This window comes from Struthio camelus, chromosome 7, assembly GCF_040807025.1.
Source record: "Struthio camelus isolate bStrCam1 chromosome 7, bStrCam1.hap1, whole genome shotgun sequence".
Taxonomy (NCBI): Eukaryota; Metazoa; Chordata; class Aves; order Struthioniformes; family Struthionidae; genus Struthio; species Struthio camelus.
The window spans coordinates 31,941,364-32,518,079 of NC_090948.1; the positions used below are offsets into that span (position 1 = coordinate 31,941,364).

At 37.8% G+C, this 576,716-nt stretch overlaps 1 protein-coding gene and 1 long non-coding RNA gene across 3 annotated transcripts; both read left to right on the plus strand.

Moving 5' to 3' along the window:
* The first annotated feature begins 18,489 nt into the window (after nt 1-18,489).
* On the plus strand, nt 18,490-446,011 carry NRG3 (neuregulin 3). 2 transcript variants are annotated; one of them, XM_009688061.2, is made up of 9 exons: nt 18,490-19,189; nt 197,802-197,931; nt 327,448-327,521; nt 366,749-366,775; nt 411,457-411,559; nt 417,304-417,430; nt 426,698-426,819; nt 436,874-437,044; nt 442,753-446,011. In XM_009688061.2, the coding sequence occupies exons 1-9, from the start codon at nt 18,490-18,492 to the stop codon at nt 443,258-443,260; spliced, it is 1,962 nt and encodes a 653-aa protein (XP_009686356.2). In that variant the 3' UTR covers nt 443,261-446,011. The 2 variants fall into 2 exon arrangements, with proteins under 2 accessions (XP_009686356.2, XP_068806723.1); XM_068950622.1 differs by having other exon boundaries at nt 366,752-366,775.
* Nucleotides 446,012-506,986: 60,975 nt separating this feature from the next.
* LOC138067828 (uncharacterized) lies at nt 506,987-522,650 on the plus strand. The gene is made up of 3 exons (XR_011142229.1): nt 506,987-507,138; nt 509,004-509,135; nt 517,306-522,650. It is a non-coding gene; the product is annotated as an uncharacterized lncRNA (long non-coding RNA).
* The last annotated feature ends 54,066 nt before the right edge of the window (nt 522,651-576,716 follow it).

Consider the following 576,716-nt stretch of genomic DNA (forward strand, 5'->3'; position numbering starts at 1 on the left):
CACTATGCCTGACCTAATTCCATTAGCCTGTCATCACTGAAGTATAACAACAGAATATCGTTTTTATTAGAAGCCATAAGTTTAAACTTCAGAGGAAACATTTTAAATTCATTACTTAACATCTCTGCAGCCAGCTAGAGATTTGTGTTCTGTTCCTCAGGAAAAATGATAAATTGTAATTTAGCTTTTGAAAATCAGCAATTGGATCCAAATAAGGCTCAGGCTGCAAGGAGTGCCTGGGGGCTCTCCACGAGGCTGGGGCTGACAGCTTTTTTACAGAAGGTGTGCTCTCCAAGTAAAGGAGTTATGGGAGGAAGAAAGCAGGCTGCTCAGCATCCAAGAAGATGAGCAAGAGATAGATAGGATATTTTCAGAGACCCTACAGCTTCAGGAGTCTCAAGCCCCCACAGCAGTGGAGATGCAGGCAGGCTCTGTGCCATGTGGAACAGTAAGTCATAACTCTGTAGTAGATAAAGGAGATGAAGGCTGGGAACTGGTCACTTCTCATATGAGGAGAAAGGCTCTTGCTCCTCCTGAAGACTTGCAGTTGATGAACAGGTTTAGTACCCTCTAAGCTGAGCAGGAGCTGGGCATGGCTTCAAATGAAGCAGCTGGGCTGACAGACTCTGTGCCACACAGGAACACCTGGAAGAAGTAGCGAATGATAGTTGTGGGTGGCTCGCTCCTGCAGGGGACAGAGGCACCCATATGCTGACCTGACCACTTGTCTAGAGGGGTTTGTTGCCTGCTGGGGGTTGGAGTCCAAGATGTCATGGAAAGACTGCCGAAGCTTGTCCGCATGTCCGACTGTTATCCCTTGCTGCTCTTCCACGTGGACTCCAATGATACCAAGGGCAACTTGGAAACTAGCAAACAAGATTTCAGAGCTCTGGGGATGGTGGTCAAGAGTCTGGGATCCTAGGTTGCTTTCTCCTCGATCCTGCCAGTGCAGGGAGGAGGAGTAGATGGCTTCTCCAAGTAAACAGCTGGCTATGCTGCTGGTGTTGGCAACAGGGTTTGGTTTCTATGACCATGGGACCCTGTTTGAAGATCAACAACTGATTGCAAGAAATGGGATCCACCTCACTAAGTGGGGCACGCACATCTTTTCCAACAGGCTGGCCAACCTAGTAGGGAGGGCTTTAAACTAGGAAAGATGAGAGGAGAGTTACAGAGACCATGCAGTCAGCAAAACAGGGCTCAAGTGGGGATACCTCCAGCAACTCCATGCAGCCAAGGAAGCACCTACAAGACAAGACTATAGGGAATCCTCTTGCTCACCTCCTGGGAAATCAGCATGCTCAAATACCACTGTGAGGTGCCTGTATGCATGAGGCATGAGAAATAAACAGGAAGAATCAGAGGTCCATGTGTGGTTGCAGGGCTAGGATCTCATTGCAGTTGCAGAGACATGGTGAGATAGCTCACATCCATGTCATGGATGGCCACGTGCTTTTTAGGAAAGTCAGGCCAGGAAGGCAAAGTGGTGGAGTTGCCCTTTATGTGAGAGAGTATCTGGAATGCATGGAGCTCTGCCTAGGGGTGGATGATGAATGGATCGAGAGCTTATGGGTAAGGATTAAAGGGCAGATTAACATGGGTGACACTGTTGTGGGTGTTTGTTACAGGCCATCTGATGAGAAAGAGGAAGTAGATGAGTAGATGATTTTACAGACAGCTGGAAGTAGCCTCATGATCATAGCCCTGGGTTCTCATGGTGGACTTTAGCCACTCTGCTATCCTGCTGGAGGAACAACACAGCAAGGCACAAACAATCCAGGAGGTTCCTGGAGAACACCGATGATAACTTTCTCACACAGGTGATGGAGGAGCCATGAGGAGAGTTGTGCTGCTGGACCCTGTACTAACAAACAAGGAAGGACTCATTGGAGGTGTGAAGGTCAGGGGCAGCCTTGTCTGCAGTGACCATGAGATGGTGGAGTTCAAGATCCTGTGAGGAGGAAGCAGAGCAATAAGTAGGACCGCAGTCCCGGACTTCAGGAGAGCTAACTTTGTCTTCTTCAGGGACCTTCTTGGAAGAATCCCATGGGATCAGGCCCTAGAAGGAAGAGGGGTCCAGGAGAGCAGGTTAATATTCACGGATCACTTCCTCCAAGCTCAAGAACGGTTCATCCCTATGAGCAAGCAGTTGAGCAAAGTGGGTAGCAGACCTGCATGGATGAACGAGAAGCTCCTAGCAAAACTCAAACATAAGCAGGAAGTATACAGGAGGTGGAAGCAGGGACAGGCCACTTTGGAGGAATAGAGGAAAGTTATTAGAGGATGCAGGGATGTGATAAGGAAGGGCAAGGCCCATTTGAAGTTGAATCTGGCAAGGGATGTCAAGGACAACAAGAAGGGCTTCTTCAAATACATCAGTAACAATAGGAAAACTAGGGAAGATGTGGGCCCACTACTGAATGGGGTAGAGAGGATACCCACTACAAAGGATAGAGGGAAGACAGAGTTACTGAACACCTTCTTTGCTTCAGTCTTCACTGCTAAGGCCAGCACTCGAGAATCCAGGACCCTGGAGACCAGAGAGAATGTTTGGAGAAAGGAAGACTTTCCCTTGGTTGAAGAGGATCAGGTTAGAGATCATTTAGGCAAGCTTGACATCCACAAATCCATGGGCCCTGATGGGATGCACCCACGAGTGCTGAGGGAGCTGGCGGATATTATTGCTAGGCTGCTCTCCATCATCTTTGAAAGGACATGGAGAACAGGAGAGGTACCTAAGGACTGGAAGAAAGCCAACGTCACCCCAGTCTTCAAAAAGGGTAAGAAAGAGGACCCAGGAAACAAAAGGCCTGTCAGCCTCACCTCCATCCCTGGAAAGGTGATGGAGCAGCTCCTCCTGGAGGCCATCTCTAAGCATGTGGAAGACAAGAAGGTGATCCGGAGTAGTCAGCACGGATTCACCAAAGGGAAATCATGCTTAACCAATCTGATAGCCTTCTATGATGGGATGACTGGCTGGGTAGATGAGGGGAGAGCAGTGGATGTTGTCTACCTGGACTTCAGCAAGGCTTTGGACACTGTCTCCCATCACATCCTCCTAGGTAAGCTCAGGAAGTGCGGGCTGGATGAGTGGAGGGTGAAGTGGACTGAGAAGTGGCTGGATGGCCGAGCTCAGAGGGTTGTGGTGAATGGCGCAGAGTCAAGTTGGAGGCCTGTGGCTAGTGGTGTCCCCCAGGGGTCAGTCCTGGGTCCAGTCTTGTTCAATATATTCATCAATGACCTTGAGGAAGGGACAGAGTGCACCCTCAGCAAGTTTGCTGATGATACTAAACTGGGGGGAGAGGCTGACACACCAGAAGACTGTGCTGCCATTCCGAGGGACCTGGACAGGCTGGAGAGGTGGGCGGAGAGGAACCTCATGAAGTTCCACAAAGGCAAGTGCAAGGTCCTGCACCTGGGGAGGAATAACGCCATGCACCAGTACAAGCTGGGGGCTGCTTTCTGACAGGCTAGAAAGCAGCTCTGCGGAGAAGGACCTGGGGGACAACAAGTTAAGCATGAGCCAGCAATGTGCCCTTGTGGCCAAGAAGACCAATGGGATCCTGGGGTGCATGAGGCAGAGTGTTGCCAGCAGGTCGAGGGAGGTGATCCTGCCCCTCTCCTCAGCCCTGGGGAGGCCTCACCTGGAGTACTGTGTCCAGTTCTGGGCTCCCCAGTACAAGAGAGACATGGCGCTCCTGGAGCGAGTCCATCGAAGGACTACTATGATGATGAAGGGACTGGAGCATCTCTCATAGGAGGAGAGGCTGAGGAAGCTGGGACTGTTCAGCCTGGAGAAGAGAAGACTGAGAGGCAAGCTCATCAACGTGTATAAGTATCTGAAGGGGGAGTGTCAAGAGGATGAGGCCAGCCTCTTCTCCGTGGTGCTCAGCAATAGGACGAGAGGCAACAGGCAGAAACTGAACCCCAGGCAGTTCCGTCTGAACCTGAGGAAAAACTTCTTCACTGTGAGGGTGACAGAGCATTGGAACAGGTTGCCCAGAGAGGTAGTGGAGTCTCCTTCGCTGGAGATATTCAGAAGCCGTCTGGACAGGGTCCTGGGAAATATGCTCTAGAGGACCCTGCTTGAGTAGGGAGGTTGGACTAGATGATCTCCAGAGGTCCCTTCCAACCTCAACCATTCTGTGATTCTGTGAAAGGATGGATTGGAATTTAGCTAATTTCTGCTATAATGCCACATTATCTGGAAAATACTATTTTTTTTAATAGCTGAAATCTAATTAAGGGTTTAAAAATTAGATTTTCTAGTACATGGAATGGCCCTTTTTTTTCCAATGGACAATTTTATTTTTAATATGGCCACAAATAGTATGCTCACTCACTTCATTTTGAATGTACAAATGTACATTTTGAATGTACCTTAGAGAATTGTTCTGTCCTCCAGATATTTGTACTGAAATCTCTAACATCAGAAATGTGGAAACATCTCCTTTGTATGCAATTCATTTATTTCAGTGCTTTCATGTGCACCTTCTCAGTCATTTAGCATTCCTTTGATGGACTCTGTAAAATAAACTAAATAAAAAATAAGTTTTATTATTAGACTGGAGAAATGATTTTGGTCTCTACATATTCATTCTTTGGGAATTAATTAAAATTGATGTTGCTTCTAGTGCTTTTTAATACTATCCTATATTGTGACTACTTTCTTCTATGATTATGTCATAGTTCTGAATCAGGAATCATGTAACTGGTGCCTAGTAGGTTCGACACTCATAATATTTTTGGTCATAAATATTTAGGTTTTCTGAGAGAGCTTAACTTGACTTATCTATGTTGAAAAAATGGTACGGTGTAGACATTCACTCAGTTTGATCTAATGAGTTGTATGGTGTAGCATCCTAACAGTCCCGTAAGCTGTAATCACTATTTGTATGCAAAGAATTGTAATTAGAGTAATTTTCTTTGCTGTTAATTCTGAACTTGAAAGAAAAACAAATTTGAATAAAAATGCAAACTCTTTATACCCCAATATGTTATACATTATTTGAACACCAAAATTGACCCTGAAAGATTCAGAGGGTCTCAGTTTGAATCTGCTCACCTTATTTTAACACATTTTATTGTCTAACTATCCTTCTTGTTGTTTTTGATTTCCAACTATCTTGACCGTAGATATAACTTCTTAATTTTTCTCAAGATTCTCAGAAAGGAAAGGACTTTACAAGACATTTAAAACTGAGCAATAAAGGTCACTTATTATTTTGCAAAAATATAGTGAGTGAGGCCTCTTGTGAGCTGACATGTAATTCAGAAAGTTTATGGATGTCAAAAATTGTCTCATAGAGTAAGTGATATACTTGACTAAATTGCAAACTTCCAAGAACCAATAAGAAAGATCTCTTTAATTCAGTAGTCTCAGTAAGAACAATTTAACTCTAAATCACTGCATTGCCATAGATGACATTTGTGACCACTGATTTGAAAAACACATTATTCAGAATTTTTCTGTTTAGAAAAAGTTGCCATGTTTATTTTTCTGTATATGTGGGTTTTTAAAAATAAAGGAGACCCACTGGCAAAGGCAAGCACCTGTTGCATGACTCACTTTCACAGGTCACTTCAAAACTAAAAATCTTATTGTAATAATAAATATGACAGTACAAGAGAAATATATTTAATTAAATGGTGATTCTCCTTATTTTAATGACTTTTATGAAGAAACTAACTTCTAATTAGAAATCACTTTGAATCAGTGAGTAAAGGCATGGGCTTTTGTGGGGAAAGAAAAATGCATGCCACCACTCAAAGAAGTACTCTGGTTAGGCAGGAAATACTTCTGCTGTCCTTGTGAGTGATATCTTTTGGCACGTACCCTGAACAAGGTGGCAGGAAGTAGAATTCCTTACTGCTTATACAGTTTACTCTTCCTAATTTTGACATGGATAGATGCTGATAGCCACTGAACAGTAAGCAGCACTAGTCTCAGAGAAAAACATTGCCTACTGGAGGACATTGCTCTGCCACCGTGGGCTCAGGCACAGTGACATTTTTGTCGCTTCCTTTCCTCAAGATATCAAGTACTGTCAAAATATAGATAAAAATGACATCATAAGATGTATTGTATAAGTCTGCCTTACTGTCACTCTTCTGTTTTAATGTATTTTGCTTCAAAAGAATTTCCTGAGCTAGGAGTACAGAGTGAAAATTTGCCCTCTGCTCATACAGACACATAATCTCAACAGTGTCACTTTTAAACTCGACTCAGTTCTCAGCTCCTCTGTGAAGACTGTGACTAAAATCCTGTTCCTGTTGAAATAGAGAGGAGTTCTGCTGTTGACCACAGCTGGGACTGGATTTTACTCTATGATGCTGTCAAGTTTTTGACATTTATAGGTCATCCTCACTTCCTGAATCTTACGATTGTAACTAAAATGTAATAACGTTTAGAAAGAAGGAGTATGTTTTTGCATTTGCATAACTTTAATGATTGAACTGATTGAGCTTAACGTTTCCTTCAAAGTTGCTGCTTCAGCTGGCATTGCTAGCATTGAAATTGCAAATTCATATCTCTAAAGGAACATATTTTAAGAAAGTTTTATGCGATATGAAATGGGATCTTAAGATGAAAAGTCCTTTTCATCTTAGCAGTAGTTTTTATCTTACTTGTGTGTGTGAGTAGTGTGCTGTGGAGTAAGTCAGATTGTGTGTATGTTATTAGCGGTATGTACGCATTTGCCTACTTGATTTTTTTCTAATTCAATCAAAAGAAGCTGTTAGGAAGAACAAGTAGGAGATGAAGCAAGGACCAGAGGAAAGACACGCTTTTGCACATTACCTCATAAGAATTAATGTATCACTTCTTTATCAAAAGGCTGCTTAATCATTAAAAGCTTCCTCATGCTGGAATAGAAGGGGATCTCAGTAGTTAAGGACAGTTTGAGCAAAACCAATGAACAAAGATAGTGACTCTGAAGAATAGATTTAAAACAGCTGGCATCTCCCAACATTTGGGAGAAGCAATAGGTTTTGTGAGACCAAAGGTCTATAACCTTTGTTATAAGAAGGTTATAACACTTAGAAGTTATAAAAGTTAGAAGTTTTGTTCTTTCAAGCTCTGTCTCATGCCTATTTTATATTTCGAATATTTTTGAATGTATATGCAACATGTTTATTTTTTAGGAGCAGTTTTCATTTAAAAAGCTGTTTGTCACAAGCTGCTAGAGGAAAGTTTCTTGTAGGTGCCAGTACAGTTTGGCCTGTTGCATAGCAGGGGCTGAGAAAAGGTGCCTGAACTTGAATACTTGGTTTAGAGTGGTTGAATATAGGGCATATTCCCAGGAGTGTGGAAGTTAATGAAATATATAAGCTGATCCTTCCCCACCTTCAGAGGGATAGCAGCAAGACCTGCAGTAGAGTTTTCTCTTCAATCATGACACAGACAGAGATGCATAAGGTAAATTTATAGCATACATTGTTCTTGCCCCCACTTCAAATTGAAAACGAAATTCAGGTGACCACATGACAGGCTTGATCAGCTAAAGCATGCCTCCACCTTCTGATAACACAAATTTTTTTGTATCAAAGTACATGCAAGAATGCAATGTACATGGTAGACAAGCTCTGGGATAACAGCACATCTTGACTTCTAAAGTTTTAGATGTTCAGTCAACCTCTACTTTCATGCACCTAAATTTGTAAGGGTTAGGTTTATGTGGAATTCATGTAATTGACTGTTGATTTCAGTGGAAGCAGGAGATCTGCAGCACTTCTGCACGCATATACTTTATATAAGATATCCAAATAAACTTTGAAAATGAAGACTTAGGGCACTTGGATTTAAAATCGTTTTGCTGCATTGAGCACCTTATTATTTTGTACTACATGCTTAATGTGAGTATAGCAAAAAAAAAGGAACTGAAGAAATAGCAGTAGAAGCTTATGTGGAGATCTTGTGGACACTCATGGTTCCCATAGTCAGAGGTTTCGATCAGGGAACTAAAGCAGCAAATTTTGAGGTCTTCATTTCTAGTCTTGTGCTTCTAAATATAGATTTAACATTCTACTGAGCCTGATTCTTTGATTACAGACAGACTGACAGGAGAGGTTTCCCATTTAAAAAGATGAAGGGAAGTGTGGATTGCTGTAGGACAGACAAGTAGCTGAGCAGTATATCAAGTCTAGCTTCCTAGCCTCAATTAACTGCTATTTAAAATAGAAATCCTTATTTTGCACAGACAAGAGATGCAGGAATTCTGATCCTATTTTGTGATGGGGAGCTTATGTCATTTTGTTCTTGAAAAAAGCATTTTGAAGCTGTCTTGTGTAGGGATTCCTCCATGTGTCCTCAGGGAGTCCCAAACGCATCCTAGTGAGAGACTAGCTTCAAGTTTCTGGCTGCCAGAATAGCCTGCTGGGTCATGGACACCTAATTGGATGACGCTAAAAATATGATTCAATAAAGTGGTTCTGTATTGGATTGCTTTTAAAACAAGAAGACATGAATGTGTGTATATGTATTTGAGACTGAGTTCAGTGTGAATTTGGTTATCAGCTGATTGGTGGATGCTTTTATATGTAAAGTGACAAAGTCATAGAATTTTTCACCACAGCCATAATACATAGTCTTCTGTTTATTCCACAGCCTTAACGTCTTCCTCCTCAAATATATATGCACATATATATGTATATATATATGCACATCCTCCCTCCCCATATATATATTTTATATTTATTTTTATACCTACATACACACACACACACACACAATTATATAAGTATATATATGAAAGCTTTGCCACTCACCCTTTAGACCTGTTAGTGATGTTAAAGATTTTGGTTTGTAGGAAAAAGTAAGAGTTTAAAATAAAGGAGGGCTTGTGTGACTAATAGCTTGTTCTCTGTGTCAAACTGCCTTGGCTGGTCTGGTTAAAAAAAAAAAAAAAACACTTTACAGCAAACGTTACATCTCTTAGTTCCTCATGTATACTACTATTATTGTAATATCAGAATACGCAAGGCGTACTATTACTGTGTTAATATTGTCTATTAAACACTAAATCTCTGATTACTGAGCTGTAGAGATTAACTACCATGATGAGGGCTACGCATCAATATGTGCATTGAACACACAGTCAAAGCATTATACTAGTACGATTCAGAATTACTGATTGGGAATTTAGAATAACTAATTCTTCTCTGGTTTTCCACTGGACAAAATAAATGCTAATACTGACAATTTTAGTAAGTGGAAACATAGATATCAGCATTGATACATAATTAGTTTAAGGTTTCATAGTTTTCAAAAATTTCTACTGTTCTTAAAACTCTGGAATGGAAATTTGGGTTAAATTTTGGTAATTCTGTTGCTTTCAAAGTCCTAATGTTTTCAGAGAACATTCTTTGTTTTTATCACAGTTTCATACAATTCCTTGTGTATATAGAAGTACCAGTGAGGTACTTATCAATACCAGCTATTTATCAATTAACATTCCATCTCTTGCGGTCTCTGAAATATTCATTCAGCAGCTGTCTCGCTCTAGGCATTGTTTTGTTTCTTATTTATTCTCCCTTGTGTCTCTCCATTTACAGTCAAACTGAAATACACGACAGTGATAAAAACAGGACTCTCATCCACTTTGTTTTCCACAGCTCTTTATGCTGTTTTAGTCCAGGAATAGAGAAGTTCTTCATATTTACCTATGGATGCTGAGGAATAGTTCATTCTGACTCCTGCGTTGAAAAAAAAACTGATGATTTTTACACATGCTTGAAACCCGGAGAGGTGAAGGGCTTGGAAAATTTGAGTGATTTCATGGGTGTCTCAAAGCTTTAAAGATGAAACATCCAGCTTTTTTTCCTGATTAAGCTGTGAGAATGATTAGATCCTGTGGGCTTTTTCTACTTCAAAGGGTCAGTCAAATGTAACTGTAAGGATGGGTGCCACAAAACTATTTTTAGGAAGTTTGAGAGGGTGAGTTCCTTTTGAGTTACACAGAAGGATACGTCGACTGTTTGCCTTGGCTTTTTCTACCTGTTGCTCTTCTACTGGACTTTCAGGACAGGTTTTAAAGAGTTACCTGTTAGACTGCTAAAATTCCTAAGTAGTGGGAGGCTGACACCCTAATTCATGTTAACAATACTCGTTGCTTTTGATGTAATACTGCTGAAACATACCTGGGCTTACAGAGGCCTTACCTTTGATACCAGTCAGATCAATTCAAGAGTAAATGCTGCTTAATCCATGTTTGAGTTTGGGGATCTGGTCACCACAAGAGAGGTTCTGGCCTGAACATTTGGGATCGGCTCCAGTTGGCTATGTGAGAACTGACCTGTTACAGCACAGAAGGTGTATGTCAGTGTTGCATTGCTACCGTTGAGCAATTCAAGGTTACAAATGAATTTCCAAACTCAGTAGAGAGGGATTTGGATTTCAATGGCTGATTTTAGCATTTCAAATATAAGAAGTACTGTTTTAGGTTTAATTCCCACATAGGCTGAATATGACCAACTGCCCCTACCACCACACTAAACAAAACAGTGATAATAGAGCTATGAAGAGCACCATGAGAGAGTTTTACAAAAATGAAGTGAGTGAATCCTTACAGCATGCTATGAAAGTAGCAAGCAAATGCTGCTTTGAGTATAAGGAAATGGTGATAAAAGAACTTACCAAAGACTTTATAAAAGCAAATCACTACCTGCACGGGCTTACTCAGTCTTGGCACCTAGTCTGTAGTACAATAACACATTCTGGTAAAATAAATCATTGGATGAAAGGTGCTATTGCAAAGAAAATAATAATTTTATTTTTCTAGGATCTACGCAAAATGAGCTAATTGCTGACAGCATCATTTCTCTTGTTACTATTTCTCTTTGTGTTACAATCACAGCAACATTTGGGATGACCTGTCATTTATTTGCTCGTTCTTGGCAGAGGAGCCAGTCCCTTTGAATGCAATTTAATTGCTGGGACTGATGAGGAAGTTTTAACTTTTCGATAACATTAAATATAGTTTAGGTTGTACTTTTCCCATCACTGTTTTATTCTTCCCTCTAATTTAGATTTCTGTTACTATAGGCCTGCTTCATTTTCTGATCACTCTAATAGCTTTGAAAATATTTGAAACCATTTATTTAAATATGAAATCTCTTTTAATATAACAGCTATGATTAATGTCCTGTTCATCCAAAGACTGTAGCAAAATGTAATTTTATTTACCATCAAAACTGATCAAGACTTGAAAAAAAATCAGTATGGCTAAATAATTCTACTTTTAGGGAAGGCAACAATTTAAGGCTAAGTACCAAGTTGTCTGGAGGTGCACTATTTGCCCCGTATTGTTTGCCTTGCAGATTTACCATTTGTAAAGAGCATTTGTGTCTCTCTGGGGGCAAGTTCAGAACTGAACTGAAATAGCTGAAACTACTTAACAGAGGAAATTCACTACTTGGATGCCTCACCGTCCTTCTTCTTAAATTTGACACACTGCTACTTTTGGTTAATTTCCAGGAGAAGTTAAGCATGAAAAAGTTGAAAGCTTCAGACTTGTTACTAAAGGAGTTTGCAGGCTTGTACCTCTGCGGCAGAGCTGCCGGCACACAGGTCGCTTGGAGGATGGCTGGCATGCGCCCCTGCCCATCCCTGCAGCAGTCCGGGAGAGGAGGCCCCAGACTACCCCTCTACCACCCCTCTTACCCTGAGGTACATTTTAAGAGTTTATTCCTAACCATCTTTATCCCTTTGGTAGCATGTGGAAATCACTGCAGAAACAGCCCTTTCTTTGTCACCTCTTTGCAAAGACTAGAGCTGCTTTGTGCAAACTAAAGGGCAGGTACATCCTAGTATGTTGGTCTCCCTAATGTCCAAATTGGACACTTAGTCAAAATGTATCCCAGCTCCCTTTCAGCCCATGTACCCAATGTTCTTCCTATGCTAGCCAGCATATGAAGGCAGGGGAGGCTTAACTTTTTCAGGTTCACATGAAATTGCTAAGCAACTTGTGCGTTGCCCCTGACTCCTCCTCTTGCACTGCACTGGTGACTGTCCTGCAGAGTACCAAAGGCCTGTGCAATTAGGTTTTCCTCAAGTTAGTAGAAACATGAGACACATGGCTTTTTCCAAAGCAGAACTGAGGAGAAGAAGTATTGCTTGTAGGTAGGAAACTATGCAGTCTTAAGAATATGAAATTAATCTATAACTTGATAACTAATAGATAATTGCTAAGCATTCTGGTATAATCAGCTATGAGTCTTGCCCATAGGTAGTACAGTACCTCAGATCATTTTTACATTTTTTTGCTATTTAGACATTGAATCAAACATAATATAAAAAAATGTTAAATATAATACACATTATTTTACATTTTCTTCCGCTATTTTCTTGAAACAGCAAAAACTGTTTCATAGAAGCACACAAATTGATATCAAAGATATGTACAAAGGGCTACAGATGTGCCAATGTGTCCATGGAGACTTAAAATAAGTATTTATGCAAGATTTCAAAGGGCACTGCAATGGAGAGCTGAACTAAAGATATTTAAATCTATATTCATACTTCCTTGCCTCACACTGGTAAAAGTACAGGCATTTCCAAGGTGCGTCTTGTGTTTTGTCACATGACGATATCCATAGCCAGATCATTTATCAGCTAACCCCTAGCAGCAGTGTTCTCCGTAGTGGACAGAAGTTTCCATTACATGGGAGAGCAAATAGCTTAGAAAGCATAAACTAAATACGTCAAGGTCTGAAATGTGGCATGTATTCCCTTTCTGCCTGCTTAATTGGGATGGAGAGTATTAATTGAGATGGAAAAGTGCTGGCTTCCTGGAAAAAAATTTAAGTGATTCATAGTAGTAAATAATTTTAACTCTCTTGTCTGTTGAGGGCTGATTATAGTTTTCTTCGTTTGCTATTGTTATCAGTTTATCCCAAATCTTGGTAAGATTTGAATTTTGATTTCGGGCCTATTCCAAGATAGACTGCAATATATTGAAAGATTTTTGCTGACTTCACCATGCTTTGGATCAAGCCCCTTTAATGGAATTTTCAACATTTGCTTTCAAATCTTTCTTCCTTTGGCATCCTAAATTTATGTTCCTGGTAAAAATCTCAGGAGGTACAAACATTGATGAGCGCTATATACATCTCTGTTGTGTTGCAGTGGCTTCAGTATATCACAGTGATATTTTTGAGAACAGTCATTATATATCTCTGTACAAAATCATTATTAAGTGTGTACTTACGGGACTGATACAGTACCACTAAAATCAGAATTTAAAAACTACTTTGATTTTATTATTGCCAAGCAGAATTTCTCCCATTGAAATTTATGGACAGCCAAGAGTGGAAGATATTGAGAATTTAGCTTGGTAAGAAGTGAGTCAGGCTTTTGGGATTTCAGTTACTTAATAATAAATTCTTCCAAGAAATGTATTCAGATTATTAACATTTCCTCATTGAAACATTTTTTTCCAAGTTTGATGGGGGGGGAAGTTTTGCTAACATTATGAAGTATTTCAATTAATCATTACAGACCATGCCAAGATAGACATTTGAATTGTATATATTCTTTGGCATAGAGTCAATTGTGTTTCTGAATATTTAGTGGCAACTCTGGCATTTGCAGGTAGGCTACACATGATTTGAAAAAGATGAGGATGTGCTGATTATTGAGAAGCAATCAACATACTTGCACCATGTAAAGAGATTGGTGTATTTTACCACATTAGTTTAGCCATGGGATTGTTATTCAGAATTTATATTAGAGTGAGAGAGAGCAGACTCTTCTCCTTATTCCCGAAATTAACTGTCACTCATCTCACACCTGTACAAGACTGACCTAATGCTAACTGGCAGCTTACTAACATCCCAAATTGCTGCTGCGCTTTTGAACTCCACAGTAGATTTCTCCCTCACCGAAACTCGCGGTGTTCCTCCTCGGCTGCCAGGACCCTTTGTAACACGCTGTGAAAAAATACAAGATGGAATACTTTGGGCTCTACATGATGCACAGGTATATAGCCCAAGCCTCTTTATAACAAATTAATTGAAAAAAGTTAGTCTGTTTGTCTCGCCTAAGGGCTATTTTAGCAATCAGAGTGGAAAAGGGTGCTTTGGTTCTGCGCACTCATTTATGGGATCAGTGGAAAAATATTTATATGTTTCATATGGAATAAGGAATAGAATTACATGCAGACCTCAGACAAAAAGCAAAGTTGTCCCTGACTGTGAACTAACCATTAGGGAGACGTATGTTGTAGCTGTGTTGGGGTTGAAAGCTAAGAGGAAGAATGGAGTGAGACTATTCAAATGCCCTAGTTTGGGAAAATACCACTGGAATGTAACATGTATTGAAAGAACCAGCCACAGTTCCAATACTTGTGAAATTCTATTTTGTTTGCTTCATCCAATTGCCAAGCTGTCAGAACACAGCAAATAAGGTGTGTGCTGTAGGAACTCAGGCTTTCAAGAGAATGTTTATGCTCTCAGCTGCTGGTAGTACCATAAAGCAAGGTAACTCGAGAAGTTTTGATGTTCACAGTGTCAGATAATATTTAGGTAAATTAATAATGAATGTCTTCAGACATTTTGTGGAGTTGGGGAGGAAAGAATATAAATATGCCTTCTAAATATAAGTGTACATTGGATTTGAACAAAGGCATCTGAAAGGCATATTGTTTTCGTACTGGAATGGACATGGTTCCATAAGGGTCTTATTTTCCAATTACAAATTTTCATTGCTGCTGTGGACTATTGTGAGGATGGTTATTCTGCGATTATTGGAACTGATTCCATGATAAAAGTTAAAGCAAATCTAATTCCTTTAACTAATTTATTATATTTAACGATTTAAAGGCTATGTCACTGTAAATCATTCTGCTGTGTAGAAGCATATATGAAGCCAAAACAGCCAAAATTTAAGCGATGTGTGATAAACAATGCAATATATGAATCAAGAACGTATCCCGTATGCATGTGTCATGCCAGTCCTTAAGAAAATACCACTTCTGACTTCATCATAGATAAATTATTTAATTCAGTCCCATTCACAGATGTCCTCAAGGAGATTCTTAGCCAGAATCCTGGGGCATTTATATACAGAATAAATGAAGAAAATAAGTCAAGAAAAATAAATTATACATTGTTTTCTGATAATGATAAACATATTTCCAGAAAAAGCAAAGAAGCTAGGGTATGATACAGAATGAGTAGGAAGAAATGCAAGTGAAATTTGCAAAATACCTATGTAAATTAGAATTAATGTACTTAAAAGATTCAGTTTAACAAGAATCAGCAAGTGGGCTGCTTTGAGAAACAGATTATGATTTGAATATTAATTCTTAAGGACATAAATAATCTGGAAGAATTTAGATTTTATATTTTTATGCACATCTTAACACTGTAACTCACAAACAAATTACTACAGGAACAAGTTTCCATGCTGTGCTTGTGTTCAGGTGTCTGTCTAGGTGCATGGCGTAATTCTGTACCACTTCAGAGTAAATGTAAGATAGCTTATCCTTTCTTTTACTGAAGGATAACCTACTTAAAATAAATTTGCATTTACTGTGGGGTTAAGGGGAAGCTAGTTGGAGCTTACTGTGTTTGTAGTCATTTCATATTTTTAGACCAAAGAACTTTCTTGAAAGAGGGTGGTACTGAACGATAAGACCTTCATTAACTTATCCAGATAATGATCTGTTTTTAAGTAATTCAGTGAAGTAGGACATATTGAAAGGATTCCACAATCAATTTCAAAAACAGTCACTGTTTGACAAACTCCAATGATAAGAATAGGAAACTATAGGAAAAGGAGCCTGAACAATTGTTACTTGTAACACATGAAGTCTTTCAATATTAAAGAAATGTCTATGCTTTGAGTCGTCTTAATGGTATGACATCCTGATGCCTTTCCATTACAACCATTACAAATTTCAGGAGCTGACAGCTTGAAAATCTTAGAGGGAGAAGCACACTTAAGACAGATGAAACAGTATAAGTCTTCTGGACTTAGTCCTGAGAAAAGTAAAAGCTATCTGGCTTGTGAGTGTTGTAAAACATTTTTCAAGTGTTATGTTCTTCCAGGATACATGTGTAAATTGTTTGAGACGGAATGCAAAGAACAATTCATATAGAGCTTAGCGAACAGCCATAGGGTTGTAGAAGAGGCAAGAGCTAAAGGACATGTTGTACAGATGGCACAGTGTCAGGAGCAGAACAAAGGTACACGTGGTTTGCAGGGATGGTGCGCAGGGCAGGTGCTCGCTTTTGTAAGCATCTGGTTCCAGCATTCCATGGCAAGTCTTGGATTCCATTAAGTCAGTGACAGAGCCTCTGGTGATTCCCAAGACTTCACTGTCTTGCTCATTTGTTTGCTTTAATGGGCATCCATTTGAGTCCTGGACAATGCTCAAGTGCTTATTTCTAAATGCTTTCTCCTAATCCTTTTGCTTCTTCACCAAATTAATAGAAACCTCTATATTCATATTTTCCAAGGCCAAAGTGCTTTTTTTATGAGAAAGTATTTAAACAGAACACCTACTTGATAAGCCACTTCCACAGATTTCCTAATAGCTGTTAGCATAGACTTGTCTTAGGGAAGTAGCCAAGGTTCAGCTGGTTTGCTTGAAGTGACAATAATCTAGCTGTCTACTTGATGTAATTTTCATAATGTATTATAAATGCTATTAACATTCCTTTTGAACAAAAATTCAAACATGGTATTTTTCAGCTGTGATATTTATTTTCTATATTTCTGTATATCCAGAACAAACATTTCACATTTCATTTCCATTTTTTCTGCTCAATTATTCTGTATAAATATTAATACAGTGTTTAATGAACGACTCAGGAACTTGTACTGATGTGCCAATACCAAAAAATGACATGAAGGGAGAAACAGTGCAGAAGAAGGGGTTAAAAACATCTGTATATATGTTTTTCATAGAACATTTTCTAAAATTTTGAAAATAGTAGTCTAAGGCAATGAAACCACCTTTTGGTACACAGCTGTTAACCTTTCAGTGACCATCCTAGCTGTTTATATGTCGTGTCCAGTGAGTGAATGAAAGGGACACATTTTTCATCACATTAAACTTAATTCCCCTCTGCAGGCATAGATGAAAAAGCCAGAGCAGTTTCCATGTCGAAACTTGTCCGGCAACATCCTGGTCGCTGGAACCTCGCTATGTGCCTGTGTCATCAGCTGCCCCCCGGCTGCTGAAAAGGGCTCTCTTTTTGTTGCAGGTGTCTGGTATTTTTCCTTTTCCTTTAAGGAATCGCTTTTAGAAACAACAACACAATGCTGCTTATTGCTAGTTATCAGACAGCATCAGTGTCAGAAAAGATCTTCCCATCCTAAGCCATGTCTTTTGCTAGGAATCCTCTCTGAAGGTGTCTCCACCTCCCTCATACACACGCACACCCCTCTGCTCCCCCCCCCCCCCCACCACCATGTCTGTTTTGACATACAACTGCAGCCTGTGCCCCACTAGGTTACTACCCACAGGATGGTTTCAGGAGCTTTTTTCTTTCTTTTTTCTTTTCCTTTCCTTCTTTCTTTTTCTTCCTCTTCTGGCCTCCGCTTGCCATAGCATACACCCTCCCGAGGGGTTTGCCTGGATCATTTATTTATCTTGTGCGCATTAAGAAACCACCATTAGGCTTTGGTGGGAGGCGCCTGGCTCCGTGCGCGCTGCCTGCCTGCACCGCGGCAGCAATACACGAGCGGAGCGACGCTGCGAGCCGGGCTCTTCGCCGGATCCGTCCTTTCGCTGCTGGGTCGCTGGGGTCCCCCGCCGGGGCTTTATTTTGATTTTTGTGTGTGTGGATTTTCCCCCACCCCGTGCCGGGGATCCTCGCCGGAGTTTTGATGCGGGGCCGGACTTGAGCGCGGGCGCGGAGCCGCTGCGCGAAGCCGCGCCGCCTGCCCCGGGCCCCGCCCGCGGATCGGCCTCCCCGGCCCGGCGCCGGGCGCGGGTTGGCCGCGGGGCCGCGGAGTGGCGGGCGCGCCGCGCCGCCGCCCCCCGCGGAGCGGCCGGGGATGCTGCCGCGCCGCGGCCGGGCATAGGCGGGAGCCGAGCGGGGCGGGGGAGGGAGCGGAGGAGAGGAAGGAAGGAAGGAAGGAAGGAGAGAAGGAAAGACAAAAATCTCCCAGCCCGGAGGGGAGAGACGAGAAGGAGCGGGCGTGTAAAGGAATGTGTCTGCTCGCCGCCGGATCCGCGCGCTTCGGATAAAAAAAACGAAAAAAAAAAACCCCAAACCGAGGAGGCTGATTATTGCGACTTATTACAAGGGAGGAAGAAAAAGACGGGAGAAGAGGACGAGCGAAGAGGCAGGAGCGGGCCGCGCAAGAGGAGGGCGCCCGGCGGATGGCGCGGCCGCGGCCGTCCCGCTGACTCGGCGGCCGCGGGAGGCGGCGCGGCGCGGGGCATGCCGGCGGCGTGACTGAGCGGGCGCTGCCGCCGCCGCATGCCCCCGGCGCGCTGATACCCCGCGGCCGCGGCGGGGCTGCGGACGGCCCCTAGGATGAGCGAGGGGGCTGCCGGCGCCGCGGCGCCCGGGGCAGCGGAGGCGGCAGCGGCGGGGGGCCCGGGCGGGGATGGGGCCGGGGGGCCGCCGCGGGAGCTGCGCTGCAGCGACTGCATCGTCTGGAACCGGCAGCAGACGTGGCTGTGCGTGGTACCCCTCTTCATCGGCTTCGTCGGGCTGGGGCTCAGCCTCATGCTGCTCAAGTGGATCGTGGTGGGCTCGGTCAAGGAGTACGTGCCCACCGAGCTGATGGACTCCAAGGGGATGGGGCAGGACCCCTTCTTCCTCTCCAAGCCCACCGCCCCGCCGCGGGGCGCGGAGACCACCGCGGCGGCCGCCGCCACACCGCGGCCGCCCAACCGCATCAGCCCCCGCCTCACCACCATGAGCAGAGCCCCCCCGCGGCCCCCCGGCACCCGCGGCCCGGCGCGGGGCGGCCAGCGGCCCACGGCGGCGCGGCCCCCGGCCGCCCCCCACACGGCGCTGCCCGCCACCGGCCCCCCCGGCACCGCCGTCCTCGGCGCCCGGCCGCCGCCCGCCGCCGCCAGCACCCCGCCGCCGCCCGCCGGGCCCACTGCGGCACACGCTACCTCCGCCTACAAGATCTACGTCCACGACTCCGCTCCGTCCTGGACGCTGTCTCCCTTCCAGGAGTCCACCACCGCCACGCCCGAGGCTAGCACTACCCCCAAAATCCGTAAGTAGAGCGAGCTTCCCACGCCCCGGGGCGCCCCCTCTTCTCCGCGTGTTTGTTCCCCCCCGCATTAAAACCCGCTGTTTGCTCGGTGCCGGGAGGGTCGCGCCGCTGCCATCCCCGTGCTATAGGGAGACGCGGTCGCGGTGCAGTCGCTGCCTGGGGAGCTCCTAAGTTAACGCCGCTTCTCTCCCTGCCCGGGTCCCCGGGCAAGTTCCTCGTTTGCGTGATGGATGTTCAGACACAAGCAGCCATTTGAGGTGACTAGGTTGCACTGTGTTAGTGGAAAGCAGCACATCCTCTTCCCCTTCTGAGCTGGTCTGAGGAAGGTATTTAGGAGATACCAGGAGATGCCTGAGCAAGAGGGACAGGTGATGGCCCCCACCGTGGTGGTGCCTCTCAGGAGGGCGCAGGCACGGATTCTGGGGTGCTGTGATTAAGGTGACAAGGAGAACAGTGCTTCGAAGTCCCTCGAGTAGGTTGTGCTGCGTCTCGCCAATGACGAGAGTTTTCTCTAGCTTCTCACACAGTCACTTCTGTTGAAAAAGAAAACCTTTGAAACAGAGTGGGCTCCCAAAGGATGTCCCCTCTGTCCCAGTGCTCGGCTGCTGGAAAGGGCTGCCACCAGCTCCAGCCAGGCACGCCGTGGACATGCAGACACAGTCAAATCTGAGCGAGGCTCCTATTTGTAGCGTGCCTTCCACAACCTCAGCATGATCTTGCTGTTAACTGACTGTATTTTAAGCAGAGGAGGGAGTTAGTTCCCCTGATTGATGGTTGCTGACTGACTCTCATCACCCTCCCAGGCACAACCCTAAGGATGCAGATTAAATTTGAAAATTAGTTTGGATTGGGTGCATCAACTTTCTACTTCCCGTAAAGGTTATCTAGGACAAATGCAATCTGTGCCAAAAGAACTTCTGTGCAGTGCTATTCAGTAAAATGGTTAATTATCCTGTATTATAGTCTTGTGTGTTTTCTCAGCTGCAGTATAGGAAACGAGGAGCTGTGTGTCCTCCATTAACTCTTAGTGGTTTCTGCTAGGAACGTCAATTCAATTGAGTGCTACCACCTGAAATGCTCTTACAGCCAATGGCTCTCCTTTTGCATACTAATCCATGGTTATTCCACTAGAGGATTTTGTTAGCTAGTCATTTACACTTTATTTTGTTCGTTAAATCTATTTGCTGATGAGCCCTGGGACAGAGAGTAAATGCATAGCAAACTGATCTTGTGAATTCACAAAATAGGAGGAATAGCAAATTGGATGTGGGTGGGTGGGTGAGTGAGTGTGCAGGTGGCGGATGGCTGGGAAGGGTTACAAATAAAACTGCCACTAAATCAGAACAGCAAACAAGGCAGTGACTTGCTTCCCCAGTGTCTGTCGCAGTAGTTGAGAAAGAGCTGTCCTTTACAGGTGTGTAGAGCCTGCTTGCTCTGTAGATACAAGCTAAGGAAGCTGGATGTTACCAGAAGGAAAATTTCTTGCGGAGCTGAACCCTACCTCTGCCATTTGCTTTTTTGCTTTGACGGATGGAGCTGTATATGGCACTTTTTCAAAAAACGTACAAAGAGAGTGTCATTTTCAAACCGTGGCTCTGTTCTTAAGGCTTACATGAACCAGAAATGGTACTTGGTGTTTCCAACTGCAGTGACCTGTGTGTGTCTGAAATGCTGCCTGGGCTTGCCGGATGGAATCTGTCTGTGTCTAAATGCTACCTTGCAATCTCTTCCTTTGTCCTGGTTCTATCTTTTTGGGCATGTAACGAAAAATCCACTGCAGTTTCCACTGCTCTGTGCTGGTGCCTTATAAGGTAGAGATGGGAATCCTGATAAGGTAGAGATGGGAATAATACCTTGATTAATAAATAATGGTCAGCTGGCAAGACTCTTGCATGGAGGACCATGCAAGACATACAAAGGAAGAAAAAAAAAAACAGTCTTGAAATGTTACCATGTTACCAGCAGTTGCATAGTCTTATAAGTAATATTTGTTTTAGAGAGACTGCTAATATGTTTTACAGCAGGGTGTTTCCCCTCATTAAATACAGCTTGTTTATAGGATGAAATGCACGAAGTGCAAATCTGGTAGAAATTGACCCTGTTTAGGCACATTGATACCAGGGATTATCATTAATGGGAGATTAAATAGAATACATTAAAAAAGGATTTGAATTTATAGGGCACGTGGAATTTTTTTTTGAAAGCCTACAGCTGTACTTCCCTGATACGTGCATCCTCAGAGATGATTATATGTAAAATTATCTGAGGCTGCAGTATCAACTGGGAGGGAGAGGGAGAATAAAGGTGATCTCTTTTTCATGAACTGCTGACATGGTGTGATCCTATAACCAAATATCTGCATCTGCCACTTTGCTTTGATTTTGGTGACTAACAGCTCTTAGGAAGAAAGAAATTTTTTTTAGAACAAATTCATCCTCATTTTCCAGGTTGAGCTGCATGTTTCTCCTGTGCCCATTGCTCCAGCTGCTATTGAAATGAGAGTCATGGATCCCGTTGTATCGTATGAATTCAAATATGGCATGACAAAGCTGGTGCCCCAGCTTTCCAAACAGTGCACACCTTTGTGTGATCTTGTGGCTTGGTGAGGCATGCATGGAGGCAGGGGTCATAGATTATTTAGCATTTCACAGCTTTTAAGCAAAGAAGAAGCTGTCTTTATTGCTTCATGTTGCAGTTTATTTAATCATTTTTTCATGTTAAAATGTTGGGCTTAATATATGACTTTGGAAAATAGAAGGCAAGTAAGGAGTTATTTCTTCAGAACGCTGGATGATTGCCCACCTGAAGTACATGTTGGTAAAGCCTTTTCTCTGTATGTGTTCATCTGAGGAGATGTTGTGAAATCTCTCACTTTTTTGTGGGTGTGCATAATGATAATAATTCTTGGTTGTGTTTCACTCAAAGTCAAGCTATCTGTTAGCTGTTTTGAAAGTTCTTGATGAAGATCCTTCAGGTTCTGACTAAGCAAAAGCTACTTACTCATCTCTCTGTCATGTGTCTCTCTGTGTTTCCCATGAACACACTCAGACTATGTCATTTCAGCATGAGCCTCTTTACCCAGCATTCAACATTTAAAAATAAAATAAAACAAACCACTCATTGATATAGGAGGAGAGTCTAGCCGGTAGGTTGGAAGAATCTGCCGACTAACTGAAACGCGCCAGTGAGGTTTTACTTTTATCAAGCCATTGGCTTCAGTTCTGAAGTGTCATGCCCTGTTTTTTCCAATATGCATTTTTCATGGTGTTCTGGGTTCTTCAGCACTGCTATTATCTTTAAAATGAGATATTGTACTTAGCTGAATTCACATAGGAATTCTTGTATGGAATAGCACTGTGATTTTGTTTATGTTCGTATGACCACAAGCGAATGCAGAGATCTGAGGCCAGGCAGGCAGAGCTCAACTAATGCATAGTAACCAAGAAAAGAGATGTTACAGAAGTCTTAATCAATATGTTTTGTGAAATCCAATTGTGAGCTTTTTTTCATGAGTCCAGACTGCAGTCTGAGTATATTTTGATTTCCTATGAAAGGATGGTGAGATTTTCTCGTCCAGTCGTTTATCCTAGCCATGTCTTTCATCTGTTTGTTATGCACAGCGTGGGTTCAAGTAATAAGCATCTGGCAGATGAACTGTTACCAACACTGACATTTTGGTGAAAGCTGTTTGTTGTATTCTACACTGACTCAAATATCTTTTTCACATTAAGGATGACACTTAGATGGAACTGCGGGGTTTTCACCAACTGGAAGGTGTTGTGGGAGGTGCCAAGCTGTAGTAAAACCAGACCTACACTTTCCAGAGCTCTGAAGTACTCTGCCAACAAATGACATGTGTCTGAGAACACTTCACATTATTGTCATGAGCTGTCATTGAAATCAAGGGGAGCGCACATGACTGGAAAGCTCATGCCTTCCATGTTGACTAAGATTAGTATGTCAGTTATTTATCAATTTGTAATGCATCAAAAGCTGTTGAATTGAAAAAAATACTGAAATGAACTGGGAGTTCTAGAAGCACTTACTTCTCTTCCTCATTCCCACTTGCTTTCTATTCACGTACCATGAGTCAACATACCCCAGACATGATTAGATTTGTGTTTTCCATCTTAAACACTTGTCAACGGGAAGGCTATTGTCAAGATAAAAATAATAAATACAGACTTGAAGTCACATCACTAAAATGGAAGTAATTATCATCTTATTTTATTTTTCGTATTTTAAGGTTATATCTTGCTTCATCTGTTTCAATCCAGTTGGATTATATTGGACTTCATTTCATTTTCTGTTTATAAACCCCTTTATTTTTATGCTTAGGAGCTAGCACGATTATCATTGTTTAAGGAAGTGGACTGTTTTAATAAAAGTCACGCTCACAGATATGTACACATCTGCCTGTTGAGATACATTTTCTTTATGGAGAAGTATTTACTGAGAGTTGTTGGGATGCCCTGACCTAGGAGAGCTTTCACAACACAGGTGTCGTGAGAGGAAGGGGCGTCACTGAAGCTATTCCACGCTGCCTTTTAAACGTGAAGAAAATTCTTTTGGGGGCTGTAAGGATACTCATTACATTGATCTAACCTCTGATCACTGGTAAAAGCAAAGGCTTGCATTTTGTTTGGCATAATTATTTTTTTAGCATCTAAATAGGGACATTATGTGATATTTTATATGTTGACAACAGAATACCATTATTAAATTTAACTATTGATTCATCACAAAGTATGCTGAAGTAATGTCAGTGGTTTGTCTAAACCCACAGAAAATGGAAATTAAAAATTAAAGCAGAAGACCTGTCTCTATCTACACTATTGTGTCTAGCGTTTGCAGTACGTTCATCATCTGAGTCATTGCTTTGAAACCTCCCACAATGCCCAGTAAGGCATACAAGGATTGGTATGGATTTGGCTCTGCTTTTATTTTTAAATTCTATAGCACATGTGCCTTTCAGGAAGTATCTAAAGCATAGTGTTACTTAATTTTGCTAACTTTTCAATGACTTGTTTGGAAATAGCACAAGAAATTGTGCATAGTAAAATTATGCAAGACTACTGGATCACAAAAATAAATACATTTAAACTAGAAGCTCCTGTATGCCACTGAGCCCAGTGATGGTTTTGTTGTTTTTTCAGATTCTTCTGTACTGTAGTTTTGACAAATTTATGATACTCCATCTTAACCACAAAAAAAATACAAGCAGATGTGCGTGCTTATGCACGTTACCTGAGTTCAAGGAGGATCAGGACCTCAAAGACGACAGTAACTTCAGGACTAGTCTCTGCTAAGCAAGGAGACTACTTTGGTTGTGGTACTTGTCCTTGCAATACCGTTCAGAAATAGACACTGCACTTAAATATAAATGTAGTTGCTTATCTTAGGAGGCTTCATGGTAGCTAACTGGAAATGAAAGCCAAAATATCATGCATCTCTTCACTTTGAAAGTTTCCTTCCTGTTCTGTCCGGGTGGAAGGGATTCATTGTTACTATTAAACATGAACACCTTTTTTGCATTACAAGAGCAGTTAGGAAATCCAACAAGATACTTTGTATTATGGAGACTATTTGTTACATTGACGGATTTAGTCATCGGAACAATATGGTGAGGGTTAGAAGTGCAATCTAATAGGAAAGCTGTTCTTCAGATCAGAACTGTGGCTGTGCTTTTTCATTGCTCAAAACTATATTTCCCAGGCTGCCATCTCTTAATCCTCACTTTCATACGTTTACCTTCCCCTCCGTACCTCATCTCAAGCCACTCCACTGAGTAAAGTACGTCTGCAGTGGAGGAAAGTAGCTTCCTGTGAGGGATGATCAGGCAGGCTTGCCAAGCGAGGGTCCTTTTCAGCAGAAAAAGAAAAGAGAATGAGCATCCAAATGGAGTTCTAGGTAACAGAGAGAGAGAGAGAGAGAGAGAGAGAGAGAGATGGATAGACAGAGAGAGAATACATGCAAAGAGGTGGGCAAGCATTTTTGGAGCAGTTTTTTTATAAAACAGGTTTGTGGGTTCCCTTAGGTAAAATACACTCCAGAGGAGAAAAATGAGTAAGGCACCCATAAGGAAAAATGAAATAGAAACTGCATTTATATATTTTTCTGTTGAAAGGAAAGTAAATTTATTTAATTGGATAACCTTTCCCAGGGAAAAATACATTTGCTAAATGCTTATTGCTATATGTTTAGAGGCTTGCTTGTTTCTTAAACTTTGTCAATATGCTTTCGGCACCCAAGGTACACGTGCTCAAGTTACAAATATACATTAAATAAGTAAAATTTAAAGATTCTTGTCTTCCACTGTTCCATCTTTTAAGAAGTCTTTCTGTCTGCAAAGGGCAGTATTCTGCACTTTCTGTGCTGTTTCTCATGCAGCTCATAAACATATGGAGTTCATGACTTTTAGATCCTTTTTACAATATATTACTCTTGATTTTTTGTGTGTGTGTGACATAGTTCTGATGTCTGATTGCTAACTGCAGGAGACAAAGCATTCAGCTTCAAAGATATTTCACCTGGTTTTATGTTTTTAGCAACGTACCAGAATTCTTTTTTAAAAAATCTGAAATCATTTATGAGTTTTCCTCTGAAAAATATGTGTTTTATATTTTTGCAAGAATTCAACCTTTAGAGGAAAAAGTGGAATGGAAGTGGGTCACTGTTCAAACCTTGCTATAAAATCTCTAAAAGAAAACATACCTGGATAAAAAGATAAAGTGAAACTTTGGACTGAAATACATCAATAAATTCCTGTCCTAGCCCCTGCAAAATAAAACCAATAACTTGTAATGTCTGTTCTTGCCCTACCATTTCCTTTTTGATTGTTCCTCTTTTTGTTTTATGACTTTTCCTTTTAAAATTTAAAATAGTCTCTTAGTTAATCCAAGTGATCTGTTGTCCCTCCCAGCTTGTATTTTACATGCTAAGATTCATGTGGAAGAGGAACATTAGTAATGCTTATATATTGGCAGTCCGGTAGGTGGTTTTTGTCTGTAGAAAAATGAATTGATGTTTTTATCTGTTTGAAGACATTTCACTGAGGCATTTTGTAACTTTGTTAGCAAAGAATTGAGAAAGAATATCCTGGAACGTTCTTTGAGTTTAAGTAGTTTGCAGTCTTTGATTTTTGTAATGAGGTTATTATATGACACAATTTTGCAAACATATAGGCCCAGTTTAAGATGTGTGAGTGATGCCTTTTCTCTTTTGTAGAATTATGCATCTGCAGAGTCAGGGTCAATTTATGTGGACATCTGTGTGATTAAATCTGTTACTGTGCCTCAAATTGCAGTGTGAGTACTTACAAAATGTGCTTGCATAAGTAAATGTACCTCAGCTTTGAAGTGTTACCTTTTAAAAAGTGTCAGCATTATTTAAATGTGCTTGTTAGAATTGAATTTCCATTAGTGTATTTTCTTTTCTTTGTTTACTATTACCATGAAAAATTTACCACTCTCCTGTTTACTTTTTTGCTGCAAATATATTCTGTAGTAAAATCTTTGTATTCTGAGGATTGTAGTTGCTTCGCTGTGGGCTGCCAAGAGGCGTGATGGTCATGGACTTTTTGCATGTCGCTTTTAAATGATTTTCTTAGATCTGAATTTTATATTTTTTATTATTCTGTAAAATTAATACTTCTAGTTTCGTACATTATTGTTCTGTATGCTACTTCTTCAGCTAGATACTGACTTTTTTCCTAACGCATATAAATATAAAATGTTTTCTAAAATGTTAGAGAAGATAAGTTGTATTTTAAAATTTAATTATCTTTAAGAATAATATGATTAAGTTACCTTCACATTTTTTCATTTCACATCATCACTGGAAAGCTCAAGATTCTAGAGAACTGAGCCTTGATTGCTGCTTGTTACCAGATAGAGGGGCTATAGCACTGTGTAATAGCAAACCATTAAATTAGTATTAATAGCAAAGTGCTTTTCTTACAGATCTGATTATTCTCATTGATGTCAGCATTTGTAAAGCAAGCATTTGAGATAAGATAGGGTTATTCTCTTGGAATGTCTTTGGTGGTCTGTTCTTACTGGAATGGCAAGGGTTATTTCTAACTCAGTCGGCAAGTGATGTAGAAAACATGCAATCTAGTCTGCAATTGCTGCCTCTAAATATAATCAGGATCTTAACAAAAACAAACAATTTATATCCAAAAATGTTACTAACCTGCAAAATGTTATTGCATTGTGCAGTGCACATGTTTTGCTTAGATCTCCCGTGTTAACGTGTGATAAGATAGCATTTCCAGTAGCATACTCAAAGTGAATGATGCTTGTAAAACCTTGTAACCTTCTCAGTGGCTGAATAATACTCAAAATGTTAAATGTTGAAAAATGTGAAGGGAGGAACTTTGTTTTCTCTCCCCTTCTAAATCACAGTGCAAGTGGGTAGAGAGATAGGATTAAAATGGCAGTAAGTTATTTCCTAAGTTTTGATTTGGGAATTGATTATGTAATACTTACCAAAAACAAGGTATTAATCATCTTCTGAAGTGATGTGTTCCGTTACTCTGTTTCAAGAGTAGTGGTATGTGGAGAGGTAATTAATTTTCTTTTTAAATCTGTTGATGAATTTGCAAAAGAGATTTGCAAAAAGATTTTTGTTTGAAGCCTTGGTTGAGACAAGCTGCACTGAAACGCTGGTAATTTTTCTGCCGCTTGACAGTATCAAAGATGAAGACTTTGTGCTGTCAGGGTTCAGTGGACAGTGCGTTCAGAAACTTAACTGAGGGGATTATTCTGATGAATGTCAGTGCTCCTGACTTAGGAGGTTAAAGGTACTTTTATAATTATTTCATCAGTAGCTAAACCACATTAGGCTTTAGCCTGCAATCTGACCCAGCTGCATAAGAGTTATAGTGTTAAAGCAAAATCTCCCTTCCCCCTTTTTTTTCCAATTAAAAAGACAAAATACCATATATATATGCGTACAACAGGACTTATTAAATTAAGCAGTCTGGTTTCTCTTGCTTTTATATTTTAATCTTTTTATTTTATAACTTTATGTTAATAGAAAGTTTCATAGATTTCAGCAGGCCATCTTTTTATCTCTAAGACTGAATCTCCATGAAATAAAGCTAATTGTAATTAATTTCCATCAATCAAAAATGATAGAAAAATACATGCTGCAACCTAAAACAATGCATAAATCCTCACATGTTTTAACAAGTCAAGTTACTCAATTTAAATGCTGTTTCTGAGTTTATAACTTTTTAAAATATACCGCTTATCTCAAAGCAGCGTAGAAATGATGCAATCTTTTATTAAGCTGGATTGATGTACTTATGTGGCAGGTTTTCATAGTGCGCATAGGATCTCTTGCCACCGTGGTTGCTTTGTTAGGAGGTTACTCCTTTGCCTTGACTAATTGTTTTCTGAGCTGTGAAGATGAAGACTTTGACAATTGTGGTGATGGTAGAAACAACAAAGAAAATGCATCATTCACAGGATACTTTGAGTCATAAGACAGGCTGAGCAGGGAGGTCTCTGCATTGGGGCAGATGGATGTTTGCCGCTTGGTGCCTGCTGCCCCCTTGCCCGAGGGAAGAGTGGTGGCGGGGGCGCAGGAGTTGGCAGCGTGAGCTGTACAGCTCCCGGGGTGCGGCACGAGAAAGTCTTCAGCACAGTTCAGCCTGATTTGGGAAGACACAGCCTTCAACGTTAACTGTTGGGTTTTCCCTACAGAAGCTGACAGAAAAAGACGTGTTCCTAATACCTTTTCATATCTGGAGCACATTCATTTACAGAGGTTTACTTAGTCCTAAATGAAAAGCAACAATGGTAACTTAATATTTTAAATTGGTTTTGGAAATCTCTGCTGCAATTGGGAACTCTTAAAAGTTTCAGTTCTTGGATGGTATTTAATCTGTATATATAAAGCTGAAATTTAAGAGTCTCTTATGTTTAAGGGAGGGAGAGGAAGAAAGAAGAGTCTGGCTGATATTGTAATTGTTATTTTATGAGAGATAAAAGAGGTATAAGAAATTGCTCGTGCCTACTGCATTTCCGTTACTAAGTACACCACAAAGGTTGATAAACCTGATGTTTACATACATTTGATAAGCTGTCACCTTGACGGATGTAAGGGGTTTGTAGCCTGTCACAGCTTCACTGTTAAAAGGTGCCTCTATAAATGTGAGCAAATAGAATTTGAGGAGCTACTGAGTAAAGGCTCCTCGTTCCCAGTTTGTTTGCAGTGCATAATTTGGAATCATGAGCAGGCATCTATTCAATTTTGGTGACAATTACAATGCATATATCTCAGACTTTAGCAACATCCCTGGCTGGTGAACAAGGTATGTATAGAAAATGAAGTGTGTTGGACAGGCCCAAACTACAAGTGCTTTACCATACAGTGATTATTATGAGAAGAGTCCTGCAGTGAGGATGAAGCATACTAGGTCATAAAAAAGAATAATCATTCCCATGGAATTGCATGCTGTGAGAATTTCGTCAGTTTAAAACGGTGTGGATTTATTAGGGAGCTTATTTTTTTTAATGACAATCCCATAAAGACAATACTGTAAGATTATGTCTAATTAATTAAATACAGTACATCTGAATTATTTAGAGATTATTTTTTCAACAATTTTTTAGCATTCTAATGCTCTCAATATTTTTTGTGGTTTGTCATCCTATTTATTATTGCAGTCTGTATGACAGCAAAAAAATCTTGGCCTTCTTTCCTTAATAAATACTATTTTAAAAATAAATGTAGTTTATTTTGTGTAATGATATATAGTAAACAAGGCGCAAAATTCAGTAGTTCAGCAAAAAATGAGTAGAGACAGTAAAGATATCTGGAAGACATAGATTTTAAAGAGAGAAAAGCTATGTTGAAGAGGCTGCTCTAAATATGATCTGATTCAGTAAAAATATATTCCACAGCTTTGTGCATCGGTGGTTGTGGCTATGAAGAAGAATAAAATGCAGAATGTGAATTAGAATCTGAGGAGCCAGTCTCATAAGTAATGGAGTGTTCAGTGGGAGCTGTCATTCTTGCTGCACTTCCTTAAAAAGCAGAACAGAGCACAAATAGACATTAGAGGAATGCTTTATGTGAGAACCAAGAATTAAAACTTGTTCAAAGCATTTAGAGTCCAGAGTATAATTAAGCTCTTCTAACAGCAGGTCTTGGTCCAGCTTTGCACTTGTTAAGGGGTAATCAAAAACTTGTAAGTTCAGATCAGGTCTGCATAAACTGAGGTTAGGATAATTGGAAGGGATAAATACATTAAATGAGAGGATGTTAGATTAAATAAATATGATAAGCAATCTCAGAATTAATTGTTGAAATGGGTTCATGTAAAAACAGTATCTACAGAGTATCATAAACTCAACATTCCTTCATATCTTTGTTTGCTCTTTTGCATGAAGATTTCCTAAATTGCAGAAAAAGTAATCTTTCCTGCTGCTTGTGGAAAAGCATATGTCATAGTGGATAGATGGAGATAGTTTGTGTAAAGACAGTGCTTAAGCTTGAATCAGCTTTTGTATTGGACTGTGGTCTTTGCAGCTCTGCGCTTTCTTGTTGCAACTGAATGAAACTGTCTTGACTTTGATGGAAATTTTCCCATTTCCATCAGGAAAGAGATGACTTTGAGGGTGAGAGTACTGTGCTGTTCTAATAGACAACTGCTACTGAATACTTCATTTTCACAGTCTGCAACTCGTCCCCCAAAGTTGTTCAAACATCCGTATCATTAGTGGACTGTAGGTTCCTAGTTGCTGGAAATTGGGAGGTCTGGAACAACTGCTTCTTTTCCACAAGCTCATGTTTTCTTATTTCTGAAATAAACATGTGATGAAGCACTTCAGAATATACAGATGAGAGGTGTGTTAAAATGAATGTTCAAAATTAACAAGGAAATACAGTTTATAAATCTGATTCTAAGTCTCCAAAAGTACCTGATAACATTGATTGTGCCTCATTTTCAATAACTTTATAATAGTGAAACGTATTAGATCTTAATGTTAAAGTGATGGAAGTTTTATTTTTTAGATGATTTAAAAATGTATCTTCAAATGTAGTCAAGACATATCTTGAATAGCGGAGGTGTGTCTGTGCACAAGACACCCTGTAAGCTCCTTTCTCTAGTTAATAAGTCTTTCACTTTTGTCCTGCAGTGAGTTGAATCAAGTTTGAATTTGGGGGACTCATTATGCCAGCAATTGCCTGTAGGGCAATCCTATTTAAATCTGTTTAATCTTAAGTCTATAGTCAGTTGCCTCTGGGAATTTTAACAACTATTACGTTTTATCTTGCTTCTTGCTGTCTTGTTATATTTTAGAACTGAGTGTTATTGTTCCATATCTCACATCAAAAGGAAGAAGCACATTCAGTATGGTGTAGTCTTCTATACATAGTGTCAAAATGTTCCTCGAGTAGGTGGGATCCTTAGCCTAATCCAAAACCAATGAGATAAGTGAGAATAAGCGTGCCCTAGCAAACATTTAAAATAAGCAGTTATGAAGAAGCGACTCGCTTACCCTGATCTGTTGTGTTGCGTTTGCTCGTATATAACTTTTAATAAATGTAGCAATGCTGTTCTCTAAGAAAAAAAGATCTGCTCTAATAAGAATAAATATATTCTTCATTAGAGGGGGAAACGGGATGGGTGATGAAGCAAGGTTTGTAGGGAGAGGAATTCTCGTAGACCAATTAAAACATTTGAAGAAAATTGACAGGTTTTTTTTTGTTGTCTCTTTGCTGTTATGTGATGTACTGATTTCACTTCCCCCCTTTTCTGCCTCTTTCTAGTAGCAGGATTCTAACATGCATTTTTAGATATCTTTTTAATTACAAAAGCAATATTTTTCACAACTTCAACTAGTATGATTAGCTTTAAAGTGTAAATAGATAGGCGTAAAGCTTGCTAAGCGTTGTCCCTATTTCCTTATTTGTCCTGTTCTTAGCTTTAAGATTGGAGTATATGGTGCACATCACTAATGGTGGGATATCTTTTCCCCTGGAGATCCTGTTTGAGGTCATTCCATGGGCGCAGGAAGTGGTTTGTCTGGGGTTTGGTCCTGTCCTTGCCAAAGGAATGCTAGAGCTGTGTTAGTTTTAATAGTAGGGCAATAGTAGTGACTAGTGAAGCGAGTGGAAGCTTCGCATTTGGCCTGATACAGGGCGCATTCAAACTCCATCAATCTGGCACAGTCGTGCAGGGCTAGCGTACTCACTTCACTAAACAGTGGCCTAATGTCTGTCTAGAAGTTTTCTGACAAGATTATTATGTTCTGTATTACTTTAAAGGATTTTTGTCAATCTTGATTTGTAATGTGTACATCACGATCTCTTTACCTCAACATGAAAATGCTAAAAAACAGTTTGCAGTTTCAGAGCTAGGGTATTTTACTTTAAAAATGACATAAAAGTTGAATCTTTCCAAGTGGTGTATTCCCTTCCTTTCCAGGTATTCCAGTTGTGATCTTGTGTCAAGGTGCTCAGTTGGCAGTCAGATAAGCATTAGAAGCACCTGAACAATTTTTTTTTGAGGATCTTGATTAGAAGTGGTTTCCTTGGTTTGAAGATTTCAAGGGAATCATAAGTGCAACTTTGTTAATGACAGTGTCATCCGTAAGGAAAGCTGCACTGTAAACTTCGGGTCCTAGAAGGAAAGAGTATCCATAAAACTTTCTTTAAAAAAAAAAAATGTTTGTGCGATGAGCTGTTGAAGTAAGATAATATTTTGTAAGTTGAGGCGGCATTTAGGGTCTAAACTGCTGCTGTAGTGATCCTCACTGGAGGTTCAAGGACCTCCTCAGTTGCTGTTTTGACCCAGTAGTTTATTTAATATGAAAAAAAAATTGCTAATGTAGATAGACACTCATATTCTGTACAATACCAGTCTCATCTCATATCTTTTTTGTGAACTTCGTGCAAGAGGTTTGTTTGGTTAGAATTTCTCTTCGGTAGTCTCTATTCTAGAAAAGTATTTGTTTTTCAGGAAAAAAGATCATGCTGTTTCGCAGCTTCATAGTAAAACAGTTATATGGGAACTGAACTACCAGAGGTTTCAAGGTCATTGCTCAATAAGGGTTCACATTAAAAAAGACAGAGATCTTGGATTCTTTATTGACAGTTTAGAGAAAAGTAATTCACTGGAGTCCTAAGCACTTTCTCTGTAAACCATGTGAGATGCTACCAAATGACCAATTTATGATGGAGGCAAGCAGTTTGCCGTATAACTAGTATGCGTAATCACTGTGAAATACATCATAGAAATGGTGATTTTATTTTTTTAGAATATTTTGTAAACACACCTAAAATGAAGAAAAATCATGCAGCATAACTGGAGTTGTAACAGAAAATCAAGATATGATCAAAAGAAAATTTAATACTGCAAATTGTTTTGGGCCTAATCTTAAAATAGGCATGAAATCTAATAGTTTCTGCTGCATCTGTTTTGGTGGCTTCTGTAGAATCTTCTAGATAGGGACATTAACGTTTATTCCCATGTGACGTATTGTTTGGAGTGTATGTACACAATACCACCTAACCGAAGCAGCCTTTCCTTGTTTTGTTTTGGTTTGGTTTGGATTTTTTGTATACACTATGCCGCTTATGTTCTGTTGATGCAGAGCAATATGCTGTGAATGCTGTTTCCAGTGTTCTGCACTGATCTTCCCACTGATGCTCTTCAATAAAGTATTTCTAGAGATACCCAAAGAGGAGAGCAGGACAATAGAGGTAGGAGGAGAGGTCTTGTGCTCAGAGAGAACTAGAAAAATGAATTTAGAAGCTTGGGGGATTAGAAAAAACAATGAGCTTGTATACATTATGAAGAGTTAGCATGCTTTCTCATGAGCCTCATTTATTATGATAAAACTCTTGCCTGCTGGTGAATTATTGAAGAGCTAAGCAGGAAATTGCCCTAGGATGACTGCAGTGTGCCCACAATAGGGTGGCACGGTCTGGGATCAATTCCTGTTGCGCTCTCCAGCAGCATCCTGTAGCGAGGCTGGGATGGGTGCCACTGCTAAAGAGAGGTAATATGTATAAGCTTGAGAAAGAATTTCATGTATCATGGGCCTTTTGAGGGGATCTTTTCAGTTTCCCCAACAGAAGAACTGTTTTATTGTCCGTTTGACCACTGCCTTCTGACTTGAATGAACATTTCATTTTAATCCTCACCTCCTGAGAGCACTGTGCACCAGCCTCTGAGCCATGTGGAAAAGCTACCACTAGTCTCAGGGAACAGAGGATCATGCCCCAAAAGATCGTACAAGCCTGTTCGTGTTAGTGGTGCTCACAGTGTTCCTGATTTCCTTTTACTATTATTTCATTAAAATACTTTTTTTCAAAAAATATATCTTGTAAGACACCTGTGTCTCTTAAGCTTCCACCTAATAAGAAGAGAATTCTAAATTGAGAGCATCTCGTGTAATTGTTATGAAAAGCTAATGGTGGCAGTCTGCCTTGCTTGTTTCCAGCTCTGTACCATCTGTCTCACCTCAGTTTCCTTTTCTCTGCTTCTTACTGCAATAGAGTTAAGGGTACTGGTTAAGGTTATTGCAAAATATATTTTGCTATTTGGTTACAGCTGAGCAGAGAGAGCAGAGAGAATGCATCTCCTGCATTCAAAGCTCACTTAATTTTGAAAATTATTTTTTATGGAACTTCCCTAGTCTACAGAAATCTTTTGAAAATCTTTGGGGAGATAAATATTTGGAATAGTGAATGGCTTGAGGATTAGGACATGCAAACTAGGAGGTGAGAAAGGATGAAGAAAGGGTTTTCATCTCGGCATTTCCGTGTTCAAGATGATTAACCAAGCAGGTTTGTTAATCTGTCACTGTTGCTTGAACTATGACTTGACTGTAAAATGAGAATTTTTCTGACAAAAGCTGTGGTCTAGTGAAAAGTTTCACTTTCAGTGAGATGTCATTGTCTGACCTAAAAATATTTTCTGTTAGAGTATCTTGGCCCACCTTTCTTTGTGAGAATTTCATACTTACTCTGTTCTTGTAATGATGATGAGATGGTTCTGGTTCTGTTTTTTTTTTTTTTTTTTTGATTATATTTTAATTTTTGACAAATGCCCTGGAATTCACAACGAGCTTTTCCTGATGTCCCTTTTATATAAGTGCTGTATCTTCTCTATAAGTGGTTCCTACTGGAAATATTAAGCCTATATAGGAGATATTTCTCCATCATGTTCTGTGGTAAAGATCAATGCAGAGAAGTCATTTACTTTATCTGCAGTATCCATAATTTATGCCTGATCTTTTAGTGGAATATCTGATTCTTTCATAGGCTTCCTGTGACTGATACACTTAAATACCTTATTTATTTATTGTCTTTAGCTAATAGCTTTCAAAATTCTCCTGATTTCCTTCCTGATTAATTTGCTTGGGCTAGATTTCATTTTTGAAGGGATGTGTTATCATTTAGCTTGTTGTTTTCCCCTGTTGTGTTATGTTCTCTCTCTGTCTACCTTTCAGGGAGAGGGGAGAATTCTATATCTTCCTAGACTAGATTAAAATATTATTTGAAAATGTTTTATTTTACATTCTCAGACTTTTTTCCTTCCAATTTTTCCCTTCCTCCTCCTTTTTTTAGTCTCCTGAGTCTTTTGACAAGCTTCACCTATTATTTGTAATGATTGTTGACTGCCTTGTCTTCCCCCTTTTCTGTCATAACTCAGCTACATCATATTCCCTTCATGTTTTGAATGAGCCTCTGTGTTTCAGTGAGAACCGAGTCAAAACTAATCTCCTGATCTCCTTTTCTTGCTGTTCCAAGAAGCAGCTGTTTCAGGTGCTGAGGATTTGCTGCTAGAAATTACAAAGTAGATGAGAATAAAAATAAGAATATATTCACATTTTTCATTGATTTAGTATATTCTTTAAGTGGCTATAGTCAGGTAGATTTTTTTTGTATTTTCTTGCATCTATCAGATGGAAAATTATGAAATTTTACACTCTCTCCTCTGAGTCTTTTCTCACATCAGTGCATGAAGAAAACTGTGAAGAATATTTTCAGCTGTAGCAATGCTCAGATTCCGGTGTGCCAAAGTTTTCACATGCCCACTTCACTTAAATGAAAAATTTTAATATTATCTTTTATACACCAAGAGCCTATCTTTTGTTACATATGGGGTAAAATGTTTCAGAATGACCTACTGAAATTAAGTGCTTTCTTAAAGCAGTCTCTTCTTATCTCCCAAGTTCTATCTTGTGATTCTTTTAAATTACATTCTTGACACCAGTATGCTGCATATACCTTGAATCTTCCTAATCATTCTCTAGAGCTTAAGAAGAGATTTGTGAGATCTGCCTTTCTGTAAGATAAGCAAGTCCATATCCTTTGTGTCCTCTGCCAGTTTGTACTTGGCTGTGGCTACTTTTGGAGCTTCCTTGCAGCTCACCACCTGACTGTTGGAGAGCCGTAATTCATGGATGGTGTGTCAAAGGAGCAGCAGTCAGAACGGTCTTACTCTTGGCTAAAGGATTCAATTTATGCTAGTTCCTTCCTTTGGGAAATCACGTCCTCATGTGGAGAGAATTCCAAGGACTCCTCGGTTGAATGTGAATGAATACGTTTTCCCACGTTTTGTCATTTCTGCACTTTCTTTCTCTTATAACATATAGGGCTTGCAGCTACTTGATTTGGATTCTGAGGACCAGATATATCACCGAGATAGCAAGCCAAATCATATTATCCTCATCTCCAGACATGGTGTAGTTTCTATTTTGATTCATCTATAACTGCCTTTGATAACTTCTCTTGATTGTACCAATACACTTTTAGGTGGGAGATTTGTATTTGTGGGCTTATATCTCCGACGTCCCCAATGGAGAAAAAACTTGTAGTTTTTAATGGTTATCCAGTTAATTTATTTAAAGAGCTTTCTTTACTTAGACCTTCATTTAGTAATATAAAATCGTAATGTAATATACATTTTGGGTGGAGGGATGTATAATCGGAATGACAGATGCGTTCAGAAAATTTGTTCTATGGTTTTAAAAGGAGTCCATTTTCCATTTAAAAATAAGTTGTCTAGGCTTTTTGATTCTTTTTCTGCTTCCCAAGGAACACTTAAAGCTTCTCAGAGTTAATTCTTTTTACCACATAATGTCTTTCTGAAGCTTTCCTTTTCGTCCGCGCTCAGTGTTCTTGCCATTTTCCAGAAATTAGGATATTTCAGTATGCTAAGAAAAGAACTTCAAGAAAACCTCTGGGTTGCCTTTATCCCTTAGTCACTATACTAAGCTTTTTAAAATAAGAACACTGATTTTAGGTAGTACCACGTTCTGTTTAATATGATACTCAAATCCTTTTTTTATTGACAGACCTATGGTGCGTTCCAGTATATATGAACGCGTTTGCTTTTTCAGAGGTCACGTGCAAAAGCAGTTCTACAGTGCAGCCGTGAGAGCAACAGAATGCAGATAAATTCTGTTTCATCCTGTACTTGACCACTTTTCTTGGTCAGCCAAATAAAATGTTGCCACTAAGAGGTATCCAATCTTCGTAGTGGTTATGTGGAATTCAGCATAAGCAGCTGTCAAAGAAAATAGTTTCTTAGATGTAAGAGCATGAGCTAAAACAATGTTAAAATGAAACCTAGAAAGTACATAACTAGGTGCTTAAGTAAGTGGTGTAATCTGTTAAAAGGTTCTGAACAAACATGGGTTATCTCTTACTTCTAGCCCGAGCTATTCAACACCAGTCATAACTGTTAGAAATGTAGTCTAGACCTGGGCTCCACTCTTTTTCTTTACTGGAAACATTGGCCCATCTTTACTTCTTGAAGTGTTTCACAAAATAGTGGATGCAACTTAAAGAAACTGTATTTTCACATTTGTAAAGGGTTCCATGACGTTGTGAGGTTTAGTATACTCATTTCAAAGCTACTTCAACAGCTTGCCCAAAATGATCTCTAAAAATGCAGAATAACTAGTAGTACTTTTATCTGTTTTTGTATATATGGGTCTATTACTGTCTCTCTGTTGAAAAAAAGATTTTTGTCACCTGATTGTTATGCGTGCTTGTATCATTGTACTGCGTAACGTTTATATTCGGTTGCTTTATATAAACTGAAACGTTATTTTCAGATTTACTCTGCAATTAGCTTGTTATTTCCATGGTATCCACTTCACTGAGCAGAATGTGGCCTGCAACTTTTTTCTTATTTTCTCTTACCACATTGGTTCACTTGAATTACACCAGTGCAATTATTTTAGCCAAAATACTGTAATTTTTCTGGTGCTATTTTTCCCTTTCAGCTATTTGTCCCCTTTCTCCTCTGTAGAAAAGGATTTGAGAGCATACGTGTATTTGTACTGTTCCCTTCCTTTGTTTTTTCCTAGCTCCCCCTTCAATGTGGGCTCAGTTATCATTTGTTTCTAGCAAATGTTTCTCTCTTGCCCAGTCTCGGAGCTTTCACAAACTATTTAGGCAGTTTATTCCAGTGTTTCGTTATTCTTACCTTCAGCAAGTTTATGTCTGATACAACATTTTCTTTATACAGTGTAAGCTTGCTCTCCTGTCTGACCAGGATGGCTGATATTGATGGTGTCCTTCTTTGTGGTAACTTTTTTAATGATTTGAAGACGTTCTCCAAAACTTCTTTACATTAGGCTAACTCTCCTTCAATCAATCTTTCCTTCCAAGCCAGGTTTCCTGGACTGCACTAGATTCCCATTTATAGAACTCAATATGCTATTTACTTTGGCTGCAACAGCATCATGTTCCTGACTCCTGTTCACTTTGTACTCCTTTCTTCTTCTTCTTTTTTTTTTTTTTTTTTGGGGGGGGGGGAGATTGGGGTACAGGGAAGTATTTGTTTTCTGTGCTGTGCAGTTGATTATTTCTGCTTACGCATAATACTTTGCGCAATGGAACATAACAGAACTCTCTTAATTTTCTTGAAACTTAAGTTTTATTTGTTATAATAGTCCATTTTCCTACTTTCTGATAGCATGCAAAACATGGGGAAAGTGTAGACCTGCAGTTGACGATACGCATCTGATTTCAGCATCCTAACAAGTTTTAAAAGTTGTAGTACTTTGTGTGATCTCTAACGGATTACAGGTTAAATAACTCCAGGAAGCATTAAAGACTTGGTCTGATGACTAGTTTAATGCTCCTTCCAAGAACAATTTGTAGAGATTAGGATTTAGAGTGAGATATCATTGGAGGATTAGCAATTGCTTTTTAAGGCATTCTGACTTGACAGTTAATGGATAGCTTTCCCTGATAGCTCTTTTATAGTCCAGTGCAGCTGGATAAAAATCAATGAGAAAGTGAACTTAATTTTGTTTATCCATTAATTTTAGTTTTACCAGATATTTTTGGCCACCGTAGTAACTTGCTCAATTTGTTGTGCCCATCTATCACAATATAAATAACTTCAATTAACACTCTGATTAATCCTTGAATTCTTCTTCAGTAGTTTCAAGTGCACAACATGAAGGAAACAGCTCACAGCATATCTGAGAGGACAGAACACGTTTTCATGAATATCCAGGTACACAGAATTTGAAGAAAAGTAAGCCCCTTTTCCTCACATTTTTGCTCTCCCCACATGCAAAATGAAACCATAATTAGATTAATTTTTACATTTTTTTTAATTTTATCTACACTTTGCTCTTACCAAAATTAATAGTTTCTTTGAACTAGCGAGTAGTACCTGTGAATCCCAAAGCACTTTTCAAATATCCTCATAGAAATTCCAAACATGGTATAAAATGATTTTATTTTTACAGATTGGTAAACAGGAGCTAAAAAATATATATAGCCATCAAATTAATGCAGTACTGTTTGTGAGTGAGCCGCAGTCCTCATTTGGATGCTACTGATGTTCCTGTAGTTGTGATCTAATTTAACCATCCTGCTTCTTAACTTTTACTATCTTATCTATCAAGTACTGAGTGACAGTTCTCACTTTTAAAAAACAGTGACGCAAAGTAAATGCATTCTGATATGTCTGTTGCAATATTTGCACTATTTGTATAGAAGCAAGGGTGGGTGGGTGTTTTTAACACCTTCATTTACTTTTTCAAGGTTTACAAAATCTAATAAATCAGGGAAGAATCCAATGACAATTTCGTTGTCCTCTTTTTTTTCTTAGCAGGATCTAACTAGGTAGCTGTTTAACTGTTTAGCTGAGTAGTAGGCCGGATTAAGGAAAAAACAATTTTGGTAAGAAATTTGTGAAGCTTCTAAACGTATATGTTGAGTGAATCACGTTTAAGGGAAAGCTTCAGGGAAAATGATCTGGATGCCAATTTTATGTATTCAAGAAATTAATGCGTGGGACAGATATTATTGGAGACTACACAGTAAGCCATTTTAGACTACAAAATAATCCATTTTATGCTTTTAAATTTTACTTTAAGTAATGATGATGAAAAGCTTTATTTTTATAGCCTAACAAAAGCCTCAAGGCTGCTATTGTTTCAAAATGTATTTCTCATCCTGTCATGCATTTGATAGGATGCAGCTGTGATACAGTGTTAGGAAAGCCTCACCTGACATTGTTGTAGAAATAGAGTTGGCATTTGTAATTATTCTTGTAGGTTTCATGATGTTTCATTTGTATTTTCATTTGTTTCATGGTACTGATTGTGGATGCTCTTTCAAACGCAGCATGAACCAGTTAGTAAACATATATTCATAGGATCCAAATAATGTATTGAGTGAAATACCAAATCCATATCCTTATAGCACCTATGCTATTGTTGCTGTTATGCTAGAATATGTATCTTCTCGTTCAGAAATAGTTTTCACTGCTGGTTCTGGTTTAGTTTATAGGTTTATATGCTAATATGTGCTGAAATTTTAAAGTAAATTACGATACATGATCATCATATGCAGACTGATTATAACCAAGTGATAGCTGTATCTTTAACTTTTGTTTTTCACAAAAGGAAATCTAAATCCTTCCTTCTTATATTACAAGATTGTAAAACTATCACTCATTTTCTGATGTGAAAGCTTAGTGGGCTGGTTTCTATGATCCCCGTCTTTTGACCCATCAAGCCTGGGGGATGCTTCAGGGTTTTAAAACTTCCTGCCGACATAGCCGGAGCTTGCTAGAGTACAAGCGTTCTGCAAGCAACGAGAGCAAACTATAATCTTTAATGTGATCTGAAGATCTCTCTTCTGTTACCATCTCACCTACGGTTCCCCTGATGGTATACACCTCGTAAGAGTTTGTTAATGCTAAAAATACTTTACTCTTTTTAAATCAATTCAGTGACTAATCTACTGTTGTTAGTGTTACAAGATCACCTGGTCTTAAGCACAAATGAGGCATCATTTAGATTAAAGCAAAATAAGAGTTTGCTAGGTGTTGCATTTTCCTTAACAACAGAGGAACGTGCATCTTGAGGCTTTTAACAGGACCTTTCTTTACATGTAGCAGCACTGTGACTGTCTCAGAGGCCTGCTCCTCAAGAGAGTATTATGTTAATGGGAAATGGAAGTCCACTAAAAGGCAGTGCTTTGGTGATGCTGCAACTCAGATGCTTCCCTTGCAGAATTTCTATAACTGATCATTTAAGCATAATTATTTCTTAGTCTGAATCTTCTACATTGGGAATAATTTTTAATAAGATGACCGTGTTGCCATATAACCATATTTATTCAAAGATCTTAGCGCTGACTTAGCATGTTGAAGCAGAAATTTGCGTTAAACCTTTTACGTGAAGAGCATGGTGCGAAGTTTAAAAACTTGAACAGTGCAAAGAGGGTGAAATAACATTTTTCCTTAGCTAGCAAATTTGAATCTAGCCAGAGCAAGTTCATTTTATAACACTGTTTGATTTCTTTTTTGCAGAAGAAGTACATGTTACCCAGGAAGGCTATAAGAGCTGCACTGTCAGCCTGCTTCACCCCACACTGTAACTCTTTTGGTTGCATTTCTGTTGCTTTTTCTGTCTGTTTGTTTGTTTATTTGTTTTTTTTTCCTATCTGTTTGTTATTGTTCCCCTGTAATGAATAAAATTTTCAATAGCAGAGGGTCCTTTAACAGATCAGGCAAAATGAATGTTATCCAACAGCAGAAGCTGAAATTTTGAACCTTCAAATTGGAAAGAGATTTCCCAGTCATACAGAGATCTATGATAGTGAAGGCTCATGTTATAGAACCCAGCCTAGCATCCAGTGTTGTTCATAACTCATCCTTTGATATCTTTAACGTTAATATTTAGAGATAAGATATAATTCAACTACAGGTAATTAGAATTAATGTGTGAATTATTGGTCAAAGCTATGTGGGATGCATTTTGTAAAATGGTTAGCTGAAATCGTTATAGTAGTTACTTGAGAAAAAGAGTGTATTTCTTCTGTTTTCAGTAACATTTATCAACTTTAAGCCAATCTATAAATTTCCACAATGCTATTGGTAGCTTAATAACTTGTAGAGATACATGTAAACAACAAAGTTTTTGCTTCAATCCCAAGTCCCTTTTAACTTGTGTTATGAGGTTGACTGCCTGTGACATTCCAGTAATCAAACTCTGCTCAAGAATGACAGTTGTCACAAGTGTTTTTATTAGTGTTTGAATCCTCTGCTACAAACAAATCTTAAATCAGAACTGAAATGTCCATTGAAGTATGGGCACTGAACATCCCTGTCTTGGAAGAAAAATGTTTCTTAGCCCTTATTCGTAGATTTGAACTTTGCAAATTGTTTTTATTTGAGGATGCGTGAGTTGTAAACCATGCTTTGCAAGTCTGCCCTAATTCAAGCAGTACCATTTGGTTTAAGCTGCTAGTATTGACAATCCGTATCTAATTGATAATTTTACTTTTTTTCCTAAAAATTGTGAAGCTTGGGTTCATAATTTATTTCTAACATAATAGAAGTAGAGGCTATTCTTTTCTAAATAAATTAATCCTCCAAATCTCTGAATTTATTTTATGGGTAGGGTTTCAACTTCATTCCATGTAGTCAGATTTTTTTATTCCACTTCTAGTAGGTAAAGAAGGGAAGATGTTTGTCACCGCTGTAAATGCTTAAAAAAATCAGAGGCACTTGAAAACCTTATACACTTTTTTGAATTTTTCATACCGTTCCAATGTCTCTGTCACTGAATGGTCACCCTGGCATAAAACTACAGCCTTCTGTCCCAGCTGCCTTATCTCCCACTACTCCTCAGTTTTGGAAAACCTGGGAAAGGAGCTGACCTTTTGTCACCAGTGTGTAATCTGTTAATAGAAAATACAGAGTTGGTGCTTATCTGTTCTGAGTGTACCTTTTAAAAATTGATGTCCCCAAAGGTCCTTGTATGGCTACTGTTGATGAGCAATTGTATTCTGTAATGCCTGGTTCTGTTTTGTCAGCTGCAGCCCGGCGTTGGCACTGATAACACAGCCCCAAGGCTGAGGACAGACTGTTCTTGCTTCCTGCAGTCCCTTGATGTTGGTCCTTACCCAAAGATTAGTTTCAGGTCATTACCCCAGAGATAGCCAAACGTGCCGTCACTTCAGCTTTCCTGTCGCTTCAGTAATTTGGAAGGTTCATCTTGTCTCCTAAGGAATAGTATTTCTTGAGTTTTGTAATGTTTCCTATTTACTCAGTAGATTTTTAGTAATTTTTTCATGATTTTACTTACTTGCTTTATCATAATTTTGTCAGCTCTAGCTGATCACTTTTATCAAATTGTCTATGCAAAACATATCACTTATTACAGGACTTGATTTCATTATAAGCATGTGTAAGTCCATCAGGACGATTACCGTTATAAGGCTTTAGTTTGAATTTTTAATAAAGGCTTTGATCCTGAAAATAATTACAAGCATGCAGTTATAATTGTGTATTATCTATGTATATTATTATGCAGAGAAGTTATTCACATTCAACTTAGGGATGTGTGAGTATTTCCATAATTGAATCTTCATTTTACCAACTTTTTGAAACACACAACCATTACTGTACATGAAGTAACGTTTTCAAAGGTACCCAGTTTTATTTTTAGTAATGACTTAGAAAATCTTCTAAGCTCTAGAAGATTTTAAGTGATGTTTATCCTCCCAAGTGCCTAAATTATTTAGGTGTTATGGCATAAGCCATCTCTTTCATCTTAAAATGCCTATAGAATTTACTAATTGATTGCTGACATACGTGCATGCGCACACCCTTGCTTCCTTTGTCACTGAAGTGCAGCCACTGCTGAGAGAAAATACATTTATATTAGCCACATGCACAACAGGATGTAACGGTTGAGGAACGTAGACCCTAAATCAAAACTTCAGGAAAACTTTAATTCAGTAGTACTAAATTTTTGCTCATTGCAAATCTATATAACTCCTTTGAAATATGTTGCCATACCTTTGCCTTCATGGAAATTTAAAATATTATGTAGTAAAACTTACTGTTTAGCTGTATTTCTCTTTTCAAGTTTTTTTTTTACTATTGAAAGAAGAATAAGACTGAGCTAATTCTGTGATAAGGATCCACATTTCTTTTGAGCTAGAGTATGGATTTGCTTTGGGGGGATCCAAGAAGAATATTTATGTGATTATAGCTCAGCTCTCAAAAAGTGAAAAGAAGTTTGGCAGTTCCCATGGAGCCTTGTTTCCTCAGCCTGCCTCTCAGACCAGGTGTCGTGCCTCACAGACCACGGGATTTTCCTCTCCCTGCCATGTTGCTTTGGAGGAAGACTAGGATAAATCAGTATTTATTTCAGCTTTCCTTTATGTATTGATTCCTCTTTTTGTATCTCTTTGGGGAATGAGGCAAGGACTCTCACGTTGTCACAGATAATGCATCCCAGTTCTTAGCTTTACGCAAAGTACTGCAGTTACCTCATAGAGATTACATAGGAGGCCTTTGATTAAAGTCACTCATCACTGAACTGAAAGTGATTGTGATGCTGTGTTTTTACAAACAGAACAAGTTACAGAACAAACATGACATTACTTGCCAGTTTAATGTATAAATATATATGTGAAATGGAAAGCAGTTACAAGCAAAATGGAGTGGGAGGTAATACTGAAACATAAGAATATCAATGATAATTGGGAACTGTGCAAGTGATTCATTAGATGGCAAAGAATTCAGTGCATTAATCATGAACAAGAATTTCTTTGGATTTAAAAAATCTGATTAAAAAGGGAAGTTAGTCAACAAGAATAATAAGGATGTACAATAAACAGATAAATGGAAATGGGCAACTGATACATGCTATCTAAGCGTAACTAAAAACGAATGATATGAGTTATTGTAGTTTCATTTACAAACATTCAAGCAGCAATGAAATTGTAAAAATGGTACAGGTGTAATAATAGGTACGTTCCATAAAGCATAATGAAAGCAAGGCTAAAATAGAATTTTTTAGAAATAATTCAGAAGAGAGAAAATGTATTTGTATATCATACAGAGATAATGAAACAGTCTTAGTATTTACCAGTAGCTAGGTAATGCGTTGAATAGCTTGGCGTAAAGTTGAAAAATTTTGAGCTGCAAGGCTGGGTAGTTTACACCAAGAAATAATATTAAGCATCTGGATAAAGCACTTTCTGAATGACTAGTGCTGATTTTTAATAAATGAAGCTGTCGTGCATATGCTCCACAAGGCTTGTGAATGACTACTAGGATTTAAAAAGCCTGAATACGGTAAACTGTGGTAAGTATAGGTCAGGTACAGTGACAGCCATTCTGGACAAAATCATGGCAAAATTGATACGGGAAGCAACTGGTAGTTAAGTAGCGGAAATGTGATTGTAGCGGTAGGGAGGAAATCTTGTCCAACTTGTAATATTTTGAGACACTGTGAAATCAAGGTGACTTACACATTTGCTTTTTCATGATTCACTTGATTTTGTCGTATGACATTTCAGGAAAAGGGAGATAGTGCTTTGACGTAAACAAGTGGTATACAAAACCAGTACAAGCCTCGTTAACCAGATGAAACAATAGCAACCAGAACAATTGATTTCTGGAAGACCTCAAGGGAACAGTCTCAGCGTGGTGCTTTTTCTGGTGTATGAAAGACGGTGCAGGTCCTTGTATCCAATGAAGCGATTGGACTGTTGAGATGAGTGTTATATTTGTGTATTTGAATTCTTCTCACATGCAAATATCCTCGAGGTTTGAGTCTTGACCTCTTTGTACGTTTTGGGTTCTGATCCAGCTCAGACCTACTTAGCTAATGAGTTAGAAGATTGTTGCCTGAGGCAGAAACACTATGGCACATCACAATTCATAGTAATGTTGTGTTACACTTGAATAGAAGTAATAGTGAAGGAGTTGCCAAATGTGCTGAGCTTTGCAATTAATATTGTAAATATATAGTGAAGTTGTATGCATTTTGCTCTGTACTTCGTTGCCCTATCACTGGATGATGATAAAAATGTCTTTCTTTGGGATAATTCAGTTACAAATTTGTTATGCAACATTTCACTGTTTTACAGTTGACTCTGTAACTATAATGAAAGTGTGGCTTACAATTTTTAGTTGTGATTAGTATTAGTATTAAGTTGAACTTTTAAATAGAAATCTATTATGAGTTTTAATGCTATTTTTCCATTATCTTGTGGCAGTGTATGTGACAAATGATATCTAAAGAATCTGCATGAAAGTTTTAAAGGAAAAAGTTGCACTGATATCTAATATAATTATTCTAGACTGTATTTATTCTAAAAATTATTCTAAACTGAATGTAAAATAGAATAATGCCCACTCAGGAAGGAATTTGGTCTTTACTAATAATCCATTATGTGTGTTTCTGCTTGTTCTTTTCATTGTAGCCTACTTCTTGCCATTGATGGTGCAGATGATATTTTATTTTGATTTTTGGCATGCTCAGCTGGCAAACAGTGCAGGCCAAATAAAATCAGTACCCTTGACAGTGAAAGGAAAGACATGCGACACGTATGGCATCCTTCACTTACCTCTTTATTATCTCTCAAAGCCGTGTTGTGCTGGTACTGAATAAACATGTTATCTGTGTTGTACTGAACTAAGAACCTTCTGTTTCTTCATCTAGATTGTTTTAAAAGTGGTACCTTGATAATGCAAGCAGGGAGTATGGTGCTTCAACTGGAAATGCGGTCTGTGTGTCATTGATATGCCAGTTCCCTTCAGTTGTTACCACAGGTGTACAAGATAAGGGCATATTGCTACTTTACTGAGCAGTGCTTCAGGCAAATCACTTCTGCAAGCAAGTGGTTAGTCCTCCTTGCAGCAACACGGGACATTCTTCTGGGGTCATGTTTCCCTGTTGTATACGCACACTGCTAAATCAAAAAATGTTATCTGAGCGTGTGTAATTTTAGACAAGACCATTGCAAGTTCACCACCTGCAGAGAAGTCCATTGTAATTCAAAACTGCATGTATATACCAAACATGGGATTGTATAAGTCAGAAATATTTTAAATACAGTTGCAGTCAGTCCACTTAGAAGAATTTTCAGAGGAAACATGGATAGTGAAACTTCTTCATTGTATGACTTAATTTTATTAGCCAGGTTTTGTTGAGCGTGCAACAGTCTGACATACAATATGATTGCTATTTGACACCTCATTGAAATTGTACAGGGCTTTCTTGTGCTTCGTTAGTAATGCTGAGCTTTCCAAGCCGGAATGAACAACTAGGATGTTTCAGTTTATAAGAATAATTCACGTATTAGATAGCACCTTAAAACTAACAGTCTCAGGGGTAATGCTAAGGAATAATTGCTAATTTTCATGCAATTAATGCTACAGAAAATGTCACTTTCTTGATGCAAAGGAAAGTCAAGCAGAGTGTTGCTGTGGAACATTGCAACTATGAGCGACTGGGGTTGGTAACAGATAACTGTTCCAAAACTGATTTTGAATTACAACTTTGTGTGTCTCTTTCTTCAAGTGCCCTTTTGGGTAAGGTTCACTTAATGGAACTTGTCTTTTAAATAACACTGCTGATGCTCAGGGAGCAAACCTCGCCTATGGTGTCAAGAACAAATGTTTTATAAAATGTAGGCCTAATTTATTTCAGTTTTACCTCAGTCTGGTTGAAATAATTGTTCCTGAACAAGAGCAGTGAATAGCAGGAAACTGGTTTAACACATTGATGACTTCGTCCTTGTGCTTCCCTTTTGCTTTTCCCGAGTATAGTTTATCCTCTGAGTTGGATTTCCCACAAATTTGGGTGTTCTCACACAGAAATACTTTTCTATAGTATCTTTTGTGTGTGACTTTTTTTTTTCCTAAGATCATTGTTTTCATTAACGCCCCAACCGAAGAAGAGTTTTAACATTAATTCAAAGCTAAGTCATTGCCACATGCTGTGTTTGTTAACTGACTCTGGAAACCTGTAAAATGAGGAAGTACTGGGAATTCTGGAAAAAAAACAAGTTCAGCCCTAGGGGGAAGTCACTTCAACAGCATAAGGAAGATGGCGGGAACCTCTAAATGGAGTCTCTGTTCTGCTGTCTGGAGAACCGTGGGTAAAATTTCAGGTACTGAATTTGTGATTTCAGGCTGAGTATGGAAACAGAGGAATTACCATCATACTGAGAGGTATAGATGATGGGGAGATGTTGCATAATTGGTTCAATCAAAAAATGTGGCATTGGACTTGGCTTTTTCCAAATACTACCTTTCCTGGTGTGTACTTCAGCTGGAGGCTCGCAGACAAGTGAGATACGGTACTCCTATGAAATCTTATATTTTTGCAGTGTCCTCAGCTCTTTTTGTGTCCACCTTCCCCTCAGTTTTTGAGCCCCAGCTTTGTGATGTTTGTCAGTTGCCAGATCATCTATTAGATCAGTTTCTGTCTGAGATCTGTGATGTAATACATCCATTTTATGGATGAAGAAACAAAATTATAGTTGTGTAACTTCCTGAGGGTAGTTGCAGAGCTAGATACAGAGCCCCTTTTGTTTACTAAACTACAAATACAAGTTGTTTTTCTGTGATAGATTTGGAAGCAGTGTAAACTTTACCTAGTGTCACTACTTAAAACATTCTCGTGGTTCGCTCTAAGCCTCAAGCTGCTCTGGTTGGCCTTACCCATGTGCGGATGCTGCTGGACTGTGGGTATCGGCCAAGCACAGAGAAGGGGATGATTGTCCTGGGGGACCCAGCAGCTACATCCCATGCCAGAGTCCCAACTTTGAAAACACAGAGTGGACTCCGATTCCTCAGAAATACTTGACTTTCATAAAACTGGGCAGAACTCACATCAAAGCATTTCTGGGTTAATATATGACAGTATTGCAAACTTTGATACCTGCCTTATATCTGTATGTTCCAACTTCTGAAATCGGGTATTAGTTTTTATAGAAAACAAAGATAATATATTTTGGTGAGAATTTCTAAATTAGTAGTGACCTTACAGCCCAGAAAAAATGTTAAAAATTAAAAAATTACAAAATTCTGATGTTTGAAATTTTGATGTTGTCAGGAGAGTTGTTTGTAATTTGTATTGTTTGTTCTCACATTCTCTTGCCATCAGTAGCCAGCGTAAATATTGAAAGGAAGTAATTAAAGGATACTACTAGCACTGCAAGTTTAGGAAATAATCATTTTCTGTTATCAGCATCTTCAGATCATGACATCATTTAGCAAAGTTTGTTGGCTTTAATGCCGAATGAATATGTTAAACCCAAGGAGCATTTCTTACAGTTGGCATGTAACATAATTTATATAAGTATAAATTAATCTGCAGGCCTCTTACCCAAAAGGTAGTTTGGGCTTTGCTTTTGGTCTGACCTGCAATAGTAATTGGTTGCTACTAATTATTAAAATATTGAACATAGATATGTTAAATGGGATAGGAAATGCTAGTATAGAGCTTTGAGGAAAGGATGGCTGTGATGGTTTTTGGTGCAATTCCCAGGGTGATAAGTGCCTCGTTTTTTACTCAGTGTCAAGATATACAAAAATAATTGTTCTGAGACACCACAGATTTTGTCAAAGAGCTAACATGAAACTCATCTTTCATAGAATCCTATTCAATATATAAAGAAGGACTTCTCTGTGCAGACTTTATATACATGTTAATATTTTTTCTCACAAAAGCAAATTCTCTGAGCATTACAGCAGAATTTTCACTGAATTTAACCCACACACGCACAAATCAACATATACTTTGGTAACAAAGCAAAATTCATTTCAATTCACTCTACAGAAAGATTATTTCTACTTGCAGAAAACTACTTGTAGTTAAGGTAAAGAACAGAGAATTACATCACTGGATAGTATTAAAAAGTTGGAATCAACCATTGCCAAGTTCTTTACTGTATATACTTTCTGAGTAAAATGATTATCTTAACATACACGATGAAAGAGGAATCTCATTCTTTTTTACCTCTCATATAAGGTTTTACTTTATTTCGTTTTGGGAAAATTGAGAATGAAATGTATTTTTAAATTAAATCATTTTAAGACTAAAACTAGGAACAAACCATTTTATTCTTTGGCTCCCTAAAGAGACAGATGGGTATGGAAATATAATGGAATATTACAGCTAAGATGGTGCTAATCAAGCCCCCGTTTGAAAGAGCACAGGACTCCCATATTCTGAAAATCTCTTCCCCTGAGTACTCATTCAGATGTTCATGGAGTTGCAGGTGTAAAAGCTGCACAATACCAAATCTTACCAAAATACAAGTAACAGCAAATGTTCTATGCATTTTTTACAAAGACCTTGCAGAATATATTCAAATAGGATACCCTTCTATGGTTGGTATGAGAAATCAGATGGATATATTTAATCCTGCTTTGTCACGATAGGATGCGTCTGGTCAGAATTTAAAAGGAATATTCTCCATAGCTCTTGTGTGCTTTGCTAGGGACATGGTATTTAAGTCTTTAAAACAATAAAGATTTTAGGAAATTAAAAATTGAGAGAAGCAATTGATCCATAGTGGTACTCCCATAGATTTAGTGAAATCCAGCTTTATGTTTGCCTGTAAGTGTCTGCATATCCTGATTTAGATTCAATAGAGGGTCCGTGAAAATTACAGAATCACAGAATGGTTGAGGTTGGAAGGGACCTCTGGAGATCATCTAGTCCAACCTCCCTACTCAAGCAGGGTCCTCTAGAGCATATTTCCCAGGACCCTGTCCAGATGGCTTCTGAATATCTCCAGCGAAGGACTCCACTACCTCTCTGGGCAACCTCTGCCAGTGCTCTGTCACCCTCACAGTGAAGAAGTTTTTCCTCAGGTTCAGATGGAACTGCCTGTGGTTCAGTTTCTGCCCATTGCCTCTTGTCCTGTTGCTGAGCACCACGGAGAAGAGGCTGGCCTCATCCTCTTGACACTCCCCCTTCAGATACTTATACACGTTGATGAGCTTGCCTCTCAGTCTTCTCTTCTCCAGGCTGAACAGTCCCAGCTTCCTCAGCCTCTCCTCCTATGAGAGATGCTCCAGTCCCTTCATCATCATAGTAGTCCTTCGATGGACTCGCTCCAGGAGCGCCATGTCTCTCTTGTACTGGGGAGCCCAGAACTGGACACAGTACTCCAGGTGGGCCCTCCCCAGGGCTGAGGAGAGGGGCAGGATCACCTCCCTCGACCTGCTGGCAACACTCTGCCTCATGCACCCCAGGATCCCATTGGTCTTCTTGGCCACAAGGGCACATTGCTGGCTCATGCTTAACTTGTTGTCCCCCAGGTCCTTCTCCGCAGAGCTGCTTTCTAGCCTGTCAGAAAGCAGCCCCCAGCTTGTACTGGTGCATGGCGTTATTCCTCCCCAGGTGCAGGACCTTGCACTTGCCTTTGTGGAACTTCATGAGGTTCCTCTCCGCCCACCTCTCCAGCCTGTCCAGGTCCCTCGGAATGGCAGCACAGTCTTCTGGTGTGTCAGCCTCTCCCCCTAGTTTAGTATCATCAGCAAACTTGCTGAGGGTGCACTCTGTCCCTTCCTCCAGGTCACTGATGAATACGTTGAACAAGACAGGCACCGTGCTCTGTGTTGCAAATGTTCATTATTTTATTCTGATTTTGCTGCTACTTGGTGCTTCTGTCAGTGCTTCTGGACTCTTCTTTTTATTTAAAAAACAACTCTTCCCTCCCTCCGTGGAGTAAGCTGTTATTGTGGTAATGCAGCCATGATAGTAAGTGGTAAGATGGTCTAGTAAGTGATTGAGGTAGTTTCTTAATTTTTTTTCTCTTTGAAATAGAGAAAGATCCACAAAGTAGCTAAGCAATTTGAGATTTATAAACTTTGAATGAGGTTAGCACAAAAATGCTAACACTTCATCTTGAAGTACTATTAAAAAGAACCCAAGAGTAGCTAGAGAATCTGCTGAGTTATTAGGGAGGGCAGTTCAGGTGAACAAATTAGATTTACAAAAAAGCATCTATAGATTTGTAGATTTAAAATCACTGGATGTCTTTATGATATTCTAGTCTGATCTCTGATCTAGAGAGACATAGAGATTGATCCTTTAATTCATTATCACTGGATCAAAATATATACTTTTTACAAGGACATACTATAAAAGATTACCAAAGGCAACTAAGTTGCTTAGCACATAAATCCCAGTAACTTTTGGGGAAGTTTATATTTTCAAGTGCAAGAACGTTTTCGGTGTCAATCATGCTGACTGCAAAGGTGGTGAAATTGCTTTTAGCCATATTATCCATAATCTTGATTTAAAGATTTCACGTGATGGGTTTTTGTAAATGTATAAAAAAATTGCACGCTGAGGTTTATAAGTGCCTGCTTTTGTGTCATCTTAAATAGACCTGAAGATGTTATGCTACTCTTACTTAAAGGAAGAAACTCTTTTGAAGTTCAGAGAAAATCCATTCCTGAGAAACCTTTGTTTTATGCAATTTTGAAAAAAGCATGGCTATCTTTAATAAATCAGAGGGAAATTTCATTTGATATTGTCCTTTCTTACTTGCGATAATTAAGTTATTCTGTTAATATGTATCATTATTTAAAGAATATTGCTAGTCACTTCATTCGTGCAGTTAAATTTATCTTGAAAGGAGATTAGAATGCTGATGATTGTATTTTTTTTAAAGAAAGTATTTTCTAGTGTTCTTGTTTAGGTGATCAGTTTCTCCCTCTGCATTTTTAGTTACCCTTGCTTCTCGTTAGGCCCAGAACGTTGGAGGGGTCGTTTACTTTTTCTTTCTTTCATTTTTTTTTTCCCCTCCTCCAGGATATCCCATCTAACTTAAATTATTTCATGGGTCTCTGTTATAGGAAACAGTGTTTACATGATGCAGCAAAACCTTTTATGAGTTAGTTGCCTTACGTGGGGGTTACGGATTGGTCACTTAACATTTTGTGAATAGCTGCTGTAGATTATCATAACAAGGCTAGTAGAGACAGAAATTTCTCAGCAGGCATAGAAACAAATCAAGCTATTCAAGATGTGTGGGGAAAAACATTCTTTTCTATTTTGTTTTTTCAAACAGCTATTGGCATGGATATTTATTTTGAGTGCTTTAGTAGTAATCTTATCTCTGTGAGTGATTACAAGAGTAAAAATACACAGCTTGCTGAAGTATTTATTTAAAATTACAAATCACTTCATTGCATTAAAGTGTAATACTTATTTTTGATGATTTATTTAACACATCTCATATTTTTGTTAAGTTGTAATGGATTTAGGATATGAATTCTAAAATTCTAGGGAGAAAACACTTATTTTCCTATCACTAACGTATGCAGTTCAGTCACAGCAGCTCATTTTGACCTGGAACTAATACTTTTTAAAAAAAAGAAGGCAAGAAAAAAAATTTTTCAAGTGGTATTTTAACTATGAAAAGGAGCAAGTTAGTCTTCCTCTCTATTGACGCTTTCTTGCCTGTACTTAACCCATTGGACAGCAAAAATAATGCCGTCAGTAAGGCACTTTTCTTAGTGACTCCCTGTACCATTTTTGTTATACAGAGTTGTTTTAAATTTTGAAATATTTTCTGAACTTGAACATTTAAAACTAAGACTGAAGGGTTTTTCCTCTAATGCAACTCCCTCTGAAGCCAGTCAGAACAATGTACATAGCAGAATTTAGCCAAATACATCCATGTGTATCCTATGCAAGTTATTGTTATTATCTTTTTTATCTTGTCATTTTCATACATCCTATGTGAGACTTTTTTTTATTTTTTTGAGACTCTCCTACAGTGTGGATTTGGGTGCTGTCCCCTCAGAGGAAGGCTTGATTCAGCTGGCTTTCAAAACAGTGAAACAGTGAATGGTGCATCCACTCTCTAACAGTGACCAAACATGATTTTTCTGATTATTTCAGCTGAGTTATTGTTCAAAATATAACTAGTGAAAATCTTTCAAAAACACTGATAACATATATATATGTTGTATATATATGTATATATATGTATATATACACACACACACACACCATACCATTGTTCTCCCTACAAAGTGCTCCTTATATTATGAAATATAGATTATAAGTATTCTCAATGATTTGACTGTTATGTCTGTTCTCTCTTTCTACTGAGGTATTTACTTTCTCAAGACCATTTCTGCAGAACAGTGTCCTTGGTCATGTCACTGGCACCTCTGGGTTGTATGATGTATTAGCATTTCAATGTGTGAGATATTGCACAAATACAGTGCCATTAGTCTGGCAGTAATGGCTCTAAAGAGTTTGTCATTTAGGAATGTGTATGGTGTGTATATGCTTTCAAATGTAGTTTATTTGAATTTCAAGTCATTTTAATTCTTATACTTAAGCTATGCAAATTTAATCAGATCTATCTGATGGAGAATGGTGCTTTAAGAAAATTGACATTTTAATCACAATATCAAAACTAAGGGTTTTACATAATAAACCACAGTAACAGCTTGGCTGTTCTCCTTTGAAAGAATAAAAATATGCTGTTGATGAATCTCCTATAGATGAGCTTTCAGTTATTGCACCAAGGAAGAGTTTCTACTCAGATGAGGATGAAGCCCAGAAACGTGTCCCAGGAAGTAACTTATTTAACACTTTATTGCCATGTATTGATACGTTTAAAAAGAGATACATGACCAGACAAATTTGAAAAATTGCTGCTGGAGGATGTTTAAACGTGTACCTGCATTCTCACTGTATATTAGCAAACCCACTTAAAATAATTTTCCGACAGAGGAGAAGGAAACTATATTGAAACTTTTTCAGGGAAAAAAACCCCAGAACAGTAAAAATGCAGAATTTGGTTGAAATGGTATCCTTGGACCCAGGATGCTTCCCAGCTGCAAGCTGTTTTCTGTATAAGTTACAAAAATTTGTTTAGCTAACTTCGGGGGAGAAGGAGAAATTATATTTTGTTTTCAAAGAATAACAGAAAAGAGAGGATGAGTGAAGAGGTAATGATGAACTTTATGGTATCATAGATTTCTGAAAAGAATGGGAAGCTTTCAAAGAAAGTTAGCATCGTCATTGTATTATTGATTTGCTATATCACACTCAAAATATAAGCAGCAAAACCTTTCTTTGTCCTCTTTTCTTAAAGCTCAAAAACAGGTTTGGAGAGTGAGTGTATTACAAGTGACGATATTGAGCATTAGGAGTTCAAAATAATAATGATTTCCATTTCTTGTGTTTTTTTCTTTTTTGTGTTATATTGACATAATGTAAGCCTGTAACTAGGATTTATTTTTAAAAGGCCACGACATGTTTAATATTGGAAAGTGTGTCTTTTTTCTATGATTTCCATGTTTTAATTATTCTTTTTAACCAACTCTGCTGATGCAGGTCAAATTTTTGAGAAGTATATCGGTAATCAAAGTGTTTCTTCTTTCCAGAGGAAACCTGCTGGTCATAATGAAGAACTACTCTGTAATGAGACTCATTGGTTTTAGTTGGCAAATTCTGTTCCTTGGAGAAAATTTGAAGGTTGTATTCCATCAGGGATGAGATTTTTCCTCTGTAGCATTTTCCTCAGCCTTAGCATGAATCATCTTCATTCTCTTTAAAGACCTATTTCTTCTCTTTTCTTGGGGGTTGGGGAGACTTTCCCTAAAAAAGGGCTGTAGTGTGTACTGCACCATAGCTGGTAGCCTTGCACGCCCTTGCGCTGGTGTGCCGCCCCTCCTTCATCCCTGCACTTTCACCAGCGGCTCCCGCAGGCCCTCCTGGCTGGTAGGTGTCCCCACAGTAGTCATCTCTTTCAGGAAAGGATTTGGATGAAGAGCTAGATGAGGAGAGGCGGCTTTGGTCATACGAGCCTAGAAAAGAGAAAGCTGAGCTCAAGATGTAGTTAGGACTTCAAGATATTTTGTCAGCATTTCTGGCAGAGATTGATTACTTGTTCCTCTCAGGTATTTATATATCATTGAGTTAATATGTGGAAAGTCAAGCAGACCTGTTGTTTTTGAATCCTTCTAAACATTTTGATCCCACTCTAAATGCAAATTTACCTGTGAAATAACCAGGAAGATGTTTGTCATACTTTCAAATCCTTGCTTTTCAGTGCACAGCTGTGCTTTCACTTGCTGTTTCAAGCTTTTCAGCATGCTATTTCAATGCAGGTTCCTTGGTGAGATTTCCCAAAGTTTATGACTCCAGATTTCCATTTCCATGTATTGTTTCCCTGGCCGTAGTCTCTAAAACCCCAAATAATGATTCAGTAAATTGATGTAATCTTCCTTGGAATTGGCTGACTTTTCAAGGGCTCAAAAGGTAAGCATGGATAGCAGGTAGTAAACCAGCATGAATGCCTTACGTAAACACTTTTAGTAGGCTTCAGATAGTATGGTGCTTAACTGTAATGTTGACCAAATAAGCTACCTTACTCAAAAGCTCTTTTTTTGTATGCCAGGAGGTCTATGTAGGGAGTCAGTCTGGAATAACGAGTTCTCTGAAAATGCACACCCTGCCACTGGAAAGCAGAAAGTATTAATGAGTGGTAAAAGATTATAATAAAATGACCTGTTGTGGGGGTAGAGGGGCAACTATTGTTGGGTAAGTAAGAAAGAACGCCTCTCTAAAATAGAGATTTTGGCACTGAAGAGAAGTGTTGTGACTGGAGGTCCTGTCCAATAAATAGGACAAAAGTTGCTGTGGAAGCTGCGTATTTAAGCAGTCTTCCTATCTTTTTTACCAAGCTGATGAGTAGTGCAAAAGCAAAAAAAAAGGACAGTGAGTTTTCATCATGGCACACAACATCTGGAAATTCACTGTGAAGTATGCATAAAAGTACTGCATATTTATTATCTTTTCTATTTAGTTACGTATTATAAAGTAGTATTACAGGAGGTTTTGGTTGGTTTGGGGGGGACCAACCCCTCTTCTGAATTCTTTAACCGATTTCTAGATGTAGTTGACCCCTTGGGCCACCATATGTCATACACTCTGAGCAAGTAAATTAGAAAGCTTGAAATTAGGACAATTCTGAAAATTTTTTCAGTTTATAAAAGTGTTCTGAGGAGTGGTAGACTTGATCAATAAAGAAGGTCTCTTTTAATTCTAAAGTGAGATCGATGAATGGATATTAGAAGAATGCTTTCATTCTTTGCTTACCTTGCACAAAATACAATGAAGAGCCCTTATTTGTCCTTTTTTCTTCTGTGTGAACACTGGAAAAATTAAGTTTATCCTGCTTAAATCACGGAATCGTCTTATTATACAATAAAATATCTGTGCTTTATTTGTTCAACAGAGGTGTGGCTAACATGCATTGGCTAGCATTTTTGGTTTATCTGAAAGCTATTTTCTTTTATTTCCTAATACGTTCATATTTCATAAACTGACAATGTTGTTACTTAATTTTGTTCATAGACTTCTACCATCGGCCAGAAGTACGACATGGAAGTCTGTGCACAAACAGAAATGTATTCACTGATCATCCTTTATCCTGCATTAATTTTTCATGTATGTGAAATGTGTCAGCAGGATTTAATCATTAATGATGGTTCTCATATCTTATTCCTTATCTGAGGTATTTTTTGTTGTTTCAAGCAAAATTTGTAAAAAAAAAAAAAAAAAAAAGTTCAATGATAACAATTTTAGTATTGCGGTGGTGTTTACAGTGTAGAGTCATGGAGATATTAGAAATAGTTTGAAACAGCTATTAAAATGTATAAAGTGGGGTCATTATCAGAAAAGAAGATTACTTCATTTTTTGATTATTTCTGGTATATCAGGCCATATAAAGCTTTTCAAATCAAAGTTAATTATATGGATTTAAAATGTAAACAAACAAACAAACAAACAAACAAAACTGTTTTAGAGGTCCAAATAAAGAAGCAGGAAAACAAGCGTTTCCATTAAGATTTATGTCAATCCCCCAGTGGATGCCTCTTTGAAATGCAGATAAACAGTTATCGCTTGTCGACTATAGACTGTAGATAGAGCAGAAACTAATAAAAAGGAGTCCTTCCAAATTATACATGAATCAGCATTCACAACAGAGAACATTGGTAGAAAGAGACTAAACCATCCTTAGCAATCTGTGGGTTTTTTTTTTTTTTCCAGTTTAGAATTAATGTAGAATGAAAGCATGTAGAGAGGATATGTCAAGGAAACCTCCTATTGCCAGCTAAAGAGCTCTATCCTCTATTGCTGTCACTCCAGCCTGTTTCATGAGCAGTATTACTAGGATAATAATTGTGTGGGTGCCAGGAATGAATTGTCACACAAGGTGATTATAAAATTCCTAAGCTTAGAGGTGTGATATGTATCTAGTTTTATCTGCTAAAAGCTTAAACATTAAACAGGTGGAGTAATGCTTTCTATATTTGTTTAAAAAGTCATAAGCTTTTTTGTTTAATCTTCCAAAAAAGTTATAACCCCTAAAATGTTAATTTCACAATATCTTACCAACAAATCTAATTCAGGGAAACTTTAAAAAAGCTCTCTCTCATTTACTGGCAGAACGAAGTATGATGTTGGGCACAGGTAAGATACCTGATGGAATAGGCACGTTCAAGCTATCATAACCAAGCAGGTGTCACGCATAATTGCGGAGAAGTATCATTTACCGTGAAAGGAGTAGCCTTTAATTCTTAGCTGAGGGAGAGCAGGGACCCAAGTTTGGAAGAAAGGAGAAGAGGATGGTCCCTCCGCCATGTGACTTACTGTTGCTCTCTGTCGCAGAGAAGTTAGGGTGCAGCCTAGTCAAGCCACAGCCTGGGAATATCATCTTTCTTTCTCCTTGTGTGATTGAGACAGCAGATATAAACTGCAAATCTAAAATTCATCTCAAGTCTGTGCCAAGAAAGGGACATTAGCATTTGTGTATCTGTTTTATCAAGCGGAAGAATTTAAACTTTTAGGAGATTTACTAAACATATGGCTAAGCTCTCCCCCGAAGCTATTTAAACTCATAATATGGCTGCTCTTGGAAAAATTGCTATAGCTTGGGTATGTGCATATTGTTTTTTCAAGATGTATAATGAGATAGCGCTCCCCGCTTTACTGGAGAGTTAAAATGAATCCATAAAGTTGAGTCTTATAAATATTCTCTGTTTTGACTGGCTAGATATTTCACCTCTTTCTTGCAGGTTGTAAACAGGAGAGAATAGGAATTACCAGCAAATGAAATTACAGAACATTGAAAATGTCAGAGTTGGAGTGTTCATTATGCTCGTTCACAGAATATATGAATCATTAAAATTCTGATATTGCTTCAGAATGACAGAGTTTGTAATGAGAATTAAAAAAAAAGTCATTGCTTGCGTTCCTCCTTGTGACAATGATTGCTGTGAAAATTAAGGATAATACCAAAATGATTACCTGCTTCTCATGCAATCTTAGGTTTTCAATCCTAAATGTCCTGCCTAAATGAGGTATGATAAAGCACTTTTTAAAGTAGTACAGTGCAAAAAATCTAGTTTTTGTTTGGAATTTCAAGTAAAAGGCTTTGACATTTTGCTATGAATTTTCTCATCATTTAAAGCTCTTCAAGTTGCTTTATTCTTAGATTGAAGTGGCTCTTCTTTTAGAGAGAAAAGTATTTTTAAAAGGTTTTTAATGTTTTCCATGCAGAATAGACTTTAATTAGATACTCCTCTGAGTGCTAGATGTTGTTTTGTTAAAAAGATACGTGTGTACACACGCACACCACTTTTTCAAAGAATCACAAGATCAAGATGAAATTCATCTGTTCCTGTTTTCTTTACAGATCAGTACGAACCAACACCACAGCTGATAAACAGCAGAATTTTGTCTAAACCACCAATGTGGCAAAGTAATACTCATGTCTCTCCTATCATTTATGAACACTTGGCTTGTCTCATGGTTGTCTTTACACTTTACACTTTCCCAAATCCTTTTCTTTGACTCTTTCAAACACTGCTTAAAACATTGTAACTGCTACTTTATGCATCTCTTGAGGTTACAGTGCCAGTAAAAAAAATGGATGAAATTGCTGTTTCTGACCCCATCTGTCTATGTCACAAGTCTATTCCTACTTTACATATGTTATGCAACTTTGCCATATCATCTAGTCTCTGCAAGAGGTGAGTAGGAATCAGTAAATTTATGTAACTCCTGAATCCACGATCCTATCTGGCCAAATGCACGAGGAGCACTGTTAGCAGTCTGCTCGTGGACACTTTCTTGGTCTCTCGCAGGTTTCTGAAGTGTCAGTGCAAGTCTCCACCTGCCAGAGCCTTTAATTTTAAACCAGCAATAAAATAGTTAACATCCATTGTATAACCTTGTCTGAGGCTTACCCAGTCTGAAAAACTGGAGTCACAGCTCTGCAAGTATTTCATAGGTCTGACCTGGGGAGAAACGCCAACAGGTGCTATTCTTATGGCTTCCTTGAGTGTTTCTGGAGTGGTTGATCTGGTAGTTATCAAGGACTTGCACCATCTTGCACAAACTATTGAACAGTTACTTTTCCCTTGTGCAGAAAAATGTGTATTTGGAACTGTCATTTTTTTTATCTTGCTGTCTGTGCCCCCTGTTGTCTCAGCCTGTCCTACGAGCAGTACATGTAATTTATTGTTTGAAAACCTGCATTGTAGTCCTCTCAGGATGATACTATATTCAAAATACATCTGCAGTGTTAAAAATATACTTACACTAATACAGTAAAATCATATAGCAAGTAATTTGAAGGGAAGCAGAGCCACTTACTTCCAATCACTAAAGGAATGGCACCCGCTCGTCATGAATCCTGCCTCTGTAGTGAACAATTACTGATTAGGGAAAGTCAGATGACCGCTGTTCTTCCCTACAGCTCTCTGTGAGTAATTACCTCTCCAGATATAATCAGTGTTACAGGTAGTGAAGTGCAAACTAATTGCAGCCATAAGGTTCGTGATTCTTTTCAACTAAGCATGTAGAAAAGAAATAAATTATGTTTAAAGAAGATTCACCATAAGAGATTTATTTATATGTAATGAGTTTTCAGTGACCAGAGTTTGATGTGTCAGATATCCAGCTCCAATAATGATTTTGTGTTTTATTTCAGAATTGTGGGAAACGTTTATATCCAACTTTTTCTTTTTTTACATCAACTAAAAATTTCAAATTGCCTTTTACTCAAATCACAGGACAAACATAGGAGAATTTACCTCTGCACATTTTTGAAGTGAGACAAAATTTTCTACTTTACACAAGATTGTATTGGTAGATGGGATGAACATAGCTCCTAAAGTGGAATATATTCACTAGAGGCAATGGCATGCTTCTGCTTACTGATCTGAAATTACTCACCTATCAAAAAAGTTACATTTCAGTGATCTTTAGCAACCTTATAAAAGGGGTGATTTTTTTAAAACCTCAAGGTATTCAGGGAATAAAATGTTTAGTATTCTATGTTACAAGAAGTACAGATTTGTTTTAACCATAAAACCTGAGAAATGTCTTACTTGTGTAGTCAAGGAGAAAGAAAATGCAATTTTGTGCAATGCTTCCCTAAATATTACAGAATACAGTCTTATGCAGATATTTTTCACATGTATAGCATCAATTTAAATCTGGAATAACTGTAGGTCAGTTAAATTCAATTAATGCAAAGGTGGTATGAGGAGACAGTGGGCAGCAAAATTTCTACAGTTTTTTCAGAATAAGTATGTTGAGTACTATGAACTTAAAGATCTAAGAGTTCAGACTCTGCTAGGAAGTGAGACCCCAGGTGCTAAACAAACAGTTTTCCTCCTGGAAATACACAAAGAAAACTCCACTCAGAAGAAACACCACCATTTAAGACTTTAGAGATAGCACTGTAGGCACATCATAATAACCAGTTATGTGGCTTTCTGGTCACTGGGCATAGTGACTGCTGGACACTAATATGCATAAGCAACCTCTGCTTCAGGAGACTCGGGCGTAACTTTTTCAGTTACACTTGCTCAAGTTTTCAAACTTTCGCAGGGAGGATTTAGAAGCAGCCTTACATAATTTTTTTTAATGTTGTAATAGAATGTGATATTACGATTTATTACCCTGTTTCCAAGACAAGGGAATTTGGATGGGAGTCAGCAGAGCCCTGCATTTCAAGAAAACTCTCATTTTCCTTTGGACCTTAATGCTTTACTTAGTAGAAGATTATCTTCTGTATCTGTGTTTCTAGTGTGTGCTGTGTCAATGTGTATATAAAAATATGTCTTTATAGAAGTGCAGTGATATACTACATTAAATTGTGGAGAAGGGGGAGGAAGAAGAAAAAGGGAACAGGAGAAGTAATTGAAGTATGTTGAACATACAAAGACTAGCGTTTTAATGTGCCTAAGTCCTCTCATTTATCTCATCTCTGTCTAAAATAGTTCAGATGAACCCTTCCATACCTGCTTCTAGTTCTGTCCATTGTCATCAGAGGAAGCCTAGTAAACTGATGTGTAAATGTTACATCTTTAGATGTGGATGTTTACAGAGCAGATGTTGATAAGATGAATCTCACGCCTTTTCCCCAATTTCCTTCCAGCACACAATTTTTTTTTGTATGTTTATTTTAATGTAAGACACAGAGTTAAGTAGTGGCAGGTAACTGAGGGCAAAGGAGGAGGGCAGAGGGATGTTTTGCATTGCTTGGGATGGTTCAGTACTAATCTATATTTTGTCATCTGAATATATAAACCCCCTTAATCAATGGTACCAAGCAGCTTTCAGTTCATTACCAGATGATGATTAACAGGTAAGATCTGAAGAACTGTAAATTCATGTATTCATGTTCTGTCCTGCCTATTTACATGATTTTGATTTTGTACTTGAGGTTTTTTTTTTTTTTAATAACAATGAAAAATCTTTACAAACATATTGGCAAATATACTCATTATTTCAGAAAGGTAATGGAAAATCCATCAGTTAGCTTACTTATGAATTTCAGCATATAGTGATGGAAGTGTTCCAGATAGTTTTTGAGAATAAGATTGAGCTCACTCTGGATATAAATATCAGTCAAGTTAGTAGATGAATTTGGCTCTCACTGTCTGAGAGAGTCACCTATTGTGTCATAAATAATAGCCCAGAATAGATGAGAAGGGGAAATGAAAAAGTAAATAGTTGAAGCTAAAACTTTTTTTTCTAAAAAAAAAAAAAAAAAAAAAAAAAAGAATCTATCCTCTATCTGTAGCATTTCAGTCTCCTTGCTTTCTCTTAATAGAGTTTTACTCCTGCCAAATTCTGCTGAATTATATGTGATACTTCTCTGATAAGGTTCTTCAACCTAATAAGGGCAAGTCCTTCAATTCTTTTTTTGATTTCCAACTGAGGTTAGATTTGATTTGTGTTAGTGACGGTGAAATGTCAGTAATTTATCCACTGTCCTTAGGCCTTCTATGAAACATTTCTTAACAAGCCTTTGCTATTTATTGTTGTATTAACTCTTTAAATTATGTTCTGGACAGCTAGTTATTAAAGAAAGCTTTTCTTTCCTCATTACAACAGATAATACCATAACTAGAAGTGCTGACATTCAAGCCATTCTAATTTTCCAAAGTATCTTCAGACCTTCTGGCGTAATATATGTCATATCCTTGACTAGAGGATCAATGTAAAAATATTGTATTTCACACTTAGTTTCAAAGTTAAGAAAAAGAATAATCCTTTTAATTATTATCCCTTTGTCATCACAGAGTACCTAGGTTACTATGTCTGCCATCTGCTCTGACTGTATCTGTTACAGTTTATGGCTTTGGTTCTAGATTCTGAAATGAATTTTGTGACTTTTTTTTTTTTTTGCCTTGTTGCCTTCAAACACAGAAGAAAATACTTTAGATAACTAAAAGCTATATTTCTTCTTTTTTTCTTTTTTGTCTGTATAATTTCAAAGGAGACTCGTGGCTTATAAATTTACAAAAGTCCTTTGTGGTTTGAAGTGCTATCATCCCTTGCACAGATAAAGTTAGTGGTTTCTATTCCTTTTCAAAAGGTAAGGTGACAGTTGAAATCAGAGAAAAGAAATAGATGCAACTCTGATTTTTTTTACTCTCACACTGTGCAATTTCTTTACATCTTTATAAACTCAGATATATATAAAAGGCAACTAGAATACTTAATAAATTTGCAGGAAACTGATATTCTTAGCTTTTGTGTTGAATTTTATTCTTTCACTCAAAAATTTAATTATGATTATACAAAGTATGTATATTCCAGATAGACTGGCAGTTGAACATCATGAAGTTACTACTTTTCTGAAAAGATAAGTTTGGGTGTAGTATCTGATATACAATGAACACATAGCTGATATCCTTTGTAGTGCTGCTAATTTCAGTGTTAACTTGAATGATCAGCCACAAAGGAGTAAATTGTTCCAGTATAGGCTGCTCATGGCAATTGACTTGGTTTTTTTGATGTAAGGTTTGAGATAGTATGCCTTTTTATGGGTTCAGTTGTCCTTATTTTCTCTTTTTTTTAATTTTATTTCAGTTTTGAAAATGATTTTTGAGTTTATAATTTCTCTAAAATATGTTCCGTTAGGAAGTTGTCTGGTTACATTCTTTCAGCTAAGGTAAAGATATGAATAAGTCTTATAGACTCTGAGAAATCTTTGTATAAAAAAAGTCTGTTTTTCTGTTTGAGTCATATTCATGCATGTGGACTTGTATAGATAGCTGAATTTTCCCTCATCCTTAGCAAAACAGCAGAATTCATGCTATTCTTTAAGTGAGGCTTAGCTAAATGAAAATGACTACAGTGAAGATGAATTTGATTTTTCACTGGGAATCTTTTGTTTGTTTCTGTTTGCGTGAGTGATTATGGAAAAAAGAAAATCCTTTTAGCGTTAAAATTGAAAAATACTTTCTTTAACATGTCAAACACTTTTTTCCTGTTAAGAATCAGATATTTTGTGAAGTTCTGAAAAAGCTCTTTTGGACTGTAGGTATTTTTCAGAGATGATATCAAAGCACACGAAAGGTTTAAAGGTTTTTTCCCTTGACCCGTACCATCAAAGAGTGTTTTGACCTGAAAGGTGAATTTATGCGTTCCTTCCAAAAGATTTTGTTTCTTTGCTTGTTTTGTATATATTACTTCTATCTATTATTGTTATTCAAAAAATTTTTATTTTTCTCTTTGACACCTTCCCTTTCTTTCAGTCAAAATGATTGCATTTCACATCCAGCTGGTACTTCCTTTTCTAAGGGTGATTGAGTGCAAAATGCATGAGATTTAGTGACTAGATTTTTGTTCACATCTTTACATGATCTCTACTGAGTCTGCCTTTCCTTCCTTCTACCTACCATCCCATTTCACGGAGGCAGAATCTGACCCTTGAAAACTAATTGACGTCTCTATGCTATTCATGTCTTGAGAAGGTCTTTATGCTTTTACAACACAAGCGAGTATGTGAATGCCTTGTTTTGGGTTCTTGTTACATAACCAAAAAAAATGTCTTTACTATATTTTACAACAGAGCCCTTTAGGGGCTCTGATGAGTTACTTTTATGTAGCATTATGATGGCACTGAGTATTACTGTTGATGCCTCACTATGACAGTTTTAATGTAGCTGTAATTACGCTGAAACTACTTGATAAGTAAAATCACTGTATTAATCTATATGTTTTCCTTCCATATTCTCATAGAAACATTTAGCTCAGTTCTTTCTCATGTTCATCTTGTTCTTGCGCTACGCTTTTGCAGAGCAAGGAGAGCGAAAGTGCAAGATGGCCTGAGTCAGAACTCCTGATTAATATTCAGGAGCTGTTTCCTGCCCTCATTCTTTTATTTTTCCTTACAAGAATATCAATACTTCAGTTGCAATAACAGTTGCATCTCTGTTAAGCTCATAACTGTTCCTGTCTGCCAACGATAGGAAATCAGTTGCAACAGCGCCGGTATTTTCAATAGTAAACTCTCCTGTTTATGTGTTGGAACAGTAACGTTCCCTTCCTCGTGCTCTTTGCCTAATCTGTTCATAAGGCTGTTAAACTAAGTTAGCTTACAGCAGAAGCACAGGCCTTTGAATCTTTAGTACAAATATCTTAATACTTAGATAATATTAAATAATCTGGATGCCAATCTGGAAACTGGAGTCTGGAGCCAGTTCCAATCTGGGACCATGTGCAGGTAAATTTCTTTCATAAATTTCATAAAATTGAGACTAGTTGATTGACTGTATATGATTCCAGAAAGCATGAACTACCCTAGTAGTGCCTTTAGTTTTCACACATGTACCCTGATTATGTAATATGCTCATGAATCATTGTAATAGCTGTTTTACAGTCTTCTGAATTCACTCTAATCCTGATTGCTAGGAGAATTATTTCAGGTTAAATATACCCAGAAAATGTATATTTACTATTATTCAAAAAATAAAAGTAGGTGAAAAATGTCTGATTTACACTGCAGACTTTAAAGATGACTTAGGGTAACTAACTCTAATTCTTTGCAATATTTTCCTTACAAAAATTTATTTAAGAAATTTTATTGAAGTCCAATCAAGTAGCATTTTTATAGATATGGACCAAGTGGGATCAGCCTGCATGGATACAGTGCCAAATGGGGCTTCAAGAAAGCAGCATGCAGGCTTCCCCTCTCTTTTCAGCTGCAGTCCAGCGCACTTGTGCTTTGCAGCACATGGATTTTGCTGATGCGTGTTCAGTTTGTAATCCATCACAACTCTCAGACACGTGGAATATAGTTTAGTATCTAAAACCAACCAGGATAATGAAAGTAACAAAGTAGACCGTGGATTTTTTTGGACCATGCATACTGCATACTGTGCTTACTTAAGGCTCTATTAACGCTCCTTGACATTAATGCAAGTATTCACCTTTGTATTGTAGTACCATCATGCCTGTTGCAAACAACAGAACATGGTGGGTTTTGTGTGGTTTTTTTCTTACAAAATGTCTCTACTTTTCTGCTAAAAATAATAACAACATTTAAATTTCACTGATACCTTTTGAGGAACAAAAGCCCTCACAAATTGTAAGAACTGAAATAAAATATTTTCTCAGTCACTCTAGGCTGTGTTGGTTAACAATTGTCTGAAATGATAAAATGTCATTTCTTTTTTCTGTAGGTGAAAGGCTTTAACATGTTAAGACTGGTATAAATTCCTGTAATTCTTCCTATGTGTTTATTGGAATATCCCACTGTCAAAAGTATGAATTAAATGAACAAAAATAAGACAGGCTTTTGTACAGAGAGGTCTTGGAGTAGACTGTCTCTTGTCCCTGATACCTATGGAAGTTTACAAAAAGGACTTTTGCTGCTGTTGGTCATGTTTTCACCATGGCTGAAAATGCCAAAGTATAATTTTCTGAGGTCTTCTCACATCAATTATATCAATAAATTTTATTATTAATTGCTAAATTTTATATATGTATATATGCCTCTCATTATAGCTTATAACATACTTTAGCCAAAGTTATTCATTGAAGACCTCCCCTATAGTTTGAGATTATTTGAATCCATTCTTACAGAGGTACTTTCCATTTTTAACTTAAGTAGTTAAGTGTTATGACACTCGTTTATGTATCAATGATTATGCTATTTCTTACTTTTCTTGCTGCAGTTTTTGGGTGAGAGATTTGCTTGCTCTATCTCAAAATTTAAAATGTCGGTGCAAAGTGAACTCTCAGATTAGGAAGAATTCTGTCACTGCAATTCATGCTGTACTCAGTGATATTTTTCACTAGTTTTAGAAGTGATAATTCCAAATCTTTGGTTCTTTTACTAAATACAGATTTGATCTAAATTTTAAATAATTATGAGTTACATATGTGTTATTAAACAGTTTAATAAATCAGGTTACAAAATATCTTTTGAAAATAATTTAAACAGAAACACAAATTATAATAAAGGTTGAGCTACTATAAATTCCATGCCTGAGCAGTATTCATGGCTGATCATGAAAGCACCTATGTTTTTTTTGAATAAAACATAGTTTGATTTTCATAAAAATAAACTTGGAAATAATAAAGAGTAGACTTCAGTCAAAAGTATTGGTTTAAAAAAAGTCAGTCGAATTTATATTCTATTTTTCTAAAGCTCTAATCTTGCAGTCAATTAATATATAGTTTTTTTCCAGAGCAAATACATTGAGTGAAGTCCTGGTTGCCCTGAAATCAATGTTAATTCCATTCATTTCATTAGTGCCTATTGAATTGAGTAGATTTATTCATCTTTTCAAGGTAAACATACATTTATTTACCCTGCTGAAAAAACACTAATTTTGAAGGTTTTCCTTGTATGAGCCTTAGCTCATACAGAACCTCTTCGTTTATCTGCATGGAAAAGTTTGAATATGAGGATGTTAGTGCATATTAGGTTATAAAGATGTCTTCAGTCCTGTATTTCAGCCCATAGGAGCTGGAGTGTTTAATGCTTCTCAGAAGTGTTCAATATGAAATTTAATTCTAAAAGGATTGAATACATTAGCTATTTTTCCTCCTTACAATATGGCTTTTAAACACTGAATGAGCTATGTGATGTGCAAATATGCAGTGAACATGGTTTAGTCTTAAAATAGAAATTATACCAAACTGCTACCATACATTTTTCTAAATTGGAAGCATACTTTGTGACTTACTGAAGAAGTCTTGAGCATGGCTTGAGGGAGTCCACTGTAGATACTGTAAAGCAGCTATAGTTTCAAGGTTAGAAATACGGTGCCATGAAACCAGAAATTGTTTCTTGTTTGTACTTTTCCCTCTCCTTTAACATTAAAGACTAATAATGTACATTTATACTCTCACTGCATACGTTCAGTTTGTCCCTATCACGTTCAGTATCACTAACAGAGCGTAGCTATATGTCCACAGCAAATTTTTCATGGAAATTACAGTACTATCCAATCCAGACCTCCTTTTGCTTACTCACTTAAGGACAAGTCATTCACACTACCCTTAAGTCTGGGCAGAAAAGCGAACAAACATCATTTCTCTTGTATGTGGTCTCAGGGCAAACCAATATTTTTAGATTTGTGTCAATTACTTTAGTCAAAATCAGTCTCTGCTTCCCTCCAGCCAGCCGCCAAAGGAGCTATAATTTGATAATCAGCATTAACTCTGTCAAATAAAATGCAGAATTTATGACTCCGTGTTTACTTGAGGTAAATAACTATGCCTAAAACTTTTGTTTCTCCCCTCTTCATGTAAGCTAGCCCTTCCTAATGCAGTTGAGGCTGAACTGTGCCGGTTTCCTCCCAAAAGTACTAGCCTACACCCCTTCCTACTGAGCACCCAGCTGCTGAGTGCAATTGCACCCAACTGCTTGGTCTGATATGACGCTTAGACTCGCCAAACCATTTCGATAGAAGTGCCAGGCTTATTTCTTTGTTTTAAAGTAAATTCTTGTTTGTTTTACGTTTGCTGACTTAGAGTGAAATTCAGACTTCACCTTCATAAGCCTAGGTTTCACCTAGGCTTTTATGTTCATCCCAATGGAATTGTTCAAGGAATTATTGTTTATATAAATTGCATATCAAAAAGTCTAGCTATTAGTTTTTTATGTCGGGATTTCAATAGGGCACAAACAAATCAATGGCATTTTTTTCAACTGGACTCAGATTTTTAACACAGATGTTTAAATTGAGAGTATATTCAGAAAGTTCACAATCTTTATGGTGGCATAGAAGTAATTTTGATAGATTTGGAGCTGATATTCAGTTCATTGCATGTGTTCTTTCCACATAGCTAAAGGGAATGTGTTTATTTTATACATCCCTGTTTGTGTGGGATACTCCTTTGGGAATCAGTGCAGAGTTAACTTTCTGGGCTCCTACTATAATTCTGGTCTCCGAATATTTTAATTTCCTCATTGGACTAAATAAAAGGAAATAAAAACTCTTCCTTTATCTTCTTCTGAGCTGCAAATTTTAGCATGCCAATCAATTCGTTTAGGTTTTCAGAACACAAATGGCTGGAGTGATTTTGCTTAATTCAGTTAAGGCGTGCATAGTGCAATTAGAGATATTATCATACCCAAATGATGAGAAATCATGTTTCATGTGGTTTCATATTAGATACCTTTCATTTATAAGCCTTTGGTTTTAAAACCTTTAGGAATGTATATTTTGACTCATTTTGCAATTAGAGGAACTCAGAATCTGTTTTCTGAAAAAGAAACAAACTCTGAAATCTGAGCTCCTTGCGTTTTGAGCATCTGCTGCTGATAAAATAGCAAGATTTAATGATGCTACAAGCATGTAAAGCTATCTTGCCTCTGAGTGTCCAAATATATGAGGAAAACAAGCCAATACTGCTTTTAAGAGAAAGTGAAGCTGTACTGTATGTGCAGATAAGATACAAAATACAACAATATGCAACTTGAAAATACGTGTAAGTTTTTGTATTACACTAATAATATCTATTTTACCATTTTTAATTTTCATAAAATTTATCCAGCAATACCTATACGTATTAAAGCAGGAAATGCAGAGTTAATTTATATGTTCTTAGGAACCGGCGCTTACAAGCAGTAAGAGGAAATGGAAATTGCAATGTAAAAAGCATTATTTTGATCTTGATTCGTGAGTTCCAAGTAGGTTCTGCAGTTATTTTACTCCAGCTTGTCTCTATGCCATATTTTCATGAATTCAGAAATGCCTAATGAGGAGTCCACAAATAAATTACTACCAGGTAGGGCAATTGTTGCACTGTTCTTAGTGTACTTAAATTGGTTTTACTTAAATTCATCTCTAATGTGTTTACTATTAAATTAGTTATTACATTAGTTTGCTGTTATATTAGTACTTGAGATGTAATTGACGTTAGGCTAGTAGTGGACATAAGTAATAAATAAAACTGCTTATCAGAATTAACTTTTCATGACGTGCATATATGCGTATATATTTTCATACATGTAATAACAAAAAAAATATCTAAACTTTTTTGACAAAATTTTATGGCTTTTTTACAATTTAATCTTTTACTAGGAGGACTTTCTTGTTTGATACATTTTAGATGATCATCAAGCTTCTCCAACCTCTGACTTTCCTATATTTTGAAAATACAAAAGTATGAGCCTAAGTTCATACATATCTAAGGCTGGGAAATTTTTTGGGGGGGAGGGGGGAGAAATTATTTTTTTCTCAAAATTTATTCTCTGTCCTGAGGTAGAAACAAATATACCAGACCATTCCCAATATGTGTATGATTAACTTGTTCATGAAATCCTCCACTGAACAGATTCAAAGCCTTCCTACCTAGTTCTCTATTAAGCTGATTTCTTTATGTCTTCCCAGTTTTTATGCTGACCATTAACTGGAAGTCTTTTACCAGTTCTCTCTCTTCCTTTCTAGCCTGATGCACCCATTTTCTATTCTATTTCCTCATACGTATTTTTTTCACCTACACATGTTAAAAACTGAATGTTTTTGGCAAGTTTCTGTATTGCATATCGCTTTGAGTCATCTAAGACTTTAAAATCCCAAACGAGAGATCTTTACAGATTAGGGATACTAATGCAGAGAGACAATGAATAAGTTTTTTAAGATATGTGGGAAACGTGTGGGAGAGAGAGTTTAAGGCAAGGGCAGCTACTCCTGTGCAGAAATGGTGTTAATTTTCCTAACTATAGTTTGTAGTAAGCCTTTTAGAGACTTCTCATTGTTAGGTGGCAAAATTCTACTTTTGTATGGATCCCACAGGTCAATTACATTATTTTTGAGCAACTATTCTCACATTCCTACAATTTTAATAATATTATTCAGCATTTAAACATTAACAGCTGCTGTCTTGTCTTCACATGGCATAATTTCACAAGCCAGAACACCTACAGATTATGGTATGAATATGTATGTGTATATATATATATATGTGTGTGTGTGTGTGTGTGTACGTGAATTTGTATGTGATATATTTATTTAGAGAGAGAGATTTTTATATATACTATATTTATGTGTATCTATCTGTAGATATGTTTGAATATATATCTGTATACATATATGCAAGCATAATACACATGGATTTTACTAAAAAGCAGCAGTGTTCTTTTGCCCCTAAGAATAATCTTTAACCCTCTTCTCCTAGTCAGAACTTTAAATCCTGTGCCCAAGATCAAGCTTTTCTATTCCTTTATATCCGCATTATCTTTAACCAGTAGTAGTGTATCAAAGTAAAATAAGAAAATAAGTAGAGACTCTAAGCCATGCTGTTTAGCATATCTGCTGTTCTTCTTAAAAGTTCACCTTCTCCCTGCATCCTGCAGGCACTGTCAGCTGCAGCTTTCCTTACATAGGCAGTCCATGCTTCAGTACTTCATATGTTCACCAGTAAGTACACCGATGCTTCTTCCACACCTACATTCATTCTCTTTCAGACATATTATGTAAATATTTTTCGAAATAGAGTAGGCAAAGTATAAGCTTCCTATTTTACTTATTTTTCACCTGTAATTACTCAAGCCTGCCAGCACTGTTGTTTTCTCTAGAGATTCGGTACCATCAGCTGGTCCTCACCAACTGATTGTAAAGATGGTGGAAGTCAACTAAGCCAAGCCTACAGCTTCCAGAAGTCACCAAACTGAATTTTGTTTTGTTGAAAAGATTTTTTTAAAAAATGTTTTAAATTAAGTATATTGAATATAATTCAAAAGTTTCTCAGAAATGCTTCAAAAATATTTATATCTGCTTAATTCATGAAATATGTTGTTTCCTAATGGAAGTATTTGAAATTTAAGGCTCTCCCTTACAGTATTATAGACATCTTGTTTCAGGATAATATATTTCAGTTTTCTTTGAATAGGTCAGTGAGGTATAATAATGCTTAGCCTTTACACAGGTTTTTTTTTCAAGAACTCAATTCAGTAGATGGCTCTCTGAATTTATGAAACTGTTTGTTTTGTAAGTTTTTTTTAGCCATTTTGGAAGCTAAGCTATACTAATAAGCATATAACTCAACAGCTCTGGTTTTGAAAATGTACTTAGCCAAAAATACACAGGAATTTTCACACTTTTTTCTAACATTTGACATATGAGTAACTTTGGCTTATGAAGTTTACATATATCTCTTTACAGGACATATTTTATATGAACATTTTCCTTTTTATGATTTGTGATGTTTCCTGAAACCAACAAGAAGAATTCGTCATGCAGTAGTCTTTCAGACTTTCTGTAGCAGCCTTTCTTTCCTAGTGTATAAAGATGTGAATTTCCACTTCACTGGACTAATAATGTCTAAAGGGATGATATGTGCATATAGTTACAGAGAAACAAGGTACGCTCAACTCTTGTTAATATTTCTAGTAAACGCGAGGTTAGCTTTGACTGATTGCCCACCGTATGTTTGAACAACCCTGGAAGGGAGATCAGCACAAGGCGATCAGGGAGGATTTAGATGGATGATTTCCACAGCTATGTTTGAGGAGACAAGGATCAGCGAGAGATCTGACCGTGTCTTTTTCAGACAGCAGAGTTGTCTCCGAGTACTCTCAATTCATTGGACACTGCAACGTAGGAGTATGTTTGTTGTAATCTATCTGCAATTATAACATGTAGAAGATGAAAAGAGTAGGGCCGTAAAATCACTATAGTGATTTGAGATTGTACACACTGTACTGTATCCAAGATTAATTCTATGCCATCAAATAAGAGATCTCATCTAAGCTGCTTTAGTTAGCTTCGTGTTCAGTAAGGATTGACTACAAATCCTCACACATGTCCAGCCTCTAGGTCAGAGTCAGGGTAATTGAGATTTGCAAGCTTGCGGAGCAAATAAATCCTTTATATTTATATGGACAGATAGAGATCTCTCCCTCTCTCTGTCTCTCTCGATATATAGCTAGCAATTATTTTGCTTCCTGACTAATTTAAATAAGTGCCTTTGCATTGTTTGAATAACTGTGAAGTGTCTGTGAATTCTGTAAAGATTTCAGTGCAACTTTTCTCAGTGCCAGGATGTCAATGTAGAGTGAAGGACACATTCAGTTCAGCTGAGCTGTAAACACTTAACAGTTTTTTTGTAGAAGTATTGAAAGTAAAAAGCCTACTTCTGAAATCAGTCATGTATAATATTTTCTTTTGAAACTAATGGCCGAAATCATTGGAGGATTGTAGTACTATATTATTATTGATCCCTTTTTCGCTGCAAAGAGTATAAGAAGAATTTTAGAGGAATGATATTCTAAACGCTACTTATATTAGTAGCAATACAGGCTTAAAAATTTTCTTCAAAATAGGGTTAAGTCATTAAGAGAATGGAGCTAGCACCTTCATCTGCTCTGGAGGAGGAGGCAACTCCTCTCATTCCTGAAGAAGTCTTCTGATTTAGAGCGACATATATTGTGTTACTGCTTTAAGTCCGTTTCTGCCTTCCTAAGAAAGTAGGGATATTACTGTGATGTTAAATGTTAGCAGTACGAGTATGATATGAGTAATATGAAAGATGGAGAAAATTTTTAAAACTACATAAACTAGAAGAATTCAACCTGCCAGTAATTACATGGGCAAGGTATTTGTTCCATAGCCAGTGTAATCATTTGAAAAATTTCCTGTGATTTAAGTCTTTTATTATGTTCTGTAGTTCACTTACAACTGTAGCTGCTGGCTCTGGGGAGGAAATTTTATGCGCTGTAAGAAATGTGCAGAGCATAAAGCCAATCTAAGTGACTATTCTTTCTGAGATCATATATATTAGAAAATTTCTGCTTTGCACTTGCTCTGGGTGGTGATAAACCCACTGATGTCAATGAAATTGTGTGCATCACCTTGACGCATTTTTTTTTTCTGAAATATTCTCAGTCTATGTATGGTCTGGTTGCATTCAATAAATATCTTTTGTTTTGACATTGACCAAAATACTGCTGGTTGGAAAGAGTGTGAATTTAGAAGATATTTAATGGGAACTTGGTTTTCATATACTTTGTTCTAAAAAGTTACTGTTTTTCAGTCAGCTTTAAGTGAACACAGATTTCAACAAGTACTCCTAGGGCATATATTCTTTAGTGTGTGTATTAATGATACTGTCTGCTAATTAATTTACCCATTATCAGTAATTTTCTCCTGTGTTAAATTAAGCACGACTACAAAGTCTAATTCATCAAAAACACCATGAGAAGTCTATGGAGGATTTGAGTCAAATTTTGTTGTGTTAATAAGGGCTGACAGTTTTATTTTTGCTTATAAGGAAAGGCAGAAGTGAGAAAGGCCCATTGACCATAGGAGGCTTGAATTTAATGCAGATCTAGTAGTTAGGGATCAGCCATACTTTTGACAGTTAAGCACTCTAAGATAAGTGTTAATCATAAGAAAACATTATTAATATTAAAATTCTAAGTTCTTGTTGTTGTGTGATTTAGACATTACTGTCACATAGTGAGACTGAAAGAGAAATAACTTAAAGTTTATCTTGCCTGTTTAATGAAACTTTTCTGTGAATACACACAGGCTCAAAGGAAACCGTCATATTGAAATCAGCTGTACTTTACTAAGTGTCTGAGATTCCAGTCGAACTTTTTATCACACAAAGTTAACTGCAAAAAAAAATTTATTGCCTTCTGACTAAAAATTGTCATTTTTCCCTATTCTTCATAGGGTAAAAGGTTCAGGATAAAATGGAGAAAAACATTAAAGCATGTAAAATAGAAAAATTAAATTTCAGTCCAAATTTCACTGACAGTTGTAACTGTGTGTGGTATGAAGAGGGCAGGGAGGGATGACCTTTTGGAAAACTTCCTACTTAATGCCTTTAAAAGAAAGACTAATTGTTAAGAATAAACTAGAAACCAGGAATTAAAATTAGTTTTGAAATTGTATGGGTTCCATTCAACATATTTATCTTAATGTACCATAATATACCTACATGCATGAAAACACTGTGAGATATGAAAATTATTTGCAGATAGTTATTGTTCATGCTATGCTATCTGAATGGAGGAAATGTAATTTTCATGCTTAATTCTTACATTTTTATTCTTCTGAAAAATGGTAAAATGTACATTTCAAATTAATTAGTCTGTTTGTAAGGTAGCTGTCCTTCTGTTTCATTATGCTGATATCTAGCTTTTATTCCAAAAAAATCCCTAACTTCATTTTAGATATGGTTAATTGATATCTTTTGTTTTGAAACCTTCCAATATCACGGCCCCTAGTTCCAGTGAGTTAATTACAAATATGATGGTGGATCAGCATTGTTGCAGGAATGTATGTAAACTTTGTTTCCTATGTATAACAAAACTGTTCCACTGTTTCAGGAGAGCAGTATGTTCAGTTAAAAGTATATATCCAGGTTCTCTTCTAAGAGAAAAGAGTATAATTTTTATTTGATATGTTTTAGTTCTTTGAGTGAGGATTTCAACATAATCAAGGAAAGGCACCATGAATGGGTATCATTAAAGCTGAGGTGTATACCAAGGTGTAGTCAAGGCACATACCTTAAGAACTGAACTAATGGTTTCAACCATCAAAACTGTTGCTCTAATTTTGCAGTACCGTGACAACTGCAGAACGTGAATAATTTAATTGAGGTAAAAAATAAAAATCAATGATGCTACTCATGTGCTGCAGTTAGATATACATGACATTTTCAAGACTGAGATGTGGATCTGCAGTCATCAGTTTGATAATAAAAATGTACTGATTTTGCCTAGTTACAACCCATTAGTTGGGTGGGCTCTTGCATGCCGGTTATGTGTTCGGAAAGTTTTTTTTTTTTATGTCAAGCTCTTGCTTTGGCAGGCAAATTTCTCTTATAACAAGGTCAGTGAGGCTATCCTATTTACTTATGAATGCTCGGCCAGTGCTTCTGCAGTGTAGAGGTAGAAACACTGGACGCAGATGCTATTCTAAAATCTTATTTATAATAGTACTCTTGAATATTTTTATGTGGCAGTAAATATTGAGTTACTTTTTTTTTAGGAAGTTTGTTAAAAATTATTTTGTATTACACAATTGTCAAATAAAGGAAGTATTGCCAATATTGTCTCCAAATGTCCATTTCATCTAGGAGACAGTAGTGGTTGAATCCCAGAATTTTTAAGGGACCGTATAAATAGCATCATGCTGGAGAAGGAACTGTTTCATGTCCTTTATCTTCAAAAGACAGAACTGTCTTATTTCATTTATGAGAGAAATTGAGGAGAATATTAACCAAAAGACTGGATTAGGTCATTCTGAGGGCTCATTTTATTATTTAAATAATTCAAAAAAAAAAAAAAAACCTAAATCAAGATGAAAATGTTAGGAGACCTTTACTTTTGTCTTCCTTCCCTGTGCTCTGGGGTTTATGCTGGGAAATAGCTTGCACTGAAAGACGAACTTTTTGCTGGCATTTGCAGCTGACTAATTAATCTCCTCTGAGAGGCTTCTGGTTAGCTCTCTTTAGCGAGCTGGCTACCTGGGACTTCCCAAACACATGGACAGGATAGCCTCAGAATAGCTTAATTCCTTTCTGGGCAAGGTGTAGAATGAGAGAGGAGATACTCTCTCTCCTGTCCCAAGTTGCCTCTCTTTGCATGGCAGATAATGAAGTAAATATCTAAATGTATGTGAGTTCTTTGCGTTTCTAAATTGCTTTTTAAAGGGTTGCTATTGTGATAGCCAAGAATGAGAATAACCATTGACCTCTGGGTCAAATTTTTGTTCTAAATACGTTTTATGGAATTCTGCTGACTTCTTTGTTCTGCAGAAGGCTTGATAACAGTGATACTGTCGTGCTCCTGTTAGTGTGTTTCATGCTTATTTTATTAAATTTTACATATGGTAACATGTCCAACATTTATATAAGGTAGATTTTATTAAACCAAAGCTGATTCAATATGTATGATACAGAAATAATTCACTATATAGAGATCTGATCTGTTAATCACCTTTGATTCATCAGAGCAACTAACTTCGAAAAATGTTTTCATAGGAAAATCAGGGAGATTTCATTGTTTTGATTTCTTGCTAATAGCAAGATAACTAAAGTGATACCTGCATAAGACAATCATTTTGCATTAAACTGTTTTGGAGAAAAGTACTGATAGACTCTGCAAGCTAACTGCGAATGTTAACTATAGAGGGGTGTCATTTCAAATTAATGGAGTTGTAAACTATAACAAGTACTGCCTTTCAGAGGCACTGGAGAAGAGAAATATTTAAATGTTCACCATCTAAAGGTTAATATTAGCATGTAAATGGCAATGGTGATTGTAATTGTATTTCAATGTTAATATCTATAAATATGATAAAGAATGGTGTTCCCACTTTAAGAGAATATTCAGTGTTTCAGAAAATTTTATTCTTCTGTAGAGACAACCCTGAAAATTTTGTTTCACTGAAAATTATAAAGAAATGTAATGATCGAAAAAACATGGTTAGTGTGTGTGTTTGTGTGAACATATATTTTCATAATTCTTACTTAAATTTCAACCTTGCTTTTTTATCTTAAAGTTTGAGAATAACTCTAAATTAACTTCAGAATTCACATGAACCAGCATCTAGCTTTACTTTCAAAATGCAGATACAGGCTATTTGCCAAATCAACCTTATACCGTAAATGGAGTGTATAAAATCAAATTGACTTTTCCAAGTGAAAAATATTTGTCAGAAAACATAGAAAGGATTCCTCAAAACTAGCCTTCACCGGCTGAGAAAGAAAGATGACGTCTGAAACAGTTGGAAGTATTTGAGTTTTGCAATCAGAGTAGTTCAAATATCAGTCAAGTAAATGTCACTGTATTCTTGTGATATTTGGAATTACCCTATCCGTATTTACATAGATATGAAAATGCGGAGAGGAAAAGATAATCTTCATGCCAAGTAAGACATGCATGATAAGCAGGAGAATTATCTTTCCCCATAATAACATTCTTTCCACTTTGGAGTTATCAAGTACTCCATGGAGCTAGAGATGTCACATTTTCAGGTTTGGAAACTTTTTGTAAGTTTTCCCCCATTAAGTTTGGAAGCAAGCTCATTTTTGTTTTAAACTGCAAATTTTGTTGTGACTGAAACAAAAGAAACATTTGCTATGAAGTCTGCAAAAAATGATTTTCTATTTTTAAGTGTACCAAAAAAATGAGGAATCTCTAAAGTCTGAATGACGACCAGCAGGAAGAACTGACAGGTGTTTCACATGTAGCTCTGTGGACTTGGTGGCACTCTGCAGTGACATGAGTCTTGTCACTGTCATGAGTGAATCATTTAAAAGCCTGTCAGCTACATCCAGGCAATTTTTCACTGCTGGATTCCAGATCTCCTGGGACAACTTCTTTTGTCCAGTTTTTCTTCCTACTTCAATTAATTGCAGATTGTTATGTGTTTGGGCTTAATTGAGGAGATGGCTAGTTCCGCACTAGGGATTATTGACCCCTGTCACAGACTCCCTGCACAACTAACAAGATCGACATTCAAGGAGGATGTGTCAGGGTTGTAGAGATAAGTCTTTTGCAGTAAACCATATGGTCCTCAGGTCTCCTCTGCACCAAATGTTTTTAACAAAATATCTATACTGGGCTTCTTCAGCCTGCAAGAAGCAATCTTCTAACAAACCAGAAGGAAATCCCTTCTTTACTTGTCATTCTTGAAAAAGCAATAGTGGCAAAAATTATAATTTTATGTGTTGCTATTCTTGAGTAGTACCAGATTTCTTGCAACTTCTGTGTTATTGGTAGGGAAGATGAGACGTGTTTTGCAGCCCAAAATATTACTTATTCCAAACGTTTAGTTTCTGAGTGTTTCTGAAATGGGCAAATTTTGAGGAAAAGAAAAGGAGCAAAAATAGACGAGGTAACTCTATAATGGCTTTCACACCTTTCTGCAGATACTGTGAGTGCAAGCAATTTGGCAGAATTACCAGGTTATGTGAAGAAACAATAAACGGCTTCTCTTCCACTAGGTGAGACTCTTCCGGCTGGTAGGAACATGTGCAGAGACAGTTAACAAACTATAGCTGTACAGGCAGAATTAAGGAGACCCAGATACACATACTGAGAAAATGAGAACATACTATTTCTTCTCTTTTGTATCTAGAGGTCCGCTTATCCAGTAGACTTTAATGGAGGAGGATATGGCGGACAGGGTGAGTCTGCTCTAGTACTTGCAGAATCTGGTTTGTGTGTTCATGTGCCTGATTTGAAAACTCATTGAAATTTTTTTTTTTGAAAACGCAAGAATTTTCCAAGAAATGAGAAAGAATGTCCCACCGCAAGAACAGGACAAAATGATGTGCTGTATCATTTTGTGGGATGTGCTGTAAATTCGTTTCTTTGCTGACCATGTGGAAAGAAGACTTGAGCCCCTGAGCAGCTCAGATATGTAAGGAATGGATAAGAATATGCTGATAAGAGTTGTTACTTAACTCTTCTTTAAATCAGATACTTAAACGCTGAATCTGTCACTCAAGAACATGATATGGACTTGTAACACCTTGTGGAGGACTCTAGGTCCAAAAATCAGTGATGAAATTCCTGGGGATTGTGTATGTCATGATATAGTCAGAACGTCATTTTACATTCCATTAAACTTGCTAACAAGTGTACCAGTCCCAGTGCAGGCTTTTACTGCATCTCAGTGCAATAGTGCTGGTGATTTGTAGGTCAACGCTAGACATTGTTAATGTTGCAGCGGAGTTCTAAAAGGAAAACTAGATTTAGCTAAAACACATAATTTGATATATTTTTGTATGAAAAGTGTTTAATTTTCACATGTTGTCGCAACTTCCTAGCAACAGTAATGAGAGAAGCAGGATTTTGTATTTTTTTATTAACATTTTTTGTTTAACAATTTTAAAAGCACCTCATCCTAAAATCATTGCTTCGCTAATTTCTTTAGGTCACTACCACTAAAATTACAACATACTAATGAAAATATTGAAGGGTCATTCTTTATGGAAAGGTAGGAAAAAGTGAGTAAGAGAAAAATCTTTTCCTGGAGGAGAATTCGTCATGATGCTTTATTTGCTAATGATTAGGATTTTTGCTTGTGTTTCTGGATGAATAAATTGCAATCATGATGACAGTTATTTTCAGTTCATTAATGCATATCCAGCAAGTAGGCAGACACAAGGGGTGCAGAAAAGTCATCTCATCTGTTACATCTGACTCAGATTTTTCAAATCGTGGGATGTCTTTGTTATTTAAAGGTCGCTTCTGGAAAGCTTTTATGAAATTTTAGTCACATCTGTTGTCAGTAATTGGAGCTATGTAGTTTTACATTCTGCAACTCACTGAAGAGGTGGAAGTTAAATCTGATAAACACGTGCTTGTTTCAGTAGGCAGTTCCAGGACAGTAATTTGAATTCCTTCAGGAAGGTCACAGAAAGTGCAGAGCAATGGGCAGGTGCTATGTAGGCTTTTACAGTCATCATTGAAAGACACAAACTGACATCTCCTACGCAACTGTATAACTCTCATAGTGAAGAATATAATCATATTAATGAAAACAGCCTTTGTATTTGCCCAGTCTAATCTGGACTTTTAGTTATATAATTTTCTCATCAATTTTGATATGTAATAGGAGGAACGAAACCTCTGCTTATATTTTACTGTATGATAAGCAAAATTTCCATTGGCTGAAACTAAAGCTAGTTGCTTTTTATCAGTATCATTATTTACAAACAGATTGTTCCCAGTAAATAATCTGATATAGGGGAATAACCCTAAGGCGTAAAGAAAGAAGGTGAACTGCATTTTCCATAGTTAATATATTCATTTCTTCTCAGAAAACACAACTGAAGATAGTTCTGTGTTCCGTCTTACAAGGTAATGCTAAAAACTAATCTAAGAAAGTTTAACCTTTGCAAGCCCTATATCTGTAAACATTTTCTGATTGCTTGCTGACAAGAAAGAAGGAACTGAAAACAAGAGAGAAAAAAGCAAACAAGTCAACCCCCCCACCCTCCCAAAAATCACACTTCTGAATCCTACAGATGATTGATGAGAGAGAGAGTTCAAATCCCCAAAATGTCTTTTTTCCTTTACAGGCTACTTAGGTGGGTTGGATTCTGCAGAGTTTGTTCAGCAGTTCAGGGGTGAAAAGCAGTATAGAAATTTATAGTAAAATTGGCTGAGGAGAAAACTACTTTCCACATCTGTTAAAAGATCTCTATCTCAATACTAAGTATGGTATAAGAATCTGAATAGAACAAAATTCATGCAGGTCAAGTGGTTATATCATTTTATTCTGTGAACTTATTCTTTAATAAGCATCTTGGGGCTAACAGGATCTCATGGGAGATGTAGTTGTATTTTCTGTCTTAAAAATAAGTAAGAGGTACGAGTTTGTGGAAAAGGACCTGAGGTTATGAGATCGCTGTCCTTGACGATGGACAAGTCCCTGAGCAGCCTTCCTTTTCTAACCTGGCGTTAGCCTTGCGGCGGGGGAGTGACCAGCTGACCTCCTCTTCCAGCCTAAATTTTTCTATAATCATATACTAATCCACTCTACCTGCATCCTCCCCTACTAAAAAATTGTATTGAAAGGTTCAGCAAGAACACCTATTAATGTGTCATCTCTTGACAGGTACAGTGTTGTATAACTTGCTTGAAAAAATAGGTACGATGCTGTTCGATATTTTTGAAAAAATTCCTGTGTCAAATAAACAAAGCTAACTAGGTCTGTCAAAGTGGAATTAAATGTTAGGTACTGTTCATAGGCAGAAAGCAATACTATGTGAAAGGCCAGATTTGTTTATTGGAGAGTCGTGCCAGTTATTGTAATTTAAATCTTCTTAATTTTTTACCAGTTACAGCTTTTAACATGTTGACGGTTTCTGAGATGGGAGCAAGATGTATTTATGTGGAAGATGCAAATGTGACCTTAGTGAGGCCTGTTTTTTATCCTATGATTTAAAAAAAAAAAAAAAAAAAAAAGCTAATGTCTTTTCTGCGCTCAGGTTTGCCAGTGTTTCCTAGATTCTGCTTGTTTATTTTCCCTCAGCCTTGAATCTAAACACATTATTCATAGTAGCAATTTCAATTTCTATTGTTTATTGGGAGATGCATACTGATGTAATTACAGAGGAGGAAAAGGACGCTTCTAATCTATAGCGCTATCCTCCTTAAGTCACACCACTGGCTATCCCAGCACGAAGATAGGGCAGACAATAAGAAGTAAAAATGTGATCCCATTATGTCTGTGGAGAGCTCTGAGGCATGGCATTAAAAAACAATGCCATTCTTGCAAAGCCTAAACATCATGTTACACGGTAATAAATTGGATCTGGTTTCAATTACTCGCTAAGCCAACTGAAATGTCCTAGCTGGGAGCTCTTCAGAGAACCACCAAATTATGCTAACTTCAAATTTGACCTATTATAAATAATTAAGTAATGTTATTATTGAGCCTGTTTCCCTGGATGTATTTACAACAGGTTTGCATTCCAATTTACAAGCAGCTCTAAATCAGAGTCTGTTGAGGATATTTTGATTGGTAGACCCTCAGATAAGATTTGCAGCGGCACAAGAATAACTAAGAAAGTAGGACAGCAGTTTTCAATAAATTAAACCAATGTCAGTGATTACATACTGAAAATTCTGTAGCTTGCATTAAAGTAGTGACTGTATTACACTGAGATAATCTACTTTGTTTTTAATATAGTCACTTGAGATGTTTTGTATTTCGTATTCTAAGAAAGCACAAATATGTGTGACACGTGGCAAGGCAGTCCTTACCTGCTACCAGTAGGAAAGACAACTGCTAGTAGCAACTTAATGCATTCATTTGTGAAATTAATTTTTCTTCTCATATTCATTTGTGGGTTTTTTTCCCCTAGTTTTCCCTTTTGAGTTATCAGTCCAGTTGACTTTGTGTTCAGTAAGTGTTCAGAGAGGAAGAGTCAGGCACCCTAGTTTCTGCATCCTTGTCAGATAAGCTACTTTGCTTTTGTTGATAAGATGCAGGGTGTCAGTGTTGCCCCTGTATTGTATTGTCTACTGAGCTGGCTAATCTTGCATGTAAAGCAAAGCAAAGAAAATCCTATCAATGCTACCAGGGTGCTTGGTCGAGGGGATTAAAGGCCTATAAAATGGCATATATGTAACTGAGTCGTCGTTAAGTACCCACTCAGGACACAACGCATTCGTGATACCGTTCAGCCTGAACAAGTTAGGCATGTTTAAAATTTTGGATGTGTAAGATCAAAGTTTGAAAACTGAAGCAATTAAGCATTTAGGTACTAACCATAAAATAGGTATTGACGGCCTGAAAAACGATTCTTTGGTCCAGTCTGTTGACTCCGTTGTTCAAGGTGGGATGTATCTGGTTAGTCCATTGACTCTGTGCCAGTGGAGTTAATTTTTGATTAGTCTTTCAGGACACGTTGAGAATCAGTAAAAGGATGAAGATAGATGCTATTGCTTTGTTTCTTTTGTGTGCTGTAATTCTAGGGTCAGGAACATACCTTTTCTTTCTTTCCATTCTGATTAAACTTGTGGCTATTCACATCATTGATGTTTTAAGTTCTTTCCTGCCTCCCTGCTCTACAGGCTCCATTTACCTGTCCCTCACTCTCTCCTTCCACTCCTTTTCTGTAGATGTGTGGTACATCTTATTGTCACTGGGCTGCTTTCGGCTTTTTCTGTGCTGTCCCAATCTGGTGAAACATCTGTCATTCTTTCTTTGCCCCCAGCAAATTTCCAGCTTTACGTAATTTCATTTCAGTCTTGAACATTTACTGAAGTCATAAAATGGCTAAGAATCTAGCATTTCAGAAATACTTTAAGGAGGTTAAACTGAAACTGTTCAGAGACACATTAGTTTTAGTTGCTATTTTAAATGTAACACTTTCAGGAAGTATTATATGGTTTTCCTTTATGCTTTGGAGTTTTTTTATTTTTGTCAAACTTGGGATTCGGAGGAGGTAGAAGGAAGATTGTACTTAAGTGTCAACAAGCAACACTATAATTTCCTGCTGACTGGTGAGCTAAAACCACAGACAGGTTGGGCAGATCTCATGCACTGCTGAGTCCAAGCGTCCCACAAGGCGGCCCCTGCAAAGCGCGGTGCCGGAGGGCAGCTGCCACCCGGTGCCGTAGCACTCTCCTTGCGTACGGCCGGTCGTCTTGGTTTGTGGTTTCCCAAGCAGAGCCCTAACATGTCGGAGTGGGGAAGCCCCGGGGCTGTTCTCCTTGCCAGGGCCCTCTGTGGGTGCTCTCCCTGCCCGGGCAGGCTGACGTCGCAGCCTTTCCCCTTGGCAAGTTGCAGCTGGGCCACCTCTGCCGTGTGCTGGCAGGGAGGGTTGACCCGTCTGGGGCGCAGCAGGAGGGCTGTGCTAGTGGGAGAGGCGGGCTATGAGGCCCCTTGTGTGAACCTGGCCGATGCCAGGAGGCACAGGGGGATGTCTCGGGCAAAATTGCACTGCAGTTTTGTAAGGCATGCAGAGACGTGCTAGATTCGGAGTTCCTGCGCTTGAGGTTTAACGCTGTGAGTTGCTCCCACTGTGGAGAGGGAAAGACGCTGGCCGCTCGGGGTAATGTCAGTCCTACCTCTGCAGCTTCTGGCCAAAGATCTTGGGGTGATATGAGGGAGCATGTACAGTGCAATCTTGGAAAAATGTGTGTGCAAGGGAGGGCGGAGAGCTGGCCCGAGTGATCACATCCCAACACAGTAATCCTTCCTCAGGCTCCCCCAGGTAGCTGCCACTCCTAGCGCCTGCGTCAGTCACTCATTCACAGAGCAAATGTTCTTGTTGTGTGACGGTGCTAACTGAAAGAGCGGTCCAACTTTCCTAGCTATTTGTTTGGTTATATCGCAGAGAGTAACTTCTAACTTAATAAAGCAAACAGACAGACATTCAGGAATTACTACAGCAGTGTACAACTTTATTTCTTTTTAACATGGCAGTGTGAATCCTAAACAGAATCCCCATCTGCCACAAATCTATAAATGTTTTAAAAGGACGTAATCACTTTTGTCCCCAATCTTTTAGAGAGTTAATATGAATGAAAGGTATCTTACTTCTGATTGGAGAAGTGTAATTCTTATGGATTCGTCTATGAGTTATTGTACTCATTAGCCTCCTAATATAGTTCTGATTTTTCTAATTTTTTGAATATCAGGTTCACAAAAAAGTGATCGAATTCATATTAACTTTCAATTTACTTGCATTCTTAAGCTATCTTTTAGTGCAATAATTTATTCCAATTAAAAGTCACGATAAGTATGTACAAGTTTTTTTTCCTAAGCTGTGCCAAATACTACATACTACAGACTTTATCCATAAATGTACACAGAAAAAACACCAGCAAGAAGGTTGACCTGGAAGATTAGATTCATGAGGATTATGTGGCAAGTGGAGGAGAGCTTTGTGCCTTTTTCTTTCTATTCACCGTTCTTCGAATCCCAGTACTCTTTCAGTGCTACACCTCTCTGCCATACAGACTTCAGGCATTGATCACCTGCTATTTTACAGTATGAAATTCTCAATTCCAGATACAGATTTAATCTACTTTAAAGTAAGAATTGTGGCCAAGGGTGTTTATGTCAGATTCAGCTGGGTTTTTTTTTTTCTTTTTCTCGGATTGAAAGGGAGAAGGTGAGGAACTTGGATCTAAAAGTGAATGATTGCCATTTCACAGCATTGTCAGCCACTGTGAGCATGTTTTGACCTTAAACCAGGTTAGAGATGAATCTTATTAACAGTACTGATTTGCAAACAGGTAAATCCTCTGACAACTGTAATGAAAGCCAGAAAACTGATTTTCTGCAGTGTTACTGGAGCAGAAATTTCTACTTTATTGTTTTATAGCACTATATTTGAAATACAGCTTTTTCATGCCAGTGCACACGTTTATTAGTATTAAATTGTACCAGAAGAGAAAGCATCTTTGTTCTCCACGTCATGTTAGGCTATCTAATAGTCTGAAATGGTAGTGCGCTAGCTTCTATCTGGGAAGCACTGTCAAGGGTAGTACTCAATTAAAAAGTGAAAGAAACTGGGCCAAGTTGTAATTTCCCTATTATGAAGTATTCAGAATTTCTCCATTGCTGCTGTTTGGCGATAAACTGTGCTAAAAATAATCTTTTTTTCTTTTTTTAAGGCCAAGCATACTAATCTGATGTCCTTGGGATTTTTTGTAGTTAAACCAAAGACTTTTACTCCATCCTCAGTTTCTTAGTGTTTAGCATTGCCACCTGATAAGCCACGTAGGCATAGATGTTCCAGAGGTAAAGTGTTTAATAATGAATTTACCATTCTGAGTAGTTTTCTATACAATTTGTGCAGATATCAATGTTTTCTATTAGGCGTGCATTTGTTTGAAACTTACTGGAAGAACCTGGCAATGATGCCAGACAGTGTGATATGCTAGAAGCAGGCTGTTTGGGAGAGGTGGGTTTTTAAAGAGCTGTCCATTATGGTTTCTTAAAATTCCTACCTTTTGTTTTCCACGTATTGTTCTTGCTGAATACGTCAGAACCGTAGCAGACTGATTATGTGGGTGCCTGGAAAAGAGTCCTATGTTATGATTGATACACGCTGCGATTCAGGAAATTGTTTGTTCGCCTGCTGAACTGTCACTATGAGAACAATTTTGTTGAATTTGAGCTCAGCACGTTTAAGTGCTCTTAAAGTCCTGTATCAGGGTCGTGCGAAAGCATCTGCAAACACAAGCTTTACGTAGTTCCTCCTCAGATGTGTCCGTGGCCTCCTGCATACATGCAGCGCTGCAGATGGCCGGCCGGCCGGCCTGCCTGTGCTTCTGCCTTGGCCACCCCTTCTTGGCTGCTGCTGCTGGCCCGCATGCCCCACATGCCCCACGCCAGCAGCCTGCGCCCTGCAGCGCACACCAGCCTCCGGCGAGGAGCAGGAGGGACAGGCAGCGGCTCCAGGCAGGCTGCAACCTCTGTCACTCCCTACCATACATGTTTTAAAGTTGGCCCTGGCAAAGCACCTACCTAGATGTCTGAATACTCAGTTCCCATAAATTTACTTACCCAAGTTTCTGAGGCAAATTCAGAAGTCTCGGATGACATGCTCGGCAGCTTGATGCGGTTTGGGTACTGTTCCAGGGTATATAGGTAGGCTATTAACTGTGCTTGCACAAACTGATGAAAAAATTACTCTTGCCCTTTTTCAAGTTACTCTGTGCAACTAAAAAAAGAAAAAATAGCAAGAAAATTAAGCCTTTTGCATTTGAATAACAGAACTGAATCATGCAGCTTAACACTCCTGGAAAACTTCTGATTATTTTTACATGCACAACAAAATTCAAGTGCAAGTGTGGTTGATTTGAGAGAAATAATTAGTGTGCCAAGGATGTGATGACAATTGAGAGGTGCTGTGAAATGTTCCAACAACCATTAGAAAATAATGACCTTCTTGGCTGAGTAAAATTATTTTAATTAAATATCAGCAAATCCTAGCAATCAGTCAACCTATTCGCCATGAAATTTGATTCCCTTATCGTGAGCTGTTCACTTATCCATTTCAGGCAAAAATGAACGTGCATATCACTTCAAGTCTAATGTTGCGTACAGTTTTAAAATACTACAGTAGCGTTTGTGTTGCTCAGGAAAGTGGAGCTTTAAACATTTTTTTCAGAAAAAAGTTGCCCAGTGATGGACAAGGATCAGTAGCTAACGCAGCTGTTTTTCCTGTGAGCAACCTGGCGCTTCAGTGGAAACTCGACTGGCTCCAATTTGTCAGCTGATCAGCAATAGAAATATAATTGCTTCTTCCTTGATTGTCTTCATGTCTTATTGATGGCTTTTACCAACAGGGAAACTAAATAAAAAAATAAGCTTCATGGCGTAAAAATATTCTCAGACATGGAAATTATTTCCATGACTAATACTCTGGTCTTGTTAACAGTGTTTTTGAAAGCCACTAATAATGGATTTTCTATGCTATTACCAACATGAAATAACAGGACTTTTCAGAGAGACAGACCATCTGGTAAAAAATAAATAATGGGTTCTATGGTTGGATTTAGCCTTAAAATCTTTGTTTGCTAGAAACTCTTACACTTTTAATGTAGCGAGATGCCCCTTGCGGCTGCCTGCAGAATCATTACAAGATTTAACTGCTATGTGATCTCTTTTGTGGCAAAGTTAAATCATGAAAGCTGCAAATTTTTACTTGTTAGTCTCTAGTTGTTCCCATGAGGGGTTCATGCGCTGTGAAAATGTTCCAGGCCCCAGGAGAACACTTGTGCACTGATCACTCGTCACAGTCTTGCAAATGGTTAGTGGAAAAGTGCAGCAGGGGGAACACATGCAACTGAGCAACTTTGCATCTATTTCTGTTCCCATTCAAAGAGGAAAAAAAAAAAGAAAAAAAAACAATTCTAATTTTCATCTGTGAAGAAGAATCACAGTTGGGACCTGGAACATAATGACATGGGGGAGGTGTCAGAGGGAGCTCAGAGGGAGCTGAGTGCGTGTGGTACTTCTGTGACTTTGCCTTTTGTGCCAGGAGAGTAACTGAACTGAGGACATGCTCTCGTCTGTAGTTTGAGGTTCTCTTAACTGGCAACGAAAAAAATCCTAGAATTTGGTGTCTGAGTGCAAGGTAGGAATTTCTTAATTAGAACAATGTTTGCAAAGAGAACATAGCCTGCTTTCTTCTTGGCGAATGACTTGGTTTTTCATCGGTTGTATATGGGAGCAGCTGTAACTCCTCAACTCACGCAAAAGAGCCTTTTCCCTTGCCAGGGTGAATTTGAATTTATCTTGCACGCTGCCAGGAGCCCTTACTTACCTCCTTGAGATATGACACAATGTACTTTAAAAATGATGGTCTCTCCATTGACTGCTGAATTTCTGTCACCTTCAGTTATTTAAAAAGGTATCCAAATTCAGAAGCTGTAGTAGTATCATTAAAGTTGGTTGTGCTAAGAGATGTCAGACTAACATACCGTGCTGGATCAGGTACATAGCAAATAATACATTAAAAATTTGCTCATAGTATTCAGTCTGTAAAGAGCAGAGGTCTTGGTATTGATTAAATAACAGCCATTTTCTCCAAAAATTGGTTACGGTATAGTGTATGTTATACTCTCTTCCATTTTAAGATCTTCAGACTTTTCATAAAAAGAGACTGTAGTGATTGCCTTCTCCTTTTAAACAAACACGGGAGGGAATTAGTTTTTCCTATTTTAAGTGAATTCTTTTTTTCTTTTCTTTTCTTTTCTTTTTTTTTAACTCTATTCCTAATCAGACATTAGATTTATTTGTTTTTTGCATCCAGTTTGTGAAAATTACATCTGGAAAGCTGAAATTTCAGAAAGTTATGAGCAGCCGCTCATAAGAGTGGGCTGAAGGGAAATCATTATCGAGCAGTTGTAACGTTTCCGCATACCCTACTGACTCTCCTGTTAAACGTAAGTAAGATGGAATCCATTGAAAATTTCTGGTGACATGATCAGATCATGATGATAAATCTTCTTTAATACAGCCTCCCTGAGACTGCTAGTGCAATTGTAGCTGGCATAAATGCATTTGGGGAATGTAGTAGCCCTTCTATTAAATGTGATTTCATTTTATCTTTTTGTTAAGCCATGTATTTTTGTACTTAATGCTTTCTTTTCCAGTGATGATACATTAATGAAACAAGATATAGCAAAATAGGACATTGCTTTAAGCCCAAGGAAGCAAAAATAGAGCTTCATCTCACCAAAGTCCTTGGACTAACCTACAAAATTTTGCTGGCGATCAATATTGTACTCGTTTTGTGTATCAATACTGATCTTTAATGGCTAAGCATGATGTTAAAAAAGCAGCACTGAATTTTTTTAGAAAACTCCAGGAAATACAGCTAACTAGAATTCAGATGAATTTCTTGTCCATTATTCTTGAGTAATTGATACCATTTTGAGCTCGACCATTCTTGAATTCTATGGTTACACCATTGTTGCCTTCAGATCTGTACTTACCATTATTGTAAGTGCATTAATAACTCATCATTGAAATGCTATGATATTTATGTCAGCCTGTGGTTATGCTTCTACCAAAAATTCACTAGATAATAAAGCCAACTGTTAGGAAGAATACCGAAAATAGTGTTGTAATTTTATATTCCTCTCAGAAAATTCACAGAAAATGGCAAGAAAATCTGCCATTGTTTTGCACTACTCTTTGAAATATTTGAAATGTATGTATGAAGAAAGGATGAAGTTAGCTTAGAGTTTAATATCACTTTGCCATTCTTTGCTTTAGTTTCTGAAAAGTTAGAATTTCTGGTAAAAACACTTCATAACCAATTTGTCAGCTTTGGATTTTCTATGCAACCAAAATAAGTTGAGGTTTTTTCCTGACGTTTGGTTTATTATTGCATATTGACCCGATTGTGAAAAACAAGTTCATTTTGTACGGAGTTTAAGGGAGACAAAGAGCAAGAGAGGAAATCGTTGAAAATATTATGAAAGTAGAAAAATGTAAATACATTTCATCTTTAATACAGAAATAAGCTGTTCTATATTCCTTAGGCCATTTGATCTTAAGGCGTAGTGATTTTGCTTCCTGCATAAAATCATCAAACTTTAATATTGGTATTCCTTTTCAATTTTGGAAGATTCCCTATCTAAATACTATATTAGTATTTGGTAAATACAACATTTAACATTCAGTATGCCATGGAAGATAAGGGGTGGAAACAGCTCTGAGGATATTATGATGATTGCCTTATATCACCACAACTAAATCGTTGGAATACAACTGATAATGAGAGATATGTGAACATCACGTGTAATCAGAAAAGAACAGTGAGATTGGAAATACTGACATAAATATAATTTATAATAATATAAATAATAAATTGAGACACAACTTTGAGAAGTACAAGTTAATGTATCAGTGCAAAACTTATATGAAACTATACGCCATGGCAGTGGACTCAGTAGCGTAAGTAGACACCCTGTTAGCATGATGAGTTTACAGTGGGGGAAAAAAGATGACTCTAATTTTGTCTGCATCTGATCTGAACAAGAAGAAAATAATCTGCATGCTTTCAATTCTTTAAGCTGCATCTAGAAAACTGAAGAGCTTTCTAACCACTATATTACCCATCATGGCAAATTGAAAGACTTTTAGAGGGAGATGATAAGTCTAGGAGATTGGAGGCATGACAAACGGCTTAGAATGAATGACAAAACCTGTGCCTGATGCAATCTATAGTATAAACAAGATTGAACATGTTCATATTGTAAGTGATCATATTTTAAGTATGATTTTGTAAAGCGCATACAAAAAAAAATTGAACCGTACCAGAAATCTCTTAAATTTCACCTTGGTATAACTAATAGTAATAGTGATGCCTGGAAGTCAGGAAGCCATAACATTGTACAAATAGTAAAATAATATAAGCATCAAAAGAGTAGGTTTTTCATCAATAAAAAATCGCTAATAGTAATGGAATGATCTTGAGAGAGAGAGAGAGAGAGGAAAAGTATAGGCTGAATATCGTGAAAATCTTCCTCCAGGAGAGGGTCCTGGAGTGTCTTCCAAGGAAATTAAAATACTTGTTCCTTACACCACTTAAATTTTAGATCTTAAAAATTCTTCTTACTGGAAATATTCTTTGTAGGTAATGCAATAGACTATATTATTTAATGATAGCACTAAATATTAACACACACTAAAAAATGTTTTTCATGTTCACCTTGAATTGTCCATTATATCCTCTTTATCTGATTCATTAAGAAAAACAATCAGTACAAGTGTATATTGGCATACAAAGAACTTAAGGAGAGAACAGATGGAGAAACATGAAGATCAAATAAGTATTTCCTGCCTGTTTAGATCCTGGAGATTTATGCTGCTTATACAGTTGCATGACAGAGATAGAATGATAACACAAACCAGAATAGTAAAACTTCTATGTTCTCCTTTTTGATACACATTTTTAAAGGTATAACCAAGAGCAATCAAAGAGTCTGTCTTGAATATTATCATTTGTCTATAAATCCAGACGTTGAGGAGAATGATTTCCTTGGCTCAATACACCTGTAAATTGTCTTTCTATGTTCTAACGTCAGGCATCCTACTGAAAAGCAAGCATATTAGTTAGAGGGACTGGCCTCAACTTTTTGCATCCTAAGGGGTTTTGTAGAGTTTTGTTTCTGTTGTATGACTGAAAACGTTGTTAAAGATAGTGGTGTTTGGTCAATAAAGTATTTACTGAATATACTTTAAATTGAAAATATACTGTTGCTAGAAAAGAAACAGATTTAGAGCGAAATTAATAATTAATATTAGCTAAAATGAATAAATATTTTAATGAACATAATGCAGAGGACTGTATAGGAAAGCAGAAATTTCTTTTTTTAAACTCTGCCTAGGGTCAGTCATTATGATTACTTGACTTTTGTTTGTGAATTTGATTTGCCATATGGCATGGGAGTAAGCGAGCTAGGGTTACCACAGGATGACAGTTCTGATACGCAGGCTAAAAAGGAAAATTAGATTTCCCTCCTAGATCAGTGTAAAGAATTTGTTGAATATTGACTTTAGACTTTATCGCAGTAGACAAGTATAAAGTCTGTTTGATGTCTGTTTCACTCTTTCAAAATATGACTTGAAACCCACAGGCTGTTGAAAAGGGCATTAGGGCTTTTTGTTTCTTTTGTTTTATTGCTGTTGGCTTCCTTGTTTGTTTCTTCGGTTTCTGAGCTATGTCTTGCTGACACAGAGAGTCCAAATGATGTTACATATCTCTGTCAGCATAGTTAGCCTTAACTGATCTAGTATGGCAATCATCTTTTCAGGGGTTCAAGCTTTTATCTCAGTAACTATTGTTACAAAAAAAAAAAAGGTCCATCTCAAGAGCATGTCCTTTTATTGTGGCTTTACATCAGAGATTAATGGAACACATGACAAAACTAAAAGGACAAATTTTTTTCTGGTGGGGGGAAAAATATGGATGCCTATCCATTGTATGGAGTTACGTTTTGTAACAGAGATTAGAACTTAGCTCCTGTTAGTTAATAACAGTGCACAAAGAATCCTACATACATTCTTTTAATAAACGTTATGCAACTTTTCACTGATAATACGCTATCGAAGTAGCTTTGATGGTGAGCCACTCGATTCCTGTCTTTTGAGTGTATGATGATTCTAAGATGACATTCAAAATGTGAGATGCTGTTGTAAATGAATGACTGTGCTGTGCTTAGGAGGTTCAGGGCTTTTAGTGACAAGCCTCCATTGCCTCAGCTCCAGCAGCCCTCAGACCTCTGCCTACATCCTATTGTGTCCTGTCTTGCAATTTAATATCCTCACTGAAATACCAGTGAATTCAGATGGTACCTCTTTATATCAGGTTTTCCATTGTTTATCCCTATTTATTCCAGTTTCAATTACTTTGTTACTTTTGCAAATCAAAAACATCTTTCCTACAAAATCTTAAACATGAGCCAATCTCCGACATGAGCCAGATTTAGTGTATTTCAAAAGGAGGAGGACTGAGTGGCAGAGTAATAAGCATGTTTTCTGCTTCACAGGTGAAGTCCCATCACAAACTCAAAGTTTAGGACTTCAGCCTGTTTTGCTGTTTCCTGATGATCTGATCGATGCACAGTCGTTTTTGTTTGGACATAGCAGATCTTTTGCCTTGGCAGTCTGCTGAGTTCTGTGATCAGCCTTACGTCTGTCAGCTTTCCAGTGCCTCAACGTGAGCTCTGCTGGACAAGCCTAATCTAATGCATCCAGCTTTGGTTGGATCAGACTCTGTCTATCGGAACAGGTTCATCTGGACTATTACCCTAAAAATTAATTCCTACACCGAACCTCCTACACTGGAGGTTTGTAACATGGAAATGGACTGAAAAGTAGAAGTGCAATAGATGGCAGGCCTTCTAGGTGGCAGATTCTTGTTTTGACATATAGCCTCTGTTGCACTGTTTTTCACTTTAAAAATTTTGTGGCTCTCTTACTCTGTTGTGAATTCCTGTATAGGAAATTTATGCTTGCAGACAGTGTTTTTCTTGGCTGTATTCCCAAAGATGCTAGATTGGAAACTATTTGTTCTAATGTACTGTAACATGTAAGTCCTGAAGTGTAGAAAGAGATATTCTAAACCAAAACATAGTAGATCCATTCTCTCTGAAATTGGGAATTTACTCCTTTATTTATTATACACTGTTTGACTTACAAAAAGAGCTGAAACAGCTTTCAGATTTATAAATATGTCAATATTATAAAAAATATGCTAGTAGCTGGGAAGTTTTTATACTAGCAAGCAAATACATTTGATTAAGTGGCCATCTGGTAAAAGGTTTGCTATCAGTTAAAATACTGAATTTTGGATTTTGCATGTGCACGTGCTTGTGCCAAGTAAGATGTGGGTAAAAGTTATAGCTGCATAAACTGAGTGGGCAGTAATTGGACTATATATCTTTCAAGCCTACTTCTTTAAATCTAAATAAGCATTGTTTTTCTAACAGCCATTTTGCTCAGATGATCCACTTCATCTACAGTCAATTGTATTATCACAATGTAGAATTTCTGTGAAGAATGAGTTGACTTTGTGTATTTGCATCTCGTAGAAAGGCTAGGTCACCTGTTTTCTGGTAGGCTTAACACAAGAATAATTAGACTATATATGTTCCATGTTTAAACCAGCATTCAATTTGGCTGCATCATCATAAGCGGTGGACCTCAGTGTCAAGGCAATTGACAGCTTCTCGCCAGTGTGGTTAAATGGTGTGGTAAAAAAAGGATGTGCAACTTGTGTTACCGTATTCACCTTGCTAGAGCTCCTCTGGTGCTATTGCTTTTGTTCCCTGGCATGCAACAAATTGCAGAAAATGTCCCCCTTCCCTCCCCCCCCCCCCCCCAAAATCATGGCTTCCTTAGAGGAGTTGCTGTGACTTCTGTGACTTTTTAGTTCAGTGAGACTCACGGGAACTAACAGGTTTGCTGTTTGGACCATTAATACATCAACAGCTGTGCAGAATGCGGTTGTCTTTTTCCATCGCAGTCCCTGGTGCCCGTGTAGCCTTTCCAAAAAACCCTCAGTATGAATTTGTAAGATATCAGCATGTCAAAAATGTAAAATATTTAACATAAGACATGTTACAATTCATTATCTTAATATTTCTAAATATTTAATCTGGAGCCCATACTTCTACTTCCTCTTTTTTTTTTTTTTTGGCTATTTTGAATAATATGGTAAGGTTTTTCAGCCCTAGTATTTTATTCCTATACACATGAAAAACAACATTAGCAAGCATGTGAGTTTTTGTTTCCTGAAGGAGATTGGGTGTTCAAAGATGGATGGCATCCAAGGTACATGCTGTCTTCTTGGTTTAGGAGGCTCTTTTTTCTTTTGGTGACTATTCTAGAACGGTCATTAATGTATATACCTTGTTACCGTGAAGTTTCAAGAAATTTGTAACTCTCAGTAGTGCATCTTTATCATTTAGAGCGCAAGGTTCAGTACAAGGGCAGTTTGACACTGGTTCATTAAAGGCAGAAAGGAAACATGACGCCACCTAGCCCAAGCTCCTGCGTTAGCCGAACAGCACTGCATTCACCCCAGGCTTCTTAGGGCTTTGTCTAGGCACGTCTTGAAAACCTCTCCAGCCTCTCCAGCAACCTGTTCTAGTGCTTAATTATCCTCCTAGTGAATCATAATTTAAACTTCTATCCTGTCAAACGCGCCCTACTTCAGCGTATGACCATTGTCTCTCCTTTTGGCAAGCACCTCAGTCCCCTGGTGAGGAATTCTTAGAGTGCAGGAGTGGTACAACCATGTCCTGTTGCTCCTAGGAATAGTACTTGTATTGGAGGAAACTCAACCTGGGAATTTGCATGCTTTCCATGAGCCTCATATTGTATATTTTGATGAAATGTATGAGTGTTCTTAATTCTAGAAGTGGAACTCAGATGTCATATGACCTCTGCTATCTTAACTTCTGTTCTGTCCGCTGCTCATGATCTGTCCACGTATACTTTTTGCAATATTAGCAGAAAATTCTATGCTTTCTGCTCATTTAAAAAGACAAGCATGTTAAATGAGAATATTGGTTTTAATTCAGTGCAACATACATATAATCATTATATTCATGAAAAAATTGTATCTAAAAATAAGAAAGAGTCCTAGCATTGCCTATGCCTATTTATATAAGAATACCATATCCTGGTATATAAGAATGCATATCCTGGCTGCACAAGTATTTAATCAACTCCACAGCTTCATGAGTCAATGCTACTTTAACTGTACAACTATCAGTGCCTGAGTTGCAGTCAGAGCAGCAACTGCAGCGTAGACATATTTCTGTATACCGTTCTCATAACCTTCATGTCATAATGGTAAAGTTAGGACTGAAAAAATCACTTTAAAAATGTATCTAATTAGGAGCAAAACTTTTCTTGGCTTGTTCTCTTAATTAACGTAGGTGTGCTTTAGTACAAGGTTGTTGCAGCTGGTGTCTGTTTACTTTCACTTTTGAGATGAAAAATGGCACAACTTACCTTTTTGAGAGTATTGTAAAGGTTTAATATATTTCCCAAGTTGTGTCGTGAGTTGACATCTGTGGAAGACTCAGATCCAAGACTAGATATAGCTGTTATAGTCAGTTTTATCTTTGACCTCAACCAGTTTTTATCGGAGATTGACAGAGGTGAAGACTAAAGTATTTTTATCAAAAGAGCTATTTAATTCCAGGAATGCGGTCAGTTGTTCTGTTCATAATTTACCATGTAAATCGGTTTCATCCATGTACTCATGGAACAAGTGATGAAGTGATGGCTACTTTATAACTCCATCTCCTGCCATTAAATATTGAAGCTACAGGCCCTTTCTGAGAACTATGACACGAGGAGAAAAGAAAGAGTTCTTTCTTTGAAAAACAAAACAGTGTGAGCTAAATATGAATTAATCAGAATTCTGTTAGTACCACTTATAAATTAGAGGAAAATTATAAGAAAGGTGTTCTGTGAATACTGTGCTTTATGAACATACTGTAACACTTGTTTAAATTGTTACGAAATAGCTGGAAATAGTTATCTGTGGGTTACTGAGCTTATTCAGCTCTTACTGAAAGTGAATGATGCTGTGATCAAATAAGAAGAAAAGCTGAAGAAAAGACGTGGCCATTAAATAACTTATTTAAAAATACAGAGGAAATGATGAATAGATGCATTTTATTTCCTACTGCTAAAACTGCAATTCTTGCTCTCCTATTATGTGTATTACAGGTCTATAATTTCTTTCATTTTTCTTTAAATGGAGAATGATGATAGATTATCTATTTCACTAATATTTCTGGTGTAACTTATTGTAAACACTCAAAATTAGCTCTTTGGGTTTATTTCAGCAGAGCTGTGTTGAAAGTATGTTTTTATATTCTTTGATGAAGCCCGGTGTACCCTGAACCTAGAAAAAATCTTGAAGTGTACACAACAATGTTGTCTATATTTGAGGTGTGTTGCTTGCTGTGAACGAAAGAATGGATTTGTGCAGTAAATTACACCATGATGCGTGGAGATCTACATGTTGCACATCAGCTGACGGTCATTGCAACTCGCCGGTCTGACCAGCCAGGTGTCAAAATGCTTTTGGTCCGTTCGGTCCCACTTGGTTCTTAAAGAAGTGGGCGAGAAAATCCCTACAGAGAGGGCGAAGTGGCTTACCGTGACACTTCAGAAAGCAAATGTATTCACGCATTGTGTCGACAAGTCACCTAATGTATGACTTTATTATCAACAACTACAGAATATATAAACTAATTTAAATATCTACTACAAATAAGCAAAGCTGCAGTTCAGAGAGGTCTGTCAGGTCTTAGGTATTGTGCTGTGCTATTTCTTGGGTCCCACGTGCTCAGGACCATCTTTCTTTGTTTTCTCTTGTCTCCTCTGACTCCCATCAGCTCCCTGACTTTATGAGCTCCTAGGTAACCTAATTTCTCATGTCCAGTCAATGTCCATCACAGCCAGCTGTCCCTTGCTTCAAATTTTCCTCCATTTATGCAGTCTTCTAGCTGCCTCAATCTAGCTTAGGTTATCAGGCAGTTAAATGCAAGTAATGCATTATTACAAGGCCCGCTTTTTCTCTTCTCCTTGCTTAGCAAATATATGACCAGGTTATTCTGGGAGCTACAATATGTCTGCCTAACAGCACCTCCTGTTGAAGTAAAGTACAATGAAACTTGTGATGTTCTGCAAATACTTTTAGGAATCTTTAGGTTTTTTAATTGCATGCGGCATTTGTAATGAAGGAAACGGATCAGATTAGTATGAATCAGAAGCAGAATTTTGCATTTGGATAACAGATCTCAAATTATGTAATAAATCATACTGCAGATGCAATAAAGTATATTGGATTAAAATTACATGTATTTTGCTATCACTGTAAATTATAGCAAAGCTTCTAGTGGCATCTCTATATATTGCATCTTCTATGATCCAAGCTACTTACACGCACACACACACGTGCACCCCCCCCCCCCCAATCAGGTGCATTAAAGTATCATCAAGCAGAAATTCTGAAAATATGAGAGTTTTGAAGGTAACTACAGAAAATGCATTTCATTTGCATCTTTGGACTGTTAGTGCTTGATTATATCTTTCTAGAAGACTGCTAATTAAGATCTTCCGATTTACAAATAGACATAGTTCACTAATAACGTTCACTAAGTGTATACTCTATGACTACAGAAAACATAAAAGAAAATATAAAGTAACCACTGGTGTAAACGTTAATTAAAATAACCTACTTGTATAAGGACTGTGTGTGTGTGTGTGTGCGTGCGTGTGTGTGTGTGTGTGTGAGAGAGAGAGAGAGAGAGAGAGAAAACCCCTTAAAGGAAAATTTCAAATTGAGGTGGGAATGGGGGGAAGAAGGAAGAAATAAAGACTTTGCCGTTTGGAGTGGGGAGGGGGAATATGCAGGGCAGCTAGTTAGGGAGTGATGTTCGTCAGCACTCAGTTCTGTGGTTACTTAGCCGATTAGGAGGAAGCCTGGATGAGGAGGTCCTCGTCTCAGTCTTCGTAACACCCCGGGTAATTTGTGTTGTACATCCGTATAGAGGGAAGACTACTTGGAAAACCCAGGCCACTTCTGTATGTGTCTTTCATTCATAACCCAGGCTGCAATGCGGTGGCTGCAAGATACAGTGCATCTCTTCCAAGTCATCTACACCTCATTATAATACTTTCATTGTTCTTTAATTACCGTGTATGCTTTCTTAAGAGGTACTGTTACACCATATAGCTATTTCTTTGTAAAGAATAGAGGTGAGTAAAATTAAGAATTTCTAACTGAAATGATGACATTTCAACTCAATAACTTTATTTTCTTTTGTTATTTTTTCCCTGCCATGTCAGCTCTCCTTACTGTTTTCTAAGCCGCACGTTCCTTTTTTTAATACGAATATGTAGCACTAGTTTCATTATTTTCCTCTCTCTATTGGCAAATTTCCACCTTTCTGTCTCCTGTTATATATGTAAGCAATGCTAAAAAGATATCAGCTAGAAATACAGAAGTATAAACAATAGATTTTGTGACAGGAGGGACTTCATAACTCACCTGCAGCTTCATGCCTCATAGGTTACAGGCTTGCAGCTCACTGGAGGGTGATACCTAATGAACTGGAGTGCTCTGTCCGCTGCCTGGGCACGTGCTTTGCAGCCTTCTTCCATGAAAGGATACAGACTTGGCTTACACATGATCTTATAATGTACTTTATCTTATATGACACTTTAAATTTTATTTGTTCAGGAAATAAGATTGAGTTGAATGGTTAAAAAGTGGAAAACTATTGACTGCTGTTGTTTTCAGTAGACAATGCTAATATAGAAAGAACTTTGCATTTTATAATGATTATAGTAATAAAAATATGTAAAAATAGCAAAGGTAGAAAGGTCTGAGGTTTTTGAGAAAATGATCTTGAAAACAGATATTTTCTAGTACTTCCAGAGACCTACCTCTGAGTGGAGATGTGCTAGTCTTTCTCATAAACATCAGTTTCACAGGTGTCTCTTATTAAATCTGGACTCTTTTTTTGTCAATTTAAGTCAAAGGTGTCCAGCCTTCCTTGATGCTAATTGCATGCAACTACAGGAAACAGAATTGATATTCTGTATTGATGTGTCTATTTCTGCCCAGGCCATCGAAGGAGGACATGTTTTTTATCGATTTGGTCCTGGACTTCTCTGATTCTTGAGGAACGCAAATGAAAGAACCACTCTAAAGGCAGTTCTGAATTAGCATTTGTGGGAGTCCTTTGTTTCTTCTCAATATGAATTATACATTGGGTTACCATCGTAGTAGTTAGAACAGGATCCAGATATTAATGTATGACCTATAGTAAGAGGACTGTTTCTTGCAGTGCTTGATCTCTGCAAAATGGTAATGGAAGGGATCTGTAATATAATTATAGGGGAAGGTTGACAGGGCTGAAACCTTTACCAGTACTGGGAATGCTTTGTATGCCCAGAGGATGTTGTGCTTGGTTCTGTCAGTAGAAAAATGAAAAGGGATTCAAGAGAAAAATGCATTAGGAACTATTAGATGATATTTGAAGTTAAATTAGGCCAGATTTGCACAGTAATTCTGTATGCAGTCGTTCCCAGCGTTGTGACGGATAGCAGCTGGGGTACTGAACGCTTTTGCACTCTGGATGCTTCACGTAGGAGCCTGTTGGGAATCTGACTGTTGCGGTACTGCGGAGTGGTTTGAAATTTAATCTCCGGGAGATACGGAGATAAAGATACAAGCCATCTACCGGACACCTTGCAAGACTGGGTATTTTTCTCTGGAAAAATACTGCATTTTGCGTAGGGCCATACTCTGCTCGCTGTTACTGTGGGCAAACAGTTTCAGTGTAGCTATGCCTGATCACTCCCACTGTCTTACTGTAAGAGAGGAAGCTTGTGCTTTATAGATTGTTTGGTTGACTTTTCACACACACGCACACACACAAAATATATAATAGTTTAATATATAAACAGGACTTTTTTGAAGCTTTTATGTCAATGAGAGAAGAAGACATGAGTGCATCTTCAGTAAGAATAAAAGGTAAATACTGTGTCATCCTCTAAACCGCATCCCTCCAGGAACGTGATTGTCCTGCTGCTCCCTCCTTAGACTAACAGATAAGATGAACTTATTATTTCAACTTTGTCATAAACTGGATTTACTCTCTGGTTTGAAGCAGATTTAAATCACGTTGTCAGCATGCTCCTTTGTACTGTTGTCCTTAAAAAAAAATCTTTATAGCGTTGTTGTACCCAGCCAAAGGCAGAGATAACACTGAGCCATTTCTAGTGTGTATGTAATTTAAAAATCAGCAGAGAATATTTCTTGCACAGGAATCAATAAAGTATGAATATAAAATTGTCAAGTGTTAGCAACTGTGTGATGCAGAGGATTAGTGACTTGTCCTTTTATTATCAGGGACTGGGTTCAAGCTTAGACCCAACAAATCAGAAATATTGTTATGCTCCATGGGCTTTAGTAGTATTGAGCGAAAGAGCTAATGTGCCTAATACCCCGGTCCAGCTGGGAAACATTAAGCGCTCTCTAATCTCTTGCTTTCTCTTCACATCAGCTGCGGTTCCTCTGTCCAGTACCTGGTCGTTGATCGCCATCCATTCGTTTTTACCGTCAGGAAAAGGCTGCTTCAGAGCGAAGAGAATTTAATTTTAGTGAATTCGTATTTTTGTTGCGTTCCTGTGCTCATGAGGAAGCCGTTTTCCTTTTAGGTGTGGTTCCAGGCAGGATTTAGTCATATGCATTAGTAATGAAGTGAAAGGGACACGGCAGCCTCATGCTGGGAGCAGGAGCGGGGCCTGTGGCTCATTGCAGTTTATTAGGGAAGGGATCCAACCAACACCTTTCTCTGCAGTCTCTGACAGTGTTGGTTGCTATGGAAACCTTCCTAGGCCTGACCTCCTTTAGTGCTTAAATAAATAAGCTGAAAATTCTCTGATATTTTTCTAGCGGTATCTAATTTTCTTTAGGACAAGTAAACTACAAATGGATTCTATCGATCCAGCCTCCAGAAAAGATATTGAATAAAGATTCAGTGTGCTGAGCGCATTTACATACGCCTGTTTGCTTCTCTGTCTAGAAGGTGCACGGACAGGGCAGGGCCTTGATATTCCAACTCAGCTCAGAGCTGCAGTTTTAATTACACCTATGAAAGAATTATGAATTACCTTGTGAAACAGCAGTTAATATCTCAAACAATTAGCTTTGATAAATAGAGTGAGCTGGGCACTCCTAAGTAATTGCTTTGTTTCACCTGAGAGATTCCTGCGTTTCAGCGGTGGGTTAGCGATTCCCGTGCACGCTTTGTGAATCGGCTTGTAAGCAGTCCTGGAATGACTCCAGCCAGCGGTACTGGGCCTCTAGAGGAGTACATGGCTTGCATTGGTTGCCTTACTAATCTGGGGAAGGAAAGATGTTATGTTAACACAAGATGGATTTCAACACGAGCATTAGCGGTATTTAAAGAAGTAAGTACTTAAATAAGCCTCGATTTAAAACAGCTGCTTCTCAGTAGAAGTGAAAAATGAAGCGTCCTTACAGCTTGCCAAAGCAGTCTGCCTTGATCCGGTATGAACTTTTCCAGTTCAGTTCAACATAATGCAAGTATTTCACCCGTTCGTGTTTAGAACTAGTCTTCAAAGAGGTGGCCTAAAAACTATTTTGACTCTAGAAGTGGGTCACTAATTTCAAAAATGTGTGATGGCAACCGTGGCCTATGCACTTGCAGGAAGGGAAAAAAAGCTTCCCGTGTGCAAGTGAAGGTCCATATTACCCATCTCGATGAACAAGGACAGAAGAATGTAGTCAAGCTATAATAATTAGACCGATCACTGCTGGTTTCAAGAAAAAAACTCTTCACTCAAAAGAGTTGCATTGTAGGGTGGGTTTACTTGACATCCTTTGCAACATCTGGCATAGGACCAGGCTTACGGAGTTGCATCCTTTTTAAAGTAGGAATCTGAGTCTTTAGGTAAAACTTCTAAGGCAATACCAGCCCCTTCCAGCTCCTGTGAAACATGTCTAGTCAGGATAAACAAAATTAATGTCTGCTGGAGATTTTTCAAACAGTGTGATAGCTAGTAGTTCATTATTCTGGAGATTTACATACAAAAGAAATAGGAAACCAGTAAAACTGCGGTACTGCTGACACTGGCATAAAGATGAATGCTTAGTACAGCAAAATGATGGAGAATGCATAATTTTGCTCCCAGTCACCTGAGCTGAAAGATATTTTTATGTGAAAAATTCATTCAGAGATCTGACTTTTGGCTGCATTTCTAGTGTCATGCACTGCACAAAGTAACACAAGAGATTCAATTTATGCTATAACAAACTAATTCCAAAATAGATTTTTGCGCCAAGTACAATTTACCGTGCTGAAAGATAAAGAACGAAGAACTCCCAAAAGAGATGACGTGATAGTTTTACATAACTTTCTTTCCCCGTATTTGAATAACTTGTCAGAGATTTGCAAACGTATTGAAAACTCTGTGTTTGTATTCAAAAGCTCTCTCAACTAGAATCATGGAATTACCAAGTGAATTGTGCTTTTTATGGGATTTGCGATGTTTTTGTCATACCAAATTAATCTGCCTTTTTTCTGCATGTGAAAATATAAATGTATGTGCTTTTGTTCGGCTAGGTGTGTTTTATTTACTTAGCCAAAGGAGTATATTTATAGCTATCTTTATCAGCACTGCAGGAAATAGCTTTTTTACCTAAATTTCTTAAAAGTGGTTGCATCATTTTGATTAATTAGTAACTTGTAAAGATATAATTGAAAATAAACTCTCATAAATAATATTTTGCATGGTTCCATCTTTCTATATAAAGAATAAGATATCGGGCTCCTATTTAGTGAGTTCATGTGAATTAGCCTTCTGAGCCACATATTCTTCTAACCTGTTTCCCAGGGTGAGAATCACTGGTGTGTCAGAAGGAGGAAAAACTGCACAAAATCTAGAGTAATAGGTGCCCTCCTCCAATAAAGCATTGCTATAATTCCTTACAATAATTTCTTATATCCTGGGGAAATTTATATTCAGTCATTGTGAAACTGCTTTTATTTTGATATTTTACTTTTTTCAGGTGCTTGTGTATCTACTACTCCAGCACCCAGTGGTCCTAGTGCTGTACAGTGGTTTAGCGTGGGACTGTGTGCCCTGCTCCAGCGGCTCGGCAGCACTGCTATATGGAATGCAACACCTGCATGTGGTGTAGAGCTTCCTTTTCTTGTATAATAAAAACTATTTGAAGCTTTGTAAAATTTTTGATATTAGAAAAAGCGTAAAATTATCCATATAATTCTATTTCTTTTCTCTGGAGATAGGTGTAAAAACTTAAATTTCTGCAGAAATAATCAATCTTTTATCTTCATTTGCCTTTAAGACTGCAGGCTTTTTATTTTCTCTTTAGCCATTTGTATTTTGTATAAACTGTTTAAGCCAGCGTAAAGTCGCATACGATTTTTAATCTTTCCATCGTTTCTGAAAGATAAATCCAAAAGTAAGGAAAAAAATCAATGTTTTTATGTAGGTTTCCCCTTTTTATGAATATTGGCTGTTAAACGCCCCAGGAGTTGTTTAAACTATAAATCTGAGGTATTTTAGTGAAAATAATTTGTCTTGTATTTGTCAGTTGACAATTTGCTGATTCCACTCATGAAGGCTTTTATTTAGAGAAACAGCAGAACTTGCTACCACCTGCTTCTGAGTAATTGCAGTCTACACAGACTTGATCTGATGATTGTCACTATAAGCTGAAGATCAGAGTCTCTTTTTTATTCTTAGCCAGTAAAAGCAACTTCATCTTGCTAGTTCTATTTATGCGTATCGCAGACAGTAAGCATGAGTTAAATAGCTAGTAAGTAAGAATGTGGTGTGTAGTTTGAAAACAAAACAAGCTTTTTTAGAGAGAGTTTGCTTATGAAAATGGGAGGGGAAGATTTCAGCAGGTTGGTGCATCAATCTATTTTGGAAAAAATATTAGAAAATGAGAGTGGAGGCTGGACAGTAGTGCATGGTCATTTGCATATATCCTCATTTTTATTCACAAACTTTAATGCTTGAGTGCAAACTAGTTATTGGTATATGACTATAGAGATTTGTCTGAATATATTCATCCTATGCAGTTGTCTGTACTTAGGAATAGAGGAAAAAACAAATTAAAAGTCAAGCAGATAAATGGGTTTATTTTCATATTTGGATTTACAACCTTATCTTTTCTTTTCCAAATCAAAAAACTGCCATCCTCGCTCTGATGGGATAGGATTGCATCAGCGGCCTTGGGCTCCTGAGCTGCGAAGGGTGCTGCTTCGGGCGGGCCGAGTCTGAACCCCAGGAGCTTCCCCCTCTGGCCGTCAGTCCTACTCGATTTCTAGTACATCTCCTCTTAGTGTGTAGCTGTCTTTCTCCTTCCCACAAAGCTGGTTGGCTCCATTACTGTTTGCTGGATAAGGATTCATGCTTGGAGTCATCCCCTAGTTTTGTGTGCTTTCCAAGTAACCAGGAGCGTGGCCTCCTCCCACATACGTGAATTGGGGCAAGCTCTTTTCTTAGGAGTTAAGTTTATCGACGTTTCCGTCTTTGTAGCTGCTGTGTAACAGCGGGAGGTCTGGAGATGGGCTGGTTTTCTCAAGAACTGAGCATGCTCTTCCTTTGTGATCTGATCTAATCATCAACGTATATATGTGAAAGTTTCACGTGTTTGGAGTGCAGCTGGAAGTTCAATCTGGGACATATTTCCAGAGAAAAACAGTAAGTAAAGTTGGTAGCTCTCTTTTCCCTGGCAACTTCCCTATACTCCAGACTTCGTGAGAAGTCTCCTTTTCTTTCCTTCTTCCCTTACTTCCTTGTATTCTTTCCCACTGTTGTTTATACTAAATGTTTTGTTTATGTAGGAGCTAAAAAAAGGCAACTCTATTTCTTATTTGCTATTGTTGGATATTACTGAAGAATGAATAAAAATACACAATAATAACGTTTGCACTGGGCCTGTACGTGGCTGGTATCTTGCAGGGATTCAGTTCTACTCACCAGGTGAAGCAGAGGGCCTATACTAGGCAGAATAAAAAGTTGGAGTTAACCTAAAGGAATTAAATATATTCTGTGTTGAAGTTTGAATTTCAGTACTCAATGCAGTCAGCCGTATTTGAACAATTTTTCTGAAGAAAATTTCATGTCTTACCCTCTTGGTTACTTGTTTAGAAATGCCAAAAGAATGGAGCCAGGCTCTCATCTTCCTGATGTCTATATGCCAAAAAGAGCTTGTGCGTCTGACTGTGGCAACTGAAACGAAAGAACCTGGTGGCAGAAGTAATGCAAATATGTACTACAAAAGCATCCCATGTGAATCTGGAGCTTTGGTCCATTTGGGAGTGTCATCATTAACAGACACACACGTTGCTGTCCTGTTGGGTATGAGAGGTGTCAGAAATGTGGAAGTGCTGTCTCTTCACTTGCAGGTTTAAACATCAGAGAAATAGAAAGCATGAGCAAAGCATCCGAAAATAACAAATATTCTGCATGTATCACCAGGCAAATGCAATGTGGCTTATAAATAGCTAGCTGCTTTGTTTCCTAAAAAAAAAAAAAAAAGAGCACAACAAATGCTGTCAGTATTCCATCTGGATCTGTGTACTTTCTTCAAAAATGTAGGAGATGATATGAAAGAATATGCCCGCTAAAACCTTAGGGTGTAGTAAAGCAAAAAACAGAGCTAGCCATACATTATGGTTAGTATTCCTGTGGATGGCTAGTTTATATGCTGTTGTATACAGGCAGTAAGCCATACAAATGATTAGACGACAAGTAAGAGTATTGCCTTCTTCCAACATGCATGCTTTATCAGATGTTAGGTTTGTTTTTGTGTTGGGTATTTCCTTCCCTCTGTCCAAATTTATAGGATTTCCATTTCCCTATCCCCCATGAAACCTTTTTTTCTTGCTGTTCATTTACAGCTTTTTTTAAAAAATTTCTCTAAACTCTTTTACTCATATTTGTAAATTTGTGAAGCAGGATTCATTCTTCAACCTTACTCTTTCTTCTTGTGAGGAGTAGATGTAAGGTGATGCATAAAATAAAGCTACAGATTCCATTTTCAGTCTAGCAGCTGATTCAGAACTGAATTAATCTTTATGTGGAGTTTGACTTGAACTGTCATAGGTACACCGAGTTGTCAGGTTTCTGTGCAATATTTATGCATGTAGTTCAGTTGTACCTTGCTCTTGTGGTATGATTGTGTTTACTTATCATTGTTATTAACTTAGGGCAATAAACTTCAGTGGGGAACACAATCCTGGCAGCAGAGGGACAGCCAACAGTCACCTTTTGCTTGAGAAGAAGTGAACAGGCTTGGGCTCTCTTCTGGATTTCTAGCTTAACAAACCATGCTTTACAATCTCTTACATAAATTTTTAGGAGCTTTTAAAAACCTTTTAGACAGATCTGGAGAAAACGCTGTATTTCAGAAATTTTGGTAGTTTGTATGCCAACAAATACAGTACATTTATTTACAAGAATGGAGGAGACCCACAAGAGTTATCTGTTGGATCTGATGAAGACAGTCAGACTGAACTGCATGCAATTTTCTTGTTAATCTCTGAGCTTTATCAATTTTTCATCAATAAAATCTCCATTTGGAATTAGGAATCATGAAGCTGGACTTAAAATAAGCCAGCTGATCCTATATCAGACATTTGTTTGAATTAGCAGTGACTAAATTCAGTTCAAGGATTGTGTTTCATTAAGGTTTAAATCTCTTATGTGGACGTAGACTCACATAGCTCTGAGGGAATCAATATACATCTTTTATCTTTGGCCAGAATTGGGAGTTTACAGTAATGACAGGTTCAAGAACTGCTATTGTTATGTTTCTCTCAGTAGTTTTTTCTTAAAATAAATTATACCTGCCTAAAACAAAAAGATTTATAATTATTTTTCTTTCATCAACTAAATGGAAAATACGTAAGTTTTTGTTTCTCACAGATTTGAAACATTTGCTAATGACAAATTATATGAAATTAATTGTAAACCTTAAAAAGTTACAGTCAATAAATCACCTCCTTGTCAGTAGATGTGAACCAGTTCAGATTATTTCTGCTTATTATATAACAATGTAAATGCCCATATTTTTTGCAAATAATAGTACTGCTTCAGAATAAACTTCATTTAAGGGTGTTCAGGAAGGTTAAGGCATCTGAACATGGCTGTGAAGCAAGAATTACTTTTCTGAAAAGAATTAGCAAGAAGGAATACTTGGATACTTTGGATTTTTGCTTTACAGGGTTTTTTTTCCACCTTTGCTATGATTTTGGGGGAAGTATGTCTTGGAAAGTTACCCCATAGCTGTCTTTTCACAAGTGGAATAATCTGAAAAAATAATTAATTAAGTCCATGGATTTTTTTTTTGGCATGGTAAAAGTTGTGAGGATAGACTAGACCAGATAGATTTATGTTCTGTGGCCACAGTCTCATTTTTTGCCTCATGGGAGCAGTGGTTTGTTTATGTATTTATAAAACTGAAGTCAATTGAGAATAAAATGGAGTGTAGTTTTAAGGTTTATGCTAGATGCCAGCCCTAAAGCTCCTTGCGGTACTGTCTGCTTTGATCTGCTCCAAGCCACGTGGATGTCAGCAGTATGGCAATGTCCTAGCCTACATAATGGCTCATAATTCCCCTTGTAACCGTTATATGGATTGTTGGATTCTGTTCTCACTTCAGACAGAATCAAACTAATTGTTATTCCATATTTCTCCCTGCTAATCAGACCCTGCAGCAGGAGTCTGCCACTGCATTTAAATTGTACTCCATCCTCTTTGTGCCCCACAGCCACTCAAAGCAATAGTACTCCCTCTTTCCTCATTTGCGTTCTCCCTTTATTTTTAGAACCTAACATGTCTCGTTCTCTCCTGAGATCCTATTTACAAACAACTGCTACTATGATAAAGCTAAAGGCAATTCAGGCTTTCAGCGCGATGCTAATGTTCCTTAAAAGTTTTGGACGTAAAAGATCCAGAACGGGGTTCTCTTTGTTTGATCCATTGTTTAATCTGCCTGCTACCGTTGCCAGAGAGGTTGATGAGCAGAAGCAACCACTGGGACTTCAAATTAATAAAATACTAACATTGTGACATAGGTGAACCTATCCAGTTATTTTTAAAAGACGTTTAGAAATAGCCACACTGCACAGTTTAGAGACGAAGTATCTTCCTTCACTTTTAGACCTCTGTTACATTTTATCACTCTCAAGATTTGGGGATGGGGGGTTGTTTTGTTTTGTTCCCCCCTGCCCCGTACTTGTTTGGTTTGTGTTATGCATGGAAAATGAAGGGCTTGCTCTTTTCTTCCTCATGTATTAAGAGTATATCCAAAACTATTGAACTAGTATCTCTTACTGTTTCTAGTCCTACCAAAATCCTTACAATATTGGAGGATTTATCTGGAAGAAGGTGGATGCTTATCAATGTCAATGCCAAAAATTTTTTTCTGTAAGAGTGCTGGAATTCAACTGACTAGAGGATTGCACAGATAAAAAACGGTGATTAGAGTTTGTATCTTTCTTAAATGGCAAGAGACAAACAAGCACTGCCTTACAAAACCAAATTCTGGATTACTACCTTATTTTAAACTATCACATTTGAATTTAGCCAGTTCTGTAAGAAGCAGAATTGATTTTGAGTATGAGATTAACAACAAGACCAAAACCACTCATGTCAAACTGATTTTTTTGGAGATGGTAAAAGTATTTTCAGTTTAATAAAAGTAAAATAGCTACTCATAGGACATTGCTTTTTAAGGTACATGTTTAAAATTCTGGTTTTGTGCTTTGAGATTGTAAAATGAATGGTGCTTTAATTGTCAAAGCATTATGAAGTAGTTGTATCTAGATGATGGACGTAGTCCGTAGTTACTGTTCCCTGGGATAAGCAATGGTGTTTGTTTTCATAGCAAGTGGTAGTATTTATCTAAGGCTATTTCCTTGTCCAGTTGTAGAAAATCACGACAGTCAACACAGGATTGCATTGCGGTAGAACAATCCAGTTAGGAGGAATACTTCAATAAGTGCAAGAACAGCTATGACAAGTCGCTTACATTGCTAAATGCAATGCACTGGAAGTGGCTACAAACTGAACAGCTGTGTTATGGTGTTGATCTCTGTTAGTTTTACAGATCCTATTTGGTTCTTAAAGTGCTTATATACTTTTTTAGTCCATCCCGGTGCTGGTTATCTTTTTTTTACTTGACTGAATTGAATTTGACATGACTTGACTATTAACTCATGGGAAATTTAGAAGAAATGTATTTGGTCCTTTTGTAATACACTTTTTATTCCAAGAAGAATGAATTCTTGATACATGTTTTCAGCTAAAATTAGTTCACTGGAAGCAGAGCCCTGCCTGTCTTTCTTTTGTTTTCCAAATTCTATGAAGGAAATAAGACTGCAGACATAAATATAGTATGTTAAGAGAAGTTACAGGAGAGTTAACATACATTGAAATATGTTTCCAGTTACAGTTGAGTCCTCAGTCCCATTGCTTTATCTATGAAAAATGAGCTCAATATTTTACAGAAGGTAGGGGCTTAGTATATATTAAGAGCATGGTTCTGCAACTTTTGCAATAATTGATTAATCTGGTTAATAACTAGACTTCAGTCTTAGAGTCTAAGTACTAGACTTAGTAATAACTATTAACCTTAATCAGTATCCTACTGTGAAAGAAGTCCTATTCAGTGTGAGAAAATGCATTGGAATGGGACCAATTTACTAGATGTACTTTTTTACAGGACCTTTTTTGGCCAAGCCTCAGTGGAGAACTCCGTGCAGAGACTGTCTTGCATGGCCTACCCCACGCAACACATTAAGGAGAAGGAAAGAAAGCCATAATCACAGTGTGTGCTCTAGGACATTACAGCTTGCTTCTTCTTTGAACAGTCACAGTGCACAGTGTAGCCTGCCAAGAGGCCACTATAACATCTAAGCATACAATTAACCATAAGTGTGTGAGTAATCTCATCCTTTTTCAATGAAGCATTTAAGCACGTGTTCATGGTTAATGATTAGGTCTAGATGAAAGCAGTAAGATGATCTATGATTAAAGTTAAACATATGTTTATGTACTTTCTTGAAGTGGAATGGAATTATTCAAGTGCTTTACACTGTGGGTCACCTCACAGTGCTACATTTTCCAGAATTAGCCATCAAATTCTCTGATGGAACGATTCTAAAATTTTTCTGAATGTGAGAGGTCCAAACATACTCTTCTTAATTCTCTTATCCTGCTGTTCTGGTCTGGATTTTGGTAAGAGCATTTAAACTGTGCTGTCAGAATGAATCTAAACTGCTTATAAGGTAGAATTTGGCTAGTTGAGGTCCAGATCCTATACTCAGAATTTGACCTCATAATAACTAAAACAATTGTCCAGCAAATTGTTCTTTCAAATAAATAATTTTTGATAGTGTAATTGCACTTTTTGATAGCCCACTACTATCTTAATTGCACTATTTTTGATAGTGTAGTTGCATTAAGGAGGGAAAAGCATACATTGCCTTCATGGAAGGAAAGGGTAATTCAGGAACCATACTGTTTAAAAACATTTTGGGCTTTGACTTGTAATATATTTTCTGTTTAAGCATCTAGTCTGCATTTTTACATAACAGTTGCTTACTAGCAAATGGTACTGATTTCAGTTTTTCCACATTTCTATTTTGCTGTATTTTTTGCTTAACTTTGCTAAGTTTTGTACTTTATTAATCTTTCTTTTCTGTTACAAAACTTCATCAGACACAGGAAAAAAATGCACTCCCTTAAAATGGCCAATAGGTTTGTTTAAAAGGATTTGTTGTTATTACTGATTGCTGGGAACTTCAGTTAGTTGTTTTTTTCTTCAGATACCTGAAATAGTCATAACTTGTAAGTGCTGGTTTCTTTCGTTGACTAGAAAGAGAATATAGTCAACAGGTTTAGATGTAGACATCTGCATTTCCAAGGTCCAAAATCATAGGACACAAATCTCTCTCTGGTAAAAGTTTTATTACGGCTATAGTCAAGGAGACTGAAGTCAACTTTTTCAGCAAACCTTTTCCTCCATCTGTAATGTTTTACATAAACAAGGCTGTATCACTGATATCACTGTACGCTTGCTCTGTTCTTATCCTCATTAGTCATCTACTGTTTACCACTGCTGGAGCAATTTATTGGGTTCAGTTAAGTCTTGGTCTCACCTCGTGCATTTTTAGGTCATAAAATAGGTAAAAGAGAATGTCATCCGGTTAAAATTGTTGTTGAAAAAAAGAAAAAAAGAAATGTCTTCCATATCTTGAATTTCCTTCTGCAGTAAATACCCCAAATAAACCCAAAATAAAGTGTTTTCAGCCCAAGGTTCTTATTTCTAAGAACCGCTCTACCTTCTCTAGCAGTTGTGGCATATAGTATTTTAATCAATCTCAACTGCAGGAAAAAAAAATAGAGCGATGTGAGAAGTATCAACGTTTTTTTTCGTTCCAGGTGTACCTTTAGTATTATCTGTAGGATGCAGGCTATAAACTAGGGACTAAGTTTGGGCCTAAACCCCAAACTATAGGGATTTCTGGAACCCATGTGTGAATTTTCCCAATGGGCTGAATTGTAATACCAGCCCCACAATTTAGATTATGATAATCTGAATTTTCTTCTTCACATATCTCTGTTTGTAACTTGATGAAGGGACTGCTTGCAGTCCTAGAACAAGACTACCTGTCTGTTGACACTAGATGTAAAACAGATCTTGTAAAGGTTTTTTAGATAGCCATGCTGGAAAGAGGGACTAGACAGTAGGACTTCTGACCAGTCTAGCCTAAATGTGTGTACAGCCTGGCAACGTTTCACCAGTTCCCAATCCTTTGCAGCACTTCCTCAGGTCTGATCTCCTGGAGGGGCCATCCTCAGTGTTATGCCAAATCAGAGAAGAGGAGGGTGGAAGTTTTAAAGGCAACTGCTGAACTTTATAATATAGGAGTTAAGAAAAAATAATCACGTGAAAAAGTGATAAATCAACATTTTTGATTCCTTATGCCAGAATATGGAGGGAAAGAAATCACTAAGGGCTTTGTGGCCTCTTTCCTGCAGAACTCCAGCTAGCTCTGCTACCTTGGTGCGCTGGAGAGCACACGCTGCATTAAACAGGTCTAATGGAAAAGATGTTCTCATTGTGCATCAGCTTAGGATATTAATTCTGGCTGAATCATGTTCTGTTTTCTGGGCAGCACTTACTGAATGCCACTGTTGTGCTGTAACACTCTTACAGACTTTTATTCTAGGTAAAACTGTTTACACGTTATTTGCAATACTCATTTGGAGGCAGATGATGGAAAAAGCATCTTAGGTAAAACTAAATTAGATTATCAGTCACTAGTCTCTCAGTGTTTATAAACGGAGACAGTGGAAAACAATTTAAAAGCAAAGTGAAGACTTCCGATATCCTTCATTTTCCACACTGTTGTCGCTCTCAAAATGACGTTCCATATTCTGAGGCTTAAAATTTGATTCGTATATTCATTCCCAAATAAACATAATTTTTGGGTTGCTATTAGTTTTCTTATTTCGTTTTGTGGAGCTACCTGTGGATGTTTTCAGTTAAGGATACCTGGAGATACCACAATAGATACCACAGAGAAGATGACAAAATTGTAAAGGGAGTTTGCAGGCTGAGTCGGTGCTGTGAGCAGGGCCATTCCTCAGCACACCCTTCTGTCCTGCTCCTGGCTCACGCGACAGGGCTCCGCGGCGGGAGGCAGCTATCGCTTGTGGCCCCATGCTGCACCATAACCATTCTCCTGCCTGTATCTTCGAAAGGAAACAGGGCTACGGGGGCGCAGAAATTGGATGTAAGACCAGGATTGCTGGGCACACTGCCACGTACCTTCACCTTGTGAGTAGACTCCAACTAATATTTCTACTGGGAAGGATTTGTTAAAAGAGGCTGGAGGAAGGTGCTTAGGTGGTGCCCTCCAGGTGGGGTTTAGGGAGAGAGCTCCCAGGGCTGGCCCTGGGATCAGCCTCAGGCCCTTTCTGTGGATCTGTCCATCTTACTATCTAACACAAGCACCTTCCTTCCTGCGGAGGAAGACCTGCCAGGTCCCTGCTGACTCCGAAGGCGAGTCAGACACGTGTACGGTGGGAAGAACTGGTCCTGCCCCAAACCGCAGTGATTGGGCAGAGAGCTGCTCTACAGGGACCCCCAAACAGTCCCAGACCCAGATTTGCTACCCCTTGTATTCCCTTTTTCCCCTTCTGAGTTAAGCCCCTTTACCCCTCTCAAATATCTAACAATCCACACTTAATTTACTCTTTCCCCACTGGTCCCTGTTTTGCTACATTTGCATGTAATTTTCCTGTATCTGACACTGTTACCTCGGAAATCGTGGCCTTATGTGCTATTACTGATACGGTTACGTAGGTGCTGCTGGCCTTGCAGGGGTCTGCTTCGTAAAAGGGCCCTCCTGTTTGAGGAGGAGGTCCCTCCTCTTCAAATATCTGTGAAGTTTGGCCATTTGTCACATAACTCCCCCTTAGCCATCTGTGAAATCCAGCCATCCCTCACGACACTAGCTGTAACTCCTAGCTGCTTCTCAGGCTGGCATTTGTTTAACCCAGCATTTTTCCCCTGTGGTCTCCAGGAGTTTCTCTGAGCAGGGAGTTAGCTCAGCCTTGGCCGGGGGGGACTCGGAGGCAGCCTTGTCATCTCCATGGAGCCCTCCAGCATTTTTATGAATTCCTCCCCAAAGGTGCTGCTCCCGCAGCACCCGACTGCCGAGGGGCGCTGGGTGACAATGGAGCCCACAGCCACCTTTGCACAGTTTTTGACTCTTTCCTACCTCCTCGTTTCTTTCTTGAGAACTGAAATCTAGTGCTCTCTCAGGGTCTTTATAGATGCAGCCTTTAAGTCGATATTTCTCTAACTCATACAGGGAAGAGGAAGAGGGAAGAGCCGTTTGGCTCCTTTGTCCTCCTGTGACTTTGGAGCGTGCAACCCTTCTGCCCACCTTCGGCAGGAGGCCATGATTTGTAATTAACAGCAGCAGCTCAGCCCCTCCAGGCAGGGAATTGAGAATTTACTGGTGGCAGGTGTTTACCTAGCAAGGGAACTGTCAGTAATCTCCCAGACAATTTACAGTGCATCGAGACACGGTCAGCACTTCTAGCCGTAGCCACAGCTCCTTCTCACTCCTGTTCCCGGAAGCCCCGGCGGTGCTAGCTCACCCAAGGAGCATTGGTGTCTCGGTCCTCCCTGAGGCTGTTCTTCTATGTGATTTCAGAGTGTGCTGCTGCATAACTCAATGCAAGTCAGATGGGGGAACACAGTTGTAGGTCTGCCAGATTACAAAGTAAGGGGTATGCAATGTGGAGTTTACATTGTCCTGCTTGGTGGTGATATTCATTGTAGGATGTCTCCTGTAGAAAAGCGTTACCGAGACATCCTATTCAGCAGAAAGGCAGCTGGTACAAAATTACTCCATGAACATTTCAGAATGAATTTGAATGAGCAGGCTGAGCTTATGCTGGATCAGCACTTTATCGTTTATGACTGTAGCGGTTTTGATCCAGCATTGTGAGCTTTAAAGCCAGATTTACCATGCTGTCAAACCACAAACTTCAAAAGCTATTTTTGATTGAAGGGAAGCTTGGTGTGATATATGCAGAAGAAAAATCATTAATAAGTTATTTTAAATTTGGTCTATGAATGGCAGAAGCTTTGTGGTAGAGACTCCTAAGGCTAGGGCTTCCTTTTATTTGAGTTATTTTAGCCCAAGCATGATTTCTCCCCACACGTACACCAGAAGAAAGCTCTAGTCAGTTCTTCCAGGATTCCTTCTGTGGCTGATTTACAGCTCTTCAGATCTGCACAAAACAGCATGACATGTATAAGCCAGACACTGCTATTTAATTTCAGGAAGGATTTCCAGGCTCGATAAAAAGACAAAAGAGTCAGAGCCAGAGAGAGGAAATGAAGATGGGCCTGAGGAGGAGAGCAGAGGCACGGAATAAATGTTAGGATCAGGGGAAGATAGCACAACAGAACCAAAGAGAGGAAATGAAAAAGAAAATCTCGGTCTTATAGTCCTGGCCTGCCATTTGTCTTCTGCCTGTCTTTTAACGGGTTAATATACATCAAAATAGGGAAAGGAGTTTTTGGAAAAGAATAAAATACCCATTCCTGTTGTGGCAGGTATTTTAATTGTTATTTATGTTTTGCATGTTGCTATTATGCTTCTAATTCTATAATTGGTAGGAATCTAAATATATTGCATAAAGCTTTGTCTTTTTAAAGCAGTAATTTACATTTAAACTCTTCTGGAGTGTGTGTTTTATCTTTGATGTCCTTTGATTAGTAATTGTAGCACTCATTATCAAATGTTATCACTGAAAGCAAAGCACTTTCATATGTCTCTGCTTATAATTTTCTTCACAAATTTTCTTCAGGGTGAAATACTAATTGGTCTGTTAAGGTAATCTTAATAATTTTTTAAGTTATTTTTTAGAAGTCGAATGCAAGAACTTCAAATTTATGTATTCATTACAGATAGATGTTATCCTGTTGACTTTGCACAGAAAAAAATATATTGCTGTGATGTAAAATGTTTTGCTGTGTGTATGCACGTGGTCTCTCTGCCAGTGCTGTCGGGGGGGGGGGTATATTTACTCGCTGAATGACTTTGCTTGCACAACTCTCAGCAAATGGAATCACATTTAAGGAAAGGCCATTGCAAGAGCATGGGTCCTTACTCCTCCCTCCCTAGCGTCAGGGAGCAGAGCAGTCTCTCTGAAATGAGGAAAGATTTGAAAACCTCACCTTGCCGGATACGACTGCTGAGTCCGTATGTTTAGCGCATCCCATATATCACTGTGTCAATACAAAGCTTCCCTCTGCTTCACTTCATTCTTTTCAACTATTGTTAGTCTTACAAAAATACATAGATGCATGTACATTTCTGTCCAGGTTACATTTCTGTTTCCAAAACTTATATTTCTGTGTATACTATATTTATGTAAATTATATTTTGGTGTTTCCAGATTTTAGATGAAGCTAGTATATTAAGTAAATGTTGCATTTAACTTCTACTTAATTTTTGTTAATATTCTATATTTTATTATGAAGAAAATCATAACTTCTTTAAAATTGTTCTCATCTGACACAAACATGCTTTCTGTAGTCTTACATGGTAGAAAAATTGTGCAAAAAGTAGAATCATAATGTTGAAATATAGCATTAGCTGTTTCCACACTTATCTCACATCTCCCTGCATTTTATCAGGAGCTCCATTCAATCCCCAGATGCTGGAAAACAGTTTTTGAGAAGCACATCTATCTTTGTTTACTCTATCAGAAGTGACAAAATCACATTGCCTGGACTTCCTCAAAACAGCAATTTCAAAATTTGATTCCTCAGGGAATGAAACATCCATTTAATATATTACTGCATTTTAGGCAGGACTTTGTATTTCCAGACTAATTTGCGTTTTCAATTGCTCTGAAAGCATTAATTTACTGAGACAACATGGGAAGTGCAGAGGAAAGAGCTATTCAGCTTATAAATGGTACCATCTAGCCTCAATGTAGGGATGCTTAATGGCATCATAATATTTAAAGACCAGTTGTCTTACATATTTTGTAACCAATCACATTAGGAATGTTCAGTTGTACAATTTGCAACATTATCTGTAATGTACATGATAAACATGGTAAGTAGTGTAAATAACATTAATGACTTTGAAGCAAATCATCCCAGTTCAAAACTGCTGTTCCAAAATTATTCACTGGTATTAAAAAATGGTATTAGAAAATATTAACCTAGCTATGAAGAACAGATTCTTTGGAATATTTATATGTATATTATGAACATCAAATTGAAATTAATTAAATTTATGAAGATTGAATTATTGCTGCTGCCAAGATGTAAGTGAGCATTTCTAAAGTATAATTTTCTGGAATTCTGTTGCAACGCCAATGAACTAGAGTACATAGATAAATTAATCTCAAATGATGATGATGATAAATTTGCTTACCTAATAATGACTTGTTTCTGGTTGCTTTACTTCCTTTTCCCTTCTCTGTTTTGCACTTTTAGTATAAGAAGTATTTGCTCATCTTTGGTCCTTGTAACTTGTTTGATGGACAAACAAATAGTAATTGTTGGATCTGATTGGATCTTAATCATCAAGGCAGAGACTAGAAAAATATAAATGAAATTCCTCACTCGAGCAAACTCAGTGGCAGAGCTTCTTGTAAGAAACTCCCATATTTGCAGAGGATAACAAACTCATTACTAGGCCGATACCTTAAAATCCTCATATTCAATGTTCATTATTTTTATTGTTCTCATGCGTGCTTGCAACCTTCCCTGTCCTGTGGCGGGTGGTATGATCGGGTGATTTGAACTTGGAAGCAGGAATCAAGTTCTTTTGCAGATTGTACCAGAAATTTCCTTTCTGATCTGAAGCAAGTAAGGTCATCTGTAAAGCTGTTTTCATTTCTTCTTAATTTTAACATCATAGGAGTGTTGTGAGAATTAATTTATTAGTATTTGCTGTGTTCTGAGCACTGGAATGAAAACTGCTTATAGAAATGCAATTTATTAACTTTTTTTAAGTGTGAAGTGTCATTAACTGTGTTGCATTTCCTTTAATAATTGCAAAGTAATATTTCTAGTCCCTGTATAATTAATGTGGCTTTGAGTGCCAGATGTTACTGATGATAGTTGCAGAGAATGATTAGAGGTCTTCAATAACTTTACTCTAAACTCATTGTTTAGGTGTGTTTATTTTTCTTGTAAAGGTGTTGAACAGCAACACGCATCTACAGAGAAAAGACAGATACAAGCTCTCTCAGAGCAAATTCGGGTAAAAACATGAGCACAGGGATACTTTTTAATTTTTAAGATCTTTAAGTTAGTGTTTTTCAGGAAGCCCTCTGGTAGTTGAAAGTTATTGAGCATAACACTTTGTTTTATCTAACTAGAAGAATATGATGCAAATCTCAAAACTGTTCTGGATGGGAAGAAATTATTTTATGGCAACAGCTAGAACCCAAAACATGAATTTTAAAAAGTCAGTATTGACATTGTTTCCCGGAAAAATAATGAAGGACTGATGACACTAAAAATAGCGCTTGCAAATGCTGAACATTGCACATGTCCACGCAGCCATTCCACAGGTCACGTTGTTTTTGAGACAGCAAAAATGGACTTACCTCTTCAAGTGACTTTATTAAGAATTTTTTTTCAAGTTCCAATAGTCTATGGCACCTTCTATTTTTTTTAATTTAGTAGTGAATGTCAAACATGATTCCAATGCAACTTATGAAGATATTTGAAAGTATTCCTTAATTTTTACATAATAGTAGCAACATGTATAATATTGGCATATTTCTCCCTTGCCACATAAATTCAACAAGGTAATTATTGCTAAGGTGTATGTAATTTTTTTGCTACTTAAAAATTAGTTCATCCTAATTTTTAAGGCGTTAAAGGATGTAATGGCATTAAAGTCCTCAGGTAACATAATCTGTAAGACAAATGATATACAGTGAGAAAAAATATTGCTCTAAATGTGTTTGAAGGCAGTGTAATTTCTGAGATCAGGCAAGTCATAACAGTAAGGCTCAGGGATGGTTTTGCTGTTACTCCTTTCATGAGCAAAACCGACAAAACATTATTTTGCATTTGCAGCTTTGGTGTTCTGAAAATGTAGAAAACAAGTAGATAGACCATTTTTTCCTTAAAATCCTGAGTAATTTTCATGGACTCCCGTGTGACTTGCAGGAATCCACCACCAGGAGCTTTGGTGCGGCTTCTTTTAGTAAGTTGAGCATGGTGCAGAATTTTTTCAGCCTTCCTCTACCTAGTGGGGCTCAAGCTTGGGGCTCTGAAAGCTGAAGATAATGCTAGCATAATTTTAATGGTCCTGCAAAATTGTCTAAAAGATATAAAGTGTGGCTTTCTAAGTGTGTTTTTTTTGTGACAGGATGATCCATATACTGCTGTGGTCCTTCTGTGTCATGGCTCAGCTTCATTCAGGCTGCTTATGGCATGGCTTGTTTTTAGCCAAGCTTCTGTCTGCAGCAAGGAAATCTCTGTTTGAATATATGTCTGACTTTGTGTATGTGATTGGATGCTTTTCTACTTTGACAGCTAAACCATATGTAAAAATTTTGCTTAATAATTGGTGTTAGTGCGAGTAAATGTGATATGAGGCTGTATGTTGTTAAAAAAAATTGTAAGTATATGCAATGCTTCTTTCCCGTGAAAGAAATTACTGTTAGGCTGGCCTCTTTTATGCTCATTTCTAGAGTGCTGTGTGGGAGTATTTTGTAAATTTATCCATAATAGAACAGATGTCAGAGCTGTGCCTGTCCATTAATAAAACCTACTGGAAGAAGAGGCAGGTTTTGTAAAGTACTCTTGGATGGCAGTCTCCATCATGTCAGAAAATCTAAGTGAGATTCAGTTTAATTTGCTTTTTTGGTAAAATATTTGTATGTAAATTCAGAAAAAATACAGTATTTGTAAAAGTGCATGATGAGTTGTTTGAATTTCATGTTGGCGTAAGAAAAAAATGGTAGCTATATGTACATACTTTTCCTTTGAAATTTATCCCCAACTTCATGCATGTAAGTGACTTGTAAGATTTAAAAGGTAAACGTGTTTAATTGTTTGCTTTGATGAAAATGATCTAAGTACTTGCAAAACTGAGTAAATGACCTTACATTTGGATCTGAATGCACTACTGAGCAGTCTTATCTGTTGCAGAGGTTTAGAAATAGGTGTGTCTTCATTTATTGACTGCCTTAGTCTTTGCCATTAGAGACTGTCATGCAGCTGGTCAGGTTATTATGTACAGTAAGGAGAGCAGTAGATAATAAAATGGTAAAAACTGCTTTATTCTTTTCAGGTTGGTTCTGTACCCTAGCTGTGATGAGGATGTTGCTGTGTAGGAATAAATTGCTCTGACATGTCTGTCTACAATAGACTTCTGGCATCATTCACTCACAGGTGTGATTAATCAATAAAGTAAGCAGATAGGTTCTTTTGTTCTGAACAGGTCCTTTCTTCAGGGAGTTGTTTCTATGCCCACAGTCTGCTGAAGGCAGGAACATTCTGTGAGACTAATCAAAGAGTTGCTTTACAGTTTCTTATCCTGTTGAAAGGCATCTGATGAAATGAATATAGACCCCTGCTTTATTTTTTGATGAAAGAGGGCTGAGCAGAGCTAATACCTCCCCTTACAGATGGCCTGGGTATGTCAGGTGTGTTGCAAGCCTCTGTGAAGGGAAGCCTTGATATGTCTCAATTTACAACATTAAAAAATGTATTATTATGCAGATATAATTTGTTTTGTTCCTGTTTGTCTTATGTCTGCAAATTGTAACCCTCAAGGATCAGATGCATAGTCAAAATTAAAATACTTTGTGATGAAAATATTTTCTCTCCTCCACCTTGACAGCCAGTACTTTCAATGTGAACAGATTACTGATCTCGCCACTCAGACATGCTAGTCATCTGTTTAAACTGAACATATTCCTATAGGGAACTGTGTTATATGCGTTGCCCAAGCAGCCTCAAAGGGATTATTGAAGATCTTCATGGCCTCCTTGGCTTGTGTCCAAGCTGCTGATCAAACCCAGCTGTGTCTGGGGAGCAACAGGAGCAGAAGGTGGGAGGGCTGAGGGCTTGGCAAAGAGACATTAGGAGCACCTGGGAAAGCAGGAGCACCTGGGAAAGCGGTGGTACAGGATGCTGGGCAGGCTGGGAGTGCTGCTGCTGTTGCTGAGGGTGTAGGGTCCTTGTGGCAAAACTGTTGGGGAGAAGAAGGTGGGCCTTTGGTTCCCCTGAAGGAAAGGCTAAACCTCTGATGGTGAAGGGACTGATGATCTGGGGATCAAGGAGAAGGCTCAAGCTAGAGGATATGATCTTTTGGATTTTGAGATATCTTTTATTCTGAAGGAGATGAGCTTGGCAATTTAAAAATTTGGGAGAGTCTACTAATGGTTGAGAAACTGCTTCAGCAGGCCTGGAGGCTCGTGTCATAACTCAAGCATGAAACAAGTGGCCTGTGCATTCCCTGGTATGTAAGTGCTACTTTGTGCTGTGGTGGTGGTGTTTGTTTGCTAGTTACAGCTGTGCTCATCCAGCAACCCTTAGGCCATATACTGTATCTAGGACGCTTTATTTGGCCTTCAGCCTTTTTTTCTCTTGTGCTGAAGTGAGGTCTGGGTAAATTGCTGTGGTCATGGCAGTAGCTGTGGGGTCCTCATATACCATGTGGTAAAGGAGAATCTGTTTCTGTGTCTGGTGAGGGTTACAGTCCAGCAACCGTAACTGCAGGAGGAAACAGGTATCAGTGCAATTCATGAAACTCACCACTACTTAAAGCCTGTGGACTTTCCTAGGGGGGAAAAAAGAAGTAGACTCTGGTAGTAACAGTAAGGAGAAAACTTTACAGTGGGTATTTGTGTGCTGTGACTGAGCACAGAAAGCTGTTAACTCGAGCTTTGCTGGTGGTGCTTTAAGCATAATGAAGATAGCGAGCGGGTGGTTGTGTTCTGCCTTGTTACTAGTGTCATTGCTCCAGCATTACCTGCCTGTAGCACAGCTGCAGGCAGTGTAGTCGCGATGCAGACGTGACCGCCCGTCTGCCCTGCAGCTGCTGCAAAGTGACTTGGATAGCAGGTTAGGAAAACTCAGGATCCAGTATGTCAGCTGAGTAGTTGTGTAGAGGCTCTATTAAAACTTTCCTGTGTCAGCTAAACGCAGCTCCTGAAATCACTAATGCTAGCACTGGAATTATTCTGATGGTGCCGGCTAAATATTGATGTTAGTAAAATCTAGAAACCAGTAGGTGTTGGTGTGTGAAAAATCTGGTATATAAAAATATTTTAGTCTCTTTATTTTGCTGCTTTCTTAGTGAATAGTAAAGTATTACCGCAGTACCCTTCGTCCCAATGTCTAATGGGATGAAGAGATCTGCTGTGTAGTGCCAGCCCGTGTGCGTTATCGGTGAAGCTATGTAGCTGCTTTTGCCTCTATGGCCAAGAGCCTGCGCCTGTGGGGCGCCCCGTAGCTGCTGCCCAGCCCGCTGCGCTTCAGCTCCAACGCGCAGGCAGAGGCGTGCAGCCGCCGGGCACGACTGGAAGCAGGTGTACCACAGGCTGCAGCTGCGGATAAAGCTGTTTCCGGATTCAGCGTGGCTCTGTAACATACTTGAGGTGTGACTTTTTGTAATTCACATGAGAAGAAAACTCTCTTGTATGTGAATCAGGGATACAACTCTGTCAAGAACTGGTCCCTGGAAGTCAGGGAAAATGACTAATTGCAAAGGTCAATCAAAAGATCAAGCTTGCAAGTTAAGGGCTGGTTTATGAGGTAAGGTACAACCCTCAGCAAGGGTACTTAAAGTAATCCTGGGAAACAGGAATACTTTTCATTTCTAAGATGCAGCTTGTTCTCTGCTGCTGCTTTTATTTGAGTTTTTAAAATGGCCATTTCTACACAAAGAGATATATACCAGGGACAAAATCATATATTAATTGGAATTAAATGTTAGAGACAAGTTTTGCTTTCTACGAAGCCAGCAAAGTTTCAATGTTCTTACTTTGGGGGTGGGGGAAGGAGGATGCTTAAGTTTCCCTTTGAAAAGCTTTTGTTCCTCTGTTTTTCCTTTTGAGCTGACTTGTTCAGATGTGAAAACTTCTAAGTCACCTTTTTCATCCAGAGTAGAACAAATTACCTGTATTTGTAGAGGTAAATATGGGACTCATTCACGTTATTTGGTCATGTTTCTCTTACTGCACCATCGAGGTCTGAATTTAAAATTTATCTATTTAACTGACAACTTCAATCCAGAAAAGCTTTCCTAATACAAGATTCACTCTATTATGTGATTCAAGATTCATTCTGCTATGAGTAGTCTATCAAAAAACGTGCCTGCTGGGGCAGGGAGGAGGTGAAGCAGAACAGTTGATTAAGAAGCTGTTATTAAAAAATGTTCTTTATAAACTCTCTTTCTGAAGACACTTTAATGTAAAAGCTTCTGACTGAATGAGAAGATCCTAAAACATGGCTGATGTAGTACTATACTGATGTTTACATTTTGTGAAAGTAGGCTTTACAAGGTGAGTTTCTGTGTGTTCTGGCTTTCTTTTTTTTCCTGCCCTATTCAGCATTATTTACACATACGTGGTACTTGGAAAGTCAGGGAAAGTGTGTAATTGGGAAGGCTGTGGGTGATAAAGCTTGCAAATTATGAGCTAGCTTATGATGTAAGGTACCATTCTTAGCACAGGTAGTTAAAACAAAGTAATCCTGGGAAAAGAGAGAAACGCTTGGGTTGCAATTTCTTTTCTGCCTCTTCTTTCATTTGAGGTCGACTAAGTCAAATCACTGCTGGAAATAATTATAGAGCCTGTTCTACCAGAAAATGACTTTATAAGCTCTACTTTTACTGATAAGCAGTGACGGAGGACTTATTTCTTTCCTGGGAGGCAAGGTTTGCATGTCCAATGCAGATGTGTAGTGGTTTTCCCTGCCTGGACAAGAAGGAAAATAGCTGGCTAGCTTTAGGCCTGTAAGGTTCTAAAAAGAATTTTCAGGGGTCAGGCAAGGACAGACAGCATAAAATGAAAATCGTGGGTTAATTGTCTGAAGTTTGGCATTTCTTAACATGTTAAGCTTGTAAAATACCTACGCAGATTAAATATAATCTTCTCTGGTTTCTACGAGTACTTAAAAATATGCAGCAATGTTAACCAATTTTAAAGTAACATGAAAAAATAAAATCTCTCCTTGAGAGTAAAGATAATATCCTAATGAATGTGTCTAATATGGTGATATACTGAACACTAAGCAGGATAATTATTAAATAGACAGAAATGAATGCCTTAAGAACCCATCCTCTCTAGCCTGTGCTTCACCAGATCTCATAGGTCTGTCTTGTAAACTCTAATTAAAATTATATTGCAATAAAGAGAAACACTGCAATAAAGAGAGACATGATTCAGTGCTAGCAAGTTGCTGTTAATTTTACCTCTTGTTTATGATGGAGAGATTTAATCATAATCTAATGTAATACCTACACTATTGAGCACATCCCATAGGAGACGTGTGTCTCTGGATGTTGTGAGAAGCTAAGATACTAACATATGCTTTTATTGAAAATGGGTACTGTTCAACCTGATTCTAGAGCCTTTTCTCAGGATGAGAATTGCTACGTGTAGACTGCATGTCAACACTGATACATACTGAAATCTGAGATACTGACTTCATGCAATGAATAAAGTTTTCTAGCATTGAGCCTGTCCTTAAGTGGCAGTTCAGATTAGAATGACTTTGAGACATTTCATTCGTTTGAGTGGAGAGCAAGTGAATCTATATGGATAACAATTTTGACGTGAGAATGCAGGTGAGAAGTCAGCCATCTTTTTCATGTCCTGGTTAATTAAAAAAAATCTGCGGTGTCTAATGTTGCTGAAAAGAAGCTTCTTTTGTAGTAGCTGTCAATACCAAATAAGTAAAACAAATTTGTTTAAAGTTCAATTTTTACCAAAATAGTTTGAAATTTGACTCGTGCTGCTGCTGAAGTTCATGTACATACTTCTGCGCCTTTATGTGGAATTCAGTTGTTTTTACCTAATGTGTCTCCAAGTTGCACAGATGCGTCTATGCTTGCTTTATTTAAAATAATCCTTCCTCTGTTTAAAATGGATATTAAAAAAAAAAAAACCCTGAAGTGCTTATGAGGCTATATTGGTATAGAGAAATAAACAGCCAAGTTAGAAGAGACTCTAGAAGATAGAGGAGCTATTTGTTTCTGGTCCTAAGGAAGATAACACAGTACAAGATGGAACAGGTGAATAGTCTCTAAACATTTGCATTTTGTCGTTATTATACAGTATAAACCTCTGATAATTAATATTCCCAATTGAAAAGTTTAGATGTTGACTTCCATAATCCAGGTTTTTTTTTTTTTTTAACTGAAATTTTCTGTACTGTAGTTTAGCTGTTCTTATAGCTGTTGCTCTCACAACTAAAGTAGTTCTAGCTTGGTATTTGCTGTAACAGTAGGTGCAGAATACTTAGGCTACCTTTCTTAGGCTACATGGACACTTATTCCTAATTTCCAAATACAGAACATAGCTGCCTAGAATAGCCATGGCAACTTTTGAAATATATGATCTAGAAATTCCGCATTTAATTTTGCAGGAACTCCTGACTTCATAGGAGTTCCTGCTTGACAACTATAGCTGTGCTCACCTGCAACTCATTTTAGAACAGTCCCGTGTCTTGCTAATAAACGTGTTGGCAATGTTCTGCGCTGTCTGTTTTGTTAGATATCAATGTGCATGTTTAGATTGAGCTGTTAAAGGATTATATGGAGGGGAGAAGTTTTCTGCATCTTGCTTATGACTAGTTGGGTGATGGTAAGTGGTCAAATGTAATCTGTGAGCCATCAGTCCTAGTGATAGTAAACTTAGATATCTGACATGAACATGGTTGCTGTGCAGTAGAAAATGGAGTACTATTTAAAACCTGATCAAAATTCAGTCACAAAAGTATATAAATCTAAATGCAAGCCAGGCAAGGAAATAATCAAGCAATGTACAAAATGTGCTCTTTTGAGACTTTTACCAGATTTCTAGTACTGAGAATTCCATCTTTCTACCTATGAAATTAAGGTTCTTAAGCCATCTTTCAAATAACAGCAGCCATACTGTTCCAATAAGATTTATGGTAGTGACAAATTTTGTCAGGCTGTTGTTCTCATTGTTAAATCCTGCCCAAGAGAAAGGATAGTATCCTGGTTCATAAAAGTAACACTGGTGGTTTTTAGGGACCAAACACTAGGTGAGAGTAGTGAAATTCTTTTTTCCCAGTATATGCAGAAATAGTCTTATTAAATGTGCCAGGTCCTGTGGTACCCACTGCTATTGAGATAAAAAACCCTAGGCCAATGTTTTTTTCCCAGGAATAATAATTAAGGAGGTAACAGAACATTTCTATCAGTTCTGTAACTTTTTTTCTTGCTTGTGGATTTCTCATCCTAGGAGAAGTAATAGTTAAATGTTTATATGTTGCATTACTATTCACTTAACAAAAGCATGCTTTACAGTCAACTGTTCTTAATCAAAACTGGTATTTGTCTTTTCCAGTATCCTGTATCTTTCAGTGTTCCCTAGTAAGGGAACACCTTAATCATTTTTAATTAAAAAGCCATTGGAAACTTATGGCTGTCAGGAAGAGAGAGAAGAAGACAAAATAGGGAAGAAAGGCAGTATGTGAAGTGGGGGTACGATAGTTCCTATAAACTCTGACTGAATGGTACTATAATGAAGAGAAGTAGACTAGAACCAAATGCAAAAATACTCAGCATTTCTGGGCAATGCTGGCATGTTTGGTCTGCTTGCCACAGGAGACTTCAGGACCAAGTAAGTTAGAACGTTGTTTACTGTGTGGAATAAAGAGCTGGGGGAGTTGGGAAAAATACCTCTGTATCATGTTCTTGCTTATCTAAAATATATGAACATTGTGTAGGTGACTTCTGCTATTGCTGCTACCATACTATTTCTGTTGCCACTTTTTACGTCTGCTGTTTATATGGCCTTCCTCTACTAAGGGAATGAAGCAATGACAACCAAAACTTGAACAAGACATATCTCAGTCCTTAGGCTGCCATGCAAAGAAACTATCCAGTATAAATTCTCTATAGCTACTTTCTCTTGCCCATATTGTTGCTGATGTTTTTTAGCTGTTGGTGATGGCACTGACCCCTTTTGAGCATACTGGCTGAGTAGATGTAGGATATTGGACAGGTTGAAAGGCATTTTTCTGTCAAGCATTATAATAAAATATTTACAAGAATTGATGATGAACTAGGTAATTTTGTGTGAGCTGCACTGTCTTACATTGGTTAGAAGGGGCAGCCTGCAAGCTGTGATTAACTTTATAAATGAACTTATGTAAGGATGTGTGCCTCTTGAATAGGGCAGAGGAGATAAGACAGATGAAGAGCTGTTTGTTTTGGAAGACTGTGTGCATTTTCATGTTCTCCAGGTGTCTTTTACTTGTCTTTCAAAGCTTTTCATGTGAAACAATAGGAACCTCTCACCTTCTCTCCTTAACTGGCCATCTTTCTGGAAAGCTGTAGTTGCTGCCTATTTGGCTGTAAGTTTTAAGCCTATGCTGCTTATCTCTTACTAGAGCTTTTCCACTTTCTTCTTGCAGCTTCCGTACTTGCATCTTAAACGTTCAGGAGTGATAGGCAGCATGTGCCATGGTTCCTAGACGGCAATTGAACTGGCCTGTTTGAGATAAGGATTTTTCTCTTTACAGATGTGACAAAACCATGTTTAATTTTGGATATTATCTTCTTCCATTCTTAGGCAAAATGGTGAAAATCTGGACCAATGGGTTATAGCGTGTTACCTATTTTGTGAGTATGAGAGATGATTTGGATTGTGTTAGGCTGTTAAGATAGCATTAACAGCGCTGAGGCTAAAGGTTGCTTTGATCCAGTTCTTGGAAAGAACTACATGCTGTGTAATCCTACCAAATAACAAGGTAATTTTATTCAGTATATAGCAGATGTCAAATTTTCCTAAAATGTCTGCAGACCTCGGAGAGATCAGAAAAAGTAACCTGTCTGTTGTCATTTTTCAACTTACGCATAAAAGACCTGAGTAAGCAGGCTTCCAGAAAGCTACTGGAGAGGATAGGAAAAGGGAATCAGCCTGTCTGCTCCCAGGCAGAAGTGTAAAACCAGCTTTTCTATGGCTGACAAGCAATCCCATCATGTGAAGTGGCAACCACCGCAGCTTCTCCTGCTGAGTGTAAGCCCTGCTGTCATGAAATCAGCAGTGTCACAGCCCTTCCTGTGTAGCATTAACCTTCTCTGCAGTCAGCTCTTCAGGGATGTCCAGGTATCCATCTGGGCAGATAGTCATCATCTCTTGCAAGTGACCAGCGAGTTTCCTGCTCTTCCTGGTTTGGAGAGATAGACGATTCTTTTCAAAGACATGTAATTTTATTGATACTTAATGTAAAAGGAAATGTGACATATATGGCAAAAAGCCCTGTGTAAATATTTAAAGTACCTTTTTTTTATTTACAGTGGAGTAAGAAATAGAATGAGGCATCCTGTGAAGCTGCAGATAACTGTCATGCCTTTCAGATCTATTTCTTGAACTAAAGACACTATGTCTCCCAAAGTAAAGAATCTCTACCTACAGACTCAGTTACTGATGGAATATATTGGTGCTCTTTGGAATAAGTTATAACACATACTAAAATACCTGTGCAGTTTCAGTATTTACTCCTAGATGATTGTCTTCAGGTTTCAAAGTTTTGTTCCATGACACGCTTCATTTAATCCATGGTCTGACTGAGTCTGAAGGATAGCATGAGTTGCAAAGAGAAGTTGGAGAGTCTTTGGGCATCTTGCGTTCTGTATGTTTTCCCTCACACTCATAGGTTTGCTTACTTCCATGTTGTCCTGATAAGATCAGATGCGTGTGTCACGACTTTAACCTGAAGAACTGTCGTGGTTTTTTTTCTTGACTGGAGTTTAACATTAGCAGCCTCTTCCTGGGAATTAGTATATTGAATCATCTGGAATGAGTTAAGCCTGTAGTTGTGATAAAAGTAGCAACAGCTGCTGGAAGCTATGCCAGAGGCTTTAAAAGTGAGATACAAGAAATCTTGTATCCACAAGAGATGCTATATATCTGTATTATAGTGTGTGTATATTATAGTTATATGTTATGCTGCATAATAGTGTAAAGTGTAACTAGTTTTGCTACAGCTTTAATTTTGATGACATAATAATTGTATATACATTCATTACGAAGTATTTTCTGAACAAAGCCCTGAGGAAGGACTTCGAATGTTAGAAGTTAGAAGTGTTAGAACTGCCAATTCTGACACAGACACGTAATGTAAAACTGCCTGAGTATTTAAATCCCCAAGTTCCCGATCTGCAAAAAGAAAATGATGATTCATCTTTCATCAGCCTTACTCTGTATCACTTTTGCTCTAACGCTGTAATCGTTTCAAGGCAGACTGTAAAATGCTTTGATGTTAGCCACTTGGCACTACTTTATGAAGTTACAATCAGCAGCCTTTTTTGAAGAAGTTAATTGGTCCATTGAATGGCGCTTTTTGTGCAGGCAAATTTTACCTAAGTGACTGTTCTGCATTCTTTTGCCTCTGACTATTTTTGCTTGTATGTAGGAGGGGTGCGTATGCAAGCATCATTTATTAAGAATGTTGTGAGTACAGCTTCATTTTATAAATGAAAAAGGAAAAATGGCCTGTCTTGTCATCGCAATAGTCCGAGATATGCTGTTAACTTTTTCTCACCGTTCTTCTAGAATGATCATAAAATGTGACTGCGGATCTTCTGAGATGTGTGCAGTAAGTACTGCAAGGACACTTTTATTGCAGTCTGTCCCTTTGACTGTTAAACTTTCCCCTACACATAGGTGTGTCTTTCTCTTCTGTGAGCTTACCTAACAGAATTTAAACTGCAGAATAGTAGTCCACATGAATATACGTTAAGGTAGACTGTCCTGCGTTTAGACTCCAAACTTTATTTCTGCTGCTGTTTAAGCCACTCTGTTTAATGGCTAAAAACTGAGAACTGATAATCAAAGATGCTCAGTATACATAGGTACAATTGAAGCGAACAGACAGACTGTAGCATGCAGTACTGTAACAGCTAACCTGAAAAAAAAACAGATTTATCTGCCAAACCCTAAGAATATATAGCTAAATATGCTCCATTAGTATCTCTTACTGGCTAGGAGGTACACTTGGAAATCATCAGCTTGCTTGAAAGGGTTGGGGAATGCTTACAAAATACTCTGATGTGTTTTTGGAAATATATTCTCAACTCTGATCCATACTCTTTAAGAATTGTGTTTACCTTCAGCTAAATGTGCCTATTTCTTGCAAAGTCTCTCTTTTTTTTTTTTTTTAATTTTTACTTATATTTTTTCTGACTACCTGGCAATTAGTGCAGGAGCAGAATTTGTCCCCCATAAAAGCAAGGAACAAATAAGTAGGGAGCATTACCGACTCCCAAGAACCAGAAGATTCAGGCATAAGGAAATAGAGATTTGTTTTTCATCGTTTGGGGTTTTATCTTAAACAGTTTCATATTTGTGATGTGTATGCAAAGCATCATCGGTGACAAACAGGTTCTTACTTTAAATCCCAAAGGGAGGCAAGAAGTTACAATATAACTGCACTGCATGAGAGATGCAGAATAGAGAAGCTGTTTATGGAACCTGCTATTTTCTGTGGATTTTTTTGTAGTAAAGCAGAAAATAGGCAGTAGCCTCTAGGCCCCACTCACATTGACTTATTTTCATATGTGGCACAGACTGATATTTTTGCATTTTACAGTAAGAACTATGGCTCTTCTATTTCATTCTAGACCCAATAATTAATAGAAACGTGGTGAATGTATGATCGAGATGACTCTCAAACAAAAAAAAAAATCTTCTTGAGATACTTTATAAATGAGAAATCATTTTGCAGTGTGAATGGCTGAGTCCACTAGGATGTTTTTCAATATTTTTGCTTTCATTTTTTGTTTTATTTTGAAAAGATTCAAGGCACAAGATTTACACATAGTCTAGCAGATGACATTTTTAAATGACTTTGACTTTGCATTTTTTCCTCTATATTAAACTGCTTAGCTATTAAAACATAGCATCCTTGAAAAGGATAATTTGATTTTGTTCATGTATGCTAGGTATTTCCTATTTAGGTGATTACTCTTTTGAAGAGGCACATGACAGAATGGTGACACTTGCTCTGTGGCCATTGGTGGTAAGTGCAGTTTTTGGTGGAATCTTGGATGGGGCTGGTACAGACGTTGCAGTAAGTCACTGACTTATAGCCTACCCACTGCAGTTAAGGCACAGTGAATTCATTCATCTTGAGGTGTGTAGTGTTTTGGAATTTATGCTAGGCTAGATCTGAGAAATCTGAAGTACTTTGCTTGCAGTTTCGCTCCTTTTAATTATTCATTAATTTTTTTTCCTGTCATAATCGGGTATAATCTTAAATTAAAAAATAAAATCAAGAGATCAAGTAGACATAACAATATTTGGAGATTGATATATTTTTACATGAATTCAGACATAATAATGCTGATGTCATCATACAATTGTCATGAAAAAAGTAATTGCAAGTGTGTAGTTGAAAGCATTAAGTTAAAAGCTGAGAGTAATTGTGATGTTTGAGAACTTATTTGCAAGTTGACTTTATGTACGTAAGGTGACTCTTGCTAGGTATGTTGCTTGAAGCCTTTGCAAGTCTGTGTGTATTTGTAGTGATCCAGTGCAGAGGAAGGCTAGTAAATCTGCCAGCTCCGCAGTACATCTAGAGCAATGAGTCGTCATTTCCGTTCTTAGTTTATCTCTCCTTTTGTCTAATTTGGGGTCAGGACAAACGGTTTTTGAAGTAGACTGTATTTCAGAAATGTTACCAAAAACAAAAGATGTTTGGAAAGCTACTGAACCAGCAAATATTGCACAACTACTTGTCTTTGTGTTCCAGGACCATTTTTTTCAACATCAAGTTTTTTTTCTTGTTGTACTCTATTCGTGTTGCCCACATACTTTTCCATGTTTCTTTTCTTTCCTAAATGCTATTAGCATCATCCTGTTAAACTTTTCAATTTCCCAGTGTAATCAACCTCATCTTAATTTGTGATGTGCATTTATGAGAAAAGTAATGTTAATGCCACTTCATTCCCACTCCTCATTTATTTTACTATTCATCTTTCCAGCAATTTTTCATATTCGAGTATGTCATCTTAGATCACATAAAGCTCTTTTACATGGATAGATAAGGAAACTAAACTCTTTGAACTGTTCTCTCTTAAAGGATAAAATTGAATACTTTTTTGAGTTAGCCTCTCTGAAGTCTGAGGGTGTTAGAGTCGTAAGTTATACCATGGTTTTGTTTTTTTTTTTTTTGAGTGGATGAGAGGGTATACATCTGTTTTTTTGCTGTTAAAGCATAATGCCTAAAAGAAATCCTGCAGTCTCTGTATGCTTCTGACAAGTACAAGTGCCCTTTATGTGGGCAACCAATATCTAGCTCAGGGTATCTAGAACGACTTAGCATAGCAAAACCAAGCTCATCCAAAAGCTGGATAATAACATGTAGCAAAAAATTGCATGCTTAAATCATTGCAAATTACAGTTAAACTGCTACTGTTGTTTTAGTTGGAGTCTGAGATTTGCAAAAGTGATTTGGACAAACAAGGTGCCAATTCATTTTGAGAATCTGTAAGTCACTTAAGAGAATTGCATAAGGCTCACTCTTTTGCTTGTGTGTGGGTGGATTTTTTGTTTTGGTTTGGTTTTTTTGGTATGCCAGCATTTATCTGGTAGACAAGAATTGAGAGAAAAAAGTTTTGATGGAGAAAAGGTCAATTTTGATGGAATTATGACATCAAAAATGTCAGCATTGTTTTAGAAGCCCTCAAATGCTATACTCTTTTATTTTCAAAAATTTAAGGGTCATCTTCTAGTTTATGACTCTTTTTTATTTGGTAAGTATTTAATGTTGAATTTAGAAACTTATGACTTTTCAGGAGGAAGGGAGTATAGAATAGCAACAGGAAATGATAGCTAATCCTACTTACTATGGCAAGTTTTGTATTGAAATTGCAAGCTTTCTCATCTCCTACTGAACTGGTAGCTTGCTTGCCTTTGAAAATAAGGCCTTTGTATACTAGAGGCTGATCTTAATAAGCTGTTTTGTCTAAATGTGTGAGTCTAACTGGATCAGTTTATATTGTGGGTGTATTCTTCTTTGTAGGTGCTTTTTGATAATTTTTACTTGTAACTAGAGCTGCACGGTGTAGTAGAAAACTTTGATGGAGAATGAAGACTCTTTAAAAATGTATTTGTTCTAATTTGGAGTGGGAGGGGAGTCAGAACTGCAACTGCACAGAACAAAGTTTTTAAGGCGTTAGCTGCTAGAGGAACTAAAGCAAACTTTCTGGAAAATGCGTGAAGACTTGGCTGAGCTACATTAGTGGGAGTTCAGGTAGACAATCTGAATGGGGAAAGATGTTGCAACCCTTTCTGAATTCTGTTGCAGCTTAGATGGAATTAATACTTTTAGACAGAATATTTTTGTTTCTTCTGATTAATCAGATACCTTACAACCTATAGTATATACTATAGAGTATAGTATATACTGTATATCCTCTAGAGATCCTTACGTATCCTCTATATAAGGATATAGAGGTTTAATCAGAGTGGGCAAAATTTATGCCATGATGAGTGAGCAATAGATAAAAGTAATAAACTTTTATTATTCTTTGAAATTATTCTGGACACAGCATAACGAAGAAAGCACATTTATAACATCTTTAGGCCTGTGCTTATCTGGAGGTGTGGAGAAGGACAGGGTTATATGTTGGCAGGGCAAATGGAAAATGTTAGAGGCATCCCATCAGCTCCCCACGTCTCCCAGTTGAAGGATGTGGTGCCACCAGGATGCGAGGGTACCAGTGGGCAGGTTTCAGTTTCCAAGGCTTTTATCTCCTCTTTCAGAACCCCTGCTTTTATTAATACACTGTCAGATAAACTTACAAATAAACACTATTCTAACAGTCAATAGCACCTACCAATGCAAAATAAGTGTGGGTTGTTCCCTGCTGGAAAGATAACTCTTTAATTTTCCTCTAACCATTTGGTGATTGAGAATTCGTGGACACAAATCCTTTTCAGTTTAGTTAAGTCAGTTAAAATAAAGGATGCCTGCAGAGCTGGTAAAAATTATTTGTAGCTGAGGTGTTTCTGACTCCTGATAATGTGGTAGGAGGAAAACATTCATTTTCTGTATTATCTTGTACACAGCGTGTGCCAGACTGATGAAGGAAATGCATGCAGAGGTAATTCTTTCCAGCATTGAAATATGCGTGTTTTATTAGGACAATAGAGAGAGAGAGGGAAAGAGGGAAGAGATTGGGGGAAATCATCTGCCTCTTACATTTCCTTCTTTTTGATTCTTCCATTCCTCTTTTCCTCTAAACCTCTGCAGTTGTTGGCAATAGCTGCGATGGGGTTTTCTGTTACACGGGGACCATAACTGTACCCCTTAGCTCAGGGAATGTGATTCTTTGTCTCCCTCTGATGGAGAAGCCACTTAAGTCATCTTGAACTGCCTAATCAAGCAATAGGAGTTGGAATTATTTCGTCCAGCTTCAAAGCCTGAGTATCTGAAAGATCTGATACCTGGAGTCTGGCCGTAGGAGTAGTTGGTGTTTGCTGGTATACAGAACAATGCTTTTTAAGTGATACTGAAAAATAAACTACGTGTCAACACCTGTAGATAGAAGTATTGACAAGCGAAGTTTTATCAAGCTTTTGCTCTTGGCTTTTTTTTTAAACTTCTGAAAAAGCTGTGTGATAATTTATTTTACTTTTACAGAAATATTTCTTTTAAGAGTTCTAGTTAATTTTGAGCAAAGAACAGGTGGTTTAAAAGTTACGTTTTCACTCTAGCTAGTGGTGTGTTAATAGCGTATCACGTAAATGCTTCATCAACCACACTGAAACGTTCATTCTAGGCAGACCCTTCATGAATCTTTCTACTTGCTATGTAAAGTCCGTTTAAGAATGGGGGGGAAACACTGAGGATCTTGACAACTTATGTTAAAAATGGCTGTTAGGTCTATTGAAGCTTTAGTTTTACTCAGATGTCATCAATAGGGAGTCTAGGTGGGCTATATCTGGGACTGCACAGTAGCCCTGTGGCCTGCTGTGATTTGGCAGTACTAATGTAGCTTGGGACCACCTTGCCACATCAGTGGGCACAGGACAAGCAGCCTAACAATCTGGATAGCTTGAGGTAAGAATGGCCGTAGGAAGATAGCTAGTGTGGGAGGGAAAGCATGTTGAGCTGTCTTCCGGGATGTGTTTCACCATGCACTATGAGATAAGTGTGGCACTGCTTTGCATGGGTGAGGAACATCATTAAAGAAGACAGAAAGCTCAGTTTCATTTTATCAAAGGTGCTATTAGTGTATATGGTACCGGATTGGAGCTATCTAGCCAAAGAGCCTGGTGTGTGTCTGAAAAGTGTGTGTGTACCAAGAAGAATCACCTTAGTTGAAAAAATGGACAGACATAAATCAAAGGAAAGTGCATCTGATTGTGGGAGGCCAAGTTAAAAAACTGCCTTTGGCCATGTCACTTAAAGGTGAAGGAAAACCTAGCATGATGGTGAACCTTAAGCAATGGTAAGGGTCATCCCAGAACATCTGGGAAATGAACACAGACACTTCTAAACTCATACACGCTAATCTCCTAGCTCTTCTTCCAACATAATCCCTTTTTGGACCAAGAAATTTTTATTTAGTGCTAGACACAGTATATGCCTTGAATTATGTATGACTTTTAAAAAAAAAAAAAAAAAAGGCAAAAATCAAGTTGCAGTATGTCACTGTGTATTCCTTTTCAGTGCCTGTGCTATCCTTGACCTTCATGTCAGAGTTGATGGGCAGAGCTGTTTCTTTGGTTCTTTATGGTCAAGGATATGTTACCCTGCAGCTTCAGTCGTACATATGACATCTCTGTGCACAGTACAGGATTCCGTGATCATCCTGTCTCTCTAGTTTTTGTCAACCAGATGTCTGTTTGCTTATCCTAAAAGCAGGCAAAGTTGGATGGTGCCTAACATAAACCTTTTAAGAATTTCTACTCTAAGAAGACTTCTAAACAAATAAAACTCACTCTGGTAAAAGATTTTTTTCCTTACTATGTTGCTTATAAATTCATAGTTGCTTTTAATAAATCATTTAAAGAATTTTGATGTAGTAAAAACAGGTTTAGGCTAATTTGAGACTTGAACATTTGTTATAATTTTTAATTGCTTTTATGATCTTAAAACAGCTCTCAGTACTGTGTGACTCGGAGATCGATGTTTGCAGTGTCAGAACATGGCAATATTAGATCAAAGCTGTTTGTGTCCACCAATTACTCTGTGCATGCAGAGTGTGAATGACACTGAATTTTCAATTGCACTAGTGCCATTGAGTATGGTGTCTTTTCAGTGCATTACCTATTCCCATAGTTTCACATACCCTGCAGCAGAGTTCATCTGTTCAGAATAAGTAGAACAGAAATTATTTAACTGAGGAAAAAATAAGGTATATATCCATGGCAGTTTTCAAGAAATGTAACCTGTGAAGCTATCAGCCCTGTTTCCTGGCAGGTTCAGGTACAGTTGTTGTTTGCATCCTCAGAATTATGAGGAAGTCAATATAGCACTCCCCCACGTTCGGGGAACGAGCTAAACGCGTGCTGTCGATTTGGATCTTTTAACAGCTTGCTTCATTAATTTGCAGGGACTTGCTGCTGATTTTTCTCAAGTAAGAGAAGGAACAAATCCACCCTGAGCAGATTCCTTGTACTGAAAATGTTTTTCTAGTGCAAAATGATTATCTTAGTTGCTTCCACTGTGTCCTTTTTTTTTTTTTTAACTAATGACTACTTGTTTCTATATGTGCTGTCCTCAGCTGTTCAGCTCAATAGAGTTAAAATCTCTATCTTCTTCAGCTCTTTGTTAAACTTTCTGCCTGAAACGTCAGTATTTCTGGCTTTCATTCGCTACAGTAAACTTGACTGCAAGCAGAAACCCAGACCACCTTTCCTTCAATCTTATCATAGTGTGTAGACTAAAGAGGAGAGCTATATGAAACTTTGATGTTATATGCTTCATAAAACCAGCACTAAGTACTGTAAGTCTCAATTCTGCAGAAGATATGAGACAAAGGGTTTTTTGTGACCTTTCGCATGTGATCTGGGAGAAGCATTTAAGCTGCTTCTGAGTAAGTTTTGATTTCTTTTTAGAGATGCTGATTTCAATTCTCTTTTGAAATCCATTAAAAGTAGAAGCTAGGGGGCATTTTAAGGAGTAATTTGCTCTTAGGTTTGTCCCAGTGATAACTCATTTCAGCAGTGTTTTTATTTCTTTAGTGATTATCAAATACAACTTTTATTTACAGCATTATTTTGTTACGGTTTTATCTATAAATCTCCAGTGCTTTGTATTAGGCTGCCTTAAAGACTAAGTGACCTCTCTGTTTTGCCGTGAAGTAATTCCTGCCTGTAATCTTACCACATCAGTGAAGCTCGCAAAGTTGGGCCCCACTGAAGAAGGTTTGTAGTCGTAAAAGGTTGTATATTGTAGTTTCTTGTCCCTGAAAGTTTTTTCTAAGTTCATAACTCTAGATATCTCACCTAAACAACTTTCTTGTTTAGTGTAGGATACCTCAAAACACTATTGAATTTGTCGTATTTGTAATTTGTTGTATTCAGGTGAGAGTTGGAAAAATATCAGAATGCATGAAGTAAATTACAGAAAAAAATATTCCCTAGTGGTTTTCTAATATAAAAGCCCACAGTTGAAAAACAAATAAGCAAAGAAGGACTTAATTTAATGTTTTGTCATAATCTATGGCTAAGATCATTAGGAAGACAATACTAAAATTACGTATGTGCATATTTTTAAAGGTGAGCCAGAGAAAGGGGAATTGGAAATGGAAGGTTTTGTTACCCAGTGAAATGAAGAACACAGCATTAAGGGTTATCATGCCCAAAATCTTCAGGAATTCAGGCAGGAAAATATAATTTCAAAACAGGCAATTGTAGATTGTTTGACAGTTAACTATCCAATTTATCTGTTGAACTGACGACCTTTTGATGAGAAAAGTATGAGTATGAAGCCTAAACTTTAGCTGGTTTATAAGGCTGTCTTTTATGCAGTTGTCTGAAGGCACCACCTTAAGCAGTGATTACTTCTGAAAGCCAACTTTTAAAGCTTTACCTATGTAGAAGAAAACATAATCCAACACAGACCAAAGTCTGCATTCCGCTGGCATAAGCTTAGTGTCCTATTAGATCTGATTAAAATAAAAAAACTATTTGCCTTTGGCGTGAACCATGTGTTCTTTGCAGCTTTCTGAATCAAACTAGATTGGAATTTATAAATTTAGTTAGAAACCCTGTTAAAAGCACACCCCTCTTCTGGCACAGGTGGATCAACCTTCTGTGTATATACGTGCATGCCTCTGCAGGTATACACGTGTGAATCTCCCTGGGTTTTTTTTTTTTTTTTGAGTCATAATAGAAATTCAACCTCACTCTGGGATTGCATAGTGCCCGCATGTCACCTTGACCGTTACTTTGAGGACACTCGATATGCTTAAGTCATACAGGATTTGTACTTTCTTTGCATGTTTTAAAAATATATTTTGAACGTATATCTTTAGCCAAATTGAAATATATTTTTTTATAATGGCTTCCAAGTGATAACTACATCCCAAAGAAATGGCTTGTGATGGAATTACTATTCAGTATCTTTTGGGGGAGAAGAGGAGCAGGAGTGTCTCTTGCCTACCCTTCATGTAATAAGCAGTATTACAGATGGGAGAAACATGTAACATGTATGTGTATGTAACACCTGTTTATATAAATACAGTTGAGATAAATATTTATCTTGTGCGCTGAGGATCGTGCTTCATTAGCTCTTGCAATAGAGAAACTTTCTTCTCAGAAACGCTGTTGTAATATTCTGGATTTAAAATGTTCTAGATACAATGAAGCAACAATGCTTAATATATGCTGAGCTGCTATTGAATAGTTATTCAAAAGTGTAACAAGACACTTGAATTATTTGCTTTCCCTCAGTGTCTCTTCCTTGCTGCCTGCACACACTTCAGTAGGTAATACTGCCATGATAGCTACTTGCAAATTTTGACTTCATTGCTTGAACTGGAGAGCGCAGACAACATAGCGCATAGTCTATTGTCAGACTTGTGCAAGGTACAAATGGTCTTACAGAGTTGTCTTGTAAACCGTGGAACTAGGTTAACGCTGTCTAAAAACATTTTTTGGCAAATTACTTTATCGATTCCTTTTAAATAATATTACAGAGGTGGAAATCCAGGTATCTGCACACACACGAAAAAGTATGTTCTGATTCAAAATACTTGTAAAAATTAGTTTGTTTAGTATTTTATACTTCTGTACCAAACAATAAATAGTAGGTTGCACCATGTCTTGCAACAACTTAGTAGGTGTGACTGAAATATTGTAATGGCTCATTACTATCTGCTTATGTAATATAAAGAAACTTGAAGTTGTTTGGGGGAGTTGCTTGAAGGAGTTTTTTTTAAAAAAAAAAAAAAAAAAAAAAAAAAGTCTCTGAAGAAGCATACACATATGGTGTGCTTTTACCAGAAAAGCTCAAGCAATTGCATTGAAGTTTTTCTTCTCACAACTACATAAAATTGAGAGAAGAGGTAAGATTATATTAAAAAAATTAAGCCTGAATAATATGAAAAAGTAGCAGGTGAAAAGTTAAAATAATTAGTAAAATGATTAGCAGAAGATGTATGTTTAAAAAAAGAAGCACTAGAGGACCCCTGCCTTTCAGTAGCATTAACTTTATGGAAGCTTGCTATTTACAAAAACAGGAGTTTTAGTCTTACAAAAGCTTTAAGATGAACTGATGCATTTGTTGTCAATAAGATATAGCCATGCTCCACAGCCTTTGAGCGTGCCAATAATTCTTCTAAGAGTTGTTGTGAATATAACACAATTATTGTAATTCTGATTTCTTATTCAAATCATATGGAAGTATTAATTTAGGTGTGTTTGATTTCTACTATTGCAGAATTTCCTTGCGTAACTTAAGGCTCTTTTTGAGAAGTTGCGTACAAATGCAAAACGTTCACCAGGCTTTTGTTGGGGGTGGAGGGAGAGAAGGGGGTTCCCCTTCTCTTCTCTCCCCCAAAGACGGTAACCCTTGCCACTAACTATTTGCACTCTGGGTGCATTTTATTTGTTTTTGAATTCTATTTTAAAGCAGACCAAGCAAAAATGATCTTCAAGTCACTTTTCCCACTTTCTTTGGGCAAAGTAGTTATGAAAGGTGTTTGCTAACTGTTCACTTAATTTGCATTAAGAGTGTGATGGCTAGGTTTTAGGGCTTTTTTTTCTGACAGATGTTGTTATTTTTGAAACGTAAGAAACCTGGTATAAAATTATGATTGACCTGCTTACAGCACAAGAATGACTTTTTCTGAAGTTTCTTTGGGTCTTGTACAAATATTGAGGGATTTATTGTGAAGAATAAGCCTGTGCACTAAGATAAGTCTGTGTAGAAGTGGCATGAAATATTGACTCATAAGTATGTGAAGCTTGTGGGGAGGGAGGGGTAAATCAGAGATCAAGATATGAAAAATGACCATTGTGGTACTGCATTTCCTTTTGATTCATTTTCTTTTTTTTTTTTTTTTAATGTTCATGTAGGATTAGATCTTATAGGACTTTAAAATAAACCTGCATAATGCGGTACATCCCATGTAAGACTGGGAAAACTAATTTAAAGATTAGATAGGCAAGCATAGAAAGTGTAGGTGTTTGATATCTCCATGGTAGCCTGTATCTCTGGATCTGTGCTATTCCTTTAGCAGAAACCAAGAATGGCATTAATTTGAGTCTTTAAGTACAGTTTTTCTCATAGACAAACTGACTAGTGCACTATTTAGCCATCTGTTTAAGAAGCCTCTCATCAGTAAAGTAGAAAAGACACCTCTTGAGGAAGTTGCACCCAAAAAGGGAAGAACGCAAAGAATTCTTCTAATCCCTGCTTACAACTATTGAACTACTTTTAAAATTTAAGCCAGCCAGTACAGTGCTTATGATTTGTGAATGAGGTTATGAGATTCTTTTCCATGGGACTGGGATTTTTATGAGTAGGAGGAGAGATTGATCGTAATTTAACTGTACATGAGAAGTCTAGAGCATCTTTTATGGTTTAATGCAGTGAATGAATTGAACCAAAAAAAGGGGAGATTTAGGCAAGTAACTTTGCTCAAATAAGCATGGGGGCATTAAAAATAGTTGACTTGATCGAATAGTTTGGGAAGGAGATCTACTTGCCCTTGGTCAATATCTTACAAATCAGGCTGCCATCTATAGATGAACCTGAATTGTTCTATCTGTGGGTTATTTGTAGATACCATGAGCAATGTATGTCTAACTTTGTGAGAACAAGAGAGTAGACTGTTTCCCTCTTGCAAGGCAGGAGGGAAGGCTTCAAAAACCTCAAAGTATTTAAAAGTAGTAAAAAAGCAATATCAAGATATGGAATTTCCTGTGGAAATTAATGAAATGATGGTTATAATCCATACATTTTTCACAATCATATATGCCCATAATATGAATACCATAAATTATCCAATCAGGAGATTATTCCAACATATGACACCAATGAACAAAGTCGGATGCTGTGAAAGTGGCCTGTTTATCCTGTCGCGATAGGTCTGTCATATTTCACTGTGCAGCGTATGTACTGGATTGGAATGTAGCCATAAACTGACTTTTGAGGATATAGCTTTCTTACTATGCCAGTAATGAGTTACTCCAAACAAAAGTATGCTTTGGAAAAGGGCAGAACTGTAGGGAATTATATTGACAAGTACATCGATATTCCTAAAGGGAGAGGGCAAAATACTGTGTTCAGGTACAGGTTATATTATTTATGATCTCTTACATATTTAATATGAAAACTGCATGCACTTATACCCTTGTGAAGTTAATAGTATTTGCTTTTTATAACTAATGTCTAATTTGATTTTTCTGTATCTATAAGAATTATTTTTTTAATACGCAGAATCTTACAAAATGCTAGTCCTTGATACCATCTCTAAGTAGCTCTTTAAGAAGGGGGGGAAAAAGTTAAGAAAAATCATTCTTAAAACTGTTTAATATTTGGGGTGAGTCATATGTAACAGTGTTCATATTGCTGTGGGATCATCTATATGTTTAATGCCTTCTTATGAGATTCAGTCATGCTTATTAAATTATAACTCCATTCTGTTAGCTTTGACATTTTGCTTGAATGATGGTATGCAACAGAGGCAAAAATACTTTCATCGAAATGTATTGGGATAAATATTGAAGGTAATCTAAATAACATGAGCAAAGAAAAAGAACAGGTATATTGAGTATCATGGAGTTCAATACTATAGAATGATGTTTCCTTATTGTAAACCTGTCACAAGCAGGTCGTTTAATACTTAGAATTAAACTCTGGGAAAGTCTCTTCCAGCTAACTTAGGTATAGAAAGGCTTGTAACTAAGTGGGGTGTGTTGTTTTTTTTTTTGAACTCTTTCTCTCATCTACTCTTGAATTTGTGTTATTTCCACCAACTTCAGAGAGATTTCCATGTATAAGATCCATTCAAAAAACATACAACCCCCCAACAGAGCTTATAAGCATCACATTGTTTTTATGTCATTTTAGATTATTTTTTATTACCATAAAATAAATATCTAGGAAATCCAGTGAGACCATATGGAAACACAGAGATTGCTTGAAAGCAAATCTGTAATAAGTGTTCAAGAACAGAGAATATAGCTGGAAAGAAAATGTAACTGCAAGGCTATATAAAGCTCCAGTACAAGTTCCGGTCTTGCAGCTTTCTGTGGTTTGTCACTCATGAGCTTGCCGATGTAGACTGGGGAAAAATACGGAGCCTCTGTTCTTACAGTACATCTTACCTGAACCTTCCTCGTATTTTACAAACGCTTAAACACACACACGCGCGCAAGTTGAATGTTAAAGAAAAAAGCAAAACAAGCTCAATTTCTACTTTTAGCTACTTAGTGTGAAAGCAATACAAGGTGAAGCAATAATTTAATGAGCTATTCAGAAGGGACTTAAGGCACCTTCTCCCTCCCTCTTCTAATATGAACTAAGTACCTCTATCTGAAGTTCAGGAAGAAAAACAGGTTTCATGCGCCAAAGAATGCGGACAGAGAATAGAAGTATTCTTCATTCTCTTCTTTCAACTACCCAGGAGCCACAAGGTGAGGAGGAGGAGGAGGTGTTTTTTTGCTGCACTGAGACAGTGGCTAACTTCCTGTCTGGAAAAGGAAGAAAAACAGTTAATGAACTATGGCTAACATCACAGTCCATACCCTAACTTGTTCTGGAAACAAGGTAACTGTTACTCTTGGCAGATTATGACTGTAGTAGCTGTCTGGTCAAGAGTATAACATATACTTCATATAATCATTATGAACGATTGTAATTACTTTGGGTTGGTTTTGAATGCCACTTCTTCATGCCTCATAGGCATTTTTGTCAATTTAAAGATTTTACTTCCAGCATGGCTTGACAGAGGATTGCTTTAAGAAAGGAGAACTCAAGAGGACTAAATAAGTTGAGTTAATTTTTTTCTTAAAAAAAAATTCCCCCCCCCCCCAACATACTCGAGTGCTTAAAAAAGGGGGGGAAGGAGGCTGGGCTTTGGGAAGACGCATCCTGTCCAATCAGAGAACACACAGGGCAGAAGTCTGTGCTTCAGCAAGGCTTGTGTCTTAATTTTCTGGTGCGTAAAGGTCTGAGAAGAGAGAACCTGGTTGCATGAGCCAAATCCAATCAACCTTCAAATCCTAGTAGGTTTTTTGCAAGCTATTATAAACTGCCTCGTTCTTATGTTTCCTTTAAAGATGTTCAAGTGAATTGTTTTGGCCTTTGAGAGAAAATTAGTTTTAGTTCTTATTGTAAATCATAAGATCATTCTCTCCTCATGATTAATGAGATAAGGTGCTTGAATGACCACTTAATTTAGTGATCTGTTTTTAAGACTTGGAGAACTGCTTTGAAAGTATTAGTAAGTGGATTTCCTCACAGCATGAGGTATTTATAATTACGGCAGCAGCTTGAGAAAGGCTGCTCTGTACTTAAGGATGCAATGTTGCTCATACAAGTTTGTCTTGTGTGCAAAATTCGAGCTGTGCTATGTGACAGTACTTAAATTAAAGCAGCCTGTTGGAACTGAAATAGGCTATTAATGGCAATAAGGGAATCCATAATCAATTCCACAATCACAATGAGTGTTGATCCTCATGTTTTATTGATTATCGATCTCTGAAGACAACAGGAAGGGAAGGCAAAAAGATTTACCAGTCATCTATAAGAGTTATTTCCAGGTACTGTGTGATTCACTTCTGTGATTTGCACGGCAAAAATTGATTTTATTTTAGGAAAAGGTCTTCATCTTTGTCTTCTTCTCCCCTGCCTCTTTGAACCCTCTGTACTTGCATTCTGCTTTGAGTTACTAGTATGTAACATGTAGCTTTACAAAGCCCTCAAAGCCTGTTGTTCCACTGTAAGTTGTGAGTAGAAGAAAAATGGATGCTAGAGATGGAAACTTATTTAATAACCTGATTCAGAGTAGTCCTTGATGTTGCTTGTCAACAACATGTTACCCCTGGGGTCAGTGAACGAGCAATTTCAGCTTCCCAAGTTCACGTTCAGGTGTCTTAAGTAGTCTTCTATTTTTTCAGCTCAAATTTGTTATTCAAACCATAAGGTTTCTGCTACCTTCATGTGTAATAAAATGCTTTTACTTGAGCATTTATATTATAATTAAATTTTCATTTATGTTAGTAGAAGTGAGGAAAAAAAGCAAAGTATTCCTGTAGGAGGAGGTGCCCGTGTGTATGTGCACATACACCATTTCATTTTGCATTTAAGCATGGATATAGTTATTTGTAATTTCTTCCCTTGTACATCTCAAAATTGTATCGTGAAGTATTTATGTTTTACTATTTTTCTAAAGTTTCTTTCAGTTTCTTGACTCTTTTTTTTCTAGTCTTGAGTTGCCCATGGAAGCTGTGTGAGAAGCGATGTTTTGTTGAATTTTGGTACTATCCATTACCGTCTCTTTACTGGTGCTGTTTTTGCCTCTCTGATAGTCTGGGCTTTGGGTTATTATCCTCTTTCTTCTCTGCTTACTAATATTTGCCATGCCAGTGTTAACCAATATTGCATTGGACTTCCGTTTCTAATCACGAGGGTTACACTAGTTTGCTTCCATCTCAGCTGTCTTTGTGAATATCAAAGTTGCTGATGATGTTGGTTTAATTAAGGGGACTGAATCCAGTGCCCTGTAAAACCCAGGGGAACTCTTTCCTCATCTGCTCCAGCTCTAGCCTTGGGTCTTCCCAGATGCTGGTGATGTTCTCCTTGCTGGCTAGTGCAGCGCGAAGCTTGCTGGTGAATCACATGCACTTATTTAGCATGAAGAGCAAGGTCACACAGATAATATAAATGAAGTTTCATAAGAAACTTCAGGCATAGGGTTTGGCCAGAAAACTGTACCGACTAGTTTGTTTACACGCAACTAGCCTTTTCTTATCCCTTTCCTCTCCGTTTTCACAGGGTTGTTCCTCCTTTTCCTCACCTTTGGCCCTTCCCATAAACATCCCACAATAAATTTTGTGCGTTCACACAATCCCCTTATAACATCACATAATATTTCTGCTAGTTCCTGAGATACCCATGAAAATCTCCTCCCCTCCTTCTTAGCAGCAAAGAAGTGCTGGTTGAACTTCCCCAAGGCTGTGCCTCAGGGGTTCCTTCGAAAGCCAATCAAATCGGCGACTGCACTGTCCTGGACTTTATCGTCCCTGTTATCCCATGCTTGCTAGGGTTTGTGCACCTGGGTGTTTAATTTATAACCTTCCATGTCTATTGTCATATTTTCTTTGACTGAATAGCTGGTAACCAGATATACTTACATGCCACATGTTCTTACAAATTTTATATCCTTTTTAGTTTAGAAATAGTCTCTCGGAGCACCTGTGTTATTGCCTCACTTCAGATGTCATCTGTTAATGTCCAGTTTGCAACAGAAATGCATATCCACGTAGGATGGTAGGTCCCAAGAACTGGAGTGTGTTTACATGAATGACAGCTTTTGGCACTCCTGTGAGAGCATTTTGGCCGATTATCCAGAGGTGATGACTGCCCTGGTTCTGGACTTATACACCCACTGTTAAGTTTTATACTTGGTATAACCAATTCAACACGGGATAAAGAGACTAAGAGGAAAAGACTACCCTCGTATAAATCACCATGAATTTTCTCTCTTCTTGCTGATGTATCAGCAATGTATCAGCCAATCCACAGTATCAATAGCTGGATACTTAGTTTTAGGATATCTGAGAAAGATGGCAAGTATTGGTGTCCTTTGTTTCTTTTACTTAGACAAACAATGCGTATGTGGCTTGCTGCTTAATTTTTCTTTAATGAGATCTGTTCAAGTTGATTTTTCTGCCTGCCCCCTTTTATAGGCCCAAGAGTTGCTGATACTTCACAGCATTTGTTAATTTTAGGTTGATTTAATACTTATATAAAACCATTTCTGTCCGTTCATTAATAATTCAGGACTTGAGGCTATTTTGGTTTACATAGCTGTTTGGTTTGATGTGGGTTGGCTTTTTTGAATCTAATTTGATTGACAGCGGCCTACTATTATTGCCAAAAAATTCTGGCAGGAAATGGAGGAAAACAATAAGCAGGTCTTTAAATGTAAGTGTCAAAATACTGTAGTCTGATTATTGGTATTTGCCTGTCTTACTCAACAAGTTGTGGTGGCTGTATCATCAGTTTTGTTCATGTCTTAAAAATAAGTGAAATGTAGTTGTCTCACTTTTTTCTAATGCATCTTCCGAACTCAAATATTCTCTAATGATGTATTCCTACTCCTACAAAATTGAAGCAAGCAAATATGAAAAATTAACCAGCGAGTGCTTGTAATTGTCCACCTCATATGCAAGATATACTTTTATTTAATAGAAAACTTCAGAAGTTCAGTAAGTTTGAAGTATTTGGAAGAATAAAAATGAGATTTAAAAGGCAGTAAAGATGGAAAAAATAAAAGGAGTAGAGGGAAATTACAAAAATATATTGTGAAAACTTACTCAAGTAAATTCTTGAGGATCAGCCGCAGAAACCATTTTTACCTGCAGACCAAGAGCAGCCATGCAACACTCGCTTTTTTGTGCCTAATTCCAAAGTTTTACAGGATTGGCCTACATATATTCAATCTTTTTCTTTAATTGTACAGGAATAAAATATCTCCCCTGGTGTGACTATTTCAAGCCAGCATGCCAAAACTGATATTCTTGAATCCATAGTGGGTCACTTACATGAGGTATCAGTGTGAGGTTGTTCTTGTTTATTGTCTTCTCAAGTTCAAGCAGCAGTCTCTTGTTGCAGTTGATGAGAGCTTCAGGTACGTCAACTCCCTATGTTGATGTCTGTGTGCACGATACTGTATTTCATTGACATATAATATTATAGCCTGTGTAGGGAAACATAAACAAATCAAAATAGCATGGAATGCCTGTTGAAAAGCTTTAGGTGTGGCAGCTGTTCTAACTAGTATGATTTTTTATTATTATTATTATTAATGCATTTAAAACTTTGATTTTTCAGTGCTGGGAAAAGTTTTTTTCCTTCAATTCTTTTTAAATTCACTGGATATGAAAATGTGAAACTTTCCAACAGATATAAATTACTCTGCAAAATTTGTGTAAGCTCTTGACTGTGAAAGGTGTTAGGATTCCTAGTGTCTGGAGCAGAAACTACTGAATTACTACTAGTTTTGTAAAGGCTCCTTGGACTTTGTGCTTTGTGTTCTGGGTCAAATGCAGAAAAAGAGGGACTGAATGAAAAAATAATTGACAGAGTTATCAAACTGGCAGTGTTTGCTATCGAAGGTTGATGTCTGCATATTTCTGAGTATCTTAACTCACGAAAAATGAAACCTAAATATAATGCCCATCTCCCCTCTTTACAGAGGGGATTCAAGTAAAGGTATACAATGTTCCATCTATTTTCTTCTTTGGGAAAACAGGGAACACCCTGATTCAGTGAGCTCTGGGGAGATTGCTGTGATTAGTCAGGCAAAAAGCTAATAAACTTATTGAAGTTTTGACTAATTGTCTGAGCAAACAAACTTAATACTCATGTTTGGGAATAACTGAGGTTTGTATGTCTGTGTATTCATTTCTCTGTATGTGTTTTTCTTAAACAAAACAAAAAACTCTTAAATGCTATTACATATAATCTAATGATGACTTGCTGATAAAGACAAAAAGACTGATGTAACATTAAGCGTGAAGAATTACTGCTTCAGAATTGACACTGTCACGGTTTGCACTGTGATATGGAACTAAGTTATAGGTAATAAGCTGTTGAGTCATCCCATTTGTCATTGAAATGGAAATATAAATGACATGGAAATTTTGCATGGTATCACTGAATATTGAGACTGACAATATTGCTGAAGTTCAAAATCCTGTGTGTCTTATTTAGAGATGTGTGAGAAGGAAAGCAGGAAGGAGCAAAGAAAACTTCATGAAGTAAGGAAATTTAAAATAGGTAGACACCAAACATGAGGAACAAAAACTAAAACAAAAATCTGGAGGCGAGGAACAGATTCTAGTAGAGTAAGGGGGGAAAACAGCACTCTTAATTGCAACACAAGATCAAAACACTTGCATTTAATTGTCTAAATACAATTTAGTTAGCCACGTGCAATCTTTTTGTGTGCTCCGTATATAGAGATCTGAATATAACTCCCATTGAAATCATTAAAGATTTTCAAATACTCAAATCCTTCAAATACTGAAAAGTATTTAAAGGACAATGAAGAAGGATTTTTAAAAAGCTTTCAGGGTCTTGTATCAGCATTTTGGAAAAGTTCAGATTCTCTCCTCCCCCTCCCCCCCACTTTTTTTTTGTGACCCTTAATTTTAGTGTTCTGCATTATTTCAAGCAAAAAAAAAAAAAAACCACTTTTAAATTGTCAAAATAAATCATTGCAACTGACTTACTTCCTAAAGCAAAATGTGGGAAACATTTTGACGCTTCTGGATTTTGCTCCCTAGCTATAAGGGGGGTTGGGCGGGGAAAGAGATGATTGCCAAAGAGATCTACAGAGTAATTTCTGTTAATTCATCTTATATGGAAGACTATTAAGGTTGCAAATAAAATGCCACATTCTCATTTGATGCAAGCTAGCAGTGCTTAGTGTATTCTCTTAAATAATATATTAATTCCACTGAAGCTACGGAATTGAATATTTTCCTTTTTAAAAATCTTATTCCATTTTAAATTGTGTGGGGAATATTTTAGCAGTAATAACTGATTCTAACCTGGTTTTGATAGTCTATAGTTTGAGGTGCTTTATTTCTCATTTTTGAACTATTGGCTGCCTGTATTGCTTTCTCTTTTAGCTCTAGTAGAGGTAGTACAGTGAACTCTTAACAGAAATTTTAAAATACCACTCAAAGCCAAGTGATGCATTTTCATCAAAACCACATATCCTATATCACTTATGGATATAAAGGAATTATGTTGTTACAGGATAAACTTTTTGTTCTTGCATAGAAGTGCTATCTACTTACGGCTGATACACAAAACTAACTGCTATTTATGTAGAAAGCTGTCTATGATTTTCATTTTTTTTTTTAACAGTACGCAGGAAATATAAGATGTATGATTCCAGTGCCTGAAATACGGAACTGCATTTCTCTAATTTGTCTGTCTGTTTGGGCAGATCTCACTGAATTTCTGGTTCATGCAGGAAAACAAAGAGAATAGCTGTACAGCACAGAACAGCTGTGCATAGAAGTACATTGGGAATGTACCAGTGGGCTCCAGCTTCATACTGACAGAAGGAGGGCATTCCCCTGCAGGGGGAGGAAGATTTTTCCTCTGGAGAGGCACATTCCTTTCCTGTATCTCTTGCTTTATTGTCGGAGGATAGAGCGGTACGTTAATATGGTTAGAATGAATACGGCACCTGTGTTACTTCAGCCATCCATGTGGGTACAGCGGCATAGCCTTTCTGATGTAGGAAAAGCACCTCTCCCTTTAAACTAGATTTCCAGTCGTTCAGAGAAATTCATTACTGGATAGAGGAGAAGATCAAGATCGAAGATAAGACTTGGAGGGTCAGTGGAACGGACTTGTGGAGGTAAAGGAGCTGTTGTTCTGTTAATAACACGAGCCCCTGCTTCTAGGACTTGCTTGGCAGACTGAGTTGTGTAAGGCTTCTCCGTGAGTTCAAGAGGACAGAAACATCATCTATTTGCTGCAATATGCACAGCATCGTCCTGCTGTGGTCTTCTGCCTCTGCCTGGAGGGAGGGCAAGTGTTTGCAGTATTCCTAGGTGACTTTGTTCTGCACAATTATGGGCAAACGTTCTTGCAGTATTTGAAACTAGCTCTCAGGCAGTTATGTGAGAAACTCATATTTTAAAATAGTAATTAGTGCAAAACGCAAGGTGCATACACCTTTTTACATCTGCAAATATAAGTTAAACTCTTGATTCTTGAGAGATTAATACTCTATGTACTCACTTTGTCAATATATGGAAGAGTTTCAGCAAGAGGATAGTTCTAGAAAAAGGATTTTGAACTCAGGCGTAAGTTCATGTTTTCCCTGCATGGAAAACAGAAAAAAACAGATCAAAATGCTAGAATAATCAGTCCAACAAGCATTAAGCACCTAACACCTGCCACCTTGTTTTGCTTTAGCACAGTCTTTTCTTGAGACGTTTCTCTGACTTTGTACCAGGGCGAAGTACTGCATCTTTTGAAAAAATGACATCCTTTTCTCCTCCTCTATTTAGAGAGGGTATTCTAGTCCCAATAGCCAAAGTAGCAGAACATGGTAAAGATGAAACTACTTGCAGATGGGGGTGCAACTGACTGGGAAACTACCAAAGCATAGTTCTGAATAATAGTTCACTAGCAAAATCAAATAATTATTAAATTAAAATAACAGAGGTCTACCTTGGATGTGGTGGTGTTCAATATTTTCATTAGTAACCTGAAGGAATAGAGAACATAAATTTGTATCTTAAAGTTGCCCCTAACTGGACAGCATGAGTTGTGTTGTAGAAGACAACTGTAATTCAAAAGGATACTCTCAAATTAGAGAAGTAGTTGGAGAAAAATCAAAGGCAATTGAACAAGGACAAATGCAGGGTTGTGTGTTTAAGCAGAAGTAATTAACTCTTCAAATACGTGCTGGAGAGAAACAAGCTTGGCAGCAGGTCTGCAGAAAGAATTTGGAAGTGTAGATTGGGTCACAGTGTTGCAAATCGGACATACTACCCTGCTGTTGCGCTGGTTTCCACTTGCCCTTTTCCTCCTCAGAAAACCCACACCAGCTAATACTGAAAGGCAGTGCTGGGAGTTTGTATGAAGTAATACTATACTCAGCATTGGTAAGACTGCAATATTGCATCCTGTTTTGAACCAAACAGCATGAACTTCTAGGATTTTGCAGGAAATAGTAAGAAGCATCAAATTAAAAAAGAAAACAGTCTTGCTTGTGATGGAAGGTTGGGGGGGGGGGAAGATTTATAGATTTATACAAAGGAGCTAAGGATGCTTCTCCAAGATACCTAGCATTTAAATATGCAAAAGAATACAGGAAAATGCTATTTTTTTCCATTTCCATAGGATGGATGGAGATATGTTAATGTATTCTATATACACATAAATATAGTAATATAATGTATATGTTATATATGTTCATATACTTTTGAAATAAGTCTTGCATTATATTACAACAAGGGAGTTCAGGATTAATCCTGTTGAGATAAAGTAACATTGCACTGGAATGAGTTCTTTATTGCTGAAGAGTTTTTATTACTATAAAAATATCCAGACAAGCATTTATCAGAAATAACATAGGTATCACTGAACTTCCTGAGGAGGGGAGGGATTAGGTGTTCTCCTGAGCTTCATTCTGGGTCCTGTTTTCTGAGGATGTATGACTGAGATCTTTTTTCAATGTTATCTGTGAAAATCCTACTGCACTGCAGGCTAAGCTATAAAAGAAGAAGAAATATATATTCTTGACTATATTTTAACACCTATTACACTGTTATAACAAGTTGTCTGGGAAGAACTGCAATTTAATAATGCTAACAGATTTTAATAATATTTTTTGTTAACACATACTTGAAAATACAGAAGTAATCACTTGGAGAGAATGAATGTATATACTTCTATTATTTGCTGAAATTTCATTTTAATGAAATTTTTGAAGCTTGCAGTTACGCCTAGATTTGCCGGTTGGCATTTTCCCTTAGCTGTTCATGTAAGAAGTTCTTTTTATTTTAACGTTATTTTGCACTTCTTTTTAAGATATAGATTTTCTTTAACTCTTGGTTTAAATGTGTAATCTAGCACTTTCTATTACAGAAGGGCTAGATTAAAATAAAACCATTTTTGAATTGCAGTAACTCACCAGTACAATAATAGCTACAAAGTCATAGCAATCACTTTAGAGAATAATTTCATTTGCTTTAAAAAACAAAAAAAAACAAACAACCTTTGAGTTTTAAGAGACTTTGAATCGGTCTGAACGTGTTGATAAAGTCACCCTTCAGTGGCCTTTCTTGAATTAATAAATGCTATTCGATAAGTTCATACTGCCGATATATCTGTCCTCACCAGCCTTGACCTTCTGGAACAGGCGTATCTCTCGGACAACACCACTCCTGCCGTGTTTTGTCTTTGTTAACAGATGGATCTGGAGGATTATGTTGGCAGCACTAGACTCATTTCATCTATCACCTGCAGTATGCTTTGCTCTATTCCAGGTCATCAAAGGCAAAATGTGTGTTTAAACTAGTGCACTGCCGCACAAGTGCTCTTTTGCACAAGTCTGCCTTTTCTGTTTCTTTAGCATCACTTTTTTCAGAGCTGTTTCTGTGTTGTGCTTTGCAGTCAGATTCAACAAGGTGACAACTCTGAATCTCGGCAACGATTACAGTAAAAGTAAATAAAAAAAATGTAGAGAAGGAAGACAGAGTTCAGTCTTTCCTCAATTGTGTATTAATGATTTCACAGAATAAGCAGAGTTGCATACAAATACTGGAACAAAGAATACAGGATGCACAAAGTATTAATTAGTAGTCTGTACAGCTGAGGTAGCTGGAAGGTTTTTAAAAATGAGCAGCAGCAGCAAAAGGCAAACGGATCCCTCTGTGCCTTCAGAGGAGGGTGGAAGGCATGCGTTAAAGCAACAAGCTGGAAAGTATGGGACTCTATGGTTTAAGATACTCTGCTTAAGCAAAGTGAAAATGAATAGTTATAAACTTAAAAAAAAGGAATTGAGACTCTCTTCTGATCTGAAGGAAAGAGATGACCTGTCATTAGGCTGCTCAGAGTAGCAATGGTAATGCCTCTGTGGTGGAAAGATAGTTTAACGCTAGGATATTTGAGGAGAATATATGTATTATGGGACCATGTAGGTGAGCAAGGGAGGAGGAGGAAGGTATGCTTTTCCTCTACGACACCTTAAGGATGGTTTGTTGCCCTCCAACTGAAGAGGGCACTTTCATGGCAGAAATGGGAGAAATGTTTCCTTTTTCTGCTGTAACCTTTACAGGAGGATGCATCCTGCTGTTTGAGGTATGCCTGAACTAATTGAATATCACAGACTGCCAATGAAGCTTGTGTAGTTTGTAAGGATCCAGAACCTCATTTCTGTAGACTTATGATCAAAAAACATAGTAAGAGACTTTGTGAGGAAGTGTTAAAGCTGCACATCTTAGCCTTGATTGGCAGAATGATCCAAATCCAAGTGGTATTGAGCCCCATACCTTGCCATTGGTAATAAAAATATCACAATAACTGATGGTGCTTGTCAGTCCATCAGCTCCAAATAGTCATGATTGTTTACTCTAGAGGAAGCCCTAAAATCTTCAGCATCTCAAGTTGTTACTCTGCTTACCCCATTGTAACACAGCGCCTAAATTATAACCGAAAGATAACCTGTAGTTACAGCGCACTACAATTTAGAGAAGTACATGTGCTACCTGCCCATCTTCACTGCATTGTTATTCACAGTAAAGTCTGCTTGTCTATTTAATCACATCTTGCAGAGGAGTCTATGCTAAAATTCTTTATTTTGCCATTGGTGCGCTGGGGGAAGAGGTGGATGATTAAATGTTCTAAGATTGCTAATTTGTATCTACAGCCATAAAGCAGCCTCTTGCTTACCTGCCCTTTTGCATCATTTAGCCTCTCTTAATTATACTAGAAAAAAACTGAGGCAGGGAGTTGCAGTGGGTTTTTTTTTCCCAAGCCTTCCAGAAAATCTCAGCTGGATTACATAATTTGGGACATCCTGTCCCCCCGTTACCCTAACCCATTCCAAAGTCACCAAAGGCCTAACTTTCCTTTTTTAAGGTCATAGAATTACAGCTCCTAATTCTTACCCACAAAGAAGTGAGTATTGTGTTAGAGAACTTCTGTTAGATCTCATTTAATCAAAAGAAGTAAATAAATATATTTTTTAAGAATTTGAATGACAGTGATTCCCCATCATTAACATGGAGATGTTGTGTTAATATCTTGTTTTTTCCTTGTTCTTTTAATTTGAATGTCATTCATAGTATTTCTACTTTATTAATTTCCATTCTTCACTTACAAAATGATTGTGTTAGCTTTTATTACAATTTCTATTTTAATTCTTACTGTGAAGAACATGAACACTGATGTGGTTTCCCTTTCATATGCACTCTGTTTCCGGAGGTGTGCTTATAACCTGTCAGAGAATCACTTGATTCTTTGCAACTGTTTGGTTGTGGGTTTTTTTCTTTGTCGTAGGGGGAGGGGGAGATTAGCTGAAGCTAACTGCTTCTTTTTGATTTTTAATTATTAGACTTATGATCTGACCAATTAGGACTGCTTATGGATTCTTCTTCTAAACAGCAAGTAGTCAATCAAAATATTTCACAAATTTATAAGGCCTCTTAATATTGAATAACTTTTAATTACATTATATGTCAAGAATCAAGTATCTTAAATTCTCAGAAAAACAACATGTGAGTGCACATATTACTAAAAATCCAAATGATTCTTCAGTGGTCAAATGTAATTAGCTTGGAGGATATTTGCATCTATGCCATTGACTTCAAAGTATGGCATATTCTTTACAGTTTTTCTTAAATAAAATGACCACAAATATAAATAAACTCTGTAGAACCCCTGAAGGTTTTGTACGCAGGAATTCGTGGCGGGGGAGGTCAGGGTGAGTTCTGAAATACTAATTTTTACACAAGGATTTGATGTGATTCAGCTAATTCAGTTTAAAAGTTGACTTGAATTAAATTGTTGTAATTCAGTTTGAATTAAGTTGACCTGAGGACTCTGTAATTGTGCATGAGAACCTCTACACATTGATTAATATGCTTTTTATGCCACAATTTTAGGTCCCCCATCACCTTAAAATTCAGTAATTGTAAATAAAGGGAAGTTTTAACTGGGAGCTGCTTCTCTCCATTTTCCTCCTCGTTTCAGTGCCCACTCTTGTTGCCTCAGGACTGTTCCCTGTTCCAATTCACTAACTCATTTTGTGCTAATTTTGTAGCAGATTATCTTAAAATTATTTTGCAGTTTTAAAAGGATGTGGGTTGTGTCATAACATCAAAGCATACGTAGCTATAACATAGTAGTTCACTTAATTCTTATTTTGAATTGCTTCTGAATAATTTTTCTCTGAGTATCAACGTAGGCAAGTCCAAAGATTGTCTCTGAAAGATCATGTCTGATTTCTGTGACATTTTGCAATTAACTAGAATAAGACTTTTTCATAGAGCAATGTTATATATCCACTGATTTCTTCCCTTTAAGTGTATTTTGTAGTGTGGTTTGGATTTGAAGAGGCTTGGTTTTCACAATTCTTTCTTCCTAAAAACGTGTTTAATTCTCCAGCCTTTCTTTGAACATAAGTGACTATGTCTCATTATCGTCAAGTGACAAGATATTGCTAGATTAGCTCCTAATCCTCAAACACAAATGTAGTATCAGATCTCAGAATGCCTTGATTTATAGCATGCACACTTTGTGTGGCCTTTTATTTTCTTTAAATTTGTAAAATCAAATGAAGGATTCCATTAAAAAACTGTGAATAGTTCCATAGCTACATTACAAGTTTTTCTGTAAGGCCGTGCACCAAAGTAATATTAAGCCCATGTTTAAGTTTTTGTGGGATCCTAAGCACCTAAGTTTGTAAGCGAGGAACTGAAATATCCACTGAGGACGTTCAAAATACTGCACGTTATTTTATCTCTACAGGAACTCCTCCACCCTCTGTTCAGTATTCAACTTCACATATTAAAGGTGTGGGTTTTTTTTCCTTTTTTTACGATGGAAGTTATCACTTCTTGTGTTTGGATCACTGGGAGCGTAATTTGAAAGCTCTTGAACGCAGCCTGAATATGATCAAACACTTAAGTTTTCCTCAAGTGTTTCTATATCTAAAAGGAATCATTTTGTTTTAAAGGCTGCATGAGAAGCAATGTATTGTACTTGCTGTTTATATTTCATTTGTTGGCACATTCCTTCAAACTTTAAAAGAAACTCTGTAGATTAACTACGTTTTGTTGTCTTTTTACAAATGCATTTGTATTTACAAATGGGGGGACAAAACAAAACTGATCTTGATTTGAAATTAGTATTTCAAATTTGGAAGTTAGTATTTTAAACAGTATTTGAAATGTTAACTTTATTTCGTGGTCCAAAAATGTTTATCTTTAACAGTTGGTAACACTTTTGTTTTCATTTTTATTAGGGCTGAAATACAGTTTGTGATGTCCATAATTCTTGCTAGAAGAAAACATTGGTAATGAGGCCCTAGCTGAATAGACTGCACGTAGTTAAGGGATAAAAAGAAAAATATATTTTGCAATTTTATGTCAGCAAAAATGCTAAGATTTTCCATTTTGATCCTAGTGAAGTCTATGAAAATGGAGAACACTGATAGTGTGCTGGAGCTTAAAGGGCTGTAGAAATTGTGGAAGATTTACTGGGAATGTTAGAAAATTGCAAAAGTTCTAGAAATGTATGATTAGTATAAACATTGGATTATCTTAGCACTGTAAAAAAAATTCTCAAGCTGTAGCTGCTGGAGTAAGTTTACAGTAAATAAAGAAGTTTGCCATATATTTCGGGGGAGTATACTTCTTTAAAAGTATGTTTTAGTGGTTTCACTGCTATCTCATTTTCCCTAGTTACTGTAATTTCTGTGATGATCGGAGAGGATTAATTATTAACTACTGCAGAAATATACTTTATAAATAATTCCTCCAATTAAGTATTTATATAGCTTCTGATCCGCATTCAGTTGCTTAATATAATATCATATCATTAACGTTAATTAACTCCTTCCATCATGCACACGTGAAATATATAAAGATATGCGCTTGTTCTTCTGATCAAGATTGGTTATAGAAATAAATACTTTGGAACAGGCAGTTACATGGAAAGAAGAAAAATAATGTATTCACCAGTACTTTCTTTGCCATAGCTAGAGTAGCTTGAGTAACTATGAGGACTCCTAGGTGTTTTCATAACACAGGCAATCCCAGAATTGTGAAATGTGGGAGCACGTCCCCTGCACTATAGTTGTAATCAATTAGCAATATAGTAGATTGTACTGATTACAATCCAGTGGAAGAATCCAAAGCGAACCTTGTCAGATCTCTTTTACATTACAAATGGGGGAATCAATATTCAATCTCTTTCTACCTATTATAATTTAATACACGATCAGCTATAAAAATAAGTGTTCTGGAATTCTGAAAGGTGTTATAAATTTGTCTTCAAATTCCCAGTAAAAAAGTTAGGACTTCTAGTCCCGTTTATTAAATATAAAATTGGTGCTTTCGAGATCTGCATCAAAGAATAATATGTCAGGAAGCTCCCTTCCTGAGAAATCTTAGAATAATCCAATTTTGGGGGAGGGAAATGGCACAAAAAGCGGTGGTCTAGCATTGTGTTTGCAGTGTGAATTATCGGTCATTGAGCCATTTACATAGAAAACTCGTAAGCCTGACTCAAGTCGCACACTGAAGCATTTCAGGGCATCAGAAAAGCTTTGGAATTAAAATTGACTGAGAATTTGGTGTAGGGCAAAAAATCAGTGAATTCTTACCGGTATGGAGTGGCAGTCCTAATGAAGACCAGTATTTACTAGGAATATTTACTTCTGTCTAATGGCCATTAATTCTTTCTAGAATACTTCAGAGTGTGCAGCATTGTGCAAACCTCACTCTGCATAGTGTGTTTACAAGAGAAAATGTTAGGGTGGGAAATGGGAAAGCTTTTCAGCAGTTACTACACAGAAAGGCAAAATAAGTAAGTATACTCTGAAACATCTAGTATCATCCCGCATTGAAAGGTAGCAAGGACTTATAGGATCACTGGAGGCATATGATGCAGCAGCTGCTAAGACCTTATCTGTTCGCCCATACTCTGTGGAAATTGTGGGGACAGCAGTACGTACTTGGTACGAGACAAACTGTTCAGACCCTATCCTTGTATTTATTACAGTAGTTTGTGTTTAGTAACCTCTGCGTAGCCTATATCCTATTATTACTTATATGAATAAATGTCAACTTTGAGTGCGGATACTATCCTGGCTGGTTCCTGTGGCATAGACTTTTGTGGATGAATATTAATTTCCAGTGCCCTTGGATGTGTCACCTTTCAACAGCACTAAAATTTTCTGAAAGAAAATTTTCTGCAGTGTCTCACCATAGATTTTTTTTCTCCTCCCTCCATTCTAACAATAATGATAGATTTAAGATTTCTGGCATGTAAAAATGAAGGTTGTTTCCCCCCACCACCACGTACGTTCTGAGCATGTTGGCAGGACATGGATGTAGCATGGCACAGGCAACAGAAGTGCACTTCTGAAGATTGTGCGTATGTGTTTGTGTGTGTATATATATATTTTTTTTTAAGGTAACAAGCTACGGGGGAAACTGCTATATTATTTTGTTTTATTTCTCTGGGTGGTGTTAAATGATTTTATTGACCTGCTCCTTGACCTGTTCTTTAATTGCATGGTTATATCTTTCCTTCCCTCTTTTCATGATAAATTTTAGTGCCTGCATGTAGGCTATCAAAGTTGCTATTAATATAGCTGCAGTTCTTGTGCAGGTGTTATTTGTCTTATTACAGGGATGAAATGTACAGAAGTTAAAGGGCTGGGGGGAGTTGGCCGGTATGCAGCCAGAGCAGAGCATCTTCTCAGAAACTGCCTTTGTGGCCTTGGGCAAGGTGGAAAGCTGCTCTCCCTTTTCTGTTAAATAGGGGAGTGAGGGGAGAAAGGGCTTCCTTTCTTCGTTGAGCTATTGTAACGACAGATGTGTTGAAAGTGGTAGCACTACAGCGGGGGACCTTCATAAATACTTAACAGAGGCTGGAATTAATTTTACTTGTATTTTTAGAGTTTAAGGGCCTTAGTATATGATTCTGATTCCTTTTATTATTTCTTTTGATTGTTGCTTCATTTGAATGTTGGGTACTCATGGCCGTTGCTAGAAGTTTAGATTTGAAGAATGAAGTCCTGCCTACCACTTTTGCTTATATTGGTAGGAATTTGATAGAAGACAAGGGGAAGATGGGGTTATTTAAAACAGAGGCATAATTTCAGAAGTTGCAGAAACAGGGATTTTTAGCTGCTGTCCTGGATTTTAGGGCAACAACTACTTGCTTTCTTTGTTGAAGGCAGCTGTCCCTTCTCCCTGTTTCTGGTTGAGGAAAGACAGTTTTAAGTGTGTGTGTGTGTTTTGGGGGGGGGGGGGGGGCGGGTCTGTAGTGGTTGCTTTGTCCTGTGGAGATTACTTCTGTACTGTAACTGTTAAATCCTGACAGATAAAAGGTGGACAAATTAAAATGAAATGCAAGCGATTAACTCTCATTCAGCAATAAATAAGTCTATGTCTAATATTTAAAACTATAGGATTAACCAGTTGAAGATAGCATCATTTTCATGTTAAATACAGGCTCTCTTCTCTTTTTTTAAAGTGATTCTAGTTACAGGATTGCTATCTGCCATCTCTCTCAAGGATGGCTAGTTCATTGATGTTCTCCAGAATGCTTTGCACTTATAATACCTTTCACTGAAGAATCAATATGCATAAACTGAGACAGGGATGCTCATTTCAGGAGCTCAGTCTCTGAGCTCCACATAGTACTCGGCACGCCATGGGCATTGTACAGGCTACCTGCCATTGCAGAGCTACAAGAACATTTGTAGGTAATGCACGATAATAAATATCCCCTGAAGTATCTCCTTATACTACTGAGTAATAATACATCATTAATCTAAAGAGGCTAAATATAGTAGCATGTACTAGCATGTGTGTAAAATAGGGTTTTTAAAGTGCATGTGAATTTACCTTATTTTTAAATGTGCAAAGGGGACACATTATAAACCTATACATTATGAAAATGGCAGAACGAGATCCAAAAAACTATATGAGAAGAAGTAAAGGAGTAATGACTCCAAAAATGGAGGAAATCAGAGATTTAATGCCTTCTGAATGTATTTTTTTGCAGCTGAGAATGAAATTTCTGATCTGTTCATTTTATAATGGGGAAAAAAGGCAAAAGCAAAACTTTATGTATACAACTTCAGTTTAATCGAAGTTAAATTTGCATCAAAAAATCATTAAGAGGAAAATTCATCATCCCCTCCTGTAGACTGGTGTGGCAAGACAGCAAAATGATGAAGAAATGATTTTAAACATTATTCAGTCACAGACATCGGGAATAACTCTCTACAGAGATGTGCTTTCCAGAAGTCCTAACTGTAGCTGAACAGGGCCGGCGGCTAAATCATGCTATGCCAGCTTTCTCAAATTGAAGTCACTATACCTCGTATGGCACGTTAGCCAAACTCGCTCATCAAGCCATATGTGATCTTGCCAGTGTTTAAGAACAGGTGGTCCTACTACACACTCTGCTTAAAAACTTAATTCAAAAAGAGCAGCATGGTATGCCATACTTTCTTATTTCTGAGAGTAGCATTAGCTTCCTGTGGAAGAGAGAATGAAAAAATTTGCTCCTAGTTACAATTCTCATGTCAAGGTTAGCTTGGATAGACAAATGAATGTTTGTAGTGTGTTTTTTCTGTTTGTTTGTTTAGCCCCACTGCAATTTTAAAGGCTTGTATTTTTCTAGTCTTGGTTAAATTCTTTCTGGAAAATGTAGTATAGCTCAAAGAATACCTGCAGATGTTCTAAAAGATGCTGTCAGGCTGCTACTTTCTCAAGCTAACCGTACTTCACACAGAACTCATTGGTTATATCTATTACATCTACACATTTTTGGCTTTCACACAGATGCTTTATTTATATATCTCTTCCATAACTTGTACAAAAATAATAACTTATGGAAACTATGTAGGGCAGAAGCAAAACCAGAGACAATTCTATTCTCTGACTCGCCTTAGATACTCTTCAAATGAAACTTCTTCAAAAATGATTTATCCTTGAATTTTTCACATATTTATTTGAAGAATCTAGTTTTCTGATGGATTTCCTAATAGCTTAAAAAAAAAAACCTCAGATAATAGGTTGGAAAATGAAGTATATCCTATTCATGGTGGCCAAATGGATATATTAAAAAGTTTCTAAGTTTTCATTGTTTGTTCTGCAAAGCAAATGGATTTAAGTCTTATAAGTAGTAATATTTTATTTAATTAAACCCTCCACAGCATTACTGTAAGGCAACCCTGCTAAATACATGCTTTATTCAGATACTCAACCCAGATAATGTTTTTCTGACAAGGTAAGGGGACAAACTTGCTGCAAACCATTGCAAAAAATACTGGTATCTATGTGCTACACGAAATTGTTGTTAAATGTTTTGATTTGACAAATTCTTTTTAAAGCAGAATACACCATTTTCCTATTTATATGACTATTGTGTATGCACTTCTAAAAATAATAGACTAGATGATGATTGCTACCTCAGTTCTTAGTATTTAGCTTCCCTTGGAAGAGTTAGCTAATGTGCATTATGTTTCTTTAATGTGTTCCTTAAAACTTTCATTGATGGAGGTGTCATTGTCTCCTTAAGTAATCTGTTCCAGTAGCCTGTCCTTACCAGTAGAAAGCTATTTCTCCTAATACCTGGCTATAACATAAGCCTATTAATTCTGGATAATCCCTTTATAGTTCTGAAAACTCATATGTATCAGCCATTACGTTGCCCCTTCAAATAATTTATTCCAAAGTTGCCCTGATTCTTCTGAATTTCTGACTTGACTTGGTATCTGAATCCTCAAAAATTACTGTTGCTACTATTCCTTTTTCTCTAGATCTCTAATAAATATTTCAAATATTGCTCCTACAGCAAAATCTGAAACGAGCTTTAATTTGGTGTATTTTGGGGGATGGAATTGGGAACAAACTAAGAGGATTTTTTCATTTTCAACTCATTACTCACGTGAAGAAAAATACGAGTGAAAGATAGAAGCCCGCAATTTAACGCTTTTGCTCTCAAAACCTGCTGAACGAAGCAGAATCCTTTGCTTACTGATGGTATTTTCCATGTGAACACAGTGAATCATGTTGTCTTGTAGGTAGCTGACTGACTTTAAAAAACACTTTTCCTGCAAAATGTGTTGTATGCAAATGACATGTTTCAAGGAAACTTATTTTTACCAAGTTTTTAAAACAAGTATTTCTGTAGTAAGAAAACAAAACTTTTAACTTTATGATTTAACATGTGATGCATATTTCTAGCTTGAAAGAACAGGTTTTATACCTAAAATATAATAAACATAGTTTTGTAGGGCTATGAATGGCTGAAAATATGTAATGCTATTAACAGTGTAGAACTGCGATTCAGACTACTGTAGGGCTATTAGTCTAACCAAGATACTATGCAGCTCTTTAGTCTAAAGCTTAAAAAATGGAAGGAAATGCAATTGGTATTTAGCAAAAAGGTCATGTTCTTCTAATTTGCAGTCTGTCATACAAAATCATACAACTGATATTTTTAAAATTAAATACAGTAGAATATTTATAACTGGAATTCAGAAACACTTTTTATCCTGTGTTATGCAGCGTGCCTCAATAAAAGAATAAGTTTGCAATAAATAAGACTTAAAAATTCAGGTCAAAGAGGTTGGTTACTTGTCTGAATTTTTCTCCAGAATTACACTGAATCTAACATGCTTGAATTAGTAAAAGCATGGGAATCCCATGATGAAATTGAGCGATGACTTTTGCTCACAAAATATATTATTGTGATTTCTGCAGGGTGCATTGGTTCTTGAGGATTCGAATAATAAGAATGAAAGACAGCACTTGTAGAGACTTGCCTGGAAATGTTTAAGAGTTTGTGATTTGGGAATGATTAAGAGAACACCTACGATCCAGTGTCCAGGACCAGAAAATATTAATGTGGCTATAAGAATATATTAAACTGAAAGCTCATCTGCCTAGTGGCAATAGGGCTTCACTTCATGCCCGCATATACAATTTCACTGTGTCCTCTCCTGGAATGGTGCATTTCATTCTTAACCTCCATGGCTGCCTTGGAAGAGGTACAGAAGAAGGCTACTGAATGGTGAGGAGATTAGGGCAGGTTTCCTCTGAAAGCAGAAAGAGATGGAAACTGTAGCTCCTCCTGCTCACTGTAGCTGCTTCAGCATTATGATCCTGTTCATGTGATGCAGTCGTGGAGTGTGGCTCTACAATCTTCCTTCTCCCTCTCTCTATCCACCAGCTGATGCTAGAACAAGCCCTGCTCCTGCGAACGTATGTAAGAAGTGACTGGCGTTTTTAGGTCAGGGAAACAGAAACCAGAAAGAAACATAGTTGTATCTACACCTATGACCAAGAAGTGAATATAGGAGCAAGAAGAGATATTTAAGCTAAAAGGCAATATACAGGAGTAATTGGGTATGTGTTGGATGTGAATAAACAGGCTGAAAATGGTAGGGGGTTAACTCATGACTGTAGTAAAACCCTCAGTTTCAAGATAAAATTTGACCACTTTATAGAGGGAAAAATTGTGTGGTTACAGTTACTTTTGTAGACGTAGTTCTACAGTTCCATAAAATGATGCTGTCTGTATGTGTTTTTTTGATAAATTCAGGATGAATTCTGGGTTGTAAAGTTTACAAATACACACATTAATTTCATCTTGCTGTTTGGAACCTCATTTATTTGTACTGCTGTAATGTTATATCCACCACACCTTTTTACCATGTCTTCATGATAACTTTCTTGACCTCTGTGCCATCAGTAAGTATTAACTTGTCCACAGAACAAATGCTGTGAAAGTGTTCACCAGCTCTGTCCAGGAAACACACTTAATGCCTATTCTAGATGTCTAACTTACTGATGAAGTAATGAATTCACTCGAGTACTTAGCATGTGTATTGATGGCTCTTCTTTCTATGCAGATGTGGACAGTGTCATAATTCCCCCCTCCCCCCCCCGCCCCCAGCCTCCCTAAAGAAAACCCTACTTCATTGAGACAGTAGTAGAACTAGATCAACGCATCTGATTTCTGTCCCATAACTTTCCTAGACAGGACTTGTATTTTAGGCTATTCAGTCATTCCTTGGTCTTTCTATGAAGACTGCTCACCGTGTTGTAATTTACTGATTTGTTTGCTGCAGGCATCCATTAATATTTGAAATGAAAACACCTATTCACTGGGCTGTCAAAAGATGGTTTAGTCAGATGTGAGGTAGAGATGCAGAAATGAAACACTTCTGAGAAGGAAGTTAATAATTTGTTTAAAAAAAAATCAAAAATCAAGGTCAGTTGTCTGACATAACTGTGTCTCCAATGAGAAGACTTTATCCTGTAGAAACAATTTGCACATGGTTTCTTATTACTTCTCATATTCACAGAGACCTTGTTGTACGTGACTGTGAAATAAAAATTGCTGAGGGGACTGTTGGCTGAATTAATTGGAAGAGTCAAAAGATTTGAATTTGATTTAACCATGACATTACTACTTATGTGATTGTTTTTATTCCTGTATGTGTCCTCTTCATTTTAATTGTTTAGATTTTTATGATCACCAGCGTGGTTTTTGCTGTGTGGTTTCACTCTATCTTTGATCAAAAGTTAGAATTGCAAATGAAGGAGTTCAGAATAACTGTAGCTGTTTGATAACACCTCTTGAAGTAAGTGATTGCTTTGCTATATATGATATACATCATTCCCAAGCGATAGTTAGTTAGCTGGATGCTTGAGTTAATGGAAGCCTGTGGAGCATAGTGTTTAATAAAACTCTCTTCCTCACAGGGCCCTTGCTGGTATCTGTTAGTGTGGAGCTGATGTTGGCCTAGGGAGGTATAAAAGCCCAATATCTCTAGTAAATTAGATTCACTGATTTATTGGTGGCCATAGGACTTTTCACATTTAGTTGGTTTAAGGGTTCATTATACCCCTAAACCTGTATAAGAATCATTTTCACTTGTAGATTGGATAGCTGTGCACGTGAAGACTACTTTTACATCTGGGCACATGTGTCTTAAGCGTGTTGTCTAACATAGTTTCTTTGCAACTCAGAAATATGTTTCTGTGCATCACTTTTGTAATCAAGTAATATAACTTAGGCAGTGTAATTTTTTTTTCCTGAACCTCCCTAGGTATCCTCTTTGTTATGCAGTGAGATTTTTGTTTGTTTTTGTTTGTTTTGTTTTTAAGCAGTATGGATCCCAGTGCTGGCACATTACTTTATATAATGTAGTTGAACAGCCTCAATAGCACCACAGAATTGATTTTGTTATGTGTATTGTAATATATTAGAACACTTAATGTCAAAGTAACTGATTCTTTCATCTATAAACACCTATTAGTCTGTAATCTCTTTTGCTATGGTTTTTCTAGTTTTTAGCTTGTGTGAGTTGGGGTTAAATATACGTAAAAGTTAAAGATGAAAACTAAAGCTATGGTACAGGAAGAGAGGAGATGGTAAAGTTATCCTTTAGTATGCACAGATGAAGGGAGCAGAATAGTCTAAAACTGATTGCTTTTGGTTGACTGATCAAATATTCCAAACGTGTAAACCCAGCTGAATTACCTAATCAATTCAAAAGTAGTTGTTCATTAGAAACGTGAGCAAGGTGAGATTTTTCCAGCGACAATGGGCACTGATATAACTGGGAAAATCGGAGACCTTTTTGGACAGATATGCCCTTTGTTGGATCTTTCAAGCTGCGCAGCTAAAATTTCTAAAATTTATTTTCCTTCTTCTGATCAGCCTGAAGCCCCTATTCATAGCAATGGAGACTGATTAAAAAGTCTGTCTTCAAAGGAAACCAAAAAAGTGCATCTCTGGGTATGTGGTTTTTGTGTTGTTTTTTTAAACCATCTTCACAACTTAAACTTAAATCTTCAAGCTTTTTTCATTTTCCCAAGCTCTGCAGCATAGGAACCTTGTCTAAGAAGATCTGAGAGGAAACCTTTGGAGTAGTTTAGTTAAAATGTTTGGTAAAATTTGCCAAAATATTTGGTAAAATAAAATATTTTACCTCTTTCATGTGCTTTCTATTGGCAAGTAATAAAAAACAGAAATAATGAGAGAGAGAGAAATAAAACATTTTTTTATTGGGATGTGAACTCTTAAGCTGCTGGCTAAGAAATCGGGGAGTGTAGAGTTTAGTTTCTTGAAGTGCCCTGGAAAGGTTGTGAAACATTACCATTCTACTGGAAAGGCCAGGACTGAATGGTGTGCTGCTGAACTTAACTTCTTCAGGTAGAAGTCTAATTTAAAGTTATGTAGCTTTTTTTAAAGTATATTTAGTTGCTTTTCTGACTACTGAAGACTTATCTCTGTAATGCCAATTTGTAGTTGGAAAAACCTAGACTGCATATGCCAATTTTATCTAGGAAGCATATCTTTTAGGTCTTGCATCGTGTTCGTCAGTCTAGATCTTGGTGCTGTAAAACACGAAGACAGACAAATAAGAAGAACTGGCCTTAGTCAGTATATGTTCCAAAAACTCCACTGAAAATAACTCAGTGCACAGACCACTGTATGTCAAGTTCAGAGGCTGTTATTCTTGGCCAAAACAATAAGTGTCTGTAGGTGATAAAGAGAAGCTAAGTCAAAGGAGCTAATTTAAGCATTAGGATTTTTTTTCTCCTACCATTATGTCATTATGTTAATTACCTAATGAACTTTTTTTACATGACCTTTTGCATATGTTTCCTGCTAATAGGCAACCTCTTCATTTTTCTGGTGTAGTACTGGGAAATCATCACAGTAGCTTAAGAAGTTATTATTCTGGTAATTCAGAATAATTCCCTGCAGGGTATAGAAAGACAGATGCAGGCTTTGATTCATTGCTTCAGTGAAGACCTGTTTTCAACAGAAGAATTGCACTGATGTTTTCAGACTGACCTGCGTTACTGAGCAGACTAGCTGCTAAATTTTGCACCAGCTGACAGTTGTAGGTTTTTCTTTCTACGTCTTTGGCTGTTTGGCTGCATTCCCAAGCAAATAGGGTTGAGCAGCAGTGTCTGTGTGCGTGGATCACTGAGGCCGGGCATCTGTAAGACAAGATAAGGAGCGGCCTTCTAACTAGCCCTCAGCAGGAAACGGCACGGCTTGCAAGTTTATCTCCCTGAAGAGTTGAAAGTACTGAGAAGTCTCAACAGAGAACTGAAGGAGCAATTGTTGAGTGGATGCCTTTGATCAAAGGAGATGCTAAGGAAAGAGGCAGGTGTCTTGTGAAGGCACTTGCTAGTCCTGAGAATGTAAAGCCTCTAGACAAATATTTTGCAAACAGGCAGAGATCTACACTGATCTGATGTACTTGGACTAGCCTGCTTAAATAGTTGGATCCAGGACAAACTGTCCTAGAACTAAACATACTATTTGATTTTTCCCAATGTGGAAGATTCTGAGAAAGAACTTGATCCTTCTTTTCTTAAATACATCCAGAATTTCTTTAACCTGCTTCTATTTTTTCTCCCTAACCAACTAGATGAGTGGTTTCCTTGATGTGAATTCTTCTAAGTTCCTAATTAGCTGTATGTAGGAATGCAAGAATACTTTAGAACTCTCTAATTAACATCCTAAAACTATAAATTCAAATACGCATTGCTTGATGTTTTCCAGTCACCAAAAATTTGCCCTGTTTTACATAACCTTTCTGCAATTTCTTGGTTAGTTTCACAGTACGTGTTGGGAAGCTGTAGTCCCTCTTTGCTTACCATCTTGTTTTATATAGATTTAGGTGTTGAGGTGTTTTGTTTGTTTTTTTCTCTTAAAAGTTATAGACAGCGAGCTTTTCCTTAATGAATGTGGCTGCTCTCCTAAATAACTTATACCTGACTTCAGTTGAGTTGCAACAGAAGCTCTAAACAAAGACTCTTAAAACCAAGTGAAGCTATTTGACTAATGCAATATTTCTGTATCTTACAGTTATACTTCACACTGAACCGTAGAAAACAGCTAGGGTGCTTATTCATGGTCTGATTAATTATTTAGATCTTACTCATACCAAGAAGTGTTCAGATGGGGATTCAAAATTAAGTCAGTGGGAGTACTCACATATTTTCTTAAGAGTTAAATAATTATCAGGGACCTATTCTGTGTCCTTAAGTGAGCATTTAAGGATGCAAATAATTGACTTCCATGGGACTTCTCATATGTTTAAAGCCTGTGCTTGGCTGCTTTGCTTGATTGGTGCCAAAGGGTTGTAATAATCTAGCTGCCAGCATCAAGTGTTCCAATGAGTTTATACTTATAAAACATGACACTTCATCATTATTGAATATAGTTGTATATTTTGCATGAAATCATTTTAATAGGTTAAGGATGTAAATGCAAGGTTTTTATTTCAAAAGTCTAAGCCTAGTTCCCCCTTTGTATTATTTTTAGCAGTGTAATGATTAAAAATCATGTGACATCAAATTCATACTATGAAAGCAGCAAACTGCTAAGATTCACATTCCAATAGAAACTAAAGGCCTTAATATATACTTTAAATACTGTGCCTTTGCAAAAACCTCCAATTGGCAAAGAGCCAGGGCCAACAGTCTTGAAATTCTGAAGCCCAAGTGGTAAAGCTACTATAAGTTGGGGAAGAATCTCCTAGTACTTTATTTTTGGCTTTCTGAATGCCTTTTTTTAAGTATAAAGTTATTGTACTATACGAGTAGGTGAAGCTGAATGTAAGCTGATCAATGTCTTTCATTTAGTTTTATGAACAGCTGATGTTGAGAGTTTGTGTAGGCTGTAGTGTCAACATTCAGTGTTGTGACTTAATATTAACTGAATGTGGAGAAAAAGAGGTTGAGAGAAAGGAATTAGTTCCTTGCTTCCATTTTGTAATAGTTCTCTATTTGTTTTAAACAAGTAGATTCAAGCAAATCCTGTCACAATCAGGAGCCTAAAATACAGTTATCTTCATCGTGTGGTAGGTACTCACCTGGGCTACGTGACATGACAAGCATCATGTAGCTGCCGCTTATGTGACTTTCACACATCTAGCTGTGTAAGAGGGAAGGTGTGGAGCTCCACATTTTAGAGATTCTGCATGAAATTACTTGGCCCATCCCATCCAGTACTTACATTAGGGACCATCGTCTTAAATGTCACAAGGAATGGGTTCAGAGGAGCTGCTCTGTACTATTGGGATCTGACTTCTGACTGGTTTGACTATTACAGTCAAACCAAAAAACTCTGGTTTTGCAGTATCTCAAATGGGAGCAGGGAGGGAAAGGGTAGCCTAACAAATCTATGTTTACAGCTCTATGAAAAAGATGTTAAGGGTTTTATTACAGATCCTAGTTATTCTGACATCAAGTTTCCTAATTTAATCCATGCCATTATGCTTCTTTTAGCAAAGTCCACCATGGTGCTGCACAATCAAAATGCCTAACTACTTCTGAATGTACACAGAACTGTTCTTGTACTGGTTACAGAGCAGCACATAGATGGTAAAATAGTCTATGGCCACATATGTACATATGGACCTACCAGTGTTACAGGCAATCATGTTCTGGGTGCCAGGAGAATAGTGCTAATGACCTTCTAGTTGCTCTGCAGAGGAGTAAAAGTTGCTTCAAGCTCCTGGCCAGCCTAAGTTACTAAAACTTGCTGTGATTTCCAGTAATGGACTCTCAGATCACAAATACGGATCAGCAAGTCTGTCTGTCTGAATTTTAAACGTATATGTAAAATGGGTTGTAGGTGGTCTAAATAGTAAGTAATAGGAAGCTTGAGAGATTCTCAGCTCAGTGCGTTAGCTTTAGGGGGAAAGGTGCCTTCGTAATGCGCACCTAATATTAGAGAGCTACTCTGACTTCTATTGTTTCTGAATTAATAGTATAAAATTTTGTTTTGTTTCAGCCATGTGTGTAGCTCCTGGAGAGTTATGACTTTGAAGCACTTGCTTAACAATTACACGTACATCTGAGTGTACTTTTGACCACATTTTCTGATCCTAAAAAAAACCATTTAAAATCATGCACAGTGAGGGATATTAGCTCCTAAACCCAGCCACTAACAAGTACTAACAACAGACACTTGGGCTAAGGTTTTCAGAAGCACATTGTATTAGCTTCTTCCTGACAAAATAAATTCGGTTTTGAAATCACTGGAAACAAACTGTAGTCAATACTGAGTGCTTTTCAAAACCTACTGCCTGGATATTGACTGATAGGAAATAGTAATATTATGGGAAATGACATTGCCTGTTGTAAAGCATGTTACTTCAGTCAGTATCCACTGTTCATGGAAAGGCTATATTTCTGTATCATGTTTTTGAGCTTTGTTTTCATAGGAGAAGTGATAATATATCTAAATTTTTCAAATACAATCAAAATACAAACTACCAGTACTGCTCTAAAATTTGTGTAGCCCATAAATAAAATTGATTTTACCAGTTTTTATTAGAGAAACGAAAGAATGTGCATGTTTTATTAGTGTAGGAGGGGTTTAAAGAAACAATGAAGTAGGAAACTTGTTCTTAAGAATTTGAGAAATTCATAGAATTGTATCAATGGTTTTGATGCCTAGCGGTTTTTTAGGATGTTACGCTAAACTAACAAGTACAAACTGAGTATCACTTGCCTACAGACATGCAGTTCTGTTGCTAACTACTGCTATTGTCTCTGTATTTTATTAAATTTCGGGTGATACCAGTTTAATGCTTTCATTTCATGAGAAGTGATTTAACTTCTGGAACAGTGAGCTCTTAAAATATTATGCAGCAACACTCTCCTGCCCTTAATGTAAGAAGCCATAGCTGTTTTCTAGCAGAATATGAAGTTGAAAGATCTGTATTGTATAGCTGTTTCATAAAAATAAGGAAAAGCCCTACTATTTACTCTAAAGATCCTTACCATTCAAACTCTGTTTAGACTAAACACGTTAAGTGCATTGGCCTTCAAAAATCATGCTGACTCTGGCAGCTAGAGGCAACAGAGTATGTTATATAGCACATTTCTATATACACTCTAAACACCATCACCTTAATAAGACACCAGTTAGACCTGCAAATATTTGAAGTATCTGTATGCCGCACTGCTAAGTACTGAAGGAGCAGAAAACACTAAGTGTGTTGCAATTAAACTTATGATTTCTTTTTTTTAGTAAGATAGTAGTAATTGCTTTCAGACTCAGTAGATATTCTCATAACTTCACAAATAAAACATTATGTGTATCACGAACTGAAGCCCTGGTCACAGTGGAAAAGATACCAGTACTATTGTGGAGATGTGCACTAACTCTATATTTACTCCAAACTAGTTCCAGTTCAGAACCGTATTAGTACAAAAGTAATAACTGCGCTAACAAGTTGAAATGAGAGAGAGATTACCGTGGACCTAAGAATTGGAGCTCCTCGATCTCCTGATGCTTAACATTTTGCAAAAGCTAGCTTGTGATAAATGGCAGAGACAGAACTATCCTCCCCTTTCATTGTTTCCAACAAAATGTAAAGAACAGAATCAATGAACTGAGCATCGCAGTGAAACATGGGATCTTAGCTCTGATAATTCAAAACTTGAGAGGCAGCATATGACAGGTGCATGCTGGGCTGGGTGTCGCAAGAGAGAACTGCATTTCTCACCCTGTCAGTGATCTGCTCTGAAGCCTTGAACCTTGCACAGAACTTGTTCTTTTCAATCTCTTCTAGACTGAAACCCTTAAGGAGGAGGGAAAGGAGGTTGTACACTAAAATGTGCAGTACAACTGGCGCCTTGATTGTCATTAGAACTTGTAGGTATGTAATGTAAACAACTTGCATCTAAAAAAAGCTGATTGAAATCAGTCTTGCTATCTTTTCAAAGATTACTGAGAGCAGTAGTGAGTACAAATACTTAGAATGTGTCTGTGTACTCTATAATTGTATGAGTGATTGGTATAGACAAGCACATTACTAGTTTGCGCATGTAGCTTGCTCTTAACCACAGCAGCTCATCACGTGCTGTGATGATGCACCTGAGAACTGAGTAAACGTTTTAGCATTTAGCTGTCCAGAGCTTTGTGCCTCTGAGCCTATACGTTGCCAGCAGGAAGCATACTAATTGGTTTAGAATTTATTGTAATCACTGCTGTGCAAACATACAGAGCAAGGGCAGCAAATGTATGGTCTGCGGGCTGGATTCAGCCCATGGAACAACTTAATTTGGACCACAGTCTTCCCATGAATCTTCAAAGCTATGTATGCACAGCAGTAGAAGCTGCTGTAGAGATTGCTGAGTTAACGCATCTTGAACAAGTAAATTCATAGGCCACAGACTGATGAAGAGATGCTAATATCGAGGAGCAAGAATAGTTGTAAATAGAATCTAAACATGAAGATCAGTGTGATTTTTAATTACGTTATTTGTTTCTTTCAAAAACTTCTCTGAATATTGGTTATGATGGGGCTAGAATGCTAGATCAGGACTAGCTAAGTTTGACAATAGTGACACAGTATTTTTCCCCACCCCACCCCTGCACCCCTATTCCACATGAGCAACACTAATGCACTGAAGACTGTCCCCTTCCCAAAACCCAGAGACCTTGTAGGCCTGAGATTTCTGGGCTGAAGGTATGTCAGTGAATAAATAGCATTTTCAGGAATGCAACCTTTGGACAGAGGTTAAACTGCAGCTCGTTGTGATATAACTGGAATAATTCAGTAAAACAACTTAAGAGACGCTTTTTCTTGCAACTACTTAGTAAATCAAACCGCATAAGAGCAAACTGATTAGATGAATCACTGTACAGACGCCCTGGAATAGAATGCCATGTGATTTTATTTTTAAAATAAGAGCATTTAAATGAACATGTGCAAACCTAAGTTCTTAAATCAGCTTCAGATGTGCAAGGCATCAACTTGCCATTTGAATGTTTTTCAGATAGTTAATACTTCTCAAAATACTTGTTTCCTAAACTTGAGAATACACCCAGGATGCGCTTGCTGTGGGTTTCTGAGACCTGCATCCTCTCCAGTCTGGGCAAGCAGAGGATACAGTAAAACACTTGCGTGCTGGTATCAGTGTTGGCTATCTCTGTGCAGTCCTATACTGTCTAGTATACTGGAAGAGCCTATCCTAAAGCGGTGGACACCTAAACCCCTGTTGACAAAGATATTTAGTCGTAGACTTAATTTTAAGTACTTGAAATGAATAGTGCTATACTTGCAGATAACCTAATCTGTCAGCATGACTCTTTAGCAAGGGTTGGATTATAAGCATGCCTGGACTTTAGCTACAGTCCAGACCAGATGAATAAAGTTAATAGCTTTTTGTAGCTGTCACTTCTACATGCTTTGTGTTAAGCACCCCTTTATTAACTGGCAACTTGGGTACATCAAGACCAGACTGATTTACAGCAAATTTAATTCTCTATGTTATGGATTGGTGGAAAGAGAAGTAGAAATGTAATAACTAATTGTGATACTAGAAAAGTGGTATGGAATAATCTACTTTTTGTTTGTTCAGAATCTTGTAAGTCAACAGTAAAGCCATTTAAACCTGAATCATGATAAACGAGTCCTTAAAATTACAAGCAGATTGTGGCATATAGTGAATACTTCCAATACTTCTTAATGAGACTGACCGTTATACAGGCTTCCAAACTTACTGTTCTTGGATGCTGCCACCAATTCAGTGAAGCTGCCAAATCTGCATGAACATGGAGAAGCATCTCTTCGCTCCTCCTTGCTACTCGCTGTTACCCCTTAACCTCTTCCTGCCCTTCCTTCTTCCTTACACGAGAATTCCCAGTTGGTAATGATGCTTCCCAAATCATGACCTTTTCTATCACTGTATTAAATCATGCTTTTTGGCGGATAAACTTCAATTACGCAAAGTGGTGAGGTGTTGACTCTTTGACTTAAATTAGTTTGACTTAAATTAATTTCCTAATGCCTGTGTCAGGAAATTCCACAAAGTACCGTTTGTAAGTGCTTCCTGGACATAATGTGCATAGAATTTTAGAATCTGTGGACTGCACTAGTTGCAAGTGGATCACTTGACAAACAGATCCGCTTAGTTACGTCACCTGTCAGGGACTGCTGATGCCAATGAAAAGCACAACTATACTTCCATCAACTAGAGAACTATTTTAGATTGCTCGTGCAAAAGTTATCTAGGCTTACTCACCACAAATCCATTATCAAATTATGCTCACTTACTACCATTCTGTCTAATTCCAGTTAAGAACTGTTAGTACGCTGAGCGTTATGTGCTGGATATTAGCAGAAATGTACGGGTTGACAAAGATTACAGGGTAGAATATGAAGAGTAATCTATACTGAAATATGCTGATGTTTCAGATGAATCTTCTGGCATGTTAGGCTTCCTTTTGATTTTTTTGCCTGTCATAAAATAATGAAAATGGTAGTGTATTGAAATATTAGTAGATGCTTGATTATCTCTTGGCTAACAAAGACATGCTCGCATCAACAGGGAAGTTCAGAAGTGCTTGTTTTTAATTAAGATAAAAATCCAAACTATCTCCTGGATTGAAACAGAACAGAAACCTTATTTTGGGTTGTAGACTAAATCTGCCTGAACTACTATGGTAGACTTTAGAGGGGATTTTGGCTACGAAACATGTTTTGTTCCCCTAGGTGGGTTGCTCTCCACATTGATCTCTGAAAGCTCTACAGTGGGGTATTCCCTGTTGGAGGTTCCTTAAATGTGATCTCTAAAATAGATATAACCTAAAGATATATAACCTAAAGATAAGGATACCCACAAAGTAGGAAACTAGGGCCTCTATTTTATCTGGAGAAGACAGCATGTCAGCTGGCTAAGGAGAAGAGCAAGAGAGTGTTCCTATTTTTAATGTAAATAAACTGAGAGCTGGAGCTTTTCATAGTTAAATTTTCCACTGAAACCTTTATTAAGTTGAAACTATGTTACCTATCTTGGATGCTAGGATTACATTATTTATTCTGATCTTATTTTGACTTGAGCTAAGTGCTTTGTTTGGCAGGGCTTTTCTTTTTTTTTTTTTGGTCTTTTTTTGGCATCTGGGTTACAAAGCACTTTGTGTTCAACAGTTTGGCAACCTATTTAGTAACTTTATAAACTAGGACCTCAGAAGTGCCATAGCTACTCAGCACACCTTCTGTAATATCTGAAAGATAACAGAATAGATCTCATTTCAATCACTATGGAAAGTGGGTTATTTTCTTTGTTTTTTTTTTTTTTTTTAAAAAGGGAATTTGCAAGTAAATACTTATCAGAGTACCTGTAGTAACTTACAGTGGCCTTTTCTCAGAATTCATCTTTGGTTGTATCCAATAAACAAATATTTACTGTTTCAGTAAAACTTTTTTCAAAACAATTCACAAACAATTGACTTCACAAATCCAAAGCAGATGGGTATAAGATATTATTTTCTTCAGCATGGGGTAATTTAGATGTTCTGCCTGAAAAATTACTTTATTGAAAGCAATCAAAGGAACAAAATAACGTTTACACAGGCAACACAGTGTGCTCCTTAAAAAGCATAAACAGCAGTGATTGCTAGAGTATTTTCCAAAAAATAGGCATAATTTGTTTTAAGACTTAAAATTCACCGCCATTATGCTGAGTTGTCTCAAGAACGTTCTCCTCAGAAAGGAAGTTTCTCTTAAAATATCGATTTATGTTTTTTTTTTTTTTTTAAATTGTTCTTACCTGGTACAGAAGGGAAGAAGCGTTCCTGATACAGACTTGGTGGCAGAAAAAGCCTTGTCCTCTGAAATATTACGAAATAAATCTTTCAGAGTATAGTAAATGTGTATAGGTAGCCTTAATATCTCTTTAATAAAATATTATTTCAAAGTTACTTTGAAATAAAAACTTTATCTCTTAAGCATATTTTCTCCTTGAGATATATTTGATACCGTTTTTATTTTAAATCCAATATGAAGTTTGGGAGGTTTTCAAGACCAGTCAGGATAAAGCCTTGAACAGTCTGGTCTGAATTCAGTGTTTAAACCTGCTTCTACTGGGAGGTTGGACTAGACAACCTCCCAAGGTCCCTTTCAGTCTTAATGATTGTGACTCTATAATTTGTGTGGTTTAAGATGCAGAAATAGCTGTTAATTCCCACTACCTTTTACAGGCCTCTAACTATTATTTTTACTTTTTAAAGAGATTTTTAACTATGCCTAAGTATTATGATGGTTTGGTGTTTGGGATGTGTGTTCTCATTTACTGAAGCTTTGGTTAAAATTAAACTTATGAGACAGAAGATGTAGGGTGGTTCAGGTGTTCTTGTTTTAATTCCCTACTCTGCTGTAAGCACTGCAGGTGATCTACTGAATCATTTAGTTTGCCTTTGACTGACTTGCATTTGGGTTGAAGGCTGATAGTGATACTTATTATCTTTATTTTGGTTTAGGTGTGTTTTGTTTTGTTTTTCCTAATTGAGAAAATCCCCTTTTTGTTGTGATCTGCTGATAACTGCTGTGGGCTGCCGCAGCTCTGGGCAGGAGTCCTGATGGAGCGAGCCTCCTGTTGGAAAGCCACCCTGTGCAAGGGGCAAGGGTGCCTCTGGAAGGTTGTACTTCCAAAGGCAGCTAAACATGTTTGGGGGTGTGTGGTTTGGGGGGAAGGCGGGTTCTGGAGGATTCTTTTTTTTTTCCCTTCTCTTCTACTTTCTTTTCCTTTTTTGTTTTTTATATTGTTTCCCTCCCTTCATAGGCCTATGTTGTATCAATCTATTAGGCTTAGGGGCTGTGATAGTATGTAGAGAGATTTACTCAAGACTTCCCCCCACCCAGTGAATATCTTGCAGCTGGTAGTTCAACAGAAATAAATTTTCTATGTATACCAAAGTTTGCCTTCTCTGTTTAAATTTGAACTTCTATTCAAACGTTAACTTTAAACAGACTTAGCAGGTTAACTACCATCAGCAGCATGTAAATATATGTTTCTTGAATATGAAAATTTAGATTATGGCGGATAAACCCAGAGAATATTTTATGACTGTCACAAACAAAGAATCTCAAGATTTCTCTTTGTTATTAGAAAGGTGTAAGATCGTTAACTACTGTGCTGAAGCCGTTGGCATACTACGTTCGTTGCTGGGGTTGGGAATAATGAAGTAGCTTTTTGCTGCTTTTTCTACTTTTTAGGTATGTATACCTAAATGAATTTGCGATTCTCGAAATACCAACATTACCAGAGGTAATCCAAAACTAATACGTACTGCCCTGCTTCCAGCTAAAGGCGTATGATGCCTTTTCACAGGAACAAGTCTGGTTTAGTTTTTACTATCCTAAAAATTTATACACCTGACTTACTCTGTTCATTTGATGTTTCCTCACCAAAATACTTTGGGGGCAGGCGGGAGGGGTGAATATTAAAGAGAAAACACTAGCTGAAGCAATTCTTTAGTCTGTCTTCTATTCTCTCCTCTCCCCAGGCAAAACAGAAATGATGCGCCAAAATTGTTTACTAGGTGTTCACCCCACAGACTTGATCCTCAGCATCTGATGTGTTTGCGAGCAAGCAAGCCGCAGTGCCTGTGTGTGAGCGTATGCATACACACACACAGAGGTGACTCACATTTGATTAAAAACAGAGCGGATAATAAGATTATCAGATTTGCAACTGTAGTTTATCAAACACAAATCCTGCAAATAGCTGTCAAAAGTTCTTACTGATAGCACCTGCACGGCTCTATGAACAATCAAACACAGGTGAGAGCATCCACCAGCCTAAATTTTGGCACTACTGCAAACAAATGTCAGCTGTGGCGTCAGCTCCAATGAAACTACAGTGCAAGAGCATCCTCTTTCTGTGCGTTTAATTTGTGTCTTAAATATATGAGAAAGAAAGACTCAATAATAAAGTATAGAACATAATGAAATATAGCTTGCAAAGTAAGGCACGTCCAGTTCAGAATGGAATTGGAAAATGAATGGGTCTCTGTCAATAGCTGTAAAGCTGAATTCAGCTGAAAGCCAAAGAGAAGTAAAATGTAAGATTAGGGTCTGGGGGGAGAAGAGATGATTGTAAGTCCTTTTACACCTCATTAGGAAAAAAAAAAATAGAATTTTCAGGGTGTGAGGATGGTGATCTTTCATAATTATGGTGTATCAATCAATAAACAGTATGGTACTAAACCTCAGATGTCTGAAATGACTGCATACATTTAAGTATATATGCTGTAATAAAGGCCATCTGCAAGGAGAACTCAAACGATGGTGAGAGGCAAAGGCTAACCTTACCTAAGCAGCTAGTAGTCCTTTACAATCTGTGAACTTCTAAAAGGTGGGGTTTTTTGTTGTGGGGGGGGATTTTTTTATGTTTGTTTTTAATCTAGAGAGAGAGAGATGTTACAGGAGCAAACCTTGACTGCCTCCATTTTGTAAAATACTCTATAGTTCTGGCACTAGATAAATAATATATTTACCTCACATCAATAGGGAAATTAGTATACATGTATACTAATGTATATACATGTATACAATGCAAGTCTTCTAAATGTTCTTAGCTGTAGCACAGATTCTAGGCTAGATTATATTTTGATTTTTTTAGACAAGCCTAGAATGCTAAACCCTGCCATCAACCCTTGAAAGCTCTCACTATTTAAAATGTATTCCAGATACGCAAGCTGACAAAATTGCAGATCTTCAGATTTCTGCTGCTATTTCAGGGAATTCTGGAAGTACACAGCTTTTGAAATAATGCCATAATCTGAATTGCTTCCTGATTTGGCCCCAATTTATTCATCTATCTAATTCTATGAAGAGGAGGGAGCGCCTTGCACTATGTACGTTATTCTTCCAGTACTGAAGAAGGGGAAAGGGAATAGTGAGGAGACAATTGCTGGAGCTGTAAGTTATTTAGTGGGAGGAGGGGAGGAACAACTACTTAATTGCTTTATTAAAATTCATTAAATATAAAACTTCACCTTGAGAGAGAGATGTGATCAGTCCTTTCTGAGCTGTAAAGTAAGGCAGCAAAAGCTTGTACTCAAGAACAAATCTTTGCAGGACTAAAGTTTAGATTTTCTTTCTATCATGAACACAGCTGCAGCTACGAGAAGGCTGAACTTCAGACAAAATTTTATAAATGTACAAGCTTTCAGCTGTATGCCTGGTTGTTTGCTAGCCTTATATCCTTGCATTTGCTTGATAATGCTGTGATGAAATGTGAGCCTAGAAAAATCTCCAGATATTGTAACATCACATTGCTGCATACAATAGATACTCAGCTAAAAAGTACTGTTCAGAACAAGATCTCTTGGAACCACAATCTTGTGCTGGATGTGGAATTGTGTATAGAAAAATGCAATATCACTTGCATTTTTCTTCTGTTTCATCACTTAATGTATTTCTTTTTCTAAAGCAATCATTAGTAACACTAATTGGCTATGTTAAGTTAATTACAGATGCAAAGCTTTTTAAAACGTTTCTTGGAACATCCTAAATATTGACCATACTGGGGGATGCTGATCTGTATGCAGTTGTGATACACAGAACACGCACATACAGAACTGCAGGCTTTTCTGTTAACTGCTGAGATTTTGTCCGGCTGTAATGGATGTCTTTGAAAATCCCAATTTTCTTCCATACTGGCTTTTGGTGATTCTGTATACAATAATATTTCATTTCTAATTAGGCAGTTCAGGTATGATTTAGATCTTGGTGCTCAAGTGATTTCCTTCTGACTGAGCCTGAATATGCCACTAAAATGTGCTGAGGTTTTCAGTCATACCATATATATACTCATAGATAAGTCTAATACCTTATCAATAACTGCATGGCAGGTACCTCTCCTTTTGTGTGTAATATAGACCTCCAAAAACTCAGCTGCATTGACAGGACTTGTAAATATGATGTGCTCTGTGGCCTCCTTTGCTATCCTGTTGGCACCTGAACAAACTCTACATGCAGTGCATGCCTGAGTGGGAAGGCTGGATAATAAAGACTCAAGATGATCACTTTGGCTTTGAAGTCCTTGTAAGCCCGCAGGAAGAGAATCAGCTAGCAGAAACTATCATCATGGATGTTTTACAGAACTAAGGCAATAGCGTATGAAAATACATAAAATTGCTGAATAACCATGAAACCTGCTCAGCCGGAAAAAACAGAAAGAAAATATACTAGTTGGCAAATGGGAAGATACAAGCTGCCAAAAGGGATGTGAAACATTAATTCCACTCATTCAGTTTTTTTTCTTTTTTAATAACTTTTTGGAGTCAGCAGATGCCAGCCAGACTCCCAGTGCAATCTGGGTAATCTGAAGATTGTTCCTGCTTGTTCTAGCTCACTCTAGCCTCCAGTGGCTTGCAGAGGCTGTCGCAACAAAAATGAGATCTAGTCAGAAGAAAGAAATTCTGACTATATCCCTCCCCTAAAATTGCCTGCATGTGTCTTATACGTGCCAGTGGCTATTTAAGGAGTCTGGCATGATATCTGTTAAACCACTCTTGCACTAATGAAGCTTTCTCCTGTGCAAAAGATAGCTACTTCAGTCCAACGCTGTTGAAGCCAAAGAACTTCACTTGCTATGTTCCAGAGAATTTGATTGTTTGCTATGCTTTTCTCTACGTTTTCCTAACTTTTGCTTGGGTTTTAGTTAGGTCCAAGACATAACATCATCTGCTGCTTCTGACCACTTTTGCTCATTGCGAAGACATGACTGCATTGCTGTTACTAAAAGGAAACTGAACACTGGGGCAATGCAAAAATGTCTCTTTTAAAAAAAAGAAAAAAGAAAAGAGAAAGAAAAAAAGAAAACTTTACAACTCATGATGGTTATAATTGTTGCAGTCTAGGAAAATATTAGGGAAGTTGATCCATAAAGCAAATGATGTGCATGTTTCATGGGGAATGGTTAGAAGAAAATGCATCCTGGTTAGGCTAGGTATTTGTCTCAGTTCAGTGAAAAACTGAGGAAGCTTGAACCTGAGTGGGGTAGGTGTGTAAAAATAAATAAGATTTTTTCCCCCCCCCATTTCTTTTACTGCTATAAAGAACCACTGTTTGAAACCACTGTCCTTAAAGTATTCCTGTGCTGGAGATTTCATGCTGCACTGTGAACTGGGCAAGGTTACATGAGAATTATTTAGAAAACAATATGGATGGGAAGACAAAGTAAAAATTAATCATTTATTGGAAAAGAAGGGAGAAGAATACTGTAATGAGAAAATATTTGTCTGGGTTTCCTTCCACAAGCTTGAAATGGAATACAATTAGAGGAGTTGATTAGTAGTGGGGTTCGTCTCCTGTGAACTTCTGACAATGATTATTGAAGTATTTTTGTAACTAGCTCACTTGATTCATCAGCTGATTTCATGTTTGTTGGCCTTTTCCGTGCTTCCAAGAGTAGCAGTTGTGCTCTCCAGAGGGTATATTAGTAGCGTTTTTGGTGCTGTTGCCAAAAATCTCCTGGCATAAAATCACTATCTGAGTCAGCTTTGTAATATGACAATTTCTGAGATAGCTGCAGAAATGGTACGTTAGCTACCTATTGGGCAGCTTTTGAACAGACATTAAATCTCCTACTAGTTATAAAATATCATTAAAAGCACAATAGAGGATTGTGAAATGCAGTGTTCGTTTTTTCTGATTGACGGGTTAAAGGAAAGTGTAACTTATGTAAGTTAGAACAGTTACTCAATTATGGCTACATGTATTACTTATATTAGTGTTGATGAAGAATTACAAACTGTCAAAAGAGGATGATAAGCTTTTTCTGTTATCTTTTGTTACTCGTTTATCTGTTCATTGAAATGGGCACAATAAGCAGCTATCAAAGCTGTCATTTCTGTATACATTTTTTTCCAACTCCTTGCTGCTAGAGTAATGAATATGATGCCTTTTCCAATTGAAAGGTTGTAAAATGAAGTTAGGCTGTCACCGGAGGTGGTCAGTGTTTCATTTCCAAGAGTCATAAATCCTTATTAATAAATTTGAGCTTCTGGAGAGAATTCTGTTTTTCTGTTCCCATTGCCTTGTAATTCTATGAATATTATGAATGCTACAATATGAGTTAAAATACTAGTTTAGCTGGCCTTTTCTTTACCATACTATTATTTTCAACCAGAGCCTGCAGTCCTACTTCTCATTTCTAATTATATTCCATTTCTGTGCCCCAGCCTACATTTAATTTGAACAAGAACTGGAAATGAAGTTGTCAGTGCCTTCTCACAAATACTCTCCTCCCCCTTACTTCAGCTATATCAGATGCCAGCAGTGCTGATTTTGCTCCTCCAAGCTGTTTTGTTTAGCATTGGAGAGCTGACTGCTTTGCATCCATCAAACTGGTATGGTGAGATGCAAAGCAAAGTGCTTGTGTTATTACCCAAATTTCTCATGAGTAAAGGTAGGAGATATCATTTTCAATTTCAACTATACTGAATTAATTTGAGTAATAAAGCAAGGATACAACTGCAACATGTGAAATCTAATGTTCTGTGCTAGCTAATGTGGGTAAATGCCTGGGTTAACATGTATTTGATTTAAAAGTGTGGGAAAGCTAAGGAAGAAGTTTGTTTTTTACTTCAAGGCAGATTTCTTGCAAAGACGGTTATACTGAAATATGCTTGCCATAGCTTTGTTTAGTCTGTATTGTCTAAACCAGTTAATGCTAGAGTGGAGAGAATGGAAGGGCAGGAGTAGATCTTAATGCTTCTCTAAGGGAGAAAAGCTGTTACAGATGTTTCATTCCTTCTCTTTCCTAATATGAAATCTCTAAAATGCATTTCTTGAAATATTAGAGCAAGTGGTTAATATTTGCAAGAGTGCAAATATGCTGAGTCTATTTTAACATCATCGACTCCACCATTTTGACATATGAGTTGCAGTCACTTTGTCCTGTCATCCTATCTTCATTGTAACTTAAGTGTAATGAAAATTAAGGTTTGGAATTTATACTGCTAGAAACACATAGTGCAGACTTGTGTCTTCTGAATTTGTACAGTGTAGGAGTGAGAAGCCAGCTATTTCATTTCTTTTATCTTTTTAAAGGCTCTTTTCCTTCCATTACAGTGCCTTGTTACAGGCATCAAATTACAGAAAGTTTTTTTTTTTTAATTAAAAAAAAAAAAAGCTGGTCACATCTTAAAATAAATAAATAAATAAAAAAGCCTAAAAAATTAATTTGGTCATTAATCAAAATTAACTTGAATGTATTTAAGTTTGGTTTTTTAGGCAGTGATCCTAATTAGTAGAAATTCACATGGGAATTTTTTCTTCATGATCTACAATGGAGGTAAATGATCACTGGAATACTATTAATCACAGCTTTTAGAATAAGTTTCACTCTTCAAAAAAAATATCAAGGTTGACTAGGGTACCTAAACCCCCCCCCCCCCCAAAAAAAAAAAAAGTTGAACTAAGTCAAGCTTTAAAAAGTTGTGATGTATGTACTGCATACTATTATGTTTGCCTAAAATGACTTATGACTGTTAGTTTTGAGAGTTGCTCAAAACTGAATGAGGTCAGTGAAAATACTCTGAACTGAGGATGAAAGATATGATGTCCACAGGAAGCCATAACCTCAAAAAATGTTCTGTCAGCAAGATTTGCAGGTGGTATATACTACTACCAGCAAATCAGGTTGCCACGTTATTAAGGATGTCTGGAAGTGAAATATGAGATCTATAGCTACTTTAATGGTAACCAAAACTCAGTAGCAATCAATACCTTTTTTGCCTATATGTGTATATGCAATGTTATAACCTATGCTTGTATAATAAAACTATAAGGAATTATTAGCAATTATGCTGCTTTGCTCAAGGTGCGTATACTCATAGCTTGAAAGATTAGAAACATATAGCATCACTGGATGTAGGGTGTGCTTTCAAATGTAATTTTTCAGTGTGCTATGGCTTGCAAAAACTAAAGGTGGGGGGCGGGGAAGAGAGGTGGGAGCCCTGACTGAGTGCGAGTCCTCGTTTGCCCTACAAATTGTTGGTGGTCATGGTCCTAAGAGGGATTTCAGAGTGCAGTATACTGTTTGTCTACAAAAGCATCTTGCCTTATAGTTGCCAACTCTGTCAGTCTCCCTCTCTTATTCCTTTGCTGACAGTTAGCGAGAAGTTATATATATTGCTTCGCTCCACTAATGCTGACTTCTTTCTAATGGGGGTAAGCCTAGCCAAGAAGTTGCAACTTTTTTCAGCTCTTCTTGTACCAGCTTAATAGTCTGAATTGCAGAGAGTTTAGCAGAAAAGTCTGCCTCAGATATTAGGCAATGAGTTGGTGATAGATGTTAATCTTGTTTTCCAATTTTTCCAAGGTATAAAATATGGAAATATTAAAACTAGTAATCAATCAGCCAAATCCTTAATCTGATACTTAGGAAAGAGGGGAGGAGGAAGGAAAGAAATAAGGGGAGAGATGATAAGATTTTCAACTGTTTTCATTCTGTATTTGACTGAGCATGCGTGTATTTTTAGTTTGCTATATAAGCATTGCCGAGACTGAAATGTCTTTCTCAGCTGACTGGGACTAGTGTTGCATATTGGAAGTTTTCAGCACTCTGGGGATAACTTAGCTTAGCAAAGTTGACAAAGTAACTCTCAATTCCATTCCCTTTGTATGGGTGGCACCAAATTCAGTTGAATGTGACAATTCAGTAATAGATTACTGACAGGTTTGGATGTGCTAGTAGCAGAGATAGGGTGGGCAGCTTGAGACTGCTGCCACGTGAGTCACATCCAACCGTCAGTTAGAAACCCAAGGATATAATGAGGATTCTGCTTAATTGTTCATTTGTCAGCAAAAGCAATCGGGTCCTAAGGTAGCATGTATCTATATAATGTGCTATAGCATTATCTGAATGACAAATATTTCTGTTTTCTTGAATAATTTAACAAAGCAAGCAATCAACTACTTGCATTTCCCGCTGTTCTCTCAACTTCCTCCTCTAAAATGTATTAGATAAATACAGAATGTAGTAAGATAAGAGAATATATGTATTATGAAGTAGTACATGATTGTTGGAATACAAAGTTATTTGTTCAGAAGAAGGAGTGATGAATACAGCAATAGAAATGGTTAGAATACTTGGATACAGGCTATAATTTTTTGTCATTGGAGTTCTGTATAGTGGGTTGAATAATCTGTGAATTATATTTATTCCAGTGTAGTCATTGTTAAAGAGACTGTCAAAATAAGCTTTTATTTTCATTCCTTCAATATTTTACATCTTTACATCTTTGCTTTGAACATCTATTTTTCAAAAGTGATATAAAATTCAAATTTTTGTCTGTTTCAGTTAACTAAATTTTTTTTACCTAAGGTGGAAGGTTATATGCGTTCTAGTAGGAACTATGTCTTTTGAAACAAAGTATAATAAACAGTAAGGGCAAAGCTGAAAAACAGGTAGGTATTACAATATGAGTTTTAGGGCATAATATTTAATGCTGTGAGTATCAGTAAGATGTTAGTATATTGTTCTGATTTCACTTATAAATTGGAGAAAATGAAAAGAATATTCAACAAAGAGTTAAGAAGGACATTTCCATAACAAGTACAGAATGAAAAAGTAGTTAAGTGATGGTATGGAAGCTGAACTTGCAACAAGAGAAGTTTACTCAAACTGTATGAGGAAGAACTCTATTGAGATTTTTAGCACTGAACCCAGCCGCCTAGCAGAATTCTGGAATTTTTGTTATTGGTGAATATTGCTGCTCTTAAGAAGTCGCTGAGGGTGAAAGAGGATCTCTCCCAAAGGAGAATGGCAGATCAAATTAAAGGTCCTTTCAGCAGTGTTTCTGTTCTGTATTGTATTGTTTTTTTGTATTTAATTTAAATTCATTCTTGAATAAGAATAAGTAAATGAACAATATTTGTAATAATTGTGATTCATTCATTTCAATAAGTAGGCAGGATCTTCTTACCGAAATTCATCTAGATTTTGTTCAGGATTGTTTTTTGAATGTTAGGTTGACTTAGGTTTGAATCCCAGAGTTTGAACCCATCCTTTTGTATGTGTATTTTGTATTTAATGCAAGACCAGAGGAGGGGCAAATAAACCTAATCTGAATGTGACTCAAAGGCTAAAGAATTATGAAATAGGAAGCAGTCAAGTTCATATTCATCCATAAAATATTACAAGATAGCCATACAGAGGTTTTGATATTAGGTATGTATATCCTTGATATCCTTTAGGTGAGCCCAGTTCTAACCCTGCATAGATTCAAGTCCTGTCTCTGAAGCTTTAGTAGCCCACATCTGAACGTCATTATTCTGGCTCTTTCCTTTGACATTAAGTCAACCACAGTTGACTTAATGCTTTGCTATGTTGAAGCACTTAGATTATGAAGTTATATACAATTTATCTTTTAACTTATTTACTTTAGAAAGTGCTGTGCTAAAGATCTGACCAACTTATTGTCCGCTGGCGGTAAGGTCAAGGTGATCTGTAGCAAGCGCATTTCTCTCAGTACTGTGTCAGTTGGACAGAAGAGTGTTCTCCTTGCCTAAGAAATTTTGCCAGGGCCGTAGCACATGTTGACAGAGCAGCACAGAAATGAAAGCACTGTTGCAAGGACGCTTTACCTTCTCCTGCCTTTCTCCATTCTGTACTGGGAGACTGAACTAAAAGACAAAATCAGGCAGTAAGAATAATAAAGGTTATGAAGTGAGATTAAAATATAATGAAGGATGTATAGGTCTCTTTAGGAACAGAGATGTGGGGAATAATGTTAATATTTCATAGCCTGACTTTGTATCACCACACAACAAGGATGTCAAAATGCTAAATGCAATAGTGAATGGTAACTTTTAGATTGCATGCCTTGGAAAGATGCATCAGTTTAAGGTTAAAATTGCATTTCTTATTTCCTTCACTCTTACACAATACATTATTTGACTGACTTTAGTTCCTTGGAGAGTATGTCACGCTACCAGTGAGAAACTACTAATAGCCTCTATATAGTTAATACTTTCACAATGTAACGTTAAGTCTTTCCCAAAATAATGTGTAATCCTTCTCTTTCCATTAAACGCTGATTTTTAACCCACAGTACTTTGTCAGTGATTATAAGAAATGATTCATTCATTAAACGTCTAGAACACATTACTGAATAATTCCTGCACAGCTTTAAGGCCTACAGAACTATAACTTTCAAAATGCTTTGTTTCCAGAAGAACTTTCCTATAGGATAGTATATAAAGATTTGAAAATACTGATTATTCCAGATCTCTGAATGAAAAGGCCTTGATGGCTAATAAATCTGCAATTATTATTACTGAAGAGGCCTTAATTATCAGTTTTAGCATTTCTTTCCATTAGAATAGTGGGGGAAGCTAAAGCCCCCTGGATCCACTAGACACTGATATTTAGCCTGAATGCCTTTATTTGTATTTATTTGTGGTTATCCTGTAGGATTATTTTCTTTGTAGGGGGACTTTTGTGTATTCATTGTGTTACTTATTTAAATACATAAACCACAAGCTTTTGAAAAAATACGCAATCTTCTCAAGAATGCCAAGGTTTTTAGGGTTTAAAGTTTCCTAAGTTGTTTGTTTAGGAAAAAGTCTTAATTGTATTCTTACATAGATTACATAATAGTGAAAGAGGAAAGGAAATTTGTTTGCTGTTAAATTTGTTTGTTTTTCTAGTCTAGACAATTTAATTCTTCAGATTAAGAGAGGGTCCCCATATTTACAGTTGTGCCCACTCTAATTTCTTAGTAAAAATCAGTAATTTCTCAGCAAAGTCTCGATATCATATGCCATAACTTTCTAAAAGTTTTAAAATAATCTATATAAGGTAGAGCTTTGCAGTGAAGATTAGTAATAGCCTCTTGGCAATTAATATCTTTGTATTATAACATAATGCTTATTCCCTTATAACATAATGCTTCCCCAAAAGAAGAGATTGTGTGACTTTAATGTTTCATTTTAGGTTGAAATAAATGTAAATTATACCACAGAGCGATTGCTCTTGCTTACCAGTGTCTGTCCGTTGCATGAATACTTCCCATAATTACATTCTATATATGGTTTTCACATGAAAGTAAGAATCTATCAAGCCTGTAAGTAATCTGAGATGGTGATTGGAATTTGTAAAATGAACTGATGAAAGTTTATTGCTGGGTTATGATGATACTTATGTACAAAGGATAAGAACAGTTAAAAGAATGGGTTTGATTTCATTGGTGAGGGAGCAAGGGGAGGTTCCCACCATGAGGTATTTTAGGCTCTAACATAAGGGTGGAGGAATAATAAATGGTATGAAGGCTGCATCTCTGTTACTTTGTTCTTAGGGTAGCCAGAGATTTATACTAGTCCTGACACAAACTGAAGCAGCCACATGCTTTCTCCTGAAAGAAAAACATAAATAATAATTTACGTGACAGTTGAAAAAAATGCCTGAGTAATATTAAGAGTTTTAACAGAACCTAGAGTTATTTTACTAGGGTACTTGTCTTAGATTAACAAACTGAATTTTTGATATGACTTGTGATAGGAATCGAGCAATATGGGGCAAGGCAGCACCACATGCAGGATTGGCTAGGACTGAGGCCTGTTGGTTCCAGGCTGCTAGTTCTGAGCTGTAGCAGACTGGGCTCAGGAAGAACCTGCTCAGCTCAGCGCAGGCATCAAGATCCCTGGTGTCCATCTTCATCCTCTCTTTCTCCCTCGGTCCGTGCTTCCAAGCCCCCACCCTGGCCATGCTGTGCTTCACACACATGAGGAAAAGACAGCTGTGATCTACAAAAAAGGTTTGGAGGACTATTGCTGAATTTATTAATGTTTTTACTACATGTAATGATGATTGCAGCACTAGACTTTACATTCTTTCTGTAGCAATACTGAATTATTTACCTCATTGTACCTCTTTCTCTTACTTCCTTTTAAGTGTATCAGATTTGAAACTACAAAGTCCTGAAACTGTTCACTTAAACTTATTAACAAGGAACTAAGCAATGAGATTTTCTAAGTGAGAAAAATAAAAGCAGATAATTCTGATTTGCTTAGGGCAACTTATTTTTTTTTTATTACAGTTCTTGATACATAATGAGTAATTATTGCTCCAAATTAATGTGTTTTTCAGTGGCCAAACTGAGCCAAAAATGTTTCTTTCGCAAACCTGCACTACTGCACTCCAGCACTCTGCTATAGATTTGGTACATGAGGATTTATGTTTATTATTTCATTACAGCATGCCAGTGGTTGTAGACATAACAGCATATCTTATGCTTGCTTTCTTTGTAGCAGCTTTTAAACTATGCAGAACTGTTTTGGGTTTTTTTCTGTAAGTGTTGAGAGCATCGTTGCAATTTTGCAAAAGATTTTTGTTATTGTATTGCTTTTGTACTGGCCTGCAAGTCTTTTAATTCTACTGTATTTCTGTTTTTCCATCTGTTGCACAGAACGTATTTCCTAGAGCTAATTTCATATCCAAGGCAAACAAAATAGGTGTCCCCTTTTTGTGGTATTGGTATCTACCCTGTGCCATCTAATCTCAAGCACTTCTTTTGATTACTCCAATCATGTCAGCATACTGTCAGGTGGGAGGAACAGACTGCTAAAGAGAGAAGCCCTGGTAGGGATGCTAGATCCGTCTTTGGCACAATCTCAAGTACCTCACTTCTTTACTGAACTTCTCAGTGAATTTCTTTCAGATCAATTAACGAGAAGTTCTACAAAAAGACACCTTGAATATGTGTCTGATTGGCAAAAGCACTCTGCATCCGGAGCTCCCATCACAACTGTCATGGGTCAGTTTTCCAAATAACTCTTCATGGTCAATGCTAAAAACTTTTAGAGTTTTAGTCACTTATGTTGCTTTGCTGATAATATGGCTCCCAGGTGCTGAACTTCTGAAAAACCCTGGCTTTTTGTGTCTCATAACGCTCTCTCCTGAATTATTTCCCTTTGGTTCAGCTTCTACAGATTTCAGTGTGAGCTGTTCAAGAGAATGCAGCCTCTGATGTCCAGTTCTGCATGTACATAAACAAATTTCATTTGTTCATTGTTATCAGAACTTACTGTATTTAAGCTCTGATAAAAGTGATCAGCTAGCATCATTCTGAAATGATACTAGCTTTGTTTCTGAGATGGTACTAGCTTTGTTTTGAGTTTCAGTTGCAAGATATCATTAAGTGGGAATTTTTTTTTTTACATATTGACTTCAGAAATAGTGGTCGGTTGATTTGTTTTTCCAAGTTGTGAAAACAAAGGCATACCTCAATACACGAGGTCTGCAGCAAGCAAGCAGTTCTCTCACTACACGTGATATTTTGCTAACAGTGTGTTGGTAGCTTGAAAATCCTTGCATGTTGTGGTATTAAGTAGGTATACCGTTAAGAAATGACAACATTTTTATTTCTGGAGCAAGGTCACATTTCACTTTAAGAATTAATTTTGGGAGTCACTGAAAGAGAGAGGGAAGTGGGCTGATTTTGAAGAGGTGACTATCTGTGTCTCATTTCTTGTGCATTTCTGGAGCTCGAGCTGTTGTTTCTATGCTGTAGGGTGTGTGATGCTGTGCTTTGCTGATCTGGGGCAAAAGCAGTCTGTTCAAGTACATGGTTGTAACCACAGAGAAATGTTTCACAGAAATGTTTTTGAGTTAGTTAATAACATGACAGCTTGCTTATATAATGCCCCAAATTAAACATAAAGGTACAGCATTTTGACATTCTCTCACAATTTCAACTATCTCCACAATCTGCCTGGTAAGCTAACAAATGTAAGTGATGTTTTGATGCATCTGCTGCTTTACCAGTTTGCTGTTAAGTTAGAGGTATTTGTAGTATAAAAGCTCCAGTATTCCCGTACCTATAGCACAATTTTACTTTACATCATAGTGCAATCAAATCCTTGTAAATGTCCTTAAATAAAACATAAATTTGTCTGGCAAAAAGTGGCTAGCAGTAAAATTATGAATGCTGGTTATTTCAGCTGATACCCCATAGCCATTTAATGAAAATACAAAAAATATTTCAAGCATTTAAAAAGTGGCTTATTTTCATTAACAGTTTTTGGCTTTAATTATAGGTAAGTACATGCAAACAGTTCAAATAAATTTAGAACAGAAACCTTGTTACTATTTCAGGAAAAACAGTTCTAATTTGTAGATATTATCTTTAGGTTTTAGCTCACAATTTATGACTGTAGTTTAATTATTCCAGCAGTCTTCTCAGCTAAAGCCAACTAGTGTTTGGTTAGCACTGACAAGGGAAGATCTCTGCTTTGCCTTAAAAATGAGTCTGTCTTGAATGTTTACTTTACAATTACAACTTATTCGAGAAGAAGCTACCATCACCTTAGGGTAAATTTCAACAAACACTGTACTTGCAAGAAAGGTGAAGCTTTCCCCTCCTGATTCCTTAATGATTATCTTGCTAGGGGCTTGGCATTTTCTCCCTCTATCCCCCTCCTCATTTACTTCTACAAGTGCAGGAATAAAAAATTTAAGTTACAGTGAATTGTTTTTAAGACTTGGGCTATATAAATAAGTAGAAGAATATATGAACTGTTTTGTGTGTGTGAAGGGGTGTTGTTTGGTTGGTTTTTGTTTCTTCCTTCAAGACCCTTTCCAGTAGAGCTACCATGCAATTGCAAAATAGCAGGAGAGAAGCTCTACCTGATCCTATGAGAACTACATGAAATCCTGGTAACTGAGGTTCGCTTCAAGGGCGCAATATTTTGCTGTTGACTTCAGTGATGAATATACAATTTAACTCTCTATAGCCTATTAAATGCCATTTATGTGATCTTCTTCTAGACTGCAATTGCAATATACTGCAAAATATATTGTCAGAAGGGATTTTTTTTTTAAGAGTAGTTTGCATATTCTACATAGAACCTACATCGTCTCAGGAGCGACGTGCAGTTTTATATGCAGAGCTCGTTGACTGGGAACTCCTTTCAGTTGTGCTGAAGGCAACATACAGAGATAAATCTGAAAGCAAATTTGAGAAGTCTGTATGCAATGCCTGAGCGACAGAACCATAGCTTTTGGAAGGAGGTCTCCACTGAAATGGAAATGAACACATTGTATTCAAATATGGGCAATCTTAAAAGTTGGGAATTTCTTTTTTTGCGTGCCTTTTCAAGGAAAGCGATGGCAATTCTGAAAAAGCTGCTTTTTTCAGTAATTACTTTGTGCAATGTTAATAACACACCTTATGAGATGTTTACTCTATTTAATAGCAGCAAAGCTAGAACAATATTGTGAGTGTTAGTGACAGGATCTGTGTAACTTAAGACATCTGACCTTTGCAGAGCTATCAGTTACACTGAGCCAAATGCTTCTGTGCACATGAACGTGTCAGACTTGCACAAATGTTTCCAGTAGAGAAGGCTATAACTTAAAACTGACTTTTAATGAGACTGAAAAAACCTGTACAAATTCCTGTGTACTTTTCAACATAAGGAGTACTTTCCAAGGCTATGATAACATGTGGTTATCATTGCTGTTACCTGAATACAAAATTGTTGTGCTCAATTTAAAATAATGGAGATAGAACTCAAAAAACAGTGTAAGAGAAGCTGAAATCTTGTCCAGCTGGAGAAAATGAAGGGTCACAAACCATGCCTGCTTGTAAATAAAAAAGGCAATAAATAATATAATATACTAGGAATAACTAGTAGAAGGCATCAAAACTAACCAAATCTGTGAGGCATTTGCTGCTAACAGGAAACTGTTGAAGGCCCTGAAGAGGAAGGCCAACTAGGAAGAACTTCAGAAGAAACTAAGCAGCAGATGAAATTCTGTGTGGAAAAATGAAATTCAGGGAGACGGGGAGGGGGGGAACATGACAGTAGCTTCACAACGAGAGGATGAACTCGGAGTTGTCCGTTACCACAGGGGCACGCGGTCTCAGAGGTGTGGGCATCAGCGCAGTGCTTGATGAGCATCCGAAGTTTACAAAGATAAAAGGGTGGACGGAATGGGGAAACCAGTTACATGAGCTACGAGGAAAGCGATAAAGGCCCATGAAGTGCCGTAACGATACTGCGCTGCCTGCCCGCTCCCTGGCAAGCAGCGGTGTGGGGAAGGGGCGCGGGCGAGGTGCTGTGGGAGAGCCCCTCGCTGATGGAGAGGTGACCGTGGTGGCGGCGGCCGTTGCCGCGCTCCCTGCCGAGGGCGATGGCGGGCGCCAGCACGGACCGGAAGGCTGACGAGGCGAAGGGTGCCGAGGCTTGCCAAGCAGCCTAGCAGCTGACGCGTGGGGAGGCCGATCGAGGGAAGCGGTACGCGCGCTCGCCCTTTTCTTACCTCCCTCTGCCCGCGGCGTCGCTGTTGGCTCCGGGGCGATGCGGCGGTGCTCGGTGCCCTTCCCAGCAGCGGCTGCGGGGCCCCTCGGCCGCCCCTGCCCCTTTAAGAGCGGGAGAATGTTCTGGAAGGTGGTGGGGGGGGCGTGTTTCAGTGGCCCTGTTTAAAATGTATCTTACAAGGTAACCGGGTCTTTTTGGTTATTGGTTATTTTTGTTCTATAAAAACCCAATTGTTCTTGAAATGTCAGCGGACGTGAATGCCGTTGTTTGCATTGTATAAGCATCTCATGTTGTTTTCCGAGATTCAGTGTGATCGGTCTCGCCGCGCGGTTTGTTTGCCGTCGTTGGAGACTTGGTTGCGTTGATGTGGCTTGTACCTTCTCCGTGAGCGCGGCTGCCTTGGGCCGTTGAAAGGTGCCCGCCTGCCTTGTCTTCGAGGAACTGCCAGGGAGCAAACGCACGACCTCGCTTTCCAAATCTGCATGCGCGTTTGAAGGGAGACTTAAGAGTTTATTTCCAGGGTCTTTTCCTCAACTGAAAACTTTGAACGAAAATATTTTTTTTTGGGGGGTGGGGGGGGGGGAAGCGTTATTTACCAAGATCAGGTTGTGGATTTGCTTTTTCGGGTTTTTAGAGAGAGCTTTTCAGATATAAGTTTATTAAACTTCCTTTGCTTAGTTTGGATGACAAGGAAACCTTGTACTAGTTTTCTTGACAATATTTTAAAAAATGAAAAAGTGGTTACTTCGAAAGCTTTTGGAATTCAAATATTTTGTAAACTGTCACTTTTTGAGGAAGAAAGCTGAGAATCTCTTTAATCCTTTTATGAATGCAGGTTTGCTTATCTGGATGTTCTTACGGAACTGTTTCAGAGATGTGTTTAAGCTTTTTTTTGTATGTTTTCTTTTTCAGCTTTGGTTTTAATTCGGTTGATATTATTATTTTTCATGAGCAAAAAGAGACTGAATGCGTTTGTCCGGCATTGGGTTTGCAGAGCTCCGCGCGCGAGGAGCAGGGCTTGGGTCCTCGGGCGTCTGCTGTGACAGCAGGAAAGAGAGTATTTGGCGATAAGCTGTCTGATGTATAATGAAATGTTCTCTTACGACTTTTGTATCTATTAATATATTAGATCCTGGTCCTTGTCCTAGTGAAGCGAATGCAAATTTAATTAGGTTTTGAGAATTACCATCGTATATGAACGATGACTCTGTGGAAGTTGTTGTCTACTTTGAAAATCACGCTTCATGAGCAAAATCCTGGCTGTAGCGAAGAGGATTCGGGAGGTGTCTGTCAGATATTCATTTTCCTCTTCAGTGTATTGTTGATTAGTTCAACTGTCTTGAAAGTGTCGAAGAGACAAATTAGAAGACAGGAATGATAGCTCACCCTGACATATTGTCAGTCTTACCAGGTCTTGTGATTTAACTACAAGACCTAAATTGTAATCAACTCTTTTGGAATACGGTTGGTTTTTTTTTTTTTTTTTTTTTGGGGGGGGGGGGGGGGAGACCTATAGGAAACCTACAGATTAAGTACCTGAAATGAAATAGTCTGTGGTGCATCTTTTTTAGTTTAATGCTAAGCCAATTTTGTGACTTGTGACTCAAACTAGCATTGTCTTTAAGTTTTCAGGTTTTTTTAAGGTTGTTACAATATTAATTATTTTTACTCATTTTTATTTCAAAAGCTTGTGTATTTTATTTATAGAAAATATTTCAGTAATTAATATGAAAAAATAATTTACTGTTACAGTTAAAGAATTCGGAATAATAGAGGGTGAACCTACATTGATTTCTTCAGGGAAGTAAGTGGAAATCATTGTTGCCTAAAATTATAGGGTAGTAGGAAAAAATAAGTCTATCTACCTTTCAGAAGGCACGCTCACTGGGTTTGAAATCATACCCCACGTTATTGCAATCTAGTTCAATGTTTCTGCTAATATTTCCAAATATGAGATTGGTTTTGTGAATTTTTTAACAAACTTAATTGAAAAAAATATTGCAGTCACATCGAAGTTCGCTTGCCCTGCGCTTTTGCTATCTCTTGATTACTTGGATTGTCTTATTCAATTGATGTTACTGACACCAAATTTAACATACATTTTAAGAACGTTCTACGCTTATCCTTACAGCATCTCTTTCCCCTTTTATTTTCTCCATAGATACTACAACATATTCCACTGAGCGATCTGAGCACTTTAAGCCATGCAAAGACAAGGATCTTGCATATTGTCTCAATGAAGGGGAATGCTTTGTGATTGAAACCTTAACAGGATCACATAAACACTGCCGGTAAGTCACTTGCTTGAAAAAAAAACAAAACAAAACTTCTATCCAAGCGTACAGTATTAGGAGAATAAACCTTCAGACCTAGAATTTAACGTGCATAAAGCAATGGAATTTGCACTAGATAGTGATAAGTGTTTTCATGTTGCTGTGGGTGTGTTTTTGTTTTTTTGTGTGTTTTTTTTGCCTAATCTGTAATATTTGTAAATACAAACATATAAATGCAGACAGCAAGATTTTGATTGCTTTTTTAGATAAGACTAACCTTCAGTAATCTATTTTTAATTCATATAAGCAAGTGTTAATGTTTTTTGTTTTTTTTACCTACTCAAATCCTAAGTTCCTTTAGTTGTTCAAATGAGTCCTTTATTTTGGTACCTGAAGTAATGTTTTGACAATAGTTTTATGCACTGTTTGTTGAGGAAGGGGAAGAGTTATTCTTTTAGTTCTAAGAATTAGGGTTTCTTATGTTAAATTACTGAAAGATAAAATGGACTGTCAGTCATCTGAGCCTGCTATATACATGTTGCGCAGTTTTATAGTACTGTACTTCTGTTGCTAATGTCTATTAGTATATTAAATGCATATGTTTTAAGAAATCAGAAAAGAAAACCAGTTTGCGAAATATAATTGTTCTTCATGTAGCAACCAATAAGAAGGGTTGACATCCAGAAGAAGTACTTTAATATCTTCCTCAAGAGGAGAAGAAGAAAAGATTCTGAAACATTTAAATAATCTTTTAATAGAAGTGGTCCAAAATGAGCTCCAGCAATTCAAATGACTTATTCTACTTCTAAGTTTCTAAGATGTATTTGGCATGCAGCATGTATGTTTAAGATGCTTATATGCATGAGTTCCAAACTGAGCATCGTAATACATAGATATAGCTGATAAAAATAATAGATAGCACCTAGGATACTTGGAAGCTTTCCTGAATTATTTGGGACTTAAATTGCTAAATCCCAATGAAAGTTCAGCAATTAGTAAAATTGTCACAAAATCATATGTGCCTGGTTTGGAAGTTGAAATTGTTGTTTTGAAGACTGATACAAATCTGATTATCAGAAGGATATTCCCAAGATTTTTAGTTTTAATATTACATTACTAATTTTTTCCCATTCAATTTTATTTACTTCAGTAATCATTCATTTCTTCCTTTGTTTACTGTTCTTTTATGGAATGCTTATTAAATTAATTATTCTGAGTCATTAGTTGTGGAAATGGATGACGTTTTCCCACTAAATCCATTGTAAAACTATAGGTACTGTTTTCTCCGATTTTTCTGTCTAATTTTTCATTATTTCTTAGAGGTGTCATAAACTATTAACAAGGGTATTATATTATTCAAATATTGGAGCATTTTCCATAGTCAGAAAATTTAGACTAGACAAAACTGATACAAATTAGTGTCAGTGGGGGAAACAAATATGATAATTGTTAATTAGACCGGTAGGTCTTTTTCTGTAAGCAAATTTGTTTGTGCAGATTGTTTTAGTAAGCTGTATGGATTAGACTACTAAACATCCAAAGGACTAAATCTCCTAAGAGAGCTGCCTTTTTTTTTCTTTTTTTTTCTTTTTTTTTTTTTTTTTGACTTTCAAGCTCTTTCACGTGGTCTAATGTGGTTCTAATGCTGCGTTCTGACTAAAGACAAGAAGCTTTTCCATCCAAGCTCTTCTCCATAACTGAATGTTCTGGCTTACTTAGTTTTCATTTTTCCTGTGAAATTTTAAAGTGAAATTTTTCAACATCATCTCTTGTGGTGTTCTTCCACAGGGAAGTATGATTATCGTTTGTGAAGCTGTTAGCTCCTGTGTGTTACAGACTTGCATCACTTGTACAAGTTTTGGGCATCGGCACGCTCTCTGGGAATTAAATACTCGTTTATTTCAGTTGGCACTTTGAAGTGAGGAAATCTGAAAGATGTGTATATGGCAATAAAAATTTCTATAGCAAGAGAAGATACATATTTTTATTAAAATTTAAAATGTGGTTAGTTATGCTTTCAATTCTAAAAGGACCTTAACACTTAACACTAAGCAGCAACTCTTTCTGAATCATTTTATGATGCTGATATGTATATTATTAATTACTTTTAGTGTTTTATTTATTACATAGAATCAGATTATCTTGATGTCCAATTTGAAGGGTAACCCTTTACTGTGACCTTCAAATTCTGGATCTAGGATTCACATTTCTGCTCACTAACATGTCTATTTCTTGGGACCAGTGCTGTGATGAGTGGAACACAGCTGGTTTTCTATCTATAGCTTAGAACCGTGCTCTGAAATAACAGCTAGAGTGTAGACATATTGAAAAATACAGCATTGATGTACAGCACTTGTCCTCTCACTAGGAAAAAAGTAATCTTCCCTGAAAATGAAAGGGTTATGGAATTCCCATTGCAATTAAAGGAATAGTTTGACTACAGAATTATGAAGACTTAGAGTGTGAAATGATACTTTGTTCTTAGAATCAAGCTGCATTGTATACTCTCATTAGGAGTTTGATTTTTGCATCTGTTCTGGGAACAGAGCACCAATTTACTGAAATGGGAATTTGCCGTGCAGAACAGCTGCAGACAGGAGACCTTGATGTAGCAAAAAGTTTGCGTCCTACTTTGTCAGGTTTAAAGAGCTTTAGCAGATGATATGCTTAGATGGTGGTGCAATATCCTTGTGTACGTGTGTAAGGATACATATGCAAGCTATTGTTAAAGCAAAAATAAATATTTGGGTGAGATCCTGGACCTCTCCTGTATCCTCATGAACAGTATTACCAGTACAAACTGGATAGTAATAAGACGATCTCAACTGGCAGTTCAGGCACCTTTCATAGTTGACAGAATTCATCATGCTCTTGTTGGATTACAGAAGGAGGTAAGCGCGCGTTGAACTCCAGCAGTGCCTAATGATGTTGGTAGCTGGCTCTGTAACTTTTTATCATGAGATACATTCCTTGTCTAGTGGGAGAACCTGTAACTTTCCAGAGCCGCACCAGTATGTGTCCTTGGTGAAGGGCAGAAAGGAGGTTTTGCTGCAGGAGACCACTGGGAAGAGAGCACATGAGGAAACCTGAGGCAGCCCTCCTCATGTATGTTCCATTCTTGCCCGCCTCAACGGAGTTGTCTTGAAGTGATGAGATGTTTTAGCTTAGATGGCAACTGGAGAAAGAATGTAGAAATTGGAATAGTTTTCAAAATCTATAATGCTATGTTTATTTGAATTTGTAATTTTGTTCCATGACTCTTGATGGAAATTTCTATAGTGATTAAACTAAGAGATCTCCAGCATGGTCATGTAATGAAGAAAATACCCAGGGTGCTGTTTGTGCTATTTTAAATGTGTGACTTCAATATTTATTTTTGTGAATGGTTTTGACACTAGCTTGTTTAAGAATAGAATAGGTCAGCAGTAGGGAAACTTCATATTTAGTTTCTCCATATGCTGAAGTTTCTTTTTTGAACAGGATTGCCTTCTTGAATTGAGAACATAAGCTGAATGGTGAGGGCACTTGATTTGTCGTGAATAACCAAAAAAAGTTTGCACTCAGTACCGACATACTAGCATTTAACCAGATATTACCCAATGCAGTATTTACAAAAAAGTTGTGGTTTTGTCTATGTACAATTTTATTTCACAGACTATAACTCAAGCCATTCCGATTTTTGAGTTAATCCTTCTGTCACTTTTTCTGCTTAGTCCTTTTATTCTCTCCTGATTACTCATTTAGGCTGGATGAATGAGTGGCTGAAACTTAGAAAGGAGAAGAGGATTGCACTGTTGTTAAATTTCTCTTCCAAAAGAAGCCATTGAGACTGTTGTGTATGCATTGGAAATTTTGGAGGTGGCAATGATCTGTGGTGTAGTTTTTACAAGTAAAGCAAAACCTGAAAATAATTGATTATTGAATAGCATTGAATAAGCAAAGCATTTCATTGATGTCACAGTATTACAAGGTTAGTTTCATCAAGAAAAATCCATTGTATTAAGCTGATGACCAAATGTACAGCTACAACGATATAGAAAAGTAAGTTGTGCTGTAATTCAGGATGCTTTCCGTGTCAAGGGTGATTAGCAGACCTGTTATGCAAATTACTGTCTTATGAGCACAGTTATAGGAAATTATCTAGATCATATCTGAGTAGTTGCAAACATCATCAGCTGGAAATGCTGTGCTGTTTACTTTAGAAAAGCTGAGGTGAACTTGAAATACCCCATTAGGTTCCTCCAAAGTGTTTATATCTCTCCCTCTATATATAGATATATATGTATGTATATAGATTGCATTATTATTACATCACCCACTTATTCAGCAGTGCTTTTAAAACTCTTGCTTGTCTTCAGATACAGTTGTTTAATGCCTGAAGCGTCATGACTGTGATACTTCCAAAACCCAGGGCTATAGAAAATTAGGAAGCACAAATTCTGGCCAAAAGTCCATCACATGAATTGCGCAGCTCAAGGGCAGAACCTGCTCAGCTATACTGATGTGTTCAAGACCGTGTTAGCAAAAAGCAAGAACATTAAAGCCTTTGTTTTTCTGAGTAATATGAGTAACAATCCTGCAATTTCACTACTTCTCCCTTTTTATTGGAATAGCTCACGGTTTTCTTGTCTAGGTTTAGGTATTTCTTTTCCTTCTAAAAAGAAAAAAAACCTCCTGTTTATCGTTTCTCAAGCTTCTGGCCCTTGAAATTTGAGGAAAAGGTTGCGTGACTTTACTGCCACATGCCTGTTTTATCCTTTTAAACTAATTTAGGTAGTAGCTGTGAAGAAATCTGATGTAAATGCCAAGGCACCTGATGAACTTGTGTCGGTATGTATTAACTAGGAATCATCACTACTTCGGTCATTAATCTATCCTACATGGTTTTTACCATTTGATCTGAAATTTCATATAATCAGAATGTAAGATTTGAGATCATTTAGTTAGAATCAGTTTATCCTTAAATTATTTTCCAAAGACTAAACTTTACTTGCATAAAAACAGTGCCTCCTTGGTTACCATATTCTTTTCCTAATATTCCTTTAAAATTTAAACCCTCCAAGTGTAATACTATGGAATAAGCATACAATAAAAGTGAATGAAAGCAATTAATAAAAAACCAAAAAGTTTTTAAACCTAAACTTATGTGTATACATGTATAAGCTTTAAGAAAAAGAGAAGAAAAAAACTTGTAAAGAGTTTAATATCCTTCCTTGGTGAAATTGTGCAAGAACATACTATGTGATATTAACGTAAAGCATTTATACATAATAACATCTGTTTCCTGCTTCCACATCGAAAGAAAGAAGTAGTTGAGAAACCTTCTTGTCCAAGTATCTTAATTATTGATTAATCAATAACAATCTCAACGCTTCATTTTACAGTGATTTTCTTTTAAAATTTTTTCAATGAATTATTACATTTGGTAGATATTTCCCTTCCTCAGTCTTCCATAACTTTTGCTGTAGAAAATATTTTCAGCTTGAAATAATATGTATGCAAATTGAAAAGTCTTATGAGGTTGAATTACTTGTAAGTATCTGCAAAACTGTGTTTCAATGCAGCCGTGTTACTGAGTTTATATTTCAGATGTTATTGTGGCAGATATCGCCCTTCATGCGTTTAGAAAAATTCACCCTTCAGCACATGCTTAAGTTCCTATACTTAACTCTTAAGTGCTTTTTTGAGTAATGCAATAATTAGTGATTATTACTGATTACTGATTTTGCTGTTGATGTGAAAATCTGATATTGTATTATTTCTTCAAATAACTTTTAAGGTCTGGCTGAAATCCACACTCCCAAGAAATCACTGGCAAAGCATCTATTACCCACTTTTTCCTTCTTAAATATTTTTGGAAAACAGTCTTATTTTGGGGTGGAAAAATTAATTGCACAGTAAAAATAAATGCAAAATAGAACTAAGCTTTTGTTTCATGACAGCTTTAAGTTTAATTTCCATCCAGATGCCATAGCCTGTATGCATAGTATTTCATTCTTTAGTGCTTTCTGCTTAGCACCTTCAACCGGTGAGATTTGGTAATCATTTCTGTGTCAGAAACTTTGATTTTTTTCTGATTCCGTTCCTTTTCAAGTCCTCAAACTTGCACACTAGCTTCAGGTTATGAATTATCAATGAAGATGCAGTTTTGCGGTCAAGAGGAGTAAGGTAAAGCCACAGTACTGTACAAATGAAATGCGTGCCCAGTTATTTAAGTTATATGCTAGTTTAACTTCATTCACCTATGCAATTCATTTGATTTAAGCAAATCTTCAGAGCAAGAAAATAATATTAAAAGTGCATTTCATGTTGTTTGTTTGAAATTTTTATTCAAATTAATATTAATGAAAATTCTTAAAGAAGAGATAAAGGAAAAATTGTGTACAGATAAGCATCCAAATTTAATGTTAAAGCATAAGAGAATGTATCTATTTATTTTTGAACTTGTGCCAGTCAATAAAAGATTGAAAACCTGTGAAATTAGGTTTTTCTTCCCAAAATACTACTAAAAGGCTAATATAAATCCATTTTCAATTAATATAAAGGATGGAAAAATGGTTACAGGCTTAGCAGTCCTCCCCGACCCTACCTCAGCCTAGTGCTTTTTAAAGACACGCATTCTGAATCAAACAATGTTAATTCTCTTTCTTCTACGCATGTACATGATTATTTCCCAAATATAGAGAAGTACCTTTTTTTTTTTTTTTTTAGAACTATTTGTAATTCAAATATTTTTGAAAGCTTTAAAGTAAATCGTTATCTCTCTTTGGGGAGGTGGAAGAGACCGAATTCCATTCCCTTTGATTTTGGCAAGATCTCTTCAGTTGGTTGAAGTAATAGCTGGGTTATAACCTTGCATTTTAATACAGTCTTTTATAAAAATGAAAAATGTGAGTGCAAGCTCAGCAGCTGAGTTAGTTTTTTCTTGTGTATGCTAGTGTTTCTTGTATTTCTTGACTTGGTGCCTAGCTGGGAGATCAGAAAACAATGCTGTGCCAGTATTTATTCTCATGCTACATTGGCGAGAACACATGAAGCTGGTGGAATCTTAGATTTTTAGCACCACATTTTCTAGTGCCCACATGTTTCTGAAGCTATATCTCGTCATCCAGGGTTAGTAAGGCATCCTGATAGAAGAGCATATTTCCACTCAGAGATGACTCAAACCCATTCTGTATAAAATACAAACTTCCGTGAAGAAAGTTGATTTGTGCATGGAAGAAACTGTCTCTAAACTGCTACCTTTTCCTCAGATCTGAAGGAAGATAGCTGTATGACCTACAGAAACCTATTACTCAGTATATGCTGCCTGGAACTAAATAGAAGATGAAGCTGTAAAGGCTGAAAAATTGCAGAGGTGAAGATCCCCCTACTCCAAGGGATGTTTCATCATTTTACAAGAATTGTTTTTTCCCCTTCCTTCCAAACCCTGCAAATGAAAAGTGGTATGGTACACAATGAATAAAGTATCTGTAGAACAGAAAACCTTTAAAAGTATGGGTGCAAATATCAATAGCACATATTGCATCTTTCTTGAAGCTAAGATATGCAAATATTCTGCCATCAAATCCTGCCTTTAAATTAACTTGGAAATAAATTTCATTTTTTGGTTCTACCTCCTGTACGCAAGAAGGAATTTGTGAAGTGTGTAATGCAAATATCTGAACTCTCACTTGTTTAAATTCTCATCCTTGGCAGTGTTTACAGTACACTGATAGCAATAGCATTTCCAACCTAATCCTTTCTGCATACATTCCCCAGAAGATTTGCTTAAAAAAAAATCTTACTAGCAGAAGAAATAAACTCTCTGGACAATTAATTGACTGACTGAAATAAAAGCAAATGCCAACTATATCAAACTACTAACAAATAATACATTTTAATCCATGAGTACTCACTTCTGTTCACTCATCTCTTATTCTGCAAAGAAAACCCTTCCTTCCTACTGTCTCAAATAGGAAGAGGAGAAGGGAGGCAAATATGATGAATTCTGTAGTGTTACAAAAACTAAGGTATCTAGATTGGATGTGCAGGTCAAAAAATGGAAATTAGCATACAGGTATTGTGGTAAAGAGATGAGCTGGTCATTTGAAGACAAAACAAATTCCTTGAAGTTGCCCAGTGTGAGCAGGAATGGACTCTAAGCAAACTGGCAACAGTATCCAAGAAGCAGACTTGCATAAAGGATATTCACATGTATCTCCAGAAGGCTGTAGTGAAACATCTTTTGGGCTTTATTTTTTACCTTATCAGAAACTTCCTTAGATAGCAAACTGAAGATTTTGCAGAACAATGCAGTTCTAAAGGATAGTGTCAGAAGCCTAGAGTAATAACTTGCCTGCTGCTTGTATTAGCATAGGAATTTGAGATCAGACACCTGGTTACTTAAGATAGTTATGATGTGCCAATATAGTCTTGTATAAATATAAATATGATAGTGGAGTAGAGAAGGTAGAAATATCTGGAATTACTTGATAGGGTAATTATGCAGTCATGACTAAGGATATACAAAAATTAAGTTAAAAAGATTGTTTATGTGTTTGTAGCCTCGATTGTTATAGTGCACATCATGGCAGATTATCGTCAGTAAATAATCTGGGAAAGCATTCTTGGCTGTCATCGAACTTGTTGAAAGAATGGAGAGGGGACATATCATTGCCTTCACACACTGTATTTCTGTTAGCCCTTCCAAAGTTACAGCTTGTCCAAGCAGTATAAATATTTCCAAAGTTGAAAGCAAACATCTTTGGAAACATCAGTTTGTCAGATGTGTAGAACATTAGCTGAATGTATATCTATGATAGTGATACTGAATCTGTAATTTTAATAAGAGGAATACTGTTTTATTAGAATTGCTTCTGTGTTTAAAATAGACGACATGCATAAAAAGCAATATACGCAATATGTGCTTGAGAAATAAGAAAAGGCTTTTTTACATTGTAAGCTTGCTGTGCCCTTCTTCAGTCTTATTTTCAACTATTACTGTTAATTGGAGCTTTCTCCTCATTGTAGAGTTTTGTCATCTTAGATCCTTAACAGAATCGTAGAAAACAGACTTGAAAAGGATCTGGGGATGTCATTTAGTGTCTACTCCAAGATAGTTAACTTCTGACAGGTTTTTGTCTGACTTGCTTTGAAAGTCCTCTAAGATTGGAGATTTTGTAACGTCACTAGGCCATATAGTCTGATCTGTTGTCTTCCATCAGAAAGATTTTCCTGAAGTCCAGTCTAATGCTTTTTTAGCAGAAATTCAAGCCTGTTACTACTTGTTCTGTTCAGCATGGATGTGGAGAACATTACTGCTTGTAACATCTTTCTACAGTGTATTTATCTTCTTTCTTCCCCACAGTATGCCTTTCTTCAGGCTAACTCTTCCAGCTTTCTTCTCCTGATGCTTTTTAGATTTCTTGAATTCCGGATCTGTGAAGTTTAACTAATGAGAATTTTCTAACAAAGATGTTTGTCAGGCAAATTTCGCTTTTAAGGGAGGAAAAAGAAGACTAATTCAGTCTGGCTTCTCTCTGTTGGCTGCATCCACGTAGACCAGCCATGCAGCAGTTACGCTTGCTTTCAGTTTTCAGGTATGCTAAGGAAAACCAAGAGCATTGTGGTTGTTGCTTAAAACTCAGCAGCGACTGTAATAAAAATCACAGGGGAGAGAATTTTTTATATGCCTTTAAAATTAATTTTTACAGTAGAGCTCTAAAACGTAAAACTTTTAAAATTCCATTTTGGCCTGATAAGCAAGATGAGTTCTTCTGCACACCATTAGCTAGTAAAAACGTTTCATCTTCAAAAACCTATTGTGGATTGACAGAAAGAGGACGAAAGGATGAATCAAAATGCCTCCTTGTTCTAACTTCTTACTAAACTCTTAAAACACAGAGATATGTAGTAATAACTCCTAGGTATCGTGTAGTTTGTTCCCTCCAAAGTTAAAATACCCAAAAGAGATGAGATGCTCTAACCTTAATGGTATGTATATTGCTCATCTGTTTTTTAAGTTGATCATCTCAGGAGTGAATATATAGCTTCTTGTTGTTTTTTAAATCTCCATTAACACAGAATCAGTTCCCAGTGGAAACAAACCAGAAGATCTGAAGTATCTGAACACCGTATTTTCTGTTATGTGGCTTAGCATACTGCTTATGGTCTGTGAATGTGCTATACTTGATTACGTACCACAGCTTGCAATTGAGCAAGTAAAAAACAAAACAAAACAAAAACATCCTCCTGCTCCTCCCAGACAGGTCAATGTATACACTATGGAACTTTAACTTGTCAGAAAATCCTTATGGTGTAAGGTCATTAATGTGTCTGTTGAAAAGTACCATAAGACTCTGCTAGGCTTTAACTGGGTATCATGAGTCTGCACCTTCCTGACTAGAGCCATAATATTTTATTTAATATGTGTATATTAAATTTCTGAAGATTTTCCCAAGCAAGGTAATTTAAGCCTTCTAGGTATCAGCAGTGGTGGTTGAATTAGAAAGCTAGTTTTAAAGTGCTGCTTCTAAGATTTGGTAGTTATTTTTTGATTATATCATCGCTAAAAGCTTGCTAATTTTACTTGTTATGGAAAGCTCAAGGGAAGCGGTAGGTATTATACGCGGTCCCAAATTGATTATTAAGTCACCATTCTTTGCTGGAGAGGTGAATGACCGTGAAGAAAAACTTGGACTAAACACAGAATCGTATTCACTTTAGGACCTTTACCTTTCTCACTGAACTGTTATCATTGCCTGATAAAAATTTCTGATACCTTAGTTTTTACTAACAGATCCACAGGGATATGATCTGTGCACAAAATCACCATGATTCTAATGCTTAAGTACAAGATTTTAATTACATGAGTCTATTCCAGACTTCTTTTTTTCTTCTTCTCCAGTGAGAAAAGTTCATTTCAAACATTTAGCCTTGCCAAAGTCATAAGAAGTATTAGGCAACTTTACCAACAGAGAGTGTGATTGCAGACTGAAGAACAGGGTTAGGGCAGCACAGTGACTATATGCCAGTCTGTGAATACTCCAGAGGAAAAGATTAGGAATGGGATTTGTGATGAGCTAGTTTACAGATAACATGGAAAACAAAAATTGGAATGCAATGAATTCATAAGCCAGTAACACTTAAATGAGGATAAATGCCTAAACATAGAATTTTTGTATTCAAGAATTGTCTAAGTCTTTGTGTACTTAGGAAAATTATATATTAAGGGAATGTTGTGTGTAAATCTATACTGCTGTTTTCATACTAAATTGCTTCTGCATCCACATAACTTGCTAACTCAAAAAATAGTGCAGAAGGCATTGAAACTTAACATTACTGTGTTGCCTAGGGTCTATCTAATTTTTAACTTATTAGAACAATGGCCTATTTGTTTTATAAATCACTTGGTATGTTGCAGTAGCTTTCAAGCAACAGGCACTAAATCAGTCTAACTGAGCAGCAGAAGAACATAATATTACAGCTGGTCTGGCAGAGTATGTCTCAATAAGGTATTGATCTCCTCATAATAAAGAAAAGGTGTGCTGAGATGGGTTCAAAGAGGAGCGTTATCTCCGTATTAAAATACTGATTCAAATAATACATGATGTTGAGGAAGAAAAAAAACGTTTGGACAAAACCTAAAATGTTTCCCCTACTACTCCTGGCCAGTACTACTGCTGTCCTGGGCAAGCGGAATAGAGGAATGTTTTGGATTTTCTCCTTTTTTTAACATTACTTCGTTGACCCTTTTGATGATTTCGTCAGAGAAGATATGTTTCTCTGCTTGTGGGTATCTATAGAGCTGACAGTGAAATAATAATAAAAAAAATCAAATATTTAATTGTTGTTACAGCTGGAGTGAGCTGAGAGTTTAGCTCTGCATATTGGAGCTTTGGAATTGTCAACTCTTCTGTGCCCAGAATTCCGTGTAATTAACGGGGTTTTGTCAAAAAGTGTTGATATTGTTGATATATGTTTATTCAAAGTAATTTATATTCTGCTGAACTGACGGAAGTTTTTTTTTTCTGAACAGTTGCGTGACTCTTACAGTTGTTTTTCTGCTTGCCTTCATCCCTCACAAAGGTTTCTGCCTCACTGACCCATTGATTCTGATTGGCCTGTTCCAGAGGACAGGAAGCCTTGTGTTTTGGCTAAGTCTAATTATGGCCTTGGCTGTGTTTCTGTCACTAGCTTCCTCATACATCTACTGCAGCATCTATTCTTCTAGCTTTTGCACTGTGTAGTTTTTGCCAGTGTGAATTTACAGAATGAGAAACATCCCTGAGAATAAAGCCAAGTAATTAAGAGAGATAGCTGCTTTTAGCTTATTAGTTTGCCCTATTGAAAAGTAAAAAATGTGAGGGGCTTGGAAGAAGGCAGGCACTTGAAGACATACGTTATTGCTGTCATATATTTTGTGTAGTAACTGGGTTGCTTGCTTTTTACGAACCTAGAGAAAGAAACAGAGGATTTATGTTTGACTTGTGATGATTTAGGAAAAAAAGTTCATGCTAGAATGGCAAGGAACATAAATCTGTTGTAAAATATCTTAAAATTAGTATATTATTTCTGAGAAAAGTAAGCCCAGTAATGGAATGTTCTTAAACATAGAATAAATCACTGTTTTATTGTGAAATCTGCTGCTGTTCCCAAACAAGTAGATAACTGAGAGAGCTGACAAACTGCCTTCCAGACCTGTAAAGAGGGCTATCTTGCTGCAGAGAGTAAAAGGCAAATATTGGCCACTGTCTGACAGAGGTGGAAAGGCCAAGTGAAGCCACCTGCTGTTAGTATTAAAGAACATGCTATTAGAGTCAGCTGAGATGGAAATCCCTGAGAGCACTCTATCCATAGTGAGATGCATCAGTTTCTACGTTGCAAACCAATGCAACTTCATCTTTTTGTAATCGTTTCTGAGATAGTTAAGTTATGCAGCTCTCCATAACTTGTGAAGGATAGTTAGTGTTTCAGTTTATACAACTTGTCAGCTAGTGTAGAGAATCAATCTGAGTAAATGTAGGTCTTTTGATTACTGATATTTTATTGTTGATGTTTTTAAGGTTGGAAAAGTCAGTGCTGAAAATTCTCTGGGAAATTCATCATAAGTGAACCCTTGTGATTAATCCTCTGCAGACACATGTAATACTTGACTTAGGAAAAATGCATTTGTCTGGGAAAAAGATGGGAACCAACTGCCAGCGTAAGAAATTTACTAGTGATAAATATGCCAAGCCTTTCAGGCCAAGCAGTGCTTGGGGTCACACTGGTTTCAGTCTTTTCCTAAGGTGAAGGCCAAGTTTAATCTAAGTAATGATCCTTGTGTGTTTAACATTTAGCTGTGTGGGGTTTTCTTGTTTTATGGTTGGAATCTAAAATGTATAATGATCTGTGAGATGCAATGTCCTTGCTGTCCTTTATGGAAAGGGAGCTTGAATAAAAGTAGGTCAAGATAGGTTTTCAAAAGCATAAGGAACCAGGTGCATTCTTACACTTTTTACATAAGCAGTTTTTTAGCATTATGTATCTATTCAAGCATTAAACACATACATGAAAAGTGTTTACAAGTATTGTTAAACATGAGTTTATACTTAAATTTTCTTATTAATAAAAACTATAGTGAAGCCTTTCTCTAGATTAGGATTGTGAATTTTATGTTTGTATTTGGAGTCCTTCAGAATATCTGTCACACAATATTCTGTGCTTTCAGTGATTTAGGAAGACGGCAAAAGTCTCCTCTGCCCTAGCTGTTGTGCATCTGAGTAGTTAATGTAGATATATAATTATAATATTTTAATCTTAACTCCAGAGCAAGAGGGCGAAAGCTTTAGAGAAGTGTGTCAAAATAGAAAATACGGTGCTAGCCTTTTGATGAAAATTCACCTGCAATGAATTCTTAATCCTTTAGAAAATAAATACTGAAAACAAAAGTCCCATGTGATGCTCAGATGCTGGAGACAGCTATGGAGTGTCCAAGCATTTGTTAGAAGGCCCTAATGTACAGAAGAAGAACGCATTCTACCTATGAGTGCAAGGGTGTTGCTATCCCTTGTTTCAAAACTTAGAGGAAACGTACACTTTAAAAAATATGGCAAGTATACAAACTAAGCTAAGAGTATGAAGTTCAATAAAGAAAAGACTAAGAAGGAACTTCTTAGAGGAAGTGAAGTGCGCTAACACCACGAAAGGATTGTACTTTCTGTGGAAATTGTTTGCAGCTTTGTGAAATACAAAAGCTAATCTGTTGCATTTAGTGATCCTTTGCAATAATTTCTCCTTAATTTGGGAGAATAAGTGGTTAAGGAAGTGTATTTGTGAATGCAAAACAGGGATGTGTAAATGGGATAAAAGAATACTTAGGGAAGTGTCTTCAAAGAGTAGTGACAACTAGAACTGGATCTGTTTTATCTGTACAGTCACAAGAAAAAAAAATCACAAGCAAGAAGCAAAGATGCTGTTTTTCAGAGAGAACTGTTAAGTTCTGATAATAGCGAGGTTTAAATGCTCACTCCTGGAGAACCCTAAGCACTCTTAATTTGGTTGGTAATGACTTTTACTGCAGTGGGAATGTTTAGTGTGCAGTATGTCTGCAGTACTCTGCAGTATGAAGATCTTCATTCTACCTCATTGTTGCAAGTATTGCACAGCAGAATATTCCTAAATAAGAGAGAATGGATGAGGTAGTCATAATATGCAACATGTTCCTCAAAAACAGGCTTTATGAATTATAAATGAAGTGCAAAGTTAAAGACTATCATTTGTTATACATGATAGATAACTATAAAGTCTGCAAAGATAAAGTTTCTAGTAAATCTTATTATGTGCTGAATTTTGGTCAGCAAAATATTCGTGCTCTTCTCCAGAGCGTCTCTGTCATACTTTCTGCCCTTGTTTTTTTTTTTTTTAATGTATTTGTTGATTTTGTTTTGTTTTAGGGGTTTTTTTGGTAAACATAAATTGAGGAAAAAATGCCACATAATTAGGGAAATAGAATTCTTGAATTTATTCAGACATTGTTGTAGAATTATCCCAATTTTTGTGGTTTGTTGGGATTAGGTAGTAAGAAAACATTGCTGCGTTTATAGCTACAATCAGCAATATTTTAATAGTTTTCAAGTGTAAGTTTTCAAGTAATTGCACTACATGTTTGGTGAAACAGAATTCACAGATGTATCTCTGTAGTCCGAAGCGCTCTTTTCCCATTTAAACCTTTTTGGCTTGTCTGTCTGGTATTTTTTTCATACATGCCTGGTGTTAATCTCAGGCTCACCACAGCACAGACAGAGCTCTTAATCCTTTAATGATTTGTTCAGTTAAATCCCTTTCTGAACTACATTCTTGCAGTGTGTCCTTAGAGCCATAGGCTTCCCAGGGTCTGAAGGGGAAAGCAGTCACTGCCTCCCAGATATAGCAGTTTCACCTCAAATACATCTTTGTACATGTCTTACACGCCTGTGAACATGTGTTATACTCCTGTCTTGGTGATTACGCTCATTGTACAGCAGCACCTCACAGACATATATGAAAATATTTTCCTAGTGCTGAAGTTTTGAAAGGAAACAAAAAAAGCCTGCAAACTTTGGAGTTATCATCGGTATTCACCGAGTGAGATTATTACTTTAAACATTCTGCTGCTTTTGTAGAATTGGTAAAGTCTCAATGATTTCTTTAGCGCAAGAGTGAGTCGGGCTTGTTTTCTCAAGATTGCGCCTCTTCACTCTAAGAAATGATTTTCATCCAGTTATTTCCAAAGATCACCATTGTTTTTGCAGTAATATTCTGTTAAAAGCCTCGTATTTAAGCCTGTGAACAGAAAACTCCAGAGCGGAATGAAATAAAACCATTGTCTTAATATTTGATCACTTATGATCCCAACTTCTTCAAAAGGATATATTTTCCTCATTGCATTTAAGTACTGACTCACAGGGAAACTGCATCATGACTTCTTAAATTATTTCAACATAAGATAAAATTCTATGATGGAAAGGCTCTCTTTTTTCAAAAAGATAACATTTTGGAGATTGGTGTATCTGTTATATCAGTCATTTTGCTGTGCTGTCCCCTCTCCCTAATAATTGATTTTTATCTACTTAACTTCATGGACCTGTCTTAAGTATTTGCACATTGCGATTCATCTCAGTACTGTGTTTTCAAGGTAGTATCAGACAGTCTTATCTGCAACCTCTCTTGTAATATACAGCTTTTTAATATCAGAGTTAAAAGAATAAATATGTTGTTTGGAAAACATTCTCGGCCGGCTTATTAAAAATAGTTTTGCCTTGGTTCTGGTCAAAATTTGACTTTGAGAAGCCAAGATTGCCGCTTTTTAAGCTTTGATGTTCTGCACTAGTAAAAGGCCTTGTTAGATTTCTCTCTCTGTGTCTTTCCCTCTGTCTCCTGTCAACTTGCCCTATGTTTTTACATGGAACATTGAATAGCTACTCACAGATATTTCTACGAGGCACCCCATAAAGTTTTTTTAAATCTCTAACTTCTAACACTTGTAGAAGAGTGGAACTGTGGATTTTTTTTCTTTTCTCCACCTGTTGTTGTCACCAGCTGAACTGAGCTGTTTGTTGATAGCGCTCTCTAGTTGGTGAGAAGCATACTCGGAATACCATATTTTAATCTAATGTTTCTAGTAATGACCAAGATCTGATCTAGAATCTCCACCTGAATATCCTTTAACTGTTTCATGGAGCTTTGTGTAATTAGTTTCTGTTTTAAGGTTTCTCATTTTCTAGCCTCTTTCCAAGGGATAAAAGTCCTATACTGTTAAGATGTTCTTTTCTGTCTTATAACAACGGAATCGTTCGCTGTGTAAACGTATATCAGACTCAGTGCCAAGAAAGAAGGTGAGGGGTTCCTTTTTTCTTCCTCTAAGAGCTGATGTACCAACTTATCCAATGTACTCTACAAGGCTGTGTGATGCAAATTTTAGACGTTGTTAGGTCACATCCTATGTGGCAAGTAGAATTCTACAGAGTAGTAGTATGTTTGTGGCTTTCTGGAGATATATCCCACTTTGAGCCAATAGCTTACAGCAAGGTGCAGTTTTAGGGTGAAAATTAATAATGTGATTGCAAAAAGTAAATTCCACTAGCCTGTGTCTTTGGACACAGCTCTGCTCTGTAAGCTGCTAGCTCTGTTGTCCCAGAGAAAGGCCCTAGTAGATATTAGACTGACAGTCATAGTCTCTTTTCAGTCTTTCTTTTTTGCTCCCAGGAAGAGTGTCTTTTTGTACAAAGCAGCTGCATTGGCTATGGATGGTTTGGGCACAGATTCCCTCAGAAAGTGTCTTTTGTCACCGTGTTACGTTCTCCAAATGTTTGCGTGCATCCTTGTACTGGAGAGTTTTTTTCCCAAGCTGTGCTGACGTGGCAAAACATACAAGCGCTTCCCAGCTACTTCAGGGCAAAATCCTGATCTCCTGCAGAAAAGATTAATCAAAACATCCAACTTTGCATGAAGCATCTCGGCTGTTTGTCAGTTGTCCCAGGAGCGAAAGTGGTGGGAGGGTGGCCTGGAGCGAGAAAAGAAAGAAGAGGCAGGTGGGGAGCATTAATGTCTTAATCACAGCTATGTCCTTAGAGAATGAGTATCCAAGCTCTGAGTGGGACTAAAGCTGTCTGTGTTCTCCCAAAGATGTTTCTCCAGGAATGGAATAACTGCACTTACACAGATATTTCCAGAATCATGCAGTGATGAAGGTAAACGTTTTTGTCTGTGAGAATAGAGTGCAAGTCACTGTTTTAAGCGTTTTACAAACAGACAGATTTAGAGCAATAATTTGGAGTTTTCCAGGAAAGTACCTGGAATATACGGACTATTTTGCCTCCCTTTTGTATGATTAGTTTTTAAACTCTGATAATTTCACATCAGACAAACTGTCTAAGCATGAGAAACTTAACATTAAAAAGAATAATAGTTACCATTTGACATAGTGTCTTAGGTAGGGATTGTATTGTTTAACCGTTTACTGATAAAATTATGCTCTCCAATTTATGCCAGAGGTTAGCTGGTGATCTTTTTCTCATGTTCATGAGGAACATTTAAATTCCATGAAAAAATAATTGGAAGCCAAAAGCAGAGGAAGAATACGTAGCAATTCATGACAGTATAGCTATAAGGCACAACACTTATTAATATTTATGTGTATAAGAAGGGTCGGCCTCAGTTATTCAGCTATAGGTGACAAAGAAAATACTTTTGCAGTAATAACAGATTGAAAAACTCTGTTACCTGTCAGAAAAGTAAGTCGTGTACAAAATCCAAATTGTTTAGAACAAAGCCTTCTGCATGAGAATACGTACTTTGACATGACTAAGTTTACAAGTGCACATAGTTGTTGAGAGGGTCAGGCTCTTTTATAGAAAATTGCTTACCGGTGACATCAATGAAAACTCTGTATTTTCTTTGGAAACTACAGTAAAATACTTATTTACCCAGACATCCTTTTTCTCTGCAAATGCTTTTTGTCTCTTTTTCTCCAGTCCCAAATGCTTTCAGATTTATAGCTCTATATATAGTTACTGAAAGGACCTAACAGTTTATAAGCATTAGAGAGGAAAATAGAAATGCATCTAGGTGACCGCGATAAAGGGGGTTGGTAAAGGGGCTTTATTAAATTGTCTACTGCTATAACCATCATTCATTTTTACTCATTGGTTTAGTGATGTAACCTTAAAAGAGTAACTCTGCTAATCCTGGGACACAATTTTGAGGTACAGAAAGTTACAGCGTTACATGACAGCAGGAGCTGGTGTCATTTGAGAGAAAACATGGACTTAGGCTTAATAAATCATTGTTCACAACATGTTTGCATTAGTAAAGGTATGTAGTAGAAGACAAAAATGAAAATCTCAGGCTTTTACTGCTTTGTCAGCTTACTAGGGAGACTCTTTGTGAAAGAGTGTCTTCCTAGTACATCTGTAAAAGGGCAGAACTGCATGCAGGCTTTTCTTATTACCAGCTTTGAAACTCAGCTATTTCCTGTAGAAAACAACGAAAATAAAAGCAGTTCCCGTTAGTCATATTTACTAATTTTAATCGGGTGACAATATTGGAAAGCAGACAAGTAATGCTCAAGAAACATGTCTTTTTTTTTTTCCTCTGTATGTTTTAAAAAGAAGTAGCATTTATAGCACAAGAAGCATGCAAGCTATTTAGCTATCAAAAAAAGCTATTCAAATGAGTCCTCAGTCGGTTTAGAAGATTACATTATACTTTACCATTCTCTGTTGTTCTATTAATGACAGACAGAGGTAAGCATTTCCAGGTCTCTTCACCCTGAGATAAATTTGGCAACTGCAGCCTTTATGAATGTAATGTTTTCTTAGTGTTTTGTAGGAGATAGAGGACAGTGAAATACTTAAATTTAGCTATAACATAGATGTTAGTTTGCATTGTATTTCTGTTGCACAATAAATGTATCAATAAATATTTTTATTATCACCCAGAAAACCTGGATGTGGAACCTCAGAACTCCTTAATTTATGTGCAGCTGGAATAAAAGAAAGGTCTGATATACAGATGAAAGATTTGCAATTATGTTTCATAAAATGATTGATAGTTCAGTGTATTCAGCTAATAGGAACTGTGCATCATCCATTATGATGATAATGAAGTACTGTATAATAATTATTTTTCTTAAAAGGCATATAAGTACAAGCATTAAAACATACCTGTTTTCATTCAAGCAGTTCCCTGAGGTTGACATTATGAAGTGCTTTGTTGTGATTGAGAACTCCTGCTCTTCCCTCTAAAACTAGAGGTAAATTTTTGGGGTATCTGTTAGAAGAAGCAGTAATGTGCATTAAATTTTATTATTTTGTTTCCTCCTTTTCAGGATTGACTTTAAATCCTTTTGTCCGAAGTTGGATATAGCTTTTAACTTCTAATGTTGATTAACCAGTTGACAATTGTACTTGCTTGTCTGCCCTGGTTTTTGAATAGTGAGACAAAAGTGATTCTGGATAGTGACTTTGCCTTTGTTTTGCTTCCTTTCTTGATAGTTAGGCCACAGTAAATCTGGGACTTTGATTCTCTTCTACTAGAAGTTAGTGCTTACTATAGAGAGGCTGTGGTCTCATGGGATTCGTAAGCCAAGAAAACTGCCACAGTCCAAGACTTTTGTGAACCTTCAACCCATACTTGACTTCTTTGTATGCTTTAAATTTGTTTATGATACACTGCCTTCATTATGAACTGTAATATTATTATCTCTCAAACATATGACTCCAGTGACTTTGTGAAGTGGGCTTATTAAATTGCATTTGAAATAGATTATGCCTTAGACATTCTTCCTCTAGCAGGAAGGAGTTACCTGACACACTTATTGTTAACTAGGCTGATGATCTGTAGTGTAACCTGATAAATCATTATCAAGCAGATCTTTGTTTTGAGATTAGCTCACTGTTGATTAGTAAAGAATGGTGTATCTGCAAGTCTGACTGGGGGACTAACTAGCTAGTATCTACTATTATGTCATCTGAAGTGTATAGCATGTATCACTATGGATTGCTGCAGTTACCTTAGTTTTCTTTGCTGTTACTTAACCTGAGACTGATCAGCATCTTAAAAGCTATTTAATCACAGCAGTAGCTGAATAAATAACAAGTGACTTTTAATAGAATGAAGTCTTACATGCCTATGCCCCTTTTATTTATTTTGTTTACCTACTCTTATCTCAAACGCTAATATTTTGAGGATTATTCTTTTAGCTTGTTCCCATGTCTGTTCTTTTCCTTTTCTTTGCGTTACAAACCAAACCATTGAACCCAGCAAAGTCCTACGTAAATCTTCATGGCTGAAGCCTGCACAGTCTCTTGACTTCAAATTTTACAGATAATTTTGTTAGTTATTGTTTGCTTTCAGCTCTTGCTGGAATTGAATCCTTTGTGATCGCCATTTTGTTGTTTTAGATATAATCAGGCAAGAAAACACATTTTATACATAAATAGATTATGTTCAAAAACAAACATTAAATCAATTTTTTTTTTTTTTAACTATTTCACTTGTCTCTTTCAGGATCTAGTCACAAAAACAAATATAAACAGGGAAATTGCTTCTTTCTTTTCTTCAGGCGGTCAAATCATGGGTAACCAACCTGGGTTGTATAAAACGTGTTGCTCTTTGGAACTTGTGATTTCTTTAAAATTGTATTGGGGTCTGTCCGTGTAAAATGTCTTCCTTGATCTGTGCAAATTTAGTGCACATCAGCTCTGATTGGTCGCAGGTCAGTAATATTCAGAGCATTCTTGTTTTATCTACAAAGTCACTTGCTCTTTAGTCTTGCTTGTATTTTCTGTATCAAGTGGTTAAATACTTTGCTCAGCTTAACCACTAGTACATTGGCTTACAGTTTCAAACCCGTCATTCCCAAGGAGTCAGTATGGCATGCTTTGTCTTATGGATGGTACTGTAGTGCACTGATGGAGGTGGAATTCTCTAATCGTTAAAAATGATCTCCTTAGATATCATGAAAAAAAAGCAGATGTGAGATGTTATATGTATATAGGGACAACAGTTTTTCTTTTCAGATGTTACTATATTAAATTCATCTACTTTCTGCAATTTTTGTAAAAAATTAGTCCCCCCCCAATATTAATGAGTAAATTTAAACATTGAGGTAATGCTACTTCAAGTCATTACTGAGTTTATTTTCAGTGGGAGATTTCCCTGTTTTGTATAGAAATGATGATGGGTAGGGTTCATTGCTCTTGGATGAGAGGAAGCCATTCACTCTCCTAGTTCTGCTTTTATTTTAGAATACCTACATGAGGTGTATTCCCCTTTCCTTTCTCGTTCGTCCTCTCTTGTATTTCCCCAATACACAATTAGTTAATGTCATTTTCATTTATTCAGATTTGGAAGGTAGTTGAACAGTTCTAATTACTGAATTTTGGCATTTATACACAGTCGAGCACCTATAATCATATAAATTAGTATTTAAGAAGTGCTTGTTTTCTACAGATATCAACATTTAGTAATTATCATTGAAACTATTCAGTACTTGCAATTTTTCAAGTAAAAAGAGCTTTGGGGGTTTTAGTATAATTCAAACCCAGATAATAGCTTTTTATATTCCCCATGATAAATTATGCTGAACCCATCTCTTCTGCTCACTTTTTACCTTTTTTGTATTTACGATCTTATATTAGATGATGGTGACCTAACTTACAGATTTTTTTGCAGGTAGAAATCTTGAAGTACTACATTCAATTTCTTACGCTAGTGCACAATTCCACAGCAGTGTGCAAAACCCATAGGTTAGATGTCATTTCAGCAGTAAAACATGTATTTAAATAACTGCTAGAACTATGGAAAAATATCTAGAGTAGAAAACTCAAATGAAAGTCCCTTTTGTACGCAATAGTGTAAATAGTGTTAGTCATTTCCAGACCAGCCTCTGGTTCCTGGGCTATAGATCCCAATAGAGGAGAGTTTGACATTCTTCATGCCTGCCTCTTCTCTCAGTTGTGGTGACATACAGTACTTGTAGGTTACAGTCTGGGGTCTGAGCCAACTGCATGGCCGTGTTCTTTCCGTAGGCAATACTGAACACCTTTTAATGTTATATTTGCAAAGATTACAGATCACATCATTTTGGGTTGCTAAAGATATGTCAGGAAAAATTGGATACTCAGATCTATAAAAACACTTGCCATATCTTGATAATGTCTTGCAAGGGTGCGGGTTGGTGCCTGGCTGTCTTGGGTAAGAACTTTTCTGGAAACAGATCTCGAGGTCCTGGTGGACAGTGGGCTAAGCATGAGTCAGCAGTGTACCCTGGCAGTGGTGAAGGATGAGAGCGTACTGGGCTTTATTAACAATAGCATAACCAGTAGACTGAGGGAAGAGATTATTCCCCTTTAGCATTTGTTGGACTGCATCTAGAATACTGTGTATAAGCAAGATGCTGATAAATTTGAGTGAGACTTGAAGTATATGGGAGAAAAACGAGACAACAAAGTAAAACAAGAGGCTCTGACTTGCCATGGGGAGGTTGAAGTCAACACCAAAGATAATTAGGGATTGGAACAGCTTGTCTAGAGAGGTTGTACAATCTCTGTTCTTGAGGGCGTTTGAAACCTGACTGGACAAAGCTCAAAACAGCTTGGTCTGAATTCAGTGGTGACCCTGCTTTGAGAATAGATTGCGCTAGGTGATCTCTTGAGGACCCTACAAAGCTGAATTATTCTGTGATTCCTTTCACAGATCAAAAAGATGCCAAGTAAGAAAAATAAGATTCCCTGTTTCACATTGCAAAATTATATTACTAGAAAAGCCCTAAGAATTTCTGAAAAGAACCATGAAGCTTTGTTTTATGTTCTGCTTTCTCTTCAATGTATCAGTTATGGATCTACTACCTATCCTGTGTCATCTAGGTAATTAAAGATTAATCACTTTTAGTAAATCTTTTGAATTTGAAATTCCAGTGTACAGGTCAAAATATGCTATTTCTAATTATTTGTCTTTGGGCATATATTTCCAAAGACAAGTTCTATAGTTCAGGTAGAAACTTTCTCTAGGTAAATGGGACAAGACTCATTGCAGCAGGAGTAAAGCTGAGTTGTCCTCTGGACAACTGAAGGAGTTTGTCTCTGTTTATTGACTCAATGGGAAGAATAATGAAGGTTAACCTCTTGGTGAGAAATGACTTTTAAAAAAAATAGTTACAACTATTTTTTAATTTAATAACTCTTTTTGCAGTAAATCTATTCATCCAAGTATTGCTTCATTGAACTGTCTTCAAATTAATTATCAAAATGTTGATGTACCTGTTTCTATAATGCTAGTCAAAAAGCAAATCTGTTTCTATCTGTAAATGTAAATTATTGATTGACACCTACCAAATGGAAAGAACTAAAGACTATATAGAATCTACTATATGTTTTTATATTCAACAGAAATCTACAGAAACTCAATCTTCCTTTTATAATTTTCAGATCAACTCATTCAATTTGGAAATGAAGTTGTCTTAAATCAATGGATTTTAAATAAAATTAAAAATGAGGTTTATATTCCATTTTTCCTGCTGTTTTTCATTCATTTGCCTGAGATATAGATGTGTGAACTTGTTTTTTGTAAATGAGCTTTAAAATCTGTAGAGCTGTTAAATATCACCCAACAAAGGGAAAGGTATAGGGAAACAAGAATGAAGAAATCCGTTTGCTTTCTGGAGGAGCTTAAGAGATTGGAGTCTGATGTTTTTTGATCAAGTTTGTAAACTTTGAGTTCCATGAGTGACTACTTTTAAGAACTACAGAGCATATTTTACTCACTTGATGCTTCCATCCGTTTCTGACTCTTTGTTAACTCTTTAAGATAATGTGATCCACTGCAAATGTATCCATTTAGCTACATATGTTAAGTAAGGTAGAAGAAACTCAGTAAAATGAATACATTGCTTTCTCCTATTTATTCAGTGGTTCAGATGTCCTCTCAGGAATTTTTGAGTTGCTGGAGAGAACTAGTGCTGGCCGTTTTATGGAGGTGGTTTATTTGAATAAATTTGTCCTGAGAAAAGCTTAAGCGACACTGCAGCAGAATTAAATTACGAAAAAAGATCAGCCGTTTGTTTGCCATGCGCTTTACCCTGCAGGTAGTATAAGACTGCCAAACTAAAGCTTTTATTTCAGACAATGTTTTACAAAAGGATCACATGCATGCTGTTTCCCGCAAGGAATTCCATCGTGAAGATAGTCAGATGACAGTTGAAGATAGTGTTAAGCAGCTGCGTTGACATCCCTTTCCCTGCTAAATAAGTAATGTGCTGTTAGCAAAAGAGGTGATAGTGATCTTTCTTGAAAGCATCTATTTGCTAAAATTCTCTACCTGAATTATCAACAAAACAAAGATGAGAACTATACATAACGGTTAGAATCCACATTTTGCCCTGGCTAATACCAGGGCTTTTGTAACTACTGACATACTAAATAACAGTATGTCTACTGTTAGCCTTATTATTTACACTGTGTAAAGCTTTGCGCAGTTTTGTAACCAGAACTGCTGGAGAATTACAATTTCCACATCAACAGAAAACACCTAACTTCAACCAGAACAAACAAAAGTTCTATTTCGGTTGAAGGATGTTGTCCACTATTTAGTGTACAAATGTACTGAATGCGTCGTTTAAAAGGATTTTAGACCAATGGGTTTTTATGGGTAGAGTTAGCGTGGGCAGCAAAGCTAACTAACAATCAAAAGATGCAGTGAAGCTATTTTGATCCCTGAAGATTCATGCCTGTGCTGATTTAAAACTCCAGTTATACTCTTATGGACTTTGCGTTTTTGCTGTAACTTGGAAGATGTATTCTGTAGCAAATTATGTAAGAAAAATCATTGCAGTAATTTGGAAACTCATAGGCAGCCTTTGAGTCACACATGGCAAGGCAAGTTTGCTGTCGTGTTCTGAGTGCCTCACTGTTCTGAACTGTTGGTCCAGTGTATTTGAGAACCAGTTGTGTCTTCCTCTTTTGCATTAGTCCTGTTTTGATTTGTTTATTTAATATCTATACTACAAAAATAGTTTGAGTTCATAAAAATATTTTAGAAATCACTAGATTTGAAATAAATTTGTGATTTGTTTCAGGTTATGTTTGGTTTCATTTGACATGCAAGTGACATTGCTTTTGCATTTTGTCAGTATTTTTACCAGGGAAGATCAAAAATGTGCTAGTTTGATCTCTGATGAGGCTCGTACCTCCTTCATTCCACCCTAAACTGCACAATGATTGGAGAAGCCCTAGGACAAGTTTAAACCTTTCTCTCCATCAACAAAAGATTATCCTAATAATGTCTGAGGAACATCATCTGTGGGTGAAAGTATTCCATCAGTGTTTGTCATGCCAGTTACATACAAATCTAAACATACTTCAAAGCAGGCCAGGTTAAATGCCCTTCTGTTTATACTTACACTATATACGATGTTTATACTTAGCTATTATTCCTGTCATGTTCTGATAGCCATCCCCAGTGGGAATTCAGCCTTTACTGGAAGGAGATTTGGGGTTCTGTTTTGTTTATGTCCTCATTCTTGATGCTTTATGGTAATCTTGTTCTCAAACTAATTTTTCATGCTTCCACTTGTGTATGAGTATAGGTAACTTTAAAAAAGGTAAGACTTATAAAGTGCATAATATTCATGATATCTGTTGCAATTAGTTTTTCCATATATTCACTGTATTTACTGGACAGATCACCAGCTGGTGGAAGTCAGTAAAGCTGTATTGAAACAGGATAACTTGGCAAGTGTACTCCAGCTGAGAATGCAGTCCATAGTGATGGCGCAGATGGTGAAGTGTGGTGCAAGAGCATATAATAAAATAGTGCATTAACATAGAACAATATATCCACACGTTGCATGCAAAAACATTTCTCTTCTATAAAGGGGAGCAACAACAAGATTTCACACGTAGGAGAAAATTTCATCCACTAAGGCCGTTGTCATCCTAAAGCAACTTACTTCTTTGTTATTTTGAATCACACTTTATGTGTTGGAGTTGATTATGTGAAAAAATAATTCCTAAATTTCAGGCTATGCACACTACAGTGAAGTGACATAGTCGTAGTTTGAGTAGTTACTAAATATCTTAGCATGAAGAAATACTAGAATTAGGTTTTGCACTCATTTAATTTCTCCTTTGTATGTGGTGGATGTCTTAGTCTTTTTTTTTCCTTTTTTCTTTCTTTTTTATTTTTACCATAAAACTACTTTTTTTCCTGCACTCATGTTTTGTATGCTTTGATAAGAGAGAAGGAAAAACCTTTTGTCACAATGCACTAATGTGCGGGCTGCTGAGAAAGCCCCCCCCAGTCACCTAGGCCCGGCCCTGCCCAGCCCAGCGTGGGTCCCTCCTGGTGCGCCCCTGGCTGGAGTGCAGCTGCTTGCAGTGTCCGATAGGGAAGGTGCTCTCCTAGGCCTACGCAGGAGATGTGGTGCTCGTGGGACAGCTTGTGGCAGTATCAAGCCAGGTTTTGACTACTGCTGTTTCAACTCCAAGGTCTCTGCCCTCTGTAACAAATTTTTGTGTTTTTTTTAATGCTTACTTTCAGGCTGATGCCTTTGTTTCAAAAGTCTGTGTAATTCCCTAATTACTGTTTAGTCTGCCTGACAGTCATCTTAACCTTTGAGCTGGAGTCTCATGGTAGCCCCTTTAATATGATCAGTTTGGAGCAAACATCCTATAGAGTTTTGTGCATTTGATCCACACGGGCTGTTTACATTCCCATGCTTATCTTAGTAGGTGTTTTTATCCAGGCCATTTGCCAAGGGTGGGGCCTGCAAGCACCCTTCATGCTATTAAAAGGTCCATCATTTAGTCTCGTTCCTCTGAGTCCAAAATCGATATATGCTCAAAAGAATCAAAGCCTTGTCAATTATCAGACTACCAAAGTGTACTTTTGAAAGATTTTCATGCCAGGTATAATATTTCAGGCTGTTTTATAACAAAATTAGTGACTCAAGTAATTAAACTTACATTGGATGAAGTAAATGAGCTCTGAGACTACAGTTAAAAGCTGAAAGTTTGTCAGCGTAATTGTAACAAATTGTTGATCTGACATACAAGGTTAACAGCAGCTAAAAGCCTAGCAGAAAAAGAATCCCAGCATTCAATCAATAGGGAAATCCTCTAAAATAAGCTTAACCGGGCTTCAGCGTATGAGGCAAACAGGGCATACACCAGAGGACAAAGACAAATTTTGACTCAATATTTAAGAATCTTTGTAGATTAAAAAATCCTCAAATGCACAAGATTTAATTAGAAGCTAATGGTTTGGTGTTGTGGGGAGGGTGGAAGAAATAGAACTGGGAATGGCTTGTTTGCAATGACCTTGGTATCAGTGTTTCACATAAGCTATTAAATGTATGCAAAAAACAACCACAAAGTCAATAAAGTAAAACATTGCAGTTGTCCAGTATGGAAGTGCAGGACATAAATTACCACTTTTATTTTCAGTCAATACAGAGAGAATATATTCCTGAAGCAGTAAAACATGACCTGTACACAGATGGATGTTCATTCCAGGGCAAAACTAAATACTTCATACCTCCATAAACTTGTAATAATTGTTTTCAAGACTAATGATCTGTGGTATGTTAGTTCTATGTAGTTGATACGTATCTGTTCCTGATCAGGAATCTAGGTACCTAGTTCCTAAATGAAGATGCTTTCTGAATGATTATCAATTTTAGAAAGTTTTATGAGGACCGATTTTACCATTTACAGGATGACACTGGATCTGTTTGTTTTGGTTTGATGGTTGCTGGTCTGATCAGCATTTGAAAAACGTATCTGGTCTAACCCTGAAGAGCAGTCAGAACACTGCCCAAAAGATACTAGTAAGGGGAAAAAGGGAAATTGAAGAGCTCAGAGAATTTTACCGGAGGTTATAGGTTTAAATATATTCAGGGCTGATTGTTATCAGATGTTGTTATTTCGTGATGATCCTCTTGCCCATTTGAGTGAATTAGGTAGTCTGTTTTTTTTGTAAAGGTAAGCATGTTACGATAAAATCTGGTTCCTTTTCACTTCCAGTGGGGAAGTAAAGGCGCTTAACAATCTAATCCATGGGTTCCTCTGGTTGGCTTTGAAACTCATTTTTAGAACAGTATTCAAAGAAGCGTGTATTGCGTTCGTCTGTGCTTACAGATGATCAGGACATAGATTGAAGTGTTTTAGTCATTTGGCTTGTATTGAAATGCTTCTCTAAATAGACCCAGTACATTTGTGCATTTGTTAAATAGAAGTAATATCTAAAACACAACTACAGAGACCTGAAATTGTGGAGGATTTTATCCACAAACTATAAATTAAAGCCACATTATTCTAGAATACTTGCTCATCTTATAGTTTTGTTTTCAAAGCACCCACAGAGGCATATTGTAAAAAACAAAAAAAAAACAACACCCCCCCCCCCCAAAAAAAAAACGAAAAAACAGGAAAATAAGACTAGATGTGCATTTTCCAGTAAGGTTGTCTTTGTAAGTAGGCCATGCGCTAGAGTAGGATTGTGAATTTCCAATGGAAAATTGTCTGAAAGAAGGGAAACTTGATTGGATAAGAGAGCAAAAATTGGCACTTACAGTAGATGGGGGGGTGAATGATAATTTGTGGAAACATTTTTAATATTTGTACTCAGGAAAGCAGTGTTTCTCTTTGAGTTGTGAAGCACCTGAGTTAATTGATTCGTCATTGCAACTGTGTTTTGATTAAAGCTAGCAGCAATCAGATCAGTAAAATGCAGTGAACTCTGTTGCCCGTTAATAATTTAATTTTAGGGGCTTTGTCTTTGCCTATAAAATTAAGAATTGTAGTTCTAAACCTCCAAACACTGGGGGGTGGGGAGGAATTAGCAAAAAATGTCCACGCAGTGGATTTAACATCCTAAGATTAATCTTTAAAAGTTGTAGGCTTAAAAAAAAAAAAATCACCATTATTATTCAAAACCACCACCAGTATTCAGATAAAGAGATATCAGCGTTTAGATAAGGGATTCTGGATTAGATCAGATCCTTGTGTGTGGGTTTGTTGTTTGTTTGTTTACTGTAGATACAGAAAGCACCGGAACAAATCCACTCTGGAAGTTTTAGGAAAAAACTCATAACTCTCTGCTGAAGCATAGTCAGGGCACAGCCTAAGTTCTGTTGACAGCTACCCATTTTCTTAACAATTTTATTCATTCCCTTTCATAGTCCCCTTTGGTTTCTGTGGTCTCAGAGTGTAAAAGGCACCCAGAATCAAATATTGAGCAATTTATAAAGGGCATTCAGTTAGTATTTCTGATTGGCCTCTTCATTTTGCTTTCTAGGAATCTGATGATTTAATGCCTGACCTCTTTCCTGTTATTTAAAAATATTCTCAGATTCATTGTGTACTTCGCTCTGTAGAAATGTGCTGATGCCGTTCTATGAGGAAATTCTCGATCTTAGTCTGTGAAATACAAAGATTCAAATGTTTATACCAGCAAAAATATCAGCTATAGAAGAATGCAGGGGATCATAATGTCTAATGCTCCTCTGTCACTGTCCATATAGATTCAGGTTTTGGTTGCTGTGAATCCTTTGTATAAATGAGTTCGGCATCAAGATTTACCGAGCTCATTCTATCCAAGCCGTAACAACTGTTAAGTTGCTCTAAGGTCGGCAGAGGTCCTGCAAAGGACAGCCAGCCATGCGTGAATGCTTCAGCTGTGTTGTATGTTTGTTTAAGTAAATCCCAAACGTGCAGCTAAGTTATCGAAGTCTTTGCTGCAGAATGCTGTAGCACTAAAATGTTACATGGCCTCAAAATACCTCAGAGCAAATGCATAGCAGAAAAATCCATTGATGAAGTATTAAGTACAAAAACAATTTCTCTGGCTCAGGAAGCGTCTTGATAATCTTTTCCAGGCATCTGTTATTGGCCAGGATACTTAATGGGCTAGATAGACTGTGTTCAGCGGTAACGTTTTCCACGACATACGCATGTTTCTCTGTCCAGCTGGGGACATGTTACGGAATTGCTAAGTATGTTAGTTTTAAAATTCTTCTCTGTATTCTCCATTTTTACCAGAATGCACTCATTCTTTAAACATAGTCAGCGTACAGCCCCTTCTCACTGCATCCGCAAGGTGGAATTTCAATCCTGTCATCTGTGCAGTTACATTTCAGAGATTTTTTTTTTTTTTGCCTGTACGTATTTGAAATGAGCAATGAAACTCTTAAGTGTTCTATTACCTGTTAGAAGATAAAAGTATTTAGCCACTGGGACAATGAATGTGCCTGCATACCTGGGGAGCTGCAGAGAGAAATAATGATCTGAAGAAGGATCAATGCTTGCATTTTCCTGGTAGCAGCATTTATGTTAAGTTGTGTGCAGAAGCACATGTGTGCATACTTGTGAAAAAATTCCCTTACATTTCTTATTTCATAAGATTTTTAAAAATGAAACCTTTGATTTCTTGGGTCATTCCTTAAGTGTTTAATGGGATACTAGCTTTAGACAAAAGTAACTGCAAGTGTCTGTTGTTGCTATGAATCACTATATATTTCAGGGAATAATTTTAACAAATTTTGTATACCTGGCAAGGTTAGTGAGCAAAAGTATTTTTGGTCCTGTTCTCTTTTATAATGGGAAAGTCATGAACTATATTTGGTTATGGTTTGTTTTGCTTTTGAGAGATGTAGGTAAAACAGTGGCATAAACTAATTACATGCAGCATTGCATGAAATTGCACAACCTAGATGACTAATTGATCAAATGAGAACAAAATTGTCTTAACAGATTTGTATTTTGATACAAAAGACATAGGTCTGTTGGTGATAATAGTCGTCACCTATCTATTTATCATTGTTGCAGCAGCATATAGTTACATTTTAAGAAGCGTTTTTTAACATCTAATTTTATTATTCAAAAACAATAAGGAATCAAGAAGTGACATTATGCAAGTGAACTCTTAACAGACTACCAATATTCAGTCCACTATGGACAAAAAAATCCATTAAAAAAACTGTACAAATGAGTCTTTACTTTCTTTTAAAAAAGGCAATGAAAAAGCTGAAAGCTAAAATTTTTTCTGTGAAATGAAACTTAAGCCCTCCCACCTCACATTATAACGGAATGAGTTTTGTTCCAAAAATGTATTTAAAATCTCAGCAATAAAGCTAATTATATGTTCAGTTTGTGGATTGAAAGTACTTTTTTATGTCTTTGGTAGACAAAGGAGATGATAAAAAGTAACGAAATTACATTATAACCTCTCAGGATATACGTTGTGCTGCTTCTGATGATTTCTTTGGCTTCTGTTTGGAGTCTGGTACTTTGTCTCTATAAAGAGAATCTCCTTGGTAATGTGTGTTTCCATGCATCATGTGCCACCACTGGTTTTGCCAACTTGATTTACATAATTAAGAGGACATTTGGTATAGCTTATTGTCTTTTCTTCAAAATTATGGAAACTTAGATAGTTTCAATCCAATTTCTCCAAGTCGTCAACCAATCAGTTTATCTTGATGTTCTTTTTTGCATGCTTTCATGAGGACGTTAAATATCAACTTACCCTCCAAGCCATTGAATAGTTGATAGCTATGACCACAACTGACTGAAGCAACATATTTTTCTGAGTGATTCTGTATCTGAAAAAGAGACCGTGTTTTTAGTTTATTTTTTACATTGTTCCTTATAAAGTTCCAAAATTACTGTTAGTACAAAACATCTTTCTGTTACTTTACATGAATTCTAAAGCGATTTGAAAAGTAACTGTGAAAGAGCATTTACATACAGTTACAGATGTTTAATGTTCATTACTTGGATCAGTGAACTTAAATGGCATAGGAAGAAGATAAAAGGATGCTGGTTTAAAGACTAACCTGTTCAGCAAAACTGTGTGTAATTCATAATAACTAAACCAAGAATAGGGGAAGGAATATTACCAAAGAATTAAGAAAAATATTCTGGAAAATAAATTGGATTGATTTTTCTGGGTTTTTTTTTTTTTTTTTGGAACTACTAAATTTGCTAGATAGCTTTATGTTATCCTATATCCTTTAATTTAAAAGATAAAAGAATGAAGAGGCTTTCTAATATTTTCTAGAGCCCACAGATGATGAAATTTCTGAAAGTAGTAAGCAATTTTCCTGTTTTGTCTTTCCATACAACCTTTCTGACACAAACTGGAGTAAGGTAAAGTACTTGATGCCTCTTAACAACTGATAAGCCCAGCTGAAGTGCATTGAGTCTTCCAGGGATTACAAACACATTCACTCTCTGTGGTTGACATACACATGTTCTGGAAAGCATTCACTTTGTCTGCCTTAAGGCACCTTACTTTGAGTGCCAAAGTTGGAGACAAACCTATGTTGCTGATGGAGAAAGGTTCAATGGATCAATCAGGTTCAATAAATCAGTTTTGCTCAGAATGGTCTAATCTTGATCGCTATAGCCTACAGCTCCACCTGGTTGGAAGACAACCTAGATTTTCAGCACAGACACCTGCTTTTAGATGCTTAAAAATACTGAGTAATTGCTTGTGTTTAAATTACTGACAAGGAGAATTCACCTCTAAAAGATGTACTAAATAGAACTGTCCTCATTTTATAAGTATAAACTGTAGTTGTTTTATTTGTGTGTATGGATAGATGTCTAAATGCATTTGTCATGTAGAAATGGTTAAGATTCAGCCTGACCAGTCCAACTCAACATACAAATACATGTGACAAGAGCAACATGTGACTAGTCAAGGTGACAAGAAACAGGAGGAAAAATACACTTTTCCCATTATCTTTGCTGACTATATAGATGCATAGGAATCACAACTGCACAATTTTTATCACTTACAACTTTTGGCATATTTTATTATGCGCTTAGAAGAATGGGTATTTTTCCCCCTTTTTAGGATGTTTCTCTTGAGTACATCTAGCCCATATAGTAACTCTGGGCTAAATCCTGAACCAGAATGCCTAAGGCTTTCGAAGTTATCAGCCCAAACACATGCTTTTGTCCTCCAGTTACTACGCTTTATTATTTCTTTTTGTAGGTTGTATTTTGTCAATATGAATTTAAATAGCGATTGTATGTATGTTGTAGTTTCCTGAGTGTGTTAAGCCACTAGACTACTTAGCCAACTCCATAGCATTGCAAGGTATTAAGACTGTATTGTTAACGTGGTGTCACTACTTCTTTTTAATAGCATGTAGTGATATTGCTGTGCTCAGTTATCTTTATACTCTTGCTGAATATTGTGGCTTGGGATTTTTCTCTGTTCTACTTTTCTTTTAAAAAAATCTATCTATCTATCTATCTTCTGGGCATGCTAATGGCCCTCTTATGCAAGTTAGAAGAGTAGAGAATAAAAACATCAAAACTGACCCTGTGAAACTGAATGTAAAAAGATGGACTCTACAGTATTTTAAATTTGCTGTTTGTCATGTACGAACAGGAAAAAAATAAATTGCTCACGTGGTCTGACTTATTTAGATCATTTTAGTCATTTTCTCTGCCCTAGATTATTCAGGAATAATTTATTTGTCTCAATAGTTTAGCCTAACATAAAACCAATGGAACTGAATATGTATATAGATGGGAAAATAAATAAAAACATTTAATTTTTTTCCACATAAATAGCTAGATTTAGCTCTGATTCAGTCAGACATAGTTTATTACATTATAAAGCTTAACAAACTTAGGCTTTTTAAACAGAGATAAGAGTCAACACTGAGCATATTTGCTCAGTGAAATGAAATATTCATGATTGGGCTGTGGAATAAAAAACACTGATAATCCAGAATATGCCCATAAAAAATAACAGAATAGGACAAAAAGGATCTAGTTACAAGGTGTGTTGCTGAAGTTAAATCTTTAAAGATAAACTGGACGTTTACAGATCATGTTTTAACTGATAATTAAGAGTATGTGTTTGTATGCATGTCTCAAGGATGATGTCTTTAAATATATCTAAAAGGTAAAAGAATCAGAATGTATAAATCAGAATTGTAATACCAGTATCTACCTACAAAAATGAACTCTTCATTGATACATAGTATTTTGCTTCCGTAGCTCTTGGCACAGTAGTTCACATCTCGGGTAGTCTGGCAGCCTCGTTGCCTTGTCTGACAGGGGCAGGCAAGCTGCTCCTGGGGCTACGATGCCAGAAACTAAGGGCGTGGGGTGGCACCTTGGGGTTTGGGACTGAACAGGACACACAGGGCCCCAGTCCAGCTTCTAACCAAAGTCAGTGGGGGAAAAAACAGATCCTCACCATCAGTCTGTCTTGTACTTGTAAACAAGTGCCATAGCTCCCATCAGATCAAGGCCCTCCCATAGGTTATTCAGTTCCATGACAAAATTTCAATCTAATGATGTAAGCAGTGGTTTTCTGCTCATGTTGAATCAGTGAGAAGACATTTGTGGTGTGGGTTCAGAACCTGTGAAGGGCAGAGGCGAGCACTGACCGCAAGGCGAAAGTTGTGGTTTTACTCGGCAGTTTACCGTACTAGGGTATCTTAGTGAAATGTAATTTAGTTAAATAGAGCTTTGTGCATTCCATCAGTCATCTTGTAGGATATAGATATTTCTTATGAAGCAGCCTGTCCATATATTTTTTTTTTAAATGAGATTTAGATGAACTTGGAATGAAAAGTAAGTGGCCTTTTGTCTGATTTTTGCAGTACTTATGTCCAACTGAGGAGTTAACATATTTTTTTTTCTGAGACACAAATCTGTCTGAATAAAACAAATCAATCAAACTCACTGAGCAGTTCAATGTGTCTCTTCCTGACTTTGTAACAAAACTTGAAGCCAAGTGACAAAGATGCACGTGGCTTCGCTTTCAGGTTTCGTATTGTAGAATTCTAGACGTAATGGGATCATATGCTTCATAGCTAACCTCTTTCCTCCATCAGGCAAAAAGTCCTTGAGAGAACTTCATGCGCTCATTTTTCAAACTGATCATGGTGTCTTTGTATAGCAGAATAAACCTGCTGTTTTTACACCATAACAGCTGATTTCTGCGAAGACTATGCTATATGATAATCCTAGCATATAATTTATCTGCGCTTTCTCCTTGCTAGACAAAAGGGGGGGAAAAAAAGTAACTCTTTCTAAGTGAGGTATTTGAGAAGGTCAAATAATTACTGGTGAAATTAATCCAAAATTTGACAGAGGAGTTTGCAAACCCTAACATGCATTTCTATATTATTATTAATTTCATGTTTAAATTTGATGTGGATTTTGGTAGCAAGCAGGTAAAGGAAATTGGAGAAATACTCTTTGAAACTTGCCCTTAGCAATAGAAAGGAATAATACTCCAAAACTAAGACAGTTCTCATTTTAATAAAAAAACAGGTCTTTTTGGTGGCCTTATTGTAGTTTGTAGATTTTAACTGAATGGCTTGAATATTTACATGTACGTTGATTAAATACCTGTAGCTGCGATGGGAATTGTATATTTTAAAAGGAATTGAATGTTAAATTTATAGTGAAAGATACTTTTAGAAACTGAATACCAAATAAAACAATGTTTTCCTCTTCTGTTTGGTGTACTTTCAGTTTTGTATCTTTGCAGCTTTTACTGTTTGTACTGAAAAATTACCTATTTCATACGAGAAAAATCAAGGCACCTAAAGTTCATGTAATCACATTTTGCAAATGTTTTAATCTTGGTATGACTAGAGAAGTGATTACATCTTAATAAAAAATTTCCAATAGCTAGTTTTCAACTATGTTTATGTAAATTCTAGCACATGATATGTATTGTTTTGGTGGAATCTTGATTTGCCATAGGGAAAGATCAGATTCCTCCACTGCTGTCTATGTGCATACTTACTAACAAGTACATACATGTGCCAATCTGCTCCCTAAATTGTTGAGAAAACATATATATTTTATTGTGAATGACTTGTTCAATACAGTACAAGGGCGGCTTTGAATTTGATGTTCAGAGTCAAAGTTGCATGTGATTTCCTATTGAATTTGACTCTGGGTTTCTTGGTTTCTGTTTTTATTTATTTTTAAGTGCAAAACCAGAAGGTGCAGCATATACACTTAGTGAATTTTCTTACTTTTTCTAGGTTTCTAGTCTATGGCAATATGAGATGAACTCATGGAGTTTTTTCTAGATTGCCTTAGTGCTTTTTTAGTTTCTCTGTCATCACAGGAATGGTAGCAACCTAGTCTTTTTATCCCTCTCTCTTAGTAAAGTTTCTATCAAGTTGATACATATTTTCAAGTTCATTGTCCAGTGTCCCTGCTTTTGTATAGATTTCCCTTCAAGGGAGTGTGTCCAAATAATAAACACTGCTGCTTGTCTACCATATCCGTGATGACAACGGTGTGCTTGGGGGAGATAATTAGATTTCTCCTTTGGAAGAAAGGAGTTTTTTAAGCAGGAAAGATTGGTGTGTTCAGATGTGTGTACATGTAGGTGTTTTAGCTGTTTTTTTCTTTTTTTTCTGTGCCCATTCATCTAAAAATATTTATGATGAAACTTCATTGTCCCTTTGCTATTCTTTGAAATTGATTGATATAATATGTTTTAGACATACCTTTGTAAATGCATAGTATTTGGGGCTGCACTGTGCGATTCTTCACATATATTTAAAGATTATTCTTTAATGTTCTAAAAAAATGAGGATGATAAAATATGCTCTGAATGTGCTATATAGTCTTTCAACCTAGTTTATAGCTTCAGTAGGTTTGTTGTTGTTTTTTAACAAAATGCAAGAGAAGAAAACAAAGTCTTTTGTTATTTTAATTTAAATATCACAGTAGATGAAACAATCGTCTGTGCTCAATCTACAAATGTTGCCTATTACTAAATCACCTACTAGATACAGAGAAAATGTTGCTTTTAGTGCATTCATCCTCCTCAAGAGGAAGAAAAGAGTAGCACACCAAACTATGGGGGTTTAGACCATCTGCTCAGTAAGGCTTTCCCTGGAATAAGTGGGCTCCTGCTACTACTTGAAAGGAAATTCTGCATTAAAAATACCAACCCCCCACAAATTATAGGTTCTACTATTTCCTTTTTCACAGCTGTGATGGTCCTTGGCAAGGCCCTTATGTCCTGCTCATTCTACCACGAAGGAGTTACTTTCTAGATTTTTGTTTTGTGTTTTAATTTCCAGTTTGTGGAAAACTGGCAGCTCTGGTTTAGTTTGAAATAAATGTTTAAACAGATTAGATTTTCTTGTTCATTGAAAGTCTTACAATCTGTCAAGCTATACTTATATTAGCAGTCTTCTTAAGGCCCCTTCTCTGATTGACATAGTAAATTCAGCGTTTAGTACAGAAAGAACTCTCATGTAAAAACTTCCAGATTTTGTTCCTTGTTAAGATAAATTTTGTCTTTTTAGCCAGGTAAATTAGTTTGATTTATTTGACTTAATAAATCTAAATAATAGTAGCAGTGTTATAAAATGGGATTTTTAAATAACTGTCAACTGCCTTAATGCTTCCTTTTTTTTAGAAACTTATAAAATATTTCTAGCATGTGTTTGTGGCTATTTTTGACTCAAAATCTTAATCTCATGAGAAAGTTATTTTAATATATTTCCCAGATTGACACTGTAAACTAGAAAGGTTACACTAAGCTTCTTTTATACCTTTGAATTTCTGAGGGCTTACAGGATAACTTTTCATATTTACCTGCCGTATGTAATAAGTATGACACATCATCAGGGCTGGTAATACACAGACACTTCAGAAAATCTGTATCTGAAAATCAGACTGACAGTCCCATATACTAGGTGTTTAGAATATTAATTTAAAAAAAAATTTCCATTTAAGCTCTGTTCCTTCATTGAAGTATAAACCAAGAAGGAGTAAAAAAACAATAGAAAACAACTCTAATTTTCTAATTTTTTTTTTTAATGTTGAGAATAATTGGTTAGGAGTGGTGGATTATGTTTTGGCATTCAAACTGCTTGCACAAAGTTAATGATTGCAAAGTTAATACTTCCAAATTTATCTGCTTTTAAAAATAATTTTCTCTTTTTAAAGGAGCACTTGTGGGTTCCTCCCCCATTACACAATAAAAAAGGTTTATGGTATAAATTTGAAATGTTTTCATTTCGGCTTCCTAGACTTGGCAAAATGTGGCCTTATGACTCAGACATAAATAAGAATAATTGTGTGTTCATTTTATTCATTAAACAATGGAAAGTGTTTGTACCTCAGCTGCTGTATTAAAATGTAAGGAAATAGTGTCAGGTGTCTGGGGTTTTTTGTTGTTGTTTTCTCCCAATTTTCCTGTCTATTGTAAAGTATCTTATTTGTTTGGATGCTTTGTAAGGATTGTAGCCTGGAAGGATCAGGCAACTTTTCTGTGTTTTCTTCAGACCCCTACCCCACTCCATTCACCCAACCGACCCCCCCACTCACACTTTTACACCCCCCCCCCCACCACTCACACACACTTACACACTTTTACACACACACCCCCAACAGCAGCAACACCTGAAGAGAAGAGAGCTGAGCCTGGCAGAGTAGGGACTGTGTTCTGTGTTTGAATCTGTGGATGTTTTGCAGGAGCAGACACCTTCAGCTGGCAATTTCCATTCTCAAGAAGGCAAGAAAAACATGCATTCAAAAATATAATACAGAAATTTACCTTGTTTAAAAACTCAGAATATTTCATTTAGAATTTCTTTATAGCTTTATGAACACATACCTATTCACCTTAACATATTCATCTCAATATAAAGACCAGCTCTTAAATTCAAAGAACTATGTTTTACCCTGAACGAGCATTTTGATTCCGCTGAATATTTCTAGGTATTTTGCAACTCATTTTGTCTTGATATTTAGTAACTATCTCTAATAAAGCAAAGCCTCCCATGGAAGTGAAGCAAGAATGAAAATTAGTTAATTTTTATGAAGAGAAGTAAACAAACTTGTAGAGAAAACTCACAGTAAAGCTGTAGAGTAACAGATGGATAAAGGTATATGAGTGAAATACTGTGTTCTGTTGCCATAGCACTACTATCGGTATGAATACCTGCTACTTTGACTATTTCCAAAGCATTCTCCATAGTTTAAACAGACCCCAAAACTCCAGATACAAACTAAAAAATGAATTGCATTAAATGACCAGGAAAGTGGTGGTGCAGTTCTAATAAAACATGTACATTCTCTCACCACAGAACATGGGCTTCTGCACATCTGTTAATGTGCGTAGCGCAATGATTGCCTGGTTTTGTGCGTTATGTTACTTCCCATCATGTGGCATCAACAGCTAGTTTCAGCAAAATATTGTTTTCTAAATAACAAATGATACCTGGATTAAATAAACACTGACTCATGGTATATGGTGCACACACAGTTACTAGTACAATAAGAGTTAAGGGATTTCTGCATTTATTACGCTTCATATACATCTCCTCCTTACTTTTAGGTGTTTCACTCTCAGATATATTCCAGTCAAGTGAAAAAAAATCTAATGAGGTTGAACGATTCTACTAATGTACTACAGCAGCAAAATAAATACAAATCAATTAAAAAGCTGTTCAACATGACAACATATAGTGTTTTTTGTTTAGTTAGTTATATGCTAGCTCTTCGATTTTTAAATCCATTACATTATGGTAGATCAGTTTTTGTCATGTTGACAGTGAGTTATAAAATGCACAGGGAATGTGTAGGAACTCTAAAGTTAAAATTTGTTAAACGCTATTAAAATTTTGTGAATTAGGTTTTGCTATTTTGATTTCTGCTATTTTTTAACAATTTTTCTCCACTCAATATTCTTGAATGCTACCAGTATAGATTAACTGAATATATGCCGAGTATCCTCACACTGCTCTCCGTCCTTACCTCCTCATGCAGAGATCTTAAAGATGTGAGTTCTGAATGCTCTTCGTCATTTGACTATAACGTTCCAGACTCGGTAGTGCTAACAAGAAGGCTAGAGCCTTGGGAATGAAAAATGCTGCAGGTTATGTTTAATTAAATTTTAATTAAATTTCCAAGTTTTTTCAGGAAGTTTCAGTAGTTTACCAATACAGGCAAATATATCTATTTGAGACTGGAATGAAGATAAATTAATAATTTCTATATATAGTTTCATTATCTCATGATTTAAGAAGCAAGTGTAGTAGTAAGATTCAGTTTCTCACCTATCATAAATGAGAAAAAGGCTTTTTCATCTTGTGCAGTTTGCTTTTTGTAGGAAGGTGAAGTAGACACTGCAAGGGTTTGAGAGAGAGCGAGAACAAAAGGGAAGGTGAGGTAGAGAGCCATGAACGTTGTTACTTTGAAGGTGAGAATACTGTATGACCTGTTGCTGAATTTGGCCAATATCTCTCACTTGCTTTTCCTCATTTATTTTTTTTTTTTCCAGTAGTACTAGTACTGCCTAAATATTTAACTTTTGTCTGTCTCCATCTTGATGTGGATGGCTATTTGTGAGGTACAAAAAGTGTCATTTTCTAATGACACTATGTGGCTGTTTTATTCCACTGATGAGAAATGTCTGAAGTTTTTATTTTGCTAATGAAATGGCTATTATCTTAAAGACTAAATTTTACTGGAAGGTACAGTTTGGTGAAGGATCATTGGAATTTAGTCCAAGAAGATTTTGTTATCTGAAGTGAGAAAGTGGTACCTTTTCCTTTGAAAATGTACTCTCTGCTGGCAACACTGAATGCTAAGAATGAAATGCAATTTTATTTTCCAGTATGTTATTACTTTTCTCTTTGTTTTTGGGGAATTAAATATGTATTTTCCTTCTTAATCTCTGCTGGAGAATGCCAGCACAAATCATGCCAGCGCAAAAACTCACCACTGACTTCCAACTTTTGTTTCCTGAATTTTGACCAGCTGATAATCTTTGGGAAAATCTATTTTTTACTCCATTAGAATTTTACTTCTTTAAGACCTATCTGTGAGAGACCATATGGAAAGCTTTTTGAAAGCTTCAAGGGTATTATGTTAATTGATGCCCTTAATTGGTATGACATTGATTCCTTCAGAGAACTAAAAAGAAAAAAGTTTCCCATTCCTTTTTAGAAAATCTACTTTGTCTTAAATATTCTCCAGCGTAGTGTATTTATTAGTGTGTTTTCTAGCTCCATTCTTTACGAGAGTTTTCCTAATTTCACTGATACACTAATGGGTTTATTTGTGAAAGGGTTTTGGTGTTAGCCACTCCTTTTTTGATAGAGATGTGACATTTGTCCTCTTCGATTGGTTCGGCCTTACTGATGATTTAGTTGATAGCATATCATTATTAATATTTCTGTGCTTTTTTTCTTAATTTGACATCCTTCAGAATTGTGGTGTGTGTACCTGCTGACCCAGTTATCCCATTTCTCTGCAATGCATTGATTTGTTCCAAAAAGGTATGCTAACGCTTTAAGACAGACGTTTCACAGAAAGCAATCTATATTTCTCTATACCTCATCTGAATTCTCAGTACAAACAGGGTATTTATTATTATGCAATTTAAACCAACACAAATGAAACTGTATCTTGAAATACAGCTCGCTTCCTACTTTAGAGCTATTATAGAAAAATGTTATAAAGAATAGCAGCCTAAAAAATGTAGGAAATGTTAATTAGGGAAACTACTTGCAACGTCAGACATGCTACTGGCAAATATCATGTGGTTTTACCACCCTTTGCCTCCTCAGACAGCTTTCTTTTGTCACATCGGTGATACTTTCTTTTGTCTCACCTTGTCAGATAATTTCTAAGGCTCAATGGGCTAGTAATGTGCAACCGTATATCCATAATGCCAAGAAGTTTTCAAACCCTTTTTTCATTAATCTTCACAAAGATGATCAACTGCAGTGAATCTGTCATAATTAATATTATGACTAAGGGACAAGAATTCAATCTCTGATTAGAGAACCCTTCACTAAATTAGATATATTCAGTTGGTTGAGTAGGTACTTAAGCAGCTGCTAATGAAATCTCAGGTCCATTAGGAATCATCTTCATGAAACTCATGGATATACTGAACTTTAGAAAAGGATGAACTTGATGCTTGCTTTTAAAAAGGGAAAAGAGAAGGAGGTGGAATATATCTATATATCTGTGAGCTTAACTTTTGTCCCAGGTTTGTTTCAGGAATGAAACAAGCAAAGGGTTGGAGCTGGTCGTTGGGACCTAGGTAATAATGAAAATGTTTTTATTGGAAATAGTTTATCAGATAATTCTTATTTCCTTGCATAGTGGAGTTACAAGCCATGTAGATAGAAGAGAACCAGTAGATGGCAGTAGATTAAGGCTTTGGATAGTCTCTCATGAATTACCATAAGCCATCTATCTAGAAAAATAAAAATATTTTTGTCTGATAGCAACAGAGGAGGTAACTACAAAAAGAACGTTATGGTTCGCTGTCAGAGTAGGAAGATTTATGGTGTTTGGCCTCACTGGGGTCTTGTGATGTTCAATTTAAAGGTGATAGAACAGAGAGGATGTTTATGAAATTTGCAGAGAAGTATAGGGTTTGGTGTCATTTTAGGAAGAGGCTTAGAATTAAGAATGACTGACAGACTGCAAAGTCTTTTAAAAAAAAAAAAAGAAAAAACAATAGACGTAAATGCAAGATATTGTATTTAGGTGGCGGTTTGACACAGAAAATGGTGCTGGGGAATAACTGGCTGTGTAGGAATGATTCAGGGAAAGATATGGGATTTATCATGAATCATATATGTGAATAAAAGTCATGATGTTCTGAAAAAGAAAAATACCAACTAGAATATAGCAAGGTTTATGTGACACTTGAAAAACCTCTCTCTGTTCTCAATTCTGGTAAGGCCTCAATAAGTTTACTGTTTTAGATTTTTGTCATTTTATGTTAGCAAAGGAGAAAGGTCAAAAGAGATTATTAGGAGTTATCAGTGGACTAGGATGTAGGAATGGATGGTGTAGGGTTATGTAGACTACAGATAAGGATGGAATAGTCTATCTTCAAGTATGAAGGTCAGCAAGAATAAAGAGGATATTGTGTTCTCCTGTATCTGACTGCTGCAAAAAAGATTAAGTTTAAAGTATACGAGTGAAAATTCAGTGGTAGAGTAGCTGAGCACTATTATACACCTAGGATGTATGTATCTATGTTTGTATGTTTGTGGAGAACTTTTATGACAGATGGGACAAATACCTCTCAGGACTTAAACAGATTTCTTCCAGCTTGCCTTAGGTGAAGGCTGGTAGCATAGGCTATTTTTGATGTTCCTTACAACATGTTATTGATTGACCTGTGTTTTTTTTTCAACACTGGTCCAAGCTTTGGAAGGTTTCTGGATGGTATTTCTGTTGCAATGTTTGTTCTATTCAGAGACACTGCCAGACTGTTCTAATCTTCAAAGTAGAAGAAAGCTCCATGACATTTTGCAGGACCTGAGCTTGCCTTTCACCCTTACCCGTCCTTTCCCTAAATCAACTTCACCAATTCTGTGACAAAGTTTCTTCCTTTCATGCATAGTTAATTCTAGATGACATTGTTAGGTCTTAGATACCAGTTTTGTGGAATGTAAGCGAACTATGAGGTGAGAGAATTTCTTTGTTTGGCACTAAATCCTCAGCTGCTCACTGTTTTTTTCTGTGAACTGAATCCAAGAAAATGTTGTTAAAGGTATAGTAAAGTTGCAAAGACAGTCATGCATAAATCTTAAAATGCTTGGCAACTTCAAGGTGCTTTGGCCACCTTGTGTGTAAGCTCGTATAATCTAAATGAGGTGACCAAGTATCACATCTTTTCCCATATCGTGCAAAACTAGCTTTTTTCGCTCAGCATTTACCTCTACTGTATGTAACCCGTAGAAACCGTACTTCTGCATGGTTTCAGTAGTGCTCTGACTACATACCTCAGTGCTTCTCAGACATTAATGAATCAGTTCTAGTATAAAGTTTGTATTATGCATTGTAAAAAATCTTATTTCATCTCATAATAACACGTAATTAAAAAGTACATCACAAAACTGATACACACATTGGAGGTAGAAGTGTCACATTAACTTTTTTTTCTTCCCTGATTTTCAAATATTTGCAACTTAATTGTACATAAGAATCATTAAAAATAATTTGTAGTAATAAGTTTTTACACTTTTATGTATTGGAATGTATACAAAAAGGAGAAAACATTAAAATCTGGAGATTGGCAATTGTCTGTGGACAAATTTGTATGACAATGAAACATGTAGTGTCGAGTCTACAAGATAACTCTCTGTTGTTGTTACTAAATGTGGTTTTGCTCTCCTTTCAACATGTTGGTTTTGTCCTAGTTATATACAAAGATGAATTATAATTAACCAAGCAATGACATTATCTGAGCTGTACATGAATTATCATATGAAGCCTATACTTCTGTTATATAATCAACATATTAAAAGCCTTAGTTTTACCAGACAATCAAGCATGCTTCCAAAGCAGGCGTAGTAACTGATAATGGTCCCTGTTAAATTTTATACTTGTAGAATCTCTTATGTATTAGACAAAATGTGCATTACCAATTTTATGTCAGTTCAGTCTACGCAAGTATGTTTCTAGTATGTTAATATATTGAACTAAGTGGCTTCATAGATGAAGTTATCTGATTATATTTGTTTTGAAAGTTGTTAATTGCTTGCCATTGAAAAAAACATACATACAAGACTTGTGACTAACTATTGCAAGAAATAGTACTTGATTTCCTGAGCAGTAGCTGTGACGATGTATTTTCCAGCATTAATGAATTATGCTGCTGAACGATATTATATACTACCAAATGCTGAATTGATTCACCAGCTCATCAGGAAAGATACACTATTTGGAAATGAAATATATTATATATATATGAATGTTTTTGTATCCTTTCTCTCCACCCCCTCAGTGAAAATAAAACATTTTTCAGGGACAGTATTTTGTTGGTGTTACAGAATGTGTACGTTTTTCCTAGCACTTAATTTTTTCATTAACGTTTATGCTCAGAAAACGAGGGTAATATTTTACTTTAGGAAGGACTGTGATTTTTGTTTGAAAATTCACCATAATAATATTTGCATTATTAAATTTATTCCAACAAAATGTGCAGCAGACAACAACAAAAAAGCCAACAGCTACAAAAAAAAGGAGCATAGAATATGAAGGATGGTCTGGTTTCATTGTAAATACTTCCCTTTATACCTGTTAGGATATAAAGGCAGGAGTAAACTCTAAAGAAATTTAAAGAAACTGATTAGTATGTTTTTTTTTTAAACCTCTTGCTATCTATATTCTTTTACATAGTAATGCAAAAATAGGTGATGAACATATTCAGTAAAATTTTTTAAGTCTGTTGTAGTAAGTACCCATGCATCAGTTTTGTTTTTCTAAAATACTTTGTGCTGAAGAGCAAACAAAATATCCTTTTCTTCTTCACCTTTCCTCTTGGCTCCCTTTCTTCCCAGATCATTGAACTTACAAGTGATAGCCATACAGAGACTGTTTTTATTTGAGCGATAAGAGAGCTGATGCCAAAATGCAGACTATGTAGTAGCTGGGCTTCAGCAACTGCATGCTTAAGGTGCATGTTTCTTCTTTCTTTCTTTCTTTCTTTCTTTAATTTTTTTTAGTGCAAGAAAGTCGACTTAGATTTTTGGCAAGCTGTATATGCTCTGTTAGGAAATCCAGTCATTGTTGTCAATAAGTATGTAAAATTGTTTCAAAATTCAGTAGGTAGTTTTGGGTGTACTGAAGAAAAGGGTAAGGGAATGTAGAGCTGGATTCATAAACGGGAAGCAGCTAGATATGGCATATATTTTCTGAATAGCCTGATGCATAGTAAAGGGGAGGAGAAATTCAAACTGCTTTGTTCCCTCCTTGATCCCACATATTCTGAGTGGTGGTAAAGCTAGTTCCTCGGTGTTCTGAGATGCTTCTCAGAAATCTTTACTGAGGGCCGTTATCAGTGGGTGGATATTACTACAGTGACGGAACACGTATGTGTGTTGTGCAGCAGCAAGCTAGTATTAAGACAGGACCTCAGAACACTTAATGCACAGTGCTCGAGCAGTGTTTAAGGAGATTTATGGCCACAGCACACTGTGGGCAGCTACATTGAAACAGTGCATACGCCCTGTCTAAGGATGCAATTGTGTTTTCTGTATGCATTGCTGTTAACTTTCAAGGAAAGCTGAAATTTCTCTCTGAGTGTATAAATAGCAAATAGAATGGCCCCATTAAGTATCTTCACGCTGGTTTAAAAATTAGCCATAAGTGAGTAACGGTTACTGTTGTATTAAGTTGCATTGGGATGCACAATGTCTGGATTGCAATTCTCAAGTTGAAGCACAGCATCCGCAAGTATCCGTTTCCTGGTAACCCCCCCTTAGAGCAGTCATTGCTTTGTTGGAATTGTGCCTGAAGTATATAACTAGGCATAGCCGTTGACTTTTTCACTTTACAATGCAATATTTTGTCCTAATACTCCAAATTGTGAAACAGAAACATTAGTAAATGTGCCTAACAAGAACGTAGTGGAATTTGAATCAGTTTACTCCAGATACTGGGAGACTGAGCATTAACATATTTTACAGATCAGATATTTACATCCTTTTTATTTCCATCTCTCAAATTTTATCTTAATATTTGATAGAGCTAGCAAGGGTTCCTAATGCAAATAGTAATGCAAACACACTGGAGAGATACCTCTCTTTAGTTGGAGCAAAAATTCTTTGGTCTTCATTCTAGCGTAATTTAGGTAGGGTAAGTTAAAAACAAAGAAAAAGCATAGGACGGATTCCACATTAGAGCAGAAAACAAATTTATCCACTTAACTAAATCCCGTTAGACCAATATTTCTACAGGAAAATAATGAAACTTTCACTGTCAGCTGCTAGTTCCAAAAAACATTTGTTGTCTTCACAGAGAGGGTGAAGTTACAATAGCTAGTTTCCTGTAATAAACAATTACTAGTCTGTGTGTGCAGGTGTGGGTGTGCATGTGGGTGTGCGTATGTATTCAGAAAAAATTCTCACAACTGATGGCCAGAGCATATTCCTTAAAAAATAAAAAAAAACCAACAACAATTTTCTGTAAATAGCTAGTGGGGCCAGAAGGAAAATCAGCAGAATTAGTACTACCCTCTAAAATGGTAGAAGAATTGCACATCAGATTTTTAGTTTAGGGCAGGAAAATTGCCATGGAAATTGAACTGAACCGTTTCTATTTGTGGAGGAGTGTCTGAGAATGGCAAAAATAATCTGTGGTAAGGAGAAGTAGAAGCATATGAAGAAAGTGCAGTGAGGAGTCTGCAACAGTTTGCAGTTTTTCCTTTCAGCAGTTTTTCTAGACTGTCCATGGTAACCCATGGAAGTTGTCCTGTCTGCTCTGCCCCTTCTTCTGCAAACAGCCTGCACCTGAGTCTCATAAGACTTGGGAATTATTGGGAGAGCAATTAAAGGATAGGTGGTATTTTTCCTACTAATCTCCAGTTATTTTTGTAAAATTAAATCATGCTTCTGTATAAGTTTTTTTTCCTGTTAATTTTCAGTTATTGATTCCAAACTCATACTAATTCAATGCTTCCTAACTCTGTTCACTTAACGGCCTTTCCTGAATCTCCTAAGCAATGTGCTCAGAGAGGATAACGCTAGATTTGGCCATGGCATTTTCAATCTTTAATCCAGGTCTTAGTAAGGTAGACATATAGCGTTTAAACAATTTTAGCTGTTAGTTCTATGCTCTTAGGTCAGAAGAATCCTAAATAGGCTTCTTGGTCATGACAAATTATTTTTAAGAACAGAAATGGGCACAATTTCTATTAGTAAATATTTGACCTCATTTCAAATCTGAGGCTTAAAAAAGAGAAAAAAAGATTATCATTCAGATATTTTCAGTAAAAATTACTATGAATAGGCTCAGGGTTTCAAGGACAAATGAATGAGAATTTTTATTCAAGAAAAACAGCAAGTGAGCACCTAGGAGTCTTGTTGTGCCCCAGCAGGAAAAATACTGTATTAGTATCTTTAAATGGAACAAGTTCCTCTTTGTGCCTGAAGAAATACATTGCTGATGTTGTTAAGCATCTGTCATTGTGATATTGTTCTGTTCAGTATTATTTGATATAAGATAAAGTATAGTATTATTATGTAATTACTTGTGTGAGCAGACTTGTGCATAGGACAGGTGTATCTGTGTGTAGTATGAAATGAGAGCAGGACCGACTCTGAGAAGGAGCATTTGGCATTATATGAAGCTTCTCTTTCTGAAAGACAGTGCATTCAATCTATGTGCATAATATTTGCTGAAAAAGAAAAGTATAAATAAGGGGGATAATTTCATCAAGAGAGAACACTGTAAACATCCCAACAGTTTTTTCTTTCTTTTATTGGAAAAATTGCTGTAGGCATATATAATTAGAGGAAAAGTAATTTACATTTACTTTGAGTTTGAGTTTTACTTGCTTGTCTTTGTTCAAAGACATTGACTAGTGCTTAGCACATAGGACTCCTGGGTTTTATTTCCTGTTCCAGCTCCTTAGGAAATCTATTCTTTATTGCTAATTTAACCTCTTTACTATTACTTTATTTCTTTGTAAAATAATACTGTGGTTTCGAAAAAGGAAGCTGAAAGGAATACTGGTACATCTGAGAACCGATGACATTTCTTTGAGTCTAAGAACTCAAACTATTCAAAATCAAAAATTAATTTCAGAAATTTCAGTTCTGTAATCTAAAAATTAATTATGCCTACATAAGGTGCTTCTGTTGGGTGTATGAGGTCATCTGACAGGGTAAGAATTCAAGGAAAATGGAAATTGCAATTAATTCAATTGTTCAGCTAAATGCCTTCACGTGGCTGTCAGACTGCACAGTCTTTTACTTTGGAGCATTGGAGAGGTTTTTTTTACAGCAGGCAGAGAGCCCAGCCTGTTGACGCCTTTTAAATCAAAAAAGGGGTTTTTTGAGCATTCTATATAGCTGCCTACTTGGTTTTATACTAAATATTTTATTTTGCAGAAAAGGGTATTTACTCACCACATCCAACGTAATCTTTTTCAGGCTAAGGTATTTCATAGCAGGTTTATTGGATTGGATTAGGTTTGATTAGCTTCCTTTACTTATATGGTGGAAGAAATATAGGGAGAAAGGAAACAGATGAGGGTTGAATAGAGATGCAGGTCCATAACCTCTTGCCACTTGGCAAAAGCACTTTGCTTTTTGTTTGGGGGTTATTTGTTTTTTGAAAGAAGTAGCTGGGATTGTGTGTCTTCTTTCCATCACATCTGGCAAAAGTGACATCTCTGAGTCAGAGGCGAACAAATATTGCCACTCTGTGATGCAGAGAATGTTCAGAGCAGCTGAATATTTATATAAAAATCAGTATTAGGAATAATATTCACTGAAAAAATGAAAGGATGAGAATCCCTATCTAACAGATACTCATTGCCACATCCTACTTACTCTTTTTAGAAAGAACAGAGAGGACATAAATGTAGAATGTCTGTCTTACTGCTCAGTTTAATCACAAATGATTTGATCAGGTGAAACTCCCTCAAGTAAATCATAGAAGAGCAACATTGCCTTTAAAATATGACCTATGCCTGTTCTTTTACTCCCTTTCTGACATTTATATTGGAAAAACGGCTGTGTTCGGCAAGTCCTGAAATCAACATTTGAAGTTACCGTGTTCACTTACGGAAACTGCATCTTTTTCTCTGCTTTTAGTAACAGTATTTTTCATTACGGAGAAGTTATTTGTTCATTAGTCAGGATGTAAATCAAAACCATTACAAAACTGTTTCTAAAAAGCCTAATTATACCCTCTGGCAATGGCAGTTGTAACTATATATTTAATAATGAGATTTACTGGGGGAAAAACATAGGCTTAATAACTGGATTTATAATTTCAACTTGTAATGTTTCCAATGTTAAGTTTCTGTTTCTATTACAGTCTCTTTACGTGTATGGCAGAGGTATTAACACACTACATATTTTAAAACATACGGTTTCGAAGTAAAATCTCAAATCTTTAAAGAAAAATCTAACTCTTTGTCTCGCTTCTATCAAATCAGTTGTAAAATTTAGTTGAGGTTGTATGAGCATGTTTATATATTCCAGTGGGAGCATGCAACAGTCTTGCAGGTTTACTCTAGAGCCTCAAATTGTGAGTTCTTTCTGTTATGTAGCAGGGCTACAACCACATTTCTTCTAGTTTGCTAAAGATTAGGTCTGAGAGAATTCTTCATGTTAGGCACATTGTGCGTGATCTTCTCAAACTGTTGGAACCATCATCTCAATATAGGTGTGTGGCAATTGTAATCATCTTAGTCTGACCACTTTCTTGTTTCGAGAGTGTGCTTAGCAAGAAGCCTTAAAATTGTGTTAAGAATTTTATTTACAGCAAAACATTGACTTTCTTTAGTTCCAAAGTGGACCTTTGTTAATGCAGTTAGGCATTGATGTGTGTGCTATATGACACAAATAACCGAAGAGTGAGGCCTTTTAGCTTCGAGTATTCCTACATGTTTCTTAAAATCCTTCTCTCCTCTCCTGTTTTACTGTCTAATGGAGTGGTGGGTTTTTTGTTTGCTTGTTTTTTGTCGTTTTGGAAAAAACAGCATCCATACCTGGAGTCTCATTATTGACCGTCCTGTCTATGATGGTCAGGTATATTGTCATTGCAGAAAGTAGTAGGGCAAAATAGTCTCTTTTTTTTCTTTAAATTTGGTAAAATGTACATCAAAAATGGACTTGAGGTGCGAGCTCTGAGCCTGAATCCTGAGTGCATGTGTTCCCTTGTGGTCAAGCTATGAGTGTTCTACTAGGAAACCAATAGATTTATCTGCACTTCAGAAACAGAAATGGAAAACAAATCATGTACTTTCAGTGGTATTCACTACAGATTTGAGTTTTAGGTTTCTTTTAATGTAGCCTCTCTCTTCACGCCCTGAAAATGTAAGCGTTTTCTCCTGCTTCTGATCCTGCCTGCAAAGTGACACACTTGAAAAATTCAGTTCTAGATAGCTGTTACAAATGTGTTATATGTGTGCATCGAATGCAGTTCAGTATCAACGGCTTACGGATGTGCAGCACGTTTGATCAGAAAACCTGTTTGTGTTCCTTTACCAACACAACTAGTAAATTGTACCCCTTGGTGGGCGAGAACTATGTTTGAAGATTGGATGTCCGTTTTAATCCCTCTAATACCTCTGGACCACCTCCCAGCAGGTGCAAAACGTACTGTGTACGAGAATGAAAAGACATAGTTAACTAAGGATGAGCTCAAACCTATTGTAAGCAAGAGCAGGACAGCTTAAGAAATTACATCCGTTATTTTGTTGGCAAATTTTAATGAATTGCTGTATATACGTGTATTTCTTAACCTGATTGGTAGCTTCCTCTGCCATATAGAGTGTCAAAGATACAGAACAGTTAGTTTCTTGTTGCCATTCTTTGCTGCAAAGCCCTGGTATGGTCCTCAGAGGTTTTTAGACCTAAAACTATCATTTTCTCTGTATGGTTCTGGGCTTTGTGCCAATTTCTTATGTGTTCATGTAGTACTCTATCTTTTGCTGCCTGGTAATTTGGCCCTGCTGATTAGATGCCTGCCTCTCTTTCAGTGCACATAAACAATTCAGAAAAAGATACACTAGGTCAGGCTCCTTGTATTTTCAGCCAGGTACAAATGGTGTCAAAGTTGAAGACACCACACAAGAATCCTCTACAAGAATTTACTCTCTCCTCTGAGAGTGAGGGAAGCGTTTTAAATCACAGATGATGCGTTGTCAGTCAGCCTGGCATACAGTACTTTAGTCTGTAGGGGGGATATTAAGGCTTTTATCCCATGGCATTGTTCAGAATTATTGCTCATGAAAGGATGAATCAGTTCTCTTTGGTGCTAGTTTTGAGCTGCCTAAACTATGGAATTGCATTTTAATTTAGACTTATTTCCAACTGTAAAAAGATAAGGGCTCCTTGTGGAAGTATTATTAGGTCTCGACCTTGAAGGTTTCTGTTATGATTTCAACATTTATCTACTTCATGAATAAAAGGTTTCTGTTTTAATTCTAGTAATCCCCATAATTAAAAAAAAAAACCCTCCTTTTCTTGTAGCCCTTAGCACACCCAGATTCATTGCTGAGAGCACACAAATCAGCTAATGAGTTCGGTTATGTTGATTTCTTCTGCTTGTTTTAAGGGAGGGATCAACACCCAGCATCAGCAGCAAGAGGCAGCGCTGGCCTGTGCTGTTGTTTTCTATGACTCTCCCTGGCTGACATCTCTTACTTTCAGTTTGAATTACTGGTGTTATACAATTGAAATCCAAGCAGTAACATTGAGACTTAAGTCTTCTAATTCCCTTGCAGAGCAAAACTGCAGAGCTTCATCATAGCAGTATGACCTTTTCTCTGAGATTTCTAACTGTCATTTGATTGTGTGAAGTTTCACATGCTCAAGTATTTCAAATTAGTTTTACTGTTGCCTACATAACGTCCAGGTTGCAGGGAGCAAATACTCCTTCCTATCTCTATTTTGTTAGCTTAATTGTGACTTGCAGAGGGTTTACCATCACCTTGGGTTATGTGTGTGTGGAGTTTGAGCTGCTCTCTGAATTTTAGTGACTCCAGATTACGGTTCGTGATTGTTTATCACCTGATCTGCATCTCCCAAACCACTTTCACATCTTGAGTGGACCACAGCTTTCACAGACCTTTTGTGCCTACCAAGTTAAGCTGGAAAAAATAGATGTAACAACCAGTATCAGCCAGTTCTCTTATTTGCAATTGGGCTGTAAGAGCCTCTAGAGGAGTCAGGAGCATTTTTGGCAGCTGTGCTGCTGCTAGCTACAAAAACAAGAAGCAAAGTGCATGTGAAAATAAAAAATAGCAGATGGGAGAAAGGAAAGTATGGGTTAGCTTTAAGGTGAGAATGAGAGTGCAATTTGCCTTTTATTCTGTCTCAGTCACTTAGGGCTTGTTCACGTAGTTGTTTTGAAAACATCTGAAGTGAAAGAATTCCTGATTTGGAGGTTATGGCTGCTGAGGTGCTGAAAAGTATTGTGTGAAACCGGTAACAGGGAGGAAAAATTAGTCTACATATAATCATAACTGTGGTAGACAACTCATGTGAACTTTTCCCATATGCAGGATAGCTCCATTAAAACCAAAAGCTTTATAGTGGTTTACAGCCACTGCTTTGCCACTCTGTTTTAGAGACTGTTTATCAAACTGTATGTCGTCTTTATAACCTTTTCAGGGACTAATTTTATCTCAGTTTTCCAGTCAGAGATAGGACTATATGATATGAAATTTCTGACCACTCTAGAACCTGAAAGCTTTTATCATGCCATGTGAAGACAAGAAAGAACATTTAGGTAATGTTCTCTGGTATTCAGATCAGTTAATTTCCACGTTTTGTAGCTGATGCAGTTTGGTAATACAAACTTTTGACTACTCCTGCTTCTTGGGCAGAGTTTACTGTGAAAGACATGCGCTGTCTGTTTATTCCTTCTCCGCTGCAGTTATTGCTGATGCCCTCGTCTGCGCATTTGCTCAAAATGGCACACTCAAAAATGTGAAAACAGAAATCAAGAAATTTACAAAAGATGCTCTGTCCTCCTCTCCGCGCTTCAAAACTAACAACAGTAGCACTTACTTAAGCATAATCAGCTCTACTCTAACTGTAGTGAAGCAGCAGTTTTTCATTTGATTTGTAACAGGACCAGGGTTCATCCTGGTGTGTGAATATGGTGATCAGTGATGGAATAAAATAGCATAACCAAAAAGGAACAGAAAAGGAAACCTATTTTACAGATTTCTGTTAGACTTGGAAAGGGAAAAATGAGTGGATTAGGACTTGTATTTGATCATATTTTTCATTTGGAAAATGCAAGTTTATAAAAATAAAATTTTTATGTGAACATAGCTATTCTGATGATGCTTACTTCAGGAAGATGTGGGCACTCTGAAATGAGTTTCTGGTCAATTTGGCAGGTCCTCAAAATTCCTAGCAGACCAGTTACTTTCAGATGGGATGGGAACTGTTTGTTTATAAATCAGAATGACTGAGTAATTGTGTGAAGCAGAGATGTTTTCCTCTACAGAGGGGAGAAGTTTAGGAAAAACTGACTAATACCACTTTTTTTTTTTTTTATGCTACATATGGCAGTAGTATTCTGGCTGATGCTTTTAGAAATATAGTGTATGCAGCTGGACATGTTTCCCCTATTTGGGGGATAATCTATCCTTACAATGGAATTGGGACTACATTTACTGTTTGAGGTGGTTTACAGTAAAATGCAGCAGAGGTGATAACAATATAGAGGGTTTCATGAATATCTCTATTTGGGAAAGAAATAGGAGACCATTCTGATCCTGAGCATATTTGGAAAGTACCCAAGTTTTTGGGCTAGAGTTCAAAAAAGAAGGCATAAATTCCATACACAAAAATGAATTCTCCTACAGGATCAGGTTCAGAGGGATATTTGACCCTCTAAGAGCTGCTCAGCTTGAGTTCAGTGCTGGTTAATGCGGTCCATCTGCACCTGGAATTATTTGCCATATGACTTGTCTAGGTATTTGAATATTGTGCTCCCCTGGTCTCTCTGAAAAGGGAACATAAAGCCTGAAAAGACCAGCTTGCACTGCTACTCCTGCTGCTTAATCTTGAGGCTTCAGTTATGAAGCAGGCCATGTCTGATCCTTCATGAGAAATCCATTTCATTCAGATTATTGTTATTATCCCTCTCTGTCCATCTTACTTAAAATTGAATATACGTTCAGCAGGATGCCCTTGAGCAGTGTTTGCTGTGGAGGACTTGACTACCATGTGTTACTTATTATTGTGTAACGGGTAACATTACAGTTTTTGGTGGGTTGTCTTTTGTTTCTAATTTTAAAGAAAGTTGAGCTACCCTCAAGGTTCATTGTAAGGTTCGTTTTCCCCCATGCATTTGACCTTTAACACTGTACAGTTGTTAATTTTTTTTTGATTTTTAGAAAGATACTAATTTTTTTCAAATTTTCGGCCAATTTTCTTATCATAATATAAAAATGTATTATAGGCAACTTGAACAAGATTCTGTGTTAATCTCAGTGGAGCCCTGCTTGCTTGTACCAGCTGGGGGTGTGAGTCACAGAATTTAAGACAGCCATAGGATTGGGCTCAAGTGCTACTTCACTGAAAGGGAATAAATTATATAGGAGTTCCTGAAGTAGGGTAAAATAGTAATAATAACAAAGAGAACTTAAATATAATGAAAAAAATCTTAATGGCGAAGTCTGCTTTTATGCAGTAGTCAATCTCTGATTTTAGAAGTGGGGGCTTGTGGCTGTCATTTGAAAATCAGGCTGAGTTGCATTAGCCTCTACGTGAGAGGATGGTTTATACCCTGGTGGTTATATATTAGCTGACAAAGTAGGAATTCTCTCAATTTCTAAACCGTCTGGTACTATGGACTGACCTTTTCTTGATCCTGTTAGTGAAATACCACTTCTTTTTGTAATTGTCTTCCTAATTAGAGTTTCAACACTTTTTTGCTTATTAAGGAAAGCAAAAATAAGTGGTACTATAGTTTCTTTGGGGCTAACAGTTCTGATAGGCAGTGCACTGCTTGTAGTAGCGTGTTTTATTTTGCAGAACACTTCCAGATAATGTTCTTTGTGATTAAAAATATAAATATGAATATGAAGTGAATAGAAGAGTAAACGTTCTACAGTACCAATATGTGGAGGAAAAGCACTCTGAAGTCTATTGGCTAACCAGCTTCTGGCAAATATACTATAGCTAATATAGTATATATTATTTGTAATATAATATGTATATGAAATATATATAATATATATTCTGTATTTATATAACATTTTAGACATTTATGTCATATAAGTGTATTTCCATTTTTTAAAAATGTGTATTAAGAAAATTGAACACCAAAGACAGAATAATTCAATTCTGAAAGATATCTAAGCTATTAGCATATTTTTTATTTTTTTTAATGTTTTTATAAACCTTTATCAGAGGTCATTATTTGGCTAACAGGTTAGTTCACTTTAAGCAGACAGATTTTATGAAAAGATCTAATTATGTTTTAGAAGTACCACACTAAATTTAAAGGAATCTTTTAATTCCTGAAGCACTTAAATGTAGAATTTAAGACCCTAGGAACAGGTCTGCACTCTGTGGTACATAGAAGAGTGGGTACACTTTCCCATTTAATAGATTCCTCGGGTACTGAGGAGCGAATAAACTCCTTGTTGCTTAAAGTGGCAAAATTTTGCCACTTTCTAACATTTCAGTAAAGGTATATAAGCATGTATTTTCTTAAATGTTTTCCATGTGTAATCTTTCCTGTCCATTGAATCCTCTTTTTATCCTCCTTTTACTCACCTAAGGGAAGTTCTTTTCCTTTTTCTCAGTAGTCTCTTTGCAAAAGAGGAGGCGTGTATCCCACACATTGTAAAATGAAGTTTCTGAGTATAATTAAATACTCATTTTTATAGTTTGGAAACAATGCAATTTTCACTTAGCCAAAATACTTCCGTTGAATGTGTCATCTTTTAATGTTGCTTTCATTAAATTAGCATGTATGCATACAGGGTAACCTAGCGGAGCCTGAAAGCAAAATAGAGCCCTTGTATTTGGGAAGGAACTGCTTAGGACTGAGAGGTAAACCTCCAAGGGAGGGTTTATGTGCTCAAGATGATAAACAGAAACAATTGTTGACTTGGTTATCAGTATTTGAGATTTTCCTCTTACAGGAGCTTATGTCAGCAATGTTAAATCCAGAGGCCCTTCAGGAAACGTAGAATGAATATCTGAGACGCTGATATCCAGAACTTAGGCCATAGGAAAGGTTACCCTAGGGTAAACTGAAAATAAAAATGTAGTTTGATAAGAAAATTCTTCTCCCACTAAGGGAGATGCATTAAAATGTATTTTCCTGCAGGTATGTTCTTATGGTCTTTTGGAAGACTAGGGAACAAATCAGGAGTGTCAGAATCTGCATTTAAATTAAGATACTTCATGCGAGAAGGAAATCTGTAATGCTTAGTGAAATAGTATAGTAATTTTTTTTTTTTCAGTACGTGAACAGAATTTTGCTATAGCTTCACCACCGGTGTTAGGTTGCATGGGATTTAATATAGCCAACAGGAGAGCTCCTGAAAATCTGTTTAAGAAGCACAGGAGTGTTTTGTCCTGATCAAGTGTTTTATTGTACATAATAAATTAAGTAAGAATAGTATATAAAAGTATGGGCATGGAGTCAGGTAAGGCATAGATTTCCTGTATTAGAAATAAATTACTTATTATTTTCTTTGGTTTCACCTTGGGTCCAGAGAATATTTTTTATTTTTAATCAGTGATGGTGATGTCTCTTTCATCTGACCTACAATATAATTTAAAAAAACCCCACAGGCTATTTGCCCTTAGATAAAGAATTCATTCCATTATTACTGTGTTTACTCTTTTGTGAAAGTGATCAGAAATCTGTTTGGTAAACAAAGTAAGGATTAACAACTAATCAATTATATATTCTGAAAGCAAGATCAGGTTTTTGTTTGTCTTCTACTCTGGCTTCCTGTGTAGCACAGGGTACAAGGTTCTGTCCAGTTTGTGCAGGAGTTTCCTTGACATGTAGGTGGGGATAAGACTGTGCATCTTATAGGATAGCATCCGGAATGTCAAATGCTTGAATAATCACTTTATCCCTCTGTAACTTTTGAAGCTATTAACTTCCTCACTGTTAGAATCATTTACTTTCTTTTTCCCATTTTAATTTGTCATCTTTCTCTTTTCCACTGAGGTCTCTGAACCCCATATATTGTTTGTGGGTTTAAGTCACCATATAACTGTTGCTCTGTCGGACAAGTCTCCTTGTTCTTGTTTCAGTAATTTCTGTTACAGAACGTTCTTTCAGATGCTTAAATTCTTACTGGACTTAGCAATTAGTGTGAAATTTTCTGTCCTGTCCCTTGCTGAATGTTTTGGAAGCCTATGGCCAGACTGCAATAGCCACTCTGGGAACGCAGCTGGAAGAGAAATCAAACCAAGTTCCCAGTACGTTACAGGTTCTGCTTTTTAAAGGTCCTCTGCACTGTATCCCTTTCCCCCTACCTGTTTTCACTGAAAAAAACCTAAATATTCCGTAAGAAATGTGCTTTTTGCCATGTCCAGGAAGAGGAAACCATGGTTTACACGCGTGCACTAGACATGTACTAAAACATCAGCAGTTTTAGAATCTGAGAAGATGCCTTCTACTAAGATGATGGCTAATTCCTCAAAATTCACACAGACAGACATCTTCTCTTGCTCTCCCAACAAGTAAGGCATTTGTTTCAGCCTGCAGGGTTTAAAAGGCAGTACAGGTTGCTTCTGTGCCAAGGCAGGGCCAAACATAAAAGCCATTCTGTGGTAAAGACATGAGAATTACTGATGAAAAGAGACATAACTCAGCAAACTGGACCTACAAAGTTTGGCAGGGCTCCTTGGTTACTGAGGTATTGTATTGTGACATACTGGCTATTCTGGAATAGTTTTACATAGATTAAAAAAGATCTTTGCTGAATGCAGTATGGAAATGAACCAATACAAATGGAATCATTTTCATGGTACTGGTATGGGATGAGACAGGCAGTCTCCCGTTGTTAGCCTGTGTCCTGGCCCTTGAGGAGTTTCAGAAAAGAAACTGATGAAGAAAAATGTCTCCTTACTGTTTGGGGGAGGTAGCTGCATTCATTTTCATGTACTTTATCATATTTTTATATTTTGATGCATGTATCCATATGAACTGATACACACAGGGAATAGGGTGAAGGATCTGCTGACCCTCTTCTGCTGTCTACAATAGAGAAGGAATATAGCAACTGTTCTGTGGATATGCAGTAAGGTGTGCAGTAATAGGTTGATGTAAGAAAATAAATGCATTATGTCCAGTTAATTTCCTTCTACTTATATAGAGACACTGACACTTAAATTTTCAGTTGATTTTGTGTCCTTCAAATTCTGAGGTACTGTATAGAATTTCTGTCTGTTTCTGATATCACCAAACCCCAACATTTTAAATGTTGAAAAGACCTGTGATGCTGCAAGGAGACTTGCAGCTTGATGCAGTTCATCTGGTTTTAATATAAGCTACAACAGTGTCAACTAAGAATGAATTTTCTGCCTCTTACTGTAGATTAGAAGACTCTAGTTCCCCTAAAATTTAATTAAATATATACCATTTTTCTGACAGTATGAAGTATGAATGATTTTGTTCACAAATTTGATACGCTCTTTCAGATAAAACTGTCTCTTGGTTATAAATAGATTACCTGTCAGAATCTAGATAGTATTCTGGCCTGTTAATATAAGAAGACTATTTTACAAATGCAAGCATAAGTGATTTAACCGTTCTTACATTTATTAATCAAACTTCCTTTTTAAAAGCTTGCATTTGCGTTAACGTTCAGAGAAATATTGTCATCTTCAAGAAATAAAAGAGCCATCTCAAAAAAAGCCAAGCCCTAGAAAGCCAGTCAACTTCATGGCAAGTCATTTCAGCATGAATCACACCTTGAGAGATCTGTCACGCTTTCTTCCATTTCTGCAGTTATAACTGACGCTCCCCCCCACCCACCCAAAATAACCCTTGTTTTCTTCTTCTCTCTCCCAGCTGTAGAAACCCATTCTGTCTTGAAAACAATATCCATTCTTCTGGGAGAACACTGCCTGTTCTTTTAGTTCTGCTGTTTGCTATGTAATTTGTCATTCAGGTTCTTCTTCATGTTACTGTAATGTAACAACAGATTGTGTTAGTAAGCTTTATATTTCCCGAGCAGGCCCTTGTAGTTCATGTGTTGTAATTCACATTTTAATCTTGGCTTTAAAGCATCCGCATACTTCTGCCACAACTATCTACTGAGTCAGTTTTAATTCATTTTGAGAAATGTGCCAAGTTTGTTCATCAACTATAGTGTTTTAATTTGCATCTCTTCAGGGGTATGGGATAATTCAGAAAGAAAGAAAGGATAGTTCTCACTACTCAAAAAGAACACTTCCAGAATGCTGGAAATTAAGATTTTGGATATATTAAGTTGTTATATTAAAGCTAATAATTAGAAAACAACAATCTTCCAATAATAGTTAATGAGCATAACATGAGAGTGAGGCAAAGTTCCATTGGCTACTGAATCCAAATCACTCAAATATTTATGTAAAAATAAGGAAAAGATTATCAGTTATTACTGGGAAAAACAATATGGCAATACATTCTTAGCAAGCTTTCCCTTTCTCAGTGAAAAAGTTATTTCTTAGATAACATGAATGTATAATGCTCCACGAGAATGAAGTTGAAAAATCACAGAGAATTTCTGTGAAAAAATGTTGTAAAAGACATACCCTGTTTTTCTGTTCTCTCATCAGTAAAATTGCTCGACACCTGTTCTAGAAATAGAGATATCTGTTATTTGTTTTAACTGAGGAGGTCAAATTGGTCCTTCTAACTTTTAAGTAGTTATTCTAGCTAAAAATTATGCAGCTGGTAGTGAAGAAGACCTGGAATATGGGAACAGACTGGAGGTAGGACAGTATCATCTGCCTCTTCTTAGCACCATCTGACAGGTCAACAGCTATGGTCATCAGCCAGGCAGATGGAAGATTCAGCACTGCTGAAATTTGTCAGCTGTCTTCCTCCATCATTTCTGGCAGGTTTTTGCATGTGTTTTACTTCTGGTGGCAGGAATCTTGGAGTTAGGAAACAAGCGGATGACATACTATATACAGGTTGTTGTCAGGTGCTGGAGCAGGGAGATCTTTAGCCTACAAGCCACGCATTGTCTGCCAGTTTCTCTTCAGGGGCCGTGCGCAAAGAGCTCGGTCTTGCGAGATTTCAGAAGTGTTGGCATTTAGCAATTTTGTAGATTTTAATAATTTATAAAGAGTTGTGCTATGTAATATTCCCCCCTCATGTTGGGAAGGTATGATTTCTTTTGTCAGACAAATAATAAATTTGTACAGTTGTTCTAGTCACATTCTTTTGCCCCGTATTTCAAAAGCAATGTATGTTTTATGGAAGTAATGCTATAGATTTAAGTGTATGAAATGAAATATTCTGCTGTCCCTTTCTGCTTCTGGATTTGTCCGAATCTTTACATAAGAATCACTTTGAATATTCTGATCATGCTTTGGATAGAAAATCTGTTGATGAATTACATTTTCTTGTTAATGTACATTAATTTCATGATATTTGGCTAACAAAAATTATCTTTGTGTTTTAATAACTATATTTCTAGTATTTGAAATTTTACCTATATATACTTAAGTGGGCAACCCAATCACTGGGGAAGACCAGTTTCACACTAATGGAGTGAGTGAGTGAGTACAGTTTTCACATGGAAGAGGGTTTTCAACTTTGGATGCTAGTCAGTATTTGCTGAGTCTTGGGTACTTAAATAAACTCAAAGTGAATTAGCAGTCAAGGGCTGCAGGATTAAGTACTGTTGAATTAACTTACCTCCTTTTCTGTTACTACTTTTTTATTGTATGTATTTTAATGCATGGTTCATACTGACTCCTGGAACTTTAGATATAAAGACTCTTTGATATATTGATTTCCCAAAGTAGCTTTACTTTCATACTTGGAAATAGCTTTGAAACATATTACATATAATAAAAGTGATGAACAGTGAAACACAGTAATTTGAACTTTTTTGATACATTTAGTTTTTCAAGGACATAACACATGACACAATAATAATACAGATGATTGATTGGGAATTTGGGATAATTTGGCAAATGTCTTTGAATGTCTGAGAATAGTTTTATGACATTACATTTACATTTAGACAAGCCCTCAAAACTTGCAGTTGCTGTTTCATATTCCTTATAACAGCTAAAGCATCCTTTTGAATTCTATACATATGCAATAAGATGGAATGAGAAGATATCTCATGCAAAGCATTTATGTACCTATAAACCTGAATGTTTTCTGGTCACTATTTAAATATGAGCATCTTCATAGTACGTTTTGATGTTATTTCTAATTTTTTTTTAATGTAAAGATGAAGTTCCATAAAGTGAAGGGAACTAAGTGCTAATGTTTGGGGTTTCTACAAAGAATTCCATTCCCAGTATCTGCTAATGTATTTTGCCACCTGTTTAGGCATAATTCTTTTGAAAACATTAGTAATAGGCGAACCAGTTTCTCTCTTCGCACATTCTTTGGCCAAATATTTTAAATAATTTAAGTGTTTGTGAAAATGCATGTTGCAGCTATTTGTTAAATATATATAGGTATATTTCCACTTTCTTCTTTTCTCATCAAATTTTAAGACAAATAGTATAGAAAAGATAATAAAAATGAAGAGCTGAGCTCAAATTTATTGACCTTAGTGCTGGGAGTTTTGTCTTGCAGTATTCTTGCGTAAAAGCTAGCTAGCCTAACTACATTTTGTTTTATTAGTCTGCATGGAATTCTTCCATCTCTTTTTTTCTTGCTTTATTTTCTAAGAAATTCTCCTGAAATTGCCGACGTACTGAAGAAGTGCTAGTCTGTGCGTATGAGGATGCTAAAAGGCGCACAGTTTTGGCAGTGGATTCTTGCTCATTCAGATAGAAGGTATTCGCTCCAAAATACACAATGCACAATTTAGTGGAGCAGATGATAGGTGGTAGTATGGTTCATTGGCTTTCCAAATTAGATTTGCATGATTCTAGTGCCTAAATATAACAAACAAACTAGATGGAAACAGGAGCTTGAGTTTGGCTAAATGGTGTCATCATCACAGTTCATAAGATCAGCCCAGAGACTCTGGAATTTATTCATTCATCTCATTTCCTTTTCTAAATAGTCAAAAATAATTTTTGGACTCTCTATTAGCTATCTCCTTGAGAAAGCTTGACAGTAACACCTTGGGTAGCGTAATAAGAAAGAAGCTTTCATGCTGTTTTGATGCATTGACTAGTTGTGTTGGTCATCACTTGTTTATTGCAATTACTAACCTAAACTGTGTTATTAACATACCTATTTTTGTTTTGCAGACTGTAGCATTCTACTCTCGAATAAATTGTATCTGAATAGCTAAAAGTTTGTTTGTGACCATACACTAGAATTAAATGTGAAATATGGTATGTTGTTAATAGTATGTTAACGATTATCAGCTAAGCAGTCGGTGGGTAACCACTTCAGTCTTTGAGGATGTATTAGAGTCGCTGTAGTCTTTTTTTGTTTTGGGGTTTTTTTTTTAATAGCTTAAGCCTTGTAAGGCACAGGAAGGGTATGATGCTTTAGAAGCAGCCATTAGTCTTCTGAAAAATTATAAATTACTTTGCTATCTTTTTCTTTATTAAGTTTTTTTCTTTATAGAATCATAGAATACTTTATGCTGGAAGGGATCTTTGGAATTCATCTAGTACAACCCCTGTAGAAAGGAGATCCAGTTAGATCAGGTTGGTCAGGGCAACATGGGTCCAGCTCAGTTTTGATCATCTCCTCCAAAAATGAAGATTCCACAACCTCTCTGGGCAACCTGTTCCAGTGTTGGACCAGCCTCCTGGGGAACAAAGTTTGCATTGATCTAATTGCAGTTTCTTGTGTTCCCACTTGGGTCCAGTGTCTCTCATCCTGCCCCGCTGCCTCTCTAAGAAGAGCCAGGCTCAATCTTGTTTTTTTTTGTTTTTTTTTTTGTTTTTTTTTTAACCTCCCATTAAATAGTTGGAAGACAGGAATACAGTTTTCCCTGAGCCTTCTCTTTTTCAGGCTGAATAAACCCAGCTCCCTCTGCCTTACACACCATGTGCTACATCCCTCTGCTTATACTGGTGACCCTCTGCTGGACTCATTTCAGTATGTCCAGTATCTCGACTTATATCGAGGTGCCTGAAACGAGACACAGTATCCCAGACGTTGTTTCATGCACTAGAAAGTACTTTTACTCTGGTCAACAGTAACAACCACTGTATGCAAATAAAAAAAAAAAAGTTCTTTTTAAAATAGGCTAGTATTTTCTTGTCTCTCCTTGCTTTTTTTAATGTTTGTTTGTTCTTCATCATTTTGGTTCCACTATATTCAGTAGCGCATGATTCGACAACATTACTTTGTATCTCAGTCTGTTCTGCTATGTGTCATCGCTGCTTTGTAGGCCTGGTGCATTTCTACGTATTTTACAATCATTCAGCATGTTGCAGTTGTCTCTGTTATTCTGATCTGCAAGTAAAATTTTCTCATTTTGAACAACAAAACCATAGAAACCTTGATCTATCATGATTCTAGGATATGAAAATGAGTTATTTTCCGTCATGTAACAAAAAGCAAATTAAATTCAGGATAGCTTCAGAAAAAGGTTCTTTATTTAAGAAGTAACTGTTACGGTTTGCAAATGATGAGAATTATTGAAGCTTAGAAAAAAGGGGTTTTCTGGATTTGATCCTTCTGTTTTATCAACTTTATTGAAGTTTGTAGCAGTTAATGTTTCAGAAAACTTTTTCTGTGAAAATTATAATTTTCACATTAAAAAGTTTAACGCCAGAAACCTCCTCCAATACAGATTAAATTAAACAAAACATTTTTTATGATCTTACGCTTTGACTTTTTTCTAAATTTTGCGATAAGGTGATAATAAGCTGTTTTGAGCTGAAATACTGAACTTTTTCAGAAATATGTAGTATTATTTGTCATCATGTTAGCTAGGCTATTCATAAACAGCTCAGACTCCTCTGGAAGATGAATCCGATTAAACTACATTCTTATGTAACCTAATTCTAACAAGCGATCCATAGGCAAATGTTGCACGGCCAGGTTTAAAATTTCGTGCTTACAAAGAAAGGTCAGTTATCCAGGGTACTCAGATCAATCAGGTGGCTTCGAGGGTGTCTGTGAAAAGCTTTGCCTGCGTTTTCCTGCTCGCTGTGAGCTGCAATTGTGGGAGTATTTGTACAGGGAGCCACTACGACTTTAACACAGTGAGTAGTAACCTGACAGCCTGCCATGCTCTGTTTTTCTCAGTGACTCCTCAGAATTTATATTCGGTGGTGTACAGCTACATGGAAAGCAGTGTGAAATATCCTATGCTCTATTTTTAACTCCAGTGCTATTTTATTCCAAGAATTGATACTATTCTGTAAAATCAAAAAAAGAGGAGGGGAGTAGCAGAAAGAATCCTGGCCATTGTGGCACAGTAATTGGAGATTAAAAAGGTGAATAATTCTATCATAAAATTGAATTCCAGTAAGAAGTCTGAGAAGCACAAACAGTGCTTCAATATTAATGAATATCAATATTAATGATTATCTAGTTGCTTAAAAGCATTAGTATGTCCTTCTGTTTTTTTTTTTTTTTCTGCTAATATCAGAGAATGAAAATTTGTGTATGAAGCACACTCAGTTTCTCAACTTACCTGTCTGAGCAAAATGCTCCTTCACAAATGCTGTAATGATTTTGGGTTTGGGGGCTGTGAAAACAATTATACTAAGAGCTCAGCTGCTTGTACTTTATTCAACATGTGTGTATATAGGGAAACGGGAAGGGAGCAGGGAGCAGCAGCTAGCCAAGGTGTCAGTTTAGCACTGCATACAGTGACAGTTCTTGTTGTTTCCTGAGCAGGACTACTCCCAGCCAGAGTTGTCTATCTGTGCTGATTTTCACAGAGTTGATCCTGGGATGGTCTCTGAATCCAGTCATCATCCGGTACTACTAGCTGGGTTGCTCTTTGGCTCTGTAGGCATGTGACTGCATGAGTGGATCTCACTGTAAAAACCTTTTGCAAACTCCTGTGATTCAGTTCCATCACTGCCGTACGACCTGGTGTGTAATGCAAGGAAAACGTTCTGTATCTGTTGTACGCTTTGCAACAATAGTATTTCTTGCATTTGTCTCCTGGTTAAGTAGCTGTATTGCCATGATTATTTCTGTCGTTCTCTTGTAATTTTCATTTACAAGCTGCTGTCGGGATGTGTGTTCTTGGCTGGAAAGGGATGTTTCCAGTTCTAAGGCAGGCGATAGTAGTAGGTGAAGAAAATAGCAGCAAAAAATGTATTCTCTAGGCGTAGAAGAAATAATCAGACAAACCTGTACTGCCAATTTTGGGACATGACTCATGCTATTCTACTTGCATGAATTCTGCCCCTTTTCACTTTTTTGTTTACTTTTACTGATTACTTATCAAGACAAGGATAAATAATCCTTGCATTGGGCCCTTGAGTTTCCTTAGAAGCCTTTTGAAAATCTGACTTAACTGCGCTACTTTGCAAGTTTTATTCTGCTCCTTCTGTATGCCAAACTCTTTCTGCATTTTATTTACTCCCTTTTTTATTGTTGGTGACTTTTAAAGATCAAATAAGTAAAACAACCGTTGGATTTAATTTTTTTAAATAATTTACTTATAGGTTTTGTTGCAAAGCTGGAATGCATGTAGCCAAGTAAAGCATGTTAATAAGAGATACCGGTAGGGCTTTCAATACTGCTGAAATCCAGTCTATTACAGCTATTGTTCATATAAGCTTTTTTTAAGCACTTACCCTGACAGTTTTGAAGAATTGATTTAACAAATAAAACAGCATGTCAAGATTGAAATCTATGGGTCTGGAAGGAAAATAAAGACATTCATAGTTACAGTAAAAGGAAATGAATGAATATTTTTAGAAAGTATAAATCTGCTCAGAACTTCTAATAAAATATCCTCTTTGTGATAATGCTGCAGTGATGCTGCTGAAAGAGATGACTCTTCTTTTCTCCCTTGGCATAGATGAAGTAATGTCTGCATTACTAACACGTGGAACATTAGATAAAATGTGAATGACAAATGGTAAACTTTCTCTGTATATAGAAAACTACGTGGAGTACTAATTGGATTACTCTGTAATTTCTGTACTTGCTATTAACTTCAGAAGTGTATAATTTGATACAAGAACGTGCTATTTTAAATTCTGACTTCAAGAATAGTCTTTAAATAGTGTAATTAAAATTGAAATTGAAATTCCAGAAAGATGATACTGGAATAAAGTCAAATTTATGTAGTACTTCCGGTTCCAAAACATATCAGCATGTTTTGTAAGCTACTTATAAATATTACATGTTTCTGACCTTACCTTATCCGTTACTGAGAGCAAGGCAACCACTGAACTGAGCCAAACAACATGACGGATTCTGTGGACAGGGCTGAGGGTGAAATAGGAGCGGGTGGCTTGGCACTCAGCCACACGGTTAGATCACTGCTCCAACTCTTTTCACCTGTGGAGTAGACAAAATATTCCTTCTCTAAAAAGTGGCATGTCTCCACTATCAAAGTAAATTGTTCAGCTAAAATACATTATTCTGAAAGCATCCAATTTTAACTCAAAATTTTCAATGAATGGAAAACCCAGAGGTTTCTCAGTTTAAAATGTATGCCTTATTTCCACTGTGTGTGAGGATTATTTTGCTTCCAGACTGGGGTTGTCTTTATGTCTTTTTCTGTTAAATTGAAGAATAAGTTTTCCTTCTGTTTACACAGTTCAGTTTTAGGACATCTTTCTGGAATAGAGAATGAGGGAAATGACAAAATAAAGCTTTTCAAAATACTAAAATGTCTGAACATTAGTTCTGGCTATTTCCCTCCTTGTTAACAAAAACAAGGATGTCAGAAATAGACTAAATATAAAATGTTTAGATATAGGCGTATGTATTTTAAAAAGCTGTGGGTGTTTTTTATGTATCAGTTCCTGTTTCACTACATGCTTCATGCAGCCCATACAGCTGTGTCCAGATGTAGCCACATGCCTATGGAAAGCTGGTTTGGAAAACTGGGACACTGATTTGCATGTGAAAACATAGTGATTGCTCTGAGTGCTGCAATCGGATATGCAGATTGGGAATTCCACCATGTCTGTCCTATATAATTTCAACTCAGAAAATTAAGGTGTAGTGCTTATGTATTCTTCATGCAAAAATTATAAATAGACACTGAAATTATTTGTTAAAATTGTTAGATACAAAAAATGGTTAACCATGCCTACAAGTAGGTTCTGAGAAACAAATTTGCGTTCAACTTTGAGCTCAGCTCAGGATTAGTTCATAATTTTAATGATAGTTTTTATTATGTGTATGATGTGATGTTAAATGACACTATGTAGATTGGAGAAATAGATGAGGGGATGTGTTCCAATGAAGTAGAAAAGTATCTGAGTTTTACTGTATCAGGTGAATCAGAGCACCACCACTCTGGTAAGATTATAAATCGGTCATTTTGAGTCACCCATTTTACTCATCTATAAAATTCTCTGTTGGATAAATACTGTTTAAAATACAGATATTTTCCAGAAAAAATTGTCTGCTAGGAGACTTCAATCAAATTCATACTAGTGTTTCCCAGTCCCAATGTTTCTTACTCCCACCTATACCCCACTAGCAATATTGCCCCACTGAGCATTAATCTGATTTCTTTTTCATTACTTTAGAAACAGAAAAAGATTTCATTGAGGTCCTGTGTTATTGCATTAAATGCATTTCCTTAACTTCAGATCCATTTCTATAACAAAATCCTTACTCTGTAAAGACACATATGTGTATATATAGTTTCATTCTTTGAAGTCAACTTAGCTGTTCATGTTGGTTTGTGTGTGCACAGGCCTTTTCAAATCTGAGACTAAACATACATATTATTTTTAATTTGGCTTTGCTTTTAGGTAAATAAACTTTAGTAAGTCACAAATTCTTTTCAGTTGTAGCATTTTCATTAGGAAAAACAAATTCTTAAACTATTGAACTTGTGTTGCTAAGTCTTAACAATTGAAATAGGATTTTATTGTTTTCATTGCTTAAGTCGTTTTCAGTTATCATTAGTTACCATCTTTTCAGTTACAGAAGATACATCTAGATTGTTTAGTTGTTTTCAGCTCAGACTTTCTAAAGACACAAAATGATGACGTCTGAAAGATATGGAAAAAAGTGTTCAGACTGAAAGTCTTTCATAAAAGTTTGAATTTTTTTTGTTATGGATTTTTAATGCATTTTTATAGCATATTGCAGCATGTATTCATAACAAGACTCTGACTGTTCTTTCGTACTCTGGTACAGATGACTCTAATGAAGCCAATGGAGTTGCGTGAGAACTGCTAAGATAATATGCAGACTGTTTTTACTTTAGTCTCGCATGGAATGCTCTTAACAGTTAAAACTGACGTCGGGATTATTGCTACAGTTTCCAAAGTTATTTTATTCTTGTATTTTGTATTTTTCTTGTAACTTGTCCCTCTCCTTTATTTTCTTTCATTGAAAAAAGGTTTTTTTTCTGAATATTGAAGTCATTGAAGAGTAGAATGTTTGTGGCTATTTGGTTTGTACTCTATACAACATGGAGTGGTGGTCATGCAATATAGTAAATCGAAACTCTGGAGAATTTTTCACGCATAATATATAGAGTTAGGTTGAAAGGATAAGGCGAATGTTTCTAGAAAATCTTTCTACGGGGTACCATGCTCAGCATGAAATTAGATATACATTATTTGTGTTGTTACTTGCTGTGGAAGGAGACTAAAAGAATCTTACAACAGTTCAAACAGGCTAGTAAATCAGAGACTGAAAAAATAATTACTGTGCAAAGGTGGTACTCCTTGGTACCTCTATTCTACACACTTGTGAAGAATATCATTCTGGCAGTAAGAGAATTTTAACACTACCTGTGTTTAGACATTAATTAAATAATCTGGTAGTTAATGATGCCTATCTCTTAGGCATCGCATTTTAGGAATCGCTTTTGGTGGTGAACTGTGGCTAATAATTTATGGTTTTTTTAAAACTAAAACAGTGTCATCAAACTGCAGAGTTGACTGAATTATTATTCAGAGGCACCTTTAGGATGGCTGGACTTCTTGAAGAAGATAGAGTAAAGAAGGAAGGTGGTTTAATATAAAAGGATGTTTGCGCTAGACTTTTATTATAAGGAAGGGAGGGACAAGGAGGAGATGAAGACAATATTGCATGGATTGCTCAAAAAAGAAAGTTGACTGTATTTTTTTTTAAGTGGATTAAAAACGTAAAGAGATATGACATGCATTGCTTAAAAAAGGAAGTTAGCTATTTAAAAAATGAATTTAAAATATAAGAAAGATGTGAGTGATAATGAGTTTTTTGGTTTTTGTTTTTGTTTTTTTTTAATGAGAAGCCTGAATAAAGATCCAAGAACATCTGACATGCATCGCTCCTGGAAGATGTACTGTTGCTCTCTTGCTCCTCCTGTCTCTTGGGCGTAATCTACTATTGGTTTGGACTAGCAATTTTAACATTTTCTGCATCAAGTGAGATTTCTCTCTGCCCCTTCTTGCCACATCTCTGCTGCCATTTCTGTTGCTTAGAATGAGTAGCCAGCAAGCAGCATCAGCTTACTTCTTCACTCAATCAAACTAAGGTTTGAGGTGATATATATTGTATCGTCTATGTTCCATTTGGATGGGTAGAACGAACGAAATTTGACTCTTCACTTTTAAGATTTGCAGCAGTTGGATCAGGATGACAAATTTGCTCTGGCTCTCCTCTGAGCTTTTATTTTGACAGTTCTTTCAATAATACAGTCTCATGTAGTCAAGTGAATGTAAGGGAGCAGGAACAAGCGGGGAGAAAGATACTGTTTTGAGGAGGGTGAGAGAGAAGGAAAGTGCTAACAATTATAAATATGTAAATAGAGCTAACAATTATAAATATGTAAATACCTATTCTTCTGATACTATTGTAGGTTGATAGGACATTGTCCCTATAAATACAAAGAAACTTACCTCTGTGTGGTAGTAGTAGCAGGGATGTATTGTAATTAGAATTGTGTATAATTATTGTTTGCAAACATTTGTTCTGATTTTGAATGTTTATTTAACAACACTCATGAAACTTAGTTTATTAACATGAAAGAATCATGTGGTTTTTGCATTGGGTTAGTGTTTAGAAAATGGTTGAATGCCGAAGAACTGTATATTATCTGAATACAAGTAGACTTACATGGGAGCAAGACAATTGCTGCACTTGTTCAGTATTCAGCATTTGTGAATCTTTTCTTGAAACCCTGTCAGTTAGCAAAAAGGACGCCATGTGACTAGTCAGAGACTACAGCTGATGAGTATTTGAATCAAACAATTTACCAGACATTGCTATCAAACTGCTGACAGTTCTTGCCATGGGATAAAATTTTGTTAAAGTAATATGCAAGACAAACACTTCTGAGTAATGAATTCATTTGCAGCTATCAGGGTCGGCTGGTATTTGTAAAAGCTTGCCTAAATTTATGGTGGAATTTACAATGAGTAATATGACCCACTAGATGTATCATCCAGGAATTCAGGAAAGGCAATATAAGAAAACGTTACAATCCTCTTGTTTCCATGTCTGTGGCTGCTGTACGGCCTGTGCAGACTGCCTGAAAGAATACTATATTCTATCCAAACTAATAGCCCAAATAAATTCATATCTATTCGTTTTTGGAAATGAAGCTTATTGAGCTATTCACATTTAATGGACACAATTAAGAACGTTCATCTGGAGTAGAAGTGTGAAACAGCTAATGAGTTACTAATCAGAGCAAGTAACTCTGTCACAGCTTTCTTATTCAATAAATGAGAGTGAAAAGTACTCTGGAAAAGTAATATTGAATTACATGAAATACTTGTAGTTGACTGCTGTGCTAGAGAACGGGCATTTCTAATGAGTAGACTGCTTTGTTGAAACTGAATGGAAGAAAACATCGGTTTAATTTAAAAAAACAAAAAAAAACCAGCGGCCATATCTAGCAACTATTAGCATATTCCTAAATGTGCTAATTAAATATGCCGAAGAACAAAAAGGTGACACGCCCAGTCTTTTTACGTCATTCAAACTTAGAAAAACGCAGTTCCTTTCCACTACCGTCTTTGTTTCCAGTTTTTATTTTTGTACTCATTCAGTAATTTCATGTCCTAACAGACCCTAAAGTTTCCTCAAATTGCTTTGGAGGAGGAAGTGCACAATAGGTGCAACTTTTATTAGGATGGATAGTGTATGGATTTGCTTCTGTAATGCTATTGAAAGAAATATTTTCACTAAGAAAGGTCATAAGACCCATAAGAATAGGTCAGCAATCGCTTAAAAAGATTTTTGCTTGTATACAGTCTTTCCTGTACAGGAAGTGCAATCTATTTGCATTTAAATTGTTGAAATTATTTTTGCTCCTTATACAAGGCACAGTCTGCTTTAATTCTTGAGCTGTCATTACTGATGCCTCTGTTGTGAGTACTGAGTTTGGGACTCGGTTCCTTTCCTTCTGTGTAGTTTAAATGTGGTCATTTCTTTTATTTGGACCTTAGAATACCTGACAGTTCTTTAACAGCAATTAAAAATGCTATGTTTAAGCCTTCAAGGGAAATGCTTTCCATGCATGGAAACTGTTTATGGAAATCTTAACGTTGTGTTTTGTCACTGATGAAATGCTCAAGAGCATTACTTGAAAAGTCTTCCAGTGTCCCTGGAAAACTTTTCAGTTTTTATCACTTCATTATCATATAAAACTCCAAGCTTCTGAATGCAGGAGGAGTAATTACTCTATTTCGTGGTCTATTTTTGAGTAGCACAGGCTCCAGATGAATGGAATAATCTTCCTATCTCTATAGAAACATTTTCTTGAAAACAAAGCATCTTATTCTCTATCACCTTTTAATCTTCCCAACAGTTGTTAATCAAAATACAGAAATTAATAGTACCTATTATAACAGTTCTTGAAGTAAGTGCTGCCTCTGTTTATGAATTTTAAAGGTATGCTGAGCTTGCTAAATCATTCTAGATTATTTGTTATAATAAATTATATAGAAAAGTGTATTCTCTCTTCAATTAAAAATTTTGATGAAAATTGAGGACATTTTATTCAGGGGGAAAAAAAAATTTCCCTATGCAAAAAAATAAGATTTTTTGTTTTGAAGAAAAAAACATGCTATGGTGTGCCAAATGAACAACTATCTAATTTCTGTATTTTCAAAGAGATTATTGGAAACTTCCACAGCTATTTACACAAGAAATGATCGTTTAGTTCCTTTGAAGCAACCCTGAGTCCTGCAAACAGAATCAAGGAAGCATAAGGCAAAGTAGACGAAAACACGTGGTAATGTGCAAGTAGTTTGGCGTTTTCTAAGGAAAGAATGAGTAATCATGAGTAGTAAACATCAACTGAGGCAGTCTTGTTGGTTGGCGTAAGTCTTAGGCTTTTAGATTTAGGAAATTGCTAGCTCACCTGCAATGAGTTGTTATTTAGCTGTTCCTACTGCATAAGGCTTGTGTTTTTATATCTGTTACTAGCACTCTAAACAAAAAAAATCCAGCTTTCGTGAAGAAAAACTAGGTTGTACTGATCTGAAGATAGCTAATAGGAGCTCTAGCATATCTCTGTCTCTTACGGGATTTGACCTTGTGCTTTTCTGTTAGTTGAAAATTTTCTCATTCACTGGGTACTACATATGTCCAGAGCCAAATCTAGTTCAACTTCTTTTGCTGTCGTAACACACAAAGACTGAGTTTCTTCTGCCTGTTATCATGACCTTTGAAATTAATGGAAAAATTTTGAGGTAATGAAAAAATCTGCTGCTGATGATATCAGTGCTGTTAGGCTGTGCTAGCACACAGAAGTATGGGAAAAAATGTGGATTGTGTTGGCCTGTAATGTCAACATTACGCTAACACTTGTTTTAAGTCTAATTGGACAACATCTCTTCCAGATTGCAACTGGAAATGATTTTTATCCTTGTTGAAATGGTGAATCTCAGCATTTTGCTTGGCTCTTCATTTTTCAACCTGTATATGCTGCTGTTCTCTCTCTGTTTTAATATGTCAGGGAACAAACAGATTCTGTCCTCCTCTTTTGAGAGCCTAGGTGCTTCTAAGAGTAGATGAAAACCATGATAAAAGCATCATTTATTCAGTCAGTTTACCACTAGCAAGGACTGTACAACGTGGGAATTGCTGGACTATATGTTGACCTTCACCTCTTTCAGATGTAGAATAGAAGTGAAATGGGAAGCAAGAGTCATTAACTCTTTTTATATGCCCTCAGAAATTGAAATTTCACAACTGATTCGAGGTAAACAAGTAAAGCAGCAATTTAGCTGTTGTTTAATATTTCATTTTGTCTTTTTTACAAGAAAAATTTACTTGACATTTTGACTATGAAAACAAAAAAAAAAACCCAGCAGGTACCAACGTTGTTTGAATTTTTTATTTTATATTTAGCAGTGGAAAATGTCCAGTACTGTGATACCAAATGGGGCCAGAGTTATCAGAGATAAAGACAAGTTCAGACCCAGTGACTACGAAGGGCAGCTTTGTATTAGAAATAAAAGCATGTCAGCTACAATTAAACGTAGTATCTAGGTCTTTTTTTTTTTTTTTAATAAAAATTAGGTACAATACTAAATTAAAATCTCAAATGGAAATACCATGCCAAGAATACTAAATTAAAATCTCAAATGGAAATACCATGCCAAGTACAAGTAGTGGAAAGATCAACCTTTATCTCAAATTATGAACACACAAATTGTTGGTTCATTTGTTAAACAACAGGTTTAATATTTCATTATAACTTCTACAAACCTGATTTTCTGCATCTCATTCTTATTGGGCTACAATGTTTAATATTATCAGCTTCTTGGTTTTCTGGAGGTTTAATCATCATCATCTTGTATTTGTCACCACATCTTGTTCAAAGGAGTTCAAACTGGATGAAGTTAGTTTTCAAGCCATGCGTGTTCAGATTGCACTCTCAGGAGGCCTTCAGATATGGAAATGGAGTTGAATTTACATTCGTAAGGCATTCACTAGTGTGCTGGATTATAGAAGACCTACTGCTCTATTAAGAGGCAAACTTATTACATGTCTTCCTGTGTAAAATGGAAAGAAGATCAGTTATTCAAGAAATGGTCCTCAAACAAAGTTTTCTAGAAACTTATGTTCATTTATATAACAAATACTTGTTATACGATCTTATGCTGTGGGACAATAAACGATTCCATTCAAATCACGAAAGACTGGTAACAATGCAGAAAACCTGTGAAAGCTTTATTCTACTTGTTTTATTCTGCTACTCTGATTAAACTGTTACTCCAGTGTAATTGAATACCTGATCACGTACAAACATGCAAAGTAACATTAATTCTTCTTTATAGATGTGGCTCATAAGAACTGTAAAAGCTGTGCTGCCGTGTGTCCCTTCCGAAGGTTAGAGCCAGCTTGAGCTTCAAAAGTCAGTTAATAGGCCTGTGTGTGTCAGAGTAACTGATTTATTTTTTTTTTTAAGCTCACAGGCAATGGTTTGAGTATCCTAGATAAGTTTTTTTCTTTCATTAGAGGACTGCATTTTCTTAGACCTTAGGAGAAAGAGGTGTTTTCCATCAAAACAGTAATTTCCACATCTCTTTTCATTTGAAAGGTACCTCTCAGTATGGAGGGTACCTCTCGTAACTTCAGAATATGAAAGCACTTCTCATAACTCCAGAGAGGGCTCTTAACTTCATTGCATGTTTTTGGATAACAAAGAGATGGGATAAAGAACTGAATAAAGGAGAGATTATATTGCAAAGTGCTAAGACTTTTTTTTTTAAGCTTTTCTTGATGCCATTGATTATGGTGGTTGTAGCAAGAGATCACAAATACTTGCTATTTAGAGTATAATATAGGTTTGTTATTAATTATTGAAGAAACATTAGAAATAATTGTTTTCTTGAGTAATATTAACATTATTTGGCTTAAAGATGCATTTCAGCTCTGATGCTCTTACTGAAAACATCAGTCACTGTTCACACTTGAGTTGTTGGTCCTTCTGGAGGTATTAAAAAGCTCGTAGAAGCCGTTGGCTTCGGAGACTACCTCTGAGGCAAAGCAGAAAACCAAAGAAAAATTGGATGGCCCAATCTGAAACTAGAATTTCATCTCAGAGTTGTTTGTGTCATCCTCCTCAGAGGAGACATTTAGGAATTCCATGTATGGAGGGGTACTCTGAAAGTTGTTTGTGGGGCAAAAAGAGTTTTTGACTCTTGCAGAGCATTCAGACAGTTCTTCATCTTCTTCATCACTATCTCTGGGCACAATGTTTGTTAGCTGCTGATACACACGCTATTTCTGTATGCAGTTGTGAGTACTCTTGCACCTAATTGGCTTTTGATTCATATGATAGAAAAGAAATAGAGTAATTGAAAACATTACTTACTGAGTTTTTGTACACCATTGAATTTAGTTAGTGCAGATTAGTGCAGAGATTTACTTGTAGGTAGGCAGTGCAAGATCTTTATCGAGTATTTTGCTTATGATCATGGCACAAAACAGTTTTTGACGTCATATGCAAATCCTAGTCTGATCTCCAGTTGGTGTGGATTTGCAATGTTACACAGAAAAACATGGTTCTTTCTAAATGCTTTTGACAATTTTTGACAGATGTAATCCTGATCTCATGCAGTGTGTTTCATGCTGTAAATAGGGAAACTATTCATTTTCTTTCTATTCATATACCTGCAGAATAAAATTTCAAAGTTTCTGAGGTATTTATGCCTTGGTGTGACCTCCTATTCTTAAATATATATAAAAATTAACGTGGCCATTTGAAATTTGAAACTTCAGGGACAACAGAAGGGAATATTTCTGTTAATTACTTGCTAATAAGGTAGTAAAATGAAAGTTATGTCCCTGCTTTTCATCTCTGACCCTTTTCACTGCCTCAGTTGGTGGCAGGTTATGTCCACCAAATGTTCCTGTGATGTAACAAAATTCCATGTTGCAGGCAGCTAGAGGGGAGCCGGTGTCTCTGCAGAGGCCTTCTTTACCCTTTCCTTGTTATAGCTCAGAGTCAGAGGAGGTGAGGGTATTAGTAGAATTCAAACCTGTCCTTTCTCAAATGTCTTTTGGGTCCTGAAGGTCAAGGTCATAAATTTGGGACAGTGATTTCATAGAATCAGGCAGGCAGTCCTCATCTTTCTTCTCATGTAATTGTATGGAGACTCATTTAAGAGTTTGACAGTGCCTGTGGAACCAGTTTTGAAAGAGTAGCGTTTGGAAATGTTTTGCTGGGGCTTTTTTAGCTTGCTTTTCACAGTACCAGGTGTCTTAGCTGGAGTACTGTGCTGTTTTGCATATACCCCATACCATTGTGTGGAAATTATCCATGAAGTTACAGGGCTAGCTTAGTAGTATATTTTGCCATGTAAACATACCCCTAATTTGCTTTTTTTTATCCTTTGACCTTCAGTTTTTCAGAATTTTTGGTATGCTGCCCATTTCTCATTGAAATGGAATAAGTGTCATGTGCAGGCTTCTACAAGCCTCGTACGTTTTGTTCACTTGTCACGTGCTTAGGAGTTCAGTATATCACTTGCTTTACTTCTGAACAAGTTCTTTTGGTGAGAATAAGTGTGGCTTCTTGATGGAGATAATTCAGTAAAGGAGTTGCATTAGGTTGATCTGTAAAACTTTGGAGAAATATTTTTCTGCATAATTTACTGTAAAATACTTTATAATTACTGTTATCTGTTGAGATTCTGATTGTTCAGAACAAACCGTAAATTATTCTTGCCCAGGAAGAGTAGTGTGGATACAGTTGATTTGTTAACCTGGGAAATACCCCAGAACACTGGAAGAAGCCTCCTGAGGGCTGAACCTGCAGCCTGTAAAGCATACCCAAGGCTTGGAGCTGGGCAAGTTGGGAACGATTTTCACCTGTCTTCCTTTGGCTAACACACAAGTAGACTTTAATATTTGCAAATATATTTCTTAGAAATTCTTTGCAGCTTATTTGCAGTAGACTTCACCACTCTTGCTATATTTTTACCAAAAAGGGCTCAGGAGGTTTTATCCCTCCTCGTTCGTCTTACAGTGTTTGTTCTTATCTTACATGACGTGATCACAGCTACCCAGCCATCCTGAGCTGGATTTGATTGTCTGCCTGTGATATAGGAACTAATTCGAGGCAAAAGGACATCATTCATGTTTATTACAGTTGGTAGGTTTTATTAGGAGTAGTAAGTAAAAACTGTCATGAAAAGGTATGCGGGGATTATGCTTTTGAAAGAATGAATTTGGGAATTTGGGTTAAGGGTCCCTGTTGGAGAAGTGGGAAGTATATTTTAATGAGATAATAAAGCATCCTAAACGTCACCTGTTTCTGTTATTACGTTGATATGCCATTGTAATCCTTCATGTCACCCAAAGCAGTGGGTTGTCTTTTTCTAGATTTTGATTGACAGAAATGTTACCTTTAGCCAAAATAAACTATAACCATCCGCTGATGAAGAAGGCTACCCAGTTTATAGTCAGATGTGAGCAATGCTCACCCGTTATTACAACATCTCTTGAATGTAGGAAAAAGCAATATCAGTCATACACATTTGTCTAGATGAATATAAATATTATCTTATTAATGTTCAGTGTTATCACAGTTGTTACTTTCCATGCTAAAAAATGGTATTAGTCCGTATACATGTACTCAATACTGAAAACTGATTTGCTTGTAAAGGACTACTTTACTAGGCGGTGAAAGAAATGTTTAGCTTTCATCAAGTTGAACAGAATTGCCCTGCTGGCCGAGGCATTGCTGTAAGCATTTCTGGTGGAGCTCCAGTAGAATTACGCTGCAGGGGAGTGTACCCGTGGCATCAGGTCAGCTTAATTTGTTTTGTTTGATCCATTGCAAAAGCAATTTAAATTCTCTTTCTTTGTCAGAGTGCGTAGTTCAGTAAATAACTGGGGAGAACCTATGTATCGATATCTCAGTTTTAATATGGATAAACTGTCTGTTTTTCTCAAATAAACTAGGAAAGCGTGTTCCAAGATGAACCACGATAAAGTGAACATACAGTTAGTTGGAAAATAAACCTCGAGAGCTGTTGTCAGCCCTTTCCTCTTGCACTAAGGGCAATATCCTGATCTAGCTTTAATGTTTTATTTTTGTTCATATTTTTAATGAGTTTAGCAAAGGATACCGTTTGTAGATGATGCCAAAGTAGAGTGAATTGTGAATATTTTGGGTTACAGGACAATAATTTTGACAAATTGTAAGGACAGCCCACTAAAATTCACAATAGTATGACTGGAAAGGTGAACTCTTAAGCACAAATACTGTTGAGTAGTAAAATGGTGGAAAAGGTTCTTATTTTTTAAGGGAGTCAGACTTAAAACGCAAGTTAGTAATTTGATAGAAAAAGAGTAACTGCCCTCTGGGGATGTATTAACAGGAAGATAAGAAAGTATTTTTGTCACAGTCCAGTTTGTAGTCAAGCTAGAATGTTTTGTCCAGATTTGAGCACCACCTTTAAGAAAAATTCAGCAAGTGAAATAGATTCCATTGAAGAGCAAGAAGACTAGCAGGAGATTTAAAGAAAGTAATCTGTCAGATGAAGTTACCGAATTGTATCTGTTTTGTCTTAATAAGGGAAGACTCCGATGTTGTTTGGATATTAAGAGAAGATTCACTGTCAAACAAAGCTTAAGGAAATGTTGTTATGTTGGAGATTTTAGGGTAGCTGTTACTCAGATGTCAGACACAACATTGATACAGTTGATCTCCTAGGATCCTTTTCCAATCGTAGTTTCTGTAAGAACAGTCTATAAAAGGATGTTTTTATGACAACCAAAGTTACAGATTCCTTTGCTTGCCGTTACTTTCTTTTATGATATCATTTTTTTGATGGCATAAAACGTTAATTAATTATGGCAGTCAGTATTACATATTTTTAATGCTATTTGATGTTAGCATTAACATTAATCTAAACTACCTGATAAGCAATAGGAATGGTGCATATTTTTGTGTTTTAAGATTTTATGCAGTGAGGTTTTTCAATAAGTCAGAAAAGAAATTCTATGGAAAGTAGTGTAACCACATATTTATTAATTCACAAATATAACAGTGTGTCTTAGAAAAATTATGTAATTCTCAATTTGTAAAATCAACGTTATAATAATGATTGTGATATTTATTTAGCATTTTTCCTGTACACTGTGGCTGTGGAAGATGCTATTTCATGTATATTACGGATTTTTATGATCAGCATATAGAATAATTGAATATATATCCATAGCTTAATCATTCCATTGCTAAATCAAGCAGACCTCTAGAGGGAACAGTCTGACAGCTGATGATCATCACATTTATATCCAATTAGTGATATCCACTGAAATGATTTAAGAGAATCATCATCTTAACCAACTAACATACTGCAGAACTTCATAGTTCCATTCGCTGTAGCTCACAAATAATATAGGCAAACATATTAGTATACTGCAGAAGCTAATAAGCAGTAATAATCTTCAACAGAGCTGCTTAGCAGTGAATGTTAGGATTCAAGGAAAAATTCTGAGTACTGTACTTCATGACCACTCTTAATGATGCATGAAAATGGAAGAATTTCTGAGCAGTGTCATAAAAGGTGTTATATTTTTAAGGCTCCAAAACCAAACCTTTCTTGGTAAGAAATATATGTAAAGCAAAACAGCTAAATGATTGGCTGGAGGTAAGCCTCCTTCTTCAGTGTATTCTCCAGTAGCTTCACTGATAATTGAGTCTTGTTAATTTTGAGACTTTTTTCTATTATGAGAGACAGCTCACAGGTATGACATGCTAAACTAAGCAACAAGCAGTTTAAAGCTTTTGAAGCTTAAGGGATTTTTTTGTTTGATTTAATACCAGCATTGTCTAGGGATTGCAGGTTGGTCATCTTACACATTTCTAAATTACAATGTGAAATATTTTTTCATTTGTGTAATAGAATATGAATGTGTCAGTGGCTGTTATTGCATAAATACCATTAGTGTCTGAAATATCCTACTAAGGACTTGGAGGATGCAGTGGTTGTATTAATATTAATATGAATTCCCCTATGGTTTCTGAGCTATTTCTTGTTTTATGATTTTAAAATATCTTACGTCTGACATACTTGACCTTTCTTGTCCTCTTACCGCTCAAAACTAAATCTATTCACTGGAGCTCTTGAAGTATCCAGTTTGAAGGTGCCAACAATCTTACACTGAAAAGAAATGAAACTCTCTTTTTATAATTGGTATCTTAGGAAGAAATAGACCACTTGAAAACCCTTCTGAGAGAAGTATCCAGAGGAATATTCTTTCTTCTTTCTTGATTTAATAATGATGATCATAAAGATTAGGAAACCTCTGACACTGGATCTATCTACAAAATCTGAGCAGCTCTGCAGGCCCCTTGGGAAAAGACTTTCACAAAATTTTTTCCCTCTGCTTCTGTCAGAAGACTTTCTTGTTTTATAGCACCTTGGATTAAGTGCCATCCTTTGACCCTTGCAATTTCACAAGCTTTGCCTTTCATACTTCCTGTGTGCTACTAAAAGCTGTTTGCTTTACTCTACTGCAGTGACCTTACAATGGAAGATGTAACATGTATTTGGATGAAATGACATGATTTGTGAGCTCTTGCAGGATTGAAATATGAATCTCAAAAAGCTGAGCTTTGCCTGTATGGCTCTGAGTTTTTATGATTGCGTGAAAGCACCTCTCCTGAAATGTAGTTAAATGTGTCGCAATTGTAGGAAAGCCTGAGAGACTGATGGCCAGAATTGTTGAATTTTTGCTCAAAGATTTCTCTTAAAAACCTGATGCATCTCAAAAAGATGCATCAGACATGAGATGTAGCAGACACTCATTTATTTTTCTTTTGGAAGACAACTTTGTATCAGCCTGCTGGGAGGATCTCGGTACAAATTTCTGAAGACTAATATAAAATTACTTCTAATAAAAGTACAATGAATATTACAGAAGTGTAAAATGTTTAGGCATTGTATTACTTGGAATACAGGGGAATCTCCTGTGTGTGGAGTAACGGATCGGTTTATGTAGTTTATGACAGCCTTGGAACCTTTTATCTGTAAACTGGTGTGTAAAGAACAGATTTTTTTAGCACCATGTTTTGGCTTAAAAAATAAAAAAACTGATTTAAGGAAACTTCCGCATGTATTTAGATCATAGTTGTGATCCAAGAGTAGATAATTTACAGTGATGGGTCCGGTTCTTTGTGCCTGAAAAGAGGCCATAAAAAGACTTCATTCCAGGTTTTATTCTACTTTATATTGGCTCTAGTACTGTCTCGTCTAGTACTGACCCTCCTGGGCTATGAATATTTATTCATTCATTGTTTTCCAAAGAGTAAAGGTATAATACTTTGTGTTGGAAATACTTTGTTTAAATTTAAAAAAAAAAAATTGCCATATGTTATGAAGGAAATGCCAAACAAGTGGGATGAATTCTGTCCTTGAATAACCTGCCATATTTAAGTCCTGAACTCTGAGTCTGTGGTCAGATTTCTGTGCCATTTGATTTGTAATGAATAAGCCTATCACTTTTTTAAAATAATGGAGAACAAATTCTACCACTGAATAAGCTGACAGGAATGAAATCAGTTTCGCTGAATACACTGTCTAAATATCAAGGAGATAGGAGATCTGGAAGTTTTTTGTGACTGTTGCGTTAATTCTGTTTAAATCAGCTATTTCTATTGCAACAGCGGAGAATTTGTTCACAAATTTGTTTTGCACCATCCTCTTTTATACACTATGTATGAATTCACAGCAGAAGATTGCAGAAGGGATTACAGTCTAAATAGGGGGTGAAAAGGAAGCTGAAGTTCAGTGTTACTGAAGTGGAATGTCACATACCAGGAGGCAAGAGTGGAGCTCAGCCCTCTTGAGTCAAAGCTGCTTTATCCTTGAACTGTAGATGAGGAACCAGTCAATTCTTCTAGGCCTGCTTCGAGAGATAACATGGTTGCCAAAGCAGATTGTGCAAATGCTCCAAAATAACTTGTTTCTGATGCATCTAAAGTGCCTAGCTAGTAAGAGTGCTTTAAAAATAAAACCAACATACTATTGAAGAATGCTAGTACAGAATATACACAGTATGTGAATAGATTACAAACAATAAGAAATGGAAAGGGGGCACGTAAAGAGCAATGTAGCTGGAAATAAAACACTTGGCAGAACTGAGTTCTCTTGTGTTGCCTAGATTGCATGCCAATTGTACAGAAAATGGCTTTTTCACTTAAACTTTATATTAATAGCAGTTCCTGCGTATGCTCTGACTTCCTTATGGCCAGGAACTTCCAATTGCTGCTGTCCAACACCTATTTCCTGAAGCACAGAGGCCAGCAATTTGTGTATCACTGACCTCCTTTATCCTCATGTTTTCAGAAAGATCCTTGGGACGATGGAGTTGCATATGGTGCCTCTACTGAAGGATTGGGGGGAGATGTCTTGAAGATGTTGCATGTTGTTTCCATCACTACTTGTATTTTTTTAGCAAAATCCCCCCAAAATCAAAATAATCTGCCCACAATTATCTTTAAATTTGTAATACATACAAGATGATTATTTTTAAGTTTTATAAATACATCTTGTGGCTACCTCTCAAAGCCTAATTTTGGAGTAAGAACTTCCTCAGTTAATTCTGGTTAGGTATACATGAATACATAAAACTAACCATAGAATTTAGTTGCAAACAATTCAGTGCCTGTTCTAGTATATATGAGATATATGCGTATATACCCTTCTGTTCACTGAGTAATTTAAAATAACCTCTCCAATTTCCGAATTACATTACACTGTGTTTAAATTACTACTCAAACTACCACTTACTTTGATTAATCAGGTTAATGGATTTAAAAATCAGCTTTAAGATGACAAGTAGGTGGAACAGAAACATCACACTGCTACTTAAACCCAAATACAAGGAGTTTAAAAGAAAAAAAGGCCAGAATATATGAGTCAAGTTTTTCTTTGTGGTAATCTGACTGTTTAAGACTATTTCTGCTATTATAGCTTTAAAATTTCTAAAATTTCAAAACTTCTGCATGTTTTACAAAAGGATCGGCCAAATCAAACATCAAAATTATATATCATAATAGTAGCAGATGATTACTGCTTATTTTATCTGGAGGAAGAATATTTGTAAAAACAGGTGAATTTCTGTATGTTTGAATCCTGATTAGATTAATTCGTCAACTTTATAGACAGAAAAGAATGATTCCAAAAAAAAGCAGAAGTGTCTTCCTACCTGGGTGTGTTTTAGACCACGTGAGACTCATAACTAAGATTTCTTTACAATTTGGTACACCTATAGTAGTTGTATCAGGATTTGGAAATCTCTGAGTCCAGATGTCATTGGTTTGAAGATGATACTAGATATTCTAGTACCTTCCTAAAGATCTTGTTAATTACCCATCCCATAAAAGAGCTCTGACTGATTAATATATTAATCATTACTTTTGTTGGCAGAGCTACTTTCCTGCCTCTTACATGCACTGGCAAATTTAGGAGCACATCTGGAAGAACTCTCAAGGACTAACACAGTATATGCCTGATACAACCACACTGCTGAAATTAAATCTCTCTAGACACAAAAGAGCTTTAACCTGGTATTCTCCAATGTCTTAAACGTTACTGTGGAGCCCTCAGCTCCTGTCAGTGCTTTGGTATGTTTTCAGTGCCCTGGAAATGCTTTCTTATTGATTCAAGACAAAAATGCAGGAGGAACCAGTATTACATTTGGAGCCAGATAGCAAAGGCACAGAGCAGCCGCCAGCTCAGCATTTTTAATAACCTCAGTTTCTTTTTGACAGCTCCCTGAAATCAGAATCATCCATATAAAAACCAAAATTTAGTTACCTAGTCACCATAGTCTCATTGTCGTAGTCATCGGTCTCTGCTACATTTATCCTCATGACACCTCTGGGTGGCTGAGCCAGTAAAATTCCTCAGATCTCACTGGTACCTGTTTGAATTTTTCAGCTACTGGGGAAATGCCGGTAGTTCAGGCATCCAGCAGTACTCCTTTTACCCTTCGTCCTGAGGTGCCTACATTACCTTTTGTAGGCTAAATCTAAATGGCACGGTCTGTGGCAAAGCAGTGCTAGAACTTAAGCTGTGGTTTAGCATCCAAAAACTACTGGACAGTATTTTTCTCTTGAAAATTTTTAAGAATAAAAAATTAAATCCATGTCTGTACTGTAATGACACACCTCTATTTCGTCATTGGGCTCCATCCTGCAACATGGATGCAGCTAAAGCCTCGTGAAAGTAAAGAAACTAGTTCTCGTTCATTTCTTCAAACTTCAGTGCGTGTTTAGGACTAGAGCTCTTGCCTGGGTCTAAGTGCCTGACTCATCCACTGTATTTTAATATAAACTGATTCAGAATTGTCAGCCCTTGAGAGAGTAGAAAAATACTAAAGAAGCAACTCTGGGGAGGAATTACTTCAAGTTTCAGTCACACAGTTATGTATAGTATACAGTGGAGATGTTTATCTAGATTTCTTATTTAATGCTGGGATGGCCTTAGGGAATTGAGCCTTTTTTCAAAGCCTTATTTTCATGGGCCCGGTAAACTTAGAACAAAAAGTTAATGCTCCAGAGGCATAATAATCCTATTGACAGCCGTATTTTTTACACATGTGAACAGTCCTACTATCTTCTTTGTATTTCAAGAGGAGCTGGAGCAGGTTCTTCAACTTTTAAAAAGATACAAAAAACACACGTTGGTCAGTGGTGTAAATATACTCCAGATACTATTCTCTTTGCTTCTCTTGTATATGTGAAGTAAGAAACATAGGAATAGGGATTTCTGGTGATGTTTGAAAGGTTCTTCCTTAAAACATCCAGTCCAGTAGTTCTTTATATGATAGTGGAACATAGCAGATGCTTTAAATGAAAATGCAGCCAAACTTATCCATAAAGGGTAGTTATGGAGTGATGTTAAAGAGTTATTTTTCTGTCACCCTATCTGTTACAGGCTGGATGAATGCCTGTACATACAAAACATAAGGTTTTTGTATCTCTCACAAATAGTTTTTATGCTATTTTATGTAATTGTACATGTTGCCATGACCCATGCACGTGTGAAGTGCTCTTGAGTTCTGTGCCTGGATCTGGTGGCAGAGTTCTACCGTTTTACTTCTGTGTTATTGTTTTCCTTAGTATTAGATTTTCTTGTGCATAAATGTATTGCTTTTCAATCTTTTTGAATGTTCCCTTGTTACTGCATTTTGAGAGAAGAAAAATAGAAGTATTCCTGCTTTAATGTTGCTGTCAAATTATATGGCTAAAATAGATTTGAGGTACAGGAAATTCATTCTCCAAGGGCGATTCTCTTTGCAGTGAATCTAAAGGCTGACCTGTTTGTTATGAATTGGAGGGGCAGTCATAAAAGTAAGATCCATAATTAGGAAGCAAGAATATGCATGAGTAATTTGCAGTCCTGTAATTAAAGACTGCCATGGGAAAGCAAGTAGATCAACAGATGCTGAAACCCTTACTATAAGTCATGGTATATTTATTTTTCCCTTTCCTTCTACTCTTCTGAGTTGTGTTGATCTGAGAAATTTGCAGACCTGCATGTATTATAATAAAATATTACCACTGCAGCAGGTATTGGGTAGTAATAATTTAAAATGAAAATAGTATATATTCTCTACATCAGAAACTTGAATAAAATGAGCAAACAGGCTCTTCAGAATCAAAATTAAAAGGCAATGATAAATTGAGCAACAGAGATCATGATGTGCATATTTCTTTAGATATGCAGAGAGTATGCTTTAATCAAAGAGAGATTTCTGTAATTATTTTACTATGACATGCTGAAAATATTGAGAGAAGAGCCTGAAAAAAATTACCAACAGCTTGACAGGTAGCTTCTCGATAGAAGCAGTACCGTATTCTTTAGTATATAACTGCACCAGTTTTAAACAGTTTGATAGAGTTTGGCTAATACGCTTGATATAAGCAGAGGCTTAAAGGGACTCTTGAAAAGCTTATATTGTTTTTTGAAAGCACCGTTGTAAGGTAATTGTTATTTCCAATAGGAAAATAGGAGAAGGAGTGAGTATGAACTGAATGATCTTTCAGCACATGGGGAAATAGATTTTGTACAATTTTTGTAGTAAGTTGACAGAGGAATAGTTAATTGAAGAAATTATTATTAACTTATACGATGTGTTTACTAAAATAAAAGTATTTATTGACAATAAGTTTGATTACTTATTCTGTAAAATGTGCTACTTTTTTCATAGTGAAGACTCAAGCAAAGCAATAATATCTTTGTGAAATCGGTATTTTAAGGCATTAAATCAAGTTGATTGATCAACCTGATTAAATCAGGTTGATCAGTTAAAATTCTTTGTCTTGATCCATTTTTGCACTCAGAGCTTTTGTTGCTTGATCTGTTTTTGCTAGGTGGAACAATTGTCTGCGTTTATATTCATGGGAAAGATCTGAAATCTTCAGAGAGGTCATCTTGCCATAAAATGTCAGAGAAGCAGCATGACTGCTGTCTTTATTCAGCAAGTTCCTCTGAGCTGGTTTGGGGACCGTTTTCTTAGTTGTTTCATCTGGTTTCTAACAGTATAGAAGATCATTCTACTGTTTTGTTCTCTTGCTGGAGCTAAACCAAAGGCGAGTTACCTTAGAATCTGTGACCCAATTTTATTTTTATATTAATAAAACATTTTTGCCACTGACGAGGGAAGAATAGGGAAGCATATGAGAGCTCTGTTGTCTAATAACTGACAGTAAGCTAGAAAAACACCACCACCAAATGCTACTTTTAAAACGAGTAGATGATAAGAGATCCTTCCATATTGTGGCTTAACCTTAACGTGTCCATTGCCTTTTTATAGAGAAAATATGACTTGTAGAAGTAAGACTGTCTCTTTAGCTCCACAAGTAAAATAGTTCTCTGGGGATAAAGTGCCTCGGTGACGTTACTGTAGCCAACTCTGTAGCTCCAAATGGAAAGAAAAGTCATCATTTTTTTTTGATTTTTAGAACATCTCTCTTATAGAGAATGTATTTTTTAATATGCTGAGTATGCTGAGTAACTTAAACCGTTTCTATATCAACTGGTACTGCAGCGTAATCTTTGGAGCGAAGCACAGCGTTGTTGAGGACGTCAGTCTGTAACGTATTTTGGAGGTTTTACTTCAGGTTCGTTCTGCTCTGGTCCTGTGGGTTAGCCGTCCATCCGGCTCCCCTGGACTGCATCTTCAGGGTGAGTTGTATCCTAAAGGAATCAGTGTCATGCACTCTGCGCCTGTTCCGTGATGTGAAACAGAGAGTGGTAAATAAGGGTGGTTAAGAGTATTTTCAGAAGTTTCCTTATCTCAGCGGAAATGCTAAAGTGTATGCCCTCTGTCGTTTAGGCCACAGCATGAAAGCTGTTGAATTTGAATCTGTAACAGAAATTAAAAAAATTCTTGCTTGATTTAAAAAAGGAAGGGGAAGGGGAAGTAGTTCTATGGATAGTCCCCTTTTCTAAGGGGACTAGATCTGTGTGATATTCTGAGTGTGGGGAGCAGAGGGAAGAGCTGTTGCATCAGAATTAGCTCAAAGAACAGGTTTTGAGTGCCGGGTCGAACAGGTGTCTGCCAGCTCATGAAAAAGCAGAAGAACAAAAAAAACCCCCAAAACTGCCATTATCACTGGTTAATTAAAGCAAGAAGCAAGGGACTGGTAGGAAAATATCAGAGAAATACACATTATGACAGAGAAAGCCTAAAACCAACTGAAGGGCAGAAGAATGAAGCATTGACAGGGAAAAGGACAAAAGGAATGAATTTGTCCTCAGTAGTGAAATGCAGGAGCAAGAAAAAGGAGAATTGCCTTTAGAAATGTATCAAGGAGGAAGAGGACCTACTCAGACAGTAGTTCTGTAAACAATTGCATTTTTTGTGAAGTTATTCCTCTTGCTTTGTTCAAGGGTGGAGAATACAGAGGGGGAGAGTGTTTCAGAGTGGACAGGCACACAGGCAACTGCCAGAATAATTTGCTTTGGGAACAAAAGGAAATTGTTCATTATTTCACTTCATTTGTAGTGAGTTAACTTTGCTGTACCATTATTGAAATAAAAGAGTAGAAGTACTGCAACAAAATATTAAAGGAAGAATAAAATACATCTAAAATGAACTCCCTTTGACACTATAATAGTACTTAATTGACATTAAATAGCTCCTTTGGAACCATTGTGAATATGATATGAATACAAATGTGTGAAACATTTCCGTCATATTGAGTCAACAGTTCCTACAGGTGAAGTTACATCATTGGAACCATTAAGAGTTTCACTTCTGCAAAATGAATTTCGTGCTTATGAAAGTGCCATGCTGACATTTCAAGACTGAGGTCTTACTGTTCTACATTTGCAAAGCTTGTTTGGGATGTCAGTTGTGCTAACAGGGCATGAACTGGAGGGACCCATCAGAGCCTTGTGCAACGTTTCTAACCTCCCTTTGAGGCTGTGAACGCTGAACTTGGCCCTCCAGCAATGGGCAAAAGCGCAGGAAGGAGTAACAGCTGGGAGGGATCCGGAGGAGTCAGGCTGCGATATTGCCACAACATTCGGTACTCTTCTCTGTGCTTTCCTGTTCTAACAAGGGTTATTTTCTCCCCAACCTACTGATGATATTTAAGCCCCAAGCTCTCTTTATCCAGTAGAATGTAATCTATTGCAAGTAATACTGCACTATAGAAAATATAGCGTAAGAATGAATGGGCCAGATCATTTTCTCAGGAGCTCGAGTCATTCTGAGAGGCAGTGAAACCAGTATGGGAACAAAATGAGAATTTAACTGAGCGAGCTGTTGATATTCGAGGTCTCTGTAATTCATAGGTAATTGCAGATACAGGAAGGTGCTGCATGTTTTTGCTAACCACATAATTGTGTGTGGTTCTCTGTCTGAATTTCTCCATAATTTGCTCACTAATAGGCTAACACTTGTGGTACAACAGATTAAGGGGTATTAGATCTGTTAATTTTGGCAAGGTGTTTCACTTCTAACAAGCAGATTAAGACATACCCATCTACTGATCAGCATAATAGAAAGCAGCTCTTTTATTTGAACTCTGTAGCTTTATGGAAGCTTACTAAATTTTGTAGTTGATTCTTAGTTGGAAAAGAGTACTTTAATAGAAGGCATGTTCCACTTATTACGGTATGTGTTTGGGAATCTTACCAATACACGCTGGATTTGTCTATGTACTTTAAATAGTTACACAGGGTCTTGTTCTGAAATAAATATGTGCAGATACAAAAGCAGCCTTTTGTGCAGGTAATCTACAGCAATGAGCCCTTATTTTAGGCGTAATTTGTTACGGCCATGCAAGGTGTTTTAGGGAGAGAAGTCATTTCTGCAGTAGCAGGTGGAGGATTTCTTTGCCGATACTTTGACATAAGGCAACAGCTAAAATAGATTTGCTGATCTAGATGAGTTAGTAACATCAGCATTTATTGTTTAGGAAAATGTGAATCTGTGTGGATCTTTGTAAACCCCAGTACTGTTTATGGCGTGCCTAACACACAGTTTAGGACTAGGCTTTTCAGAGCTATCTGCTGAATGGCAATGGGAATTGCATGCCAGATTCTTTTAAGTCGATTCTTAAGTTAATTCATTTAAGTTCTTGTCTAGTCTGGAAGCCCTGCTTTAGAGATCTAGCTTTGGAAAGTGTCATTTTCATCCTGGATAAGGTGACAGTGATGTAATTTGTCCAAAGAAAAGTATTTAGTGCTTAGGAAGATCTGCTTTTTTCATTCTTATCATAGCAAACAGCTGCTTTTTCTGCATTTGGAAACCAGCTGTTGGGTCACCTGGGGAAAGGGGTCAGAGTTAAGCTGCCTGAAGCTTCATCACTGAGTGTAAGTTGCTCTTCTGAGCTAACTCTGTGGTCAGTAAATGATTTATTTCACTGATTTTCAGAACCTTTGTGTAAGTGAATCTTAGTCTGCAGTGTCTTTTCCCTTTCTGTTAATTATGGAGAAGACTGTTCGCTGTGGACTGCATACCAGTTTTTAGATGACTGCAATTAATTTGTACACGTTTCAGCCTTTGTATGTGATTTCTGTGGTAGAAAAAAATGGATTCTTTCAAAATTATAATCGTAAAAAAGAAAAAATCTCTCATCTGAAAAATTTTAAATCATTTCGTTGTTAATGTTTTTTCTGACAATTCAAACCATTTTAATCAAAGCGAGTGTTATTAAAAGGAGAGTTTCTCTCTTGTTGACTTTTGTTCCCGCTCATGTGCCAAACCCTTTCACCCCCATTAAAACAGAGCCCCGTACCTAGGACGCAGATTGCCGGTGTCTGCTGGACCTCAGTGCTTTGCAGCACTCCGCTTCCCGTGGAAGGAAGTGCAGCTTATAGAAGTAGTATGAAGTACACGGCTCTTTGATTCAGCAGTGCCACATATGGAAAACTTTCTGTTCTTTATGATTCTTTAAAAAGTCTAATAACACAGTGAGAAATGAGAACGTTTTTGAAAGATCAGATGATTCCCTTCCGAAAAATTTCACTTGAATCAGTAAAGACAGTTTGGAGAGAGGAAAACAAAAATAAAAGCAGAACTGAGCTACAACATGAATGCTTATGTTGCTAGCTTCCACAAAAGTTGAATAAAATAAAAAGCCTTTCTTATAGAAACCAGCTTATTTGCTGGGTAAAAATGACCTGTTCAATATTTATTTTGCAATTTTTACTTGTTTCAAAAGCCTGTAAGAAAATTGACCTAAAAAGTTGATGATAAATGACAATGCAGATCACCAGGTAGAAAGTGTTTTGGTGAGGTGTACTAGAGAAACAGTCACTGTGGTAATAGTTTTCTTGAAAAGCGAAAGAAAGTGTTTTACAAAAAAAATCCATCTCTTTCATACTAAGCATCTGCAGTTTGTAGTGATTGGATTCTGTGTTATAAGTTGATGTGATCCTCTTAAAAATTTTACATTACATGAACACTCTAGATGTAATACACAATTATCAGACATGCAGACTTGTCGGGTCCTTTCAAGCTGTAAAGTAATCACAAAGGTATTTGTGGTCAGCAGAGAAATAAATGTATAATATATGTGTTGATATATCAAATATGGGGGGGTTTTTTCAATAACTGTAGAAACTTGAAGGCAGTACTTTCAAAAATGAGTATCTAAAGTCCTGATGGTTTCCCTTTCTGTTAGCTAGATAAATTCAAATGAAAAAATCATTTTTAGTATTGAGTAATTTTTTTCAGTTCCATAAATAAAAAGTCAGTTAATTTGCCCTTTTTGCCTAAAGTTAAGCATCTGCGATCTTCTGAACACTGTAATGTTCACTACCTCTGAAAATAAATTCTTGATATTTTCTGATCATGAGTATGAGATTAGGTGTTCCGTTTTGGATCCACTATCACAGCAGATGGAAGTGCCCTTTTCAAATATGATGTTTTCAGGAGGGAAGAAAGCCTCAGTTATCAATTGGGGTGGAGTGGGTAGAGAAATCACTGCTTAATCATTTCATGATATTAAAACATAGTTATCACGAGAACACTGCAGATAAATACATTTCAAAGTGGTAAGGGACCATTGAAAAAATACCAAATTTGGAGATGAAGTTACATGCCATAGGAAGCACGCTCTCAGAGCACAGGTAAGTGCTGCACCAACATTGTATGGAAGAGTTCAGATTCACTGTAGTTTTTAAATTCCTAACTCTTACATAGGCTTCTCAATGGAAAGTTAATATTTTGTTGCTTTTGGTCCTAGGGTCCTTTTTTCTTTCTTTTTTCTTTTTTTTTTTTTTTTGAAACTAAGATATTGAGAACTTCCCAGAACACTACTGTCCTTACTCAGCTATTGCAAATTAGGTGAGTACTAATTTTGCAGGCAGACCAGTACTGTTAAAGAAAGTTATATCAGAAAGACTGAAATACTTTAGGTCGCTACTCCACAGCTTCTGTGGTACTGTATATTGTTTCTTTTTTTTTTTTTTTTTTTTTTTTGGATTCTACCCAAATAGTTCAGTTCTGATTATGAGTAGCAGAGAGACATAAGTTCTCCTAGGAAAACATTTTTGAAACAGGTATTTTTCCATTAGTTTACCATATATCCAAAGCATTTGGCAATTACATAAACAGCACTTGCTTTGGGTTTCCTTAGATTGCTGTCCTATATATGGATGTATATTTTTCATTTTATAATAAGTTGTTATAATGTGCTTGTGTATGCTTTGAATATAAGGATATTCAGAATACTTACCAACTGCATCTTGCTTATTGGCCCTATTTGTAGGGAACATGCAGGAGTGGATGCGATGTTATGGAGAAGGGATGGAACGTGACTTGGGGGTGTGCACTGCCACAGCAGAGCTAATGGTAGCCTTTCCCCTCTCTTCCCCCCGCTAAATCCACCCTGAAGAAGCAAAACAGCATCTGTTCTCTAGAGTCTATGCCACCTTCTTGATTGTTTCTGGGTGCAGTTCAAGGTGATGAGCTTGATTTGTAAAGCCTTATGTTAGGCCGTGTCATCTTCTCCCTTTGTAGTGCTTGGCATATTGAGAACAAATGAGTTCCTTTCAGTAGCATCCTGTAAATTAAAACGTGCAAGGATTAAAGCAGAATTTTCTCAATGCATTGAGAGCCATCAGCTTTGGAATTCACTCGTCCATTTGTGCTCTACTTTATTGACCTTAAGAGCACAGCAGAAGGTTTGTCTGTTCACTGGAGCTTTTATCTGTTGAAGCACAGTAAGCATAGAGACCTCTTTGCATGAGACTCTGTTCAGACTGATAATGTTTGAGTTCTTCATTGTTTTGTAACTATTTCACATGCATTTAGAACTTAGCATCTTTTATCTAAAAAATATTTTTTTTATTTATACGCATGGTAGATTATTAATCCTTTGTATAGATACTATGGTGCTTACCTTCTCTCAGCCAGTACCTGCAGTGAGTCTGAAAAAGCTCCGTAAAAATGGGCATCTTTGATAGTAAAGAACTGATGCTGCCACCACTCCACTGTTCAGCTTCAGCCATCGTACCTGGGAACATTTGTCGTTCTCCACCCTTATGTTTGAGTACCGGTGACATGCTGCTTCCATTGGGGAAAGACTTTGGCCACTTGACCTCCTGAAGAACCACCTGGTGAACTGTCTGCTTTTTGCAAGCAGGCTATTTCTCTTGCTCAGGGGACTGTACTGCTATGTACTCTGAAAAGGTGAGCAGCTGATGGTGCTCTGCCTAACCTAAGGAAAGAAAAGGTTCGTGCTCACACACGGACACCGATCAGCCTTGATCCTCACTAGCCTTCTGCAGCCTTTCCACAGAGTCCTATTACAGTATTAATGATGATGATGAGGCATTCTACTATGTCATCTCTTAACTACAAGAGCTTTTCAATACAATAACAAGATAATACTACAGGCAATCAACTATGAAGTAGGAGAGGCAGAAGTACTCCTGATATCTTCATGTGGTGGTAATAAATAAAGATTTGTACAGTAAATACAGAGTCGAGGCTGTCAGGAATAGTTTTTCCTGCTGTATGTTAAGCATACACGCACAGCCATCATCTGGCATGATAGCTCTGCACTGAAAGCTTGATCTACCTCAAAGATGATGCATGTTGAGGTTTTAAACTGTAGAACAAATACCTATATAAATGCAACTTAAAAATGGTCAAACTGGTGATATGTAGTTCATCTTCATGCAGGTGTCCTTTTGCTGCCTTGCCCCTGAAATGGGAACAGGGCTATAACTTTGGGTTCTATAAAGAATCTGACACATTTTTTTACATATAAAGTTCTTAACAGCTCTCCACTGTTTTTTTTTCCTTTAGCTAATCCTACAATCTCTGTATGAAAGCATTTCCTAAATTTTGCATTCCTGTTTAATTCAAGAAGTAGAATTTGCTTTTAGTGCTCTATGTAAATTTCACTCCTCAAAACACCAATCTGAGATGTTAGCGTTTTCAGTTAAACTGGGGGAAGCCTTAATCAGCAGCTACTGCTGTCGTTCTAAGGAGCAGAGAAGGGCTGTTAGATAACTCCCAGCTCACTAAGGAGATGACATATCAGAAAACAAAAAGAGCGAGGAAAAAACCTGAAACAAATGAGAAAATTAATTTTAAAGCTAGGCAAAGATAGCAGACTTTTTTTAAGAGAATAATTTTACATATTCTTAGACATTTTTTTGTGAAAATGAAAATATGTTTTTAAGTAGTCAAAAAAAAAAGTAGTGTATTGTTAAGTATTTAGGTGTGATAAATAATTACCCACTAGGTGCCACTGTTGAGTTTCAGGAACTGGACTATGCAGGGTTTCTGTGGCAGCCAAAATTTGTAGCTGGAAATGAATGTGCATGTAGTAGTTGTGCAGCAGAAGTAAATTATTTCTGCAGTTTTAGGGTTTGTGAAATAGAACTACAAACAACATTTTCTTCTCAATGTTTCACCAGATATTATCGTATCTGACAGTATATCCTTGTGATAGGTCCAACATACCTCTTTTCCTCGCATCCCTGGCTTGCAGCACAGAGCAGAAACCATGCTAAGTGAGAGAGGACTGTATACTCACTTTATTGTTATGAAGCATTTTATCTCTTATTGCAGGCTTTTTGGCAAACACATCAAGACTGCCTGAAAATCTTTCTAAATAAAATGTTTACTTATTTAGAGTGGTGATGAAATATAGGAAACCCCACTTTTTGCATGGCTTCACATTTCCTATTTTCTTGGTCAGCAGAGCATAAATGTGTTTTGGATATAGCTTTTCTGTGCTTAGAAAAACAGGGCAAAAAGAGTAATGGTGACTCTAAATGTGATAATTTTATGGCAGAGACTTAGTAGAATGATGAATATGTTCTAAATAGTTTTGGTTTGGAGAGTAAATAATGAGAGTTTTTTTATTACGATCTTAAACTTTGAAACTTTTTAGCATTAATCTAAGGTTGAAGTTTCTAGTAACCACATCAGATGTCTGATCAGCCATTTCAGGTGAGGGATGGTAGAAAGGATGAGGAAGAGGAGCCTTGCTTTGAGTGCATTTCAAGGGTTCAGGAGCCAAGCAGGATTTCTTCCTTCCAGTATGGGCAAGACGGGTGAAAAAGAAAAAGACACTCTTTTCCATGTGTCCATATTGTCATTAGAGAACTTTGGTTAATTGCTGCTGGTGCAGAAGGCAGGGTTTGCAGCAACAAAGCACATGCACATTACTTAAGTCTTTCCCTGCTTCCTCTGAAGGGCACCAAACATACTGTGAGGTCTCTGGCAGCTGACTGAGTGCTGGGAGCTGTAAATCACAGTGATTTCATAGTGCCTTTGGTTAGTGCTGTTCCCTAACCAAGTGCAAGATCAAGCTAGTCAGAACAGTGGTAACTAGTTGCTACTCAAAGTGTGGTAACTGGCAGAAACTAATGAAAAAAGACTGCAAATAGGAGAGAAAGCCCTAGTCAGAGCAAATCTCAAGTCTTTGGAGATGGGTAAGGTCCCTTGCTGTGCTCAGCTGTCCTTCATCTGAGGGTTCTCTTTTGGTTAGATGTTTAAAGCTTATTCTGGATGCGCTGTGGTATGCCAGTGGCATTTAAGAAATCTTCTAAATTTATTGGGGTTAGATATTCATGGTAACTCTCACCACTGGGTTACTGGATTGGAATTTGCGATAGTATATTTGCATGGTGTGCGTAGTGGTGGAGTGGGGACTGGAAGCTGGGCTTACTAACTGCTCGGCTGTAGAACTGGAAATACCTCATATTTCCAGTAATGTTTTGATTGATCGATTGAATCCTCTGAAGTGAAATCATTTCCAAAAAAAGAAAGAAGTGGTTTAAAGTGGATTTTACAGTTTCTAGATTTATTTTACCCCATCCTCTCAATTACTTATTAGTCTGTGTCCAAACTCTAGCACACCCTACTAATTTGTAGTGATATTGTTACCAGGTGACTGCCAGTGAGCAAATTCCAAGTCATTAAAAAAAAAAGTTACCACTGACAGAAATGGATCCATGAAAAGACAAGCATCAGAAACTTGAAGGCAGATTTAGTGATCTGAAACATATGGTCTACTGCTTTTCCTGAACCCAGCTGATAAAGAGGACTGACCTAGTTAGAGTTACTTTATTTGTTTTTCATTCACTTTACCTTACTGTGTTAAAATGATCATTCTGCTATTCACTAAACACCAGAGAGGACAAGGCTGGAATTTAACGAAATACTTCACTGAGCAAAAATTGCTAATTCTTTTGGCAATGGTTCAGGGTTTTAATCACGTATGGTTATCCAGAAGAGATAAATTTTACAGTATTTCATTCAGGATCTGACCAAATGATTGGTCACAAAAAGGGCCTATGTTGTTTATATGTAATGTTTTGTATGTTGTTGATATATGCATTTTTGTACAATTAACAGATTATTCCTTCTGATTTATATTTGCGTTTGGACAAGGCTAGCAATAGGGTCATTCTGTGGAGTAAATCCCTTTCCGAGAGTGAAGAGTAGTGCTGAAGGTGGTCCTTGAACACAGAATTGGATTGGATCTCCACAGTATCTTACCAACTGTTTTCACCTAACTCACTTTTTCCTGTTAGTGTGGTACGGGCATGAATTCTGTATTAAAATTTTATATTATTATAGTCAAACTTGCCACTTTTTCTGGAATTTCAATTAAAAAAACTTTTTATTCTTTTCTCTGGAGAAGATTGACAGTGTTGAACATTCTTAAAAGAAAAAATATATATATATATATATATATATATTCCTCTTTCAGAAAATTAGGTTGCATTATATCAACAGGATATGATAACCTGGCTGAACTGAGGCAGAAACTCACCAGTGTGGTTATAAATGGGAGTTGATTTTGTTAGCAGGAATGCAGTAGGAGGTAAATTCCCTGGAGATTATTCAAAACCCGTCTGGATGTGATCCTGGGAAATATGCTCTAGAGGTCCCTGCTTGAGCAGGGAGGTTGGACTAGATGATCTCCAGAGGTCCCTTCCAACCTAAACTATTCTGTGATTCTGTAAATAAACTCAGTAATGGTGCAAGTCAGTGCAGATCATAAAATTAAAGCTTTTCAGTCAAGGTGGAGAAAAGATGTGATAAAGCAGGAACATGCTAATTTGGAAAACCAAAATGTATTTACTTTTCATGTATCACACAATCATCTCTTATATTGGTTAATTTTTAACATTGCTAATATGGACCTGAGCTTGTGTTCTGTTAAAAATCACATACTTAAAGCATACTTGTGGCTCTACAGTACTTTTCCTCAGCCTGATGGCAAAACCAGTAGGATTTAGAGGAGCTTCTGGTCTGCTGTAGGCATGCCATTGCAGTAGGTTTTCTGTTGAAACTCAGCCAGTAGCAGATTGCTGTAGCAGAACCTCAATGCATAAGAAATCCGTATTCTCATCCCCATATTCCCAGGTGGTTTCTCTCCACTGGAACAGAGCTCAGTGGGGTTACATGTCTGTATAGAACATGCTCACAGTATGTCCACACATGCCATTGTACTTCACCTCAGGCATCACTGTCTTTTGAAATTTTCTAAATAAGTACTTTGCCAAATACTTTGTCTGGTGTTTCGGTGTTTTTCTTGAACAAGTAAGACCAGATGCACCTGGCTAAAAAAAAAAAAACTAATTGTGGCCGACACCAAGCATATTTTGTACGTCACTTCCCCGTGTGTTACCAGAGAATGTCAGTTTGAACACTTTACAAGTGGAAGGTAGAAGTTCGTGCTTTCAGCTGCATATTGTACTAGAACAGCACGTAGCTGTTCTTAGGAAGACAGAATGGAAAAAGGGGTTGTTGAGATACCCTCATTACTGTTGAATGGAAAACAGGTGTTGGTATCACAGGCATTTATCATTGTAAACAGCAAACTTGCCTTTGGATTCCAGATCTCACCCTGATGTACAGCTCTTGCTACTCTGGGTTTGCGCTGTTTCAATACCACTGCAATGGTAAAAGAGTTTCCTGTTCTGTAAAATGGCTCCAGTCATATCTGGAATGGTTACAGTTTGGGTGCAGGAGCTGTCTGAAGATAAGTGAAATATTTTTATTTGTGTGGGAAAGAGTTATCAATGATAGGTGATTTCTTACCATCTTAAATGAAGAGTTTGTTGCTAAGAGACACTTCTCATAGACAACTTAGTGGTAAACTTTCAAGACTTTGACACCCAGGGTATTTTAAGGGTATTTTTTTCGTATAGGTAACACTAAAAAAGCAAAAGGTCTTACTGATGACTTTTAACACTTATTGCATAAGAACCTAATTTATACATTTTTTTGAAAAATCTGAATTTAATGAATAATAAGAATATAAAATATTATAAGAGAATGGATGTACTTGAACGATTTGGACAATTAATAATAGCATTAAAAATGCGTCCTGATGTATCAACTTAGAAAGAAAAGTCCAGCAGTTGTGATGTGGCACAAATACAGTTTTCAAATGAAATTAAAATACTTAGAAGTAGTTATACAGCATAGTGAAGAATTTTGAGCCCTCTGTTAGTTTGAGCTAAAAATAAGAAAGGTACCTAGCAGAACTGGCAATATTGCCTGATCAGGTGCCGTTAGGTGCAACATACTCAGATTATGGGATTAGAAGAAAGGAGGATCTGAGGAACTGTTAATCAAAGTTTACAGACCTTATATTAACGCTCTCTTGAGCTTTTATAAGAAAAGAGCTAAGACGGATCCGTTTACATGGGACTCGTTTTGTTTTGGTGATATCTGTACACCGTACGTTTAAACCAATGTCATATTCATGTAATGTCAATTAGAATATTTAATCAAGTATATGTCACTTTTTCAGTTTATTTGATGTCAGCAGGAAAAGGATTTTAATCTAGACAAAAGCGTATTCTCTATACATGTCCAGATTTTTTTGTCTGTTTGTGTTGGGAGTTTAAAATGCTCAGAACTTCCTCTGCTGAAAAGTCGGGCAAACGACAGGAAGAGCTTTGTAGGAGCTGACCTGTTTTTTTTCTTTTTGTAGGAAAATCTTGAGCTCTGTATGTTCAATGGGCAGGAAGGAGAATGCTTTCCTGCAGTCGATCTTCCTAGACTTTGTAATTTGAAATTTGTTTTCTTATGCTTGGAAAACTTGAGTTATTTTGCGTGACAACAGTGAAAGGAATGAGAAGCACTGAATCCAGGGAGTCGCTTAATGCTGAAGCATTTAGCATGAAAGCAGCTTATGTGCTGTGGTGGAGGTAGGTAGACTGTGGGACCTCTCTACTTTGAGAAAACTCATGTTGGTATCGATTTCTCGATATAGATATTTCTGAGTGGCAAGCAAGCTGCTTCAGAAAGATTATTTTTGCTTAGGGTTTACTGCCTAACCATTCAATGTTTGCAGTTGTGTAACTTAGGTAGGATAAGTGCTTTCTTTTTTGTTTTCAATGAGTATGGTTTTAGATATTCTTGGCTAAAAGAAGGAATTCTATTTATCTGCAGTTAACAATATTTAAAAATTGGCTTCTCGTTGATTACTGTGTATGTTGCAACGGATTCCTCTTTCTTTTTTTTCTTTTAAATTTAGACTTTATTTCCTTGTACCTTCGCTTTATGCTCTTTCTTCTGTATTTTCTGCCACCTCGATTTCGTTTCCCTCACACAGAGTTTTGAACACAATTTTTCATCTTTTTATTAACTCATCACCCTTGTTTCCAGTCTCTGTTCTCTGCTAAGCTTTGTGCCTCCTGGTATGCATTTCCTTCAAAAGCTGTCCTTCTCTCTCTAACTCTCACAGTTCTCACTGAAGCTGATTATTCCAGTTTTTCCTTCCTGTGATAGTAAAATGTCACAGAAGCATTCTTTTTGCTATTTGATGAAAAAGCTGAAATAATCTGCCAGGGAGCTGACATGTGAATGTTAACCTTCTCTGTAAAACGTACCTTTCTGTGTTTTCACAAAGCTGACTAGCAAAACCATAGGAAATGCCACTATGCCTAAGGATCTTTAAATAATCTTACATTACTCTGCTGTTTGAATTTATATTCACCCGGGAAAGCAATTTATTTTGTAGGTATGAGACTGCTTTCACAGTATTTAAATATGTTTTCAGCTTTCAGTGACATGAAAGATCAGTGGTGGTTGACTCTGATCAGTGGCTTTTCTTATTGACTGATCAGACTTTTTTTAATTCTTTGCCTCATACTCTTGACATTTTTCAGTATTGTATTTGACTTTATGTCATTGTAAGATTTCCGGAAGTTCTAGAGTAAGATTTCCAAGTTCTGGAATCAGCTGTACTTTGAGGTAATTAGTGACAGCTTTTGTTTGTTTATAATGCTTGTCTAAGCAAATTGAGAAGAACTAAAATTTAAATGTAGTCCTTTTGTGCTTATTTTCCTTACTGTCCTTGAAGAATGTGATAATTATTAAAGTCGATTGTTTTTCAGCAATTTCTGTCTGTTAGCCCACAGTGAAGGAATAGTTCCGTTTTGCAGGAGCTGTCAGTTGCTCACCACTGTGTCCAGGGTGGTGCACAGAGCATGCTCCTGCAGTTTCTCTAGCAGACTGAGAAGACACTAGTTTGTTAATGTTAGTACACTGAAAAATTTGGATTAATGTTACTTGAAATTTGGGTTATATCTTCTAGGAAAGAAAACAACAGTAAACCTATCACTGAAGATGAATAGGCTAGTTAGAAGACAGAATGATGGGGGGAGAAAGGGATTCTTGTTGTTTTTTCTAAATAAGAAGGGACAGATTTGTCCTCAACACAATGAAAAGAATAAACATATTTTCCAGTAGACCTACCAAGGCTCTGTTTCGGTTTAGTTTGGCTTCAGCATAGGCATTTGGTTGGATTAAGACCCATATTTTTTCTTACTTCAACTATAAAAATACATCTTTCTCAGCAGCTCTGTCTCGCTTAGTGTTTCAGAATGAGAAATAAATATGAAACTTGAAGGTAACGGTCAAATGATACAGCGATACTAGGGAAAATACAGAAGATAAATTTGAGAATAGTAATCTGGAACTGGAGTAAGTAGCATCAAGTAAATGTCTTTTAAATAATTTTTCTGTTGTAAACATGAATTGCTAAACCGTAGTAAGGTTTGTTTTTGTATTTTACATAGCAGTAGATTATTTTGAACATTTCTCTATACCATAAAATTATTATTTTATCTCAGAAACCTTGCACCAATTTTATGATGAATTTGTGCAATACAGAAGTTAGAGCAACATACTGGAAAGAAGAGATTGATTCTCATTGTAGCTTTGCCGTTATTTTCTACATAATTTTATGCAAGTAACTTCATTCTTATTCCAGTACAATTGTTTCAATATACAGAGTTTTTTTGATATTTTTTCTCCATCAGACTTGTAAAAGGTTTTATTAATTAGAATTGGGTTGTATTATTTTTCTGAATAGAGATGATGGATTGAGGGGGGATATGCAACGTTAGGAGCCAGAGAAGAATCTCCCTTCAAACAGAAGATCTAGAAAACATGCATCTGCCCTGATCCACAAGATTTCTTAGATGCTTTCCGTGCCCAGTTCCAGTTCCCTTGCAAGATATCTACTCATTTCCGACATGCTCGCCTTTCACCAAGACAATTTTGAATATTGTTTGTATTTTATGCCTCAATAACCCTTTTTCCCCCAAAAACTCAACAAATATAAGGCACCTAGCCACTCAACCTGAGTAATTTTACACTGAAGTCTGAGAGGCGCCTCTTAATTAATCTGACATATAAGCAGTGACTTCCGCATAATGAAAGTTTTAATCAGTACGTCACGTTCTATTACATAAAATACTTTGCAGAAATCCAGATATACAATAACTTTTATTAAATAGAGTTGCAATAATGAAAAGGATTACCCTGTCAGCATGTAGGATCCTCTATCAAAAAATGTAGCTTTTCAGTTTTTGTTAATATCGCTGAAATGCAAAGAAGTCTCAACTCTCATTTTGTCTGAGGACATTTTTATTTTTCTGATGAAGTTCATGGACAACAAAAGGGGACACTCGCTTCCAGTTTAGGGCACTGTTGCTTTGACTGTAAGTTCTAATCTTCACATGATTGTAACACTTTTGGACCATGGCGAGTTATATTTTTTAGTTCACCAATTCTCTCTTTTTAATGCTGGTTTGTGAATCAGGTGCAGTGATTGGTGATTGTTGGGAGGTTAGGAAAAATACATTCGTATGGTTCACAACTGGACAAAGGGTGTTAACTAATTCCATGCAGATTACTTACCAAGCTTTCACATCTTTTTGTAAACGTCAGTACAATTTATGTTTCAAGTGGTAATCAGGAGCTAAGTGATTAAGATTTTTCTAGGCGTTCCCACTGTGTTGCTCATCTATTCCTTTATGTTATACGAAATGCATATGTATAATGGTAGGCAATGAATAAATTGTGAGGGGGTAAAGATGCAGTAGTGCATAATCTACCTCTTTAAATATTCAAAAGTAGCAGATGCATCATTCTGATACCTAACTGCTGTATACCGACATCCAGGCAACTATTCTAAGGTTATCCATGTGAAACCAACAGGACATTTATTTCTTAACATGCATTAGTATGCATACACGTTTTTTTCCTTTGTTGTGTATTGTGTTAGAATAGAGATTTTCCTAAGAAGCAAAATTCATTAAATTGATATCGGCTAATACCAATTTACCATTGGTACATTATTACCATTTACAATGGTTAGCCCTCTATCATCAGCCTCTCCCTTTACAGTAAAACAGCAAAAATTGGCTTTAATCATTTACAGCCACTTTGAGGGCTTGTAAGCCAGAGACACGCTGGTGTTTTTCATAAGGCATTTTTTCTTCTTCAGTCTTTGTGATGCTGAAAATAAAAAATGCACATATATATACAGATATATGATAACCAGTTATATTTTTCACTTAGAAATGCTGGCGAGAACGGTATTTCTTCCTCTGTAGGAAAAACGCCAATTTAGTATTAACTGTTCAGCCTCTCTGCTACAATTAAAACGTAACTGTCATCATATTGAGGCATGCAAAGCTCTCCTGTAATCCATGAGAATCTTAAATGACATGGGTCTCAGATGAAATGCTGGGGAGATATTAAAAGACGTACATTCTCCTCAGATAAAGTTCTCCCCTTTTCCCATTGGATTTGCATTCAGTTTGCATTTGAATTCATCTTTAGTCAGAAGAGAATATGGTACATCTATACCTGAAAATCGTAACAGTAGGAGTGATATATAAATTAAAATTTGCCTAAGTGAGCTACGTGCTTTTCATAAAGCACAAGTATTTTTCGAAAGTAGCAAGTAAATAGCAATTTACAAATGCCCAGAGACGAGTCTGAATATAACATTTCACCTTCTGTCTCTTATATAATGGTAGGATTTAGGGCATATCTTCCAGGCGTTTTCTTCTGTCAATAGAGTTCCTGTTAGGCACATGGTTTCTTCCAAGGCCTTTGAAGTTATCTGGAAATTACATTGATATAATGACCTTTTGCTCTACATTGAAATATTTGTGTCATTTTAATAATTAGCTTGCTATCCCACTGCCTATCAGTGTATACTTATGATAATTATTGGGACTGTTACTTAAAATCAAAGCTGAAGGAAGTCACTGATATGGGTAAAAGTGGTATTTTAGGAAAAATTAGGAAACCAGCTACTGAATGAAAGAAGGAAAACAGGAGGAAATGCTAAGCACCTCTGCGTTTTGTGACCCCATGCTGTCCTGCTACTGGCAGCATTAGCCAAGTGTCTCTACTGGGACAACTGTCTTCTTTCTCTTCTGCTATCCAAACTGAAAATTTTATGCTTTAAAGAAGCCATAGAATCAGTTTGTTTGGTATTTTCTTATTATATACTCTACCTTCCTTTTAGGATAGGAATATAGTTAAAACAACAGTTTGCCTGGGAAAAAAAAGGAGAGTTTGTGCCCCAACCAAGCATCTGGGTGACACTTTTGAGTGTGAGACTTCTGGCTCAAGAAATTTATGAGGAGAAGTTTTAAAGAGATAAAAACATATGTGGCAGGCATTTCTCTCTGAAAGAGAATTTTAAAAGAGGAATATATTACTAAAGCCGGAGTCTTGGAAAAAGGAGGTAGATGATAAAGTATATTTTGTTTATAGACAAGTAATATTTTTAGACGAGCAAAGGAAAACCCTCTATGCAGTATTTTTTATCATCAGCGCAGGTTAGGGCTGTGACAGATAGCAGAGAACCTTATTCTGCCAGAGGCGATGCTCTTGTCCTGAGAATTAACAAGGGAATTGCTGTACTCAGGTTGGCTCACAGCTCAGTGTGGAATTAATTTAAATTGGAATGAGAAAGAACAATGAAATCTGGGAATAAATATCAACAGAGCTATCTGGATGATTGAGCGCTGGACTTTCTTTTCTTTTCCCCATCAAAAGAATTTGAGAACAATTTTTGAATAAATATTTTAATGCTTTAATTTCATTATCAGACATGTTTATTCTTTGGGACTTTTATCAGGAAAGATTATCTTTTTCCAGGAGGCCTTTTTTGTGTGATAGAGGGTTGGGAGAGAGCTTAAAATTATGAAATGCATTGCGATGCAAGGGAAGTTTCACACCCAGCCTTTCCAAAACTCACTTAAACTATGGGTGTGTGAGTACTCTCATTGAAATTTCACAGTAGAAATAAACAGTAGAAATTTAAGTACTCCTTTGGAGCAAGGAAGTGAACCATGGGCTTCCAGCATCAGCCTCAGAGGTTAAGTGTGAGTTCCAGTCACTGCATTAGACTTTCAAGTACTAGAGCTCTGAAAATCAGGAGAACTTATTCCGATGCCTAAAAATGGATTTTTGGTGTCTCAGAGAAACAGTTTTGAAAACATTATTTTGGGACCTTCAGAGACATTCCATGTTTGCTGATAGTTATGTAATCCCTTTAGGCTATATCACTAAGGAAGATTTTTTAAAGCACAAGTCGGAATTCAGACAGGCTGTAAAGTATCCACATCATTGTAGAGATTCAATCTTAGAACAGTATAGGATTTTTAAAAAATAGAGTCCTAGTGTTTTTATGAATGTCTCAGAAAAGTTATCGTGTCTTACTAGTCTGAAGTTATTTGTAATACTATGCAATTGTACATCTGTTTGGAGTTTTAAAATAGTTGGAAATGACAGCTGTCCTCTTCTGCTGGAGCATTTGCAAGTAAATTAAAGCACCACAGGATCTGTGTTTACAGATCTCTATCTGTATAAAATGCAGAAAATTAGGCAAATGCAGAGGGAGATGAAAATGTAGACAGCAACATATTTCATATGTGTTTTATTAATAGTTATGAAATGTATTTCTGCTGAGATCTAAAGTTGTTGCCTAAGCAAGCAAACAAAAATAATGAAATATAAAAAACTGTGCTAGTGTAAAAAGAGAAAAGAAAAATCAAACATGAGCCTTTTGTTCTCTCTGTGGTTATAGTGAGTGTTCTTAAGCTTGTTATTGCTTATAAAGAGAGCTGGGACTTACATGAAGTAGGAAGGGATTCTGATCCACCCTGCAGCACATTAGGAAATCTAATGTAATTAGCAAGAGTTTTTGACATATAACATAGTGTTTGTGCTGTAGGAGAAGGTATTAAAATGAGCCTTTAGCTCTGGTGAATCCATCTCGGATCGACGTTTTCACTGGGTTCTGGAAACTTGCGAGAGAAAGAATAAATCTATAAAATGGTTTTGTAATTATGGAATTAATTCATTCTGGGGTATGGGATAATCTCTGAGGCTATAATGTCACAGCAGAGACAGAACAGTGGTAAGAATTTGTGCAGAGGATTTGATTACATCCCTCCTCTTTCTCTGGCTTCGCCAGGTTCAACTGGCCTTGTCCTTCAGATCTCCCACATCTTTCAGAGAACAGGTCCACCTCAGAGGCAAGAGAAGAGGACTCAGGTTGTTCACGTTAAAGGTGTGGGACTCCACCGTGCTGTAATTGTTAGTCTTCATTCCGCCTAGAGAGACTTGTCCATCTTAACTACAGGCTTTAAGTTAGAATTGTCTTGGTGTGCCAACAAGTCGAGGCTGTAGCCTGAATTCTGCCTACGTTACAAAGGCGTTTGCTTGGCCTTGCTGACACTGAAGGCTCAGGAATGTCTTGTTGGACTGTGCTTGTCAGGAAAGCTCCAAGGGTGAAGAACTGGTTTCATTCAAGGGGCATCTTACTTCCAAGTACATGCAGCTCAGATGGGCATATTTCCTCTCTGCCATAGCAAGGAAGTTTTATCATTTTACTAGATGGCCAGAAATCTTGAAATATTGATTTAATTAACTGAAATCCTGCCACCAGATGGCAGCTTTTGTGGTTATATCAATAGTAGAACAGAATGCTTTAAGGGCAATATTGTTCTTCTAAAATTGAATTAGGCAAATGTTAGGTCGTATAGGGGCTGCTTAAACATTTGGAGTGGGCTGGATGACGGAAGAATGGGTGCGAAACAGGCAAGGGAATTAGAATGCAGGAAGACATTAGTGTTCATACTCCTAAAAAGTTGCTGAGGTTGTGCTGTGTTGTTGAGTAGTGTCTGTTTACATGGAAGATGGTGTGATTTTTAAAAATTTTGGAAGTGTGGCAAGGAGTTGGGCATGGCAAATAGATTCTGTGCTTTATGCAATGCAGATGACACATGAGGAAGACTTACATTATGGTAACGTTTGAATATTAGGCAAGTTTTAATTTAGCAGAGAAGAGCTGTAATTATTCCAATTGCCTTTTAGGCCAACTTGAAGCTGTGATTTTTCATTTTCAACCATAATTAGATGAGCAGTAGGGGATGATAAAACCAGATAAAACTAGGACATTATCACATGCTATCCCTATCTCTTCACTTACTCACCCCTTCTGAAAACATGTGAATAGAAAGGGAATTAGAGATACTGCATAGATATTTCTTCCTACTGGAAATACAGGAGCAGGAGAAGGGCCTAGGCAGTAAATTTCATTCTCCTTGTATCATTAAGATAATATTGAATACTTGTGTATTAAGCTAATGAAAAAACATTGACCCTCTATTTTGGAGTAGAAGTCCCATGGCTGTTTTTTATTTCAGTTTCCACTTCCTCTGGGAAACCTTTGTCCTGTTTACATATTTCTTCATCCCAAGAAAGGTATGAGACTTGGATAAGTTCATTTATGTACAGCAAACTTTACAAATGCTTTTGCTTTACCCTTGTGCTATCTAACCAGAGTTGCTTCACTTTTATGAATTGTTAAAGCCTCTCCCTTTTCTAAAATCTGCAGCTACATATACTGAGACAGCTGGAACATAGAGAAAGACCTTGCAGGTGATTTTTGAAAGACGTGTCTCTTGATGAGTAAAAAGACAGTAAGCCTTTATCAGAGCTGATTGAAAATCAGGTGCAAACAGTGTTTTACAAATCTTTGTATTATAGTGATACCATTTTTGGTAGGTACTGTTTTGATAGTCAAATTAGTATAGATAGCAGCAGCTAGGCTTCAGTATAGTTTCTTGTTTTTTATATCCATTTGCTTTGTTGTAAAATGCTTTCAACAAGCACACAATCTTTTGCTTTGCCTTTGTGTCTAGTTTAGCTTTTGTTTCCTCTTTTTTTTTTGTCTTTCAATGGTGCACTTTATTGTATCAATCAAAATGGGATAAAAAGGTCAAGAGTCTTGAAATGTTTCTAAACAAAAGCAGGAGAAAAGGAAACTAGAATATAATCAGCTCATGCATGGCATTTCATTTGTCATTTATTCTTTATATTAAATATTGTTATAGATAAGGTGAATTGTTTTGAAAGCAAAATTAAACGAGACCTCAAGCTTCAGGGCATGGGGAGGAGAAAACTATAGATCCTAGTCCTTTCTTGAAGGAAAGGAGCCTGTGTGATTGATTTCCATGACTCATGTAAGCACTTCATTTAGGAAGCAGGGGATGTTGGTTTTGGATATGGAAGTTTGTTTTCTTCTCATCTATCACTCAACTTGTTTTGATGCGAACTGATTACGTTAACAATCGTGTTGAGCTTCAGAAAGTTCTGCTTCATTGGAGAGGATAGCATCATGGAGATTTTGGGGATTTCCTTTACTGTGGGAACTCTTCTGAGAAGTGATCTTTTCGTTTATCCCAGAAGCACTGAGGTTGGAAGGGATCTCTGGAGATGGTCCAGTCCGACCCCTGCTCAATGTAAAATCATTGTAAAATCAACAATGTAAAATCAATGTAAAATCAACAGCAGGTTGCTCAGGACGTTGTCTAGTTAGGTTCTGAATATCTTCCAGGATGGAGACTCCAGAACATGTCTGGGCAACTTTTTCAAGTGTTTGACCACTCTCACAGTAAAATAGTTTTGTTTGTTTCTTTGTTTTGTTTTGTTTTTAAGTTTAGCAGAGTCTCCTGTATTCCAGTTGCCCATTGCCTCTTGTCCTTTCACTGGGTGCAACTGAGAAGAGTCTGGCTCAGGTGTCTTTAGTTCTCTGCACCACATAATGATTGATAATATCCCCTCTGAGCCTTCTCTGCAGATTAAACAAATCCAACTCTCTCAGCCTCTCCTCGTATGTCAGATGCTCCAATCCCTTAATCATCATGCAGATTGCTTCTGTAACGTCATTTTGATATCACAGATGAAATTTCATAGGTAGTATTCTTCCAAAAGATCAGAAATCATCTTTGAGAGTTGAAGTCATGGATCGGTCCAGGCTACATAGATGTTCAGGGCACTTCAGAGGGTATATTATTTTTGAGGCAGATTGTTAAACGTGCCCTGTTCCATTTTATCTGCTAAATTCTTTGTTAAACATTGAACAAAACAGTTACTCCCTTAAGGATTATTTATCAAAATAATTGATAATTCAATTAATTCAAAAGTAAACATTTCTACCATTAAGATTAAACAACTTAAGATTTCTGTAGAACAGAGGAGGATAAGAATGAACCCAATTTGTATGAAATAAAAACGAAAACTGGAACGTGATTATATCTTTCCAAAGTATATGAACTGGTGAAAAATAGCTACATCAAGTTGGAGAGAACAGCGTAGAGACAGAAGCCTAGGTTTTCTGAAAGCAAACTTCAGGAAGGTGCTGAAGGACGCAGTTATTTCTTGTGACTCTTACGCTGTTTATGTATTTCCTTGATACCCTTCTGTTATTCTGTAATTAGGCTACTTAGTTTAAAAAAAAAAAAATTCAATGCTGGCAGGCAAAAGGTATTGACAGGTAAGAACATTAAGTACATAACTTTAAAACTACATAAGACTACGTGCATTAAGTACGTAACTTTATGTATCACGTTAGATTATGCTAACCTGTGACTTTAAAATGCTGGTGCCTGGGTCAGGTTTGGCTTGACTTTGCCCCCAGTATATCTGATTTAGTTCATGTTCTTTTATTTAACTCTAGAGGAATATTAGAAACAAAGCAAATTAATGGAGAACATGAATTTTAAAAAATATCAGTAGTGCAACCTTTAAAAAGTTCATGAAGCATATGAAAGGAGAGGATAGCAGTATGCATTTTCCGTAGTGATATTTTTACGATTTGAAATGGTTAGCCTTTGTGCTAGCTTTAAGTTGTTAATGCTGCTATTTCAGCCTCTACTGCATCGGGATACCATTTTTTTGTCAATTCAACTGAATCCATTTTATTGAAAATCTCATGTGAGTGTTTAATCATTGCTCAGTACAAAATAGAGGAAAGGAACGCCGGATTTGAGTACAATTGATGCATCTTTCCCTATAAATCTTGAACTCAAGCTCCTATGAGGTGAATTAAAAGATTCTTTTAAGCTAAAAGCACTTGAATTCCCTCACTTGCTTTAAACTGGTTATCTTGTCAGTTTCCTTAAAGTATTACTCAAAGGCAGATAGTTTGAGAAAGAAATCTCTTCCCCTCCAGGTAATTGGTAGGAACATACTGGGGCTGGAGAACTGTATTTTCTTAGCTACTCAAGTTGACATAATAAGGCAATATTATATTACCAGATCTTACCTTTTCTCTGTAGAAATGGGATAGCATAGCTCTAAAATTAGCATTATTCTTTCTCCATGCTTCAGAACTTAAGCATTGCTTTGTATGTCAAGTATACTATTAATCATCTTTAACAGGACAAAATATAAATCAAGTTTACTATGTAGATCTGATAAATTTAAAAGAGTGAATTACGTGGGGTGGGGATGGAGAGGAGTGAAGAGGCAAATATTTCTGCAGGAAGAGCCAAGACACTTGGGCAATAAGCAAAACAGGGTGAGGTATTTTCTAAAGGGTTTTTTCTGTTTAGAAACACAGTTTAAAAAAAAAAAATAGAAAAGAAAATTGCATGAGTATTTCATTGCTAAATAAGCTTGCAAGGCTGTGAAGACAACTTAAAAGGAAAAGGAAAGGAAAAAAAATCAGCGCCATTAGAGGGATAGGTAAACTTATAATGACAATGAATTTATAGAATAATGAATCCTCTCATGGTTGATACATGACTATATTTATATACCATATATGAAAGTGGGGTAAACGTATTTCACTGCAGGACTGATCTAAGTTCTGAATATATAAATTGTTCATTAATACAAGGGCATTATACTAATTTAGACCATTATCCATTTATAGGGAGGTTCCCCCTGGTTCAGAGAACCTGCATAAGACTGATATTAGTAATGAGGTTTCAGTACCATTCAGTCCTAATTCTGGGGCTTAAGTGGACTGTAGTCCATAGCTATTTCCTTACATATTTCTGAATTTTATTTCAGAAGAGCTACAGGAAATAAATTACGATCCTAATGTGGTGTGTTTTATTCTTATATTCTATTTAGCTTACTAAAGAAAAACCAAAAATCTTATTTGTATTCTAACTTCTGTCACTTTCTAGTTCTCAGTAACCTTTTTCTTAATGGATAGAAAGGGCTGGTTTTACCTACCTGAAATGCTAGGATTGAGGTGTCCCCACCCAGCCATGAGAACCGTATGTAAAACTCTGTTACTTGCATCTAACGTGATGTTACACCATGGAATGGACCTAAGAAAACTTGCTAACTAACTCAGTGGAGCTGGTATCTCTATAAACACATGTATAAAAACAGGTCAAAGGAATACACTGATCTGGGCTGCAGGAGAATTTCACAGAGGACCTTTAATACAGACTACAGAGAATATGAAAAGAAGGATTCCTAGAAGTACTACAGTTGTTTGTAGCCTTTTGCTTACAAAACTTGTTTTCTGAGAATGCTTATAACATTAGTTTTTGCATCCTTTGCCAATAGAAAGCTCTGTTCTTGTATTACGTTCATTTAAAATGTTACATTCAGGCTTACAGGATATTAGCGGTTCAAGAATTAGTATCATCAGATTTTCATCATAAAGGCTTATATCAAGAAACAACCTACAGTCAGTTGCAATATCACTACACGTACACACAAAGATGGTAAGAATATTAATGCTTAAAGCAAAAACGGAAAGCACAAATAAAACTCTGCAGTGTGATATTTAGGTGCAGCCCATCAGCTGGCTGACTTTTATTAAAAAAAAAAAAAAATCTGATAAGGTCTGAGCATGCTCAAGTGCTAACCTTTTTATGAGCTAAGAGCAATCTGGACCAGTTCCAGATCATTACCTTTCTAAGACAGCTGGCTATTAAACTAGCTACCCAAACATTTCAAGTAATGTTAAGTATGTAGCTGGGCTTAAAATACATTAGGAATAGGATTTCTCTGAGTGTTTTTGGCTCTGCTTCTAGAATTGAGAAATACTCAAGGAAATAAAACAGAAAACATCTTTGGAAGTTTTCAGCAGAAGTCTGAAGCTGTTGCTTTTATTAAATAGCTGGAAGCCAAAATAATTTAGTGTTGAGCATGTACTATCTATAGGGAGAAAACTGGAGAAAAAAATCCGGAGAATCAGTTACTAACGAGTTTGCATCTCTCTTGAGAATTGGCTATTGGCTTACTCATTGTCATAATTGCCGTGTCTAACAAATAGCCGCTTGAAGATGAGGTACATTCCTACTGAATGCTGTGACAGTGTCTACAAATTCAACTTCTTTTAGTCCTTTCTTTATTGATTTTCAGACATCTTTCTTTCCTACCTAAGTCCATCACCTGAAAGATGTTTTCAAGATGAATTTTGAAGGGCTTTTGTAAAGATCGCAGTCTTGAGTGGGTATAATGTAAAGCAAAGGTCTCGTTTTCATTCTTTTTTCAAGTATTGAATGTGACTTTCATCTGTGCCTTAGCTGCATGGGGCTTTGGATATGTTATTAAATCATTTTCCATTTTTTTCAAAAGCTTTCTCATAGCTGATGAATGTCATATATAATGAAAGACTATATTCATTTATCATCCCTAGTAAATCATTTATCACACAGCAGAGGTATATTGTGGAAAAATCTAATCAAAGCTTTTCATTTTTTCTGGTTGGTTACATTCAAAATAGCAGAGAAATGATTGCTCGGTTAGTTGGTTAAAGATTTTGTTTGTTAGATATTCCAAGACAGGTAGTAGTTCTTGATGCTGTTGTGTTTTGTGGATTGAAGTCTGCTGTTGAGGAAGAGGGGTGATTTCTTTTTTTTAATAGTGCAGCACGAGGAAATAGGAAAGTTTGTCTTGGTCTTTCTATTCAGTTAAATTTGAAAGATAAAGCACTAGCGGGGAGGAATGGTTGTTGCGTTGTGCCATGCTTGCAGCAGGTCAAACTGCTGGCCTAGATAGGCTGGTGTGGTACGGGGGTATGAGATGAACTTGCAGAGAAATGTTAGAAGGAGCAGGAAGTGGCAACTTGCTACTGGAACCAGCAAGAAAATCATCTCTCGGAAAGCAAAAGCGAATGTAAGAATTGGCGTTCTGGAGTACAGTGACTTCCTGGGTTGCTTCTGAAAGGTCCTGCTAAACACTTACCCTTCTTCACTGGAGTTAATCTACCATTGGAATCTTAGAATCGGAGTTAGCACTGGTGCGCAGGACTCATTTATCCAGTAGACTAAGATTCCTTGTTTCAGCACTGATCTCTCAAGGGGCCAATACATATAAGACAAATTGCAACATCCAAACTCAAATTTTACCCACTCTTTATTCTGAACTCAGACATTTTCTTCATTTTAGGGCTTTAGAATTTGACTTTTAGTAAGTTGCACGCTCTGTTTTATAGTGCAGAATAATTTCAACGCAGGCACACATTAAATATATATGAATACATATATATTCTAATTAACTCAGTGCTGTATATAACCCATTTCTATAAACTGAAAGGCATGGCTTATATTTTTGTCCATAGATAGTAGTCTTAAGTAGGGTTAACTTAAGATTCAGTTGTCCTGAAATGGTTCTGACTTTGTGTTGTTTTGGTTACCCATAGTCAGAATAAGAAATGTTTCATCCTGACATTATTGCCCGTAATGCTTTTGCTCAAAAGAATGAAAATTTCAAGTAAAACTGGTGTGGAATTCATTGACAAACTATTTTTATCATAAAGATGGATTTATAAAGAGAAATAATTTGGAAGAAGAAGTGTTTGAGTTTGACAGATTTTTTCAATTCAAAAAGAAGTTTCCATTAAACTGTACTCTGAAATGTCAAAGTACTTCTTTCATTCTGAAAAAAACTACAGTTAATGTAAGGTAACAAAAGCTAAACACTTGCAAGAAAAAAATGAAATTCTTAAAAATGTTGATCAAGAAAATTCAAATTTTATCTTTTGATTCAAAAAGTTTTTCAAGATATTAATGTTTTATTCTGTTGGGGACAGTGTTTTTTAATGATCAAAAACATGTCATGAAAAAAATGTGTTGCCTGTCCAATGTTGTCTGTCCTAGCCAGAGTCACAAAATTATGTAAGTACTGCTTACGTGGAAGTAGGTGTATGAAATTTTGTTGAGTAAAAGTTATCACTTGTCATGCCCCTAACATTCAATTTTACAGTTTTCACAGTTGTGAAAAATGGAGCTGATCCTAACCGCGATTTTCTAATCAGTATAAGCAAGGAGAAGACTACTCGGCCCATGGTTTAAACAGATCTGGCTTAAGGTGAACATGGCCTTGTCCTTGTCCACGTAGACTGCAGATGCTTAATTATTTTTCCAGTAGTCCAAAACCAGTTTTATTATGAAAACTAGGAGTTAAGGTACTTTTTTTCACCCTGCTCTGGAGAAGTTTTCAGTTGTTCTGTCTTTTTTTTTTTTTTTTAATTATAGTTTTAACTTCAGAAGAAAGTGTTGCATTTTTGCTCCTTTTATTTTTCTTATCCATTGAAATCTTTCAAGAGCTAAATGTTTGTCAGTACTTCTGTGGTGTGTTTGTATTTCTAGCCCTGATTTTTGCAGTGGAGTAATGCGGTTCTATCGTGTTTGAATTTTCCTCTGTAAGGCAGTAGACTGCCACTCTGTATCATTGAGCTGAGAATGGAGAGAGAAATATTCATTTCTGTTGGCTGCTGAACAAGCTGGATGATCCTGTGATGTCTGTTTCCTAATCATTCCAGTGCCCTCTGATATTTCCTGAATGCAGTCTTACTGAAAGAGCATTCTCCAGCAGAAGGGAAACAAAGGAGTTTAAAACTAGAAATATCATTGTTAAAATACGTGATAGAAAATGTAGTGGAGAGGAGAGGAAATCTTATCTTGAAATCATGGAGTTCATCCTAGTTCAACCATAACTAAAAGATACTTATTTTATGTGGGTTTCAAACTATGTAACAGGATTTGATACACATAATAGATGTGGTAGCAGCTATGGAGCAGTTCCATGTTGTGAGGTGAAAGCTCACACGATTAAGGGCCCATTCAGTGCTAAAGTTAAGCATCAGGCTGTTTTTAAAGATGGAAATAATCATACAGATTTCCACTGAATATTTCGTTATTAAAACGTGTAATGGAAAATATAGTATAGAGGACAGGAGAGGAAGTCATATTTTGAAATCATGGAATTTATCCTAGCAACAACTTAAGTAGATCTCAGTGCCTTCTATATACGTGCCTATGTAGCACTTGAAACAGCACTTAATTTTAGCTACCTTTTGATGACTTGTAACTCTACCCTCTTCAAATTCTCAAACACTTGGTACAATACAAATTACTGCAGAATTTTTTTCAGTCTTGAATCTGATTACTGAAACAAAACTACACAGTAATTTCCTAAGTTGTTGCTTCAGACTGTGTTCTGCATATTATATATGTTCTGTCCAGATTATCTTATAAGAGAACTATAAGACAGAACTAGAAGAGTTCTGTCCAGATTATCTCTTAAGAAAATGAAGGGAAAACTTAATTTTTTGAGGATTTAGTTATCCTCAGTGGATAAAGATAATTCACATCCATGCGAATAGCTTAAAGCCTGTCTATTAGTTTGAAATGTTGACCTCTGCATGTGGGTATGCTGTAAGTAAATTTGATACCAGGTAACTAATTGCATTATAAGTGTATCTCAGGGTACAAAGTGTAACCTGGGTTTTAAATAAATGCTGTAGTCTAGAAGGGCTAGTTCTGCACGGTCTGTCTGTACTGGTTAAGTATATGAAACATTTTCTGAAGGGAACGCCTTCAGATTGAAAGTCTATTCCGTTGCGGGGGAAAAAAGCGTTAGTTCAGGTGCCATAGGTTTGGTTTGTTTGAATGACTTTACCAGCACCTCTTCCTCATTAATTTTTTTTCCTGCCTTTCGTGAAAGACAGAGAAGGAAAACCATCCAGATGAGACGACGAAAGATAATTCATTAGTTTCAACATGACCTTGGACAAGACGTTTAGGTGAAATCCACATAATTCCTAAAGCCTCATTTAGTTCAGTGGTTCCTGCAGAAGATTTAGAGAATCCAGATTTTACTAAAGTATGCCCATTTAGCTTCTCATAGGCTAAACAAGCCTGGAAGAATGGAGTCAACAAATTGGTTGAAAGTTGTATCATCTAAATCTAGGCAATGACATGGGTTTTTGTGGATATGACCTTTGATTTATGATATCCACAAGAATAGCGTAACAGTACTTACTTATTTCAGAGAGGTGCACTGACAATTTACACACTGGAAAAAAAAAGGGTAAGATATACCAATGATAAGTGTGATGAGTGAAAAAGAAAGAGAAGCCTGATTCAATTTCTTTATTGATGTTAGAGTGTTTCAGCTAGCCTGGTTTCAGGGTGAATGATGCAGAAAAAGTTTCCTCTTCCTTCACTGGCTGCCTTTTCAATCTGATCTCTTACCTTTGGGGTAATTTGCTCTAGTTACTTTTAACAATTGCAAGATCTTAAAAGACAGTTGACAGAAGGGTGATTTTTTTAAAAAAAATTCCATTCCCTAAAAATTGTACTATTTCTTTACACAAGAAGTGTAAAGTCTTCTTATTTCTTTTAGAAAAGAAAGAGAAAATCCAGATGCATTCTTTAAGTCAGTCACAAAATAGATTACAAAGTCTCCAAAAAATAAGAAATGCCCAGACTGTGATACGAAATCTTTATTATCCATAAAGCTGCACCTCTGGAGTGGAGATTAGTCTGGGTTCCAGAAAAAATTCTCAAGGAGGCAATTTATTTTACCGCATGTGAGGCTTAGGGTGTCTTAACAGGAAACTGAGGTTGTTACTGCTGTGTATGGTTTAAAAAAAAAAAAAAAAAAAAAAAAGGGAAGGGGGGGCATCCTCAATGCATACCAAAAATGGAAAAACCATTTAAAGGCAAATCATCAGTGGTGTGACCTTCAGAAAGGATCCATTAAATGACAAGCATTTTCTTTGATACTATTATTGTGTAACCACCTTTTCCTATTACTGATAGAATTTTTAAAACAAAAATGTTTAATAATGTTAATGTGTAAATTATTATCCAGACTGACAGCACTGAACATTTGAATAGAGACCAAACGCAAAAATAAGTGAGCATCCTTCTCCCATTTTACCTCCTACCCCACTATGTTTTTACAGTAACCATTAGAAAGGGCAAGCCTAGTAATATCTCAAAATAGTGTGTTTCAATTCATGCATTTTGGGTTAGAAATGAAAGGTTAGTTGGGCTAAGATTTTAGAAATTGGCTTTAATTTCTGGTCTACGTTTTTTTGTTAGCAAATAATTATCTCCATTTTAACATCTACCATACTGTAGATTAAAATGAGAGCATTAGGATTTCTTCCTATCCCTCCCCCCGACCCCACCCCAGAGAGTTTGACAGACTTTCATTTCTTTTGTTAGCCTAACTAAAAGGTCATTGAAATCAGTGACATCTTTCTGTTGACTTAAATGGACGTTGGATCAGACCCCTTGAATGTGAAGCTGCAGAGAAACTGCAGTGTTGTTGAATATCTGGTAACAATGTCTCCATCCTTAAAAGGTATTAGACAGTTTAAAAATACTTATTCTCAAAGGAATTTTCATATTAAATGGTTATTAATGACTTATTAAAGTATGATTTTTTTCAAGTGCTTTTTTTAGTTAAAAATGTAATTGTATTCTCAACTTAACCAAGTATAGCAGGATCTTAAGTAAATGATTTCTAATTGTAGACTAATGGCAGTGTTAGAAACTGGTATTTGTGCTTTTTGCTACAAGATACATTTTTGCAAAATCAGTATGATCTTGCTAAATATAACACGCCTGTAACAAAATTTGACTAAGATTTTTTTTTAAATCTGATTTTATCTGTGCTGATCATGTTCAGCTGATGGCTGGAATCCACCACGTTTTTTGATAGTCCTAATTTTAATTCTCTCCCCTCCGTCTCCCCTTCCACATAGGTTCCGCTATGGGAGTTAGGTCTAATGTCATGAACATGGGTGGATATGCCCCATGCACGCATTCATTTGAGCACTTTGTTTACAGGTGAACCATCAAGAATCTCAGGACAAGATGGTGAGGAGTTTACAGAAAATAGATTGAGATTTAGGTCCAGTCTAGGATTAAATTGCATCAAGAAACATAGTTTAATTCTGCAACCTAAGAAGCAACTCCTCTGTGATCATGAGTAACTGTATCTTTTTTTTATTTCCTAAATGAAGTGATATTTTTGTGAGAAAATTTTGCAAACAAATTCTTTTTTTTTTTTACTTTTACTTAGTGTTGACATTGCACTTGAAATGAAATCTGAATATTTAATAAGGTAAAACATATAATAAGTTAATGATGCATTTGACATGCAGTTTTCAAAAAAAAAAAAAAAAGTAGTAGTAAAACAAGCTTGTATTTAGAAGCAGCCACATCTCCTAAACAGTCCTGGAAGAAAGGGAAAGTGAAGGGGAAGAGGAAGGAAAAGCTCTTCCCAGAACCATTTCAATTTACTTATATTCAGTTCTGTTGTTTTCTCCCCAAACAGCATGTTTATTAACAGTCAAGTTTAATAATTCTTCTGTATGTAAATCCAATCATTGGTTTACTTTCCAAAACCTGTTGTATATCTATTTGAGACATAACAGTGAAACAGAGAGAGACCAAAAAACATGTCCTAGGTCTGTGGAATCTCTTAGTGTTGAAACGAGGCAGGTAGCTGTGCGTGTTCACAGTGAAAAGGGAGCAGTAACGTTTTTGGAGGGTGTTAGAAGGGAGAGCAGAGAACAGGGGCTTAAAAGCGTATCCCTTTTATGATGTGCTCTTTTATTAGTGAGGTTCTTTTACTTCAAACTTAGATGGACAATTTACCCAAGCTTTACATTAGCTACTTTTCAAACAAAACAATAGCAAGTAATTTTTTACCTGTCCTTTGTTACAGAGATGTTCTATATTTTGTGCCACAGTGTGACTGTTTGTTCCATGGTGTCTAAATAAAGCAATCCTGCGAATGTTGCCTTTGGCTGCTCTGTTGCTGAGATACCTTTCAGTGATGAGAACTAGTGAAACAATCTCTGGATCTGTACTGTAGTAAGTGAGAAAGGCTGTAAAAAAGGGTGAGAGTCCTGGGTAAGTGTTCTGGCCTTCCCATCTGAAGGGATTCAAGTTTCTGTCTAAGAAAAATTTACTTTACCTTGTGCTTACTGGAGTCCTCTGTTTTGTCCTTTCTAATGTCTTGCATTCATTTTAGTTTAATTTAGTTGAATTTATATTTTGAATTGAATTGAGTTCAATTTTAGTTAGTAGATTTTATTTCGTGCCTGACATAGACCTTTGGAGCTGGAAGTTTGTGTAGGGAATACCTAAAAGAGTCTGACATGCACAGAGATGCACGTTTTTAATCCGTGGACGGGTTGAGGGACAATTCTACTGCTCATCCATCGTGAGACAGGGTTGAAAGTGAGGTAACTTTGACAGGATATTTTTGGCACTAGTTAGAAATACTAGAAGAAGATTCTCTAAAGAAATGAGAGGCCTTTTTTGTTACCAATATTGTGAATGACTCATTGAAATAATTCAGTAGATTCTGAGTACTGTGAATCATAGACAACATCTTTAGAAATCTACTGCCTTGGAATAACTCTATTACTTATGTTAGTAGAGTGATAAATTCAGAGTTCTAAAGTAGATTATCCACCTATTTAAAAATACCTTTTCATAACTGTTCTGTTTACACTTGTTTGCATGAAAAGTACCATTTTAGTTTCTCGGTGCTAAAAGCCTTTGGCTATTTGTGTTTAAGGATGGATCTTGTAACCAAGGGTGCTCAAAAACCCACGTTTGTTCTGCTTTCATTACTGACAGTGTCTGTAAATACTGGGTAACTGGATGGTTTGGCTGTTTAATTACTTTGCTATGGTGATACAAAGTAGCAGCAGATGCTCGATTTTTGTGATTGCAGATGACCATATACCATTGTAGTAAGGGTTTTAATGAAATTACCACAACTGAGACCTGAAGCCTGTATTAGAGAGTGAATCCATGTGGAGGATGCCACTGGTGCTTTTTAAAAACTGCTTACAACATAGCTACGATTTATCTTCCTTGAATGAGGAAGACAGAATAGAGCCTGCCAGAAAGCAGCCAATTTTAAAAGTGATTCTAGGTAATATGTTGGACTGTGGCGAGGTAGATGTGCTATATCTCTAATAGCAACCACTGAAGAAAAACTCTGCACTTTTATAATATAGCTTTAAAGTCTAGTGTTTCATTTTAGGAAGGGATTGAGCTTTATTCAATTATATATATTGCAGTATTAAATAGATCAATGCAGGCTAGTTTTCTCTGTTGCTATGGTATGCTCCTGTAAGTGATTTTGTATTAGGGGCTGTCACCCTTCCTCCTACTTCTCCTCACTTTGGTTGCCTTCTGCCATGCATACTTGCTGAAAACAGACTGCTTGCTCTCCGAGCTCCTGCAGGTCAACACCCACGTTCATTCTCACAATTAACGATGCCTTTTCCTTTAACAGTTTGCGTGTAAGTTGTTACACAAAACCTTCTCTGAAACAGTAGTTTAAAATTCATGTCATCTTGAAAAAGTCTTTCCATTGTGAAATTGCAGAAAGAGATTTGCAAAGAGGGAATTGTCATCTCTATGAGCACTGCTCAATATATAGCTTGTCATCTGACCCCTGCAATTTCTGGAAAGTCTGCGATAACAATTATCTAATTTGAATTTAAAATGTTACTTTTGTTTTGTATTTCACTATGAACGCTGTTGGGTGTAAACACCACCTGATAACAGTACTGACTGTTTCCAAGGATTTGACACATGATTATTTCACTCAGGCATGATTAGAGCTGTGTTGGAAATACTTTTTTTCCTCATCCTGTTGAAGCTTTCCTTTTTGTCATTTTTTTCCTGATCTGTTTTGTAATGAAATGGAATATCTCTAAATTTTTTCAAGAAAAATGCAAGAACAGTCCCTCCTAGAATAGACCATAATCAACTGATCATGACATTTCTGGGTTATAGAAGACCGAGGTTCAAGTCTTTGATTTTTCATTTTCACACCAGAATAACTAATTCTGATTCTGACTTTTCCAGTAAGTGCCTGACCATGGAACTATGGATTATGAAGGCTTCATTTATAGACCAAGTAGTTCTGTACCTTGCTCTGTGATTCCTAGTTTTGAGAATAAATAAAAGATGCAGTATGTACCTCTACCTAATATCTAAACATTAGGTTTCAGTGTAGCAGCTGTTAACAGTGTCATGAGAAAACAGTTTGATCCAGTGAAGCGATCCAGTGAAATTGTGAGATGGATCGTTCTAATTGATAGAATTTTTGAGATGAAATTATTTTGGTGAGAACCTAAATGCAAAAGAAAATTGCACTGAAGTTTTACAAGTGATGGGAAAGGTGTGCTCATCTGGATACACTGCAAAATGCTTGACTTTCATAGATACAATTAATTAGATTTAAATCAGATTATTCAGTTTATCAGGCTAAAATCAGATTAAAGATTTATATAGGTTCATCTGTTGGGCACTGTACTATTGACTGATTTCTGTTAACAGTCACAAATCATTTCTGACCCAAGATATATTTATTTTGCTCATATATAGTATTAAATGCTTTGTCTTTTGGCATAGTCTGTCACTGAAGTTCCCTAAATGCTATTTTCAAAATTCCTATTTCACACCATCTTATATATCTTGTAGTTACCCACTTCTAGATTTCACGCAGATAATCTGTTTTCTGCGTGCTTGGAAATGGTTTCTTAGTCTTAAACCCTGTGCATCCTTCCCAAACTCTTCTAAGCAGATTCTCTGTAATACCTTCCCTTTTTCCTGCTGTCTTTAGATATATTTTGTTCTTTATCTTCCCCTAACATACAATTCACCTTCACCACAGCTTATTTTCACTTTACTTCTAGTGTGTCCCATTTTAAATCTAGAGATTTGCAGTACTGTACTATTGCTAGAAATTATGATGCAGTCATCTAAATGAACTTTCCCTTAACCAGTCGTCATAGGGGGAAAGTCTTCCTTCCGTTCCATGAGATTTGAGTACAGAAAAAACAATTACTTAAAATGTTTCTTCATAAATGTTCTCACACAAAGGATTTTGTGAGTGACTTCATAAAGTAATGCACAAAGTATTTCGCCTTTGGTGACCTCAAAGACATAATGTTGGAGAAAGTATATCAACAAGTGAAAGATGTGACACACAAATAATCCTGGATTGAATTCAGCAGATGTTATTTAGGGGTGCATGGTTTGCAAAATTTTCAGTAGTTGCAGATTAGCTTCACCTGTGACTCTTTTCATGCTATTTGAGCAGGAGAACCAAAGTCATTCCATTCATACTGTTTCGTTGATATTTTTGGCCTAGAGTCTAGACAGATGCAATTATTTTGATGAAAAGCTGAATGCAAAAGAGAGAATTCTGTTTTCTTATTTACTTTGCAGTGAAGGTGCAGGTTTCGTTAATGCTATTTATAGAGCCTTTCCCCACTGCACTTAAGTATGTGCCCGAGTCTACCCATATAGCACAAAGACTTTAGAAGGTACAGAAGTGACTTCTTGTATGGGAACGTAGCTTAGAGCGTGTGCAAAGGTCGTCTCTCCTATTGGAATGCCACATACAGATCAGAGCTTTCAGTTCGCTATGAACAATATCTTATCCTAGTTTCATTTTGTTTTTATTTTTTAAAGACATGTTTAATAAACTCTTGCTGAAACATTTGACTGTATCAAAGTAATTCTCAAGATTTCCCTGACAGCTCAAAGCTTTTTTAATACATCCATAAGTATAAATGTGTTCATTCCCACTGCATATGGCAATATTTAATGACTTCATTTGGACTTTTCTGAACTTCTGAATGTGACACCATTGTGATGTTTAAATAGTACCTCACTTTTTGTTTTTTCTTAGAAGTGTGATGTCAGTTAAGAGCATGTACACCTAGCAATATCTGTCAATTTAGGAGAGAGAGCAGATGCTTTAGCAAAGATTATAGGATGCCACAACATGCAATTTTTGTCATATTTTGACATTATAAATGTCAAATATATATTCCACATGACTTTCACTTCACAAGGCTTGATTAGAAAGGTTTAAACTTTAGTGTGATATTGATAGAACAGTTAATGCTCTTACTTGGTATCTGATGGATTTCAAAAATCATTTGCTAAGGAAAATAAGGGACTTTTTATTTCTGTTGAAACATTTGATATAATTTGAAACACAAGCTATGTATACCCAAGTTCGTTGTTACCTTAGTGTAAAATTAAGTTATTATCTGAAATGATTTTTCTTCTTTGAGACTTCAACTACCTCTGTGCTAAGTTTTGAAAGTAGCAAAAATAAATTTCTCTTTGGTGTGCTCATCCAGATGCTCTTTATGTGAGGGAGCAGCTAGAATGTATGGAGCTCTGCCTCGGGGTGGATGAAGAGCAAGTTGAGAGCCCATGGGTAAGGATTAAAGGGCAGGGTAACATGGGTGACACTGTTGTGGGGGTCTACTACAGGCTACCTGACCAGGAGGAAGTCATCGATGAGGCCTTCTACAGACAGCTGGAAGTAGCCTCACGATCACAGGCCCTGGTTCTCATGGGAGACTTCAACCACCCTGACATCTGCTGGGAAGACAGCAAAGCTAGGCACAAACAGTCAAAGAGGTTCCTGCAAAGCATTGATGATAATTTCTTGACTCAGGTGGTGGAGACGCCAACGAGGAGAGGTGCAATGCTAGACCTTGTACTAACGAACAAAGAAGGTCTAGTTGGAGATGTGAAGGTTGGAGGCAGCCTTGGCTGCAGTGACCATGAGATGGTGGAGTTCAGGATCCTGCGAGGAGGGAGCAGGGCAATGAGTAGGATTGCAACGCTGGACTTCAGGAGAGCTGACTTTGGCCTCTTCAGGGACCTACTTAGGGGAATCTCCTGGGGTAGGGCCCTAGAAGGAAGAGGGGTCCAAGAGAGCTGGTTAATATTCAAGCATCACTTCCTCCAGGCTCAAGATCGGTGCATCCCTCTGAGGAAGAAGTCCAGCAAAGCGGGCAGGAGACCTGCATGGATGAGCAAGGAACTCCTGGCAAAACTCCAACAGAAGAAGGAAGTGTACAGAATGTGGCAAAGGGGACAGGCCACTTGGGAGGAATACAGGGACGTTGTCAGAGCGTGCAGGGATGCGACAAGAAAGGCTAAGGCCCAGTTGGAATTAAATCTGGCAAGGGATGTCAAGGACAACAAGAAGGCCTTCTTCAAATACATCAATAGCAAAAGGAAGACTAGGGAAAACGTGGGCCCGCTGCTGAATGGGGCGGGTGCCCTGGTGACGAAGGATACAGAGAAGGCAGAGTTATTGAATGCTGCCTTTGTTTCAGTCTTCACTGGTAAGGCCAGTCCTGAGGAATTCCAGACCTTGGAGACAAGAGAGGAAGTCTGGAGAAAGGAAGACTCTCCCTTGGTTGAGGAGGATCAGGTTAGAGATCTTTTGTCCAAACTTGACATCCATAAATCCATGGGCCCCGATGGGATGCACCCACGAGTGCTGAGGGAGCTGGCGGATGTTATCGCTAGGCCACTCTCCATCCTCTTGGAAAGGTCCTGGAGATCAGGAGAGGTGCCTGAGGACTGGAAGAAAGCCAATGTCACACCAGTCTTCAAAAAGGGTAAGAAGGAGGAGCCAGGAAACTCCAGGCCTGTCAGCCTCACCTCCATCCCTGGAAAGGTGATGGAACAGCTCCTCCTGAAGGTCATCACTAAGCATGTGGAGGACAAGAAGGTGATCAGGAGTAGTCAGCATGGATTCACCAAAGGGAAATCATGCTTGACCAATCTGATAGCCTTCTATGACGGGATGACTGGCTGGGTAGATGAGGGGAGAGCAGTGGATGTTGTCTACCGGGACTTCAGCAAGGCTTTGGACACTGTCTCCCATCACATCCTGCGAGGTAAGCTCAGGAAGTGTGGGCTAGATGAGTGGACAGTGCACCTCACTGAGAAGTGGCTGGATGGCCGAGCTCAGAGGGTTGTGGTGAATGGCGCAGAGTCAGGTTGGAGGCCTGTGGCTAGTGGTGTCCCCCAGGGGTCAGTCCTGGGCCCAGTCTTGTTCAATATATTCATCAATGACCTTGAGGAAGGGACAGAGTGCACCCTCAGCAAGTTTGCTGATGATACTAAACTGGGGAGAGAGGCTGACACACCAGAAGACTGTGCTGCCATTCAGAGGGACCTGGACAGGCTGGAGAGGTGGGCGGAGAGGAACCTCCTGAAGTTCAACAAAGGCAAGTGCAGGGTCCTGCACCTAGGCAGGAATAATCCCATGCAGCAGTACAGGCTGGGGGTTGACCTGCTGGAAAGCAGCTCTGCCGAGAAGGACCTGGGAGTGCTGGTGGACAAGAAGTTAAACATGAGCCAGCAGTGTGCCCTTGTGGCCAAGAAGGCCAATGGGATCCTGGGGTGCATGAGGCAGAGTGTTGCCAGCAGGTGGAGGGAGGTGATCCTGCCCCTCTCCTCAGCCCTGGGGAGGCCTCCCCTGGAGTCCTGTGTCCAGTTGTGGGCTCCCCAGTACAAGAGAGACATGGCACTCCTGGAGAGAGTCCAGCGGAGGGCTACCAAGATGATTAGAGGGCTGGAGCACCTCTCCTAGGAAGAAAGACTGCAGGAGCTGGGCCTGTTCAGCCTGGAGAAGAGAAGATTGAGAGGGGATCTCATCAACGTGTATAAGTATCTGAAGGGGGAGTGTCAAGAGGATGAGGCCAGCCTCTTCTCCGTGGTGCCCAGCAACAGGACAAGAGGCAACAGGCAGAAACTGAACCACAGGCAGTTCCATCTGAACCTGAGAAAAAAACTTCTTCACTGTGAGGGTGACAGAGCACTGGAACAGGTTGCCCAGAGAGGTGGTGGAGTCTCCTTCGCTGGAGATATTCAAAACGCATCTGGATGTGATCCTGGGCAATATGCTCTAGAGGACCCTGCTTGAGCAGGGAGGTTGGACTAGATGATCTCCAGAGGTCCCTTCCAACCTAAACGATTCTGTGATTCTGTGATATGTACACGTAAGTGAAAGTGTTACTTCAGACTCATCCAGGTCAATCAACCAGGTGATTACTGCATGCAGTTTCACACTGATGGAGACAAGCGGCAGCGTGCAGCAGTACATGTATATGATATAATCAGGATAAAAACAATAGTTTGATATGACAGCCAATACATTTGTAAGTGCAAACCCATCCCCATCATTAGCTTCAGGTTGCACAACATAGCTGTGGCAGCGTGGAGTTCAGTTGGGTCCTGGGGATGCCAAGTTTTACAAGGAAGGCATTGTGAATCTGAAGGAGACTGTTATATTCTGTTCCAGCCCATTGTTCTTCTACAGTCAAGAAATCAAAGGCATGAAAATGCGTCTAACTTAGTGTTTTACACTTGGGTCATACTTAAGCTCTTAGGGGAGTCTCACATCAGATTGTTTTCAGGGCCCCCAACTTTGTAGGCATCTGCTGTATTTGCAGCTTGTAAAATGTAACCCTTCTAAACAACAACAAATTGAAGATAAAATATCCTCAGAGCCTTTTGTCACTTTCGCCAGATATGAAAAATACCTTCCTAAACTGAAAGACTAATATTTGGCTTGGCCCCTGACACAGCTGTTAGGATTGGAAGAGAGACCCCCGGAGGGTCACCTGCTGTGGCAGCTGAGAGTAACAAAATTTTTCTCACTCAGTTCTGGCATGAGCACGTAAACTCCTTGACCATCAAGCAGCTGGAATAAACGGTGCAGACTCTTTCTCAGCTCTGAAATGGGATGGTCGAAGGCTTCTGTTTTCGTTAGGTGCGGAGCAGAATGATGTGGGAAGGAAAGACGCAGGATGCGTGGTGCCGCCGTGCCCAGGCAGCCCTCAGAGAGGAAGGGCTCGGTCCGAGGAGGGTCCCGATAGCTCTGCTCCAGCTGGGCCCGCCGGAGCGGTGCTCGTGCCGCGGTGCCGCTCTCCCGGGAGTCACCGCGCAGGGGCTCTTCCTCCTCCCACAGAGCAGCCTGGTTCTTATCTGTGGGGCTAGGCTGTGTGAACAGCAATTCTATGACTTTCAGACCCTCAGCTTAGGTCCACAGGGTTTTAAGTCTGTAATACAGTACTAGGAAGTGAGGCAGGTACAAATGTCTATCAGAGAGTTGATAGAAAGTGCTGACACGAAGACAGGAATATCCCCACCTGTGTGGGCTGTTGTTAAGCTTTGAAACGCAGTGTACCCAGTCTAAGACTGTGGAGAAGAGTATATTTGAAGGGAGGCAACTTTTTCGTATTTTGTAATCGGAGGCCAAAAAATGCATGCAGCAGTGAGTACATGAAGACTACTGATCTTCATTTTTGTGCCCAGTGGGCAAGGTTTCACAGAATATTATGCATTATATAAAAATATATTAGAACAGTTTTTCCTTGACTTAAAAGTTGTGACAACTGCCAGGGGATCTGAATTCATTTTTTCTTATGCGTCATTTTATAAATAGACAAATACTAATGCGAAGCTGATCTCCGAAGTAGCACTTGGTATCCTTCAGGAAGAAAGGCATAAAAAGAGGTTTTGAAATAATGCTTGTGTTTTCTTCTGACAGTAGGTTTGTACTACACTTTGGATCTACTCTGATGGGAATATTTGTAACTTACATATTTTTTCACGAATATGCTTTCTAATCTCAGAATCTAAGCTGGTGAGATGCATTTCTTGCTGAAGCATTAATTTATTAACTCAAAGCCATTTTAAAAGACGACTTTTAGAGGAAGGCTGAGTAGAAACATTGCGAAGGAGCCAGATTACTTCTGTTCCTGACGTTACTTCGTAAGTCAAGGCGCAGCTGTCAGTCTTAATGAAGGTGCCAGCGCTGATGTGAGCAGATTGTTTGTGTGATGTGCAAGAGCTCTGGGAGATGCAGAGTCCTTGTTGCTATCGTTTATAATTAAAGTGTCCGTCACTGTTCTCTGAAAAGCTTTAACAAATAAATAATTAAAAGCCTGATTCTGACACACTTAGCCGAATGGCCGAGTACTGTTTTGAAAACAATCCAGGTGCAGTAAGTGGGACTTCTTCAAAGTTTCAGAATAAGTAATAGTATTAGAAGCTTAATCAAAAACCAATTGAAGTTTATTAAGGCAGAGGGCTTTCTGGTTTATGTGCTAGAAAATCTAACTCCGCAGGTAGCAGAGACAGTTCACTTACAAGCAATGGCTAACATTGCTCATATATGCCTGAACATGTTATCTTTTAAACAAAGTAGAAACTAGTGTTAAAATTAATGGCTAGAGGAGCGTTGCCTTCTTATTTGAAGAGCCGAAGATGAATAAGCTGCAAGTCTGATGGCTTGTGCGGTACGGGAACTTTATAAAGCTGTGTGTTGTCTTAATGAATTAATTTTACTACAAATATATCTATTTTATAGAATATTTTTCTTTGATTGTTAAACTGAATTGATATTTTTAAAAGAGTTATTTATAAATGATGTTTCTTTTGATAATTTCGAAAATATTCAAAAAGAGTTGAGGAGAATTTCTTGGAATTCGAATGGTTTTATGTAGTCTCATTTTATTTCAGTAATAATCTTGCTTCCATAATAGTTCAAATAATTGGTAATATACAGGGCCCTTGCAGCACTGCAGAGAGAATTTCAGGTGATTTGCTCTCTTGAAATTAACCTTTTACTATCGCATGCATATGTTTGTCATTTATCCCCTTTTTCTCAGGTGCAAAGAGGGCTACCAAGGAGTTCGCTGTGACCAATTTTTGCCGAAAACCGACTCAATCTTGTCAGATCCAAGTACGTCAAATGTTTCCTTCTATTTTTATCCCATGCTGGAAGCTACTCTTGCCATGAGAGATGACCCTTTGCCTATTGTCAGAAACTGTATTATGGACCACTGCAGTAGCTTGTAAAAGATGGTGTTTTTCTTGTTGATCCAACTGTTTCTGCCAAGATAAAAACACATACTCTGGTATCCATTTTTGTAAAACATGATCTATTGCAGTAAAGCATGCCATTAGAGGACTTGACTTTTTTTTTTTTTTTTTTTTTTTTTACAATTTGAAACAATACTATGCCTGCTTAAAGTCTAGATTTTCATGTTTCTCTTCTCTTGACTCAAGCACAAATAAAATCACATAATCTAAAAGAAAGACAGCTTATAAACTGCAAAATGGTTCCTTCAAAGTAAGCAAATTCTTATTGACTGGAACTGTAGAGATGATAAATCTCTATAGAAATATGTGATATCTTATTTTTTCCTTTTTTTATTCCTTCAGTTTATACAAAAGCCAAATTTCTTACCTTTTACAAGTGAAGTTGCTCCTTTTTTGTGGGGAAAAGGTGTGCGTTCACTTAGTGGAGAGAAAGTAACTCTCTATTACATTGCTCAGTATATGCCAGAATACCATCAGTGTATGTTTATGCCATCGGTGCATGTTTTCCGTTACTCCACTATCCCCCTTCTTAAGTTCTATTGACTAATAATATATCAAAAATATTAGCCAAAAAGAATTTCTTGGAAGGAAACCCAATTATTACTTAACACCAAATCGTTCATCTTAAACTTTTAGATGAAATGATGTACAACAAAGGGTCATGTCCCATCTCTTATTTATGTTCTTACACCTGGAAACTGTAATGCATTTTCGTCTTCTGGTTTTTGGATGCTTTTTAAAATTTGATTTTATTTTTTTGTTTGTTTGTGTTTTTTAAAGGATAATGCTTGTTCTTCTAGTCTTTGTGCTATTTTCTTGTGCTCCCCTGTGAAATACTATTTTAAGAGACTGCTGCTAAAGATACCTGTTGTTTTGTAGCACGATATGCTGTATAGCTCCTATTAAAAGTTGCTGTGTATTTAGTTTAGCTTTTCCTTTTGCTTGACCTTTAACTGTAAACTGTAGAGCCTATCATGAAAAAGGGCAGTTTCTACCTCTGCCAAGCTGTATGCACGTGTGTTAACATAGAAGTTGTGTATGTGTTGAGGAGAAATATACTTTGCGTCCTAAAAGCAGAGGACAGGAAAATCAATTCGCCACGTTAGGACAGAGTGTTACCTGACTTGGTTCTGCTGGAGGGGTATAGCTTTACTCTCTCAAGACTAGAGGAGCAATATTTCACTGAAATTCCTCTAGATACAGTACAAAACCTAGAAAGGAAAGACTTCTGTATTGAGTTGCGTATAAGTAGGCTAAGAGCCCTACAATGTTTATGCACTGCAAACTTTTTTTGTTGTTCGCAGCATTGTTTTGATTGCACAGACTTGTTTCTGTTAACTTGGGAGACGCTTACTCTGGTTGGTTTCTATCTTGTAATGCTCCCATAAAATCGTTGAGCCACCTGATCCTGTTCAGTAAGCTGAATTTCTGCTGAAACTTCCTTGTTACACTTTCTGATCACAAAGTTAATTTAATTTTATTTAATATGGGTTATATTCAGAAACATCTTATTTAGAGTATGTAAAAGCGGTAAACCTTTGCCTCATGTTGACATAGATCCACTAGACACAGGTGCAGGCCAAGAAGCTTCCCTTCCAAAACATGTAAAGAAGGCTAACATAAGTATTTTCCCATTTAGTTTTCAAAATTAACTTGTGTATAATCCCTCTATGCATCTCAAAGAGGAAAAAGGGTTGTTAGACTTCTGTGTGTAGACATGTTGTGGTATGTGTCTTTGTGTGTGCATGCGTACGCACTTGTTCTAAGCATGACTAGTCTAAAAAGTAGATATTATTAACTTTGCATTGCAGCAGACACTGAAACATTACCATTTTACTCAGGAATTAAATCATTAATCTATTTTTTTCTCTTAGAAAAAATGAATACCATATTAATTTTTAGAAATCAGTAGCAGTAATATTTGCTACTGGCATAACCTGAAGGGTTTAAAAGGTAGTCAAGTGCAACATCATCATCTCTATAGGTCCTAGTGCTGCTTTGCAAAAATATAATTTTGCAAAAATGTGACATTGCTGTGTGTTTGGATTAGGAAGAGAACTGCTGAAGGATGCTAAAGGGTGAATTTGGAGGCAGCTTCAGAAATAAGCAGTTTTTTCAAATGCAAGGTTCAATTTCCAAAGCAAGTTGAACACTAATGTGGATGCTGTTGTGTCTGGACAGCACATGGCCAACAGTGACTGGGGTCAGTTAAGGCTCATAAAGCAAGTCCAGCTCACTTGAGCGTTGTGGGGTTACTTAGAGCTGGACATAAGGTTGTTGCTAGCGAATGTGTTCGGAACTGCTAACTATCCTTTATAGTGTCCAGAGTAGACCTTCTTGGCCCAGTGAGTCTTGAAAGGTAAGTTGTGTTTGGGCTGCAGATAATCCATTTATTCAGTTTTTATATTGTGGCAAAGTTTAACATTTTAAACTTTGGCTATTTTGTGTGGCTATTCCAAAGCAGTAAACAAAGTAGTTGAGGAAGTCGTGTAACCAGGATTCTACCAAATTATGTTGAAATCGGCCTTCAACTTCTTTATTCTTAGTATTGTAAGTTACTTTCCTTGGGGTACCTTTGAAGAATTCGCTATGCAAAAAGTGTAATTTGAGTTTTATAATGTGCAGTATTAATTTTAAATTTGACATATTATCAAGGCGAAACAAGAAATTGGTGGTAGAGTCAAAACAAGATGCTACTATTTTTAATTAAATGTTTAATTCGTAAGTCACAAGTAAATCCCAGTGTGCTTCAAAACAGTATGAAAATACTTTCAATATCTGCATAATAGGAAAGGAAGGACATTTTTTTCTTCTTTTGTTTATATTTTAGTTGACACTGATACCTAAATGTTCATGTTCCTACTACATAAAATGTAAAGGTAAGATTCTGACATTGTTTCCTACTAAACAAGCCTTCTACATGTGAGTTGTCCCAGTATACCTCAAAAGCTTAAGTGAAAAGGGATCCCAAAAGGGCTCTTTGGGGTAGGACTCTACTTGGGGAGTAGTAGCCAATCCTTTTTCCAAATAAATGCATTTTCTGAAAACAAAAAGATAGGATAGAAAGCGTATAGGTCATTAAGCCAGACTTCTGCCATTGCAGGTAGCCATGTCATATAATTCCTTCTGTGAGCTGATCATGTTTCATTTTTAACTACTTGAGATCAGTGTGAACTAGCCACTAAAATTGGATTTTTCAACCTTCCTGCTCTGAGGGTTTCAACACTTTTCAGATTTCGGCCTAAATGTATTTACAGCCGAAGTACTATAATCTATCATGTTCTGAAAACATTGGTTTCTATAAGAGAATGGCCCCACTCTACATAAAAACTTTATCATTTACTACAGCAGAATTGTGTCTTCATTCATTTTCTGGAAGTCCATTCAACCAGAGAGACACGTGCTTATGTTACAAAATGTTGTACAGTATTTGAAAGATATATGGAAAGTTGAAATGGCACCTCCTAAACTCAGCATGCAAAACTATTCAAATACATACACGGAGCTTCCCAGAGCTAATTCTAGAAAGGAATTTATGCTCATCCATGGTAACCTCCTGCTTATCACCAGCCAAAGCCTATCACCCACGAAGCCCCACAGGAATCTGTATTATCTAGTTAAACTGGAACATTCTTTTGAAAAGGGTGGACAAACTTGTCCTTTGAGCATTATGTTCTGTGTTAAAACGTGTACCTTCTTCCTACACTGATACTTTTTCCATCACTTTCCACCAGGAAAAACATGTTATGCTTTGGGTCTGTTAGATTGCCTTTTTCAAATGTCAGAAGTCTTGTTTCTATAGAGTTACTTGTAGTCTGTGGTTGTGTAATTCTTAACCTGTGCCAGCACGACACAAGTCATGTTTGTTTTTGAGTCCCATCAATGACAAACCTGCATGTGTCATGTCTAGAATTTGCAGTTACTTATTCTTAGATTAAGTCTTTATGTACCAAAGGATCTGAGACTTGCTCTTGGAAGACTGAAAACCGTAAATGATGAAAACAACGTACAGCTAGTTTCAGAATGAATTTTGCCAGAAACGTTTAGCCTCATTTAGAAAGCCTCAACACTTAGAATTGCAACAAGAACAAGGCATTAATATAGTGCTGCGCCACTGAGGAATGGGAGCGCGACTGCGTCCCTACTCAGAACATATCAAAAAGTTAAAGCCCCAGAGAGAGTAATTGAAATCACAGACTTGCTACTAATGCAGTGGGCAAAGAAAATCACACTCAAATTCACTTTCAAATGTAATAACATAACTGTTTCTTAGAACCTTAAAATGCATAGGAGACTACTTGAATTAATATATTTGTGTTTCTGTAGGTCAGCTAATTGTGACTTCTGCAGACTGTGTATTGTAGGTGCTATTAAGTGATTTTCTATCAGCACTGCAAAGTAGATTTTAAAAAATTACAAGAATATTGTTGATCTTCATGTTTCTAATGTACAGCAGGAAAAACACTAAGCTAGTGTAAAAATGATTTCCAGACTTCCTTAAAATTTAATTACTTTCATCAGTCTAGGGTACGATAATAGGGCTTTTCTCCAATTTCCGTCAGATTTCCAATCCTCAAAAAAATAGTTAGGATAACTGCCCTTCCCCCCTCTCCAGGGCATGCTTTCTAGATAGATTGAAGGGGTTTACAATTGCTTTCCATTTTATATTTCAGATTCAAATGATTTGTTTATTTCGTTTTAACTAAAAAAAATTAAAATAAAGAGTCACGCAAATTTATTTGGAACAGTAGAAAATTTCAGCCTGAATTTGGCCAAAATTCTTTTAGTAGTTTTAGAGGCATATCTGTTCTTTATCTTTTCTTCTCTTCATCTCTTCTCCTGGGAAAGAATATAGTGGAACCTGTTTGCTCAACGTTATTTTGAAAACTTTTCAAAAAAATTTCAAAACTTTTCATTTAAAGTAGCGATAGATAAAATATGTCTGTCTTTGCCATCCATTTGAGGCTATAGGTGGACTTCTCTAGTTCAGCTTGTGAAGACCGCATGTCAGTAGAAATTTATGGAGAGAAGATGGGCACAGTTAGACGCAATATCACTGAGAGGGGAAAAAGAAAACCACCCAATTTTATTTCCTCATATTTCTTTAAAAACTGCCAGTCTCTGGAAGGATAATAATGGAATTTAAAACTTTCTTAATTTGACCTCAGTATAAATCCCAAGGAAGAGAGAAAATGGAGATATCAAACAATGCGAGTCAGCAAGAAGTTTTAATTAGTGTGTCTTTCTTTAAGCCACAGATAATAGAAACCAAGAAGGAAAATACAGCCATGCAGGGGAGTTGGAAGGCTCCCTTTCCAAATTACTATTTATTTGTGCAATTTGGGACTTGCATCTAGGCAAAGAATTTCTGGATCTTTGTGTAGTGATTTTTGTACGTATATTTTAAGGAAATTTACCATATGAGGGCAGAAACACTAGACTACAGCTTGTTATGCAATAGTCGCAGCAGATGGCTGGGAAGAGAGGTTACAGGCTTATATAAGGGCCGCAGTTGTGAAAGCCTTCCTCAAGCTGGCGAGCCAGTTCTTCCACACGCAGCTCCGTTGCTTTTGGTGCACGATTGAGAGGCGGTTCAACACATTTGGTGAACAAAAAACCTTCTGAAGTGATGAGTCTCAGTTTCTCCTGTGTGCTGTTCTTACAGACGTTTTTATGATCTTAAAAAGTTTTAGTTTTAAATGTGCTTTTGGCCATCCCATGGCTGAAATACTAGGAATATAAATATAGCTTAAAGTGTATTTTCTGTGACATTCTGGAGCCATCTAATTTATCTTGTTGGTCTGAGTGAGAACTTTTCTGACTTGCGTACTTTTCATACACAGGATATTTTACTGTTCGTCTCAATCTCCCACTGTCCTGAAGAAGGAGTGCTTTGATTTTGCCTGGATGGACAAGGTGTAGTCATTCATTTGACTTGTCAGATCACGTTTCCAGGCCTTATAAGAGGAGAATTCAGCGCTGCAGCAACCACAGTTCTTGAGGCTCAGGGAGAAAAGTGTTTGCAAAGATAGGTCATTGGGAGATGACATGTAGGAATATTGCAGAAAACATGTTATCATCATCCTCATTCATTTCGTCAGATTCTGTCTTTATAGGTTAGCTACTTAGTTGTCCAAACAGCATTGCCATTTCACTTGATCTCAGTGATTTAGTCACACTTTTGATGTTAAATGCCTCAGGATTTGTTGAGATAGTATAGCTTTCATAAAGATGTCATAGCCCGTTGCAGGAGCCAGTAAGAATAGGTGAAGGAGAGAGATGAATTTCTCTTACCTGCAACTAATATCGTACGTTTGAATATACTTGTCTGTATTCAATCAAAGTTTGAAGTGAGTGTTTTGGCTTCTCCTATGAGTGGTTCTGTGTTCAAATGATTCTAGTAAAAGTGCAGCACTGAGTGTGCAGACACATCATAAAGTGGTGGGGTGTCTGATATTGTGGTATGTTCCTGTAAAGTCAGTTCTACTAGTGTAAATAATAAACTGCAGGAAGACAAATTCTGCACTGATTCCTACAAGCATAAAGCTCAAGATCATTCTAACACATGCTAATAGTTTTGAGAGTAAAAACAGTAATTAAGAGGCCCATACACGAGAACTAAAGCTTTCTGAGTTTTTCTGTTGAGTGCTCTGAACTACTTCCCAGATCAAAATGAAAACTTTTTAAGAGCCTCTGTACTCTTAACTCAACTTCAGTCTTTGCATTAAGTCCTTGCTCTGCTATAAGGATGCTTATTAAGGCAGTAATTATTGTTAGACTTTTTATTTCACATGGGACTTCTGTCAGATGTTTATTCAACTCTTCTGAACAACCTCAGCTCATTAAGGGAAACCTGGAGCAAGTGTATCATGTAATATTAATAAATGCTCTGTGTTGCTGTGAATACCTGCTGCTTTGCGGTTAGTTTGTGTATACATGTAGCTTCCATGTGATGATGGAAACATTAGGGTTCAGCATTGCTATAGAGTTGGATTGCCACGTTGAGGTAATTATTTTCTTCTAAAAAAAAAAAAAGATAGTTCTGAGACACCATTTTCAGACTACATCTTCTCAGGCCTTCCATAACAATCCTATATGGCAACAGAAGCCAGAGAACAGCCATCTTCGTTCAAGTTTTACAGATCGGTGTTGTCCAAGGAGCAAGCCAAAGAACTGTCTGTAACAGACAGTTTTTAATGAGATTGTTTATACTGGCAGGACTTGATTGACTTCAAACCTTTTCATAGAGCTCTGTGCTCATGGAGCTCCTGAGTCTTTGCTGCAGCTGTGACTACTAACTTGCTGTAGGGAAGTCCCAGGTTAAGAAGGGGACTGGGAAATAAAGTTTCTCTTGTTATTTCCATACACAGCCTGAGTAACAGTTTTAACAAACTAGCTCTGAATGGTCCTAAAAGGAAAACAGTACTGAACCACTGAACTGTTGAATGTAATAGCCAAACTCTGCCTGTTGTGGTCCTTTGAATTTTTTCAAGTAGTTCTACCCTGTGATCTTATTTCCCTCTTCCTCTCTGCCCTTGCCCTTTTGGCATCTCAATTGGATAATCATCCTCAAAATGGAAAGAGTATACTACATGTTCTACTGTTTAAGATACCAGTCTTTCTTGGCCTCCTTGCCTCATTTTCCTACTTCCTCCTTTTTTTCTCTTACCTAATGTTCTGACACACCTGCTTTATTTCATGCGTTGATTGAGGGGCTTTTTTCCATCATCTAAAATACATTTCTGCTAATGACTCTTCACTTGCTTCTAATCTCTCCTCCCACTCTACATTTGCCACATGCTCTTGCAATGATTTCTTCCCACGTTGCCTCCTGTGGCCTTACCTCCCTCCCTACAAATGAGGTTCAACTCCTTGCTCTGCTTGACCTGTTTCCCATCTTTCAGATGAATGTCTGCATCACAAATTGCTTTCGTATGCCGTCTGTTCTGTCTCATTTGTGCTTCCCTTTCTTCTTTCATATATGCCATTTGTACTTTTGCCATGTAGTAGAATAAAAAAATAATAGTTTTCAGTTTAACCCACTGTCTGAAATGTTCTTTGCATGTTTACACTGAACAGATGTCCATATTCCATTTTGTTTCCTAAGGAGGTTGGCTCCAATTATCTCTAAAGATATAGAAAGAGGGTAATACCCGATGCTTATCAGGAGAAAATATGCACTGTGTGGGCTATTTGTGAAAGGCAGTGTCTAAATTTAATCTGTAATTTGTTTTTATAAAGCTGACTTTTACTGGAAAAAGGTTGCATTTTTAATACTGAAGCTTTTCATGTGCCTCAACAATATTGTTATTGAGAAAGCTTTTCCAAGTCTAGAAAAAAATTCTGAAATGATACAGAAAAAGAGACCCCAAATTGGCAGAGATTGGAGTATTTGTCTGTAACAGGTAAAAGAGGTCTGAGTCCTTGTTCTGCTTGACCTGATTTTTCTGTCTTCCAGATGGATGCCTAGGTCACACCACAAAAAAGCGAGTAGTAGGTCATCATCTCTCTTTTTTTTTTTCTGAAAGGTTTTGATTTTGTATCAACAGGAAAAAAAAGTTAAGTTTTTGATTCTATAAAACCAGCTCTAGTGATGAACTGGTAGACCTGAAATCTGCGGTATATTAAAATATATGTGGTTTAACCTGCCCTACCCTGGAGTGGGCACAAGACAATTTTGTGTTAATGCTCATCTATATTAAAGAAGCTGCTAGAGTTTATAACATGTGTTACATTGTCTTAATCCTGCAAAAACTGTACACATACTTACTGTTTTTCAGTAGAACTACTCTCATGAGTAATATTAGAAACACTCCAGACTGAATTAAGTTAATCTATAGTTTACCTCACAAAATAGCAGTTTTGTTGATAGTAAGATGCTCTGCCGGATGTTAACTGCCTTCCTTAATGAGTCCGTTTTAAAAGACTTTTGCTATGAGGTTGAACAATTCTAATGTAGGAATCTGGCTCCTGTGGGTAGAGGAGCTATATCTGGAAGATTCAGTCTTCAGTTGACAGTTCACCTCACTGAAAGAAAGACAGGGTATACTTTTTGAAGGAGCTTGCTGGTCTGTGGAGTTGACATATGTAGTTACAAAATATATATGTCATATAAAAATATATAAAAATAAAAGTAATCTTGTTACCTTAAAGACTTTAACTATTCCAATCCCTTTAGTTGTCTTTGAAAGTTTCAGTCCATTTACAATATTAATTTGCTGCCCTTAATTGTTTAACATCTGAATTTTAAGCAGCCACTTTGATTAGATTTTGTTTAGTGTTCTATAACAATTTATAAAACGTAAGGATGTTTTTGTCACTTTCTTTACACCTTTGGAGAAAAGGCGACTTGTTTCAGAACGAAGTTGCGAAATTTGATTAAGCCATATGTGTAAATGTTTGGACATCCTCAAATTAAAAAGCTATTTACCAATGCAATACTACTATTCTCAGAAAATTATTTTTCATTTTCTAGGCATAGGAAGAATGACGACTAAAGAAGTCAGATAAATTGTTTCAGTCTTATATGAATGTCTTAACCCATAAGAAAATAGGAATATTTGGCTGATTATGTAGTTAAGATAAAGGCAATATAAGTTCATAATTTTTAAGGCCAGAATAGACCATGAGAATAATCTACTCTAGTTTTGACATAATGCAGCTCAACGAACCTGACCAGTTCTGTAATAATACCATAAATTTTGCTGGAACAGCTTGAAAATGGGGTGGTGGGGACATGGGGATAAATTAGTTTATCTGTTTAACAAGTAACTGCAAGTTAGGGTGTAGATTTACACTGCAATTAGTTATTCCGTGATAACTGACCACTTGTATGATAAAAGCGAGCTGCACTGAGGCAAGTCCATGCGTGTATAATGTGTACTGAGTAACTCGCTTGGTTTGGGAAGTTCGTACGGCTTCTTCATGGAATGAGTTAACTGAAGCCGTTCTCGGGGAAAGGTGCAACTTGGAGCGAAGGCGCCTGGCTGGGTGAGGGAGGTGATTTCAGCCCCTGTGGTTCTTTAGATCATCGTAGCAGTTTTGTGAACGAATCTTCTTCTCTCCCTGCACATGCTGCTGTCACAAGCTGTACGTAATCTATCTGCTTTGACAGATTAGTGTAGTCTTGGTTTTCTGAAGTAGAATAGATTTAAGCTTATCAACGAGAAGCATTTAGGAGAACAGCATTTACTTTGAAAGGAAGAATGAGAATCCCTGAACACGAAAGGAGGAAGAGGCTTATTTATGAAAATAAAAACCTGTTCTTTAATATGTATCAAACAGGTAAAGTCATTCCTGTTGTCAGAGAACTGTCAAAAAAAGAATAAAGAATAATACAAGATAAAGAATATTTCTGCCTATTGGTAATATATTTTACAGTCCTCTGTAGCAGTGCAAAACTGACTTGTTCGTGTGGCCAAACGCATGTGCTGGAACCTCACTTACACCCTACTTCCTTGACTTATTCTCTATTTATACTAAACAATGACAGTTTGTTAAAGACAGTTTATTAAATATGTAACAGAAAAAAGGATGTCAGGCAACAAGCTGGTAAATGGAAAAAGGCAAATATTTTCTAAAAGACCAGCATATTTTTAGCTTGACAAATGTTTGTGCTTAGGGAAAGTAAGGGTAATTGATGATTTAGACCTAGTATCACTCTCATCTGTGGTTTTTTTTTTTTGTTTTTTTTTTTTTTACCGCTGTTGAATTTGCAGTCATCCAAATTCCAAATCGGATGCCTATTGAGCTGAGCAGAGCAGGGCTTTTTTACAGTAATATAGTAATAATCTGTACATTGGTTTTCAGGATTTATTCCTTAAAAATAAAAGAAAACGCCATTTGAAAAATTAAAACCATTACCTGACAATATCTGTCACAGTGTGTCATGCAAATAGAAGAAATTTCAGAATTCAAATCTGTTCTGTGTAAGCCAGTGTTAGCAACAGTGTAGCCAGTTTAGCAACAATCATTGTTCCTAAACATATAGATGCCTTTGTTTTAGGAATTTCTGGTGCTTAGGGGGATCCCAAATACTCATTTCAGTTGGATCACATTTTCTTCAACTCACATCAGCTAGAAACCTTGTACCATCAGGTGCTGTGAAAGCAGCATGGCCTGTTTTTCGCACCTTCTCACAGACATCTGAATTAGGAGGCTCATCTGCTTAGCCTGTCTTCTTAGGCTCCCTATATAGTTAGCAGGAGAGATGTACTTTCCTGTTCTACCAGAGGCTAATTAGAATCTGGCAATTTAGGCAAAAGCCTAATTTAGATGTCAAGCGACATCTAGAGGATATTAGCTCTCCTGACTAATTTGAAAGCTTAGATATGACAATACACTCAGAGTTGCGGCTGCTTTCTACTTGGCTGCTTCTTGCTCAAGGGAAACTTAGCACTCTGCCAGAGCAGAGGCCTGCTCGGCGCTGGGAGCCATCGCGCTGACCTGGGTAGGCGGGCAAAACCCCACCGGTAGAGACGCTCCTTAACTGAGCTCCGTGGCTTGGCAGCATCACTAAGCTGGTATCAGCATTCAGCACATACAGAGCTGAAAACATCTAGCAATTTTTTTCCTTTTTACTGCTATCAAAGTTGCCAGAAAAGAAAACTAAGAAAGAGGAGCAAAAAAAAAAAAAAAAAAAAAGGAAAGAAAGAGAAAATACAGTCTTGGGGTAGCTGGAACCAGACCTTCTTTAGATTTTATTTTGGGATACTTTAGGTATATCTGGATTGTGAAGGGAATAATACAGTGTCAGCAACTTGCTTCTTGAGATAGTAACTATTCAGTATACTGGGAGGACTAAAAGTTTCCCTCCTCTCCATTCCCCATGAAGTTATGAAATGTAATTTTTTTTTCTAAGGGTTGGCAGGGTCCTAATAGTTAATGACTTGTTCTTGTGTGGCACATAATATTCTAATCTTTCCAGACTGCACAGCTCTGAAGATGAGACGGTTTGGATAAGATTTAAAAAAAAAAAAAAAGTGAGTTTTATGTGTGTGTGTGTTTTTGGTTTTTTTGGTTTTTTTTTAAAGTACTGTGGAATCCTTTGTTGTACAAGTTGAAATTCATTTCAGCAAGTCTCTCAAATGAGCCTTTGCTTGCCCAGAATAAGACCTGGAAGATCTGCTGTATATTTTAACTCCGCAGCTGAGCTTGTCTTGAAAGTGAGAATTATTTAAGCTTAAAAAGAGAATGAGAATTCCTAAAATAAGAATGAGAATTACTTAAACCTTAAAATAAGAATTACTTAAGCTTAGCAGTGATCAACAGATATTAAAAAAAAAAAATTAATCTTATCAGCCAGTCCCCTAAAATTAGATTGAAATCTGTTATGATCATACATATTTATGCCAGAAGCAGACACTTCCATCTTGGCACTTCTGTGAAAGGCTGTCCCAATTTGGCCAAGTTTGTGAAGTCTTCTGAAAAAATGTCAGTTCGCTTGTTTTCAGTGATAATTTTTCCCAGTGACCAGTTGTCAGCGTGGAGAAGGAAGCTGCCTTAACTCCGTGCAATGGGTGGAAGAGCGTAGGCTGGCAGTGTATATAGCATCCCAATGGTTGACAAGAAAATAACACGACTGGACACATTTGGGAATGGTTCTAGTGTCGTATCGTATCTGGCTGCTCTGCAGCAGCAGGGCTGAGCGTTTGTGAACAGGAGACGTGAGGAAAGCCTTCTTCTGGGTGCCCCTTCAGATGGGCAGTTTCATTGCACGTATTGCTGTTGAACTTGCTGCTGCCAGGTAATCACATTCAGTAGTCAAGCAGGGGTAGTGTGCAGGCAATTTGTACGTGCATTTCTGGTTTTACCCTCGTGGAAAACGTGGGGACTATCTCTTGCTTCTTCCTTTTCTGAACTCAGCTCAAAGAGGAGCACAGTTGGGCAGAAGTGTGCTGAGTTGCTTTTAAACATGCTATTACTCCCAAAAAAAAGTTAGGATCTTTCCTACAAATCTTCTCTCAAAGGGAATGGAGAGGTTTGTAAGAAACTTTAAAAAAAAACATAAAAATAAAAAGGTGGCTGTCTGTCTTAGAGGAATGAAAGTAGTCAGCACAGTAAATTGTACACAGTGCATCTTGCCTTTAAGAAAGCAGCTGTCACAAGGGATCAAACCAGTGGATTATCTCATCCGTTATCACATCATAGAAAATGGCCAATATCAGATGCTTTAGAGGAAGAAATTCTGATGTGGACCGAGTAGTTTGGAACAACTGACCGGTCTCCAAAGCCTCCTAATCTTGACCTTTCGTTTACAAGCATTCCTCCTGACATCTAGTATGTATGTGTTGGCATAAAACGAAATGTTTAAATAGTTACAGGCTCATCTTTATGAATGACTTCAGACAACACTCCTTCACCTGCTGTCAATTTACCTGTTAGAGTTACAACCTTTAGAATTACTCCATTAGAATTTCAGCGGGATTCTCTAGTTTGATGAATCTGTATGTCCTCTGCAAATTCCTCACTGGAACTGTTTGTGTGTTTGTTTCTCAGCTTAAATGGATCAGCCTAGGTGGAAAATGTAAGGTGTATAACTTGGAATTCTTTGCTTAATATGTAGATGTGATGAAAGCCATTTGAAGTTGATTACCAAAGGAGAATTTAAATAAGCCTGTAGTAAGTGCATAGCAAAAAATTGTGGTATGTGCGCTCCATCCCAACTGCTATGGGCTTTTGCTCTTTCTTTGTGGTCATTTTCTCATTACAGTACAATCCCCTCCTTATACCAAAATTTAGGAGCAAAAAATAGGAAATAATTTGTGCCTAGAATATCCTACAGTGCCTGTGGATATTAAAGCTAGCTATTAAACAAGTAGTTTGGGCAGCAGGATAGCAGATGGTCTATGAGCAGAGGAAAGAGCAGCGACAAAGAAAAGGAAATAATACTGCCAAGAGCGATAGTAAAGTTTAAGTTAAAGCAGTGAACATAGCTGTGTGCTAGGCATTAGCTAAGAGATCCTTCAAGTGGAGGGAGTTGGGAAGAATAGGAGATCAGAGAAGGAATTCGTGGTGATCCTCTGAGCACATCTCTGATCTTTATGCAAATCCCCTTACCAACAGACTATAATGTGTGGTAGGAGTAAATGTTTAAGAAGCAGGTGGTAGGCTCAAAAAGACAAAACCAAATAAAGTGGAATAAGGTAAGTACTGTATTTTAAATTGAGTTTTGTGGGTTTTTAATTATGTTAGACAGTAAAGTCAACAGAGCAGAAGGAACTAGAGCACCAGGAGGAATCAATGGAAAGTCGTCCTCGAGGTCGCAGGCAGGAATAGACTCGGCTTGATACTGCGCAGCCCTGTGTGCTCAACCAGCACTGTGCTCACTGTGGGGTCTGCAGCTTAGGTGGCGCCTTCTGGCTTATATCAAGGATTTCTGAGGATTTTGAGTCCCTGGCCATAAAAGGGTAGAACAGAAAGAAAAATCAGAATAGACGCCGCTACTTTGTTCAATGCTATAGGAATGTTACTTCCTCTGTTTTCGCTATAGGGTGCCGTGATTTATATCTGCATAGTCCATGATGCACATTCAACTCAAAATGCTCTTTCTCCCCCCGAAGTTGTTCATGAGAAAAACATTCGGACACCTTTGACTTGTAGTACAGATTTACAATCAAGAATTCAGTTCAGAGCTATTCGCCACATCCTTTCTTTTTATTTCAGGGGTTTAAATTGATAAAGACTGAAAAAGTACTGCGTAACAATGTCAGATTTGTATGGGGAATGCGATGGTTCTTTATTCGGTCTCTTTTATTCATTCCAAAAAAAAAAAAAGAGAATTGTTGTTTTCATTTGTACAGAACGTAGTATTTTCACCAGGAAAAGACACAAACATTAGATGTCAGAATAAGTGATGTGACTGGAAAAGAAATGTGTGTGCCCAGTGCAACAATTAGATGAAGTGGAGCTATTTTATGTGCGAAGCAGGATATGCTGAGATCCTGACATTGTTGCATACTTTTATTTGTTATGCATAATGATTGAAATGATTACTTTCTTTTTATTGATACCAATGCAAAAGAATGACTCTTCTCTGCTGCAATGTATCCTGTGGTTTAAAGAACAAATTTATATTGTATGCTTTGGTCAAAGAGGAAAGTACTTTATCCATGTAAGTGTAGGATTGTCAAATGTGTAATGTATTTTTTTAAGAAGCCAGACTGGCTGATGAATTTTTATTTTGCTTTACATTCATCTGTAAACTTGGATCAACTGTCCAGCAGTTTGATGGACTGATGCAGCTTCTGTTTGGTACACACCCAAATGTATTTGCTCATAGCGCACTCTCGTTGTTATCCATAAATCTCTCAAGCCTGAGGTACTAGCAGCTGCACCACAATCTGAATGTAAAACAGCACATCCGCGGTGTTAGAGCACAAAGTCCCTTACAGAGAAGGGAGAAGAAAGAAAAAAAAAAGGCAGTACATGCAAAATTATTAGTGGGACTTCAGCACCTCTGACATTTGATAATATTTTGGTTCCTGTCTTAAGTCAGTTTCTGAAGGGAGACTCAGACTCTCTGAAAATTAATTCCCAAATACCTTTGAAACTCTTGGGGGTAAATAAGTCGTTGACTCAGGTTTTCCCTGCCGTGACTTATGATGTGATGATGCATTTGCTTGCCCCTGTCAGAAGGCCTAGCATCCATCTCATTCATCGTTTAAAAATAATAGACTGTATTTACTTTCTGCCTGTCTTGCTGTTTGACTTCCCCAGTCATGTGCTGAGTAGATCCCAGGCTGGGATCTTTGTGCGAGTTACTCCCAAGGTGCCTAGTATGTGGTAGCGTGTCTCTGGACCTCCAGAAGTGCCTGTGGCATGGCCAGAGAACAGCAGGGCGAGCAAACGAGTACTGGTAGGAGCAGTGCAGAGGTGGTTGTTTGTGATACAAACCATGATGTTCAACTTTTGTCTGATCCTCTGGAATCTGAACAAATACCAAGCCATGTGGAATGGACTTCAAGTTTCATTTTGACGTGGGGTAACATACTAGTATCAGTGTGGCCAGACAATAGTGGTTAACTTTCAATGTCTTGAAAGCAGGGCAGGAAACTTTACAGCATGGCTGCTTACAAAGGAAGTTGCTGTTCTCAAGCAAATGGACTGCTGCTGCAGATAGCTGAGTTCCATTTCTGGATGCCATTTCTTCAGTCTAGACTTTCTTTTGTTTTGGTTTTTTGAGAAACAGTCATGTTTTGATGAAAGTCTTGAAGGTAGGTATGGGTTGTTTGGGCTTAAATGTGACCAACACCCGTTCTGCCCCCAGATCTGATATCAAGGATACAATGTAGCTCTTTTAGCTACAGGTGAGAGACTGTTTCATTGACAGTCACCTCTCTTTCCTCCACCTTTTTTTAACGCTAATAAAGATTACCTTTTTTTTTTTCACTTCTATCCTCACATATTATCTGACTTTGTAGTTTTTATTAAAACCATTGTTCTAACGTAATATATCATTCCGTTGTTTATTTCCCTGTAACTCAGGAGGGAGAGGAATGTTATCCTTTTGCAATTGTCTCTTCAGTTTTCAGTTGTTAGCTTCCTTACCTTAAGCCTCAGGGCACATATGTAGTACCCTGTTGTAAAAAAAAAAAAAAAGAAAGAAAGAAAAAGGAAAAAAATATATATTTTATATTTTTCTTTTCTTGACAGTTGCAATTGCTCCAATAATGTTATCCATTTCTGTATATTGTCTAGTCTTCTGCCTGCTGACTTCCTCCCCTGTGGTTTTCAAGGGGTGGGGATATGGCTTTGCACCCAAGTGGGTGGTGCAGTGCTATGCTGCTCAAGCTGAGAGCTGCCAACAGGAGGTACCTGGAGAGCCATGTGCTCGCCCAGCTGAGAGCGGTGGGCTGGGGCCACGAGCATAATGAGAAGGAAACAAATTTCCTTCCTTGTAATTCTGCCAGAACTGCTCCAGGGCACTAATAGACCCTCTGCATGCTGGGGGAGGAGATCATTCCACTTGTCTCTTCTTCTCTTTTCAGCATCATGCTGTCCCAAGTGGGGGCTGTCCCTGGGAGTGCTTGCAGAGACATGTAGCACTGTGCAGAAGTAGCTGCCCTCAGCAGTCGCGCAGAATTTCTCTAGGGTCTGGCCTTAGGTTTCATGGGTGTGTTGTGACTACTCCTGGCTGTAATGCTTGCAGACATGACAGAACCCAGAGGTCAACGACCCTTTCTAAGGGTGTCACTAGATATGTAGAGTGACAAGTTTTCACCATTCTTAAAAGGAGTAGTTATAGGTACTAAGTTGGTATTTTGTACGGAATTCTAAGATGTTGTACCATATCAGGAGGAAATGGCAAAAATCTTTGTGATCTGACTCGACTCTGCAAGTTGAAGTAGCATTTATTTGGAGATAAGGTTTGAAACATCATCTAATTCTTATTGAATACAGAGATCTCCATATCCAGAGACTCCATGGTTATGACAAGCACAGCAGAAACATTTACATTGCCTGAAGAGCTGTGTGCCAAAACATCCTCATTTGAGGTTGGTTGGTTGGTTTGTTTGTTTTTTGCTGTTATTCTACTGCCTTTACCTTTTCTCACAATCTCAGTATGTAAGGATGCGGCCCCATTATAGCTATCGGAAGCGTTGGAGATCTTGGAGCTACTTGGATGATTATTGTTAAGGAAGGTGATTTGTCTTACGAGCCTTTCTACTCAGTGACGTGGAAATGGTTATCAGGGCAAGTAGTTTTCAAAAAAGGAGCTGTTTTCAACACTGAAGCTGGTTGAAAGCCAGAAAAACTCTTAGCACTGACTCATCACATTAAAGAGGAAAAAAAAAATACAGCACTGTCAGTGCAGAAGCAGGGAGGAGACAGAGACAAAGAGAGAAATCTCAATTTACAAATAAGAGGCTAGATGTATACCCCTGAGTATCTCATTCACTCCCTGTTAGTCCTGTTTTGGATTGATTTTTTTTTTCTTGCATTTTTCTGACATTTTTTGTAAACTTTCCTTTTTTTTGGTCTGCTTATAGCTCTTCCCAAGGAGATCTGAATTGTGCACAGATTGCTATGTGACCTATGCTCCGTGCTGCTTGGCATGGTGGTAACTAACCTTCTTTGCAGCTATAGAGTGTAATAAGTGACTTTTAAGGTTTAATGGAAACATAAGCCAGACCAGTTTAAGGGGCTGCAAAAATCAGATATGTTCATCCTGCAGTAGGCATCACTTCTTACTGTTTTGTTTTTAGTGATTAGCAGAATGACTGTTAGCTGTTTACTTTTTTGAGCCTAGCACAGTACACGGACATGCAATACTTCAACTATGCCATTATTCTAAGCAAAGGCCATTTTTTCCTCGTTAGTTAATCCACCCAATTATTTTTATGAAGTTATTCTTGCAGTTGATTTTTTTTCTTATCTATGCAAATATGAACCAACCAAACGCCAAAGTATCTGCTTAAAAATAGTGTTTGGAACCTGAATGCATTTGAATTCTTTTTATTTTTCTGCTCCTTTTTTGAGCTATCAAAACTTGTATTTTCACAACAGATAGAAATGTTTTCATTTTCCATTTAAACAAAAAGAAAGAAAAGAAAAATTCCTGAGATAATGACTCTTTTCAGAAAGGAGCATGGTCGGTCGAATGATAAGACCTAGCCACATGATGTGGATTTTTAGCTCCTCACATGCACCCTCACTCGCATCCTGCACAGATACACAAGCAAAATGGGTTATAATTGATTTTCTACTTTGTAACATTCCTTTTATGTTATTGTATTATTATGGAATGCAGTCAGAGGTTTCCCCTGTTTAGAAATTCTCCCTTTCTGAGAATTCTTTGCTTTCAAACCCATCTCTGAATGCGGAGGGATACAAAGGAATAGAGGAGAGGTGTCTTTTTGGCCATCTTCAGAGGGCAGACAATTTGTAGAAGAAACATGCTATATTGTGCATGATAAAGCAGCTTATAGGCTTTTCTAGCTTGTAAGTAGGAAGATAATGAGGATACTCTGAGAAACCTCCCTGAAGAGTACAGCGGAAAACCTGTTGTCTGTCTACCGGTAATTTTAATGGTCACTGATACTGCAAAGCACTTAAATATAGAGTATCCTGTAACGTAGTTACTTATAGTGCCATTGACAGTACATTTTAATTGCTACAACAATGTTCTGACTGCAGTGTATGAGTTTTAATGTAGCCTTTTCTGATTTGATTGATCGACTTTGTGCTGCAACAATATTTTATGAAGTTTTAATTTGCTTATCAGAAATTTGTTTATTTGGTATGGAGCCTGGTGACTGCCGAGGTTATTCCTACAATGCAAGGTGTAGCCTGCTCCTCGTGCAGCTGAACGAGGAAATACCCAAACAAATTCCAAATGAGTTAGGTCAAACTCAGCAAAAGCCAATTTATCTTGCACAAGTATTGGGCTGCCTGCTACACCCACAAGAAGAAGAAAAACGATTTGTCCATCTTCAACCCAGTAACTCTCACTGATCAGTCTTTCAACGTAATTTACATTTGTTGATCACATCTCAGTTTTCTTCACTGTCTGTCCCTATTGCATTATTCTAATCTGTTTTGAGTGGGTGACAAATCTATTAACAGAATCACAAAGTTCAAGGTCAAAAGGGGTCTTTTGGATCTTGTATTTTATTCTCCCATGGAGAATATTTTCAAAAGTAAATAAAGAATAAATCTAGTCTAATGAAGCCAGAGGACTTGTATCACCATAAAACCACTTCAGGAAAAGAACTGGATTGCTCTCTTCCATAAACTTGTCTACTATTGCCTTAAACTTCTCTAATGAGCTTTTTCCATTAAGGTCTAATTAAGCAACGTGTTCTGTTCTCTTATTGCCCTTAGGCTTGCAAAACTCCTTTTAATATCTGTGTTAAACTTGCCCTTTAGAAAAGAAGCTTGCTTATTTTTCTAGTGTCCCATTTAAGTATCCATTATGCATCATCTTATGAAATAGATGCTTTGTATATGTTGCATATAACAACAACATTAGTTTTGACCCGAGGGCTTAGTCAGAATTGAAGAGTCTATGAAATTATTTGTTCAGAAAACAAGCTGTATCTGATGCAGTTATGCTTACAAAAGAATGAGCAAATTCTGTTTGTCTGAATAGGACAAACAAAGTAAGAGGAGGTTGGTGGTGGTACTGGCACTGAAGCTGTCAGGATGTGCATGGAGAAGAGCCTTTCCCGTGGGTTCTGCCTAGGCCCATGCTCTTTGAGTCTTTCTGCCTCTAACGCTCTGTCTTTGATACTGTCCTGCTGCCTCTCTCGTATGTCTCTGCTGCCAAAACTTAACGTATGCTGTGTGTCCTCTCTGCCTAAAGTGAAAAACAATTAGAATACCTTCCTAACCCGTAATTCTGTCTTTTCTTATGTATCATTTATCTAAGCTAAAATAGAGTACTTTATTTAATCCATCCACTTAAAAAACTGTTAATGTCACGAGATCTTATGGTTGTGCTCAGGCAAAATGTCTCCAATTTCTGTATCTGTGTCGCTGCTGATAGATTTCCTTAATCCACTTTGTACAGCTGCAGCAAATTACTGCTTTTTTTTTTTTTCGTAATACGTATACTTTACACTTAAAAATGCTCTTGAAACATCACTGAGAGCTCTGTGGAAGCTGCCATTGAAGTAATTGTAAGCAGTTGTATAAAATTATGCTATCATGCTGTCTATTCCAATTAAACTCAAAATGTTTTTGTACAAAGTATACAAATCTATATAGTAAACTGCAGAGAATGGATCCTGGATGGTTCTATTAAAAGGCAAGTAGTATTTTTTCCTAGCATAACTTGAGAAAAAATACAAGCAGTCAACCTCTATTGCTAAGATGAACATGCCCTAAAACACACAATGTTCAGTAAACTGCAATCCAAAACACCTCAGAGATTTTTATCTTCCCATCACAATCACAAAAGAATCTTTTCCAATTACATTAAACATTACCTGAAAGGGAAGAGCTACCATTTACAAGTGGGAAGAGCTACCATTTACAAGTGGATGAACTTAACCTGTTCATCTTAGGATCTTGCTCTGCTAGCTGCTGAGTGTCTTCTATCTTTCTTAGCATTCAGCTACTTTGGGTCGGAGTTGTACAGTGTCTTACAGGACAAGGCACAAGATGCGGCATCCGTTGTTGTGTTTAGCATGTTTGTGACTTTGTTCCACTTCGATTATGTCAAAGGAATTGTTTCATGATAGAACACAACATTGTGACGCTGAAGCATTTCAACTTTGGCAGACCCTTAAAATACTGCTGCCACATTTCTCACTAGCAAATATAAAAAAGTGGGAAGTCAGGTTTAAGTGTATTTCTTATACCCTAGTAAAGATTAGAAGGTGGGGGAAGGAGTACTGAAGGAGAACAAAGCCTAAACAATCTGTTTCTCACTCTAAAATTTCCTGTATGAATTCATTACAAAACACTGGGGTAATTTGGAATTAAAATGAATTCTGTGTGGAATCATTTTATTGGCCCTCAGCTGATCTAAGCACAATGAACGTTGACATGTCTCACTTTCAGCGTTTTGGTTATGTAAACTTTGAGAGTAGTATAAATATCTTGGCCAGATCAAAGGCATTTCGAAATGTTTGGTGGCCCGGGAAAAATGCCAGTATCATCTCAATCCACGGTAGACAAAGGCCTCAAAGTCAAACATTGTAATTGTCACAGAGAGATTTGTTACAAAGGAGGGAAAAGTGGAATTGGAGTTTGAATTCTTTAAAACTGGTTTATTATGGACTTAATGGAAAGACAGCGTCGTGACTCTGCCGCAGCGCTCTGTGAGCCATTGTCTTTCAGAGGTGTTCCTGTAATGCCCTCAACCAGTGCTTAATTCCTCAGGGATGGTACACTTTCATCTTTAAAGCCTAGAAATAACTATCAAAACAGATGAAATACGGTGACTTGGTGGCACATCCTGCACCCCAGGTAAATTGTTTGTAAACACCTTTTTTGAAAAAAAAAAAAAAAAAAAAAAAGTAGTAGACTCTGTCCATGGTACCAATGACTTGGCAAAACATAAACTTACTAGTAAAACGTGTGGAAGGTCAAATCCAAATCAAAGCTATTCCTGTCCACTGCCTTCAAATGGCAAGTGAGGCAAACGTCTTGTTTAGACCATTCAAGTCCTGACTTACTCTCTAATCTTCTTAAATGCTTATAAGATGGTAATGTTAAAAAAGTGCAGTTTGTTCCATATGATTTGGTACAAATGATTTGACCTAACATGCTTTGCATTTGCTGACCACAGGCACAGAGAACACAACCCCTGAAAGGCAATGAATATGATGCATAGTTATAGTACAATAGATGGAAAAAAGATGTAATTAATTTTTGCTAAGGTGTATACTAATTAATCTTATTTGTCTTGTTTTTCACAGTCGGATGTGTTTTTAAAAAATTATTTCTTTTTCCTTCTTATGGAGGAGATATGTTCTAGTTAGATATCACGTGTTTTTTGTTAACTGGTTACACAGAAACAAAATAGCTGCCCTATCCCAATTTTGTGGTCATCCAAAGGAGAAGAACTGAGTGGAATAGTTTCTAGTTTGCTCAAGAGAGAGACATTTATCCACAAAACTGCAATTCCTTAAGAAAATGTTTATGAGCAGGGTAAGTGTTTTGTTTTGCTTTGCATTGTTATTTTGCACTGGAGTGTGTTTAATTCTGTTAAAGTCTGCCTAATGGACTGCAAGAAAATGGCAACCTGCAATTGTATGAGACTCCTGTAGTGCTAATGAGACTCCATCAGAGTGACAGTGACTTCAATCCAGGCAGACTAGGCTTGTATATGCATTTTTTTCTTCTATGTCATTGGAAATATAGATCGGCCTTCAGACACTTACATTAATGCTTAATATATGACTGAGAGTCTTATTGAGAGCACTTTCCAAAAGTAAGGTGTCTATTGCAGACCTCAACCTGCATTTGGGAGCAATTTTAGCACATGATTTCATTCTTGCGGTTCTCAAGAGTGAGTGGATCAATTATGAATGTGATGGATCAGCTTTACTGTCTGCTTTTCTCTAGATCGGTGGACTTTTGTGTACCCTTTTATGTCTAGCGCTGTATATCTTCCTGGTAAAAGTCATTTTCATCTTTTTCATGTAACGTGCAGCATGATTATGGGATAGAGAGGTATAAGTATTTCTTCATGTGCTATGGCAATTTGTAGACAAGCATTTAACATCTCATATGTAGTTACTCTGCATTTATTTAAATGGCATACTAAACAGGGAAGAGAAGTCAAGGAGACATCAGTATTACTAAGTTGTCCAACAAGTATAAATAACATTATCAAAAATAATAAATGACGAAAAGAAATCGGTGAGTGTATTTATATTATGATGGTCTTGTGTAGCAGTGTGTATGGTACCTGTGCAACAGATAAATGAAAGCACAATGTATGATTGTCTTTTTTGTATGGCTGTATATACACATAACCTGTAATTATCACAAAGTGTTTTTTTAAAAATAATTTTTTAAAGGTCACTTTTAGAGATGAAATCTTGAGACCTCTTTCTTCAGTTTTATATTCCAGTCTAAAACCAAAAGATAATTGTTCTGAAAGCTGTTCCTTGGTGCAAAATCTAATTATGGAAAAGGGTTAGATCTTCTTGAACTGTTTTGATTTAGTTTCTCTCTTAAGTCCTCATACAAATATCATGGGAACGTATTATCTCCATTAAAAGTGTTTTCTCCATTTCATAATTCTGGATAAAATCGAGGTAGTGGGGCAGAAATTTCCTTCACAGGCAACTGGGATTTAAGGAAAATCTTCAGGTTCATTATGACAATTTTCTTTCAGCTAGACCAGTAATGGAGTTAGCAGCCGTTACAGACAGCACAGTCTTTAACTTTTGTTGGGAGGAAATTGAGCTTTGAGTGGCAGCTCTTGTATTCTCCTCTGCCTTGAAGAGTCTGGCTCAAAGGCACTAGTCAGAGCTCTGCACCTCTTTTATTCTTGCTCTATGGAGTATTATTTTGCTTCTGGTCGTTCTGGCAGCAGTTTTCACCCCCACATACCCCTCACATAAGCTCTCCAGTCCACTGGAAAGCTGGACAAAAGCGTTTTAGTGTCTGCTTACCTTATGGAGAAAGTATGTTTTGGCATGGTCCTACACAGCTAAGATAGATGAAATCTTACTCTTCTATTGGGGATGTTTAGTGTGGGTCTCTGACTGATCCACTTCAAGTTTCTCTGCAGGCAAATCTGCTTTAGTTTTCCAGAATATGGAAGTCAGATTTTTCAATGTACCTTATGCACCAGTTAAATTCCACCTCATACCTATACTGTACTTAGCTAAGAGAGCAGCAGATGGAAATCTCTTGGAGAATTATGGCTACTGTTTGGGTAGCTCGCGCATTCAGGCTCTAGCTTTGGCAAAGGCAAAGGAAACGGAGCTGCTGTACTTACTCTTTCCAGCAAAATGACAACATTTCCTTTCATGATGTTAAGAGTTTTCCCCCCGCCCCCCACCATCAGATAGGAACAAATAGGAGTACCTCCCCTATTTTATTCACTATAGATTTTCTTCATTTTTTTTTTCTCTCCCTGTCCTACCCTTAGGTTTAGAAAGGAATTTCAGTTAGATGAAGAGATTGTGTTCCTCTTTTCAGATGTTTACTTTTGCTTGACCCAATACCCCACAGAGTGTGTCTTAGGAAGTTTCAGTTACTAATGTAGTGTACTCCTGATTTTAACTTTGTACGTGCATCCACTGTCACCATTAAGTTCACAGTATATTTTTTGCTCTTTTTCACATGCTATGTTTGATAGGAATCTGGGCTTTTCATGAAGGAGGTGGAGGTGAGGGTAGTGGCAGTGATTGTTCAGGTTTTTTTTTTTTTTAATATTTGAAAACCATTGTTTGGGTAAATATATTGCTGACTCAGTGCATTAATTGATAGAGATTCTGATGTCTCTATGGAAATTACAACTTTATAGAATGACGTTCTGGGAAGTATGTCAGAGGTCATCAGGTCATAAATTCATCAGGTCTATAAATGCATCAAATGGATAAATATAAAGGAAAGATAAGAATGATTGAAGTGGAAAGATGATATGTTGGCACAAGAGCGAATAGGCCTAAATTGGTGCTTTATAAATGTAGACTGAAAACTGAAAGAAAATTCTTGCACATTAGAATAGCCAAGTTCTGCAGCTTGGAGCCTAAGAGATATTTAAGACCTCAGCTGGTTGATATAATAGTATGGTGGTACAAGCGATTGGTTGAGTTAAATGGCGGACTGTGTCTAGAGGTGACTCACATTCAGTACCTTTTTCCAGCAGTGTTTGCTGAACCTTGGTAGAAGTGCGCCGTATGCGAGACTGCTACTTTTGGTGCCCTGCTAGCTTTCTGTTAATGTGATTCTTTGACAAAAGTAGGACTGGTCATCTCAACAAAGTGCATATCTCATAGAAAACATAGGTGTCCTCGAGCTGTCCTTGATCTAGCTAGCATGAGGAATAACAGTAATGCCATGGCTGAACGAGCCACAGGACCACAAGGCATTCCTAGAGCTTGCCTTACGTACTCTGGTAGCTCATCCATGCTTGGTAGTTCTTCCATGTTGCAATGTCTGCATGCTTGTGCTAACTAGTCGTGTCTGCAAAGATAAGATAGGTGCAGCAGTCACTTGTCTCATTTATTATGTTGATTCTACCCCATGGGAATAAGATTTTCAGGGAATCCCAAGAAGTATGAGATTCTGAGTTCCACTTGGGCTTTGTTTTGCAAAGTGTTTAAGTGCCTAAATATGTTTTTTAACCATGCGTTAGGCTCTCTTTAATGTTTTATTTAGGCAATAAAAATAATGATCCTATCATGTGAGAGTAGCAGACTCGACTAATCCTCAATAGTGGATGCATTTGGCAAACAAACAAAGAAAAAAGATAGCTGCTTGTTCAGCTTAAAATATTTTTGAAATTTAGTTATATGCAGTGCCCAAAGAAAGGAGGGAACTACAAATTTGCAATAGGCAACCTTTGAGGAAAACAATAATATTGCTGCAGATGACAGCATTCTCTGATGTTAAAGGAAAATATTGAACGCGCTGAAAAATCTACCCAGAGGATTTACGAACAACCTTCTGAGTTCCATGGTAGTGCATTCACTGACATTTAAATGCATCAGAACTCCATTTTTTTGGTTTAACTACAAAATACAAGTCCTGGGACAGAGGAGATAGCTGTGAGGGCTCATAGCTTCGTTTTTGGGTTGAAATTCAGTAGTTCACAGGCCCGCATATTTCTGTTCTGTACTTGAGTCGTATTGGGAGACGGACATCACCTGAATATTTAGAATAATTTAAAAAGATGTTGACCTTTATTGAACTCAATGGAGCAGTGTCAGTTTGCACTAACTGGAAAGATGAGGCCCTTCTGGCTTTGCTGTGCCCTTCTGTTCAATGTGATCGACCTTGACTGGATTTAAATTCTAAGCTCTCAAGTATTGGGTAAGAGTATTGTTTTGGCAAGAGAATAACTGAAGAAGGTACACTAGGTATAGCCCTGGTTGTAGGGTAACATTGCAATTAAATGTTACAGGTATGTGTCTGTTCTGTCAGACAGATACAATTATCCTAGTATCCAGTCAGTAAAAGCACTAACTTTCTGCATGTTGTACACTATTGTGCAGGATGAAGGATGTTTCTGCTTGTTTTGTGCAAAAAAAGCTAATGAGTTTATTATGCATGTGTCCCTTGGGCTTGATGATGAGGGCATGATTGCCGTTGATATGTCAAACCACAGTTGGTTAGTTCATTGTTTTACATTGTCTTTTATGGATATAGACTGTAAGCATGTGGGTTTGTTAATGCTAAAGGTTTCCTGGGTTTTTTTATATTGTTTCTCAGTCTTATAGGTCATATTTAGCATTTTAATCTGTTTGGGTTTGTTTGTTTGTTTGCTTGCTGTTTTAACCAGTTACCTGAAAGAGCCTGATATCCAAGGAAAGGCTGCTATTTCGGTTGATGGGTTTTGGACAAAGTTTAAATCAAGTGCCATAGAGAAGATTCCTGTGTTTTGCCTGGCATTTTGATAGATTACCAGATTCAAAAATATTTTGTTTAGCTCTTCTTATGTAGCAAGAGGATTACTTGAGAGTCAGTGCAATTATGGATGTTTTGATATTATTAGTGTTTGGCAATTGGACTTATCTAATCTAATTTTTAGATCTAATTTTTTAGACTAGTTTGTTTCAAGGGGGATAAGTTGAAGTCTGTTTCTTCTAAGTAGCAGATCATCCAAGAACTGTGTTAACTGAGACTATGTAGTGGTAGCCCATTTTCCTCTTTACAGTCCATGATTCAAAGTTTATTTAAATCCCACATACAGCTGATTTTCTTACTCTAGGTTCTCATTCAGTGATGCTGGGAGAAGGACTAGATGGTTGTTATATTTGCTTTATATTTGCTTTTTAAAGATATAAATGCTTTAGAGAGTGCAGGACCAATTATTTTTTGTTTTAATCCCACATGAGTATTTATCTGCCTTCTGTAACGTATATATGACAGCATTCAACATCCGCTTGAATTTAAGTTATGCTGGGTCAAGTACTTGTGAGCCATACCTGCTCAGCAGTGTGTTACTTGCTGTATAGACTGGCCAGAATTGTAAGGCTTGTGAATTTTTCAAGGTTGAGGTAAGGTGCAGAGATGGAGTGAAGCATGGAAAAGCCAAACTTCCTTTTCCGTGTTGATTATTTAATGAGAGTTAAATAACCCACAGAAAAGTAAAAACTTTCACTTGATACCAAAGCTTTTCTCTGAGTCGAGTCTAACTGATTTTTAAAAATTTAAAAAGGTTTAAAAAAACTTTTTTTTTCACTTTCCATTTTCTAGGCCATCCTATGGAACTCCTTTATTTATGGGCGTACCCAGGTTGCACTGGGAAGGAATCCAGACCTTCTTTTCACCCCTTTTTTGTTTGTCGGTGACTTAGGCCCTAATAGAAAGATCTTACAGTGGAAACAACTGAATTCCTTAATAATGTTAACATCTAATTGAATGTGAGCTAAAGCTGTATCTTAATCCTGGAATGAAACACAATAATTCAAAATACCTTTGATGCAGGGATGTTCTGTGAGATTTGTTGGGAAGTGTTAAACTTCTGAGGCCCCTGAATGTTTGTATGCGGGAGAAGAAACAAGAAGAAAGAAAGAAAGTTCAGTTTTGAGGCGTCCTAAGTACAAACTTCACTGAGGTGTCTCATGAGGCAAGCCATAGTGTCTTTTGCTTTGCGCCAGCTTTCTGTTGCCTTTTTTGTGCAAAGCCTCATAACAAATCAGCTCTGCTCTCATCTGACTATCCTTGCTTAGCTTTTAAATAATGGTTCATGTTTATGAAGGTCATTGGAACAAATTCTGTTCCTTTTCCTATTTTTCTGACATGCTGATCTGTGTGGGGCCTTGCAGTAATTTTTAAGTTGTCATGAGGGCAGGATGCAAAATGTCAGCACTGCAGGTAGCAGCATATAGGTGCCATTCTGTTTGTTTTGGTTTGCATCTGATCCCTGCATATGCAATTCTTTCAGTGGGATGGCTCTGATAGAGTGATTATGGTCAGTGAATTCAGGATTTCTGTATATGGGGCCCTTTGGCACTATTCTCTCATTACACCCATAGCAATTAATTGCAACATATCACCAAACACAGGTGAGGGCCAACAGCAGCTTTAGTTTTGCTGCTCCTGCTCTAAATAATTCCAGGTTATAAGAAAAACATATGCTTTTGTTCTAATACGGTATTTTTTTTTATTGCTGCTGATAGCAGCTAACAATTCCTTTTATTGTAGCCCCTGGTCTGGTTCAAATCTCCAGCATGAGAGGTATTATCTATCCTAAGCATTAACGCTTACTGGAGCACGTTTTTATAGATACTACCGTCAAACTAAAGTCAAATAGTGCATTTACCTTGCACTATTTTTAAAAAGTGTATGAGTGTTCTCTATTGTAGCAATGAAACAAAATAGAAAACTCTGAAATGCCACACTTATGGCATTTATACCACACATAGAGGACTCCCTTATTACTTACCAGTACACAATTTATAGTAGTAAAGAATTTGAAGACGTACAGTATTCAATCACAAAGCAATTAAGAAGCTTTACAGATTACTACCCGCATATTGGATATTCTAAATTCTTTTCATGTATCCAAAATTCATCCTTTGTGTTTTAATTAAACTGTTTTTCACAAGATTCTCAGATTGGGTGAGAAAAATCTGATAGTCATTTTTTGCTGTCCATTTTGTTGCTACTTGTTTATGTTATTGGCTAATGGCTTCTGAGCAGATGATGTGATCTTTACGTAGAGTGGCTTAAACATGGAGAAGCCATGGTTCCATCTGCCTGTGCCGTATGTGACTGCATGATACATGGGATTATTAATTATACTGTCTAATACTAAAGGTCTTGTAAACCCAAGTTGGTAGAATATTGTGAGGGCACATATATCACAATCAAATTGATGTGATTCCACTTGAACTGTGACCACGCCAGGTAAGATGCACATTTCTGTACTTCCATGATAATATATTTCCGCTCTGTAGTTTTCACATGTCCACAAATAACTCATCCCACTCCAAAAATACAAATAATTCTCTTGCTACATTCTATGTTATTACAAATGAAACAGTATGAGAAAGTGTCTTCTGTGTACAGCAAATATGGTCACTATTGTCCAAAATGAATGCCTAAAGAAATGTCACGTCCCAGATCAAGGCGGCAGATAAAATGCAACATTTTTCTAAAAGGGTCCAAGAATTCCACATCTTTAATTGACTCTCCCTGAGTGCTGTTATGCAAAGATCAGGCCAGTTATTTAGGCAGCAAAATATGGATATAAATAAATAAATATGGAAACTTTTCTAACTGTCATTAGACTAAAGATATATAACTCACAGTCAGTAAAACTTTCCATCAATATTGTAAAAATCTTGGTGTAAATAGCTGTACTCTGGTGCTGCTGATGTGGGTTTTTTTGACTGCAGTAGCGTTGAAATTACTTGGTGCATTAGGGAATAAGGCTACATTTTTTCACAAATTGATGCACATTTCTTGTCCTGAAGTTGAAGAAAGTAATTAGATTCAAGAAATTGACAAAAACTTACCAAATTTGCTGTGCCTTTAGAGAGCAGTAAACACAATTGCATCTGAAACATTTTCCTGTAGTAGGCAAGTGAAGGACAGCTTAATGATCTGTGGAAGGAATAAAGTAACATTTAGCATGAGAAATGTTTATTACATGTCATATGTTTGTAAGATGAGGGAGCTATTAACAATTTCTTCAATGTTTCTGTGAGGCTCATTAAATTTTACAGAACCATATTATCAAACGCCCATTTGGAAACAACAGCGCAGAAGTCCCTGTAGTAATTTCTAAGAGACGCATAAACGTACTCCACCTTAACAGACATTTTGTGTCGTTAATGTAACCAAAAGAGGAATCTTTTTCAACAGAAAATACTGCAGTAAAGTGAAATCTTTTAAGTCCATGACAAGATAAATAATCTAATTCATACATACTTTCAAAAACTTTCCAGACCGTATGTTCTGAAATGACTGTATGCACTTTTGGAGTGGGGTTTGTACGCCATTTTCTGTTGTTTGACAGTATGATATTCCTCTCCTCCACTGTGTAGCTTTATGAGACCTTGTCACAACATAGTTGGAAAAGGACCAATTTCCCTGGTGCAGAGGTTGTCGTTTTCAGAGGACTCTGAGTGACTAGCTGTGCCAATTGCTACTGGAATTCAATGGAAATGCCTAATTACTTTAAGCATCTCAGAAAAGCTCTGCATAGATAAATAGGTTCAAATCCAGGCAGCAGCGTTCCGGTGTGTAAAGACAAGCCCATCTGAAGAGGCAGTGTGATGCCGCTGTGCAAGCCTTGCGCGGTGAGGAGAGATAGGCAGGGATTTTATGCAGCGCAAGCCTCAGCTCTGCGGGAGCTGTTACATTAACGACATGGAGAGAGAGAAGGACGTGTTGCTCTGTAGCCACAGTCTCCTGACAGCTCCTCAGTTGTTATAATGCCATAATCACCCACCATGCAGTTCTGACTGTGTGACGAGTATAGACATTGTCAGAGCGAGTCGCTGCAAAAACCCAAGAAAATGAATCAGAATTGTTAAAATAGGTCAAGTAACTACTTTCGTGTTTAGTCTTTGCGCAGTTCGTAGCGCAGTGAGAGATCCTGGTGTGTAAAGTGGGACTTTTAGATGCTGCTATAAAAAAAGTGTTACATATGGAGCTAAGAAAAGGGGAACTCTATTTCAGTTGATAGGCTTTAGAAACAAAAGAGAGAAAATGCATTTTTTGCAGAAATAAAGCTGATAAAGTGTTTTGCTTTATAGCTGTTATATTAAAGCTGCAAAATATCAGAAATCTTGATTCTTCTAGGAATATCTAGGAGTATCAGGGATTGTAGTACTTTACTACTGTCTAGTAATCAAGTAAGCAAGATGTGATGTGCAATGTTAACTGTGGTCTCCCTAGATTCAGAAAAAAAAGTTGATCACTGAGTGTTCACATTTATTTATCGTTTTCAACAGGTATTTAGAGAATACTTCATAAATGACCTTGTTCGCAGTGAGCTATGAGTCAGTACACAGGCAATTTCATTTTCTTTTGATGCAGTGACTAACTTTCACTGAAACAGCACTGAAATCTTCCGCAAATAAAATGTAAGAGCATCTTCAAATTGGCTGACTTGAGACTAGGCATTAGGTGTGGACTTACTGTTTGCGTGTTGATACTCAGGGATGAGTTGTTTAAGCCATGATGTGTGTTGAGCAGTTATGTTGATTTACGAATGTTAAGTAAATCAGCAAAAGTAAATCGGAATAATACTTAAATAGTAGCAACATCTGCAATTTGCTGCTCTCTCATCTCATTGGTGAATATAATGGGTTAATCGAGGGGAAAAAAAACACTGCTACATTTGACTGACACCTAACACTAAACGTTTTGATCTGTATCTGCTAAAATTCTTACACGAGAATTGGTATCAAGGATGTAAGAAGGTTAATGGAATAATTTCAATAAGCTCTTTGTATAGTTAAAATAAAAAGCACGTTTATAAGCTCTGCTGAACCTATTAAAAAAAAAAATCTAACCTAGGTTTAAAATCTGTATTGATTTACAATATTGTCGTATCAGTATTGCTTACCTTGTTTGATAAGACTAAATTGTTAAAAATCAACATAGTACCTCAAAGAAAAGTGAATGAGTGTCTTAGCTGTAGCGATGATAATATAAGGTCATTAAAATGGTAAGAGAACAGGCACGATAATCCTTTGTGAATGTGCGTACTGCAGAGGAGGTAAGCAGTTTGAATTTTGAACTTGCCTGATTCAGTGAAGATTGCAACATTGCTATTTATTTTCAAAAGTTAGAAATAATCTTTCAACTTTAGTGATGTAAAAAAGCAACCGCTAGCTTTTGTCATTCAAAGGGAAAGAAAATCAAGAGTTTATTCCATTATTCAGCACTGTGTATTGTTTATACAAGCTTTTGCTGGGTAGTTTTAAAATGTGAAATGTTGCTTTCTTATGGAATTGATGGCAGGGGAAGGATTCTATCTTGAAGCTATCCCAGAACATCCCAGAGCAATACGAGTAAGTCTGTAAGCAAAGCAAATCTAGCAGTTTTCCTTCTTTGCCAATTCTTTTAAAAAGAAATGAATACAGCAATTAACCTCTAGATATTATCTTCAATATTTAGTTTTGTGGTTTTGAGGATTTTAATTTGAGAATAAAAATAACCCTATCAAATGTACAAATGTAGAACATAAAACTCTCTTCATTACTTTATACTGAAAATATACCAGATTGTGAAGTTTTGCATAGCTTTATATGATTTAAGAAAAAATGTTACTATCATTTCTGTAGTTGAGATTTCTAATTTCAGAGAAAACTAAGTATCTTGCAAAGGAGCTGTGTATATGTGGTTTTCATTACTGTGTCTTGACACAGATGGGACAAATTACTGATACATTCTCTACACTTACTGTTATCCCAGCTAAGGTATGGTAAATAGCCTACCTATTGACAAGGAGGTGAACATCTGGGGAGATTTTAATAACCCTCTTTTTCGGAGAGGGTAAAAGGAGGCATCAAAGATTTAGTTTAGTCAGTTTTTAAGTGTCCCATAGAGCAAAATCTCTATCACATCTTTCGGTGAAGATGCTTTGAAAAATCTGTAGTGAACTACCTTGATTTTATTTCTCTGACTCATTGCTGTGAACCATCTTGAACACTTCTTTTCCTTCTGAAAAAAAAGTTTCTTGAAGTATTTCTGTGTAAATTTATTACAGAAATGAATCACCAGGATCCCTCTAAAACAAAATCCATATTTATGCTTTCCAATAGCTCAGTTATGTAAAATACATTAATACGTGCTTGTTCTTTTTCTTTCTGATTCTGAAAAAAAACCTCTCTGAGCAGTTGGTTTAATTGCTAAATCTGATAAACCCCTGTAGATGTTAGGAAAAAAATGGAACAGCGAATCCTTCGTAATGAATAGAGAAAGAGCTTGTTCTATAACTCCATGTGCTCGCATGGACATGGAGGCACCAGTCTGGGGTGAAAAAATAATACACTGTCGTAAACGTGTCTAACCAATATGTTTCTGAGCTTCATTAAGTACACTGACAGGCTGAGAACTGTATATTGTCAAACACCATGAAACATAACGGATCAAGTAGTAGCAGCTGCTGTGTTTAGGTAATATTCTAATCTAGCTGCCTTTTGAATGGAAGGGTTTTTCTTCATTTGAGACAAAGAAAGTTTGATTGGTACGATACTTAAACTTCCTCTTGTTCCTTTCTATCATATAATCTGTTAGGAATACTTGAGCTGTCCCAAGGTAGCTTGCAGCATATTAGCGGGTTGCATTTTCTGTTGAGACAATAATCCACCAAGGACAGATCTTCTGAGTGAGTTGTTTGAAACTGGAACCATTAAACTTCATTTGTAGAGGGAAATACTTTGCTCTTGCACTGACTTCCTGATGCTATCTCCTTCTAGCCAAAGTCAGTCTATCCTTAGAACTGATTAAAATGTCTGTAGCAGGCTGCAGTGAGTATTTTTATACCAAACTTTCTCTTTTGTCAGTCAATGCCATTCAGAAGTTGACTTTATATTTCTGTTCATAGTATAGGTTGGGATGCAGCCAGGATAATGAAACCTCTCTTGAAAAATCCGTGTTAATATGGCTAAGAAAAAAACCCAGCAAACCACAACCCAGACACAAGGTTACGTGTTGTATGTGAGACACTAATAAATTAATCCATTAGTGGGTGCAAGTTTGTCTTCTCTTGCACTCATTATCAAGTACTCCCAGGTGTGTACATATTCATAAAGCATAAATTAAAATGGCTGTAATATTAGCAACAAATTCACATAGTACGAGAACCATAAGGCGCAGTATTTTCCCCACATCAACAGCAAAATACAGAAATATTCATAAAATTAAATATAAAAGTGAATAATCTCCCAATCTTAGTAATATACTCATTCTTCAAAACATAACAATACCAGAAAGAAAAGAAATCATAATAACAAAATAAAGCACAGTCACATTATTTGGTTAATGACCCCATCTTGTGGAGCAGCACCCACGCTTCAGCACAGTAATAGCTCTCATATATATTTTTGTTGAAGTGAGTCCTTAAAGCAACTGCGTTGTTGATGGTAAATTACCTGACGTTCCACACGCTCTGTCCAAAGAAGTATTCTAGGTGCAAGTTAATTTATAATTTATACATTAGGAATGCATAACAATATACCAGTCCTTTATTACATCTTGGGCATGCCATGGATCAATGCTGTCTACGTTTTTGTTTGGTGCGGTCCTAGACCTCCACCAAAGCTTTTTCACTTTCCCAAATTACAAATGTAAAGGAATGGGACAGGAGATATTGGACCATGTCTATGTCTCACATAACGTACCTGCTGGTAGGATTTTTTGCTAGTGTTAAGAGGGAAAACTCCAGAAACAAAACTGGCAAACCTGCTTCTTTCTCACCACACTTGGATGCCCCTCTGATAGGGCACCTCTTTACTACGGTAAAGTCACCCTGTGTTCAGATATTGGAGATATTGGGGCGCTTGTTGTGTGAAGATCTTCCAAAGAGTAGGATGCATTACCTTGATCTCTTTTACCTGGCAACAGTGCGAGTAAGAGTAACCTTTGGACTCATGTTTGGTCATCATCAAGTGGTAGCTACAATGGTCCTAATCTGTTCCGCTTCCATTTCCCCATCTGCCCTTCCCATGGTCCCCAGTGTGCCCTGGATTCAGTAGAGAGAGGACAAGCAGATGTATTCTGCGAAACGGGAAAAAAAGGAAAAGCAACTGGTGCTGGGAGCACTGGTGACTTTCCCCTGCCAGCTACGTTTCCAGCAGGGAAGTCTCCATGTCCTTTTAGCCACATGAGTTTCTACTCATCTCTCTGCTAGAAATAATAAAATACAGTATAAAGGCTGTATTCCAAGACTAGCATTAGCTTTCTGAAAAAGTGTGTATTCCTTGGCAGTATCCTTTCGAAGGAGCCAGCCTAGATAAGGGTCCTCTTCCCTGTTAGGAGCAATTATTTTATCTCCTCTTTTGATTTTTTCAGATGCAAAGATGTAGATTTTTGGTTTTTTCTACAGCTAGTGGAGTAAACATCTTAAAATAATAAATATATTATTCTACAAATCAAACAATAGGTATGATTACTGTAAAGACTGCTGACATTTCTTCTTTTACCTTGTGTTGCTTTGTGCACTCAATTCCATATGCTGAACATGTCAGTAAACACCACAGCTGCTGGAGCTCTATTTGTATTAAAGAAAATAAGTCTTAAAGTTAGGTTCTTCGGAAGTCTTATGGCAGTCAAAGTAATGCTGAAGGCCCATTATTGTTTCTGGGATCAGGGGATGTTTTTTGGTTTTGTGGGTTTTTGGTTTTTTGTGTGTGTGTGTGTTTTTTTTTTTTAACCACAGCATCTTTACATCCTTAAACAAGAGAAAGGAAGTAGAGGATGGTCATGTTGCAGACTGTGTTTTGTCATCAACAAAAAAAGCAGCATGGTTTACAGATGCGTTTCAGCAGAGCTTGCATGATACCTGGTGGCCTGGAAGGTTGGTGGAAAATGTCCAGTCCCTGAGGCAGCTCTCATTGCAGCATTTTACATTTCAGACCACCATTGGCATTTATGTGGTTCTTGGCTACCCTGCCTTTTCTAACTCCTTGTTCTGGATGTTCAGGTAGCTCTGACTCCCTGGATGTGGTATCTCTTTCCAAAATATGATAGTATACCAAATGGAGCAGAGGAAAGAGGGTGACACGAGTTCCTTGGGGGGGCGAACGTGCAGGCTGTGCTGAGTTCAGCAGGAATTATTATTTTATTATTTTATATTCCGAGATATGTTCTTCCTGAGCTTGTAAAACTATGTCTAATGATATAAGTTGGCAGCTGGGATACTTTACTGTGAAGGCTTATCCCATTAGAAATCCTTTCATCATCATCTGTGCATATCAGCTTTATCAGCAATATGTAGTGCTGGTTGCTGAAGCACCTGAGGTATTTAAATTAAAAACATTAATACATGAGGTATTAAAATTAAATTACCTCACATACTTGCACCTTCTCCAGTTGAACATGTTTTTAAGGAACAGATACCTTTGTTTCCTGCTTCACAGAAACCACTCACCAATGAACTAAAATCCTTTTCTCCAATTTTTAAAGGAAAGGTATATCTTAAATGCACTTTCTGAGAAAGCAGCTTTTAACCATCTGGGTGTACTTAATAAAGGAGATTGCAGGTTGCAAATGGAAAACTCAGCTATTTAGAGAACTCGTATGTCCCAGTTAGGATAAGAGAATTTTTTATCAGCTCTTCCGCATAGACTTAAAAAGATTATATGGCTTAGTCTTTCTTCATATCTGAATATTTTTAGCTCCTTGGAGACCAGATTGCAGCATCTGATTTCCATTATATTTTTTTTAAAGTAAGGAGCTGATGGTTATATCTTGATCTAGTTTACATTGTTTAAAGGAAGGTGCAAGGTGTGAATTGCAGGCAGATAACATATGGAGATTTTATAGGGGCACACAGCTTAGTAGCATTATATATGTAAAACAGAAAATTGTAGGAAAAAGCAGGTACATGTCTCTGAATATATGTTGAATGCACATCTGATTTTTCTGATCTCATGCTCTTGTAAAAACTGTATCTCTGTGTGAAATGCACCAGTGTGTTTCTGAGGGAACGCAAGAACACAGATGAGAAGACTGCAATGTGGAGAACATATGTGGATGTTTTTGAGTTTTATATTTAATACAATAACGGAAGATTCTTCTGGGTGTCACTAGTCTTGAATAATGTGCCTGTCCTAACCCGTGCTAAGAAGGTATTCATACCGCATGGCATCATCTTATGTCCTTTCCTTTTGAGAAGTGGATTGTGTGTTACATGAAGGTACATAAAGAGTCTAGCAGCTATTACAGAGATTTATACGCCAAGTGAGCTGAGCAAGCTGATGCTCGATGCCTTCTCCAGAAGGATTGAAAGGCTGCAAAAGGCGATCGACTACTACCAGTGTTTTCAGCAGAAACCCTAACATTTTGCGTTCTTATTATAAGTACCAAATCTGACAATTCATATGATAGTGTTTAAAATTACTGTTGTTTGTGTTGAAAACCCTTCTTTTGACTTTGCTGTATAGTTTTTAAGTGAACTTTTGAAAGTTGTAATACATTAGTTAAGGGGCAAAGGCGAAGAGTTCTGCAAATGTCCAAGCAGTACATCCCAGCTCTAAGTGCTCTCCAAAAAATCAGAGTCGTGTTCTGTGTCTTTCCTGGCTCAGTACCCTGTTTTTGTAATTCTGCTGCTTTATCCCTACCGTCCTCTTCCCTGTGCACACTGCTCTTGGAAACCTTGGAAAAATCATGAATTAATCAGTTCTGTATTAAGGAAACGTAACTGTATACTGAAAGGAACACAAAGCAATCAAGTATTTCTTTCATTGTATTGAAACGAAAAAAAGTATCAATGCCCTGGGCAAAAAACCTTCTTATTAATTCCCGTAGGGAAGGAAAATAATTCAGGTCTGGCATAGAAGAGAACTGTAGGTGTTTTGCAGTCTTTCCCAGTGTTCATCCTTCAGCAGTTTCAGTGTGAATTTGAAGCTTAGGTCCCTACACAGTCAGTTCTGAAAAGCCAGTTATTAATTTCTCTGATGTTGTACCCCTTAACCATCCTGCAGGATGGAGTGATTATTATTATTTAATCACATGGTATCAATTTAAGCATGCTTTATATCAACTTAAAATTGATAGAGGTTTTATATTAATTTAAATCTACTTTGCACTAAAACCTCTGCCTTTGGGGGCCAAATTTCAGTCATGTGAAAAAAGTAGTCATGAAATATTTTATTTCCATATGGTAGATTCGGTCACTATTCTGAATTTTTGCTTGAGTTTTAAGTTTCTTGAAATTATTACTACATTTCAGTCAGATGGCTAAGTAGGCAATGTGTCTGCTATTTCCTGAAGTCAGATCTTCTGTTAAAAAACATATTCTATGAAGTTGTGCAATCACGTTCGGTTTGAGTGCGGCCACTGCGCAGTAACGAGCGCAGCAAAAGTCAGTAAAAATCTTTCATTTATCTCTTTAGTTTTTGATCTCTGTCAGAGAAAATGAAAGCAAGAACCTTGTCTAACTAATGATAGCAGTTAAGAATTTGAGAGAGGATTTTCAGGAGGCAGAGAGAATAAATTCCTGTAGGTAGCTGGCTGGAGGCGTTTTCAGTCAGGTGTAAGTATAATGAGTAAAGGCATACGTGTCCTTCCCCAGATACGCTTACCTTATGTGACAGCTCAGTGCCCTAAATTTCTGTCTTTGGATTGTCCTCCTAAGGTCAGAGTTCTGTTTTTCTTCCGTGAGCCGCATCTACACAGCGGGCCCCTGATCCCCTGTTGAGTTCTGCAGCACTGCCGCATAAATGTTTAATACTGCAAATGGTGATAAAGATGCTATTTATATTTTCTCCCACTTCTAACATTTTCCTCTCTTTTTCTGTCATTTTTTACATGCTTTCTTGGGTATAGCAGACCATTTAGGAATTGAATTCATGGGTAAGTTTTCACTTCTCTTTTTCACATGCTAATATTTATCTTGACCCAAAGCACATGGAAGTTAGCGGGAAGGTGCTCATGCACTCCATCAGTGAGTTTGGGCTTTGAGAACGCTTCCTATTATATTTACTGGTTACATCTGAAATTGTATCAGGATTTCATTTTTCACTTGTGCATTGTTGGAGGGCTAAAAACTACATAATGACATTTGGATATTTTATTATTTTTTAATAAAATGTAATATAAAGATTATATGGCCATATCATGATATCTAAGGAATAATATTTTGTATTAGATTTTAGAAAAGAGCTAATGCCTTTCTTGATGTGAAAGAAAATACATTTTTAACTTTTTTTTCCCAGAATTTGGTGTTGACTGCAGTATTAAAATGTAACTAGGTTTAATATGAACCATTTCATTTGCTCTTAACAGGCAACTTGGAAGGATATTTTCAAGAAAAATGACAAATAAGTTAACTTCAGTTTAGTGAAAAACTTAAACAGGAATGAAAAATTAGTCAGAAGAATCCCTTCTTACAAGTTTGAAAGGGAAATACTGTGTTCTCTTGACTCAAATGCTGCCCTGTAATGTATACGTAGCCTGAGGGACTGATAGGCTTAATAAGGCAACGTTTCACCTTTCAGCTGCTGTGCAGCAGAAAACAGGTGATTTCTTCTAAAAAGCCGAGGCTAGTCCTTAGCAAAGTTAGTGAACTTAGAGTATGATAAGCCCTATTTATTTATAAAGAAAAACCTCCTTTTTTAAAAAAAAGGTTAAATTCTAATTTACTGAATATGAACTCATAAGTCTGTGTTGTAAAATAACAGTATTGAAACTTGAACCAAAATTCTCTCTCATGTAAACAATCATACTCATTTGGTTTGTTGGGGTGTTGTCTGCCAAATAAAAGTTTGCACAGCTTCAAAGGGCAGAGTGTACAAACCTGTAACCAAGTCAGAGCAGCTTGTAAACAAAACCAATGCGTAACCAAGTGACTACCTGTCCAGTGCAGCGCAGACTGGAGGCTGGCAGCCAGTCCTTGCTGTTAGCCCAGTTCCAGTTCTTATAGGGCTGCTTGAACTTCAAATTCTTCGGCCAGATGGAAATTACGTATTATGAAGTTTTGCTCTGCCGCAGTTCCTTTACTACTGTTTGCTATACGGGGTAGCCTTATGTTTCCTTAATCAGTTCTGTATTCAACCCTCAAAAGATCCCTCTCAATCTCAGCTTTTAAACTGGGTGGATGGAACATAATCCCTTTTAGTGGAGGGGCAATGTCAGCAGATGGAAAAGGCCAAGTGGACAGTGTAGTTAGCCCCTTCTCAGGGTTACTCCAGAACAGCAGTCTGAGACAGGTCTGTTTGACTCTGCATCAGTAGGGCTGAAATGTAGCTCAGTGGAACAGAAGAGCTCAATATTCTTATTTTCAGTCCAGGGAGTTGATGTTCTGGCAACAATACAGGCAGTGCTCTGGAGAAAAAATTGTAGCCTAATTGTAAGTGATAATATGGGGCACTCTGAGCATGAGTTGTCTCATTGGACCTATGCAGTGATGAATATTAACTGCATACCAGACTGCATTAGCAACAGTGTTACCAGCAGTTTGAGGATTTTTTTCCCTTTACTTTCATACTTGTGTGGCATATCTGGAGAACTGTCTCCTGTTTTGGGTTTTCCAGTAAAGAAGAGACACTGACTCTCTGGAGTGGGTCCAGTGGAGGCCCACCAAGGTCATTAGGTGGCTGGAGCTCATGACATAGAAGGGAGGGCTGAGGGAGCAACGTTTCTTCAGCCTGGAGAAGAAGAGTTTAAGACAGCATCTTACTTCTGTCTACAAATGGGTACTTACAGAGAAGATACCGTCAGACTCTGTCGAGGTGCTGAGTGAAAGCACAGGAGGTGCAGGACACAAGCTGCCTCAAAAAGAAAAATTGCAGTTAGGTTTTTTTTTTTTTGATTTCTTCACTATCAGAGTGCTCAAGCATTGGAACAGGTTTTCCAGAGAGACTGTGGAGCCTCTGTGGTTGGAAACTTTTAAAACTCAGCTGGACTGGCCCCTGGTGCCCTAGTCTTACTGGGAGGTTAGCCCTAGTTTGAGCAGGGGGTTAGACAAGATGGCCTCTAGTGGTCCTTTTCAACCTAAATTATTTTGTGATTCTCTGCACCCTAAAGTTTAGTATTTCATTTCACTTTACATGAAACTTTTAAAATCCCAGTGGAATTGATGGAAGTAACACAACTAGGAACTAGTTCCATTAAAGGTTCTGCGTATATCCCAGTTTCACTGCTTAATTTAAATTGTAAGCAGAAATCTTGAAGCACATGACCTGAAGGATAAGCATAGGCACTCTAGGAAATAGTATAAGGAAAATATATGTAGGAGTCTTAGAAATTGAGTCCTTCCATAGAAAGCCAGAAAGTGCTCTCCATGAGGCAAAGCTAAATTATTTTATTTTGAGCATTTTAGTTTCCTTTTTTAGGATGTCTCTTTAAGGCTCGAAATAAAGCTAGGCCCTGAAGTCTTGGCTCAGAGAAATCCTCTCATATGAGAAGCTTGCTGATTGTCTGATATAAAACTGGAGCAGATCTTGATTGTATAGAAATTAATGAAATCTTGTGTCTCTAGATTGGAAATGTTATGATAGAAGTCTAAGATGAGGCTTAAAATGTTTTTCTGTGGACTGGAAAAAAGCAAATTCCAAAATCATACACAAAAGTAAAATGCTTATGTTTCTCCAAGTCTATTCCAATCTTTTTTCTTTTTTAATTACTTAGGAAGTCTAAACAAATATGGAATCATTACTGTACACATATCCAAATACACTTAAGCACTTCTTTGTATGCAGAGACATCAGGTGACAATACACGCTCATCGAGTTAGTACAGTCTTTGCAAAGCCTTTTTCATGAGTTTACTTCTGTACTGTAGAAAATCAAATTGCAAGTAGTGAGAAAAGCAGAATTATTCCAGTTACCAAAAAATAACAACATTTGACTGTTGCAGAGCTTAGTCTTTATTGTACATCATGCAGGGCACGTTCTTTCTAAGGTTTTCTTAGTATTTGTTCATATGCTTTAGGAATTCAATTTCTGTCATCTTTCTGGCAATTCTGCTTTTGAAGTTCCCCTGTTCTTTGAGGGAAATAGTGTTAACCTTGACTTTTAAAGCGGAACTTTCGCATTTGGTACCTTCACTTTGATTTTAAAAACTGATAATGAGACAAGGGAAGATACCACTGCACTTTTTGTTAGAACCATTTTGCAGCTGGGTAAAATGAAGAAATAATCACAAACGCTATATGAAAAGTTAAGTGAGAATTTGGACACATGCCCTAATTTTGAAAAGTGTTTTCACAGTTTTTTCACAAACTTGTTTTATAAGTGAATACCATGGATTTATGAAGGCAGGTTGAACGCGTTGCAGTCAGTAAAGCTGAAATGTCACGTGGATGGGAACATCTGTCTACGGAAATGCCCTCCTGGGGCAAACAAACAGCCCATGTAACTCAGTTGTGCTCTCTCAGGCAAGCCCCTGCACCTGGCCATTTTTTGCCAGACCCCCCAGAAGGTAGAATGATTGTATTCAGGACACTGGACTGTACCTACCTGCCTAGTCTTTTTACTGTCCTTTTAGGGGTCTGTTGTCCATGAATTTGTTTAAACCTTTTTTGAGCCTGCCAATACTGTCTTCCACCACAAGCTCCTGTGGCAGCAAGGCTCAGGAGTTTACTACTTCTGTAACGTGTGAAGAACTTTTCTGTTAGCTGTTTAAACCCACTTCCTCCTAGATTCTTTAACTGAACTTTAGTTCAGGATATTGTAGGATTTGGTGAACAAGAGTTACACGTTCACTTTATCCACCACAATTACGGTTTTGTTAACCTCTATCATATTCCTGCACCGCCTCCCTCTTTTGGATATTACCTAACTTATGTTTCATATGATACTGTATGTTCCCAAATACACGTGCTCAATACATTAATATTGATGCTGGCTTTGGTTTGCAGTGTCCGTTTCTTCATATGTGTTAGAGAGATGTGGACAGATTCTTGTGTCATATCTGTTTTAAAATATTGCAAGTGTAACAACAAATGCATGCTTCTGATGTAGGCACATGCAGCTTCTATTGAATTCCTGTTGGATGCCCTGCGTATGCTGGGTGGCCGTGTGGGCAGTATGTCTTTAAACATACTTTTAAGTATTGTAATCATAGCGACCAAGCTTTATGAAATTTCTGAAATGCTCTACAGTTTCTAGTACCTCAGAGAAAAAGAAAGAAGTCTTATATGTGATTGATATTTATGAGAACTAGATTCAACCTCCGTCTCTGATGTGGTCTTCTGGAAAGACTTTGGGCAAGATATTTTAATCTCTCTGTGCCTTACTTTCTCATTTATAGTAATTTTTTTCAGGCTTTCTGCATTTAGATACCTCAGCTCTCATGGGCATCTCTTTTGGTAGTGCATAAGACAGAAACCTTGTCTCCCTTGCAAGAGGGTGCAGACCCTCCCTCTTCCTTGCCCGTGCTCCTGGGTTCCTCTTAAGAGAGAACCCAGCTGGGTGCACAGGAGAATAACGTACAGCTCCCTTGGTAGGGTGCAGGCCTCAGATTAGCCTGTGCTTCTGGGGACCAGGACTTCAGCATGCACTGTGGAGTTTACTGGCCCCGGAGTATGGTGGTAGATCTGATCTGGATTGGTGCATCTTTCTGTATGGTTCCCAAAGTGTCTTACCAATGATAATATATGCAGTTTTATTTAAATTCCCAGCACATAGGTAGGCAAATGCTGTCATAATGTTCTTGCAAACCAACTAGAAGTCAGTGTATTAACATTAACAGTTTCACGTCTAGAGGTTCACTGTTGGTAATGCTTGTGTGGGGGAAGAGCATTTGTAACTAATGAGAGAGCTTGAAAGAAGTGGCTTTTACTCTGTGAGAAAACTAAATGATCTATTGTTAGCATCAAATAGTTTGGGAATATAAGTATATGCAGCTTATTATAATTTCTTTGACCCAAATGGTTAACCATGCTTCAAGGCTAAACGTGCTTTTTTGTAGTTGTTGTTGTAGTTTTGTCTGATGGAAAAATTGATGGTAGAGCCAAAAATCTCTGATAACACAATATGGATGAGAGATTACATTGATTTAAAAGGCACCATTCGTTAGCCAAGTTGTGGAAAGCAACCTTATGCATGCATGTCCCAGGTGCAGAGTAAAATCATTGTTTTAACTACAAGATACAAGGAAATGCAAAAACCTGGGAGTGATGTTTGAGAATAGGGGTGTTCTGGGCAACAAGGCATTTGGTGCCAGAGACAAGGACTCATCCATTTTACTCATTTCATTCATGTTCGCTTTCATGAGAAATGAGTAGAGTTAAGGTGTGTTGAGGTGTGGAGCATGAAGGTGAGTGAGTTTTTGGAATAACCTGATACGATACATGAACAAACTTGACTATTTCAGCAGTTCATCCACAACACCTAATCTGATAATCCAGAATCTTTGTCCTCTGTTCTGGAACAGTAATGTACAATGGATGCAGGTGAAAATAAAATGCCCCAGGCAAGTACAATAGGCAGGCCACTACAGTTCGATGGAAATACAATCATGATGTGAAATAGTCATCGTCTTTAGCCTGCTTAGCAGTTAAACTGATATCAGTTAAACCAAAATCACAATTATGATGTTAACTTAATCCACCCATGTGTAAATTGCAAAATTAATGTAGCAATTGCAGAGGATCGAGCTGGTGTGTGGATGTGGAAAACCAGATTAGTGACATTTTAACTTCCTGAAACTATGGCATTTAGATCTTGCTCAGGAAATAAATGTTCTTTGCACTAATCCTCCTTTCTGGGAAATTAGAAGAAGCTTCATTAAAGTCAATGGAATGATAGACCCCTTGTAAGTGGGGAATTATTAAATAATATTTAATTATTAAAGAGCAATAAACTAATTCAGGAATAGGATACTATTAAAATTACCCTTTATATTTCTCATTGCAATGACTACAGTGTAAAAGGTATTAATTTTTTTTATTATTCTGAGCAGTTGTTAGTATTGAAGATGATGATGCGTCCTTTATTTTCATTTTGCTGATTCTCCTTGTCCCCTCACTATGATATGATGGTTGCATGCCTGCGATTCAGGAAACAAATGATATAGTTAACTAAAGTCTACTCTGTGATGTTGTGCTGGCCACTGTGACGGATACCTTTTCATTTTGTCATGACACAAAAATTGGTTTTGCTGATAGGCAGTAGGACCAAGACTGAAAAATTGAATACTTTTGGCTGTTTGGAAAGGAAGTAAAAAGGCAAGTTCATTGATTCCTGCACAACTCATCAAATGTGCAGTTGGTGAGCTGTCCATCAATGTCTCGCAGCAGCAAACAGACAACGAAAACGGATATCAGTGTTCACGTGGGTGGTCCTAGCCTTAGTTATCATTTAGCATACTCTTATATTTTATAAATCCCTGTAAGATTCCCGTATTCACTGGAAGAGGGGATACATGTTGATTTACACGAGCAAAGAATGTGTGTATTCTAAGGGACATGCATTTAAAAATGGAGTTCAGCTTTTCCTGCATTTTTTTTTTTTTTAAGTATAAAGCAGGAAAGCTCTTTTTTATGATAAAATGGTACATAGGGCACTGGCTGTTTTGTGCTTCTGTTTGTACAAGCTCTATTACTAGAGATTCCTGCTCACAAGCAACCCCAGATACTATCAAAACATATCTGTCAAATAATGATATTATTAATCATAAGCATTTAAAATATTTCATCATATCACTGTGCTACTTAACTTCCTGGAAAACTCAGAGGGGGTCTCCAGACAGGTGTTGATACTCGCAAAGTTTAATACCATTGTTGTCACTTCTCCTTCAGTCCCTTGCTTCTCCATTCTGTCCAAACTTTCAATACCTTTTTCTCAATTTTCCCTTTTTTAACATGGCAAGAGCTTTGCTCTTGGGACCTTGTCTTGTTTGCTTAGCGAAACGCGTGTGCCTTTTATGTATGCTGCACAATAACAATAGCATCTGGAGGCCTGAAACCGCTTTGGAACTTCAGCACTTTCCACAGGTTCCTCTTAACTGGGAAGAACGGTCATTTATCACCTCTGGAGAAAGAGACGAGCACCAGAAGAGAGAATTTCATAGAAACAGCTGATGTTTGTATACTATGAGAACAATGGATAAAACAGACGTTCCTCGGGGACTGGAGGAATCTCTGCCAGTGGTTGTACCTATTGGGGGAAAAAGTACTTCTTAAGTGAAGGTTAAAGCGCATCTGGTGAACATGTCGAAGGCTACTTTGCAACCTCCTGACTCTGTTCGAGGCATATGGTGCGGTTTTGTTTTAGTGGGAAGGAGAGATTTAGCCATAGACAATTTGTGACCTCGCTGCCATCTGCCAGTACCATCTGTACTTTTCTCTGTGTGTCATTTTTCCATTTTATCTGCATTTTCTATATTGGCAAGGAATGAATTGGATTGTGTTAACTTGCGTTATTTTTAAAAGACAAGAATGAGTTTGCCCTGTGGTTAATTTAGGTGTGCTATAATAGTGTCCCTGTAGCACTTTATGGCCATTTCCCCTATCAAAGTAGTCATTTCTTGGACTATGTGGATAAAATAATGTTAATATATGTAACATCTTGATGACGTTCCTCTTTGGTTGTGGGAGTTTTTCTCTGCTTTCTGTAACTGTAGTTACTAATCATTTCTGATGAAACTTTCAGAAATTCAAAAAAAATTGATAAAGACAGTATGTTGGTAAGTTTAGGAAGCCACACTTGGTCAGGATGTTGTTTGCTTTGCTGTTTTTGTGGGAGGTTTGGGTTGGGAGGGGGAGGTTCTACATGTATTAAGCAGGATATAATTCTGTAAAAGTGAGTATGCGTCATCAGGAATGCGATGTACAGCCATTAGTCTGTCCCTTCCCATGCAAAGGTGTGCTGTGTATCATTAAATACTAAACGGGTAGGTAATAGTAAAGCCAAAGCATCGTCTGTGGATTAGAAAAGAGAATTTGTGAAGCCTTATAAAAAATTGATACTTTATATGAGCTTCCTGCTAAGTTGCTGTATAACTCCTTTTCCCAGATACGATGTGTTTGGTGTTGGTTTTAAGAATGATTGTGCTGTATTGTCACCTCAAGAAGAAAGGCTGTGTGCTTCTGACACTGAATTTCAGCCGAATGATGCAGTCAGTGTCTAATGTGCACACAGAGGGTTTTCTTGCAGTATTACATAATTATGTATATATATATTCAACATACATTCTGTTTGGGGTTTAGGCATGTCCCCTAGGTTTCTGTGGGGCTGGTGTGTCTCCAAGTATACTTCTCGTTATGGCATGCAGGTGGTTGGATTGCAGCAGCGCTGAACAGGCAGCTCTGTGTTCAGATGTGACCTTGCACCCAGTCAGGTTCAGAAGCAGCATTTTGAATGTGGTGTTCCGGTAAATGGTTCGCTTACCTGGAGAAATTGTTCAAAACAGACACCACAAAGGTAGGCTAATGCCATTAGATGACTTGCAACATTGAGATTTTACTCTTGGCCTTGTTTGGGCTCAATTGCAGTTTAACCAGATGCAAAAATACATAGACAGTGACTTGGCTATATGGTACATTGCTGAACCGGACCTGCAGGACAAAGGCTGGGTCTGCGTGTTGGAGAGGGTGGCAGAGGCAGCTGCTAGAAGGTGTGCCAGCAAGACTTTGTATTCCTAGTTGAGACCGAACCTGGGAAGAGGCTTCAAAGTAGTAAGTACAATACTTATGTGTCCATGAAAACTTGGAATTTGTTGTTAGGCTACTAGTTTTTTTTTTATTAGGAGCACGTTGTTTACTGTGTCCTGAAGTTATCTTGCTACAGGAGAAGAGGTTCCAAACACCAGAGCTGTGCCGTGTTTTATACAGCGGTGAATCAGTGTTGCTCTGTCCTTCTCCTACTTCGAGGTGTTATATAGATGTCAAGTCTCATCCAGTAAACCCTGCAAGGATTCGGAAAACACAAGGTAAGTGTCACAATAAACGTTCTATGATAGCGGTGCGCTTGTATGCTACAGTTCTGTCGAATAATTAATGTTTCTGACAGTGAACTAAATCTTTCTGTGTCCTCTATGCCTAGAATGAGTAGAGACAGTGTCACTACTGCCAGTAATTGCTGGAAGCGGAGGAGAAGGGTAAGCAATGTGGAAAAATTGACAATGCACTATGTAGGGCACTAAATTATTTTCTCATGTACTCCCTTTTCTTTTCTTTTACAGGAGCTGTAGAATATTGGCATGTGGAGAAGTGCTGAGTTGTTATGCCTACTCTGGCTGGTTGTTTTTAATAAAGTTATTTTCATGATAATTGAAAAATGTCTCATGGTCCCGCTTCCCTTCCCATCAACTTCAGTTCATCCTATTTCAAAACTAACATGTCTGTGCTGAAAATCTTTGTCCATTCAGTTACCCAGCATCAGTATTTGCTTCTGACTAGACAATTCTATAATCATCCAGGTAACAAGCTTGAGCAGCGGGAAAGAAGAAAAATTGTACGTGTGTATATTTTTCCTGTATGCTCAGTCCTTAAGGAAAGTTTAATTAATCACAGAATTGCAAATTGTTGCATGCAGATTGTAGAAGACCCTTTTGTTTACTCATTCAGACTTTTGATTTACCAAAGTTGACAGCAGTGAGGTATTTTCATTTAGTATGAATTCAGAATTTTGAAACATAATTTAGACCCTGTCTATGTAATCCAGTTAACTCTATTATATCAATTATCCAGCATTTCTCATGTGAATTAATATGATCCTTTTTATTTTAGTGGTAAGTGAATTATGTATTAATCTACATTTACATTAGCAAGTGAAACTCTATTGTCTGTAGTAATGTAGTATTACTCTGTGGCTACTCTTGCAGTTCTTTTGGTAATTTTGGGTTTTGCATTCAAATACAATGGAAGATGAAAATGGAAATACAAAATAACCTGGTAAGGGAGGGACAGAAAATATGGCAGTGTTGAAGTTCTCCACAGAATTAACTGAAAAAACTTAGGGGTCACTGTTCACTAGTGAAATACCATAAAAAATCCACTGAAGATAACAGGGAGAAGCGTTAGACAAAATAAACCAACAAGCTGGTAAAGAAATGAAAGGATAAAAAATTTCTTTGCAATTAAGAGCATTAATAATTCTATTAATAGATGTCCACACATTGCTGTTAATGGGTGGGATTGTCACGGAAATAATGACCTTAGTCTCCAAAAGCATAGGATTTTAAGTATTGAAGGGAACAAAGAGTTAAATCCACTGAAGAACTTCAATACTGCACTGTTGAAATTGTCCTGCCTAAGTCCTACCTCTGTTTTGGGCAGAGAACAGCCTGTTAGGTACACACTCGCAGCATGCCTGCTGAGCCCCGCTGCTGGCACAGGCTGAAACTTCTGCTTTTGGCTCTCTGTTGGCTTTGGCATGGGATAAGCGCCAAGTAGTTCAGTGCGGTCAAGACCTAAGTATCTCTGCGCAGGCCAAGAATACTGAAAATTGATGCCTATAGGGACTTTTTTCAAGTTTTTTTTCAGAGTTGTAGTTGACTGGAAATTTTGAGAATCACGGTGTTGAACTTAGGAGAGTTACCTTCATGTTGCTCATGATTCCTAACCAAAAGCCCCTGCAAGCCAATGAATATTTCCAAAAGGGATTTGAAATCAAGATGAAGTTTGTGACTCAGTTCACATATGAAGTGAACTTGTTTTTTTTCCTGATCTGCTCCAAATCACCTAAACCTGAAAAACGGATAGATCATGAGTAGTGTTGACAAAGCCTAGCATGTATAAGAAATTCAGTGTGATGTTTAAAGCAAAGCTAGGAGTATTTTCTTGTCCTCTCTTTAACTTACATTCTCATTCTCTGTACTTTCTCTCTTTTGTACCCACCTGAATTTTTTTCTTTTCCTTTCCATGCCCCTGCAGCCTTTCCTTTTTCATTAGTGTCATAAATGGCACAACAGTTCTGTTTAGCTTTAATGGAGGGAGAGGCAGACAGACGGACAGGCAGACACACATAAACACACACACGTTTTAATCATTTGTAGTTGTAATATCTCCTCCGGTAACCAGAAATGATACAGCCTTTGAAAAATGAGAGTTGTGGTTTGCACTAAATTGCCTAGTTCATAAAATATGAATGCTCAGCAAATTAATACAGCAATGTTAACTTAGTTAATCAGCTTTAGAGAAACAAAAGAGTGTATTTGTTACTATAATATGCACTTGTGTGAGACATTAGTGAAAAATAGGAGCTGCATCTTTTTCTGAATTTATTCTACACTTTGCTTATTACTCTCATTCAATTAATTTAAATTTGTTCTTGGGGTAAGAAAGGTTTACTTTTGACAGGCAAAATTTAGCTGTCTTTTGTGCCATGTTTTTATTTGAGTCTGTAGGGTAGATTGTCTTTCTATGCATTGAATATAATGCCAGCTGTGCTTGAAATTGTTTTGTATATTCTGGTGGCCTTATGGGGTAGACATTTGAAATTGTTGAGCTCTAAGTGGTCTTATGTAGTATGTTATTAGAATATATGCCATAAAATATGAAATTATAAAATTAAAATTAATACCTGCCTCAGTGACAATAACAGTATGACTCCCACTACTTGTGTTATCTTAAGTTTCTTTGTACCTCTATACTTTGGGCAATGCAATTAAGAGAAGGAAAAAAAAAAAAAGACACCACAGTTAACTATATTCATTTAATGAATGTTGAAAGGAAGATGCCCCAAACAAAAAAAGTAAACTGTTTTTATTTTGGTCATTTTCTTATAAGTCTTTGTAGAGTGATTTTAATGGAAATTCCATTCTAGAAGGTTTCTTGCCTGATGGAGAGTCTCTTTTCAAGGTAAGGTAGTGCTACAGCATCTCATTCTTCCACTTAGTAGTGAATCCTGTGTTGAAATAGGATGGCTGACTCTTGGGGAAAAAGGTGAGTGCTATATAAATCTTACAGTAACGGATCAAGCCATTTTTAAATTAATTTACTTTGAGAAGTAAATTTGAGAAGTAAGGATGATATGGAGACAAGCAGTCAATGGACCTTTCTTAAATCCCAGTGTTTCTTAGAGGTCATCATAGCTTTCTTTTCATATGTTTTTCCCGGGTTTACATATTTTAAGCTACATATTTTAGATGTCATATGGTAAAAAATGATCTCTCAATACTTCATTCCGGTAGAAGTGGATTACCTCACAAAATCATTAAAGAAATATGTAAATTTAATCCCTTATGAGTGGTTTGCAGATGTCATATAGCTAGTGATTTGTGTGAACAGTGCCAGAAAGACTGTATCCTACTTCATACTGTTGCGTTATAGCTTCTTCATTGGTAGATGCAGTTGTAGTGGATAGAGGACATCCAAAGGACAATTGAAACTTATGCGTTTTATTATGACCCTTATGCATTGGATTTAGCATCTGTTGGCCATGAATCAGTTCAGTAACCATGCAGTTCAGTGTGTTCATTCATGTGCAGTGGGGATCTAATAGTGTTTGGGGAAAAAAAAAAAATCAGAATCATCTTTAAGTTTAAAGCTTTAATTCTTTCTTATGTGAGAAACTGCCGTGGGTACTTGAGGATGAAATGTGTTCCCAGTGCCTTGCTGCGTGTCTCTCTTCTGCGCTCTGGATTTTGGTGGTGCTAGTTTTCCATCTCACCCATGCAGTGGAAATGGGAACCTACTCTATTCTTGTTTAGGTACAGTGAAGAATATGATGGGGGAAACGGTGCATTTTTAAGAAGTCCACCCTCTGCCCCTCCAGCTCCCAAAAAATACACAGTTTCCCAAGTATTCTATGAATCAAAAGCTTACATACATGTTTATGAAGTTTGTTCTGTCAATAAAGTATGCTAATAAAAATTCATGAAAATACAGGGATGTGATTTAATTCTTCTTCTCGCAAATACGTTCCTTGACGTAACATTACCATTTTCCCTTATTCTGTGCTCCTTACTCTTCATGGTGTCAGGGTGTATACCATCAATCATTTCCTTTATCCTTTTGTTATCTTTATTGCTTGCTCAATCTCTTCTCTGCAATATATTTATTTTTACCCTTCGTTCTTTTGCTGTCGATGTTCTAAAAAAAAAAAATTGATGCTTCTGTTGATAGTACAGCTGTGCTGGTAGACTTGCTTGCAAGATCTTCTGCTGTTCAAAAGATTCGGTTACTTGCTGTCATTACTCTTGTGTCATTGTTTTTGAGAGAACAGCTTTTCAGCTGTTTAATTCCTTTATATGGTTTTCCTTTTATTTTTAATTGTTTAGCACACCTCTGTGTCTTGCAGCCATTTCATATGCCCTGGTTATTTTGGTATCGCTATTACCTTTGCTCTTGATGTTACCTTTTTTCTTTTCTTAACAAAAATCTTTATTGTTAAATCTTCTGAATTATTTATAAGTCATATAATACCACCTGCATATATTATTCTAAACTTATTTTATTTCTTTTATGTTAGAGCTTAAAACCTCCTTTGTAATTCAGTAATAAATGCTAGCCTTCAGTTTTTTCAGGTTTCTTCGACCTCCGGGATCCTACTCTCCTTTGGTTGTTTATGAGGGGTACTGCAACGCATTGAGCTACATACTTAATTAAATAGTTTAGAGTTTGATTTACCTCTTTGCTATCTCTCTCTTCATATATTAACTTCCCTGTGCAATATATTTGGAGTGTTTCCTGGTCTATAATATATTATTTACGAGCGTGCAAATATCTTTTTTTCTAATTCTTAATCCTTTATCCAAGAATAGTACTTGATGCTTATTGCCTGTTTAACTTTAAAGGAATGGCGATTTAAAAAGCAATTTTCTTTTGCATTAGGCCACCTTTTTTCTCCCTCATGTACTTCTCTATTTCTATTCACTGCCTATCTGAAATTTCTGTCCTCTGGAGATTGAGTTGGTGTGCCTGTGGGCAGTCCTGTTTCCTTAGATGGTATTAGTCGAGTGGAAGTCATAGAAGCGCGGGATAATTCAGGATGAAGGGACATTAGAGGGTGTCTGATCCAACCTCCTGCTCAAAGCAGGGTAGGCTGTGACACCAGGTTGCTCAGGGCTGCTTTACCCAGCTGAGCCTTGAAAACCTCTAAGGATGGAGACCGCACAACTTTTCTAGGCAGCCCGGTCCAGTGCTTCACTGTCGAAATAGTAAAAGGCATTGTGCATATATCTACTCAAAACCTCTCATTTTAATGTATTATTTGTGTGGAAGTATTCTGGAATTTATATTTCTGCTATTTGCTACCATGTATTTTAGATACTGTTAAACAATTGCTTACTGATATTCAATATTTTCCAGCTATTTAGAATGTTTTGCTTTTGTTTTTGATAGATAAAAATGTGTTTAGTCTCAAGTCCTTCTCTTCTTGCCCTGCTGTAACTATGCTAGCCCTGCTTTACTTCTGTCACTTTACTTCAACGAAAAATTATGTGATACAATATATTGCTGAAGTAAAGCTCCCTCTGTGGCCTTGTAATTATCCGAACTTAAGAGTATAACGTTTTATCAGCTTAATGCAAAAGCTTGTTCTAAAATCAATGAGCTGCAGTAAATAGTATTAGGTTACATCATCATAACTGAAAAGCTAGGAAGTTATTCTACTTTTGACATCTTTGCTCTTGAAGTACAGCTTGTGATTTAGAGACACATCATCTGTTACCTGGTTTCATGTTAAATTCTATATTTAGGCAAAAATGTAAAGAATTACCTGGAAGAGGCAGGACAGGCTTAAAACAATGATAGTGTTGAGCCTTCTAAGGGCCACCAAGATTAGGGAGGGCAGTTCAATAACCTTGACAATCTGAAATACGGTATGTCATCTGTTGTGACTCCTGGCATAAGACCCTTTAACAAAATTCAGTCACAAAAATACTACAGTCACAGAAATACTAGGAATAGTAGGATTCAACATCAGTGTAACGTCTATGCTGTTTAAAGATGTTTTAAGTCTAACATAACAGGATTAGAAACTGTGAAACAATTTGAACATAATCTTAGTAACAGATTTTATAAACTTTTAGAGACTGTTCGTCGTATTAAGCTTACCAAGGTACTTAAAACACAGGCCTAGCTTTAAGCAAATGAACCCACTGTTCTGCAGGTGCTTTTCATGATAGACCTATCCTTTTGCACTGTCCTGAATCAGGTGGATTAACATTCAGGATTGACTCGACCTCGATGCTGAAAATCTGTTAGGTTCTTTTTAAGTTTCTTTTGTGCTTTTTCCTTCCTAATGTTGACTGTATTTAAATTATTTTAATTGTATTCTATATTCCAAATCTATGACTTTCACTGAATTTTAATGAATATTTAAGAAATAATTAAAATCTCTTCTTCGACAGTATTACTGTGTTCAAGAAATTAAACAGGATACTCATGTTTGTTGTAGTGAATATTTATAAAGCCAGCATTAAGTCTGTAGTACTGTTAAGATGTTTTGCCTAAGATGTATGTGACATCATTCTTTCAGACTAAGATGCGTCTCTTCTATTTTTGTGGTGAATGGTGACAGTGAACAAGCAACTCAATAAATCCAAGTGAAGTTAATAGACTGTTCTTTCTGTTCTGCTGTTGCTATGACAGCATTATCAGCAAAAGGGAGAAAAGACTAATAACTTCCCTTTAGGGACAACTTTTCCTGCGCTACATCATTTTATATATTGATCTTTTTGGAATGTTTTTAATGAAATGCTTAAAATGTGTATAAGAAATGCAGTTTGATGGATTATTAATTATGATTCTTATTTCATTATGTATTTCTGGTAGCATCCAAAATGCTAATCACTTTCCAAATGTAATGGAAGGCGTGGATGTACACCATGCAATAATCTGATAAACAAACAAACAGAAGAGGTTACATAAAATCTGTCAAGTTAGGAAAGCAGACAGGAGATAACCTGGTTCTTTAGGCTGCTCATCTGACAGTATTACAGCATTGCAAGATTCTAGGTTGTGTTCCCACTCGCATGCTTAATATTTGAAGTACACACAGCAGGGCTGTAATCAAGCTGACTAGTGTGCAAATATATGGAACTTGGCTCATCCAACTTCACCCACTTAAAAGTTTCTGGCCTAAACTAATCATCTGGACTCAATTTACAGCCGGCGGGGATAGTCCAGGCACCTAGAGAGTGGTCTGTGCCAACCATTTCAGGATGGGCTGAACTGTTCTAGGGGCACCCTGATGTAATGGAGATCACAGCTTTTACATGGCTAAAAATAAATGAGAGAAAATTTACTTCCGTAGGTGTCACGTGTGTGTACAAGAGTGGTAGTGTAGAGCTGTATGAAGGAGCTCATGAGGGAGTGATATATACAGTATTTACTGTATAGGTTACATTGTCTAGATAGTTTGAGCAGCAACAGTTTGAACTAGTATCAAACTGCTGATTATTTTGAAATTATTTTAGTAAGAGTGGGTTATGGAACTGAGGCTCTGAAGAAGAGAATATTTTTTGTAAATGGAGAATAAGAAACTTCAGATCTGTTGCAGCTGCTTAATGGGGAGCAGTTTTTCAGATTGGAAATTTGTATTTTAAAGAATGCTATCCACTGTTTTGGTAGTTTAAAAAAGTGTATTTTCCCCTTACCAAAAATAGTCAGTTAAAAGTCAGAAAATAACACTGTTTTTTCACTCTTTTCTCTCCCTCTCCCTTCTCTCTCTCTCTCTCTCTCTCTCTCTCTTTCTCTCTCTCTTTCTCTTTCTTCCCAAAGAGAAAAAGATCTATTAATTTAACGTCTGGAAAAGAAGAGAGGATAATAATGCTTTAGAATTTTTCCTTGCCTCTCCTCCATAATAATCAGGATATAAATAAGTATTGGGATGTTAAAAAAAAAAAAAAGAGAGAGAGTAGAGAAAAACAAATACAAACAACATAAAATATTTCATTAAAACCTATGTGGGTGTTGTTTTGCAAAGGGAGATGGTCGTTTTTGCTGATCTAAATGGGAAAGGCAAGGGTAGAGAAGAGAGTAGTACTTGATCTCACTCACTGAAGCTTTCATTAATTTGATCATCATAATGTAATCATTCCTTCCTCTCTACTGCTGGGAGGGGCTGGTGTGAGTTTAGCTTTTTGATATACTGATGCCTTTTGATTTTTAGAGAGCTTTGGAACAGAGTTGTGTGTAGAAGGGTTTGCAGTAACCTTAAAACAGTACCTGTTTGCTTTTCAGGGTGCCTTGTTATGCCCCCTCTGTTCTTCCCTAAGGCAAACCATAGTTAAGCTCAGCAGCCTTCTGGCTTCCCCCTACCAAATGCAGCTCTCATCACACATGTTTTATGGTGTAAGAATCATTTCTGAGGCTGTGGTTGTATTCCTCCACCCTCCCTGAAAAGATTAATACGTTGTGCTTGAATAGCTGACCTGCTCACCTGCTTGCCAAACTGCCTGAGGTTGGTACATACGGCGACTGTAATGATCATACGAGGTCCAGCACTCAAAAGGCCCAGGGAGAGTTGCCAGCTGCTTTGTGAAACTACTGATAGGTGGTTTTTGGCTCAGCATAACACATCTGCATAACTACTTATATGGAATATACACTGGTCACTCTCCTTTATGACTGTACATCCCCCAGTACCTGCCTAGTTTGCCTCAGGTAGGGATAAAGGAATAATTCAAGCTATGTCCAAAACCAGAGCGATGCCTTTATAAAGTATGCAAATTCCATTCAGTTGATGCTGTTAGTGCTAGGCTCAGTGCTTTCAAGACTGTTCACTATTTTTTGGATGAATAAAGAGGAGAAATAATGTTCTGTCATCTGAAATTCTGTATATGTTATGCCTGTCATCCTTCTTTTTGCTGTTGTGCTTTTCTAGAGCTACTGCTAAACTGCGGCTTTTTAGGGAGGAGACAAGTAATGTCTGAAGTAGCACTGCATCTGCTGCATAACTTCCCGCGGTTTGCTCAGCATGGAGCACAACAGATCAGAGGTTGTAAAATGCTGTAATCTCTCTGTTGACCTATGTTTGTAATCCAAGTTGATAAAGATATAAGCTGATGGTAAGCAGAAAAGATAAAAACAAATGGAAAGCCTAGTGCCTCTTCAAGAAAACAGAGAGAAACCACTTCATTATTGTATTTGGGCTGAAAGAAGCAGCTGTGATCCTGTGAAACACTGTGATTCTGTTGATACAGAGGGAAAGGTTTTGCTGTTGCTACCGTCAGAGCAAAGTTTGGGAGCGAAGGCCCTCATAGCAAAAGTGAAGCCAGCAGTTTTGCTGAGAAAAAAATCCAATAAGCGTTAGAGCCAATCTGTTTCAGAGACAGAAAATCAGTGTCCATCTGGGCAAAAAAATAAGAAAATACTTTTTACAATTGCTACTGCATTCAGTAGCAACTGTATTCTATTTGTGACAGTCCAAAAACACGTTACAGATAGCCAAAACAGGAGATTTTTGTTCTTTTTTTTTTTTTAGCCCAGCCACAGATATAGATATCACTGTCTCCTCCAATACTAGCAATTCCTTTCAGCCTGGAGAGAGAGAGTGCTTTGACATTAATTCCCTGGTTTTGCATTACTTTCCTTGGTTCTAGTGATAACAGAACCATGCTGGAGTAATTTTTTACTCTTCAAGTTTAGGTCTCCAGACCATTCACAGCTGAGATGTGGGTACTGTTGTACCATTCACTTGGAAAACCTCTGACAATGATTTCCTCAGAAAGGAGAAAGTCCAAAAGGCCATTTTCAGGCTGAGGACTGAGTGTTGGACTTCAAGATCTGTCTGCCTCTGGAGCGCCTTCTCCCCTTTCACATCTCAGTCTTCTGTTACATCCCAGATATTAGACTGCGTGGCACTGTATTTTCGACAGAACTTAACTCCCTAGGGGAGATGGTGCCACGCTTACTGATAGTGTAGTAAGAGGAATGCAAATCAGACTCCTATAACATATTTGTCTATCCCAGTAGGTAAGTAACTCTACATGCCAGGAATTGTGTTAGCAAGGGTGATGGAGGCTGTGTGGTATTGTTCTATGCATGCTTCGGATAGCATTATTCAAAGTTTAGGAGGCCTTTGAGACATTGTCTGGTCAGGTTAGCGTTCTTACTGCAGAGCAAGCTGGTCCTGTGTCATGCATAGGAGAGAGGCATACCAGTGGTATAATTTTTTGCAGTCATCTTTTAAATCAATTCAAGGCATTCTTCACATGGTGAAGTACCCATTGACTGTAAGCAAATCTTGGCTATTGACAAGCATCTCTTAGGCATTCTTCTCTTTATTTCTTCTTCCTTCATTATTCCTTCAGTGAAAATACCTCATAAGTCTGCCCACTCATCTTTTCAGGCAAAACTCTTACCTCAATGAAATCCTAGAATGAAAACAGTTTCAGCTCTTCTACTCCAAACCCATGTTTTTGTTGACTTGACAGCATTTTTGTCAGCCCTAGGATAAATGAAACTTTGTGAATAAAACTAGGTTACAGTCACACTGTTTCTACTAATTTCCTGGTAGAGCTGACCGCCATAGCCTTAATTCCTGCAGTAAAGGGGAAAACCGTCTCTGCAGAGAAGCAGCACCTTGTCCTGGGCTTGGTATGATGAGAGACTTCAGAGAAGTCTTTTACAGCATAGACATTACTGCAGATAAGTAACGTGTGTCTTTGAACAATGATGAGACAATGAAAGCTGCTGTAGCATGGGTGGTAACATACTATAAATCAAACTGCTTCTGCAAGTTTCTGTTTTAGGAAACACAAACTTTTCTTCTGGCTGCTCTGAAGGTGAAATTGGAGGATGTGATTCAGAACGGTATGTGTTTCTATGCATGGCATAGTAAGGGTACTGTCCTCGAGCTTTGGGATTTAATTAATTTCACTTTTCATGTGATAGTATTTTTATTTTTATAAGCACTTCTATTACTGAAAACAAACTCATTACATTTTTTTCTTATTTAATTTCCCTGACATTCTGCATTCTTTTATGTAGACTTTAAGTTTTTCAGGGTAAACTGTCTCTAGTATACACCTCCTTGTACTACAGTATTTGCCACAATCTACATAGATCATTGTTATTTAATGGGCTTTATTAATGGATAATTATGCTGAACATCTGCTAGAAGGCTATATATGCCTTTAAACATACATGACTGATTGTTTTGTATAACTCTTAGGCATTAACAGCAGTTGAGTTTTAAGGGGAAATGTAAATTTAATCACTCCTCTTCATGTCTTCCGAAGAAAGTAGTTGATATTATGTACGTTTTTGAATGTGTGTCACTAACTTGCCTGCTTCAACAACAGCAGATGATCAGGCACTGACCTTAAACTACTTATCAAAGTAAAATTTCCAAGCTGACATTGAATCGGAGCTGTTTTGCTTATGGAAATAATATAGGATGTAAGAAATCTAGTACCGTAGAAAATGTTGTTATAATAGAGAAGATCATACGAAATCACGTAGCTACTTGTTCATCATGCATACCTTGAAAGTGAAAGCGTCCTAACGTGAAGCAGAGGGCACAAGCTATGTGCTGTACTTGTAGCATTAAGGAGTGAAGGAACATCAGAAGAAACAAATACAAAAAAGAAGTGTACCTTTATTAAATGTCTTCATAAAGTGAATGAACCTTGCTGATAAAAACAGTGCCATAAGACTTCCCTGTACAGAGATGTGCATTAACACAGAATACATGGCCTGAAGGAGGATTTTGCTGTTGACATTGGGAGAAGGATTGGTGAATGTTCACTTCAACAGAGCTGTGCTTATTTGCTCCATTTGAGGACCTGATCCTCTTATTTTAATTAAAAAGAAGCAGACAAAACCTGATCCTGCAGAGTCCGTTCCATACCAAATGCAGGCTCACTGCAGACACCCAGAGATGAAATGAATCCGTCATGCTCAGTGTAAAACTGAACTGAAGCAACTAGGTCATGCAACTAGATCTTCTGCAGCTCACTCTGAAAGGCAATGTCATGGGAAGAGCATCTCAGAAGATTGTGAAAAGGCAGCAAAAGAAGCTATTACAGCATTCATTTTTCCTTTTTTTTTTTTTTTTTGTCTGGGCTATGCTGGAAATGTTGTTAGTGAACAACATTTAATTAAACTGTTATCAGTTTAACTTTGGAGTATTTCATAATCTTACCCTTGGGATTGTCTTTTTATTAGGAAAAGGCTTAAGTGACTATGAAAAGCCATGGGGAGGGGTTATACACAGTGAAGCAGCTAATCCATTGGAGACCTCTGTGGAAAGCTTTCATATTTCTGGAGATTCAGTAAAACTTTGAAAGTTATCAGGACCTACTATCTTCTCAGTTTTCTCTGAACTTGAGCCGGTATCTATGCAAAGTACATCCTAGCAAATACTTAATTAGCACAAAGGGAAGAAGCTATGTATTGCTGCTTTTTCTCAGATGTTTTGAAAGTGTTCAGTTGTTTATTTGCGCTGATGTAGGATGTAGGAGCCAGAGTGGTAGTTCAGGGCATTAAGCACAATGCAGCTATATTCAATGCCCCAGAACTTGCTTTATTGCCTAAATTGCTAGGCGTTATGCAATGTATGAATTTTTGACATATCAAATACAGAGATTTGTATTTTTCTCAGCTTCTAAATGGATTAAAGGATCAGGACCGATGCGGGAATTCCAAGGGTATAAGATTTTCTCCTCAGGTTTATTATGTTGACGTAGGATTCTGTTAATCTGACCAAGCAGGGATGAGAATTCCTGGTTTCAGTTTCGGAGACACCAACTGTATGTAATTCTCACATTCAGTTTCTCTGCTAAATGGTTGATCCTTGCTATAAACTGAATACTGTAGTAGCACTGTCCTGCCTCTGTAGAACCATTAAAAACCTATTTAGTGCAGCTGAAGAGCATAGAAATCCTCAGAAGATGGGCTAAATTCAAATAAAACATTCTGATTAAATTCATCATTATGTTTTTTCATTGTCACCTGCTAGTTATTGCTACTATATTATTACTCCTTTGATAGAGGGATTGGAAAAAATAGAAGTCACTGCTAAGCAATCTGCATGTTTCTGAGGAGTTTGTGAACTCAGTGCAATCAGCTGTCTTTTTTGGCGTGGGCTTCATTGTGTGGCACAGTATAAACTGCCTTTAATGATCCCTTGGTTTAGGAGGGGAGACTTGTTTGACTCTTTGTTGCTGTCAGAGCTGCTGCTATTTCTTGTAGGCTGTAAACTCAGACATCCGCTGTTGCAGGCTTGCATCCAGCTCAGCTTCTGTCTTTTAATTAAGGCATAAGACGTTGATCTTCAATTGAAGCTTAATTTCTGAGCAGAAAATGCCTGGCTTTAAAGAACAGTAAATTTAGGAACTTGCTGGAGCAACTGTCTTCAGAATATTCTTTGCTACGGTTTCAAATTTACTATAATGCTCTTTTTCTTACTGTCTTGCAGTGTTATTTTGCCGATGGTGTTATATATTATTTTGATAGTTCTGAGAGGGCGTTCTGAGATTGGTGCTGACCACAATGAGAGCAGCTCCCACCTGTCTCTGTCTAGGACTTGACCTTAGTTTGCTGCTGCAGCTAAGGAACACTTATAAAGAAATTTTAGTGAAATAATCTTTTTTGTCTTGAACTGTAGTGCCTGGGTCTCCTCTTTAACTTCATAGAGAAAATGCGTATGTATAATAAGGGCTGGATACAGAATGTTTAACGTAGACAAATAGCATTTAAAAAGAAACTTCTGAAATATTCTGCTTGGTTAATCTGCAAATGCAAAAGCAAGTTATTATTTGCCAGGACAAGAGGTTTTTAAATACCCTCATGTTTCACCAAGATTCACAAATATGCTAATCATGAATATTTATTTTTTTCTCCTACCAATCTTTGCTTGGCCCTTAATTATGCTCTGAATTGCCCTATTAAAAACAACAGATATGTTCTTTGATGAGACTCTACCTGAACTGGATTTTTCCAACTTGTATCTCAAAGCTACTTAAATAAATAAGGGCTCTAGAAAAGGCACTTTTGCTTTCGCTGTTGTGGAAGCACCTTCTTTAAAAAAAAAAAATACCTTGGATCAATATAGCTTTTGTCTATAAGCAGAGGGGAAATTTAGGGATGAGTGTAGCGCATAGCATCAAATGGATATAGTGGTGACCTTACAGTCACCACTGCAGTACCTGCAGTTCAATTTGATATTTTATTTCTCATCATTTATTCTTTTTATTCAGCATGGAATAATTTGAGCCAGACCTGGGAACAGTACCTCTGTGAAAATACTCTGTGGCTTTGATAAGTGTAGTCAGGCTGCTTTTATTTATTCATGCAAACGGTATGACAGTATGGGTTTGCTTTGTGAAGGAAGAAGTGAACCACAATGGCGTCAGAGTGGATTTAATTATATGAAGGGGAACTGATACCTAATTTAAAAAAAAACTTATTGCAGAATTTGGAATTGCCTGTTGCTGAGCAGAGCTCTTTCAGTTCAAACCTTAGGGTTTATAACCACCCACCACCCAGTGATCTCTCTGAGAACTGTGTCTTAGTGTTTAGTAAAAACACCCATCTCAGGCACTTTAGTACAGATGTAAGTAAAAGCAGTGTTGGTCTGTCCCCAGACCAACATTTACTGGGGAAAAAACGTATAATGCAAAATAGGAAATCTGCTTCTTTACTGCTGTTCTATATCCACACTATTGTGTCTGCTCACAAACAGTAGTTAAACAAAGAAGCACAAAGTAGATTAGCCACAAAATTTAAACCAAAACGCAACTGAACCATTTGTTAGTCTCCTTGGAAAATCTCATATTAACTGGTAAGCTAAATCCTTTCATAAGTGTGCTTGTTTGTTTGAAGCCTGGATTGAAGTTTGAGATCTTCAGTTTTTTGGGGAGGAGGCTGTTGGCTTTATATTTTTTTCCTGAAAATATAGTGTCCCAGGTTGGGACAACAGTAACTTCCTTAAATACTAGTTCTGGTTTTTAACTCTCAGCACTGGCCTTTCTATCAGAGCTTCAAATGTTGTTGTGGTCTTTGTCAAACACACATTGTTGTGAAAATTAATGCAGATCAAGCTAGCCTGAGGGCTACTGAAAAGCACCAATAAACTGCATTTGTATTTTTTACTTATTGTTTAGCTGGAGCCATTTCCCAGTGTTAGAGGTACAAGCATTTGCCATTCAGTTTAAGAGTTAAGCCTAGATGCAGTTAGTATTTACTGAGTACATCCAGATGCCTGATGGTGGTAACAACAGTGGAGCAAACGCTTTGTAGGATATACTTTACCTAATTTTTTTTGTTGTTTTAGTTGCGAATTTTTGATTCCTCCATGATAGTACCACTCTTACAAATAGCTGGCTCTTAGACAAAATTCAGTGGTCTGTGTTTGAAACATCTGAACTGGACTGAGTGGATGCAGCTGATGATGCTGTTTATGTGGTTTTTGTTTTGCAGTTAGATGAGTGTAAATCTTGTAAATACACTCCTACCTACAGATTCCTACACAAGGGAATGTCACCTTTGCAATATCTTTAAAACACTCTAGGCACCTCAAAGTAAAAAGGAGAGGAACATATTCCATGATGTGTTTGGTTTTAAACTTCTGGCTGAATCCAGGTGCAGAACAAGATCTTGGTGAAAGGGAAATGAATGAAAGAAATAAAAAAGACCAGGAGAGAATTCGGTTGAAGAAGATGCTGGGATTTTCCTGGTGAAACAACATCAATTTTGTAGGATGGGACAGCCCTTAAGAGCTGTTATACCTTCACATCTACTGTGAACGTTGCAATGCAAGCATGGCAAACGTGGACTATTCAGCTGCCACTAGAAAGGCTGTAGTTTGGTTAATGCCTTTTTAATTAACCTTAATTTGAAAATAAAGGAAGGGATATGGAGTTTTAACATGGGACTTGGTAACCTGATATGACTTGGTCCATTTTCTGAAGCTAAATAGTCTGCAAACACTGTTAGAAGAAACAAGTCAAACAAATGTCTCAATTCCTGAACAGTTTTATGGAATTTCATCGTGGGAACTTTGATCAGTTCAGCATCTGAATTGTACCCAGGACCTAAGTAGGTAATGCATGTGTGCAAACAAGGCAGTGTTACTGCTGGATTTCAGTTTTTCCCCAGCTATGATACTGCACCCTCAAAAGAAAAAAAGACAGAATCCCAGGGGAATGAGGAGCTGTGTTACTTACATTCATTTATACTCCTCTCTTTCCTAAATCCGCCTTCATCCATACTGGAAATCTGCATAACCAGAAGGCACAGAGATGTGGTGGGAGATGAAGCAGTACAGAGTCATGTCTGACTACTGCTTCTAAACTGCAGTCCTCAGGATAAACCCGTTCTCCTTAAACTATGAGCTGAAATTTCTGTACTCGCCACATGATTTTCCTTCTAACCATACTGAGGATGGAGGATCAGCATTGTGATGGGAGTCACTTTTAGGACCTATGTTCTCGAACCGAAGGGAGCTAGTGGATTTATCCCTAGCGTGCCATTGAAGTATTTACGTGCATGTGAAATAAACACTTGGCAGGTAAAGAATTGCACTTGGCAGGTATAGAAACCTATTGCAGGAAAAGGTGTTTGGATAGACTTTGAATTTTGCTCTTTACCAAAGAGAACAGTAGATGGAGAGGGCAGATATATAGCAGGAAGGATTTCTTTTAAACCCTTTTCTTTGTTAGCCACAGAGGGCTAACAAATGCTTCCTTTCCAGTTTCCCCTAACAGTGTGATTGTATCTGGTGCCCTCTTCAAAGAACAGGGTTTCTGTGGTTCACTCGGTTGCTTCTGAGTTTCCTAAAAGGAATCCCACAGGATTTCTATGCTTTGTTCTTTGGAAACAGAGTGCATACCATGTTCCATTGTATTCCCTATGAAAAGTATGTCTTACAGGAATTTAAATGAAAAAAAAAAATTTACTTCAAATACTTGCAGTTCTAGAAGGCCATTTCTAAAGGTACCTGAGCAGTGGATCTTCAATGGGAAAACAAAATGGCATGAGTACAACTGAAGGCAATTCATTTCTTAGTTTGGTCGAGTATGTGCAGACAATTTTAGTTAATCAACTTGCTCTCTTTTAAAATATGAAAAACTCATACAAATTCATTTTCAACTTCAAAAGAGCATTCGCATTAAATATAATAGGAAGGAGTTATTACCAGAATGGAGTGCAATAGCTATTATATTAATAAGTAACTTGGATATGAGATAACAAGTATCTTTATATATAATATGAAGTAGCTTTCAATGAAATACACGTATTCTGGTTTTACTCTTTGTCTCTTCAGTTAGCATGTAGCTCGGTATTGTGAGCTTCTTTTTTTCAGGTAATAGAAAGGAAAGCCATGCAATACAGTCTCTGTAGTTAATGGATTACATTGTATGGTAAACCAAGGAAACTGATAATCTGCAGTTCAGCAATAGCTTTCCTTGCTCATTAGTAGTAATTACTGCTCATTAGTGAAAAAAGTTGTCATCAATGTGCTGAAGTCAAAAAAAACAGCAACAAAGCCTAATGTCCTTAGTGCAGTGTTTGTCTAATATTCTGTTGCCATGGCAGTTCACTTAAATAGCTCTGTATTTTATTGCCTGATAAGAGTTGCTACAATTTAGGTTAAAAAATAGTTTCCTTGATACCGTGTCTCATATCACATGGTCGTTAATTTCAGAAATGTTTGATTTTGATGCTACATTTTACTCTGGAGAGGAATCTTTCCAGAACATATGAGATTTTTCGTGGGTCCAGTGAGCAGTTTAAAATTGCTCATAGACTTGAAATGTTTCAGTGGAGAAAACTTAGCAGGGTAGGATTTGGCCAAGGAGGTAGAATTTATTAGGATTGAATTTATTCAGATATATTTTTTCTCTTCCTTCATCCCAGCATCCATGACTTGCTAAATAGCAGAGCTGTTGCTGACAGTAGACTATTTGGTAAGATAAAATGCTTTTGCCTCATTCAATATCTGAATATTTTTGAATATATAAGAAACTTTTCTCGGAGGTTTTACAAAATAGAAAAATTGATTTTATTTGGTAGCAATGCTGAATGCCTCTGTAGCAGCTGATTTTATAGTATGAAAGGGGTAGTTTGTGTCTATAAGGAGGAGCAGATGGTATTGTTTCTTTTTTTTTTTTAAACAGATTTTATTAGATTACAGAGTTCTCCTGCCACCTGAGTCCTTCACTGGAATCATAACATATACCAGTCACTTGAGGGACAAAATTTTAAATATTGGATAAAAATCTCTAGTAAATAAAATTTATCAATGATAGTTAATTAAAATAAACCTAAACTAAAAATACAGTTCTCTGGGCCATGTTGAAATCATAAATCTTCCAATTTTCTTTTGAACTGAGAATCCCTTTATATCAAAATGATCCAGCTTGCTGCAAACTGAGCAAAAACTTTTTGATGAGTGCTTAAATAGGAAGCTATGTAGAAGATGATTGCTGGGAACTTTGAAAATGAGTTCTTACATTAGAAGTTACTGCAACTGATCTTTATAAAACATTTTTCGTAACACAGACAATAGATTATTACATAGAAATCAGAGCTTTGGATTAGAGAGAAATACACATCGATTGAAATAAGAGACTGTTTTTATTCACTCCCAGTGTGGGGCTTTCAGAAACACATATTTCCTCCAAAATAAGCCTGGATGGCCCAGTGGAAATGAGTGGTAGTGAGGATCTCAAGTGTTCTAGGCTCTTCTAAAAATGTCTAGACTAGTTCCTTTTCTGGGCATTATATATGTGTGTGTGTGTATATATATATATTATATATACACATATATAAAATCTGTACTGTGGATGCAGAGGATGCTGGAAGCATGAGGAAAATGGAGTTACTCTATTACAATCTGAAAACTGGATGAACAGCTATTTGTTTAACGGGGTGACTTCAAAATATGAAACATTTGTTCTGAAATATCTTTTAAGGTACAGAAAATTGAAAGGGGCCACTGTTTGATAAGTAGAAATATGTAAATACTATATACTTATTAATAGAAATGTTGACATGTTCATTCAGAGGGAAGGCACTGATCCCATGAAAAGTACTGGCCAAAAGAAAACAGATGCAGTGGCGCAAGCAGTCAGCTGATGGCAGAATCTGTGAAGCTGGATAATGAACACATGCAGAGCGTGTGCTTCTTATACCATCTCCACTTAGGTAACGATTGGCAAAAAATTTGCCAAGAACAAGCTGGGTGTGTTTGCATTCCCGGCTAGTAGCACTGCCAGAGGTCAGCTCTCAGAGGTCTGCGCGCCCAGGGGCTGAGGAGCATCTTCATATCTGCGCCTTCGTAGGACTAAGGAGAGGATTAAGAGTCTGGGGTGTCGGGGGATAGAAGCACGAAAGAGAGGGCAGGCAGAAATTTCGAAGGAAAGGAGGAGCCTGCCAAAAACTTTTGGAGAAAATAGAGGAAACGTGGCGGTAAGACTGAGGCAGAAGGGAGGGTGAGCAGGTCGGCAGGGGGCTCGCGGGCGAGGGCGAAGGCAGCCAGAGCAGACGGGCGCCGAGGAGCAGCGGCACCGGGGAGAGACTGGCAGCGCGGGAGAGGTGTGTGTATGTCACTACCGACGCTGCGCTGTGCGCTGCGGAGGAAGCCCTGCTGGCCTGGGTGCTTAACCCAGTATGCTGCTGTTCCACCCCTTTTTTAAAGACAAACTAACGGATATGCAAATTGTATGCGTCATGCCCATGTTATTCAACCTCCATTCTTTGGTAGCAAAATAATATGCACGTCTGTAAAGTGAAAAGTCAGACACGTTTCAGCATCACGGGAAGTGGCCAGTATGTGTTGGAAACGCTCTGAGAAAGCCAGTTTTCCAGTTTTCTTCCCCTTCCTGCAATCCCCCACCCCCTCCTTCCCGGCTTTACTCATTTCAACCTCATCCCAGCTAATTCCCCAAATTAGGGCATATGCTTACATGCTTCTCTAATTGGTTATTTTAAGATTTTTTGTTCTTAAGCTCTGTAAGCATAATTAAAAAAGAGGCAAAACGAAACCCCTCTAGACAGAATTTTAAACCTTGAGAACTCCTTTTCTTTATCTTGGATGTGTCTGTTCCATTATTCATTGGAGAGGGCTTTATATCCCTTGCACCTAACCTCCCATAAATTTGTTCTGTCATTTTTAACCCATTTCATATTAAAGATTAATTAGCAAGATTTGAATTTTCTTTAACTGTTGAGGAGGCCTTTGGGGAAAATCCGGGCATGCATGTGTAATTGCAACACATAGACCACAAGAAATTAAACAAGATAGTTAATGTAGTAATAGGATTCAGCTGAACTTGCATAGTTTTAAAATGTCCTGATATTAAGCATATTTGGTGGCATGATTTAGGTGTTCTGTTTCCTCTCTGCAAGCACTGTGAAATAGTTCCCTGGTAGTGAGCCAACTTCAAGCTAAAAAAAAAAGTAGAAGGATGGGCTTTGGTGCAGAGTAAATTTTGACCTCTTGTATAAAAGAGGTCAAAATATCTTTGTGATATTAGATGTCACTAATGCCACTTTGGAAATCAGTTTTCCAAAGACGGTGCCTTCGGAAACATCTGAAATGTTTATTTTGTTGTTCTGGATTGTGGTTCTTCTCTGACTAAAACAATGACAGTCTTGGCTGCGGTTTTCTTTCTTTTTTTTTTCTTTTTTTTCCCCTGAAGAATAAAACCGAAGGACTTTTCTGGGGGGGAAAAAAAAAAATCTGTTTGCCTTTAAGAACATCAGTCTTTCTGTGAAAAGGACTTGTGTGAGAAGAATCACTGAACAGCTTGTCTTGTCTGTATCCAGTTTACAGACCTTTTGGAAAGAAAGGGGATGGTCTCATATACATTATACTTTTAAAATGATTGTTGTTGTCTTTTGATTTGGCCTTGTTTACCTTAATTCTCGGTTCTCGCAGGTAATTTTAACAAGTTAAAGCAATAATGTTACTAACAATAGGCATTACTTAATTCAAAACCCATTTCAAGTAGGCGGGAAGTTTCCTGCTAATGTAAGTAGGTGTCAGAGAATCCTATCTCATCAGTGCTTGAGATGAGTATTTGATAGAATTTTTTAATTATGTTTACAAATCTCATATATAAATACCTCTTACCTGATAGGTCTATTTATAAAAATAGAAATCATATTTTGTTTTCTTTAAGTACAGTTTTACATTTTTCCAGGACTCACTTTCAATATTTTTTATTTTACAGATTTTAGCAGAAAAGCAATTTTTTTTTAGTGAAATATCATGGTAGAAGATTCTGATTTACTGCTTAGCCAGGTTTTTCTTAAACAAAATACATGGGGCGTCCTGGCTAATGTACAGCGTGATTTATATTTTTGTGTTTTAGTGTGGTAGCCTGCCAGAATGAGAGTTTGGCTTCCATAGTATTTTGCATGTGGACTGGATATAACTGAGAATGGATTGCACAGACTGAATTTTATGAATGATGATTAAAATCATTACGTTTCAGAGTTTGGATTATTGCTATATTATTCACATGATAAAATTCACTAATCTTTATAGAAAGTCTGAAGTTAAGAAAACTGATAGTAAGCCATGAATATATTGCAGGTACAGGAGTTACGTATAAATTATTTCCCATTGACTGGCTCATGTTTGTGAATTCACTGAAGCGAAAATACGAACTTTGGCACAGTCACTTACTGAAGTTCAGTGTCTCATAAACGACCTCAAGGACTCAATGAATTTGAAGATACCCACAGCATTTGATGGAGCTGTCTGTTGTGATTCTCTACTAAAATGTCGTAGGTCAGAAAACATTGCAATGGTGTGTACTACAATACCTAGCTTTTTTTTCTTGATCTGTAACGTTATGGAAATTTGAGCTGATCTTAGAATACCTACAGTATAAACACGATGTTTTGTGAAAAGGTACAAAAACTCCTCCTCATTGAAGAAGTGACTCAGTATGTTTTATCTTTAAGAGATGGCTAAGGGTAAAACAAGGAGCAGGACACTCAGGTAAGGACAAATAGGTGAGCAAGGAGCATCATGGTAAGCATTTCCAGACTCTTTCAAAATGTCACAGCATTCACACGTCTTCACCTGGGAAAATATTTGCTTTCTTGTAATACTGCATCTGCTTCTTTGAAAATACTCCTAATGAGCTGATACTTGGCATTACCTAGTAGACACGTGATCAATGAAGGCTTTGCATAATTGGGACACATAAACTTGATGTTTCATCTCCCAGTCAAGAATGCCTGGAAATGGATAATCAGTTCACTAAGAACCAATTATGAGAAAATATAAGAGAAAAGCTCGTGTATGAATGATAGATCTTGCCCCAGGCAACATATAGTAATGTCGCATGTCATACACTTTCTGATCTCTTACTGGTTTTACACCAGTATGATTCTAAGTGTGAGTGAAATTTCTCTTGTGCGTGGCAAAGTAGACCAGAGTCTATCCCATCGATTCTTGCTCTATTCTGCAGAAGAGAACCAGAAGGTGGATTTTCTAGACTAATTCACATAAAACACCACTTAAATGTTTCCAGCTCAAAAAATGAATATTAATAAGGTAGAAGCTGTAATACACTGAAAGACCTGATTAAAACTACAAGTGTGAAGAAGTGGGGGTGGGGTTCGGGAATGTAGGCCTGGCAGGGCTGCAGGGGAATCTACTTCTCAGCCAGTCCCTTATTATTTAATGAAATTCCACCTTTAAACGTCCCCACCTCTGCGAGCCACTCTTGAAAGGCTGTTTTACAGCCTGTTCTGGTCGTAGTTGGAAAGTGTCTACTGATCTAAATTACCTAATTAGATCTAAATCTAATCAATCTAAATGTACTTCTTTTCATTTCAGATCTTTTTCTGTTTACCAGTATTAGGCATGTCTGCATTAGACTGTAGTCACACCCATATTTTCAGTGTAGTCCTAGTCTTTATTCTAATGAGTCAAATACCAATAGTAGACAAGGCATAACTCAGGCTTCGTTCGCTGGCTTTACATCCAGAGTGCTAAACTCATGCTTGAGCAGCTTCATCACAACTGCAAGCTGTGTGGCAATCAGTTCTCCTCCTCTTCCTCCTTTCCCCCCCCCCCCCCCGAGTTCATTATTGCAATGTTGGTGAGAGGCAAAGCGTTCCACAGAAAACAAGGGATACCAATTCAAGAAGAAGGAGAACTGGTTGTTGCAGAGGAAGTCACACAGCGATTTCTTACAGTTGAAACACTGCGAGAAAAAAGGTGCTGAAGTCAGTGTGGCACCATATTTCCATATCTGATGTGTTTGCAACGTTGTGTGAGAGTTAATGCTTCAGTTAATGTCTGAAGCGAATATATTTACATGTGCAAAATTTTGGCAGTAGGTATTGGGCTTCATATTTTTGTCGAATGTCTTTCTCAGTGGGTTCAGGCTATAGTCATGTATCAAGGAAGCGTTGCATCAGATTATTCAGGCAAACGGTTTTCCTGTGGAACATCTTCCTCTTCATTACATTATTAAATTAAAATACTAACTGAAATTACTGAAGATGATAAGAGATTATGAACCTGCTGCAGGTGACTCAGCTTATGGAACACAAAATGGGAACCACTGAGTTTAGCACTTTTTTGGCTAATCTTCAGACTGTCCCATTGGCAGTTGTCTGCACTTCACTGAATCCTGCTCTTTACCTCGCTTGGGAAACGCCGTTTTGGACAAAAAAATAGCTAAAGCTGAGATTTGATCTCTCCTTTATTTTTAGTAACTGAGGAAACTAAGTCCTTACCATTTCAATGACAATTTTTAAATTTTTGTTTGTTTTAGTTCATAATTATCATTTTTGCACGTCACCTCTACACTCTTTGACAGTATTGCGAAAATTATAAATTGATGGTGGTAGTATGTTGGCAGCTTGAGGAATCATGTGTTTTCTGATCATGTTTTAGAGCAGATATAAGAGATTTCCCATTAAGAAGATAGGTAAAGAAGGGCCATCTGAAAGAACCTCATTACTGTTCCTACTCAGGGAAGCAAAACAGATCCTACTAGGCAAACAGGAGGTGCAAAGAGCAACCTGCTGTTATGGAAATAGTTCAACCCTAGGTTTCCTAGGAGCAGAGTCTCCTCACGTACATCTAACAGTGAATTTAGTTAGTTACTTAAATGACGGTACAGCAAAGTAACAGCTCGAGCTGGGTGCCTCTGGGGAGGGACCCCGAACAAAGAAATTTTGGGGTAATTATACTCCTTACAGTCAAATTTCCCTGCCTGCCTAGTGACAGTCTCTTCCAGTCTTCTTTACTGAGTCAGTGGTCTCTTTCCTTTTGATTGGTTCACTTCTACATCCTGGGGCAGTTGCTATGTTCTTGCTTCATAGTGCCTTCTCTTATCCGAAGGTTAACCGTTACCTCTGTCCATTGTGTGCTGTATCTTGGAGGGCTGGTTCTAGCTGGTTTTGCAGTTGCATCCTCAGCAATGTCTCTCGAGCTCATTTACGGTTCAGTCCTGAGGCCTGCAGGCTTCATCTACTTCAGGCACTAGTGCTAAGCTGGGCTAGAGCTAAATTAGCTCCCTTTTCTAACACTGGGAAGACAGTGCATTGTTCTTGGCTTTAGCAATGTCTGATGGCAAAGAAAAAATCTGAAAGACAATTAAGACATGCAGGGATTATCCATCTGTCTTTCTGATAATTATTGCAAGCTGGATCCTTCCTGAATTAAAGGTGAGCAGTGGGAGAATTAATCGTAACTATTTAAAGCTGCTGAAGAAAATAGGAAGGCATATAACTTTTAAACAAGAGAACAGTGACTTACAAACAATCATATGCAGCAGGTCAGTCAGAAAGGGAGTCTTTTTTGTGTAAAATTTCCTTTGCACTCAAAAAGGGTCTTCATGAACTCTCAACAGTTACTCTATTGCATGATGATGTGTACATGGTGCGGTCTTCTGCAATTCCCACTGCTCCTTTAAATGGTGAAAGAAAGCAAAGGCAAGGCAGCAGCTGTCACCTACTGCCTCCCTTGGGAATGCTCTCCAGTTACCCAGAACGTTAGCTCGGGTATTGGAAATACCTGTCTCACCTGGGTAGAATAGAAAAATAGGCCGCAGAGAGACCTGAGTAAGCCAAGTTATTGCCTGCTGTTCAACTCTCCTTGTTTATGTTGGTCTGTGCAGCCTCCCCGAGTCCACTTCATCTTCTCATTAAGCCATGCTCAGAGCTGCAGTGTTTCAGCAATGTTTGTTCAAGGCTCAGCGCTCGTTTGGCCCTGAAGTCATAAGCTGTCCATCATGACTGCCACAGAAAATAGTACAAATATTTTTAAAAGACATGAAGCTGAGGGGTACAGAAAGGATTGTCACATCAAGAGTGAATTGGAAAGCACTTTGCCATGACAACTGGAAAGGATTGTTGCTGTGGCAGGATGGCAGTTGCTAAAGACTTCAATCGCCTTCACCCTTGTAAAGCGAAGGGATCTCCTCGGGCTTGCGCTGCGCCAGTCCCGACGGTTAGATACGTGCCCGAGTTGGCGACTGAGCAATGTGATTTTGGCAGCTTCCTGCCTCCCGGCAGCCCCTGCCAAGTGCCCAGGCTGGCTCCCTGGGCGAGGGCGGGCGCGGGGAGCGCTCGGCTCGGTGTTCCTGTGGGCGAGGGCCGAATCGCCCCCTAACGCTGCTGCTCCCATCGGTAGGCTTTGGCATCTGCTGGTGTCAGTGCAAACACCTGGATACAGTATCCCTTGTGCTGGTTAAAGGCCTCTGCAGAGTGAAAGAGAGCATAGCTGCGCAGAGTCACCAGGTTTGCTTTTCTCACTGCCAAAATAGGCTGGTTTTCTCTCTGATCATTTGTAGTGATTTATACTGCCTAGGCGTAAAGGATGTAGTCGTTACGGCTAGCAAGCGCTTATGCCATGATGCGCAGCGCGACTGACGAGGTTTTAGTGGCAAGGTGCGGGGATGCCGGTGCACCTGGAGAGGTGAGGGATGTCGCACACGAGGCCAGAGCCCTCCCGCCCGTTTCCCCTGGCTCACAGAGCACACACGGCAAGTCAGCAGGGCGAGAAACGCACGCACGATATGCAGTCCCTTAATCCTGCACGTATCTGGGAGCTTAGGCTGAGGATGGCCTCAGAGGGACCCCAAATTCACACGACTGTGAAGAAAGACGGCTCTGTGATTCAGTCCAGCAGCCTCTTCCAGCCCTGGTCCCTGGCATGTGAGAGGACTTAGGTTAAGGAGTTGGGAACTTAAAAGGGAAGCGATGCAGCAGTACTTAGGCGAGTGCCTGTGGGGTGCTGTTCGGAAACTGCTGCATGTCAGTAGCGACCCAGCGTCCCTCGCCACCCCTTTCTGTAGCTGGGTAGGACCTTGTCGCCACCCTCCCCCCCCTCGCCCTCCGGAGGCCCTCCCGGGGGAACACCGTGTTTCTGTTGCAGCGTAGGAAGAAGAAAGGCAACAACTATTTGAAGTTATTAATGATCATTTTCTGCCGTTATGCTGTCGCTGCTAGCACCATAATTTCGTAAAATATTTTACCAAAGCACCCTGGTTAAAACAGCAACAGTCAAAACAGAAGCAGTGTTTAAGTACAGTATTGCTTGACTTAATGCAAGCTTGTGACGATGTAACTATCAACAGTAACTGTCCAATATGGTTTGGCATTTTTGATATCAGTTCGCAATTTGAGTGAAATGCTCAATATTAGCAAAGGAGCAAGATAAAGAATATGAAAGGCTCATCCATAGGACAAATTCCAGTGACAGGGCTTTGTTGCTAATATCAATGCAAGCTTTGACATTAAATAAAGTGTTAGATATTAGCCATGCTCAGAACTAAGGAATTTTCCAAATACTAAGCCAGAATTAAACAGTGCTTTATAAAGCCATAATATTTTTACATAATAAACATCTCAGAAACTGTTTCTATAAAGTGATACAAAAAATGACTTTACAGTGCAATGATTATGCATTTGATCCAATGTCCATTACACTTATTGGACTTTGGATTATCCTCTATATGTATAAATATCTTAAGAAACTATGATAAACTCTAAAATAACTCATTCAGGAAGCCTGTGTCTGAATACCCTTCATTCTGCTTCCTCTATATGCCAGCATAAAGTAAAGTAGAAGCCTTAGGAGAGTGGGAAGGCCCAGCTGAGCCCTCGTGAATTTGGACTTTGCAGAAATAAAAGGTGGTATGACAAGAAGAATGAATGCGGAATGGAAGTTTCACTTTGGAAGATTTTTCGTGTTGCTGGTGGAGAAAAAAGAGATAGTAGGAAAGACATTTTAAAAGTGCGAGAGGGTATTTGGTTATAAGATTTACAGTACAAAACGAGAAAAGTAAAGGAATGATAACAAAATCAGTGAGGGAAGATGCAGGGAGATGACGAGAAGCAGCCAAAAATTAAAGATAGGGAAAGAGGGTGACTCATCATTCTAGAGGCAGAATAGCATAGCATCTTCTTCCCCCATTTATGACTCTCATGCAAAATATTGCAAATTCCCCGTTCAATGAAAGACCAATAGGAAACCTTCAGATTGCATAATATAGTACAGTCATGTGGAATTTCTTACCCAAATTTTCAGTGGTTTCAAAACCCTTAGATCGGGATGGCCAACAGTGCTGACAACACCAAGGTAGCCTGAATTGTGCAGAATGTCTGGTTGGTTGGTGTATGGCTGTGGAAACTAAATTAATATTGAAAAAATTTTTCCATGTTACCAGCATCTTTCATCTCCTCCTTAGGTGCTCACTTAGTATGGCCCTGTCACTGGGAATGGTCTGATGAGCAGACCCCTCATTTAGCTGGTTGAAGTTGTGTCTCTGGCACCTGCAGTAGAAGCTAGAGGCACTTGGAGATGTCATTTGCAGTAAGCAAAAGTGACATAAAGAGTAAGACTTGTTGACAGTGCATACTCCACAAACATCTTTTAGCTATTAGCTAAAATGTTTTTATTGCTAAAACACAAATGTTTTTAGCTGTTAGTCCAGTAGCAACTCTGTTCCAGCAAGGATAATGACACTGTGGAGAAGCTTTTCACCGTCTAGATTTTTAGAGTGCTGCAGATGTTTAAAATCCTTCCAACAGTCCCATGGTATTTTCCTGTGTATTTTTGCAATTGGCTTCTTTGGTACTGCTCTGCTGCTGCTCATTTTCTGTTAGCTGCATGAGTTGCTGATGCTGGTGCAGATGCTGGGTGCCGCCAGGGAAGTGGCAGTGGCAGCGGCCTCAGGGAAGAGTGGTTACAGCATTGACGCTGCCGCTTTTTCATGCACTGTGAGTATTTCTGAGCGTACAGGCATATCAGGCTTTAGAGTTTTTCACTTTAGCGTTCTTTTCACAGTCGAGGAACAAGGGGTCAAGCTATTCTCCCGCGTCATGCCACTGAGATTTGGATGTGTCTGTTCTCCGCTATCTATCTCCATCTGCTGTTCCTCATCTCTCTTTCATCTTCATTTGTAGGAGCATAGGTAGGTAGTAAGGTAGAGCTTCCTCCGTTCAGAAACTAGTAACTGGAATACTGCCTATGGTGCTAAATGCTCATGGTTGATTGAGTTATAATTAAATATGGTAAGTTTGATTTTTGTGACTTAAGTATTATTCTTAGTCTGCACCGAACAATGGGAGATGACAAAAAATGTGTGGTCTGTGGGGTCCCATCCCCATCGATTTCAGATGTAATGCTGTCTCCTCAGGAAAAGGGACACTTCCTTTGAAAATGTCTGCAGCTTCCCCATTCTTATCTGCTGAGAGCTGTTCATTTTCTTTCTCAATTTCTGCTCTCTGTTGCAGGAATGCCAGAGCATATAGGACCATGCACAGTCCTTACTGCCCAGGGAAAAGTTTCATTAAATCTTTTTTTTTTTTTTTTAGTTTTGCATCTCAAAGCTGCAATTTTCACATTAGATTAGGGCAAGAGTTCATCTCATTTGGGTATAGTTAGTTTATTCAGACTCTCACACCTTATTACCATGATACTATTTCTTCAGCTAGCTGATACAGGTGTTTTTAGTATAAATGCCCTCAAAAGTGATCTAATATAAAATGAAGATTAAATGTTTCAGACCTTTCACCCAGTTCCTTTTCTGTCTACCGGATACCAAGAAGTTTCTCTTCAGGGCTCCTGTTCCTCCAAGGTGCTCCTTCGGGCTTCTTCCTTTCACACATCAGCGAAAATGCAGGTAGTCTCTCAGGTGGAGACTGCTGTCAGAACACCCCTTTTTAGATAGATTTACCTTTTTTCAGTGCCCATTGGCTAAAATATTGCTTCAGATTTGGTCCCCCAGTCAGCCTGTACTACCCAGCAAGCATTTTTGCCCTCCATCCTGATGGGAAGTTAGCTTGGGGCAGGGAGGAGGAGCAGCCTTCTCTTTCCGTTTCTCTTAACCATACTTAGCAAACTGAAGTTAAAGCATTCATATTCAAATTGTTTCAAAAATGACAAAAAATTGGTGGTGTTTAACTTTTATTAGGACAGCCTAGTTTACTGGGTGCAGATCGTTTGCTTCAGTGATAGTAGGTCTTTATTTAAGAAACTGAGAATTGCCATAATAAAGTATGAAATTGAATCTTTCAAAAAGGCAAATTAACCCCCCCCCACACACATTCAGAGATGCTGATGAGACTTAGGTCATGCATTTTGCTGATAAATGAATGACATTATCAATCTTAGAAATAAAATGAAAATAGATAAAGTTCCTAATATAATTGCTTTGTCTTAGTCGTGAATTGGCAATGCATAAAAACTCCTAATCAGGCATTTTCTTAAAAAGGAGAAAGCTACCTCTCATCCCTTAGCTTCTTATGGAGCTACTTCAAGCTTGAGCTTTAATAAATTTGTTGCACTGAAAGTACTCAACTAAGGCTGTTAGATGCAAATGCTAGTTAGAGTTGACACGACTTCTCAAGTTGCCTGCAGATAGAAGGAAATGATTGTTTCTTAGGAAACGAAATTTAAAATTAACTTACCCTCAGAATTACGGCCTCGCTGTTTAAAAGTGTTTATCAAAATGCTACACCATAACAGTCTCCTCAGCACTTTCCATGGGTGCTGAGACTATTGGCATGTTCATTCCCATTGTAACTCTTTTCCTTTTTGCAGATAGAATGAGACAGAAAAGTGGAGGCTGTTTGTTTGTTTTTTCTTGGAGGGTGGGCTTGATGGAAATAATTTTTCACAATATTTTAGTTCATGAATTTTTGAATGAGGCTTTGCCTCTCACTCAGCAACCTGGAGTAGCTGCTTGAGAGCTCAGGTTTAGATATTTGCATCCTTTTTTCGTGATGAGTCTTTAACATTATACTTAATTCATTGTTTCATATTTAATATTCCATGCAAAAGTAGTGCTAATGCAGCATTAATCCCGTAGACTCAAATACTCAAAAATAGGTCATTCAGACAGGTTAAACACTCATGCTTTCTTTTTCTGCCTTCTGCATACACAGAAAATGATCTCACTAGTATAAAATACCAATAGTCAAACAACGTATAGTGTCATGAAATGATAGTATATAATGGACCAAACCTAGTTCTCTTTACTCTCATTAAGATCATTCTGCTGCAGATATTCCAGGAGGACAAGTCAATGTATTTTTTTAATCTTCATTACAGTCAGAATCACTGAACAACTCTTCCCAAGAGACAATCACTATTGGGACTAAATGCTGCATGAACTTTTGCCAGTAGAAGTTAGCTCTGGTCTGATTCCAGTCCGAAAAGTGAATCTGCTCTATTAACCTTGACTGTGTCCTTTCTGTAGGTAATACAGGATACAACCTATTGTTTCCAATTTGTGAACCTGAGTGTTTGAAACTCTTTAAAAGGGAAATTCCATTCAGTCAAAACAAAGGCAAAAGCTGAAGGAAGAAAACTGAGTGACCAATAAAGATATCCTAGAATTAGAATAAAACACAGTATTTTATGTAAAGTAGTGCATATGCTCTTGAAGGAGTTGGAACAGAATTATCCAGGGCAGATTTATCTATTTTATGTATTTACATTGAATCCATTCTTTTGGAGGCTAGTTTGTTTGCAAAACGTTACCGTGTTGATCACTGAAGGCGGGGAGGTGATATTGTCCTCCCGTTCAGAGAGTCCAGTGCAATTGTGCCAGAAAATGCAGGGAGGGAATGGAAGAAGTGTGTGGCAGTGAGGTTATGTGGTGCCACGTTTACATGAGACGGCCATAGCCCTCTATAGTTGTTTTTAAAACTCAAGCATTGGTATCCTGCAGCATCCCTTCCCTTTGTAGGTGTAAGGAGGGGAGAGACAAGGTTGTGCTGCAAGCTCTTCCAGAGTCGGAAAAGGAAACTGCCCACTTAGTTGGGTCTGCATGGCTTAATTTTATCCTGGGGATAAGAAGGAGGCCTGCCTTCATATTGTCCTGAAGTTTATTGAGGAAAAAGCAGTATTTCTTATGTTCAGTCCCTCAGGCCACACTCTCTTAATGCATCTCTTAACATGTAAATAACAGTGACTGAAAAAACTAAAGGTGAAAAAGAATATCTTTAAATTTCCTTGTGAAAAATAAAGCATGGAATTATTTTCATAAAGTTTGCATTGATTCTTATATATGAGAAAAAACACTTGGAAAGCAACGTATGCCAGACACACCACTGAGAAGATACTGGGCTTTAAGTTTTTCCAAGCTCATTCTGTAGCATGTTGTTACTTGCAGCAATACAGAGCAGATCTGTTTAGGAAGTGAGGGAGGGAGATAAGCGAATACTATTATAAGCTTAGGTTTTAGGGACCTTTTGGGACCAGTGAGTTAAGTAAAAACTTCAGCAGAAAAATCAGCACAATTTTTTTTCCCTTAAAGAACAAAGCTTTAAATAATACATTCATATGGTAAATGTCTTTATTTCTAGTTGGCTCAGTTTGAATATTCAATAATCTTTCTGTTTGATGCTTGTGACCACTTTCAGATTTTATTCTAGAGCCACTGAAATAAGCACAGCAAGGGGGAAAGCTACTATTTTTGTTCTGTTACAGTTTTGTTAGGCCACATGCTCAACACAGTTCTTCAAATTTGAAATGCCTTTCAAAGACATGTCAACGAATTCAGAAAATACACAACAGAACTAGAAGATCCTGCGATAGTGGCTGATAGTGATACTGTGAATGTAGTTTCTAACAGAGCCTAACGTAATCTGTTCTAATCTTTTTTTTTTTTTTCCTCAGTCATATGGTTAGAAACACGTATGGTTGTTTCTCAAGGACCTTGTTCTTCCTTTATTAAAAAAGTTACAAAGATCAGGCAATAGGCAAATAATAGTTTATTTACACAACAAAGCTATGTTATTTAGAAGTAGCAACCATGAGAAAAATGTATTTATCCTACACTCTTTATCCCCTAAAGACTTATGTGTGTACTTCAATAGGTCTGTGCCCATGCACAAAGCAGACAGATGACAGCCTTTAAGAGTAAATTTAAAAGAGGAAGAGAATCAAAAAACTCCAACACCTGGAATACGGCATGGACTTTGTTCAGTAGCAGACAGATGAAATTTGACTGTGGAGCGAATGCTGGAAGAAATTTTGCTTCCACGGGTCACTGGAAGCAGTGTTTCATAATGTTAGTAAGTGTGTGAGGTAAGCTCAAAAAAATGAGCAATCAAATCATGAGAAGTTTAAAGCTTGCTGCAGGAATGAATGTAAGGAGGAGTCAAGAGAATAGATAAAAAGGCACAGCAATGGTGCACACAGTGAATGACAACTTGCGTGTTGGGACCCAGCCTCTCCTGAGGCTTAAGGTCCCATGTGAGTTTGTCTTCTGCCTCTGAACGAAGTTCCTTCGTTCCTTAGTTTTCATTAAATAAAACAGTCCAAATCTAAATGTTTTTACTGTTTTACTCTTTCAGGATGATGTTTTGTGATTGTATTTTTGTTGATGTTGGTTATGTCTTTTGTACAGTTTGATTTCTTGGTGGAATTAGTGTTCTGTAGTCTTACCTCATTAGCTGGATTATCCAGGAATATCCACATCAGCTCATATTCTGTTTTTTAGCTGAAATGCTTTCTTGGCCGCTCATTAAATGTGGAATCCTCTCCCTAGAATATTTATTTTGATAGACTGTAATTTAGGCAATTTATTTCCCAAAGAATGTATGTGAATAACGAGAGACTCTTTAGATTACCTTGGAAGGTTTGTTCCAGCGTGTAAATATATGTAGGCACAGGTTGATGTCCATCTTCAGCTATAAGAAGGAAATTTTCTGTTCTTCTCTTTCTTATGCATTGCATCTCGGCAATGCTCTGCGCTGTGAGCGTGCCTGGTGCTCTGCAGCGTGCAGCTGCAGCGCTCTGCCTTGTTGCGGGTGGCGGGGAGGATTCGTTTGCTTGTAAAGGCCTCTTTGGTACTCCTCAGCTGGAGAGGAGCTCAGCTGTGACATATGTGTTTAGAGCAATGCAGGAGGAGTTCAGTCAAGGTAACAATGAGGAGACCTTGAAAGTTTGCAGAGATGCAGATTAAATTTCTATCAACAGGAAGGGTTTTTTAAGAAGCCAGCATGGAAGATGAGGGAATGGAAAAATGCTTAACCGATCGTACTTTAACATGCTGAAGACAAAAGCAGAGGAGTCCAATAAATAAGCAAAGATTTAAAGGATATAAAAAAATGAACAAAGGTGTCTAAAAATGGGGTAACGTTAAGCAGTAAGTAGTTCTCTAAATATGCACTGTATAAAATAAACAAAAGAAGAGAAAACGTTCATCAGCATGTGTTGAAAGCTAGTGACAGAGATTAAGCTGGCTGTACAAAAGACTTGAATCTTCACATAGTTGTTTGAGCAAGATAATGTTGTCCAGTCTCTGAAATGCTTTTATCTTGGTAAGATATATTCTAAAGCATCTTTACCAAGGCAGTGATTGCTATTCAGGACAGACAAAATACCACAGCTGCACAAAACATTTTTCAAAAAGTAACAAAAGAAAAAAGGAAAGTTTTCAATAAAGACTTAAGTTAAAAACAGAATTAAACCTTGTTTGCACACATGACTTAAATCAATTTCTTTTAATCCACACAGATATATATATTTTTAATTATAGTACATGTCTGAGTAAAATTATAGTTCATATGTATGTAAGTTTTATTTGCGATCTTAGGCAGTAGAAACTGAGGTTGGCATTTGGACAGGATAGACTAACAGTTGTTGAATTGTACAGTTCTTTAACTATAGCGTGTGATCCATCTCAGCATAAGGATCTAAATTTTGTTAGATTAGATCTTTGTGTACAGTGTTGGAAATGGAAGATTAATGCCGCTATGTTTACACAAACTCATAAACAAAAAAATGTAGTAATTTAGTTCAGCAACGATGAGAATTTACCACGCAGGTCTGGATTTTCTACAAGCCAGTGAAAAATGGGCCTAAAAGTCTAATGGAATCAGGTTTACTGTAACATTATCAGGATTTTCTGTTAAACTGCACATTTCCATATATTTTAGACATGTAAAAAGTGTAAGTTACTCTATTTCCTTCCTTTTTCTTAAGACTTTTTTAAAAAGTACTTTTAGAATCTCAAAATTAAATGAGGAAAAATGTCTTCAGTCATTATACTAACACCAGAGAGTGGTCCACTGATGTTCTAGTTAGGTGTTGACTTTTCAGTATGTGCCTAGATTCACCTAGATGCTGTCTTGCAAACTTTTCTTCTTATGAATCTAAGACTGCTTGGAGTTTCTATCACCTATTTGACACATGGGTCTGTTGTTCATATTGATGATGGCCTGCACTGAAGACCTGGAAAAGAGACATAGGTTTGTCAGTGTACCATGTTTGTACCATGCTTTGATAATCATACGTGTTTATGTTTTCTAATAATATAATAACAATAAATATAAATAAAATAATGGAAAGTTTTTTTTTTTAATGGTATGTCTGGAGATACTGATCCCAAGAAAAAACATCACTTTGACATTTTTAGCACCCTGGACTAGAAAAGTAGTTGAAATAATTTTAAAAAATAACATTTAAGGAGTTGTTGATAAATTTAGTGTGGGAAACTCCAGTTACCTATCTGCTTCTGTTTGCTGTCATAAATGTTTTTTTCTTGTTTTCTTAGCTTTTTTCTTTTTTTTTTTATTTTCATTCTGTTCCTGCTTTCAAATTATTTAGAAGATGATGAGGTTTATCAAGGAAATTACTTTAAAAAAATAGAGAATCCCATGGAAGCAATGTCTAATGCAGTGTAGTATAGCAGTCTTTGGATTCCATCCAACTTGATTGAATTATTTTTTTGACTGAGCTGTGTTGTACCTAAGCTTCCAGTACAGGGAATGACATGGGAGCGTGAGATCGTAATCACTGTTTAATCAAATCAAGACTTATATTTTTCTGGTAGTTAAAAAAGAATTCTGTTGAGTCTTGTGACACCTTGTGAGAGCTCTGATAGATCTTGCCTGAATCCAGAAAAGCCCCATGGTTATAGAGCTCTTTATCCTATTGACAGTAGCAGCATGGCTTTCTAAACAGCTGAAAAATAGCATGTATAAAAAGATAATATTAAATTTTCCAGATATTTAGGATTATGTGTCTTTCAATGTCTTTGAGAACCATTTTCTAAAACTTTCCTAAGAGACGCTATGAGCCTTGTCTAGACTGGAGGTTCAGAGAAGCATCCATTCTGCTGAGGAACATGCCAGTCCAGACCTCCAAAATCTCTCATGTTTGTCCATCATTAGTGAAGCCATGACATGCTGAAATCCACTTTTCACAAGTATTGTTTTCTGATGCTTTCATAATTCTCAATTTTGCTGTTCACAGAGAGTGAAGAAGTGTACCAGCGCCAGGTGCTGTCTATTTCCTGTATCGTCTTTGGCATAGTCGTAGTGGGCATGCTTTGTGCAGCGTTCTACTTCAAAACAAAGTAAGAGCCTTTGTCTAGTGTATTTGTCATTTAGTTTCTGTCCTTTCTATGGCTTTCCAGTTCTTCAGTTTCTTCCCTCCTTTTGAAGCTGTCCTTACTGCTGAACAGGCTGGAACAGTTCCCCATGGCTAGATTATCTAAGTCAAACAAACAAAAAAAGTAAACAAGAGTAATACATCCTCTTGTTTCTATTTCCTCATATCAGGAAAGAAGAGTCTGTGCGTCCTTTCCAGTATTTTTTCTTGATAGTAGTAATTTTGTGCCTTTTAGTACCAGTGTGCTAATCACTTTTTTCTTTTGAAAATAAAAGGGTAATCATACCATCTCCTTTTTGCGTTTTGTTTCACATCCCTTAATGTCCCTTTTATTTCTATACACTGGGAACAAAGGTGTGAGTTAGAAACACATAAACAGGAAAGAAGCTCTCTGCAGATCATTGTAACTTGTAGGTAATTGTAAACTGCTAATGTCGTTACCTAACCAATATCTCTAATATACAAGTACGCTAAATTATCCAAGTATGGTGGAATCATTTGTTCTAAAATATTTTCAAGTGAAATATTTTCTTTCCACTCTGTTTTTCTTCCTCTTCCCAACTGATCATTATCTTCTAATATTTATTGTTGTGTGTGTAATTTGAGTTGCAAAAACTTCATAGCAACTACATGACATGCATGTCAATGCCACTGTATTTATAAATATGTTCTGTATGGCTGTCATTCCCCAATCCTGTCCCAACTGGAGCTAATGAGAGAACACCAGTCAATATAAATGGCACCTGCATTAGGTTAGTCATGGTGACTGCATATTAAAAATGTGGAGGCTTGCAATATTTAAAAGTCTGGATGCTTATCTGAATCCTTTAGTTAGTTGGTTACTTATATGGGTAGGAAAATTGACGAGAACTGCTTCTTTTCTTTAATGTTTTGCCTTTTCTATCATGGAAAGGAGAAAAAAAGTTGGAAAAGTTACAAGACCCCATTTTAAACTTCAAGGGTAGTTTGTGCAAGTTTTCTGTGAAGATTTAAGTTGGTTCATGGTTCATCTAAACTCTCCTACCTATTTGAATGTCTTGAGGGATTTTGTTTAATTCTCTTTAGATCTAGAATCTGATTGCAGCGTCAACTGGGATGATATTGTGGTAGGACAATTTCTTTCTGCAAACTCCTTGATTGTAGAGGCAGTCACTTTGCCACTGACCAAGAAATGTCTTTACATGTTTTAGATCTTCAGAAAAAAGAGAGAGAGTAAGGTGTTTCTCTCCTTCTGGGAAAGAGTTGGGATTTTAGATAATGAAGAGAGGCAGAATGGGATTGTCAGCTGGAAGAACATAGAGTCAACAACTGAGCATACTTTGAATAAAAATGTCCTTCTCTTCAATAATTTACTTAGCTATGTCCCTCTTGGCTTCGCACTGTTGTAGGGAATGATGGAGAGCTGGATTGGAACAGCCTCCCAAATATCACAGCTTTGATGAGGTAGAGGGGAGAGCTATATGTAAAAATAACGAGTAGAAATAATGCTTTATAGATGCATTCACAGGACAGTAGTGGTTCACAGTTTGTTTAGTTTTTTTGGTTTTTTGGGGTTTTTTTTGAACTTGCATTATAAATGTCATGACACTTAGAAGTTAACTATCCTTGTCTAAGAGGGAAGAGCTGAAGTAGGCTTACCAGGTTCTGGGAACTAACGCTTGAAGAGCATTGAGAAAATGGGCACCTCCAGGTCAGTTGGGAGGTCTTATATATCCAATGAAACATAATAATTTTAAGATACCAGTTCCTAACTCCCTGGCTTTTGCTCCATTTGGCTGCAGCACTGACAAACTGTCTGAAAAGTAGATCTTTCACCTGGCCTCACACTTCCTTCATGGAACGATACAACCCACCTAATGACTTTTTAGATACCAGAATCCCTGAAGATCACGACTACCAGTAGGCAGGTAATGTTGTGGGGTTTGCCACAATCTGAGGCAGGAGGTGGTGGCTGGAACAGTTTGAGATGACAAATGGTAAATGAAATGGAATTAACACTGCAGCTTTTATGGCCTTTGAAGAGATTTTCCTAAATACTTCCATTGTTGGTGAGATTTTTCCCATTTTCCCCATTTTTTATAACCACTATTCCCTCAAAATCTCCCGTATCCAGGAAGGTTCACAGTAACCATATGTCCGTCTACATGCTGATTCTCTGCCGGTACCTTCGTTCTCAAACATCAGCAAATGACAGATTATTCCATATTTCTGTTAGAGCTATAGGATCTGGTTCACCTCAGTTATTTGTAACCCCAGGACTCTCCCCTCTGGAAGGGCAATTCCTGGTTATTGAAGGCTAGCAGAAACGTTTTGCTTGTCTTTCTTGAGCTGCTCACCTGGGTAAAGCTTATGGCCTGCACAAGTGTATCCAAACTAGGCATGCACAAAGTCCATCTAAAACAGCATATCCTAGTTGTGATATTGGCCAGTGACTTAAAGCTGTAAGAAGAAACAAATTTAAAGTGACTCAACTCTTAGCATATACTAGCTTTTAGTCAACAAGTTTTCAGGAACCTATTCATCAGGCAGCTTATCTTGATCCTGTTTAAGAGTTATCAAAGCAATCCTACTGCATGGGAGATAATATATAAGTTTAACTTAACATATCAAAAAATTAAAATATTACTAACAGAGAAATTCTGACTAGAATATCTTTTGGAAAAAGAAGTTTTCGTGAAGAATGTGACCCTGACTTTTTTAGGCTGATGATCTTATAATAACTGCTGCTAGAAATATCCATTTCGTTATGCATTGTTACATGAAAAGCCATTCTTTAAAATATATTTTGTCTGAGAAAGTTCAGGACTTCAATTAAACACTATGCACTTCCGATTATTCTTTTTGAGATCATCAAGAAAGTACTTAAGAAAGTGTTAGCAGCAGAGGGAGAGTACGGCAAAAAGAATATGGGTTGCTCTTTATGACTTAGACTTTTGTAGATACTAGTGACTTGAATTTATTTCTGCAGAAATAACAATATTTTATTGCAGAACATTTGTAAAGTAGAATACATAAGGTCCATTTGTTTGAAAACAAAACTTATGAATATATTAATCAGTGAATAACTATGAATGAATACTTTCTAGTTTTTTAATTGTGCATCCTATAGTTCAGAGAAGTTAATGTACATAAACTTAATATTAAAGTTAGGTTACATGAGCATGAAAAGGAAACATTAATTATTAGATTGTTTTTCTCAGTAGATTACCTTTTAGAATCTTAGTTGTAATGTTAAAAATTACAACAGTGAAGCTGAATATTCCAGTTTACGTATATGTGTTTATAGATGTAGAAATCATTCTAAATCCAGATTTCCCAATATAATGCAAATTTTGGATCCAGTAATGCCTAATTTGTTGTTTTCCTGATGAAATTCTAAGAATTCTTGTCTACAGGAGAGATTCTACAAGTCTAAAGCTATAATGCTCTGATAATGTTAGGCTGTCATTGCTTAGACTTTATATGAAGCCTTCACTCAAAAATGCTCCAAAAAAAAAAAAAAAAGACTATCTTCTGTAACCATTTTGAAGACCAACATGCAAGTGGATGGCTTTCAAATAGGACATATGGATATGTACAGTTATATCAAGAGTGTATGTAATTTAGCTGGTCAGGGAATATTTATTCATACAATCTGTGGAATCATTTCCATGAATTTCCTCTAGGATTTTTTTTTATAGCTAAACATTTTGACATTTTCCAAATGAATTCTTCAATTTCATTAGTTTCAGAAGTGAGCTGAATATATAACAAAATGTGTTAAAAAGTCAAATCAAAAAGAAGTGTTTCAAAATTATCTAATTTGTTTAACTTGACACAATAATCTTTCAAATATTTTATTTTTTCAGATTATTGTGATACTAACTTTTCATATTGTTTTTGACTAAGGAGGAATTTTTAAAGTTTAGAAAGTTTTCAAGCATGAGAAAGTATTTCCTCACCCACCCATATTCATAAATCTTTCGAATTAGGAACCTCTAGTTATATTCAAAACATACCAGTCATGCTTCCAACATGCTTACATTGTAAATTAATTCTTTTTCATTTGCCATGTTCTTTCACAATAGGATCTAAATGATACTTAACAGTGTCTCCAATATTGCGTATAGCTTATGGCCTGTATTCAGGAAGAGTGCTATAACAAATACATACTTTTAAGCAGATGCTTAAGGCTTGCTATATTTAAGCAAATCTTTATAAAAAAGTTGCATTTGAGTGCAATGCTTAATCAGAAGTAATGGACTTAAAGACAGATAAAATAAATATAGAGGAAATCATGTATATTTATTTTAATACATTAAAAATCTGTATTAACAAAGTGAAATATTTTAACAGTAAGAATTCCTACTATTGTAGTATTATATACTTTATATAGTATTATATTGAACTATACCTGTATTATAGTTCCTTTCATATTGAAGGAACTTGTGCTTCCAGTTTGCTCCCGTGACCACTTTAGCAAGTAATTTTCCTCTGGTCTCTTACACTTTACTGCATTAGAGTCACTAGAATCACCAGAAATTTTTCAAAACATTGGTAAAGCTTTTCTTTAAAATTTCAAATTTCAGTATAGAAAGGGGTGATTGTCTTTCATCTTTCCTTTATTTCTTTTCAACGCCTCCCTGAAAACACTTACTTCCTTCTGAGATTTGGCTCAGCACCAAGTGCTGTCCCAAAGCTGCTGGTGGCATCAGGAAGAGTCATTGCTGCTAGTGAGTCCTTGACCTTTCTGAGTGGTTTCAAGGGCCTCTGATAAGACTGCTGCTGGATGTGCATCTGCTAGGGAGAAGAAGGAGGAAAAGGAAGAAGGGAAGGATGGAATTAAAATAGTATTGTGGATTTATTTCTCAGGATCATTTAAAACTGATAGAGTTTCAGACAGTGTGGTTTATCGAAAGAATGGAGACTGATGAAAGGTCTGAAATATATTTTGCTAATAGTTTTGGCCCAATTGAGTTATATCAGTTTGCAAAAGGTAAAAGAAATATTTGAAATAAAGTATGCAGCCTCATATCCTCAATTATGTACAGAACTTCAAAACTCAGTCTGCCAAAATAGTGTGGCAGAAACATAAAGACGTTAAAAGTGTAGTTATCTCTTGAATATTGCAAGTGACTCATCTAGTGGTTTTCTCAGCTTTGACATGGCATATCATAGTATAACTTGCCAAAAACAGTCTCAGATACAATGTTGATGCTTAGGCTTTTTCAGGGTTCAAGCATATAAACAGAAAGCAGGTCTATTAAAGATACTAAGTTACGGGTCAAATCTAATGAGCTGCAAGTAAAAACTGGAGATTGTTTGGCAGGTTTTATAACAACAGGGGCTGATGCCTGCTGTGTCTGCTGAAATTGCTGTTCCGAATCAAAGTACTTTTTTTTAACATTCAGGACCACTTGCAAGCTATTGTTAAATATGTAATGGATGAGCTCTTTACATACAAAATCCTGCACTATAACAACTAGCATGCTATTATAGTAATTTGAGAATAGAAGCTATTTTAAACAGAAGAGCTCTTTTCTTTCTCTTCTTAAGCCTCGCCAGAAAATGACCACTGCATTGAAATTTTAGGCACTAGTGAATTAGCTTGGCTGGTTAATCTGAAATGGTGAAGTTTTGAACATAGGAAAGCACGGCTATAAAAATATCACAGCTATAGTAGAAGATCAGACTAGCTTTTTCTTACATGTATTTTATTTCTCTCTGCAGGAAAGAAACAAAGCAAATTCATGAACAGCTGAAAGAAACACAGAATAGAAAAACCTACAGCCTAAATGCTTCCAGCATGATGGCAAAGTCAGAGTGTATGGCACAAAGCCGAGTCCAGCTGCAACATGTAAGTAATCTTGCCAGCCACAACACTTAATAGCCTGGCTGAGTTCCTGCTGCTGATGGCAGCAGATCGCCATGTTGTTATTACCATCCGAGCAATGGGAACAGAATTACTCACCTCTTTCATAAAATGTTTTCTATCACGCCTGTTGATGGAAAACACCAGGCAGGGTTTATTTTGTGAAGTTATTTCAGCTTGCCCTGGTATGGCCCTGGTATGTTTATTTAATGTAATAAACCTTTTTGAGCCCCCTAGCTCTGCATTCAGCACTGCAAATGACTGCTACAGTCTTCCGCAATACCTTAACACATGTCTGTGGTTTATAGATGAAGTGGGGAGCTTCAATCTTGAATGATTTTGAACCTTTCAATAGAAAATATTAATGGACCTGCATGAAAAATGTAGAGTTTTTTCACTGTTAATTCAGAGCAAATCCAAAATTTAGAACTAAACTTATACTATTACCCAAGGGAAAATAGTGTGGATGGTCTCATTTTTCCTGTGTCTTGAGTTAAACAAAGGAACTTTTGTTACTGAAGTCTTGAGTTAAACAAAGGAACTTTTGTTACTGAAGGAAGTCAATTTATTCAAACTGAATTTGAAATTTACTTAATCACGATCTGAATATAGTTATATGTAAGTTAATACGATCCCACAATCATGAATTACATTCAGCAAGTTTGAAGCAAGAAACCTGCCGAAGACTGGTGTATTTAGCTTTTGTTGCAAAGTGCTTTCCAAGCCATACCATTCTTTTCCCCCAGTCATATCCATTGGGCTGCCCATTTTTTGAACAAAGCCTTGGGAACAAATGAAAAGGATGGTGGTAGCAAGGCCAAAATTACAATGTAGTAGGAAATCATACAAAATTTTTAAATGCTTAATTCTTGTAAAAAATTATCTCAATTTTGAATCTTAAGAAATCATCAAACCAAGTGTTGTTTTCTGAATTGTTCAAAGGGATGACCAAAAGCCAACCACAGCTGATAGAAGTCTTTCCTTTGACTTCCAAGGCTTTCAGGTAAAAACTTGAAACAGAGGTCCAGATTTGACTAACTATACCTGAGCTACTTGGATAACGCAAAATATTGGTAAACCCACTGCAGTGAGCCAGTATAGCTAGGTTCATTTTTTGTACTGTCGGCTCACAGTACTGGGTACTGTTTACATGTTTCCATTTTAAATATCACTTAACTAGATGTGATGAAATGGAAGCAAAGCTTTACTTCAGAGGTGGCTATTGATGTGAACAGAGCATCCCTTTGCTTTGCTTTAATGTGGGAGGCACGAGAAGGGTGCGCCTTGCACCATGTGAAAGAGGCCGCCCTCAACTGAATCACTTGCCAGGGGCAGAGCTGCAGCCGTGGGCAGGAGTTTCCTCAGCTGATCACAGTTTGACCTTAGCCTTGTGCATCCAGTGCATTACATCAAGAGGCCAGAGGGATACGTCACCAAGCTGGGAGAACCTTTTTTACCAGATTCCATCAAAATAGTGGAGATGAGCAAAAGTGAGCCCTCACACCCACTTAGCCACAGATGCTTCAACTCCTGGTTGACATCAAATCAGTGTGGAAATAAGTATAAGACATTATAACAAATACAGAGTAAGCAGAGCCTCCTTACTGTGAAAGAAGAGCTGTCAGAGTATTCCTTATAGTCAGTAAAAGTTTTGTTTTCTAGAAGCATCATCATGGTCATGATAGGTTTTATGATCTAGAAAAAGTATATTGTTTCAGGAGGGAAAACAGCTGCACAAACTTGACATAATCACAGTTTAGGGGACCTTCTGCAATTCTTTGTTTCACTTTCAGTTCATTCAGTCATATGTCACTTCTTGCCTCTACAAAGAGTTGCTGTGCAGTGTTGTTGGGTTGTAAGGGTGACAATCTCTTTTTCCCAGCACAACAAAAGGTGAAGTGAAATCTGTAAAGAGCTTTTGTGATGCTTTTTTTTCTAACATATAAACAAGACCTTAATTATCACTAAGTATATGTTTTCTCTTTTTTTTCCCCACTGTAATTCAATGCAGTATTTTTATACCCATCATGTTGAAGAAATATTTGGTGTCTGAGTAGCTGATAAGCACACGAACAAGCTTTACTGAAGTTCTGTCCAGTAATGCCATAGCAATGCTCAGCTGCTGCAATAGCCGTAATGGTAGAAGTGGCAGTTTGTAGATTCCAAATATTAGAGATTGAAAAACATTATTGTTGTTTATTATTTTAAGTGAAATTTGCTCTTCAGCTTTTAAGGCTGTTCAGAGGGCAATTATCAATGCTTGTTAATTAATACATGCTTTGCTTGTTCCTATGGCTGCTAGCAGGGAGCTGTTTTATCCTTGCTATTAATGCATTTTCCCTTTGGGAGTAAAGGCACTAAGGAAGAAAAACAGAGTGACCTTTCACAGGATATAGCGTAACAGTGCAGGGTAATAATGGTTTCTATTGTTAGAAAGATTTTAGCAAAAGAATGCATGTAGCCAATTCATTAAATATTCACAAACCGTGACAGATTTGGGGGGAAGAGCGTGGCGAGGCAGCAGAAAATAACTTTAAATGGTATTTCGTAGGAATGAGTGACTGACTGGCTCCCCATCAGAGAGACCAGAGATCTCCCTTGTGTATCTGCTGTGTAAGAAAGGGAGCAGGATCAGGTGAGGGGAGTGGAGCTTTCTGTGGCGCTCGCTTGTGTGGACGGTCTGCGGTCACTCTGCCAGTTACTGCTGGGAGGTGATCGCTGTGGGATTTCCATCTGCAGCTCCCATGCCGTGCGTTTTGGGAGAAATCGTAGTTCTTTTCATTTCCAGGAGCCAATACAGAAACTTGCATCATGTTTTGGGTAAATGGTTTAGCCTCGAGGCTATGTTGTTATTGTGTGGATGCTACTCTGAAGAGCTTGTGGTTTGTGTAATCCTGGAAGTCTTTTCTTTTCCTGCTCCATATGCTCCTCTGACGTGGGAAATCTGTCTGCCTTGTATCTCGCCCTTCTCTCTTTTCCTAACAGATTCTCCCATATTTTACTCCTGCCTATTCAGAATGGACCTAGTGATGTCTTCAGTTTTTTCGCCTTGCTTTTTGTTCTTCTCTGTATCAGTACAGACCTGAGAATAGTTGCATAAGTTTCCTTACCCTTGTTATAATCAGATAACTTTTCTATTAATGTCTATTCTGAAAGAACCATCACACTTTGATTCAGAGGTTGCTACGTTCAGTGATGGGCACACAGACCTTTCCAAATGGTGTGCTACCCTAGAAAGAGGTTTCCCTTATTTCCCCAGGCCTAGGGTATAGCTGATAGCATTTCAAGTGGCTTATGGCTTTTAAGAGCTTGACCAATGGCAGTGGAGTACTATTTCTCCTAATCATTCCCTTTTTCCCTTTTTTCTATTGACTGGATTTTGGAAAAAGTGTTATTTTTTGTGTACACAGCTTGAAAGGCGATTCTGAATCTTTTAAAATGAGATGCTATGTAAATGTAAGAAAATTGCTGCTACAGACAAATGCCACATTTCATTTTTTAACCAAGTATTAAAATGAACTACAAATTTGCATTTCATTCTAGCCTAACTCATTATACTTGCAGCTGTTTGCACTGCTGCAGGAGGAAAAGAACTTTAGACCTCAGCCCCTGATATCCCATCTTGTGCCAATTTAAGCTTCTTTACAGCAGTGTGATTATGAAAACCATATACAAGGTTAAAAGCTCTGAATATTTGTTTTTGAACAAATGTTGCCCATTTGTATCAGAGTTCTCCTGCTGGATCCTAAACTACATGTTATGTTGTTGGAATCCTTATTTCAAAAGGCAGCGTTCAAGAAATGAATTTGAAGTGTTGGATGTTTCCCCCAACTTCATTAAACATTCATATGAAAAGATTGCTCTTTCAGTTATTTAACAAGGTGTGGAACAGGCATGCAACATGATATTCAGAAAACAATGGAGAAATCCAACCAAGAAATGTAGGTTTTTTATAACTCACTTCATTGAAGAAGTTGCTCTTTTTTTTTCCACCGTCTCTCTGTTCAGCAGGGTATACACACCTCAGGAAGGAAGGCCACATCTCCACCTTGTGTAAGTCAGGCGCCATGCGTATGAACTCTACAATCTTTGGTGTTGGAACTGCTAGAGAGTCTGTGTTGCAGCGAGCCACAGATATGACCTTGTACTCCTCCTCATTGTTCTTATTTTTGAAAGCATTGCCAGAAAGTCTCTGAAGAGCAGAAAACATGAGAACCTGTAAAGGTCTGTAGCAACTGTACTAAAAGGACTCTGGTAAATGCCAGTAGGTTAAGTGGCTTATTTAGATGTGTAGGCCCTCTGAAAATATTCTAAATGAATGATGCTACTAGCATACAGCAGTGCAATGAAGTTGGGAAAGAGTAAGTCCAGCTGCATGTGACAGAGAACAGATTGAGCGCTAGGCCTCAGTGAAGGATGAACTATTGGACTACAGGAAATGCCATCTTTTAGCAATAGAGTCATCCTTAGCTAGGAGAGCGGCTCCAAGTGCATTCACTCCAAGCATCCGGCGTTGGGATACCACCCAGTAATACAGTGTAAATATAAATGAATTACAAAGCGTCAGAGGTGTTTGGGTCTGCTATTCCATCAATTACAAGCAGTGTGAAATTCTCATGAGAAGACTTGGTTCTTTCCAATGCTAAGTGAGAGCTCTTTTAGCATAGAACATGTGCAAACTCACCTGCCTTGGCAAGCCCCACGCTGAGGAAGAACACAAAGAGAGTTATGGATTTATATTGAAATCTAGGTGCCTCTCTGTCATTTGATTTATTGTAGGGAATCAGTGCTTTTTGTTTGCACTGAGAGTAAAAGTATTCTGAAGTATCATTTGCTTTTCCTTTCCACATCCAAATGTGTTACACCTCCAATTCCTTCATCTGCTCATTTTGTGATTCTGTACATAAAAAAGCATTAGATTTTTGTCAGGGCTCTGAGCTCCTGCTGCTTATAGTTTGTAATTGTGTTCACCTGTGTTTCTCTCAGTATTGATTCCATCATTTTGTTAGAGATACAAATTAGATAATACCGTATACTTTAAGGAGGATTACTTCTATGTGAACAGAGCTCCTCCAGAGTTTCTTTTGAGTCTCCTTTAATCTTGGCCACTGCTTTTCCCAAGTATTTTGGCAGCAATACAGTACATTTCTTGCTTGGTTTTCTAGCATCTTGGGCTTGGATCATTGTTTCTGAACTGTGCTTGTTCATCAGCAATGTTTCCTTTTACTTTATTACCAGAAGCTCAGGTTTCTGTCCCCTTGCAGATTCTTAGTTAACTTGAACCGTTTTTCCTTTTTTTACTAGTATCAATATATCGGTAATCATAGTTTCCTTGCTATAATTCTTTATCCAGCAAGAGATAAATGTGTCAAGCATTCAAGCAAATGTGATAATGCCGGTTCTTTTGGGTTTAAGAGACATGAAGACTTACTTCACCTAATGCATGAAATTTAGGGCTTCCTAGTATTACCTACCCCTTGTCTAAGAGATTATACATCTCCAAGAGATGTGTAACGAATATGCTGTGCAAGACTATGGCAAATGGTTCAGTGTCCTCATCCAAAAGAGAAAATAGGTGGTGATTCTCTGCTGCCTTGTACGGAAGGCAAATGCCCTGTTCTCTCTCCTTCACCAGGCAAGGGGCAAGAGGAGGTGGTGTAGCCCTGCTTCTGCTTTTCTGTTTGCCAGTCTTCATCAATCTTGATCATGCTTCTCTTTACTAGCTCCCTTTCTCAGCACCACGGTAGGTTTCCTTTAAAGCTTATAACTTGAGAAATACATTGTACAACAAAAAATGCAGCTGAAAACTTCCTTTTTCCCTAGTGAGTCTGAGAGTTCTCGTGGTTGTTTAAACTCGCCTCTTTTACCCTTGTGGATTTGATTATCATCTCCCAGGGTACTAGGTGAATTTCTTAACTCCCCATCACTTTCTCTCTGAAGTGACTAATAGGCTTTTCATGCTGCAGAATCTGATTTCATTTTCTTTTTTTGGTTGATTCCAATATCTTAGGATCCCTGACTCCAGGTTTCTGATATCCTTAAGAGGAAAAAAAAAATTCTTTTTGTATCTTATTGTCTTTTGTTGGTTTTAGTGGTAAATAAATTGTTCCTAGTAATTGTGGTAGAAATACAATTAATATGTTAAGCACCAGACAGAGACACTTAAATCTTTTAAAAGATTACCATGTGGTTTTGCTTAAGTTACAGTGTGACTTGTCAGCTAAGATCAAGAGCAAATTTCCCATTTCTGTATCACCCTGTGACTACTTTGGAGGATCTGCCAAAACAGACAAACTTGAGTTTACTGGTCTCTGTGTAGAGTGTTGGCAGCAAAATATAGCACATATGGAAACGGCTGTAAGGAGGTTAACAACACCTCCTGAAAGCTTTTTTTGTGCTAGGTCAGCCCATCTAGAAAAATCACTGATTCTTTATTTCCTTGAGGCACCCTCTCTGCATGTAATTTAAACTGCCACCCCCCCACCCCCCCGTTGTTTTTGAAATTACATCCCTACATCACCTCTCTTTCAATGCAACATCAGTTTGGGGATTTGGGGGGCGGAGGGGGGGGGAGGAATTGTTGAGGAGGAGGAGCTAAGAAAGCTGGGGACAGGTGATGCTTTATTTTACATAACTCTAGGATTATAGTGTCTAGCTATTTTGTAGTATTTGTGTAGCATTTGTCATCTGCAGATCTAAATAATTTTAGAATTGGGAATGCAAGGCAGATAGCAGTGCAATGACTTATTCAAAATTGTACAGTATTTCAGTGGTAGAGCCAAATTTCTTGCCTCCTGGGCCAAGCTGCTTTCTCAGATTCTTTTAGTATTAAGTAGTGGGGCTGGAATTTTATTGCTGAAGAGTTGGGTAATTGTATACAACAGTTGATTTTCTCCACAAAACTCAAATAGTTGTAAATTTTCGAAATATTTTATTTATGCTGTCATTATTCATTAATTCATTTAGCCACATGTATCAGTGTTTCTCAGTAACTGCTCAAACAAGCACAAATACTCACCCAGAAGGACAATAAAACCCCAAAAACACAAATAACACAGATAAGCTTCCAGTGGTGCTTTCAAGCTACCCAAACTGTTCTCTGAAACTGTTTCCCCGCTTAGTCTTCATAGTAGCTGAGCACTCTGCAGGGTTCAGCCCATGCGCAAACTGGGCTGTGGAAGGAGCAGGATGGTTTCGGTCGGGATAAAGATGGGAAGTAGTTGTATACCGTACCCCTTGGAGCACTGACTGGTACTGTAATAAACTCCTTGTGGAAATCTGAAGGTGTTTCCCTGTAAGAGGTGGTTTCTGAGAAGCTCGGAGGGAAGGAGTGTGGGACCTATGATTAATCTAAAGAATAGACGCAACTGTATTTAAATCTATCAGAACGTATGAATAAGGTGGTATACCTAAATAAATTCAATTATAGTGGTTGTTCAAATACTCAATATATTTACACCCTCAATTTAAATTGTAATTCTCATGTTCATTGCAACTAGCATTACAGCTGTTACAGTAATTGGCAAATAGTGTATTTGAAAAAGGAATCAAAGAAATGTTCAGTTAGGGGAGGAAAAAAAACCAGAAACCTCTGCCAGCTCTGCCTAAGCAGGGGTGGGTGTTGGATGTTCAAAAGAGTTTGCTAGTCAGCGTTGGTGGGCAGCATATGGGGTCCTGTTTTTCCTCAGCAGTGACGAGGAAAAATGCTGTATACGATCCCTCCAGCCTACATCTACCTTAACCATGGATGTAGCAAAAGGCAGAGCTTATCTCTAATTGTCCTTTACAGTTCACTTCACAGTCATGGTCTTGTAAGGCATTTGAACCTGCAATTCAGTATCATGAACAAACACAAGAAAGGACAGAAATAGCTTCCTTGCACTAACAACCCATTCTTTACATAGCTCAAATTGATTTATTCAGGTTAGAAATCAAAGGCAGTTTCATTTCTGCAGCTGGCAGAGTAACTATTAAAGTTAAAAACCTTCAGAGGCACCTTAAAGATTATACTACTTTTACCGACAATGGTTATAAGTGACAGCTAAGATCACTGCAACTGGAAGAATTAAGAATATAATATCTTGTATTATTTCAGCTGTGTTTACTTTCTGCATTTGGCAACATTTTGCATGTTGTCACTTTTATAGCTTTGTAAAATGCCTTCAGAATCACTTAAGGAGTGATTTTTGCCCTGTTTATATGGATCCTTCACACAAGAGAATCAGAGAAGAGTGGGGGGGGGGCGTCGTTCAAGATCTCTTTTTAATCAACAGAAACTGGCTATGAGAAGTAAGAGTAGATGTACTGAAATTGTGTTTAATTCATTTTTAAGAGAATAATCTTGTATGACCTTTCATTTTGATTTTGCTGAAGTATAGGGGAAATGTGGGTAAGAATAAATGGGAATCAGGAAGTAAGTTTGTATTTTAAGGAGTTCTTATTGGGTCTTTTTTGTTAGATAACAAAAAAATTATGAAAAAGAATTGTTCTGTGAACAGAAATTTTACTCTGTCTTCTCCATGAAAGTTTATGCTATTGCACGATAACGTGGTATTTTTTTTACCATTGCGATTTTTTTAAGAAGTTTACTTCGTATTTTCTTTCCAAAATATTTCATCATGTAATACCTTCCATAAGACTTGTTTATAGTAAAGGTAACATGGATGATAAAGATGGTGTCTAGTAATAAAAATACAAACTCAAGCAGATCATCTTTACAGAAAGATACGAGTTGCATAAAAATAAAACAATTAATTTTAGTGCAGATCATTGTCAAGTGGCATAAAAACATATTTTTCATATCTGTGTGGAAATGTGGGTTAGCTTCTTGTATGTCTGAGATACTGCGCAGTAGCCGCTAAGAGGATGGAGCAGCGTTTGACTGAAATCACCAAAGGCCAGAGAAGGTGCTGAACATCCTCTGAGATGTCGTTTGTGATCTCAGCCACAAAGCATGCTTTTATTCAAAGGGCTCAGTGTTTCCTATCATTATGGACAAGGCAGTCAATAGTTTTTTTTACAGATGCAGATACCAGTATTTTGATGGGGAGGGGGGAAAGGGAATAATGAGCATCAATCAGTGTTTTCTGCTGTGTAAACAGTAGTGAATGAATGTATTACTTGCAATGGCCAATTTAAATTTGAAAATACGCTAGAGTACTTTTTACCCTTTTTGATATCAATTCTAATTAATAACTTCACTAATATGTTTTGTCTTTTATGTATTAATTCATTTTATTCTCTGTGTTACAGTATTCAAAAGCAGATAGGCATCCTGGGCTGGACAAAGTTATGGAGTCTAGTTTTTCAGGCCCTCCGTCTTTCCCTGAGGCCTTGTCTCCTGACAGAGGAACCCAACCCATCAAGCAACACAGGTAAGCAGATGGCTCTCTGATGGGCAGGCTGACTGGAAATATCATTGGTTTGGTGATACATATGCAAGATTATTATACATTGTGATTGGGAGATACTCAGCACTATATGGTACTAACAGAGCATCAGCCTATTCATGAAGCAGATGTCCTAGCATTTTCTTAGCTGCAGACATAAAAGACATTAACGACGCTCACTGACTTTATCTACGTTTTGTAAAAGTCCTAGAGGAAGCATTAAAAAACACCATCAAAACTGTAGACACAGACCAGTGAATGAAATAATTGTAGTCTGAAAAACCATTAAAAACAAGGTTTTACTTACTGCCGTTCATGAAGCTAATGGCTTTTGTCCCCACAGATAGACAGGGTTGCAAACTTCCAGCCTTTCTCACTGTTTCTTTAAACAGATAGCACTGGAAATGAGTATGACTTATTCGTGAATGTATGGTGACCTTTGAAAACTAGTTTTTAAAAAATTTAGATGTAAGATGTCTCCTAGAGCAAAACAGGAGGAAAATCAGCTATCCCTGGATGGCATTTGGATTAGAATTCTGTTTATACCCCTTTCGTAATGAAGCGTAGATGGTTCATTAAGGTAATAGAAGCCAAACTCATATAAATAGTGTTGCCGGTGGAGTAACAGTGATAACATCTGGTCCAAAGCAGACTGAGAGAGAAAAAAGGCTGAGAAAAGTAAGTTCAGCATTATAGCTACATAGTCTAGAGGGGAAGACTTGCTGATTAGAATTAAGGACTGTATTTTAAAGTTACTAAAAATGTCTCTGGGATTGCATGATGTTCTGGTCTGACTTCTGTAGTATTTGGTCTAACCTGTAAAATGGAGGCCATTTCCACTGCAGTACTCCAGTCAGCTGTGTATTCTTTCTCTTCTGAATGAGTGATCTGCTTAACCTACTAAGTGTGTTGTATGAGCCAGGAAGGGATATTTGGGTCTTGTTTACATTTACCTTACTTGAGCCTTTAATTTAGCATGAAAAAATAATGCCAAATGTTGTCAGATCCACTTCTTAGGGCCCTCATTCCACAAACTTTTCAATATATGCTGAATTACTTTGCTGAACATAGATGAACTATGAAACTGTTGTCTGGAATGCCTTCTGCTTGAGGTTTTCAGGGATTTTTATCTCAATTCAGTCAAAGGAGGAAATAAGAAAAAAACACAGTGACATTCACTTAACTTGAAAAATATGATTGCAATATCCTTAGTTTGGATTGATTTAGGTGATATACCATGACATTTTCTAAGCTTAAAATGAAAATATTTCTTCTGCTTATAAAGGTCACTTAAAATAAAAGCTGAATGACTTTAGAGTCCCTATTTTCCGTAGGGAAATTCCTGAAAAAGCCATACTGAATTTACGGTGAACTAATGCAGAATTCCAAAGTGCTCATTTTAATGCCTTTGCACACCAAAATCTCTCTGTGCTGGGGGAAAAAAGAAATCAGTCTTTTTGTTTGCAGATGGCAAGTAATGGACTGTATTAGGATTCTTTGCTTTAGAACTGTTTTGCTCTAAGATGTGGAATCACTTGCCTGATTTATAAAGAATTCCTTTTGTAGTTTTATAACTTAAGGTTTACTGTACCAGGCCTTTGTTTTATAAAGCATACAACAGACTTCAACATGTCAGTGATTTATAAGGCTTTTATTTATGCACCATGTGACAGCTTCCTAGGTTACTCTGCGTCTTTCGTTTCTGAATACTGTTCAAAATAAATTTGCGGTTTTTTGCCTGAAGGTTTCGTGAGGTCTCTCTTTCTGATCTCCATCTAACTATAAGTAGCTCTTGTTTCTCTATCTCTCATATGACTAAATGAGAAAACCTCTTTTCTGTATTAGGATGTATTTTGTCCTAAACATTCCTTCATTTCATTCAGTGGAGGTCTTTTGTCCAAACTAAGCAGCGACACAGGCCTAGAGTTTTACTCAGTTTCACTGCCTGGTGACAGATGTTAGCTGGAATTCTCAGGTATCCTTAAGAAGGCAACTTAAAGATGAACAGAGCAAATGTGGTTAATACTGTGTATAATGTCTTCAGAACCTGACATGAGCCTGGAGAAACCAGAGCGGCTCTGCAGGTTCCCTGTTTTATACTACTGTTACACTATATTATCATTTTATTTCTGCTCACCATTGACACTATATGTTCCACAGTTAGAACTGTTTCCTCTACTGATGTTTTCAAGGATCCTAGCGGAGGGGTGATTTCCTAGAATCAGTAGCTATCTGTTTCCAGTATATAAAACCAATATAACTTTGGCCTGGCAGTAAGACTACCAAGGTGGAGAATCATTTTGGGTTGCTTGTGGTAGTTGCTTGTCTAGTAGTATATACAAAAGAAATTTGACTGACAGAGATCATTTCATGCAGACTACTAGAAAATAACAATTTTCTGCCTCTACAGACCTCACCTGCATGCAAAGAATACTATAGAGATGAAAGATTTGAATCTTACCCTTAAAATATTTCACCTGTATTATGCACTTTTATTACTGTATAAGAATTTTACATCATGTGCTTGTACACGTAAAACAATTCTTAACTACTGTAAAAGCTGGAAAGTAACAAGTATATTTCCTGTAAAGTATAAAATATGCTCAAGAATGCACCTCAGACTATCTGTTGGATTTTGTAAGAAGAAAACCACCAGTGTTTGCACTTGTAACAGACAGAAACAAATTATGGTTTTGTTAATTAGTGGGCTGATTTGCGATCCCTTTGAGTAGCAGTCTTCTTGGTAATTAGTCATACTGACTTTCATTCATTGATTCATTCATCATTGATTTTAGAGGGATTCATTTCAGAGAATACCATGATGAAAGCCAAATGCAGAGGCTTTCAGCCTGAAGCAGTTGTATTATCTTACAAAAATGTCTAAACAGGATAAACTTACTCTGAATTTGAAAATGATCTGTGGTTGCATTTTCAATGAATTTTCAACTCCATAAAAATACAGTAAAATAATTTTTTGGTCTACCCATTATAATCGATTCAGTTTAAATTAAATGAAAGGGTAAATAGAAACAATTCTGTGAATATGGTTATTGATTTTAAAAGGACAAATGTTGATAAACTAAAGCAACTAAGGATGTGAGAACAGAGGAAGCCTGAAAGTCATTAGGGTGAATTATTCCAAGAAAAGGGCATTTTTTTCCTGGAGAAGTTTGCTAAAAAGAATGGCTAAATGGAATGGAGTGTAGGGGAAGCAAAAAAAGACATATCACAGAGGACCATTTCCAGGAATCACTGTGATTTAAGGATTACAAATGATGCTGAAAACAAATAGTCAAATGTTCTTTAGCTGTGTAAATAGGAAGGGTACTACACAGGACGAAGCAAAACTGATGGTGTGACAGAGATAATATATGAAGCAGGCAGGGCAATTCTAAATGAATAGATCTCATTTTTCAGTTAGGATGATGACTTGGGAACAAAGGTAGAATCAGAAATAGAAACAGACAGTCAAGGTGAAAATAAAATGCAGAGATTAATGCACTCAAGTCAAAAGGGACTGGTTAATCTCCATCAAGGAAGTCTGCAAGGAACTAGTTCATGGACTCTTAAGTCTGGAAGCAAAATCTATCAAAATAGGAACTGTATCACTGAATGACAGAGTAGCAAATGTACCTCTATTTCAGAAGAGGAAAAATTGATATCAGCAGCTGCAGACCAATTAAGTTGAATTAAATACTACTCAAAACTTTAGGACAAATATTGTGGGGAAGATATAAAGAAGGATAAAATGTATCATGAGGTTTACCAGCAGCAGTTCCTGCAACGCTACATTGAAGGCTTTCTTTGGTAGAAGTGGGATAGATCTGACCTATGCAACCTCAGTCGGTATTTGATTCCTTGTCACATGTGTAATTATGTGTTAAATGGGAGAAAGTAGGGAGAGGCAGAAAAACTAAAGTGGATGTATAAAGTTGGTTAGAAAGGAAATAGTAAGACGTTACGTTGAGATGAGTGCTGGGCTGAAGATATTCACTAATGCAGCTCTCTAAGACTTAGCTGTGGGATAAATCTTGTTTTCATTTATGACTGGCGCTAAAAGCAGATATAGTGTCAGTACAGATCAGAATTTAGATATAATAAAGAATGAACTGAATAACCTTAAAGAGTAGAGTAACAGAGATGGATTGAAGCTCAGCAGTACAAAATACAAGGTCATGTATTTGAGAACTAATAACCATTCTTCTCTAAGCTGAGAAACAAACAAGGAAAGATTCAGGATGTACTGCCTGGTCAAAGGAAAATCAAGTCTCAGGGTGATGCAAAAGATAAATGATGAGAAGATGAAGGATGAGAAGAAGTATTAGTCAAGACATTTCCATTAGAAAGTCAGAAACATTAAAACCAGTTCATGAGACACTGTTGTAACTTAATTTGAATATAACGTGAGAATACACTAGTATTATCTCATCTGGTTAAAATAGGCTTGTGATTAAAATGGGCTCAAATTGCCCTCATGAGGTAATACAATAATATGAGGAAAGAATAATCTGTGTTCCACAGAGAGGACTGGAGAGTCTGGTTTTTTTTTAGTGTAATAAAATGAAGACTGCAAAGAGTATATAACTGCTGCTTATAAATACATCAGAGATAAACATGAGGAGAAGTAAAAGACCTATTTAAAATGAAGGAATAGGGTGGCAGAAGGACAAAGAGATGTATACTGACTAAAATTTAAACTGGGAGGAATTAGGGGAAGGCTGAAGCCTCAAAGTACTGTATGAACAATTGTCTGATGTTGGAGCCTGGATCTTTCTAGTTTTAGGACAGGGTATCTAAGACTGATTAGCGCGCTAAGGGGAATGTAAGATGAGGTTATGTTAGATGATTGAACTCAGTGACCTTGAGATACCTTTGACTGCTCTGTTTTCTGTTCCTATTGCATATACCAAACCAGTGGAACTTGTATAATGACTTTATTCAGATGATATATTTAGTCTTGAAGGACTTGTGCAGAGCTGCAGAGTCCCTGATCAGCCCCAGTATATGCTATTTCTGAATATATGAATGTGTAATGGAAACAACAATGCCTCTGTTTCAGAAATCAAAATGTAGAATTGTAGATACATGCTGGGTGCTGGGAGGCTGCTCTGGCATTTGTGAGTGGAGAAGAGTTGTGAAAAGAGCAGGCTGCTGTCCTAGTCCATCACCTAGACTGAGAATTTGACCAGCTGTAACAGTTCATAAACGTGACCTAGGAAACAAATGTCATCATGCAGTTGTAGATCAAATGTTTCCCTCAAATAATCTTTGGTCTCTCAGTACGTGTTTAGCTGTTACAAAGACATGGGAAGGAATAATATTTAAATGTTTGAAATGTAGGACACTACAAAGAAACAAGAAGGAAGCACTGTTAAGTTCTCAGTTCTCTTATACTACAGCTTTTTGGCATAATAATCTGCATGTAATCGTAGTGTTATTTTAATCACATATAGCTTTGCCGGAGTCCCAAGGATGTTGTTAACTTTCTCCTTTGGGGGAGCCTTCTATAATACAGACTCTTGTAGAGACTGATTCATTGTGTGTCATCTTATATTCATAAACAGTCTGACAAAAGGCCTTCATGGTACAGTATTACACAGTCACATAGTATTTACTGAGCTGTGCTTATGTTCAGAGATATAACAGATCCTTTATTATTAAAACTAAAAATTAGTTGAAAGTCTGAATAGTTGATTTGTAGACGTCTTGTCTAATTTACCTAGCCTGAAAACGTGGCTCCTGGAGAATATTAGAAGACACTGTCTATCTGGCAGCTTGCTCTGTCACTGGGACACGTGTTCACGGTTACTGCCTTGCAGGGGCAAAGACTATGGCTTTCAGCTTTAGACAGTAATGTGCATCTTGGTATCAGTAGATTAAAATATAGTATATAATGTCACACACCTCTCTGTATAGTTTTTACAGGTATAAAGCCAGAGTATTTCCAATCAATTTTAGAACTTTTCTTCCTCAGCTTTGAATCTTTTTCCTCCTGAATTGTAATTGCGTATCTTAGCTTGGCAGAATATTTTTTAAAAATGAGCAAAACAGCAAGCTTATGGATGAAGGCAGCCTTGCACTAATAGAGAAATGTCTGCATTTAATACAAGATGTACAAAGCTTGAGCTGGTAAAAATGTTGTTTGTAGCATCTTTCTCTTGGAGATCTAATTCAGATCCTGACGTACATGAGTGGAATGTAGAAAAACTGTGGAGGTAGGGACACAGAAAGCGTACAAAGGACAACAAGGAGGAAGGAGGATGGGAAAGCAAAGTGGCGCAACAGTGCTGCTATCAGAAAGGAAAATGAAACTGAAGAGGCAGGAAAAAGGGGAAAAGAATTGGTAAAATAAAGGTATACACACAACCATGGTTATAAGCAGTATTTCTTTAGTTCCATTATGTTTATTCAACAGCAAAGAGAAGGGAAGGAGTCAGATTCTTGCGGTTTTGTAGAAGGGAAAATTATGATTGCCCAGGGATTTCATCACATATAAGGCCTATTTTTGTTCTTTTGTGTTTTTAATACACGTAGTAGTCTCACCTCATCCTCCAAAGGAAAATTTCCACAGAAACTTACTCTGGTATGTAGGATTCTGTATGTAAATTTTTACGTGATAATGAATGAAGCAATCCCAGGGCCATGTTTTTTCTTCAATTTTTGTGAAGCATACTGTGATCCATTTTGCCTGTTGTGATGGTTTTCCTCATATCTGAAATCAATTACTTGCTGTACAAGTAGGCTGTTTGAATTATAATGCTTTCAAGGAATCTCTGTAGCCTGATTAATTTTGCTGCTCCTGACTCAGTGTACCAGATAAATGTTAGCTGTTTAAAAAGGTATACAGTTGTATACAAATGCTTGAATCACGTGTTACATGCTTAGTTGCCTGATGCTATAACTTACCCTTTGATCCCATCAAGGGATCCATCTTGTTTTAACAAGAGGAACACAATTTAAGTGTTAATGCTTTTCATGTTTGTGTTAACAAAGGTACTTCTGAATGAGTTCATCCATAATGAGATGTATAATCAGTTTTGTTTAGTAGCAAACTAAAAAGAGGTATGGGATGATTGCCAGAGTTATTCTAATTGAGTGACGCATCTTTTCCTCTTCATGAACACATTTAACTGCACTGGGAGTTGTGCATGTGCCTTGAGAAGAGAATATGCCGCCTGCTGAGAAAGACTTTGTTTTTACTCAGTTGCTCAACCTAGAGAAAACTGTTTGCAGGAATGAACTGGAAGTAAGTTCTTCATTGATGGTAGAGATAGTTGAAATATTTCTTTCGAACTATTTTTCATTTATTCACCAGAACTACATTTCTGCGTAGTTTATTAATTACTTGTGAAGTAGTTCAAACATATTCTGATTTTTGTTATTCATGTCAATCAATATCAATTAATAGATTTTAAAGATATATCTGCTATAGCTTTCCTTAGTGGTCTGTCTTACTGAACACCTCGGTTACATGGGCTTGTTTCTTTTACCCAGTGAGATTGGAGTGCAGAGCTAAGAAACCATAATGAAAGCTGAAGAAGGATAAATTGCCTGAAATCTGAAAGGCATTGTTTGCCTCAGAGAGAAGAACACTTGAAGAGAGAAATAGAGTAGGCACCTGAGAGGGCCTATATTAACACTTCTGGAGGAAGAATGTGCAGACGTTCATAGCGCAGTTTGACAATTTTGTGGAAATGGAAAAATTTATTACGCTGGAGTCGCTTTTTCAAGTTTTGGCAATTTCTTACTATCCTTGGTTTTGGTGCTTCAAGAAGGGAACTGCAGTATACTTGCTGTAAAAATCTGTAAACGTTTTCCTGGCATTTGTTAGTGAATTTGCCTTGTCCATGCCCACCTATGATTTGTGTTCATTTTTACCTACCTTTTACTGTCAGAAATGTTGGAAGCATAAGAACACCACATTAGCAACAATTTAGTCATTTAAATTCTGGAAGCGCTGGAGTTAGTGTGATTGTAGCATGTTAGCATGACCCCAGCTCACTTGAGTCTTACCAGTTCATGTGTCGTTAGCAGTAAAGATGTAGCAACATGAGTTTCAGCATAAGTTGAGGAAGCGCAGCTGGGACATTTATGAGAGTCTTTGCTGGTGTTTATAGCAATTAGCTCAGGTATACCTGTATGCGTTGCAACTACATCTATTAGAAGCGCAGAACTTATGTGAATTTGCATGTGCGCATTTTCAGATGGAAGACCTTGTGCGCTCATCCAACAGAGGAGAAACACAAGAGCATCAAACCAACCACAATTAAACAATACCTTTTAGTTTCAAATATTTTGAGTCAATCTGAAGTGTGTTAAGTATAATCAGTTTGTTGACTTTTCTAGTACACTGTGGATGTACTGCAACCAATAAAAAAGCTAAAATTTATTATTCATCGTGAATTTATTCATTCAGCTGCATCTTCTAAGATCCCTTGCTGTAATCAGCCACAGAATCTCCTGAACAGAGATTCTGACTGTTTTGTGATGTGGTAATTTTATTATAGAGAATACGGACTGTAACTCACAATTTGAACTGAGTCTTCAGAATTAAAAGGCTAATACTTGAGTTTTTTTTTTTTTTTTTTTTTAAGTTTTCCTGCAGCCATCTTAATAGCTAGGGAAAAATCTATTCAAGGAGGTAATCGAAAATCTTGAGGGAGCACTATTGCTGTAGGCTATTGATCTTTGCCATTAAAAAGCGCCAGGAAAGTAAAAGTGTGGAAGAGTGCAGAATAGAGACCATAATGGAACATTTGTAATCTAAGCAGTAGAACTGAGACTGTTGCATTTCTTTCTTATGTTTTGACTTTGGGGAGAGAAGGTGGGTTTTAATGGAAATGGCATGCTCCAAGGGAGTTTTTCCAAGATACTTAGTCCAAGCAAGAATTGCTCTGGGAGTAAATGTGGCCCTAACTATAAATAAAGTTCCCACTAGATATAAAATGCAGATTGCTTTTAGGACAGGTTATAGGAAAAGAGAAACAAACTTACCGACATCATTTTGCACAGGTGAATTGTATCAGAAATTGAAATAATTCACATAACCAAAGATAACTATTCTTAAAATGCACCTACAAAACCTATATTAAAACATCGTTAACAATATGACAGAATATTAAATAATATACCTGCATTTCTGAGACCCAGGAGATGTCACGAGAAATGGGAGTAGTTGGAAAGTGAACAGCCAGTCATGCTGTGCAGTACTGTGACCTGTTAAAACTACAAATAGGTTATGTCTTGCCTTGATTGTGTATTCCCTTATTTCTGCATTACCAACCACTGAATTTATTGTTAATATAGCAAAACCATGGGGATTCTGGAAACCTTTCCATTCTTGCACAAAATATAAAAATCTGTTCTCCTCCAAAAATGCTATAAAAATGTTATGTAAAAAAGCAATTTTCTAATATAAGTAGAAAACTTAACTTACACTTGATTTTATCATATTAAAGTTTGTATTGCATCACATAAAGAAATAACATAGTATTTATCAGTACATATAGAAGGAGAATGTCATCTATTCTGAAATTTTGTTCAATGTGGAGAAAATTTATGTCATAGGTTTCTTTAGCTTCACTAGAATATATTCTCCCAGTTTATTGTTGTCGTATCAACAAGCAGAACAGCCTAGGCTGATAGATTGTATAATGCGCTCTAAATTTAAGATCTGCCTTTGAGCTCAGCTAGAGATGATGGAGCTGTGCTATTTACACTGTCAGAGGAGTCAACTCTGCATACCAGGATTATGTATGTAGTGTGGAAAAAAAGAAGCATCCTTCTTCAAATCCAAGAAAACGTTTAATATACTAGTAACTTTTTAATCCTAGAAGGAAGCTGATCTATTAAATATGGAGTACACAACAGCTAACTGTGAATTGTAGCATTATATAGAGAACTTCTACTCACATCGTAGATTGCCAGAGCAAAGTTTATAAAAACAACAATCCATGCATTATAAATTCTGAATCTGCTTTGCAGAAGGTTATGCTCTTGCTTTGATAATTTTTCCCTGTACTTTTGCTCTTTTTCCTAGAAGTCTGTCTTCATGCTGCAGCCCAGGACAAAAAGGTGGGATGCTACATAGAAATGCCTTTCGGAGGACTCCTCCTTTACCACGCGGTAGGTTCAATGGAATTACAGGACCAGCTTATCAACAGCTAGAAGAGTCAAGGATCACAGACCAGGACACAGTACCTTGTCAACGGTAAGTAGGAAAATAACCAAAGTGAGCAAATTTGTTCGTCGCTGCAAAGTAAAAGGTTACGTTAGTTACTATGCTTTGCCATTACAGTACTTGCAACATTTTAGTGCACTGTGGATCCAGGGCTTATAGTACTGAAAGCAGAAGAATGTTTTCAGCATATTGGCTCTTTGAAGGTAATACGTTTTTATTTGGCTGGCTGCTCTTTTTAGCCTTTTTAAGTCTGTAAAAGGAGTGATCAAAACAAACTGTAAGTGATTGGCCACATGCCACTTTTTATAAATGATACTTTCTTTAGCAATGCCGTGATCTGCAGTTCTTGTGACTTCTGCATAGCATTGTTTCTTCCCTCAGCATTGTTAATGAAAATAATTCGGAAGATCAAAGTTATGTTTCTAAAATAAGCCTATGTAGATTCTCTGGTGTGTTTGCCGTAGACTGAAGACAGACCATTTCACTCAGTTTGTCTTTGAAAGCGCACAAAGAATCAGATATTTTTCCTTTTTAATTCAGCTTAGTAGAATATTGGAAGTAAGTTCCAGCTAAACATAAGGACTGAATTTCATTGTTTCTGAGCACCTACAGTTATCGTGGAAGTCCTTTGCAATTGCTGAGCTATTTTACTTAATATTTACATATCCCCATAGATTTCCAAAGACTTTCCAGAATCTGTACCAACATATTCTGTGTAAAACTAGAAGTAGCTGGATGGAATACAGTAACACAGGTTTCATTTAAACATGTGCAAGTCACAGTTAAGTGCAGTGAAGTAAATGGAATTATACTGTGGGAAGACAGCTGTACCTTAAAGAGCGATTGGAATTGGCTTTATGAAGCTTTAGGAAGTGTAGGATTGAGGTCACCTGTGTGTGTAATTTTTTTTAGGGAAGAAAGGAGCCATTATCACTATACACTCAGCCACAAGTGTTGACTGAGAAAAAGTGTCTTTGCATAGATGTGTCTTTGCGCACACACGCACACACGCACACCCCACCCCCAGTGAGTTGACTCACTGGATCTTGCACAACTGAATCTGCCAAACAAAGTTGGCCACACTAATCAAAAAGGGCAGTTCAAGGGTAGTGTTTACTTGAGAAGGGCGAAAGCAAAGTAGCAAATGGTTTGGGTTTCTGGTGACTTTTTTTAAAAAGTTGTATGTTCCATACTTCTTTCCTGGCTACTATTTGTTTCTTTGCAGGAGAAACCTGTTCATTACTTCTTTCAGTAAATATTTTGCTTTTTGTTTGTATGATAATGTAGGTATAATTCCTTAAGAAAATTGTGAATCAGAATGCAAACCTTACTGTAACGAGCAGGCTAACCCAGTTTCCCTTGTTAAGCGTCAGTCTTGTGAAGCAGGCTTTTCGAGAATGCTGTAGCCTCCTCCTAGGTCTTGAGAAGTGGGAGAGAAACTACAGCAAAGCTGTGGTCTGGGCAGTTGTATTTATTCTTCTCTAGGAAATAATTTTTTGGTATTTCACATACATCTTGTATTGACTTCTATTATAAATTTGCACTTCTGCAAAATGTTGAACTTTTGACCACAGTGGGAACCCTTCTGGCCTCAATCCACTAAAGCACTTTATTTGTATTTTGTGTGTTTTGCTGTCTCTGCAGACTCTCACAATAGGATCTTTTTTCAGAAATAGTTCTTAGACTGCATCAAAAGGTACTGTTGTGACAGGAAATTACAGCAGTATGTATATATCACAAATATGACGTCAAATTCTTAAAGTAGTACCCATAAAAAGAAATTCACAGAATGTCAGTGTTAGGCATGAAAATAAAAGCAATTATTTCATCTTGTTGTATTATGATGTTTCACTGATGATGGATTTTATGAAAATGAAGTCTTTAAAGGATGTAACAACACTTTTTGCAAGTTATTTTGTGTTGCAACAATGAGGTAATCTGTTTGACCAAAAAACAAGTATGTATCTTATTTCTGGACAAAAATATAAATAATTATTTAATTTTACTTAATGTGGAACTCTATACTTAGGAAGAGGTTTTCCCCAAATCTGTCTTTTACTATCTAAATACGTGCCAGAGTTTCACAGTGTTGTTATCCTCACTAGATTTCCAGTCCAACTGAAAAGTTCCCTTATCTCCTGCAGAATTTACAGTCCTTTCTTTCCCTTTTCTTCTCCATCTTTCCCAGATAGGGATGCACAAATCTAAGTGGTTTATGTCCTTAATTCCTTCAACCTGTTAAAGTGTCTTCATCAGCAGCTCTGTCTGAAGTTGAGTCAGATTTTGTATGTTTATATTTAACCAAAAAGAGGCTAGTTTACCTTTCTAGTTACTAAAAATGACATTCCATCTTCCCATCCCATCTGGAGATGAAAGCTTTTGCTGCTTTCAAGAAATACCAAGGCTCACATGTGCAGCAGGATCTGATATTTGCAAGTTGAGTCAAATACAATTAATATCGGTTGATTAATCAGTGCACTACTCAAAAGTAGGAGAACAGCCTCCTTAAAGAAAACAAACCATCTCCATGCCACTCACATACACAGAGTCTGATTAGAGTCTCTGAGGGTGTCAAGAGTTTACATTCAGTTAAGCGGACAGTGTTTTGATTGTGTGTTTTCAACAGCTGTTTGCATTACATGATATTAACTGTTAGTGTGAATGTGTATATATACAGATATAAATGTATTTATGTATATAAGACCTGTGTCATATGCACTAGTAGAAAACGGTGTGTGTGTATATTGGTATATGTGCTTATAACACTGAACTAAAGCCTATTAATGCCGGTGGAATGACTCCCATTCATCTCAACAGACTTTGCAGTCAGGCTGCACACTGAACACCTATAGCAGTAGGGTTCACTGCAAAGCTATTTGTACCATGCTAAATACAACCCAGTTTGTATTTTACGTTCCACTTACTTCCGTCTGTCTCTCTTTAATACCCGTTTTAGGAAGGCAGTATAATTAGTATTCTTTGTTCAGTTTCATTCTTTATTTTAGAATGCTGAACACTGTATGGATGAAGCAGGTAATTGCTACCGCATATTTATAAATAAGCGCTTGAGTTTCTTTTGGGCTTGGTTTTAGGAAAAGGGTGGAGAGAGAACTGCACTTTGAAACACATGCACATGAATGAATTTATTCAGACAGAAAGCAGCTTTTCAGATGGAAAATACATAGATATCCTTCAAGAAAAAATATAGCTCTGGGAACGTTAGTTTAATTATAGGAGAAGGTAATCTTGACTCTGGACTTGCAGATCTAAGCCTGTTTCTAATGAAAATAGAAACAGTCTACTGTCACAAGTAGAAGCATGGATCAGTTTGTAATTAACCAAAAGCTGGGTCACACATGGTAGATGTAACATCCCTACTTGTTTAATACATTGTCTCTTAAACACAGTGTGTTTTTTCCCAACCTCGGTCCTTCTTTGAAAGGTCTGTGAGCACAGGGCAGAACCATGCAGTTCTGGCATAAAATTGGTGTGTCTGTCTGAACTTTGAAATAATTTATGGAAATGTGCCAAACTTTGTGTTACATGTTATTGTTGCTGCCAATTAGTTTTCAAATTACCAAAACTAACTGAATCCCTGTTACAGAATTGGTAAAAGTTACTTTCTCACCAAGCATGTTTAGACAATTCAATCTTTTCTTGGTTTCGCTTGCATGTCATCCATATAATACATCCATGGCATGTGAAATTCATTAAAATTCACCCTCTTATTTTTTCAGGGTACAGCTCAGAAAATATATTTAAGGCCTGAATTATCAAAAAATGGAGTAATGCATTTGATGAGATCCCTCCAACCATAGTTGTTTGAACAATTATGTGATGAGCAAATGCAAAGGAAGCAAGATTGGGCACAGACCGGAAGGATCTCCACTGCTCTGTTTTCATTTATTTTTTAAATTGTCCTTCTGGTGGAATAGTTTCCCTGATCAGTATTTCATACCAGTCCTTCAAAAACTGATCTGAAAAGGCCTGCTATAAATGGGCTACAAGGGTGTCTAAGCATAAGTGTAAGCGTATCTGCAGCTGTATAACATGTACAAGAAGTTCCATCACGTATCCTAAAAAGGCGCTTGCTTTATTATTCCTCTGAGTTCCACTTCCCAAAGCAGCATCTTTTTCCCTCAGATAGCAGGTAAGTTTGCAATGCCTCCTCCATATCTCAGAGCTCCTCGCTGTGCTTTATGATCTTTTGTGGATGCCAATGGAGCGTGAGTATGGAGGCTACACAGAACTGTGTGTGAACATGTGCACGGGTTATGCGTTGAGCAGTTGTACAAACACAGCGCCGCCACAGACAAGTTAATTAGTCAGTAGGACGCTACTGAAAATATACCTAAAGACATCTCCTCCTCTCTTGCCTGCCTGTCGTGTCAGCTCACCAGGAGGATGGGGCCAAAGGAGGCCTTGCTGCTTGATCAATACTGCCCTCTAATATTGGTCTGCAACTGTTTTATGCACTTCACTTTTCTTTCCACTAGTTCTCTTTCTGCTAATGCCAAAAGAAGTAAGGCATGTAAAAATACAAGTATATCCCTAATAAAGTCTAGTAGGTTTAAGTACCTTGCAGAAAAAATAAGCTTAAAATCAGAACTCAGACACCTATTTCTGTACTAGCTCTATCTAGATGTTGCTTTCCCTGACTGTGAGTAAAGCATGTGAGACTTCACTATTGCCTTGCTTTGTTAAATAAGTGATGTGATCACAAAGCTAATGAGAAATTAAATATGTTCCAGTATTGAGATGATGTCTATATTCCTTGGTAATCACAACTAGTGCTAACTGTTAGAGCACCAGATTTCTAGTAATACTTCTTCTCAAATGGGAAAGCTGTTTTTTTGTCGCTAAGTTTCCTTTATTATCTACTTAGTATACTATGTTTTTTTTAAATATTTCCTGTGAGTGAAAACATTTCTTCATAAGAATAATGAATTTGGCTTTGAAACCAAATGGAAATATTGATGAAATTTCACAAAAGCGGCCTCATAGTAAATAAAATCTGACTAGGATATGTGTTAGTGGAGGAGAAAGGATTTTCCTTGAAACACAGGAGAATAGTATCAGCAAAACACAGACATTTTCCAGAGCCCAATGTATTAACTGTATCTCCAGACGAGATCTAAAAAACCGTATCAGGCCAACATTAGGCGTATAGGTGACTGAAAAAATGGCATGATTTTTAGAGGTACAACGCCCTCAGAAGCTCTACTCGTTTGGAAGGGAGTACAGTCTTTTCCATGTAAATAAAGACTATGCAACCATATTTTGTTTGAAGTTCATTTTTCTGCACCTTTTAAAGTGTTTTCCTAATTAGCCATTTGACACTAAGAGTTCTGCTAGTAAAGAAAACTTCAGTCCAATTCCACAGTTAGGAAAGCAGGATTGGAATTTCAAATTTAACTTGAAGAAATTAGTCATTATAAATTAGTTGCAGAGAGCATAACTCTCAAAAGCTTTTAAAAAGGAATTGTCATTATTCTCATATACTGGTGGGGAAAATGAGATAGAAAAGCAGTGGTTTGCCATAGGCAGATCTGGGAATAAATACAGGTCTCCAGAGTCCAGGGTTTTCCCCAGGGCCACACCATTACTAAGTGCTCCTAGTGTGAGAAAAAGAATGACAAGTATCTTTTCAGCAAGCCTGCTGAATCTCATACAGCATTCCTACTGCTGGTTGCATCTGACTGCTTGATATACAAAACTTTTTTTACTGTTCTTTTCAGGTATTCATCCAGTGGTTTGAAAACTCCTCAGAATACTTCAATAAATATGCAACTGCCTTCAAGAGAGACAACCCCTTATTTTAATAACGTGGATCAGAAGGACTTGGTTGGATATTCATCTTCAAGGGCCAGCTCAGTTCCTATCATCCCGTCTGTGGGCTTGGATGAAGCCTGCATGCAAATGCAAAATGTTCCTGAAGTAACAGGCATCAAATGGTGCAAAAACTCCTATTCAGCTGAACTTGTCAATGTGAGTTCCCCAGTCAGTAATTGTGTTATAGCAGAACAACATGAAGTGAAAATATTGCTAGAAACTGTCCAGGAGCAGATTCGAATTCTGACTGATGCAAGGAGGTCGGAGGACTACGAACTGGCAAGCCTAGAACCAGAGAACAGTGCAAGTGAAAACACAGCATTTCTGCCCATGAGCCCCGTGGCCAAATCGGAACGAGAGGCACAATTTGTCTTAAAAAGTGATACACAAAGAGACTCAGTATTGACCAAGTGACTTTGTGTGGGGGTTGTGGGAAGGGAAATAAGAGATCGGTACATTTGATGCTTTGCTAAACAGGAAAGGAGGAAATTAAATACAAATTATTTATATGCATTAATTTAAGAGCATCTACTTAGAAGAAACCAAATAGTCAATCGCCCTCATATCATAGTGTTTTTTAACAAAATATTTTTTTAAGGGAAAGAAAAGTTCCAGGAGGGATGAAGCTTACATCGAGTGCTTTCTAGGCAGGGTTTTACATACAGTTTCAGTTACAGAGCATTTTAAAACTGTCCTGTTTGGCTGTTATGAAGGCTTAGGCTATGCATATTTTTTTCAATAAAGGCCAAGATCATTCTTAGATTCATGAGTGGTTTCAGGGTAGTGCTGCAGTCAGCTGCTGACCAGGGACTCGTACCCTGGTTAGCCAGGCCCTTCACACGAGCCTGGGACGCTGTTCTCCTCTTCTCTTGGCTCCAGGTTCATAGCATGAACGCAGACCCACAAAGACCAACTCCTTGCCCAACTTCTGTGGTTTGGCACCAGCTGTGGAATGACAATAAATCCCTAACTGAGCCAGATGCTTAACTGTCTCCCTTACTTTAATATGCGAGTAAGCCCAAGAAAGTCAATGGAAACTTGTAGGAGCTTTGGGTTGGGGAATTGTCCTGTGGGATTGGGGCCTGCTGCGAGGCAGGGGTCAGGAGATGGGATCAATGGAGAGAGAGGAGGAACGGGAGAAACTGGAAGTGCAGAAGCATGTATCATGGCAGGTTTGGTTTTGTTTGTTTTTAACAGTGGGAATGTAAACTCCATTGTTCATTACAAAACCCTCAACCCGTTTCTGAATTGTTATACTTTGAAGGCATTTGTAAGCTCTGAGGAGCACTTCTGAGTGTGTGTGTATTTTTTTTAACTCATTTTTTATTATAGGTTGTTCAGAAATGAGTCAGGGAGATCCAATATGATCAAAATCCAGCAGAAATGTGTTCATGCTGCCCTAATTTGTTCCTACTTTAAGTTCTCCAGTCACTTTAATTAATGATGGCTTAGGCTTGTGAACTTTAAAGCTTCAACCCTGCAGATGGTTCAGTATGGGCAGACCCACAGACATACACATATCTGACTCTAATGGGCTATACAAGAGCAGATGGTTTCCACCAAATCAATCCCTGCAGGGGATCAAAGCCTTACAGAAGAACTGTCATTTCCTGGTTGCAGTATCCCGAGCACGTTATAAACATTTTTTTGCGTTTTCTTTCTTTTAAGTCCCTCTTCGCCCCCATACAATTGTAACATATTATGTCAATAATGCAATGAATTGGGTTCTGTGACACACACATTCCTGTTTTTATTATTATTAAAATATCTGCTTAAATTACTTGTGGGGAAAAAAGAAAATGAACTATAGTAAATAATTACCAAATAGCCTTCCCTGGTTAATGTCAGAAGAATGATTAAAGAAGAAAATTACAGTATATACAGATTGTATAAAGAATATTCCTTTGCAGCAAATTAACTCTTAAATTGATTAGATGTGCCCCAAACTTTCCAGGTCACACGTCTCAAGACTTCTCAAAATAGCACAATTGATCACACAGTGCTGTTGTATGTTGAGTCAGAATAAAGCAATATTTTAACCTCTGTCAAGTAAATTTGAAAAAGAAATGCTGAAAGTGTATGTCATTCATTTTGTCCCCAGTTAAGGCATTAAAAAAAAAAAAAAACTATTCACAAGTCTTACTTAGCAAGTCTTATTTGGGAGGTTTTGTTCATTTTTTTTTTTTTAAACAAAGTTGATGAAATTGTCTTGTTTACAGAACTTTCTATAGCTGTAATCTTTGCTGTGTGTTTTCAATAAAAATATATTTGAGGGCAAACTGTGCTTTATGCCTTGGGATGGAGCATGCCTTGTTCTGACTCCCTTCTTCAAAGCTCTGTGCACTGGGCCTAGATTTTAAGGTGAGATCACCCTGCGGAGTGCTCCCTCATGACATTTTTCTACAATGTATTGTGGCTGGGCACAGTCCTACTGTCCATGGGCTGAGCTGAGCGTGGCTGGTGTTGACATCAAGCCCACAGCAAATAAACCCTCTGAAAAGCAAGATATATTAGGTGGAACTCAGCTTCACATCTGTGCAATTGCCTGACTTTTGTATCGGTGCTGTTTACATCCTGCCGGCTCAGGACATGAGCAAAGTGAGCTCACATCTGCCTGTGCTAAGCCTTGTGGACACACCTGTAATGCAGAGAACTGCTACTATAAAAAGCTCTGATGCTGTAATTTGTGAAGTGTGTTCACAATTAATTAATTCTTCACCATTAACTGTATTGAAAGATGGTCTCTCTGCAATAAAGTGCAGGATGCTGGCCTAAACACGTTTCACATTGAAATCTATTCAGTCCAGATGCAAGGCCCACTTGCCCCCAAATCCTACCAAACTGCAAATTCACCTTTGGAAATGTATTGGAAACACACGGCAAGATTTCTGTTGAAGAAAGAACTATACCATAAGTGATGCCTTTTATTAAGAGAATGTGTTCACTTAGCACCCTCAAAAGACCCAGAAACGGTTGAAGAGCAATGTATTTCAGAGAATGAAGTGTTTGATTGAGTCATAGGTGAAGATCTGAAACGGTGAGGAATCTTCAGTTTATGTTAGAGATGCGATCTTGTATTCAGCAAAGGATGTGTGACTGTTACATGTTAACTGTTCTATTCAGTTTTCGGCATGTTTGAATAGAGAGATGCTAATACTAACCACATGACAGACTAGTGTATTATTTGTTAAGAGTATCACTTCAGAGCCTATTGAAAATGTCATTGTTTACAGAGGAAAAGAAAAAGGGTTTAAAAAAATCAAAAATAGGTAGCCTTGATGTGATTTGTCTGTTTCTCTAATGCAACTATTTTCACCCTGTGGAATCTTCTATTTTACATTGAATGGAACAACATTTTCTCTGAGGTCTGGCAATTCAATTATGTCGAAGGCATAAAAGATTTCATAAAGTTGTACTTTAACAGCTGAAATGGTAGGTCAGATTTTGCTTTACTTATGAACCACATGGTCCCATTGAACTCAGTGGACCAGAAGGAATGCAAGATGATGTAGAATCTAGTTCACTCTTAAAATTACATCTTTGCCTAGCTTTGAAAACAACCTATAATCCTCCTAAAAGAAACTCTGAACTCAGTAATTTACTTGTCACATAATTAAAAATTATATCTGACCTATGAAGTTTGAGTGTAGTCTGATGTGAAAATTCATGCAGTGTTACACTCAAGTAAACTGGGAGAATAGCTAATTAAATAGAATTAAACTGATGAGAAAAAGCCTGCATCTCCTCAGCATAATACTGTGCAGCAGAATTATGAAATAGACATGTTGTGTATCCTGATTTTTTTTTGGCTTCTAAATAGAATTTCTTCAAAAAATCCAAAATGCTCTTGAAGTATTGGTTAGTAGAATGATCCCAGCACTTGAAGTAGGAAATGTGGGTAAGTATGGGCATACTTAATGATATTAACCACTGAAAAACTCTTTGGTACAACCATAAGCTAAAGCTGTGAAATATTATAATTCTTGAAGAATCACATTTAGATCAATAAACACATTCACGAGGAATGTGCTCTTCAGAATGCTTTTGGTATTTAGCCACTTAGCCAAGCTCTCAGCTGACCTAGTCAATGGAGTAATGATAACTTAATAGAGGATCATGTCCCTGATCTCTTCTGCTCAATATTGCATCAGAAAGGTTAGTGGCCTATTGCATGACATAAGGATTTCGACACTGATTTATGGAACTATTTTCATTTTGTTTATGAAAAATCATACTTATGTGCGAACATCCTCACTAGAATATGGTTTAAGGTTTGTCAGGTCTATCCTCTTACAAAGGCTGAATGTTACTGACTGGGCTCTAACAGTGATGAACTTATCACAAGTTAAACCTGTGGCTAATTCTGATGTTATTCATCAAAAATCCTGTGAAGCTTCTGGTTTAAATTTTGAAGCCAATGAGTCTATGGCATGTGCTTATGATCAAACATGCACTAGATACACTCCTGAATCAAAATGTTACATCAGGTAGTTCATGTCTACTTCTAATGGAAGTAGGAAGATAATTTGGATTTCTCTTCCCAATTCATCCACAACTTCCTTCAATCTAATTTTGGGCATTGCTTGAACTTTCAGAAGATTTTATGACAATTAATAGAAAAAAGGACACTTTCAAAGAGTTCTAGCTACAGTAAATAAAATTTAAGCTTGTAGGTGCAGACCTGAAATAAAAGCTGCTTTAAAGATTGGCATATACGTGAACTGCCTTTCTGGAAAAATGCAGTTTCCCTGTAAACTGGTTTCTCACTTGGGCAGACAATGAGCTTATACAAACTGACCTTTATTCTTTTACTTTCAGTTTTATTATCTTGGCACGAATTTAAAATGTTTAATTTCAGAATACAGAAGAAAGTAACTTCAGACACTTCCTCTTTAAGCAGTTTGGAAAAAAGCAAGTGTTTAGGATATATTCTTGAGCTTGTGTGATTTTATTCTTTTATTTTCATTTCAAAACCTGACAGGTCAATGATCACATTATCTGTTGTCTGACACACAGTTTTAAAGGCTATTTCTGTTCCCTTATGTGGTCCAGATGTCCGACTCTTAGGTATCTTCAATGAGAATGAGGTTGTATCAGAATTTTAAAAAAAGAGAAGTTCATAGAATATTAAAGGTAGTTCCTTATCCTATAGTCTTGCTGAAAATATAAAATGATCCTAACTTTATATTGATGGCTACCCACATGAAAACAACTGCAATCCTCAGCTTTCAGGTTTTGGACTTGACACTCCCAAATCACCAGCTTAAACAGGATTTTTTTGTATTTTTAAATAGCAAAGTTCGTCCGAAGATGTAAATTTAGTAACAGCAGTAAACTACTACTTAATATGATGATGGTGTTCATTCTGATCACATAACAATTATTGCATCGGGCCATAGAGAAGGATAGTTTCTTGTACGAAATACAGTCACAGACTATTAGTGGAAGTGGGAAGCCATTACTGTCGCCTAGAATTGTGGAAATCCACAGCGGTGAGGAAACAATCATCCACAGCGTATGCCGCAGAGTGCAAAATTGCTTTCATCTTGAAAGTAGAAAACTATATAGCTGTATATGTATTGAAATTACCAAAAACTTGAAACCATCTGAATTTATTAATGACTAATTTAGTAATATTTAAGGGGCAGAATTTCCCAAAATCTTGATAATTCTGTTGTGAATTGGAATAAAGGTAATTATGTTTTGATTCTTTATTATTACAGCACCATTTCCAATGTCCACTATACGGACAGAATGATAACACTACACGGACAGGCTGCACTCTGATACTTATTTTCTTGAAAAGATTTAGGAGTATCCTCTTTGGTTAAGAGTCTTATATACAAGGAGTGATTTTCTAGTACCCCACACTGCTATTATTGTGAAACTTTTCTTTTTCCAGGCAAATAATAAACTAAAATTATAACAAACACAACATACACAAATTTTTTGCTGTAAGGGAACTATTGTATTTTATAGCTATAATGAATATGTTTGTATTGATGACTACAGAATGTAAATAACACATAGGACATAATGTATGTAAGTGGCATGGAAATTCTATATTTGTACTGCAGACTTCAGCAATATATTCTCTAACTCCCTCAGGAGGAGACCTACATGCAATTTATATTTCTGATTTCCTTAACACTAACTATAGTCTGTACCACATTGCAATAGTGATTGAGCATTATTAACATAGTCTTATCTTGTCCTTTTTCCTTGCTCTTGCATTGCAAGGCCCACTTCTACGTTGACATATATCCTCTCTGATTTTATTGACGTCACTGAAGTTACAGTGGTTCAGCATCTTTATTCACGTTCAATTATACTCTACCTTCAGAATCAAGAATAAAATTTTCAGCCTAACTTTTGGGACAATGGGAATGTCCACAGAGTAAGTTTAAGGCCTAAAACCTTCAAGATTTTATACGCTTATATTTCTCTACTATAAGTAGACCTAATGGAGGAAATCTTTCAGTGGAAGGAGGATTTATGTAATCTGTGCTGTAATGTGTTTTCCTACCATTCTTTCATAACTACAGTTTTCCAGCGTTTAAAAGTTATGCAGTCAAAAGTTCTCTTCATGTTTTCCTGTCCAACATTTGAATGCTGTTAAAATTCAGAGGCTTTGATCTCCCATACATTAAATCTCATTGCTTATATGCATATTTTACAAAGTACTATCATCTGTATGACCTGAATATAAAAGTGGCCAAAGGTCAACATAAAGAAAAGCTACAGGTCAGGCATATTAAATGCTTTCATTTTTCCCAGTAAGCGAACACACTGCTGGAAATAGCGCTTGCAAAGTTACTCAACCCCGCACTGGGTAGTTTTCTGTATGTTACAGTGTATGGTGTATACATTTGTGTGAAATAGTGTCAGTATAAACATTTACCTTAAAATAATAAAATCCAGGAGGCTGCAGGGTAAAGCATTCTCTGCTAGTGCGCTGGCAAGTCAGAACTGCAGTTAGTTTGAGAGGGGGACCAATATGCCAGCCAGTTTCCAGGTCTATTGAATATTAACTCCACAATAGATTATTGTTCCCAAGACTGAGGATTTTGCTTCAGGTCTTCTGGTGTTTTCTCATAAATTAATGTATTGATCACTTACTTATATATTGTTGCCTGTGAAGGAATGAATTGTGTGGTTAACAGGGTTAGTGTTCGGTATTTGTTCTGCAGTGATTAACAATGTCAAGTGTTGCTAGTAAGACAGCCTCTGGCTCTTTCACAGTACCAAAGACCGCAATTCACCTGAAGTGTCCTGAGTTAAGGCTTCAGAAGTTGCTCTCTGCCTCCTGTTGATACTAAAATGTCTCCAAAGGTTAAAACCCCTAACATGCATTCCATAAAGTTATGTAATAAAAATAATGCCAAAGTTTATGAAACAACCCAAAAGTTATATGGCATATCTTTTTAATGTGCATCTTGCTTTGAAAGAATAATGAATGAGATCTCTCAGTTCTGTAAATATTTGGAAACTAAGAATGCAAATATGATTAATATTCAGAACAGTCCAAAATAAAATGATAGCTACATGCTTTTTCTGAAATAAATAGTAGTACATGAAGGTTATCTAGATGCAGCAGGGAATGAAAGAATAGCCAGGCCATTTTATATTTCATATTATAATTTGAAGACCTCTCGTAATAAATTCAGGCTTGCAGCTTTCATTACTTGTCAATACACTTAAGACAATGTTTCTTTCATAATGCAAAGTTTACTCCTGTACAGAGCCAAGGTAAGTTTTGTGTACCTCAACATAAGCAGGACAGAAATGCAGTATAGGTTTCGCTTTGGTTTTCTGAATAAAGTGAAATTCACTTGCTTTAGATTATCTCTAATCTCTTCCAGGAGAGAATAAATGAGTATGCCCCCAAAACAAAAGAGCTCTGAATACTTGATGACTTTTTTCAAAAATCAACCAATTAATATCAAGATCAGAGCCAGCTGCTAAATGTGAATGTCTTAGCAATAGTTCAGATTTTTTATATTTTTGATGGGCAAACAGCAGCTTATAGAAGTATTACCACACCACCCCAGAAAGGTGCACACTGTGAAATGTTTTGAGAAGTGGGTAGAGGGCTTCTCCTCTCACAGGATATCTCACAGGTGAGGAGGAACAGAGTTTCGAGTTGTGCCAAGACAACATCTGAGAAACTTAACCTTAGTTTCATTTCTTGCTCAGGTCTCTCTTGTGTGAATGAAATTCTGAATGGTGGAAAGAAATTGCAGTCTTCAGCATTAGTTAAATTTTTGAGTTACTGATTTCAAAATTCTGGGATCTTCTAAACTGTTAAATCTTGGAAGCAGAGAATTCTCAAAAAGCTCAGTAAAATTTCTTCTGTGCATTTTTCTAAACCATCTCTACTTGACATACTAGTATTCTTTTAAACTATTGAAAAATACTTAGATGATACATACCTAAATTATAAATATGTAGATATACATAGAGATAATAGGGTATGGATGAAATCTGTGTTTTATATTACTGAGATGTTCACGTTAGTTCTTTTGTGTATCAAATACCCCTTAAAATGCTGGAGATTTTTGTGCACATCAATGGCAAGTTTGAGTTTTACATGAAAAGGTAAATAAACCAAAAAGATTTGCAAAGAAAATATGGAGTGCCTGAAACTTCCAGGTCAGACTCTGGTGTTGTACAAGTGGCAGTTGTTTCACTCAAAGCAAAGTTAGCGTGATAGGAGTGAGGCTCACAGAGGAACGTATGTTGGCTCAGTAGTCGAACTGACTTACATAAGACCCAGATTTTCACGTGTGAGGGGCCAACCTGTGCTCCTGTTTGGTGCTGGCCTCCCCCAGTTCCCAGTATGTCTGCAGCTCCTCCATCTTTATGGAAATGCAGGTGCCGGAACTGAGCTCTGTGCATGCTTCTCTCGCTAAACTGTAATGAAATAATCTGAGCCGACAATGTATGGGACCAATTCTCAGTTGCCATCAGGTCATACAGAGTACCACAAGCTGGGCTAATCTACAGTTTCTGAGGATCTGGCTCACAGTTTGAACTGACCTGTTACATCAGAACGTTTTAAGTAACTGGAACAATCCAAGTAGAAATATCTCTGTCCATAAGGATAACTTCTGAACAGCATTATAGCAGTTTAATTCCCACTAACCTCATTTTTATACTTCATTGCATATTTGTCTTGATTATTGCATAGGTGAAGCTGCCATCCAAAGTCTTTTTAAAGCTGTCACTGCAGATCTGTCTTTAGCAGAGTAACTGTTTCTGATAATTTAACTTTGATTCTGACTTTGTATGAGGCGTTCCAACTGTACAGGAACAGGCCAAAATTACGTATTTGTACATGTAAAAATCTCCATACTTAACTCTGCAGCAATCATATGCATTCAAATCTAAATATGGTCTGTGTGAGAGGGCTGCCAGGTTGATCTTTCATATTATCAATTTTGTTTAACAAAATTATCTTTCAAATACAATTTTCTAGGCAGCTTCTCTGTATGTTCTACAGAGAAGCAGTGAAGGCATAAATTCAGTCTGTCTACATTTTCACCTCAGCTAACTACGCTAGCTTTTTTTTCCAAAGGAGCTCAGGAGACTAATTCTTTAAAATTCTGACCACAGAGGAAGAACTGACACCCTGCAAGGTGAGGATTTTTCTGAGCAGGTTTTGTGTGTGTGTATGCTTATCTAGTCTTTCTGTCTTCCTAAGAAAGACTTTCTTTCTTCCAAGTGCCTAAAACATTATGAATAGTGAAGCAAGGTTAAGGCAAAAGAGATGGGCTCTGTGTTCTCTGCACAGGAGGCAGGGGCATAAATAAGGGCTAATTACCAAAAACCTTTCTAGCTAGTTACACTAGTGTTATAGTAATTAAACAGATAATGCCAAAATGGTGCTGTATGGTTCTGGTTACATATATTTGCAGAATATGATAATGTGTTGATAATGTGTTTTCAAATTGGTCAGTGGTTTGTCTCAGATTGGGCTTTCACGGAACTAAAGACAGCTAGCTTTTACCACTCTCCTTAACTTGCATTTCAGTTTCATTTGACTAACAGACATTTCTATTATATAGGTAGCAGTGCCACCCTATTGCTGGAGGTGTGGGTGTCCCACAAAGCCCCACATTGCTTTCTGCTGATGTATAAACATCACAAAGAGACCTTCCTTAAATCTTGCAGGCACTACTCCATACTGTGAGGCTGAGGTAAGCTAGTGTCTTGCAGGCTTGACCAAGGGCAAAGAAAAAGCATCATGTTTCAGCACAGAAGGGCTCTCCTAAGCTAAGAATGCAAATCAGTCCTAGGATGAAGGAAAAAGGGTGACTTGGAATAAAAGAAAAATCATAGTCCTTTAAAAAAAAGGCTCCTCTGTAACCCTGTATTGAGTGGCAACAGAGTTTTGGTTTTCATTTCAATTTTTCCACAAAGTAGATTTAGTCTTGCGCCTACGTTAACTTAAAACTACTTCTAGGTGGCTTCACAAAATAACGAGAACACATTACTGTGCAAACATCGATGCTCTAAGAAGGCTCCGAGTTGCTCACTGGCAACTTTCTAATCTTGTGGGTGGATTGTGGGTTACAGCGCTTTGTCCATCTTCCTTAATTAGATCGCAAAACACCAGACAGCGCGCCGCGCTGCGCTGTTTTCTTACTGTCTGCAGATGCAATTCTGAGCAACTGATCATATTAAAAGCACTTAAAAATTGAATAAAGGTAATGGAAACATTGTTTGTGCACTGTGAATATCCAGCTCTGCAGTTGGAAAAACTGCAAGGGAAGAATTGCCTTTGCAGATAGATCATGGGCCTGATTTATTAAATAAATAGGTTTTCAGTCCTTACCATTTAATCAACAAAGATATTATGATGTCCAGAAACGAAAGTGGAATGACTGGTTCCCAGGCCTAGTTTTAATTGTCACAGATCTTAATGCTTCAGACCTTTTTCTGAGCACTAATCAAGTAGAGTCAATCAGGCTTCATTTTAACAGATTATCCTTTAATGTGGAGTTATCCTTGATTTCATAATTTCCTTTAAGCATCACTAGATGGTTCCCATATCACATAAAACTACATTTACCTTAAAATTGATCTGTAGATATGCATGAAACACGACTTAATTGGCTATGAAGTCTGAGCAGTCTTAATGGATAGGGTGAGTCTTGTGAAATCTTTTCAGCAGTTGAAAGTCTTGAACCATTCACTGAAGTAAGACAACCAAAACATCTACAAAATCTCTTCTGCTGTCAATAAAATCACTGATAAACACTTGAGTTGGATCTGGAGCTTCTGAATAACAGATACTTAAAGCTACAAACTTTTTTTAGAACACAAAAATGAATGCTCCAACTTAATTCATCTACATAGCTGGAGAGAGTATCCACTTAAACACACAGCCTCAACACACTGCTGAAGGGGATAATGCTGTTTATTTTCAACTGTGTTTACTATTTTTCCACCAGTAAAAACAGAAATAAAAAGAGATGAAAAATAATCAATAGTGCCTATGACAAAGATTGTCTTTCAAGGAGTGTGCAATGTGCACCACTATACGATTCCATTATTTTAACTGGAAACGGAACCCACTTTAAACTGACTGTGGCTAAAAGGAACTAACCTTAGAAAATTGTCACTCGGCATTCCAGGAAATGTTATGATTCCGTATGTTTGGCCTCCGTTTTGTGGAGCTGTACGTTCCTGTCCATGGTTTTAAAAGATAAAAAAAAAAAAATTGATTTAAGAATCAATCTGTATTTTGACTTGTTTTTATACTTCAAATGCCTGAACTGGTTTATGCATATATGTAAACAAACCTGAAGAGTACCGTTTTTCTACTCAGTTTCACAAATGAATTTTATCACGTGTGTAACTGAATTCAGCCCTTTTTCCTTAAGTAAGGAAACCGTAAGGATAATAGTAAGGATAACTGTATTATCATTGGTGACCTCTTTTCTTAAAGGTGATTTTCATTGGTTAACAAGGCCGCAAGGAGGTACAACGCTGATCCGTCCAAAGACGAAAGCTTTGCTCACTGCAGTGTCGCTGGTGGAAGGATCAGCCTGGCCTGGCTGCAGTAAGAGACAGTAAGGCTCACAAGGCTCTTAAGGCTCAACGTATACAGAAAGATATGGGTGAAAAGCTCCGGCTTTCTGCTGTGGAAGTCGGTCTTTCCAGCCTAGCCTGCAAGCACATTCGCAGGGAGAATCAGCTGAGGAAAAAGGGAGCGAGGCAGCAGTATCTCACTTCCAGAGGCCCAGGAAAGGAAAAACACATGTTCTTTGCAAAACGTCTTCCCCGCTCAGTACAAAGAAACGGATCGAGGCAACACACCTAGTATTTCTGACAGGATGAAAAACGGAGGGGGGACGTTACAGCAACGCCTATTTAAAAAGCAGGCGGTGGAAACGGCGGGCCAGGCCTGCAGGGTGGCGGCACCAGCACCCCACCCAGTCCTCCTCCGCCACCAGGGGCCGGCCCGTCCGCGCCCCTCCGCCTCCAAAGCGACGGAACCCTCCCCGCAGCCGCTGCCTGAAATGGCGCCCAACGGTCCCAACGGCCGCTCGCTCGCCCGCCCGCCCGCCCGCGCGCGGGGGAGGGGGAGGGGCGGGGCTCGCGCGCCGGTACCGGGCCTGTGCGCTGCCCCAAAGGGGCGTCTGGGGCCAGCGCCCCGCTATGGCCGTCGCGAGCCTGAGGGCTGAGCCGGAGGCGGCGAGGCGAGGCGAGGCGAGGCGAGGCGAGGCGAGGCGAGGCGAGGCGAGGCGAGGCGAGGCGAGGCGAGGCGCGCTGCTCGGTGAGGGAGCGTCCCGCTGGCTTCTCCTTCACCCGGGGATGAGGTGGGCGTTTCTCGCCTGCTGCTTCGCAAAACGGGGAGGGGGGGGAACCTGAGGGTCGTTGAACGCGCGTTTATGGCGCACTCGGCCCTTCGTGCGCTCAAGCCGGCCGAGAAGACAGTTTGGATGCTGAGGGACTAAGCTAACTTTCAAGGGCACAATTTAAAAGTAAAGCAATAAGCATATAGCGAGAATGGCTCATAAAATTCCTGTTACGAGTTGTGTTTGACGCGAAAACGTTGCGTGCTCGTGCACTTCTATTTGCCAGTGTTAAAACCCGGTTAATTAGGACTGCCTTCTTGAAGCAAGGCTCCAGCGTGTGCTATGCGGCTTCAGACGTTTCTTGTGACCATCTGTATCCTAATAATGCAAACCACTCTTCTTAGCCAGTCATCTGCAACTTTCCTCGAACCATTTAAATCCATTAATTCATATTCCTTGCAGATTCATAACTGCTAAAAATGCCACTGATTGATTGCCTCTAAAAGCTACATTTAAAGTTGTATCTTCTGCTAATGGCATACACTGCAATTATTTGCTGGCAAAACACTCATAGGAATGTTATTGATATCTTGCAAATAAGAACATGTCTTATTGTAAGTATCTTTTTTGCCAGGACTTTGGTGAGCATATGCACGTGCGGACCACAGTGAAGTGCTTAGTTACTTGAGAAATGTCCCCAAACTAGCACAGCTGAAGAAGCAAAGGTAATCATGAAGCTGCCTGTTTCAGTGATAGCACTGCTCCTTAAAATGAAGGTATTGTGACTAATTTAATAATTTTTAGAACGCTGCATTTATGTCTCTGTGCTGGATGCTTTCTCCTCTTGAGTAGAAGAGTTTCTGTTTCTCATAACTGATTCTTCCTCAGTGCAGTGAGATATAAAGTTGTAGGTGGTCAGGCTGCCATCACTCATGAAACTCCGCTTTTACCCATTTCTGGTGAGTTTGCTGCTGTTTTTGTTTGTTTGTTTGTTTGTTTCCAGTTGTTGTTATGTTATTTACAAGTATGGCTTCAGTAGGATTTGCACAGAAGCAAAGATGCTAGAAAAGGCTGGCAGTTGTGCAGCAGAGGAGTGAATCAAAGAAAAAGCCTAAAGGAAGTACAGGTCTCGCCTAAAGTAAAGACAGACCTCGGGAGATCTATGTTCCAGGTTTAATAAGGGCTTAAAGACCAAACTCTTGGTGAACCTCCTTCAAACTCAGATGGATGTAAGCCAGATGACAGCTCAAGGTCAGTAAAGGGGACCTACTCGCAAAACTAGATAGGGGAATCTACCCTGAAAAGACTTTTTTATTTTCTTTTCTTATCATTTATCTACTAGAAAAAGAGGTGGCTACAGATTAAAAATGTTGCTCAGCGTAATCACCCAAGTGCAAAAACAAAGAGGGATTTATTGTGGTGCCTGGGTGTTCTGTGCTCACAGCTGTACCTCTGAACCAATCACTTTGACAGCAAATGGCTTGAGCTAGGTGTGGTGGATTAAGCAGATTGACTGCTCCGTTATAAAGGTGATGTTCTGCAGCAGGGCTGACTTCTTTTAGGAATAAAGAAGGCTAGAGAAAAACACATTATTATTGCTAGAAAAAAGCTTTTTGGTTTGAGAGGTTTGTTTAAGCTTTCAGTCATTTCTTCTTCTCTCCCCCCATCCCTTTTTCCCCCCCTGAAATTAGGCTGGAGGAAGTGGTTGGGGTTTAATTTCAAGATGTAATTTAAGAAAGATTTTAAGAGTGTTTTTTGATCTTTTTTTTTCCCCCTCCTCTTAGTTTCCTATAGCCCAGGATGGCAGAGAACTGTACTGATACTAGGGTCAGCTTGGCTATTGTAAGGATACGCATGTCTGTCTTGCTCCATCTTACGTCTCTAGATTATAACAGTCTTTTCCTGCTATTTCTCTCTTTATTCAGAAAACTGTTCAATGTAGTGGACTAAGAGGGGAACAGAGGGTATAAGGCTTCTCTCTGACCATTAAAACAAAATTCTAGAGTCGCATTGCGTTTCCCTACTTACTTCCAGTATTTTATGTAAAGCTTCCAGTTGTCCTTAGTATCTCTCATATGGTGTTTAGTGCTACTGTTCTTTTTCTCTGTGTCGTACTTGATAGTTTACTGCTCCTCTTCTTAAGAGTGCTGCTATTCTAGGCTGTGATTTACATCAGTGATAACAGACATGACAGCTATGCAGGACTTAAAAATGAATGTGGTTCTGGTTTTGGCCAAGCCTCCAGGGACCCTGGAGGGCCCCGGTGTTCATTCAGGCACCAGAAAGCAGCTCCCGGCAGAGGTCTCTGTGCAGCAGTGGCCAAAGCATCGCTGGTTGCTCCCTGGATGATGTCCAGGCACTGTGACTTGCCTGCTGACTCTATGAATTCACTTGTTCAGATTTGAACTGTGGAAATGGTTCCCTGCCAAGCCACTGCTGTTCAGAGAGTTCATCTTGTAGCAGTAATTTGCTAAGGAGGAATTTAATGGCAATTCTACAGTTTATGGACATCAGTGTTCCTTTTTGCAACTGACAGGGTGAGGAAGGTTGATGCTAACATAGTGTACTATACATGACCAAGGTGGGACTCTGGCAGTGGGGGAAAGACTGGTTGAGATGTCAGGCAAGCCCTCCATGTAGAGGGGAACCTGGGAGAAGGGAGAGCCTACCTTTCCCCTCTGAGCTGTGTTTAGTCTGTGACCTTTCCAGAGCACTGCAGTGACTAGATGCGTAGGTTTTTTTTTTTTTTTTTGGCCGCTCTCCATTAGCAATCTGTATTGCACTACTAGATGTAACAAATTCTGGAGCCTTGCTAGGGTATGCCTTGCTTTGGGAGCTTTCTCAGTTTGAACTGAATAGCAGTTATAGATTTATTGGTGATAATTCTTACTGTAAATGCGAACCAATGCAATATGTATAGTTGTGATTTTTTTTTTTAATTTCAAAAATAAATCGATTTCTAACAGCTTTCCCTTCCATGAATTAAATGGATTCATCACTCCTAAAAAGCTACCACTACCTATTGCAATACGGGACTAATAACTCCTTTCCTCAAGAAGTTTCTGTTTTTACGTGGCCACAGTAGCTTGAAGTAATTTCAGCCCTGGTACTACTGGAAGCCTTTTAGTTTAGCGCTCTGATGCTGCAATTTACAGCTTCTACTAATGTCTTAGAAATACTGGAAAGAAATAACAATGCAGAGAGGGAAATTAAATAAACCTCATCAGAGCAATAGTCTAGGATACCCTAATACACTAATATTCCCATTTCCCTACATGATCACATCAGGGTAAGTAATGTTTACTTGAAAAGAGGAAGAAAGGGATCATTATAGGTATATTATGCATTTCTTTTAGATGCGGAAAAAAAATTATTTACTTTTTCTGGTTGATGATAGAAAAATAAGATGATGACTTAATGCACATTTTGAAGTCACAGAGATTGCTTGGAGTCCAAAATTCACAATGCCAAAGGTTCAATTTATCCTTTTCATATTTTTAGAACTGTAAAATGGTAGGCTACTCTTGTGCGCGAGAAGCAGCATTAGTGAAGGATGGAAATGGCAGAAGTATCTGCTCTTTGTCTTATAATTTGTTTCTTTGGCTGACAAAAATCTACCTCATGCCATGTATGAGAGGGGAAATAGGAGGAACTGATATAGGGATTTGTCACCTGAGAGTGTCACGAAAGATCTCTCATGAAACCAAACAGGAGAGATTTTCATGATTTATTATGGATTAAATATCACTTTAATCAAGAAGATGCTTTAAGTAGCCAGTTTAATCATTGTCATCAACTTCATCCGAGTGATTGAAACCATCATTACTTTAGCAACTGATTATCAAGAGCTGGAGGTGGTCTTGCCACTAGTATGGGTACTGCTCATTAGAAAGGTGTCAGAGGTCCCAGATGGTATCCAGGCATAATCTGCCCTGGCGTTTTGCTGAGTTTTGCTGGAGTGTGTGTGTGTGTTTTTTCTCCCAAGATTTAACTATGTTCAGTGTAATTCAAATTAATTACTCTTTTATATTACAAATAACTAAGTATTTATGCATGACGCTTTTTGATAAAAGCAAAGAGTGTAGAAATCTATTTGATTGCTTCTTGGGCTTTATAACCAGGGGCAAACAAATCATTAACTATTTAAACACAGTTAAAACACATCTTTATTTCACAAACATGAGGTCTGTGTCTCGGAGCGTGCCTCCAGGCTATGTCAGTCTCAGCGACTTAGCCAGTACCAAGAGAACTGTAGCAGTGTCGAATGGATGAAAGGAAGTTTGATATCAGGCAGCTTACTGTAACTGTGTTTGTCTTCTTGGGGTACTGCCTTTCATTTCCACTTTGTTTTGTAGATAAAACAAATCTTGGGTAAGATCTCAGAATGCTATCCGACAAGATAAGAAATCAGGCTTCCTGCAGAAATAATCTGATTACAGTTTTGCAGGGTTGTTGTTTAACCAAAACATTCTTTCTGGGCAGCATGCTACAACAATGGTGAACCCCAAAAGGAGTGAGTAGCAGAGCTGAGAAATCTGCGTCTGCTTTCAGGAAGGCTGAGAGGCTCATCACAACCTGCCAACCCGGGGACATCTCGTAAGGGCTTGAAATTTCTGAAAAAAACCCAAAAAGCTGCATCTAAACGAAGCAAAACTGCAAAGGAATGTATGCATGAATAGACAGGTTGATGACCTATGGTCAGACAGGAAAAAAAAATCTTAGACAAGGTCAACAAAATAATAGAGTCAGTTTGGAAGTTAAGATATGAGGCTCCCTGTTTGGACTAACAAGATAAATTGATTAGAAACATAAATCATGTGGAGTACAGTCCTGGGATAATAGGGGCTGGTGAAGGGAAATAGGAAGGCTTCTGATTAGCAACTTAGAATGGGCTGTGAGAAACACAGAGTGGCAAAGCTTCAGGATGGTAAGAAGTGTTTACATACAGTTGAACATGAAAGTTGACATACAGGATTTGATCAGGCTTCCCCTGCTTGCGCAAATGTATTTCTTTGGTTGCATGTAGAGCCGTGCAGTCATTCCACCGTTTGGTCCTACAGATGGAGCAGGACAGCAGCGATGGTGGTGTCTCGTGATGCGTCCTAGCACTCCACTGCAACTGTGTTGTGTCCATGCTGCCTGTTTGGTCCTAGTGTAACCCTGCCTTCACGGCGCTCTGTTGCTGCCAGCAGAGCCGCTCTCGAGTTATGCTAGTGTGAATTAAGTTTGTTATTGCTTGTGGACATAGGAAAGTTCGACCCAAATCTTGTTATCTGCCTAAAGTGTGGAACAGTTTAGCGCCACAGGAACGTTCCTGCTGTGGCGGCTGCTTTGCAACTTGTGCTGAAATTATTTTTATTACTCCTCATTAGCTATAACTTTTCTTTTTGTGCTTACCTTTGTTTCCTTCTTTGTAGGTAGGCTCTATAGTCCTCTTTCCACTGGGACGTTGCTGTTTTGCCCAAAAGGAGAATTTGGTACAATTAGCAGGCTTTATCTAATGATAGTAACTTTGTTTTGAGAGGGTATTTTGGAATATCTGTGTCCTTGGCAATTGCTGAGGCCAAGCAGCAGCACCTGTGCCTTTCGGGAGAGGAGATGAGACACCAGCCAAAGACAGCTCCTACTGGAGAGCCAGAGCCAGGCTTGGCGAGCGCAGGGTGGCTGGCCAGGCTGAGGACGCTCCCCTAAAAGAGGGAGTCCAAGTCCTGCCTTATGCAGGAGCACAATCAAACCTGCTAAATGCAGCAACTAACCATGGCAGCAGACTGTGAGAGCACCGAAAGTGGTAGTGAAACAAATCTGACTATTCCCAGGGGCTTGTCAGCTGAAGATAATCTTGTGTGTGTTTTAGCAGCTGATCTTATCTCTGACAGTGAGAGCTGTGCTACCGCTCACACACTCAAAGCAGTTCGTTGTAGCCCATGCTGTTGGGAACCCGTGTCCTCCTTGTGCACATGTTGCCAAAACTGTGGCAAATAGGGAGTTACTGTAAGCCCAAGAAGTTCCCAGCTCTTTCTTAATTCTCTTTTGATTAGTATTATTGCAGTACGTGCCCCAGGTCAGTGCTCGTGGGCAGCACTAGGCAGGACAAGTACTGGGCAGATCAACTAAGTTTTTAAAAGTGCGACAGACAGCTTTTGAAGCGAAGGGAGAATATGGTGGTGTTGTCTTACCTGTGCCAGAAGAAAATTCAGTTGATGAAGATGCTACTCTCAACTTCTCTGCATGTGGTTTGTTCATATTTTTCCAACTTATTTCCTTCTAGGGTTCTTTATCTGTTTTAGTCGGTCTAAATTTTGTGGTCAAAATGAGCAGATGGAAAGGGGCATGCTATTCCCTAACATGTTCTAAACTACATCAACCTAGTGAGTTTAAGTGTCAGTGCAAAGTAATAGCTGAAGTCAGACTCAAAAACAATTGCCGTATCTAACACACAATGATATATCTCAACCTGTTGATAGAATAAGCATATATTAACTTCCCACCAACAGTGCAAAAATTCAGAAAATCCACATATATGCTATCTTTTTGACCAATTTAAAGAATAAAAGTGCAGTTACTTGCTTCTGTAGTTTGGTTCAAAAAGAATCAGTGCCTTTGTAACAAGAATATTTTTGTAGAAGGTGTCAAAATTAACAAAACCGTGTTGAGGAAGACTTCTGTAGAACCTTAGTACCTCCACGAATTTTGAAAGAGAAAAGTTGGCAATTATTGAGTGCAGTCTTTTAACATCAGTTCTTCTTCCATGTTGTAATGATTTGATTTAGCGTCCGTTTTCTCTTTATATTATCTGAAAGGGTACCAAGAGTGTGTGTGGTGGTTTTTTTGTTTTTTTTTTTTTTTAAATCAAGATGCAGTGTTTCTTGGGACTTCCCTATCCACAAGACCTGTTATGGTGTCACAGAAGGAAATCTGGCTGGCTTGTTACTGTTTGCTTTTGATAAAACTCACTTTTGTTGTTAGTACCTGCAGACTCTTGCAAAATTTAATCCAAATGAGTTGAATAAGTGAACTCAAAGTGCATGAATTCCCTTGTTTTCTTCTGTGTTTCCAAAAATAGTTTATATGTGCTGGTATTTTTTTTTTGGGGGGGTGGGAATGGGATTTGATGATTAGCCTAGTTGTCTATCTCCCTGTCCCTGCCTCTCCATGAGGCACTCTGCTTGATCTTTTCCAGTATATGTGACTATATGTGAGCTCTTAAATGTAGTTAAGTTTGGAGAGTAGAAACTGACTGAAGCCAAATCCTCTAAGACAAATCCCATAAAGCTAGAAGGAAAGTATTTACAAAGGCATGAATTCAGGGGGCTGGCATACCCAAATGGTAGGAAGTATCAAGGGTTATGACATGCACAGATGCAGAAACAGGACTATGCAGCAGCCAGTGCCCAGGAGCCCGTAGGGAAATGTTGCTGATAAAACAGAGGCAGAGTTTGGCTTACTGAAAGGTCACTCTGGTGTGTGCTGTAATAAATCATTTAGTTTTATTTATTTTATTTACAAATCAAACAAAATAAAGCAATGCTTTATCCAACAGATCAGAGCAAATGTTCTGATAGAAGTGACTTAGCTAGTAAAAAGCCAGTGCTAACAGCGTTCATGATACCTATTGACTGTTTTTTGGAGAACATTTTCCGAGATGCTGCTGGGATGGATAGTTCTATTGTTACACTTAAACCAGGCACTGAGGCTTGTATGCTCTCTGGCATAAAAATGTTTAAACCCTAGACTGTATTAAGAAGCAAACAGTGTTTCATGGAATTCAAAAAACAGATAAACTAAACAATAATGATATTCTGTGCATATATTTTAGGGTGCAAAGAGCATATTCACATGGGATTCACATTTTTAATTAATTTGGAATAACTTTTGTTGGGTACCCAAGTACATTAATATCCCCTTTGGAGGACTTCCAGTTCAGGAAAAAAAGTGGATGTACTTCACTTTTAATGCCCGCTTCTGCCAGCGGTCGCTATTCAGCTAGTTCAAGGTAAACATTTTAAATGTCTAATAAATTGATCATATAAGGATTAATGACTAAAAGCAATCTTAGCCGGAGCAGTGTCTTTCACAGACTTTTCAGCATCGTGATATGATAAAATTAAGTTCTAAGAAATAAATTTTCGTATCTCAGGATATCTGATGTGTAGTATGCTTTCGAAAAGGTATAGTAAATGCAAAATCTAGATTTTATACACTAAAGTAGCTTGAGGGGTATATCAGCAATGGCAATAATAAAAGAATCATACTGTATATCTTGTAAGCACTCTCAAGGTTGACCAGTGACATGGTATATGTTTAAGATATTACTCTAGAGTTTGGGATCTGGGAAAGAATGAATGCTTGTTTCATGATCATACCTGAGTGGATATGAATACGATCACCTCCTTTGCTTCAGTCAGTAGGAAAGCACTGAGTCACGCTGCTAAGACATGATCTTATTTGTTCAGTTAACGAATTCTAAAAGAACAGTCAAGATAAATATGTTCAGTTGACATAAATTCCTGTGAAACACTGGGACAAACCTTGGGTTATGCCCGTTGTAGCACCAAGGATTTCTTTTTCCATCGGATATTTTAGATCTCTCATAATGTGTTTTTGATTTTTACATCACATCCCGTTTTGATACAGTTTGGTTGTATATATTTCTATTGATTTCCTTTAAACATTTGGAGTCAGCAAAAACCCATGAAAGTGTTTTTTCCCAAGAAGAAATACTAACCATCATTAGCTTCCCAAAATATATAGACTTTTCATAACAGTGTGAGGAGACAGCATGCAGTGAATTACTGCAGCTCAGATATAGATATGAACAAGTTACATCTCAGACTGCAGAGAAAGTCTGCAGAGAAAGACTAATGGAGTTACTAAAACTGCCTGAGATTTACAGCTTCAGTTTCCGCAGCTGAAGTAAGATAACTTGTTTTGGTGCTTCCCACCTCTCCTTTTAAGAAGCTTTCTGTCTAGAGCATAGCACTTAATGCCGGTTGGGAAAGTTGCATGAGAGGATCTTGAATATCAAGGGAAGTAAAATCACAGGAGAAAGGTGACATGAAAGAAAAAAATATGAAGAACATGCATAGAAAAGTTTATACACAGGAAAAAAAAAACAGCATGTACGTGTTTTTCTACAGTAGTTAAGTTATTTCAGCAGTTTGGCAGATTGCAATTACTTGTTTTCCTACCAAGGCAAAAATCATCTGGATTCAAAGTATATGTTCCTTTTCCCAGTTTCTCACTTCTGTGAGATTTCTGTATGACTTCTGAGTAGTAATAATATTTTAATATATTCTTAATTAAATCTTATTAAATTCTATTTCAGTTTCAAATTTTGCTGTGTTTAATGGTGATTTACAGTTTGCTCTTACTGTTCATGCTTAAATTGTCATTTATGCATGGTCACTAACAAAACTTAAACTCGGAAACTTGGTAATGTTACTTTTAAGAAAGCCCCAGGAAAGAATTTCTTTTAAATTTCAAATATTGTCTCTTTGGTTCACAGTTCAAGCTGAAAAGAAATTAGAAGCATTAGATGAAATCATAGATCTGTGTTCTTTTCTTGTAATAGCAACACTGTCACGATGTATCCGTATTTTTTTTTTTTTTTTGGACCATCAGCTGAAGGAATAGGGAATGGACTAACACAGATTTAAAAAAAAAAAAGGGGGGGGCAGAAAGCGAGAGAGAGGCAGGGTCGTCTTCTCTGTATGTACATGACTTCAGTTATTAATTAAACAGTGAAATGTGAGGAAACCTAGCCAGCCCACAGTGGGGTACACATGCCTATATTAGCTGTTAACAAAGCTGTTGGTATAAAAGAGGGTTAAAAATAATGTTTGGAGATAAGTTATTTGAGACAACTGAAGTTACTCACAGTAGACCAAGAGTAGGGTGTATAACTGCTATACCTAAACTCTTGTATTTGCAATTGGATTAGCATAGTCAGAATAATCTGCCATATCTACGACTAAAACAAATGTATCAAGGATGGAAGTTGGAAAAGGTCATTCCAGGAATTAAATAGTAATTCCGTTCTTTGGAGTTTTTCCCTCTCTGCTTTCCAAGGAAATGCTGGATGCCGTTAAGGGCCCTATGTCATAAGGCAGTTCCCCAAGAAGAAGGGTTTCAGCTAAACCATTGTGAATATTTTACAGAGCAGTTGACTTCACTTGTACATTCCTTTCCACTGTGCACATTTGCATTTTATGGATTCTGTAGAAATAAGGGAATGCGTTAATTTAAAAGGGAAAGTCCTGTTATTTCTTTTCCTGAAGACTAATATCGCCATTTAAATACTATGGTGACAAAAATACAGCCATTGGGATTCCTGGGTAAACTACATCGAGCAGAGGTTAACCAAAAAGGTCCGTTATCTAAAAAATGCCTGTGAGAGTTTTGGGATCTCCCTACACAAGGCACCTCAACCAGTGTATGCTTTTGGTGGAATGACGTCTTTCTTCTGTGTCACGCGGAGCCACGAACACACGTATATTTGACAAATAAACACAGCTATCCTTAGTGGCTTCCAAACCTGTGAATCGGCATTGTGAAGCACGAAGTCATCATATATTTGTCCATTGATTTGGATACTGATTATATGATCCTTATGTTACCAGCTGGCTCAATGCAATTTGACTTCTTTATGTGGAATTATGTTTTTATACTTATTGTAATGGCTTACTTAAGAAAATAACTGTACCGTTGCCTCCTAGGGCTGATATTTTTCTGATGTTTTTATGGAGACAAACAGTGTTGTTTGGTATACATCAACTAAATGCAGAGGAAAAAATCACCTGGGAAAACCTTGTCAGATTCTGGCTAGAGGCCAATTTCAAACATTTTATGATTGCAAATTTGTTGCACGGAATTAAGAAAACAGTAGGCAGCACATCCAGAAGCATAATAAATTAACCTCTGAAAATCCATCCAGAGAGCCTCTACGTACAAGGAGAAAGACAACCTTGGAAAGTTCACTTTCCTTTGAAGCTTCTCTAGAATACATCTTTAATGGTGGGTAGTTGTGACTTCTTTCTGGATGGTAAAGAAGGCACAGGTGCAATATTTTTAGGGAGAGGAAGATATAATTAAAATAACATCAGGATGCCACTTGCATTGAGAGGTGTCTGTAAATATTCTACTGAGACGTGAATTAATGCGAGTAATGGTAAAGCTAGCATGTGAAAGTGGGGAAGAATGATGTTTGTTCTCTGGCTATTCAAAAATGGAGCAGCTCTGAAAGTGGAAATGTAGACTCCTTCCTTCCGCAACAGGCAGTGTGACTGAACAGCAGAACAAAAGCCAGGCTCAAAACATTTGCACAAATTTATATAGAGAGGCACTTAGGTAAAGATATGCAAGGAAAATGAATAGCTTACTAAATGCTCCTTTTCTTTCCCCTTTTAACAAATGTGCTTAGTAATAGGTTGTTCTTGACTTCTAAAGGAATTTCTGTCAAATATAATTATCAGGGAAAACTACAACTGAGAAGGTATCAAAGCTGTGTTTGCAGAAGTCAGGCTTCAGAGTGCATGTAGATGGAAGATGTTATTGCATGTCATTTCATGTTTCTTCGGTTTGTTTAAAAACAAGAATACTCTAGCAATGTCTTTTTAAGCAAGTCTATGGCAGCTGCACTATATTTATTTATTTTTGTTTTTGTCTTTTTGGTTGAAAAGATAGGCAGGAAAATGAAACAGCAGAGATGAAAGTCTGTCAAAGTGAAAACCTCTTAAATAATAAGCTTTATTGACTAGATAATTCTCTTTGATACTTTTACTTTTCATATTTTCAACTATTTTTCATCTAAGACAGTGCTGTCTAAATACAGGGAAATTGTTTCTCTGTGTTGTTTAAACTGAAAGAAGCAATACAGTAACAGAAAATCAGGTTTGAAAGCATGCAAAAAATATTTTGAATGCAGTTGTTAAAGCTAATGCATTCTTTGCAAGCATCTGAAGACTATCTAATTTTGTTAATATTCAAGTTAAGGCTGGGATAGTATCAAGTTATGTATATTAATTGTGAGATTTTTTGGGGGGGAGGTTGCATGGCATGTATATCTCCTGTTGAATGTGTCTTTTCCATTTCGTGACTCTTTGAGGACTTTGATGTTATTTGTATATGTAGGTCAAATATTGATGGCGTTTCAGGGGATAATCTGTTCTTATGTCTGTGTAAACCATCACAATGTTAAGTTCTGGCTGATGAACTGGGCATTATTTTAAGCATAGGGAGAGAAAGAGATGAAAAAGATTTATTTCACATTTTTTGGAGAGCTTAGTAGCCCACAGTTCAAATATTCACCACATAGTCAAAGGAGAATTAAATGTCATTGCTTGAACTTAAAAGGAATGACCCCACAGGACTCAGATTAACGAGGAACCCTGAATAGCTTCCAGCTGTCTGTGCAGGCTGTAACCATTCCTACTAATGAGCCAAATGTACAGGTAGGTTGGCTGAGCAGAAAAGATGGATAGCGTTTGCAGGAAATCAGGTGTTAATTAAGAAAAGGAATTGGTTTCTTGTGTTTTGGAGCCACAACCAGAATGTTTCGATCGTTGTTTCAGCCATTAAAAGTGCTGTTCAGGTTACTGCAGACAAACCACACCACGTTTGCTTCAAGAGCTGGAAGCAGGAACTTTGAGCCATTTCAGTTATGTTTCTATGTACAGTTACCCCAGGAGAAATGGCAAGTCACATTGCCATTATATCCTGACCCAGTTCTCATCCCCTGGCCTTGGTCATATGCAGTCGGGATGCTCTTAGCACCCCGGGCGGTTGCGTTGACTCCGCTGGTGTCGGCCAGGGCTCTGGATGTGCTGAAGAGGGCAGCAGTCCTGCTTCGTGCAGGGGGATCTGCATGCGCTCTGTACCAATGCAGAGAGCAGAAGGTGTCGTCATCCTTCACTTCATACTGGATTAGTGCAGACTCAAACAGAACAGCTAAAAACCTGCTGTTGTATTCAGTAGCTTATGAGTTATAGTCTTTTTCTTTGAGAAAAGAAAAAAGAAGCTTAATTCAATCCCTTAATGTCTGCATGCATCACCTTGCACAGGCATCAAATTCTGTTCTCCTCTGAAACTTTAGTGAGATTTGCTGAGGTTCAAAGTTGCAGTGGGATGACTCATTCCTGTACAAAATACATGGTGGTATTTTTGCCTGGTAGTGTCAGTACAGTGATGTAGTTGAACAGGATACATGACACAGCAGGAGGCAGGATCTATTGCTCATACTTAAAAGATGTAAATCAGTCACAGATAACTTCAGGTAAAAAAGAAACCTCTTCTCTGTGTATTTAATGCCTAGCTATAAATTCATGAAGGACTCTCTTGCCCTCTCACGCGGCAGTATTGACTAATGGGCCTGTTTCCTCTATACAAGCATGCATATATCAGTTTGTTCTGCCCACAGGAAACAACGCTCAGAATCTCTACCCTCGTTGAGGAGTCCCCGCTCCTAAGATTTTTTTCCGTGTACAGATACATTTTAAAAGTTTTCAGAGGATGACACTGTTATTAGAACAGCTCTATTAAATGTTCACCCCAGACTATCATGAAACAGCATTCCGTAGGAACCAAAGTTCCATGAGATTATTTCATTTAAATATATACATAAGTATGAATGTATTGTGGTATCTTCTCTCTTGTCACAGGCCAGTAACATGGTAAACACCATGAGAAGGACTGTCTAGTTAGAGCTGAGTTCAGGTCGCTTGCTTCACTTCCTAGCTAGTACAGTTGCACACTTAAAACAGATCTGTCCTGTTTATCTTTTAAGCTTTGAAAGAATATTATTTTGGTCTCTGTGTAAACATATGCAAAAGCTTGCTGGCCTCTTACAAGGAACTGCTGTTTTAAGAGAGTGAGAGACATCGGAAGCCTCTAATTACAGCAGCACAAATCATCAGTGCTTGTATACTAAACTATATTAAAATGTATTTTGCGTTGGTTCACTTTCAAAGCAAGACAACAACCTCACAGGAAACTGGGTTTTTTAGTCAATTAATTTAAAATTGATATATCTCCAGTGCAAACCCCCTTCCAAGGGAGACTGGATAAGGAGAAATTCATCCCTCTTACTTCCAAAGTCTCAGTAAAACCTGCCCTGGTAAGCAGAGTAAAGGCCAAGTTTCAGTCATCGGTAGTTCCCCGCTGTTGCTCCTGCGGGTAGCTTGTAAAGAGGCTAGAAAAGCTATTTAATCTCAGTGTCCTGTAACAGCTTCATAATAAGCTATCTGCTTCTGTAATATTTACCATTTTAATTTTATTATGTTGTTCAGGGTGAAAAGATAAAAAATAAAAATCCTTCAGGCATACTTCCCATTGCATTTAGTACTTAGTTCTCTTAAGGTAGAACTAAGGGACCAGGACAGGAGAGGGTCGACGCAATACAAAAAAACTCTTACTGAACTGTCTCCAGAGGGGGTGACCCTGTGCAGCCGTTATTCCTGTGCTCCCGGCAGGCCTGTGGAGGATTAGAGCAGATGCCAAGGTAAGATGGCCCTGATTTTCCACCCCACCCCTCTGTCCCCATGGACTGTGTTGAAAGTGGGGGAAATAGGTCCTCTGACCAAGCAAGAGCTTCACAAATTGGTATCCCCTGATACTGAGATGCCTTGATGTCCACCACGCAAACACCAGATTTGAAGCTTGGAACATTAATGTGCAGTTAATTTATCTACAGCTCCAGAGCAGCAACAAATGCAGACCAAAGTGAGTTAAACTTTTTGGTGACGTGCGTGGCACTAAAAATAACTTCCTACAGCCTGTGAAATTCCTGCAGTAGAAGCAAAACAGTTGTATAAGCGATCATTAGCAGACTCTGGAGAGGGTCTTTATAATTACATAGTGGTAGCTTGGTAAGCTGTAGCGATGCTACTTCAGGTCGCTCAGAGTGCGATAGTAAGAAATGGGATGACATTATGCTAGTGCTTAATGTGCTGCGGCTTTATCTTGGACCTCTTTCCCCCTAGCACTCGCCTAGTTTGACTGTGAGGGGAGTTAACAAGTGTACAGCCTGAGGTGATGTGGTTAAAAGACTCGGTCCCTTCCGGGATACAGCAGGATTTTGGAATGCTGCTGTGACGGCCACACTATTTATCCATAAACTGCTACTTCATGATAGGATATTTATTCGTAGTGTAGTAGAGCTGTAAGGAGAAAGTAACCATGGAATGAATTGCTACTCAGTTCATTAGTATTATACATACTCAAAAAAAATTAGGAGGAGGATTCAGCACTGACTGCAGGATTTGGTTCCCATGTCAGTTCATTCCCAAATGCCTCTTGCATTTCTTACCGTGCTTTTGTCCAGCTGCTTCCTGCATATTGAACTTGAGCACCCAGGAATAAAAGCAAAACTCAGTGAATTAGCAGCATGCTCCTGGGACTCACCTCTTTGACTTGCTCCTGTAAAGGGATCTTCTGAAGGCGTACAGATGGGGGGAAAGGCCAAAGTAGGTATGGGAGGATATTGGTTTTTACTAAAGCTGAGAAAATCACACAAGGCATTGTTTTCTTTTGTCAGTTGGTTTTGGGGCACTCAAAGATTATTTATTTGCAACTCTACAGTAAGGACTTTATCATCTTTATCCAGTTATGATATTCAGTAGCAGCTTAACTCTGCGGTTGCTAGGACTTTATCATTTGTGAAGTTAAGCACGTGCTCACGTACTTGAGTGATTTCCCTGCATTGGAGACTACCCAAGTGTGTCTGACCGTAGGAACTGTACGTAGGAACAGGCCTGGGTTTTGTTCATGATTGGATTAGGAAGCACAGAGGTGTGTGTTGTCAAGTCACAGAGCTACTGAGTATTGCAGTGAGAAGCTTAAAGAAGAACGTGGAAATATGAAAAGATAATGAGGTTGGGGTATTTAGATCTTTTAAGCAACCAGGCCTTGTCTCTGAGACTTCTTTGGAAATGTGGTGTTTGCCCGTGACGTTCACGGCTCAAGGCAGAAGGGAACAATTGGAGTGCGGTTGAGTAGAGACGATCTGGGTACGCTCTCTCCTTCTGGCATCCTCCTCTGCGCTGATGTTGCCAGTGCCTGCGCTGGCCGGAGCCGGAGTGCAGCCCCGGCCACCTCTGCTCTGTTGTGTATGTCAGTGTTCGCATCCTTTCTGCCACTCAGCATTTCTAGCAACTGAACTCACTAGGGTGTCACAGACTGCTGAAATGCAAGTAAGAATCCAGCAAAACCAGTCCAAAGGTTCCCACGGGCTGCAGGAAGCTTTGGACTGCGCTGTTCACAGCCTGCTATTTTATTTCTTTTGTCCTTTTTGCTTTTGTTTTGCTGTTTCCGTGTTTAACACCCATTCACCACAGGTGTGATTAGAACTTGGAGCCCAAATGCAAGAGGCTGTAATAAACCTGAGACTCTGGGGTGTGATTTTTTTTTTTTTTTTTACAGAGGAAAAAGCACGTGCTTACCGTCTTTTGGAGTAGCTTGTCTGAGCTTTGAGCAATTGGAGAGAAATTTCTCTTGGAAGGCACAAAAACAAGTCTTGCTTTAAACCACAGTAGACAAACGCTTGTCCAGAGGAGGTGGCTGGTCAGCTGGGCTGCAGGCAGGCTTGCCAACCCCAGGTTTGCTCGAGGAGCGATGGCACTGGGCCGCAGAGCCGCTGGCCCACGAGGCTCCTTGTTGGGCTGCTACTCCAAAATCTCTCTCCTTTCCCAGCCCTCTCCTCCTGCACGTGCATCCTGACCGCTTTCTCCTCTGTGGCAAAAAACACTGCTTTTCGCAAGTTTTTGGAGCTCTTTGTTTAAATTGGTTACCAATTTAGCAGAGATATTAAGAAAGAGTTGCTACATTGTGAGCACAGCTCCATTACTGCAGCCTCATCAGGGGCTAACATGCAGAATAGCTGAAAGCCAAGGGTCACTGTATTAAAGCAGAAAGCAATAATGCATTCGGTCACTAGGCTATCTTAATTTCCATATAAATGCAGAGAATTACATTAGACTGTGCACCTTTCAGGCATGTGAAATGTTAATGGTAAAGTAATTTTTGTCACTTATTTTATGTTTTGATTTAGCTATTTAATAAATGGAATTCTGTTTGGTATTCTTGCTTTTTCTATCTTGTTATTACCAATGTCAGAACAAGGATAACTTTAATTGCTATTAACAACTATTAATAGTGTTTACACAGATCCTTGAATTTAAGGGCTATTAAGCTAAATGTTGGGAACCTGAATTCCTAAAATCATCAGAGTATTTAAAATGCCCTCTGTTGAAACTAATATTAAACTATAGTTCAGTCTGCTGCTTTAATGTATAAAGGAGCCATGACTTCTTCCCAGTACCACCTTAGCTTGGCCCACAGTTGTACCTTGTGTCAGTAGGCCTACTTCTAACCGAAGGAAGTTTTGTTGGTAATGACATGCTCTCAGAGCCTTTTTTGGTTGTTTTTTTTTTTTTTGTTTCAGTCCTTTTCTGGTCCTGTAAATGGCATGGTTTATTCTTAAATTTGTTTAGTTCCTAGAGCTTCATAGTAATCATAGCCACCATCCTGGCTTTATTTCCAGCAAGGTTTGTGATAAAGATAATGGTAAGTTTTTGTTAAATTTGTGGTTTTCCTTTAAATAATGTTTATATTTGGCTATGTATTAGTCAGGAGGACGGGGTGACATCCTAGAAGATGGTGTGTTTACCATATCCTCCTGCAGTGTGGACGCTTGAGGCTCAGTGCTTGCATTTACTTCCTGGTGTTATTTTATTCAGCAGTGTTGATACGGCCTTTTGGAGTCCCGCTGTCCCTGGTGAGGGGAACTGGGACCTGCTGGCAAGGTTAGGACCAGTAGGGGCTGAGAGGGGTGGAGGTTTCATGAAAGGCCAGGGCCCGTGCACAAGTTGCTGTGCGCATTGCAAATCTCCTGTGTGCTACTGGCCCCTTCCCGGGCTGTGAGCAGCACCGAAGGAGCAGAGCCAGACTTCGAGATCAGCATGAAGGCACTTTTGTGCTGCAGTATAGATGCACGCAGCCACGCCAAGACTTCATTGTAAGCTGAGACTTAATTTTTGTGTGTGTGGTGTCTGTTGTGGTCTGTGAACTGTGCATGACAAGGAGCATCAGTGACTACACAGCTAAAACTTGCGCTTAGAAAACAGCGGGTGATAAGTGGCAGGAAAGGTGCAGCAAAGCATCTGTCAGTAGGAGTGTTATCTCCTACGCAAAGCGGTACCTCGCCGGAGCTACCCTGTCGGCAGCACAGGACTGTTACAGCATTCTCAGCCTTAACAAATGGTTTCCCGCTAACGGTTCTTATCTTGTATTAGCGGCTTTTATTATCCTGTAAGTGTTCCTCCTCTGTAACAGGAGCAAGCTGACTTTCTGTAGATAACGCTGATGTGGGTAATGCATCTGCGGGTGAGAGGCGCCCCTGCTCCTAGTGGAGTGGAGAGCAGTATTTCCCTTGCTGGTGGGATGAAAGATGAGGTTTTATTGGGATGCTGCCTTGTGTTTTATTCACTGTTTTATTCACTGAAGAGCTGTCAAAAGCAGGATTTCTAGCTAATGGAAAGTTTTCAAAAAATAAACAAACATCACCCTTCCCCCAGTCTCCAGAGCATCAGGATTTCCAGGAAATCTTCACTTTTGGAATATCAACAAACAATTTCCAAAACAAAATATGTTCGCAGAGCTTCCCAGCCATGAAACTGAGCTTCTTGTCAGCTTCTCTGCCCCTACTTTTCAGACTTTTAGTTTCATTGGTTCAGTTTCCATTATATAATCCAAAATGGCGATACCAGCAGTACAGTATCATTTTTCTTATCACTAAAATTCATTTCCCACGACCTTTTTCTCCGGAGATGATGCTGCTGTTGCGAACACTAAATACATAGAATAGCTTTAGAATTCAGACATGACTCATGGTATGTTAACTTACTGATACAGTAAACCTGAGGGTGAAGGAAGGGAAGCTAATAGTTTGCTTTTTTTAATATGATTTTTCCAGATTATTTCAGGTGAAATAATGCAAATACTACAAAATTATAATTACAGTAGAACTAACTGACTTTTTAATCAGTAGCCTGCTTGTGTCAAGGGAGTCTAAGCTTTTCTCTTTAACAGAAACAGTTTTTTAGTAAGAGGGTCTTACCGTCACCTTTTTGCTGTTTCCTTCTCTCCTAATGTTTATTATTAAATTTTGTATAATTGGGAAATCTGTAAGAGTGCAACAACTTTGTTTCTAATTTAAACAGAAACCACTTGCACTGGAAAAATCTTTTGTGAGATTAAAAAAAAGTTAAAATTAAAAAAAAAAAGTTCCTCTTTGTAAAAGAATTTCTCGTAAAGAATACGCAGGGAGACATAGAATACGCAGGGAGACATGGAATAACGAAAAGCGTACACTGAATTTCCAATGAAAGTCCAGGTAGCGTGGGTACCTACCTTTGTTGCTGCAGCATGGTTATAGATAATGAAATCCTGATTCTAAGCAGTGGTGGTAGTTTACTTTCCAGAGTTCAGATTATCTTGTAAAATGTTACTACAAATGTAAAAATATTTTATACTGTGCTTAGTCCTCTGCTCATTACTTGCATATGCTTTTTGTATTAACTGCCCACTTTGCTGGGTTTTTTTCCTAGGGAAGTTTTTAATGTATGGGTTTTGTTTGGTTTTTTTTCTCCCCATGGATCAAGGGATAGAGCTCAAGTTCAGTGGCTTCGCTTTCATTATATCCAACTTCAGAAGGCCCACTAAAGGTGGGTATGAGAATAATTAGAAAGATGATTTAGGGCTACTCAGGGAGTAGGATAAGTCACACTAGATAGCAGAGTTGAAAACGCTATGGAGAAATCAGTCTATCAAGCATCAGTCTCCTTGTTAAGAGAGACGGGCACATTTTGCCTGGCTCCGTTTTACTCCCCTAGCTCATTTTTCCTGATATTTTCTTGAATCCTTACTTGCATCGCAAATAGTGGGATTGCTTATATGAAAGAGCAGCCCTTTGCAGGAATGGAAGCCAACCGTTTGGACTCTTTGGAAGCTGGTCTCTGGCGTTTTATAAACTTTGGTCGGTGGTCTGAAGTTCAGGATGTTCTATTTCTCAATTAAATATCCAGCAGAAATAAAAATGCTTCTCATTGACTGGTCATCCTTGAAAGTTTGTATGCTTTTAGAGTTAAAGATGTGAATGATTAATGCTTCTGCTGTGCTTGACTATGAATCATCATAGGATGCCCTGATTTTTCTTTTTAAATCTCTGTGATGTAGCAAATAAGGTGTTCAGAGGAGGGAGGGAAGGAGGAAAGGTAGAATACGACCTTCCTATTAGTTCCCCTGCAGATGGAATAATATTCCCCCAAGGACATGCTGCTGTATGTGTTTCTGCCTAGCTTTTGAGCTGTGACAAAGTACAGACCTACCTCCTGCAGGCTTCTGTAACTCAATCAAAAAAAAAAAAAATTTGAAGGTGAAGCAACAGACCAAGGTGTCAGATAGAAGGAAAAGCTTAATATCGTTCTACTTTAAAGCTGGCATTATTTCTTCTCAAATTATATATAAAACGTTTTTGGGCATCTCTATGCAAAAATTGGATATTCCACTGGCAAACACCTTTCGTCCCTTTGTGGCCTGTGCTGTTTAAAGAGCTTCTGAAGGTCTATCTGGTTGCTGCTTCATGATACAGAGAGGTTTCTGCAGTGAGGACCCTTTTTGGCTGCAGCCCTTAGACCTGTTCTGGTTTGGCCATTGTTCGGGCATGCGTTTCCTGAAGTCATGATCGAAAAGTGCATAAAGTAAATAGCAAGTTCCACAGTCGGTTCAGAGGAGCTTTGTCTTGACAGCCAATGTTGTCTGTCCTGTTTGCATCAAAGTCTATTCAGATTAATGATTTAAAAACAACAAGGTGTGACTCATCTGACTAAATGTAGGTATCCAAGTATCAGACTAAATGCGTTTCCCCAAACAGATGCCTGCCCACATTGAGTTGTGATTCATCTGCTCCAGTCGTACTTCACCACTCGTGCAGCAGAAAGCACCACAGCCTCCTCTGCCTGCTGGCAGCATGTTTTCCTCGCTGACCCCTTAATTCAGGTATCTGGAGAAGCGTTGTGGCTCCCAGCAAGGTGAGGTGCTCCCTGCGGGCTGGAGAAATTCTGCTTGCGTCCGCACCGCTCTCACAAGCCCGTAGCTGCCCCTTCCCCAGGCCCCGCAGGCGGAGCAGCCCCCAGCTACGCCAACTTGGGAGCACGACGTCGCCTGGTGGGCCCTTCCCAGCAGCTGGGCAGGGGCAGGCGAGGACTTCTGCACCATGTTAGGTTCTGACATTAGTTGGGCAAATCGTACTGAAGGCATCACCCAAGAGGGCTGCATAAGGAGCAGGAAATTTTTCCTACAGCAACGTTTTTCCTGTGGCAGCATCTAGATGCCTGCTGTCTCGCATGTAAATCTGAAACTGTGCTGTTGGCTCAAATCACAGCAAACGAGGGGACACGGAAGGTGCCACAGGGCTGTGGCATGTCAGAGCTGGGATGAGGGATTGCAAGTTGTCTGCCCAGGTCCCTCCCGGGAGGGCAGGTGCTACACACTTGCCTCGCATGCATTACGCTGAACAGAGCGTGGTATCCTAGAAGGCATCGAATTAGTAGCCCTCATGGCACTAATAAATTTTCCTTCCCATATTTCTTCAGTGGTAGGGCAAGGAGATTTTGCCATTTGTCTTCTTCCTCTAGTAGGGGAAAAAGTGCTTCATCTGATGCTGTTTTTGTCATAAATACTGGGATGGAGCAGGAGAGCGCATTTTAATTAAAAAAGCATCATTTTGGACAGTCTCTTCCAAGATTAATCCATTCTTTGCTGAAATTTTTGGAATGAAGCTTTCACACAGAAAAACATTAAAAATAATCTGTGGCATTGTGGTTGCCTATGAAGGAAGAATTAGGTGGTAGCTTTGAGGCATGAAGTTGCTGTGTTTTGCTGTTAACTTGGTTTTGACTTTGCTGTGATGTGATGTTACAGCGCTTTTAATGCAAACACAATGGACAATATGTCTTGCAAGTATTTTGTGTAGACTTCGCAGACTAACGGAGATCGTGAAAGACTGCAGTGCAGCCTCCCAGTAAGCGTTTGAGGACCGCGTTTTGTCTCTCTAACATACTGTGATCGTGGTTTACTGTTCATTGACACACTCTTCATGGAGAACGTGAAGTGCTGTACGTGATTTGAGGCCAGCCTCTTCTCCGTGGTGCCCAGCAACAGGACAAGAGGCAACGGGCAGAAACTGAACCCCAGGAAGTTCCTCAGGAAGAACCTGAGAAAAAACTTCTTCCCTGTGAGGGTGACAGAGCATTGGAACAAGTTGCCCAGAGAGGTGGTGGAGTCTCCTTCGCTGGAGATATTCAAAACGCGTCTGGATGTGATCCTGGGCAATATGCTCTAGGTGACCCTGCTTGAGCAGGGAGGTTGGACTAGATGATCTCCAGAGGTCCCTTCCAACCTCAACCTGTCTGTGATTCTGTGATTTGTAGGCGTTGTCTTTATAAGAGTATAGCAAAATACTAAGAGTTTATAACTTTGCACCTTGTTTCTTTCTTTCTCCACCTTATCTTGCAAATATTTCATATCCTAATGAACCCTTTCTCTTTGTATAGTGGAGTATGTTCCTTCTAAATAGAGTACAGTGCATTACAAGAAAGGAAAAATTCTGATTTTACAAAACACTGCCTGAGAAATAAATTTAATATAAGTAGTTTCAAAATTCATCTATGCACTTACAGTGAAATGTTTTATGGGCAGCCTAGGTAGTAAATTATTGTCTGGTTGAGCACAAAAAGGATTTGATTATTTACTGACTAACTGATAAATCACCGTTTGTTCAATAACAGATATTCTGAAAATGCATTGTCAAGGATTACAGGCTGCCGCAGCATTCCTTACTTTTCCTAACAAACTGAAAAATGCTTAGAACAGATTTTCATAGTGACTTGTTGTTTTCCAGTCTATGTTTATTTCCTCCTCTTTCCCTCTTTTTGTTTTTGTAGATTAGTCCTAGTATACATAAAACATCTCTAAATAAAGGTAGATACATTTATATGAATGTGGTCTTTAGGGTTTTTTCAGGGTGTGCATGCTGTTTTGAAAGGACAGGCACAGGCCATTTATCACTAATATTTTACTTTATTTTAAGCTATTACATGACACTTAATATACACTTGTCTTATTAAACTTAGTGCATATTTCTCATGGTATTTTCCTCACGTGATTAAAGCTCCATGGATATTTCTGCTGAATAGAGAGGATCACATTTTCACAATTTTGTATTGTACCCTTGCCCGAAGTATAGAAGTTTGGCAGTTACTTTCCTTTTTTTTTTTTTTTTTTAATTCAGAATTTTTTTTTTTGTCTGGGATGTCAGTTTGACCCACCTGGGCTTCTAACAACTTAGGCAAAGCAGCTATTTTTGAAACTATTAATCTCTTCTTGTGTTAATGAAAAGTGCACAAATTCTCTTTCATGGACTTTTTGAGGCCTGAAAACAGAGATAACAATTCAGAAGATGACTACTACCTGTGACTGCATGGGTAATCTGTCATTATTCAGAAGGCATCTACAGTGCTGCTCTTTTTGTTAGAGTGTGAGGAAGAAACAAAGAAAAACGTGAACTGAAAGTAGCCAGGCCGAGCTGTGTTTGTAGTATAGTCCCGACAGTATGTGGTGTTTCTCCTCCAAGGATCTGAGTCAGCAGCCGGGAAATCTAACGTGCCAGAGTAAATCATCCTGAGCTTATTAAAACTTTAAAAGTTGTAGTTAAACATTTATATGGCCTAAACATTTAGATAGGGCAGTGAAACTGTTGCCCTGTGAAAGATGCCACTAGACCAACAGTAATGGTAGTAGCAGTGTACCATTAAACTGGTAACTGAAATGGCCAATGCGCCACTGAGTGCAAGCTACGCTGCTTATTTCTGAGTTCTAGTATGTGGCGCGCTCTGCCCTTTTTCTTAAACTTAATGAATAAATTCATGGCCAATGCATAAAATCAAAACGTGTTTAGTGTTAAAGAGCAAAAGTGAGAAACACACAGAAGTTAATGTTTATTAACATGAGTTAGGTCAATATCACAAAGTTCAGATGTTGATTTGGAATCTTCTGTGTAAAGAAACTAGTTGTGCAAGTTTCGACTGATGCAGCGGATATCCTAGGAAGAAAATAAGACAGGTAATCACATAAGACCTAAGGCAATAGTTTATATTTTATGGCTACCAATACATTAACTATTCAGATTTCTTCTGTGGCTTAAACTATCTTACAGCTAAATGTAGTTTTAAAAGTCTATGCAAGATGTGAAGCTGTATAATGTCACCTTTCTTAAAACAAAACAGCCCAATAATGTGCAGCTGAGGAGCCAGGAGCCCCTGAAAGAGGAGGCTGGCCAAACAAATGGCAAAACGAGGATGGTGCAGCCAGGTGCAGTGCTTGTTTCTATAGCTGGGATCATCTGGGAACACAGTCTCACGCTGGTTTGGGGACTAATTGCACAGAGTAATTAGTGAATTCTCAACCCGCACAATGACTGCTTTATAAATAATTCCCTGATTTGAAAGCAGATTGCATGTACACTTCCTTGAACAACTGTGCAGAGCAATAATTCTCTGAAACGGTTGCTTTTTCTGTCATGCGCTGCAAAAAGAAAGTTGCTGGATTTTGTTCAGCATTAACTGTGCAACAGTAGCACTAAGCAGGCAGCAGGCAGGGACCCAAGCTGGGTCCACACGCCCTTGCTGGGAGCACTGGTTTGCCTCCCTGCAGTGAGCCTGGAAGGCGGTTTGCTGCGGTGAAGGCCCTGATCCCTTTCATTTCAAGGCACAAATTACGGAGTGACTTTGCATGGTAAAATGCTGATGTGAGGAAACCTAAAGGTTGCTGGTAGATGAAGGGAGGAGGCTAGGTTTCCTGTAGATGAAAAAGGCGTATGTGTGGCTCCATTAAAAATCCTTGCCTCAAGCTTTTTTTAAACTGTGCTTCAGAAATTTGAATGGATAAGGCAATGAAAGGGGAACTAGATAGGGGTAACCACATACATGTGACTGAATGAGAATTAAAAGTATTGAACGTCCAATGGTTGTGCAAATGACAAACCACAGATTGGGTTTTACTAAATATATTAATATGATAGATGAAGTGGGCCAACAGTATTGTTAAAACCAACAATGGCGCTTTTGTACAGTTCAATTAATATCTCTTCTTGCGTCAGCTCCCTATGTCAATTGAAGAATATATTTTAATAGAAATTCAGTATATGTCTCTGGAGTACAGGAGATATTTGTATTTCTTAGGGTAACAAATGTACTTTGCTCTTTGAAGTATATGTGAGATGAATTTTTGTATCTTAGGAAATGGGAAAGCAGATTGTAATAGTTGAAGTAGTAGAAGTGGTACTAGGGCAGCTGCAAGTAAATCAAGCAGTAACCACATCTGATTAGCTAAGGCAGAGGGGTGTCTCAGGGTGACTACTTGCAAGCCTGAAATGTGTGTGTGTGTATATATGGCCTGAAATGGGAGTGAGTTGTAGGGAATAAGTGAAACAATAATATTTAAAACCACACCCCCCCCCCCCCCCAGACAGACACACACAATTTACAACTACACAGGGTAAAACAATTATCAAGACTATTTCTGAAAACCAGGAGCTCCTGTTTGGGAAAAAAGAAAAAAAAAAAAGTTCTAGTAAATGCTTTTCGTTGGCTTTCAGGATCCATTTGTGAGACAAAGAGAAAAATCTTTTTCAACATAGAGGCTAGAACCAGTCATTTTTGCAGCTGTGGTTAGTGGTGCCTGTGTGAAGTTGCACCGGTGAAAGGAGTTGCATAGTCTAGTTTTGGTTCTGAGGTTGCATTTTAAATGAAAAAATGCATTATTTCTGCTTAATTCTTGTACTTGTCAGTAATATAATTCTGAAAATGCCGTTAGCCTTGTAATACAGGATTGCAATGATAGCTAAACGCTGTCCTGCTGGAGGCCTGAAGTAGGTCCTAAGTAGCCTATGCTTGGGCTATATCTAGATGATGTAATCAAACAGGTATTTGATAGCTTGAAGTTTGTTCATCAGTCAGCCAGTTTTGAAGTCTGTCAGCTCTGTTACACGGTATTTGCATGTCTCACCTTTTGAGTAGGTGATGTGTTTTCCTGTGGTCAATCTACTGCTGATCTGTAAGGCACTTCCCAGCACTATTTCTTCCTGTTAGGAGTTTGATGGGAGAAGGAGGCAAGTGAGATAATGGGTTTCCATGAAATTTTGATGCTTTTTCTAGTCAGTGGTAAGTATGAATCAGAAGCAGCTTAGGGTTCAGGTTTATTTTTACATGCAGTGATAGAGTGTTCTCACAACACTTATACATGTCACTGTTCATGTTACAATTTTCACACAACACGATTTCCATACACTTACCCCTTGGTATACTGATTTTCCATTTATATTCAAAAGGTTGTTACAGTGGCCTAACCACAAAAGAACAGGACCTTTTCTCCAACTTGAAACGCAGCCCAATTTTATTTAGTCTCTAACGTACTTTGCATCTACTGTACTTAAAAATACTTTAGAAATGGAAAGGCTAGATTTATTAAGGGAAGCACATTGATCTGACCATACCAAGCACATAGGAGAAATGACGGCAAATGCCTTCCCCAGACAGAGCAGTGCCATTTACTGCAAGATATGATCTTCAAAAATCAGTCAATTTTTTTTATTTTTTAGTAAATTTATGTTGCTCCAAATTAAGTTGGAAAAACTTCCTGACATAAAAATAAGTCATCTTAGTAAATTTCTGCCTAGATCCCTGCAATAATATCAATGCAGATTTCATGAATATGTTTCATTGAGAGGATTTTCATTAGGAATGAGTATCAAAATTTGCTAATATGCAAGACTCTGAGGACACCCATAATTACATCCACAGCATTTCTGGATCTATTGTCCCCCCCCCCCAACTTACAATAATAAACACTTCTAAATTGCTTGTTGGGTGGTAGTCTGGCACGCTTCACAAATCACAAAAAAAATTGTTTTCTTCTTGTTTATTCAGTCCTTTAATCTTCTCTTTCCTTACTTTTTAGCCTGTTATCCTTCTGCATTCTTTTTAATAAAGAAGCGGTGAAGAAACAAGTCTAATCACAGATGGTATCTAGACATAGGTCCCTGGCCAGACGCCAGGGCTCTCCTGTGTTTTTGCTGTGGCACGCAGCAGTCTTCTGAGCCCTGTTGCCTCTCTATTTTTCATGTGCGCTGCTGGTGGTCAGCTGACTGTAGCATGGTCATAACACCCAGCCTGAGCATGTGGTATGTGCACCACCTTGTGACACATCTTCAAACTTCTCAGCCCAAAGCGTGTGCCATAACGAGTGAATGCATTCAGACCCTCACATTAGGACTCTCAAATTATAGAAAAGGCAACTTTTGAGCAAGGGATCGTAGACCTTTAATGTGGTCAGAGGGCAAATCTGTTTAAGACAAGGATCTGACTCATGCTTAATGGATGTGTAGACGTCATTGTTTTGTGTCTGAGATGTCATCGCTTTGTGTTCCTTTGAAATTTATTTCCTGATCTCTGTTAAACTTTATATGCTAGTAGCTTGCAGCCAGTCTTTTGACCACAAAGAAGGGTGACATTCCTGAAACAACAAGAGAAATGGAGAAATGAAAATGAAAACTGGAAGTTGGAACATTGTTCCCCTGGTGAAGGATGAAATCCAGAGAGAACCTGAACCTACAGTTAAGAAATGAATTTCTTCCTTTAGGCTGCTACTTACCGTAGTCTTTGCCTCAAAACTGTCCATTAATGAACTAGAAGACCTTCCAAGAAAAAGTTTGGGTTTTGATAAAATATTCCTTGTTCTCTTTATTGCTTAATGAGGTCATTCTGTATTTTGCTTTTTCTGAAATTCATGAGTTTATTTGCCTGAGATGATCTTGACTAAACTGTTACCACTGAAAGTATCGGTTTGAATTTAGCAGTCTTTCCAAGAAAGGACAACCACGTGCCCTTATATTTTGTCATCTTATTCCACATTTAGAAACAGATTGTTCTCATGCATATTCCTGCAAATACCATAGAAAATAATAATTGAACAGCATTTACAGGAGAGGTGGTGGTTACTTCATTATCTGAAAAGGTCTTGAAAATAAATGTAATATTTTTCTAAGAGGAAAAGTCTTGCTAGAAAATATTAAGCTTCAGTAATTTGGCTGAAAAGTGGCACTCAACAATAGGAAATTTTCTGTGATAGAAGTCCCTCTTTTTTCCACCTAGTGCAATAATCTTTGAATGAATAAATCAAAAAGGATGGCAGTGTAGGGAACTGATTACACAGGATTTTCTAAAGGACATATACAATGGGTATCATTAAAATGTACATCCCTTCTTTATTGAAATATATGTGATACTTCACAATGGGAAAAGTTATAAATGTTAGAGAAGATTTGATTTTTGCTGGTTCTAAAATGTCTCTGTATTTTTATTAGGAGATAAGCCTTCCACAAACCTATTTGTCAGTTTCTGGGAAATACATATGGAAAAAGCAATTACAGGAGAAAAAAGTGTAACGCAACAAAGAGATCATCCTCAAATGAGACAAGTTTTGGAGGAAAAAAAGTGTAATTACAGTTCTTTCATTGTGAGATTCATACGTTTCAGTACATCACATATCAAGAGGATTGCAAAACAAAAGGACGTCATAGTAAAGCAGAGTAAGGTTCAATCTGGAATTGCGTGGTTTGTCATTGCCACAGACTGTCCCGTAAGATGTGCATGTGGTTTTATTTCTTTGGTGTCAGAGTGTCCTTTTGGGCAGGTTAGCTAAGAGAAATGGTTGCAGCAGAAAATGTTTGTTTCTAGAAGCAGAGAGACAGCAGATAAACATGAAGATGATCTATTAAATAATCTAATCTAATCCTTCCCTCTTCAGGATACAAAATGAGAGATTTATATGCATTTTTACAGCTTTATTGGGTCCTGTTTCCAGTGTCTGAAATAATGGAGCTTCAAGCCCTTACCTTTCAAAGATTATTTTTTTTCCTTCAGCTCTATCTGTCATTATTGTTATGCTGTAGAGAGAACTCTTATTTTAAAATCTCTCTCCCCCCCCCCCCCCCCACAATTTTTATCTTGTACATTCTGAAATATTTGAGTTTTCAAGCACTACCTACAAAAAGCAAGTTAATCTCAGGAGCATATAGCAATGCTAGGACATGTTGATTACCTAAAAATTGCATATCAGTGCTCCAAACTTATTTTTAATTATATCTGTTCTGCAAAATGCTGAGTGTCTTTGTGATTGTCTTTGAACTGAGAGTAGATAAGGTTTCACCTCTGAAAATGTATGCACTTAGCTTGAAACATTTGAATAACCCACTATAGTTTTATGTGCTCAAACTAGGCAAGTATTTAATTCTGCTGGACTGAAGGCCTAATTTAGGTGCGTGCACATAGTTATTTAGTTACAGTAATCTTCGTGACATAAGTGTTTTGAAGATGGGAACCTTAAAAATACTAGGAGAAATTTCCAAAGCCATCACAATGTTACTCAGAAAGCACTAGAAATAAATTGGTTTTCATCCTCATTGTCGAAATGCCCTGATTTGATACAATCTATTTCAAGCTGGATGGACTGTTCGGTAGTTTTTGTTTTGTTTAACTTAATGTTGACTCATTAATGATTTGGTGATTAAAAAAAAGTATAAAAATAAGCAGCAGCATTAACAGCTAGAGGAAAATACCATGAAATGATATCATGTAGTCCAGATATTTTTCACGTGAACATGGGACCAAACATTAGGCTCTAGTCTTCTGAATGAAGTCTTTCTAAGAGCCCTTTAAAATTAAGGTCAGATTAAATTGGTACGCACTGTTATAGCATCCTTGTCAGAGGAGCATTAGCACTTTATGCTGGAGTTTTTGTGGCGCTGAGCGTTATTGTTAATTTTGTATCTGGCAGTTGGTCTAACATTGAGGACGTTTGGCAGGTCAAAGATGCAAGGCCAGCTGTCAAGTACCTTCAGGTTAAGGGGCAAAGTTAGGCTGCAAAACTTTCATCTCCTGTTTAATAGGTATGGCATAGGGAAGGTGTAGAATGAATTGTTTAGAAGCAATTACAGAAGGTTTATTTTTCTTTTGAGGACATTTTTCATCATATTTGTAAAGTCAATTAATTTTAATTGATGTTGTTTGCATGCATATAACAGTTTTCCCTTTGTGATGAAAAGATGAGATATAACAGGGGATCCTTAGTCCAGTTTTTGTGGCCTGGATAAGCCAGGCATTCAAATCTTATCTCTAGGACTGCTAGAATATCTTCACATCTCTTAGATGGGTTTGGTGCTGCTCCTTTTTCCTCCTTGCAATTTGTTACAATTCACAGTCAAACACAAGTTCACTGAAAACACATATTATGGTTAATTAACATTTAATGTGCATTCTGTGTCACATGTCACAAAAACAAGACTCTGTATCCAAACGGATTTTTGCAAGCCTGAATTTCAGAACTTGAAAAGTAGGGCCTGCAGCAGAATAGAAATTTGTATCTGAGAAAAGGAGATATTTTTAAATTCCTATTTCCTGCCACGTCTTTGGAGAAAGCAAAACATATACAGAATTTTTTTAAATTGGTTTGATTGACAAAAACGAGTAATATAAGCTCATGAGTCTTCAGTGTCTGAAATCAGCCTCTCTTAAATTCAAAATCATCTTATCACCTTAAATTCAAAAAAGTAAAAGATATATTTTCCAACCAGAGAGTTGATCCAGGATATTTTAAGTCACTTGCTCTGTTCTATTTCAGAAGAGTTGCAAAAGAAAGGTGGTTTAGTTACCGGTTCTGACCAAACTTCAATCTTTGAGAAATTAGAAAAAATTGTAAATATCTAACCAAAACGGTAAACACCTATTTCTTACTTTGAGAGTTTTAGCTAAAGTGTATTTTGTTGCCAGATAAATACAGTTATTTTTAGGAACTAAAATGCCATCTAACGTTTCTTGTATTTTATTGGACCTCTGTTTAGAAAGTACTACTAGCCTGAGCCCTAAACATTTCCCTCTAACATCAACTGTTTTGCTAGACAAGTTTTTTCCTATGTTATAGCTTGTACATGACACTCTTAAGATACTTACCATTGCTTGATATGTTTTCTTTTTTTAGTTAGAAATGCAAATAATCAAGAATTGTCTCAGTACTCTTTTGCCTTTGCTTCTGATTTGTTACAATTTTTTTTTCTTTAAGAGGAAATCAAATCCATCATTTAATTTTTGATTTCTGAACCATACTATGTTTTACTTCTGCAGCATTTCTATTTTCAGTCCTCATTTTGGTTCAATTACATTTTGCTTTGACTCAGTCATTTTCTGGCAGGAGTCAGTATTTAAGATCAAGCTATACTTGTGAGACAAAACGTGAATTTTTCCCTCCTTTTTGCATGGAAGCTGGATGGGACTCAGCAGAAATAAGAAATGTTTGCTGTCTCCAGCTGCCATTCTAGCTATGACCCATAAAGCTTGCTCAGGTTCTTCTGTTCATCGTGAAGAGACTGTCAAGCTATGAGGTTCAGAATAATTGAATTGCTGCCCACTTCTTTCCCTTTATTCCTCTCTCTCTTACCTTTCCTTATGTGTCAACAGGACTTACAATGTGGAATTTGCCATGGCTATTTTCTGGATATATCATCTGGGATTTTTGTTTGCTTGTGTCGTAATGAAATTAAAACACAGTAGAAGTTGAGAATTAACTTCTGTTGTAAGCACTAACCCAATTATTTTTTTACATTGAGTAGCTAGAACACAATTATAATTCATGATCTAGCCTTGTTCAGGTAAAAATACATTCTGTCATTTGATTTCAGTTCAGCTCTTTGTAAAAACTGAAGATCATAAGAAACTATGATTTTTAGAAATATTTTCCCTGATAGAAACAGTCTGTTAATTCTCAAAGCTAAGATGAACTCAGATGAACAACATTATTGGAGCAATTTTAGAATTAGGCATGCTGGTGGGGGAAGTTTCCTATCCCGATGGTAGGATAAAGCCTGTTTGATTTACCATACCCGAAAGTAAAATAGGTACCTTTTATCAGATGTGGAGACAATCTCTCCTACTTGAAGAACGTACAAACCCACACAAGCTGTGGATTGCGTCCGTGAAGACACACCTTTGAAGCCCGATCTTTGAGGTCAGGCACCACAAATGCAGATCAAAATCTCTTGTGCTCACTGTGGCTGAAGCTCTCCCGGGAGACAGCTTTAGCAGTCCTTTTTCCTCCTAATTTTATCTCCCTATTAAATTGCTCTAAAGTCTTCCTGATAGTCTTAGAAATGGAGAAGACCATTAATAAGGACTGTTTGTAGTGGCAGAGTCCATCAGATGCATACAAAGAGATTTCACATATCTACAAAGGAATATTCAGGACAGTCTCGCAACATCCGAGTCTAAGTCATCCGGTGAAGTCCCAGACTTTTTTCTTCCTATTTCCAAACACTTTATACACTGCTGTGCCAGTCCTACAAAGAAAGAAGAGAAGGGATTAGCGCTGTCTGTGGGGAACCGAGTGATGACAGCTTTCAACTTTCGTGTGAACAGACCATAAGCAGGAAACGGCCTAGTTAAATATTCACTTGGCAGTCTGAAGAATATTAGATCCCTTGTTTTTGAATGCTCATCCCAGTAATTGTAGAGGACTGAACACTGGGCTCCAGTGGTTAACGACTGGGCATAAGATTGATTAAGGTATTTTAGGAGTTGGGAGAGAAAGATGGTATGTCTTATGGACATAAGCATTGATGCAAGAAGTTGGTGGCAAGGTAGTACAGGAGGAATCAGGGTAGCATGGTGGGAATGATGAGCAGATGCACATCAAAGCCTGATGTGCAACATGATAGCGTAGATTTTTTTTGTCTTTTTAAAAAAATAATAAGAAGAGCATTTACTCATAATCCTTATGCACTTTAACGGACCTGATGTCAGGCCTCTGCTTGGCCAGCTCTTTTCAAGCACCTTAGTGAAGCAGCACAGCTGTGCAGAAAAGATGGAGGAAGATGTTCCAGACCAAAAGGAGACAGAGCATAACTCAGCGACAATGCACAGTGATCTCCGCTGGTGAAACACAGGGACCTTACTGAGATAATGAGAAGTAGACTGTCTCTAACCTGTTGCGGTTTTCACGCTCAATGCTCATGTTTCAACACCAGTTTTATTTACAATTTATTTCATCCCTAATCAGTTCATTAAGTCTAGGTAAACTGACAAAGGGCAACAGGTTACTAAGACCATATTCCAAATGGCATTGCTAGGCCTGTACTGAAATTTGTGAAGAGAAATTAACATGCTCTAAGCTTCCCTGGCAGCAAGAACAGCATTACTTCCTTTCAAATTAGAGGTTTATTTAGCCTTCTAAAAGTTATTTTTACCTGGTGATCATTTTCCAAGCGAAAAGCTGATGGTCCTCATTTTTATATTACTTTGCTAAATGAAGAAAAGCTTACCAGGAGCAGCTGAGGAATGCCTAGCATTAGTCATTTTAAAATGCACCTTATTTTGCTTTTCATAAGAACATTGTAAGGCTTTTATTTGGACCAGACTTAGCAACAGTAACAAATTTCAGTGGTACAGTATAGCATTTAGGGAGAAACAGAAGGTTTACCTACGCTTTAATTACACAAAACCATAATAATTAAAAGCATTTCAAACAGTAGGTAAACAATGAAATAAATTCCTTCATATAGTAACGTTTAATGAACAGACAATGTTCTTCTCTTTTCTCATGGCCAGATAACAATGAACCAATTATTCGTTACTGTTTTCCAAGAGGGCTTCTCATTGTACAGAGAGGCTTAACATCTGGATCAAAGCTTGCACAGTTTTTAATGAAGTCCTTTAGCTCTTGGAAATTATTGAAAAAGCATCTCCTGTGGAAAACAAAGATTAGTTTAGCTGGATACCATGCTGAGCAACGGATGTTTTTCTTGGCTTGCTTATCACAAAACTGCTTCTGTTCTCTGTATCGTGTAAGGACCTCCAGGCTTTAGTCCAGTAAACAAAGATTATTTTCTTGTAATTCAGTACACAATGCAGCTTCTCGGTCTTCTTTAAGGATGAGGAAATTGGGCCAAATTGTGCTGCTAACATGGATTCTTTGCATTGCACCAGTTCTGTGAAAGACCTGAATGGACTCCTGGAGAAATCCCCCCCCCCAATGCAGGTGATATGGAGCTGACTGAGAAATCTTATATATCTCTTTCCTGTAAGCCCCCCGTATTAGGAGTTGTCAGCAGAGGTAACGATTAAGCTGCAGGGGAAGGCTGTTGGCAAAGCACTGAAAGTATGTGCCTGAGTGCCAAGAACAGCAGTGTGAGGCTGCCCTAAGGTACCAGCCTTCAGAGGTTTTCCATTTTACTGTGAGATATGCACTCAGCTCAGAAATGGAAAGAGGGGAGGAAAAACATGTTTTAAATGTTTGAGATGTTTTTCATGTGTTTTTCCCTATCCTCCTTAGAGTGTATTCCTGATAGGCAGAATATGAAACCTGTGCTGGCGTGCATTGAACCGTGTTAGCGCTTTTTCTTTGGGACAGAGGCTGAGCTCAGGCCTCCCAGCACACAGCCACCTGGAGGACCATGTGGAGGAGGGGCTACCGCAGTATTTGCTGTGAGAATTGATCATGCAGTGGTTTTGATATTGCTTCCACTCTTACTCAAAAAACATAGGTCTTTTCCAGTATGACTCTGGATAACCCTGTCAGGTGAAGTCACTCATACACCTGGAAGAGCAACTTCTTGCTCCTGGGTGGAAAGCCTTTGAGCAGCCTGAGGAGACTGTGAGCTGATCCTTTCCTTAGATCCCAGATTTTATTCCCAAATTGCTTCACTAGTTTGCTCAAAGCTCCTTGGCAAGTCATTTCAGTTCTGGGTTTTCATCTACACAGTGGCTTTCTACAGGCACATCTCTCTACATAAGGGCTTTCTGTAGCGCACACACCCATTGCAAACAAGTATTGCTAGTGCTTGCTCCAAGAGTGGTGGAACTCGATAAATCTCTGGCTGTAAGTAACAATGATTTTTAGTTGAAGGAATAAATGATATGAGAAAGGCAGTCATGGCAATATATTGTTCTGGTACCATGAATCAGTGCATGCTTAGGAACATCCCCTTCTGGGACTGGTATTTAATGGGATAACCCAGAGTATGCCGCAAGAACGGAGCAACAAAATCTTTGTTTTCCCTCTGAATGTGAGAGAGTTCTATGATTGAGCAATTTTTTTAAATGCTTTACTTTTTAAATTAAAGCATGGAAGTAGAGACACACCGAAAGAGGGACTTTGGCAAAAGGCTTCCCAGCAGATATACCCACAGTGATGAACAGCATGGCTCTGTGCCTTCCAATCGAGTAACTAGGGAAATGAAATTACATCTGACAGGCTCGTTTCTACATTACTCCAATTTTCAGCTAAAGGCAAAATTGATTAAGAAGAGAAAAGGTTTAGTACGTAAGGAGTTGTAGCTGTGTTTCTATGCTGGACTCCCAGTGTTAATCTAGACTCGATGCTGGTTGCAGGAAGAGAAAAGATAATTCTGTACCTTTCCATCTGTGTTTATAAATAAAAGCATTGTAATAGAATTTTTAACAAATGGGATTTATAAATTCATGTTCTGCAACAAGTGCAACTGTGAAGCAAAGGAATACAAATATTTAGTAAGAAGCACATGAGAATTTAAGAAGGTAAATTTTTGGAACAGATGCAGCCATTCTGGAGCAAAAATTATTGGGCTAGCAAAACATTAAAGTGTGGGTATTATTTATAGAAACATAACTTTTTTTTTTTTTTTTAAACAGGTAAGTATATATAGAGAGAGAGCCATACATACAAGGACAAAAACATCCACCTTGCATAAATGAGCAAATTTTACAAGTGTTGGGGGGAGGGGCACAAGTGATAAATGAAATAGTCCACTTTATCTTTTGTGCCAGTCCTTTTAGTTTCTGTTCAGTGCTTTAAATAAATGGCAAGAGGGTATGGTATGGTTATGGTTTTTGTTAATTAGTCAAATTGACAGAGGATATTGACCGGCTCAGACGTCAGCTGGGATTTGCAGTACACAGTTTGCATTACCTATTGTGTAATATTAAAACAGAAAAACGTATTTTCTGTCTTCTCACATTCAGGTGTAAATGAAATCAACACAAACTTCTCCATGTAAGCGAGTGTAATAATAGGTTGAAAGATTCTGTAAATAAATTATTAATGTTTTGAAAAAGGATCCAGTTGCAGAAACAACAGAATGAAGTATCCATCACAATTATTAATCCAAATGTTTTGCATCTCTCAACCTGTGAGGCCAGTCAGTCTTTTAAATTACCTTTGGTTTAATTTTGTGATGTTAGAGTCCTGTAGCAAGCATCTCTCAGAAAAGAAAATAAAAAACCCCAATCGAAATGAAACTTTTTAATATTTCATGGGTTGCCTGTCTTCTAACCTGGCTTTTATTTCATTTTTATGAAAATTACCCTTCAAAATTAGTTTTCTTCATCCCAGGAAGACCCATATCTTATGCATTGTAATTTTTTAATTATCTTGATTTAGGTACAGTTATGACTAGAGAAAATTCCAGCTTGGATTTCCAAAGCAGCTACTGTGACATGCATGGCATCTAAATGATGTTCCATGTCTCTCACAGAAGACCATTTGAGATGGTCTTTGAAATCTTTTCACAAAGGTGGCTTGAAGGTGACTCTTTCAGTTTCGTTTCGCTTTTTGCAAGTTAGCTTAATTCTGTAGGAATACTGGTTGCACGCAGTTCAGATATTAATTCTCATGGCCTCCCCTTCCTCAGCCTTTCCTAACCTATTTCTTAACAGACGGTGTTCTCCCAGTGAAACAAGTGGAATGGTTTTCTTTTACAGGGAAACAGTAAGTGAGAAATGAGGCATGCAACACTGATTCATGGTGGGAAGTGGTAGAGATTAAAATACCTTTAATAAACATTTTTAATTGGTTGTCATCACTACTAGTTCTATCTTTGAAATGTTTCAACATTCAGTAACAGAATAACGCTATGAAGGCTGGCATAGGGTATTCCAGACCTTGCAGCATTTTCTTCCCATTTGTTTCAACTCTGACCATTTTTCAGTAACGGGGCCATGGAAAGGAGATTAAGCTTTTCTGATTTTATGTTGTTGCAACTGTTATTTTGAGGGAATTGGAGATAGCCATGGTGGCTGTGGTATTCTGAGACGGAGAAACCAGGCAAATACCCAGACTTCAAGCAGGCATTTATTTACCACAAACTACTAGACATTCTAACCAAGGACAGCTAAAGAATCAAGTACTAATAAAACAGGTTAGTCAAGTGACAATCATGCAAGTCTGGTGCTATGTTTTTGACTGTGATGGCTGTGATCGTTGGTGTTTCTTCATGTCAAGACGGTCAATTTTCAGACCTCTTTAATGAGGAAAGCCAGAACCAAAGTGGGGTCTTCTCTCTGCCCAAGCTGCACTGTGCACCGCTGGTGCTTACATACCCTTTTCTGTTGACCGAAAGCAGCCTGGTCTAAGGGCTTGCTTCCTCTTTTCCAGAGGTCAGAAATAGTTTGTTCTGGCTTGTCCAGATGGGTATTACCTGCTGGATGCTGGTTGTCTGACTCCTTCTAGTAGTTACAGGTTAGATACCAGAATTAAATTGCTTTACTATTTTCAAGCAACTATGCCAAACAAGTAGATACTACAAAACATTTTGCTTCCTACCTTAAATGAAGCAAGCAGCCATGCGGTATGTCTTGGGTGCAGGGCAAGCAGGATACGTTTCATTACTAGGCTCCCAGTAATCCTCAAAGCATTTCCTGGCTGGGAATGTCAAGGTAGGTTCCTACTTCTAGTCTGGATTAAATACGTGGAACATAAAACCATATATGCAAAGAGATTTCTAATGAAATTACCAGAAGGGTGAAAACCGAAGCAAGTGAGAACTCTTACCCAGATCTGAGGACATCTGAAGTAAGGGGTAGGAGGCTGGTGCCTGAGAGAAAAGGAAGCAAAAGGGCAGAAACAGCACAGGGAGCAGAAGGTGAGTGCAGGCACTCCAGAAATGTAGGCTGAGGCACGCTCACTAACAACTCTAATTGTAGCTGTTTCATTACCTTTTGTTGTGTTTCGTGCTGTATCTCTCATCCAAGTATGTTTTTCTCTGAGGAAAAGCTTCTTATACCTCTTCTAGCATGTGTGTACTATGGATCATTACTAGCTTTATCCCTGTTTGATTTAGGTGATACTTTCCCCCAGCTGTTTCCGCTTCTGCTGGTTCGGTTAGATGCTTCATCTCCTACACGATGGGTCTAAATTATCTGATTTTTTTGAGTGTGTCCTGGAAGCCTTGCAAAATCGGAGGCTTTCGGATCAGGCATTCAGTTCAGTCCAGTACCAGGAGAAGCTAGAAGTGTTCTATGGGTCTAGTTGATGAATTTTTGGTTTCTTTCTTCTATTAGAAACTTAGAAATACAGAACCCTGTGAAAACGAATGCAGAGTCCTATATTTGTAAGACTAGTGAGGCTTTGCTGTACATTCAGATCATATTTGGAGCAAAGATTAACGTGAAGATGAGGTTTTACTGTTCTTCATCCCTTATACAGTTCCCTGTTTCCCAGTAGTGGATTTTGATTTGTTTGGTGATGGGACCAGAATTTTCTCCTCTGTATCATCAGGGACCTCTTCATGTTTTCCACTAAGGAAAGGGAGGAGAGGGTAAGATTTGCATTATGTTTATTTGTGATTTTTCTTCCTTGCAACTGAGATTTGGAAATCCCTGGCAAGAATAACATGTTTTATTTTTTCTAGATACATGTCCATAAACCAATGAGACTATATAAATATGCATATTTACAGATAAGAATTCTTTAATACATTATTTTACTAGCTGATCAGAAGTAGCTAGAGATAAAGCAAATTGTATTTTCTGCGTAAGAATATAAATGAGTTAGGCAAGTTTTCCCAGCTGCAAAAGTTTCTACTGTGTATTTTTGTCATTGTGTCATTCTGGTCAAAGAAAAATTGCAGAAAATTTTAACGTACTCTGAATTCATTAGCAGCTGATAATGAGTCTATGATTCTACAAAATGCCCCCCAAACTGCAGTGTCTGCATACATTTGTCTATTTTATTATTCTTTCTATAGCTATCCTAGGTCAAATACCTATTCATCACATGTCTATAATTGCTGGCAAGCTAAGCTAATAATATTCGCACTAGTTTGTGTTGTATTGAAGTTCAGTTGTGTGCAAGCTTGTACGTAAAGTTCTCATTAAAAAGGGAAAAAAAGCTTAAGCTTACAAAAAATCTATTTAGCCTCCTCATTTTTATCCTGCTTCATTTCATTATTATTAACAACCTTTTATCAATGTTACCGTAGAAATGGAGAATGCCAGTTCCTACACCATGCCCAAACTCATTTTCTGTCCTACTTGCTTAGTTATCCTATAGCAAACAGTTCTTTCTAGGGATAAGTGAATAATTGAGAGGAGCTGAATTACTTGGTCAGTTTATTTTTTTTGTGTGCAATATTCTTGCATTCGGATAATATATCCCATGTATTTTTTAGAAATGATTTTTGAAAATACGCTGAGTTTTAAAGGCATCAATGAATTTCCAGAAAAAAATATCCAAGAACTTAAGGCCCTCATCTTTCCTTCTCTTTAATTTATCTTTAGATTCTGGGTAGGTTTTTTCTCTTTGAAAACCATTTCCGACTAATCCATGGTACTCACGTGTTTAAATGAAACTCGGTAATCGTTAGGCATAAAGCATGTGCCGCGGAACTTTAATGTTATTCCCAAGAGCTGAAACTGTCAGTAGAACTTAAGGCAATGCTTTATCAGCCTATAGCCATCTAGAACCTAGCTGAGTCATTTCACCGTAATATTATAATTTATTTAAATTTGAAATACTCATTAACTGGGAAAATAACAAGTTCCAGAACCATCTAATAACTACATTTGCAATGCAGACGTTAGTTAGAAAATTAACTCTCCTAAAATAACATCCCAGTATTCCATAATTAATATATTTGGAGCATTCCACATTGAATCTTACAAGCTTGGAAATAATAATTAAAGAAGCATTCCTACTGTACCAACTGAATCCAGTTAAAAATCAGCATGTTATTTATGCTTCATGCATCATCATCAGCTACTGCAAATTGCAAATGTCCTAGAATCAGAACTTGCCAGGCAATCTTGTTCATGTAGCAGAAGGTGGAAAAGAATACAGTTTAGTCTTCCACAGCAATATTGACTCTGCTATGTTGACAACCCTGTTCATGCTTTATGGTGCTGTATAATTGGAAAGACACAAACAAATCAAAGATACACAGCAAAAAAAAAGGAATATATTTTTATATAGCTGTCCTCTTGATTATTTTCCCCCCAACATTCACATTATGGTCATAATTAAAAAGAGAGAAAAAGGGGAAAAGTAAGGAAGACATTGTTGCCCAAATGCAGGATTCTGAATCTATATTTTGGAATTTTGAATAAATGGATTGATTTTATAATGTACCCAGCACTTGGTGATTTCCTCAAGGCAGTATTTTCAGATTTGCTTGCCTAGTTTGTATGGTTCTTCTACCTCCTTAAAGACCGTTTTATTCAGAAACGATCTCTATAATGTACACGTCTTTTGGCATATGGTAGTCCTTTTGTTTGCTTGTGCGGTACATGTTGTAGACACCATCACCATCTAAGAGTTAAGCCTTAGAGCAATATAGGTGGTAAATAACTGGTGCAGCTTTTACAGTGAACTTTTTCACAACTGACAAGTTTGTCCAAGAGAATAATCCCATGCACCAGTACAGACTGGGGGTTGACCTGCTGGAAAGTAGCTCTGCAGAGAAGGACCTGGGAGTGCTGGTGGACAACAAGTTAAACATGAGCCAGCAGTGTGCCCTTGTGGCCAAGAAGGCCAATGGGATCCTGGGGTGCATTAGGCAGAGTGTTGCCAGCAGGTCGAGGGAGGTGATCCTGCCCCTCTCCTCAGCCCTGGGCAGGCTGCATCTGGAGTACTGTGTCCAGTTCTGGGCTCCCCAGGACAAGAGAGACATGGCACTCCTGGACAGAGTCCAGCGGAGGGCTACCAAGATGATTAGAGGGCTGGAGCACCTCTCCTAGGAAGAAAGACTGCGAGAGCTGGGCCTGTTCAGCCTGGAGAAGAGAAGATTGAGAGGGGATCTCATCAACGTGTACAAGTATCTGAAGGGGGAGTGTCAAGAGGATGAGGCCAGCCTCTTCTCCGTGGTGCCCAGCAACAGGACAAGAGGCAACGGGCAGAAACTGAACCACAGGAAGTTCATCTGAACCTGAGAAAAAACTTCTTCCCTGTGAGGGTGACAGAGCACTGGAACAGGTTGCCCAGAGAGGTAGTGGAGTCTCCTTCGCTGGAGATATTCAAAACGCATCTGGATGTGATCCTGGGCAATATGCTCTAGAGGACCCTGCTGGAGCAGGGAGGTTGGACGAGATGATCTCCGGAGGTCCCTTCCAACCTAAACGATTCTGTGATAAATAAATCCTGCATTTTCACATAAACGGAATGTGTAATTCAATTTGTGATAGCACCATCTGGAGACGCACTAATGTTACAGTCTCTAAATCTGCACCCACTCATTTGAGCATACAACCAGCATACTTCATTATCCGACAATGCAGACAGTACATCCAGATTTTTGCATGGATATTGCACATGCAAAAGCAACCTCAGTATCTTTTCCCACTTCTACCTCAGAACTCCACAGTTGTATGCACCTCTCAATGTATTAACCTTTTTTAAAACTATCCACTTCAAAAAAAAAAAAAAGTCTTATAGTTAGAGTAGATCTTTAGCCATTATGACTGGGAGTTTTCAGATCCTTTCAGTTTTTCAATTTGGTGGGTTTTGCCATGCGATACATGGGTCTGTGCATGTAGACTGGAGGGGCTCTAGTTCAGTGCTGTTGACCTTTTTCCCTGTGTCAACAGGAAGACTTCAGATAAGTATAGAGGGATTGTAGTCCAGCACCAGTAATCTGCATGGTAACAGTGCTTTGGAACTAACCTTCTGCTGCGATAAACAGGTACTGCTTCATTAATCAGGATTTTTTTAAACTACACTTGAAAAATTTTTGATCAAGAATGCCTCTCTAAAAAAAAAAAAAAATCCCGTTGTTCAGTACACGTGTTGGTATCAGATCTTCCTCCTTACGCATGCTGTCATTTCATATGTCCTCATTTAAATTAAAAATGTTCAACTCAACCCAAAATATCAGATCAAAGCAAAACTCTTGATGCTGGCAAAACTGCAAGGAGATTGTATATTATAGTTTATTGTGTCCTCGTCATGGTTGTACTAATCACAAAACGCTTAGGAAAAAAGCATATATGATCAGTGATTTATCGTGTGTACCATAGATTTGAGGTCTTTATAGTGTAGCTCATAAAATTCTTGCTCACCTGAGCAGAGTTCACCATGGTATGAACAGTGTTCGGTAAGTGTGTGTTTATACCTGGTAAAGCTTTAAGCAGAAATCTGTTTTCCCCTGGCAGGTTCTGTACCTGTATCTTTCAAAGATAACAGCAGAAAGGATGGGCTGGAGATTTAGCACCGTTTGCCATGTTTGACTGTGTGGTGATAGCTGGTGTCCGATGCTTGTCTTTGAACTCTAAGAAGAATGGGATGGAGTAAAGGTCTCTGTATCACAGACTCTTCTTTGATTGATCTCACTTCCCTGCACCCCTTCTCTGTGTGAATGCCAGACAGCCTTTGTCTACGTAAGTCAGCCCATCGTCAGGTTTTTCACTCTTGTGCAGCTTGTAGAAAGTAACTCTGGCTCCTCGTTCTCGCTCAGTTTGTTTATTGTCATTTTTCTCCCCCGCATATCTGTCGAGCTGAGTATTCTCTCACTTAACTGACCTCTCTCTACATTCTCAGAAATACAGAGTCTGACTGGTCCACGCAGCCCTATTCTTGTAGAGAATGCAAAATTGGTTCTGCTTGGAGAATCCGTTCACACTCCTCCAGGAAATGGTAGGAACGCAAGTTGTGGGCTCTATAAATGGGTGATAAATTCTGATGCACCTAGGGAGGAGGAAAGTGTTAATTGCTTTGTCTACAGAAATAGACCACAGGGATTTGGACACCTCAGAGTGTTATACCTTTCCACACTGATGACGGTTTTTAATTTCTATCTTTAGTGTTGTCTGTTAAGTGTTATCCTCTTGAAAGAGTGTGCATTTACTGGAGTAATACTTTCTCTTCCCCTCTGTCAGCTATTAATAGTGATAAATTTTAATTATATATGTAAATAAAAACACTGTGTACTCATTAGTTTAAATATGTTTTTCATTAGGCAAATGAAGTGCTCACTGGATATGATGCAAAGCTAAAAGCAGAAGAATGTTGATAGCATTGAGCAGTTTGGGAAGTATATTGTCTCTTGGTTTTTTTTGTTTTTTTTTTCCCTTTACAAGAATAAAAACAGACTATGTTTTGAGGAATTATTCTGGGTAATTTTTGCAGTACAGGCATCTTGTTTTCAGAATTGGAAAAGCCAAAGTGATGTGACTGACATGTGGGATAGTACCAAGGCCAATGCATTTAAAATTTCTACTAAAATGGGGATAGCACATAGACTTTTATTGCTATTTATAGTGTTGTTTATTTTGGAGATGGTAGCTGCAAGGAGGTTAGTGTTTTTTGGTTTCTGTTTAGAAGAATCCTCCAATATTGATAAAATTGAGAAAGTTGAGAAAATCTCTCCAGTACTGATACCTTGAAATATATTAGGTCCAAATTACATCTCTTCTTAATCATTAACTTTCAAACTTTTGGAACCCAGCACTCCAAATACATTTTTTGCTATTTTCAGGGGCTATGCAATTGCAGTCAAGATGATAAGATTTTTCAGTTCAGTCACTCCAACGCAAGGTTGGAGTATGTTTATCTACCTACTAGGTCATAGTTTGTTTCCTTTCCGTCCAGAATTTCCTGTTCAGTTTACTTGTACACAGTCGTCACCATCTCCTTCCACAGTTCTGTTCACTGGGAAATGATAAAAATCTTACTGCAGCCACAATTAGTAAATCGGTGTCATTTTATACAAAACAATTCTTAACACTTCAGTCTTCCTTCCTCTTCTTAACACTTTAGTCTTAGCAAAAGGATGCTCTGCAGGTGTGAAGAGATCGTCTCTGGGAAAGATTGCGTTATCTGGATGGATCTTCTCTGAGGCTGGTTCTTGGTCATGAGGTATTTATACATTGTAATACCGAAAGACGTAACATTTCCTAATTAATATGAGAATACAAAATATTTCTCCCTTCAAAGCTTGCAGCACTAAGTATGCTTTCTTCTCAGTTGCTTTAGTGAGAGAGCAAAGATAAAAGCCATTTTTATTTTATAAGGATAAGCTTGAATATCCTAATCTAGGCTATACTTCCTCAGTTCAAATTCTGTCAGAATTTTATATCAGAGCAGAGTAAAATATTTATATGCAAGATGGAATGAAAGAAAGCAAAGGCTGACTAGAGGGCAGTCTCTTGGAATTAACACAAAACCAAAGCCTCAGCAGGAAATCCAAAAAAAAGTAACATGTCAGTCTTCCAGACTCTTCGTTCCCCAGACTTAATTGTAGCTTGAGGGATCCGTTACCAAAAGAACAAAAGCAAATAGAGATCCTATCTTGTAGTAAGAGCTATTGCACTTGATGTGGTTGAAAAGATTCATAGATTTTAATGCCCACATGACTACTATGATATCAAATCAGACTCTCTATGTAACAGACTAGAGGATTTCAGCTGCTAATGCCCTAATGGAGTTCATAGATTCTGGTGGCACTGGAGCATAGTTTTTAGGATCACATTTAATCTGGTCTTGGTTGAAGGAGCTGAAGAAACAGAGAATCTCTTGCATGCTTAACAAACGGTTAACTACTCTCCCATTTAAAAAGGAGTACTGAATGTTTGATCTCTACTTGTCTGGCCCAATGTTCCCATCATTGCATCATGTTGTATTTTATCCTGCCAGTGGGCCATCTGAGGAGAATGTGAATTACAGAGTTGGTGAGAAAAGATATAGGATGTGTCAAACAAGACTGTTTAGTTTGGTGCTTTGTTTTGAGAGATTAAAGGAGGCTGTGATTTAATACATGATGATATCCTGTGATATAAAATAGGTTACCGTCTTGCTTTTGCCCTCACTGCTCTCAAACTTCTGTTTTTCCAGTCTACTATATTAAAAACAGTATACACTATAATGTAAAACTAATGTTCACTGAGTGTTCATACTTACAGCTTAAATGCAGTAACAGTGACCTACCAAAATGTTGGCTGAGTCTGGATCCATGTGCTAATGGACCTGGGGACTCATTTTCAAAGAATTTGATCATGACAGCCCCACGTGCCCATGTGTTTACAGACTTAGGTGAATAAGAAAGCAATCAAGTCCTGACCTTCATTCTTGCTGTAAACATTGTCTTTACTATTCAGAACACAAGTTCTCGTTCATCTGTAATCCATGTAGCGTTTCTCCAAAGTAGTCAGTATTCACAGAAAGTGGTTAGCTTTTATAAATGATTGCTCTGAGCTCCAGACTGACTCCTTTGATTCTCATCCATCATCAGATCCTCTTTAGTGATTTCTCTTGAGGTTCTCCCTCCTCCTTGCCACAAAATTTCTCTAGGCGGGAGAGGATGTACCTCAGAGATGCATTAAATCTTGTACATAGGTATCTGCACATGCTGACACGCTCACTGTAACATTTGACAGTTCCTTCTTCGGGTTCCTCAAGCTTGTGGCAGAGGTGAGAAATCTGAGGCTGTATAATTCTTTAATCAGTAGCAAGATCTCAAATATTTGAATTGTAGATTCCTCCAGACTGAATGTTTTTAATGGTAAAATGTAACATGTTACACAGGTAGATGAGGAAACGATTTCAGTATAACTGATTCCAAGCTAGCATGTCAAATTTTATCCACATTCAAATTTGTTATCTGAAATATGCTTCAGTAGGGAATGGCAACATGTGCAGGAGCCAATTAACATCATCTTACTCGCTTATTTATTTATTTCTATGCTTTCATGGGAGTTATTTCCAGTCCTGCTGTCACTCAGAGTGAAAGTATTGACTGACTTATGGCATAATTATGGTTTGCTGATATCTTGAATACTGCTGGGATTTCTGAATTTGAATGAGATATGAAACTCTCCACAATGAAAAACTAATTCACCAATGTGTGGTAAGGATCTGGATGCCTACTTCTTTCTCCAGTTTGGATTACTTTATGCAAACTGCAAATCCTTCTAAACCTAAACATTATAGAATGATCCATTTTGTACAGTGGTCCATTTTGCACACTGTACAACCTCATCAGGCACGTGCTTTTGAAGTACAGTCAGCTTTCCAAAATTAAATTTGCAATGAGGAAACTGGAGTATATTATAATAGGGAGAGTTAGGAACATAATTATACGCTGCGGTAGACACTAAGGAATACAAATAAGAAGAGAGGGAAGAGAGAGGTGTGTGATCCATACATTTACCCATTAAGTTAACTATCAGTTATAAAAAAAGAAGCCACAGGCACAAACTGTAGTGCATCTAACGATGTTATTTTATCTTATTTCCCCCAGCTGGCAACCATAACGACTCACAAAGCAATAACGGAAAGGAGTGGCCATGAACTGGGTGAGCAATGCAAAATGTAAACTCTACAATAATTTTGAAAATGAATTGCCTTTCAACAAAACTCTGGCAGAGACTCTCTGCTTTGTGTGTTTATTTCCTGCTGCTGGAAGGTTCCCGCTTACAGTATATGTATTTCACAGAGGTGCTGAGCTGGAGAAGATATTCGCCTCTGTTGTTTCAGGATAAATCAAGTACTTTCAAGATAATTTGCCAGCCTCCATTTTGTCTTTGAGTAAGTGCTCATCTGTCATGCAACCGTTAGTAGAAATTTCAGTTTAGGAAGGGTCATTCACCAATGAATATAGACAGTTGTGAGAGGTGAAGTAGGGGGAAAAAAAAAAGTCTCTCTCTGCAAACTGTTCCCTTAATGCATTCCAAGACAAGCAGCTAAAGGTATGATGTGATTTAGATCTGTTTGTGTTATGTAGTTAAAAAAGCTATCTTGCCACTGTATTTGTTACTACTGACTTATTTCACTTTTGACTGTTGTTTATCTGTGTTTCAAGTAGCAGCAGTTGTAGGTGAAGTCTCAATATTCTCAGTCCCGCTCTGAAGCATTTATCATCTATGAGTAACTAAGGAGTGTGAAAATTAGAAGAACTTTAAACCAACTTGAAGTTGGTAACAGCATAGAGGTAGCAAGATAAAGGATGATTATTTAAAAAAAAAAAAAATCCATCATGGATCAGTTTTCGTTTTTCTTGCTGTGTTTCTCCCCTGCTTATAACAGATGGAAGGATTTGCCATGTAAAGAAGTATATAAGATAGGATTCTTCAGAGAGAGGATCAACATCTTTTTGAGATTAATATCACTGGCGTTTTGGGTGCTATTGTTGCTTTGGAGGAAGGCCATACATAAAAACACGTACATGCTCTCCCGAGTGAGCCCAGTGATCTCTCTTAGCCCAATATTTGTATGATCCCTGGGGATATGAATAAAAATCCCTGTCTAAAAATACAAAGAACAACAAATTACTAAGCAACTTGCACAAGCCACGTTAGATCAGTTGTCAGTTTTACGAACTTCAATCTCAACATGGTTTGAAACCTATCTGGCGTGAGCCCAGCAGATGTATGTAAGCCTTGATTCAAAGCATATGGAGAATGACACGTTGATAATTATAATTAACTTTGGAACAAGCTCTCTATGCTGTGCCTAACTGTGAAAGTGTTGCAGTGCTGGTGAAGTGCTGACAAACCGCTTAAGTGCTTTGCTGTGCTCCATGTTCAGGCCTTGGCAAGTGCAAGTGCACTGGCACTGATAGCCTTCTTCAGTGCTGTTGAAATGCAGATTCATGCAAAAAGAAATCCTGTGCAAAAAACTCCCCGCAATTATTGAAGGGTTGCAGTTCTTCATGTTAGAAGCCTCTCATTGCCTGTAGATATTTTCACTTTAGAGATAAAGGAGTTCCCCAAAGCACCTAGAGACAGTGGGCAAAAATAATAATCAAAGCAGATAGCAAAAGAAAAATACCTTGCCCCAGCTACGGAGACTACAAGTGAGCACAGCTACAGAGACCACAAGTGAGGTGTGTGGGGGTACGGACAGAGTAAGCATCAAATGGAAGGGGACTCACTTGACTCCTTCATATCTATCTCTGCTTATTAACTCACCACCTGTGTTATTAGCACAACACGATAATATACTTTGACTGGTGCTGCTTTTGGAAATGAAGGCATGTTATGGGAATATGCATGTATACAGCATGTAGTTTTCAGTGCATGTAACCATAAGCTCTGCTGTAATGCAATGAATCTCAATTTGCAGAATGGTTGTTGAAATACTGCAATTCCTGGGTACCCACAGGTAAACTACAAAACAGCCTTGTAAGATATACAGTTTCAAGTATCTAACGTTTACTGTAACAGCTAGGGAGCCCTATTTAAAAGACCATCTCCAAACAGACAGAGTCCTGTGAGAGCAAACTTCCTCTGTATCACAGCTCTTTTAGAGCCATGATTTCCTTGGATTCAGCAAAACTCTTAAGCACCTGGTTATGCCTATTCCTACTCATAAGTGTTGAATAAATGGTGATGCTCTGATTTCTCTGAGACCCATGATTAATTTTAAACAGGTGCTTAAACAGTTGATTAGTAAAGTCCTGCTCCGAGGGCCACGGATCTTAGTGGGAAGAGTTGCAGATGTCTGTGAAGGGTCCTAGACTACATGAATCACGTTAAATGATAGTTGGGCTTTTTTATTTGAAGAAATTACAGTTTGCAGCCCCATACTTCCAAAGAATGTATTCCTAATTAAGAAAGCATTTAAGCGTGTTTTCAAGTCCTGTTGAATTTGATGGTTTTAGAACGTATGTTTGAAGTGACATGCATTTTGAATAGGGAGGGATATACGGTACAGATCTGATAAATGTCATTCTGAGACTGTGCTCAGAGCATTTCATGAATCACGAATACTTCTGTTTCCTCTGGATGCTTCATTCTCTACATAGGCTGCAAGATCACAAGAAAGAGGAACTCACTAGCAAGCCTAGTATATATTAGTCATTCATAATCGTACTTTCCATGCAGAAAAAACGTTGCCTGCAGACACAGAGCATCCACTAATGGACAGTGAAGTATGAAAACTATTGCAATAAGGCCCTGCCTATTTCCTTGGTTCCTTTGTTTGGGGGGGGGGGGGAGGGGGGGAGGGGAGGAATGCTAGTATTATGTTAACTCTGTGTGTGTGTGTGTGTGTGTGTGTGTGTGTGTAAAGTATTATAATAATTTATATATCTTTTACAGTAATTATATTACTTTCAAAACTGATCATCTGGTTGCTGTAAGCACACAACATTATATAGTCCAGGAGGTTTCTTTCCGTACAAATGCACTGAACAATAAATATTGAAACAAAAATTCCGCTTATCTGTGCTTTCTTGAACCAGCTTACTTGCTTTTTGTTAGCCAAATTCTAACTTAAATTCTCCTAAACTTAATTGTTTCAGGTGAAATACAGGCTCGTCCTTGAACCTACAGAATAAAATAATGAGTGTGAGCTTTTATCCTAACCGATGGCATTTTATGACATCATCTACATGAAATTACTTCATGTCCCTAGATAGCTTCTGTCTCAAAATCCTATGAAATCTGATGAACAGAAGCTTTTAACAATGACTCGTACACTAATTAGTGCGCAAGTGCATCTGTCTTCAATTCCTTTTTATCAAACTGTGGAAATAATCTGTGTTGCATGATTTTTATCTGCTGTTATAGCTGTTCAGTAGGTATCTGTAGAGAATTGCTGCCTTTGAGAATGATACCATTTCCTTTTCTCTGTTTCTCAGATAGGGGCATCCTGTTGAAAAACACATATAATGGGGTTTTATTCCTTGCACGCCTGTATGCTCAATTCTTAACAAAACAACACAAATTAGTTTCAGTAGTGCAAAACATGACCCTGGACCCTGCTGTCCATCTAGCTTTATCAGTCTTTTCTTTCTTCTTCTTCTGAATTACTGTGGATTATAATGCAAATAAAATGTCTACTCTGGCACCTACTGACATGTAATTAAATTATTTTAAAGTAATTTATTATAGTAGTAGTATTAATTTGTAAATTATCCTCAAAGGATGCAGTTGAAGACTAAAGCTTGGGTTCAAGCACGAAGGATAGCTGAAGTCCACTTGGCTGAAGGTCAGAAATCTTGATAGGATTGCAAAAAAGCCAACCAAAGGTAAAATTTAAAAAGCTTAATAGATCCAAACTTGTCGAGATCCAGGGAACTGCATTTTGACCTTACAAACAGATTGGGACACTGCCATGAATTCTGACCGAAGGAAAATTGGTCAATGAAAGTAAATGAAGTATCTTAGCAACAAGAAGATTTTACTAGGAGTTTTTAAGAAGTTAATCTGCATTTTATTTCAAAAAAAAAATCTAACATTACTGTAAGGAAGAACTGATGAGTGATTAGTGTACTGAAGGGTAAAGAGTGAGTGTGTGATTTCTCTTTAATTACTTAGGGAAATGTTTATAAAAAGTGCTAATTTTGATTTGTGTAATACAGTTGTAGGGTTTTTTTTTTTTAGAGTATGGATTTCTATTTTTTTCTATTTTAAAATTTACCTATCTAATAAACTTATCTGAAGTTCTTGTAGGGATTTTAGGTTTGAAAATTTTACCTTTTAGAACTTGTCACTGTAGCAGTGTGACATGACTCAGGAGTCAGCCTGCATTAGTGTGTTTCAAGTTTCAGTTTTCAAGGGTGTCTTATACTTTGTAGGAAGAAGCCTCTGTCTGTACAAAGTAGTATTTATGAACATATGCCTTTGGAACATATGCTCTTCTGTTCCTGTGATTGGGTCAGAAAATACAGTAGGAAAGCTAAACATAGGTTTGACTGATCATACAATATAAAATGAAGTTAGGTAGAGGGCTTAGGGCATGTACTTAACTTCATTGGACTATTTGTCTTTCGTTATTGGTTTCTCTTTAAAGTGCCACCCAGCCTCCTCTTAAGACTTCATCAAATTTAGTGGAGATGTAGTATCTGCTATTAGATCAGCAGATATAGGTAGAAAAACAAACAACCTTTTGGACTCAGTGTCCCTTACTGACCTCTTTTTTTTTTTCCTTATATCCTTAGACTGCTGCAGTTATGAAAACAGTATACCTATGACATGAAGTGATTTTTTTTTATCAGATACTCTCTGCCTGTATAAGTTACATTATCAAATCAGAAGATAAAGCCATGTTCCATGAAAAAGGGGAACCAGTGCGCAGTCTTAAAGAGGAGATTTTTTTCAAGTAGCAGACTGCAAATCAGCCTTGCCAGGCCAATATCGATACACAAGGGTACGTATGTGGAAGGAACAGAACTGGTGAACATCTACTTCTAATGCAAATATGCTTAAGATGGGTGTTGGCTGAACGGTGGCTCTGAGTCTCTGAAGAAAAGCATGGTCATACAGATTTGAGGTATGTGACCACTGTAGGCATTGTAATATTCCAGTGTACTGCCTTGTGCCTGTTTTATGTCAGTGGTCAGTATGTAGCGGAGGGGAAATCCAAAATAAATAGTCAGTAAAATTAAACAATTAGATCAATATTATCAGAAAAAACAAAAGCTTTAGAAAGACATTGTATTGAAAATAGAAGGAACATCTCATAATATAAAAAGTCAGTTTATACAGTATTTAGACTCTTTCCATGTGATTTTTTTCTTTTTCCATGTGTTTTTCTTTCCCTGTGATAGGTACACTGGATCTTGTAAGTTAAACCACACATGGAAAGACAAATGAAGACATCATTAAAACTATTATGAAAATCACCCACTTGTACAAGTGATATTGAACGCTCCCACTATCAGTATGTGGTTATGTGTAATGAGAAGTAAATTTTCGGCCTAAACCAAAAAAGATTAAAAAGATTTGTTAATTACTAAATGTTATTTGAGCATTTGAGCACTGCAGAAGTTAAAAAGTAAAAACGCGAGAGAAGGAACCCCCTATACTTCAGTTATCAGAACAACGGTTTTAAATGTTTGACAACAAGTCGTTTACTTACTGCATCTTTAATGTCTAGTAACTATAAAAGCTTTTCCTTGGTAAAAAGCGAATAGGCTTTCATAAATATCGCAGGAAAATGCTTGAAGTTTCCCAGAGGTGACACACGGTCTGTCACACAGAGCTCTTACGCATCCGTGCCCTGACTGCCCTATTTGGTTCTTCTCACTCATTTTCCAGCTTCAGGCTGAACAGTGTTACTAGCAGGCTGCTGCTTCCTTTAACCGTGCACCCTCTCTGTCTCAGTTTTAGCACTGAAGTACTTTTGCTAGCCTTTGGGGGGAAAAAAAAAATTCCTTTCTGTAATTATGAAACTGTAGTATGTGCATAGGGGAAGGGAGAAGAAAAACTAAACTACTCTGAATTTTCCTTCTAGTTCCTCAGCAGTCTTCTCACCCCTCTCAGTGATGAGTACTTGTCTTTCACTAGGACCATTTCATCACTGAGCAAATGTGGAATAACTATTCAGAAATGAATTGCTGAAAATGTGATTTTCATTTCTTACACTGTAGGTGTCCAGCATCACCCTGCATTTAAAAATACTATGAACTGCGTTTGTCTAAATTTGACAGTTAGAATTGAAGACACACAAACTAAGTTTTAACTGAGAGTTTTGCCTTATGGTAATAAGCTCCAGCCTTAGGACGCTCAGACCCAAATAGCCAGTTTTGTTTATAACTGCCTCTGTTACTGCTTTTGAGAGAGCACCCTTTTTCCTTTTTGCTACAGAAAAAGCACAGCACATCTCTGCAAGAAATCAAAGATATAGCTTTTTCTCCTTAGGTTCAGAGTGTAATTCATAGAGGTTTAAGATGTCTCCTCTCCAGACGGAAGCAACGAATGTACAAGATCATTTCATTTCCAAGCGTACACTTCAAGTTTTAATCCTTCTTTCTGTCTCGCCTCTATTTCTCTACCACTCAGGTCACCCAAGAAACAAAGATATATGCCAAGAAGACATTGTAACTATCTTTGCTACCATCTGTTACAGGGCAATTTCAATGCTATTGCTATTTCCCTTCTCATTCTCTATGTATGAGCTGGTATTAATATCTCCAAGGGAAGTAAACGCATGAATCAATGCGTCTGAATTAAACAGGGCTGAACGAATGAAGCATGTGTATGAAAGAATGTATGTTGTGTTTGTGCGTGCAGGTGTTGAGGCTGAGCATCAGGGGAGCCATGGGACACTGTGGGAAGACCGCGGGAGAGACAGGGAGCCTTTTCGCGCAAAGGGGGACAGAGCTCTGGGGCTGCTCCACCTGGCTCTGTGCCACGGCCATGAAGGTAAGAGGGACGCAAGGTCCTGAGGAGAGGACTGGGAAATGACCACCCTTGCAAGGCAGAGCAGCTCAGTGCATTGTTTGGGGAGAGGGTTAGGTAGTTTCCGAAGTCATTTCTGAAAACTGAAACTTAATAGACACTGTATATGTTGCAACTGCCTATTCAGCTGTTCAGTTTTTCCTTGCAAGCAGCCCTTGCACAGTCCCTATTCAGAAGAGATGTTTTTTCCATTACTGTAGAAAGTGGGTGGGCAGTTGCTTGCCTGATGTTTGTCTTGCGGTCAGCTTGCTCAGAGATGCTGCAGCTCAGTGTTTTGCTGTGGTATGCGTGCAGCTGCTGTGGTGGCAGCGCTCTCACTTTGCAGCCCTCCCACCGTAGGTCACCCTTTTGTCGATAAGGCAGCCTGCTGAGAATCAGTGAGTAATAATCACTGTCAGCGCGGTATTGACACTTTCTCTGGCCCTGGTGGCTCTCTTCCCCTCTGCTCATCCATCTTCGCTGTAGTATAAGGCAGGCATTTTACAGTCAGCTGCCTTCAGTTGTCCGGTCCTAACAGGCACAGTCCCGGAAATTTTTACAAAAGAATCGGGGGAAATAGAAAACAATAGCTGGCTTGTAAGGGAAAAAAAATGGTTTGGCTGGAATGTGTGTGGATAACAGATACCTTTTTGTATTGCTCAGATTTGCACCTTGCATTGTAGGGAGTATAGTGGTGGCTGAAAGCCATTTCTGTTTATTCTTACAGTTCTGTAAGTTCTGTACGTACGGGAAGCTCTCCAAGGTCAATAAAACAGTGTAAATAACCAGATCCTGTTTCCATGTGAATTACAAAGTTAAGCAACTAGACATCTCTTAGTCATATAAATTATGAAAATTCTCAGAACTGCAGTGCAGACAAGAAATCTATTGCTGTTGAATCATTTTCTCTGGTTCAGAGATGACCATACCTTATCTCTTTGTTCCAGATTTTATTTGCATTGAATGATTGTGTTTCTTTCTGTCAGATATAGGGAGGGAACTAAGATCTTTGCTTTAGGATGTTGTTCTTCTATTATCAAAAAAAGGCATTCAGGAGACTTGCAGAGATTCTTTTTTAAGATGTAGATAAAATAATAGAAAGACAGTATTGAGCTATTTCTCCTAAACTGTGTGCAGCTAAAGTGATTATTAAACCCCAGGATAGGTTTCAGGGTAATCGAGATGAATATTTTTTTCATCAAAGCAATAGGTCTTTGGTGAAGTCATCTGGTTTTTCCCTGTTGCCTTAGGACTGACTTTAGAAAGGCATACCATCAAGTAAAATTGGAATTATTTTGCTCCAGTTGCCTTAAAGTTCAGTTTTTTTCTGTTACTGCTTGTAGGTATCTGATGTGAGTAAGACTACTTGCTTTCTGAACAGTGCCTCTGATAGTTTTTTCCCTCTTTTACATGGAAGCTTAGAAATATAATGCCCTTGTAGTGAAAAGAACAGCAATGCACTGCATTTTCCAGTACAGTAAATGCATAAGAGCCACATACAAAGCAACAGTGTGATTGATTTGAAAGATGGGTGAGGAGAGGAGACTGAAGTCTCTTCTAAGGAGTATGGATGTGTTGCTCTTTTGTGGCTACTTCTGGCCATTACTGACAGTTGAATGCAGTAGTCCAGGTGCTAACTCTGGTCCTCGAAGACATTAGAGGGTGAAAGCAAACTGGAGATTGCCAAGACACAGGAGTGAGACACTAACGAAGGAATATACTTGGCTGGCTGTGTTTCATAAACTCCTCTTAAAAGCTGCTGGCCGATCCTGGAGGCATAATGCTGGCCCTGTGTAGCCATTTCTGATGATGTATAGTAGAAGTTTACAGTAGAGGCAGCATGACTCTGCTCCTTGAGAAGGAATGGTAAGATTGAGACAGCTACTTGGAGGATCCTCCAGAGGAAAATTAAGCTTCGCGTCTATTGCAGTTATTGGGGCACCTCATTTTCTCCTTTTTACCTAGGCAAGGAGAACAAGCAGTCAGGTTTTTGAGAATGGCTGCCCTTCCTGCTCTTTATGAACCACATAGGTAATCCCTGGGATTCAAGCCTCCTGCCGAAGAGAGGTAATTGAGCATCTCAGTTCTCTGCTGGAGCCAGTAGGAGACTACCCAGGCACCTGCAACTATGAGTGATGCTGAGAAGCATCTACAGAAATAATTGAAAAGATAAGCAGAGATCTGCAAGCATGCGGAGAAAAAGTGATAAGCAGCAGTACACAGAAGTTGTACGCACAGGGTAGGGGTATTATATATGGCACGTTATCCCACAGTCTACCCCCAGCAAAACATGAAGTCTCAAAAGGAGCCCGTACATTGGCATGGTCCTTTCAGAGATTTCCAGTCCAAGGACAATCCCCGCACATCCCCACCTACCAGTGGGCAGGTGCCACAGCTCAGATTGATGCATCTGAAGGATTAGAGCTAATCAGCAGGAAGAATACCGGAAATGGTGACCTGGGCACCATTTGAGAATGTGACAGTTATTTTTAATTATATCAGGAGCGCTATTACTTCAGAAGCCCTGACTCATTAAATATAAAGTCAAATGACAACAGACAGAGAAGGGGGCACAGAGAAATATAGGGCATAACATTTCATGAAACGACTTTTATAATATCAGGATTGTTCATGTTAGGACAAAGTGAGTAGACAATGCAACTAAATTAGGATAATCAGAGTTAACATGCCCTTTTCACTAGCATGAATAATAATGTAATCCGCAGGTCAGAATTAGTCTCCTAGGGTTCCTGTGGCACATTTACGTTTAATAGCAAGTAAAAGGATAATATTGAAACAAACAGTACTGCATTTGGAGGAGGTTTGTTGCCCGTATAAACTTAATCGTTTAGCCTAATTCTGCCCTTTCACTGTTCACTACTTACTGTTACTTCAGCTTAGTGCCTAGTAGATTGATCAGCCTAACTGCTTTCCTAGTGGAGAAAGCATTCCTATTTTGTATACTTTTTTGTTAATCGTTTTTCTCTCTTTTACATGGCTTCTCTCAGTGATGCTGTCAACAAGATGATGCCTCATCCCAATTAGAAATTCAATCAATACTCACATAATGAGGGTTCTAACAAAACCATATCATTTAGTTCAAAGACATGGATATATTACTGTAGCTATTCAGGATTCAAGTAATTTAGGGCACCTCGGTGAAAAAAAGATAAAATAAAACTGAACGGTTTAGAGGTAGTTAATTGTTACTATGGCAACTTCCTAAATAAGCTTTAGATGCTAGTCTTTATTCAGTTTATTTGGAGGCAGAACAGAATCATTAAAGATAAAAATTAGTTTAGGCTCAAAACAGTTCTGGGAGCTTACAGTTTCTTGCTGGTCCTTATAGAGTTGCTTAAAGTTTGTCTATATTTCGGCTTTGAACTGTGTCCAAGAGCTAGATGCAGACTGCATAGATTAAAAAAAATGGCAGCATGCTACATAGCAACGATCTAATTTTAATAACTTAGGCAATTGCGTTTTTACATTTTTATATCCCAGTAGAACCCTTTTAAATGTATTGTGTGGGAAAGCAGCCGTCCTCAGTGAATACTGCTCTCATCTGTCCATAAAATGAAGTGATTAAGATCTGATTTGCAAAAATGGGCTCTGACAGTGAGCACGCTTTTGTCACCTCCCCACATAGGGTGCATTTGCCTCAAAACCTTTGGGGAACTCAGCCAGTTTCAAATGCTGACTCTCAACATCATCGTCATAGGCTGAAATTCATACCTGAGTCTGTGGAGTGCATGGTGCCATTGAGCTAATCCCAGAGTTCTTCCTTCCACCAAACAGCCCCCTGCAGAAGAGCATGATACATTTTAGCTTAGTCCCTAGCCAATGCTGTAACAAATGTGATGATTATGAGCCTGGAGAAAGGATGCTATATCAAAATCTTACCATGTTTCCATGTCCGTTCATATTCCAAATGTGAATATAAGTGAACATATTCAGCCCGTGGAGCTGGTCACTGGTGTAGGTTTAAGCAGTCTCAGCCCTACGGGCAGAGATGGAGACGCCCAATTCTCTGTTCCGCGACAACTCAGTTGGATAACTCTCAGCCACTAAACCTGAATTAGCTGAAGATCCAAATCAACCTCAACCTTCTCAATATTCTCAGAAGCTATAGCTCCCTCCTTTAACTACCCTGTAGTACACGCTAAGTCTGCAGAGGCCGTGAAATAAAGTTGTGTCTCAGTAGGGGACACTCCAAGGCATCTCGCAGAAGTAACTTCATAGCTCAGACGAGTTTCCCTCGTATGAAGGCTGCAAAGCTCTGTAGTGTTTGAGTCAGAAGTAAAAAGTTGTGAGGGAAGCATGCCTTAGAAAAGAGGATAGTTGGTCCCCCCCGAAGTGAACGTAGAGCTGCACAGCTTGAGATGACGTGAGTTTTTTCCAAGCAGTAGGATATGTCACCTAGCCATGAGCTCAGTGCTGCTATGGGGAAACGGGTGCTGGCATATCTGCGTCTTTAAAACTGCCTCAGGATGCTCAGCCATGATGGGCAGGGGAAACTGCAATATAGGTGCCTCTGAAAATGAGGGTGAAAGAAGACCAGAAGAGGGATAGGCTATTTTGTGTGTGGCCAGGAGTTAATATAGCATTGTCATAAAATAACCCCCTTCCCCACCACCAGCAAGCCTGTCTAATGTCCTCCTTCTAAGAGTTAACGATCTTGGAGATGGGGAATCACCCAGCATAGGGCACATCTGACTTTGTGCAACAGGCTCTGAATTACACTGCTAGACTTTGCCCAGAGTCTGTGTGGGGAAACCGCAAGGACGTGATTCGTTCACCCTTGGTAGATATCTAAAAAAACCCAGGGGAATTTGCCTGTTTATCTTTCCAGATCCTGAAATATGAAACAGAAGAGTTTTAAAAGAAGCAATGTCTTGTTTTTATTTTTTTTCCAAATGAAGTGGTTCTGTTCTCTTTTCCAAAATGACTTTGTTTTGAAATATAAGTTGGAAATCAAAATTTCATGATATAAAATAGTCATAAAGGACATAAACTGGTTCAAGATACTTCAGTAGATCTGAGTGTGTTGATCCTTTTTCTTTTTTTTCCCTCCTCAGAAAACTCATCCAGACTGTGCCTTTTTGTTCTGATTTAGAACAATTTAAAAATTTTTTTTTTTTAATTTCAGCCATCCACATGGTGGAAAAGGAGTGTGCATCAAAATGCAATAAAAACTGTTTTTTTTTTTCCTCCCATCTGAAAAAGCTGTACAATGTGCTGGAATTCTCTATTGCCTAATACTGGGATCATTCCTTTTTAAATTCCTATCTCCAAAGTTATACTTCAGGGAACTATTGTGAGGACTAAATTTGCTTAATTTATAAAAAGAGAAGAAAAGTCTTGCTGCAGAAAAACCCAAAGGAGAATATGTTCTGATCCTAAATGGTGCTGTTAAATCAGTCTAAGCATTATTTATTGTATTTTATTTTCTCCACTGTTATACAACCACTGCATCCTTCTGTTTGCTGAGTAGTAGGGGTGGCACTTTCAAGGTTAGCACAGGAGTAATCAAACACTCGATGGCATGAATATTCATATCAAGGCGCATTATGAGAAAGTAGATAGACGGGAATGTACAATTTAAATATAGACTACAGCAGGAAATGGGACATGAAACAGTGATTAGATAGTGAAAATTACATGGTATTTACATAGGTAAATACATTGCGGGGTAACGCTTGTGATCTTTTCTATTAGCATTTGTTTGTTTGTGATTTAACCCTGATTTAAAAAGAGGATGGTTTCTTAAAGATAAAAATGGAATAAGAGGAACACTTTCTTAGTACTAGAAAATCTGCATTGCTTGCAGGATTACTGATTTGGGTTGTAAGCCAGGTTTCATGGCTAATCAGGAGCAGAATAGGCCGGTACTGCTGAAACTAGTGGTGCTGATTCCCCAGCAGGCAGACTTTCTCCCCAGCCTTGACCGGGCAGGTCACTCCGATTTGGACTGCGGGAAGCCTGTGAGTGCCAGCAAAGAATGCCTAAGCTCCTCTTGCCCAGGCTGCATGGAGATTGTGGTGCATCCTTTAATTTTGTGTGGGAAGAGAAACTAAAGGGTGCAAAAGTCTTGTTTTCCTTTGTTAGGGGAATACGTAGAGCTAATATAATTTTTCTGTTCTTGCTTTGAAAAACATAAATGTGGCTCTAGCCTAGTTAGACCCGTACTAGGGTGCGTCATGAGTCTCCATAACCATAAATAGCAAAGGCTGTGCTACCCATTTTTAATTCTGCTCTGAACCACGAAGTCCTGCTGTGATTCCCTTCCAACATCTGCACCTCTTTCCTTCCGCTTTGTCAGGTCACTTGTGCCCTTCTCCTTTAGCTCAGAAGAATGGGAGGGAAAAAGGTTAGCTAGTGCACCTCTTTTCCTCCCTTCAGCCAGTGGCATTCTCCGCTTTCCCCAACTAGCTGCTATGAACACAGAGTTAGTTGGTAGTCTGGGATTCCCAGAGAAAGTGGACAGTAGGAAATTAATGAAGGGAAGAGGGATGCAAACAGATGTCCCCCACCCAGGGGCTTATTAATTGCTTCATCTTCCTTTTCTGGGTCACTGTTGGCTGAGCACCTTTTACTGTGCTTGAGGAGTCTACAGGCAGGAGCAGCGTAGTTTAGGAATACATAACTATTATTTGTTAGTTAATACACACAGTGGATAGCTAAGATTACCAGGCTACAGAGCTATGTGAATATTCTCATGGCTCCAGATGAATCTTCCGCTGAAGAAGTGATCGCCTGACAGGGGAGGAAAGGTCAGCCTCTTCCTCCTTGGGACAGACTGATCCTTGATGTTGCTGATTTGCTGTCTTCTGATTCTTTGCCTTTTTCCCTATATCTTCTCATGTCAGCGTTTTTCTCCTAGAATCTCCTGAGCTTTTTCTAACCCCATCTCCATAAATACATTTGAGCCTGTGGTTTTGCTTTTCTTACCCTGCATGGTGCTAGTTCACTTTTATCACAGCTCAACAACAATTTTGTTTCCATAAAACTGAGCCAATGTCACACAGTTGTGCTGTGTGAAACCAGGCTGGGGCTTGTAAACAGCTGAAGACCTTGGCCAAGGGTCACAAAGTGTCACATCGTTACGTCCTACAACCCTGTTCCCATTAGCCGATTCAATGGCATAAAGCAGTGCAACATAAAACTCAGAGAAAAAATTGCTAGATGAGTAATGGCATTGCAGTACAGTATTTAGAGCAAATTTCTGTGCATGTAAGCTTTTGAACTGCACTTATCGAATGCCTGGGATCATGTGAGAAGGCCCCGCACTGCTGGAGCTACTGCGCTTCATAAGAGATAGAAAACGAAGACTTTTGATAGCGACTAGGTGGTTTCCCAAAGGGTAGGTCTCTCAAACAATCACTCTCTGCCTATTTTTCAAGTTCTTCTGGGATTGCAATATATGGGTTAATCTGTGTTCTTTTTAAAATCCGTTTAAGACTTCAGTTTAGAAGTCAAGATAATGTGACCTTTGTTATCTTTTGGTTCCCATTTACTTTTCATCAGCAGACATGTGCTTGTGGATATAAGGGAAAAGTCAAAGATCCCTTTCCATCTTCTGCGCATGCTTTAACGTGCAAAGAGTGTGTGTGTGTGTGTGTGTGTGTGTGTGTGTGTGTGTGTGTGTGTGTATCTGTCCTCCGCAGAATAGTGTACTGCTAAGGATTTGCCACTCCTCCTTATGGAGGTGGCAGCACGTTGGTCCTTATCCTTTACAGAAAGCTTATTACTTTTTGTGAAGGACCTTGAGACTTTGTGGAATTAAAGTGTGTGTGGAGATAAAGATTATTTATTATTCATCACTCTAAATACATTTGTTCATACATTTTAAAGCTGGGAACGCTGTGTGATAAGAGACAGCTGTAAAGCTAAGACACTTAGAGCAAGCATGCAAATTTTTTGTCAGATCTGAAAAAAGGTGATGAGTCCAAGTGCATCCTCTTTTTCTAATCATATCAGATGGACTAATAAAAGCTCTTACATCCCCCCCATAAAGCATAACACAGTGAGACACCCCCCCCCCAAAATGAACTAAATCTGTTGATACTGATCACACTGCATATATAACACAGGCACACAGAAATGGAAGTAAAAATGTCACAGAAATCGGCTAGTCTCTGATTTGAATCTTTTACAGGAGGAAGATGCCCCTTGAAAAGAGCAATGTTTATACTGCAAAAAGAGCCACCATAGTATCCGTTATCCCTGCCTGCCCAGCTTCTCAGACGAATATCACTTAAGGCAGCAAGAGGCAATTCAGCTGAAGAAATGAAAGCAAGACTAGTCTTCTTGCAGAAAGTAGACATTTTGCAAAAACAAATGGAGCAGAGAGAAGACTGGCTGTCCGTGACTGAAACGACCATGACAGGACAATCTCTCAGTACATCAGATGGATAAAATAACAGCAGACTTCTCTGTGGAAATCTGATTGAAACACACTCATATGAGGCGCCTGGGTTTTTCTCAGAGAATGGAAATTAAGATTGCAGTAACTTTTTTATACCTGTTCAAATACGTTCCAGTCCTCCATTTTTTTTCCCAGTAAGGAGACAGAGAGGCTTGGACATGTCCTGTTGCTTTCAGATGCGGTTTGGAATTGCTGAATATTTCACAAGAAGCAATTTTTCTGGGGATAATGCCTGCAACTTGGGCTGAAATTGTATCAGTGCCTGTGGCATTTCAGAACCAGAGAAGGCCAGAGTGCCACACAGCAAGCTACTTACTGCTGTCACCAGGCAGCAGAACAAAAATCTTTTATGCCACCCTATTGTTCGGCAGTAAATAGGAGCCTCTGGGGAAGGGAAAAAGTAGCTTTTTTTTCCTGCTAATGGATTTTCCTCTGGAGTAATCAATTCAGTTTTGGATGACTCCCAAAGGATAATTTTTCTCCCTTTTCCAAGAATCTGAATCTCCATTCAGGATGTGGAAGTATTATAACTGTGGACTTATTTTTATAAAAAGGATAACTACAGATTTCATCACTGGCTTGTCTCTGAGAACTGCAGTTGACTTTTTGAATCATAGATGCAAACAATACAAAAAGATCTGTTCCATATGTTGTTCTGCTCAGTACGGTAGTTTGGCGGAGTCCATTTGCAATGAATGATGCTTAGGAAAGAAACAAAACCTGAAGTGTCATGTAAAGAAATGATGAACTTGGGGATAAAACACAAAGCTAAAGCTCAGGTGCTTTTGAATTCAGGGACAGACACCATCGAATACATTGTATGTGATTGTGAATTCCTCCTCAAATGGCAGTGAACAACCCTTTTCAGGGTAAACAGGCTTCGAGTTAGATTTCCAGAGCTACCTCCCTGCCTCACACTATTCAAACCTAGGCATTTGAAATTGGTCTTGACAGCCAACTTCATCTTTAAGCTCCCAAGCACCTTTCAAAAATATCCCCTTCAGCCCCTCTCTGACTCATTTCTCCCATCCTTCCTGTTCCTCTCTATTAAAATCTAGGCCTATCTCTTTTAAAGTATTTGTATGGAATAGGGCGTGGGGGAGGTTAATCTCAGTTGAGGAGTTTAAGTACTATTGTACTTAAAAGTACTACTCATTATTTCTCATCTCATTTTCACTCCCTTAAGATACTTTGTTTCCGTTCTCTACTGATTTTTAGTTCTCAAGAGAGACAGCTCTTTTTTAAGGCATTAACTAGCTTGTTTTCCAGCTTAGGTTGTCTAAATGCACAGGCTTCTGCTTTGTAAGACAGTCTCATACAGCAGTTATTCTGGCATACCAATTTGAGATCTTTGATGTGGGCAACTGATTTCTCCCATGTCTCTGCATGCTGCCCAAGATAGGGCAGTGACTGTCTGTGACTCCGGAATGCTGTTTCAAATGATTAATTCATGCCTCACACTCAAGAACACACAAAATATCATGAGGAACTTTTGCGTACAGGAAAACAATATCTCTAGATATTTGTGTTCAAGATTTGATTTGTATAAATGACATTTTGCATGCAAATATACAGCCAGCCATTTCACTGCCTGCCAGGAGGCATTTGAGCTAAACACAATGAAGCTCCACTTAATCCAAAATGTCATGTTCTCATGTGCACCTAGCACAAAGGTTATCACACACACATCAGAAAGTAAACAAACTTAAATTATTTGGCAAATAATTAGCATCACTGAATTTTTGCCGTTTTCTTCCTGTGGTTGAAATAAATAATGTCAAGGAATATGACTCCCAAGTAAGCATCCATCAGTTTGTGTGCCTGATTTGAGATAATTTTGAAAATATTCCTCCTCTCCTATTCACCCTAAGAAGAGTTGAGCCCCAGCTTCAGCGGGAGTCAGTAGATGTATGCTGAGAATGCCATTCCCAGGTTTGCCATATGCTTCTGCCCTTTTTAGCGTCCTTGAGGTTGTATGTACAACTGAGGGCCTCGTGTTCCCATCTTTGTTGAGTCTAGACTTGCACTGGAGCCCTGCAAAGGTAAATCGTTTGCAACAGATCACTCTGGCTGAATGTGTGTTGAGATCTGGATTTCTTCAGAAAAATCTGAGCAGAAAACATTAGAGTTCCTCTGCTTTTTTCCTCAGCAGTCCAGAAGGTTTTCAGGCTTCTGACCTACTATTGGAAGATCGGATCTGCTGTTTCAACATGTATCTTCTCTGATGAGAAGATACATTGTCCACTCTCCGACCACTCTTCAACTGCCGCACACCTGTCCCAGGCCCCAAGATGTTTCTCCAGTACTGAGACTGGAGAGGTAGTACCTCAGGCATCCCTGACTATACTAATTGGCTACATCTGCTTATTGATTTGACATGTTATAGTAGGTCTGGGGAGAATATGAATCCTGAACTCAGAAGGAGAAAAGGGAGTCACACTGATTGCATGAGCGTCCTCCTCCTTTGCAGAAGTCACCACCTCCGCTGCTGGGCGAACTTCTCTCCTGTTGTACTATCAGATATATAGATGCAGACAATTCTCCAAACTTCAATCAGCTCCAAACTTCAAATCAGCTTTTTTACTTTTTTTTCCTCCCCCTTTTTTTTTAAAGTAATGAAAGTCTGAGCTCTTGGTTTCTCCTCTAGCTAAGAAGCTCTGCAGTCTGTATTTTGTCACAGGTGTAGATATGCCACTGTCACGCAACAGTTAGTCTACAAAGTGACATTAAGGCCTATAGAGTTTGCTGTTGTTCAAAGTGCGTTATTTTATGTTTCCATTGAGGTGGCTGTGCATCACTCCTCTGCTGTCCTTCCTGAGCCTGGCTGTGAGCTATGTACCAATGTACTTTATTTTCCCTCAGATATTTCTCACTAAGGCAAGTTCCCAGGACTAGTAGATGTAGTCTGAGTAAGAACTAACTGAAAACAGTCTTAAGGTTTGAGCCTACAGGAACGTAAACTGTAGTCTAATTGCTGATGAAATGGCTACAGGCTTGCTCTTGGGTATGGATCCAGAGCTCACATGAGTACAAGGACCCCTGTACGTGGCCAGCAAAGAGCCCCAAAGGGTCTCAGTGGCTTCTGCGTTTTATGGATGCTGTATAGACATAGGCAAAGAAAAGTGGCAGGTTGCAAACTACAGGGAGTCAGCTATTTTAACTTGAAGAGTCCTGGCCTCCCACCTGTGATGGATGGTGATGAGGGTATCAGTTCTCACATGTGATGGCCCTTTGCAGTAGCAACAGCAGCAGAAGTCCTTCTGTGGAAGGAGACCCAGAAGACTGGCTTCCGCTCCCCTTCTTCCCCTTCCTGGTAGCAAAGAGACACTTGAGAAGGAGGTAAGAAATGCTGCGAATAGAGGAGAAGATTGTTTGGGGAGGGAAAGGAGAGAAGGGGTGCTGGTCTGTAACAAAGGGTGAGTCAAATGTTAAGGCAGAGGAAGAATTGTAATAATCTGTCTATGCCACTTGTTTTATCCTTTAACCAAAATCCTATGTGAAATCTGAAATCTCCTCTCCTGTCATTAGTTCCTTTCTCTCCCGTTCTGCAGCCACTACAAAACTCAGTTTTACCTATAGAACTGAGAAGTTTGGAGCCAGTTCGGCCTTGTGTCTGTGCCTATAGGTTAGAGTGAGTCTGCAGGCCTGAAACAGGAGGAAGAGCAGAGGGCAAAACTGTGATAGCTGCTGCTGGCCTGCATTTGCAAGTTAATGCTGCCCTTTTTCAAGGGTTGCAGAAGTATTGCTTATTGTGTACTTGCCAGCATCCTAGGCGTTTGGTTCAGACTGAGCTAAATGGCCCCTTATGCTTATTAGTTACCCTGTGCATGGTCTAACCTCTGGCTTAAAACTGAGTTTGTGTCACTTGACTGTAGAAGGGAGGATGGGCTAAATTCTTTCGTGATGGGTGGCTGTAAATAAATATTAGAGCTCATCAAACAAAACCCAAGACTCTGAAGTAACAGCAAAACAGCAATTAGTTTAAATTTGCCATTGAGAACATGGTCTCTTTTGGCTTTCAGCAAAACACTGTAACTCTGAACTATTTTCAGCTTCGAAAGGAATTATGTAAGCTCTCTTCCAGAACCCAGCAGGGGAAAAGAGCATAAAATGGAGGAGAGCCCAGATCTAGCAACTTCTAAATGTGCACCCCAGGGCTGTGGTTTTATTCTGGTCCCAGACTCCTCCACCACGACGGCCGCAGCGCACAGCCCACTGACTGACCTGGCCCAAAAGACCCTGTGAGAGGCTGTGGTGCTATACAGGCACCGAGCCGGAGTCAAACCCAAAGGGACTCTCTCGGTAGCTTCAGCTTTACGCTGTGGTCCCTGCCCTACCACAAGAACTGGGAACAGGGAGCAGGACTGCACTCACAAGGCAAATGTTTTGGCTACCACCACTAGAAGAACAGGGATATCTTTTTCTCCAAAAATGCTGCATGACGTGAAACTTTAAAATTAGTCTGTCCATATACAACAAAATCACTGGACGGTCTCTAATTCCTACAGGCGGTCGTCTTTGGGGTCCATCTATCTTTTAAGCTCTCATCTGAGATATGAACTAAAATTAACTTTCCTAGGTGTTACTGAGACCAAAAACCTGAACTGTCTGACACTCCAGTGCCAAAAGTTACGTGTTTGGTTTTATGCACTTTCAGGAGTGTCGTATGCTTGTAAGGCAGGGCCTGGGAATGGGTTTTAAGTGCAGGCGCTTTAAATTGCTATCTGATGCCAAGTATGCTGGGCTGGTGCTTTCCACTTTGTTTTTTGGATTTGTAGCTTTCCCAGAACTATCTAGGAGAGATCCAGATTACCTGACAGTACTCTGCCCTTTTTTTTTAAGGACCTCCAAACAGTTATCCACGTGTCTCCTAGGGAATATAAATGCAAACTATCTGTCAATGCTTTGTGAGTCGAGTCACCTGAGACCTTGAAATTAAAGGAAGTACATAATATTCAATTTTATTGCACTAAGTAACATATACAGAATACATTCTCTTAAATGAAACATGAGAGATTATGAGCTTTCAAGAATTATTCTCTGAAAATTATCTAGTGAGTTGAACTACCTTTTATTTTAACAGCATAGTTAGTGGTTTTCACATAGTATTTAGGTGTGAAATCATTACCATGGATAATTCACCTGGGTTTTTTTTTTTTTTTTTAGCTTGCTTTTTCCATTCACACTCCCCATTAAAAAGAAAACCTGTTGAGTGGAGAGCTGCCAATCATGAGTTGATGAAATAAAATATATATGCTGAAGCATTTCTAAGAGGGGTTTATTATTCATGAGTTGATGAAATAAAATATATATGCTGAAGCATTTCTAAGAGGGGTTTATTATTCCTGAAGTACAATATAATTACAGCATTTGTTGATTCTGACTTTGTTATTATATTTTCTTTGAATTATCCGTTAAAAACTACTTGCATAAAATGTGTTTCTTGCACGAAGCAAATATGTGGAACTCTATCAGAGAATAGTGCTACGATATATCAAGCAAAAATAAAAAAAGAGCTTGTTAATATCTTTGTTTTCTAATCTGCTGCACATATGACTGTGCAGGGTAAAGCACTGACAAGCTAGGGAGTGTCAATACACGCGTAATTCACCATTTAAGTCTGTTTGTTTTGTTTTTCCGCCAGATTCCTGCCTCATTCCATGCTCTTTGCTCGTTACCTCCTTTCTCATATCCTCCACTCACTATGTGTCTAGCTATTTAATATTTGTTTTTTTCTTTATCTTGCACTGTGTGGCCTCAATGCCTTATTTACTGCACTGCTCAGACTCTCTGTGGATGGAAGTTTTACTAGTGCCCTTTTTTTTTTTTTTTTTTGAACTACAGAATCTGAGAATTAGTATACACTGATGACTTTATCTTTACAACACCTCTGTGAGGCAAAACGGCATTCCGGCATTCTTCCCATTTAACATATGAAGAATTGAAGGACAAGATAACTGCAAAAAACTAAAAAGTGCAGAGTATTTTTGATATCCAATTTCTGAGGCATTAGCTAACCGTTTGTATTAATGCATATATTCAGTGAAGAGTTCTGATTAGCCCGGTTTCTTTTTTGAGTAGCTCTTCTGCAAATCAGGCCCAGATACCTCTTACTCAAAGAAGGAAAGGCACTTTAATGGGCACGTCTGGAAAGCGTTAGTTTTCACTAGTTCTCTAACAGCACACATGAGTTTCTTTGCCAGGGCTAAAATCCAGTTTTTCAGAGCAGCTTCTCTGCTTTGAAACCCTAAGACCATCCTCTTTTCTGCAGCTCCTTGTTTCCCTCTAAACAGTATCAACTTCTGCAAGAAATGCAACGTTAATCGTACAGGTGTCATTACACCACTCTGACCATAATTCACAGCTCATACGAATAAAATATGAGTAGGCGATGAAATACTGTCTTGTGAAAGCACATACCAGAAAAAGACAGAATTGAGGTGATATTAGTCTTGCTTTTCCGTTAAAACAGCCCTCCAGCCCCACAATAGCTTCCTCTGAAGTTAAGTCCATTTTCCAGACCAGCTAGGTATTATAGTTTCCCAATTAAACAGTTTTAAGGTGTTTCTATTAAGTTTAACATAGGAGCTTTTCCCTCTAATGTCTTTCTAGTAAATGGCAGAAAGTTTTTTTTTTTTTCCAGTATTTTTAAGCTTATAGGATATTTCAGTCTAATTTCATCTGGCAAAGTCATAAACCACTAATAATGGCCTCCCGTAACAGAGAGAACGCCATAAACCTGCTGATTTTTTAGGTTTAAGTAAACCAATAACTTCCAGTTAGGAAGAGCTATGCTTGCCGTAGGTAACTTTTATATTTTTAGGATTATGATCCTTGCATCCACCTTGGAAATAGCCTTCTGGGATACGATAGATGATTTGAAGGCCAGCTGGTTTAATCTAAAAGTCCAATCTCTTTATTCCTATGAGTTAGTCTACAGGAACTTTGATCTTTTTCAATGTATTTTTCTGTGGGAAAGTTTGACAATTATATTTAAGTGAACTTGGAAATTAAACCTTGCTCCTGCTTTTATGTTGATTTTTTTAAAAAGCTACCAATGGGCTTTTCCTTTCTTAAATAGGATTATCAGCTGACTTTTGGGTTAAAAGTGAGGGGAAAAAAATCCCCATTATTTGTAGCTAATTTCATTGAGTTGCAGAATACCAATTAGCATGCTTTGAAAAGATAACTGTGAAGCCAATATTACAGTAATCGTAGTTGGTGCAAAGTAATTAAAAATCGTAATTTTCCATTTAATTAATTGGAGTAGCTGCTTATTGCGAGAAGGGACATTCAGATGTAGATCAAAAAGCATCATTATAAAATCTTGATGAAATCTAGTGAGCTGCCTAGCCTTCTCTTTTTGGATGGTTAAATGTGTGTAAGCTGGGCATCTTACAGCCGGGGCAGCTGTTTCATTATTTAAAAAAAATAGAAAGTTGACTTACCAATCAGTTTTTTCCTATCAGGTTATGATCTTCCGTGGGTCTGTGTTGTTTCATTACTGTTGCCCTTAAAATATTCAAGGCACAGGGTCCATACACAGCCAGTCATTTACCCACCTGGCCTAGGGCGCAGGTTATTTTGTGTCATGGGCACTTTGCACAAGCCTATTCTATGTTATTTGTCTACTTGTTTCAACAAATGAAGGATTTTTAAAGTTGTTTCATCATCATGCAGGGAAGGAGTATGTCTGGTCTGTTTTTAACAGCTTTGTGTCAGAGAAGGAGATACTTTCTTTTCAAGGCTTTCCAAAGTAGAGAGACCTTAAAAGTGTACTCAGTTTATATCAGCTGAAAGTGCTCATGCTCACAGAAATGAGACAAGAAAGAACAGGAAGGTCAAACTTGCATGAACACGCTGTTGCCCATGTTAACTGCTGGGAGAAAGAGCAACGTACATTTGAACTGAATTGCGTTATGCAGAGAAGACAGAAGATGCTATTCTGGCAAAGTCACATTTCTTTCATGCGAGCTTCCATGTGATGAAACTTAGATGTGCTATTTCCTTTCAGTCAATTAAGAAGCATAAACTAAAATAGGTTATTATGGCTCCACTATGATTTTTTTTTTAAACAACAAAGGAAGAAGGAGCTTTATAATTCTGTTTTTGTTTTACTTTAAAGTTTAGGGACATAAAACAATTTTTTTTGCTTCGATCAGCAAGTAACTGTATTTGCTACCACTATCATTCTAATAAAACACAACTTCTTTTCAAGAATTCCACCCTCTGTTACAGAAAGAAATCCACCAGAAGCTGACCTCCTCATCTTGAATGTCTAATGTAGTGGGTATCTAAATCTGACATCAAATGACTTCAGAAAGAAAATTCACAGTCAGCTCATTTTCTTGGAAAAAGCTATTCAAAACCTCTGGGGGACAGACGTTTTTGATGGGGCAAATATATAATTTTAAAGAAATCGCCTTCCCCAAGAGAATGAAATTAATTTCAAGAAATCTAGCATTTATTATGCATGGAAGAGCTCTTCGTCTTTTACAGCAAGACCTAGCCACTTCGGACAACTTCCTGGTTACAGATCCACTGTTCGTTTTACTGCTTCCTGTATCAGCGCTCCCCCATTCTGCTCATGCCATTCACTCAAATGTGTTTCTACTTTCAAGAAAATGCTCCTTTGTTTATTCAGATTAGGATGAGGACTGCTGTACCTGTGGGATAATTGCCTGGGTTTCCCTGTGGCATGGGGAAGCAGTGCCCTGGAGCCCCATCTCAGGCCTCCTCGGCAGTGTGCGTTCTCTCCTTTGCCCCTTAGACACTTGCCTCTGTCCACGGCAGTACTCAAGGACTGACGGAGCAGTTATGCTATCTGGCACTATTCTCTTTTTGAAAATGTTTACATTTATAATGCAAAGAAGATGTGATTTTAGAACCTGCTCTCTTTGACGTCAAATGTTGAAGAAGATGATTGCAAACGCTTAGGTGTGCAGTTTATTAAAAACGTGTTTTACCCAGTAAAAGATCATTTGCCTTGCTTTTCTCTTGAGTGTGTATTTCCATTTGTGACATAGTGCATTTTGGTAGTTTTGTGAACTGTGTATCTTTTTTTCAATTAGTCCCTCTGAGACTCTTCTATTAAAGTCTTTTTGGCGTTGTGAATATGTAGAGTCTTATCATTAATCAGATTAAAGTGTAGGTACAAGTGTATGATATGGAATTGTGATAAAGCAGTGCAATGTATAATTAATAATAAAATTATTTTCATTACAAATACAATTAAATTTTCAGTTGTTTCTCACTTAAGCTTTTAAATTTTTGCCCTATGTCTAAGACAAATAGTTTTTTTATTAGCTGTGATAAACTTTTGTGAAGGGGAATTTTTTTGTTTCTTTACTAGTAATAAGGTATTGAGGAATGAAGTGAAAATATTATTATTACTGGCAGAGGGATACGTGCCTTTCATTTCTCTCTGTGACTGGTCTGAACTCAGACAGATGAAGATAGCTCAGTAGTTACAACTGTTCATTTTCCTATAGGAATGAGGCATCGGGGTGTCAGTTTATTTTCCAGTGGACAATGGTTTTACTGCAGGATTGTAGTCTTGCAGGAAGTGTCAGGAAAAGAAGCCATGAAAAACCATTTCATCTCTAGAAGTGTCCCAGGATTGATTTTAAAGACCCACTCCGTTCTCCTTCACTGCCAGGCTACTGCCAAAGATGGTTTTATATTCTATCAGGATTCATTTAATATCTACGCTACAGTGGATCCTTCATCTGGGCATGATTGGCAGAGAAATAAGGTGATGCCATAAAAATTACAGAGTGAAGATGAGGAGGAGGAAGTGATGAAGAAAAGAGGTTTCATTTTGAAAGGAAAGTAATTAAGCTCCTGGGATTTTACGCAGACCCATCATAGTATGGTACAGTTCTCCAGAGGAGCTATTGTGTGTTGAACTGAAATTAGGCTGTATCCGACCGCGCTTTTTCTCTTCTTGTCCACTCTAAGGGAGCGTTCGAGAAACTGTGAACTGGTGGAAACAGAATAGAAGAGACATGCTGGCTTTGGAGCCCACTAGTCCACAAGAGTTCCCGCAACGACACTGCAGCTGGGACTAATATGTAGAAAGTGTTTTTTCTGAGTTTTTCATGTTGCTTCCCAGACAGCACTGACCTGAACTAATTCAAGCAGATACTTCTGGATCTAGATCTCTCAGGGTAATAATTCGCTAAGTTGAACGTGTTGATGTAAATTAAGGAAGACTTGATTCACAAGGCTGGTATCTGTGCAGTTACTCTTACCTACCTAATCCGGGGATTTCTTCATCCCGTCATTAGATCAGTGGGGCTGGAAACTAGAATTCTGTTCTTCTAACACTGTCTCTCAGCACGATATGTGTGGTGAGGTCACTTTCTTCCTTGGAGTTTGGTGTGCTTGTCTATTAAATGAGACTATGATAATAATTTGAATTTTTAGAAGTAATTTTTTTTAATCATTAAGTGCTATGATATCCTTTAAAGGCTCCACGTATTTCAGTTTGCATTTGCGTGTGTGCATGCTTCCTTGTCTTGCTCTGTTAAAGGGCTTTCCAATTGCTTGAGGCTGCAACAGCAGTTAGTAAAAATGAGGACTGCCTATCAGTGGAAATTAGGGTGAGCACTGAGCATAAAGCTGTATAAGACGTATATTTTCCTCCTAGATTTGGTCTCCTCACTGTAAAGGAATAAGAAATACTTGTGCAGGCTCTACTTAGTCCCTCCTGATGGGAAACAAGTGAATGGAAATTCCGAATCTCTCTTAATCTGTATGACACCTTAAAGAAGCACACAGGAAATAATTCTGTCTGTCAGCCACAATTAATGGTTGCAAAGCTACCCTCAAATCTCAGTGAAGAAAACCCAGTATGTGGCTGCCATTCAAAAAACCTCAACCCTACAGGCTACCCGGTTGAAAGGCTGAGATACGACACAGCATTAGAGAAGCAGTGCAGAAGAACATACATAGCAAACAAGATCTGCAGGTGATGGCTATTTCTTTGCTGAACAAGCAGCAAAAAGCCATTAAGTATTAAAACGTCTGACCATACGAAATACTGGATTAATGTACAGCTCTGACACATAGGAGTCCCAAAACAGCATTCAGAGCTTTGCACGTAGGCTGGATAAAACCTCAGAGCCTGGTTTTGTGGTATTTTGAAGGGCAAAGATTATTTAAAATGGTGTTAATTTCTCTACTGCCTAGGAAGCAACTGTGACGCTATCCTCCTGTGCAAGGCACTGACCCCAGAATAGCTGGCAAGACCTACAACTGCATCTTGACAAGACTCGAGTCACTGGGTGCTGTAACCGGGTGTTTTCGGGCGTGCAGGACAGTCTCTGCCATCCGCTTCTGTGCGAATTCCTCTGAGCACTGCCTGTGCTGTGGCCCTTGGCTCTCCTTTTCTGGGCAGAAGGAGCATCTGGGAAGATTCACACATACTTTATAACCCTGGGGACCCCTTTGGCTTGTCCTAAGTATTACATAATGTATGTGGAGTTGCCGTGGATATAACACATCTGGAGTGAATTATTAGATACTGGTAAATAGTTCCATAACTTGCGAGATGAAAGGTGTCTAATTAGGAAGAAACGTACAAAACAGAAAGAATGAAGAGATAACAATAATGAGGAGGTAGGAGAGAAAAAAAAGAAGCAGATGTTCAGTGACTCCATGAAGAACAGAAACAGATATGAAGCAACTATTGAGGAACAGTCAAACTCTAATCGTTTATTTTTTTCAGGCCACTAAGCTATTGTAAACAGCTGAAGGGAAGGCTTTCTGAAAGAAGCGTGGATTCCAAGAGAATAGCAAGCAATATTCATGAAGCACTTAATGATTAAAAAAAAGGATCAACAGGCTTCCTAATGCGAGACCTTATCCCAAATACTGGAAATGCTTTGAAGTCTGATGGCTCTTCTCTCTCTTCTTCCTCTCAAAAAATGTGGTCCTCTAAAGATAGCACCTTATCCAAAAGGAGCATGCTTCAAAAATTTTCAACTGTTGACAGAAAAAAAACAGAAGAAGCAACAAAGAGTTTGTTTCCTTTCAGGTTATGTAAATTAGTTCTACTGTTGTAATTCTATTAAAAGGGGTCTAGAGGTCCAAAATCATGTATTAAGAGATTTTGTTGTGGTGCATACCATGGAGTCCCTCAGATACAGAAGGATAAGGAACAGAAATTACATGAGATGACATAGTATATCAATCATCCTCTGTGAATACCAGAAAATTACAAGCAAGTAATCTATGGACTAACAGTTGCTCCAATAAAACAATTACTGAACAATCTCAAATAACACACGAATTCATTCAGAATTTCAGTCTGAGGGCAATTCCTTATTAATAAAAGATGTAGTAGATGAATGTCTTTGTTCTGACTAGTTTGACCAAATCTAAGCTCAGCACACTGTAGTTTGAACACAGACCCGTTGGAGGAAGCTACTATTTCTGGCTAATAGAATTTCTCAGCACTTTCAGCACAAGTGCTGATAAACTTCATATATATTGTTTAGGAATATTTTGAAAATTCTTGAAACAGCAGCCCTTCTTTCTAGCTGAACAAGTATTCCAAATAATACCTCTACTATGGAAGGTTTGGTCACTTCAGACACTCAAGGCTATCTGTCTCCTTGGATGCCGTCCCACACTCTGGTCAATCAAACCAGCATAGTAGCAAAAGCTTTGGTTAGGAGCACTCTTAATGTTTGGTGACGCTCGTAAGATTGGTGCTTCTGTGAGGTACCCAAGCACTGGGGTGTGAGACTGGGATTTCTTTTGGTCTGCGCAGTCTGGCTCCACGGCTCTTACTGCCTGTCTGGCACATGCGTGCAAAATCTGAGTCTAGGCCTTTCCCCTGTACCGGTCCTATCTGCCTACTGGGGTACAAGGAGGCAGGCAGGAACATGAAGCTGGTTGTGTCCCTCCCCTTTGCTTTGATGCATACAGCAGGTGCCTACAATTAAAGTTACTTAATTTAAAAGATACAGAGTAACTTCAAATTGGAAGTGTGGCAAAGATAGTATAAAGGCAGTGGGGTTATTAGTGTTTCTTACTAATGTTGCCCTGTTGGAGAAAATCTTTGTTACTTTAGTCCATCCTAGTACCTCTGGGTTTCTGCTGTACTGGTATAGCTGCAGAACAGTGGAAGAAATCTGAATCACAGTTTTCTTGCCCGGTGTTTATACTGAATTAATCTCAGGTCTCCAGGTTTCTTCTGATGTACTGGTGGGAGACCAGGAAGAAGTTTTTGATCTTGGTACACTGTTTGGCTTGGGGGTACTATTCCTACTGGGCTGTGCGGCACTGGGGTTTGGCTCCAGCTAGAGGTAGGATTTTGACAAATACACAGGGAAATTTTCACTGGATGTATTGTGTTTTTCACACAAGGGAAAATCTGGATTCTGCAGAGAACACGTGTTAGTAAGCTGACAGAAAGAGCAAAGAGCATGAAATTCAGATGCGTTTGGCTGGTGTGTTGCTAATCCACTTAGCATAAAGCCAAGCGCAGATATGGGGCCAGAAGGGGATTTTGTCTGCATCAGATCACGAGCAGGTATTAAGGTTTGTTTTCTACCTTCCTCTGTAGCGGGAGTCGTGATCTTTCACTATGGTCCCCTGGAAGCGTCATTTACGGAAGTCCCTGTTCTTACACGGACAATATTAGCCGCGCTACTATGTTATTACCTCTCTATCCGCGTGACATTACAGCACATTTGAGTAGGCTGTCTTCACGGGCACACAGAGCTATTGTGTCCACTCAGCTATGCGATGGTGCTTGGGCCTGACTGCAAGGGGCATCTCTAGCGCTTTCAGGAAATGCTTTTATAGCTGGGCCCTGCTAGCAAGAAACCCCTGCTGTTCTCCAGCACCAGCGCCGGCCGGGCACTTCTGCACCTGGCCAGCAGGTGCAATAGCAGGTAAAAGTCTGTTTTATGAGCATTGGCAGAGCCTTTAAACCTAAACAAGACACCAGGCAGACCTATGCCATCACAGCTTTGATGGCTGAGGACGGTGTACTGCAGCAAATCTTAGGATCTTGTGGGATTTCATCTGTGGAAACGTAAGCATCCACAAGGATAGACAGGGGTTTTTGTGGCCGAGTAATGCCTAAACATTGGGAAAAGGCCGTAAAGGGGAGACAGTTGCCTGAAGTGCCTCTTGCACACAGCCCTGTGCGAGATCCTGCAGAGTGCCACTTGCTTTCAGTGAGAGTGTTTTTTTTTTTTTACCTTCGTTCAAGAGAAACAGCAAAGCAAGAGAGAACAAAAAAACAAACTACAATGAGAGACTACTGTGTCAGTGCCTTGGCTTTCAAGTGTAGCCCCACAAAAGGGGAGCAGCCTGGCAGGAGGCTGCTGCTTTGAAGCGGAGGGCTGTAACGCCGCAAGAAGGCAGCCACCAGTTTCGGTCAGAGATCCTGAAAGGCGAGCTCTGTGCCCTGCTGTTGTCTGTTTTAAAGTGTAATGTATGAATGTATCAGCTTTTATGCCGAGGTGCCTATTATTCATAACAATTTCAGCTACTTTTTAATCTCTGTTTAGTTTTTTAGGTTAGGTTTGTCAGTGAGAACCTCTTCGAGGCCAGAAAATTTTCAATAGAGTGGATCTGGTTGCTTATTCTTTTTTTTTTTTTTGGCACTATTTTGTTGGCATTTTGCCAGCCACCCTTTTGCACACGCCTTACCTTGTGACAAACGCACTGGCATGGCTGTTAAGCACATTCAAATACAGTAAGTTTTATCTGGTGTGCAGGGCCCTTGAGAAAGCATGCTGCAACCTGCTCTTGAAATACATTGTTTCATCACATAACAAGGTCAAATCAGAACTGTGCTGAGAACGCATAATTACAAAGCTGAACAAAGAGTTGTATGTCTAATCACACCAGAAACATTTGCAAAAAAAAAAAAAAAAAGTTCGGTTTCGACGTCGCGGAAGCGCCTCACGGCGCTGAGGCGCACGCGCAGGCGGCAGTTAACGGTCGCGCCGGAGGGGGTGAGGCGTTTAACGGCCGCGCAGGTCACGTGAGCGCCCGGCGGGGCATTTAAACGCGGCGGCGCCGCGCGAGCGCGTCTGCGCCGGGAGGAGAAGGAGGAGGAGCGGCCGCGGCCGCCGCCCGGGACCCGCCGCCGGCACGAGGTACTGGGTTTTTTTAATTATTATTTTGTTATTATTTTTTTAAATATTGGACGAAGCGAGGGGGCTGCGACAGCTACTTTGTGTCGGTGGGACGCCGAGTGGCGGCGCGGTTGGCGCCTGGAGCTGCTGGGCGGCGGGGCAGGCCGTGCGGCGCGGCCTGTTGCCCCAAGTGAGCGGACGATCTGTGAGAGGGAAACCTTTTAGCAGATGCCATACCATCTGACTGCGCACTAAGTGGTTCTTAAAAGTCTTGTGCCTTAATTAAACGGAACAGCAGGTTTAATTAGAGGCAACGGGAATAAATGATCTTTTAAGTAAGACTAAATGTGTCGGCGTGCATACACCCTAGATACAACATGTTGGTTTTGTGGATTTTTGGGTTTGACCAAGTTTTGTCTTCGACTGCAGTGGGGGGGGGGTCATCGCGGATGGTAGATGGGGCTGTCGAGGCTTGTTGTGGCTTTGTCGTCACTGAAATAGTATGCTATCTTTGCAGTATTTGAGGTGTTGCCTGGGAGTTTCCTGTTCACGTGGTACGAATTAAAACCATTTTACTTTTTCTAGATTTTTCCCCATGATGCCTGTGTTGGTTCGGTGTGGTGTTTCGGTTTGTGTGGGTTTTGGGGGGGCGAGGGGGGAGGGCGTCTCAGGATTGTGTCAGAATTTTCTAGCAGTTTCCTTCAGTGTGTTTCCTGCAGTTGCAAAGGCCGAGATGCTGGTAAGGCCCACAAGTTTACCTGCTTTTTTTCATCTGGCATGTCATAATTATGGCTTTTGGCCTTCTCTTTGTTGGGTGCATTTGGTGGGCATTGTGCATAGCAAGCGTGTGAAAGAAAAGGCTGACTGACCCTTTTGGGCTGGACGTGCATGAGGGCTGATAATGGAAGAGAGGAGGGGAGGAACTGAGTAGCCAGGTGGGCTCTTGTAATCCTGTTTTTTCCATGTAACGATCTGCACTACTGACAATGACAGTCTTCCAATACTCTAGCTAACAGGATGCTTCTATGCTGTATAATTTAATTGTGAATGTGGCTGAGCACAAATGCCAAATTGGGCTTTTTTTTTTGATTTTTGTCAGGTGGTGGGAGGGTTTTTTCTTTGTGTGTGTGTGTGTTTTTCTCTGTGTGCTGCTACTTCAACAGAATCTTCAAATTTTGAATATGCAAGTAACATCTGGTTTGATTTCAATACTGTTGCAAGTAGCAAATACAAATAGAGATTTTCTTTCAACAAAAGACTCTTGGATTGTCATTCTAATGAAAGTTGATGCCTACATCCCAATTATCCTAATGTCAAGGATTTGCTGGATCTTACTTTGGCTGAAAAAAAACAAATGTGTTAGACATCAGTCCAAAACTTATCCCTCAGAATGACTTTCACTTTTAATAGCAATAGCTGATCTGCAGCTTGCAGGTTCTTCCGCTTAACATACTTTAAAGTCTCCAGGCAACGTACAAAATCTCTTTATAGGTCTCCTGTACATATTGTATCAGGCATGCACTATTACTGATAAGCTGACACCAAGCTCATCACGCATACACAAGATTGAACGCTCTGAAGAAAAAGTGATATGGAAAGGAAAGGTTGACCTAGAAGTGTTATAACTATCTTAGTTTCATTGACGTGCGTATGTGACAGGGAGAGAGTTGTTCTGAGGCTCGCATGATGATTCTTCTCACAGGACAATCATGCTTGTACCAGCAATTCTTGTTGACTTTGCTTCTTGGATCTAGTTTGTATGTGTTGTGTTGTATGTTTTTATGGGGAAGGAGGAGGTTTGGTTTTTATCAGTTATTTAAACTGCTTGACAATTGTTTATTTTGTATCAGCTATTTGGTGTATAGTTTGCTTAATGACCTTAGATAAATTAGGAAGTGCTTCCAAGACTATGCTTTGTGATATTGTGCCTAGTTCTGTGTGGATGACAAAACAAAGACCAAAGCATTATTCGAATTTGTTTTTAATGTGCTTTTATTACAACTTTGGCAAATAATAAAAAGGTACTGATAGATTTGTATTGTCCCTTTATTTCTGTCATTCATGCTAAGCAGTAACATCTCATCTAAAAACACCTGCTGAACTCGAGTGTGACTTTGAAACTGTTATTTAAAAATTAATCCTAGAAAACTAGATTTGTGAAAACTAGATTTGTGTCATTTTCTGAAGTGGATATAGAATTTGCGAAAGATATTTACTTAGTGGGTTCTGTCATGCACAGATATTTTCAGTTTATTAATTTTTATTAACAAATCTATTGCTTAACAGAAAGAATAAGATCTGTTTCACATCGGGGAAAATATAATACAAAATGTCTGCATTCTCAATGGGGAATTTGAAAAGCAAAACATAATATAATGTGATAAAGGCGCCAAAGAAAGCTTCTACTTTAAAATTTGAGAGGAAGTGTGTAATCTGGTTAAAAGAGCTGCTCAGAACTTCATTTTTTAAATATTGTTATCAAAGTATCTGTGTTATCAGGCAGACTATCTGATAGAAGAAAACCCAAGCCTACTCTCACCTCTCTCCACTTCCCCCCCCCCCCCCAGGTTTCTCCTTTGTGAAGAAAAATGATTTGGTTCTTCAGAGATTGAGTAATTTACTCAGTTACTTTTTAAAACTAGATGAAGGGATGTTCTAGCATTTAATAAGAAGGGTAGTGTGTAAATGACTTAAACTCTTACATAGTATGCAAAGATTTAACAGTACTTATATAGTGCAGGTTAAATACACGTTTTCTAGATGGAAATGCATAGAAATTCCTTTGTGTCAGAAGAGAGTGTAAACCTCAGTGCTGGTAGCAAGTTGAACATTTTTCCGTCTTACTGCTTGTAATCCTGGCAACATGGGAAGAGTTACTGAGTTTACTTGTCTTTTGGTATATGGAGTGGAGTGATAGGAATTTGACATTGTTTAGGTAAGATAATTTAGGAAAGGACTGGGGGCTAGACTGACTGTCTTAGACTGCCCCCCCCTCACCCCCCCCCCGCACACACACTCATTTGTATTTTGAATCCTCTTGAGAAGAATGGCAAAACAGGAGGTGAGGAAGGCAGTGGAATTGCCATAAATCAGATCTGATTAAACTATTGGTTTTCCAGTGTGTGGTGACAATGCAGTATTGCTTTAACAGGTTTCAGGGAAAGAAATGTGATGACAGTAAGTGTTGCAGTACTCGGGGAGTGATGTTATACATATGCTGCCATTGGCTTAGTCTTCCTGCTCAATGATCGCCTACCTCATGTGGTCTTATTTCTCTTCCCTGAATGACTGATTCTCCAAATATGCCTAGAAAGAGCTGTGAAAAGTTGGCTCCACTGAAAAAACTTGTAGGGGAAGTATTCATGGGGTTGTGATTAGTAAATAAGCAGGCAGATGATCAATTTAATGCAGTATTGCTTATGCTTTCTTGCTTTCTCTGTCCATATTATGTGCTGCTTTGCTGATAAAAGACTGATTAGTATTTCATTTCTGTATCAGTTTTTCCCTTTGCAGATCAAGGTTAGTGTGATATGGCCATTGAACTGGAGCACAATCAACTGTTTAAATAATGAAAAGCTTTCCAGGTTGATACAGAAACGAAAACGTTGTGATCAAAATCCTGGCACTTTATAGCTATTGTTGAACCTAATTATCAGCTGGTACCCAGTCCTGTCATTTGTGACCTACTTCCATTCTGTTTTGCTATTATTCTATGCTTAAGAAATTTTAGGCAGATTCAGTGCAGCTGTCATTTAACTGACAAAAATATTCTGATAGTAATTAACAAAACCATATCCACCTCACTGTATGATGCCCATATTGACCCTGTCTGGTATTGGCCTATTTTATCCATTTTAATTCTCAAGCCTGTTTTGCTTGCTTTCCTTATTAGGAACAAGGATTATCTACCGAATCCTCCAAAGTGTCCTCTAGTGTGCAACATACTTATTCAGTAACTCAGTTTTACAGGATGGGCATCTTTGAATCTCTGTAGCTGCATTTCTATTTGTAAATTAGAATTTGTTTTGAAACAGTCTTTTTATGAATTGTGATTTCTGTGTGGCATCACTTATCTTCATTGCGCTGGTGTGAACATCAGTACTGCAGTTGCTCCAAAGCTCCCCTGAAAGTTTGTGCATGTGATCTTACCACTCGAACCTTGCTAAGGTACAGCTTATTCCTCTCTAGAGAGGGAGCGGCTAGTGCTGCTATGTAAAATTTATGCTAATCTTTGTGCCCCTAATCTTATTGCTGTAGGTACCAATATATACTACTTTGGGGTTTGTACTGTAAAAAGCTTTGAGGTGCATCTTGTACTCATTTGTCACCCATTTTCCATTGCATCACTAAGCTTTTGCTAATTGTGATAGACACTGCAGTACCACAGGGGAATACGTTATGGGTTTTGAGTGATTGTATGTGAATAAATGGTGTTTGTTTTTAATTTGGGGGGATGACTTGCATTGAGAACAGAAGTAGACTGCCTGGAAAAGTTTTAATTGAAAGAAAGCTAACGAAAACTGTAGAAATAAAGATGGCTAAACTATATTTCTTCTGTCTCTTTCATCTCCCAAACTTCAAGTAGCATATATTTTCCCTGGAAAAAAAAAGAGCTTTTTCCAGGAAATTTCTCTCGCTACCAAGAAGGATTAGAAACCATAAGTTTGCTGAAATGAGGTTGTAGAGTTCCCTGTGTGTTGCAAGGGTGCGCTGGACACTGCTTGCTGTGTTCCAGAGTAACTGCTCTGGGATCCTGCTGGCAGTCCCAGGGCATTGTAGAGGCCCTGACATGGTGCTCGCAGTCCTGTTTCTGCTGGATAATTCTGTAATATCCATGCAGCTCTTCTGACATTGAACCTGCCTGGAGGGTCCTGTGAAACTAGAGTGAGAGGTTACTCCCAAGCATCTGGAGATTTCATCAAGGGTGAGCACTCTTCTGGGAGCTCTGTCAGGGGGTGGTTCAGTTGCTCTTTCATTCCTTTTTTTGAATCTCCTATCACCCACCATTGTCCACTGTTCCCTCTCACTGTGACCACACTGGCAATTTTTTAGGTTTCTTACTTGTCTGAAATGCTTGTCTGAAAAGTTACTTTACTTTTTACAGCTCTGAGGGTTCTGGTGGATACTTGTGATTGGAGTTTATGGAAATGGTGCTCTCTGTACGTGGTCCTGACTGTTCTCCAGGCTGAGAGAATGGATTATGTCTAGTTATGCACAAGAGAGGTCTTTGAACAGCCTGCCTGCCTGCCTGTTTGCACAGTTAGAGTAAGCTGCTTACACTCACTCATTCCTTAATTGCTCTGTATGTAAATGCTATTTATTGTTTCCTCCCTGTGATAGCCCCAGGCAGTTGGGGCTGCAGAACTTTAACTTCCCACTTTGAGTGACTGTGATTGTCTGGATCTCTGTGATGTTTGTGCAGATTATGACACTTGCCTAGATTGTGAACAACTAGAGCAATCAAAGTAAATATCTTCTGAGCTAAATTTCTGTTGTTGCAGGGTCCTTCCAGTCACATACATCTAAAATGTGAATATGAATGTACTGAAGCAGAATGTACTGAAGCATTTAGAACTGGCCACTGCTAGGGGCTAGATACCGGACCAGATGAGTGCTCCCTTTAGTGCTTCATCCATTTTGTTGTTGTAGTCAAATTCCAGGTCTGTTTGATTTTAAGCACAATGCTTGTGCTTTTAAGAAAAAATTTACCAAAGTTTTTTCTCATAGAAGTGCAGGGTGAGGCTGGATTGCTCTCCAAAGATGCTAGCTCCTCAGCCTTTTGCCTGTAAAGTCCTGTAGAGAAATACAAATGAATATCCCCCATGGAAAACAAAACAAAAAAAAATTTTTACCCATTCAAACAAGTAACAGGTTGCCCATTAATAGGTGTTGCCATTAGAATTGAGCATAATAGGAAGGCTTAGTGGTTAAAAAGTTTATTTTTCCGGAAGTTTGAGAATGGTTCTCAGCCTCTGCTGCAAGTGATGTAGCTGTTTCAGCCAGAGACTTCAAGCTAAAGAGTAAAAAGAGCCATGGACCTACCCTTGTGCCTAAAGTTCCACAAAGCCTTTGAAGAAAGCTAACTATTTTCAGTACAATACTACAGCTTTTGCTCTGCACGGCTGGTTTAGAAATGTCTCTGTAGACAAAGGCAGTCAAAAGTGTGTCCAGTAGCACTCTTAAATGTATGACATATATTGCTAATTTGACTGGAACTGTTGTCTTTTAACAATGTGCCAGGTAAAGTGGTAGGAGAGAACTTGACCTGAACAGTACAGAGCTGTGGTTGCATTTTTCAGTGAACCAATCAAACAGTACAGCTTATTTCTATTTCAAGAGAACTTCCCTAGAGGAGTGCCCAACAAAAGATATTTGATGGAAATTTATGTTAAATGTCCTTTTTCTAGCACTTTTCCTAGTGCTATTGGAGCAGCCAGTGGTGTTCCCCTTAACGTTTTAAGGGTGAAGTAAAAAACCTATCTGAAAACCTGTTTTTCTTTATGTCAAAGGGTAATGTCACAGTGAGATAGGCAGCCTTCTCTTTTGCTGAATACTCTTTTGGGAAAGTGGTTGCCACTGCCTCTGAATCCTGCAAAAAATCAGGTTTGGAAATGGTTAGAGTAGCACTATCAAATACCCATCTGCTCTGCTTTTCCTTCCTTTCTGAATACTTGATTCCTGCATAAGCCTTTTTTTCCGTATTAAGAACAATCCTATATCTGAGTGCATCTTTCCAGAAGTTCTAACCTGTGTGGTTGTACTCAGATACATGTGGTTGGAGACAAAAGTGTGAGAGCAGGAAGGAGAGATAGGAAGGATGGAGTCTATCTGTCAGCTGTGGCAGGTTTAGCAGTTTGTATCAGAGCAAACTACTTCAAAGCTCTTTGAGAACACTTACAAGCGTTTCACAGGGTGTAGAAGTTCAGGGTCAGGACAAAACTGATGAACAGCCAGGTATATCAACTGAAATCCGAAGTTGCTTTTCTGCTGCCAAACTTCATGTTGTTCTATGTAATTCATGACCATAAACTGGACTTTTTCCTGCAAGAGAATAGCCTCTGTAGTTGCACAACAAAATCAATAAACTGAAATTGGCAGGCAGCATCAAAACAGGGATGCTGTGCTCTTACTGGAAGCAAACAAGTTGTGCCGCTGACATCTGGGATGCTTGTCTAGCTATTTTGAAGAACATTCATGGAATTTCAGGTATAGAATGGAATAACAGGTGTCAAGGGAGGTTTTTTCTTTAAAACAAATTATACTGTTACCACCTGGATGGCAGTCTCCAGAGACTTAGTCTCCAAAGGCTCTAGATTGATTTAGCTTTTGTGTGTTCACAGACTAAGCTGAACAGGTCTGGAAGAAATACTTAGGAAGTGGTGAAAAACTGTCAGAATTTGGCTTCCACTTAGTCTAACTTTATGCCTCAGACTGTTCTATGCATCCTTGATTTGTCTCTTGAACTGTCCTTCTAGCTTTTCTCCTTTTGTTCAGCAATCGCAACCTAAGGGCAACACGTTTCAGCAGGAATTAACATTATCTTTGTTTAGCCACCTACCTTGAAATGGTCTTTTCTTATGGTAAATAGCTTGAATCTAAGAGCAATCTCTGAGCCCTTTGTACAGTAGTAAATAAGAGGCTGAGTACTGAACTGTCTTATCGAGCAAGATCCTTTCTTTTACATATCACTGAGTCTCCTTTGTATGGCATATATTCTCCATGTCTTTTTTGTAATTCCATTTACTTTTACCCACAATAAGATTTTGCAATCTGCCCAAGTGATGCTCCTTAAGAACACAAAGTCCCTTAACTAATAGTTACTTTTGAATGACCTTAAGGTTTGTAGGTTAGATTCTGCATTCCACTGATAAGCCAGACTTGTCTGTTTCAGTTCTTGTGTTGTCCTTTCAAACTGATTTGGATTTGTCCTCCAATACCAGTGTCTGTGTCCTCAGCTGCTCTCTGTTCCTGTGAGCAATAAAGACAGAAGCCCTAGCCTTCTGTTACGGGAATACTAAAGAAGAGAAAAGCAAGATAGTCATGATCACAGCTGGTAACAGATTGCTGGATTCAGCAGTTATGTAAGCCTGCTGTGTGACAGAAGTATCAAGCTTGAAGTTGCTGTCCTGCTTTTTGGTGATTTGAGATACAGAGTCAAGCTCAGCTTTAAAGTACGGTTTGTAACAACAGTAATCAAGTTAAAAATACATCCTAGGTCATAAGCTGTTGACTTGGTTGGCCTGGCTGTGGAAATGAAGCAGATGAGGAAATGGCAACCCTGAATCAGGAAACCCAGAAGCAAGCTGATCTTTTTTGCGTGGTACAGACACAAAAAATACAGCTAACACCAGCTATTTGCCTCCTGTAAATAAAGGCAAAAGATGAGTTTAAAAACGGCTATCAATTCTAATAAAGAAATATTGAGGCATCTGTCAAAACTTTATTCACTCTAACACAACTTTATTCACTCTAACACGGCTGGAAGAATATCTGGTAAGAAGACCAGAACCTGGAACAACTTCCAACAAAAACTTGCTCCTGGAAGGCTATTGCTATGGCAACTAAGTCACCTTAGCCTCACTCAGCTCAATGTTCCTCTTTCCATTAGACTAGCCAAAAAACCGCTGCCAAAATTTCCTGCAGTTAATACAAATTCACAGAACAAGTTTAGTATTCATAATAGCAAAGATATTTCAGTATTCTTTTTCCAGGTGGATCACAAAGAATATTCTTATAAATTAGGCCTTTAACACTAGAATAACTAAGGAGAATAGTTGAAAAAATAAAGGCAGTGTTGCGGTTTCTACGGAAGTTGATCTCACTTTTGGGAGATTATCATAATGAGTACCAGGAAATCATGGTGGTCGTTAACTTCTGCTGTGTGAAAGGCTCAAACGTAGTCCAGAGTTTCTATCATGATGTGAAAGGGTGAAATATTGAGCCTTACAATCTGTTCATTGTCTTTTTTTGTTTCTTAAATTATACCATTTTCAGGATAGTTACTGTAAATCTTACCTTGCAAGTTTTCTCATACTGGGAGATGAAAGCAGGAATACAGCTCTTACTTGTGATTTGCTGAGCTCTAATTCTTTAATAATACTGTTTCTTGGTAGTATAATGTAAGTTTCTTTACTACTTTATTGAAAATTGAGATATAAATTTTGTCCCATAATTGTTCTGAAAATTAATTGCTTAATTAATGTGTCTCTAATAATACTGGATGTGGTGTTGACTCTCTGAAGCGTAAAAAAAAAAAATCCTTTTATGCTACATTGCTACATGGGCAAAAAACATTAGTCTTTGTCTTCTAGGATAAGCGAGAAGATTGTGGAAAAGTGTGGTTTTTTTTTTTTAGACAAATGCACCACATGAATCCTGGATATTTCTTAAAACTGAAATATCGTACCTATTCATTGCAGTTACCTTAAAGGACCTTACGTTCCTTTATTGCTTGCCTACCCTACAAAGACCAAAAAACTGTTCAATTTGCACAAGGGAGAGAATGAAGTGTAGTGAAATTCAGTGTGTGAATATAGGTGTGTTTATATAATATTTGTGTGTTCTTTTGTTGTCGTCAGCCAAACTGACTGTCTTGACAGGAAGTAATACACAGCAGTAAGTTTTAAAATCCTTCCTAATACACTTGTTCTAGCGCAGCAGGAGGTGATCATGGGTTATGTTTAACTTTCACAAGTTCTTTTGCCTTTGCCACATCTGTCTTAATTACAGCAGTGCATTTTTTCCATGTTCTGAAACTTTTCTGTATCAGAAGTACAGGTTAACTATTTCAGAATTCTGTCCAAGATCAGTTGCTCTAGCTAAGGATGAACTTTTCTCTGAATGAAGCTTTCACCTTGAAAAATGGTTGGGAAAAGAAAGCCGTTCCTGACAATCATGCTATTTGAATTTAGTGCCTTAATACAAATGATGACCTTTGAGGTGAAAGTGTGGACAAATCTAGAGATTCACAAATCTGTGTCATCTTTTAACATAAGTTTCTAAATGAAGCTGATACTATGCTCCATTTCTTCAAATGATCTTGACTGTTACTCAGTTCATGGATAGCAGCAAAGGAAAATACTCTACTATCTTCACTGAATTTTACCTAGTTCATTGCTGCGAAGATAACTTGATGTAGTCCCTGACAATTCAGGTTTTAGTTATTGTTGTTAAAGGTTGTATACTAAATACACTCCCTCCCCACGGGGCATGAAAAGGAACAATGAGATGTTCACTCATGTTCAAATAGTGAACATGCTATATATGATCAAATAGCATTTCTAACCTGGAGGAATTTTCTACAGCATTCCAAATCATGGTATTACAGGTTGGAACTATATTCACTACAGGTGAATTGCTAATGAAATTTTTTTTTCTAAGGTGTGTAAGATATACCTGCTCAAAAGAGGGCTAATCAATATGTTCTGGGACATATTAAAGCTCAATAAAATAAGTGTCTGACATCACTATTGCTCTGGGGCTTGAAATTTGTTGGTAGTAAGGAGCAGTTAAAATGATCTGCTGTAGATTTGGATGATTTAGTGGCTTATACTACAGTGCAGTTACATCTGGGAGGCCGTGAATTGACAGTTCCTTTAACTTCAGTACTACTACAATTAAGAAATAATGATAGATTGCAAATAAACTTAGCGTCTTTCCTAGTATGTACCTACCACCAATAACTACTAACAAGAATTTGCTGAATTGATCTCTGCATGTTTTCTGGGGGAATGTACTCAAAGCCAAACCCCGAGAGATGAAGAATTTGGGGACCTGATCCATTAAGCTTTGTAATTCACATCCAAAGCCACCTTATAACTGATTGAAAGCTGTCAGGATAATGCAAGAGAGTGATTGATTGCTTATTTTCACTTCATGTTATACAGAAATCTGCAACTAAGAAGTTATTAAACAGCAGTCTTGGAAGAGCTGAATGTATCTTGCTGAATGTATCACCTGTGTCTTGCTGCTGCAGAAAAGGATTGAGAAATACTGTCCCATGTTTCAAGATAGCTTTAATTGTTCATTGATGCATCATTATTTTGACGGTAAATTCGTTGGGCTTTAATTCAAAGATCTGAAATACATTGTGTAACGAATATCATTAAATGTTAATATATTGCATTAATACTTGAACGATCTCTTAAGTGATCACACAAACCCAACAGTCATTAGATTCCTTTGGTAGGTTTGTGTTAGCTAGCCATTTTATTTTGAAGCATAAAGCTTAATAAAGGAGCTCATTTAACATGCAAGTTATGATATTTCATCACTTGCTACGCACTAGTTTTTCTACAAAGAGCAGTTATGTTCTTTCATCATGCTGCTGTTGTAAAGGTCTAACATTAAGCACAATGTTTGCAAAATTATTCTTCAGGATAACGCTTTCATGAAATTTATTCCTATAGCTAAGCTATTTCTGCCGATTTAAATCTCGATCATTATCATACAAGTCACTTTTCTGTGCTCACTTGCAAAATTTTTTTCTAATGGAAGCATTTCAGTTCAGCTTAATTTAATTTTCCTCATTTTTATTAGACATCATCTGCAGTGCTTACTTTTTTGCCAGTGAATTCTTAGACTGTTGGTAATAAACAACTGTATATGAGCCTAGACAGCAAGCTAAGAAATCTGGAGTATGTTGAATATCAGTTACCAAACATTTGTCCTGTATTTTGAGGACGTTTTGCTCCAGGTAGCAGGTTAAAAATGGTTTGGAGAGCCCTAGTATTCATTCAGGTTTTGATTTACTTTTCTCTTCCTAACTTCCAGTGTCAGGTATTTAACGGGTTTATGGAATACACTGCATATACGAGCTAGATCTGGAAATGGTAGTTTGGTAAGAATGACTGTAAAGCAGTCCTTGGCCTTACTGAGATCTATCACGTGCCTTATTTCTTCTGTCTTACTGTTCTGTCAGACTGTGATAACATTTGGAATATAGGCATATCTCAAAGGGCAATGGTTCTAAAACTCTATCTCTGGATAGTTCAATATAGCACAAGTATTGACAGATCTATATTTTTCCCTTTTTTAATGCTGACTGTGGGAGAATGCTAGCAATATATCTGGTTATATGAAGTATATTCTGAAGCTAAGGAAGAGTTCAGAGAGCCAGCTGATAGCAGTTCCTGGTTAAACTGACTGTGTTCATTGCACCTGAAGAAGGCAGATGCAGAAAAATCTGACAAAATGGTAGTTAATTTTTGCTCTATTTTGCAAAGTTGTAGGCAGGCCTAGAGTAAGCTTTAAAACACAGATGTAACAGGCTACTAGAGCAGTTTTTTCTTGGGCTTTCAATTTTGTTTTCTAGAGATCCAGTCTGATAACAGATTTCAATCCAAAGGAAGACACTGGGGAGGCAAAAAAGGGTTTATCCAGCCTTGGCGTTTGAGTGCTTTTGTTGCACAGAATTTAGTATACTTGGTAATAAATCCTCGGAGGAGGATTTGACTCTGAAATTTGTCGGTGTTTGAAGATTCACTTCATACTGACCTTCTCTGCATAGGTTTGTGCTCTCTTATTTTTCCTGTGTGCTTCCTTTCTGCACTTTTATATACTTTTTCTTTTACTACATGCAAGCTTCAAAGAAAAAGAATGTATAGTGTATAATCCTTTGACTCTAGCGTGTTTGTCAGGAAAGAAAAAAATACCTTGCGGATTGGATGCAAAAGGCAATATAAGTTGTCTTACAGTGGCCTGTAGGGGTCCCAACCCAAGAGATGGAGTCTCATTCTGGCAAGCCCTGTTTGAATAATAGGGTCTGGTGCACAGTGAACTACTAATCCAAACAGATAATACGATGGTATGTGCAATGAAGAGGAAAGCTGTTAACACATTGGTTGGTGGACAGAATCTTAATCGGTAAGGATGAATAACAATGTTATAGTAGAACTTCACTTGCTATGGCACTACCTTATACTGATTCATAAAGGAAACAAAGGAATGTGGAAAAATGTCTTCCAACTGTCGAAGACCTTTCCAAACTCTTAGAGTGGAAAATGACAGATTTTGCTCTATGGAACGGTGACTGTGGTAATGCAAGTAATTGGGCAGGTATTTCATAGGTACGACTTCATATTTGCCTATGTCTCAAAAGAGATTTGGTATATCTTCTCATGGCTAAGACCTATGAAGTCTTTCTATGTGTCCCTTTCCATGTCACATAGGTTAAAAAACCAAGACAATGCACAGTAGCTAAATGACTTGCTGAAGATCCCACATACCTAAAACAAATTGTGGGGGATGTGGGAACAGGACCTAGACCACGTTTCAGTTTCGACGCTTTTGACCAGGACAGAATCCCTCCCTCATGGGTAATTCACTCTGAAAGTAGCCCAGAAAAATGGGGACACTGAAAATCTTAGTAGGAAAAGGAAAGTAATTTTTTTTTAAGCTTCATTTTTTTTATCTTTTGGTGCAGGTTAGGGTGCAAGAACTCTATTGCTGTGGGAGAAAATGAAGGGCATCCAATCAGTTGCCCCTATGCAGAACACACAGCTAGAAACAGTTCCAATTTGTTTTTGGTTGTGTCAGTCATGGACAAAGCTGACATCTGCAACTGAGTGTTAAATCATAACGGATTTAGGAGGGTGAGGGAGGACAGATTTATCATGAATATCATGCAGATCGTAGGACCTAAATTTTACTGATTCACTGCTTCTATTTTTGATGGCAAATTGCCCAAAGCTAAAAATGTACTAATAAAAATTTTCCTCTGTAATTCACTGGAAAATCAACAGCCTGAGGACATGCTGATTTATACTTCGTGCTTCTGTTCCTGTTTAGTGCTGTCTGCCAATATGGCTTCCTGTCTCTATTATGCATGGTCTAAAGGACTTCTGTATAGTGCTGGACTCTAAAGCAGATCTCATAATTTTGCAAAACTGTACAGATAATTGGGCATATAATTCAAAAAAATTATGATTATTCTTACTTTTAGGGTATGTTTTAGCTAAACATCAAATTCTTATAAATATTTACATGCTATAAAGTTGTAGGGTGCCCTCAAAGGGATATTTTAATTTCAGCTATGCACTTGCTGAAGGTAACTCTTTAAATTTACTTGCTAATAGCTTCATATTCTTATAAATCTTGCTTTCATCCTAGATAGTTATATCTAAGCTAATGCTGCATTATTATACCACATAAATTTGACAGGACAGTACTGATATCTTGTACTGACTCCCTGTACAAAAGAGCCCCCTTACATGGCAAATATGCTAATTTTACAGTGAATCATTCCGATTAACATGAACAATAGTTTGGTACCTATTCTCACAAAGTACTTCTTGTGGGTTTCATTTAACTCTGACAGATTTTGGTCATTGTCTAATAAATGTTTAAAAAAAAAAAAAGGATGCCTCAAGCCACAAATTGTTAAATATGTTGGTATAGCATATCTTTAAATAGGAAAAAATATAAAGTTCAGCACCCTGAGTGGCAGTATAGTGGTAGTCCAGATCTACCAAAGTGCAATTGAGAGGTTTAATTATCACTAAGTCACCCAGTGTCTCTGGGTTGCCCTTCAGAAAAACACTGTTGCGTAACCTTCTAGACAAGAACCCCTTTAAACTGGTTACAGAACAATATTGCAGCTTCTTAGCTCGTTTAAATCAGAGCTACTTGAAGTATTATGTGGAGTGGGTATTTCCTGTGTATGGTTTTTTTTTTTTGCTTATGATTTAACTGAGCTCATCTAAAATCCTCTCACCTACTACTTTGTAGCAGCTAAGTGACCCTCCCTCTCATAGAGGCCCCAACTTTTTTTGTCAGTCCTCTGTTGCAGCAGTCCAATGTAGCTAAGCTTTGCACAGTTCAGTAATTCCTTTTCCACAGCATTTCTAGGAATGTAAAAATTTGAAGTACTGGACTTCTTGATTTCTCCTTTCTGCTGTGACCTGGTGGTTGTCCTCTCCTCACTCCTCTTCCTGACAGATGTACAGCTGCTATCCCTCTCACGGGTCTCAACTCCTGTCACTCTCACCCTTACCATTTCAATATTCAGCTGCACCCCACATCTGAACTGTAAAATCTTTTTAAAATCTCTTCATTTCATTTGCTATGATGCCTGGACTGATTTTTTTTCCAAATACTGATGTTCTGTTTGCATAGGTGTTGGAGACGCCTCTTTCTTTTCCTAAAAGTAAAGCGGTGGTCCTTTCTCCTTACCAGAAAAGACACTAATTCCTCCGCACTGCTGCTCTTTGTCTTAAGTTCTCATCTTGATCCTAAGAAGATGAATTGTTGCTGTGTCTGCATGACATTCTATCAGATAGCAGTCCAGGTGGGATTAGCCACAGTTCACTCATAATTTACTGTAATATACATGTAATGCTTAGGTCACAGCTTTTATCTTATGATCGATACCTGATACTTGACGAAGAGTCTGAATGCTAAGAGTCCAAATGTTGACTGGTGGTTAAAAAATACATGTATTCATTGGAATACGCTTAATTCTGTGGAGTTACACATGGTGGGGGAAGTCTTGGACAAAATCTTTGCGTATACGAGATAGACTTAATAGTTGACACCAGCAGGTTTCTAATACATGTGCTTTCCAGACTAATGTTTAGAGGAAGTGCTTTCAAGGGCTATACATTTCAAGAACAGTTCAAGGACTCCTAGCACTCGGGAGATGGATCTTCCTATTTGTCAGAAGCTTTCTACAGCATTAACAATACATCATCTCTCAGGAAAAATGAGATGGGTCTCTCAAATATTAACTTTGCCTCAACTCACGGAACAGTGGTGTTTTTTTTGTTGTGTTTTTTTTTTGTTTTTTTTAAGAGGACTAAAAAGCAGATATAACAAATGAAGCAGTTTTGTAACAAGGATTTTGTATCATATAGCCTGGATGTTATAATAAAAACAAACTGTAAAGCAGCTGATATGCCATGTAATAAATATCTGAATAGAAAATAAAGGGAAGTTAACCATATCCTAGAAAATCCAGTTAGTAAATAGTTATCAATGTTTATTACGAAAACTCCAATGCCAGAATTTTGAATCAAATGCTAGAGAAATAATGTAGGAGCCTGGCTGTAATGAAGCTTCTAAAATAACACGTGAATATGCAGAACAAAATGAAAAATAATTCAGTGAAAAATGTTCTCTGGCGTTTTTTACTTGCCTTTGCGGTGTGTTTTGTTTTTCTTTTTTGAAGAAGTGGCTTTGTCTGTTAATTACATGGCTGCGTTTTGGAAGGTGAGGGTAGAAGAAAGGTGACTAGTAAGGAAGGATCAATCAGCTAGGAATGTTGTGTGTAAATCATGCTTCTCTTCTGTTGGAAGTGTAATTGCCTCCATAGCATCTGTCTTTACCAGCAAGAAAAAAACTATTTTAGGATACAGAAAATACTTCAGTCTGAAAAAAATCTATTCTGTTGTTCCTGGGCAGTTATTTTGACTTGTTGTTTGTCACGAGACTACATCAAAGTAGAGCCTCTTTCCATCTGATGGAAGCATTAAATATAGTTGGTAGTATAGTGTTCGATAATGCGTGAGGAATAATGCTGAAAAGAAATCTTGAAGAAAAGGAATCAACAGAGCAAGTGCAAGACTTCTAACTTCTTGTTCTCTTAATCCATTCTGGACAGCAAAATGATATTATTTCAAAATATTTTCAAAAACAGACTTTGCTCATCTTTAAGATCCCTGAACATTGGGCTTGGAAAATTATCTTCTACTCCCTATAGTCTACTGATGGCTTGTAAGGGGGGGAAAAGGTGTGAAAATAAGACTTGAATCATAGCATTAGATAGTAATAGATTCAAATCTGACTGAGGTTTTGTAGAACTTGATAATATTTTCGATCTTCTCAGCTGTTGGTTGTTCCACTAAGAAGCCTCAGTGAGGATACAGGGATGGAATAGGCTGGGTGAAAACAAGACATTGTTTGGGCTGGGCTGGGCTGGGCTGGCACCTAGCATGCTCCAAAGGACTTTGAGAAAGAAGGATCCCCGTTCTAGATTTTGTTTTGTGCTTTGGTCTGAATTTACCAAGATATAGACAATTCAATAAAAATGCACAAAAAGGGCTACAGGGAGATTGATAAAACCCATAAACAATACTATTTTAAGGGAAATCTTGCTGCTGTCTGGAAGAATGTTTGCTTTAAATGTTCATGTTATTTCTTAAATCTTGACAAATGGAAGAGGTTTACGTTAATCCTTCACTGTCCCTTTCTGGGTTGTTGTCAGTGCCGCTTGTGCCACTGGCTTCTGTGCTCTGGCAGAGCTACTGGTTTAAACTAACTCTCCTTGTGTTGCTTCTCATAAGTCATGTTGTGGCAAGCAAATCCTGAAAGTGAGATTGCTTTTGTGTTCTATGAGACTCTTAATATAAATATTTATAATAATCCAATCACCAAGTTGGGACTTTTAGTTAACACAATTTTAATGAAGTCTATACTGGATAACTTACCAAGAACTAGGAGGCAATACGTAATTCATTTCCTGTTCCCTTCACTAAAACACCATGTTTCACAAGTAACTGAATGGGGAGCGATATTGTAGGTGTTTCAACTTGTGGAAAGAGAGTGTTATCAGAAAGGGGCTCAAAACTGATCAGGCTGTATGTGAGGAAGACTCGAAGGATTTTCCTGACAGCTTCACTATTGTTAGCCTGTATAGCACTGATTTCCCACACTGGGTTTGTATAGATAGCATGGCAAATGCTCACTGCCCTGTAGAAATGAAAATGCCCTATAGTTAATGCTTTCTATCTACCATGAAAGCTTTCCAAAGCTTGCTTTCTAGAAGCTGTTGTTGAAAAAGGCATAGCATATCAATTTTAGTTTTTGACCTCTGGAAGTACTTCTACACCAAATATGTCTCAAGATATCTACAGAGGCAATACGTTATAATATCTTTGGTAATACAGTAGTTCCTGTAGGGCCATTCCAGATATGTTATTCTATTGCATTGTGGGCTTATGTGTGAGGAAACAGGGGTTTTGCTGGTTTTGATTTAAAAAAAAAAAAAAAAAATTGCAGAAACCTGTAAGAGCCATTAATCTGGGTCAATTGAATTCTTTTGTCATGAATTCCCTGGAAATAAGACTATGACTTTTAGAAACATACTGGCTATTTAATATCTTTTGAGAGAAAGATGCTCTTTAGAATACTATTATTATACATTACTATCCATTGTGATTAGAACACTTTGATATTTAGATTTCACTATTTGAATAGTGAAATTGTATAAAATAACCTTAGTTTATTTATACTCTTAACTAGATATACAGTTACACAGAAATAATTGGGTCTAACCTAGATGCAGAGAACTGCTTTAGGAAAAAAGTAACAGTGGGTATTTTATTCAAAGCTTTCTAAACACGCCTATAACTTCATGGGGTAAAAAGATCAAAAATGACTTGAAATACAGTCCATACAAGCTATAAAGACACATAGAACACAATCCTGAGGACAAGCATACAAATTTCTTGTTCATCTCAGTCCTTTAAAGTAACTTAAAGCATGCTCAAAACTTCAGTATATGTAGGAACAATACTTGGTTTCATAATGTGCTTATTATGCAAGTTATTTTAAGATTATGTGCAGACCCCTTTCTGACTGATATGCAACGGTAGTACCTGGCAGTTTCAGAATGAAAGACATCAGAACCCAAATCAAAGTCAATCTCTGGATGTTAGCTTCAGGATGCTGACATGCTTGTAAATGCATTTGATCTGTTGGAACTTAAGTAGGAACAAGTGAAAGGTTTTGCTACAACATCTGTCATGAACGCAGAGAATAAATTCTACCATTGCTGTTTTATCCTTTAAAACTTAAAAGACATGTTTCCCCAAATTCTGTACTGCCTTGAACTTTCATATGCCAAAATATTTAAGTGATTTATATATATATATGCTTGTCTGTGTCAATAGTCAATTGCCCTTTTTTGAGGTAGTTTCCATATGTGTCACTGCTATGCTTCCTGGACAAATTAAAACTAGATAAAACTCTTTTAGGTTGTCAATACCCTCAAAGACAGAGTTGGGCATGGTCACTCATGCATACCTGCCCCAACACAACACTGTCCTGGAGAGAGGGGTAGATGGCAGAGCTATCCTCCTTCCCTATCAAATTCTCCCCTCTGAATGCTGCTTGTGGAAAAAGGGTACGTACCAAACTCTGACCTGGATGATAAGGCCAGCTATATACAGAGAGGGGGAGTTCTCAGGAAATTATTTTTACCTGAGATAAGTAAATTAAGCGTTATATGCTTTCTCTCTGTCATCTCTGTGTTATTTTGAATCTTTTTAATAGTTTCACTTGTTTCTAGGATTTTATAATTTTTAAATTTGTTTTCCTGTTAACGTGGCTCAGGCTAAAGGGTAATTCAGAGGGTTGCTTGCAAATACCAAGTATGGTATGTTCCCATGGACATGGCCAGCTTTAAAGCTGGGATAGTGAAGTGTTCTAGTAGTGCCCACAATCCCAGGGCAATTCTTTGGGTATCTGAAGAGTGTTCAGTACCTTTCTGTTTAGCTATACAGGCTAGCAGTGTTGCTGTAGAAGAAGAGATTCCTGATGGTCAAGGCCTAGCAGCAGTAGGGTAACACAGGTTGAGGACCTGAATCCCAGATATCCTTAAGCAGTTTATAACTAAGATATATGGAGTTATTAGCTACGTAATGGGGTGGGGGGGAAAACAGGATTAGAATGCCTACTTCTATTGAGAGAGGGCATTATTGGCAAAATAAATCTTTGCCCTCAAAAAGTGTTATTTTACCTTCCATAAAAGCAGCATAGAACACAATAGCTGCTGCTTCATTAACATGCTGAAAATAAAATGTCCCAATAAGTATGGTAGAAGAGAAGCAAAGCAAAAGTACAAATATCTCCGTGTGATTAAGGTCACCCATATGATTAAGCATGACTGTTGTCATGCTTATTATTTTAGAAGTTAGTATACATAATATACTATCATTGCTTTTTCTTTCTCATGGAACCTATTATGCGTTTCCTCTTGTAATGCGTTTTCCACCTATTACGTGTGTTCTTGTAGTGCATTTTCCATTTGGCACTGTCGGCAAAGGTACTGCACGCCATTCAGTATATTGGTGCCCTGTCACCTGGTAGGAGATAATAAGCCAGAAATGATATAATAGTAAGTGTTGTGGTGTTTTGTTTTTTGGCATTTTCTGCAGTCGTTTTATAGGGAGCATTAACTTTGACCAGAGGCAACTATCACTGGCAGCGATTTAGCTTTCCTTGCTCATGTTTCAAAGAGTGAATACTACTGCTAGATCATACCAAATATTTGCTGATAGTTTGTAGGCCTTACAGAAGGGTCATTAGCAAAGTATCGCGAAGCAATGTTTGTCAGATAAGGCAGCATCTGCTCAAAAGACTGATTTCATGAAGTTATGGTTATCCTTAAATAACCACGTGTAGTACCATTTTCAACCATTTGTGACTTATTTGCCTTTCAGTAGGCCTGAAGCCTTTACAGCTTCACAGTTGGGGCTCAGTTGTCCTGTGGTAGTTAATCAAATTTATTTGATACCAACTCAGTAAAACAATCTTATTAATTATGCCTGGCTTTTGGTAGTCTGCTCCATTTAATGTGTGACTGTGTTAAAGAATTGCCTGGAAACAGAAAGACTTCCTGACAGCTCTTTCAATTTTCCTTGTTTGTCAAAACTTCTGAAAAGGTCTAATTATATCTGTGTATGCTCGTTCTACTGAGTTCCATCCCCAAAGATGGTTGGGCTGTTCACTTAACAGTTTAAAAAAAAAAAGTTAACGAGAGATGCATTTCTAAGAATAACAAAATCCTCTGATAAGGAGAATATGAGAAGGAATGACTTATTTCTGTTGCATTTATTGGACTGGAAGGAATGAGTTAGCTTTCAATATAGCCCAACTGAAAAATCTAAGTCAGTATCATGCAACTTTATTTTTCTTAGAGAAGGACCTTAATCGTGAGGTCTAGAGCTTTCACTGAATCTACTGAATTCAGAGTGAGAAAGGGTTGAGGCTACTGGAAAAAGGCCTAGTCTGCAATGTTTGCATCCAGATCCAAACCAATCTCCTATTTAGATATGGCAACCTTTGCACTACCTGTCCAGAAATCTTTGTAATGAACTGCAGCTAAAAGTTTGTGTAACACATTGGTACAGTTCCTTTCTGGCAGAAGAATCAAATAATTTGGAAGACAGATGTTAAAAGTAAAGGTCCCTGATATGTGTTGGTAATAGAAATATGCAGGGATAGTATTGTAGCGCATCAGGTTAAACTGTTAAATAGAAGAACAAGTCAATGTGGGAACGGGGAAAAGAAGGTGGTAATAGTGAAATACTGTTGGGTATTTTAAAAAGTCAGGACTTGATTCCCTAGTAAGCACCTCAACGTTTGGTTGACTTTTACTCCTTAGGGATTCGGTTTTCCAAGACTCGGGTCGGTTGGTGACCTCAGAATTGTGTTTCCATCATTTAAAAGATGTGTACACTGTATCTTTAATTATCTAGATTGTTCAAGCTGGGTAGTAGATGTGATTTTTATTGGTCTCCACTAGGTGATTATCAGTGAAGAAGACTGAAAAGCTAGTTAAAGCCTTGAATTAAATTATCTTGGGATTTGGTTGGATTTGCAAATCTCCTTTTGACTAGACAAACAGATAAAAATTTTGGACAAAATGTTTTAGTTTGACATAAATTAATGAAATGCTTTTTTTGGTGGATTTTTTGAAAACAAAAAGTTGTACTTTTTCCTCTTTGGAGCAGCATTTTTTATTTCCAGGACAAGAAGCAATGGGCACAAACTGAAACACAGGAAGTTCCATCTGAACATGGAAAAACTTTTTCCTGTGAGGGTGACCGAGCACTGGCACAGGTTGCTCAGAGAGGCTGTGGATTCTCCTTCCCTGCAGATATTCAAAACCTGCCTGGATGCGATCCTGGGCAATGTGCTGCAGGTGACCCTGCTTGAGCCGGAGGGTTGGACTAGGTGATCTCCAGAGGTCTCTTCCAACCTTGGCCGTTCTGTTTCTGTGACTTCAAAATCTGCCCTACCTCTTTAGAGGTTGTACCAGTTCCAACAGTAGGATTAACCTGTGTCAATTTTTATTCTGGTTGTATGACATAGTCCTTGCATGCATTTATCACCTCTGCGATCACCGTTCTTGTCTAATGGGTCAAGCACTAGTTAACTGATACTAGTAATGATTAACATTATTGCTTAGTAAATAAGGCGAATAGTAAGGCTAATTGAATATATAGCAAAGTGCTATTTTTGGTTATATTTCTGAGTGCCCGAAGACTCTGCTCAGACTACGTTTCCTCAGGTTACTTTACAGTGGCTGGTAAATGTGGCAGTTGCCTACAGGAGACCTATGCTCATCTGGAGCACCTGGCAGGGATTATATAGGCAAGTAAGATGGACCTAGATCCCATGTTTAGGCAATTGAATTGAGCTCTTTAGCTCTAACTTAGTCATCTACTTTTAATGGCATACAAACACTACAAGTTCATTAATAGATTGCCATCTGGCAGCCTTTATTACTGTGCTGCTGGAAGGTGTTGACATTGCATTCACATCCTGGCTCAAAGCACTGCAGATGAGGCAAGAGACAGTTGTACAGACCAAGCTACTCAATATGCCCCCTCTCCCCCCCCACCCCGCAAATGTTTCTAGAAAGTTGTACACATTGTCATAGCGCTACAAGAAAGACTGGTGTTCACTAAATCAAAAGAACAATTTTCTTAGGTGCCTTTCAGAAGTAGCAAATTCTGTTCTAATAGTTTATAGCACAGTACTGCCAAAGCATTACGGCAGTGCGGCCACAGTGATGTGGAAGGTAATCTGTTTTTCTGCTGTCTGTTGCTTTCTAATTTTGGTACCAGTCAGATAATCTGTAACTTTCACCTATGTGGCAAGAAGAGAAAAGGATGTCTACATAACTTGGTGATACCATAACAAAGATTTTGAATTTTACAAGAATAAGAGATCCCTCAAACTGACAAAGGAAGAACTTGCTGTGAAGAACACTGACAGTGCCATAGTGAATTACTCCACTGCTTTTTGTCCATCCACTTTATTTTAACTATCTGAGTGCTGTGTCACTTGCAAAGCAGGGGAAATAATTCTGTTTTTCCACCTCCTATTATAAAACAGATATTTAACCCTTTATTGTTACTATCTTTGCTATGCGTTCATATGCTTGCAGAACTACAGGTTTTTTTCCTAGGACAGGGTCTTTATTTTCTCTTTTTTTTTTTTTTAATTAGTATTTCCCAGTGGGTTCCTTTCACAAGATCTGGAAAATGTAGATTTTTTTGAAAGACAAGCATCTTATTTTTCTGCATGTGTTGTCCTCAACTTAATTTGAAAAGGTAGCATGTGTCCCTAAGGGACTAACTGTGAGCTTTGCCCTCTACATAACAAAATACTGATGCAGAGGAAGGCGTTACGCAGGTAGGACAGTGACATTTCTCTCCCTTGTAATTTTGCATTTGAGTTCCTTCAACCTTTGGAGGGCAGACTGTTCTTGCAGGTACTTTATGTTTCAGAGTGTTTGAAATATGAAGCCTGGATGCTGTAGAAGCATGAAGTTTTTTGAAGCATTAATATAGATTTCAGAATAAAAGGGGTCCTAATGAACTGGTCTTGACGTACATTCCAGCTCAGGTGGTGAAGGCTTGTGGAGCTGCTGTGCAGGAACAACATGGAATATATTGGTTTACTCTGAGAACTTCCCACATTGGGCTATTATTTGTTTGGAAGAAGACCCTGTCTAACTTGTGCTGTATACGCTTTTTTAGTTTACCCTTAATGCTGTGTTTGTTCATTGAGTGTATATATTTTGAGTTCTTTTGAAGTCAGTGAATGACAGAGTAGCATTTAGCAAAGATTGTTTGCTGGGCTTATGACTTAACCCCCATATAAATTGCAGTTTTGTTTGGGGGATGAGAGAGATGGGTGCTGAAATGTCAGCTGCTCAGCATGAAACTTCTGGGAAAGAGGATTTACAATCCTGACCTGAATACATGCAAACTCTGGATTCTGGACTGTCAGAGTGCTGTATTGTCAGTATAAAATAGCACTGTGATATCAGTATGCCAGGAGCAATAAAGATGTACTGCATGTGTCTCGGGAATACCAAATTCTTGTGTAAAGTTCAGATAGAAACAGTTTCTCATGCATCAAGTCATATTTGCTCTTCTTGTAGCTATCTCCTGGTTCCATATGTAAACACCTCAAAATGCTTCTGGTGCTCAAACTGTATGAAAGAAATTAACATCAGAGACAAAAGCTTTTACACAAGTTAATATGATATTCAGTGCAAACTCCATTATTGATTGATCCTGGATGACATAGCTTGGGGATGCAATAATTAAAGACCAACTTTACTCTTTTATTCCGAATTGTTCTTGTATTGCTCTCTAACTCCTGTCCCTCAGTAAACTCAAAAGCCATTTAAGATGGCAGAATTGATATTTGATACTGGTGGACTTGCTGGCTATGTCTGCACAGATAAATGTGCCCTGGAACATTTTCAGGCAGCAAGACTAAATGACATACAAAAATCAATGTGCATATTATAAAACCACTTTACCCCCTAGCACAAGGGGGAGGGATGGGTCACATTCACGCTGTCGTGTTGTTAGTGGGAATGGTCCTTGTTATCCGCAGTCTCCTGAACCAGTGAATTGTTTGGGAGAGAGTGAGTTGCGATGTGCCCAAACTGTTTGAGACTTAAAAATTTAAGTCGGCATGGGTAAGTTTCAGTGCCGTTGCAGTGCAGTTTGTGTTTTCCAGCACTACTTAATTTGCTGGTATAGATGTACCTTTGGATAGGGTTCACTTTGCCTTACTTTAGGTATCTAAAAGTTAGGAATCTAAACTAATATGTTGGGCTACAGCTGATGAAGAGAGAGAAGAATTGTCACGAGATTAATTCTTCCTATCCTAACTTCATTTTGTTCTGAATTACTCCACAGATGCATAAACATGCATAAGGCAGATCTGTGGACAAGCAGATGACATTGACCTTTTAGTTACCTGAAACGTCTCTGAGGAGATATCTGTATGGGAAAGCTAAAGATTAGGTTGAAGAAGAAATGTCAGAAGTAGAGTAATAAAACTGAGTTATGGGTTTAGAGGCAGTTGAGGAAACTGTATAAATGTGAGGTCAGGTAGAAGAAAAAGTACGAAGGTAAAACAAAACAAGGAGTATAATTGTGCAACGTTGGAGGAGAATGAGACTCTAATGAAAAGAATGCTTAAGGGCATGACCAGAGATCCTGGTGGAGAAGCTGCAGTGAGAAAATAAAACAGGAGGTGTTAAAGGAAGTCTAAAGTAAATGGAAGTGAACAGACCAGAGTTTTAAACAAGCAGGAAAATAAGAGCAATCTGAGAGCTGTTTTACTGAAATTTAGCCATTCAAAAAGGAGATGACTCCCCCAAGTTTAAAAATTACACATTTGGAGTGGTTTGGAAAAGATATTCTCACATGAGTCTCAACTATGTAGCAAGTACTTCATAATTAAATTCTAGTTTATTGGATTCATATTCTGACAGGGATATCAGAATCCTCCTCTGATCACATAATTAGACAATAAAATGGAAATGCTCCCTTCTAACAGGTACATAAACCAACAAGGATATTTTAAAATCCCTGTCAAATCACTTACTGTTAATTATCTAATCAGATACTGTAGCTACATAATGTAAAAAATGGCAGAATTGCACCATTACAAAATCAGCTGGCCCCCTTTCACATTACAAGGTGAATAATTACAGTGTTTCCCTGTCAAACCACTAGATTCCATGCTATTTTATACCTTTGGAATTGCTATGGACGTTAATCTCTGTGTATGCTTTTATCCTTTTAAAAATGCATAGTTTTAATCTCATTTTTCTTAGAAACCCTGTGTGTTTATGTGTGTGTGAATGTTGATCCTGGTGTGTAAGATCCAACCAACTAGTGTAATGGTGAAACAGAGGCTTAGCAGAGCATTGTTCATGCAGAAAAACAGAGCGGTCTCCTGCTCCATCACCACTATATACCTAAGCGTGAATCCGCAACAGAAGGCACTGATGGAGTTGGCCCTGGAAGGGGGACCATGACAGCCTGAATATTGGAAGCCTGTTCATCTTAGAAATGCCCTGAGGCTTTGACCTAAGCTATTGCTATGTAAAAGTGCAGTGGTTTTGCATGGCGCTCAGGGAAATGAGATTAAATATAGTACTTAGCAGCAAATTTCTCTTTAAATATTTGAGGATTTGATAAACTGAAACACTGACGCTTCCTTTGTCAGCTTCCAGAGTGATGTGGCTAATGTGACATGTTTCGCGTCCTTTTTCTCAAATGCTCTATGCTCTTTGAAGGAAAATGGCCAAACTTGTTCTTGAGGTCTATAGTTTTCCCTCCTGTTACAGTGTTGTTATAATCCTTTTTATAATGCAGCCCCTTTATACATATTTCTCATATGACTTTTTTCTGTACATAAAATACACAAAAAAAACTGAAGCAATCTTGTTAATGATTTTAATTAAGGCAGAGAGATTTAAACCCCTCCCCCAAAACCCCACCTATTTGGCTGCAATACATAACATTTGATTCAAGTGAAATCTAGCAAAAGGACTGATAGTTTTAACACATAGCAACTTTAAATTTATTTTTATTCCGACTTGGCTTATGTGAACTGCAAAAGCAAGAACACATTGATTTGGTTACACTGAGTTTTGGCTTTTGTAATGTTAGCATGAAGCAAGAAAACTGATTTAGTAATAAAGATTCTAGGATTAGACTCTCTCACAGGTTATCTGATTTATTCGGTTACCTGAGTGATGGTCTAGATAGAGTGGGGGGAGGGGGTTGTTTGTTTCTTTTTTCCTTTCCCTTATTTAGTTTGTAAGCTCTAGTGCAAAGCCAGTGTAATTGAGCTTGTGAACTTTAGGAAGGTGAACTTTAGGAAGTGCCACCTACCTGCATGTGAGAAATTATTCATAAGTGAAGAAACTTTTGCTCTAGATTATAGGTAAGGCGCTCCTGCCTACTGGTTGAGCTGGGCTGGTCTTTCTGCAGGCACATTCACTGAAACATCTGTGATGCTTTTAGTCTTGGACTGGCAGGAAGTCAGCCTAGCTAGCATCTATCATTTTCATATGAAGGCCTAATACTGGAGCACCAATTAAAAGCCAGGCCTCGGTTGCCGTATCATCTTACGGTGCTTTTTTCCCCCCTCTAGCTTTCCTCTACAGAAGTAAAGTGTAGCCAAATTCTGCTATTTCAATCACTTCAGTAGCTACTTGAGTAGACTTCAGAGCTGTGTTTGACCCTTTCACTATTTGTGCTGATTTTCAAAATACCTTAGTGACATATGTAAAGGGATTTTTGGCGGGGGTGAAAGCGCTTATTGCAACACTGCACAAAGAAACTGCTTTAAATCTAGCAGAATTAATATTAGCATAATAGATGTTTCTGGTCTGACAGTGTTACATATGTGTCTTTTTTTTTTCCTCCTCCTTGCTGTAGTGTCTTATCTTCTATGGAGGCTAATGTATTACTTGAAAAATCTTGTTATGTTTTTGGCCCAAAGATTTTGGCAGCCATGAAGAATGAAGGTGACTGAAGTGATGAGTGTCTGGGGAGCCATAAGTCATGTAATGGACTTTTGTGATTAAGAAAATGGGTTCAAGGCAAGTTTGTAGGCTTTATTCCTCCTCTCTACTGTTCCCAGTAACAAAACTGTGACTACCCAGATGAACCAAAGATTGGGGCTGCTCTTCTGCTCCCTCTGATCTCCAGCATACGTTTGCTGTGTTCACTACCAACCTTCATCCCCTCTGCCTAAAGAGCTGTTTGAGCTGACATAAGCCACTTAATAGTGACAACAGAAGTCAAATAAGACAAGGTGCTGATCAAGAAAGGAATAACAGGGAGAGGATTTACTCAATTTCCAGCTAATTGTTTCAAGTTTTCTGCTATTTATTTTTTTCCCATTCTTTCAAATTCATTCCCAAGAGCAGAGCCTAGATTTTTTTTTTCTTAAACTGTGTAAGAAAACAGCCATTCTGTTAGTGTCATCTAAAAAAGATGATTTTCCAATAGGAAGAGACCCTGGAAGAAAGTATCAGTGAAAGCTGGCAGATAAGCTATGAGTCTATATCACTGGTGATGTGACTATAACAGTTATCCAGACTGACAGAACAGTTAAGCACTAAAATAAATATGGCCTCTTCCGTGGTAAGTGCCAGGACTGGAAAGGATGCCTGGCTTGCAGACAAGAGCTGAATCTGTTTGCAAAAGTAATAGAAGAGGGCAATGTAAGTCACATTTTGGGTGCCCCTCATCTGAAGGGGACCTAGGGAAGAGGATGACAGTGCTTGTATGCAGGGACCAGCCTGAACAAGGCTGACTGAAAAATGTTTAATGAGAATTTTTCTGTGGGAAGGTAGGAAAGGGCCACCTCAGTCAGAGGCCCGTTCTTCAAAGTAGCAGATCCCTGCACAGCTCCATTGGAACTTGCTGGTTTGCTGAAATCAAAACGTTTTGCATGTTCATTCCAGTGAAACCAAGGTAGGACTCTGACAGATTCCTGCTGAGTTTCTAGCTGGCTTTCGTGCCTCAGCCTTTGGCAAGCTGCCTGGCAGGTTGACAAGCGACGGAGAGCCTGACAAACTAGGAATTTCTCATGCCTGTGTTCATCACTCTTTGGTAGGTCAAGCTTACAGGCTTTTTAAGACTCATGATTCCAAGGCAGCTTTGATGGGTGGACTGCCGCAGAGTGAGGGCTGGCTTATCTTTTTGAACTGTGGTCTAAGAATACAACTAGCACTGATGCGGATCATAGATTACAGGTTTTTAAATAGCTTTGCAGAAAGGCAAGTAGGAAAAACTTAAGTCTGAGAGGTTTTCATAAAATATGTGGAGAGAAAAGTATGTCAACCTATCGTAAAACATGAAAAAGCTTTGGTGGCTATGCCTCTCGGTTAGAGAGGACAGCAAGTGCTTGGAAATAAAAGAATGGGAACTTGGCCTCTGAATTAAAACCATGACATCCTAGAATAATTTCAGTGTCATTGGTCAGATATGAACCTAGGAGAAATGACAAAATATTAATTGGTCTGTAACCCTTGTCTGAAGAATACTTCCAGTATCCAAGTTAGTAAATTCGAACCAAATTAGGTTTGGTCCCCCTTACAGAAGGGATACACCTCAGCTCTAAAAACGTAGCTGTCTACCACCACCTTACTTTCGCCATGCACACAAATTAGCATTGTCCTGTGGCCTTGTACAAGTCTTCACCACTGGCATTTCCAGTGGCCAAGTACCCCCTCCAACCAAATATTGACAGAAAACAGTCAGCATGTGAATTTCCTTTTGTTTAAGTGCTAGAAATTGCCTTGGAACTCTTTCCTTTCTTGAGGTTGTAAGTCTTGCTCTTTTATTTCATTCCTGAGTAATGGTTAGATTGATGTGAAAAAGCCTTTTGAGCTTCTTTAGAAAGGACTTGATTCAGACAGATCTCCCACTTTCATATATTCCTGAAATATTTGCTTTAAGAGAATGAAATTTGCAGTGCCGTCTCGTAAATATGTCTTCAAACCATGTTAGCTTTCATCAAGTTTTGATCAACTGCATGCTGTTTTGCGAAGCACGTGATTTCTGTTCATAATGTCAGGCAGAAATTGTGTGTGAACATGGTCTTACAATGTTGCAGGAAAAGTGTTTCTTTGCAGTGTCATTCTGTAATTTTTTATTCCATTCAGGAGGTAGCTCGTACAAATCCTTCTTGCTCACTGTTTTAACTTTTTCTTTGTTTCCCCTCCCAAAGATTTCAAGGTCTGGTTTCTTATCTTGCTCTGGAGCTCTACTGTAATTTCCCATAATATTTCCAACCATGTATATTTCACTGCAGTACAAATTTGCTGTGCTGCTATGGTCAGCATGTATGTCTTGTCTGTCTTCTGCCCTGGGCTGCTGCTCCTGCCAGACTGTGTGTTTACACCCTTTCCCATCTGTTGGAATCCATCCTCACTGTAGGCTTTTTGTTCTAGAAGTTAAATATTTCTGCCATTTTCCTGATTAGGCAAGGTGTCTCAGGCTCCAATTTACTTCACATTTCTTTAAGTTCACTTGAATTCCTCCTCTCTTGTTTAATGTTTCTTGCATTTATAGAGAAAGAACAGAAGATCCTCTCACAATGTGTCACTGTCTTCCAAATGATTATTCTTAATTCCATCTTTTTTCACTTGCTGCCTGTGACCTTGTTATTTCTTTCTGGTTTAATAGCACACTTAACCATCAGTGGCTTTTTCCCTGAGTTCTGTAGGCCTCCTTTTTATCCTTTAAAATCCTGTCTTATTTCAGATTCCATGTGTACATGTGAATTTACTGTGAATAGCTAGTATATCTGCTCTTTTTTGTTGAAGTGAAACCTTCTTTCCTTTTAAGTAGATATTTCAACATAGAAAGTGTGTTTAAAAAAAAAAACACCAAGAAACAAAACCAAAAAAACTTGCTGCATCATTGCCCTTTCCCTGCTGATACCTGTAATTAATACTGTTCTTACTCTACTAGCCACATTTTCCTCTAATAAAATGGCAATGTTTATAAATATATACTTTAATTGCTAATTTTTAGTAATGTTTCCTTTAATGTTGCTACAGAGATGAAGAATGTAATTCGTGTCAGGAAAAAGAAATTTCACAATTCTTTGTTCTGTTGGATCATTAAAAAGATTTGAAATGAGGCAAGAATCAAGGCAGAATTTAGGTTTAACTTGATCAAAGGCAGGAGAAAAAAATCATTAAAATCCACGTGCGTTGTCAGAAACAATAGTTAACATACTCTCCCTCTCCTGAATGAAACTTTTTCTCTAAAGTATGTCACGCACTAACTGCAGTGACCCTATGGGAATATTGCGCCTCAGGGTAACCATAGACAGAAATCTGGTGGATGTATTTGTACTATAGGAACAGGATGGTACTTCAGCATGTTCTTGTAAGGTTCTGATAGCAATAGTGACTTAAGGACCTTGAATGCTATGGCTAAAGACTACTACTCTCTTACCTGCTGTGACAGTCCATAAACCAGGGTCTGTTCAAGCTCTGCCCCAACAGGGAGATTCCAGTTGTTTCCACCATAGCCCAGAGATTAGCATGAAGACTAGGATCAATCCCTTTTCTCTACTGTGTTGTGCTTGTGGTAGTTACTACTCCACGCTTCCACAGTTCCCTGTGGAAAGGCTTCCTAGTAGTAATGGCTTGTTACAATTTTCTTGAAGACCATAGGATCTACAGGATAGTTGTCTGGATCAATTATGTTTCACTTGTTTCTGGACAGGCATTGTCATCTGTTTTCGTTATATTTCCCATGTCTTTAGTGTTCCTGGTCGTGCACAGAACCCAGCCTAGGGCCCATCCAGTAGTCATCTGCTCTGATTCCTACCGTGTTTCGTATAAGGAGGCTGTCATGGGGGAGTAGGAGATCAAGGTTTGTGATGACAGGGGTAGTATAGCAAATAGTTTCTTTTGCAGTCTGCTTGTGTCACTCCACTGAAATAAGGATATATGTCTTTTTTCTAAACTGTCTTTTTGAGTTCTTATTCCCTTCCCTGTCCAGAAACGGGGAGAAATCTTACGCAAAAAAAAAAGCATCCTGTCTGTGGAGCAAAGAGTGTAAGAGCAGTGAGCTTGTGAAGTTCTCCTTGAAGCACATCTGTAGGACGTGTGCTGTGATATATCTAAAAATCATGAAGAATCTGTTCTGCTATTTTTAGCCACGATAGATATGTGTGTTTAATAAAGTAGTGTTTTAAATGATAATCTGAGTACTATTGTGCTCTGTGGCAATTGCAACAGGAATCTCCCTTGGCTCCCTAAGTTGATTTCTGTTGAAATGTTAGATAAAAGCATAATTGCATTATCCATATAATTACATGTTGCTCTCATACGCATTCAGATCTGATTAAAATAATCTCTTCTGCCATCCTGTTTATATATTCATAAAGGTCAAATGTGTTATTAGGCTTGACTGTTCAGCTGCAGGATACAGAGATCTTTATACCCCGTCTGTAATATGATACACACAGAATGCCTTTCTGCTTGCAGAATGACACTGGTCTCGAGGGTCAAAGGCACGCTTCTTACCTACATGATTGAAAGTCATGGTGCTGATTCTACTGAAGAGAGAATAAAGTGTGAATTTGGTTGGAAAGCTAGTGTTACCTTGATGTTGCTCAATATTGAAACGCTGTTAGTTTTGAGGGTCAATTACCTTTTTAATCCTGACTCTTGTGTTGCGTTCACAAAGCTTATTGCCATAGTTGTTTATGGGGAAATGTGCTGAGCCCTTTTTTCCCTTTCTTTGCTGAACAAGTAGAACACACAATGCATTGTCTTATTTTCGTGATGCTTTGCATGCAGGTGGTATCGGAGGGCACAGAATATTTGAATGCTGTAGCTATTTTATCTGGGCCTGTGCCCGAACTACAACTAACTAGTACCCTGCTGGATAGCTCTTGGTCATGTGCACTTGCCAACGTTCACGGAAATTGCAGAACACTGCGTATGAGTTGCATTTCATAATTTTGAAGAGTACCTTCTATGTTCAGGGGAGGTCAGAAGGGCCCATCTTGTTTTTGGGAAAGCATGGTGGTGTAACCATATAGTCTGTGTAATTCTATATGAACTTAAACATCTACATTCAAAGGAACTATATTGACTGTGACCTACCAATACCATATAAGGTATTAAGATTCTTACTCTGTAAGCTATCCCATGTTTTAATATGGGAACTGTGGGGATTAGGGAATGGACAGGCCTGCAATGTACCAAACGTGAGAGTAATAGAGATTTCAGTTCTGAGCTGGGCCTGAGGAGATCTGAATTTCATTCCCAGCTCAGTAACAGATTTCCCTACATGATCTTCAAATTTTGTCACTCAGTGCCAAAGTTCTCTATTCCTATACAGATGGAAAAGTTATTATTAATCTCGTCCTCTGCTTGTAATGTTTTGCAGTCTCCTCTGACATCAGTTCTTGCTTTCCTTTTAAATCAGAAGTGTCTTCAGCTTTTCCTTTTACCTCTGAAAGGTCTCCCCACATTCAGCCATGGCAGATTATTACTTTAGAAGGGGTATGAAATGCTTAAGCAAGTCCGTTGACTTTTCCAGTGAAGGTGAACTTCTAAGGGACTCTTCAGTAGCGTAAATCCTAGGGGGGCTCTTTAGATTTTTGTCCTCAATGGCTCTTTTTTTTTTTCAACTCGGCATAACTAGAATCGATTAGCATTTAACAGCAGCTGGATAATGTGTGTGAAATGAGTTGGTGTTTTCATGCTGTTTTCTTTATCTCACAGCTCCCTCTTTCTCTTGTAATCAATAATGTTGAGGTTATTAGCAATCTCTGGAAAGGCCAAGAATACAACAATATTAAACAGATAGGTGAGGTGATAGAGGCTGAATGATGGGTTACGTTAAGTATGAGAAATTTAAATGACTGGCTTTCTATTTTATTGCCTAGCTTCCTGAGCAAGTTTTGACTGGCTTGTAACCTGCAACTGCTTTCCTTTAGCAGTTATCCTATGAATTAACACACACAATGTATACCTACTGTCCTATTGTGTGTGTGTGTGTGTATATATATATACATACACACTATATATGCTATACTATATATGTAATATATGTACTAAATTGTAGGTAAAATATACATATATACTTACCAAAACTTAAGAATTCTGGTCTCATCAAAGATAAAGAGCAGGTGGACTGAATTAATATGATATAAAAGAAACGGATCAAATCCTTTCCATTTCTTGCTATTGTATCACCCTCTAGTCAAAATCTTTTGACTCTCTGGGGAAAAGAGTTTAGCCAGTGTGAAATTTAATCTGGCAATCTCTTTTTCTGTCTTCACATCCCAAACTCATTAGAACGAAACAGAATTCTTCCGGCTGAAATAAACTTTCCTACTTCAACAGTGATTTGGATCCATTCCTGTCTTAATGCAGCACCCTTTACATCCCGCAGCTGTTACATCTTGGTGCTTTAAAAATGAATGAAATGAGCAAACTGAGTGGGTTTCCATTCTTCACCTCTGGCAGATAATCTTTTGTATGGCTGTGCCAGTGACAAAGCACAAACTTGTGCTCCCTCCTTCAGGGCTGTGAGTCCCACCTGAAGATATCAGATGTCTGAATCTATACACATGAGCTTTTGTTTGAGTCACAGTTGTGGTTTCAATGCATGAAATTGATAAACATCTTTATGCTAGAAATCGCTTGTCTTGCAGAGAAAGCAATAAAATACACTGGTCTTCAATGATGTCTGAGCAATACGTATTCTTGAATGCCACCTACTGGTATTACAGGTGTGAACTACCTAGCTGTGACTGTATAGAAGTATCACTTTAGAGTATTCTTGAATCAAGGTGTCCCGTGCAGGTGCTTTGTGATTAAACAAAATTAGTTAAAGCTTTTTCCTGTTTATGCTTTTCCCCCCTCACTATTTTCAACACCATCTACTAGTGTCTTCTCTTACGTCTAAAATTCTGGTTAGTATAGACTTGAATCTGATTCATCAGGGCAACTGCAGTTGGTCAGTGCACTGATATCATGTAGGCTGAAGTGCTCTCTTTAATCTCATTAAACCTAGTAGTCACAAGATGAAATGGTGGAGGGCAGACAGACCAGAATGCTGATGGGAGGTGTAGACATTTGTGCACTAAACTAAACAGAGTTGATGTCTACACATGACAGGATGTTAGAAATCCAGGGCAGTGGCTCTTAGAGGAAGAGATGACCTATTTGGTTTGCATGGCCTCATCAGTCATAAGCAGTAGCCTCTCCAATTCTTAAGAATATTTCAAACTACCTCTGCAAAAAATTCAAGCTATTCCCCTCATATAAGAGGGAGGGGTCTGTCCATCTGTTCTAGGAACCTCCTCCTCATACTGTGAAAGGAATATCCTGCCATGATGACTGCTCCTTTGAGTTCCCCCCCCCCCCACCATTGTTCAGTACAGGGCCTGTCCAGGCACTCAACAAATTGTCAGTCATTAATCAACCTTATGGGATTTGATCGTGGTACCTCAAACAGGGTAAACACATCAGATCAACCTCTGATTCCTAAAAGCTAGTGGGTTGCATTGCTTCAGTGGTTTTTGAGAAATTATCATGGTCTTTTTTGGGGCCTTCCTCTATGTGTGTGTGCTCTTTTTTCCCTTCTATCCTTGTACTACTTTCTTTCCATGGCTTAGGTGGACCATGGAAGGACTATTTGAGCTATCCTGAAGAACTGATCTTTCCCTCTGCTGTTCTATGTGGGAGCAGCAGATTTATGTTCAGCATACAAAATGGGCAGAAGTTATAAGAGCAATGGCTAATCCTTGTTTGTAATCCCGTGACCCTTCAAGATGTTTCTTCCCTCTACTTAGCTTTTTCCATTACCCAGTTGCTGTCTCTGTTTTGGTAACATTCTCTCTCACCCCTCAGATTCTTTAGCAAATAACTGAGGTGTTTTTTCTTTTTGAAAGAATTCTGTCTAATATTCTAGCTCTTTGACTTCTATAGAAGAACAGAGTGTAGTAAGCAATTGTAACTTTTTCCTGAGTACACAAGGTTGAAAGCAACAAAGAACTAATATATGAAGACTTCAACCCTTCTACAGAGATAAATAGTAGTCCATGGAATATTGTTTTGGTTTTGCATAATAATTGTCATGAGAACTCAGGTACTTAATAAGATGATATTTCAGGAGTAGATATTTGCATGGAAAATATTTAGCAGAACATAGAAACCCAAAGGTGCCATTATATATAGTGAAAAAAGGTAGAAGGAGGGAGAACAAATTCTAAGGACAAATCCCAGGGCCTGCATACTGCAACCACTGATGTATAGCACAAGCTTCCCTTTAGTGAGGGGAAAAAATAAATGGGTCACTATTTTGAAAACATGTGAATCTTGGATGGAAGACCTAGACTGATTCTCTTCTCATTAATGTGGATTTTGAGCCCATGATGTAATGGTCCTTAATTACTGTTATACTGTGTTAACCTAGTGGCAGTTTAAGGCAGAGTAGTATAAATTACAGTGAGTTTTTTATGAAAAGCCCTTAGAATATGTGAACAACAACTTGTTTTTTTTTTTTTAAATTATATTCCAGGACGTTGACCTGTTACTTATTGAAAGTATAAAACTGGCTCAGAAATGTTCATAGGAACAAAAGGTGATCATTAAATAAAATGGCAAGGTTGTGACAGAATCCTTTGGCAAGAGTCTCTAACCACTTTTCACAGATATCCTTCTCAAGTGGGAGAAATCTGATTTTTTTTTTTTTAAACAGTTGGTCAGACTGGGTATTCAGTCTCTGAACAAGATTCTACTATTTCTGTAGGAGATACTGTTTCCAGAAGTTGTTCCTAAAATAGCAATGGCCATTCCCAGATGGAAAGGTAATAAGCCTGTGTCAGTAAGTGCCTTCCCTGAAAGAAGTGCAATATAGTAAGAGCCTGAGTGGTATTTATCAGACTATAGGAACATCTCCCTCTTCAGGTAACAAAAATACCTAGTAAGCTGTGGAGGATGTTTTCCAGAAAAGCAAGCCAGGTGTTTTGAACTGTTTTATGCTTATGACTGTAATACTCTGAGGCTTTTGGGAGTTTTAATTTTGTGGTTACCCATCTGCTGTTTCGTTATTAAAACCTTAGTTCTGATTAATCAGAAATGGGAGTCTGCAGTCAGATCACAAGTTCTATAAAATTTGTATGCATGAATTTACTGTGGAAGCTGTGCATAACTAAAATTTTCTTAAAATTCTTGATATGTTTAACAGTCTTATGGGAAAGCAATATGGCAAATGTGAACAGGAATGTTGCATACGGAGTCAAAACGTGCTACTGTGAGGAACTTCCTTTAATAATTATGCACACCTGCATATGCACACATGCAGCCTGTGTGCAAAGGCAGAATTCACGTAACAAGGTATTTTCAACACTTAATGTAATCTACTAAAAGTGCATGGCTGACAAAGTGCCAGAAAATTTTCTGTCAGGAAAGTGTTGGCAAGTGTAATCGCTGAAGTCATGTGGTTTTATGCATCTTTAGGGGAAAATGTTATTGAGTCACACTTTTTTTACACATATATGAGGAGAATATTAATAAATCTTCATATTTCACCTAGCTGAACTCTTAGATGTAAAGAGGTTTATTGATCTTTCACTGGCTCCCAGTTTTGCTGAAAGCTGTTCTGTCTCTAACAATGGAAGGTATGATGAAAACGTTCTCTTGCAGTTAGCGTTTTCATTAAGGTCTTCATCTGATACCTGAATAGTGAAGGCTTCAGTCTTTCATGTAGCCTAGGGATAGTTGAATTTCTTAGTCTAATTTTCACAGCAGAAGTTCTGAATAGTTTTCTTGCCTGCCTTATCTTTGTACAGAACCTAGCACCAGTACATTGCTCTGTGTGCGTGGACGTTTCTCCTCTTTACTGCACTTATTTACAGCTTGGATAGGTGCTCGGGCTGGTAAGCACTGCAGGTCTTATTAGCCACTTTGCCACAGTGGTGCAGCCTGATTCAGCAGGTATTGTGAGGAAGAGGTGTTGGCAGCTCTGCAAAGGAAGCTTGAGGAGGAACGGCTGGGATCCAGAGAGACAGTGGTCAGGGACAGGACAGTGGCAGAGGTCTGGGAGTGACTGAGGAGGAGGAATGCAGCTGCAAAGCCAGCTGGGAATGAGAGGTTGAAGAGAGCCATGTCACAGTTGGAGCAGACAGAAGGCGACAACAGTGAGGCTTGCACTGAAATGGTTAGGGGACACTGTTGCAGTACTTCAGCAATACCAATAAATAATAGCAGTAATAGCATGGGTGGGTAAATGCATGAAAGTCATGATTTCAGTGCAGCTGAACACTAAACCATAGCTTTCCCTAATCCATTAGACTCGGGACAGAATGAAAGCAGCTTGTCTAATGTCTGAAGCAACTCAGAGAAACAGTTAATATTCATTCATGAGGAATACTTTATAGGAGACCTGTTAAGATTAAATTTACATAGCATAATTTCCAATCAGATGAAGAGTGCCTTTTAAAGAATAAAGTGAACTGTCTTTTGGCAGGCCAGTCCGTAGCTGACCTTTCTGGTTGCAAAGCAATTAGTTCCGTGTACAGTGCTTTGACAGTATAAAAGGCGCTATGGAATGGGAAAGTCTTTAAAAGGAAGAAAAAGAACTAGTGAAAATAAGGTGACCAGATCTTGCCCAAGCTGCATGAAATTAACTTCATTGTGAAGCAGGTGAATTGGATCCAGGTATATGTGTGTCTGAAAGTTCTTCCTTATCACTACAAGCTATATAACATGATCATTTTAAACACCTGCACATGTGCTTAGCTTTCCTCTTCTTAGCAGTCTGATTACTTTTGCTAAGTACCGCTGGCCTTCTCATGTGCACCTGTCTTTGTGCTAAGAACTAGAGATGCCACTGTATTTGGAGATTACCAGGCTTGTTGTTGCTTCTTCCCAGGAAGCAAGAACGTTTTGATACTTAGTGACCTCCTGTGAGTTCTGAAAGACCTGGTCAGATCAGTGTCAGGGAGCCCTAAGAGTGGGCTGCTCTGTAAAGAAAGACGAGCCAGGGGCTGAGGCTGGCAGCAAGGCAGGCAGTGGCAACAGTATCTGAGCAAGAGCAGCAGGTCTCATGGCAGTAACCAGAGTCAGCTGGAGTCCAGTGAGCATGGGATGAGCCTGTAGTGATGAGGCAGGTTCAAGGTGAAGCTAGGAAATCAAATCAGCAGGGCAAGTTTGGGATCAGAAGGATACAAACCTGGGCACAGTCAAGCATGGGCAAGCGGCAAGGGTCTGAGCTTAAATGCAGCTCCTGAGCCAAGGGCTATTTCTCATGTAGCTCTTTCTTGGAACTTAGTTGTTTTTACAGCAGTCTGCTTCCAGGTTACGCAGCTGGTGCCATAGAAGACCTTGAACAGAGGTAGCTAAACCCCTCTGAGACAAGTTGCAGTGCCTGTTCTTGCCCTCAGGTCACTAACACATGTTGGCAGCTGGATTGTTCCCCTATAAGGACAGGAGGATGCACGAGCCCATATTGATGCAACTCTTGAGACTTGCCTTGTACCCTTATATAGGGAAACTGACTGTGTTAAAGTTGGACAATTGAGGAGTACTTGATCTGAAGAAGACTCCTTACCCCTCCTCTGCCCCCGGTCTGGCCCTGTAACCACTTTCACTTATGTGCTGCTTAGTACAGAGACATACATCGTCTAAACATGTTTGTTGATTTTAGGCAGTTAGAGACTAATACTAAACTCTGAAACAAATCATCCAGTTCCATGTGGTTGGCCACGTGATCTTAGGGTAGTAACATAAGTGGGAGACAGTGTGACAAAGTATCTGGCCTCTGACTCTGTTTCATGATCCAGTGCTACTGTTGGTAGAAAATGTGGCTAGCTGGAACTTACTTTTAGGTATCAAAAGCCCAGTGCTGAGTATCAGCATCCCAAATTGAGCTCCTTGAATTTTGTTGTGAGTATCAATCAGTTAAATAATGTGTTTCTCTTGCAGTCTGCCTTTTTCTGTGTTGCCCTCATGAGATGGATAGTTTCTCTAGAGAAATCTTACTGGAGGAAAATTGATTATAGCCTATTTCGGACTTTGAAACTCAAATTCAGCCTCCTCTTACCACCCTGTGAACATAATGATTAAAAAAGAGATTGAATCAGGAGCTTGTAGTAATAAGCTACTATATGAGGCACCTTAGAGGGCTTTGATCTTTTAAATTTCATTTAAAAAAAAAAATCAAAGTACTGTAGAGGTAGAACAGATTGTTTTCAGGGGAGCATGTCATGATACACATACGGTGTTTGGCCTGTGCAGAAAAAGATGTTCCACGCTACTGTGGAAACCTGCTCCTGTCGAAACCAAAGGAAACATGCTTTGACTTTAGGCTGTTCCTCTATCAGCTGCAAAAATTAGTTGAGAGAGCAAGAACGAGACCCATTTTCCAGACTTCTCATGTGGTGTTTAAGGTGCTGAGCTTTGCTGGAGCAGCTCTGCATCAGAACAGGCTTTAATGTTAGCAAAGGGTTGCCTTCATTTCAACTCTTCAGGAAGATCATATGAAAACTCTGCTATTTATGGTGATGAGTTTTCCTCTCCTCCCCAATTAGAGACTGTAGACATCAGTAACAACAAAACTTTCTTTCAGCAGACACTGCTGTTGTCCTTCTAAAGTTCTCAAAAATAAGCGAAGTTATTTTAGCGCTTGGCTAACCTAAAGAATAAAAATCTATATTCTAGAAATATAGAAAAGCTCATATTCTAGAAATAAAAGGTTCTTTAAAATAAAAGATATGGTAACACTCTCTAGATTTTTTTTATGCTAATTTCTCTTCAGAGCCGTAGAGAACTTCGTACTCACCCACATATTAAGCATCAGAGCTTTCAGCTGGAGACTCCCAACTAGACTGAATGGTTCTGTGTTTTCTGCTCCTCCTCTTCTTCCCCCACTTTACTTTGGAAAGAACACTAAAAAGATCTAAAATTATAGAAATCCTGATTGAAGGGACCTCTGGGGATCTCTGGTCCAGCATCCCACGGGAAGTGGGACTATTGCTAATGCTAGATCAGGGCAGCTGTGGCTTTGTCTAGCTGAATACTGAATCTTCCAAGGATAGTTTCCATGACCTCTCTGGGGGACGACTTCCAGCATTGCATTGCCCTCCCGTTGTCTTTCCAAACGTTCAGTCTGAACCGTCAAGCCCCAGCTCACACTAGCACAGGTGGCTAGTGCCATTTAGGGTGCCCTAGTATATTTAAGACATCCAAGTGGACAGAGTAAGTATGATTTAGGAGACATGAGTCCTGCTGAAACAGTGGCTGGAGGCTGGGCAGGATACCCCTAGAGAATTTTAAATGATCTATGCTTAGGCACCTGAATCGAGCCATACATTTTCCAGTGCTTAGTTAGGAATGAAAAGCTGTTCAAGGGAAATAATTTTATTTAAAAATTAAAAACAACAAGGAAACATCTCAAGTGTCCTGTCAGAAAGCAAAGAGATATCCTTCTCTTTGATTAAATAATTAAGCCTAGTTAAATACAACCTCTTGAATTTGGACTCACAAGAAATACGGCTGTATGTAAGAGACGAGTAAAAGCTGTTCTGGGAAATAAGTTTCAAAGGGCCAGCCGGACTGCTTAAGGCTCTTGTGGGAGGGAATGGACTTTCCCTGTGATCGCTTCTGAGATTAACTTGGCAATGATGCTTTAGATCCTGTCTAAGGCAATGGGCAAAGGAAAAGGAATGGAAGAATGAGTTAACTCTTAACTTCAAAATCTAAGTTGCTATTCATGTCAAGAAGATAGTAAGCTACCTTTACTGTGGAGTTAATCAAAAGCCTATCTGCTGAAGACTGGATGGGAACAAAATGAATAAAACTCAAATGAAATTGTGCCTCCTTATCCCTTTTCTTTTAGCCCTCAACAGTAACTTCCTCTACTTGGAAGTGGAGTAGATATTCATACCTTCTTAACTGCAGCTATCTTGATTTCCATTAGTCAATGGAAAGAGACAAGTGCCTAATTAATAGTACTGTCCATTGCGTTTTGGAAACTTTGTAAATATTTTAGGGAAGTTAGGAAAGTCTTCATCTTTCAACAATGTGGGCACACATCTTTGAAGTTACTAAAAAGCAGCCTCATCTCTTTTGCCCTGAAACGCTTCAGACTTGTGTACTGTGGAAAGGAAACATTCAGTTTGCTTTGTTTGTGAAGGGACTTGAATATGACCTGGTCATATAGTAAAGTCATCTTTACAACTCCAAATGAAAATGAGCTGTATAGAAAACCCTCGTATTATCTGATTAAGTCTGACAAAAATGTCTTCCTGTGGCTAGGGGTTTTTGTTTTCTTCATAATAATTAAAAGCAAGATGAGAGAAAACAAATGTTTGTCTGCACTGAAAATTAGAGACAGGCATTTTGGCAGGAAGTAATACTTCACATGGAGTTGAGTAGATTTCAGTCAGCTGGTTCCAGACCCTCATTTCCCCCTCAAAGTATGATATCTGTTTTGATAGACAGTATAAAACAAATGTGGTAGGATCAGAACCACAGCAGCATTGGTCCAGGAAAAAACTGTTGTGTTAGTGAGCACAAAATAATCTGGCAAGAAGTAGCGAGAAAATTGCACATCCTTCAGGAACACAGGGTGTAAAATGTTCCTTTCTTTTTGCCCGTCTCGCGAGTATAAAATGTCTATTCTAACAACTTGGATTAAATATAAAAATCTGAGGAAAAAACCAGTATTCATTAGACAGCAGGGAATTACAGAATCAGAGTAGCTGAGGTTGGAAGGGACCTTTGGAGATCGTCTAGTCCAAACCCCTTGCTTAAACCAGGGTCAAATTAATAACAACTCAGTAAAGAATGAGGTTAATCGTATTTTTTCCTCTTCAAATTCGTCATTGCATTATTTCTGGCTAAAACATTACGTATTAAACAAGATTTGATTTAAGAACTAAAAATGCAAGCCATTAATATGAAATTTTCCCTAGCTTACCAATTACTGCCTGATTCTCATTTATATTAAGGTATTGCACTGCTGATAGTACAGGGACACTTCAAAAGGAGCATGAATTTGCACATCTTTCCAGTATTGGAACATTCCTAGTGACTGTGGTGTATGTGGTGGTCAGTAACTTAAGTTGATGGGGATTCACATTTTGTATATTTCTGTTTGAGACTCAATTCTGTCTTAGAAAAGCAAGATAGAAATCTTTTTTTCTCATTTTCTTACCCCACTATATTGAAATAGTAAGGAAAGTTGTAAGGTTCATTGAGTGTACAGGTATGATTTGTCTGTGTTTATGTTCTATAATGCAAGTGTCTGCCACCACAACTTTGAGTATTATGTATTGCAGTGAAATACATAAATTGTGAAAGATGCTGTTCCAATAATGACTTTTTTTCTATCAGCTATACCATATTTTCAGTTTCTCTCAGTAAAATTCCGTTTCTCCTGGAAAACAATTCTCATCCAAAAGCAACAGTTGTTGCACACGTTTAAGATCAAATTATATGTCTGAATTGATTTTTTTTTGAACTTTGGTTAATGTGCATCTGAAGTAGTTCAAAAACAAAAAACACTTTATAACTGGGAGTCAGAAAATTCCTGGCCTCAGATTTCATTTTCTGAGGTAAATCGTTTGAGTGAAATAAATTGAACTTGCAATACATCTAAGTATATTTTGGTTAGAAGTTGGATAGGAAGAGTATTATTCACTTGTATTAATATTCTTTGCATGCAAAATTTTGAGGAAGAAGAGTAGCCAGTCCTCCTCTATTCTACATGAGGATTTACAACATCTTTCATTAAAACATGTGGGCAAAGGTCGTGTCCATTTCATCAGCTTCAGGCTGACAAAATTTTAGTATTCAAAAGGCAGTGATATCTTAGTGGGTTAGGAATAGACACCATGTCATAAGAAGCTGGACTGGGTTCAGGTTCTGTAGTGCTGTGTGGGATCACAGTGGGTTCTGCTTTGTGTCTTTTGGTCCGCATGCTCCTTGGGGATCTCACTGTGAGAAACATTGCAGCCTTGGAGAGGGACTTAATCTGGCCACGCAGCAGAGTACTCAACTCTTTGACTTGAGGAATATAAGCAGAATTTAGAGAATCTCTGCTCTAAGCCTCTAATTAATAAACCACTTCAGGGTTTATCTTAGTGCTAGATAGAGCACTTGCCCTGAACTACTTAGCCCCTGAGATTAGTGCCACTTTTCCAAATTTCCTTGGGAGAGGCTGCGCGCTTTTAAATGAATCTTGAAGGATACAGTTCTGCTCTTATTTGCCTCCTGGATGAATAATCAAGTCCTAGCCATACAAGCTCTTCCTGGCAATTTCTGTATATACAATCACCTCTCTAATAACATAGCAAAGCATGAAGTAAAAAAGCCGACTGTCTTCCTTTACACAAAGGGCAATGTACTGGTCAGTCTTAAAGCTTGCCGGAACTTCTTAATGGGCTTAAAATTTATTGGAACTCCAGAGGGATCCCGGATCCTTGTCAGAA

Excerpts from the sequence above, each read along its gene's own strand:
- NRG3 (XM_009688061.2), top strand. The coding sequence starts at position 18,490 with ATGAGCGAGGGGGCTGCCGGCGCCGCGGCGCCCGGGGCAGCGGAGGCG. Across the intron at positions 19,190-197,801 it reads TAGCACTACCCCCAAAATCC|ATACTACAACATATTCCACT; the intron begins GTAAGTAGAGCG and ends TTTTCTCCATAG. Across the intron at positions 417,431-426,697 it reads GCCGAGTCCAGCTGCAACAT|TATTCAAAAGCAGATAGGCA; the intron begins GTAAGTAATCTT and ends TCTGTGTTACAG.